General features: G+C 39.6%; 8 protein-coding genes, 6 long non-coding RNA genes and 1 pseudogene across 15 annotated transcripts; 8 read left to right on the top strand and 7 right to left on the bottom strand.

The window, feature by feature from the left end:
- Positions 1 to 28,491: 28,491 nt before the first annotated feature.
- On the bottom strand, positions 28,492 to 30,020 carry LOC309504536. Its single transcript, XR_014208115.1, has 2 exons — positions 29,404 to 30,020; positions 28,492 to 28,723 (listed from the first exon to the last, which is right to left on the bottom strand). It is a non-coding gene; the product is annotated as an uncharacterized lncRNA (long non-coding RNA).
- A 29,819-nt stretch (positions 30,021 to 59,839) lies between these two features.
- Positions 59,840 to 61,912, top strand: LOC309505315 (uncharacterized protein; the record flags this gene model as incomplete). Its single annotated transcript, XM_082178690.1, has 3 exons — positions 59,840 to 59,868; positions 60,449 to 60,708; positions 60,907 to 61,912. The coding sequence occupies 3 exons, from the start codon at positions 59,840 to 59,842 to the stop codon at positions 61,704 to 61,706; spliced, it is 1,089 nt and encodes a 362-aa protein (XP_082034816.1). The 3' UTR covers positions 61,707 to 61,912.
- Positions 61,913 to 123,521: 61,609 nt separating this feature from the next.
- Positions 123,522 to 351,586, bottom strand: LOC309504515 (uncharacterized protein). The gene is made up of 2 exons (XM_082177669.1): positions 351,541 to 351,586; positions 123,522 to 125,374 (listed from the first exon to the last, which is right to left on the bottom strand). The coding sequence occupies exon 2, from the start codon at positions 124,791 to 124,793 to the stop codon at positions 123,873 to 123,875; it is 921 nt and encodes a 306-aa protein (XP_082033795.1). The 5' UTR covers positions 124,794 to 125,374; positions 351,541 to 351,586; the 3' UTR covers positions 123,522 to 123,872.
- On the top strand, positions 165,248 to 248,038 carry LOC309504504 (NACHT, LRR and PYD domains-containing protein 3-like; annotated as a pseudogene). The gene is made up of 11 exons (XR_014211818.1): positions 165,248 to 165,395; positions 180,941 to 181,080; positions 194,871 to 194,975; positions 200,620 to 200,704; positions 201,000 to 201,185; positions 201,280 to 203,110; positions 208,931 to 209,101; positions 244,746 to 244,919; positions 245,675 to 245,848; positions 245,994 to 246,155; positions 247,665 to 248,038. The product of XR_014211818.1 is annotated as an NACHT, LRR and PYD domains-containing protein 3-like (transcript).
- Positions 181,087 to 186,406, top strand: LOC309504528. Its single transcript, XR_014208105.1, has 3 exons — positions 181,087 to 181,474; positions 182,404 to 184,475; positions 186,279 to 186,406. It is a non-coding gene; the product is annotated as an uncharacterized lncRNA (long non-coding RNA).
- Positions 351,587 to 393,412: 41,826 nt separating the features above from the next.
- On the bottom strand, positions 393,413 to 411,306 carry LOC309504432 (uncharacterized protein; the record flags this gene model as incomplete). Its single annotated transcript, XM_082177532.1, has 6 exons — positions 393,413 to 393,739; positions 397,208 to 397,363; positions 405,860 to 405,895; positions 409,518 to 409,581; positions 410,486 to 410,586; positions 411,301 to 411,306. 6 exons carry the CDS (start codon positions 411,304 to 411,306, stop codon positions 393,413 to 393,415), a joined length of 690 nt encoding a protein of 229 aa, XP_082033658.1.
- A 9,805-nt stretch (positions 411,307 to 421,111) lies between these two features.
- LOC309504520 (complement C1q-like protein 2) lies at positions 421,112 to 427,006 on the top strand. The gene is made up of 3 exons (XM_082177673.1): positions 421,112 to 421,460; positions 421,653 to 421,781; positions 426,514 to 427,006. The coding sequence occupies exons 1-3, from the start codon at positions 421,403 to 421,405 to the stop codon at positions 426,795 to 426,797; spliced, it is 471 nt and encodes a 156-aa protein (XP_082033799.1). The 5' UTR covers positions 421,112 to 421,402; the 3' UTR covers positions 426,798 to 427,006.
- Positions 427,007 to 429,638: 2,632 nt separating this feature from the next.
- On the top strand, positions 429,639 to 431,461 carry LOC309504431 (uncharacterized protein; the record flags this gene model as incomplete). Its single annotated transcript, XM_082177531.1, has 2 exons — positions 429,639 to 430,482; positions 430,681 to 431,461. The coding sequence occupies 2 exons, from the start codon at positions 429,639 to 429,641 to the stop codon at positions 431,292 to 431,294; spliced, it is 1,458 nt and encodes a 485-aa protein (XP_082033657.1). The 3' UTR covers positions 431,295 to 431,461.
- Positions 431,462 to 437,750: 6,289 nt separating this feature from the next.
- LOC309504819 lies at positions 437,751 to 438,594 on the bottom strand. Its single transcript, XR_014208183.1, has 3 exons — positions 438,137 to 438,594; positions 438,018 to 438,053; positions 437,751 to 437,831 (listed from the first exon to the last, which is right to left on the bottom strand). It is a non-coding gene; the product is annotated as an uncharacterized lncRNA (long non-coding RNA).
- A 68,267-nt stretch (positions 438,595 to 506,861) lies between these two features.
- On the top strand, positions 506,862 to 508,989 carry LOC309504749. Its single transcript, XR_014208158.1, has 4 exons — positions 506,862 to 507,021; positions 508,530 to 508,576; positions 508,687 to 508,760; positions 508,846 to 508,989. It is a non-coding gene; the product is annotated as an uncharacterized lncRNA (long non-coding RNA).
- A 419-nt stretch (positions 508,990 to 509,408) lies between these two features.
- Positions 509,409 to 512,840, bottom strand: LOC309504748 (uncharacterized protein). Its single transcript, XM_082178016.1, has 9 exons — positions 512,671 to 512,840; positions 512,328 to 512,532; positions 512,141 to 512,216; positions 511,294 to 511,577; positions 510,710 to 510,772; positions 510,443 to 510,525; positions 510,167 to 510,256; positions 509,873 to 510,078; positions 509,409 to 509,778 (listed from the first exon to the last, which is right to left on the bottom strand). Exons 1-9 carry the CDS (start codon positions 512,691 to 512,693, stop codon positions 509,600 to 509,602), a joined length of 1,209 nt encoding a protein of 402 aa, XP_082034142.1. The 5' UTR covers positions 512,694 to 512,840; the 3' UTR covers positions 509,409 to 509,599.
- A 25,212-nt stretch (positions 512,841 to 538,052) lies between these two features.
- Positions 538,053 to 555,580, top strand: commd5 (COMM domain containing 5). The gene is made up of 7 exons (XM_082177672.1): positions 538,053 to 538,232; positions 550,005 to 550,159; positions 552,212 to 552,240; positions 552,381 to 552,431; positions 552,501 to 552,590; positions 554,593 to 554,668; positions 555,151 to 555,580. Exons 1-7 carry the CDS (start codon positions 538,124 to 538,126, stop codon positions 555,250 to 555,252), a joined length of 612 nt encoding a protein of 203 aa, XP_082033798.1. The 5' UTR covers positions 538,053 to 538,123; the 3' UTR covers positions 555,253 to 555,580.
- LOC309504530 lies at positions 541,431 to 549,998 on the bottom strand. The gene is made up of 2 exons (XR_014208108.1): positions 547,016 to 549,998; positions 541,431 to 542,521 (listed from the first exon to the last, which is right to left on the bottom strand). It is a non-coding gene; the product is annotated as an uncharacterized lncRNA (long non-coding RNA).
- On the top strand, positions 542,546 to 548,254 carry LOC309504505 (uncharacterized protein). Its single transcript, XM_082177649.1, has 2 exons — positions 542,546 to 542,826; positions 543,572 to 548,254. The coding sequence occupies exon 2, from the start codon at positions 543,578 to 543,580 to the stop codon at positions 546,344 to 546,346; it is 2,769 nt and encodes a 922-aa protein (XP_082033775.1). The 5' UTR covers positions 542,546 to 542,826; positions 543,572 to 543,577; the 3' UTR covers positions 546,347 to 548,254.
- Positions 555,581 to 562,372: 6,792 nt separating the features above from the next.
- LOC309504821 lies at positions 562,373 to 563,882 on the bottom strand. The gene is made up of 3 exons (XR_014208184.1): positions 563,798 to 563,882; positions 562,684 to 562,792; positions 562,373 to 562,461 (listed from the first exon to the last, which is right to left on the bottom strand). It is a non-coding gene; the product is annotated as an uncharacterized lncRNA (long non-coding RNA).
- Positions 563,883 to 567,014: the final 3,132 nt, after the last annotated feature.

Here is a 567,014-nt window from a genome sequence, read left to right as displayed (position 1 = left end):
AAAAGCAGAACCATCATAAAAACCCTGACAAGTTTTTTTTTTCCTCCAGAATTCCTTTACTTTTACTCTTGATACCTTAAGTACATTAGAGTATGCAAGATAAGTTTGCTTAACTAAGGTTTGAAATATATGACTAGTAGTTTTTCCCCAAAGCGGTATTAGTGGTTATTTAAAGTACTTCAGTGTAATAAAGTATCTCAATATTTATTCCATGAGTCAGCCCTGCAAACCCGTTGGTAGACGTGGATAGTTTAAATATGCAGTCAAACACTGGAGAATATCCCAGATGATGTCCCACCAGCATGAGGCCTTACCAGGGTCTCTATTGTGGAGCCCATCCCGGTCCAGCAGCAAACCAGGGTCTCCCACTCAGCTGAATAAAAGTCTACATCATTTTTTCTTATTTTATGTACTGTAAATTTAAATGTTTATGTTGATTTTGATATGTTTAAAATATGTTGTAAATAGTTGGGGGAAAAAAGTTATAGAAGAATTTGTTTCATGTTGAAATTATGACTGTCATTACAAAAATAAACAATGTCCCGAGCAATGAATTCTCTTTTATTTACACATTTAAAGTTGCATATTTTTTTTTTCCTTTTAAAAAATATAAGTGAAAAAAAGTTAAACAAGAATATATATATATATACATATTTCTCAATGATTCTTTCAAGAGGAGAAAACAGTCTGTCCATTCTCTCTTGTGCTCTCATCGCCTCTGCAGTCCCATGTCTTCTCTAATCAAGTCCAAAAACTCGTCCTCTCTGTCTTGCCTTCATCGTGGTGCTGGTGCTGATGCTGCTGGTCCTGGTGCTGATGCTGCTGCTGCTGCCTCTGGCTCTTCCTCTTCTTGGTCACACACTGCTGAACTCGGCCCTGGTGTGTCCTCAGGGATTGAGGCCATGAGGACAGCGGGGGTGGTGCAATGCCTCTGTCCCAACATCTCATCCATGAGGACAAACCAGGGCCAAGTTTCAGCAGTGGATTTCCCACTCACACCCTCACCTCTTCCAGGACACTTGCAATCCTAAGGCAGAGCAAATTAACCATGGCTTGTTAATAACAACAGCACAATACATTTCAGCAAAGATGTGATCTCAACTTTCTTACTTTGTATTTTTAAAATCATTTTCATGAATACTCAAATTTGGTTAAAACCTTTGTAGACATAGCTTGCATGACAGCACTACAAAAACACATAAAAGTGAAACCCCATTGCATTATCTACTGCTTTTCTTATGTTTGTGGGCTTTATAGGGTGAGTGATATTTCTTATTTACACAAGTTAGACAGACTAGTGCATATATTACAATAACATTTTATTTAATTTATTTCGTTTATTTAATTTTTTAATTGCAGTTTAATAAATTGAGCTGTCTGCTCCTTGCTCCCTGAAACAATTATTAAACTAATATTAGCACAAGTGAAGCCACGCAATGGTGATGGAGTTAAGATGAAGTTCATAAGAAAGAAAAACTTGTGGCTTTTAACTGTGGTTTCACTAGCTATTTGAGTAAATGAAAACATAATACTTACATTTAAATGTGAATTTGACGTCCACCAGCGAACTCTCGGCCGTCATTTTTTTTTTTTATAAAAATGCTGTCGTCACCGACGCGCGATGACTTATGGGGTAGGATAGTCCGCTAAGTGTCCATTTATGTATCCTTCCTTTCACGGGGAAACGAAGGGTGCATTTGGCGTCGCTTTAGCCTTCGTCGCGCCGCGATTACGCAACCGGCCTTCGAATACGGACTTCGGAGGATGCAGAATTGAATTGGGACAGCCTTCATCGCGCCGCGGTGACGCAATCGGCCTTCAAATGCGACCTCCGAAGTGTGCAGCCTTTGAATTGGGACATCCTTCGTCGCTCCGCTGTGACGTTTCGACGCGCCGCTGTGACGCAATCGGCCTTCAAATACGGCCTTCGGAGGATGCAGACTTCACATTGGGACACAGCTCATGTGTGTGTGAGAGGGGGAGTGGCCAGCTGTGCTCACTCAATATCAGTGTGAGAGGGGGAGTGGCCAGCTGTGCTCACTCAGTATCAGTGTGAGAGGGGGAGTGGCCAGCTGTGCTCACTCAGTGTGTGTGTCTTCTTTTACCGATATATTTAACAATATCTTTTGCATTTCTAATCCAAACAACGCCAAACTTGGCACCGCACTTACTCGTGCCCGTAGCAAGACACCTGTCAAGTTTGACATCTATCAGACTAATGGTTCGAGAGATATGCGAATAAAGGACACACACACACACACAGATACAGACAGAAAGACATTCCTGTAATTTATATATAGATATAATATTCAGAAGTAAACAGTGTAGCTGACTTACAGATTAATTTAACATCCACAAATGAATAAGTGCGTTATCGGATTATTTTTCCTGTCTGTCGCCATTTGTTCGTTCAGTGTAATGACGTCACCGGACCAACACATTGTCTTAATCATACACTCGATTTAATTATATCACATGGAACCGATCCAACCGATATAGATATCATTCCACAAAGTGATGAAGTCACTGATCACTACATGGTAACTTGCATATTACGTACTGCTGTAATATGTCATGCGGCGTCGCGTTATCAACCAGGCAGAACAATCCTCCCATCCACCATAGATCATTTCTCAAATTGCTTATCTAATCTGTCTCAGCTGCTGCCTGAACCCAAACAAACAGATGAACTAGAAGAACTAACTAGCACTATGAGCACCATTCTCTCTAGAACATTGGATGTGGTTGCACCTATTAAATTAAAAAAGGTCAGAGAGAAAAATAAAGCACCATGGTACAATAATACTACGCATGTTTTAAAGAGAGAAACCCGTATTTTAGAGCGTAAATGGAAACAAACTAATTTAGAGGTCTTTAGAATCGCGTGGAAAGACAGTATGTCACGTTATAAAAAGGCCCTAAAAGCGGCCAGGGCTGAGCACCTCCGCAAACTAATAGAAAACAACCAAAACAATCCAAGGTTTTTATTTAACACCGTGGCTAGACTAACAAATAAACAGACGTCACCCGAACAAAATATCCCGTTACAGTTCAGTAGTAATGATTTCATGAACTTCTTCACTGAGAAAATAGAAAGCATCAGAACCACAATTGTAAACGTTCAATCTTCAATCGCGCCTTATAATTCAGCTTCAATTATCACCCCGAAAGAACAATTACAGTGCTTTACAACTATAGAACAAAAAGAGTTAAATAAACTTATCACTTCATCTAAAACAACAACATGTTTATTAGATCTTATACCAACTAAACTATTGAAAGAAGTGTTACCTGTTGTGGAAGAGCCTCTCCTCAATATTATTAACTCATCTTTATCTTTAGGTCATGTTTCAAGAACATTTAAACTGGCAGTTATAAAACCTCTCATTAAGAAACCACAATTAGATCATAATAATCTAGAAAATTATAGACCCATTTCAAATCTTCCATTTATGTCTAAAATATTAGAAAAAGTGGTGTCCGCTCAACTGGGCTCTTTCTTGCAACAAAATGATATCTATGAAAAGTTTCAGTCTGAATCATCCGCATCATAGCACTGAAACTGCGCTCGTTAAAATCACAAATGATTTACTTTTAGCTTCTGACCAAGGCTGTATCTCAATACTAGTTTTACTTGATCTTAGTGCTGCGTTCGATACTATAGATCATACATTACTCTTAGATCGACTACAAAATTATACTGGTGTTCAAGGACAAGCACTAAGCTGGTTCAAATCATACCTATCTGACCGCTACCATTTTGTCTATTTAAATGGAGAAAAATCAACCATAAGTCCAGTAAACTATGGAGTGCCGCAGGGATCTGTGTTAGGCCCTCTGTTATTTTCAATATATATGATGCCACTTGGAAATATTATAAGGAAACATGGAATTAGTTTCCATTGTTATGCTGATGACACTCAAATATATATTTCATCACGGCCGGATGAAAACGCAAAATTTTCCAAATTGACAGAGTGTGTTAAAGATATAAAAGATTGGATGACGCGTATTTTTCTTTTATTAAATCCAGACAAGACAGAGGTAATACTTATCGGTTCAAAAAAACCGCCCACAAAACCTCGCACAATACAACTTTAACATCATAGGATGTCCTGTTACTTTATCCTCTACAGTAAAAGACCTGGGTGTTAGCCTCGATTGCAACCTGTCTTTTGAAAATCATATTTCATATGTTACAAAAACAGCCTTTTTCCACCTTAGAAACATTGCTAAGCTACGTAATATGCTATCAGTTTCTGATGCAGAAAAGTTAGTTCATGCATTCATGACCTCGAGACTGGATTACTGTAATGCTTTATTAGCTGGTTGTCCTGCATCCTCAATAAACAAGCTACAGTTAGTCCAAAATGCCGCCGCTAGAAATATGATCATATAACACCGATTTTATCATCACTACATTGGTTACCTATAAAGCTCTGTATTAATTATAAGGTATTGCTACTGACTTATACCCCCGGTTTCACAGACGAGGCTTAAACTAGTCCCAAGGCACATTTATAAAAGGTACTTAAATGTCCTAATTGAACTAAGGCCTAATCCTGGCTTAGTCTAAGCCCTGTCTGTGAAACCAGGCCATAAAGCCCTAAACGGCTTAGCTCCAGTCTATTTAACGGATCTTCTATCGCCCTATAATCCATCGCGCTCTTTAAGATCACTAAATTCAAGGCTTTTGGTCATACCTAGGATATCCAGAACCACCAAAGGAGGGAGAGCATTTTCACATTTGGCTCCAAAACTCTGGAATAGTCTTTCTGATACTGTTCGTTGCTCAGACTCGCTCTCCCAGTTTAAAACTAGATTAAAGTCGCATCTCTTCAGCCAGGCATTCATATAATCCTACAGTTCAAACTACAATCCGGCCTCTAGCTCATAAATGCCAGAGGAGAACTGGCCCCCGACTGAGCCTGGGTTCTCCCAAGGTTTTTTTTCTCCATTAGGTCACCTGATGGAGTTTTAGGACACCATTAGGTCACTTGATGGAGTTTTTCGGTTCCTTGCCACTGTTGCCTTTGGCTTGCTCAGTTGGGGATATTTAATTTAATTTTATCAATCAATAAATTCCTCTTGAAACAAACTTTGTTGTATTATTTTAATTTAATACTGTGAAGCTGCTTTGATACAATCTGTATTGTGAAAAGCGCTATACAAATAAACTTGACTTGACGACTCACACACACTCTCTCACTCACACACTCCTTTTTAATGACACCTTCGATGTTTTCCAGGATGCGGATTGGGTGGGCCGTGTCATCCAAGGAAGCAGGGTGTTCCTCCGCAGTCAGCAGAAAGCCGCTGGTGATGTGAAGATCGCATTGACCCAGGACGAGGAAGCTGTAAGTCTCAGTACGGCATAAACAGTAGATTGCTTACGACACCAGTTTTACATTTATTTAATTTTATTTTTTTTTATTTTTTTTTTACAATCGCTCCGACACATTTCCCCATGCTTGTGTCACTTCTGCAAAACTCTTCAAAGCTCTCCCAACCGACTTTCATCTAGGCACAGGAGTTCACTTAACATATTCAAAATGCACCAAATCTACCAAAACAATTGATTCATGTTTCAAATCAACTCAATTCTTCCAGAATACTAGCAAAGGTTTTTTATCCAACAAACACACTTTATCAATCATAAAGCACAGACCTTAAAAGCACATCATATATTTCATTACAACATCACTGTGGAAATGTAGCAAATTTCTGTCTCGTTCAATTTTGCGAAATGTTTTTGTTTTGAACACGAGTTTAACAGTTTTGACAGCAGTGTGTACGCCTGTGCAGCTTGGCCTGTGTGGGACATAAAGTTTTGATGTCTAAGTGCGAAAATAATTCACGTAAATCGAAAGATGTCGTCATCTAATGCATTTTGTGCCAGAGCAATGATAAATGGTCCACAGTTTAGCCCACACAGGTTTCTGCTGTGCTCACTGTGTGAATAGTTTTGACAAAGTGACCTTGAGAAATGTGTGACCTAGCGATTGGGAGAAAAATAAATAAATAACCCGTATGACCCTTTTTTCATAGATGTTGCAGACTTTGTCAGGATCAGGCCCGAGAGTCTCCGACCAGAGGAAGGCTCCAACCGGCTGTTCATCTCCGGGTCCGGTCAGGCCGTGCACAGCGTCTCCCAGGACATGAACAACTTTCACGCCATGTAAATACCTGCACAGATCCACGCGCACATGTGTGAATACATGCTCTCGGTTACATCTTGTCACTCACAGTCATTTCACGATTAATATTTCCTTTTAGGAGGCAATTACCCGCAACCGGATGAGATCGTGGAGGCGTGGAAACCGCCCTGGAGAAGCCGGGTGGAGACGACCCTCGTGTGATCCGGCACGTCGCTGAGCAGACCTGGACAGGCATCGCCATAGAGGACTTTGGCCCGCCGAAAGGGTTTGGGAAGGAAACCTTTTAGTTAGGAATGCACCGATACCACTTTTGTCCAGACCGAGTCCGATACCGATACTTTCATCGTTGTTACTCGCCAATACCTGCAACCGATACCTGTAACCGATACCTGCGACCGATACCTGCGACCGATACCTGCGGCCGATACCTGCGGCCGATACCTGCGGCCGATACCTGCGTTTTCATGCATTAGTAATTTTTAAATGCATTGGGTAGGGAAACCAAAAGAATACGAATTGTATTAGCTGGCTTAATTCGTTCAGCAAATTTTGTATTCCTATTCCCTGTTATAATTCTATTCCAATTTTGATACTACATCAAAACTACTATCCTAATTAATGTAAACTTAAAATATTATTAAATACAAGTAAACAGGAGAAATAATCAAATAAAAAAATAGCACAAATAATAATGCTGTCCTTTTAAGGCCGTGTACAATATGAACACTGTCTACGTTCACTTGAGATATAACTGACTCTGTGTGCTAGGAGACTCGCCAAGACGGCCGTTTTTACATAATTTTGTGTGAGTTCGTCCGTACAGCGCGAGACGTGAAAGACAGTTCAATTCAGTACTGGCACGCAGTCAGAGGCAGTGTTTTCTGGCGCGCGCTTCGGACGTTTGTGGACAGAAACTTATTGGCTTGTAAATGTCCTGTAATAATCAGGTAACAGTTCATGTTTTACTTACATATTAAATTTAGTTTTACCGTAATCCATATGACACTGTGCTGAGTGAAGCATCAGCAACAATCAAGAGCAGCAACAGAAGTGCGCTGTCTCCCTCAATCTGCGAGTGTTTCTAATGTTTCAGCTCGTGCACCACAGCTATATAGGCATTACTATATTTCGTTTGATATTTCACTAATTAGATGCATTTACTTATAAATGTAAATTGGTATCGGTGCATCCCTACTTTTAGGGGTTTTTTTTCTTTTTTTTTGAAGGCCAGAAAATACAAATATAATTGTACCTTTTAACAGCTTTCTGTACCAGAAATCCGTTCTGAGCCGCCTTCGTGACGAGGCAGGCTACCTTTTCTTTTTCGATTCGGCCGGAGGAAAGATGTGGACGCACAAATGCTCCCCTGCTGTGCCACTCTGACTCAGACACGATTGGCCGTCGGATCAACCACTCCAGCAAGTCCGCAAACCTCAAGCCCTTCCGGTGCGTCATGAAGCTTAGCGGCAAAGACAGTGACGTCATTCTGTTCAGGGCAATGTTTGACATCCCCGTGGACACAGAACTTTTATTCGACTACAGGGTGAAGTGCAAGTCGTTCTGCAGAGAAGGCCCATTTTTATTAATTTTTTTATTTTCCTAATGTTTTTGTTGTTACGTTTCCAGCGGAAGGTAGTGCACGTTTTTATCCAATATATTTACTTTAAAAGTTACGTTTTTTTTAATTGTATATTTATATTTGTTTAATGCACTACCTGGATTTTTATTTTTTTCTAAAACAAAATCATACTTTTTTGATTCTTTTTTTGATTCTCGATTACCAACCCTGTGTGGATCCTTTACCCTTCCTTAATTGTTTAAAAAAATGTTTTAAAAAATTATATATATATATATATATATATATATATATATATATATATATATATATATATATATATATATATATATATATATACTGTATATATATATATATATATATATACTGTATATATATATAAAACTTTTATTCATTATAAATGTATTTATATACATATTTATAAATGCTATAACTTTTGATAATCCATAATCATTCAGATTCTATGTATATATTTGTATAAAACAATACTGTCAGTACACGATATTTACATAAATCAACTAGATCAATGCATTTATAGTGAAATGACGAACAGAAAAGCATCAGTTTTGTAAAGGTTACTCTCCCTCCCTCTAGCGGCCAAAATGCAGAATTGCAGTCAATCAATGAATATTCAAAAAAAGTTCCTATACATATTTTAAGTGAAGTGTTTACCAGTGAAGCTGGGTCTTCAGCAGAGGTCTTCAGTCCTGTCCAGTCTGAGCACACATGCCATTGTGTTCTCAAGCGATCCTGATGAGCTGACTCAGGTGTGTTTGATTAGGGTATGAACTATACTCTGCAGGACAGTGGCCCTCCAGGAGCGGGGGCAAAGACCTCTGCTTTACAGTATATGTCAGCTGTGACTGCATTTACAACGACTTTGTGTCATTTGATTACTTTGAAATGAAAATAACTTTGGAACAAAACTAATTAAGCAACATTTAGGGCAGGGGTACCCAATCCTGCTCCTGCCGATCGACTGTCCTGCACAGTTCATCTCCAACCCTAATCAAACACACCTGAAGCAACCAATTAAGGTCTTCAGGATCACTTGAAAATTAAAGGCAGGTGTGTTTGAATAGGGTTGGAGATGAACTGTGCAGGACAGTCGATCGGGTGATTTAGGGTGTAATTTATTTTAAGAACTTGATCATTATCTATATTTTATCATTATCTATATTTTAGAAATAAAAAATGTATGCAGGGTTGAGGATTGATTAATCACGTTTAATGAAACTATGCTATTAAATTACAGAATTAATGTAATTGTATTTAGTTGTATTACTGAGGTGTCTGGGCATTACTTGCGGTGTCCAACAGGGGTCATAATTTCTTAAATTTGTCTTATTTGTAGATGACACAAATATTTTTTTTAAATGTATACATTTCTTTCATTTATAAATAAATAAATGTAAAAAAAAAAAAAAGAATTACATAAGTAGATCAAAAAAAGGTTTGTAGGCAAACTTTAAGTTGGCTTGAAAAACACTGCATGAAAAGACTAAAATCCGGCAAAGTACGGGCATGGTAAACTCCTGTGTAATTTGATGTTTGCCGGATGTATGTGGGAAAAAGCGGATCAGAGTAACATGGGACAGTATATTTCCAGACAAACCCGGAAACCTCACATATGCGGTCATACACAGGAATCCGTGAAAGTTCACGGCCATAAACCCTGCTGGGTGTGAGAGGACTGACAACTGTTAGGTGTGAAGACCTTTCATATGTTAATGACTGACACTAACACAGTGCTGGCTGTTCTCAGAGGGAGGACTGAGGATTGAGCATTATCTCTGGATTACTACAGGCTACAGCAAACAAACGTTTGAAAAATAAATAAATTATTAAGGCCCTGAAACACAAAACCGACGTCAAAGAACTAGCAATGACTAAAGCCGACTCTAGGGTTGGCTCACGTCGCCTGTGTCAGGGCCTTAAATCCACTGCATGAAAAGTCTCTTTTTGATAAAAACAGGACAAAATAAACACCCTGTCTGAACATATATGTTCACAGAAACATCTGAATATTGAATGAAATAAACAAAGGAATTTAATGGAACACATAAAGCAAAATGAACCAAACATTTCAGAATATCTCAAATTTTCACCTTTTTCGCCATTGGCTTTTAGCTTGCTTAGTTGGGGACATTTAATTTAATATTGAACAATATTATTGATCTGCCTGCGTTGACACTATTATATGAGATCTGAACTGAGCTGGACGATGACATCATGGTTTTCTCCAAAGTGGCTATATATATATACATTTAAATTTATTGATTTATTTATTTTTTACAACAAAATTAATCACCACTGAACTGACTTAAGCTGGACTGTGACGCTATTTTCTTCTGGAAACAAATTATTTTCCTGTTATCCCTGTAAAGCTGCTTTGAAACACTCTGTATTGTAAAAAGCACTGTATAAATAAAGGTGACTTGACATTTTTAATAAATGAGTTGAAATATGGAATATAAAAAAGTCAGTTTAAAACACCAAAAACGGACCTTGCGCCCGTACTAACCAAAGTGTTTAGATACTCTCTCTAAGAATAATCCTCCAGAGACATGATCACAGGCCATTATATCTGTAGTTCATAAAGAAGGGAAAGACCCAACACTCTGTGAAGGATATAGACCCATCAGCCTGATATGCAATGATCAGAAAATACTGACAAGTATTTTAGCACATAGAGTTCAAAAACATATTACTACTCTGATTAAGCCAGAACAAACAGGATTTATTCCTAATAGACAGAGTGCCAACAATATAAGAAGAACCCTAAACATAATTACTTGCGCTAAAAGAGACAAACTAACATCAATGTTAATAAGCTTTGATGTACAGAAAGCATTCGACACTGTAAATTGGGATTTTTTTTTATACAAAACGCTTTCAGTAATGGGATTCCACCCAAAATGTGTAGATTGGGTCAGAGTTATTTACAGAAATCCAAAATCTCGTGTCAGGGTAAACGGATGCTGTTCTGAGTTCTTTGACCTACAGAGGGGGGTGAGGCAAGGGGACTGTCTTAGTCCTCTGCTCTTTGCTATAAATATTGAACCCCTGGCAGCATCTATAAGACAGAATGAGGAAATAAAAGGCATAAAAGAAATAAGGTTTCTTATAAGGCATAAAAGAAATGGGAAATAAGGAGCACAAGATATCTCTTTATGCAGACGATATCCTGACCTATATAAGGGATCCAGTTCTTTCTGTCCCTGCACTGCTAGACATCTTAAAAAAATATGGAGAACTCTCTGGTTATCAAATCAACCAATCGAAGTCTGAGGCAATGATGCTAGTTGGACATTGGCCAATCCAATTATCAGAAATGCTTGATTTCCACTGGTCGCAAGGATTTAGATATTTGGGAATTATCATAACGACAGACCTATCAAAACTGTTTAAAGCCAATTACGGGAAATTGCTGGGCAATATAAAAGTGGACCTTACTAGATAGGAAGAATAGAAACTATAAGAATGAACATTTTACCAAGTTTGCTCTTTCTCTTCCAATCACTGCCTATCTATGTTCCTGCCTACACCTTTACCACATTAGATAAATGGCTATCCAAATTTATTTGGCAAGGAAAGCGACCCAGACTTAAATTTAATAGACTACTTTGCCCAAAGGAAAATGGAGGCCTCTACTTGACTAGCCTTAAAACATACTATTGGGCAGCCCAACTGAGATCAATGGTTGCGTGGATGTCCCAAGATACTGACACTATATGGGTTGGAATGGAGCAGAGTGAATGCCTAAATTTCCCATTAGATTCAGTCCCATTCCTAAACCAAGACATAAGGGGGAAAAAGAAGATTACTAATGTATGGAGTAAAAACACCTTAAAAATATGGTCAATTGTGAGGAAAAAACTACAACTTCCCATGACTATTTCCAGAGCTATAAGGATAGCAAACAATTGTGAGTTCTCCCCAGCTAGGCTGGACAAGGGTTTCCTGAAATGGACAGAAAGGGGTCTAGTGGTTTTGGACCAGCTGTTTGACGGAGCAGCCTTGAAATCATTTTAACAGCTCAAAGATTTCATTCACTTTTCAATGCGTTTTTCCAAGATGGCGCCGTGTGTGGCATGCCGCTTGCCTCTGCTGAGGCTTGTGTTGATTATTTTTCTTATATTATTAATTACGCAAAATGTGTCACCGCTGCTAGTGTATGATCGCCTGACTCTCTTAACTATTGGAAATTCGGATTATATTTCTTCTGTTTACGGTTCTGACGAACATGCAAAGACCTTACCGCCCTTTCTTGAATCTATACCGGCTTTTCTACAGCGTCAACCCGGCTTTCCACCTCGAAACAGTAAAAATAAAAATCGTCGTAGGGGACGAGGAAAGAGAGGCGGAGTTCGTGTCAGGTTTCGAGCCTACCTGGATTCAATCTCTGCTTGCGATCAGGATCATTCCTGGGGATGGCTTCCAGCGGAGTTTGCCGGCTACAAGGGACGGAAATCGCTGGCATATTGTTATCGGTGGCTTCAGCCTACTATGGATACTATGGATCTGTCTGACTCTGGATGCCTGTTCCCTCGCTGCCGGTCGGTGAGACTTTTTGAACGTGGTTGTGTGCTCGGGAATCTCCGCCCGCTTAGCCGGGCAACACAAAATACTGAACCGTGTCTGATTCGTATGGCTCTGGCCAACACCAGATCGGTCACGAATAAGACTTTTATCCTTAATGACTACTTCACAACAAATGATCTTGACTTTTTTATGCTGACCGAAACTTGGCTGAAACCTGGGGAGAGTAGTACTTTCACGGAGCTCCTCCCACCCGGTTGCTCTTTTTTTAATACCCCGCGAGTTTCAGGTCGAGGTGGTGGTTTGGTTTATCTTTTTAAAGATGTGTATAGATGTAGATTATTACCTGCTTACTGTTACGCCAGTTTTGAGGTACAGTCACTAGTGGTTGACCTAAATTCACCTGTTTTATTTGCTGTTATTTATCGTCCACCAAAACCTAACAAAGATTTTATTTGTGAGTTTTCTGAGTTTTTAGCTGATGTTGTTTCAAAATTTGATAAACTTCTGATCTGTGGGGACTTCAACATTCATGTTTGCTGCCCTTTAAATTCTTTTGCTAATGATTTTAAAAATCTGTTAAACTCTTTTGGCCTCAATCAGTGTGTAGATGGGCAAACACATAATCTTGGCCATACTTTGGATCTTATTATTTCTGTTGGTCTTTCAGTTTCAGTCACTGAAATATCTGAATCAGGCTTTTCGGATCATTTCCCCATCAAATTTGGGATTACTGTCCCACAACCTCCTAAATTTGTACCTATAGTTTCTAAGCGTCGCTATTTCACATCTTCCTCAGCTGGAGAGTTTGTTTCAATGTATTTGGGCTCTCAGTTTTATGCTAATAATGATATGGTTCTTCCATCTTCCTCAGATGACATGCTTTCTGCGTTTTATTCTACAACTACCAGAATCCTTGATTCTGTTGCCCCTTACCGGTTTAAGTCTTTTAAAGCTAAACCGGACCCTTGGTTAAACGATGACACAAGAGCCAAAAGGCAACATTGTAGACAAGCTGAAAGGAGATGGAAGAAGGATAAATTGCAGGTTTCTTTGGGAATGTTAAGGGATAGTCTTGTTGAGTATCAAAGGGCAGTAAAGGTGGCAAAGATGGACTATCTCGCATCGGTCATAGAAAATAGCTGCCATAAACCTAAGGTCTTATTTAACACTATTAGCTCTGTTTTAAATCCATGTAATTTAGCTTTGACACAGGCTTCAACCAGTATGTGTGAGAAGTTTTTATCTTACTTTATTGATAAAGTAGCTTCAGTTAGGCAAAATGTCAGTATCGATCTTAGTGTGGTTGTACCTGCTGATCCTTTGTACTCAGGTTTAAAATCTCCTAAAACAGCTATCTCATTGTTGTTGCTTTCTCAGGTAGTACAACTCATGAAATCTACAAATTGCATTTTAGATATTGTTCCCGCCTGGATGCTCAAAGAGGTTTTTAGTATTATTGGGCCGAGTTTACTTGCATTCTTTAATTTTTGTCTTAGTTCAGGTTCTGTCCCGGATGCGTTCAAACATGCCGTGGTCAGACCCCTGATTAAAAAACCTAATCTCGATCATAATGTTTTGTCGAATTTTAGACCAGTCTCACATCTGTCTTTTATGTCGAAGGTATTAGAAAAACTTGATTTTAATTAATTACAAGATTTCTTACAACAGAATTTTATTTTTGAGAAATTTCAATCTGGTTTTAGAACACGTCATAGCACTGAGTCTGCACTGTTAAGGGTTCAAAATGATCTAGCACTGTCTGTAGATTCAGGAAACCCTATGGTGTTAGTGCTTCTTGACTTAACGGCAGCTTTTGACACTGTGGACCATTCAATTCTTCTTGCACGTCTTGAGCACTGTGTAGGCATTCAAGGCTCTGCACTTAAATGGTTCACCTCCTATTTGACAAATAGGAGTTTCTCTGTCAGCATAGGAGATTACTCATCATCATCTGCTCCCCTTTACTGTGGCATGCCTCAAGGTTCAATTCTGGGCCCCACACTGTTTTCTTTATATATGTTGCCACTAGGGGCTATAATAAATGAGCATAATTTTTCATTTCACTGCTATGCAGATGATCTGCAGATTTATCTCCCTATGAAATCAAATGACAGTACCGCTTTAAACCGCTTGCAAAATTGCATTAACCATATCAAGCAGTGGCTTTCTCAAAATGTCCTTACGTTAAATGATGACAAGACTGAATGTATTGTCTTCAATACAAAATTCGGATCAGTAAATTCGAATTTAAGTTTGGGAGCTTTGACTTCATGCGCCAAGCAATCTGTGAGAAATTTGGGCGTGACTTTTGACTGCAGCATGAAATTTGAAAAACAGATTAGCAATGTGGTAAAAACGGGTTTTTTCCAACTCCGTCTGTTGAGTAAAGTAAAGCCTTTTCTTAGCAGCTGCGATTTGGAAAAAGTGGTGCATGCCTTTATTAGTTCGAGGCTTGATTATTGCAATGCTCTTTATGTCGGTCTGAGTCAAACATCCCTTTCACGCCTGCAACTTGTACAAAATGCTGCTGCACGCTTTTTAACAAGTACACCTAGAAGAGCACATATTACTCCAGTCTTATTTACTCTGCACTGGCTTCCAGTGCGTTTTAGAATTGATTTTAAGATTTTGTTTGTTTTTAAAGCTCTGAATGGGTTAGCCCCCGAGTACTTATCTGAGCTTTTAACTTTGGGTGGACAAAATCGGCGGCTGCGGTCTTCGGATCAACGAATTTTACAGGTTCCTAAGTCGAGGTATACAAAGTGGGGCGATAGGGCCTTTGCTGTAGCTGGCCCTAAACTTTGGAACAAGCTCCCACCTGACATGCGTACTACAACAGATGTTGTCCTTTTTAAAGCAAAACTTAAAACTTATTTGTTTAAAAAGGCTTTTGATATGCAGTAGCTGTGTAACATTTATGCTTTATGTTTTCTTTTAATATTGTTCTTTTTCTTTTAATAATGTTGTGTAGTGTTGGATGTTGCGATATTTGCACTATGTGAAGCACTTTGGACTCCTGGTGGCTGCTGTAAAGTGCTATAGAAATAAAGTTTGATTTGATTGATTTGAAAGAGAAATATGATTTACCAAACCAAGATTTCTTTAGGTATTTACAAATTAGACATTACCTCCAAAATCATCAAGAACGGGAAAGGCTCTGCTCTCTACCAACAAAAACAGAGCGCTTCTTCATATCAATAACAGAAGGAATAGTGAAGTCAAAATTCATTTCACATATTTACAAAATATTGCAGGAAGAATTTAAAGGAAGTAATTTAGATATTAAAGAAAAATGGGAATTAGAAATGAACACAATAATTACAGATAAGCAGTGGGAGACTTCATGCAGTCAAGGACACAGGGTAACCAGTAGTCCTAACTGGAAGGAATTTGGATGGAAAATTAAAATGAGATATTTTAGAACTCCATTCATAACATCAAAATGGAGCAACAATTCAGACGGCTGTTGGAGGGGTTGTGGCTTGGTGGGAGATCACACCCATATATTTTGGGACTGCCCAAAGATAACAGAATATTGGCAAAATGTACAAAAAGAAATAAAAAAATGTCTTTGCATAGATCTACCTCTTGAACCATCATACTTTGTGCTAGGGATACTGCCAGCTGACCTTGAAGAGAACAACCAAACATGTTTGCTGAGAATCCTTCTTTTAATAGCGAATAAGGTAATCACAGCCCCCTGGCTGAAGCCACACCCTCCAACGGTTGCACAATGGAGGGAAAGAATCCAAGATGTTTATAACATGGAGCATACAATGGCATTATTACAACTGAAAGCACACGTATTCCTAAATAAATGGTCTTCCATTGGCCAACATTTTCATTTGATATGACTATTATGCAGACTATATTTTTCTTACTTTTATTTTATTTATTTAGCATTAATTTACCAATGGTCATTTGTATTGTAAAAAATTCTGTACTATCTACCAAATGTATATGTGGTATTGCAGAGATAAGGATATTTCCCCTCACATATATTTTTGTTAGGATGGAAGACATCTATGAACTGCTATTCTATTTGTAGACTTTCCCTTGACACTTTACTGCACCATCAATACTGTACCATCAAAATGTTAATTCGTGACATACTGTATGACTGCACTTGATAATAGGAAATAAAAGAAAAGTAAAAAAAAACAAAAAAAAACCCCACCAAAAACGGATATCCTCAAAATAAAAATAAGGATTAAAAAAGGCCTAAGGCACATACAGGCCTAAATCTCAAATACTGCACAAACGGGGAATTACGACTGATACCTTTTCTTTTGTCTGATTAACTGCACAGTTGATGTAGTAAGAACACATCTCCCTGCAACACGTCCACAGGTAGGAACGCTGCTGCAGGATCAGTCAGTGTGCCCTGCAATCTCCAGACCTCCACAGGGTTCCCAAAGAAATGTCTGTGTGGATGAGGGTGCAACAACATGCTGTAGAGTACATGTGTTAGTTTACACTGATTATAAGAAATCTTTGTATGATTCCAGGACGCAGCTCTGCATTTGGGTCGAGGACTGGTTCCTCAAAGCTGGATTCACTAGCACACCACTTAGCAGAAACACAAGCAGATCTTTCAGCTCTGCAATTATTAACAGAAAGTGTCATTCCAAGATTCTTAACTTTAGTGCAAGTCTTGGCCAAACGTGCCACTTGGAGGACACAATATATATTTTATGGTACATTAATAACAGAATATCCCTGTCAGATTCTTCTAGCACAACATGCTGGAACGGGGCAACGGCTCAATGTTGTCTACATCCTCTAAAAGAAGTGTTTCAGATGAGATGTAGCAATACTGTTTTATATACAACACGTCAGTGGCACGATTAAGAGACATGGAATCATTTTTTTAAATGCTAGGATGTTGATAAATTCTTCACCGAAATCGCAAGGCAATGGCATTTGAAGCTGTCGGTTCTGTTGAAAATGCCTCATGATTTGACCTTCAATGTTTCTGTTGTTATTATGACACTGCCCTAACATTCCATTGAACCGCTCAAAAGAGAAGCACCAAAATGAATAGACAGGTCCGTAATCTAAAATGCAGTCTTTCAGATGTAAATGCAGATGCCTGTTGGGTGTGCATTGCAATGGCCCATAGAGAGCAACAAACTTAGACAAAAATGTCTGCAGATTCCTGTCAGCTACTTCTAGCCGGTCTCTGGAGATAACCCTTGAGCATATGATTATGCATGCTTGTACAAAGTCAGACCACATACAATAATGCCTGTCTTCAGTCAACCCTTCAAACAAAACAGAGAATATATAGTAGTCCAATTTTTCCACTGATGAGCAGTAAATGCACTAAATCCAGAGGCAATTTTCCATTGAATCCTTCCCACATCCTGAGGCACCTTTAAAGAGTCTATTCTTCTTTGTATTTTATCAAGTTTTTGGGTGTGTAAAACACCAAGCTCAATCCACAACCTGAATATGTGCCTGGCTGTTCCAAGAAGCAGATTATGCATTGGATCAATAACTACAAATCTTATAGCGTCATAGTACCTAAGGTGAAAAAGTTCAGACCATCTTGCAATCTCCATATTGGGCTTCAAATATATTCTGGGCTGCCTTAGTTGTTGCCTTCTCAGTCATTTTAGCATATCGCTTATGTTCCTCTGAGGTGCGTGGGACCAATGAAGAACGGTCAAAACCAGAGAAGTCTGTTTTTCCCCCAAATGTCGTCTTCTTGAATGTTTTGAGGCATTTGCTAAATCCTATAAAACACACAAAAATAACAGGAGTGAATGGATGTGTGGTGGGATGTACAGAGTTTCGTTTTTTAAATTAATTTAATGCTTGTGGGTAATGTAGTGTCCAATTATATGCTGCGAGCGAGTATATAAAAGGGGATTCGAATGCACCGTTTGTGTGTGTGGTCACTGCCTGTGCATCATTGCCGGGGACCGCCCATTCCGGTTTGTTTCATCCGTTTTCGCTTTGAGCTGTGAGGATAGTTCGCTGCTGTTGGCGGCTACTACTTTCCCTTTACATGTCGCTCTGTGCTTTGTGACATGGTGGTATCCTTCCGTGTGTGCGTGATGTGGATGTGTGACTGGTTATGAAATGAAGGAGGAATAGACTGTTCGGCGAGTCCTGCTGGGCAATGCTGTTTGACGCTGCTGCTTTGTATCCAGATTTTCTTCCGTGACAAATTTTCTCATCAACACATGCATGCTCGATCTGTGTTTTGTGTGACACCTGTTCTCCAGCATTTGATCTTGTGATCCCTGTTTTTTTTGGTTTTGTTTCTTCAACTAGTCCTTCAATTTGGTTGTAATTTGCTTTGTTTTTGGTATATTTATTGTACCTATTTTTTTCAGTGCATTCCTTTATGAATGTTGTTTTGCTTAACTGTATTCTTTATTTTTGCTTTGGTGCCAATCCCGACCCTCATCATTGTAGTATTGTTTCATGATTTTCTGGTTTATTAATTTAAATGTTGTGTTGTTTTTTTGTAATTTGTCCTTGTTGTATGTTGAGATTGCTGTTATGTTTTGCTTTCGTTACAGGAGCCGAGGCTTCAAGGCAGGCCACTAGTGGGCCCTCACGTGCAGTGGTGGAGGTTTTGTCACGGAGTTGCGTTCATGTTTGACCTTATTGGAGTGCGTGTGCTGATGCCTGTGCACAGGGTGGTAAGAGTGATTATAGGAGCCTTGTGCTCACTAAAATAGTGTACCTGATGATGAATGTTGACCCAGACTTTTAATGTTGTCTTTTAAGATTGTTGTTGACCACTTCAATAAAGCTTTTGTATTTTTTGGTATCCACGTCTCCGGCCATCCTTTCGAAAACCACGCTCCTGTGTGTCCCTCGTAGGTGGTTAAATTCACTAGTATTAATATTTCCCTGGTTAACAGGGTGGTGTAGTCTTGCATATGTAGAGGTAGTTTTCTCCTCTTAAGGTCCCGCTACAGATACATACTTAATAAATGTAATAGAACACTATATGTGTGGCACAATAGAAGAAAACTGACCTCTTAATGCTCCATGGCCCACAAAGCCACCACACTTGCGGGAAAGCTGGAGTGTCTGATGAAAGGCAGAGAAGAGCAGCTCTGTAGACTTGGCACCCCAAGAATGAAGAATCCATTATGGCAACTCGCTCCCACAGTTCACAAAGCTCATCAACCAAAGGGTCAAGATAAGTGTTTATGCTGTTCTTGGGCTCTGTGGGTCCTGGTATAATTCCAACTAAAATCAAGTTCTCCTCCTTAAAACGTTCCTTGTGTGGCAAACTCATATATGACCCCTACTGAATATGGGGAATATTTGAATGGTTGATACCAATCAAGGTTCATCATGAGAGCAAAATTGTTTGGTTGTGCTAAAAAAGGCAGACCATTAACATATTGAAAGTCTGCCCAAATCTGTCCATCATATACATCTGCCATCACAGAGTTAGGAATTTGTCTTTGTCCCCAGGCCTCACACTTTTCTAAAAACCCAGGCCTTTTTAGCAGTGCAGTGATGGCATTGTCTGAAATGTTGAACACTGCTTGCCAGGTTAAAAGCATCATTGCTAATAGCTTTACAAGTAACTGACCAGAGCTATCTCCATTGGTATTATCTTCTTCAGTGTTTTTATCTTCTGCAAAACCCAAATGTTCAATGTGCTGGTCATCTGTAAAGACTCGCTTCTCGTGGTCATCATCTGAAGACATTTCACTGAGCTCCAAGAAAAGCCTGAGCTCATTGCTGTCTTCATCTGAAATAATAATAAAGAGGAAAAACATTTCATAAAAAAACAACAACAACTCTAAGTGAAATATAATACACATATATGTGTGTGCATTAACTTAAACGTGAGGAGACTTACCTTCAGTAATAGATGATAAATCAAGAAGATCTTCTACTGAATCTTGGTTTTCATTTAAATGCATGTCTACTTCAAATATGCAGAAATTCCCTTGCTCTTGGTGTCCAAAGTTCTCTGTAACAAAAAGAACAATAAAATGATTTGTAGCTACACACTTATTTACAAATAAAAGCTAAATACAAAGAATAACTGCAGATATGACCAAAGTTGCAATAAATATAAGTTACAATGTATTAATAAACAATACTCATACTTAAAATATCACATAAACAGGGTTAATACATTCAGGGACAATTTGGCCAAAATAACCTATATTGCATTAAAAACAAGCAAATCACTAAATGAGTTGAACGTTTATTTTGTGATAACTCTGACCAAAGCAGATCATGGGCCTACGCACTGCCAGCACCAGTTAACAGACGTCATTTGGTTTTACATTCCAAACAAATATTGTATAACTTACCCAAGGGAATACCAGCATCATCCCAGTTCACATGTCTGACTTCGGGTGGATGACATGCACTGTCTTCCAACTCCGTGTCGTTGACGATTCTGATTCGACTGAAAATCCATAGTCGGGGACACCCCTAATATATATATTATATAGGGCTGTTTTCGACTAAGGATTTTCATAGTCGAATCTGATTCGTTAGATTTTGCCGTAATCGACTGATAGTCGAACCTTTTTTTTTTTTAGATAGCAGCTAGATTTTTTCCATTTCAAACAAAAGAGCTAAAAAAAAACTAAAAGAAAAACATGGTGTGTAACAAATACCTTTTATTCATTTAAAGCCACATGAACAAAACATATCACACATATATCATAACCACGTAAACCTTTTTTCACATTAGGACTTAGCCTATAAATAAAGCCCATGAGAACCGTGTGGAGTCAACCCACAGCCGCTCCGCAGCCCTGCTGAAAATGTGAAGCAGATTTTTGAATACATTTTTATTTATTTACATTAGTAAGCTACAGGACATCGTCTTTCAAAACATGACCTGCGCGAAAGCGGAAAAAAAAAACAATTTTGTACCCAGCCCTTCTGAAAATGCGAATGCGTCTAGCTCTGTCCAGCACATTTCAAACCAAACTGACGCCCATGTAAATTCGACTACGAGGTTCATAGTCGAATCAGACCTCTCCGAATCGAATCGTCGAATCCTCGACTATTAGAAGTCAGCCCTAATATTATATATATATATTGTGGCGAGGGGGGCGTGGTTTAGCGAAGTCTGTAGCGGGAGAGAAAGGAGGGGGCCGAGCGGTGAGTAAGTAGGTCAAGTGCAGATGATGAACACCTGTGTCTGATTGCAGTAATTGGCGTGGAGAGACTGCATATAACCTGGGAGAGCGAGAGATATGGGGAGAGAGTTTTTGGACTGGGACCTCACGAGGACGCTGACGTGGAAAGAGAGCAAGCTGAACGCTGAGATTATTGTTTTGTGAGAAGCTGTGTTTATCACGGTGAAGGCGCTTTGTGCGCACCTTTTGTTTTATTGTGAAAAGAGATAATAAAAGTGAGTGTCCCAGTCAGCCGACCCCTGTCTTCTTCCTTCCTACACAAACGAAACTACGAACCTTATTACATATATATATATATTTATATATACACACACACACACACACACACACACACACACACACACACACACACACACATACATATAGAACATATGAGCAGAAATTGCTAAACAAAAGCTTATTTGATTTGGCAGTATATTCTACAGTAAAAACTGTACACAAATCTAGTCAACAAAATGTTGTCTTTCATATTTCGCCTGACTGTAACGTTGTTTTTATGAAATATTAGGGCATATAAATGTTAATTTGCAGTTTAATACGTTGCTTATACAAAGACATTTTATTTCAACATATTTCAGTCGATTTTTACTCATCTCAGTATAGCAAAGCATTTTACAAACAGGCATGAAAACAGGTCAGGGGTAAAAAAGGTGAGAAGGATGCGGCAGCAAAAAATCCAATCCAATCAACATATATATATATATATATATATATATATATATATATATATATAGTGCTTTTTAATGTTAAATTCATCAATCTGGTGAAAATTAAACAAAGAAAATGATTTTAGTTACAGTGTCTGTCTACATTACTACTACATAATAATAGTTATAATATTAATCCCATGACAGTAATAGCCATATATTGTAAAACATGCACTGAAAAATAAAGGAAACTTTCATAATTAGTTTTGTACTAATTTCTATACTTGAAAGAGTATATTTCTATACTTCACATTAAAGGTGTGATTGGGCTAGCCCAGTGTCAATCAAGAAAATAACCAATGGGCCGCTGATCTACGTGTTTCATGGGGTGTCAGAAAAAAAAAAAAAACTTTATTGACCAATGCATTACATACTAATTACGCACTAACCCAGCGCCGCCAATTAAGCAAAACAAAACGAATGGGCCGCCGATGTACGAGTTTTATGGGCCGTTAAGACAAAAAACGAAACAAAAAAGTATGAGATGTATCGATCGGCCCAAAAAGCACGTCGGCCCACCGGGAATCTCGTAGTCCCGATGGCATTAGCCTATGCCTGGACATCACACAAAACAAAATCCTACCTGTAGCCTTTCACCATCCACTTATTTAGCTGCTGTTGCATCAATTGACATGCCATCTCCTTTCCTCTCTTTCTTTTTCTATGTTTAGCCCCCGACAGCTTTTTTGCATTATCCATCTTTTTCGACGACAACTCACTACTCGCTCCTGCTCGCACAGCGCTCACGGCGCCCGCGCCCGCTCGCGATATTATCCCGCCCTCTTCTATGTCAAAATTAAAAAATAATGACATTGGCAACATCGCTGTCTGTTTCTGACAGGACAGTTAACATTGTAAGCTAACTTACCTCAGGCTTGCTTTCCGACGTGCGGTTCTTTGTTCGGCAGTGTGTCATCAGACTCGCGGTGTTAAAGACTTTGAAAACAATTCTGCCCTACTCTGACTCGGATTGGCTGTCAGGTTTCGGCATTAGGAATGATGATTGGTTTTTTCAAGCTGCTAAGTTTATGGTAACTATAGAGACATAGCGGGTAAATGCTGGCCACGACCATGACTCCCCCTCCCACCCCATAAATATTTTCTCATCGGATCTGCACAAATCACGTAGGTGACCCATTTTGGTTTTAAAACGGCGAATTACGCCGAAAGGTGAGGAGTTTTCATGCCTGTACAAAGCCTGAACAAAAGAATGAGAGGAGATTCAAAGGTTTTGTTTTTAAATCTGTTTTATTGTAATTCCTCTATGTGGAGGAACTAAATGTTCTAAATTTGCTCTAAGCAAATCAAATGTGAGCAAAATAAAAAAATAATCAGTCGGCTATAAACAAAGCAATTGTGAGCGATAAATAAACAAAAGTAAAGGCAGGTATCTCACAGTAAATGCTTATGCCCCGTTGAGGCGGGCTCCAAGCAAATCAAATGTGAGCAAAATAAACAAACCATGTCAACATCAGTCTCTGTTTTCTATGCCAGAGTGGACTGCCTGTTGCTTGCCTGCTGGTTAGCCTTGGCTCTCTTCGGGACAGGTGCTTGGACAAGTTCATTGTCACATCTGTAAAAAACAAAACAAAACACACTGTGAGCATACTGATAACATAATCAAAGACACTGTATTATTATCATTATCGATCACTAATGGCCATGGATTTGTCATTTCACACAAGAATAGGTAGGCTACTTTTATATTATTATGATGTAAACACAATTAGGCTACATTTCATCTGTAAATATTACGTCTATGCACTAACTCAGTATGATTCTCGATGGCACTGAGAACTGAACGACACCTGCGTGCCCCTCTGCGGTGCTGGAGAAGGAGAGCTTGATCCAGACACATTCCTAAAAAAAACAACAACAAAATAAAACTGTTAGCATACATTATTCAAAGTAAACTGATGAGCAATTGATGGTTATGGAAATAGGGCTGGGCGATAAAACGGTATCGGTATTTATCGACGGTACACCATTGTCGGTAACGATCTAAAAAATGTTCGATATAGCGCTCAATATTTTCATTCAAATGCACGCGCGACCACCATAACGTCGCCCGACATCAAATGGCAAACGGAATGAAAGCGGAACGAAACTGCGTTATTATTTTGTGCTCCACGGACCGTTTATCAGTTTGGACCATCAATGTCAGTGAGTGCAGCGCGAGCCGATCTTGATCAAGCGACACTGTTACTACACAGCGCTAAGAGATCCAGTAAAGAAAGCATTTGAATTCGCCACAGAAGTAATAACATCAGCGTGAGATCGAGTGAGAAACATTCAAATTTCTCCGTTATTAACGGATCAAACTGCGCTGACGTGGAAACCAGGAGAAACATTGTGCCATGAATGAACTAGTTATATTTAAGTCCATAGATCAGCAACATTCATTGTATATGGATTTAATGTACTGTAGTAACACTCACAGTTAGGGCTGGGTACCGAGTTCGATACTTTTTAGGTACCGACCGAATTGCCTCGATACTATCGAGTATCGAAAAATGACTTGTTTTTCGGTACCAGATTTCGATACCTAGGGGTAAACTCGTCAACGTCAGTGCTCAAACAAATACATATGAAATGCACAACGACACACCTAAAGTCGCTCACGCACATACACGCAAACTCTACACACACGAGACGTGCGGAACTCTCCGCGCACATACTTAATTGAGACGCGAGCACACACACAAACTCTCCACGCACATACTCATATGAGACGCGAGCACACACACACACAAACTGTCCACGCACATTCTCATATGAGACGCGAGCACGCTCACATACTCAATGTGACCCGAGCACACACACACACAATACCCTAAAGATGTGGAAAAGTCGATCAAAAGTGTGGCTACATTTCTCCAGGCTCGATGCCAACAGCGTGCGATGCAGTATTTGCGGTAAAATAATTGCTGCAAAGACCGGTACCACGACAGATATGATGAAGACCTTGACAGTGCACAGAGTAAACATAAGAGCAGAAAGTTGCTCCGTCTTTGACTGGTAAATGAAGAGATACCTTTTTGATCACTCTGGCAGTGTTTATATTGCAATAATGACCTAGCCTACTGAATGAACACTGCCGTTCAAAAATGTGTTGGTTGGTCAGAATTTTTTTTCCAGTAAGAATGCATTAAAGTGATAAAAAATTACCTTAAAACGTGTAATGTTACAAAAGATTTCTGTTTCAAATGATTTTTATTCATCAAAGAATCATGGAAAAAAAATGTATCATAGTTTCCAAAAACTGTTTTCATATTTCTGAAGGATCATGTGACACTGAAGTAATGATTTAGAAAATTCAGCTTTGATATCACAGGAATAAATTACATTTTGAAATATATTAAAATAAGATTTTAAATTGTAATACTATTCCACAATATTACAAGTTTTACTGTATTTTTGATCAAACAAATTCAGCTTTGGTGAGCATGAGCTCTTTATAAAAAAAATATTTTGTTTCTTATGTATATGTATAAGGAATATTTTGTTCCTTTGTGCTTTTTTTTTTTGTTCCTTTGTGCACTGGATAAGGAGCATGAGTCAAACTGAAAAAATAAAACCAAGTTTTTCTGAGGTAATGTGTTATGTAATCTTGTTAAAATGGATTTCATAAAATTGGTATCGAAAAAAGTATCGTTCAGGAACTGGTATCGAAATCAAGGTATCGGTATCGGTATTGGTATCGAAATTTTTTTAACGATACCAAGCCCTACTCACAGTAACCATGTTTGGCAGGAATAGTAAAATGCTTTCAAGTACATCACACATCTTTTTCCAGCACTTCAAAACTCAAATATTATCATATTTAAATGTTATTTTTAATGTGATGACCAAAACACATTTGTTCATCCTTCAAATATATTACCCCCATTTATAAAAGTAAACGTTTCAAGATGTAGGGAAAACTCAGACTTATTTAAAAATGACTTTTCTTTTTAATAATTTTTTTTTTTAAATCAAGGACATTTCTTTGGCATTTCTTTCTTTTTGCTGTATCTCAAACTGTACCTAATCGTGACACCACTGTGTCGTAAGGAACCGTGAATTTTGTGAACCGTTACACCCCTACTTATTACAGATGTAATACCTCAAAGTTTGCCTTGATTCTTCTACATTTACTTTTTTACATTGCACTTTGCACACATTTTATAACATTTTAAGATCAAGAGTTTCTTTAACACTTACTTTTTTATCTTAATATAAGACATAAAGATATTTTTTTAACATTTTATTTTTGACTGCTAAAACTAAAATAATTAGTTGTTTGCCTTAATGTGGATAAATAAAATAAAAAACAGTGGTTTAAATTCAAACTTTTCTACTTGTCTTAAAAAAAAAGATTCTAAAAAAATGTCAATAATTATCGATACCGAACGATATGAAACATTATATCGTGATAATTTTTTTAGCTATATCGCACAGCCCTATATGGAAACACAATGTTTTGTTGATGGGCCATAGGATGGAGAAATATCTATTTATGGGCCGTAGACCGCGGCACCGCGAGTATCTGTTGATGGGCGATATACACCACACGCATTTAGTGACGCACACAATGAACGGATCGTTCGCGAACGACACACATCACTACATTTAAAAAAATGTACACCTGTATTCACAAACATCTGTGCATAAGGCAGTATTGAAGCATGATAAACACTGTCATAGGCTAACCAAAACCGAACATTTATATAAAAATATAATGCATTTAGACAGTATCACATATTTTACTAGAGGCTGAAATATATTTGCACTAAATCACATTACACCTAAGCAGATATTCACAAACATGCTACATTACGCATAAGGCAGTATTTTAGCATTATAATCAGTGTCATAAGCTAATCAAAACTGAGTGAAATATATTCAATATACAAATATGTTTAAAGAGTAATATCACATTTAAAAAAGTTTACACTTGAGCGTATACACGAATGTTAGGGATATTGTAAGGCGATCGTTCCTGTAAGATGTCAAAAGCTAGCCAAAACTAGGCAAAATATAGTCTGAAAATTCATATGAGTTCTATATTATCAGAAAAATAATTATATAACAGTAAACAACTTACTCTGAACTTGTATCCTCGGCGGGATCAATTCGCTCTTGAAAATGCAGCCGTTCGTCGTCCGAGTTGCAATCTTCCTCTGAGGAAAAGGTGAATTCTTCCTCGCTGTCCAGAATCATCTGAAGGGCGTCTTTACCGGAGAAGCGTGCCATCTTCGGAGCGTGATGAACTATCAGTGAATCTGATGAAGAGACTGTGTTTTTATGGCATTGATCGGGGGGCGTGTGCGATGCAAATAGATCACCTAAACTATTTACCATGTGAGTAGCGCCGGGGGCGTGGCGGCCTCAGCTCATTAAAGTTAATGAAGGGAGAACGTAAAAACGGTACCTCTCCTTGCTTTCAAACGGATTACATAAGCTGAGAATATTTGTTTTTTAAATAAATTACTTCATTTAAAAGAAGAGAATTCAAGCTTCATAAAGACAGTGGGAGAAATATTCGCTGAGTTATGATTCATTTTCGGACGTGTTTCAGAATAGAATTCACTGACAGAGAGAAGACAGAACTCGCATCATGTTTATTTTTCTTTATTTGGCGAAAAGCACAACACTTTGTTTTTATTGTGAGTATACACAAAAATAATACACACTTAACTGGATCTAGTGATGTAAAACACAAGATTGTAAGATCAAAATCAACAGAGTATTTCTCGTCTCTGAAAAGCTGATAAAGAAAAAAACGAGCCTATCGCGCTGGCGCGACAGTCGACCTCAGGGGGTTAACCCTCTGAGGTCTGAGCTGTTTTCTGGCCCTGGAGGTGTTCTGACATGCTCTGACATTTGTGCTTATTTCTGTTACTTGTGACATTGTCATGGCTAAAGTCTTATTACACTGTATTTAGCACAAACTCTGCTACAATAATATATCAGCAGCATGTATGTAAAAGTTTGTAGTTTTGAGATAATGACATTTATGCGTGGTTTGTGAAAATACAAAAAAAAATTCTCACTGAAATAAGGCCATGAAACCCATACTGATTATTTCTTCACAAGACTTTTGAAAATTGTATCACGTAGCCTAGAATATTTGCTCCAAAACTATGTGAAAATCACCCTGACTGCTCATTCAGATAAGACAATATATTGATTTAAAATTTCTAAGACGTGTTTTGTGTGAGAAAGCCATATGCGAAGAGGCGTGATCATCTCATGAATATGTAAGCCTTTAACACCTGAGAAAGACAAAGACACTCCCCTAACTGCCCTATTAGGAGCTATCAGGCCCTGTCATTCAGAGCAACCTTGCACAAAGAATGAGGAGATTTAAAAAAGAATGGCTTTTAGATTGTTTGGATTTATTTACAACACAACACAATCCAAAGATACACAACAAATGACAAAAGAGCACATTGAAAACAATGATCCAAAGACAGAGACCTTTGTGCCATTCCTAAAAACATTGTACATACCTTTCATTTCCAAGGTGTTTGATTTTCACTTTACCATGTTCATGTACAGAGACTCATGTGAATGTTGAAGTCAGCAGGACTCAGTTGCATCTGGTCCCTGAAAGAAAAGGAAAAAAGCGAACATACTGGTATCAAGAGAAACTAGGCCTGCACGATTTTGGGAATACATTTTAGATTTTTCTGGTTAAAATTGCTTTTTAAAATTCACAGAATACACACACACAAATGTTTCCAACAATATATAATATAATGAACACCATGTTTGTTGTGCCTTGTAGGCATAAGCTATGTGCAGTACTGCATAAAATAATTATAACAATAACCTATAGCAGCCTATAAATCTTCCAAAAGATTTCAGTAACAATGCTAGAGAAAAATGTATTGATTATCTTATGTTACTTCAAATGTTTCCATTCGTTATGATGATATGAAATGAGATAATAGTAAAAACATAAAGCCTAATGTTTGGTGCATTTTTCCTTTCAAACGCGATCACGCTCCAAAATATGATACATTCAAACCCACAGCGCGCTCCAAAATATGATACATTCAAACGCGATCACGCTCCAAAATATGATACATTCAAACGCGATCGCGCTCCAAAATATTAAACATTATGGTTATACATATCTATGTTTGAGCAGATATCCACAAACAGTATTTAACAGTAAACACGGGTCTAAATAGTATAATATTCACCATATATCTAGCAACAGTTCAACTGCAATGTGAAGTTTATGCAACAATACCATAAACTAATAAGTACGAATTTCTTACCTTACATCTTTCTTGTCTTCAAATCGCGTTCTTCTTCTTCTGAGTTAAATCCAATGTAAGCTCACAGCGTGTCTTCCAAACTCGACGAAAAGCAGAGACTTGTGAAGTGTTTTGGTGTTTTGTGTTTGAGGTAACGAGGGCGTTCGCGTCCCATGTGGAGATTTGCATGTGAATCACTTTTGCGTGAGTGGGCGTGGTCGAATTAAAAGTAATTAGCAAGCGTTTGAGATACTGGACATCCTGTTGGTTTTATACAAATTACTTAAACAGAGAATATTTGTTTTCAGTTTGAATCCGATCATTTAAAAGTACACACTTAAATGTGTATAAAGGTGTATGGCTCATAAATGTGTGACAAGTATTCGCTGAGTTATGTTTCAGTTTATAGACGTGCTCAAGAAAAAAAAGTTCACCGCGACGGAGAGGCAGAACGCACAACATGTTTATTTTCTTTATTTTACAAAAGCACAATGTTTTGATTTGATTGTAAGTGGACACATACAAAAGTAGAAATATCACAGATTCTTTTTTTATATTTCTTTTTTCTGTATAACCATAAATGACGGAGTAATTTAAGTTTATTGTGCTACAATGTGAAGAAAATCCAGCAAAACGCAGGGGCGCGTTTGCCGACCTCAGAGGGTTAACATTCATATCTAGAAAATATGGTATTTCCTAGAATAAATGCATATTATTGTACTTTGCAGTCAGGATTCGACTCCGACATGTTTTTCCCATTACATTGACACCTCTAATGACGTTTTTGCATGACAGAAATACAGGGTTACATAATTTCCTCACAATCACTAGCATAGTGATTTTGATTAACATAATAACGTTGCATAGATACCTCAGACATTATCTGGCCAATTATACACACATAAAAATACATATCAAAAACATTCGTAATGGCTATTAGATTTGGGTTCTTTGTAGGACTTTAATCTCAGAGTCTGTGTCTGATAGGAAAGTCTTTTTGTGTGTGTGTGTGTGTGTGTGTGTGTGTGTGTGTGTGTGTGTGTGTGTGTGTACTCGTCTATCTATCTAAGTGGGGACGTTGGTGTCGTTACACACTCACTAACAGGGGACCGTCGAGCCAAGTGGGGACATTTTTCAAGTCCCCTGTTGGTCATGCTTTAAAACATGTTAAAATCAGCCAAAACACGCTCTGGTTAATTTTGTACATTTTTGACCAAGTGGGGACTTACATGTGTGTGTGTGTGTTTATCATTTCTAAATGAAGTATAGCATCATTTACAAAGCAGTTATTTAGGAGTTGTCAGTGGTTCATAAGATCCCTTAGAAAGTATGAGTAAATGATTAAACTATTTCAATGTACATTCATACATCATACACTTATTATTCAGACATATAGTAATAGTTACTTAGTGTGTTAATAAATGCTTTATTAACATGTATTTCTACTGTTTTCAGGTAGTTATAAAGCATTTAGTAGAGGTCAGTTCACTATTTTGTGTGAGCTCATCTAAAGTGAGGACTAGTTATGCTAGTTATGTAGGAGATTTAAAGGCTGTTAATATTTCTATGTTCTCTATCACTGTGTTGTGTTGTGTTTGTTTCCTTTTTCTGTTTAGAAGATAAATGAGTCTTTAAATCTCCTTTATAAATGCTTTACTAGGCATAACTAGTCCTCACTTTTGCTCACAAAATAGTGAACTGACCACTACTAAATGCTTTATAACTCCCTGAATCTACTACATTTACTCACACTTTCTAAGTGATCTTATTAATCACTGACAACTCCTAAATAACTGCTTTGTAAATTATGCTATACTTCATTTAGAAATGATAAATTGATCATTAATAAAGTATGAAAATACAATTATTAAACACATTATAGATATCCTTCTAAATCAATAATACAGCATTTACATTTACATTTACATTTACATTTATTCATTTAGCTGACGCTGTTATCCAGAGCGACTTACAATTGCTATATATGTCAGAGGTCGCACGCCTCAGGAGCAACTAGGGGTTAAGTGTCTTGCTCAGGGACACATTGGTGTCTCACAGTGGATTCGAACCCGGGTCTCTCACACCAAAGGCATGTGTCTTATCCACTGCGCCACCACCACCCCGCATTTAAAGCTGTATTTATAAACGGCTTATTAATGTCTGCTTTATGAATTATGATTTAACTGTTTACTAATGCTTAACTAATGATTCATTAAATGCAGTTATTATAAAGGGTTACCATATATATATTATATAATATTTTTCATAATATAACTTCAAATATGCATTTTTTTTAATAAAAAATAAAATAAAAAAAACATGCCAAGAGGGGATCTGCAACTCAATGTTATAATTATAATGTAATTATTATTATATTATAAAGGTATTAATAATGCGACAGATAGTATTGGCTGCCTATTAATTAAAACATAATTTCTACAAAAAAAACAACAACAAAAAATCAATAGACATGTCCTTATTTTTCTGTTTCCTTTGTTTCTAGGATGTTGATGTACAGAGATATTCAGTGTTTGAAATATTGCTCAATTTAAATGCAACCAAACATATGTCGTTCGTTACCATCCAACAGTGGACCTTTCTTTAAGATCTAATTCAAAACTTTTGAGTTGACTTGCTGCATCTGGTCATTTTGAAGAAACAAAAATGAAATACACAATTTTCTTTTAAGGTCTTTTTTCATAATATAACTTAAAATATGCAAAAAATACATTAAAATTAAAAATAAATAAAATTAAACATGCCAAGATTGAATCTCAACTCTGAAGTGGGGACTCACAATAGCCTGCAATAGAACTTTGTGTGTGATATATATATATAGGCCTAGGCACCACAGATCACAATATGCATAGTTAAAAAAAAAAGAAAAAGAAAAAAGAATGACGAACATCATCAGTTATCCAAAATGTAATTGCTTGAGGAAAGACCATTTAAATCTACAACGGGGTAAAAAATACAGACGGCCCGACGGCAACAGTTCAAAAGCAGAGGCGAGAATATCCTCTTATCATTCATAATATTATTTTTCTTATTTAACGCTCTCTCTTCATAGATACTTTCTATGCTTGGTTATGCAGTCCCTAACAATTTACTTGCCATTGTTATGTGCCATTGCACTCACACATACATATATTACTAACAGACCAATGTCACTCTACACTGGCCAAGTGAGGACTCACTGAACGATGTCTATCTATACAAGTGAGGACTCACTGAACGATGTCTATCTATACAAGTGAGGACTTGTGTGTGTGTGTGTGTGTGTGTGTGTGTGTGTGTGTGTGTGTGTGTGTGTGTGTGTGTGTGTGTGTGTGTGTGTGTGTGTGTGTGTGTGTGTGTGTGTGTGTGTGTGTGTGTGTGTGTGTGTGTGTGTGTGTGTGTGTGTGTGTGTGTGTGTGTGAACAGTGAAGTGAACTGGCAGTGAAGTCTGTCTTCATTATGTATAGTATATTATATAGTATATTATATATTATGCCTTTTATCATTCATAATATTTGTTTATTTTATTTAACACTTATTTTCTCTCTTCATAGATACTTTCTATGCTTGGTTATGCAGTCCCTTTAGGGTTTATAGGATTAATCAAACAGAAATAGCTCTTTAAGGTAACGATTTCAGGTCACTATAGTGACCTATATTTAGTATAGCGTAAAGCATACTTTATACAGTGAATAATGATTTTATTAATCAAAATGAACTTCGCGTCCCCAGTTGGATGGTAAAGAACGATACGTGTTTGGCTGCTTTGTACATTTCTTGTCATCACAAACACACTGTAAAGATTTTGGAGGTCAATCTCAAAATGTTATGTCGAAAAACTAAAGTGCAATAAATAATACACGCTTTAGGGTCTGTTTACACGACATCATTTTCAACTGAAAACGTTTTGGCCGTTCATTTCAACAAAAATGCCATTTTCGGGGCCTGACAATGCAAGCTTTTGAAAACGAGTTTTTGTGAACTCATCTAAAGTGAGGACTAGTTATGCCTTGTAAAGCATTTATAAAGGAGATTTAAAGGCTGTTAATATTTATATGTTCTCTATCATGTTGTGTTTGTTTCCTTTTTCTGTTTAGAAGATAACTGAGTCTTTAAATCTCCTTTATAAATTATTTACAAAGCATAACTAGTCCTCACTTTAGATGAGCTCGCAAAATAGTGAACTGACCACTACTAAATGCTTTATAACTGCTTGAATCTACTACATTTACTCACACTTTCTAAGTGATCTTATTAATCACTGTAAACACCTAAATAACTGATTTGTAAATAATGCTATACTTCATTTAGAAATGATAAATTGATAATTAATAAAGTATGAAAATGCAATTATTAAACACATTATAGATATGCTTCTAACTCAATAATACAGCGTTTAAAGGTGTATTTATAAACTGCTTACTAATGTCTGCTTTATGAATTATGATTTATCTGTTTACCAATGCTTAACTAATGATTAATAGGATGCAGTTATTATAAAGGGTTACCATATATATTATATTATATTTCTCAAAATATAACTTCAAATTTGCATTTTTTTTTATAAAAAAAAAGCATGCCAAGAGGGGATCTGCAACTAAATGTTATAATTATAATGTAATTATTATTATATTAAGATATTAATAATGCGACTGATAGTATTGGCTGCCTATTAATTAAAACATAATTTCTACTCTTAAAAAAAATCAATAGACATGTCCTTATTTTTCTGTTTCCTTTGTTTCTAGGATGTTGATGTACAGAGAAAGTCAGTGTTTGAAATATTGCTCAATTTAAATGCAACCAAACATATGTCGGTCGTTACCATCCAACAGTGGACCTTTAAGATTTAATTCAAAACTTTTGAGTTGACTTGCTGCATCTGGTCATTTTGAAGAAACAAAAATGAAATCATTTTTTTCATAATATAACTTAAAAAAAAATAAAAAATTAAAAAATTAAAAAATTAAACATGCCAAGATTGAATCTCAACTCTGAACGATCTCTACCTATACAACTGTAACGGTCGCCAGCTGGAGTGCCCTTGAGAGCCACCAGAAGGCACTCCACACCGGACTATCATATTCACTCACAGACTACATTTCCCATCCTGCATCTACCTGGACTGATTAATTCATACACCTGCACTGCACTGATTACTTCACACCTGCACTGCATTTACACACACACATATAAGCCACTTCCACTCACCACTTCTCTGCGAAGTCTTGATTTGCCTTGGTGATCTTTTCTGAGCGTTTATCCCGTGTTTTGTTTATCTGGTTTCTGATCTCTGATCGTGGACTGTTTCCTCATTTGTTTGATTGTTATCTGCCTGGCCTGACTTGGACTGTTCTTGGACTTCTGATTATTGCTGCCTGCCCTGAATTCTGCCTGTTATTTGGATTACCCCTGCTGTTTCATCTACCTTGCTCTATCTGCCCTGTTTGACCCCGCCTGTACGACCTTTCTTATTAAAAGCTGCAAATGGATCCCACTGAGTCTAGTGAATCATTACAGAAGACTTCGCCACATCAAGATCCAGCAGTGAGACCAACCATGAATCCAGCAGCACAGATAATGTGTCTCCGTCAAGGAGATCGACCCATCGAGGAGTACGTAAGAGACTTTATCAATCTGGCAAATGTCACTTGTATGGATTCTCTGTGCCTCATGATATTTTTTAGAGGGGGACTATCAGAGCCACTCGGGTCAGCCATGCCATTGCACAATCCCCAGTGCACTTTAGGATTTTATATTGGCTCTGCCCTGCAACTAAGTGGTTCTAGATATGCTGTGGGGATCACGGAGGAGAGATGTGGTACTCCCACATTAGCCCTCATTCCACAGCCTCGTCCCGTCACGTCTGCCGAGCCTGAATCGCTTCACGCCAGTCCAGCCGAGCCTGCACTTCACTGCAGTCCAGCCGAGCCCGCACTTCACTGCAGTCCAGCCGAGCCCGCACTTCACTGCAGTCCAGCCGAGCCCGCACTTCACGCCAGATCTGCCGAAGCCAAGGCAGTATGCGTCATGCCCGCCGCCTCTGAGACTGAGAGCATCATGCCCGCCGCGCCTGAGACCGCAAGCGACATGCCCGCCAAGCTAGAGTCTTCACCGCTGGTCTCGTCCAGCACAGATCCCTCTTCACCGCTGGTCTCATCCAGCACAGAGCCTTCTTCATTGTCGCTGGTCCTGTCCAGCTCAGAGCCCTCTTCATCGCTGGTCCTAACCAGCTCAGAGCCCTCTTCGCCGCTGGTCCTGTCCAGCTCAGAGCCCTCTTCGCCGCTGGTCCTACCCAGCTCAAAGCCCTCGCCGCTGGTCCCGTCAAGCTCAGAGCGCGCTGATCCTGATCCAGAGACTGTTCACGTCACTTCTGCCGAGCCAGAGATTCACGTCAGTCCTGCCGAGCCAGAGCCAGAGCTTCACGTCAGTCCTGCCGAGCCAGAGCTTCACGTCAGTCCTGCCGAGCCAGAGCCAGAGCTTCACGTCAGTCCTGCCGAGCCAGAGCCAGAGCCAGAGCCAGAGCTTCACGTCAGTCCTGCCGAGCCAGAGCCAGAGCCAGAGCTTCACGTCAGTCCTGCCGAGCCAGAGCCAGAGCTTCACGTCACGTCTGCCCGTCCAGAGTCTCGTCCCGCCGAGACTGAAATTGTTCCTGAGCCTGAATCTGTTCCTCTTCCTGCGCCTGTGTCTTCGGACAAGATGGCCGACTCCACGCCTGTGTCTTCGGACAAGATGGCCGACTCCACGCCTGTGTCTTCGGACAAGATGGCCGACTCCACGCCTGTGTCTTCGGACAAGATGGCCGACTCCACGCCTGTGTCTTCGGACAAGATGGCCGACTCCACGCCTGTGTCTTCGCACAAGATGGCCGACTCCACGCCTGTGTCTTCGGACAAGATGGCCACCGCATCCACTGAGCCCGTTCCTGTTCCTGTTCTTGAGCCCGTTCATGTTCCTGAACCGTTGGATCCGCCTGCTCCGCCCTGGCCGCCTGCTCCGCCCTGGCCGCCTGCACAGCCTGCTCCGCCCTGGCCGCCTGCACAGCCTGCTCCGCCCTGGCCGCCTGCACAGCCTGCTCCGCCCTGGCCGCCTGCACAGCCTGCTCCGCCCTGGCCGCCTGCTCCGCCCTGGCCGCCTGCACAGCCTGCTCCGCCCTGGCCGCCTGCACAGCCTGCTCCGCCCTGGCCGCCTGCACAGCCTGCTCCGCCCTGGCCGCCTGCACAGCCTGATCCGCCCTGGCCGCCTGCACAGCCTGCTCCGCCCTGGCCTTCCGCCCTGCCGGAGTCTTCAGGTCCTCTTCCGCTCCACGGACCTGGCCCTCCATCCCGCCCCCGGATCCGCCTCCGGGCCACCTCCCACCTGGACAGTTTTGGAGCGTCTGGAAGCCGCTCTTTGGGGAGGGGCTATGTAACGGTCGCCAGCTGGAGTGCCCTTGAGAGCCACCAGAAGGCACTCCACACCGGACTATCATATTCACTCACAGACTACATTTCCCATCCTGCATCTATCTGGACTGATTAATTCATACACCTGCACTGCACTGATTACTTCACACCTGCACTGCATTTACACACACACATATAAGCCACTTCCACTCACCACTTCTCTGCGAAGTCTTGATTTGCCTTGGTGATCTTTTCTGAGCGTTTATCCCGTGTTTTGTTTATCTGGTTTCTGATCTCTGATCGTGGACTGTTTCCTCATTTGTTTGATTGTTATCTGCCTGGCCTGACTTGGACTGTTCTTGGACTTCTGATTATTGCTGCCTGCCCTGAATTCTGCCTGTTATTTGGATTACCCCTGCTGTTTCATCTACCTTGCTCTATCTGCCCTGTTTGACCCCGCCTGTACGACCTTTCTTATTAAAAGCTGCAAATGGATCCCACTGAGTCTAGTGAATCATTACAACAACAGTGGACTCACAATAGCCTGCAATGGAACTGTGTGTGTGTGTGAACAGTTAAGTATGTCTTTATTTTGTAACTATAAGTTATATATATTTATATATAGGCCTTCATAGATACTTTCTATGCTTGGTTATGCAGTCCCTAACAATTTACTTGCGATTGTTATGTGCCATTGCACTCACACATACATATCTATATTACTAACAGACCAATGTCGCTCTACACTGGCCAAGTGAGGACTCACTGAACGATGTCTATCTATACAAGTGAGGACTTGTGTGTGTGTGTGTGTGTGTGTGTGTGTGTGGTGTAAATGTCACGCGGTGCTGCGGGAGGTTTCAGCACTAGGGAATTGACCCTAAGGCAGTCAAAACAGAAGCTCTTGTCTTCTCCTCTGACAAAAGAGGTTGAATTAGTAAATCATGATTAGCTAATTCAGAACATCTGAGTTACATACAAAGGACGTTTGTGTGTGTGTGTGTGTGTGTGTGTGTGGTGACTTCTCAGTCTTGAATTTCGCATAGAGTTCCGTTATCTCTTTGGTGCAGAGAGGAAGGAGGTTTGCAATGCAGAACGTTCTGTCTAGGGTGCTATAAAATGTTGGAGGAGCCGTAAAAGTTGCCGACTAGCTGGAGCCGATGTGTGATTTGTATTTGTTTGAAGCTCACCGCGTGGTGCGGCTTGTTGATTTTAAGGAGGGGATGTGTTTGATAACCTCATGATTCACTTGATGCAGAAACCATCTGGCAGAGTTTAATTCTCATGTCATTGTCGCTACAGGCTCTAACATGTATATGTGACTAGGACACACACAGATCCGCTCGAGCCCCTGACCAGAGTCCAGTGATGGCTCCAGCCCCTGACCAAAGTCCAGTGATGGCTCCAGCCCCTGACCAGAGTCCAGTGATGGCTCAAGCCCCTGATCAGAGTCCAGTTACGGCTCCAGCCCCTGACCAGGGTCCAGTTACGGCTCCAGCCCCTGACCAGAGTCCAGTGATGGCTCCAGCCCCTGACCAGGGTCCAGTTACGGCTCCAGCCCCTGACCAGAGTCCAGTGATGGCTCCAGCCCCTGACCAGAGTCAAGTTACGGCTCCAGCCCCTGACCAGAGTCCAGTGATGGCTCCAGCCCCTGACCAGAGTCCAGTTAAGGCTCCAGCCCCTGACCAGAGTCCAGTGACGGCTCCAGCCCCTGACCAGAGTCCAGTTACGGCTCCAGCCCCTGACCAGAGTCCAGTGATGGCTCCAGCCCCTGACCAGAGTCCAGTGATGGCTCCAGCCCCTGACCAGAGTCCAGTGATGGCTCCAGCCCCTGACCAGAGTCCTGTTATGGCTCCAGCCCCTGACCAGAGTCCAGATACGGCTCCAGCCCCTGACCAGAGTCCAGTGATGGCTCCAGCCCCTGACCAGAGTCCAGTGATGGCTCCAGCCCCTGACCAGAGTCCAGTTACGGCTCCAGCTCCTGACCAGAGTCCAGATACGGCTCCAGCCCCTGACCAGAGTCCAGTGATGGCTCCAGCCCCTGACCAGAGTCCAGTGATGACTCCAGCCCCTGACCATAGTCCATTTACGGCTCCAGCCCCTGACCAGAGTCCAGTGATGGCTCCAGCCCCTGACCAGAGTCCAGTGATGGCTCCAGCCCCTGACCAGAGTCCAGTTACGGCTCCAGCCCCTGACCAGAGTCCAGTGATGGCTCCAGCCCCTGACCAGAGTCCAGTGATGGCTCCAGCCCCTGACCAGAGTCCAGTTACGGCTTCAGCCCCCGACCAGAGTCCAGTGATGGCTCCAGCCCCCGACCAGAGTCCAGTTACGGCTCCAGACACAGACCAGAGTCCAGTGATGGCTCCAGCTCCTGACCAGAGTCCAGTGATGGCTCCAGCTCCTGACCAGAGTCCAGTGATGGCTCCAGCCCCTGACCAGAGTCCAGTTACGGCTCCAGCCCCCGACCAGAGTCCAGTGATGGCTCCAGCCCCTGACCAGAGTCCAGTTACGGCTCGAGCCCCTGACCAGAGTCCAGTGATGGCTCCAGACACAGACCAGAGTCCAGTGATGGCTCCAGCTCCTGACCAGAGTCCAGTGATGGCTCCAGCCCCTGACCAGAGTCCAGTTACGGCTCCAGCCCCCGACCAGAGTCCAGTGATGGCTCCAGCCCCTGACCAGAGTCCAGTGATGGCTCCAGACACAGACCAGAGTCCAGTTACGGCTCCAGCCCCCGACCAGAGTCCAGTGATGGCTCCAGCCCCTGACCAGAGTCCAGTGATGGCTCCAGCCCCTGACCAGAGTCCAGTGATGGCTCCAGCCCCTGACCAGAGTCCAGTTACGGCTCCAGCCCCTGACCAGAGTCCAGTTACGGCTCCAGCCCCTGACCAGAGTCCAGTTACGGCTCCAGCCCCTGACCAGAGTCCAGTGATGGCTCCAGCCCCTGACCAGAGTCCAGTGATGGCTCCAGCCCCTGACCAGAGTCCAGTTATGGCACCAGCCCCTGACCAGAGTCCAGTGAGATATGCTCACTCTCCCAGACATGGCCTATGAGGCCATCTTAGATCTGTTCACTCTCCCAGACAAGGCCACAAAGGCTGATCCTCCCTGGCTCACTGACAATTGATGGCTGCTCTGTCAAGCCTTTGTCGTCAGTTAGGAACCTGGGTGTGCTCTTTGATACAGATCTTTCATTTGAAAGCCATGTTTCTAGCATCTGTAAAACCGCATTCTTCCATCTTAAAAAAATATTTAAATTTTGATATATGCTTTCAATGAAAAATGCGGAACAGTCAGTTAATGCGTTCATGACCTCAAGGCTAGATTATTGTAATGCTCTACTGGGTGGTTGCCCTGCACGCTTAATAAACAAACTACAGCTGGTCCAAAACGCAGCAGCTCGAGTTCTTACCAGAACCAGGAAGTATGACCATATTAGCCCGGTTCTGTCAACACTGCATTGGCTCCCTATTAAACATCGTATAAATTTTAAAATATTGCTGATTACTTACAAAGCACTAAATGGTTTAGCTCCGCAGTACTTGAGCGAGCTCTTAACGCATTATAGTCCTTCACGTCTATTGCGATCTCAAAATTCTGGCCAGTTGATAATACCTAGAATATCAAAATCGACTGCTGGCGGTAGATCCTCTTCCTCTCTAGCACCAAAACTTTGGAACAGTCTTTCTACCATTGTCCGGGAAGCAGACACACTCTGTCAGTTCAAAGTCAGATTAAAGACACATCTCTTTGACCTAGCATTCACATAACACATTATAGACTTCTATAATTCAATGTTAGGCTGCATAGATTAGATCAGCCGGAACCGGGAACACTTCCGATAAATCTTGATGTACTCGTTACATCATAAGAAGAATGGCATCTACGCTAATTTTAGTGTCTTTGTTTATCCCGAGGTTTTCCCGCAGCCTGCCGGATCCAGGCCGTATCCAGATCTGATGAAGGACCTTCGCCTGGACCTGATGACAACGCAGTGCTGAAGTAACAACTAGTCTCTCCCTATGGAGGGTCCCTTTACCACTCCAGAACCTGCACACATATATTCAAACGCACATAACTATAGAAACAATTCCAAATGCGCATGTGAACGCCATCAGCGTTTCTCACAGGTTCGCGTTTAAAGTCTGTGTAGAGAGAATGGTGTCGTCTTAGCGGCCCCTAATTTAATAACAAATGAACGTTTCGACGGAAGCGAATTAATCAAAACTAACATTAGCTGGAAAATAACTTTATTAAAGAACCGCTATAAAGCCAAAACAATCTCTGTTACCATAAATTATATGTTTATCTCTGTGAAGCTGCTTTGAAACAATCTACATTGTTAAAAGCACTATATAAATGAAGATGAATTGACTTGACTAGTCTCTGCAGAAACCCCCTGAAACCAATATACTATGGAAGGTCAATGAGACCAGAAACTGTCTGGTTACTGATATTCTTCTAAATATCTTCCTTTCTGTTCAGTAGAAAAAAGAAATTCATACAGGTTTGAAACAACATGAGGGTGAGTATATGATGACAGAATTTTCATTTTAAAGTGGAGTATCCCTTTAATATCATTATTGTTCCTAATTATTACAGTTACATCATTGGCATAGGCGGATAATTTCACATCATTTGACGTAATACGTGGCACATCTCAGAGATGATACACGATGAGCATTTGTGGTTAAAAAGTATATATATATATATATATATATATATATATATATATATATATATATATTTTTTTTTTTTTTTTTTTTTTTTTTTTTTTTAAATGACCGATCGTTTCACAAGATTAAACCCTTAGGGCGCTTTCACACTGGCAGTTTAGTGCGGACCGGGGCACGGTTCGCATGAAAAATCGCTAATGTGAACGCTGTCATCGGACCCGGGTGCGCACTAGAGTACCGAACCCGAGACTACCTGGAGGAGGTGGTCTGAGCTCGGTTGCTCCCGAACCGTGGCGCGGTTCGCGTTAATGTGCAAGCAACACGGACTCGGGTGCGCGCTTGTTCAGGAAGTATAGTATCCCGCGCATGCGTATCACTGTCGATATCATTGTTTCCTCACACACGACAACCATGAGTGGCAGGGGAACGTTGTGGGACACTGAAGAGGTGATGTCTCTCACTATGTTGTGCATAATAGCACCAAAAAAAACAGACAAATTACAGCTATGCTCAGTCGAGTTGTATTATCCATGCATTTTCCATGTGCGTTTGCGATGACGTAAGATCACTGCAAACGCACCTGGGTTCGATACAACTAATTGAGTGTGAAACCAGACCAACGCTGCGGGGGGCGCCGGGAACGAGCGCACTCGGGTTCGGACCGCAGCAAACGAACCCAGTGGAAAAACGCCCTTATTTCTCGACTGGGATCGTGTCGAGACTTTGAAGCTGCATTGAGACGGACATTTGAACCTTCTTTGAACATTGGAATAGTTGGTTGCCATTGAAACCTTAATTTCTTTTCGACTGAAGAAAGAAAGACATGGATATCTTGGATGACATCGGGGTGAGTAAATTATTTTGACCATACATTCAGCTTCATTGTACAATAAATTAACCCATGAAATAAAACCATCTCCAAAACCAAAAGCCTTCAGTAAATCAAACAGGTAAGTGTGGTCCACTCTATCGAACGTTTTTTCTTGATCAAGAGATATCAACCCTAAATCATTATCATTACACACATTATGCAGTGTGTAATGATAATGATTTAGGGTTGATATCTCTTGATCAAGAAAAAACGTTCGATAGAGTGGACCACACTTACCTGTTTGATTTACTGAAGGCTTTTGGTTTTGGAGATGGTTTTATTTCATGGGTTAATAATTATATTATATTTATCTATTATATATCTCTTATTACAAATAAATTATCTCTAATACATCGCCCCTTTACACAATATGATTGTTCTTTCATGATTAATACTCATATAATTAGTCTACTGGCAATACATTTTAAAACAAATTATAATCCATACACATTAATGCAGCGGGTCGCAATTCAACGCATATCACCTTTCTTCAGTAATAAGGACAACACTGCTCTATTACAACTCTTAGGTAAAGTCTGTATTGAATTTAAAAGCATTTCAAAATAATCCTTTCCAATCACATGCCAGAAACATTTACAAAATTCAGATGGAAGACCATCTAGACCAGGAGCCTTCTCTGATGCAAGATCTGTCACTTCTTGAAAAGTAATCGGTAAATCAATAACCTCCTGCTGCTCAGGCATCAACTTCTGAACACATGAAAATAATTCTTCTTTACATTCAGGATCTGTGACATTGGCTGTGCAGAAGTCAGAAAAAAATCAACAGCAATTCTTCTCATTTGATGAGAGTCATAGGTAACAACACCTTCATAATTTTTTAAACCCACCATAACATTTCTTTGATTAGTTTTACTTATGTAAAGATGTTTAAAATGGGATGATAACGCAACATTTATGTGAGATGTAATTGTTGCTGAGTATGAAATGGCAGAAACAACCAAGAGGTAACAATTAAGTTACGTTTATTTGTGAGGACGGAAAAAGGTTACAGCAATGAAAAAATATTAGAAATAGAAAAAGAAACAAAATAAGAGTGTCGCCAAATTAATAAAATAATCAAAACCAAATTCCCATAACTATTAACCCAACCTCTAAACTATCTACCAAAAGAAAAATGCAGAAACAAAACCAAGTTCTTCAGCGTGTGTCGACGCCTTAAATAAACTACGCTGATTAACTCAAAAATACAATTAATGGCGATCACTCTTCAACTAAGAAAAACCTATCGATGTAACAAAGGTTCTCAGATCAATCAGTCACATGGCTGACAGATGGCTGCATTTCAACAATCACTAAAGTTACTTACGATTGTAACAATAACATGTAGGTTTTCGTACCAAACAGAAACACATCTACGAATTAAGTTAGAACTTCCTACCGAGTGGTTTGTTACGACGCAGTGCGTTTTCCTTTGACTATCAGCGTGCAATAAGAGAATACTACATACCCCTGCATCATCACAGCAACAAAACCACATCAAACTAATCATTAAGGTTGTAAACTGGCTGTTCGGCTCGACTAGAGACACAGGTGTTGAGTGAGGTCTGACGCTGATCCCTCACTACTCAACTACTCATTCATGGTGAACGGGGCCTTTTAATGCCAGCGGATTGGTCACGCCAGCGGACTGGTCACGCCAGAGGATCGGTCGCGCCAGAGGATCGGTCGCGCCAGCGGCTTGGTCACACCAGAGGATCGGTCGCGCCAGCGGCTTGGTCACACCAGAGGATCGGTCGCGCCAGAGGATTGGTCACGCCAGCGGATCGGTCGCACCGGTCATGTCATTGAGCGCCCTGATGTCACAGCTATGATGGACTGCCAGATGATCCAATGATCGCAACCTAACAAAAGAATTTACAAATACAGAAGAGAAAGAACAAAATACAAAACACACGTGGAACGTAACAATTAGTCTTTCGTTCTAAATTGAAAAAATTATTTTGTTGGTCCATCAATGTCTTTATTTTCTTGAGTTTCTTGAAGAAAACCTACTGCAATATTCCTAATATTAAAATATTCTGAAACAAAAGCCTGCGTTTTCTTATCTCTCAGACCATTCACATTTAGAGATACACACAGATACATACAAGCCATAGTGTTCATTTAGCCTTTCCCCGATCCCTTCTTTCATTCTCATTCCTTATCGCCGTTATATACTTCTTAAGTCTGTACCGTTTCTGTTGCAATAACACAGTATGGTTGTATGTTTTACGTTCCCACACCACAGAAGCGACAAACTTTTCCTTATCAGGGAAAAAATCTCCTATATCTACCTTTATCCCTTTAGTCTCGTCCAAAAAAGCATTTATCTGTTCAACAGAATACAAATCATCATCAGCTTTATAGAGATCTGACAAATCCGACAAACTCTCGTCATCCTGACATATCAGAGACATCATCATCATCCTCCTTGATGCTCGTGTGACGGAGCGGTATAAGATTTTAATAAACAGATTTAGATTATGGTGATAATTGTCGACTACGCCACCCTGAACCAACCAGGGAATATCAGAATAACCCAGCGATTAACTCTGGGTCACACAGGTTTGTGTGCGACAGGAAGGTCAGAGACATGAGTGCAAGCAATTAATACAAAGAGTCTTTATTGACGTACAAAAATAGTTAAAACAGTATATTCTTTAAAAGGGCGCTTAGTGCTACATGTCCATTTGATGGCAATTTACCAGAAAGGTGATCACATAGGGCAGTATGAAATGGCAAACACCAACACAGTCCTCTACACACCAGGATAGGAGGAACCTCGAGGAAATCTGTAAACCAAACCAAAGTTAGACAAAAACAATTAAACCAAACAACCAGACTGAGTCTACCGGTGGAAGGACCACTTAATGGCTTTTACAAAAGCGCAGTACTACTCACACACACACACACACACACACACACACACACACACACACACACACACACACACACACACACACACACACACACACACACACACACACACACACACACACACACACACACACACACACACAAATATCAACAACAACACACAAACTTCGATAACAAAAAGAACAAGTTAAACAAGATACATAACTGTCGAACTAAAGAAAAAGAAAAAAACACAGAGGGTAGAGCTGGTGCAGCACACACACACACACACACACACACACACACACACACACACACACACACACACACAACTGGTTCTCGTACAACTAGCAGTCAGTCCCAGTTTACAGCATTGTCTATCACCCTAAAAGGAACCAGACGAAACGTATCCTGTTACTTTGTTGAAGGCCCACGGCGCAGTCGCAGCGATGCGAAGGATGGCACAAACACCGTGGTTATCAATGTTAACTCAGGGTCATACGAAGACCAACAACTGAAGAAACGGGAGGGATAACTCGTGAATCGGCTTTTCATTATCAACATAGTTAAAGTTATTCACAACGCTCTCACTCTCCTCCAATCCACTGTCCTGACTCGTCTCAGCCACCGGAGCTCCGTCCAAGCCTGACTTTTCCTCTGCTGCCCATATGGAAAAGGTTTGCTAAAAACTCCAGTGATTCTTATATGTTCCAACAGAATATTGTAAGGGACATATATTCTGCAAAAACCACATATATAAATTGCATCATATTAATGTATTTTTAATCATATTATGTCATATATGTCCTACATACAACTAAAGCCATATAGATTTTCATGATGTAAAAACATAGGAAAATAATGCTAATTTAATATGAATGTCCAGCATGGACGTGTATAAAACACAGTGCAGTTTACCAATCAGTATAAGGCTTTACTTCACTCATGCTTGTTCTTATCTTGTCCTAAGTCGAGGCCTATGCCTGTAGTCAATCATGGTTATACAGTATACTGTAATCAGCCTTAGATGAAACACAACATTTAAACTACACACACAAGCACACAATTTAATTACAAAATTATTTATTAGAGTGTATTCTACAAGATACAGTTGCATATTTCACATATCAATAGTTTTCATTTTAAATCCTGCATCACCAGATTTCATTTTCATTTGTGACAATTTCTCTAAACTTTATCACAGTACTACTATGGTATACAACAGTTCTATTCTTAACCTACAAACATAAAACTTTCCTAAATGTCGAAGTGATTCTTATGCGTATCACTCTAAAAAATAATTCAGTGGCTTAGTAAATATCACAGTAATAATTAACTTAATTAACTTAATAAAATCTCTGAATATCATTTACTTTATAGTTTGAGTTGAACATACCGAAATAATTTACTAAAACTCCAACAATTAATTTTGTCTGAAATTTACAGTTATATCTAAGTTTGAAGTTTTTCACTAAAATAATTTAGTATTTGACTAACCAATTATTTATTTAAAATACACTGAGCTAATATATTTGTGAAAATTCAATCACAATATTTGAGAATGGATAATTAAACTGATCTGTTTCAAGAACTGTCATGTATTTTGTATGGCTATGCTACCCGTACCTGGGTGACGTCATTGAATAGTTCAGTTAAAGGACATTATCATTAAGCTTTATTGCAACACAGGGTTTTTGTGTTAGAACAAAATGTAAAGTTGATTAAAATGTTTAACACAAAGGAGGAAAGAGAACAAAAGCTCACTGTCACAGCTTTATACATCAACACCTGCTTTATTAACCCCCTGGGGTCAGCGGTATCGCCGGCGATACCAGCTCGCGTTTTTCCTTATCAGTGCAAGAGAAACTCTAAATACTCCGTTGACTTTGATCTTCCATACACGTTTCATACATCAATCGATCCTGTTAAAGGTAGGGTAGGTAATCCTGTTCAGAAACACTTTTTTTTATACTGGGTGAAATGGCCCTTCCATCCTGATAGTAGTCAATACATTATGTGTTTAGAAAAAGGAATGAAAAAAATCAGACCTCTGTAGCAGCTGCAGGACAGTAAAAACTCTGACCAATCACTGCCATTCGGTGCGAATGTAAAGAACCAATCAGATGCCTTCATGTCTCGTGGCCGCCCCGAGCCCCACTGCACGCGCTGCCCGGCGTGCACTCATCACATGTCACCGTTCCCGGAAATATTCAGCTCAAAGCACCTGCATATGCAGTCAGCGAAGGCAAACAAGGCAAAAACTACTTCCTCGGACCCTGCCCGCGCTCTTGAACGACCTCCTCTGCTTCGCCCTCAACCCCGGACCTGTCCTCGAGCCGACGATGCGGTACTTGTCTCCGGACTCGGAGTGTACGTTAGTCTTCATTAGAGTCAACAATGTTTTCATCATGGAAACTCTTACATGCAAAACACCGTATATGTTATGAATCTTACACGAAATTCACCTTCATCACAGTGTAACTGATGGTAATGGAAAAACGTGTATCAATGCAACCTGTTTTTAGTTTTGCCTTATAAATATAGCTCGTTACCGAATGAAACTTTACCATTATCGATATGCTAGCTTGATAGTGAGTACTAAAAGAAATCTTATTTGTTTATATTCATAGTGATAAAGTTAGGTATTTTATTACATGTGATTCTGACATGATGTCACTGTATGTACTGCGCTCCTTCCTCTCCACTCGTCTCAGGTAATAAATGCGTCTTGTTCCAGCCTGAGCGTTTGGCGTCGCGCGTTCATGTGTTTTGGGGGCGTGGCTTTGGAAGGAGCTCAGAAGGGAGGGGGTGGAGTGAATGGAAATAATGAGCTGTGTTTATTGCAGATTAAAAGGTCTACAGTCACTCGATTTTAAAATTTTCTTTTTCAGAGTACTTACATTTTAATTATGTATTGGTATATAAAGACAGTTTAAACAAATTTGGAATGTTTTTTTTTTAGAAAAATGATTACCTACCCTACCTTTAAGTGTGTATTATTTTTGTGTATACTCAAAATAAAAACAAAGTGTTGTGCTTTTTGCCAAATAAAGAAAAATAAACATGATGCAAGTTCTGCTTTCTCTCTGTCAGTGAAGTCCATTCTGAAACGCGTCCGAAAATGAACTGTAACTCAGCGAATTCTCAGTCAAACAGGCATACAGACACAGGCATGAAGCCTGAATTCTCTTCTTTTAAATGAAGTACTTTTTATAAAAAAAAAATATTCACAGTTTATGTGATATGTATGAAAAGAGAGAGATGTCAGTCGTTCTCATCTCAGCTCATTAAGTTTTAATGTGACCCCACCCACGGAGAGGGCGCGCTATTCAAACGCAAATGTGAGGCGATCCCATACAAACCTGTGAAACGCCCACATCAGCTGGATAACACACACCGCGAGTTCACTTTCAGACTCATGTACTTTACAACGCTGTGAGGAATAATACTATCTTGATAATAATCCTGGAAAATTTACCTCAGAAGTGCTGGAAGTTTCATTTCGAGGAGCAACAGATCCAGCTGAGGAATAGGTCAGTTCAATGTCTGCTTTGTTCTAATCGCAAGTGTCTGTACACGCAAAAGACTGTTTAAATATGAATCGCGTTTCTGTATGTGAATGAATGAACAGCTTTTACCAAACTCTATTGCTATACAGAGATGAGTAAAAATCGGATAGATTATAAAGTTTTTACTGTAAAATACTGCCACATCAAATAAGCTTATAATGTTGCCAATTTCTGCTCATATGAATTGAATTACATATGATAAAATGTATACTTTAGTTTTTACAAAGAAAGATTACACTGGAAATATTGTTACAAATTTAAATGTTGTTGTAATTGTATAACCTTTTTAATAAAAATAAAAAATAAAAAAATATATTATAAATATGTAAATATAAATATGTATATATATATACAAGGATAGATGTAAACAAAATCTTAAAAGGTCAATATAAGCCTTCTCTTTAAATAATTTTATTATGCTTTATTAGTGACACATTTGGGTAGAGAATATATTCCAAATCTGAAAATACAGTATGAGAACAATTAACTGCACAATTACTAGAAATGTTTACCTTGGATATTATACAATTTGCAAGCACAATTTGTGGAAACAACAACAACAACTGTGAACCAATTATATACTGTATATATATTTTGTCCTTGCATTCTTTCTCGTGGCTCAGTCACACACCTGAATTAAAGGCTCATTAAGTATGCAGTCTCATTATGCGGGCCCCATTGTCTCCTCAGGTGTGAATCACGCCCACCCGCATATTGCCTTTCCAAACAAAAAGTGTGTTACAAAATTTAAATCAATGTATTGTTTTATGTGAACGATTAGGCAGGATGATTTTCACATCATTTTGAAGAAAAAACTCTAGGTGACAAAATGCATTACATTTACATTTACATTTATTCATTTAGCTGACGCTTTTATCCGAAGCGACTTACAATTGCTATATATGTCAGAGGTCGCACGCCTCTGGAGCAACTAGGGGTTAAGTGTCTTGCTCAGGGACACATTGGTGTCTCAAAGTGGATTCGAACCCGGGTCTCTCACACCAAAGGCATGTGTCTTATCCATTGCGCCACCATTATTCAGAAGTCTTGTGGACACATATTTAGTATGTGTTTTGTGGCCTTATTTCAGAATTTTTTTGTTTTTTCAATAACCATGCATAAACATTATTTTCTCAAAAATACAAACATGTACATGCATGTTGCTCACATATTATGGTAGCCCTGTTTGTGCTAAATAGAGTGTAATTATACCTTTGCCATTAATATGTTTATAAGCAACTGAAAAAAGCACAAATGTAAGAGCATGTCAGAACATCTCAAGGACCCCAAAAACACCTCAGACCCCAGAGGGTTAAAGGAGAACTCCATTTTTTTTTGTAAATTTGGAGTGCTGTCAGTACAGAGAACAACGACAAAAATCGGTGTTGCCTACACCGTGTTATCCTCTTTTAAAAATGTTCACCCTGTTGACTTCAATGGGGCAAGTTTTGAACCTGCTTTTAGCCTCTTAACATCCTTGATGTGTCATTACAAGTGCCCAGCCATTGAATAAAAATTAAGTCAGCTTAATTCAGCCAGTGCTCATACCTGTATTTATTTCCTGTTTTCGGTCGAAGTCCACAGTAGTCAATTGTCGAGTTCACGCGCGTGATCATAGGTAACTAACTAACTGCGTGAACTCGACAATCGACTACTGTGGACTGTGGACCGAAAACAGGAAATAAATACAGGTATGAGCACTGGCTGAATTAACTTTATTTTTATTCATATCTTTCACATCTACTGCAGTCAGATTCACCGTGTTAACTCTGAAGGAATCACTCACATTGGCTGGGCACTTGTAATGACACATCAAGGATGTTAAGAGGCTAAAAGCAGGTTTAACCCTCTGGGGTCTCAGGTGTTTTTGGGGTCCTTGAGATGTTCTGACATGCCCTGACATTTGTGCTTTTTTCAGTTGCTTATAAACATATTAATGGCAAAGGTATAATTACACTCTATTTAGCACAAACAGGGCTACCATAATATGTGAGCAACATGCATGTACATGTTTGTATTTTTGAGAGAATAATGTTTATGCATGGTTATTGAAAAAACTAAAAACTAAAGTTTCTGAAATAAGGCCACAAAACACATACTAAATATGTGTCAATAAGACTTTTGACTAATGGATGTCGTTGCCTAGAGTTTTTTCTTCAAAATGATGTGAAAATCATCCTGCCCTTATCATTCACATAACACAATACATTGATTTAAATCTTGTAAAACACTTTTTGTTTGTAAAGGCAATATGCGCAAGGGGCGTCAACCATTCAACAGCATCATGCATATGTAGTGGTTCACACCTGAGGAGACAATGGGGCCCGCATACTTAATGAGCCATTCATTCAGGTGTGTCACCTATAGCCACAAGAAAGAATGCAAGAGCAATATATATATATATATATTCCACCAAATTGGTTCACAGTTGAAAGCATGTCAATTATTATTTTATTTTTTTCTCTCACAAATTTTGCTTGCAAATTGTATAATATCCAGGAAAACATGTCTAGTAATTGTGCAGTTAATTCTCATACTGTATTTTCAGTTTTGGAATATGTATCCTCTCCCCAAATTTGTCAATAATAAAACACAATAAAAATTATTTAAAGAAAAGGCTTATATTTACCTTTTAAAATTTGTTTACATCTACCTTGTAAATATATATATTTTTATTAAAAAGGTTACAATTACAACAACAATTGAAGTGTAATCTTTCTTTGTAAAAACTAAAGTATACATTTTATCATACATATTTCAAAGTTATGGATTCATTACTTCGAATATAGCCTACATTGACAAAACATACTATATTTAACATATTAGCAAAAATTGGCAAACAAAAGCTTATTTGAGGTGGCAGATATTTTACAGTAAAAATGTGTAATCTATCCAAAACTAATCAACGAAATGTTGTCTTTCATTTGTCTGTAACATAGGTCTTTCGTTTTTATTATAAGGAATATAAATGTTAATTTGCAGTTTAATACGTTGCTTATACAAATACATTTTATTTCAACATATTTCAGTCGATTTTTACTCAGTATAGCAAAATAGTTTGCTAAAAGCAGATCATTCATTCACACACAGAAACGCAATTCAAATTTAAACCGTCTTTTTGCGAGTTGTGGTAAACAGCGCATCTCGTTCATTCATTCACACAGAAACGCGATTTACTTGAGAATGAAATTTTTTTTTCCATTATTATTATTCCTCACAGCGCTGTGAGACAGTGTAAACAAGTGCAATGATCTGAATAAACTTGATGTGTTTTCTCAAGCTGATATGTGGGCGTTCACAGTTTGTATGGGATCGTCTCAGTCATTTGCGTTTGAATAGCGCGCGCTCTCCGTGGGCGGGGCCGATTAAAACGTAATGAGCTGAGATGAGAACGACTGACATCTCTCTCTTTTCATAAAGATTACATAAACAGAGAATATTTTTTTTATATATAAATTACTTCATTTAAAAGAAGATAATTCAAGCTTCATGCCTGTGTGTCTGTATGCCTCTTTGACTCAGTATTCGCTGAGTTATGGTTCATTTTCGGACGTGTTTCAGAATGGACTTCACTGACAGAGAGAAGGCAGAACTCGCATCATGTTTATTTTTCTTTATTTGGCGAAAAGCACAACACTTTGTTTTTATTGTGAGTATACACAAAAATAATACACATTTAACAGAATCGATTGATGTATGAAACTTGTTTGTAATATCAAAGTCAACAGAGCAAAATTAATCTCTTTTGAACTGATAAAAAAAAAAGCGAGCTGGTATCGCCGGCGATACCGCCGACCCCAGGGGGTTAAAACTTGCCCCATTTAAGTCAACAGGGTGCAAATTTTAAAAAGAGAATAACACGGTGTAGGCAACACCGATTTTTGTCGTTTTTCTCTGTACTGACAGCACTCCAAATTTACAAAAAAATTAGCTCAATGTTAAAATTGACCGGAGTTCTCCTTTAACTGTGTCAGTAATAGTGAATCATTTCAGTGTGAAAACAGACTTGGTCAGATTGTAGTAAACGCTGCACTCCTGCTAAAATGCAACACGCAACACGTCTGTTGACAAGCAACACGTCACACTACTTTACACTTACTTTACTCTCAGTTATTTACTAAGAGCCTACAAACATGTTTAAACTAGAGGACAAACAGCTTTAACTCGTGGAGATTTAACTGAAATTGTTTAACTGAAAGTAACATTAGTATTTGCTCGCTGTGGTTTATTCCATACGCCGTACACTCATCAGTGTGTGTTTCTCCTTTACAGAGACTCAATAGGAGTCGCAGGTCCTTCTGCAGTCACACCAACACACACGCACGCACACGCACACGCACACACACACACACACACACACACACACACACACACACACACACACGAACCTCATTCATGTTTTAAATCTATTATACTGAAAACTCAAATATTGTTTGAGAAATACCTCTGCAAGATAATGGAAAGTCATTAAATAAGTAATTTGCACTTTGTTCCACTGAACACTGATTTTTTTCTCTTCTGGTTTCTCCTTACAGAGTAGAGTGAGATTAATCTTGAAAAACTCTTAAATGATAGACTTGTAGATATTGACACCTGGTTTAAATGTAACAAACTATCACTAAACATTAGTAAAACCTTTTATATTGTTTTTCGACCAAGTAGTCATAAGTTCAGTGATTGTGATATTAATTTAAATATAGATGGTAGAGCTATTCAAAGAGTGGATGCAATAAAATTTCTTGGAATACATATTGATCAGTTCATAAACTTTAAGGAACATATTAATGAGCTAGTTAAAAAACTATCTAAAATTGTGGGCTTGTTCTTTAAAGTGAGACACGTGCTCCCATTAGACGTGCTCTTGTCTTTGTATAGGACTCTGTTTGAGCCTCATTTGGCTTATTGTAATATTATTTGGAATAATACTTATCCTTCTTATACTGAGAAACTCTTGATATTACAAAAGAAAGCTATAAGAGCTATTACATGGTCCACACGTAACTCTCATACAAATGCTCTCTTCCATAGACACGGCCTACTAAAGCTTCCTGAAAGTAACTTTTATCATAATGCATGTACAATGTACAATGTTGTCAACAGGTTAAACATCCGATTGTGTGAGCTCATTCCACTATACACACCTTCTCACACATACCACACTAGACAAAAGCTGCTCTTAAAAGGTAAATGTAGGAACCGAACAAGTGCTAGGTTTACTTTATGTTACAGTGGTCCACAATTATGGAATGAGCTGGATACTAATTTAAAACAATCTGTTTCATTATTTATATTTAAAAAGAAATTAAAGCAACAACTATTGGAGAGATATAACCCCGAGGGACTTACGGCTGAGATCTAACCCCCTTTCTCTTGGTACATGGATCTATTTAAATTGAGGTACAAAAGTACAGTGACTGTCTTTTCTCTTCTTTTTTCTTTCTTTCTTTGTTTCTGCTTGAGGTAACTATATTCTAAACACCCATAATTTAAAGAATGGTTGTCTTGGCATAAAAGTTGGACCAGTCACATAATCTTTGACAGGTGGATGGGGTGGTATTGGTGGTGGGATGGACCCCTATTTATAAGCTATTGCTTCTTGGGAGTTCATTTTTTCACAATAGAACACAATTGTTTTTCCGGAACAGCTGTTGGTCAAGCTACCTTGAACTATGGTGGGTACTAGTTGTAGCTGCAGTTGAAATGTAATGTGTTTTGTACTGTAAATTCTACACTCCTTCGAAAATGTAGCTGTGTAACTGAGTAACTATTTCAATTGCTTGACACCATTGGCAAGATATGGACTGAAATGGTAGTGATGTCTTCCGACCCGGGGTGCAGTTAAAGATTCCTTTTGTCCATTCTCTTGTGTTTTTTCGAAGTTGGCTATAAGCTCTTGTAGATCTTGTACAACAGTATCCAGCTTGAGTTGGCATGTGCAATCATAATTGTTTGTAACTTAAGTTATTTGTATTGTGATGAATGATATATTATCATATTTTGTGTGGGCAAAGTATGTAGTCCTGGCAGCAGGGAAAGTAATATATTTTGTAACTTGTTACTCTGTGATTGCTACCCCCAAAAACTGTTCTGATGTAGCAACAAATGCAATGTGTAAAATTGTGGAAATAAACTAAACTAAACTAATCACCAAACATCCCTTATAAATCATTACATCAGTTTAAATCTGTGAAACGGAGATGAGAGGATCAGTGACCATCAGGAGATCCACAGAAGAGCCTCATTACTGTCTGTGAGGAGAAATAAATGTGTGATTAATGTGTAAATGGAGGAAGAGACTCAGACTTTACAATTAAATAAAGCAGCATGCGTGTTAATATGTGTATCAGAAACATGTGATATTGACTGATTAATGTTGGTTTAGTATTCAGCCAAATGATAGTTTAGTTTTATTTAAAGGTGTAACAGAGGATGAAGCAGCTCAGATGAGTCTGTCTGCAGAAATCTTCAGGCTTCAGTTTAAGGCCTACAGATATAATAATTCTACCAAAAAGACTCAGAAGGATTCTCGAATGAAATAGAATTTATTTTGTGAAAGGATTTTACAGACGAAATAAAAGCAGATGCTCGACAAGCTCCATCTCAGAGTTCTTTGGCGTAGGCCCCATCCTCCGTCCGGGTCTGAAAGTTAGCTTGTAGGTCCTGCCTGATGATAGAGGCAAGGGCGGAGCCTACCCCCAAAAAGTAAGGAATATGAGATGAATTCCGTACATACCTGTGAGGATTCTGAAAAGCATGCAGGAGAATTAGTAAAATAGGAAAGACAATTAGAAAACTTCTTATGTTAAAATCTTTATTGCTTATCTAAGGTGCGGTACTGTGTGTGAGAGATTAGAACTACGAGATATACTGAGATAAAGATAATTGATTAGAAACTTTAAAAAGATCGAAAGTGAGAATGTCACTATATGTGAGCTGAGCTTCTCATCTTCTAAATATGAACAGAAGCCACGTCTGGCCGCGAAACTTGAGGTGGAGATTTTAAACGAAGCCTCGATAGGCTGAGATTTTAAGATGCATACATCCTGGGTATGAAGATAGGGAGAAAATAAAAATAAAAGCAAAGTTAAATAGCATATGCACCAGCCCACGTCTTTCTTTAAAAATAGGTCCATAATTGACCTTACATTTATAAACAATGAGGCTGTCGCCAGGCGACTTTCCGAGGAGCCACAATAGGCAGAGATAACGCATTGGGATAATGGCAATCAGGGAAGCTACGATATGCGTTGACACGCGAAGGCCGCGATTGGCCATGAAATACTTGGCTTAGAGTACAATCATGAAAGCTTGTTCAATAGTGATGCGTCGATAGGCTGATGCCTCGATAGGCTGAGTTCATGCATCAGAACCGAGATTAGTCGAAAGCTTCGATAGCATTAATGTAATAGGCTACGTTTAGCCATGAAACAATACCAGCGATCGTAAAATTGGTCCATGATTGACCTTATATTTATAATGATAAAGGCTGAAGCCAGGGAGACTTTTCCGAGGAGCCACGATAGGCAGAGATATTACATTAAGATGATTACAATCAGGAAAGCTACGATATGCATTTATGAACGAAGGCCGCGATCGGCCATAAAATATTTGACTTTAGGGTACAATCATGAAAGCTTGTTCGATAGTGATGCCTCGATAGGCTGATGCCTCGATAGGCTGATGCCTCGATAGGCTGATGCCTCGATAGGCTGATGCCTCGATAGGCTGAGTTGATGCATCAGAACTGAGATTAGTCGAAAGCTTCGATAGCATTAATGTAATAGGCTACGTTTAGCCATGAAACAATACCAGTGATTGTAAAATAGGTCCATGATTGACCTTACACTTATGATAAAAGCCAGGGCGACTTTACCGAGGAGCCACGATAGGCAGAGATATGACATTAAGATGATTACAATCAGGAAAGCTACGATATGCGTTTATGAACGAAGGCCGCGATCGACCATAAAAATATTTGGCTTTAGAGTACAATCATGAAAGCTCATACAAGTGATGCCTCGATAGGCAGAGTTCATGCGTCGAGAACGAAATCAAGTCGAAAGCGTCGATAGCATTAATAAAATAGGCCAAGATTGGCCATAAAATGGCAGTAATCGTAGAATTTCAGAAGCCGCGATAGGCTTAGAAATATAGCAGCTATCAGAAACGAAAGTCACGATAGACATAAGCAAGCAGGGATACGAATAACCTTGGAGCGTTGTTATTATGGTATTTTCATCAAAGCTATTCTCCATTAAGTCAAGTCAAGTTTATTTGTATAGCGCTTTTCACAATACAGATTGTATCAAAGCAGCTTCACAGTATTACATTAAAATAATACAACAAAGTTTGTTTCAAGAGGAATTTATTGATTGATAAAATTAAATTAAATATCCCCAAAATATCCCCAACTGAGCAAGCCAAAGGCAACAGTGGCAAGGAACCGAAAAACTCCATCAAGTCACCTAATGGTGTCCTTTAATCAATTATGGTATGAGCTGACGGTAAAGAACGAAATAAAGAAAGCCACGATTGACTGCGTGTATAACTAAACCGATTAGCAGCGAAAAGCAGATGTATGATAGATGTATGGATCGTTAACCACCACCAGTAGCTAGCGAAGAAATTTACCTCGAATGTGGGTTGAGAGGGCTTGTTGAGCATTTAGTAGAACATGCATGTCGGATCTGGTAGGTCTTGTATGCTGTGGACGACCATCTGCCAAGCATTTGGATAGTGGAGTCGGGAACGCCGCATTCGGCTACTGTTGTTGTGGCTCCGATACGAAAGGAAAGCCCAGTGTATAGATGTGGAGAAAGACCGGAGAATTAAGGAGGAAGCTAGATGAGTTCTAAACCAGTGCTTTGTCATTGGAAGACCGTTCGGTTATATGAATAAAGGGGAGTATTGAAGTGCGGTCATGCTTTGAGATATCTGACCATAGAGGTATAAGGGCGTTGGGAATTATAGACTTTAGATATAGTAATAACGCCTGATCCAGAAGAATCTGTTTTCGAAAACGTATAAATACATTTAAAAAGGTGGGAGAAAGACGTAAATCGGAAATAGACAAGCCACGAGCCAAATTAAAATGTTTTGAATCAGATGCGAATTCCCCTGATCGCATAAACCCGTAAAACACGGTTAGAAACGCTTTTTCTTGGATGCATGAGCCATGAACGCTGTTAAAACATGGCTACAATCTGATATGAAAATAGGAAGAGAAAAGACCATTACGGATGGGAAGTAATAAAGGGGGTTAAATGGATTTCACTTTCTGTAATGTTGCTGTTAAAGCACAAACAACATCTGCAAAGTTACAACGCACAAACTTCAAGCATGGAAGACTTAATTTAAAGAGAATGCTTTTTAAGGACTGCAACAACGCTGAGAGGGACTGTGCGGCACTCCCTCTGGATTAGTGCATCACAAATCCCCAAAAATCACATAAATCCGCTCCCGGAATGTGATCTATAGCATATTGAAACAGAATGAGCCAATCAATGACTTGAAGACAACCACATAATTCATCAACCAACCATCCGGACATGGGGTCTACATGTTGATGCTTCTTGAGTCTCTCCATCCTTGTCCGACTCGGGTTTAAAAGCTAAAAGTTTTGAAATTGTCTGTGAGAGGTAATCAAAGCTGCACAACGAGCTGTTGAAACTACACCCCCTGTGCTAGGAGCAGCAGCCCGACTGCATACAAAGGGACAGACGAAAACTATGCGCTTTACTCACCCTCAATGACAATTCCAGCATAGTATATTAAAATATATTTGGGGCATTCCAAGCAAAACCCCTCACATGCACCCTGGGGACACTGAGACACCCACCACACATCGATTTCATAAAACAACCGGCCGTGATCAGGATGAGAAATAAAGAAATCTTCAGTTATATACGGTCTAGCTGGATTGAGCAGAGCGATAATTTACATGATCACTGTTAGAGGAGGCAGGGTGATGGATAAGGGCAGAGCCACCTGAAGACTAAAGTGCATAGCTATGGCATGGCAGGGCAGGGGTCAGCAATGTGCTTGCGCAACCTTAATCATGAAATTTAGAGACTACAAAATCTGAAATCAGATATGCACCCTTCGTATAGCTGATCGGATCACTTAATTAGGCACTGAGTGGGCCAGTGTTAACAGACGAGAGAATTATTATTATTATTTTTTATTATTATTTTTTATAATTTAACTGTATTAATTGCTGTTGATTTATGATTGAATAAGAGATAGTTATATTTACAGAAAACGAGCTGAGATATAAGTAAAATAATGTGCCCCCTTTTATTGGTTGAAGTCTGCAATCATCTAGGTATAAGTCGAGATCTTCCCGGCGCTCGGGAAGTGATTGAGAAAAACATCTCCATAAATGCATTGCCGAAACAATAACGATTTCAGAGAAGAGCGTAAAACAAGTTGAATAGCCTATTCATAGGTAGGCTACTGCTCCTTTAAGATGGAGGGCACTCTCGTCTCTCATAATGGTGAGTGAGCAGATGAGGAACGCGTGCTGTAATATAAAGCGATTTAATAACAAAGGTGCTCTTAAGCTTTTAATTCTATTCAGCAACCCAGTTGATAGTATTTTGCAACTGCCCATGATCGACGATGCAGTTACGTGAATCTTTGCATACACTTACCATTTCAGTGAGCTGTTCGGCCCTACTGTTTAAAGCGTTACATTATGTTGCGTTGCAGACTGCAGTATCGGCAGTTTAAAAAAAAAAAAAAATTTTTTTTTTTTATTTTTTTATATTAAGCTACCACATCACCACATTTGAACTTTACCACTGATGAAGGGAACAGTAAAGTAGCAAGTTAATATAGGCTACTTACCTGAATGAAGTTTAATCATAGTAAAAGGGGAACTTGAACTTGAAAAAACACTGTGTGGAGATCGACTCTCATGAGATTTAAAGCTGCCACACGCTTGTTTCTTACACGAGTGTGTCGCACTCGCGCATCGCGAAAGTTGCTGAGATCAAAATCACCGATGTGACTTGTGTTGTTATGTTTGGAATCGAAACGCGAGTAAGTGAACGCCGGCGTCTGTTCCTGCGAACTGAATGGAAGCGGCAGCGAAAACTTTGCAATGGCACCTGCGGGCAACAAAATGGGACGGTAAGATCAGTCTTTTATATTTGATGTCAAGCTGTGATTGGTAGCGTGGAATTATGAATTAATGACGTGGCAGTGAAGTCTTTCTGGTAGAACTTTCGCTTACGCTTTCATTGTCTGGATTGAACTTATACATTATTATTAAAATGTTTCTAATCATAAATGTGACTGTCAAGTATAGCACAAATGTATCATATGATGTATAGTCTACAATGTGAAATTTGCATATTAGGAAAATGTGTGCATGTGTGTGTGTATATATATTTATAAAACGGTTAGTTCCAATCCTTGATTCTGATTGGTCAATAGCTGTGCTTTATTCACGATAAAACACGGCTATGACCGCTTCACCCAACGGTTCTATTTATCACTGCGCCCTTAGCAACACCCTTAGTAACCACACGTATCAACATAAACAGAAAAAAACGTAATAATTAAAAAGGCTAAAATGTTTAAAGTAAATTTCGATTTACTAGGTGGCATGACGATGAATGAGTGGTATGAGGAACAATTTGGAGAGACTTCTACAAATATGAACCGTCATGCTGAAGTGCTGAAATGTAACATTGATACATTCGAGAAGACTCCGTACAGTAAACCCTCAAAACAACCAGCTGGATGTCAACCAATCTGGCTTCAAGAAAGGACATTCAACTGAGACTGTATTACTGTCAGTCACAGAAGCCCTACGGATCGCAAAAGCTGCTTCCAAATCTTCAGTCCTCATTCTCCTGGATCTGTCTGCTGCCTTCGACACTGTGAATCATCAGATCCTTCTGTCCACCCTCTCATCACTGGGCATCACAGGAACTTCACTCCACTGGTTTGAGTCCTATCTCACAGGTAGGTCCTTCAAGGTCTCATGGAGAGGCGAGGTATCCAGGGCACATCAGCTGACCACAGGGGTTCCCCAGGGTTCAGTTCTTGGTCCCCTCCTCTTCTCCATCTACACCACATCACTGGGACACATCATACAGGCACACGGTTTTTCCTACCACTGCTATGCTGATGACACGCAGCTCTTCCTCTCATTTCAACCAGATGATCCCACAGTAGCTGCACGGGTCTCAAGCTGTCTGGCGGACATCTCCACATGGATGAAGGAACATCACCTGCAGCTCAACCTGGCAAAGACTGAGCTTCTCGTCCTCCCTGCCAATCCGTCTCTACAGCACGACTTCACCATCCAGCTAGAATCATCATTAATCACCCCATCAAGGTCGGTCAGAAATCTTGGAGTAACGTTTAATGACCAGCTGACCTTCACAGACCACATTTCAAAGACAGCTCGATCTTGCAGGTTTGCACTGCACATCATCAGGAAGATCAGGCCTTTCCTAACTGAGCATGCAACACAACTTCTCGTCCAGGCCCTGGTCATCTCTAGGCTTGACTACTGCAATGCCCTTCTGGCTGGACTTCCAGCATGTGCGACCAAACCCCTACAGATGATCCAGAATGCTGCAGCTCGTCTTGTCTTCAACGAGCCCAAAAGGGCCCACGTCACTCCTCTGTTCATCTCTCTACACTGGCTACCTCTCGCTGCTCGCATCAAGTTCAAGGCATTGACGCTTGCTTACAGATCCATCACAGGCTCAGCTCCCTCCTACTTTCACTCACTCCTACGAGTCTACATCCCTACCAGACACCTACGATCGGTCAACGAGCGACGTCTCGTGGTTCCATCACAGAAAGCCACAAAATCCCTTTCCAGAACATTCTCATTCACAGTTCCATGCTGGTGGAACGCTCTCCCCACCCTCATCCGGAATGCAGAATCCCTGACAACATTCAAAAGACAGCTAAAAACCCATCTCTTCCGTGAGCACTTAACCTCATAAAAAAAAAAATTATAAAATAATAAATAAATTAATTAAAAAAACCCGATGTTTTTCCCTTTGAAACATCACTTATCAGGCTTATGCTACTCTGAATAATACCTGAACTTCGTATTTTGAGCACTTCTTGTGTTGTTGTTGGGTTTTTTTTTTGCCTCTTTATGATGACTCGCTTAAATTAGTCCTAATTTGTAAGTCGCTTTGGATAAAAGCGTCTGCTAAATGACTAAATGCAAATGTAAATGTAAACCCAATGGGCAGTGAAATGCTTCGGTGACTGGTGTAGTGAAAAGGGTTGCAGCATTGATTTTAAACAAATCACCAAGATGGAACTCAACGCACATCTCCGTGACTTCTACGGAACTGTCAAAAGCTCCAAAGGCGAAAAATATGGGATCAGATAGCTATGTAGCGTTACGTGCGGGTCTGAACAGATTCCTGAATGATCCACCTTTGAGTTTGTCCTGGTGTCTGATTAGAGACAGCAAATTCACCTCATCCAATAATGTTTTCGTTGGAGTCGTATAGACAATGAGAAGAGAGGGTCGTGATAAAACGGAGCATCACACACCGATTTCTACTAAAGATTTCAGCAGCATAAAACTGTCCGATGCGCTTAATCCCAACACACCTCAAGGACTCATAAACAAAGTCTGGTTTGACGTGCAGTTACACTTCGGACGTAGAGGAAAAGAGGTGAACCAAGAACTTGTTCCAGACTCCGCATTTAAACAAACGAAAATGGTCTAAAGTATGTCACAATGAGCTTCAATGAAGACACAAAAAACCATAAGGACCCACATGACAGAAATAAGTAGAGCAGGCGTGGCTTCATGTTCCAACAAACTGGGAACCCGCTTTGTCCCGTTGCCTCTCTAGAGAAGTACTTTTCTCTTCTGCCATCTAACCCCCCTGCTTTTTACCTTCACCCCAAAAAGCAAAACCTCTCTAAATGTGTTTGGTACGCACATAAATCATATTAGCTATTTCTAATTTGTGTTAAATCTTGTTGTGTTCAAGTTTTTTCTAATTTTTGACTGTTGCAGGTACACAAGAGAGCCTATGGGTGTGAACTACCTCGCAACAATGTTGCCGAGAATTTGTAAAGCAGCAGCAGGCACCTCCAAGGTTTACACAAATCACTGCCTTCGCAGCACCATGGTGCAGAGATTGTCCGATGCTGGTCTCGAATCAAGGGAAATTATGTCTGTGAGTGGACATAAGTGTGAAAATTCACTACAGAGCTACTGGAGGCCAAACTTAAAACAAAGAAAGCACTGGAGCGACATTCTTGCTGCAACAGAAAACCCTGCTGACAGTGCTGAGCCCCAACTAAAGAGAACCGCGGTAAATATCACCACGGTGGAGCCGATTGAAATGAGACAAATATTTAATGCGTGCACAATAAACGGAGATGTTAAAATAAATTTAAATAAACAACAATAAAAAAAAGTATCTCTTGTTAGGCAGCATTTTAGCAACTAAATTAATAACATTAATAAAATAGATTAAAGACCTAACTGTTATCTATCAAAATATGTGCCCTTGTGTTTTTATTTAGGCTATGTAAATATTTAGTTTAGTGCAGAGACAAAATAACGGAATAAACAAAACAAAAAAAACGTTTTCTCATGCTGAGAGATAAGCTATGCCTATTTGCGTGAGGAAATTTCACAAATATTGTGTTGTAAAAAATAAAAAGAATGAGACAAAGTTTGAGAACGGTTTGTTGTTTTTATTTGAGCTTTCATGCATATTACACATTGGAACGTTGTTGTTCACGGTCAGGGACTATTTTTTCCAGCGGAAGGAATGCTTTTAGTGATTTTACTTCATGAAAGTTGCATAGATAAATATTTTTCGGCTTTAATATTTGTATTGTGTGGCAACCGTTTTATAAAAGCAATAAGGTACTCGAGGCAAGTGCTGTATCGTGAATAAGTAACGGCTGAAGGGGTTGCAGGCAGGGGTTACTCCGCTTCGCGTCGTGCCTAACAACGCCCTTCAGCCGTTACTTATTCACGATAAAGCACAGCCTCTCGTACCTTATTGCTTGCATATACATATGTATTGAATGAAAAGTTTCTTTGTTACCTGTGTATGCTCTGTAGAGTGTAGATATGCATACACTTCTGGAAGACGTCCTTGGCTTTCTAACCACCAACTGATCTGTAGTCTCTGCAGAAACCCCCTGAAACCGAAACTTTATAAGTATATTTTTAATTAACTGTCAGTAATGCATGTTTGCAGAGTGTCTGTGCATGCCGTAGTTGGTGCTACTGTCTGCATCTGCATCATGCTGAAGTGCTGTTTGAGCATGGCAACCAGATGATTGCATAAAGCTTTGCCTGCAGTACATGTGCATGACGAGCTAGTGAACTCAACAGGCACTGTGTCAACATGCAAACCTTTCTTTGTTGAACTTTTTGCTTTAATAAACGAGTGTCCCAGTCTCGCCGACCCCTGTCTTCTTCCTTCCCTTTGTCTACACCACATCACACTGGTGCCGAAACCCGGGAAGGAAGAAGATCGCCGCCGCCATGCAGACCCCGCCAGCCACGCCGTTTGTCGACATTATAACATCGCTCGCCGGTCTTCACCAGGAACAGCACCAACAACTGCTGGCTATTAGACGTCCTTAGAGAGACTTGGGAGGACGGACCTTCAAATAGTAAAAACGAAATTCAGTATGTCCTGGATCTGAGAACAAAACTCCACACTTTGGGGCGGCAATCAATGGAGAATTTGTTACAGGCCCAGGACAAACAGAGTCGGCTGTACAACAGGGGGGCTAGACTTCGTCAATTTGCACCGGGAGATAAAGTGCTTGTATTACTTCCTACTTCTAGTTCGAAATTACTCGCAAAGTGGCAAGGACCCTTCGAGGTCACACGGCGAATTGGAGATCTCAACTATGAGGTAGCTCGAACAGATAGGGGCGGAGCACATCAAGTCTATCACCTCAACCTACTTAAAAAATGGTCCGAGGTAGAATCAGTGATGCTGGCGACGGTGGTGAGCGGAGAGGTGGATCTCGGACCAGAGGCGAGTCTAAAAACTCAATATCTCGCTCTGGCCCCTGGTGGAGACCACCTCTCACCCTCCCAGCTCTCTGATGTAAAGAAGTTACAAGCAGAGTTTGCTGATGTGTTCTCGCCCCTGCCTGGTCAGACGGACCTCATTCAGCACCACGTTGAGACAGAGCCGGGCGTGGTTGTACGCAGCCGGCCGTATCGCTTGCCGGAATGCAAAAAAAAAGGTGGTTCAGAGCGAATTAGAGGTAATGCTGGACATGGGGGTAATAGAAGAGTCCAACAGCGACTGGGAGAGCCCGATAGTTTTAGTTCCTAAAACCGACGGCTCGGTTCGGTTCTGTGTGGACTATCGTAAGGTGAATGCTGTGTCGAAATTCGACGCTTATCCAATGCCAAGGGTTGACGAATTGCTTGATCGGCTAGGTACTGCTCGATTTTATTCGACACTGGATTTAACAAAGGGATATTGGCAGATCCCCTTGTCTCCTATGTCCAAAGAAAAAACAGCTTTCACAACGCCGTTCGGATTACACCAATTTGTTACTCTTCCTTTCGGCTTGTTCGGGGCTCTGGCAACCTTTCAGCGTCTGATGGACAGAATTCTCCGGCCGCATGCTGCATATGCCGCTGCCTACTTGGATGATATCATCATCTATAGTGGGGATTGGCAGTGTCATATGCAGCATTTGCGGGCTGTCCTGAAGACGCTGAGAAGGGCGGGGCTTTAGCTGCATTCAGCGCACGATAATAGCCCACTTTTAATGCCAGCGGATTGGTCACGCCAGCGGATTGGTCACGGCAGCGGACTGGTCACGCCAGAGGATTGGTCGCGCCAGCGGATTGGTCACGCCAGCGGATTGGTCACGCCATAGGATCGGTCGCGCCAGAGGATCGGTCGCGCCAGAGGATCGGTCGCGCCAGCGGATCGGTCGCGCCAGAGGATCGGTCGCGCCATAGGATCGGTCGCGCCAGCGGATTGGTCACGCCAGCGGATTGGTCGTGCCATAGGATCGGTCGCGCCAGAGGATCGGTCGCGCCAGTGGATCGGTCACGCCAGAGGATCGGTCACGCCAGAGGATCGGTCACGCCAGTGGATCGGTCACGCCAGCGGATTGGTCGCGCCGGTCATGTCGTCGATCCAATGATCGCAACCTAACAAAAGAATTTACAATTACAGAAGTGAAAGAACAAAATACAAAACACACGTGGAACGTAACAATTAGTCTTTCATTCTAAATTGAAAAAAATATTTTGTGGGTCCATCAATGTCTTTATTTTATTGAGTTTCTTCAAGAAAATCTACTGCAAAATTCCTAATATTTAAATATTCTGAAACAAAAGCGCAGATGGGAGTTTTACGTACTCAAACTTGTTCTAAGGGCAGAAAAGAAAATGATTGGTTTACAGATTCAACCAATGAAATTAAAGTAGAGGCGGGATCAAGGCGTTTGGAAATTTGGAGGGAAGGAATAACAGACGGAGTACGTTTTTGACTGTTCGTGGGAGAAAGCGCATATCGTAAGGTAAGTGAATTTTATATGTTTTGTTGAAATTCATAGATAACAGCCTCTAAAGTTTACTAAGATAATTGGGCAACATTAAAAATGCGCATGTATATATAATAATCGTCTAAATACTATCGGATGCATTTTGATGCCTGCTTTAGTCGACCGCACCAAAGCAGCTAGCAGCTAATGCATTAGCATTAACATTACTGGTATGCTTTCCCAATGAGATCACATAACTCGTTCAAATGTCCGCGACATTTCGTCAGTCAAAATTATACATTATCTCCTGCTCTTGCGTTGCGAGCAGAAATACATACATAAAGTTTCATAATGTTATTTTTGTGTAGCCTACTAACGTTAACTTACATGCTTCTCTCAGGGCAGGAGTACTCAATAGATCATATTACTGTGTTATTTTTAGTGTATTATGCGCTGCTCTCAGGGCAGGAGTTCTCAATAGATTCAAATCACTGTTATTTTTAGTGTATTACGCGCTGCTCTCAGGGCAGGAGTTCTCAATAGATTCAAATCACTGTTATTTTTAGTGTATTATGCGTTGCTCTCAGGGCAGGAGTACTCAATAGATTCATATTACTGTGTTATTTTTAGTGTATTATGCGCTGCTCTCAGGGCAGGAGTACTCAATAGGTTCATATTACTGTGTTATGTTTAGTGTATTATGCGCTGCTCTCAGGGCAGGAGTACTCAATAGATTCATATTACTGTGTTATTTTTAGTGTATTATGCACTGCTCTCAGGGCAGGAGTACTCAATAGGTTCATATTACTGTGTTATTTTTAGTGTAATGCGCGCTGCTCTCAGGGCAGGAGTACTCAATAGGTTCATATTACTGTGTTATGTTTAGTGTATTATGCGCTGCTCTCAGGGCAGGAGTACTCAATAGGTTCATATTACTGTGTTATGTTTAGTGTATAATGCGCTGCTCTCAGGGCAGGAGTACTCAATAGATTCATATTACTGTGTTATGTTTAGTGTATTATGCGCTGCTCTCAGGGCAGGAGTACTCAATAGATTCATATTACTGTGTTATGTTTAGTGTATTATGCGCTGCTCTCAGGGCAGGAGTACTCAATAGGTTCATATTACTGTGTTATGTTTAGTGTAATGCGCGCTGCTCTCAGGGCAGGAGTACTCAATAGGTTCATATTACTGTGTTATGTTTAGTGTATAATGCGCTGCTCTCAGGGCAGCAAAACAGCAGCATAACTATTGGGATAGTATGGGTTGGGTAATGTTGTTGCTCTTGGAGCAGGAGATATTTTATCTTAAAGGGATAGTTCACCCAAAAATTTAAATTTTGTCATTACCGGTACTTACTCACCCTCAAGTTGTTCCAAACATGAGTTTCTTTCTTCTGCTGAACACAATAGTAACCAGACAGTTGACGGCACCCATCGACTTCCATAGTAGGGAAAAAAAATACTATGGAAGTCAATGGGTGCCGTCAACTGTCTGATTCCCAACATTCTTCAAAATATCTTGTGTTAAACGGAACAAAGAAACTCATACAGGTTTGGAACAACTTGAGGGTGAGTAAATGATGACAGAATTTTTATTTTTGGTTGAATTATCCCTTTAATATTTTATGCTTTAAGATTAATGTTCATAGGTAATGCTAATGTTTTACTGTCAGTCTATTTTTCTGTCTTCAGGGAACATTTCTTTCGGAGAAAAATGAATGGTAAGTATGAAACATTTTTGTCATGTGCGTGTGCTTTTAATTACCTGAATATACAATGTATATTCCGAGTATACAATATAGTGTGTAGTTCACTTGTATAGGGTGTAGTCTCCTACAATTATAATATCTAATAGAGCTATTTGTTATTTGAAAGTAATGTATAGGCCTGTATTTTTTCCAGAAATTTTTATTTTGCGATCTTTGCATTTTACTTCAAAAAACATAAAATACTAAAACCATAGTTTAAAAACACTTAAGAATAAGGGCCAAAAAATAACACATTTTTTACCCATGCAGTCTTACAAATTATGAAGTCTGGGAGGACTGCATGGATGCAGCATTGGAAGGATTGGACCCTATCCGCTTTACATGGAAAGTTTTGAATCCCTTTTAGAAAACAAAGAAGTATCCGATGAGGTAAAATTTCTCTTGGCTTTTATAATTCAACTTTTGTTTTTATATGTGTATGTAAATACATTTTTTTTCAAGGGATAGTTTACCCTAGAGCTGTAAGATTCTGGATAAGTTGAGCTTTTTTTTTTTTAAATACAGAGCTCTATTCTCCCACAATTCTGAATAGACAACTAAACAAAATAACTTGCAATTTACTAAATAATAATAAAAAATCGCTTTGAATGACAGATTCAATGACTCACTCATAAAGACTTCACTTGTTTCGTTACTGGATGAATCAGCGTTTTGAACAAATCTTTTGAATGAATGATTCAATAACATAATATATATATTTTTAACAATCACTTTTCGCCATGTGGTGGCATAACGATTTAATTGATACAATCGTTATTTGAAGCGTCAGATTAATTTCAAGTGCTCAATAGGTTCATATTACTGTGTTATGTTTAGTGTAATGCGCGCTGCTCTCAGGGCAGGAGTACTCAATAGATTCATATTACTGTGTTATTTTTAGTGTATTATGCGCTGCTCCCAGGGCAGGAGTACTCAATAGGTTCATATTACTGTGTTATGTTTAGTGTATTATGCGCTGCTCCCAGGGCAGGAGTACTCAATAGGTTCATATTACTGTGTTATGTTTAGTGTATTATGCGCTGCTCTCAGGGCAGGAGTACTCAATAGGTTCATATTACTGTGTTATGTTTAGTGTATAATGCGCTGCTCTCAGGGCAGGAGTACTCAATAGATTCATATTACTGTGTTATTTTTAGTGTATTATGCGCTGCTCTCAGGGCAGGAGTACTCAATAGGTTCATATTACTGTGTTATGTTTAGTGTATTATGCGCTGCTCCCAGGGCAGGAGTACTCAATAGGTTCATATTACTGTGTTATGTTTAGTGTATTATGCGCTGCTCTCAGGGCAGGAGTACTCAATAGGTTCATATTACTGTGTTATGTTTAGTGTATAATGCGCTGCTCTCAGGGCAGGAGTACTCAATAGATTCATATTACTGTGTTATTTTTAGTGTAATATGCGCTGCTCTCAGGGCAGGAGTACTCAATAGATTCATATTACTGTGTTATTTTTAGTGTATAATGCGCTGCTCTCAGGGCAGGAGTACTCAATAGATTCATATTACTGTGTTATGTTTAGTGTATTATGCGCTGCTCTCAGGGCAGGAGTACTCAATAGGTTCATATTACTGTGTTATTTTTAGTGTAATGCGCTGCTCTCAGGGCAGGAGTACTCAATAGATTCATATTACTGTGTTATGTTTAGTGTATTATGCGCTGCTCTCAGGGCAGGAGTACTCAATAGGTTCATATTACTGTGTTATGTTTAGTGTATAATGCGCTGCTCTCAGGGCAGGAGTACTCAATAGGTTCATATTACTGTGTTATGTTTAGTGTATAATGCGCTGCTCTCAGGGCAGGAGTACTCAATAGATTCATATTACTGTGTTATTTTTAGTGTAATATGCGCTGCTCTCAGGGCAGGAGTACTCAATAGATTCATATTACTGTGTTATTTTTAGTGTATAATGCGCTGCTCTCAGGGCAGGAGTACTCAATAGGTTCATATTACTGTGTTATTTTTAGTGTAATATGCGCTGCTCTCAGGGCAGGAGTACTCAATAGATTCATATTACTGTGTTATGTTTAGTGTATTATGCGCTGCTCTCAGGGCAGGAGTACTCAATAGGTTCATATTACTGTGTTATTTTTAGTGTAATGCGCTGCTCTCAGGGCAGGAGTACTCAATAGATTCATATTACTGTGTTATTTTTAGTGTATTATGCGCTGCTCTCAGGGCAGGAGTACTCAATAGGTTCATATTACTGTGTTATTTTTAGTGTAATGCGCTTTGCTCTCAGGGCAGGAGTACTCAATAGGTTCATATCGAGATTCTGATCTTTTACCAAAAACGTGCTGCTCTAGTTCACCCAAAAATGAAAATTCTGTTCCAAACCTGTATGATTTTTTTCTTCTTCTGTTGAACACAAAAGGAGATATTTTGAAGAATGTTGGTAACCAAACAGTTGGTTGGCCCCATTTACTAGAATAGTATAGAATATAATTTTCAGAGAACTATCCCTTTAATGCATGAAAGTTACTTTGGATACAATTGTTAGAAATACAAATGTAAGGCATCCAGAAGTTTTCTGTGTTCTTTCATCTTTTCACATTTCACATTCCTAAACACTACCTTTCTCTCTTTGTTCCATCAACCTCCTCAGATAATGGATGCCTTGTTCCATCTGTTCAGCAGGGTAAGATTAACTAAACTACTTTGAAAATTTTTTTATGTAAGGGGAAGACACCAGTCTTCCTTGAGCGCCGTCATCCTACAGATATGTGTGCTAACATTAATCTAACTCACCTGAGTGTAGGGGTGGGAAATATGAATATTGGATCATGAATTGTGAAAATGTCTTTACGTAGCCTATATTATATTTTTTATATATAGCCCTCCCCTACCTTGGAGTTTGCATGCCCAGTGCAGGAGGGTTGCCATACAAGAATTATTGGAACAGTACCAGCAACACTTGTGAATGGAGAGATTCAAATGGTGAGAATAATATCTTTTCAGCTCCATTTTCTAACCCTCCAATCACAAGTGTTGCCGGTACTGTTCCAATAATTCTTTAGCTTTGTTTCCACTGTCAGACTGGAAAAACTCGTAGAGGGCTCTCTCTGAGAGAACAAAGGAAATTAACATTTGATCTCACCCTTTCGCACTATCGAGACGAAAGTCTCACCTCCGAATCATCCTAATCTACTGTACATTTCTTCCCCTCATCCCCCACTCCTTCTCCCTCATGCTGAGATCACCAAAAACTCATGCAAGAATATATATGGTTTAATGTGAATTTGAAATGTCTCAGTGTGACTGGTACAAATGTCTTATTTTCAAATAAGTAAAAGGTAATAAGGTAATAATAAGTTTTAAAACTTTTAATAAAGTTTAGAGATAGCTGGCACACAGAGGAGGGTGGGTCTCCAGACAAATGGTCTCCTACCCCCAAAAGGTGTCAACTCTGAATGCAAATTCCCATTGTTAGCAGATGTTTCCATGTGCAAGAAGTTCCTGTCTATATAATAAAATGCAACTAGATGATCAGGCGCGATTCTGTACCTCAGATGAGCCCATGATGTTGAAGGAGCTCAAAGAATTCAGCACCATGTATTTCGTAATGTCGGGTTTGCATCTCTTCTCTTTATTCCAGAGCATTTTATATTTTGAATTGATTATGTAATTGGCATGATACATTTACCTGACATAATAAATTGTAAACATTTGTTTTTATTCTAATGGACTAATTATTTGCAGTAAAGAGTTAAAAAGAATAATCAAACATTCGCTCACTTTTAATGATGCCCAGATATCATTAAAACCTTTTCATTTATGGAGTCTGATGAAATAACGAGTTAATACATCTGAGAAAATGTATCTGATTTAATCAAAATTACTTTGCCACGCGGAAAGACAGTAACACTCAGAGAACTTCCCCGCTGGTCGGATTCCTATACTTTGGGCCGATCAAATGCGGGCTTGCACCAATCACCTTGTTGATCTTGTGAACTTGCACCAGAACAATTACACAATACTTTCCATACATGCGCACACATTTGTTTAAAATATCGCACTTCGCACTTGTTTAAAATATCTGTAGTAATTTTATTAATTTTATATTTTCATTTAGAAGCGACCAGATGTTTTGGTGATTAATAACCACACCCTGACTCAAATTCTCAATGGTACTGCACGGGCAAGGAGCTGTTATTTTACTAAGGTAAGAATTACTTCTGACAAAATCAAGGCTTAACGCTAAGGATTTTTTCTACTTGCCTGGTCGGGCCAGTGGTTCAAATTCTTTTGCCTGGCCACCAAAAAGTAATAAATAAATAAAATAAAATAGGCCTAATTATTGTTTTAGTTGTTTTTGATCCATATAACCCATGTAAAAACTACTAGCCTAACTCATATACATTTTAAATATTTTTAAAGACATTCAGCAATAAAATAAGAACAAATAATCAAATTATGAGCAATATCACAAATAAATACAACAGAACAAACGTATACAAATGAAATAAACAGTTATTTTCAGGTTTTTCATGTAGGTCTAAACTACTATTTCAGGTACAGAAATAGTAATCAAATAAAATATCACTGTATAGTCTGTGTAAATTCACTGTATAAATATAGATTCAATCTTATTACAGTTATTCATTCAAGAGCAGTCTGTAATATTTTTTCTGATTAACATTAAAACAAAGACTGCAGCAGGAATATGTTAGGCTGTTGTCACTTTAAGAGCTGCACAAATCCGATATGGTGCATTTTCTTGTTTACGTTCACTTAAGACATAACAGACTATGTTTACGATGATATTCGACAAAACAGTCATTTTGACAATTTTGTGTGAATTTGTCCGTTCAAGCTCAGGAAGACGTGAAAGAGCCTTCACACACTGTGAGACGCAGAGGTTTCGTTGTGTGTTGCTGAGCACACAAAACTTATCACACAGTGCGCAAATACTAAACTGAGAGATGTGGGTGCTTTCGCGTCTGCTTGTGCTGGAATATTTAAGTTGGCAAAGCTTAAAAACACACGCAAATGATGAACTTCTGTGAAGATGTAACACTGACTCAATCGGGCAAGTGACAATTCCGTCAACTGGCCCGAGTGTCTTTCACACTGACCCCGGGCCACCGGATGGTCCTTATTGTCGAGCCCTGAAAACTTTGAATGCCAGTGTTACAGGTAGAACCAATATTCATTGCTAGTCAATAGTTGTCAATTTGCTCCTTTTAAATTAAAGATATTATATACATTTTACTATTACATTCATATTTTTTCTCCTTTTAAGAAGAACATATTTGAAAATAAAATGGAGGTTGTTGGTCCCTATTTGGAGGACGGGAATCATTGGACATTGTTTGTAAGTCACTCACTAAGAAAACATACATTTTGTTGCGAGTAGTAATGTGCATATTATGAACATGTCAAGCATGGTGCCATATTTCTTATTCATATTTGCTGTTGAGATAATATATAAATAATATATATATATATATATACATAAAAATGTATACATTTCTTTGTTCAAGCACTGTAGTATTGTGGATCGGACTGTTACTTACCTGAATTCACTTGGGGATACTGAGCAGCGGTATAATAAAATAGCAGAAAACTGGAGGTACTGGCAAGTTTATTAATATATAAGTATTTCTATATAAACTCTGTATAAACTGTTTTGCACATCTACTTTACATATTCTAACCTTTACCTACATTTTAGCAAATTTGCTGCATCAAAAGGCTACCAGGGGCCATGGCAAAGGGCAACAAGAAAGCATTGCCTCCAGTATGACAGTATTTCCTGTGGTGTTTTCACAGCTGTGGTAAAAATGGTTTTAATTTAACATTAATATTATTTATAATTATTACTACTACAGCAAGTCATTGTAAATGTTTGTATCATGAAACTGTGGTGTAATTTGTAATGATATTGTATTTATTCCACATGACTACTTTTTGTATTTGTTTTAGATCAAATGGTCTTTTCATTCTACCACAAAATTCCAGTTGATTATTGAACTGAAGGCACTACCGTTTTGAAAAGTGAAGCTAAACTTAAGTAATTTTGCTTCTGTGGCATTGAATTAATCATTCTTTTTGTAAACCCTATAGTTTGCTGAGGCCATTCTAGAAGGCACAAAGGGATACCTTGCATGCTCGCCTGTACAGCAAGAGAGGGAGCGATTGGGGTGGTTTATTTTCCGTTCACTTGGTAAGTACCTTGCACATGGATGTATTTAGATTTTCGCATTGGTTGTTTCTTGTTGAAAAAGTAACAATGCAGCAAATATGTTTTCTATGTGCTTTAGATAAGTCAGGTATTTGCGGTATCTGTCACAACACGGTGCCTAGGAAGAACAAGGCAAGTGACACAAATGACACTTTCAATATTTTAAACTGAAATTAAAGAAGCATTCTAAGCTTGTTTCTCCAATTCTTGTTTCCAGTGGTCTTTTGATTTGGTACACCTGGGGCCAGTTACATAAACTTAGTCATTATGTTAAGACTGTGTCTTAAAGGTGCTCTAAGCGATGTCACGCGTTTTTTAAGCCAAAAGATTTTTTGTCACATACAGCAAACATCTCCTCACCATCCGCTAGCTGCCTGTCCCCTGAACACACTGTAAAAAAAACGCGGTCTCTGTAGACACCACAGGCTCCACAAATGGCAACAATAACAAACTGGGCTCACCCGCAACACGAAACATAACAAACTGCTCCAGCCAATAACCGACAAGAAGGATTTGGGGTGGGGTTTGAAGGGGTTAGTATACGGATGAGGAGGAGGGAGGGTCTAGCTAGCCTCCGTTTTGTTTGACAAAACTTCGAACGTCAACAAGAAGTGACATCACACAACATCACTTAGAGCACCTTTAAGATCTAGTATGACCAACTAGCAGTTAGTTAGGGTTGATCAGTCTTACTTTTCGGTATCAAAATAGATCAACCTACGTTTTTCTCTGACTTAAAAAAGTTATGAACAGTCTTAAAAAAAAAAAATTGATGACATGCTTGTAAGACTAGTCTTAGCAGTTTATATAACTGGCCCCTGCAGATTAAACTGTCTTATTAGTTGGAGAGTAAAACAATTAAATAAATAAAAATGGCCCTCAGGAATTGGATTACCTTGACCTAACAATTTATCATGCCAATGATCTTTCTAGGAAAAATGCTCAACTTGTTTAGTAAATATCCATACAAAATGTCTGCCTGGGAATCAAGAGGATGTGAAGTGTCTTTTTTGCCAAGGTAGTACATTTTGGAACAAATGACCCAACATGAAATGTAAAATAAACCTTCTAATATTTCATAGTTTAATAATGCATTTTACATTTTGAGAGGACGATAGACCATTATTAAATTTCATTAATAGATAGTCTGTTCTTTCTAATATTATTTATAAATACATGATTTCTGTGAGAAGACAGCACAGAAGAATGCAACCAAAACAAAGAAACTGAGGGTCAAGACAGCTCAGAGGAAAGCAACCGAAACAAAGAAACTGAGGGTCAAGACAGATCAGAGGAAAGCAACCGAAACAAAGAAACTGAGGGTCAAGACAGATCAGAGGAAAGCTACCGAAACAAAGAAACTGAGGGTCAAGACAGATCAGAGGAAAGCAACCGAAACAAAGAAACTGAGGGTCAAGACAGCTCAGAGGAAAGCTACCGAAACAAAGAAACTGAGGGTCAAGACAGATCATAGGAAAGCAACCGAAACAAAGAAACTGAGGGTCAAGACAGATCAGAGGAAAGCAACCGAAACAAAGAAACTGAGGGTCAAGACAGCTCAGAGGAAAGCTACCGAAACAAAGAAACTGAGGGTCAAGACAGCTCAGAGGAAAGCTACCGAAACAAAGAAACTGAGGGTCAAGACAGATCAGAGGAAAGCAACCGAAACAAAGAAACTGAGGGTCAAGACAGATCAGGGGAAAGCTACCGAAACAAAGAAACTGAGGGTCAAGACAGCTCAGAGGAAAGCTACCGAAACAAAGAAACTGAGGGTCAAGACAGATCAGAGGAAAGCAACCGAAACAAAGAAACTGAGGGTCAAGACAGATCAGAGGAAAGCAACCGAAACAAAGAAACTGAGGGTCAAGACAGCTCAGAGGAAAGCTACCGAAACAAAGAAACTGAGGGTCAAGACAGCTCAGAGGAAAGCAACCGAAACACAAAAACCGAGGGTCATGAAAGCTCAGAAGAAAGCTACCGAAACACAGAAACTGAGGGTCAAGACAGCTCAGAACACAGCCAAGATCAGACAGGTAAAGTTTTAAGTTGGATCTTGGACTTGCTTAAACGTTTGTGTACACCTTATCATACATGTGAATTTCCATGTGAAATTAAAGGGATACTTCAGGATTTAGCATTAAGCTTTGTATTAGTATAAAACCTGTAGTAATTTCGAATTACCGTGCTTTCCACCCTCATATCCCCCTGAGACAAGAGATTTATATATTTTCGTATATATTTTTTATATAAATCGTCATTTTGCGTCATCAGAGGATTTTCTGGCCAGAGGCTAAAGACTACAGCCAGTAGATGGCGTTGTCCCGCATGTATTCAACCCGCCCATAGAGGGATCTCACTCGCAGAATGTACACAGTGTCAGCCGTCTTTCTTTGGAAGCTAAGCTAGCAGGCTCTTGTTCTGTGGAGAAAGCTGAGTAGTAGGGGTTACCATCCTCTTTTTTTCGGACTTGTCCGGCGGGCGAGATCGTTCAAAATGTCCGGGATTCGGCTTTTGCTTTCTGCGGTCGCCATTCATTGTTTACATGCACACCTTTTGTTTCAATCTAACTGAATTCATTCCGATTGGTGAATCTGAATGTAGTGTTTACATGAACGCTAAACAAATGATCGGTTGATGTGCGTTTTACCCTTGCTAAGAAAATTCCCGCTCCTCCGTGAGAGATGCGAGACCGGTGCGTCTCAGTAATGACGCCACCGGCCTCGCGCCGTTCTCCCGCGGCCGTCAGCCTCGTCCTGCTCGCCACAGTAAACATAATGAATGAATGGCGACTGTAGAACGCAAAAGCCGAATCCCGGACATTTTGGGCGATCTCGAAATCCCTGGCAAACTCGTCACGGAGTCTCAATAGTAGCCTAACCTTGTTGTTTTCAACTGCGCTCTCTTACGGTAGGCGTGGCTTGGGAGTAGCCTCCTAGGGCAGTGAAGCAATTTTCTGGGAGTTGTTGTCTTTCATCCACATAAGCCAAAAATACATTTTTTTTTTTAGTCTAGAAAGCTCCAAATTCAAAAATTTCTTCACATTTCTTCTACATAAATGACCTATTTTAAATACACATTCATCTTTCCAGAGGTGAAGTATCCCTTTAAGGTTGTTAATATTGAGATATTCTTCCATTTGCATCTGCTCTATAATGGCTTTATCCTTTGGAAGGTTAGCCATTGTAAAGAAATAATCAATGTTATTCACTTAACCTTATAGTTTTAATGTTATGGCTGAACAGTGTCAGTAGTTTTAATGTTATAAACAGTGTGATTTGTTTGTCTAGTAAAGTACAAGTTGACACTGATATAAATGTTATAAATTCTGCATTAATAAAGGAAACCTCATTGTTACAGTTACTTTTCTTTTTTCCATACTTACAGTGGGATTCCTGGTGGAAAGTGTTTTAAAAGTTTCAGATTTTCACCAAGCAAAAAGGTAAAGACAATATTTAATTAAATGGGTATTTAATTATAGCAAATTATGCTGCCTGTAGATCAGCCCCATTATTTTTATTTCAAGTTATTTAATGATCTCATTGCCATGGTTCAAATCCTTTTGTATTCCTATGCATCTAAGGCCCTTGTTACACCTGGTATTAAGATGCATTTTGGTTGATCGAATCACAAGTAGACGAGGGAGACACATTCCTGTTTACATGTGGTGTTTTCCGTCTCTTTTGTCCACTTTCAACCACTTCTGTCCTGATTTCTTCAAGGGGAGGGTCTGTAAGCGGGTAAATTTAAGGGTTTTTTCAGATCTTTCTATCTACTGGACAAAATAAATTTGCGTAATTTACACATGAACGCAACCGGAGACGACAGAAAAACACACGGAAAGAATCAGCTTTCATTTCTGCTCTGACAGTTGCGAGACTAGCCGAACGCTGTGAGTGTGTGTTAAAAATCAGGAATGGTGAGAGAACATTGTGAGTGGTACATTTTTCGTCTTCAAACCAAACTTGGGTCTTCAGCTGACAAAGACCCCTTTTGGCTAGAGCACTTCCGATAATGTTCACGCATTAGTTCAGTAGGTGGAGAGAAGACAGTCTTTTAGTGGCTGTTTTAACACATTTGCCCACATGAGCGTTTACACTATGAAAACAATCCGGTATAATGCGTTTTCGCCTACCTCTGGAAGTGTTCGAAAGTGTACAAGATCAAAACGTTTGAGCCTCCGTTTACACCTGTATTTAGCCTCGTCCACTTGCGATCCAATTGACCAAAACACATCTTAATACCAACCCAGATAGCAATTACATTTGGCACGGATCCGTTTTAAGCCCCTTGCCTCCGTTTCTATCTTAGAGACGTTTTCTGATTGTGAACCAGATCCGTGCCAGACAGAGGTTTCAGCTTAAACAATCTAACTGCCATCAGTTCAGTATTTATATCATTTTACAGATCTGGCCCAGATCACTTTTCCCATAGGTAACCGAAAGACATTAGCTGTGTCTGACACTGATTTGGTCCAGATCTGCAATATGAATCTGAGCCGATACTGTTTTCACATAGGCTACACTGGTGTGGCCCGAATCTGTGATACATATCTGAGCCGACTGCATTTAAAAAAGGGCTAAAAACTGCTCTGGCCCATATCTGCAAAACAGATTTGAGCCAACACTGTTTTGACAGAGACTACCTGATGTGGACCACATCCGAAATACTTTTCTCAAACTGTGTGAAGAACTCCGTGGAATAAACATTTTCAAAACAACATGGTTACCTGTCTGCATATTTATTTTTCTATCTTAGAGCATGAGATAAATGCATTGTCATTAAGCTGAACAATATTATCAGTGTTTAAAAACTATACAGCAACAGGTCCGTTACAGCACACACTGTAAAAAAAAAGTGTAATTTTACAAGTAATTGTCTGTAATTATTTTTTTTACAGATTTTTACCGTTTTGTCATTATACAGCAAATATTTGCAAATAAAAGGCATTTGCCGTTGCTGCACATTCAGGGCTTTGTGTGTGTGTGTGTGAGTGCGCGCGCGCGCGAGATGACGCAGATTCAAATTCGCCGCCATTACTTTTCCGCTGTTTACTCCCGCCCACAACGGTTAACGTTAGCTGATCAGGATCGAGTTTGGGCAAGCGGGAGATTTGAATTCAGTCTACTCTCGTGAAGTAGACTGTGAGATCAACAGTGGTTCAAAGCAATCGTGTTCGTCAAGAGCAGCCGTGAGCAGGAGCTGTTGTCTGTCAGTCCGTTTGGATTCTTTGGAAATAACACCCTTTTCTGTGAGCCTTGTTCGTCAGCGGACATCATGCCAACCGATCACCGGCTGAGGTAAGAGTCTCATATACTAAGTTACATGTGAACGATATTTTATATTACATTTGTGTTACGTTTACAGTTTTCAAGCTAACGTTAGCATTCTTAAATTATGTTCTGTCATAACTGGCGAGAGCTGGAGGGCAAAACACTGAAAATGTAGCATGCGTCTTTACATTTTCCATCTGTTTTAAGAAAGATCAGTTGAACCCACACCTCAAAAGACCTAAAACAAGCTTTCGTAGACTTGTTATACATATCAAAGTCCGTTTAATTGTGAATAAAATCTTCGTTAATACGCGATAGTATCTGTCAGTAAATCAATCTCTTAAATGGCGGGACATTTTGAATCACTGTCTGGAAGCTGAAAAACCTGTTAAGCTGCAACGCCACTTTTGAAAAATCCCCAGAAATGACATACCCAAACTGAAACACATACAGTTCATGAACCCTTTGCACTAAAAGCACAAGTATGATCTCATTTGAAAGCTGACACCTGGTAGTTTATTGTAAATGTAGAATTAATTATTGTCATAATGAAAATAATTTTTTTAAATAGCTTCAAAGTTTTGTAAAGTTATTAGAAATTTATTTTTATGAAACATATTCATGAAAATAAAATTGAAGTGGGCCCTGGAGCAATCTAGAAATGCACTGCAGCTAAAGCCATATGTGTGACCATGTTATATTTAAAATCTGAAAATGATAAGTCTAAAACTCTGTATTTAGTTAAATGTTTTTCAAGATCATGTCAAATGATTTTATTTTGATTAGACTCTAAAAATGCTACTGATGTTTAGTCATCATCTAAGTCATCTATTCAGTCTATTGTCTCTATTGTTTTGTGGTGCAAACGAGCCCCATTCAGTCTCAGTCTCCCCAGTACACATTCACACACCTCTCCAGCCTGGTTATGGATCTAAATATGCATATCTTTTGTCTGCATTATAGTTACTAACGACTGGCTATTCACAGGCTATTCATAGGGTTTCAGTCCCTAATTTATTTTATCAAAGTTCTCACTTACATTTGAAACTGTATCAAATGCACTAAAACATTTCAGAAAAGCATTACTATTTAGAAAAAAACCCATAAAAGAATAACTTCTAGGTGACAGGTGCACCTGAGCTAGCTAGCATGTTAGCTTAGCACACCATCAATACACGACCATTTATGAGATTAAAACTATGTTTGTGCTTCAAACTTATTTCATAACTCAAGCCGAGTGTTTTAAATAATCTTCTGTGATCTAATTTGGCTTCAGATAAAAAAAAATCTGAAAGAAAATATATTATTTATAGTATGCACGATGATAAAGTCTATATCGATTAGCATTACATTATAAATATAATCTATTATTATAAAAATACCTGGCATTGCTTGAAGAACACTCAAATATCATTTGCAATCATGTTTATTGTCTTCAAAACGTCTATATCTGCATATTACAGCGATCTCTGTGTTAGCTTTGTGTGTAGCTGCTATCAGTGACGTCCTTGAAGGTCACATGATTATGGCTCTTCTTCATGTTCCATATATGGAGTATTATTGTGCATATAGCGCCCTCAGGCTATTGGTATGAATTGAAAACACAGCACATCTCAGTAAGAAGCGCTCATAATGATTACATCGACGCATTTGGGTATAAATTCAAGAAATATTATTCCTGTCTATAGAAATATGATGTAAATCTATGAGAATATATCAATATTTCTCCAAGTCTGCACATTTTTGAGCTAAAAGCCCTGAGGGACGTTGTTTTGTGAAGCACTGTCATGACAACAGCACGGAGTTTTTTTTTTCTGAATGGACCAGCTGACGGTCATAAATCATATTAAAGGGATCGACGCATTTTTTCATTTCATAACTCCTGACACAAAATAAGACATAACTGTCACTATAAGTTTCTCAGAATACAATAGTTGTCAAATACTGAAACTTGAATCTTATATCTTTTTAATGATGTATAGTTTGTCAAGGTAAAACATTTAATCTGATAGTAACTTTGAACTAAATAAATAAAAAAATGCTTCAGTGCGCCGACGCACTGGTGCAGCTTAACAGGTTAAAAAATATCCTCGGTTTTAACTAACCAATTTTTATTACCATTTTTAATAACCACAGTTATACTACAAAAACAAATAGGCCTAGCTGGCCTACCATGTTTTTTTTCTTGTTTTTTTTCTTTGTGGTTAAACCATAGTTAATTTTCGTAAGGGTTAAACATGGCTAACGTTATCTCAAGACTGTTAAGAAAACGAATTCAGTAAATACTGTACTTGATACAGGAAAGCACATGAGACTAGAATATGAACACAACATGATAAATTGCATATTCTGGCTGCATCTGCTTGCCAACACGTAGCTATAGAATGCATATATGTGCATATATTAGGCTTATAAAATAAAAGTTGATAGAATGTTTGTGTTCTGATGAAGAAATGAACGTATACATTTTGGATGGCCTGGGGTCATCATAGTAGCCTTTTTCATAGGATACTTTTGATCATTGGTTATGAAAATTGCATTGATCCAGATGAACAGACAGTTAACTTACACCCCTAAGGTTAGGTGTCTCAGCTCAAAACTTCACTGTTAGCCTTTCCTGCTCAGCTTCCAGATCATAGTCAGTTTAGGTTTTGCATTGTCTCAGTGGAACATATTCTTACATGTGTAAATGTAATACTGAGGTTTTTTTTTTTTTTTTTTTTTTTTTGTGATTTCAGGTCAAGTGGAAAGCAGAATTATCATGGCAAACAAGGTATGGGAAGAAGTAATTTAAAATATTGTAATGGCCGAGTCTTCTGATTCCATATGATTTCACTAAAAGTGGCAGAAAATGTAATTTGTTTTACTATATTTTCCCATATGAATATTCATTTGATCCTTGTGAGGCCACTGCACAAGGTTTGGTTTTACTACAGTAAGACCACGATTGTGTTAGATTCCACCCATCTATTTAATTTTTTTGTTGTTGTTGGTAGCGTAACTAACTAGGCTTTTTCATTTAGAAACATGGCTTTTCCTATCACTTAATGACATATATCTCTCTACCTTTCATTCCAGCCAGAGGATCTGACGGTTGCTGCTTGCATCTCAGCCTACCTGATGGAAAATTCTTGCTGGATGAATGACTTTCAACTCAACCTTGCCAAGACAGAACTGCTTATGGTTTCAGCCAAACCATCCTTGCTGTGTGATCCTGCTGATTTGCCTTATACAACATCAGAAAGATCCGGCCCTTCCTATCGGAGCCACACAACTCCTTGTCTAAGCTCTTGTTCTATCCAGACTGGACTATTGCAGCTCTTCCAGCATCAGTCAAACCTCTGCAACTGATCCAGATGCTACAGCAAGACCTAAACTCACTGCTTCAGATCTATGTGTCTCCAGAAGCTTGTGTTCTGCAAGTGAACGGCGCCTTGTGGTGCCATCATCCCAAAGAGACACACAATCACTTTCACTGACCTTTCCCTGGACTGTTCCCTGCTGGTGGGATGACCTGCCCAACTCAACACATTTTCAAGAAACTGCTAAAGATCCATCTTTTCATAAACACTTGACCCAATAATACTAAATCTTTGTTTTAATAAAAAAATAATTTGTGCACTGTGCTACACTAACTGGGACTTGTCACTGCACTTGTTGCTTCTATTGTTCTCTTAATTTTAAGTCACTTTGGAAAAAATGTAATTGTAAATGTTTAAAACAAGTTATATTAGAGTATAAAGGTATACAGCAATTGCCTTTTAATGTGGATATTTTTACATGTTCTAAATTCTATACTAAGCTTGTATTTCCTATCATTCACGTATCTTGATGTTCAGTGTTTGTTTAATGAATACTGTAAGTGTGCAGGTATTCCGTACTTGTATGTTTAGTTAATTTAACAGAAATTCACTGTACATTTGCTATTATTAAGTACTTAATTAGATATTGCAGGTCTAATTTCACAACTTTGACCAAAAATTAAAACTGTAAATATACAAACTTTATATTTGAATGTATGTACTTATTGCATTTTTATACATAACTTCATAGTTATTTTACACAGAAAAACTATATAAGATAATTACTGTAGATAGACAGAGCATTATTATAAAATAACTTTATGTATGCTTAGGTAGCATAGGTTAATATGATACCCTAACTGACAAAAATGCCGAAAATAAGGCAAAAGGACAATCCAGTGGTGATTTAAGTGGAATCGTAACACATCCGGCACAGCTCCGGTCAGAGCCGCCTTAACCTAATGTTAGGCCCCGGGGCTGAGAGGTTTTGTAGGCCCCCCATCCCCTCAATTTAAAGAGTCTCATTTAAAAAAAGTGTAATAGCCTATCTATAGGTAATCTACATCACAAAATGCATTAGTTTCTTTCGAGACCTACAACAGTGATTTTTTTAAATATTGTTTTTCATTTTAATATTGTTATTAACATATCACTGAGCACATAAACACACAAGACACTTTATTTAACAACCACACAGCAACTAAATTTCAACTTTATGCAAATGAGAAGCGATTTTCGCGAGCGACGACCAATAGGAAAGAAGCCTTTCAGTGGAGCTCAGCTCCCGTCACCGTCTCGAGTGAAATTGCATGTGAATCGGCAAGACCGAAGAGTTCAAGGGCGATTTCACTGTTTTATATGATTTGACTGTAACTAACCACAAACATGGATATAATAAAATGATGCATGGAAAAGAAACTGTCGACAGTCTCAGTGAGTTTAATTCATACATTTATAGTTCGAGTGTTGTAGTTTTATGATGCAAGTTTAGCACTGCTGCAGTTCATTTTACAGTGCATTATGTTGACTATTAGGGACAAGAAAATGTATTAGCCTATTTGTCAAATTCGGATGACGTTTTAGTAATTGATGACAGTATGAGTGAGTTTAATTTGTAGATTGATCGATCGTTAATCTAGTAAAGGATTTAATCCCTGAACACTGCTGTGTGTAATATAAAAACACTCTCCCAACAGCATACTGTTTCTTTTGAGCCTAATTCCTAGTCAAATTAAAATGATATAGTTGTATAATATCACTTGTGGTGGTGTTTTGTATAGATGTGGCCAGACGAGCAGTCTAACGTCTCATTCGCGCCGCGGGACATCTAGACGCGCGTAAACGCGTCTTTACAACACTGAAATCACTCGCGCCAGACGCTCTATTCGCGTTTGGTGTGAACGCACCTTAACAATAACATTAGAGCGACAGCACTACCAACGCCCACAAGCGACTAGAGACATACAGCGACAAAAATCTGACAAGTTAAAACAATATGACCTTTTCAGCTCATCATGAACCTGAACATGGGAGGCCCCTGAACTTGGGAGGCCCCTGGGCTTCAGCCCAGGTAAGCCCGTGCATTAAGGCGGCCTTGGCTCCGGTAGGCGGAATCGTTTCACGCACCCGTTACGCATCTGTAACGGGATGATCAGGCGGTGCTGGATCGGCGCTGGCACATATCCGCAACAACCCCTAAAAACAGACCAGAAACGGCTTCGGCCCGATGTGCGTTTGGACTCAGGAACGAGTCCGTGAGGCGGATGCGTGCCAGACCCGGCTCTATCGTTTTGCGGTTGCGGCCCTGTTCCGTTACAGCGTCCAGTGGCTATCTGGGAAGTGTAAAAAGCACCTCAGACTTCTCATTATAATTTGGTCATTATAATGTACATAACACATTGATATTTCAGATACCTGGTCACGTCAGATGAACTACGGAGGAGGTGCTCTCTACCAGAGAGCTACTCTGCGAACACTGTAGTGGCTTATCTACGGAAGGCCAAGGGACAAAAAAAGAAAATTACAGAGAGGTTGGAGGAGCTGGAGGTGATGCCCTCAAAGCGCACAAAGTTAACTTCACAGTGCTCCAAACTTTGTGAAGGTATTAATAATAATATAGTTGTAGTAATAACTTTAAAAGGAATTCTGAGACCTGTATCCTTGTTTTGTGGTTTTTAGTCATAAAATTGTTCTAATAGTAATATTTTACATAACATAATTTCCACTGAATTTCCATATTACTTGTAGCTGTATTGTTATACATTTACCATGTATAAATAGTAAATATAGTAAATATAATAATAGAAAATTATGTTAATTACCCCTTAACTTAGTGCTATATTTTTTTACAACCAGTTTTGGAATATAACATATACTCACTGTCCACTTTAATAGGAACACCTGTACACGATTATTATTATTATTATTAGCTCATTCATGAAGTTATCCAATCGGAGAATCATGTGGCAAATGCACTCTGCATAAAATCATGCAGATACAGGTCAAGAGCTTTAATTAATGTTCACATCAGTCATCAGAATGGGGAAAATGTGATCTCTGTTTTTGGTTCTAGATGGGCTGATTTGAGTTTCAAAAAAGACTTTTTTGTATGAAACGTCCCAGTAGATCAGCAGGTTTTGAAATACTCAAACCAGCTAATCTGGTACCAACAACCATACCACGATTATTTTTTTGTTGATTCTAATAATTGATGTGAACATTATCTAAAGCTCTTGAATTGTATCTGCATGTTGTTGTTGTTGATTTTACATTATGCTGCTGCCAAATGATTGGCCAATTAGATAACTGCATGAATGTACAGATGGTCTTAACCCATTTAATCCCAAATTTTTCCCAGACACAAAAATATCCAAATCATGTGTCATTAGTATCCCTTTGAAACAAACAATCATAATTTTTTGAAATTTTCATGGAAAAGTGTGTGAAAAAGTGTGTTTTATGATCGGTCACAATTGTGACCGGTGGGATACTGTGTTGTATCAACCATTGTATTGATTTAATATAGGTCTATTTGACCTGTGCAGTGTTTTTTTGTGTGTTTTTGTGTGTGTGTGTGTGTGTGGGTGGGTGTGTGTGTGGAGATCAGACATCAGAGGAGACGTGACCATGTGTGAGTGTGTGTGTGTTTGTGTATGTGTGTTTGTGTCTGTGTGTGTTTCTGTGTGTGTGTCTGTGTGTGTGTGGAGATCAGACATCAGAGAAGATGTGACCGTAACCGTGTGTGTTTATGTGTGTGTGTGTTTATGTGTGTGTGTGTGTGTGTGTGTGTGTGTGTGTGTGTGTGTGTGTGTGTGTGTGTGTGTGTGGAGATCAGACATCAGAAGAGACGTGACCGTGTGTTTGTGTGTGTGTGTGTGTGTGTAGGTGTGTGTGTGTGTGTGTGTGTGTGTGTGTGTGTGTGTGTGTGTGTGTGTGTGTGTGTGTGTGTGTGTGTGTGTAAAATTAAAAGTAAGGTAGAAAGTAAGGTAGACAGTTAGCCTATGTGTATTAGTATGTAGATACAATGGGTTATCCCACCGGTCACTATTGTTGCCGTTGACATGTTTGTGAGTGCTATTAAAAAAAGTAATTGCAAATTCATATACCAATACTAGACACCTTAAACATGATGTGTACCAAAAATCTATGTCCTATCTTTATGTTAACATACTTTACCACCCTTTTCTTTGGGAGCTTTCTTGCTGCCATCCTCTTCTCTTGGCGCAAACAGGAAGTAAACAGCTCTGGTCATGTGACAATTTACAGTAAACATGCGACACTGCACATATTTCATTGAGACCCTTTATTATTTCAATATCTGCTGGAAATGCATTGATAGATCATTCAGTAACATTTTTATAGCCTTAGAAATGAAACATTTTTTTACTGTCACTATTGTGACCGGTGGGATTTAATAAAGTGGACGTTGAGTGCATCCACATACTTCATCTTTCTTTATTTTCTTGTACTGCTTGTAAGTCGGACATTATTACAAATAATTGTTTTGTAAAATTATATTTTAGATGAATGCCGTGATCTGGCTGGTGACATAATGTACCTGGCAACAAAATTCATCCCCCAGAAAAGAGTGGGTCAAGCATTGTTAGAAGAGGGGAATGTCCATGCAACCATGGCCAAAACAGAAGACTGCAGGTAATTTAGTTAGTAACAATTTACAACTACACTTGACATTAACTGAATGATTCAAAGATCAGTTGAACTGGAAAACTAAATACCTGTTGCTATTTTCAATTGCAGGAAAACATTGAAAGCTGTAAAGGATGCCTTAGAAACTAATTGGGAAACATTTGACCTGGCAACACATGGTCTTGGCCCTGCTGTTATAAAGGGCACTTTTTCATTAATTGATGCATGTCTTAAGGAGAAGATGAGAGCACTGAAATCAAAAGACTCCACAGAAGATTAAGGTTTTCCCCCACTTTATTTTGTACTTCCATTCTTTCAAATGCCTGTTTCTTGTTTATGTACACTGTTCAGCAGTACAAAAAAAAATTAATAAAACAAAACATTACAAAGAATTTCATGTTTTTTTTTCCACTTAGTTATAGATGAAACCTCACTACATAGTCACGACACATACTAGCCTGTTTATGATGCCTTTTTTAATATACTCAATACAATAAGCAACAAGTAGTTAATTTATATTTGATTCTATTGTCATATCAGATGGTTTGCTTCTATTTATATGCAATTTTTTAATGGCAGATGCCAAAGACATTTTTAGTCTTTAGTAAAACATTTTCTTCTGTTTTTTTCATTTACAAATGTAATTCATTGTGACTACCTGTTTTGCCTTTTTTACCTGTTGCCGATAGGCATGTAGTGCAGTTATTTTTCTTTTTCTTGACAAAATACTGAAGTTTAAAAAAAAAAAAAACTAGTTTGTGTGCCCTCTCTACCATCTTGTACAGCTCCTTGTTTTCAATGTACATTTCTGATTGACTCCATTCCACAAGGTCTGTTAACATGGTCTGGAGATCAGGTTTTGGCTTTCTTTTGGGTGCTTTCTGGCAATCTGGATGATTGGAGATTAATTCAGAAGGTGTCAGTGGAAGGTAGAGGATGTTGTGAACCAAAATGCAGACACATTTTTCGTTATGACTATTTTACTATGCATGTACAAAAATTTGGGCTTCTGTGATTTATAGTTGCTACACTCATCACTGTGAAAGACTGAGGTTTTCATAATCTGAAATATATGAGTGACTATCAAAGATTTTTCTAGCAAGAGTAGACCTGATGTCTTGAATATCTAGTCCTTGTTGCTGTGCAACTATTCTCGAGAAAACTATGTTTGCACAGAGAGCCGCTTCTGGATCTTCTGCAGTCACATTTGACCATGGCCAAATCAACTGTGTGAGACTGAGTGCTAGTATCTGGTGGAATAATACATGTTCCCTTTTCATTCATTTTACATTTTGAATCCAACCCCTTCTCAATCATAGACTTGACAGCATTAGGGAAGTCATCAGCGTTGTATCCCTTTATGCGCCCACTTGCTGCCAGCTCATCCATGTAACTGAAAATCACACAATCATTCATTAGAAATGTAAATTAGATGTAGCAGGAAAATAATTGAACATGTAAATATATATATATATATATAAACCCATGGGCTTGGGCCTGGTTTAATGGTGGGCACATTTGAGTTCATTGACTCGTGCCTCAAAGAAAAAATGAAAACACTTAAATCCTCTACGAAATATGTGAACTAGTTAAGGTACAGCTGTTTAAAAATACCTTTCTGTTGTAATAATATGTTGCTGTGTTTTATAGATGCCTATAATTAAACAAAATTAAATTTTGTTCCTTAATACAAAAGTAAAGTAATACAAACGTAAAGTATTCAATATTTTATCGTAATGTTAAAGCAAAAGACAATTCAATAAAAGCATTATTTTGTGAATTATTTACAAACAACATTTGTTCCTTCATTTTGTTTTTATACAAAGCATCTGTACAACACTCATTGACCAAAAAACTAATCATGTTGGCTAGGCAGAGCATATAGTTATTGTTTCATCAATGAAACATGTGTTCTCTCTCTACAAGATCAACCACGTTTTTTCTTCTTTTTAACCATGTAAGTTACAGTGACTGCATCTTTTGCTTTTTTGACCCTTTTACGATAATTATGAAGGGCAGTCACTTTTCTTTTTCTTGACAGTTTGCTAAACTGTGAAAAAACTAATTTGTGTGCTCTCTGTACTAATCTGTGCACTTCCTTATCCTCATGAAATTTTTCTGATTGGCTCCACTCATGAAGATCTCTGAGCATGTGTTGCAGTGTTACATTTTTTTTCTCACTGTATTTTGAGCAGTGTGGTTCCTCAGATATGTTCTCACAGGATGTTGTGTAGATAATGTTATGAACTAAGACACATACACACACCTCTCCATAGCTACTTGCAATGCATGTGCAAAATTTGGTCCCTTTATGACGTACAATTCCTACACTCCCATCAAAATGATATACAGTAAGGTCTTCATTATCTGCGGAGTAGGATTCACTGTCAACAATTTTTCTTGCTGCTTCTGCCCTAAGGTCTTGAATTACAAGTCCTTGTTTCTTTGCAATGATTTTTGAGAAAATTAAGTGTTTGCACACAGATCCACACTGGAATACTTTGCAATCGCAATTATGCATCACCAAGTCAACTCTGTGAGATTGTGTGCTTATATCGGGTGGAACCAAACACACTCCATTTTCATTCATCTCCACTTTTGCATCCAGGCCTTCTGCAATCATGCAATGGGCAGCATTTGTGGTCTCTTCAGTGTTCGCTCCTTTTATTCGTCCAGTGTCTGTCAGTTCATCCAGGTAACTGAACAATTAAATTAAAGAACAAGTTATCAAATGATTTAGACTTTTTAGACATTTGCTATACCCTTAGACATTAGACAGAGCTGACAGACCTTTTTACTAAATGTTTTCATAAGTGTGCTGTTTAAAGGAATTGACAATGATAAGGCTATAGAGAATAGCTAATGTTTATACTAGAGCTTCCTGTATCCAAACAACTTGATAATGGCAACAGGTTGTGGCCAGAGGTAATATTGTATATATATATATATATATATATATATATATATATATATATATATATATATATATATAATCAGGGCACCACAACTTGGTCACATGATTTCTGTAATTACAATTTAGCACCATTACAAAAGTAATAAAATTAACTTATATTTACCTGTAATATTTTTGGACATCACCACACAGCAAGCGAAGAAGCTTATCAATCCTGCTATTCATCCTTCCCTTAAGAAACTGGTATTTCATTGTGAGAAAAAATCTGTGTACAAAAGTTAAAACTTTTAGAACATCCTTAATGAATATTTGTAATGAATATATCATGTTATTCACACTATATTTTAAAAAGTAATTTGAGGGCAAGGTGTTATAATTTTAATAGCTGACCTCTCTGCCTTGTTGTTGGTTTCGCTGTTGTGGTGATAGAACGTCCTTCCAAAATTGGACCACAAATCTCCCAAACAAATCCACTGATTCTTGAGGTAGGTCGATACATGTGAACTGCCCAGACAGGTATCAAGCTCTTCGACATGCTGTTAAACTCTTCTTCCTGTAAAAAAAAAAAAACAACACAACAAGTTATGCCACCTTATGTTTACACACATTTAAAGGGGTAGTCCACCCAAGGTTGAAAATTTTCATTTTGTTACGCATGTCATAATTTACTCACCCTCATGTCACTCCAAACCTATGAGTTTATTTCTGCAGTAGAACACAATAGATATTTGGAAGATGTTAAGATCTTTTGAAAAATGTTATTATTTTTTTATGTAATAAAACTACTGCATTCTACTGCAAAAGAAAATAAATAAAATTAATTGGAATGACATGAGGATGAGTAAAGAGTTTTAAATTGCCTTTTAAAAATTAATGTTCCCACAAAATGTTTTTACACTTTTAACACAACAAAGTTAAACAAAATATAAACTTGACCAATCCTATTAGAATCCATAGTATACAATTCAAGATTAATTTTCATTATTGAAATTATTTCTAAAGAATAAAGTGATTTATGATATACAAATATTACCGTTAAACAGGATTTCATTGACACCATTGCTTGAATCACAATATTTCGTTGATTCACCGACAAGTTTCCTCCATCTCTTCTAACCATCCACCTATGCACGGCCTACAAAAAACATTCAATAGCTAGTCAAGACATTTTTATGACCTTTTAAATCAAATTTTAGTTTTAAAATGAATAGGTCTGTGACAAGTGATCATTTCCTTTATTTTAACTCAATACTGCTAATTAAAGGCCCAAAATAGAGGGAAAAAATACAGTAGGATATATCTACCTGGAGTACATGAAACCAGCAGAGAAGAATCTTGGCTGTTGGAAAAACTCTTCTTAAGGCATTGAGTTCCTTAAGGTCACGGTCAATCATTATCGACCTACATGATGAGGAATTAAGAAGGAATTAAGATCTACATCTGTAGTTTGTCAAAATGAACAGCTTGTGTAAAAAAGTAGTTTACAATTTGCTGTCTTTATGCAAGTTTTTTACTTCTGACCTGGGAAGAAATCCAGGGTTGTGTTCTGCGAGCTTTTCCAAGCAGAGAGCCAGTATGTCCGCTGATTCCTCACTCACAATGAAATAAGCAAATGGGACTGCTCTTCCAATACTGTTGGTCAATAAAAGTGCATAAAATGCATAACCATATGCTGTCATGGCTTTGTAAGTGGCGTCCATGAATACCATGGTGTGAGCATGTTCTCTAAGTACATCTTTTTGCCAGGGCGTCTGCACTACAATTATTAGTGGTTGATTTTCACTCAATGGCTGGTAATAACAAATGTTTTCCTGCAGTTCAGATGTGACTAGCTTGTCCACACTAATGCAGTCTTTTGCATCAGGAAAACTAAGAGTGCTCTTCTTGATTAATCGAATATCTTCAGGTGTAACGTAATACCGCCGGTTATATTTGTCCATATGTCCATGACGCTCTGCCCAGTCCACACATTTTAAAAGTGTTTCTGAAATCGACTGTCCTTGATCAAGCTACATTTCAATAAAGGTTAACAACTCTGGATCAATGCGATTTTTAACACCCTCTTCTTTCAAGCAAAGATCATGTCCATTGTGTTGAAGCATTTTGTTGACCACAGCACCTGTGAAACAACCGTCTTTGATGATTTTAATAGACACATAAGCTTTGCAAGAATTAGCTCTTGTCTTTGTTGGTTCTCCTTTGCTTTTCCCACTTGCTTTATTTGATCTTTCACATGCAAAATAAAAGTAGTCTTTATGAGTAGACACAGGGGACCTGAAGATGCTTTTTGTTTCCTCTTCCAGTTTCTCAATGTAACCCTGCATGAAATCAGTCTCCTCCCCAGAAAAAGGTATGACCTCCTGAATGACTCGAGCATCCTTAACTTTCTTTACCTTTCGCCTTATCCCTTCAAGCCAAAAATTATCCATTATCCTGGAAAAGTAAAAAAAAAAGAAAAGAAATTAAGGTACAAAATTCAAGATATAAATACAAGCACATATGGTAGGTAAATGAATACTTTAATACTGTCCTGAATACTTTGTACAGAACAATAACACTGACAAAAGCAGCGATTTGAATCTATTGAGTACTCCTGCCCTGAGAGCAGTGCGTAATACACTAAAATAACAGTGATTTGAATCTATTGAGTACTCCTGCCCTGAGAGCAGCGCGTAATACACTAAAATAACTGTGATTTGAATCTATTGAGTAATCCTGCCCTGAGAGCAGCGTGTAATACACTAAAATAACAGTGATTTGAAGCTATTGAGTACTCCTGCCCTGAGAGCAGCGCATAATACACTAAAATAACAGTGATTTGAATCTATTGAGTACTCCTGCCCTGAGAGCAGTGCGTAATACACTAAAATAACTGTGATTTGAATCTATTGAGTAATCCTGCCCTGAGAGCAGCGAGTAATACACTAAAATAACAGTGATTTGAAGCTATTGAGTACTCCTGCCCTGAGAGCAGCGAGTAATACACTAAAATAACAGCGATTTGAATCTATTGAGTACTCCTGCCCTGAGAGCAGTGCGTAATACACTAAAATAACAGCGATTCGAATCTATTGAGTAATCCTGCCCTGAGAGCAGTGCGCAATACACTAAAATAACAGCGATTCGAATCTATTGAGTAATCCTGCCCTGAGAGCAGTGCGCAATACACTAAAATAACAGCGATTCGAATCTATTGAGTACTCCTGCCCTGAGAGCAGCGTGCATTACACTAAAATAACAGTGATTTGAATCTATTGAGTACTCCTGCCCTGAGAGCAGTGCGTAATACACTAAAATAACAGTGATTTGAATCTATTGAGTACTCCTGCCCTGAGAGCAGTGCGTAATACACTAAAATAACAGCGATTTGAATCTATTGAGTACTCCTGCCCTGAGAGCAGTGCGTAATACACTAAAATAACAGTGATTTGAATCTATTGAGTACTCCTGCCCTGAGAGCAGCGCGTAATACACTAAAATAACAGTGATTTGAATCTATTGAGTACTCCTGCCCTGAGAGCAGTGCGTAATACACTAAAATAACAGCGATTCGAATCTATTGAGTAATCCTGCCCTGAGAGCAGCGAGTAATACACTAAACATAACAGCGATTTGAATCTATTGAGTACTCCTGCCCTGAGAGCAGCGCGTAATACACTAAAATAACAGTGATTTGAATCTATTGAGTACTCCTGCCCTGAGAGCAGTGCGTAATACACTAAAATAACAGCGATTCGAATCTATTGAGTACTCCTGCCCTGAGAGCAGCGCGTAATACACTAAAATAACAGTGATTTGAATCTATTGAGTACTCCTGCCCTGAGAGCAGTGCGTAATACACTAAAATAACAGCGATTCGAATCTATTGAGTAATCCTGCCCTGAGAGCAGTGCGTAATACACTAAAATAACAGCGATTCGAATCTATTGAGTACTCCTGCCCTGAGAGCAGTGCGTAATACACTAAAATAACAGTGATTTGAATCTATTGAGTACTCCTGCCCTGAGAGCAGTGCGTAATACACTAAAATAACAGCGATTCGAATCTATTGAGTAATCCTGCCCTGAGAGCAGCGCGTAATACACTAAAATAACAGCGATTCGAATCTATTGAGTAATCCTGCCCTGAGAGCAGTGCGTAATACACTAAAATAACAGTGATTTGAATCTATTGAGTACTCCTGCCCTGAGAGCAGTGTTGGGGAAGTTACTTTTAAAAAGTAGTGTTTGCTCGTTACTCGTTACTTTTTAAAAAAGTAATCCGTTACTTTACTTAGTTACCCCATTTGAAAAGTAACTTTTTACGTTACTCGTTACTTTTACGTTACTTTTATGTTGCTTGACTTTGGGCAGAACCCAATATATGTAGACATAAAGTTATACAATGTAGGACATAACAGGTCATTATTTTGTGCTCTTTATTATAAAAAATAGTATCAATTTCAAAAGAAAAAAAGTCCTTCTCATTGGCGCTGCTGTGTGCGGCAACTTTTATTCTCAGCCGGCTCTGCATCATGGGGTAGAGTGCGACACTCCGCGATGAGCAGCGCGCCCGCGTCACTTCTCTCCGCTCCGCTCCGCTCCCCCTATCCACCGAACTTTAAATTTCGGCAACAGCCAATAAAGCTTCCCTGCTCTCTAACACCGGTGCGAATTGCATCTTGATAGCATAAGACAAAATGATATAGAAGACATAAGCTTAGTTTTCAGACATACGACTCACTCTATCAAGGGAGTAGGAGAAAAAAATATATATTTTGAGAGAAAAAAATATATTTTGTTTAAAAGTACACATATTCAAGCTTTCTATATATTTCTCAGGTCTGTGAGACAAGTAGCTTATGAGTTTCGGTTCATTTACAGTATGGAGACGAGCTCCAGTTCACGCGCTGGTGCCGTCATGATTATTTTGCATGCCATATTTACTTATTTATTAAATTCAGGCAATTAATTGGTTGGTAAAACATTGATTAAAATTAAGATACAATTAATACAAAACGAAATTCGTTTTAAAGAAAGTCTTTCTACAAAAACAAACTTAATAAAGTGGTCTAAATCATGTCTGCCCACTCCATTTATCTCCCGATATATTGAACAAAATTATGATCTTACTCATGCTTTTCACTTTTCATATAATCAACATAGATTAAATTATTTATTTATTTATTTTATTTAAACATAAATATGAAACTAAATAGTTTTCTTTAATTTACTACTTATTAAATTCAGGCAATTGGTTGATAAAACATTGATTAAAATTAAGATACAATTAATACAAAACGAAATTCACTTTAAATACAGGTTTTCTACAAAAACAGACTTAATAAAGTGGTCAAAATCATGTCTCCACACTCCATTTGTCTCCCGATATATTGCGCAAAATTTTTATTTAATTTAATTTAAACATAAATATTAAACTAAATCGTTTTCTTCAGTTCTCAACAGTTCTCTTCTCTCAAGCGCGCAGCTGAGGCAGTGTCGCTGTCAAATATATCCATGGGAAAAGTAACGTTGCGCCGAATTGAAAAAGGAACTACGTTTCGTTACCAAATTTTTAGTAGTAGCGCTACACTACTTTTTACCCGAAAAAGTAGTTACGTTACTGTAACGCGTTACACACAACACTGCCTGAGAGCAGCGAGTAATACACTAAAATAACAGCGATTTGAATCTATTGAGTAATCCTGCCCTGAGAGCAGCGCGTAATACACTAAAAATAACAGCGATTTGAATCTATTGAGTACTCCTGCCCTGAGAGCAGTGCGTAATACACTAAAATAACAGCGATTTGAATCTATTGAGTACTCCTGCCCTGAGAGCAGTGCGTAATACACTAAAATAACAGTGATTTTAATCTATTGAGTACTCCTGCCCTGAGAGCAGTGCGTAATACACTAAAAATAACAGCGATTTGAATCTATTGAGTACTCCTGCCCTGAGAGCAGTGCGTAATACACTAAAAATAACAGCGATTTGAATCTATTGAGTACTCCTGCCCTGAGAGCAGCGCATAATACACTAAAATAACAGCGATTTGAATCTATTGAGTACTCCTGCCCTGAGAGCAGTGCGTAATACACTAAAATAACAGCGATTTGAATCTATTGAGTAATCCTGCCCTGAGAGCAGTGCGTAATACACTAAAATAACAGCGATTTGAATCTATTGAGTACTCCTGCCCTGAGAGCAGTGCGTAATACACTAAAATAACAGCGATTTGAATCTATTGAGTACTCCTGCCCTGAGAGCAGCGTGCATTACACTAAAATAACAGCGATTTGAATCTATTGAGTACTCCTGCCCTGAGAGCAGCGCATAATACACTAAAATAACAGCGATTTGAATCTATTGAGTACTCCTGCCCTGAGAGCAGCGAGTAATACACTAAAATAACAGTGATTTGAATCTATGAGTAATCCTGCCCTGAGAGCAGCGAGTAATACACTAAAATAACAGCGATTTGAATCTATTGAGAACTCCTGCCCTGAGAGCAGCGAGTAATACACTAAAATAACAGCGATTTGAATCTATTGAGTACTCCTGCCCTGAGAGCAGCGCATAATACACTAAAATAACAGTGATTTGAATCTATTGAGTACTCCTGCCCTGAGAGCAGCGAGTAATACACTAAAATAACAGCGATTTGAATCTATTGAGTACTCCTGCCCTGAGAGCAGCGCGTAATACACTAAAATAACTGTGATTTGAATCTATTGAGTAATCCTGCCCTGAGAGCAGCGTGTAATACACTAAAATAACAGTGATTTGAAGCTATTGAGTACTCCTGCCCTGAGAGCAGCGCGTAATACACTAAAATAACTGTGATTTGAATCTATTGAGTAATCCTGCCCTGAGAGCAGCGTGTAATACACTAAAATAACAGTGATTTGAAGCTATTGAGTACTCCTGCCCTGAGAGCAGCGCATAATACACTAAAATAACTGTGATTTGAATCTATTGAGTACTCCTGCCCTGAGAGCAGCGAGTAATACACTAAAATAACTGTGATTTGAATCTATTGAGTAATCCTGCCCTGAGAGCAGCGAGTAATACACTAAAATAACAGTGATTTGAATCTATTGAGTACTCCTGCCCTGAGAGCAGCGCGTAATACACTAAAATAACTGTGATTTGAATCTATTGAGTACTCCTGCCCTGAGAGCAGCGCGTAATACACTAAAATAACTGTGATTTGAATCTATTGAGTAATCCTGCCCTGAGAGCAGCGTGTAATACACTAAAATAACAGCGATTTGAAGCTATTGAGTACTCCTGCCCTGAGAGCAGCGCGTAATACACTAAAATAACTGTGATTTGAATCTATTGAGTAATCCTGCCCTGAGAGCAGCGTGTAATACACTAAAATAACAGTGATTTGAAGCTATTGAGTACTCCTGCCCTGAGAGCAGCGCATAATACACTAAAATAACAGTGATTTGAATCTATTGAGTACTCCTGCCCTGAGAGCAGTGCGTAATACACTAAAATAACAGCGATTCGAATCTATTGAGTAATCCTGCCCTGAGAGCAGTGCGCAATACACTAAAATAACAGCGATTCGAATCTATTGAGTAATCCTGCCCTGAGAGCAGTGCGCAATACACTAAAATAACAGCGATTCGAATCTATTGAGTACTCCTGCCCTGAGAGCAGCGTGCATTACACTAAAATAACAGTGATTTGAATCTATTGAGTACTCCTGCCCTGAGAGCAGTGCGTAATACACTAAAATAACAGTGATTTGAATCTATTGAGTACTCCTGCCCTGAGAGCAGTGCGTAATACACTAAAATAACAGTGATTTGAATCTATTGAGTACTCCTGCCCTGAGAGCAGCGCGTAATACACTAAAATAACAGTGATTTGAATCTATTGAGTACTCCTGCCCTGAGAGCAGTGCGTAATACACTAAAATAACAGCGATTCGAATCTATTGAGTAATCCTGCCCTGAGAGCAGTGCGTAATACACTAAAATAACAGTGATTTGAATCTATTGAGTACTCCTGCCCTGAGAGCAGTGCGTAATACACTAAAATAACAGCGATTCGAATCTATTGAGTAATCCTGCCCTGAGAGCAGTGCGTAATACACTAAAATAACAGTGATTTGAATCTATTGAGTACTCCTGCCCTGAGAGCAGTGTTGGGGAAGTTACTTTTAAAAAGTAGTGTTTGCTCGTTACTCGTTACTTTTTAAAAAAGTAATCCGTTACTTTACTTAGTTACCCCATTTGAAAAGTAACTTTTTACGTTACTCGTTACTTTTACGTTACTTTTATGTTGCTTGACTTTGGGCAGAACCCAATATATGTAGACATAAAGTTATACAATGTAGGACATAACAGGTCATTATTTTGTGCTCTTTATTATAAAAAATAGTATCAATTTCAAAAGAAAAAAAGTCCTTCTCATTGGCGCTGCTGTGTGCGGCAACTTTTATTCTCAGCCGGCTCTGCATCATGGGGTAGAGTGCGACACTCCGCGATGAGCAGCGCGCCCGCGTCACTTCTCTCCGCTCCGCTCCGCTCCCCCTATCCACCGAACTTTAAATTTCGGCAACAGCCAATAAAGCTTCCCTGCTCTCTAACACCGGTGCGAATTGCATCTTGATAGCATAAGACAAAATGATATAGAAGACATAAGCTTAGTTTTCAGACATACGACTCACTCTATCAAGGGAGTAGGAGAAAAAAATATATATTTTGAGAGAAAAAAATATATTTTGTTTAAAAGTACACATATTCAAGCTTTCTATATATTTCTCAGGTCTGTGAGACAAGTAGCTTATGAGTTTCGGTTCATTTACAGTATGGAGACGAGCTCCAGTTCACGCGCTGGTGCCGTCATGATTATTTTGCATGCCATATTTACTTATTTATTAAATTCAGGCAATTAATTGGTTGGTAAAACATTGATTAAAATTAAGATACAATTAATACAAAACGAAATTCGTTTTAAAGAAAGTCTTTCTACAAAAACAAACTTAATAAAGTGGTCTAAATCATGTCTGCCCACTCCATTTATCTCCCGATATATTGAACAAAATTATGATCTTACTCATGCTTTTCACTTTTCATATAATCAACATAGATTAAATTATTTATTTATTTATTTTATTTAAACATAAATATGAAACTAAATAGTTTTCTTTAATTTACTACTTATTAAATTCAGGCAATTGGTTGATAAAACATTGATTAAAATTAAGATACAATTAATACAAAACGAAATTCACTTTAAATACAGGTTTTCTACAAAAACAGACTTAATAAAGTGGTCAAAATCATGTCTCCACACTCCATTTGTCTCCCGATATATTGCGCAAAATTTTTATTTAATTTAATTTAAACATAAATATTAAACTAAATCGTTTTCTTCAGTTCTCAACAGTTCTCTTCTCTCAAGCGCGCAGCTGAGGCAGTGTCGCTGTCAAATATATCCATGGGAAAAGTAACGTTGCGCCGAATTGAAAAAGGAACTACGTTTCGTTACCAAATTTTTAGTAGTAGCGCTACACTACTTTTTACCCGAAAAAGTAGTTACGTTACTGTAACGCGTTACACACAACACTGCCTGAGAGCAGCGAGTAATACACTAAAATAACAGCGATTTGAATCTATTGAGTAATCCTGCCCTGAGAGCAGCGCGTAATACACTAAAAATAACAGCGATTTGAATCTATTGAGTACTCCTGCCCTGAGAGCAGTGCGTAATACACTAAAATAACAGTGATTTTAATCTATTGAGTACTCCTGCCCTGAGAGCAGTGCGTAATACACTAAAAATAACAGCGATTTGAATCTATTGAGTACTCCTGCCCTGAGAGCAGTGCGTAATACACTAAAAATAACAGCGATTTGAATCTATTGAGTACTCCTGCCCTGAGAGCAGCGCATAATACACTAAAATAACAGCGATTTGAATCTATTGAGTACTCCTGCCCTGAGAGCAGTGCGTAATACACTAAAATAACAGCGATTTGAATCTATTGAGTAATCCTGCCCTGAGAGCAGTGCGTAATACACTAAAATAACAGCGATTTGAATCTATTGAGTACTCCTGCCCTGAGAGCAGTGCGTAATACACTAAAATAACAGCGATTTGAATCTATTGAGTACTCCTGCCCTGAGAGCAGCGTGCATTACACTAAAATAACAGCGATTTGAATCTATTGAGTACTCCTGCCCTGAGAGCAGCGCATAATACACTAAAATAACAGCGATTTGAATCTATTGAGTACTCCTGCCCTGAGAGCAGCGAGTAATACACTAAAATAACAGTGATTTGAATCTATGAGTAATCCTGCCCTGAGAGCAGCGAGTAATACACTAAAATAACAGCGATTTGAATCTATTGAGAACTCCTGCCCTGAGAGCAGCGAGTAATACACTAAAATAACAGCGATTTGAATCTATTGAGTACTCCTGCCCTGAGAGCAGCGCATAATACACTAAAATAACAGTGATTTGAATCTATTGAGTACTCCTGCCCTGAGAGCAGCGAGTAATACACTAAAATAACAGCGATTTGAATCTATTGAGTACTCCTGCCCTGAGAGCAGCGCGTAATACACTAAAATAACTGTGATTTGAATCTATTGAGTAATCCTGCCCTGAGAGCAGCGTGTAATACACTAAAATAACAGTGATTTGAAGCTATTGAGTACTCCTGCCCTGAGAGCAGCGCGTAATACACTAAAATAACTGTGATTTGAATCTATTGAGTAATCCTGCCCTGAGAGCAGCGTGTAATACACTAAAATAACAGTGATTTGAAGCTATTGAGTACTCCTGCCCTGAGAGCAGCGCATAATACACTAAAATAACTGTGATTTGAATCTATTGAGTACTCCTGCCCTGAGAGCAGCGAGTAATACACTAAAATAACTGTGATTTGAATCTATTGAGTAATCCTGCCCTGAGAGCAGCGAGTAATACACTAAAATAACAGTGATTTGAATCTATTGAGTACTCCTGCCCTGAGAGCAGCGCGTAATACACTAAAATAACTGTGATTTGAATCTATTGAGTACTCCTGCCCTGAGAGCAGCGCGTAATACACTAAAATAACTGTGATTTGAATCTATTGAGTAATCCTGCCCTGAGAGCAGCGTGTAATACACTAAAATAACAGCGATTTGAAGCTATTGAGTACTCCTGCCCTGAGAGCAGCGCGTAATACACTAAAATAACTGTGATTTGAATCTATTGAGTAATCCTGCCCTGAGAGCAGCGTGTAATACACTAAAATAACAGTGATTTGAAGCTATTGAGTACTCCTGCCCTGAGAGCAGCGCATAATACACTAAAATAACAGTGATTTGAATCTATTGAGTACTCCTGCCCTGAGAGCAGTGCGTAATACACTAAAATAACAGCGATTCGAATCTATTGAGTAATCCTGCCCTGAGAGCAGTGCGCAATACACTAAAATAACAGCGATTCGAATCTATTGAGTAATCCTGCCCTGAGAGCAGTGCGCAATACACTAAAATAACAGCGATTCGAATCTATTGAGTACTCCTGCCCTGAGAGCAGCGTGCATTACACTAAAATAACAGTGATTTGAATCTATTGAGTACTCCTGCCCTGAGAGCAGTGCGTAATACACTAAAATAACAGTGATTTGAATCTATTGAGTACTCCTGCCCTGAGAGCAGTGCGTAATACACTAAAATAACAGTGATTTGAATCTATTGAGTACTCCTGCCCTGAGAGCAGCGCGTAATACACTAAAATAACAGTGATTTGAATCTATTGAGTACTCCTGCCCTGAGAGCAGTGCGTAATACACTAAAATAACAGCGATTCGAATCTATTGAGTAATCCTGCCCTGAGAGCAGTGCGTAATACACTAAAATAACAGTGATTTGAATCTATTGAGTACTCCTGCCCTGAGAGCAGTGTTGGGGAAGTTACTTTTAAAAAGTAGTGTTTGCTCGTTACTCGTTACTTTTTAAAAAAGTAATCCGTTACTTTACTTAGTTACCCCATTTGAAAAGTAACTTTTTACGTTACTCGTTACTTTTACGTTACTTTTATGTTGCTTGACTTTGGGCAGAACCCAATATATGTAGACATAAAGTTATACAATGTAGGACATAACAGGTCATTATTTTGTGCTCTTTATTATAAAAAATAGTATCAATTTCAAAAGAAAAAAAGTCCTTCTCATTGGCGCTGCTGTGTGCGGCAACTTTTATTCTCAGCCGGCTCTGCATCATGGGGTAGAGTGCGACACTCCGCGATGAGCAGCGCGCCCGCGTCACTTCTCTCCGCTCCGCTCCGCTCCCCCTATCCACCGAACTTTAAATTTCGGCAACAGCCAATAAAGCTTCCCTGCTCTCTAACACCGGTGCGAATTGCATCTTGATAGCATAAGACAAAATGATATAGAAGACATAAGCTTAGTTTTCAGACATACGACTCACTCTATCAAGGGAGTAGGAGAAAAAAATATATATTTTGAGAGAAAAAAATATATTTTGTTTAAAAGTACACATATTCAAGCTTTCTATATATTTCTCAGGTCTGTGAGACAAGTAGCTTATGAGTTTCGGTTCATTTACAGTATGGAGACGAGCTCCAGTTCACGCGCTGGTGCCGTCATGATTATTTTGCATGCCATATTTACTTATTTATTAAATTCAGGCAATTAATTGGTTGGTAAAACATTGATTAAAATTAAGATACAATTAATACAAAACGAAATTCGTTTTAAAGAAAGTCTTTCTACAAAAACAAACTTAATAAAGTGGTCTAAATCATGTCTGCCCACTCCATTTATCTCCCGATATATTGAACAAAATTATGATCTTACTCATGCTTTTCACTTTTCATATAATCAACATAGATTAAATTATTTATTTATTTATTTTATTTAAACATAAATATGAAACTAAATAGTTTTCTTTAATTTACTACTTATTAAATTCAGGCAATTGGTTGATAAAACATTGATTAAAATTAAGATACAATTAATACAAAACGAAATTCACTTTAAATACAGGTTTTCTACAAAAACAGACTTAATAAAGTGGTCAAAATCATGTCTCCACACTCCATTTGTCTCCCGATATATTGCGCAAAATTTTTATTTAATTTAATTTAAACATAAATATTAAACTAAATCGTTTTCTTCAGTTCTCAACAGTTCTCTTCTCTCAAGCGCGCAGCTGAGGCAGTGTCGCTGTCAAATATATCCATGGGAAAAGTAACGTTGCGCCGAATTGAAAAAGGAACTACGTTTCGTTACCAAATTTTTAGTAGTAGCGCTACACTACTTTTTACCCGAAAAAGTAGTTACGTTACTGTAACGCGTTACACACAACACTGCCTGAGAGCAGCGAGTAATACACTAAAATAACAGCGATTTGAATCTATTGAGTAATCCTGCCCTGAGAGCAGCGCGTAATACACTAAAAATAACAGCGATTTGAATCTATTGAGTACTCCTGCCCTGAGAGCAGTGCGTAATACACTAAAATAACAGTGATTTTAATCTATTGAGTACTCCTGCCCTGAGAGCAGTGCGTAATACACTAAAAATAACAGCGATTTGAATCTATTGAGTACTCCTGCCCTGAGAGCAGTGCGTAATACACTAAAAATAACAGCGATTTGAATCTATTGAGTACTCCTGCCCTGAGAGCAGCGCATAATACACTAAAATAACAGCGATTTGAATCTATTGAGTACTCCTGCCCTGAGAGCAGTGCGTAATACACTAAAATAACAGCGATTTGAATCTATTGAGTAATCCTGCCCTGAGAGCAGTGCGTAATACACTAAAATAACAGCGATTTGAATCTATTGAGTACTCCTGCCCTGAGAGCAGTGCGTAATACACTAAAATAACAGCGATTTGAATCTATTGAGTACTCCTGCCCTGAGAGCAGCGTGCATTACACTAAAATAACAGCGATTTGAATCTATTGAGTACTCCTGCCCTGAGAGCAGCGCATAATACACTAAAATAACAGCGATTTGAATCTATTGAGTACTCCTGCCCTGAGAGCAGCGAGTAATACACTAAAATAACAGTGATTTGAATCTATGAGTAATCCTGCCCTGAGAGCAGCGAGTAATACACTAAAATAACAGCGATTTGAATCTATTGAGAACTCCTGCCCTGAGAGCAGCGAGTAATACACTAAAATAACAGCGATTTGAATCTATTGAGTACTCCTGCCCTGAGAGCAGCGCATAATACACTAAAATAACAGTGATTTGAATCTATTGAGTACTCCTGCCCTGAGAGCAGCGAGTAATACACTAAAATAACAGCGATTTGAATCTATTGAGTACTCCTGCCCTGAGAGCAGCGCGTAATACACTAAAATAACTGTGATTTGAATCTATTGAGTAATCCTGCCCTGAGAGCAGCGTGTAATACACTAAAATAACAGTGATTTGAAGCTATTGAGTACTCCTGCCCTGAGAGCAGCGCGTAATACACTAAAATAACTGTGATTTGAATCTATTGAGTAATCCTGCCCTGAGAGCAGCGTGTAATACACTAAAATAACAGTGATTTGAAGCTATTGAGTACTCCTGCCCTGAGAGCAGCGCATAATACACTAAAATAACTGTGATTTGAATCTATTGAGTACTCCTGCCCTGAGAGCAGCGAGTAATACACTAAAATAACTGTGATTTGAATCTATTGAGTAATCCTGCCCTGAGAGCAGCGAGTAATACACTAAAATAACAGTGATTTGAATCTATTGAGTACTCCTGCCCTGAGAGCAGCGCGTAATACACTAAAATAACTGTGATTTGAATCTATTGAGTACTCCTGCCCTGAGAGCAGCGCGTAATACACTAAAATAACTGTGATTTGAATCTATTGAGTAATCCTGCCCTGAGAGCAGCGTGTAATACACTAAAATAACAGCGATTTGAAGCTATTGAGTACTCCTGCCCTGAGAGCAGCGCGTAATACACTAAAATAACTGTGATTTGAATCTATTGAGTAATCCTGCCCTGAGAGCAGCGTGTAATACACTAAAATAACAGTGATTTGAAGCTATTGAGTACTCCTGCCCTGAGAGCAGCGCATAATACACTAAAATAACAGTGATTTGAATCTATTGAGTACTCCTGCCCTGAGAGCAGTGCGTAATACACTAAAATAACAGCGATTCGAATCTATTGAGTAATCCTGCCCTGAGAGCAGTGCGCAATACACTAAAATAACAGCGATTCGAATCTATTGAGTAATCCTGCCCTGAGAGCAGTGCGCAATACACTAAAATAACAGCGATTCGAATCTATTGAGTACTCCTGCCCTGAGAGCAGCGTGCATTACACTAAAATAACAGTGATTTGAATCTATTGAGTACTCCTGCCCTGAGAGCAGTGCGTAATACACTAAAATAACAGTGATTTGAATCTATTGAGTACTCCTGCCCTGAGAGCAGTGCGTAATACACTAAAATAACAGTGATTTGAATCTATTGAGTACTCCTGCCCTGAGAGCAGCGCGTAATACACTAAAATAACAGTGATTTGAATCTATTGAGTACTCCTGCCCTGAGAGCAGTGCGTAATACACTAAAATAACAGCGATTCGAATCTATTGAGTAATCCTGCCCTGAGAGCAGTGCGTAATACACTAAAATAACAGTGATTTGAATCTATTGAGTACTCCTGCCCTGAGAGCAGTGTTGGGGAAGTTACTTTTAAAAAGTAGTGTTTGCTCGTTACTCGTTACTTTTTAAAAAAGTAATCCGTTACTTTACTTAGTTACCCCATTTGAAAAGTAACTTTTTACGTTACTCGTTACTTTTACGTTACTTTTATGTTGCTTGACTTTGGGCAGAACCCAATATATGTAGACATAAAGTTATACAATGTAGGACATAACAGGTCATTATTTTGTGCTCTTTATTATAAAAAATAGTATCAATTTCAAAAGAAAAAAAGTCCTTCTCATTGGCGCTGCTGTGTGCGGCAACTTTTATTCTCAGCCGGCTCTGCATCATGGGGTAGAGTGCGACACTCCGCGATGAGCAGCGCGCCCGCGTCACTTCTCTCCGCTCCGCTCCGCTCCCCCTATCCACCGAACTTTAAATTTCGGCAACAGCCAATAAAGCTTCCCTGCTCTCTAACACCGGTGCGAATTGCATCTTGATAGCATAAGACAAAATGATATAGAAGACATAAGCTTAGTTTTCAGACATACGACTCACTCTATCAAGGGAGTAGGAGAAAAAAATATATATTTTGAGAGAAAAAAATATATTTTGTTTAAAAGTACACATATTCAAGCTTTCTATATATTTCTCAGGTCTGTGAGACAAGTAGCTTATGAGTTTCGGTTCATTTACAGTATGGAGACGAGCTCCAGTTCACGCGCTGGTGCCGTCATGATTATTTTGCATGCCATATTTACTTATTTATTAAATTCAGGCAATTAATTGGTTGGTAAAACATTGATTAAAATTAAGATACAATTAATACAAAACGAAATTCGTTTTAAAGAAAGTCTTTCTACAAAAACAAACTTAATAAAGTGGTCTAAATCATGTCTGCCCACTCCATTTATCTCCCGATATATTGAACAAAATTATGATCTTACTCATGCTTTTCACTTTTCATATAATCAACATAGATTAAATTATTTATTTATTTATTTTATTTAAACATAAATATGAAACTAAATAGTTTTCTTTAATTTACTACTTATTAAATTCAGGCAATTGGTTGATAAAACATTGATTAAAATTAAGATACAATTAATACAAAACGAAATTCACTTTAAATACAGGTTTTCTACAAAAACAGACTTAATAAAGTGGTCAAAATCATGTCTCCACACTCCATTTGTCTCCCGATATATTGCGCAAAATTTTTATTTAATTTAATTTAAACATAAATATTAAACTAAATCGTTTTCTTCAGTTCTCAACAGTTCTCTTCTCTCAAGCGCGCAGCTGAGGCAGTGTCGCTGTCAAATATATCCATGGGAAAAGTAACGTTGCGCCGAATTGAAAAAGGAACTACGTTTCGTTACCAAATTTTTAGTAGTAGCGCTACACTACTTTTTACCCGAAAAAGTAGTTACGTTACTGTAACGCGTTACACACAACACTGCCTGAGAGCAGCGAGTAATACACTAAAATAACAGCGATTTGAATCTATTGAGTAATCCTGCCCTGAGAGCAGCGCATAATACACTAAAAATAACAGCGATTTGAATCTATTGAGTACTCCTGCCCTGAGAGCAGTGCGTAATACACTAAAATAACAGTGATTTTAATCTATTGAGTACTCCTGCCCTGAGAGCAGTGCGTAATACACTAAAAATAACAGCGATTTGAATCTATTGAGTACTCCTGCCCTGAGAGCAGTGCGTAATACACTAAAAATAACAGCGATTTGAATCTATTGAGTACTCCTGCCCTGAGAGCAGCGCATAATACACTAAAATAACAGCGATTTGAATCTATTGAGTACTCCTGCCCTGAGAGCAGTGCGTAATACACTAAAATAACAGCGATTTGAATCTATTGAGTAATCCTGCCCTGAGAGCAGTGCGTAATACACTAAAATAATAACAGCGATTTGAATCTATTGAGTACTCCTGCCCTGAGAGCAGTGCGTAATACACTAAAATAACAGCGATTTGAATCTATTGAGTACTCCTGCCCTGAGAGCAGCGTGCATTACACTAAAATAACAGCGATTTGAATCTATTGAGTACTCCTGCCCTGAGAGCAGCGCATAATACACTAAAATAACAGCGATTTGAATCTATTGAGTACTCCTGCCCTGAGAGCAGCGAGTAATACACTAAAATAACAGTGATTTGAATCTATGAGTAATCCTGCCCTGAGAGCAGCGAGTAATACACTAAAATAACAGCGATTTGAATCTATTGAGAACTCCTGCCCTGAGAGCAGCGAGTAATACACTAAAATAACAGCGATTTGAATCTATTGAGTACTCCTGCCCTGAGAGCAGCGCATAATACACTAAAATAACAGTGATTTGAATCTATTGAGTACTCCTGCCCTGAGAGCAGCGAGTAATACACTAAAATAACAGCGATTTGAATCTATTGAGTACTCCTGCCCTGAGAGCAGCGCGTAATACACTAAAATAACTGTGATTTGAATCTATTGAGTAATCCTGCCCTGAGAGCAGCGTGTAATACACTAAAATAACAGTGATTTGAAGCTATTGAGTACTCCTGCCCTGAGAGCAGCGCGTAATACACTAAAATAACTGTGATTTGAATCTATTGAGTAATCCTGCCCTGAGAGCAGCGTGTAATACACTAAAATAACAGTGATTTGAAGCTATTGAGTACTCCTGCCCTGAGAGCAGCGCATAATACACTAAAATAACTGTGATTTGAATCTATTGAGTACTCCTGCCCTGAGAGCAGCGAGTAATACACTAAAATAACTGTGATTTGAATCTATTGAGTAATCCTGCCCTGAGAGCAGCGAGTAATACACTAAAATAACAGTGATTTGAATCTATTGAGTACTCCTGCCCTGAGAGCAGCGCGTAATACACTAAAATAACTGTGATTTGAATCTATTGAGTACTCCTGCCCTGAGAGCAGCGCGTAATACACTAAAATAACTGTGATTTGAATCTATTGAGTAATCCTGCCCTGAGAGCAGCGTGTAATACACTAAAATAACAGCGATTTGAAGCTATTGAGTACTCCTGCCCTGAGAGCAGCGCGTAATACACTAAAATAACTGTGATTTGAATCTATTGAGTAATCCTGCCCTGAGAGCAGCGTGTAATACACTAAAATAACAGTGATTTGAAGCTATTGAGTACTCCTGCCCTGAGAGCAGCGCATAATACACTAAAATAACAGTGATTTGAATCTATTGAGTACTCCTGCCCTGAGAGCAGTGCGTAATACACTAAAATAACAGCGATTCGAATCTATTGAGTAATCCTGCCCTGAGAGCAGTGCGCAATACACTAAAATAACAGCGATTCGAATCTATTGAGTAATCCTGCCCTGAGAGCAGTGCGCAATACACTAAAATAACAGCGATTCGAATCTATTGAGTACTCCTGCCCTGAGAGCAGCGTGCATTACACTAAAATAACAGTGATTTGAATCTATTGAGTACTCCTGCCCTGAGAGCAGTGCGTAATACACTAAAATAACAGTGATTTGAATCTATTGAGTACTCCTGCCCTGAGAGCAGTGCGTAATACACTAAAATAACAGTGATTTGAATCTATTGAGTACTCCTGCCCTGAGAGCAGCGCGTAATACACTAAAATAACAGTGATTTGAATCTATTGAGTACTCCTGCCCTGAGAGCAGTGCGTAATACACTAAAATAACAGCGATTCGAATCTATTGAGTAATCCTGCCCTGAGAGCAGTGCGTAATACACTAAAATAACAGTGATTTGAATCTATTGAGTACTCCTGCCCTGAGAGCAGTGTTGGGGAAGTTACTTTTAAAAAGTAGTGTTTGCTCGTTACTCGTTACTTTTTAAAAAAGTAATCCGTTACTTTACTTAGTTACCCCATTTGAAAAGTAACTTTTTACGTTACTCGTTACTTTTACGTTACTTTTATGTTGCTTGACTTTGGGCAGAACCCAATATATGTAGACATAAAGTTATACAATGTAGGACATAACAGGTCATTATTTTGTGCTCTTTATTATAAAAAATAGTATCAATTTCAAAAGAAAAAAAGTCCTTCTCATTGGCGCTGCTGTGTGCGGCAACTTTTATTCTCAGCCGGCTCTGCATCATGGGGTAGAGTGCGACACTCCGCGATGAGCAGCGCGCCCGCGTCACTTCTCTCCGCTCCGCTCCGCTCCCCCTATCCACCGAACTTTAAATTTCGGCAACAGCCAATAAAGCTTCCCTGCTCTCTAACACCGGTGCGAATTGCATCTTGATAGCATAAGACAAAATGATATAGAAGACATAAGCTTAGTTTTCAGACATACGACTCACTCTATCAAGGGAGTAGGAGAAAAAAATATATATTTTGAGAGAAAAAAATATATTTTGTTTAAAAGTACACATATTCAAGCTTTCTATATATTTCTCAGGTCTGTGAGACAAGTAGCTTATGAGTTTCGGTTCATTTACAGTATGGAGACGAGCTCCAGTTCACGCGCTGGTGCCGTCATGATTATTTTGCATGCCATATTTACTTATTTATTAAATTCAGGCAATTAATTGGTTGGTAAAACATTGATTAAAATTAAGATACAATTAATACAAAACGAAATTCGTTTTAAAGAAAGTCTTTCTACAAAAACAAACTTAATAAAGTGGTCTAAATCATGTCTGCCCACTCCATTTATCTCCCGATATATTGAACAAAATTATGATCTTACTCATGCTTTTCACTTTTCATATAATCAACATAGATTAAATTATTTATTTATTTATTTTATTTAAACATAAATATGAAACTAAATAGTTTTCTTTAATTTACTACTTATTAAATTCAGGCAATTGGTTGATAAAACATTGATTAAAATTAAGATACAATTAATACAAAACGAAATTCACTTTAAATACAGGTTTTCTACAAAAACAGACTTAATAAAGTGGTCAAAATCATGTCTCCACACTCCATTTGTCTCCCGATATATTGCGCAAAATTTTTATTTAATTTAATTTAAACATAAATATTAAACTAAATCGTTTTCTTCAGTTCTCAACAGTTCTCTTCTCTCAAGCGCGCAGCTGAGGCAGTGTCGCTGTCAAATATATCCATGGGAAAAGTAACGTTGCGCCGAATTGAAAAAGGAACTACGTTTCGTTACCAAATTTTTAGTAGTAGCGCTACACTACTTTTTACCCGAAAAAGTAGTTACGTTACTGTAACGCGTTACACACAACACTGCCTGAGAGCAGCGAGTAATACACTAAAATAACAGCGATTTGAATCTATTGAGTAATCCTGCCCTGAGAGCAGCGCGTAATACACTAAAAATAACAGCGATTTGAATCTATTGAGTACTCCTGCCCTGAGAGCAGTGCGTAATACACTAAAATAACAGTGATTTTAATCTATTGAGTACTCCTGCCCTGAGAGCAGTGCGTAATACACTAAAAATAACAGCGATTTGAATCTATTGAGTACTCCTGCCCTGAGAGCAGTGCGTAATACACTAAAAATAACAGCGATTTGAATCTATTGAGTACTCCTGCCCTGAGAGCAGCGCATAATACACTAAAATAACAGCGATTTGAATCTATTGAGTACTCCTGCCCTGAGAGCAGTGCGTAATACACTAAAATAACAGCGATTTGAATCTATTGAGTAATCCTGCCCTGAGAGCAGTGCGTAATACACTAAAATAACAGCGATTTGAATCTATTGAGTACTCCTGCCCTGAGAGCAGTGCGTAATACACTAAAATAACAGCGATTTGAATCTATTGAGTACTCCTGCCCTGAGAGCAGCGTGCATTACACTAAAATAACAGCGATTTGAATCTATTGAGTACTCCTGCCCTGAGAGCAGCGCATAATACACTAAAATAACAGCGATTTGAATCTATTGAGTACTCCTGCCCTGAGAGCAGCGAGTAATACACTAAAATAACAGCGATTTGAAGCTATTGAGTACTCCTGCGCTGAGAGCAGCGAGTAATACACTAAAATAACAGCGATTTGAAGCTATTGAGTACTCCTGCCCTGAGAGCAGCGCGTAATACACTAAAATAACAGCGATTTGAAACTATTGAGTACTCCTGCCCTGAGAGCAGTGCGTAATACACTAAAATAACAGCGATTTGAAGCTATTGAGTACTCCTGCCCTGAGAGCAGTGCGTAATACACTAAAATAACAGCGATTTGAATCTATTGAGTACTCCTGCCCTGAGAGCAGTGCGTAATACACTAAAATAACAGTGATTTGAATCTATTGAGTAATCCTGCCCTGAGAGCAGCGAGTAATACACTAAAATAACAGTGATTTGAATCTATTGAGAACTCCTGCCCTGAGAGCAGTGCGTAATACACTAAAATAACAGCGATTTGAAGCTATTGAATACTCCTGCCCTGAGAGCAGCTCGTAATACACTAAAATAACAGCGATTTGAATCTATTGAGTACTCCTGCCCTGAGAGCAGCGAGTAATACACTAAAATAACAGTGATTTGAATCTATTGAGAACTCCTGCCCTGAGAGCAGTGCGTAATACACTAAAATAACAGCGATTTGAAGCTATTGAGTACTCCTGCCCTGAGAGCAGCTTGTAATACACTAAAATAACAGCGATTTGAATCTATTGAGAACTCCTGCCCTGAGAGCAGCGCGTAATACACTAAAATAACAGCGATTTGAAGCTATTGAGTACTCCTGCCCTGAGAGCAGTGCGTAATACACTAAAATAACAGCGATTTGAATCTATTGAGTACTCCTGCCCTGAGAGCAGCTTGTAATACACTAAAATAACAGCGATTTGAAGCTATTGAGTACTCCTGCCCTGAGAGCAGTGCGTAATACACTAAAATAACAGCGATTTGAATCTATTGAGTACTCCTGCCCTGAGAGCAGCGCGTAATACACTAAAAATAACAGTGATTTGAATCTATTGAGAACTCCTGCCCTGAGAGCAAGGCATAATACACTAAAAATAACAGTGATTTGAATCTATTGAGAACTCCTGCCCTGAGAGCAGCGCGTAATACACTAAAATAACAGCGATTTGAATCTATTGAGAACTCCTGCCCTGAGAGCAGCGCGCATTACACTAAAAATAACAGTGATTTGAATCTATTGAGAACTCCTGCCCTGAGAGCAAGGCATAATACACTAAAAATAACAGTGATTTGAATCTATTGAGAACTCCTGCCCTGAGAGCAGCGCGTAATACACTAAAATAACAGCGATTTGAAGCTATTGAGTACTCCTGCCCTGAGAGCAGTGCGTAATACACTAAAATAACAGCGATTTGAAGCTATTGAGTACTCCTGCCCTGAGAGCAGCGCGTAATACACTAAAATAACAGCGATTTGAAACTATTGAGTACTCCTGCCCTGAGAGCAGTGCGTAATACACTAAAATAACAGCGATTTGAAGCTATTGAGTACTCCTGCCCTGAGAGCAGTGCGTAATACACTAAAATAACAGCGATTTGAATCTATTGAGTACTCCTGCCCTGAGAGCAGTGCGTAATACACTAAAATAACAGTGATTTGAATCTATTGAGTAATCCTGCCCTGAGAGCAGCGAGTAATACACTAAAATAACAGTGATTTGAATCTATTGAGAACTCCTGCCCTGAGAGCAGTGCGTAATACACTAAAATAACAGCGATTTGAAGCTATTGAGTACTCCTGCCCTGAGAGCAGCTTGTAATACACTAAAATAACAGCGATTTGAATCTATTGAGTACTCCTGCCCTGAGAGCAGCTCGTAATACACTAAAATAACAGCGATTTGAATCTATTGAGTACTCCTGCCCTGAGAGCAGCTTGTAATACACTAAAATAACAGCGATTTGAATCTATTGAGAACTCCTGCCCTGAGAGCAGCGTGTAATACACTAAAAATAACAGTGATTTGAATCTATTGAGAACTCCTGCCCTGAGAGCAGCGCGTAATACACTAAAATAACAGCGATTTGAAGCTATTGAGTACTCCTGCCCTGAGAGCAGTGCGTAATACACTAAAATAACAGTGATTTGAATCTATTGAGTAATCCTGCCCTGAGAGCAGCGAGTAATACACTAAAATAACAGCGATTTTAATCTATTGAGAACTCCTGCCCTGAGAGCAGCGCGTAATACACTAAAAATAACAGTGATTTGAATCTATTGAGAACTCCTGCCCTGAGAGCAAGGCATAATACACTAAAAATAACAGTGATTTGAATCTATTGAGAACTCCTGCCCTGAGAGCAGCGAGTAATACACTAAAATAACAGCGATTTGAATCTATTGAGAACTCCTGCCCTGAGAGCAGCGAGTAATACACTAAAATAACAGCGATTTGAATCTATTGAGTACTCCTGCCCTGAGAGCAGCGAGTAATACACTAAAATAACAGCGATTTGAATCTATTGAGAACTCCTGCCCTGAGAGCAGCGAGTAATACACTAAAATAACAGCGATTTGAATCTATTGAGAACTCCTGCCCTGAGAGCAGCGAGTAATACACTAAAATAACAGCGATTTGAATCTATTGAGAACTCCTGCCCTGAGAGCAGCGAGTAATACACTAAAATAACAGCGATTTGAAGCTATTGAGTACTCCTGCCCTGAGAGCAGTGCGTAATACACTAAAATAACAGTGATTTGAATCTATTGAGTAATCCTGCCCTGAGAGCAGCGAGTAATACACTAAAATAACAGCGATTTTAATCTATTGAGAACTCCTGCCCTGAGAGCAGCGCGTAATACACTAAAAATAACAGTGATTTGAATCTATTGAGAACTCCTGCCCTGAGAGCAAGGCATAATACACTAAAAATAACAGTGATTTGAATCTATTGAGAACTCCTGCCCTGAGAGCAGCGAGTAATACACTAAAATAACAGCGATTTGAATCTATTGAGAACTCCTGCCCTGAGAGCAGCGAGTAATACACTAAAATAACAGCGATTTGAATCTATTGAGTACTCCTGCCCTGAGAGCAGCGCATAATACACTAAAATAACAGCGATTTGAATCTATTGAGTAATCCTGCCCTGAGAGCAGCGCATAATATACTAAAAATAACAGCGATTTGAATCTATTGAGTACTCCTGCCCTGAGAGCAGCGAGTAATACACTAAAATAACAGCGATTTGAATCTATTGAGTACTCCTGCCCTGAGAGCAGCGCATAATACACTAAAATAACAGCGATTTGAATCTATTGAGAACTCCTGCCCTGAGAGCAGCGAGTAATACACTAAAATAACAGCGATTTGAATCTATTGAGTACTCCTGCCCTGAGAGCAGCGCATAATACACTAAAATAACAGCGATTTGAATCTATTGAGTAATCCTGCCCTGAGAGCAGCGAGTAATACACTAAAATAACAGCGATTTGAATCTATTGAGAACTCCTGCCCTGAGAGCAGCGAGTAATACACTAAAATAACAGCGATTTGAATCTATTGAGTACTCCTGCCCTGAGAGCAGCGCATAATACACTAAAATAACAGCGATCTGAATCTATTGAGTAATCCTGCCCTGAGAGCAGCGAGTAATACACTAAAATAACAGCGATTTGAATCTATTGAGTACTCCTGCCCTGAGAGCAGCGCATAATACACTAAAATAACAGCGATTTGAATCTATTGAGTAATCCTGCCCTGAGAGCAGCGAGTAATACACTAAAATAACAGCGATTTGAATCTATTGAGTAATCCTGCCCTGAGAGCAGCGAGTAATATACTAAAAATAACAGCGATTTGAATCTATTGAGTACTCCTGCCCTGAGAGCAGCGAGTAATACACTAAAATAACAGCGATTTGAATCTATTGAGTACTCCTGCCCTGAGAGCAGCGAGTAATACACTAAAATAACAGCGATTTGAATCTATTGAGTACTCCTGCCCTGAGAGCAGCGCATAATACACTAAAATAACAGCGATTTGAATCTATTGAGAACTCCTGCCCTGAGAGCAGCGCGCATTACACTAAAAATAACAGTGATTTGAATCTATTGAGAACTCCTGCCCTGAGAGCAAGGCATAATACACTAAAAATAACAGTGATTTGAATCTATTGAGAACTCCTGCCCTGAGAGCAGCGCATAATACACTAAAAATAACAGCGATTTGAATCTATTGAGAACTCCTGCCCTGAGAGCAGCGCATAATACACTAAAAATAACAGCGATTTGAATCTATTGAGTACTCCTGCCCTGAGAGCAGTGCGTAATACACAAAAAAATAACAGCGATTTGAATCTATTGAGTAATCATGCACTGAGAACAGCGAGTAATACACTAAAATAACAGCGATTTGAATCTATTGAGTACTCCTGCCCTGAGAGCAGCGCATAATACACTAAAAATAACAGCGATTTGAATCTATTGAGAACTCCTGCCCTGAGAGCAGCGCGTAATACACTAAAATAACAGCGATTTGAATCTATGGAGTACTCCTGCCCTGAGAGCAACGCATAATACACTAAAAATAACAGTGATTTGAATCTATTGAGAACTCCTGCCCTGAGAGCAGCGCGTAATACACTAAAAAATAACAGCGATTTGAATCTATTGAGTACTCCTGCCCTGAGAGCAGTGCGTAATACACAAAAAAATAACAGCGATTTGAATCTATTGAGTAATCATGCACTGAGAACAGCGAGTAATACACTAAAATAACAGCGATTTGAATCTATTGAGTACTCCTGCCACGAGAGTTTAGCGCTAGGGCGGGAGATGTATCATTTTGAAAGTAAAATATCGCGGAGATTTGAAAGAGTTCTGTTCTCACATCAATTTAACAGACAGCAAGATAGCATTAGAAAAGCATGTTTTCACCAGTTTCCCCATAATCAGATTTGTTGTGGTCGACTGATGAAACAGTCAAATCAAAATGCACAATAGGCCTACGATAGACGATGATGATTAGTTCTGTGCATTTTTAATGTTATCTTATTATCTTAGTAAACGTTAGGATGTTGAATTTGAACGAAATATAATTATAAATGAACTTACCTTGCAATAAATGCGTTCTCCCACGAAAATATCTGTCTTGTATTCCGACTAACGTACGTTATTCCTCAATCCCTCCGCTGCACGTTCAAACGTCTTGACCCCGCCCTAGCTTCAGTTTCATTGGATGAAGCTGTAAACCAATCATTTTCCTTTCTGCCCTCAGAACAAGTTTGAGTAAGTAAAACTCCTATCTGCAACAAAAGCCTGCTTTTTCTTATTTCTCAGAACACACAGATACATCCAAGCCATAGTGTTCATTTAGCTTTTCCTCAAACCCTTCTTTCATTCTCATTCCTTTTACCCTGTCTTATCGCCGTTATATACTTCTTAAGTCTGTACCGTTTCTGTTGCAATAACACAGTATGGTTGTATGTTTTACGTTCCCACACTACAGAAGCGACAAACTTTTCCTTATCAGGGAAAAAATCTCCTATATCTACCTTTCTCCCTTTAGTCTCGTCCAAAAAAGCATTTATCTGTTCAACAGAATACAAATCATCATCATCATCATCCTCCTTGATGCTTGTGTGACGGAGCGGTATAAGATTTTAATAAACAGATTTAGCTTATGGTGATAATTGTCGACTACGCCACCCTGAACCAACCAGGGAATATCAGAATAACCCAGCGATTAACTCTGGGTCACACAGGTTTGTGTGCGACAGGAAGGTCAGAGACATGAGTGCAAGCAATTAATACAAAGAGTCTTTATTGACGTACAAAAATAGTTAAAACAGTATATTCTTTAAAAGGGCGCTTAGTGCTACATGTCCATTTGATGGCAATTTACCAGAAAGGTGATCACATAGGGCAGTATGAAATGGCAAACACCAACACAGTCCTCTACACACCAGGATAGGAGGAACCTCGAGGAAATCTGTAAACCTAACTCACCAAAATTAAACAATTAAACCAAACAACCAGACTGAGTCTACCGGCGGAAGGACCACTTAATGGCTTTTCCAAAAGCGCAGTACTACTCACTCTCACACACACACACACACACACACACACACACACACACACACACACACACACACACACACACACACACACACACACACACACACACACACACACACACACACACACACACAATATCAAGAACAACACACAAACTTAGATAACAAAAAGAACAAGTTAAACAAGATACATAACTGTCAAACTAAAGAAAAAGAAAAAAACACAGAGGGTAGAGCTGGTGCAGCACACACACACACACAACTGGTTCTCATACAACTAGCAGTCAGTCCCAGTTTACAGCATTGTCTATCACCCTAAAAGGAACCAGACGAAACGTATCCTGTTACTTTGTTGAAGGCCCACGGCGCAGTCGCAGCGATGCGAAGGATGGCACAAACACCGTGGTTATCAATGTTAACTCAGGGTCATACGAAGCCCAACAACTGAAGAAACGTGAGGAAGAACTTGTGAATCGGCTTTTCATTATCAACATGGTTTAAGATACTCACAACGCTCTCACTCTCCTCCAATCCACTGTCCTGACTCGTCTCAGCCACCGGAGCTCTGTCCAAGCCTGACTTTTCCTCTGCTGGTTTCTGCTTCAACTCCACATCTTTGTGCACCGATGATTCCTCCGTCTCACCACTAATCTTCGCTTCTGCCGAAGTTTTCTTTTGAGGGCATGAGAGTCTTTTATGTCCGAACTCCCCACATTCAAAACATCGCAAACTCTCCGTACTTGCAAATATCAGATACGAACTATCGCCATCTTTCACTCTAAACCATACATCCAGTAATTAATCCGGAGAACTCAAAAACATGAACACTTGTCTCCTAAAAGACATCACATGTTTAACGCAGGATTTTTACATCCTAAGGAAACCGGTTTAACCTCGCTTACAACTTTTCAGAATCTTGCCAGTTCTGTCACAATGACCGCATTTTCAATGAACGGAGGGACGTTTGAAATGATCACTTTCGTAGCCGGAGCAAACAGCGTAGTGGTATTAACGAAACTTTATTTCACCCATTAGAAAATGTAAAGAACAGCGCACGATAGAAAGACGCTCTCACACACGCACCCTCCTCACTCCCAGCATGCACTCAGAGAGAGAGAGAGCGAGAGAGAGAGAGAGAGAGAGAGGGAGAGAGAGGATGAGCCACATATATACTGATATATACATACAGTATGACGCATAGGCGTCGATTTCGGTGGGTTTTCGTTTTTTTTACAGTTTTCAGTGGTTATGAGGAGCAATATGAGAGAGAAAGTTGGTGATCGTTGTTTAGGTACATTAAACCACGTTAAGCTTTTTTCCTTACAATAGGCTCTAATGAAGCAACGCTTAATGTCAGATAACGTCCATAATTTGACTTTTGGTTAGATTTTTTGACAGTTTTCAGTGGTTATGAGGAGCAATATGAGAGAGAAATTTGGTAATCATTGTTTAGGTGCATTAAACCACGTCATGTCATTGTCAACATGGTACTTATGAAGCAGAATAGTGGGTCATATGTCTATGCTTTTTGAAAACGTAAGGCTTTCTTCTTCATAAAACAAGTCAGACATCATCACATTTTTGTATACAAATTTTATTTATTTACATTAGTAAGCTACAGGACATCATCTTTCAAAACATGACCTGCGCGAAAGAGAGAAAAAACCGAATGCGTCATTGTACCCAGCACTTCTGAAAATGCACTTCCGAATGCGTCTCTGTCCCCGGCACATCTCAAACCAAACTGACGCCCATGACTGTTGGGTCACATACAGGGCGCTCGCGCATTAATCTTCATCAGTCATTAATGTGCTCCTCTCAGTAATTAAGACACAGATGTAAGTGTGGAAATAATTATGAATGTGAGATAGTGACTTTGTATTTAGAGGATTGATACAAATACAGAAAACAAATTCTTTAATTACTAATTGATTACTTAGGCCATATATCTTGAAAATGAAAGATACAGTTTAATTTAATCAGAGAAAGCCGTGACAGAGTATTGACATAGACACATCAGAATCACATTAAATAAAAGGCAAGTTTACTTAAACTAAAAGTTACTATAATATTTAGAATGTTTGGTGATTGTTAATAAAAGATAAACATCTGTCAATTTCAGGCCTATTAAATCAATTTAAAAAATATATTTTTACTGTATGCTGAATGACTATAATTACAAATTTCATCCCCAGAAATTTAAAAAATAATAAATATATCCAACAAATAGAGGCATCAAGTCAAGTCAAGTCAAGTCAAGTCAAGTTTATTTGTATAGCGCTTTTCACAATACAGATTGCATCAAAGCAGCTTCACAGTATTAAATTAAAATAATACAACAAAGTTTGTTTCAAGAGGAATTTATTGATTGATAAAATTAAATTAAATATCCCCAAAATATCCCCAACTGAGCAAGCCAAAGGCAACAGTGGCAAGGAACCGAAAAACTCCATCAAGTGACCTAATGGTGTCCTAAAACTCCATCAGGTGACCTAATGGAGAAAAAAAAAACCTTGGGAGAACCCAGGCTCAGTCGGGGGCCAGTTCTCCTCTGGCATTTATGAGCTAGAGGCCGGATTGTAGTTTGAACTGTAGGATTATATGAATGCCTGGCTGAAGAGATGCGACTTTAATCTAGTTTTAAACTGGGAGAGCGAGTCTGAGCAACGAACAGTATCAGGAAGACTATTCCAGAGTTTTGGAGCCAAATGTCAAAATGCTCTCCCTCCTTTGGTGGTTCTGAATATCCTAGGTATGACCAAAAGCCTTGAATTTAGTGATCTTAAAGAGCGCGATGGATTATAGGGCGATAGAAGATCCGTTAAATAGACTGGAGCTAAGCCGTTTAGGGCTTTATAAGTCAGTAGCAATACCTTGTAATTAATACGGAACTTTATAGGTAACCAATGCAGTGATGATAAAATCGGTGTTATATGATCATATTTTCTTGATCTCGTAAGAACTCTAGCGGCGGCATTTTGGACTAACTGTAGCTTGTTTATTGAGGATGCAGGACAACCAGCTAGTAAAGCATTACAGTAATCCAGTCTTGAGGTCATGAATGCATGAACTAACTTTTCTGCATCAGAAACTGATAGCATATTACGTAGCTTAGCAATGTTTCTAAGGTGGAAAAAGGCTGTTTTTGTAACATATGAAATATGATTTTCAAAAGACAGGTTGCAATCGAGTATAACACCCAGGTCTTTTACTGTAGAGGATAAAGTAACAGGACATCCTATGATGTTAAAGTTGTATTGTGCGAGGTTTTGTGGGCGTTTTTTTGAACCGATAAGTATTACCTCTGTCTTGTCTAGATTTAATAAAAGAAAATTACGCGTCATCCAATCTTTTATATCTTTAACACACTCTGTCAATTTGGAAAATTTAGCGTTTTCATCCGGCCGTGATGAAATATATATTTGAGTGTCATCAGCATAACAATGGAAACTAATTCCATGTTTCCTTATAATATTTCCAAGTGGCATCATATATATTGAAAATAACAGAGGGCCTAATACAGATCCCTGCGGCACTCCATAGTTTACTGGACTTATGGTTGATTTTTCTCCATTTAAATAGACAAAATGGTAGCGGTCAGATAGGTATGATTTGAACCAGCTTAGTGCTTGTCCTTGAACACCAGTATAATTTTGTAGTCGATCTAAGAGTATTGTGTGATCTATAGTATCGAACGCAGCACTAAGATCAAGTAAAACTAGTATTGAGATACAGCCTTGGTCAGAAGCTAAAAGTAAATCATTTGTGATTTTAACGAGCGCAGTTTCAGTGCTATGATGCGGTCTGAATCCAGACTGAAACTTTTCATAGATATCATTTTGTTGCAAGAAAGAGCCCAGTTGAGCGGACACCACTTTTTCTAATATTTTAGACATAAATGGAAGATTTGAAATGGGTCTATAATTTGCTAGATTATTATGATCTAATTGTGGTTTCTTAATGAGAGGTTTTATAACTGCCAGTTTAAATGTTCTTGGAACATGACCTAAAGATAAAGACGAGTTAATAATATTGAGGAGAGGCTCTTCCACTACAGGTAACACTTCTTTCAGTAGTTTAGTTGGTATAGGATCTAATAAACATGTTGTTGTTTTAGATGAAGTGATAAGTTTATTTAACTCTTTTTGTTCTATAGTTGTAAAGCACTGTAATTGTTCTTTCGGGGTGATAATTGAAGCTGAATTATAAGGCGCGATTGAAGATTGAACGTTTATAATTGTGGTTCTGATGCTTTCTATTTTCTCAGTGAAGAAGTTCATGAAATCATTACTACTGAACTGTAACGGGATATTTTGTTCGGGTGACGTCTGTTTATTTGTTAGTCTAGCCACGGTGTTAAATAGAAACCTTGGATTGTTTTGGTTGTTTTCTATTAGTTTGCGGAGGTGCTCAGCCCTGGCAGCTTTTAGGGCCTTTTTATAACGTGACATACTGTCTTTCCACGCGATTCTAAAGACCTCTAAATTAGTTTGTTTCCATTTACGCTCTAAAATACGGGTTTCTCTCTTTAAAACATGCGTAGTATTGTTATACCATGGTGCTTTATTTTTCTCTCTGACCTTTTTTAATTTAATAGGTGCAACCACATCCAATGTTCTAGAGAGAATGGTGCTCATAGTGCTAGTTAGTTCTTCTAGTTCATCTGTTTGTTTGGGTTCAGGCAGCAGCTGAGACAGATTAGATAAGCAATTTGAGAAATTATCTATGGTGGATGGGAGGATTGTTCTGCCTGGTTGATAACGCGACGCCGCATGACATATTACAGCAGTACGTAAAATGCAAGTTACCATGTAGTGATCAGTGACTTCATCATGCATCATTTGGATTATCTACGTGTATGTTAAAATCTCCAACAATTAATGCTTTATCGACATTGACTAATAGGTCTGAGAGAAAATCTGCAAACTCTTTTAGGAAATCAGCGTAAGGCCCTGGCGGTCTATATACGGTAGCCAAGGCTAGAGATAATAGGGATGTTTTTCTAACATCTAAGAGCGTAACATTTAGTACAAGTACTTCAAATGAAATAAACTTATAACCCGTTTTCTGAGTAACATTTAGAATATCTTTATAAATGGTTGCAACACCTCCGCCACGGCCAATCAGACGGGGCTCATGCTTATAACTGTCACGAACTGCTCGGAGACACGAAGGTTCAGATCCAAATGCAGCTTTTATTTAAGGCGCAATCCAAAGTACAGGCAATGGGTCAAAACACAGGTAGGCAGTCCAAACAAACAAATAAACAAACAAACAATCAAAACAGGCAGGGGTCAGAGGCAAAAGAGTAATCCAGGGAACAGGCAAGAAATCCAAAAAAAACCAAGAGACATGAAAACAGGGAAAACGCTCAGAAATGCAGTGTGACACAAACAAGACTTCGCGGTGAGTGAATGAATGAACATGGTATAAACAGACAGACTAACAGGATGAGACAGGTGAATGCAATCAGTGAATGAGGTACAGGTGAATGTGATAAGTGATGATGAGTCCGGGCAGTGAGTTATGGGAAATGTAGTTTGTGAGTGAAACATGATAGTCTGGTGTGGAGTGCCCTCTGGAGGCTTTCAAGGGCACTCCAGCTGGTTATCGTTACAATAACAGTATCCAGGAGGAGTAGACTCATTAATACCGAAATAATCATTTGGTTTAAGCCAGGTTTCAGTAAGGCAAAGTACATCGAAGCTATTATCTGTGACTATTTCATTTACAATAACTGCCATAGGTGTGAGTGATCTAATGTTTAGAAGACCTAGCTTTAGAAATAGTTTTTGTTTACTAATAGCAACATTTTCTGTTTTAATAACAATTCGATTTTTCCTAGATCCTGCATTAGATTTATTATTTGATCTCACTAAACGAGGAATAGACACGGTTTCTATGCAATGTTCTACACTAGTATTTATATCAGTTGAATTGGTGCAGCAGAGACTATGATTTGGACTTTTGGTTACTAGTCAAAGGGTATTTAACATTTTGGAGATGTTATCTGACAGAAGATCCGCTCCGAATCTGCTTGGGTGTAAGCCATCAGCACGGAAAAGCCTAGGACGCTCCCAAAACAGATTCCAATTATTTACAAAGAGCAGTTTCTGCTCATTGCACCATGACATTAACCATTCATTTAGCGCAAATAATCTGCTGAACTTTTCATGCCCTAGTCGGTACGTGGGAAGCGGTCCTGACACAATGATCGTTGTTTCAGGCGATGTGCTGCGTACCGTATCAATTAGATTCCTGAAGTCTTTCTTCAGAATCTCCGTCTGGCGCAGCCTGATGTCGTTCACTCCCGCGTGAAGGACCACAGTTCCGACGCGCTCGTCACCGTTCAGGATCTCGGGAACGCGAGCAGCGATTTCAGAAACACGAGCACCAGGAAAGCAGTGACTTTGCACCTTACTTTTACCTAACGTAGCGTGTACGTGCCGAACGATGGAATCGCCGATGATCACAGCATCGCGTTCTGTTTCGCGTAGAGGGGAGAAGCGGTTTTGTGTGGATAACTCGAAAACCGGGAGGGTCGGAGAAAGTCTTGGTCTAAACCTGACTCGCGTCTTCCGCTGCGGAACCACCCAGGCTTCGTGGTGGCGTGTTGGAGCCGGAGTGAATGAGACCATGGCTGATTGCGACCGATGCTGAGGAACGCACGGAGTAGACGCGGTCGGAGTCAGCGGGTTAATAACGTTAAACACTGATTTGTGTGCATCGGCGCGTGATGTTTCAAGAGCCAAACACCGGTCTCTCAGCTCGGCCTGTCTCAATAAAAGGTTGTGGATCTGTTTCTCAACAGCTTCCAGCTCAGACTGCAGTGCGTGAAGCTCAAATGTGTCCTCACCTGCACCAAGCGGTAGACTACTTTCATCTGATATATTCGCCATTTTAACAGATGGACAGTGAGTTAGCAACGAAGCTACCAGTGATGCTATCAATATTAATACTAATTTATATTATAAGTTTGTTTGTAAGTGAGTGTGGAGAAGACGCGTTCAGCCGTGATCCACGGACGTAACCTTTAAGAGTATGCAGCGTTGGATCACTAATAGGCTTGAGACGCGTCTGCTCAACAGTCCGTGTTGTAACTATGAGGTTTTTTAGTGGTAGGGGTGTAGAGTAGACGCACGATAGGCGAAAAAAAGTGTTTGTTTATAAGTGAGTGTGGAGAAGACGCGTTCAGCCGTGATCCACGGACGTAACCTTTAAGAGTATCCAGCGTTGGATCACTAATAGGCTTGAGACGCGTCTGCTCAACAGTCCGCGTTGTAACAATGAGGTTTGAGCAGTAGTGCTTCTCAGTGAGGAAAAGTAGAAAATGTTCGTTGTAAGCGAGTTTAAAGAGAAAAATCAAGAATTATAAATCAAATCGATAGAGCTCCAAAAACAACAACGCATTCAGACGCAACGCATGATATTGACAGGACAAGACATTACTCACCGTGTTTGTTGAGTGTTTCTTATTCACCTGAGCTTTTATGAACTCAAAGGCGCGAGAGAAAATAAATAAATAAAAATAGCTGAGCGCACGGGTGGCGCGTTAACAGGCTAGCGAATTACTAGCGTGTTGTGCTAGTAGCAACGGAAGCCAGCGATGTTGGGCAAGCCGTATTTAGTAGTAGTATAAACAACTAGAAATTGTAGTAAATTATGGTTCAAAACAAGGAAATACGAGGCTAAGACGGAGCTTACAGCAACGAAGCAAAAACACTCACAGCAGGCAGCGAGGCAGACAGGAGCAATCAGTATCAGTGTTGGTCATACTCGCCTTCATTCTAGTACTGGAGTACAGCAAACATGTAAAAGATCTGTCTTAATGTCTTTAGCTGCATTCATTTGGAGATTCAATGAAATTGCACTATTTAATGTTGGGTGCGATTAATCTCAGTGTGTGGTTAATTCATTAATTTGTTTAATCAGTCGACAGCAATAGTTTCTGCATATTTGATATGGTCAAAATATTATGTCATCACAACGAGTCCATCTTAGCAGACCAGCTCAGACTAAACTGGTCCTGTCGGGTTGAGATGTCTGAACACTGAGATTCTGCCTGCAGACCAGCACACACATGAGAGGGTCTGAAATCAGTCTCACACTCAACAAGAAATGAGGAATAAGCCAAACATGAAGAGACAAAGGAAAGAATAAAAAAACATTGGGCAGAAAAAGCACCAGCAGAGTGAATATGAACACAACCCAAATATGACGATCTGGTTTTCTGGATGTGTGAGAGTGACGATCAGTACTACTCAGAGCTAAACTAGATATTATCCATGTGATCACTGATGTAATGAACACTAAAAGAACAAGGAAATTATAATTTGGAGACCAAATTAAAATCTCACCGATAATGATACAGAGAAACACCAGTATGTAGAATGCGATGAAAAAGGGTGAAGAGAAAACCGAAGCAGTGTACAGTGGATATTTCACTGAGAGAATTCCCTCTAGCGCCACCAGCTGGTTCAGGAGGAGACCACAGAGTCTTGATGAGGACCATAAAGATACATCAACATGAAATGTCCAATGTCCAATCAAGTGGAGCTCATTTAAGAACAGTTTTAACAGTATATAGGGACTCAAGAAAATCTCAGCACAGTCAGTGAGGAGGAGGAGGATGATGAAGGCTGAAATACGGTGTCCATTCTTTCTGTGATGAATTAGATCTCTGGCAGACCAAACAAGAGCTGGTAGACCTGCACACACACCGATGATGATGAAGATGGAGTATCTGACATTTATCTGTTGTGGGACATGATCCCAGAGAAATTGATACTTTTTCAGATTCCAGAAATATGTATTATATAAATATATGGCAGACCAAACAAGAGCTGGTAGACCTGCACACACACCAATGATGCTGAAGATGGACCTTATGACACATATCTGTCGCCAGACAAGTAGCCGGACCAGATTCCGGTCATATATATAATTTTCCATATTCCAGTCTGTCTTTGATCTGTTGGTGATATCCAGCTGAAAATATGTAATTAAATAAATGAAAAAGTGAAGAATTAGTATCTGCTGAATAAATGCTGAGCAACTTTCAGAAGTCACAAAGCTCATTCCAGCTAAACATACAACTGAGAATATTCAGACTGAAAGTATTAATGCATTCTACCCTTATGAAACAAAAATATATGAGAATATATTGCAGAATATTATGTGATATATTACATAACAGATTTCCATATGGGAAACTAGTGCTTATATTTTTCAATATGCTGCAATATATGCACTGACTGTGTATGGCTGTATATTAATACATATAACATATTTATAAATGAAGACAAAAATAACATTACATGTAATATTCACAAAGTTTTATCCTTTATTGTTTACAAATACTGCACATACAAGCAGCAATTCCCTATGTATTATTCAATATAATGTAATATATGAACACAACATATTTCTCTGTATATGTTCAAATATACTGTTAAACCATTTCATATAATGATCATTCATATATAGGGAATTATATATTTTCATAAGGGTAGTCTGTGTCACATCATGTCAGTTCATCTTTAATAACTAAAAGTGAAGTAAAATAAACAACCATGTCTTACCTAGATATATTCAGGAGATTTCTGCAGCGCTGTGCTCATGGCATAAGAACGTTTGCAGTCTTGCTTGATTTCTTCTCTCGTTCTGTCTGTGTTTTTGCTCTTTCTTCTCTTTTCTACTGCTGGTTTCTGGTTTATCTGCTGGTTTCTGGTTTATCTGCTGGTTTCTGGTTTATCTGCTGGTTTCTGGTTTATCTGCTGCTTTGATCTCAGCTCTCACATCTGAGCTCTGACTGTGGTTTCAGTAAGAAACACGGATAATATCTACTTAAACCATCTCTACTTAAATGTTTAAAAGCTTTAAGTGAAATTATATAGCACCTCTGTAAATGTAGTGTAGAAAAATTAAGTCTTTCCCCACAATTTTCTGTTATTCATTACGTTTTTTTTTATTAAGTTTTATTATCATACTGGGCACACACATAGTTAGTGCACACACATTAGGAGCAGTGAGTAGTGACATTACCTATCATTCTTGAGAATCAAACCTGTGACCTTTGGGTTACAAGTCTGACTCTCTAACCATTAGGCCCCCAATAGAGAAAAGATCATATTAATATAATAGACACACACTTGTAGTGGAAATAACATTAATTGACACCTTTGACGTTTAATTGATATAAAAAAGGCCTATCACTGAAACCACAGTCAGAATTTGTGAGCTGAGAACTGCAACCACACAGAGTTCAAAACCAGCAGATAAAACCACCAGAAACCAGTGGAAGAGCAACACATTCTCACTCTAAAGACGTCAAAAACTGAGACATGGTAAGTGCTTTGCACATCACTATTGTAGTTCAATAGGCAATTCATAACTAATTTACAATTCAGCCAGGGCCACTTTCGTCAAATGTATATTTATTATAATGATGCATACAGTTAGTGTTGGCGGTATGGTTCTGTTATGAGCAAAATCCACACGCCCGTCTATGCAGCCATGCCTGAACAGAGCGGCGAGAGCAGCAAGTAAAACCCCCTGGGGTAACTTCACACATCCAGTAATCATGCATACATAATTACAATCACAATTTACATGAGTGTTGTAAACAAGCCAGAATACATGAAACATGAAAGATGATACAATGAAATTAACTATGACAGTAATGAACATAATTGATTATATTACAGATTCAGCTAGGTGGAGCTGGGGATGGAGGGGGAGTTAGATGCAGCGTGGAGATAAGCAATAGAGAGGCTGAATCAATGGGGATTTAAAGGAAACGCTGTGATGAGTGTCACAACTGGATTGGTAAACGTCAGGAACTGCTTGTCAGCTGGTGCAAGCTTGACTGATGTGGCCAGCCTGAACTAATGCGAAGATCAATCTTGGCAAATTGGTGTTTAATTCATATAAATTCGTATGATTTCAGATGATATTCTTATACCACAGTGGTTGTGTTTAGTGGACCTCAATGCTTGCTTACCAGTAGGAATATGTGGTAGCTTGTGTCAAAAATGATTTATGGCCCTGATTTATGATTTTTTATGACATCTGTTTATGACCGGATGTTTGTACATATGGGGGTTTTTACGATGAACTGCGTGATTCTGGAATTTTTATGGTTGTGTGTTTTATGATTGTAATCTGGTTGGTGTGAGAGGAATGTTTTTTCAGGAGGGGGTGTTTGAAATACTATTGTCTGTCTTATAGTCTCAGTTTTGTATAAATAGTCAAGCATCTTTTTGTAAGACAGATACGTGTTTGTGAAACACTTTGATTTGGATTGTTTAAGATCACCTAAAACTCCAGAGTGTAGAGAGGATGACGGAATATCTGACGATGGCTCCGCGAAAAGCTCCAGGACATGTAAATTTGACTAAATTTCTCCATGCTGATTCACGCATTGTAAAAGGGGAATTTTTACTGAATAGTAAACGTATATTCGGCTATATATTTCATAAACAGTTTCGAACTGTTACGCTCTACACATCCGATACTCCAGGGCAAATTGTACCGGGAGAAGACCCATGCCTGGTGTTTCCTGATAAAGTATTATTTTACAACCAGGTCTGGAAAGATTTGAATGACAGTGGAAACGAACCATTGTACATCGCCGAGTGGGACGGTGAAGCTCAGAATGTTTGGTACTGGGTGGTCGGGGATCATTCTAAAAAGAAAGAGGATGAATGTGTTTACATATTGAGTTGTAAATGTGGCATGAGGCGGTGAGGGCTCTCAATAAAGAATCTAGCTTACGATGATAATTGTCGACTACGCCACCCTGAATAAATCAGGGAATATCTAAATAACCCAGCAATTTGCATTAGGTCCACAGGTTCGTGTGTGTGTCAGGGAGGTTAGAGACAGGAGTACAACTAAATTACAAAAAAAGGTCTTTTATTGACATACAAAAATAGTTAAAAACAGTACATCTTCTTAAAACAAGGGCACTCAGCGCTCAATGCACAAATATCAAAGGACAAAAACAGGTGCTCGCAGGGGACAATATGAATGGCACACACCAACATAGTCCTCTACCCACGAGGGTAGGAGGAGTTTCAGCCAAACACAAAAAAATAAAACAAAACAACCAGGCTGAGTCGACCAGCGGAAGGACCACTTAATGGCTTTTCCAAAAGCGCAATCCTACTCACACACACGTCACCGTGCACTTGGATCACACATGCAAGCACTTCAAAAGTGTCACCCACTGCAACACCATCACTACAACACTGCAAGAGAAGGTCCTTCCGCCTGGCCACCTCAGTTCCTGGAAGAAACAAAATGAATAGACAAAAAAGAAAGTAATTGAGTTTAGTAAAACCCCAAAATAATAACCAGAGAAAATATCACAGCCAAATTACACATACAATAATCAAGATAAACAATGACACACGCACTTAGATAAAATAAATCTAAACAAAATACACGAAGTTGAACTAAAGAAATGAATAACAAAAGAATAGAGCTGGTGCAGCACACACACACGCACTCGCGCGTGCACACACACACACTGGTTCTCGTACAAATAACAGGCAATTATTATTAATCAAAACATTTCTATCACACTAAAAGAGGGAAAGGAAGTAGACGATACAAATCCTGTGCCCTTATGAACTCCCGCCGGCGCGATCAGCGCGACACGGGGGGCAGCGCAAGCACCGTGGTTATCCGGGTGAACTCAAGTTCATAGAAACACGGAAGAACGAAAAGGAAATTTTGCAGGGAACCAGCAAAATGGTCCCGAGGACGAAAGGGAGGACCCGCGCCTCACGAACGCCTTAAAGAGAAGCAGCGAGATGTTAGTGCCTCTCTTTCCACTACAATCTTCCAGACATCTTACATGACACTTACCAAAAGATGACATCACCCCACATATAATCCCCACAGGCTACTGTTTACCGCGATCATCATAACCACCGATTAACTGAAGGGTGCGCAGACACCTATTCTGAGCTGATGAAATGCACCGTCGGAAAAGCGCTTAAATGAAACGCTACAATTTGAAGAGAACACATCAGTAGCGTTCTAAACAAACAATTTAAAACACTCGCTACCAGCACATACCTGAAGCGCTAGTGGATGACGCACGAGGGAGCGGAGCAAAGACGTGACGCATCTCAGGATACAGCCAACCCGCATTAAATAGACCATACTCTCCCCTGATAGGACACCACAACTGTCAATCACTTAACTAATACTGTCACATAAAGATAAGACAAAGCTTTGTGCCAGTTCAGGAACTGTTCTACAAAATGACCATCATGATCTGTACACGATGCAATTTTTTTACAAATAGAGCGACGCCTGTCTGCTGAGTCTTCTTTTTTCAACGATAAACAAAATGTTCAAGTGGTGCAACATGTACGCCGGGTACAATAAAATTAAAGTGCAGCTGTTCTATCCTGAGAGATGTGCGTGCAGTGCAACATACACTCATCCGTCCCCCCCCTTCTACTACAGCCATTATAAAACCAAGGTAAGTCTGCCCCTTCCTCACACTTTGTCTTTATAAGCCATGTCTCAAGACACAGAATCGCAGTATGTCTCTAGCTCAGGGTTCTCAAGTCTCACGCATTGGCCGTGAGACACACGCAATTCAACCAGTTCACACGCTCACACGCCACACCATGTATTTCTCACGCTGAAAAGGCAATGCCAACCAAGTTGTCCTGCAAGCTTTATAACGTTGTGTACGAGGCGCACGCACACAAAGTGTGCACGCACTGTACGTTCGTTACTAGGTAACCAACAACATCGCGCGAACGCGCTGGGTTTGTGCTGGTGTAATGCATTGGTCAAAAAAAGTAGGTTTTTTTTTTCTGACAGACCAGCCCATGAAACATGTAGATCAGCGGCCCATTGGTTCTTTTCTTGATTGACACTGGGCTGGCCCAATCACAACTTTAAACGAGTGAGCGAGCGTGCAGCAGTGTCAGTGTGCATCTGTCAAAATAGTCAGCGAGATGGAGAAGAAACGCAAGGAATGTGCAGAGAAATAGCGTGAAACAATAGAAACTGGCCCTTAAAGCAGACACTGTAAACTGTGTCAAAATATACAGTATGTTTTCTGCCCTTCATCAGCTCCTGTGATGATGATGATAGTGAGGAGGATCAGGAGAGAGATGAGTAATCCGCGGTAAGCATAACTACTTTCAAAACACTTAGGTCATGTCATGAGTGTAGGAACCCATAACCCAGTTACAGATTATTTCCATATCTGCATATTTGACGATTACCGCAATTCACTAGAAATTTAATGAGAGGCGTTTGTAAACCATGTTTTCCGCCAAAATAAAAGCTTGATGCAGTTTGCGTCAAAATAAAAGATCATGTGCTTATCTCTTTCAAGTATAGAAATAGGTACAAATCTAATTATGAAAGTGTCCTTTATTTTTTAGTGCATTTGTTTTTACAAAATATGGCTATTACGGTCATAGGATTAATATTATAACTATTATTATGTAGTAGGTGTAATGTAAATAGACACTGTAACTAAAAGAGGTTTACATTTTTCTTTGTTTAATTTGCACACTGAATATAGTTTGGAGCTTTTAATTTTGAACTCTCAAAGTGCACCAGATTGATGGATTTAACATTAAAATGCAAAAAAATGTCTCACGAGGGGCAATTTGTTATATTTTTGTATATTTGTAATTTGAAATATAACATTAAATAGTATATTTGATGTGATGAATTGCTCTGTCATTTATCAGATTTACCAATTGTTATAATTTCAATTTGTGCTGGTTAATTATGAACAATGGGTAAAATTGGGGGGCGGGGGCGGGCCTCCATTAGGGCTCCTCCCCTAACCGCATGTGATCTCACTCCAAGCTTTTGATAAAACTTGAGAACCCTGCTATGGTGTCTCTGTCGACTGTTGTCTTACTGAGCCTGATGACAATGCTACTGATCATATTCTAACAGACGGGGCCGACGCGTCCGATACGCAGAAAGAATGGCTGGATAAATTCTGCACTGAGCTTGGATACCGCAACACTGTACGCTACAAACGGATGTTTCAGCACCACTGGATTCAAAATCGCAAAAAGCGGCAGCATAGGTTTCTCCTATTAAATCCAGTCACACAGACTGGATTTTTTTTTTACCCTATTCACCTGGGGTGTCTTGTCGTAATTGCGTCCACTCACAGAATGAATTAATCATGGCTGAAATTTTTTTTTGCTTTCTACAATGGCATCAGTAACTTTTGCTCTTGGATGATTCTGAATCTACGCTCATATGTTTCATCATAACAAACAAAATATTATTAAGTTCACTTTTTAACTCTGTTACTGCTTTCATTGTTCGATCACTGTTTTCAGGTTAGAATTGGCCCCAACACGTCCATCGGTGCCGAACAGTTTGGCCACTTGAAATGGACAGATGCAAAAAAAGCAGCAAAAGACCTCCTGGTGGCTGTCTTTGGAAGAGCAACACTGGCAACACACTGCTACACAGGAAAAAGTGCCAATGCCTTCAAAGACAAAGAAGCAAAGCCACAACTGGAGGCTCAAAAAGTGTCTGACATAATTGGTGAGTAATTTATTTTCCTGAAAACAAGTTTTGGCAGGATTGTCATATTATTTGATATATAAAACAACAGGATATAAAGATAGATGTAATTAATTTTTACATTTTTTTCAAGCAAGTCGTTTAATAAAAATTGTGTGAACAAATAAAACTGCAGTGGCTGTTGCTGACTATTTAAATCTAGCGGTTTGGTGCAGGGTCCCCGCGGATCCTTAAAAAGTCTTAAAAGGTCTTAAATGAGATTTTTTAAATTTAAGGCCATAAAAAGTCTTAAAAATTATTATTTTTAAAAAAAAATGTCTTATTTTTACTTCTGAAAGGTCTTAAATTTTAGATGACACTTTGACTTCAAAATGCTTTCGAAATTAAAACTATCCAATTAGCGTAGGCCTACGTATTATTTTTTTAATTCTATCTTTGTGGATTTGCTTGTTCACGTGACAATTCGCGTCACTTACGGCAGCATATCAGCCTACATCTGTCTCCTCCTGCACGCCAGAGGAGAGAATAAAACCAGTAAATGTCAGTTTTCATATTTATTTTATACAACAGTTAAATTAACAATAAAGTTAACATTGTGAGTTACTTTTTGGACACAATATTGTCAATTTTCACTTTATATCGCCGACGAGAATTTCATAATGAAGCCGTGGTCCAACAGACAGCGATGATTTTTTTTTTTTTTTTTTTTTTACTGAAATCCGCATTTTGAATGAATCATTTTAACGATTCAATGAACAATCACTTGTTTTCTGAATGAATCAGCCGTTTGAACAAATCGGTTGACTCCAACAACTCGCTTATTAAGACAGTGACTTGCCGCCACCTACTGGTGGTTTTAGTTTCATATTTAAAGTATCCTTTAATTAAAACGTTAAAATTATAAATCATTTCATATTTAAATATTGAATAGCTTTATTTATGCAATTGTAAATGAAGTGCTGTTTTGTGGGTGAGACAGTTTTGATGCTGCTTCTGTGTCACCTCTGCACTGCAAGGATGGAATTTAATTTAATGATTTATTTTGACATTGGTACTGTGTCATTCTAATATAATTTAATTTGAATGTTAGAATTTAACATAAAAGGTGATGCATACCTCTAAATACGTTTAGAAACAATGTCCATATATAGGTGAAAATGCCCCTGGAAATCAATGTAAGGTGGCAAATATTGGCCCTTAATAAAAATGTTAATTTCGGTCACTACTGTGAACTGACCACTGCATAGAATATAAAAAATATGAATATCTTCATGGGTCTGCTGTCAACAACAGGCCTAAACCAGCCAGGATACCAGTACAAAAACACAATCAGTAAAATATTATTATCAACAAAACTTTGAAAATATCTAGACATATTTTTGTCAATATTGCGCACCCCTAATGTACGGTATTAATTTTGATTTCTTCAGGTCTTAACCCTCTGGGGTCTGGGCTGTTTTTGGGGCCCTTGAGATGTTCTGACATGCCCTGACATTTGTGCTTTTTTCAGTTGCATATAAACATATTAATGGCAAAGGTGTAAATTCACTCTATATAGCACAAACAGGGCTACCATAATATGTGAGCCACGTGTATGTACATGTTTTCATTTTTGAGAGAATAATGTTTATGCATGGTTATTGAAAAAACTAAAAACTAAAATTTCTGAAATAAGGCCACAAAACACATAGTAAATATGTGTCAATAAGACTTTTGACTAATGGATGTCCTCGCCTAGAGTTTTTTCTTCAAAATTATGTGAAAATAGTCTTGCTTTATCGTTCACATAAAACCATACATTGATTTAAATTGATGTAAAACAGGTTTTGCTTGGAAAGCCAATATGCGAGGGGGCGTGAACGAGGAGTGGTTTACACCTGAAAATACAATGTCCCACCCACTCTGCATAATGATGAGCCATTCACTCAGGTGTGACACAGTGACTGAGCCACAATGCAAGGACAAAAGATATATTTAGAAGAAGACTTATATTGACCATTTAAGATTTTGCTTACATCTATCTTGTAAATATGTTTTGCTATTTTATTAAAAAGGTTACAATTACAACAATAATTAAAATTTCAACAATATTTCAAGTGTACTCTTTCTTTGTAAAAAAAAAAGATTATAGGCCTACATTTTATCTATGTATACATTAGTTTGAATATAGTCAACATTGGAACAGCTAACATCTTAGTTGATGACTTTATTTTTGACAAAAATAGATATAGAAATTGCTAAACAAAAGCTTATTTGACGTGGCAGTATATTCTACAGTAAAAACTGTACCCAAATCTAGTCAACAAGATGTTGTCTTTCATATTTCTCCTGACTGTAACGTTGTTTTCATGAAATATTAGGGCATATTGTTAATTTGCAGTTTAATACGTTGCTTATACAAATAGCCTACATTTTATTTCAACATATTTCAGTCGATTTTTTACTCATCTCAGTATAGCAATACAGTTTGCTAAAACATCATCATTCATTCACACGCAATTTAAATTTAACTTCTGGCAAAGATGAAGTTGACGATAGGCTATTGACTCGCGATCTTCGCAGTAGGCTAGTGAACGCACCGGAGAAATGCACATTTATTAGGCTACATAGTTTTTTGTTTTGGATGGTTTTGTTTAGAACCAGCTTTCTGTAAATATATTTCACATTTTTTAGACGGTCTGGTTAATGATGATCTCCAGTTCAAGCACCTTATGTTGTGATTGCTAGCCTATATTTACTTTAAATCCAGGAAATTTGTTAATGAAAAAATTATTAAAATTAAGATACAATTGATACAAAACGAAATTCGTTTTAAAGAAAGGATTTGTAGTTTCTGTTTTGAGTTCTCTGTGAAAGTTTGAAAGTCTTTTAGTGCGCCTTCAGAGCGCTCGTGTCCATAATGGAGAACTGTCACGTAATATTGTTTTTTCCTCATTAATGCGAACACGAAAAATAAAAGACAAAAGACTTTTAAGTAAAACTTACTCCGAAATTGTGTCCTCGGCGGAATTCGCTCTTCAAAATGCTGCCGTTTGTAGTCTGAGTTACAATCTTCCTCTGAGGAAACAACCCGGTATCATGCATTCTTCCTCGCTGTCCAGAATCATCTGAAGGGCGTCTTTACTGGAGAAGCGTGCCATACTCAAAACGCGATGAACTATCAGTAAGTCTGATGAAGAAACTGTGTTTTTATGGCATTGATCGGGGGGCGTATGCGATGCATACTAGATCACCTAAACTATTTACCATTTGAATAGCGCCGGGGGCGGGGCGGCCTCAACTCATTATAGAGATAATGAGGCAGAAGGAAAAACGGTACCTCTCCTTGCTTTCAAACGGATTACATGAGTTGAAAACATTTGTTTTTTATATAAATTACTTCATTTAAAAGAAGAGATTTCAAGCTTCATAAAGACATATCTCACGTGTCTGTGTGAGAAGTATTCGGCGAGTTATTGTATATTTTCGGACGCGTTTCAGAATGGACTACACTGACAGAGAGAAGGCAGAACTCGCTTCGTGTTTATTTTTCTTTATTTGGCGAAAAGCTCAACACTTTGTTTTTATTATGAGTATACACAAAAATAATACACATTTAACAGAATCGATTGATGTATGAAACTCCTATGGAAAATCAAAGTCAACAGAGTATTTATGAGTTTCTTTTACACTGAAAAAAAAAAAGCGAGCTGGTATCGCCGGCGATACCGTAGACCTCAGGGGGTTAAAAAGCCTAAAATTTTACTTTAAAAATTGTGCAGATACCCTGTGGTGTCTCGTGTTGTAAATCCTCTGACCAATCAGTGATCTGTAGTGTTTTCACGTCACATTTTAGTATCGGTACGGTGCGCAGAGGTGGTAAGCTACCATTTAAAGCTTGCCGGACTGAATGTGTCATACCGGATGTGTCATAAACGGGCTTAATTTTAATGGAGATCATTAAGTACTCGAGTATTCGTTTTCTTGGGACCTGTCAATTATCGAAAAGAGAAATTGACAAAAATGCCTCTCCCTAGTAGGGCTGGGACGATACACCTATCTCCCGATTCGATACTATCACGATACTTGTGTGCCGATACGACATGTATTGTGTTTTTTTTTTTTTTTAATTGCGATTTTGCAATATATTGCAATTTTTTAACACTAGACCATCAGAAAAGTTAAATCATACACTTATACAGACTGTACATGATGTATAAAATTATTGACTTTTATTTCAGAAGCATCATACAGTACTACATTCTCTTGAATAAATGATTCAATAACAAATCATTTTTTGAACAGTCACTTGTAAACAATGTAATCAATAAATGCGTTATTTGAAGCACCAAGTTTTGAAGCAAAAGCTGATTATGATTTTTTTTTTAAATGTATGTTCTGTTTATTTCTTTCCTTACAGGCTACATCAAAAATAAATTCAATATTGAAGCAAGTATAATTAAGAAGGCCATCTCCCAGAAATGTGCAGATGAATGCAAGATGTCAAAAAGGCGCCACAATGATTGTGTGTGAGTTTGTGTGAATCAGACTGATTTGTTCAGGATATGTTTAATGTTGCATTTGAGAGAGTGTATGGTGTGTATAAGTCTGTAATGAATTTAATCTGTAAAAAATATTAAATAAATTCATTAGTTATGAAAGAAGAAATAAATAAATAATATACTAATGAAATTAAAATAACAGAAAATGCATTTGTTGATTTGTTTGTTTTATTTCATCAATCCATTATCAGTTCCTTAGAAATGTGTGCACTAATACTGTGTGCCCAAATCACCTGCCATGCTGTTTATAATGTGACTGCAGGTTGCACAACATTAAACAGTGAACAATGAGGTTAAGCAAACTGCAAGACACAATCAAAAAACTACTATTAGTAAAAGAAAAACATTGGAAAAGTGCACCTTTAGGATTCTTAAAAATTCCCCCCCCCAAAAAAGAAAATCCCATATAAACCGGAGTAGTGACCCAATTGGATCCCATTCAAATCCTGTAGAAAATCCTACAGGATATTTATGCATTGTCCTATAAGACAATTTCTATCGGAATCCTATAGGATATTTATGTGTAGTCCTATAAGACAATTTCTATTGGAAATCCTATTGGAATGGTTCCAAAATATGATAGAAATTCTAATTAGAATCCTGTACAATTTTCTTATTGGAATCTTTTAAGATTACACTTAAGGGGCTGTACAAGCCTTAAGTGCATTCATTCATTCACTCTCACACACTTAAATTCTCCTTTCACACATATATATTTCTACTCTCACACACATACATTCTCCTTTTCATATACATATATTTCTACTCTCACACACATACATTCTCCTTTCACACATATATATTTCTACTCTCACACACATACATTCTCCTTTCACATGCATGTGTATATTTTGGGTTGTTTTAGCCTAATGGCTGGGTAAATATAGGACAGAACCAGAGCCGTTTGAAGGAATTTGGGGGCCCCAAGCAAAATGGACATGGAGGCCCCTCCAACCCTTGATCAACCCTTATTGATTTGATCATTTGGATTTCTTTGAAAAGGCTAAAAATATTATGCTGTACAAGGCCAGTGCAGCTATAATTAATAAAGTAAACCTAACTCAGAAATTGGGCTCTATATGAGTTCAGTGATTCAGGTCAAATGATTGTGAAATAATGATTATGTTAAATCACAACCAACACCATCAGATCACCTTTTCTATTTGTTCATCTGGCTGTTATAACTCAGGTTCAGCAGCCAAACAAAATCTAAAGTTAACGGCTTAAGGGTAAAGAGCCCAACTAAAACACACACTGATCCCCATAATGGTGACTTCAAATTACGGTTTTAACATTACGGTTTTCTCCTTCAGTGATTCTGCTAAGCAAAATGATGTCCAAAAGACGTCTTTTCAACGTCTTTGTCACAAAAGTCGGACGTTGAAAAGACGTCCACTGAGGAGCCAGAATGAAAGTTTTTATGACGTCTTTATTTGACGTGTTCTGCACGTCCGATTTAGACATTCATCGAACCTTCGTACAAGGTTATAACTAGTTCAGATGTGGCCATTGTGGACATATTTCAACATCATTTACAGATGGTACTCAACCAGAATGCCTATTACCGCGGCGCCAGCCACCGCGGCAAATCTACCGCGGCAAAAATAAACCAGTCGCATTTAAAAGTCATTCGCGAAATGACCGCCAGGTGGCGCAAAGGGATATTGTGCAAAACAGCAGCAATTGCTGCATTTTTTTTCAATTGCCTTAAGTGGGGTTAATGTCAATTTACAGTAAGGATGAAATACTACAACTTATGGGAAACAAAATAGAACATTTTTATAAGGCCAGAAAAATAGAATAACAAATTAAAAATAGAGACGACTGTTTGTTTGTTTTTATTTATTGCCAAATTGGTTTTGAACAGAATAAACAATTGAACTGAACAATTATGCTTGCCTATCTGTTTGACTTACAGTTTTATTGATCGCTGAGATAGCATTGATTTGGAATGAAGTTGGTTCAATATAAAAATGTAATTTTAAAAAATAGCTTAGATGTAGTGAACTACTTTTGCCATGTTCCTGTAGCTTAGCTTGCTACATTTTCCAGGGTGGAAGCTTCAGTGTAGTGAAGCTTCATTTAATGTAGAGTAACTGCTAGCTTAGCTCACTACATTTTCCAAGTAGCTTGCCCAACACTGCGAAATCGGCTATGTCTAAAGCCTGATTATGAAATCCATATGAAACCGAGAGGTACAGAGGATCTACTCAAACATGTTTAGCTATCATGTGAGCGCTTCACACTGAGGAAAGGACAAGGAAAGGGTGAAAATCTACATAATTAAATGTAGGCTAAATCGCCCTGAATTAAATTGTAAAAACAGATCAAATAAATGTATTTTGTCAATGTTGCAATATTGTTTCATTTAAGTTCATAATTATTCTATAAATGTTATTTAGTTTAACAGCAGCACGAAGCACTGTGGTTCGAGATTTATTTGAATAAAAAAATAAAAAACTTTATTCACAAATCGCACCCTGGTTGTAAGGATTCAAAGATCCCTGTGGAATTTAATATTGAGTTGAACATTTTGTTCATGACAACAAATGAGCATGCGTTTGAAGGTTGTATTTAGTTTTGCTTGGAAAAAGCTGGCCCAAACTGAAGTAGCGGTTTAATTCTTCAATTATTGAAATAATTAAATATTTAGTAATAAACATATGACAGAAATATTCCTACATAGCCTTAATTATTTAGTTCCTTCATTATCAACACTTGAATAGCCTATTGCTAATGTCTAGAATAGCGATTTAAGTGTGAATTGCAAACTCTTTGTTTTAAGTCAGACTCAGATAGCCTGTGGGGGGTTTGGAGAAGGCATTAGTTGCTTTATCGTGGGGGTGCAGGACAAGAGGTGTTAATGTTCCGTCTTTCATATGGAGAGTGTCGGATAGCTCCAAAAAGTCCATATGTAGGCCCTATATCTTATTAAATTATAAATATTGTAGTTTTGTTGACTGTATAAAGGTTTTCCACACACAATTTCAATTTAGCAGATACAGAGCTCTTTAATTCGGGATCAACCTCGTTTTATTGTAAGGTGAATTCAGCAAGGCATGCTGTATCTTTGAAGCACCAAGGTATTTTTCTTACAGTTTTTTCTTTCGTGATTTGTGTGGATGACACACAGCGACATATACAGTATTATCAGCTGTATGGTGTGTTTTTACCCTGAAATGTTTAATTTCGAGAAAGACCCGGCGCGCACAGTGAGGGAGACAAAAGAAACTTGCTAAAAAGAGATCCAGCGCGAGAGAGAGGCAAAGAAAAACGGCTGTTCTTAATTTAGGTTGCTTTGAACTAATTTCGGTTTGTACCGTTTTCATTTTTTAACTTAGCTGCAATTTCGTTGGCAATACACATGTAAAATGTTGCAATAATAAGATTCTGTTTCTTATTTTGCATCGCAAAATGAATAAACTCTAAACTTGATGCAACCCTGTTTTAAATAAACTGTCCCGACACTTTATACCTTGAAATATTCGATGGGGCTTCAAACTTCTTTTACTTTTTGTGTGTGTGTGTGTGTGTGTGTGTGTGTGTGTGTGTGAAAGCAATAGCCTACTGTAGGATTGAAAGTCTTTTTCTGATTTGTTCGATCTGTTTTGAAAAATGTCTTCCGTTGCTATGGCCGGGTATCACTGTCAGTCATCTCAATTTCGTGAATGATTCACAAAACAATAACTTAGCAGATTAAATACGAGCTTCATAATCTTCAGCTGACAATCTTCCTTCATAAGTTTTGTCGTCTGTGAGGCTCTACTGGACTGTAGAACATGTATGTTGTAGTGTAGTCTACAATAGATAATTAAACAAAACGTTTGACTTTAATAAACAGTTACATATTTAAGCATCAAGAATGGTAAAACGTACACACTGTCGGCTATAGGCTACACTAAGATTCGATCTCAGATCGCTTGAAGCTCCGCGAGGCTCATGTTGATGTGTTGACCACAGAGCTATCGTCTGAATGCTGTTAAAATAACGTCTTATGGTCGTGCAAAGCCTCATTGATGTAGCCTAATATTTTTCTATTGCAATGTTTTATGTTGAAAATGTTTTCATTATTACATTTATTCAATAAAATTTCAGTAATTTCAGTATTGTGATTATGAATTCGTTCAGTGTTTCATTTGAATTGATCTGCTACCAGCTTTCAATCGCTCTCAATGAGCCGCGGCGCGGCGGCAGATTACGCAATAGAGAGATTAAACTGACACTTTGCAAGGTCTGTGATTGTAGAGCCTCTTAGCGGTAAGAGGCTGCAAATACACACCCGCAATTTACCGCCACGGGAACGTATTATTCTGGGTGAGTACCATCTGTATGGTCTCATTTAGACATAATTACTTTGACTATTGCTGTCAGATGATCTGAGTGAGAATTAACAGAGGTTTAGATGTTGATTTGTTTAATTTGAAGTGTCACCATTGTGGTGATCAGTGTTTGCTTTAGTTGGGCTCTTGGTCCCCGTTCCTTTTACTTTAACTTTTATTTGACTGCTTTGTGTTTGTAAAACACAATTGTTGTGGCAGAGAAAGCCAATAATAAGTAATATCAGCTGTTTTCAGCTTATAGATGATGATGAAATCATCACAAAAAAAGCATCTAATGTTGTCAGATGCTTTGGCATTCATATCCACCAACCTTGTGGAACTGCAATATTGGTTCCAAAAGCATTAAAATTATCACTTATTTGAAGGTGTATAAAAAGCATGTGCACATGATGTTTTGAACAAGTGTATCATGTAAACACACAGACATCAAGATTTTGCATATGACTCACAACAATGGTGACAATAAAAAATAAAAAAAGCTTCATGCTGCAATGCATGATGGGTAGCTTTCATAGTACAAAACTCCTCCTTAATTCCCAAGCTTTTTTGTGTTGATTGTTTTGATTTCGTTACAAGAAGCATTTGCCGTCAGGCAGGTAAGTTAGCTAACATAAACATATTTTTGCTAGCCTACCTGATGCAAAATTACACTATTTGTACAAGACAAGTAGAGCTATTTTATCCAGTGTAATTTATCACTAACCACTATCTTGTTTTTTCTTATCCTCCTCTTCCTTTCTCTTCTTTCTTTTCTGGCTTCCTGAAGCATAATTCAGCTTCATGATGACTGCCGAGGAGGTTTTGTATTTTGCCGGCAGCAGAGATCACGTGGTTGGCTGGCTGCTGTCAGGGACTACTGAGAGGGCCCCCATGAGGGGGATCCCGATAACAGTGTCATTGCACTTTACTGCATTGACTATCAAAGGGGCGCTCACACAGTTTGTCGTTGCATTTTATTCTTAACCAGTCGTTGTCTTGGGGCCCCAAGCAATTGCTTGGTTTGCTTGCCTTGTCGCGACGGGCCTGGACAGAACACAGGTTGGGCTAATTTTTAGGGCCCAAGCCCTGAAAGGGTGAAGGCCCTATTGTTTTCCTTAGGATTCTTTATTAGGGCCCAAGCCCTGAAAGGGCGAAGGCCCTATTGTTTTCCTTAGGATTCTTTATTAGGGCCCAAGCCCTGAAAGGGCGAAGGCCCTATTGTTTTCCTTAGGATTCTTTATTAGGGCCCAAGCCCTGAAAGGGCGAAGGCCCTATTGTTTTCCTTAGGATTCTTTATCAGGGCCCAAGCCCTGAAAGGGCGAAGGCCCTATTGTTTTCCTTAGGATTCTTTATTAGGGCCCAAGCCCTGAAAGGGCGAAGGCCCTATTGTTTTCGTAAGGATTATTCTTTTTTATTATTTTTCTGTCAACCTTTCGGGCACTTTTGGGGCTGGTACCCGGGCATGGCAGGGGGGCTCAACAGCACCCCCTTGAACGGGGTCCGAAAACTTGGTCCATATATCAAACACGCTTGCATGAATTAATATGAAACTCGGTACACATATAGATCTCATCGGGCAGAACAACTTCCGCACTCTATGTTATTAACTCCGCCCAACAGGAATCAGCTATTATGGGTTGTTTGAAAAACATATGCTCTGGAATTTGAAATACTCCTCCTCGAGAATTCATCCGATCATCACCAAACTCGGTGTGCATGAAGTAAAGACACTGAGGATGCTAAATTGTGGACAGATTTTTGATATCTCAAACGGTTTAGCCGTGGCGAGGAAACACATTTATGGTGAGAAAAGTGAAACAGGAAGTGTGTTATAACTTCTGCATACAATAACTGATCTTGGTGAAACTTCAGCAGTGTGTTCGTTGTAAGTGGCCGATTACATGGATGTGACTTTTGTGAGTCAAAGCTATAGCGCCACTAACTGGCAACAGGAAGTGTGTCACTATCAAAATGCTTTGAAATCACCCTCTTATTTTGACCAGATTTGCTTAAAACTTTGTGTATAATGTAAACACACTGTCACGGTTCATGGGTTCATTGACTCGCCCTTGCTATGTGTGTGCGTGTTGTATGAATGGGCGTGGCTCATCAGCACGGCACGTTATCACTGATGAGCTGATCAGCGCCAGCTGTTTTGAATGAGGATGTCCTATATATTGTTTGTCACCTCGTCTTGTCTTTGTCAGATGGTTGTGGAGGTTCTCAGGCGCAGCTCACAGTTCTCTCTCCCTCGCTCCAGTTCCTGAATTCCTGTTCTGAGGTTTGTCTGTCTGTTCTGTGGATCGGACACGAGTTCCTGTGTTCCCGTTCTGAGTTTCGTCTGCCTGTTCTGAGGATTGTCTGCTGTTCGTCCGTTGCTGCCTGCCTATGGCGGGCCGGAAGGTCCAAAAATAGGACTAATGATTTGTCGTTGGAAGTCACTATACTAGCCCCTAGCTACTCACTTTCCCACTGATGTGCCAGCGGTGGATCTGTACGTACTCTCCTCACACAGCGAGCGACTCACTCTCCTCAGCTGGCGACTCACTTTCCTCACACACCGAGCGACTCACTCTCCTCAGCGAGCGACTCACTTTCCTCAGCGAGCGACTCACTTTCCTCAGCTGGCGACTCACTTTCCTCACACAGCGAGCGACTCACTTTCCTCAGCTGGCGACTCACTCTCCTCACACAGCGAGCGACTCACTTTCCTCAGCTGGCGACTCACTCTCCTCACACAGCGAGCGACTCACTTTCCTCAGCTGGCGACTCAAGTCTCGAGCGACTCACGCAGCGAGCTACTCAGTCATGTACATTGGCCTAATATTATAATACCCTTTCAAGTAGGCTACTGTATTGGTGCAATAACTAACTACTTCAGTAAAGTGTTCAATTTTTGTGTTGTATAAAATTCATTTATTCTGAACCAATAATCTTACATTAATTCTCATTGTTTTTTTTTGTTTTTTTTACATTTATAAAGGCAATTTCCCCCTAACTGTCATCTTTCAAGTCAAATTCTATACATTTTAAGTCACTATATTGCTTTTACCAATCAAATTGACTAGTATCAACAACAACAAAAAATGTCCCACTGCAGAGAAAACTTATATTTATAAAAAGTTTAATATGCAAAACAAGCATAAAAAACACTGTTTAACCACTTTAAAATAAACATCTGTAAAGCTTTAGTTGATTTTATAAATTATCTTTAAAATAGAATATTCTGAAGAAGTGACATTTCCATTTTTGCTGATTCACATTGGTATCAAAATAGGTAAAACACATTTCAAAGTTACATACACCATTATGTTTTTGTAAAGATCACATTAGTTAACTGTAAATTACTTGCATGTAGTTTTTCTCTATTAGATTATAACAGATTATTATTTGATGACACCATTCAAAAGAATATTCAACATGAATGCCCCATTATGTTTTATGTTTTATGATTATTTTTTGTTTTTGAACTCCAATTGTATTCATAAGTTTTATTGGCCAGCAGCAGTCCTTAAACAAACATAAAATACACATAATATTTTTTTCATTTTTGCCCCATGCATTCATGTTGAATAATGTTTTGTTTTGTTATGCTTGTTTTGCATATTCAACTTTTTATAAATGCCACCTCTGATGCAGATTCTGTTTTCTCTGCAGTGGGAAAAAATGTTTTTGTTGATACTAGTCAATTTGATTGCTAAAAGCAATATAGTGACTTAAAATGTATAGAATTTGACTTGAAAGATAGGGGGAAATTGCCTTTATAAATGTAAAAAAAAAAAAAAAAAAAATGCAATGAGAATCAATGTAAGATTATTGGTTCAGAATAAATTACTTTTACAACACAAAAATTGAACACTTTACTGAAGTAGTTAGTTATTGCACCAATACAGTACTTGAAAGGCTAGAGATTTTATTATAATATTAGGCCAATGTACATGACTGAGTAGCTCGCTGCGTGAGGAAAGTGAGTCGCTCGAGACTGAGTCGCCAGCTGAGGAAAGTGAGTCGCTCGCTGTGTGAGGAGAGTGAGTCGCCAGCTGAGGAAAGTGAGTCGCTCGCTGTGTGAGGAGACTGAGTCGCCAGCTGAGGAAAGTGAGTCGCTCGCTGTGTGAGGAGAGTGAGTCGCCAGCTGAGGAAAGTGAGTCGCTCGCTGTGTGAGGAGACTGAGTCGCCAGCTGAGGAAAGTGAGTCGCTCGCTGTGTGAGGAGACTGAGTCGCCAGCGGAGGAAAGTGAGTCGCTCCTCGCTGTGTGAGGAGAGTGAGTCGCTCGCTGAGGAAAGTGAGTCGCTCGCTGTGTGAGGAGGGTGAGTCGCCAGCTGAGGAAAGTGAGTCGCTCGCTGTGTGAGGAGAGTGAGTCGCCAGCTGAGGAAAGTGAGTCGCTCGCTGTGTGAGGAGACTGAGTCGCCAGCTGAGGAAAGTGAGTCGCTCGCTGTGTGAGGAGAGTGAGTCGCCAGCTGAGGAAAGTGAGTCGCTCGCTGTGTGAGGAGACTGAGTCGCCAGCTGAGGAAAGTGAGTCGCTCGCTGTGTGAGGAGACTGAGTCGCCAGCGGAGGAAAGTGAGTCGCTCCTCGCTGTGTGAGGAGAGTGAGTCGCTCGCTGAGGAAAGTGAGTCGCTCGCTGAGGAAAGTGAGTCGCTCCTCGCTGTGTGAGGAGAGTGAGTCGCTCGCTGAGGAAAGTGAGTCGCTAAGTGAGTCGCTCGCTGAGGAAAGTGAGTCGCTAAGTGAGTCGCTCGCTGTGTGAGGAGGGCGAGTCGCTCGCTGAGGAAAGTGAGTCGCTCGCTGTGTGAGGAGGGTGAGTCGCCAGCTGAGGAAAGTGAGTCGCTCGCTGTGTGAGGAGACTGAGTCGCCAGCTGAGGAAAGTGAGTCGCTCGCTGTGTGAGGAGACTGAGTCGCCAGCGGAGGAAAGTGAGTCGCTCCTCGCTGTGTGAGGAGAGTGAGTCGCTCGCTGAGGAAAGTGAGTCGCTAAGTGAGTCGCTCGCTGAGGAAAGTGAGTCGCTAAGTGAGTCGCTCGCTGTGTGAGGAGGGCGAGTCGCTCGCTGAGGAAAGTGAGTCGCTCGCTGTGTGAGGAGGGTGAGTCGCTCGCTGAGGAAAGTGAGTCGCTCGCTGTGTGAGGAGGGTGAGTCGCTCGCTGAGGAAAGTGAGTCGCTCGCTGTGTGAGGAGGGTGAGTCGCTCGCTGAGGAAAGTGAGTCGCTCGCTGTGTGAGGAGAGTACGTATACAGATCCACCGCTGGCATATCAGTGGGAAAGTGAGTAGCTAAGGGCTATAGTATAGTGACTTCCCACGACAAATCATTAGTCCTATTTTTGGACCTTCCGGCCCGCCATACCTGCCTGAGTCCTGCGTTGCCGAGCCTGTCATTCTACTGTTTGCCTGACATCTCAACCTGCACTTCCTCTACTATTGTGTTAATAAACACCAGTATTCACTTGCTATTGAATCCTTGACTTTTCCTTCGAGCCATGACACACACGGCAGATGTAGACCTGCGAAAGGATTATTGATATCTTAGATACTGTTGCCGTGGCAACACATCAAACTTTAATTTTCTTTTTGGATGCTTTTGATACTCCACATGCTTGAAAATGCATGAAACTCGACAGACACATCACATTTATTAGCCAGTAGACGTGCAAAGTTTCAAAAATGGGCGTGGTGAAGGGGCTCAGTAGCGCCACCTTTAGTCAAAAGTGTTAGTGTTAGATTTATCTACAGCAACAAAACTCGGTGTGTACTGTAGATGATTGAGTTTTCACTGTTACTGGCTGATTATAGTTACTTTGCAGTTCTCTTCCTGGTCACCAGGGTGCGCCGGCCTCAGATGAGGGCGTTAGAACAGCCATATAAGCCAGAGCTAGTAAAATAAGCGGTGGCCCTTTAACCCTCTGGGCCCTAAGGGTATTTTGGGGCCCTGGAGAAGTTTTGACATGCCCTGACATTTGTGCCTTTTACAGTTGCTTAAAAACATATTAATAGATAAAGTCTGATTACACTGCATTCAGCACAAACAGGGCTACAGTAAATATGCGAGCAACATGTACATAAAAGTTTTTAGTTTTGATCAAATAATGTTTATGCGTGGTTTTTGAAATAATAATAAGTTATGGGGTTCCATTTGTGCCAAAAAAGAGTCGACTGCTTTGTGCTTTGAACTATACATTTGTCCTTGACAACAGTCATTGCATAGTTGTTCAGATAAATTAGTATATGTTGATATGTATGTTCTCTGTTTATGTAATCTTGCTCTGTCATCTGGTTCCGTCATCTATCCAACTGTCATCTTGCTCTGTCGTCTTAACTGTCGTCTTTACCTCAACTGAATTACCCCGATCTTGCAGTTTTTTTTTTTTTTTTACAATGTTGCCAATTACAACTATGTCCCATTCAAAGAGGCTTTGATCTACCTCATTAATCAACATCTTGGATGCCCTTGAGGTAAGCTAAAACATACCAAAATTGTATTTCAAAGTGAACTATCCCTTTAAGGTTAACACACTTACTTGGGTAGGTGGTGAAACTAGTATGTGACTTGAGTCACTTAGCGCATCATGGCACATGGTTAGACACCTCTGAGCTAGAACAGAGTTTTAAAAAATGAATGCGGTTGATGTTCTGACATGTTTGTATAAAACAATCTTAAGACTGAATAAAAGAAAAAAGAAAATGTACAGCTGAAGATTTTTTTTTTGTAGTTTTAACTTTTAAATTTCATTAGCTTGTGGGTTATACACAAGTATATTTTTTTAGTTAGTAGATTTCTATTTAATTAAGTACCATTGGATCAAAATAATTAAGTACGGAGAAACTAAAAATGTGCGAGTGTTAAACAATATTTTTAAGCATGGTGCACTTCATTTTTAAAAAAAAAATAAAATTAAAATATTTAAGTTTGATTAGATTGTAACTTTAAAAAAAATCTAACTTAAAAAAAATTAAGTTAGTTACCTCAAAAGTTAATACGTAATCAGTTTCTGCAAAAGTTTTGAATACTATGAACTTATTGGGGTTTACAGTGTACATATTCCTTTAAGACATGATATAGCATCGGCTACTGGGTCCCAGAGCTTTCACATCGGCTACACTCAGCCTCGTACTGCTCGAGGAGCGATGCGGGGGAATGCTCACAACATCAAGAGACGGCGTTTTACTGCAGATCACATCGAATCCATTTGGATCAGAGTAGCCTGCAGGAAAACAACAAAATATATATTAGGTCAGTTGTAGCCTAATATCAACCCCATTTGCGCTCAATAATGCACTGTAAAAAAAAGGGAACTGGTAATTTTGGGCCAAGTCAATTTAGTGTAATTAAAATGTAAACGACAAAAAAATCCAAGTTGAAATGCAACAAAAATATTTTTTACAGTGCATTCGTTTTAAGGACATTTTCCATGAACTCAAAAACACAATGTAAATTATATAATACAGACAAACAACTGTAAAAAAAAAATAGATAGCCTATGGAAAATTCCTCACAATGGATATTGTGGCCTATTTTTAGGTTACTGATTTGTTTTAGACTTTAATCTTGTAACACTTACTGAGGGAGCGCCGCACGTTCTTCAGCTTCACTGCCGTCCCGGTCTTCGAAGCGTGAGAAAACGGAGATAGTTTTTCCATCGAAAAACTTACAATTCTGTGAAACTCCCTTCTCCCGCTCTGGATCACAGCAGTGAAATACTTGTTGTTCTTTCTGGAGTTTTTCGCTGGAGAAACGTTGTGTAGGGTAACCTTCTACGTCCCAGTCCTCTTCTTTCCGTTTCACAGGGCTGGCCATGGTCACCGCAGCTTCTTCTCCAGCGCTCGATCGGCAATGGTGCTGACACTGAGCCAGCAGAGTATAAAATGACCTAGTTACTTTGAACCTACATGATATCAAAAATACTTTATGTTGTTTATCTCGCAAAGTCACAAACTGCCCATTCTAGGAAAGACACAAAATAAATCTATCATGAATCTTAATGTTAATACTGCTACTGCAAAAATATGTAGTATACACTGGAGTATTCATACAGTGTATGTCTTTTAAATCATTCATGAGACACAGAGGGCTTAATCCTTCTGGATGGCATACCTCAGCTATGGCAGCATGACGCAGCAATTCGTCCCCATAGGGGACTTTAGAGAGCATGTACTCAACAGCTGCTGTGAAATATTTCCTTACATCCCTGAAGAAAGCTCCAAGAGGTAAGTTAGCTTAACTTTTGATAAATGTCTTTGTGTCATGTCCAATTGACAGCTCATCATCAGGCAGCTGGTGTTCACTGGATTTGTACAGAGTGGGTTGGCGTCCTCTCTTTACTTCTTCATCATTTCCACAACACACTCAGGTTTGCAGAAGGCCAAAAGCATTTTTTGCAACTGTAGCTCCAATATCTGCAGCAATATGGGCACACATGGCTCTTCTTTCTGCAGGTTCTGATTTGCGGTTTCAAATAAATACATAAATAAAGTCAGATTAAAATATGAGAAAATACATATTCAAATGTATTGCATTTAATACTTTGCCTCGAGAAAAGGCAGTAACACGTAGAGACCTTCCGCGCTGGTCAGATGCCGGACTTTGGGCCGATTGAGCGCGACCCTTACACTTGAATGATTGGTATCGGCCAGTCACGCTGACAAAAACACAGTAATCGGTATTGGCTGCAAAAATCCTGATCGGAGCATTCATAATGAAAACGTGCCAATATTTATCATTGAGGTGAAAAGATGTCTTGCGATATCTTCATGATGGAGTTGAGTTTTTGTAGTTAAACCTTTTACAGTGCTTGCATTATATTGTTCTGTCTTTTACTGCATATGATTATTAATAAAACATACACGCTGTGGTTTTCAGAGTAAGTAAGGTTGTGTTTCTTCCAGCGTCTCGGAGCAGAGTGGCTACTTTCACAGTAAATGCTGCTCCATACGAACTCAGTCTCTGCATGTGCTGTTTTCTAAGCTTCTAATAATGTGCTTTTGGGGACACATAAAGACTGACGCGCATTGTGTTTTATTGCTAAGTGTTGCAATGTTGTCATTTACATGTGTGGAGCACATTCATCTTTCGCCTACATTGTTTTGCATTTTGTTTTCACAAAATGCAGTGTTTCAACATCTCGAGAGCTAAGTGCATCATCAAACCCCTATTTTTTAAAGTGCAATTCAGGTGAGTAATGCGTTTCAGGTTGGAAAATAGCATCACATCCCTGTAATGCAAAGTATTCATATCACAAAACAGTCCAAACCTTTTAGACTTCTAAAATACTCACTGTTCTGTCGCTTCTTTTACACGGCCTTCAGCGTATGCCCTTGCAGCTTCTTCCACAAGGGCATCTGGATCTTGAAGGCTCCTCAGGTGGAGGGATGATCCAAGCAGTGCCAGCACACCTGAAGCTTCAGTCATGGCCTCCTGTGCTCCCTCCAGCGTCTCTTCATTCTGGATCTATATAGGCAAATGGCAATGAGACTTAAACCTACACTGGAAAAACTATACTATGATTTTTTTTTTTCATGGCAAGCGGCAGTCAATCCTGTATTGTGTCTAATCAGAAAATAATAATAAAAAAAAACTGCAAATTAGGCTAGCCACCATCTTGGTTCATAAATCATTAGGATAGCTTGAGAAAGATAACCTAATGAAATGATATTTAATAGGGGTGTAACAGTACACACACATGGCGGTTCGGTCCATACCTCGGTATTGAAGTCATGCTTCAGTTTGGGTTCAGTACAGCAGGGGAGAACATTTTTTACATAAAATTGCTTTTTATTTAAGAGTGTTTTTTGAACAAATTGTGTCCATCCATAGAAAATTTTGATTTAAATAATTAGATTTAGAAGTTAATGTCAATCCAATGTCAATCCTAATATCACATTTTTAAAGGTACATTTTGGCCTGTTATACACCAAATAAACAAATCAGCAATAAGTATCAGAATTTCTATCTCAGTCTGTCAGTGAAACACTTTAGCTTTTAAAAACTACTAAAACCTTCTAACTTAAAGCTGTTAAAACGACTTCACACTTTCTGGTCAGGCTTTCTTAAAGCTGCAGTCCATAACTTTTGGCGCTCTTGTGGTTAATAAACAGAACTGCACGCGTCTGCCAGAACACACTTTAACTGGAGCTACTTCTCTCTGTTTATGTCTATGTTGAGTCACACAGGTACTGTGCTCCTCCGCAAGGTCTAAAACAGTCTCAATATAAACCGTACTGTAGTGATTCAGGATAAGACAAAAACACCTTTTGGAAAATTGATTCATGATGTACTCACTCATTATACAAGTTTTCAACACGCACACAAAAGTTACAGGCCGCAGGTTTATGCAAACCTCAAACTTTGATGAACTTTTAAAAAAATCTAGATTAATGTGAAAACCTACCAATGCCCTGGCCTCTTCTACAATTTGTAAATTTTGATCTCTTACTTTTTGAAGCATCTGCTTCAGTTCACAATCATCTATTTCTTCAATCTCAACAAGAGGACTGGGACAATGGGAGAGGAGACTCCACAGTCTTTCAGAAAAAAATGATGGTGTAATGCCACCATGTATTACAGAAAGAGCCAACATCTTCCCAATAACTTTGTATTCGCCTGACTGCACAGCTGAAAGAAACAACTTTACAGATTTGCTAAACTTTTTGACTTTTGACAGTGAACAGTGTTTTTTACCACAAGAAACCAAAGTCAGATTCTTCGATTCATCAGCTCCACAAAAGTATGGGCTGTTTTTCAGCTCCAGAATCAGCAGTCTGAAGAACTCTCTTGTGGCCCTACATCGTCAACTCCTTCTCCGGTGTTTTCCGTATCCACGAATACGACATTCAGCCTCTTGTTCGGTGAAAAATGTTGCCGACTGAATGCCCTTAAGGCACTTGATAAAACAGTGTCTCTCATTAGGCAAGGCAAGGCAAGGCAAGGCAAGTTTATTTATATAGCACATTTCATACACAATGGCAATTCAAAGTGCTTTACATAGAAGAAATTAAAATAATAAAAAGAAACAAGAATAATTAAAACAGTTTAGAAAAATAAAATGAAATACAATACAGTACAGTCGGACGAACAGCGGCACAGTGCTCATTCAGTAAATGCACAGCTAAACAGAAGAGTTTTGAGTCTGGATTTGAATGTGACCACTGTAGGAGCACATCTGATCTCTTCTGGAAGCTGGTTCCAGCTGCGGCTGGCATAATAGCTAAAAGCAGACTCACCATGCTTAGAGTGAACCCTTGGTATTTCTAGCTGATATGATCCTAATGATCTGAGTGATCTGTTGGGTTTATATTCAGTGAGCATATCTGCAATGTATTGAGGTCCTAGGCCATTGAATGATTTATATACCAGTAATAATACTTTGAAATCAATCCTAAATCTAACTGGGAGCCAGTGTAAAGACCTGAGGACTGGTGTGATATGTTCATATTTTCTGGTTCTGCTCAGAATCCTGGCGGCAGCGTTCTGTATGAGCTGCAACTGTCTTATGGTCTTTTTGGGAAGGCCAGTGAGGAGTCCATTACAATAATCCACCCTGCTGGTGATGAAAGCATGCACAAGTTTCTCTAAGTCTTGTCTGGAAACAAAGCATCTAATTCTTGCAATATTTTTCAGATGATAGTATGCTGATTTAGTTATTGCTTTGACATGACTACTGAAACTAAGGTCTGACTCTAGTGTCACACCAAGATTCCTGACTTGATTTTTAGTTGTTTGACCCCTAGAGAGAAGGTATGCGTTCACCTTGAGAACCTCATCTTTGTTTCCAAACGCAATAACTTCAGTTTTGTCTTTGTTTAATTGAAGAAAGTTTTGACACATCCAACTGTTGACCTCATCAATGCATTGGCACAGGGAGTCAATGGGGCTGTAATCGTTAGGCGATAGGGCTAAGTACAGCTGTGTGTCGTCTGCATAGCTGTGGTAAGCAATTTGGTTGTTTCTCATTATTTGGCTCATTGGGAGCATATACAGGTTGAACAGGAGTGGCGCAAGAATTGAGCCTTGAGGGACTCCGCATGTCATGGATGTCCACTCAGACTTATGGTCTCCTATACTCACATAATAACCTCTCCCATCTAAGTATGACCTGAACCATTTTAGGACTATCCCAGAAAGCCCCACCCAGTTTTCCAGCCTGTCAAGAAGTATGTTGTGATCGACAGTGTCAAATGCAGCACTGAGGTCGAGTAGTACCAGCACTGATAATTTGCCTGAATCAGTATTTAAGCGAATATCGTTTATTATCTTTATGAGCGCTGTCTCTGTGCTGTGATGCGGTCGGAAACCAGATTGAAAATTATCAAAGTATCCATTCGAGCTTAAGAATTTGTTCAGCTGATTGAAGATAACTTTTTCAATGATCTTGCCTATGAAAGGAAGATTTGAGATCGGTCTATAGTTGCTTAATATGGTCTTATCCAGATTGTTCTTTTTCAGGAGGGGCTTGACAACTGCAGTTTTCAGGGAGTTTGGAAAACTCCCAGAGAGAAGTGAGGCATTTACCACTTCTAGAAGATCTGCTTCTAAACTGTTTAACACACTTTTGAAAAAAGATGTGGGAAGTGTGTCAAGAGCGCATGTTGATGTTTTAAGGTGCTGTACGGTTTCTACCAAAATTTTGCCATCAATTTTTTTGAAATCAGACAAAGTTACTACTTTTTCAGGTGGTCTGATCTGTCTGACCCCAGCACAACTCAAGGATGTGCTGATCACCTTTCTGATATTATTGATTTTGTCAGAGAAGAAAGAAGCAAACTCACTGCACTTGCTGTTTGAGAGCATTTCACTGGGAATCTGGCTTGGGGGGTTTGTCAGTCTCTCTACAGTAGCAAAAAGAGTGCGTGTGTTGTTTAAATTGCGGTTTATAATATTTGAGAAGAAAGTCTGTCTAGCTTTGCCTAGTTCCATATTGAAAGCATGAAGGCTGTCTTTGTAGATGTTATAATGAACTACAAGTTTTGTCTTCCGCCACATGCGCTCTGCTTTTCTGCATTGTCTTTTCATATTTTGCACTGCTGTTGAGTTTCTCCAAGGTGCTTTTTGTCTGCCACTCTTCTTCCTGACTTTCACAGGAGCAATATCATCAATTGCACTTTTAACTTTTGAGTTAAAAGAATCAAGGAGAAAATCAACAGAGTCAGCAGATATGCTTGGTGTTAAGGATATAGCCTTCATAAATAGTACACTAGTGTTCTCATTTAAGCATCTCTTCTTGACAGACTCAGATCTAGCTTCAGTGGCAGGAGAGATCAATATATCAAAGAAAATACAGAAATGATCAGACAGTGCTACATCCTTAATAACAATCGATGAGATGTTTAGACCCTTACTGATAAGTAAATCTAGAGTGTGTCCATGATTGTGTGTGGGTCCATGTACATGCTGAGTCAGATCAAAAGTTTTTAAAACAGTTTTGATTTCTTTTGCCATATTGTTTTCTGCATTATCTATGTGAATGTTAAAATCTCCAGCAATGGCAAAACAGTCAAGCTCTGAGGTAATTGTTGATAACAGTTCTGTAAATTCCTCAGCAAAGGCTGGAGAGTATTTTGGAGGCCTGTAAATAATGATGAGTAAAATGCGTGGAGCACCTTTTAATACAATACCCAGATATTCGAAAGACGTGTAGTTCCCAAATGATATTTGCTTACATTGATAGATATCTTTAAAAAGAGCAGCTAGACCCCCACCTCTTTTAACAGCTCTGCAGACACTCATAAAAGTAAAGTTAGGAGGGGCTGTTTCATTGAGGATTGTTGCACTGCAGCTGTCTTCTAGCCAGGTTTCATTTAGAAGCATAAAATCCAGGTTGTTTGTGGTTATTAAGTCATTGACTAGAAGTGATTTATTTTTAAGTGAGCGGATGTTTAAAATTGCTAACTTAACAGTCTTACTTTTTTTCCCTACACCAATCTTAGTTAGACGTGCAATAGGCACCAGATTAGTTGAGTTTGCTGTACGGCTATTGAAGGCCTTAGACTTTCTATCTTGTAATAGAACAGCAATAGAGAAAGATACAGGCACACTGGGTTCCCGCTTGTTCTGTAAACATTTGAGAAAGTTACTGTTATCAAAGCGGGGACCCGACATACATCACTGAGAGCTGGTATCAGTTGTTTTTGGTTCACCTCGAGCAGATGGAGGAGGGTGTGGGCCCTGGCGTTGTGGCAGAGGCCGAAGAGCTCTCACAGAGGCAGGGGGAGGGCGAGCTGGGCCTGCAGGCTTTGGTGGTAGCGGTGCCCGACGTTTTTTGGTTGATATCTGGGGGCTTGCAGCAAAAGAGTGTGATAGTCTGGTTCCAGCATGCACAAGTTCTTCCATTTTCTGTGAGAAGCACAGGAGTGGAGTTGCTGGCGAGAGGGAGAACGTGTCTGGTGAAAGGGGCTGTTGCTCTGGTGTTATAGGAGGCTGTGATATGCTGTCCTGGCTTCCCTGGCTGTTTTCCAGGAAGTCGTCCTTGGGTGCTGAATCTTGGAGCAGTTCTGATGTGTCTGTCTGTGGTGAGCTCTGTGGGCATGGCTCAGCTGAGATTGTGTCCGTGAGCAGAGGTTGTTGTGGCTCAGTGGTGTTATCATTGTCCTTGTGTGATATGTCAACATCATGAAGTGAAGTCCTGTGGTCATTCATACTGTGTCCAGGTGTGTGTGTGCCGTTCTGATTGAGTGGATTGGCACACACTGCAGAAGGATGATTGAGGGAGAAGTAGATGTTGTCCTTTAACACTCTTGAACCAAGTTTGTTTGGGTGATGGCCATCCCGATGAAATAGTTGTCTCTGACTCCAGAAGAGATTGAAGTTGTCAATGAAGTTTACTCCTTTTATATTGCAGGTTTTTTGCAGCCATGTATTAATCCCAAGCAACCGTGAAAACCTGTTTGTTCCTCTTGCTGGGAGTGGTCCACTGATGAATGTCTGAACTTTCAGTTTTTTAAGTGTTTCAAAAAGTTCATTGAAATCCTTCTTAAGGAGTTCTGACTGCTCTTTATGAATGTCATTCTTCCCCACATGAATGATGAGTCGATTTGCAGTCTTATGTTTCATTAGAATGTTCTGAAGTTCCCTGTTTATATCAGAAGTTGTTGCTTGTGGAAGGCAGCATGTAGTTGTATCCCTGCAGCTAATGTTTCTGATTATGGAGTCCCCCACTATCAGAGTCCTGGGCTCGGCTGAGCTCTGAGCTGAGTGCCGCTGTCTGCTCGACCTTGAGCGCCAGTTAGCGTCAGTGTTAGCTACTGGCTGATACAGTCTGTGTTCGATCACATTCATCACGTTTGGGGATTCCTCATTTACATTCATTAGTACTTCAAATCTGTTCTCAAGATGTATAGGTGTTGGTGGGAGACCAGTGTTTGCAGTCTTTGTCAGAGCTGTATCTGGGGTAGAGGATGCTACTGCGGTAATATGTGAGGCTCGTGACAATCTGATGTCTCGAGTGCCTTTGGGTCTCGCTCCCTGTTTGTGCCATCGATTCGTAAGTCGATCGGCTTGTTTCTCTACCTGTCGAGGAGCACTAGTTTCATGGGACTCACCGGCTATATGCTGAGGGCGTCCATGACGAAGCTCTGTTGTGTGTTCCGTCTGGTTTGGTGGTCCCGTAAATAACTTTGTTTCAAGAACTGCAATCCTTTGTAAAAGTCTGTGGCAGTTAGTGCAGCAAGTAGATTCCAGAAGAGGCATTTTCTCTCTTATCCTTGTAGGCAGTTGTGTTTTCCTTTCCCCGGAATGTAAGCTGGTCGGGTAGAAGAATTCTGCGTTTTTGTAGTAATCCAAACTTTGTCGTTTGAGCACTGTGCTGATTTGCTGAAGTTAAAATTAGGTGATAAAAGGAGCTCAAATTATAAAAGTATAGAAGATAAAATATAAAAGCGATAGAGCAAAGCGCGGAGCAGTAAGCAAGAGCGTCCGAACAGTAGCTGAGCAGGAAGTGCATTACATTTATGTAATTGGACAATGGTGGAGGACCAGCATCCAGCCTCCTTAAGACATTATCCAAATCTGGCCTGTGAGGAAATAGTTACATTTTACAAAGTTATGTATTCGGTTAGTAGACATAATTAAAGTAATGGTTCACCTCAGCCAGCGGGTGGAGTGATGCGGTCGCCAGCGGTGGAGTGATGCGGTCGCCAGCGGGTGGAGTGATGCGGTCGCCAGCGGGTGGAGGCCAGTGGGTGGAGTGAAGCGGTCGCCAGCGGGTGGAGTGATGCGGTCGCCAGAGGGTGGAGTGATGCGGTCGCCGGCGGGTGGAGGCCAGAGGGTGGAGTGATGCGGTCGCCGGCGGGTGGAGTGATGCGGTCGCCAGCGGGTGGAGTGTTCTGTAGCATGGTGTGCTGGTTAAGGATGGGGAAAGACTGTGAGGGGGGGGCATCAGAGATGAGGAGGAGGGCCCTGGCAGGAGTTCCTTGGGAGGAGGTTAATCTTTCTGCCAGTAAAGTTGTAGTTCTTTTAATCTGGCGTAGTAATTCGCGCATGTCTTCATCTGAAATGTAAAAATACATACACGAATTAAAAACATGTAAATTATTACATAAAAAAACCCACTTTATTTATTATATTGGTTTACATTTTAACTTCAAAAGATGGTTCACTCTAAAATGAAAAAAATCTCCTTAAATGCTTTCAGAATCTTTAACTTTTAAATGTATTTTGTTTCTATATTTTTATATTAACATAGTTAATGACAGTATATTTATTGAACAGAAATGAATTATTTTATTTATCAAAATACATTTTGTATAAGATTTGTAAAAAAAAAATAAACAAACCACTTTTATGATTTATTTTCACACAAATCTGTTGATCTGTAAATGTTCAATACAAACAGATTTTTTTGTGCAACCATACGTTATCGTTATTACGAGAAAAAGAGGTCGTTATTACAAACATTTTTTGCTGTTTTAACGACATAACATCGTTATGACGACATAAGATCTCATTATTACAACATAATTGAGTGGAAAAAATAATATGTATGTGGCAGCAATGCGTCACCGTATAAAATAAATAAATAAAGTGTATCAAAAAGTCTGATATTATGCTTTGTAATGTAGAGAAGGAAATTGAAGTTTCATACACATAAATACATAAAAATATAATGGCAGTGTCATATAGTTATCAATCATACAACTGTAACGGTAAAGAACGACGGATTCAAATGCAAGTAAAAAGTGTTTATTGATCTCAGTAGCTGGAGGGTGAAATGTCCGGAAGTCTCTCCTGGTGGCGCAGGGACGCTGATGGGCAACCCGATCCAGGATAAACATGGTGGTGTGAAGATGTCCGAAACGGAACTCAGATGCACCAAAGTCCGAACAGGAACTCAGAAGCACCGCCCACACCAGAAGAGGCTTCCGAGGATCGCCAGCAGCGCGGACAGACGGGAGTACAATTCCACTGGAAACAGGAAACAGGCAGTGGACGAAACACACCGTGAACAACTCCACAACGATCTGACAAAGACAAGACGAAAACGTTAAGTTATGCATATAACTGCTGTTCCCAGAAGGAGGGAAACGAGGTACAACACATAAGACTATGGGATATCGCGCTCTAGCGCCATCTGCTGAAGACACCTTTATTCACGCCTGAAAGGCAAATGACGCATGACGACGTGGGCGGGGCCACCTGCCCACAGCATATTAATGCAGTCGTATGCGTCATACCCTTTGTTCAGTCCAGCTCTTCACCGAGCCTCCGACTGTGCGGGGCCCAGAGGTGTTGTACCTCGTTTCCCTCCTTCTGGGAACAGCAGTTATATGCATAACTTAACGTTCCCATTCAGTCGGTCAACTCGGTACAACACATAAGACTATGGGACATATATTCACGCCCTGCCAAGTCGCTGAACTAAACGTAAGGGGCCAGCACCGCCACATGACCCCTTTTTCAAGAGAGTGAGGGTCCTTGGTCTAAAGTCCCTGCAGTAAGCACAGACCGAGCCACTGTCAAAGCAGTGACATCTAGTCGGTAAAACCGAACAAATGTGTGTGGTGATGCCCAACTGGCTGCCGCACAAATATCTTCTACTGACACCCCTCTAAACAACGCCCATGACGTTGCCATGCCTCTTGTAGAATGCGCCCGCACCCCTGCTGGTGGAGCTAATCCTTTACTTTTGTATGCAATTGAAATCGCCTCTACGATCCAATGCGAAAGACGCTGTTTAGACAGCGGTTTCCCACGAACTGGGTTGGCAAAACACACAAAAAGTTGGTCGGATGAACGCATTGCTTGCGTCTGCTCAATATACCTGCGTAAAATTCGCACAGGGCATAACGCATGGAGTCTCCTGTCTTCCTCCGAGTCAATCGAGAGCGAACTATATGTTCCTGACATAACTTTTGGTGTATACGCCGCGTTCGGGCGCAACAGCACTTTAGACCCATCCAGTGCAAACTGGATGCATGAGGGATGCTCTGACAGCGCATGAAGATCACCGATGCGCTTTGCTGACGCCAGCGCGAGCAATAGGGCTGTTTTATAAGACAGTATCCTTAGATCCAATGATTCTAAGGGCTCAAATGGAGGTTCACACATAGCCTCCAAAACCACAGTTAGGTCCCATGATGGTATCATCGACTTTGTAACGGGCTTCAGCCGCTTCGCTCCTTTAAGGAACCGAACGGCCAGCGGGTGCGCGCTCGGCGCGGACCCATTAATACCCTCGTGACAGGCCGAAATGGCTGCTAAATAAACCTTCAGTGTGGAATGTGAGCGACCTTCTTCAAACAATTCCTGCAGAAAAGTTAATATTCCTGCAATCGGGCATTGAAAAGGTGATAATGACTTTTGTCCGCACCACTGTTCAAATATGCGCCATTTCGACGCGTAAAGCCCCCTTGTTGATGGTGCTCTAGCACTTTGTATCGTGGCCACAACATTAATTGGGAGCCCTGCTGCTACTAGATTCACCCTCTCAGCGGGTAGGCCCATAGATGCCACAGTTCCGGCCGGGGGTGTAGAATCTGTCCTTCTGCCTGGGACAGCAGGTCCCTGCATTGGGGAAGACACCATGGTGTCCCGGTCAGCAGTGTCATGATACCTGCGTACCATGTTTTCGTTGGCCAGCACGGGGCTACCAAAATTAGTGACAGACCCTCCTGACGCACTCTGTCCAGAGTGGGCTGTATCAGATCTACCGGCGGAAACGCATATAGTAGAGTTTTGGGCCATACATGAGACAGCGCGTCCACCCCCAGCGGGGCGCTGCTGTTTATTATCGAGAAAAACAGCGGGCAGTGCGTGTTTTCCCTGGACGCAAAAAGATCGACCTCGGCCCTGCCGAACCGATCCCAAATCTGCGCCACTATTCTCGGGTGCAGACGCCATTCCCTGACCTGTGGTCCTCCCCGGGATAGCAGGTCTGCACCGCCATTCAGGTGGCCCGGGACATGCACTGCCCTGAGTGACGCTAAGTGTTCGCTGGCCCATATTAGGAGTGCATGTGTTAGTTGCAGCAGTGGAAGAGAGCGTGTGCCCCCTTGTCTGTTTATATATGATATTACCGTCGTGTTGTCCGTTCTGACTAACACATGTTCGCCGTGCAGATGCTGCACAAAGTGTTTCAGTGCCAAAAGAACTGCCTGCAATTCCAAATAATTTATATGGCGCCCCTTCAGTGTTGACGACCATTCTCCTCTCACAGAATTCCCCTTGCATAGGGCTCCCCATCCATGTAGGGATGCATCTGTCGTCACTACTACACGTGACGTAACCCTGCCTAGAGGGATTCCCTCTGTCAATAGACTCGGGGATCCCCAGGGAACCAGAGCTCGAACGCACGCTGGCGTTATCGTTACTTGTCTGTTTAAATGCCGTGTGACATTTAGACCAGTGCTCAGCGCCCATCTCTGGAACGCACGCATAAAGAGGAGACCGAGTCGAACGACTGTTATTATTGAGGCCATCAACCCCAGCAGCCTCAACACTGTGTGAAAACGTATTCGCCGTCCTAGTCGGAAGAGACTCAGGCAGTTGCGAAAATTCTCGGCTCTTTGAAGTGACAGCGTAGCTGTGTTCTTTACTGAATCGATCTCTAAACCGAGATATGAAATCCGCTGACACAGAACTAGGGAGCTCTTCTTGAGATTTATTAAAAATCCCAGATCTCGCAGGTGGGAGACAAGGGTCTGTGTTTGCAATACTGCTTGTTCCCTGGTATCCGCGGCCAGGAGTAGATCGTCCAAATAGGCGAATACTCTCATGCCTTGATGACGCAGCGGAGTCAGTGCCGCTTCTGCACACTTCGTGAATATGCGCGGTGCCAGGGACAACCCGAACGGCAGGACTTGAAATTCGTATACCGTCCCCTCGAAGGAGAACCTCAGAAATTGTCTGTGATCTGGGTGAATTGTGACATGGAAATACGCATCGGTCAAATCCACCGATGTGTACCATTCCCGGGGACGCAGAGAGGATAGTAGATGACGTACTGTGAGCATTTTGAATTTGTAACGTCTGAGGTGTTTGTTCAACTGCCGTAAATCCAAAATCGGGCGTAAGCCCCCACTTTTCTTTGGGAGGAGGAAGTAACGACTGTAAAACCCTTCCTCCGTTTTTCCCTGTGGAACCACCTGAATTGCAGCTTTGCTGAGAAGAACCCGAATTTCTTCTCTTAATACTGGGGAAGCCTCCCCCGACACTGATGTCGTAATTACCCCGCCGAAACGGGGGGGGCGTGAGAGGAACTGCAGCCGATAACCGCACTGAATCGTGCGAAGAACCCATGGAGTTGGTGCGCATGCGCGCCACCGTTCCAGGTTGACAGCAAGGATTCCCGGCATCACCGGGGAAACCCCCATCTCTCTTATTGAGCATTGCTGGATATTGGATATCCCTGCCTTTTCCCCCTTTGACAACACATGGTTTATTTTTGAGTTTGGTGGTTTCAACACACTTTGATTGTTCTGACAAATCAATACATGAGGCATTGCATGATTGTTTTGACAAATCATAACACGAGGCATTGAATGCTGAACACAAAGTTTCTTTATTGAAATTGAACTTAAAACTGAACCCGCTCTTTTGCAAGGTCTCTTTTTCACTGAGAGAAGAATGCGGCTGCCTCTGGGCCGATGATCCTCCCCCGCCTGCAAGCTAGGAATTTGGCCGTCCCCTCCTTTCTGCGGAGAAAAATTTCCCTTTCGCTGGGGGCGGGTCTTTCTTCCCCGACCCCGCCTGCTGTTTAGGTTGTGGGTACGTTCGCCTAGGTTTAGCCTCCCAAGCATTGTGTCTCGGCGCTGCTACAGCAGCCGGTCTCTTAGCTGGCGGCGGTCGAGACGACACCCTAAACCCTGGCTGAGTGGGTGATTGTGTTGGTCTATTAAACCTTCTGGGCATTGAACCCCTGAGAGATTCTGCTTGTTTTTTTGAATTTTCAAATCGTGCTTGAAACGCGTCAAGACCCTCACCAAATAGACCCGTGGTAGAGATTGGTGCGCCGAGGAACGCATTCCGATCTCGTTCCGGCAGGTTCGCCAGAGTCAACCATAGATGGCGCTGAGCCACCACTGTACTGGCCATCGCATGACCTAACGATACCAACGCGCAACGTGTTGTGCGCAGTATATAATCAGCGGTGGATCTCACCTCCCCCATGAGCTCGTCACACGGTCTTCCCTCTGACATAGCCTCGCTTAGCTCCCCCAAGCAGATAGCCTGATACGTTTGTAGCAGGGACATTGTGCTCAAGGCTCTAGCCATGCAGGCCTGATCACTATAAATCCTGCTAAGCTGTCTGTACGAGAACCTACACGGTCCTGACGGGAGAGTGGGGATGCCCGCGATACCGCTATTATGCATTGGAGCCAAGTACGTCGCAAGCGAATGCTCCATTGGTGGAGCTGACATTAACCCAGCTTCCTGTGCACCTTCGAGGTCGGTGAACTTACTCATACCCGACACCGGGGAAAGAGTAGACATGGGTTTCGACCATGAAGATGTAAGCTCTGCTATACAGTCTGGGTAAATCGGCAGATGTGTTCTTACCACAGTTTGAACCTGAGATAAATAGAACCCGCCGAAACGTGAGCTTTTCTGAACCGGGGGAGGGGCAGGCCACTCCACTGTCAGCTTTGCTGCCGCCCTTCGATATAGTTCAAGGAAGGGCTCCTCCATAAACTCACTTCCCCCCGTCGCCTCGGAGAGTGAGGGGGAAGCCATGACCTGCTCCGGCTGAAGACTATCGTCAAAGAACTCTTCGCCCGCTTCTAGCGAGACAGAGTCCTCCTCCCGACACTCCAATGAAGCTATCAGGGGAACATTATTAAAATCCTCTATAACCTCCCCGGCTTCCATACGGTCGCCCCAAGTATCTGTAGTTTCCTCAAAACCAGCTAGTGCCGTATCTGGAGCAGTACCTGAAGACAGAAGCGGACCGTGTCTATCCGCTGTACTCTCGAGCACTCGTTCAACAAACGCTACACGTCGAGTGTCGAACGACGAAGCTGTCGGCAGTGTATACATGTTCCCGTGTTGGAGAGAGCCAGCTTAGCGTGGACAATCCCCAAACATACCGGGCAGTGCTCGTGTGTATCTTTTTCAGACAACAAGTAGCCACATGCCATTGGACATGGGCGAGAATTCTTATTGTTAGCCATTTTTCCCAGAGAAAAATAATTAATTAGCTCTTAGTTAGCAATGCTAAACTTATGCTTTTTAACACTTTTCTCTGTTGTGCCTTTCAATAGGAATCACCACCGTGGGCGCTTTTTTTCCTATGAAGATTGTGGCGTGATGGCGTTCTAGCAGCACGGTGAAGAGCTGAAGAACAAAGGGTATGACGCATACGACTGCATTTATATGCTGTGGGCAGGTGGCCCCGCCCACGTCGTCATGCGTCATTTGCCTTTCAGGCGTGAATAAAGGTGTCTTCAGCAGATGGCGCTAGAGCGCGATATCCCATAGTCTTATGTGTTGTACCGAGTTGACCGACTGAATGGGAACAGTGAGTATAGGCGCCGCTGATCAGCTACAGCTCGCGCGGATAATCAGAGTTAAGCGACCGCGCCCACCACACACACACACACACACACACACACACACACACCACAACACAGCGCGAGAAAGAGTCAGCGAATTCATGAACCGTGACAACAACTGCATGACCAACTTCTGTAACTACAAGTAGGCTATATCTTATGATACTGATAACAATACTCCACCCTTTTCATTTCCTTTCTCATACTATGGTGATATGAAATAATGTCATATATCATAAATGATTTAATTCATAATTCATTCCTCTACCTGAAACCTGACCCTCCAGCTGTTGATAATCGACTTTAATGTTGTGAAATGTGGGGTCGTTCATGCGTTAGTCTAAAGACCAGCTTAATTTAGCAAAACATTAAGTTCAGGGACATTGTGAGTCACAGGCTAATGTTTTTTGTACAGCTTTACCAGTTTTTTAAATGACACTGACGCCATTATATGAGAACTGAAGACATCACTGTTTATGAGTGGCTGCATAGATTATGAACTAAAATAATATGTTTTCTACAACAGAAATGAACCATCACTGAACTCACTTAAGCTGGACTATGACTCTCTTTTCTTCTAGATCTGCTCTACAAGCGAAACCGTCTGTGTTGCATTAGTGTCCTGTTATCACTGTAAAGCTGCTTTTCTTCAGTCTGTATTGTAAAAGCACAAGGCCTATATAAATAAAGGTGACTTGACTGAATCACATGAGATGCACTGAATGAAACAGCTTCCTTCCTACACCGAGTAAGAACACAGTTTCTATCATGTATGCCTATGAAAGATGATCAAGCCATTGGGAATAGGTTTGGGGCAGGGCGACCCGCAGGTGCAGTCGTAGCGCGATGACCTGTTTGATTGATCAGATACGGAGTTGACGTTGTAACACACATGCTCGTGGTATATTTTGATGATGTCATAACTGCATGCTGTAATAACAGAAATTTTGCTTTGTTTTTTTGCACTCTCGTTTGATTAATACAGTAAATGGTTCATTAGTTCAACATGCTGCGCTGTAGTAGGTTTAGATTACGTAATGAACGTTATTATGATTAAGTAAGAGTTAGCAGTAGGCTAGCCTATAACTTGATGTTTATGTCTGTAAATGTAAAGGCTTTAATGTTTAAGTTTAAATTCATCCACCACGATAGCCAGAACATGTTTTTCTCCCTACTGGTGGCTTCAATTATGCATTTTGTATTTTATCTCCAATGACACTGCCCACATTAGTTTTGTATTATTGTAATCAATTATAATAAGTTTGCACGCACCACTGTAACATGACAAATATGCAGAAGTTACATTATAACTAGTTGATTAGGATATTCATCACTCTGACGGCGTTAGTTATTAGCGGAGTTAGCGTAATTTGTAATTTCCCATATACATAATGCCCTTGCATTTTATATGATTCTAATATAGCCAAGATAAAAAATTAAAATGACATTAAAATGAAAGAAAATATGGGTTAACATGACTAATAATGCCTCAGTCAAGTCAAATGAATTTTTATTCATTAGTTGCTTTTCACACCATTGTCTAAAATGCTCAAAACAATAACATAACTCAATTTCCAAATATTCAGAAGGAAAAAGTCTGCCTAGATAGAGATTTAGCAGTCTCTGGATAACGGCACAGCGCTGTTTTTAATTTTCAAGTGTATTGTAGGCTAATTAATATCTTTTGTTATCAACGTATAATAATTACTTGTAGAGCACTCAATGCTATTGTGTCTTTAGTCATTAGCAACGTTGATCTTTATATAGGGATTTCATTTGCATTAAAAAAATCAGTCTACAAATTGTATTCATAACAGACTAAGTTAAACAAATTAAACAATTAATAATAATACATAGGCTATTAAAAATACAACGCCATCATTGATTAAATAAAGTTTAAATACGCTATAGTTACTGATTTAAAATCACAGAATTTGTGTTATGAAACAACAGTTTTTATCTAGGCTATTTATTATATTTTGAATTAACGTGATCTTTACTATTTGTAATGATTACGATTGATTTCTTTTTTTTTTTCTTTTTTTTTTCATATATATTTATTGGATACAGCGTTCAAACAATATTTGCAACATGATACAATATAAGTCTCCATTTTGTGAATGAACAATTTCAGAATGAACAATTCTTCAAAACAAAGTCATTTTGTGGTTCCCTCCCCATAACCCCCCCGGTAGCCAGTTAGATAAACAAATAAACCAAATCAGTAAGTTAAGAAAAAAAAAAATAAGAAAAAAGAAAAAAAAGAAAAAAAAAGAAAGGAAGTTGCCGACACCCAGGATGCTGTGCCAGGTTGCTAGGATTCATGGATCAGCAGGAATCATGAGGGCTCTGGCTCAATTTCCCATATAAAGTAGCTTATAGTGTGTGGTGGGCAGACAGTGAGGTATGACGAGGTAGGAACCTATGCAGACAGATACCAAATACGCCACTACAGTGACATTTCCCTAACAGAAAGTTGGTTTACATAATTTATTAGTGGTTTCCAATGAGAATAAAATTTATCAGTTGAGCCTCTGAGAGTAAACTTTATCTTCTCAAGTTTTAAAAAAAACAATGCATCACATAACCAGGCTTTAAACGACGGTGGTAAGGGTGACTTCCATAGAGTTAGAATTTTCCGACGAGCAATTAGAGAGGTAAAAGCAATAACATTCGTTTGAATTGTTGTCAATTTGAGTCCGTCCGGAGGTCTGCCAAAAATCGCTATATGGGGGGAAGGACAGATCCTCAACGACAAAATCTTTGAGATTGCATCAAAATATAACTGCCAAAAGTTTAACAATTTGGGGCATGACCAGAACATATGGGTCAAATCACAAGGGGTCTGAGAACATCTATTACATCCCTCATCCTGGCCACCCGGATAAATCTTGGCAAGCCTGGCCTTGCTAAAGTGAATCCTATGTACCACTTTAAATTGAATAAGACTAAACCTAGCACAGCTGGAGGAAGAATTGACTGCTCGCAAGGCTTTTTCCCAAAAGTCATCCGACAGGGAAATCTGCAGTTCATTCTCCCAGCTGGTCCTAATTTTATTGACAACAGAATCAGAAGATGGGTAAAGTAGGTTATAGAAGTAAGAAATATGGCCTTTGGATAAAGTCTCAGCCTTAATAATTAGATCTATGCCACTAGGGGGTGGGATTTGAGGGAATTGAGGGGAGTGGGTCCTAGCGAAATCCCGTAACTGGAAGTATCTTAGGAAATCAGAGCCGCTGAAATTAAAAGTTGTGCGCAATTGCTCAAAGCTAGCAAAACAATCGTTAACGTACATATCGCTGAAATATCGGAGGCCATTCCTAGCAAAAACCTTGAATCTAGGGTCAATTTTAGCAGGAAGGAATAAATGGTTATTGCAAATAGGAGTTGTCTGAGGAAGGGTGAGCCAGCTGGAGTTGCGTCTAATTTGTGCCCAGATTTTCAGAGTGCCAGTTACTATAGGATTAGATGTATAAAGTGACGGGGAAAAAGGAAGGCTACTGCAAACCAGGGCCTGGAGCGAAGAGGAGGAGCATGACTTGGCCTCGATTTGACACCAGTTGCTCTGAGCTGAGGTAAACCATAGCATAATCTTATGAGCATTTGCAGCCCAGTAATAACCAATAAGACTAGGCAGGCCAAGACCCCCAAGGGATCTGCTCCTCTGCAAAAGTGATCTACTGGCTCTGGCGTATTTGCCAGCCCAAATAAATGAGGAGATAATACCTTCTAAGGCAGTGAAAAATGACCTGGGTAAGAAAATAGGCAGACATTGGAAAATATATAGGTATCTAGGAAGTATATTCATCTTAACAGTCTGTACTCTTCCGGCCAGGGATAGCGGTAGACGGTTCCACCTCTGCAGATCGGACTTGACTGTTGTCGTTAAGGCAGTAAAGTTCTGCTCTCGTAATGTTCGAACGGATCTTGTGATTGTAATACCTAAATATTTGAATCCTGAATTAGATATTCTAAAGGGGACTGAAGACGGGGGTAGCTCCACAGCTAATTGGTTAATAGCATAGCACTCGCTTTTCGAGATGTTTAATTTATAACCGGAGAACTCACTGAAGGACTTCAGAACTGAGAGAACAGGTGGGATGCTGGACTGAGGGTCGCGGATGTACAAAAGGAGATCGTCGGCATATAACGACACCTTGTGGTCTGTGCCCCATCTCTGAATCCCCTTGATTCCCTCCTCTGCCTTCAAAGCAATCGAAAGTGGCTCAATAGCAGCCGCAAATAAGAGTGGGGAAAGCGGACATCCCTGTCGAGTCCCGCGGAAGAGAGGGAAGTACCCCGAGCGCTGGGTGTTAGTACAGACTGATGCGCAGGGGGAGGAGTAGAGTAACCTAATCCAAGAGATGAAACCTGCCCCAAAACCAAACTATTGAAGGGAGGAGAACAGGTAGGCCCACTCCACCCTATCAAAAGCCTTCTCAGCGTCGAGGGATATAACAACCTCCGGTTCTAAAGGAGAATGCGGTGTGTGAATGATGCTGAGAAGTCTTCTGACATTAGCAAACGAGTGCCTCCCCTTTATAAATCCCGTCTGGTCTTCTGATATAACTGAGGGCATGACCGACTCCATTCTGCGGGCCAGAGCCTTTGCAAGTATTTTAACGTCTACGGATAAGAGCGAGATCGGGCGGTACGATGTACAATTCAGGCGGTCTTTGCCTGTTTTATGGATCAAAGAAATCGCAGCCTGTGTGAGGGTGGGCGGCAGGGAGCCCAGGCGGTATGAGTGATTGAACATTTCTAATAATAATGGGGCCAGTTGGTCTGAGAATTTCTTATAGAATTCAACTGGGTACCCATCGGGTCCCGGGGATTTACCGTTGTTCATTAACTGTATTGCTTCTTTGATTTCTGAAAGCTGCAAAGGAGTGTTTAACATCTCACGGTTGCAATCAGATATTTTGGGCATGGCCAATTTTTCAAAAAACTGAGACAACTGTGCTTCATCATAGGAGCATTCTGACTTGTATAACTGGGAGTAGAACTTCCTAAAAATACCATTGATCATTTCTGGGTCAGATGTAAGGGAGCCTGTTTCGTCTTTTATCTGTGTAATTTGATTTGAGGCCATCTTGGCCTTCAGATGGTGGGCCAAGAGGCGACTGGCTTTATCCCCATGCTCGTACATATATCCCCGTGCACGAAGGAGATTTTGTTCAGCGTTCTTTGTCAAGAGGAGGTCAAGCTCAGTATGAAGTACCATCCTTTTTTTATGCAAGTCAGGTGATTCGCTGGTAGAAAGTGAAATGTCCAAGTCCGCGATAGCTTTTTCTAGTTCTACTTGTCGACCCTTACAAGCTCTATTTGCATAAGATGTAAATTATATAATTTTGCCTCTAACAAAAGCCTTAAGGGTTTCCCAGAGAAGGGAAGGTGAAGTCTCATCGTTCTGATTGGTGTCTAGGAAAAGTTTAATAGTCTCTGATAGATACTTGCAAAAGTCCACCTCAGTTAACAAAAGAGGATCTAGGCGCCAAAATTTGAATCCCTTTGGCTTGTGGTCAAAATGAAGGTCCAGAATAACAGTTGAGTGGTCTGATACCGTTATCGGTGAATACTGGGTGGAGGAAATTGATGGGATAAATGCCCTGTCTACTATTAGGTAATCTATACGCGAGTATGTACGGTGCACATGTGAGAAGAAAGAGTATTGTCTAGTAGAGGGGTATGAGAGCCTCCAGGGGTCAACATAGCCATACCGGTCCATGAAGGCGGAAAGAGTTGCTGCCATTTTCGAGAGCGGGACAGGTTTCGGATTAGATCTGTCTAGTACCGGATCCATGACGCAGTTCATATCCCCTCCCAGCACCAGTAAGTGAGAATTCAAGTTTGGAATACAAGACAGAAATGATTTCATGAAAGAATCATCGTCCCAATTAGGGGCATAAACAGATGCTAAGATAATTGGTTTTTGGTAAAGCGTGCCCGAGACAATAACATAACGGCCATTCGAGTCTGTAATTATAGTATCGGGTACAAAGTCAATCCTAGATCTTAACAATATTGCTGTACCCCTCGTTTTCAAATTAAATTTAGAGTGAAAGATCTGTCCGATCCAGGGCCTATTTAATTTCCGATGATCAGAATCACACAAGTGTGTCTCCTGCAAAAGCATTATATCGGCGTTCAAGTCTTTAAAATGCGTCATGATCTTAGTACGTTTCACCGGAGCATTTAACCCACCAGTGTTAAGTGAAACAATCCTCACTGCCTGCCCACCATTTGCCACCTTTTTAGTCACTTCAGCCATGGCGCAGAGAACAATTGCAACGTATCAGAGACATCCTACGGTGTGAGCAGCAAATAGAGAGAAAAAGAATTAGCTGTGCAAAAACAACATACTTTACTGTAAAACAAATAATTGAAACAGTCCTCACAAATAATAAAAATATAAACAAAAGTTTCCCAAAATAAAAAACACTGGCTCTCCCACATTGTTCCATTCCTCCCACCCAGATCAATGTCCAGGAAAAATCTAGGTACCCCCCCTTGACCCACCCCAACTCTTCTCCCCGCCCACATCATCCCTTTCATACTTACTCTACTCATCCGCACTTCCCTTTCCATATCGAATCTCCTTTTCTTTTTATCTCGAAACCCACATCTCTAATTAAAACCCCAATAACCAAAATAAAATGTCAACCATTGTATACACTATACTATATCAGAGTATGCTCTAGGAATATCCCGTAGCTTTGCGGACATATATATACAATACAATTATAAGACTAAGAAGTCAGACAATTTTAATTGAACTCGTCCAAAAGTGAATATAAAAATTCACTGCAGCATATGGTGCAGGTAGCTAAACTATGGTACCTGTAATATGATATGATAATATAACATATCACCACCTTCGAGATTGTAAACATTAGCCCACAGCTTAAATGACAAACAAAGAAAAACAAAAACAAAACATCGACCCAGCAGCATTAAAGGAAAAGAAAAAACAAATACGGCAGACTTAACAAAATAAAATGTCTGAGTGCACTACAGACTCAATTTACAGTCTCTGGCCCAGCATCTGAAGAGGGCCTATAATATATGTCAATCACCACGATCAGGATTGTAAACATTAGTTCGCAGCTATATAAAAATAATAATATAATACTAATAAAATAAATAAAAATGAAAAACACCGCAGCGAAACAAAAACATCAACTCAACACCATTAATAATAAAATAAAAAAATTTAATAAAAAAAAAGGCATACTTAATAACAACATAAAGTGTCCGAGTGTTTACTGTGTCTCTGGTCCAGCGTGACGTCTTCATTGTTTACCCTTCCAAGTTATGGAGTCATCCACTGTGACGCATAGACCTTTAGCCTGCTAAATATCAGCCATTTAACTCAAAAACCAGCTGGGGGCTCACCTGCTGTACATTGTCTCAGTTCAACCCAGACTCAGGGTCCATAACTCGCAGTAAAGCGGAGTAACATTAGATCTGTCCCAGGAAAAGGCTAGTCAACACAGCTAGTGCAGCCAGCCCCGCTGGAATCCGTTAACTCAATCGGCATCCGTGTCTGGTCTCTGCTGGTAGTTAGACACAAAAGTCGCTGCCTCCTCGGGCGAAGCTAGCCTCTTCTTAGCTCCGTTGGGTAACGTAATCTGCAAGCGGGCCGGGAATAGGAGAGATGGTTTGAGGCCCCGGTTGTATAGCGTTGACATGACGTCACGGTACTTAGCACGTTGCTCGAGGACCTCCGGTGTGTAATCTTCATAAATGTGTACCGGCGACCCTCGGTATTGTAGATCGCCTCGTCTCTTGCGGGCCTCACGTACAATCATCTCCTTTATCTGGTACCGATGGAGTCGAATAATTACCGGCCGCGGCCGCGACCCCGGTTGTGGCTTAGCAGTAAGCGCACGGTGCGCTCGGTCCAGTTCAGGCGGTGATGAAAGGGTCTGTTGGCCGAGCAATTCGACAAGGAGTTCTGCAAAAAAGGTTGTAGGCCGCGGACCTTCGATAGATTCAGGGAGCCCGATTATCCTGATGTTGTTTCTGCGGCTGCGGCTTTCGAGATCTGATGTCTTCGCCATTAGTCTAGCGTTACTCTCGGCTAATGCCGCACACCTGTCCTCCAGAGCATGAATTCTTTGGTCCTGCAGTTCAGCTCCGGACTCCAAAGAGTCAATCCGTTGACCGTGCTCCGTCACCACAGCCTGTGTGCAGTCCAATTTCGCCTCTAAAGCCGCAAAAGTGGTTTTGAAATCGGCGGAGATACTAGCTCTATGGTCTTCCAGTAAGCTAGCGATGCTAGCAACTCAGGTGTTGTTGCATGCGGCTGAGGCTTCACCTTCGGTGCTCTTTTTAACATTCTTCCCTGATTTTGACATCCTGCCAGCTTATATAAACTTAATGAAGCACACTATGTTGTTTCAGACTATTGGGGTTAATGAAAAAGTAAACTTTCGAAATAACTTTGTGGGAAGACGAGACCACCCTACCGTTCACATGTTCACCTAACCGGAAGTTCGATTACGATTGATTTCTGCTTGATACAATGCTGAAAGATTGCTGTGTGGCGTTCTGCACTTACAAAAAGTAAAAAAATCCCTAATCTGAAGTTGTATTCTGCTGAATAAAGGGATCGTTCGTCAGTATGCCTGTGCATAGGCTATACGTCCATTACAATTAAACATTTGCGCTGTGTGCTGTCTACATGATGCTGGAACTATTGTAAATAAAAAATAAGAGATCATTTCATTCATTGCAATGGCAAACGATTGTTTAAGAAAACCGACAATAAAGTCATACTTGTCACCTTAAAGGAAGGGCTGGGCTCATGTTTGTGCTTCAATCTTATTGGCTACAAGCTGATATAGTCACATTATATGTACTACTGACACTTGAACGACATTTTCTCGTCAAAATGCATGCTGCTCCCCCACATATTAGACGACATAAGGCCATAGGCTATTGGGTCGGATTGTGGGATTGTCCGTACAGAATCTGTGACTGGACAAACGACCCAACGGAGTGACGGGTGTCAATTTCTCGTCAAAATGCATGTTGATCCCCCAAATACTACACCCATGCCTATCATCCAGTCTATCGATGAAGACGTTTATTCAATGTTCCTGAATTTAAAGTAGCCTATGTATTATACCAACATTTGATGGTTTTAAATGATCATAAAACTTTTCTTGTCCAATATGAAATGGATATTTTTCTGAATATGCCGTACAATGCAAAGGGTGAGATTATTTAATTAAATCCTCCATATGAAGGTTTATGTGCTCAAATTGTTTTTATTGATTAAGCAAGTTCAAAACAAGACATGGTTTTTAGTAGGCTAATGATTATTGACATCTATTCACCCGTCTTCCATGCCGCTTATACCATATGGGACGCGGGAGTGCTGGATGATTACTGACGAGGATATCGGAGTAAATAGGTTAGGGGAACGTTCTGGTCAGGGGAACTTAAACCAACAGGGAACGTTCTATTTACATGAAGAAATCTTTCCTGGCCAACCAACAGAGACGTTAGGATGTCTGTTCTGGGAACGCTCTAACCAGCAATTGTTATGTGAGTGGCGGCTGGTGCTAAACATATTTTTGGGGGCACCAACAAACCAATTAGTAATGCAGAACTGAATGTATATAGCCTACTATTTTTTAAAATAACAATTTAACATAGGCTATATAATAAAGTACTATTACCGTTTAGCTAAAAAATGGAAAATTCAGCATTTAAAGCATGCCAGAGCGATATAAGGCCCAAAAAATCATCTCTGTATTTTTGGGCTAAATGGCAGGGCACAGTTAACGCGTTGCTAGTTGTAACACAAATGGTTTAAAACTTTCCACACATGCCAGGATGACAAAACGTAGTGTATTTACTAGTTGCCATATCAACACTATTAGAGAAAAAAGCACAGACTAATATTAGACTTTTGATATCCTAGAATATCCTCACTTAGCCTACTTAAAGGTTTGAATTTCTACATATGGCACATTTATGTTCACCAACAACAACAACAAATATTCAACAATAAATATTTGAGCAAAATGTATATTTTAGTCAGAACTGAATTATTGCGCTCTGTCTGGCTGGCACACATGCTCGCGGCGGCGCTCGCTCACAGAAGTTTGTGCTTGAGAAGGCTCGTCCACTCCTGACAGCAAAATGGAAATATTTGCATGACTTTCTAACATTTACAGATGGAGAATATGTCTGTGAAATGTACGTTATGCACTGGGGAAATTATTATTATGTCACTTCATCTTAAAGATTATTAATAGAGTTATGTTTGTTCCCACCATCGCTGCACAAGTTAAGGTTACGTATGATGACGAAAGCACATTAGTGCTAGCCCTCCCGGCATCCATAGAGAATGCATTGCAGTGCCTGCAATTCGGAAAAACAATGTTTTGTCTGTGAGAACCTATGGTGAGAACACTCTGGGCTGCGTTTCCAGATAGCAATAGATCTGGCCACTTATGAGCATTTTCTACGAGTGACTTTACGAACGTTCGTGTTCATTTCACGTGCGTTTCACAAAAACGCTGTTAGCACGATCGCTCGCAGTTGTGCTTTAATAAGAGCTCTTAAGAGTCGCTGTCCGTTTGCCGAGAGCTGAAACGTCACCTGGAGAATGGCTCGTAATTGTAGCACACACTTGTATTTTGAAATGTTTAGCGTAATTGTTTTCATCTGATGTGCATTTTCTACGGGGCCAATAATCTATAAAAGCACAAACCTATATGTGTGGAGACACCATCAAATTGGCTACAATCAAAACCTTCTATTATAATCACATTGTACTTGAACAAAATTAAAGGTGTAATTTGCCTCATGATTACTCCAGAGCATTCGTAGATCTACGATTATTTTCAAATGCTACTTAAGTTACAATGCTTTAGGGAAACAGACCGTAATATTAAGATCAGTCGTACGATCGTTTTTACGATCTACTTTTACTACGACGCTTTTAGGAAACGCAGCCCTGGGCGATTCACGGCCAGAGTGAAATCGCCCAAGAAGGGGCGGTACGCCACGGATGTGACTTGACGCTGATTGGACTATATATCCAGAGGCAGAACAGTCTAGAATAGTAGCTTGCGTAACTATGTGTTGAATGTGATTGAAAAATCCGTCCGCTTCGCACTTTGGTGGTGCGTGTAATGTTTACTTGTTTGCGCACTGGCTAAACTAGCTTATATAAAGTAACTGGAACTCACATCGGACATTCTGAACTGGATGTTTATTTCGCCGTCTTGACTCCTGCACAATCTCGCGAGAGTACGGGGATCTTGTGTCGACTACGTACAACTATGGTTTTCCTTTTGGGGACATATGTTACAGTGCGTTGCCCTATTGCCCTGATTAATATTATATTATATATTAATATTGTCCCTTTTTAAAGTCGGCATTAAATATAAAAATTCAACCTGTTTATTTTCAAAATGTATGTTATCTTATTGTGAACAATTTCATTTTTTAATCTGATTGTAATTTTAATATAATTTGATTCAATTAATTATTCTGCTTAAAACCCGCCCACCCCTTTCTTGAACAATTTTTGGGGGGAAAAACGTGAAGATGATTTATTTAAATTTTTTTATGCAATACCTTTACTGAACAGTATGAACTTGACAAACAAAATTGGCCTGGTACAAAATATGAAATGTCTTAATCAGACAACAGACAAACATCTTAACATAAGAAATAAACCAGATAAATAAAGAAATTAATAAATTAAATACAATAAAAATACAAATATTCAGGTAAATAATGTCAAGTCAAGTCAAGTTAAGTTTATTTGTATTGCGCTTTTCCCAATACAGATTGTATCAAAGCAGCTTCACAGTATTAAATTAAAATAAAATATCCCCAACTGAGCAAGCCAAAGGCAACAGTGGCAAGGAACCGAAAAACTCCATCAAGTGACCTAATGGTGTCCTAAAACTCCATCAGGTGACCTAATGGAGAAAAAAAAACCTTGGGAGAACCCAGGCTCAGTCGGGGGCCAGTTCTCCTCTGGCATTTATGAGCTAGAGGCGGGATTGTAGTTTGAACTGTAAGATTATATGAATGCCTGGCTGAAGAGGGGGTGGGGGTGGTAGTGGCGCAATGGATAAGACACATGCCTTTGGTGTGAGAGACCCGGGTTCGAATCCACTGTGAGACACCAATGTGTCCCTGAGCAAGACACTTAACCCCTAGTTGCTCCAGAGGCGTGCGACCTCTGACATATATAGCAATTGTAAGTCGCTTTGGATAAAAAGCGTCAGCTAAATGAATAAATGTAAATGTAAAAATGAAGAGATGCGACTTTAATCTAGTTTTAAACTGGGAGAGCGAGTCTGAGCAACGAACAGTATCAGGAAGACTATTCCAGAGTTTTGGAGCCAAATGTGAAAATGCTCTCCCTCCTTTGGTGGTTCTGGATATCCTAGGTATGACCAAAAGCCTTGAATTTAGTGATCTTAAAGAGCGCGATGGATTATAGCAGGGGTTTTCAACCGGTGGTCCGCGGCCCCCTGGTGGTCCGCGGCGGCATTGCATGTGGTCCGTGACATGCATTCCAGCCTACGTAATTTCACTATTAAAATCACGTTTTTTCCATAAAAAAAAAAGTTTGTCTTAAAAAAAAGGCAAGTCAGTCAGTAATAAATACATTGGCATTCAGTAAAGTGTCGAACCCATAAAAAGTAGAACCATTGTCCGCTTTACATAAAACAAATCACAACATGACCTTGTGTGACTGAGTGAGTGAGTAGCGTTCACACCAAACGCGAATAGAGCGTCTGGCACAAGTGATTTTCATGTCAAGTCAATGTAAAGACGCGTTTACGCGCATCTGGAGGTCCTGCAGCGCGAATGAGGTGTTTAGCGCGTGAGGAAAATTGAGCATCTGGTGCGATACGCGCGAGTGATTTGAGGGTGAGAGAGAGAATTATGATTAGTCGAGAGGATGTATCGCGTTTAGGCTAAAAATAGGTTTGGCGCTTATCACGATTTGGAAAGAAACTGCATCTTGCAGTACATTTTAAACAAGGAAATATAGCGATTTGGCATGAAATGTTGATGGAGCCGTGAATAGGTTCAGTACACAGCAAAATTACATGACAAACTCTTTTTTTTTTTTATGCCATTTCCTCAATTCGACGTCTGACTGTGCTATCTGACAAAGGAATCCACACACAGACACACACAATAGTGGGCCGCCAATTACTTGTTAGTCAGAATGGTGGTCCCTGGCACAGAACCAGTTGAAAACCCCTGGATTATAGGGCGATAGAAGATCCGTTAATGTATAAGCAAATAAAATACTATGGGCTTCTCAGCAAGTTTAAGATCCTCTATCAGAGTACATTCTTTTTCTTCATTAGCTTTAACAATAAGAAGTAATGACACAAATCCTTGTGAAAAACATAAAAGTTTGGAAGCGTTTTCAGGAATCTATTCTTCTGTAAAAATAATTTCCCAAGAATAATAAATGTGTTAATTGCCAAGTCATGTGTTTAATCTTTCATAAATATATACAAAATATTACAATTGGTAGATCTTTAAATGTAGGAAATAACCAGTAATGCATATCCTCCCAGAAGGCACAGTCAAATTTACAATCATAAAAAATATGTTCTGTTGTTTCAATGGATTGAGATATTTATTTACCGTTTTTTTTTTTTTTTTTTTTGCTTTGGTGCAATTTACACAAACAATTTGTACATTTTCAAAACTCTTATACTAATATCACAATAGATCATCAAAAGTGCTCTTTTCAAACATTTTCAACATGTTTTCAATTGTGTACAATAAACAAAATCACAAGTATAATTTTCACTACACAAAATAAGTGTTTCATCTATATTACAGTTTTTCTCGATTGCTTAAACACTATAACCAGGCTCTTGAACTAAAATTTCAAAACCATAACTCCATTTATCAAAAAGCACACCCATTTCCCTAAACTATAAACACTATTCCCTGTTTTGACACATGAGTCAGATTTGTTGAACTGTCACTGCAAAACTCCACACATAAATCCCTTCATTTCTCATTGCCTACACCATGTTGTCATGTATAAAGCACTAGCATTCAATATTGTTCACTCAGGTCAGCACAGCTTCAGCTCAGTTAGCACACAATTACCCAGGTGGAAACACTAAGAGTCAAAATTTAACACACATCAATCAGATCCTTCAATAGACAGATAAAAATAGACCACAAGCAACATAACTTACCAGTTTTGGAAATGTTGTTTTGAATGTATTGCACCAGTGTGTTAGACTATGTTGTAGTGTGTGTGATTTTGAGGGCTTGTGTGTGTGTCTGAGGGCAACGTTTGGTTTTTCAGCAAGAGTGAATGGTTTTGAGTCTAGAGCTTCATTTTGAACTGAAAATAAGATGTTTGGGGAACTGGGTGAGACGTTATGGATTTGTGTTTATAGTTTTTTCTGAATACGAGGCATAGTTTCAAGAAATGTGTTTAAGCAATCGAGAAAAACTGTAATGTTTCATTCATAGTAACTGCCTTTCATAAAGCTCAAACTTTTGATTTTATATCTCCTTTCGTTCAGTTTAATAGATTTGTCTATTAATTAATCCAACTGATCTTAATGGTTAATCAATTAATCATTTGGTATAGATTTCTTTAAATATTGATTCAGTAAAACTTGTTTGCAATTTTCAATATGGATAACCAAATGTAGTGAACACATAAGCGATTTTTCTTAGATTATAACCGCGTGTGTGTGTGTGTGTGTGTGTGTGTGTGTGTGTGTGTGTGCCCATACGTTATGGGTCCTTGTGGGGACAATTTTGTGACACTTTGGTCCCCAGGAAACATATAGTGAGAACATTTACTGTATTGCCTGCAAACTCTGCACAAAACCTCATGGCTGTGTCATATTCATCACTAAACAGATATAGGCTACTATTGCAAACATTATCGATTTTATGTTACGTAAGTTACCCAAGTGTATTTTCTAATGTGGCATCTGTTGCCATGTATTAAAGTAAGTATTTCAGCAACAAGGCTGATTTGAAACATGTATCTCGCATGGGTTGCTATTAAATGAACTGATTGTTAAAATTACTATTGTGTTTCAGTGATTAAAGCAAAATTCTCATTATGTTACAATAATCTTGTGTTTGAAACAATGATTTTGTGGAGTGAAAATATGTAGAACTGAATGAAAGCATTAGATCACATTTTGAAAGAATGACTGGCTGTGTATTCAGTTTGGATTTAAGGGTTTTGAAAATGTACACCTTCTAAAAATAGTGAAGCGAATAAAAAAACTAAACAAAATGTTCTTATAACATATACAGGGAAAAAATGGGGTCAAAATATAGGTTAAAATATAGGTTGGGTTAGGTGGCTTTATTGTGAATTTTAGATTTTTTTTTTTTTTTTTGGCTACTTATATTTATATAATTAAGTATAGGCTACTTTAAAATGTTAATATATTTTTCAATTTTAAGAATTTATTTAAAAAAAAAACAATTTTCCTTCATTTCATTCACCATCGTTTTGAGGCTTTTTTACCGTTTACCGGTACCGTTTTAAAAGTATCGATTTGGCACCAGTATCGGAAAAAACCCAAACGATACCCAGCCTTCAGAATAATGGTGAGCCAGAGTCTATTCATCATGTGTTTATCCCTCTGAACTATCATGATATTAATCTCAGTGCCTCATTGTCATGTCCAGGTCATGCTGATCATCTGATTGTCTTCACCAACACAAAGACACCAGTGCTGAGCTGTTTCCAGTGGCAGTTTATCTGCAGTAATGTCAGAGGAACGAGGAAAGCACTCTCTCTCTAAGATGAGTCTCTCAGAGAAACTGAGGTAAGACTGAGACTGTTTTCACAGGATCATTTTAAACACTACTGGAGTTTCAGGATTGTCCTTTACAGAACAAAGTCTGATCAACAAGGATTGTTTGCTCTCACCATTGCCATGGCAAATGCTGTGCAAAACAATTTAGAACTTCCTATAAATGTTTTTAGATTGTCGCAGGTTAAAATGGCTTGAAACTGGTTTCATTTTCAATTTACAGGAACATTTAGCACAGTTAAATATGTTTAATGTACCATACATGTAAAGTCCTGTACAAACCCAGATTAAAGTGTTCTGCATTACTGTTTAAAGGTGCACATTTAATGGATAGTAAATGTAAATAATGGGGAAATTTCAGTTAGAACAAGTCAAATATACTGTCAAACAGGGCTTTATAGACAATGTCACAGTTACAGTTTTTCTCGATTGTTTACACACATTTTCTGGTACTTGAGACACAATGACCACAACATGTAACTCATTCACCAACCACCTGAACCAATTCTGCTAAACTACAAGCACAATTCCTGCTTTACACTCAGATTGCAGTTCTAAAACACACTTTTTTCAAAACACTACACACAATTCTCTGCTTTTGGCACAATTTTCATGCAGAAAATCTCTTGTTTTCACAAGGAACACACTGCCATTCAAATATGCACACTGACTCATCACATGGGCAAACACCCGTCACACAGTTTTACAATTAGCAATCAGAGCTTTAGCATAAAAGGGCAACAGGTCAGCTCTTCAATGGTGCAATGGATGCCAACATTGGATTTTTTATTTTTTTACTGTAACTGTATACAGTAAATTCTTCTGTTGTTTTGTATGTAGACCACTGTATGTACAACTTTGTGTTGGTTGGGATGTACAAATTGTGGGAATGTACAAATGTACATTGTTTTTGTGGGAAAAATAAAATATATTTGTTACCATGTATTTGTGTTTTCTGAGTATAAAAACAATATTCTCAAATATTTTACATCACACTTATGTATGTACTGTCTGTAGTAAGTGTAACACTGAACAAAAAAAGGCCTAAGTCATTATGATAAATGGAGAAGAAGTGTTTTCCATTCATCATAGTGTTTTACATTGAGCACATCAGTGTTCAACTGGTTCTTATAAATGTCTATTCATTTGATGGTTTGTGTGTGTCATTTGAAAACAAAATACCATTTTGAGAAGAAATAACATTGTTTTGAATGTAAAGTTTCATTTTGCAGGAGAATTGAGGGGTTTTGCCCATTGTGTGTGTTTTTTTGGATTTGTGTGTAGAGTTCTGAGAATATGAGGCATGCTTTCAGAAAATGTGTGTAAACAATCGAGAAAAACTGTAATAACTAACTTGCGTTCAGAACTTCTACCATGACTGTAGATGTTTTGGGACTGTGAACAAATCATACTAAAAATGAACATTGAAACACAGAAAGCTAGAAACAGTGGCGTGCACAGTCCTCCGCTGGGGCAAATCTAAATCTGGGTATTTTTAAAGGTGCACTATGTAACTTTTTGTGTTCAAAATTAACTAAACATAAATAATGAGTAGATACACCATCAATCCTTCTTCTAGAATGTGTTTTTGTCTTACCCTGATTCACTATGATAAGCCTTTTATAAGCGTTTATATTTTAGACAGGATGGTTTTCACAGGGAAATTGCGTACATGTGTCACTCGTCCATGCGTGTCTCATCATATCTGTAAATAGAGAAATGTTAAGAAAAGTCTGAGCCGCTTAGTTCGCTCATGCTCATGTCATTACAACTGAGCGGCTCATCTTTCACTGTGGGTGTTGTGGAGGAGGATCGCATTAACGTTTCCTAGGCATTTGGGATTGGTTTCCAGTTTAGTGGACACGGACACTTCGCTAATGTCGGTCCGAGCAGCCGGCATCTCGATGGAGATATCAAGTCTGGGGTCTCAGAGGTTGTCCCACTGTCAGTTGCACTCCCCGTTACGGCAAAAGTCATTTATCAGTCAGATATAAATCATATATGTGCCAATGCGACTGTCATGTAGGATTTTCTGAGGCATTAGGCAACATCTCTGCGGTTTAATGACGAGAGAAACCCTGATGCGCTTCTGCAAAGGGACGGATGGCCCGACGAAACGTGGACAAACGTTGACAACATATCAAAGGTTGGCTTGCTCATTCTAAAATTTCGGACCCACTGCTCTTAAAGCCCGCCAAAATATGCTCCCACCAGTCCTGAGATCTCTCTCGCACACAATAACTGAAGCATATGCGCAATGATGATGGCCCTTTTCGTCCTCCTCCGCCTCAAAGTCATGGTAATGTTTGGCGAACTTCGCATAGGCTATATCACAAAGCTTGCATCAAGCATATTTCACGTTCGTCCATCTGTGCAAGAACCCCCTTGAAGCATGCAGGATGTTTCAAATAGTATGGCAAGTGTAATCACATGAATCGGATATGGGTCACAATTGAAAGAACGTGTAAAAATCGAATAAAGGTAACAAATCAGAATTGGGACCTGCAGTGTGAACGAGGTCTATATGAGAACTGGATGATGACATCACTGTTTTCTCCAGAGCGACTATATGTATAAATGAACTAAATTAATAACTTCTTTACAACAAAATGAACCATCACTGAACTTACTTAAGCTGGACTGTGACGCTATTTTCTTCAAGATCTGCTGTACAGCAGAAACAAACTTTGTTGCAGTATTTTATCACTTTTATCAGAAAGCTTCTTCAGACAGCGCTCCGGCTGCATTGAGTTCTCTTTCGTACTTGAACAATTAAGTGGCAACAACCTACTGTAGATTGGAGATTTCAGAAATGATACAGCGGTCGGTTCATCACCTAAAGTCCCACATAAAGCATCCAGCTTTCCCTGAAAGTGGTGCAAAAAACAAACAAACAGCATCAGTCATCAGATTCTTGTTGACTGGCATTATGTGCGGATGCCTGGACTAGCTTGTTTACAATGTTAAATATTGATTTAGGATATTGTTTGCACTATTAATGATTTTAGAAATATAGGAAGATTGAGCTGTGTTCAAGGCTGTTTTATAATGCTTAACATGGTCCAAAAACACATGGAAATGTACAGTTAGACCGGTTTTCCTAGAGAGGTGTTCAAGTTGTCTGCCTCTTGCTCTCATAGCACGTAGCTTAGCATTAAACCACGGCGAGGATTGGGACAAGGGAACAGACCTAGTCCTAACTGGAGCATGCTCGTCTAAAACATCAGCGATAGCAGAGTGGTACAAATCAAATATCTTAGATGGACAGGTGAAATCAAAAACATCAGACATAGCAGATGAAGCAGTAGATGCAGCAAACGTATTAGCATTAACAAAACTGATCTTACGATTAGAGATGGTTATATTGTCAATACATTTAGTTGGACAAAGTAATGTAAAATCTAGAGGTCGACCGATTAATCGGCAGATTTTTTTGCGTTTTTAACATAATCGGCATCGGCCAATATCCAAGTGTATCAAGCCGATTATTAGGCGGGCACATCTGTGGACAGCCGAGTGTTGTTGTTGTGGAACACGTGTTCGACGCACGCTGCGCCTAGAGTCATTTTCCAGCAGAGTGAGCAGACCTCATCCAGTGCCTAAGGAAGGAGCTAAGTTCCTTGGAGAAAACTCCTTTATATTTAATTAAAAACTTTTGATATGTTACTGCCAACTTAGAGAAAAAACATGAATAGGCGACATGACGTTCGGCTACTTTGAAATTGATAGCGTAGTTGAGATTGCATTATCACAGCAGAAGGGTTGCTATCATGTTAAAGTAAGTAAGCAAGAATTTACAGACAGTGAATCTGAGACTTTTATTTGTTCTGTTTGTGTGTCTTATATTTGAGAGGGTTGTCACTCAATGCAGAGAAATAAGTGATAAAAAAAGAGACCAACTATAGGCTAGTGAAGGACTGGCTTTGCTTTGCTAGCGTCGTCGTTGCTAGGGTTGGGTATACAGACAGACCCGGTGCTAATACGGCACTGGTGCCTTAACGACAGGACCGAATATCAACGCGGATTTCTGTGCATCATTTCGGTGCTACTGTTATGTCTGTGCTTCTCTTGGATGCTCTGAAAACGGACGTTAGAATAACAGAAACATCGCTTCGGTACACGTGACGCTAGTCAGCAGCTAACTTTAGCATTCCGTTTGCTAGTAGCTGGATTAAACACGGTTAAAATGCTGGCCAAACAGTGTAATGTGTGACTGTATTTCACTGTAGACTAGGGGTGGAACGGTACTGTCACGTTTTGGGTTTGTTCTTGTCATGTTTCTGTGTCATGTCTTGTTTCCATGTCTGTCATGTGATTCCCTGTTTGTCATGTGATCCTGCCATGTCTTGTCATTGGTTAATTGTCTGATCATTGTTCACAGGTGTCCCTTGTTTTGTCATTAGTCTGTGTATTTAAGCCCTCATGTTTGCCATGTGTCTTTGTCAAGTATTGTTTCCTGTAGTCTGCTGTTGTGCAAAGTTCATGTTCTTGCTTTGGTTTTTGTTTTCATGCCACGCCATGTTTTTGTTTCATGTTTTGTTTTAGTTATAATAAACTGCACATGGGTTCTCATCTCTCAACTTGCTTCCAGTGGATCCTTATTACAGGTACATGTATTCGTATTGAACCGTTCAGTGTATACATTTCCACGGAGAATACACGCTAAAAAAATAAATAAAACTTGTGTGCAAAGTAATGCGGAACTACTGTTAGAAACGCGGGTTCTTTAGAGGGAGAGGGAGAGGGAGAGGGAGAGGGAGAGGCACGGGCGCGATCGAACAGTGGAAACAAAAACATACTCCGTCATTTTGTTTATCAGGACATCATTCAAACTGCAAAGTGTTTAAGTTACTGTTAATTAAAATGTTAAGGAAAACAAATATATTAATCTGAAATGTAGCAAATTAATTTTCAATTCATTCAGGTACAATTACCAAAAATATCTCAAGGTCTTTTTGTCTTTTGTACAAGTGCAGATTGGTAAAGTGTTCAATAAATGTTTTTGTTGAGAAATTTTTTTGTCTATCTTAAGTAATTCTTTGTGTTACATTTGTATCTTTCAAATAGAGGTTAAAAACAAGTGCATAATCGGCCAAATATCGGGCAAAATAAATCGGCAGCATTTATCGGCCATCGGCCGACCCGGATTTCAAAAGATCGGCATCGGCCTGAAAAAAACCATATCGGTCGACCTCTAGTAAAATCAAAAGTAATAAGCTTATTATCAGAGATAGGAGTAACCAGACCACTAATGGAGATATCATTCAAACCAGATGTACAACCTAAGTCCAGTGTGTGACCATGAGTATGAGTTGTGAAATTAACATTCTTGATTAACAATCAAGGCTTTCCTGTAGCTCAAACAGTAGAGCGTTGGCGCTAGCAACGCCAAGGTCATGGGTTCGATTCCCAGGGAAAGCAAGAACTGACAAAATGTAAAATGTGTACCTTGAATGCAATGTAAGTCGCTTTGGATAAAAGCGTCTGCCAAATGCATAAATGTAAATGTAACATTCCAATTAAAGATCAAATCAGTCCAGAACAGTCTTTAATTGAGTACTATTAGAACAGGGAGTGTCGATGTGGATGTTAAAGTCACTAAGCAAGATTACCTTGGATGAAGAAGCACATGCTAGGGTCAGCAGTTCACTAAGCTCAGAGAAAAAATAGTTTTGCTGTTTGGGTGGTCTATAAATTAGGAGGATTGTTAGGGGACAGTTCGAGGAAACCTTCAAAACCATATATTCAAAAGTCTTAGTATTTTGAAAGTCCAGATGAGCAAGTGTTATGGAGTTGCTATAGATGACCGCAAGGCCTCCCCCTTTACCAGATAACTGATTTTTAAACCTAGTGATTGTATAATGTCTAGCCTAATTATAAATTCAAAAGCAAAACGGGTTGGAGAGTGGAAATGGCTAATATGAGCCAATAAGCGCTCTTCTGACACCATCTACTGTTTATATTGTAACTCTTTGTGTGTTTATAACTCTTTTAGTTTTACAAATGGGGACCATCTGTGAAGGATTAATAAACAATGTTTTTGTCATCATATTCAAAATAACATTTGAAGTGCCTAATTATAATAAATAATGCCTAATTACAAACACTGTGTTTCTTATTCAAATGTTCCGATTATCTTCAAGTCTGAATTGCAATCAGCAAAAAGGTTGGGAACCACTGGTTTAGATTTAATTTCTAAGTACTAAATAAGCTATATCATAGATTTTATATATACACTACCGTTCAAAAGTTTGGGGTCAGTAAGATTTTTTTATGTTTTTAAAAGAAGTATCTTCTGCTCACCAAGGCTGCATTTATTTGATAAAAAAAAATATTTAAAAAAAAAAACTGTAATATTGTGAAATATGTGTGACAATTTAAAATGACTGTTTTCTATTTTAATATATTTTAAACTGTAATTTATTCCTGTGATCAAAGCTGAATTTTCAGCATCATTACTCCAGTCTTCAGTGTCACATGATCCTTCAGAAATCATTCTAATATGATGATTTGATGCTCAAGAAACATTCATTATTATTATCAATGTTGAAAACAGTTGTGTGCACATTTTTTTCAAAATTCTTTGATGAATAGAAAGTTCAAAAGAACAGCATTTATTTAAAATAGAATATTTTCTAACATTATAAATGTCTTTACTGTAACTTTTGATCAGTTTAACTCATCCTCGATTAATAAAAGTATTGATTTATTTAATTTCTTTCCCCCCCAAAAAAATAAATAATTCTTACTGACCCCAAACTTTTGAACGGTAGTGTTTAATGTTATAAAAGCTTTAGATTTCAGATAAATGCTATTCTTTTTAACTTTCTATTCATCATAGCATCATGAAATAAAAATGTAAATAACTGTTTTCAACATTGATAATAATCATAAATGTTTCTTGAGCATCATATCATCATATTAGAATGATTTCTGAAGGATCATGTGACACTGAAGACTGGAGTAATGATGCTGAAAATTCAGCTTTGATCACAGGAATAAATTACACTTTACTATATATTCACATAGAAAACAGCTGATTTAAATTGGAATAATATTTCACAATATTACTGTTTTTGTTTGTATTTTTAATCAAATAAATGCAGCCTTGGTGAACAGAAGAGACTTCTTTTAAAAACATTAAAAATCCTACTGACCCCAAACTTTTGAACGGTAGTATATATATATTAGGGCTGGGAATCGATTAAAAAAAATTAACTAATTAATTGCACAATTTCTGTAATTAATTGCGCTTCCCCCAAGCTTGTAATCATCAATATTTAAACTTAGAATCACCTAATTAAACAACACAGGAAAAAAAGGGAACAGAAAATAGCCCTATATTAAAATATTAAACATCAATATATCAATATATTATTCTTTTTCAATAATCAATCAACATAATCAATTTAACAGATTATTATTATTATTATTTTATTAATTATTAAAACAAAATATAGTCCTACAAAGCTATTATTACCAGAGCATGTGATCAGAGCAGGTCATTTTACCATTGTTGCCCAGCATGGCTATACCAGCTCAGCAAACAGAAGTCAACAGAGAAATTTCACGTTACTTGAGTGGACTTTACTTTTCCAGTGCTTAGTACATGATTGAAGCCTTTGGGCCGTTAACGACAGAGCCGCCGACACACACACACACACACACACACACACACACACACGGAACGGAGAGCTCGCCGCTGCTGGGCCATTAACGACAGAGCGAGCCGACACACACTGACACACATGCGCGCGCGCGCGGAGCACAGAGCGCGCCGACCGACCGACCGACACACACACACACTCACGCGCGCGTGCGCGCGGAGCACAGAGCGCGACGCACATACCGAGCGGAAAAGACCCGCTCATGAAAGCTGCCCGAGAATGAAACCTGACCGCCGAACATGGAGGGGCGGGACGGCATATTTCGGCCTTTTTAATAGCAGACGCAACAGGAAATCATTAAAACGAGGCAAAAAAAAAAAGTGCTGCGTCAATTGCGTTATTTTTTTTTAACGCGTTAAACATTTCAAATTAATCGCAAAGATTAACGCGTTAATTCCCCCAGCCCTAATATATATATATATATATATGTATGTGTGTGTGTGTGTATTCATGGGTTTCATCAGGTCCCTTTCCACAGGTGTATAAAATCAAGCACCTAGATTATGAATGCAGACTGCATTGTGCTTGATTAATACACCTGTGGAAAGGGACCTGATGAAATCCATGAATATATACAGCGGGGGAAATAATTATTGAACACGTCATAATTTTTCTCAGTAAATATATTTCCAAAGGTGCTATTGACATGACATTTTCACCAGATGTTGGTAACAACCCAAGTAAGCCATACATACAAAGAAACAAACAAAAATAAGTTCAGAAATTAAGTTATGTGTAATAATGTGAAATGACACAGGGAAAAAGTATTGAACGCATGAAGAAAGGGAGGCGCAAAAAGGCATGGAAAGCCAAGACAACTGCTGAAAACTTACAGTAATTAAAAAGCAATCCAGCCCCCTGTCAGTGGAAATTAATAACAGCTGGTTCAGTCCCAAATGATGGCCTACAAAAAGGTCTCATTGCCAAGGTGTCACACAAGACACATCTCATGATGGGTAAAAGCAAAGAGCTGTCTCAAGACCTTCGCAACCTAATTGTTGCAAAACATAATGATGGCATTGGTTATAGGCGCCATTCTAAGCTTCTGAATGGTCCAGTGAGCACTTTTGGGGCCATAATACGGAAGTGGAAAGACAATCATTTCACCATAAATTTGCCTCGACCAGTGCTCCTCGCAAGATTTCTGATAGAGGAGTGAAAAGAATAATCAGAAGAGTTGTCCAAGAGCCAAGGATCACTTGTGGAGAGCTTCAAAAAGACCTGCAGATAGCAGGTACTCTTGTCTCAAAGAAAACAGTAAGTAATGCACTCCACCGCCATGGCCTGTATGCACGCTCACCACGCAAGACTCCATTACTGAAAAAAAAGCATGTTGAAGCTCATTTAAAGTTTGCTGCACAACATTTGGAAAAGCCAGTGAAATACTGGGAGAATATAGTGTGGTCACATGAGAGCAAAATTGAACTGTTTGGATGCCATAATACACACCATATTTGGAGGAGAAATGGCAGTGCACATTACCCTAAAAACACCATACAACTTGGTGTTGGCTCTTGGACAACTCTTCTGATTATTCTTTTCACTCCTCTATCAGAAATCTTGCGAGGAGCACTGGTCGAGGCAAATTTATGGTGAAATGTTTGTCCTTCCACATCCGTATTAAGGCCCCAAAAGTGCTCACTGGACCATTCAGAAGCTTAGAATGGCGCCTATAACCAATGCCATCATTATGTTTTGCAACAATTAGGTTGCGAAGGTCTTGAGACAGCTCTTTGCTTTTACCCATCATGAGATGTGTCTTGTGTGACACCTTGGCAATGAGACCTTTTTGTAGGCCATCATTTGGGACTGAACCAGCTGTTATTAATTTCCACTGACAGGGGGCTGGATTGCTTTTTAATTACTGTAAGTTTTCAGCAGTTGTCTTGGCTTTCCATGCCTTTTTGCGCCTCCCTTTCTTCATGTGTTCAATACTTTTTTCCTGTGTCATTTCACATTATTACACATAACTTAATTTCTGAACTTATTTTTGTTTGTTTCTTTGTATGTATGGCTTACTTTGGTTGTTACCAATATCTGGTTAAAATTTCATGTCAATAGCACCTTTGGAAATATATTTACTGAGAAAAATGATGGCGTGTTCAATACTTATTTCCCCCGCTGTATAGGGTAAGTGTACCCATTAAGCCCACCAAAATCTAAATCTAAGTTTTTTTCATAGATATTGACATAGTTTATAAGAAAAATAATTTGTTAAAATGCAAGATTAATCTCTCATTTGAAATTGTATTAATTAGTTGTTGTACATTTTAGAATATAAAATTAAGATCATTTAGGAATAAAGTCAGAAGTCTGGCATGGGCTTAATTGGTACTTTGGCACCATTTAAGCCTGATTGTGTTCCAAATAAGCCACCATCATCTTTGATTCACAATATATATATTTTTTTATTGATTTTAAAGAAGTAAAACATCAAAATATTTATTCAGTGACAGGGAAGAAAAAAAAAAAATCCTTTTGCTAATGTTTGATTAGAGCCCTGGGTGGGATGGGTAGGTGTTAGTGGCCGGTGGTCTTGAGCTTTAAGTCAGCTTGACTGGAGTTGTAGCTGGAGTCAAGCTGGAAGTTTGACCGGGTGTATCTCAGGAGCCAAGCCGAGTTAGGGCTCCATACTCTGGGATTAGGGGAATCTCCTAGTTGGCCCCCACACTGGGAGTCTGGAGCCTTAAGCCAGCTTGGCTCCCGAGTTATGCCTGGTCAAAGGTGGAACTTAAACTGGGTGTATCTCGGGAAGGAAGCCGAGTCGGGGCTCCATACTCTAGGCTTAGGGGGGGCTCCTAGTGGGCCCCCACACCGGGAGTATGCAGCCTTAGGTCGGCTTGATTCTGGAGTTATGCCCGATCAAAGTTCCACAAGAAGTGACCATATATTGGGAAGTAAGCAGAGTTAGGGCTCAATAACCCAGAATCTCTCCATGCCCAGAATCTCAAGCCTTAACTCAGCTTGGCTCCCAAATTATGCCCGGTTATACATAAAGGACTTTAGGATAAAACAGATGCTCTATCTTATTTGAATGAATGTGTGTAATTTGTGTGTAAGTAAGGTAAGGTTAAAAGGTTAGTAAGGTAAAAGCACACAAAGTGGACAGTGGACACATAAAAACATACTCCGTCATTTTGTTCATACAGGACATCATTCAAACTGCAAAGTGTTTACTTATATTTGTGTACACTCGCAATAAAACACAACATTGTGCTTTTGTAAAATAAATTCAAGCAAACCATTCCTACTTCCATAGGAATTGAAAACGCTCGCTCTACTCCGCACCATTATCAATGTCTGTGCGGACGAACATATTTTACTTTCGCTTTTAAGTTAGTGATTTAAAAGCCCCCAGCGGTGTCACACGTCAATTAACCGGTGGGGAAATATTCCCACAGTCACATCCCTAATATATTTATATAAATACAATAGGCCAACCTGATTTTGAACACAAGAGGGCAGTATAGCTCTATGTATGACATGATTTATTTATTTTTTTGGACTAAACAACCATTCTGGCAAAATAATTCTTAAATTGAAAAAAAAAAGAATAAAATGGGTTTAATTCTGATATTTGTATAATTTTATATATAAATAAATGGTGTATAATTAATTTTTTTGAAGATATGAGGCTTTTAGTGTTTCCTTTTTTGACATTACTTTCCACATTCAAACCAAAATATCTGATTTCCTGTTGGTCGGAGCTAATGACTGTAAATTAGAAAGTTGTCCTGCTCAATGTATTTTAATACATCTTTATTATTATATTTATTTATGGGTATATTGTATACAAGTATATTGTATTTATGGGTGTTTAATACATCTTTAATGTATTTTCATCATGTTGAAAAAGTTTGGTGGGAATAAAATAAACCACTTAAGAGGAGTGGGTAAAAATTCAGAGGCTGATTTTGCAAAAAATCCACATTCAAACCAAAATATCTCACTTCCTGTTGAAAAAAAAAAAACTCACTTCCTGTTGGTCGGAGCTAATGACTGTAAATTAGAAAGTTGTCCGGCTCAATGAAACCAATAAACATACCAAGTTTTGTGACTGTAGGTAAAACTAACCCCCCCATTTTTGTTAAAAGCATTTTGAAAGTGACACACTTCCTGCTACCAGTTGGTGGCGCTATAACTTTGACTCACAATAGTCACATCCATGTGATCGGCCTCTTACAACGAACACACTGCTGAAGTTTCATCAAGATCACTTAATGTATGCTGCTGAAGTTATAATACACTTCCTGTGTCCCTTATGCGCCATAAATTCGCTTCCTCGCCACGGCCAAAGCGTTCGAGATATCAAAAATCTGTCCGCAATTTAGCATCCTCAATGTCTTGCCTTCATGCTGACCGAGTTTGGTGGGGATCGGATGAATTCTCTAAGAGGAGTATTTCAAATTCCATAGCAAGCGTTTTCCAAACAACCCATAATAGCCAACTTCCTGTTGGGCTGGCGTAAAACTCGACTAAGGGAAAGTTGTTCGGCCCGATGAGATCTATTGTGTACTGAGTTTCATATTAATTCATGCAAGCGTGTTTGATATACGGACCAAGTTTTTGGACCCCGTTCAAGGGGGCGCTGTTGAGCCTTCCTGTTGGTCGGAGCTAATGACTGTAAATTAGAAAGTTGTCCGGCTTGATAAAAACAATATACATACAGAGTTTTGTTGCTGTAGATAAATCTAACACTAACACTTTTGTCAAAAGGTGGCGCTACTGAGCCCCTTCACCACGCCCATTTTTGAAACTTTGCACGTCTACTGGCTAATAAATGTGATGTGTCTGTCGAGTTTCATGCATTTTCAAGCATGTGAAGAGTCTCAAAAGCATCCAAAAAGAAAATTAAAGTTTGATCAGTTGCCACGGCAACAGTATCTAAGATATCAATAATCCTTTCGCAGGTCTACATCTGCCGTGTGTCTACATTATACACTAAGTTTTAAGCAAATCGGGTAAAAATAAGAGGGTGATTTCAAAGCATTTTGAAAGTGACACACTTCCTGTTGCCAGTTGGTGGCGCTATAGCTTTGACTCACAAAAGTCACATCCATGTAATCGGCCACTTACAACGAACACACTGCTGAAGTTTCACCAAGATCAGTTAATGTATGCAGAAGTTATAACACACTTCCTGTTTCACTTTTCTCACCATAAATTTGTTTCCTCGCCATGGCTAAACCATTTGAGATATCAAAAATCTGTCCACAATTTATCATCCTCAGTGTCTTTACTTCATGCACACCGAGTTTGGTGATGATCGGATGAATTCTCGAGGAGGAGTATTTCAAATTCCAGAGCATATGTTTTTCAAACAACCCATAATAGCTGATTCCTGTTGGGCGGAGTTAATAACATAGAGTGCGGAAGTTGTTCTGCCCGATGAGATCTATATGTGTACCGAGTTTCATATTAATTCATGCAAGCGTGTTTGATATATGGACCAAGTTTTCGGACTCCGTTCAAGGAGGTGCTGTTGAGCCCCCCTGCCATGCCTGGGTACCAGCCCCAAAAGTGCCCGAAAGGTTGACAGAAAAATAATAATAAAGAATAATCCTTACGAAAACAATAGGGCCTTCGCCCTTTCAGGGCTTGGGCCCTAATAAAGAATCCTAAGGAAAACAATAGGGCCTTCACCCTTTCAGGGCTTGGGCCCTAAAAATTAGCCCAACCTGTGTTCTGTCCTATATTTACCCAGCCATTAGGCTAAAAACAACCCAAAATATACACATGCATGTGAAAGGAGAATGTATGTGTGTGAGAGTAGAAATATATGTATATGAAAAGGAGTATGTATGTATGTGAGAGTAGAAATATATATGTGTGAGAGTAGAAATATTTATGTGTGAAAGGAGAATTTAAGTATGTGAGAGTGAATGAATGAATTCACATAAGGCTTGTACGGCCCCTCATAATTATATATATATATATATATATATATATATATATATATATATATATATATATATATATATATATATATATATATATATACTGTATGTTTACTCAACAGATTTAATTAATTTCTGACCAAGAATTAATTTGTGTTAAACTGGGCTTAATTAAACATGAAACCTGCAGTATCTCCTGTAGTAAAGTGTTTTATCGTTCTGCTCTTTGTGTCATTAGTGAAAGATTTGGCTCACATGTGTCCAGCTCTGAGTCTGTGAAGAGTGACTGGTCAAAAGGTGAAGGACCAAACTTCAGTGAGAGAAAACCATCAACTAACAAAAGGTATTTCATGTGTTTCTTATTTCTTATTTCTACACATTGACTGTCAGCAAATACTTTTCATGAAACTTTATCGTTCAAACATTGTTTCAATTTACAAGCAGCAAAAAGATTGAAATTATTTGATTTGAATTACATTTTTTGTAATACCCATTAGGGATCTGCGATATGGCCAAAAAATAAAATAAAAAACGTTGATAGTTTTTGGCTGAATGGCAATGCGGTATATATCTCCATATATTCTCCTTTTTTCTATTTGGAAAAAAATTCTGTATTTATTTTAAAAAAACATGTTATTTTACATTCTGCCCCGTGTTGTCTTACATACATTCAAATATAGTGAATGTATGTAACATTATATGCAAAAAAGGGTTAAAACCACATTACACTACACTTAACATTGTTACAATCAAAAACAAAATGAATACTTTTAAAGCAGACATTAAATTCACTAAACTTAAAAATAAATAAAAACAAAAGTACTAAATGTTCACAGGAAAGAGGAACACACATTCACTCATCTGAGCTTAGTAGGGCTGGGGTAAACGATTATTAATTAAACGATTAGTCGGGCGATTATTTTATCGATTAGTCGACTACAGTGGGTGCGGAAAGTATTCAGACCCCCTTAAATGTTTCACTCTTTGTTATATTGCAGCCATTTGCTAAAATCATTTAAGTTCCTTTTTTTTTCTCATTATTGTACACACAGCACCCCATATTGACAGAAAAACACAGAATTGTTGATATTTTGCACATTTATTAAAAAAGAAAAACTGAAATATCACATGGTCCTAAGTATTCAGACCCTTTGCTCAGTATTTAGTAGAAGCACCCTTTTGATCTAATACAGCCATGAGTCTTTTTGGGAAAGATGCAACAAGTTTTTCACACCTGGATTTGGGTATCCTCTGCCATTCCTCCTTGCAGATCCTCTCCAGTTCTGTCAGGTTGGATGGTAAACGTTGGTGGACAGCCATTTTCAGGTCTCTCCAGAGAAGCTCAATTGGGTTTCAGTCAGGGCTCTAGCTGGGCCATTCAAGAACAGTCACGGAGTTGTTGTGAAGCCACTCCTTCGTTATTTTAGCTGTGTGCTTAGGGTCATTGTCTTGTTGGAAGGTGAACCTTCGGCCCAGTCTGAGGTCCAGAGCACTCTGGAGAAGGTTTTTGTCCAGGATATCCCTATACTTGGCCGCATTCATCTTTCCCTCGATTGCAACCAGTCGTCCTATCCCTGCAGCTGAAAAACACCCCCACAGCATGATGCTGCCACCACCATGCTTCACTGTTGAGACTGTATTGGACAGGTGATGAGCAGTGCCTGGTTTTCTCCACACATACCGCTTAGAATTAAGGCCAAAAAGTTCTATCTTGGTCTCATCAGACCAGAGAATCTGAAGATATCACCATCTTGGAGTCCTTCAGGTGTGCTTTCATGTGTCTTGCACTGAGGAGAGGCTTCCGTCGGGCCACTCTGCCATAAAGCCCCGACTGGTGGATGGCTGCAGTGATGGTTGACTTACTACAACTTTCTCCCATCTCCCGACTGCATTTCTGGAGCTCAGCCACAGTGATCTTTGGGTTCTTCTTTACCTCTCTCACCAAGGCTCTTCTCCCCCGATAGCTCAGTTTGGCCGGATGGCCAGCTCTGGGAAGGGTTCTGGTCGTCCCAAACGTCTTCCATTTAAGGATTATGGAGGCCACTCTGCTCTTAGGAACCTTAAGTGCAGCAGACATTTTTTTTTTAACCTTGGCCAGATCTGTGCCTCGCCACAATTCTGTCTCTGAGCTCTTCAGGCAGTTCCTTTGACCTCATGATTCTCATTTGCTCTGACATGCACTGTGAGCTGTAAAGGTCTTATATAGACAGGTGTGTGGCTTTCCTAATCAAGTCCAATCAGTATAATCAAACACAGCTGGACTGAAATGAAGGTGTAGAACCATCTCAAGGATGATCAGAAGAAATGGACAGCACCTGAGTTAAATATATGAGTGTCACAGCAAAGGGTCTGAATACTTAGGACCATGTGATATTTCAGTTTTTCTTTTTTAATAAATGTGCAAAAATGTCAACAATTCTGTGTTTTTCTGTCAATATGGGGTGCTGTGTGTACAATAATGAGGAAAAAAAAAGAACTTAAATGATTTTAGCAAATGGCTGCAATATAACAAAGAGTGAAACATTTAAGGGGGTCTGAATACTTTCCGTACCCACTGTAAATCTAACGACTAATTGGAATGAATTATCCTGTCTGTTATTCGCATATCTCTCGAACCGTTAGTCCGATGGATTTCAAACTCGACAGGTGCCAAGTTTCACGTTGTTTGGATGAGAAATGCAAAAGATATCGGTAAATATATCGGTAAAAGAAGCCCCAAGAAGGTTGTGGTTTAAAAAATAAACATTCTGAAATAAACACTCTGTCATCTACAATGTTTACTTCTGAATATTATAGTATAAACGTGATCAATCCATTTTGATTAATTTGAGTAAAAAATTTGTTTTCTTTACCAAGAAAGTGGCAAGATGAAAACCACTATTTTCTGTTTCAAATCTTCACATAGCATCTTTAGGTTATAATAACATAAATTCAAATCCAGATTTTGATTTTCAAAGATTTATTATAAAAACGGATTATTTTCCCCCCAAAATTCAATAAATTTATGACACTTTTTTTTTTTCAAAATGAATCCATTGAATCAATATAAAAGTTATTGTTCATATTGAAACTGTTGAAAATACACAACAAAGTAAGTTGATCCACATATGACAGCCTCTGAACTCGGTCAATACTAATCTTATATACAGGCACGTACTGGACAAAACATACATTCAATCAGCCATCGCTAAGAAATGCCTCCTGAACTTTTTTGATGGCGATCAGCTGTAAAATGGCTTGGTCCTGCTCGGTTTTCGTTGACTTTGAGTACAAGAATTGAAAATTTTTTAAAAGATCCCCTGGGGTAAACGTGTCAGCGTGACAGAAGTTGGATGCTGTCAAGTGAGAACAAGCAACAGTCGGCATTTTTCCTCCTCCTGCGTGCCTCATCTTCTTAATCTCCTCACGTAAATGAACCACCACAGGTTCAACAATGCCGTCAAATGTATACATTTTTGTGTTTGTTTGTTGATCAAAAAGTACAAAGTAGATAAGGAAAACTAGGATGCCGGGTGTATTCAAAGCGCCGCCGTTACTGTTTACAATGTGTGGAATGGTGCGCTGTGATTGGTTGAGCGGATTTATCGCATTCTGCAGAGAACGGAGACTGGCATTTGTAGCGGTTTGGAAAGAAAGGGAGAAAACATGACAGAATGACACGGCGGATATCACATTTCAAGTAAGATTAAAAATGGACTTTTCAATACCGACCCTGTTGCCTTTGGCTTGCTCAGTTGGGGATATTTTGGGAATATTTAATAAAATTTTATCAATCAATAAATTCCACTTGAAACAAACCTTGTTGTATTATTTTAATTTAATACTGTGAAGCTGCTTTGATACAATCTGTATTGTGAAAAGCACTATACAAATATACCTGACTTGACTTGACTATACAATACTGATTTTTGCGGGAACAATTTTTTTTGAAAAATGCCGTTTATCGCGTTTTGGAACCAAACTCTTCATGTTATTCACGGCCAATGATAATTAATTAATGACTAATTGGCTAATTTAATCCATTCTGCAATGTTTCGGTCTCCCACGTGTGTGTGGCGAGCTGTACTTCCGGGAACGGTACCAAAAAAAATTAAATAAAAAATAAATAAAGTGTCGACGCAAAAATATGACGTCGACGTAATTTTGACGTTGAAACGTCGACGTCATCGACGCGCTGCTACAGCACTAGAGCTTAGTAATTATATTAGCCTAGATTTGATTACCCCATTTCAATTCTGCTATCATTAAAATCCACTTATTTGTAGGTTTACGATTCTATATATGGCACATTTAATGTCCAAAAACAAATATTTTAGCAAAATGTAGCTATATTTTTAGTTGTGCTCCTCTTCTATTGCGCTCCGTCTGTTTGGTGCGCGGCGGCGCTTGTTCAGTGAAGTCTGAAGTTTAGCAGAGGCTCGTCCACTCCTGACATAAAAATGGACATATTTGCATGACCTTCTAACATTTACAGATGGAGAATATACCTGTGCAATGTAGGTTATTCACTGAGGAATGCACCACATTGCAAACGCATTAAACGGCACATATGAGGAATCAAAAGGTATTTTATGTGTTTCTTATTGTTAGTCACACATAGACTGTTAGCGAATATTTCACCAAATATTTATCATAAAACTTTGTTCAAACATATTTCCAATTTACAAACAGCAGTGCTATAAAAACCCAAAGGGAGCATCAGCAAAAAAATAATAATTTTTATTTGAATTCTAATAAATTTTTTTGTAATATGCATTAATTTGAGTCTGCTTACATAACTACTGCTCAACATATTAAAGGGGTCATATAATGGTACATGCACTTTTACAAGTTGATTGTACTGAAATGTGTGTTGGCAATGCCTGTACACAACCATCATAAAATGATAAAAATCCATCCAGTGTTTTTTTTTTTATCTTCTTATATGTTTCCTCCCATCTCAAATCAAGCTGTTCGATATTGTGACGTCACAAAATCGAAGCCCCTCCAACGATGGTTGATTGACAGCAGCGTTTCAACACAGACCCGCCCTCGTGAGCGTGCTGTCAATTATAGCACGTGCCGACCGGCGCGTTCATTGTTGATAGCTGGAACACTTAGTAGAATGGTGTCTAAGCGAGTGTGGTGTTCTGTTCTTGGGTGTAATAAAGAACACAGCAGTCATATTGATGTTCCTAAATCCATACAGCTGAAGACGCAGTGGCTGAGTTTGTTTTCGAAGGGAATATTCCCCACGATCAACGTCAATGCTTTCATGTTTGCGCGAATCATTTCACCAGACTGCTTTACAAACGAGGATCAGTAAAAAGCTGGTTATTTGCTAAGAAGCTGCTCCTGAAAAAAGGATCAGTACCAACTATTGGTGTTCCTGCTGCACCTCCAGAAGAACTGAAGTGAGTGTAACGTTTTATTGACCTTTATATTAATCTTTATATTAATCTTTGCAAATCGCTTGCACGCTTCACGATGAATGCGGGTATTTTTACACTCAGGGTACATTACGGCATGTTTTCTATGTACGACGTTATCAATATAATTCATAATCCCACGTTTATAATGAACGACGCGTTATGGGTATTGTGTTGTTGTGTTACAAACAGTGTGCGCACAGAACAGAGGGGCAGGGTGAGCAAAGCTCATTATCATTTAAAGACACATGCACTGAAACGGCGTGCTGAAAACAGAGCTGTTTTTGACCAGGTAAAATTAGTGTTTTCTTACAATACTAATGAGAATTTTTAATTAAAGTATATTACAAACTTTTAATTTAGACCCTAAAGAATCATATTAGCTTGTACAAAAATGACATTATATGACCCCTTTAAAATACCTATTGCCAATGCAGAATTCACTATATGTTCATACTTAAATAGATCCTATACTAGATAACAGTGAAAACTTAAATTGCTAATGTTTTCTTGTTCTCTGCTAAAAATAATAATACAATTTTGCCTGAAAATGCAGTGTTTTATTTTATTGGCTAACAGGCTTCAATGTGAGACATTAGACTCAGACGTTCAGACTCACAGGAAAAACGAGAATTTCAAAGACAGTCTCCTAGGGATCTTCCAGGTAGGAAAACACATTTCATACATGTTTATAACAAACAAATAGTTTACTGAACTTTTTTAGCAAAAATAAAAGAATATAAATTTAAAGGACCCATAAAATAATAATCAAAATGTAAAAAGACAAGTGTTGTTTTTGTACTCTTTGTGTTAAATGGCAGCTGACTGATGTGTTTGGTTTTTAACTGGTTTATTTTACAAATATTTTGAATTACTGAATAAATAGTTTTGACCAAATATGATGTGGATCTGGTTAAATTGTGTTGTTCTGTCTCTTATTTTACTTGCTTTGTTTGTAGGATATTGAGAGCAAAATAATCATATTTCTGAAGAATGAACTGGAAAAGTTTAAGAAAATATTACAAAAGGAGAACACACAACACTTTGTGAAGGACTTTAATGAGAATAGATGCAGTATCAAAGCAGCAGCTCTTGATCTCACGCTACATTACCTGAGAGAGATGAAGCTGCTGATGCTCTAGAAGGTAAGAGTCTCATGATCATCTGTCTGATTGTCTCTTATAAATGGAGGAGAGAAAATTAAGACTAAAACTATCTATTTTCTGTTCCTGTGTTTAGATGAGCTGTTCTTCATTCATCAGCTGAAATGTGGCCTAAAGAACAAGTATCAATGTGTGTTTGAAGGAATTGCGAAGCATGGTGACTCCACACTTCTGAATAACATCTACACAGATCTCTATATCACTCAGGGTAGCAGTGAACAGGTCAATACTGAACATGAGGTCAGACAGATTGAAGTTGCTTCCAGGCGTCATGAAGCACAAGAGATACAGGTTGAATGCAAACATTTGTTTGAAGCTCCTGAACAAGACAAGGAGATCCGAACTGTACTGACAAAAGGAGTCGCTGGCATCGGGAAATCAGTCTCTGTGCAAAAGTTTGTTCTGGACTGGGCTGAAGGAAAAGAAAATCAAGATATCCGCTTCATATTTCCTCTTCCATTCAGAGAGATGAACTTAAAGGAGGAAGAAAAACTGAGTTTAATGGACCTTATAACTAATTTTTTCCCAGAGACAAAAGGACTGAACCTTACAAGAAGGAATCAATTCAAAGTCCTGTTCATCCTAGATGGACTGGACGAATGTCGCCTTCCTCTGAAGTTTGACTGTAATGAGACGTGGCGTGATGTATCGTCACCAGCCTCCCTGGATGTTCTCCTAACGAACCTCATGAAGGGAAATCTGCTTCCTTCTGCTCTCATCTGGATCACCACCAGACCAGCAGCTGCCAGTAAGATTCCTCCTGACTGTATCGACCGGCTGACAGAGATACGAGGATTCAGTGACGCACAGAAGGAAGAGTACTTCAAAAAAAGATTCACTGAGGAGAATCAGGCCAACACAATCATAGATCATGTTAAACAATCAAAGAGTCTCTTTATCATGTGCCACATCCCAGTCTTCTGCTGGATTTCAGCCACTGTTCTCCAGAACATTCTGGAGGAAAAAAGAAATAATGATGTGAAAAACACTCAGGCTGATGCAATCTCTAAAACACAGCAGGAATCAAACACTGAAGACACTCCCAAGACTCTGACACAAATGTACACACACTTTCTCCGCTTTCAGATCCAGCAGAGCCGCCGAAAGTATGATGGAGAATACACACCAGATGTTTCCTGGGATAAAGACGCCATCATTTCACTGGGGAAACTGGCATTTCATCAGCTGGAAAGAAACAACCTGATCTTCTATGACACAGACCTGGAAGCCTGTGGTATTGACGTCTATAAGGCATCAGTGTACTCAGGCATGTGTACCCAGATCTTTAAGGAGGAAACAGGGATCGTTCTTGGTACCATCTACTGCTTTGTTCACTTGAGCATTCAAGAGTTTATTGCAGCCCTTTATGCACATCTGTTTCTAGACATCAACAAGACAAGTGTGTTTGATCATGAGTCTACAGAACAGAAAATAAAAAATAAGACCACGATTGATTTACTCAAGACTGCAGTGGACAAGGCGCTCGAGAGTGACAATGGACACCTGGACCTTTTCCTTCGCTTCCTCCTTGGCCTGTCGCTCCAGTCCAATCGACGACTCTTACGAGGTCTGTTGACACAGCAAGACGGCAATGACCAGAGCAACAAGGAAATAGTTCAGTACATCAAGAAGAAATTACAATATAATCTTCCTGCAGAGAGATCCATCAATCTGTTCTACTGTCTGAATGAACTAAACGACCAAACTCTGGTGAAGGAGATTCAGACCCAGCTTAGCAAAGGAAGTCTCTCATCTGGTGACCTTTCAAATGCCCAGTGGTCTGCTTTGGTCTTTGTGTTGTTGACATCAGAGGAAGAGCTGGAGGAGTTTGAGCTTCAGAAATTCAAGAAATCAGACGAGTGTCTCATCAGATTATTGGCAGTCATCAAAGCCTCCAGAAGAGCTCTGTAAGTCACTTAGTACTTTATGTCATGTTTTGGTCTAATCCAGGGTATAACAGATTATTTAAAATACATATATTATCAGTTGTTACTTTATATCTCCCAATAAAATTAGATTTTAAATGCTACATTTCCTAATAGTTTTAGTTCTGTAGTTTTAATTGTGACGGGCAAAACATATTGCAATGCAATAGATAGATGATTGAGAGATACAAATAAACGTTTATCAAAACCCTGTTGAATCATATTTGATATATACATTTTAACATGGTTTTTCTAAAACAAAAAAGTTGCTTTAATCTAAATTGTAATCTTGAAATATTAATAACTATAAGGAAATTCTTAGTTTGAAGTACTCTTAGGTTTACTTTAATCAGTAATGATTTTACAGCAAAAAAAGAAGAAAAAATAACCACTGATTTAGAATTAAACTGCAAGGCCTTTTACTTGCTAAAAAGTATGAACTATCAATCAGATGACAGAAGGCATGTAGTAGATTTTCAGCAGTTGTTTTCAGTAAAGTTTTGATCAAATTGATAATTTGGAGGCCTTAGACATTCATGTATCAAATAAGATACATTAGGCTTTATAGGGTTGAGTTAGCAGAGGATGAAGCACAACAGTTTTTATCATACAACACACTGGTTTATAGTTATTTTCACTAACTTTCAGTATGTAGTTCTCTTCAACTTCTGCCATAAAGCAAATATGCTCTTACATAACTTCAATGCTGAAATCATTAAATCCCCAGAATCTCCTCAAGACAAATGTAAAACTCATTGTTGTATTATTTTAATTTAATACTGTGAAGCTGCTTTGATGCAATCTGTATTGTGAAAAAGCGCTATACAAATAAACTTGACTTGACTTGATTGTCATTTACACTATAAATCTTAAAAATATTTTTATTCAAGCATGTCTCATTTAATTGAGGAAATTATTCACTTAATCAAAAATATATATATATATATATATTAGGGGTGTAACGATATTCAAACCGAACCGACAAACCGCGATACAACAGCCACGGTTCGAACCGCGATACTCTCATGTCGAACCGAACGCGCCCCGCCCCCTGCTGCCCCGGCCCAACTCTCACATCACTTTGTCACAAAACTATTTTTTTCTTCCTTGACATTTGATTAAATAGTTATTAATGAGTACACTTTTAACAACTAATAAGAGCTGTAGTTTTACTAAATATTATTATAATATTATTTACTAAATAAAGTGCATGTCACGTGATTTGGGTGATCGATCACGCTCGAGAGTTTACATACGCACTTCAGGATGGCAACTCATATTGAGATTGAAGACCCTCCGGTCACAACCACTGACTGATACAGCAGCAACAGCAGCAGTGCTGATCACGAATCACCGACACCTGTCATCATCCAATATGATGACATATCACAGCATTTTTTAATCATCGTTTTGAGACAAATCATTGTTTGTTTTGCGAACATAATCCTCTGCCGTCTGGTCGCTTCCGCTTCAAGCCGGACTCGTCTCGCGCTAACGGTAATTCCTTTTCACTGTCCACGTTTTGATTTCGGCAAATCAATTTTAGCGAATGCAAACAACGTGATTATTGTTCATGAGTCCAACATCCAGCCACGCAAGAAAACATGTAATCTACCTGAGGGAATAATATGCTCACAAAACATTTCTGATTATTATTAATGTTTAAGACTGGTTTGTTTTTTCCCCCCCAGGATTCTATGAAGAATGTAAAGATCATAAGATATTTATTTGAAATAGAAAGCTTGTGTAACACTATAAATGTAGGCTACTGTCACTTTTGATTAACGAAATGCATCCTTGCTGAATAAAAGTAGGCAATTACTTTCTTTAATTTCTTTCCCCCAAAAAATTATCTTACAAACCTCAAACTTTTGAACTGTAGGCCTATGTATAATGTTAAAAAAGCTTTCTATTTCAGATAAATGCTGTTATTTTGAATGGTGGTTTGTTTGTAATGTGACATTTTGTTTGTATGACTTTACAATAATTTTTAGAATTAAATTGTACATACCGGTAAATAGGTTAAGCAATACAAATGTGTTTGTCTGATAACCTTTTAAACATATACTTAACTGTCTGCAGACAATGAAATGATGTACATTGTGCGATGCAGTACAAATATTTTGAGTGTCCCTTGTTTTCCTATAAAGAACCACGATTGTCCCGCATTTTACTTTTCTGAAGTTGGCAACCCTACTCAGGTGTGCAGTTTATTTCTGACTAGTCAGTGGAGGCATTTATTTCATTTTAGTTAACTCAGGTGTGCTAAGTGCTCTAAAGAAAGGCTGAAGCCCCACAGCAAACAGAACCGAACCGAACCGAACCGTGGCTCCAAAACCGTGATATGAACCGAACCGTGGCATTGGTGTATCGTTACACCCCTAATATATATATATATATATATATATATATATATATATATATATATATATATATATATATAAAATGCTAGTTTTGTCAGTGTGCAGCTCACCCTTCTATGTATATGTATATGTATGTATATATGTATTTGAAGAAACCTTCCTGCAAAGCTACCTGAAAAACGATGCGCAAGTGTACCTGGACAAAAGCCGTTGTAAACGCAAAGGGTCGTTACACCATATATTGATTTGAATTAGTTAATAGAAGTTAAATCACAAATAAATTCAATTTGTGATTTTATTTTTGAAAGCAATTCTCACTTTACAGCATTTTAACACAAGTGCCAGTACTTTTTTAACATTTCAAAGCCGCGATGTACAGAAAATCACACAAAGATATAGAAGAAAATGTATAAAAACATTTTGGATCAATAAAACTAAGAAATAACATTAATAACTCCAGAAAGACCACACTGCAGACAGGATTTGCATTTCACATGCAATAAATAAAAATTAAATCGGCTAAATTACCTGTGCGAGCAGGCTCTAAGTACAGCACAACATCGATGCACCGAAAAAATAAAGAATATACCTTTCTAATAAATAAAAATACTAAACGAAATAAATCAGAATCAAGTCACAAAGATGAGCAAATGTGTGCAAAATGCCTAAAGTGCAGGGGAACATATATTCAAAGCACAAGCCACAAATAGTTAGATTAGATAACCCTGACAGATCAATAAATACAATTAAAATAAAGAAATTATTAAAATAACGATATTAGCCAGAATTTTCAACTTTGTCTTTTTAACTGCAGAAACAACAATAAATGCTAAACTGGAGTCGCAGTCTGTTTAGCAAAAAAATTTCACAGCATCCAAAAATCAAATTAGAACCGGCTGAAAAGTTTTGAAATCACTTGTACCCGATACCTGATCGAGAGAGAAAAAATCCAGTCTTTCACTCTGTCTGTGTCCGTTGGAGTCTTTTGTGCGCGCGGATAAAATACATTCTAAAACACTTAACGTGAAAAACGTTTAACGACTCAATCTCCTAAAATAGTTAAATTAAGGAAAACCATGATCGCACTTCTGCCGGCCAAAGTTAACAAGTTGGTTTTCCACGGGACATTCTAAAATGCTTAACGTGAAAAAAGCTTTTAAAACGCTTAAAAGGCACTTTAACGTGACTTAATGTACACAGTAGCCTACACACTTTATGTGCAGATAAGCAGATGAACCCAGAATATGAACGCAATGCGTTCCTCCTATATTTTTAATTTAACTATTTTAGGAGATTGAGTCGTTAAACGTTTTTCACGTTAAGTGTTTTAAAATGTATTTTATCCGCGCGCACAAAAGACTCCAACGGATACAGACAGAGTGAAAGACTGGTTTTCCTGATGCTAAATCCAGCCTTGGAGAATATCCTTTCTGATGGTGTACATCAGGGAACGACAACTGGCGGCCCGCGGGCCAAAACTGGCCCGCCAGCAATATTTTCTGGCCCGCCGGATTATTTTGGAAGTCCTAAATGCTGCACAAAACTCTCCCACTACTTGAGAAAAGCCGTAGTCACATACTGTGTGAAACACCCATAGGGAATCATGCGGCGCGGGATTACATTTTAAAGTATAACTGTGCGTTCACACCGGACGCGAATAGCGCGTCAAATTCGCGCCTGCCGCGTCTAGTTATACGCTTGACCACTTTGTGTCCATTCGCGCGTCAAAAGACGTTAGCGGTCAGAACTCTGGTGTACTTTGGACGGAGCGGGCGGTCTGACTGACAATAGCCCACTCCCGACATCTTTTGACAGCGTATCCGCACTTAATTCTGACCACCTGTACACCTAGCTCTGAGGAGCTGTTTGGTACTAAAACCATTGTCAGTCAACAACATTGTTTTTTTGCAAGGATGTTTGAAATAATTCGGCAGAAAATAGCCTACTTCATTTGTCAGTAGGGCAATATGATTTTCGTTTATGTTGCTTAGAAATTTGAGTGATAGGCTTTGTCCTATTTAATTTATGTTAGGCTATTTATATTTCATAATTTTTTTCTGTGGCATTTTTTTTCTCTGCTGACAGTACAATGTTAAAATAGCCTAATATTTATATTGACACGAACACAATTTTTGTATAGCATTTATTATAGGCTACTTAATCTCATTCTTGCCGTTAGAGACATTTGAATGTGAGATTATGGAAACGAGATCTAAATTTTGCGGAACCGTCAGGTCGGGAAATAAAGCGGGTGAACACCGAGTGTATTTTAAGCGGTTGCTGAATAGAACCTTGTGGGAGCGGGACAGAAAAAAAACAGTCCCGCGCAGAACTCCTTAAACCTTAGGTGTGTATGAATAAATAATAATACAAAAAAAAGGAATAAAGTTCAAAAGTCGGACTGTAAGCGAATGAGTATGATTGCTATTCACACCTTTATTAAAATGGCTGTAATCTGTTACCACAATAGTACTTGATCGGTTTAAAATGATTTCCTTGATATATGCCTAAGGTGTTAAATTAAAAATAATTATTACTAGTAATTATTTTTTTCTATTTTTGATCTGAGCACAATCAGAAAATCAGAAAACCCATTGTTATTAGTTTTTTCATTTTAGTTCAGGAAATAATGGAAAAACAAGTCGTTTTTCATCTTTTTATTTTTGGTTTTAATTTGAAAAAACGATTGAACGAATGATCCACGGACGGTGACGGACCCATCATATTCCGCGATTATAGGCCTATATAAAAGTATTTAATTTGTATCCATAGGCCTACTCTGTGTAGCTGGCCCGCCATCTACTGGCTAAAAAAAATATTGGCCCGCGGCCAAAGTTACTTGCCGACCCCTGGTGTACATGATCCACACTTTAGATTTTCTTATCCCAGACATTGTTAAAGATTTAAATCCTTGCCGCCAAGACGCTCCTCTGTCGATCACAGATTGAAAGTGAAACTTAAATCTGTCACGGAGTGTTTGGATTTATTCACGAACGTTCAAAAATATTTATTAAAAGCTTATTTATTTGCACATTTTTATATACAGCATTATCATAATAGGTTGAATATTAACGTATTGACAGAAAACCGGTAGTTCTATGTGAAATCAGACATTGAGCGCCCTCATATAGCCAAAGTGGCATGATCCTCGTTTCATAACACCTCTGCGAAGATTCGACCGTGAGATCGGTAGTCGAATCAGGCTCCTCCAATCGAAGCATCGAATCTTCGACTATTCGGGGTCACCCCTAATGTGTATATATATATATATATATATATATATATATATATATATATATATATATATATATATATATATATATATATATATATACTATTTATGTAAAATGTATAAAATAATGGATTTAAAAAATATATTTAATATTTGTAAATAAAAATGTTCCACCTAATTTCGTGATGTTATTTATTTGTCTTGCAGGCTAAATGATTGTTTCTTAACAGACGAAAGCTGTTCAGCTCTGGCTACAGTTCTTGGATCAGATACCAATCTGAAAGAGCTGAACATGAACAATAATTATCTGCAGGATTCAGGAGTGAAGCTGCTCTGCACTGGACTGAAGAATATAACGTGTAAATTGGAGATACTGAGGTAAGTTGTGTTCCAATTGAAGATATTCTTTAATTTTAAATATATTTCGATCATGACAACTCAGAATAGGTTTTTTAACATTTTAACGTTTTATTAAGAAAGGGGTCATGAACCGCATTGTTTTGTTTTATAATGTTTCCTGTGATGCATTTATAATGTTAGTATAATTTTTACAGCAAAAATGGTCATAATTTAGAAATAAAAGGCATTTTTCCTACTCTGAGTTTTGCCCTCTGATTTGAACTCTGGTTTGAAGGGGGCGTGTCTGCTGTGAGACTTCAGTGTAAACCCCCACTGCTGTGATTGGCTAACATCTTTGCATATGAAATAAGTATTACAAGTGAAACTCTCTTGAATACTTTTAGCACGCTTTTACAATTACAGCTCTCAAGATGAACTAATCGTGTAAAGTGTTGATTAACCCTCTGAGGCCGGCAAACGCGCCAGCGCGTTTTGCTGGATTTTCTTCACATAGTAGCACAATAAACTTAAATTACTCCGTCATTTATGGTCATACAGAAAAAAGAAATATGAAAAAATAATCTGTGATATGTCTACTTTTGTATATGTCCACTTACAATCAAATCAAAACATTGTGCTTTTGTAAAATAAAGAAAATAAACAGGGTGTGCGTTCTGCCTTTTTTTTTTTCTTGAGCACGTCTATAAACTGAAACAAAACTCAGCGAATACTATTCACACATTTATGAGCCATATATCTTTATAAACATTTAAGTGTGTACTTTTAAATGATCGGATTCAAACTGAAAACAAATATTCTCTGTTTAAGTAATTTGTATAAAACCAACAAGATGTCCAGTATCTCAAACCCATGCTCATTATTTTTAATTTGACCACGCCCACGTGCGCAAAAGAGATTGACACGCTAATCATCCACGCGTCACGCGACCGCGCTCGTTACCTCAAAAACAAAGCACCACACTTCACAAGTCTCTGCTTTACGTCGAGTTTGGAAGACACGCCGTGAGCTTACATTGGATTTATCTCAGAAGAAGAAGAACGCGATTTGAAGACAAGAAAGATGTACGGTAAGAAATTCTTAATTATTAGTTTATGTTATTGTTGCATAAACTTCACATTGCAGTTGAACTGTTGCTAGATATATGGTGAATATTATATTATATTTATATTATTATATTTAGACCCGTGTTTACTGTTAAATACTGTGTTTGGATATCTGCTCAAACGTAGATATGTATAATATGGTAACCATAATGTTTCATATTTTGGAGCGCGCTGTGCGTTTGAATGTACGTCCATGTTATGACGCTCTGCGTTTGAATGTATCATATTTTGGAGCGCGCTGTGCGTTTGAAAAGTAAAACGCACCAAACACTAGGCATGTTTTACTCTAATTCATTTCATATCATCATAACGAATGGAAACATTTGAAGTAATATATGATAATCAATATATTTTTATCTAGCGTAGTTGTTACTCTGAAATGTTGCTTTTGAAAGATTTATAGGCTGCTATAAGTTATTGTTATTATTATTTTATGCAGCACTGCACGTAGCCTATGCCTACAAGGCACAACAAACCTGTTCATTATATATTGTTGGAAACATTTGTGTGTGTGTGTGTGTGTATTCTGTGAATTTTAAAAAGCAATTTTAACCAGAAAAACCTATTCCCATAATTGTGCAGCATCAGTATGTTCACCTGTTTTTTTACAGGGACCAGATGCCCCACGGATGAGTCCTGCTGACTTCAACATTCAAGGCAAGGCAAGGCAAGTTTATTTATATAGCACATTTCATACACAATGGCAATTCAAAGTGCTTTACATAGAAGAAATTAAAATAATAAAAAGAAATAAGAATAATTAAAACAGTTTAGAAAAATAAAAAATAAAATACAGTACAAACAGTCGGACAAACATTGGCACAGTGCTCATTCAGTAAATGCATAGTTAAACAGATGTGTTTTGAGTCTGGATTTGAATGTGACTACAGTAGGAGCACATCTGATCTCTTCTGGAAGCTGGTTCCAGCTGCGGCTGGCATAATAGCTAAAAGCAGACTCGCCATGCTTAGAGTGAACCCTTGGTATTTCTAGCTGATATGATCCTAATGATCTGAGTGATCTGTTGGGTTTATATTCAGTGAGCATATCTGCAATGTATTGAGGTCCTAGGCCATTGAATGATTTATATACCAGTAATAATACTTTAAAATCAATCCTAAGTTTAACTGGGAGCCAGTGTAAAGACCTGAGGACTGGTGTGATATGTTCATATTTTCTGGTTCTGCTCAGAATCCTGGCGGCAGCGTTCTGTATGAGCTGCAACTGTCTTATGGTCTTTTTGGGAAGGCCAGTGAGGAGTCCATTACAATAATCCACCCTGCTGGTGATGAAAGCATGCACAAGTTTCTCTAAGTCTTGTCTGGAAACAAAGCATCTAATTCTTGCAATATTTTTCAGATGATAGTATGCTGATTTAGTTATTGCTTTGACATGACTACTGAAACTAAGCTCTGACTCTAGTGTCACACCAAGATTCCTGACTTGATTTTTGGTTGTTTGACCCCTAGAGTGAAGGTATGCGTTCACCTTGAGAACTTCATCTTTGTTTCCAAACGCAATGACTTCAGTTTTGTCTTTGTTTAACTGAAGAAAGTTTTGACACATCCAACTGTTGACTTCATCAATGCATTGGCACAGGGAGTCAATGGGGCTATAATCGTTGGGCGATAGGGCTAAGTACAGCTGTGTGTCGTCTGCATAGCTGTGGTAAGCAATTTGGTTCTTTCTCATTATTTGGCTCATTGGGAGCATATACAGGTTGAACAGGAGTGGCGCAAGAATTGAGCCTTGAGGGACTCCGCATGTCATGGATGTCCACTCAGACTTATGGTCTCCTATACTCACATAATAACCTCTCCCATCTAAGTATGACCTGAACCATTTTAGGACTATCCCAGAAAGCCCCACCCAGTTTTCCAGCCTGTCCAGAAGTATGTTGTGATCGACAGTGTCAAATGCAGCACTGAGGTCGAGTAGTACCAGCACTGATAATTTGCCTGAGTCAGTATTTAAGCGAATATCGTTTATTATCTTTATGAGCGCTGTCTCTGTGCTGTGGTGCGGTCGGAAACCAGATTGAAAATTGTCAAAGTATCCATTCGAGCATAAGAATTTGTTCAGCTGATTGAAGACAACTTTTTCAATGATCTTACCTATGAAAGGAAGATTTGAGATTGGTCTATAGTTGCTTAATATGGTCTTATCCAGATTGCTCTTTTTCAGGAGGGGCTTGACAACTGCAGTTTTTAGGGAGTTTGGAAAACTCCCAGAGAGAAGTGAAGCATTTACCACTTCTAGAAGATCTGCTTCTAAACTGTTTAACACACTTTTGAAAAACGATGTGGGAAGTGTGTCAAGAGCGCAGGTTGATGTTTTAAGGTGCTGTACGGTTTCTTCCAAAATTTTGCCATCAATTTCTTTGAAATCAGACATAGTAACTACTTTCTCAGGTGGTTTGATCTGTCTGACCCCAGCGCAAGTCAAGGATGTGCTGATCACCTTTCTGATATTATTGATTTTCTCAGAGAAGAAAGAAGCAAACTCACGGCACTTGCTGTCTGAGAGCATTTCACTGGGAATCTGGCTTGGGGGGTTTGTCAGTCTCTCTACAGTAGCAAAAAGAGTGCGTGTGTTGTTTAAATTACTGTTTATAATATTTGAGAAGAAAGTCGGTCTAGCTTTGCCTAGTTCCATATTGAAAGCATGAAGGCTGTCTTTGTAGATGTTATAATGGACTACAAGTTTTGTCTTCCGCCACATGCGCTCTGCTTTTCTGCATTGTCTTTTCATATTTTGCACTGCTGTTGAGTTTCTCCAAGGTGCCTTTTGTCTGCCACTCTTCTTCCTGACTTTCACAGGAGCAATATCATCAATTACACCTTTAACTTTTGAGTTAAAAGAATCAAGGAGAAAATCAACAGAGTCTGCAGATATGCTTGGTGTTAAAGATATAGCCTTCATAAATAGGACACTAGTGTTCTCATTTAAGCATCTCTTCTTGACAGACACAGATCTAGCTTCAGTGGCAGGAGAGATCAATATATCAAAGAAAATACAGAAATGATCAGACAGTGCTACATCCTTAATAACAATCGATGAAATGTTTAGACCCTTACTGATAAGTAAATCTAAAGTGTGTCCACGATTGTGTGTGGGTCCATGTACATGCTGAGTCAGATCAAAAGTTTTTAAAACAGTTTTGATTTCTTTTGCCATATTGTTTTCTGCATTATCTATATGGATGTTAAAATCTCCAGCAATGGCAAAACAGTCAAACTCTGAGGTAATTGTTGATAACAGTTCTGTAAAGTCCTCAGCAAAGGCTGGAGAGTATTTTGGAGGCCTGTAAATAATGAAAAGTAAAATGCGTGGAGCACCTTTTAACACAATACCCAGATATTCGAAAGACAAGTAATTCCCAAATGATATTTGCTTACATTGATAGATATCTTTAAAAAGAGCAGCTAGACCCCCACCTCTCTTAACAGCTCTGCAGACACTCATAAAAGTAAAGTTAGGAGGGGCTGCTTCATTGAGGATTGTTGCACTGAAGCTGTCTTCTAGCCAGGTTTCATTTAGAAGCATAAAATCCAGGTTGTTTGTGGTTATTAAGTCGTTGACTAGAAGTGATTTATTTTTAAGTGAGCGAATGTTTAAAAGAGCTAACTTAACAGACTTACTTTTCCCCACAGCAATATTAGTTTGACGTGTAATAGGCACCAGATTAGTTGGCTTTGCTGTACGGCTATTGAAGGCCTTAGACTTTCTATCATGTAATAGAACAGCAATAGAGAAAGATACAGGCACACTGGGTTCCCGCTTGTTTTGTAAACATTTGAGAAAGTTACTGTTATCAAAACGGGGACCCGACACATATCACTGAGAGCTGGTATCAGTTGTTTTTGGTTCACCTCGAGCAGAAGGAGGAGGGTGTGGGCCCTGGCGTTGTGGCAGAGGCCGAAGAGCTCTCACAGGAGGAGGGGGAGGGCGAGCTGGGCCCGCAGGCTTTGGTGGTAGTGGTGCCTGTCTTTTTTTAGTTGGTATCTGGGGGCTTGCAGCAAAAGAGTGGGATAGTCTGGTTCCAGCATGCACCAGTTCTTCCATTTTCTGTGAGAAGCACAGTAGTGGCGTAGCAGGGGAGAGGGAGAAAGTATCTGGTGAAAGGGGCTGTTGCTCTGGTGTTATAGGAGGCTGTAATATGCTGTCCTGGCTTCCCTGGCTGTTTTCCAGGAAGTCGTCCTTGGGTGCTGAATCTTCAAGCAGTTCTGATATGGCTGTCTGTGGTGAGCTCTGTGTGCAGGGCTCAGCTGAGATTGTGTCCGTGAGCAGAGGTTGTTGTGGCGGAGTGGTGTTATCATGTCCATTTTGCTGCTGAAGTGAAGTCCCGTGGTCATTCATACTGTGTCCAGGTGTGTGTGTGCCGTTCAGATTGAGTGGATTGGCACAAACCGCAGAAGGATGATTTAGGGAGAAGTAGATATTGTCCTTTAATACTCTTGAACCAAGTTTGTTTGGGTGATGGCCATCCCGATGAAACAGTTGTCGTTGACTCCAGAAAAGATTGAAATTGTCAATGAAGTTCACTGCTTTTATATTGCAGGTTTTTTGCAGCCATGTATTTAGCCCAAGCAACCGTGAAAACCTGTTTGTTCCTCTTGCTGGTAGTGGTCCACTGATGAATGTTTGAACTTTCAGTCTTTTAAGTGTTTCAAAAAGTTTATTGAAATCCTTCTTAAGGAGTTCTGACTGCTCTTTATGAATATCATTCTTCCCCACATGTATGATGAGTCGATTAGCAGTCTTATGTTTCATCAGAATGTTCTGAAGTTCCCTGTTTATATCAGAAGTTGTTGCTTGTGGAAGGCAGCACGTAGTTATATCCCTGCTGCTAATGTTTCTGATTATGGAGTCCCCCACTATCAGAGTCCTGGGCTCGGCTGCGCTCTGAGCTGAGTGCCGCTGTCTGCTCGACCTTGAGCGCCAGTTAGCATCAGTGTTAGCTACTGGCCTATTCAGTCTGTGTTCGATCACATTCATCACATTTGTGGATTTCTCATTTACATTCATTAGTACTTCAAATCTGTTCTCAAGATGTATAGGCAGTGGTAGCAGACCAGTGTTTGCAATCCTTGTCAGAGCTGTATCTGGGGTAGAGGATGCTACTGCGGTAATATGTGATGCTCGTGACAATCTGATGTCTCGAGTGCCTTTGGGTTTAGCTCCCTGTTTGTGCCATCGATTAGTAAGTCGATCGGCTTGTTTCTCTACCTGTCGAGGAGTACTAGTTTCATGGGACTCACCGGTATGCTGAGGGTGTCCATGACGAAGCTCTGTTGTGTGCTCCGTCTGGTTTGGTGGTCCCGTAAGTAACTTTGTTTCTAGAACTGCAATCCTTTGTAAAAGTCTGTGGCAGTTAGTGCAGCAAGTAGATTCCAGAAGAGGCATTTTCTCTTATCCTTGTAGGCAGTTGTGTTTTCCTTTCCCGGTATGTAAGCTGGTCGGGTAAAAGAATTCTCAGTTTTTGTAGTAATCCAAACTTTGTCGTATGAGCACTGTGCTGATTTGCTGAAGTTAAAATTAGGTGATAAAAGGAAATAAAATAAAGGAAATAAAATATAGAAAAAATAGGAGATAAAATGTAAAAGCGATAGAGCAAAACGCGGAGCAGTAAGCAAGAGCGTCCGAACAGTAGCTGAGCAGGAAGTCCTTCAGCTGTGAAAGTCATTCACATGAGTCTCTGTACATGAACATGGTAAAGTGAAATTCAAACACCTTGGAAATGAAAGGTATGTATAATGTTTTTAGGAATGGCACAAAGGTCTCTGTCTTTGGATCATTGTTTTCAATAATGTGCTTTTTTGTCTTTTTTTGTGTATCTTTGGATTGTTGTTTTGTAAATAAATCCAAACAATTTAAAAGCCATTCTTTTTTAAATCTCCTCATTCTTTGTGCAAGGTTGCTCAGAATGATAGGGCCTAATAGCTCCTAATAGGGCCATTAGGGGAGTGTCTTTGTCTTTTTCAGGTGTGAAAAGCCATACATATTAATGATGTGATCACACCTCTTCGCATAAAGCTTTCTTACACAAAACACGTCTTACAAATTTTAAATCAATATATTGTCTGATCTGAATGAGCAGTCAGGATGATTTTCACATTGTTTTGGAGCAAATATTCTACGCTACATGGTACAATTTTCAAAAGTCTTGTGAAGAAATAATCAGTATGGGTTTCATGGCCTTATTTCAATGACAATTTTTTTGGGTATTTTCACAAACCACGCATAAATGTCATTACCTCAAAACTACAAACTTTTACATACATGCAGCTGATATATTATTGTAGCAGAGTTTGTGCTAAATACAGTGTAATCAGACTTTAGCCATGAAAATGTCACAAGTAACAGAAATAAGCACAAATGTCAGCACATGTCAGAACACCTCCAGGGCCAGAAAACACCTCAGATCCCAGAGGGTTAATATACAAATAAGAAAAGTTGAAAAGAATGACACTTTTAAACATGAAACTAAACCGCCAGTACATGGCGGTAGGTGATAAGCGGTGTTATTAAGCGAGTCATTGAGTCATTTATTCAAACGATTCGTTCAAACGGCTGATTCATCAAGAATAAAGTAGTTGCTCATGAATGGGTAATTGAATCTTTGACTCAACCGATTCGTTCAAAACGCTGAATCATTCAGTAATGAAAACACGGTTGACTGTGAGATGCGTTCTGTTTCTGCTGTGATCTTTGTTTGGATTGGAATTATTGTTGCATCTTATTGAACTGTCGAAATCAGTGTTACATTTGCAATCGTGATGGTATTCAGCACTTGGTCGTGTGGTGTTGCTTAACTGCATCATGTTATAAATATAAAAATGGAGAGGCTGCGCGAGCCTAAACAGCACAACCTTGTTAGCGTCAGTACATTTTGTAGGCTACTATGGATCATTATCATTGTATCATACATATTCATAATCGATCATTATCGTTTAATGTTATTATGCAATTAGGTTGATCTCATTTGAGCCCCCCTGAAAAAAATGTAATGCCCGTTTGTGAATTTGTGTCTGGCGCTGGGTCTGCTGTAAACATTCTTTATTCATATGAAAATAACCCAAATCGCACGAAAATCACACACAAACCACATATACTCGAAATCGTGCATTTATTAGCTTCTTGTTTCAGATGAAGAGATGTGTTTAGTTTTGTTTGTCTCGTAGCTCAGAATGAACAATGAGTGTATACACCCCTTACATCTGATTGGCTACTAGTGGAGAGATGGCGCCGGTGTACGTGGCATGCCGTCTGATGTCTCTGCTACTTTGTGCTATTTTTGTGCTTCTATCTACATCAAACTGCTACTCGCTTCTGGTTTATGATCGCCAGTTACTTCTGGATATTCAAGACTCTTTTGTGGCCACATATAACCCAGAGTTAAAAAGCTCTGTGGCTGGTTCACAATCCTGCTCTCCAAACTCTACCTGGGATATTCCAGAGTATCTGAGCAATTGGCCTCATGGTGTTCCCCGCAGAAAGCGCCGCAGGAGATGCGGCAAGCGCGGAGGGGTTGCTGTCAAACTGAAAATGGCGCTACACGCCAGCCGCGCGTCCAGCTTCGTCTCCATGACGACGTGGAATCTAGGCGTTGGCCGATGTGCTGGTTGCCGTTTGCTCGATGCACCTGTTCGCTGGCTTCGGACCATTCTCCAGGACTCTCATTCGACGATCCCCTGCTACCCTCCGATCCGTGTTCGCCGCGGTGGAGCTAATCTACAGAATCTTCGATCTTTGAATAGAGTCTTCTCTCCCGCGATCTCTGACTCGGTACCTTCCAGGATGGCTCTGATTAATGCTCGGTCGCTAGTCAATAAGACGTTCATTTTAAATGACTTTTTTACTACCCACGCATTGGATTTTATGTGCATCACAGAAACTTGGACGAAGGTTGGTGATTTAAGTCCTTTTGCTGAGTTGATTCCGGCAGACTACAGCCGTACGTCCGCATCACGCCCCGATCGGCCTCAGCTGCGGCTCATCAACTGGCGTGCTTATAAGCACACATGGCACAAGAGTTGGGGGAGAACCTCTCACTGAGAAAGTGGAACTAATGCTTCTCTCTATTCTCTCACAGACAGCAGCTGAAGCCGATCTCTCCCCACTAGCACTCAGACACGGACTTCACTGGCACGAGGATAAGAAGCACACCACTCACCGGAGCACCTACCCGTACTGTCTGCTTTCACCATTCACTCTGTTCAATAAACCCACCCTCTGGGGCTTTAATTTGAGCACTCCTTGTTGCGTGATTCTTCACCCCGTGACACATGGCTCAATGATACCATCCGCTCTCTGAGGCGAGCATGTAGAAGAGCAGAACGTAAATGGAAAAGTGATAAGCTACAAGTTTCTTATGAAATGCTGAAAAACTCCCTCAGTGCTTTTCAGAAAGCCATGATATCTGCTAAGTCTAAGTATTTTTCTAATTTTATTTAAAAAACCCATCATAGTTCAAAAGCCTTATTTTCTGTGTTAAATTCTGCTCTAAATCCTCCTGTAAATGTGATTTCAAATCCCTCAGTATCGTTGTGTGAAGGTTTCTCTAGGTTTTTCTGTGAGAAGATCACCTCTCTAAGATCTCAGTTACAACCTTCTGCTATTGTCTCACCTGAACTGGGTTGTTCTTCAGCCATATGGAGCGTCTTTGACCCAGTTTCTCTTCTGTCTCTCAGAGAAATTGTTGATCACTTGAAACCTTCCTTCTGCTCTCTTGATGTTCTTTCTCCCCGTATTTTGAAACAAATTTTTGATTCAGTTGGAACAAGTTTGGTGTCTTTTCTGAATAAATGCATGAGCACAGGGACTATCCCTGATAGCCTAAAACAAGCTACTGTTACACCTCTTCTCAAGAAACCTTCACTTGATGATAGGGATTTTAATCATTTTCGACCTATCTCGACACTACCTTTTATTACAAAAGCTTTGGAGAAAATGGTTCTTAATCAACTCCAGTCTTTTCTTAGCTCAAATTAAATTCTTGAAACTTTCCAGTCTGGTTTTAAGCCTCTGCACAGCACCGAGTCTGCTTTATTAAGGGTCTCTAATGATATAGTATTAGCGACTGACGCTGGTGACTCGGTGATCCTAATACTGTTAGACTAAACCTCGGCTTTTGTTACAGTTGATCATAAAACTCTTCTATCCCGACTAGAATATTTTGTGGGCATCCAGGGAACTGTCCTCAGTTGGTTTAAATCATATCTAACAAATAGAAGTTTCTCTGTTAAACTTGGTAATTTCTCTTCCTCGCCTGCTCAACTCTCCTGTGGAGTGCCGCAGGGGTCTATTCTCGCACCCATTCTTTTTTTCCTGTATTTACTTCCTCTGGGCTCCATTTTCAGAAAGCATGGTGTATCATTTCACTGCTATGCAGATGATACACAAATTTATTTGCCTCTGAAACGCAACAAAGATACTGCTCTGAAATCTCTTTTTGCATGCCTAGAAGAAGTAAAAATGTGGTTTTCTCAAAATTTCTTATTTCTGAATGAATCCAAAACCGAGGTTATAGTCTTTGGCCCCCATGACAACTTTAACCCCCTGGGGTCGGCTGTATCGCCGGTGATACCAGCTCGCTTTTTTTTTATCAGTTCAAAAGAGATTCATTTTGCTCTGTTGAATTTGATATTACAAACACGTTTCATACATCAATCGATTCTGTTAAATGTGTATTATTTTGTGTAAAAACAAAGTGTTGTGCTTTTCGCCAAATAAAGAAAAATAAACACGAAGCGAGTTCTGCCTTCTCTCTGTCAGTGAAGTCCATTCTGAAACGCGTCCGAAAATGAACCATAACTTAGCGAATACTCAGTCAAACAGGCATACAGACACACAGGCATGAAGCTTGAATTCTCTTCTTTTAAATGAAGTAATTTATATTAAAAAAAATATATTCTCTGTTTATGTAATCTTTATGAAAAGAGAGAGATATCAGTCGTTCTCATCTCAGCTCATTACGTTATAATCGGCCCCGCCCACGGAGAGCGCACGCTATTCAAATGCAAATGACTGAGACGATCCCATACAAACTGTGAACGCCCACATATCAGCTCGAGAAAACACATCAAGTTTATTCAGATCAGTGTACTTGTCTACACTGTCTCGCAGCGCTGTGAGGAATAATAATAATGGAAAATGTACCTCAGACGTGCTGGTATTTCGAGGAGCAACGGATGGAATACTGAAGTAAGTTTTTTTTTTCCTTCTCAAGTGAATCGCGTTTCTGTGTGTGAATGAATGAACGGCAGAGATGCGCTGTTTACCACAACTCGCAAAAAGACAGTTTAAATTTGAATTGCGCTTCTGTGTGTGAATGAATGATCTGCTTTTAGCAAACTATTTTGCTATACTGAGTAAAAATCGACTGAAATATGTTGAAATAAAATGTATTTGTATAAGCAGCGTATTAAACTGCAAATTACCATTTATATTCCTTATAATAAAAACGAAAGACCTATGTTACAGACAAATGAAAGACAACATTTCGTTGATTAGTTTTGGATAGATTACACATTTTTACTGTAAAATATCTGCCACCTCAAATAAGCTTTTGTTTGCCAATTTTTGCTAATATGTTAAATATAGTATGTTTTGTCAATGTAGGCTATATTCGAAGTAATTTTTTTTTTTTTTTTTTTTTTTTTTTTTGAAACAGGGACAATGTAAAATATACATTAACCTTAAAAAAAAAGGAGGCTGATGTTAGCCCTCTGAGGTCGGAAAACGCGCCCCCGCGTTTTGCTGGATTTTCTTCACATTGTAGTACAATAAACTTAAATTACTCCGTCATTTATGGTTATACAGAAAAAAGAAATATTAAAAAAGAATCTGTGATATTTCTACTTTTGTATGTGTCCACTTACAATCAAATCAAAACATTGTGCTTTTGTAAAATAAAGAAAATAAACAGGGTGTGCGTTCTGCCTCTCCGTCGCGGTGAACTTTTTTTTCTTGAGCACGTCTATAAACTGAAACAAAACTCAGCAAATCCTTCTCACACATTTATGAGCCATACACCTTTATACACATTTAAGTGTGTACTTTTAAATGATCGGATTCAAACTGAAAACAAATATTCTCTGTTTAAGTAATTTGTATAAAACCAACAGGATGTCCAGTATCTCAAACGCTTGCTAATTACTTTTAATTCGGCCACGCCCACTCGCGCAAAAGAGATTCACATGCAAATCTCCACATGGGACGCGAACGCCCTCGTTACCTCAAACACAAAACACCAAAACACTTCACAAGTCTCTGCTTTTCGTCGAGTTTGGAAGACGCGCTGTGAGCTTACATTGGATTTACATCAGAAGAAGAAGAACGCGATTTGAAGACAAGAAAGATGTAAGGTAAGACATTCTTACTTATTAGTTTATGGTATTGTTGCATAAACTTCACATTGCAGTTGAACTGTTGCTAGATATATGGTGAATATTATACTATTTAGACCCGTGTTTACTGTTAAATACTGTTTGTGGATATCTGCTCAAACATAGATATGTATAACCATAATGTTTAATATTTTGGAGCGCGATGGCGTTTGAATGTATTTGGAGCGCGCTGTGGGTTTGAGGATCATATTTTGGAGCGCGATCGCGTTTGAAAGGAAAAATGCACCAAACATTAGGCTTTATGTTTTTACTATTATCTCATTTCATATCATCATAACGAATGGAAACATTTGAAGTAACATAAGATAATCAATATATTTTTCTCTAGCATTGTTACTGAAATCTTTTGGAAGATTTATAGGCTGCTTTGTAAAATAAAATTATTTTATGCAGTACTGCACATAGCTTATGCCTACAAGGCACAACAAATATGGTGTTCTTTATATTATATATTGTTGGAAACATTTGTGTGTGTGTGTGTGTGTGTGTGTGTATTCTGTGAATTTTAAAAAGCAATTTTAACCAGAAAAATCTCAAATGTATTCCCAAAATTGTGCAGGCCTAGTTTCTCGTGATACCAGTATGTTCACTTTTTTCTTTTCTTTCAGGGACCAGATGCAACTGAGTCCTGCTGACTTCAACATTCACATGAGTCTCTGTACATGAACATGGTAAAGTGAAAATCAAACACCTTGGAAATGGTATGTACAATGTTTTTAGGAATGGCACAAAGGTCTCTGCCTTTGGATCATTGTTTTCAATGTGCTCTTTTGTCATTTGTATTTTTGGATTGTGTTGTGTTGTAAATAAATCCAAACAATCTAATGCCATTCTTTTTTAAATCTCCTCATTCTTTGTGCAAGGTTGCTCTGAATGACAGGGCCTGATCGCTCCTAATAGGGCAGTTAGGGGAGTGTCTTTGTCTTTCTCAGGTGTAAAAAGCTTACATATTCATGAGATGATCACGCCCCTTCGCATATGGCTTTGTCACACAAAACACGTCTTAGAAATTTTAAATCAATATATTGTCTTATCTGAATGAGCAGTCAGGGTGATTTTCACATAGTTTTGGAGCAAATATTCTAGGCTACGTCATACAATTTTCAAAAGTCTTGTGAAGAAATAATCAGTATGGGTTTCATGGCCTTATTTCAGTGACAATTTTTTTTTGTATTTTCACAAACCACGCATAAATGTCATTATCTCAAAACTACAAACTGCTGATATATTATTGTAGCAGAGTTTGTGCTGAATACAGTGTAATTAGACTTTAGCCATGAAAATGCAGTGGTGGACAGTAACGTAGTAAATGTAATTCGTTACTGTACTTAAGTAGCTTTTTTGCGTATCTGTACTTTACTGAAGTATTTAAATTTGGGAAGACTTTTACTTTAACTCCACTACATTTCAAAGTCAAATATCTTACTTTTTACTCTACTACATTTTCAAAATCAGTCGTTCCTTTTTATTTATGAGTGGATAAAAACTTAACTGGTCAAACGAGCCACCTATCACAGTAGCCTACAACGTGCGCGCTTTGTTTTGAACTTGCCTTGGTGGTATCTACCAAGCGCGAACCAGAGCCGTTAAATATGAGAGTTGCGACCATAGACAGTATATAAGAGGTTGCGACACACATGGCTTGTTCGACTTGAATCGGCGCTGCACAGACCGATCAGTTTATGACATCAAAGTATAGAGCGAAATCGCGAGAGCGATTTAAAAGCATACAGAGCCGTCTACTCTCTAATCGCTCTTGTGGTATTTTAATGTCATTCACCGATTGGTCTGTGCAGTGTGCCGTTTCAAGTCGAACAAGCCTACTGTGATCTCGCCGCCGCGCGGTTACGTGATTCGTGTAGCTCTCAATAGTTCCAAACAATTTGTGTTGCCAATAATTTTAAGCGGGGCAGAGAGCAGCAGCTATTATTGCAGCAATTATCGGTAAATACTGACGCATAATGAACATTGCTTATTACTTTGACACTAAAATTACTTGCATATAATAGCATTTTTTTTTCTGAGGAGTAGCAGAAACACTGCATTAATACGTTTTGGTGTTTAATTTTGTAGGGAAATTGGCTGCTCCCATAATGTAGTGTGTATATATATATTCAATGGCATTGTGCAGGTTTATGTGAATGTATCATAACATTAGGATGTTTATAATTATGACCATAGACGCTTGTGAAAAATATGTACAGTAAATACTGTAAATGTATTATACCTTATGGGATCAGTCCCCTTCCGTCCAAAATTAAACACACAAAAAATGTATTCAATTCAAATATATATATATATATATATATATATATAGACTAATTAATGTCATTTTATTAATAGATTGATGTGCCAAGAGTGACAGAGTCTTCACGTAGACTGAGTTAAGCAAGAGTCTTGTGACAAAAATTATAATAGGACATTATAGCAATAAAAAAATCATAGTACTTGGATACTTAAGTACATTTGAAGGCAAATACTTTTGTACTTTTACTCAAGTGAATGTTTAAAGGCAGCACTTTTACTTTTACTTGAGTAATATTTTACCTTGAGTATCTTTACTTTAACTCAAGTACATGGTATGTGTACTTCGTCCACCACTGTGAAAATGTCACTAGTAACAGAAAAAAACACAAATGTCAGAGCATGTCAGACCACCTCCAGGGCCCAGAAAACAGCTCAGACCTCAGAGGGTTAACATATACAATCTTATAATAATACATGAAACTTAATAATACATTTATCCCAAAAACAGCATTAAAATGAACACACCCTTCATTCATTCCTCAGCATTCATTTACAAATACACTCTCACATACACATCAATTACAATAAATTATGTGAACATGTTTGTTTTAAAAGTAGCCCTTTTTTGGCCCGATGTGAAAAAATGTTAAAATTTACACATGTGGTCAGCTCTGTTGGCAACTTATTCCACTGTCTGATGGCCATACTTGAGAAAGCTGAGCTGCCGAATGCTGTTTTACACTGAGGAATCCTACACTCACCCCGAACAGTCGACCGAGTGGCTCGAGATGTAATTTCTGAACTCAGTGAGATAAAAAATTTTAACGGAGGAGCTGCAGTACCATTTATTATCTTGAACAAAAGACAGAGATTTGAATATATGATTATGTTTTCAAAACTTAAAGCTGCCGTCGGCAAAATTTTTTTGATCATATTCAGTGTAATCGACACTATAATCCGACAGAACAACATAAATAAGGTGGTTTTAGAAAAAAACCCGAGCTTCTAACTCCACCTGGAGCGTGTTATTTGTTTTGCAAAAATCCAGCGCTCCCGCTTCATCAGGTCCAATCAGCGCAGGGGGGTGTGAGATCTGACTGTCAATCACTGTTGAGGGTTTTGAGGGAGGTCCATCTGCGGGTGACATTTCACTCACTTCACCTACACTTCAGACTCGACGTCAGAGAAGGAAGGGTCACAATAAGAAGCCTATAACCAAGGGTATTCCCAGCGAACTAGCTGGTTTGTTAAAACGCATGACCATCTAAAAATATGATTTTGAATAAAGAGTTTTTGTCCATAGCTGGTTTTCTCAAGTCACATGAGGGAACAGTGACAAGGGTCTTTGTCCACCAATACAAAGGAACTGTTGTATCTTCGGAGAGCAAGCTGATGACTGGACAGTCATCACAGGACCCATGCAGTCATGTGTCTCATAGTAAATATGACGAAGATTTCTCAATTCGGACTATAAAAGAAGAGACCTGGACGAAATCAAATTGCTCTTCCTTGCAACCTACAATCCAGAACCCCTGCAATCTGGACAGCAAGAAGCTTTTAAGCCTAGCTAGCATTTCTCTGTTAGTTCAGTACTCTATGATAATCTGTAACAAGTGTTCTTTTCAATTTTGATTCTTTTAATAAATATTGTTAAACATTTATTCTAAATCATCTTGTCTGGACCTTGGATTCTTGAGTACTTGCCTCCTTCTTTCCTCTGGATCAGGGAGATCCTAACTGAGAGACACGACAGGAGGGTAAGCATTATTTCTGATATATGAATAATCAGTGTGTGCTTTTGATTGATTGATAGCCTAGCCAAAGAGGCAGCTTACAACAGGGTTATTGTTGTAGAGCGAACACGGTTGAAGAGTACCTAAAAAGGTAGATTTATACTACGAAGGGAAAATTTATTATATTTATAATCCTTATTATCTTTATAATGAAAATACGAATTTGTAGAGACTATTCACCTAACTCTTAAATAGCACGACTAAAGGATAGGCTCTTTAGTTACCGCGGGATTATTTATATATCCAGGTAGGACGTAAAATAATTTGGAACGGTATTAATCGTGATAAACTATTACATGGGGGCTCTCCGGTCTTTAATATAATAAAACTCGGAGCAAAAATAGATATTAAATCAATCACTTGAGTGACCCAGAAGAAAATTCGCAAATAAAATAGGGGACGCCCTATTAAAAAGAAAAAAGCGAAACCGCGCGGCAGAACCAGTGAGTATCTGTAAAACATAGTTAAAGAATTCCTTATAAAAGGGAGAAAGTTTTCCTAGTCTGCATTTTCAAAAAAAAAAAAAGACCCAAATGACTCAAATGGCTCAACTACCAAATGATTTAAATGTATGTCCAGCTCCTCAGCAGGCATCCGTATACCAAATCACTATAACTAAACGTGATAATTTTCAAAAGCAAAAAGCTGCTAAAGAAAAAAATGAAGAATGGTATATAGGAGACTATGAGATAAATAATGGACAGGAATTCATCTGCACTTCAGCAGCAGATGTGAGGGCTATAATAGAAAGAATTAATGGCACTAGGATGAAAGGAGACAAAATTAAAGTTCATTTTGATCCTGGTTTGGAAGTAACATATAAGCCAACCACAGACCCTAGTATAGAAGTATACTATGGTAAGACAAGAGTAATGTATGATGGTACTGTGATGCCTCAGAGAAAGCGCAGGGATTCTCATGATACAGAAATTTATTTTTCTGATGTAGACAAACCTGGCCCTAGCGCCCAAAAAAGATTGGACTTTCAGGAATCTAGTCCTGGTCTTCAATACATACCGCTGGCAAGTGAATTAGTTCATACTTTAAATAGTATGAATAAAACAGTCCAAATTAAAAATAGAGGTGGGGATACAACCACCGAGGGTGAAGAAACTGAGTGGGATGGTGAAGAAAGTGTAGTGTATCAGTGGGATGAACCCATCCCACAAAGAAATAGAGTTAATCTAAAAAATTCTAGACCATTGTCTCGAGAGAGGAAAAGTAGTAGTTATGCTCGGGAACATATAGATCTAGCAGGAAGAAAAACTCTAACGAAACCAGGGCATAATCTGAAAGAAAAAATCAAAAGAGAAGAGCCCGAATACATGCAGAGAATTTTTCTAGCTGCGACAGGCCCAACAGCTGATGAAATTTTGGATATGCCTGACACAAGCATAAAAGCTAAGCAGGACATGATCGCAGAACAAAAAGACTCTTGTCAAAAAGCTCTGTCTTTATTACTTCGCTTGACCCTGTCAGAGAACAGAGGAAGAAGTGGAAGGGACCCCATTATGGGTGATATATTTGAACTCAGAAGAGAAGTTTTAAATGAATCAAAAAACCCTATATATTATAGGAGACCGTTACCTGAAATTTCAACAAGAAATAAAATAACAGGAGATGATAACCTCTACTATGAGGAAGAAAAGGAAAAGCATAGGCCCAGAGGGGGTCTAGGCATAGATTTAGCCGAAATAGCAGCCTCCTCTGTGATGAAAATAAAACAAGAAGAAAGAAGCCCTCAGATGAGGGGGACTTATAGAGAACAATGTGACTATTATGACGAATCTGTGTCCAGTGAGTCTGTTTGCTTGGAAGAAGTCTCTGACCAGGGGCATGAAAGGAGAAATAGGGCGAGACCTAAGCATACGATAACAGCCACAGAAATAGGAATGTTCAATGGAATGAAACTAGATCCGAAAGATAACATGAGAAGTTGTCAGAAAATAGTGGAACTAGGCAAGAGGCTTAATATTCATGATGAGGATATAGAGCTGATGATTAATCAGCTATTGAGTATAAATATAAGAATTAATGATGTTTCCTTACATAAGAGAAACATTTCAGGGGAAACTAAAAAAGAAACGTATGACAAAAGACTGAGAGAAATAAAAAGCACAGGACTTTTAATATTCTGCAAAAATAGAGCTCATGATGGAAAAGACCCAGCGCAAACTGTGGAAGAATTGCTGCAGTTTGAAAAAGATCTTCCAGGTCTTCAACACTTGAAATATTGTGGACATGAGACTAAATGGGAGGAATTACAAACCTTTGCGGTAAGGTATGATAGGAGGTCCAAACATGAGGCAGAGAAAAAAGGTAATCAAGATTCTAATTACCAAGGAGATAGTAAACAGCAAGGTCTGAGACGGTCTGAGAGACTCAAAGCCCAAGGCCATTATGGTCAACAAGTGCCTAAATATGTAGTGCAGCCCAAAAGTTTCAGAGAACAAAGGGACCAATTCAGACCTACTGACTTCCAGAGAAGAGGCAGATCTCAGAGCAGAGGAGTGCAGAGAAAGCCTAACTTGGAACAAAGACCAGCATTCATTAAAAATGCCAGTAAGCAAACTAGCTCCACATATGTCTCCAAAGAAGAATGGGACAGGTTGACTCCAGAACAACAAAACAAAATCAGAGAACAGAGGGCCAAACAAAAAGCAACTGTAGAAAAATCTTACAGTACTGGACAATCTAAACCTAAATATGTGAGAAACAACAAGCTTGAAAAAGCACAAAAATAGGACATCCCCGAAGGAAAAGCGACCATCCAATCTGATTTAGTTAAAGAACATGAAGGTTTCTTTTATATAGATTACAATGGTAGGACATTCATTCTGGATACAGGTGCTGAGATTAGTTGCCTTACTGACTTACCTGAGGATGCCATTAAACAAAAAGGCATGATGAGGGTATACAGTTTTAATAAAGCTCAAGGTCCAATTGACACTGACTGGTATATGTGGAAAGACATAGCCATTATTCCTAATCAATCAGAGAATCTAATGACATTACAGGATGCAACTAAAATTGTAGGTAAAATTAATAAAGAATTAACAGTCAGATGGATGAAAATGGTCGACCTCAAAGGGGAAATTGACAGAATGGTGCGAGAAACCATGCTTGATAAAAACAAATTGAGAGAAATCCTTGAAAAACATAAAGGAGGGGCAGCTAAATTTAAGAATGATGTAGGCCTTTTAGGTAAAGAATATGAGTATGAAATCAAGGGAGGTGTGCATAAACCACAAAGACAATACCCAATTAATAAAAAAGCTTTACCTGAAATTGAAGAAACTATTAAAGAATTAGAAAAATTAGGAGTAATTAAGGAAGTAGAAAACCCGATCACTAATTCACCGCTTCAGGCCGTGATTAAACCTGATAATTCTTACCGCGTCGTTAATAATTTCAAATCTTTGAATAAAGTATCAGAACCAGACAGGAGATACTTAATTAATGCAAAAGATGTAACTAACGGTTTACCTAAAGGTAGAATTTTAACTAAAATTGACCTAGCCAACGGTTTCTGGACAGTTCCATTAACTGAAAATAGTATGGCTAAAACTGCGTTTACCTGCCGATCGAAAGCCTATTGTTACACAAGGCTCCCGCAGGGCTATTTAAATTCTGCAAATGCTTTCCAGTCTATAGTCGTCACGCTAATGACAGGTTTGCCGGTAACAGTTTATATTGACGACCTTTTAATTATAAACGATGATCCAGGTGAACACCTGAAAATCTTAGATGAAGTGTTTACTAGACTGATAAATGCAGGTTTTAAGCCCAGTTACAAAAAGATCGAAATAGGTAAAGAAGAAGTGGATTTTTTAGGCTTTGCTACGACAGGGATGGATAGAGGACTCTCAAAAACTACCAAAGAGAAATTGGAGGATTTGAGACAAAACAGCCCGAAAAGCCTAAAAAGTTTACAAAGTTTCATGGGACACATGAATTTTATCAGGGATCTGATACCAGGATACGCTAAACTAGCTAAACCACTTTATGGAGCCACAAAAGGAAATGAATTTAATTGGAGCAATGAATTAGAAGATATCAGGCTACAATTAATTGATTTAGCATTGACCTCTCAGGTAAAATAGCGAGACGAGAACCAGATCAAAAATTGGTAGTAAGTGTTGAAAATACTGCAGATGAAATAGAACTGGTATTGTATAATGAAAAAGATAGGAAAAATCCAATACAGTTTATGTCATACCCAAAACCTGCTAACCAGCTGAAACAAGAACCAAAATCAGCAGCTGACATCTTAGCCAGTATTGCTAAATGCTTGATACCAATAAAAACACTAGCCCTTGAGCAACAAATAATTGTAGAATCAAAAGGTGAGGGCATCACTCAGCTAGCGAGGGAATCTAAAAACCTAGTGAGCGAAGCTCGGTGGACCAGTCAGACCTCAGACGAAATTACGGAACTGTTACTTCTTGGTAATAGTAGATAACTGTTCTAATTTTCTACAGATATATCCGTGCAAACAAGCTACTGGCTCGGTAGTCGTAGAAGCACTTAAGGAATGGATAAGGTTTCGGGGACCACCTAAACGGATTAGGGGGGATAATGCACCGAACCTTACAGGACGAGAAGTTGAAGACTATTGCGATACAATCGGAGTCAAATTAATAAAAAGTGTGAAATACCAGCCGGAAAGCAATGGAATTGCGGAAAACGCTGTTAAAAGATGTAAACAATTTTTCATCAAGAACGAAAAGGTGGGTGAATGGGATACGTTGATTAATCAATGTACTCATTTTCTAAATTACAGAATCAAACCGAGTGAACTCAAAATCGAAGATCAGCCTGAGCAGGAAAAATTTTGCGCCAATCCATTTAAGGTAGGCGACCAAGTAATAATACTGCATAAAATCAGAGGTAAAAGATTTAGGCAGAAAACTGGAACCGTGGATACGGTAACAAAAGTCACTTCGAATACTACTGTACAATTAGAAAATAACGGAATTTGGTCTTTAAGGGACTTAATAAAAGCATAATCATGAAGAAGGTAGTATTTGAGTCCATTATTGAATCCAAAACAGGATGGGTCAGGTGCCAAAATGAAGCATATGCACTGCTAAGAGTTAAAAAATGGCATGAAGATTGTCCTGATGGTACCATTAGTCGATTGATACCATTCACAAGCTGTTGTATTTGTGAAGCAACAGATGTGGCAGAATTACTTTGGGAAGGTCCGAATGAGTCTCGACCAACCAAAATGAGCTTAAAAACACTCCCTAGCATGGAAGAACATAATCTTTTTTCCTGGTACAATCCGGAAAAAATAATCGGCCACTGCGCCCTGGGCGAAATTTCAGTGTGCGGAAACTGCAGACTAGGTAAACAAAAATGGGTCATTCAAAAGATACAACGTGGAGAAACCAATTGTGTCTGCCGAACCTGTAATTTATGTGAAGAAAAACTTATTTTACTTGGCTCGAAATGTTCATGTACGTTTAGAGATTCTAGACTAGAACTATGCGAGAGATGTGAAAAGCTAGAAGAACGGAAATGGGTCCAGACTGTCAGTAAGAAAGAAGTCTGGTTAACCCGGAAATCGAAATTAGCTATGGGATGTGTTTCCCAGGGTAAGATAATGACCTCATGGGTTAGTAATCCACTCCAATTAATGGAAGAAGATGAACAAGCATGGCTATATCGATATTGTGAATTGTCAGGACTTGGTAATCCTTCTTATACAGACCCTCTAGAGATTGGATCCGTATTAGGCCAAATACTGGGACAAATCACTTGTTTAGATGCCTGGGAAAGGGTTATCTCACATAATCTAAATGAACCAAAGCAAACCATCTTTGTAAAAAGACAGGGACAGTATGAACGCAGCTCAGCCGAACAATTGATTATTACGGAAATTAAAAATATGAACTTCCTAATTGAACAACATAACTGGGAAACCAGAGCATGGGAAGTAGGAGTAAGAGAGACTGACATAACTAGGATGTCCAGAAGTCAAATTATCATGACTGGGCAAGCCCGTTATAAAATTAAATATGCAGAAAACGATGCATCTATGATTAAAAGACTGATGGTAAATCTCTGTTGTACCAGGAGTTATATGGGCATTGGATTTGCCATACAGGGTTTTAATATTAATTGGATAACAGAAGTTAAACCTATTAAACAAAAACTCAAGGACTGGCGGCGCAGAAAACACTTCTAGGGTCAGACAGGCAATTCTTTGTTCTCTCACCCACAGCAACATGGCTAGAGGGGGAAGGGGCCGGAGGCTGAAAACCATATACAGAAGGATCCATGAGGAAAAGACTGAGAAATTTCAGGAAGTCATGGCAGGAATAAGTATGGCTTTCATTCTCCTTATATCCATATTGGCTGGATTCGGAACAAAGGAAACAGAGGAAATCTATACCGTCTACCCTTGTACTAAAATGGAAAAGATAGTTGAATTATACTGCTATAATCAAACAATAATGGTTGAAGGTTCACCTCTGATTTTAGCAGGAAAAGTATACAATTCTGAAAATAATGCTAAAGTAATGAGAAACTGGATAGCAGACATAGATCCAGAATACTGGAATTGTACTAATGGAGGAAGTTTTCTAAAATCAGTAGCAGAGTATGGCCCCACGACGGAGAGAGGGATAACCGTAATGAAATGGAATAAACTTGAAGTGCTGAATCAAACACACGTGTTATTAAAAGGGAAGAAAATAGATGAAGCTGCAGCTAAAAACATTAGTGTGATAAACTTCGATCTAGTATGGTGGACATATTCGTATGGAAAAACAATCTCCACTTTAGAATGGAATTGTGAGACAGGAAAAGCAAATATAAAAAGAGTCAAAATATTAGACGAAGTAAACCAAGGTAAATTAGAAGTGGCGGATGACTTAGAAGTGGTAGATGATTTAGAAGTGGCAGATGATATGGAGGAGGCCGAAGAAACGGAGTCACCAAAGTCAAATCCAGTGACACCTGCTGCGCAACGCGCAGGGCCAAAACCAATAGATCGTTGGATTCGTATGAGTGAGTTCGGAGATAAAACTATAATTCATTCAATCCATGAAACCAAACCAATAATTCCTGCAAAAACCACAGAGTGGATAAACTGCTACAATAAGCCTCGAGCTACGCCTATGTGCCATAAAGTTCCAGGTTGTCCATGGTTAGGGAAGATGGTTTGGCCGAGTAACAAAGACAGGTCAACTATTGATCACAAAAAACAGTGTACTCGTAAATTAAACCCAGAGAAGAAAGTTTGGTATTGTGTCATAAAAGCTGAAGCTCCCTGGAATCAAACCCTTATGGAAAAATATGAAAAAGACACTATTACTATGTGGCGTAAATGGATAATGAAAAATTATAATTTCACAGAAGGGACAGGTAGTGAAACAGATAGAACTACATGGACCGTGAAGGCCACATTAGAGGGAAAGAAAAGAGCAAATGGTAACTATAGACATCCATATACCCTAGAATATTTTCCGAATGCAGGGATTCCAGAAAAATTTATAACATTATCGGGAATAGCAAAATACCTGACAACGAAAGTAATAGATCAACAATACAGGAGTGCATTGTTGCTATACATGATGCAGGGAGGGGAATCCTTAAAACACTATACTATTATTAAAAGACCTAATGGTTACGTAAGATACCACGGAAGACATCAAGACATAAAGGATGAACATACTGGGAGAAAGGAAGGTGATCTTATTTGGCCAGTGCATATGAAGTATCTAGGTTCACACAAAATTGTAAACTCCTATAAATCCCAGAGGATTGGTCAATGGGAAAGTGGTTACTATTTAAAAGTATCTGATCCGGATAGTTACTCATGGGGGACTCGGAGTAAAATATATATCAGACCTACTAAAGGAAATTTCAACAAAAGATGGAATGTCACAGACTGGTATGGAGAGCCATGTACTAGACGACAAGAAATAAATATAGTAAAATCTTTAAAAGGAAAAAGATTAGCTTATAACATGAAGTGTGTTAAGGAATTTGATTTAGGAACAGAAGTATTAATGGTAGGTCAAAGAATGGATACGAAGAAAATAGAATTTTGGAGTGATAGAGTAGAGACAAAATATTTATGCACTGGGGACCTATTTAACAATTGGAAGCATGCAACTTTTAGTGCCCCCATTTTCCAATCTTATGGGGCTAGGAAGACAAAGGGAGGCATTGATAGGAATCACATGTCATGCAACTTTGAAGCCATGGAAGGCGCCCTCTGGGTAGGAGAGAACTTGAAAATCACTCCCTTGATTCTAAAACAAATGACAGGGGAAGTGCAAATCAGAAAAATATGTGCTATTATACCTTATATTAATTATATAGGTGAATGGAAAGATTTACTACACCCGGTTGATAGCTACCTGGAAGGAGAGAGTATTGGAGGGCATTGGATACATAGGATCGACTATTGGTCAAAAACCAGAAGCCCTTCAGAGGTAACCCTAATCAAGTTGATCGGGAAAATAGCGAAAACAGCATTTCAAGATATAGGAGGAAAAATTAAGGCAGTGGCCACAAATGTATGGAATGTAATGACAGACATATGGGAGATAATAAGAACTGTGCTGTACTGTGTGGGAGGTACGATAGTATTCATCGTAATAATAAGTATTTTAATCAAACTAGTGAAAATATGCGTACATTGTAGGAAGCTAAAACAGCTAGCTAACAAAGCCAAGTATAGAAAGATTCCTCTGTCAGCTGATTTCTCCGAGTCAGAGAATGAGAGTGAAGGAGAACTGCCTGCGGCTAGCGTACAGAACATAAAAAGTTAAGGGCTCGTAAAAATCCCTCCATTCTTCTGAAATTCAGCAGACTGAACTGATCAAATCGATTAAGGAGCTTTCTTTGAGAAACTTGACCATGGAATCAATGACCAGACCAAATTGGGGAAACAAATCCAATGCAACTTGCTCTGACTTGCCGGTAAATAAATTTCAAATTATAATCTTCAATGTAATTTTGATCCTTTACTGGATATTGATGTTTATGGGGTTACAAGGGTTATGGCAAATTCCTATTGCAATATGTAACATAGCCTCGTTTAATTTGGAGAAAAGGCTAAATCTGGCAGGTATATTAATCGGACAAGTTGCGAAAGGCCCTAAGATAAAATCCATTTTTGGACTTAGGAGCTTGATCGGACTGGAAATACTTAATATAATACTTATTGCATGTAATTTACTGAAGTATTATCTTGAGCTCCAATCTGTAGAGTATATAGCATTCTCTTCTACACTATTGGTGGTTATGTATCTTATAATACTTGCCACCAGGAGAGTAGAAATGGAAGGTATAAAAAGGACTGTCTATGAAATAACTGTGATTGCAACTGCATTTATGATAATGGTGATTGCAGACTACTATGATGATCATATAATGTGTGTTATAGCAATAATGATAGTTAGTAATGATTGGTTTTATGTAACAAAATTGATAAAAGCTGGTAAAGAATGTTGTCTCAATATTGAGCTGACAAACCCTTCTTGTAACTTGTAATTAAGGATACAACAACCCCTGGACAGCAGAGGAAGAGATTCCTGGATGGCATCTCAAATGAAAGTTGTGGAAAAAATGTAGTTGAAGTTAAAAGAAACTGTGATATATGTGGTATGCTTCCAGGAGGTTTAAGAATAAGATGTTTTTTGATGGGTCAATGGCAAAATCTATGTTCAAACTGTACTGCAATACAAAATGTGAAAATGGATGAAATTGGGGTAGTGGCTATATCCCAACGAGGAAGAAGAATGGATGTTAGAGGTCCTTGGGTGTCAAAGAGCTTCCTCAGATGGTGTATTGAAATGAAATTTAGGTGCTGTAAAATCGGTGAAATTTTATCGATACAGGCTGGTTCTAGAAACAGTTATACAGCTACTGGGTATCTCCTGGAACCCAGGATATACCAAAAGAAAAAGAAAAATGGAGGCTTGAAAACAATAATAGGAATTATTTACAGGCATTGGATCCTGGATAACACAAGCCAACCCGAAAGTGCTGGACAAAAATTCAAATATAGCTGTGTGTATGTTTCAGCAGGTAGTCCTCTTACCAAAGGCCCCTGGGAACTGGGCGGTGGTACCTTTAACCTTGGACGTGGCCGAAAGAGGACTCATCTTCGCAGTCAACCAGTTAAATCTGGACAAACTGCCGAAAGTCTGGCGGAACAAACACGAATTTCAGTGGCAGCCAGCACTCAACCTGGGGCAAAGGCAAAAGGTTATCCAGAGTCTGAGAACCTGGTGTCTTCAAGCAGGGATGAGTCAGAATCAAGCCAACTCATTAAAAGTGATGATATGTAAAAATGATGGAATTAGTCATCGCCTGTATGAGATCGAATTCGATCAAGTTACACCTAGCGTGTACTGTACTGATTTTGTAAGCAAACTGGATAGATTTGCTGTAAGAGATTTTGTAAGTAAGCCGAAACGAAAACCTAGAGTTAGATTGAACAAGTTTAGAAGAATTAAAGAAGCTCAATCAATGTCAAGAGGGGGTGTTGAGGGTTTTGAGGGAGGTCCATCTGCGGGTGACATTTCACTCACTTCACCTACACTTCAGACTCGACGTCAGAGAAGGAAGGGTCACAATAAGAAGCCTATAACCAAGGGTATTCCCAGCGAACTAGCTGGTTTGTTAAAACGCATGACCATCTAAAAATATGATTTTGAATAAAGAGTTTTTGTCCATAGCTGGTTTTCTCAAGTCACATGAGGGAACAGTGACAAGGGTCTTTGTCCACCAATACAAAGGAACTGTTGTATCTTCGGAGAGCAAGCTGATGACTGGACAGTCATCACAGGACCCATGCAGTCATGTGTCTCATAGTAAATATGACGAAGATTTCTCAATTCGGACTATAAAAGAAGAGACCTGGACGAAATCAAATTGCTCTTCCTTGCAACCTACAATCCAGAACCCCTGCAATCTGGACAGCAAGAAGCTTTTAAGCCTAGCTAGCATTTCTCTGTTAGTTCAGTACTCTATGATAATCTGTAACAAGTGTTCTTTTCAATTTTGATTCTTTTAATAAATATTGTTAAACATTTATTCTAAATCATCTTGTCTGGACCTTGGATTCTTGAGTACTTGCCTCCTTCTTTCCTCTGGATCAGGGAGATCCTAACTGAGAGACACGACAGGAGGGTAAGCATTATTTCTGATATATGAATAATCAGTGTGTGCTTTTGATTGATTGATAGCCTAGCCAAAGAGGCAGCTTACAACAGGGTTATTGTTGTAGAGCGAACACGGTTGAAGAGTACCTAAAAAGGTAGATTTATACTACGAAGGGAAAATTTATTATATTTATAATCCTTATTATCTTTATAATGAAAATACGAATTTGTAGAGACTATTCACCTAACTCTTAAATAGCACGACTAAAGGATAGGCTCTTTAGTTACCGCGGGATTATTTATATATCCAGGTAGGACGTAAAATAATTTGGAACGGTATTAATCGTGATAAACTATTACATCACAGGTCGTGCACACGCCACAGATCCCCCCTCACTCGCGCACGTTAATATCACATGCACACGCCACGCCTGAAGTTCGCCTGGAGATTGCATGAAGCGTGATGGCGGAGAGAAAATCTACTAACAAGCTTCCAATTCCTCGGTTATTGCTATCTATGGATAGATTAGCCAGGGCAGCCTACCTCCGAGTCCATGGTGTTGACAGATGCTGAAGAGACGGACGCGTTCACAGAAAATCAGGTACACACGCACAGTGACGCACTGACGAGCACGACCTCGATGGGAGGGTGCTCGCTGGTAGTGGGGAGGGGCATGAGAGTTGTAAATGTAAACATTCAAAATTTTGGCTAATCGACCCAATCTGCCAGACTTGCCGACGGCAGCTTTAATATACTATGTTTTTTAAGAATATGACAGTGGTGAAATAACCGAGATTTCTTGTCATGAACCTTAAGAGAGCTTTTGTACAATGATTCCAGGGGCCTTAATACTGTTTTACATGCCTGTGACCAACTCGTAATGCAATAACGAAAGTGCGGAAATATCATCGCATTTAGATATAAATTAGATGCATCTATGGTCAAAGAGTTTCTAATATATCTAAAATGTGCTATGTTCATTTTCAACGTGTTAGTTATCTTTTTAATATGTTTTTTAAAATTTTAATTTGGGTCAAGAATGACTCCTAAATATTTAATTTGGTCAATCCTTGAAATTTCCTGACCTTCAATTATGATTTTTGGTTCAGTTTTACATAGTGATAACTTACGGCGGTTTGTGAAAAACATAGAAACCGTTTTGTCAACATTCAAAGTTAAATGAGAGTTTTTCAGCCAAATGGAAATCTTTTCCATTTCCTCAGTTAACTTTCGGGCAACATCCTTAACAGTTTTACCATGGATGTACACCACTGTGTCATCAGCATACATTATCATTTTAGCATTAATACACACAGATGGAAAGTCATTCATATAAAGAGAAAACAACAAGGGCCCTAATATAGAGCCCTGTGGCACACCCATAGTGCATGCTCGTAAGGGAGATGATACATTATTTATAGATACACACTGCTGCCTTGCACTGAGAAAAGATTGAATCCAATTAATTGTACTTGTACTAATAGAGAAATGTGTTAATTTATCTATCAGTAGGTCATGGTTTACTGTATCGAAGGCCTTACGCAAGTCAAGAAAGACCGCCCCTACAACTCCTCCGCTATCCAGACTTGATTTTATTTCCTCTATTAAATAGCAACATGCTGTCTCCGTTGAGTATCGTTTTCTGAAACCAAACTGGAGAGGATGTAATGCAGCATTGTAATCAAGATGTTCCACTAGCTGAGCTGCAACTACTTTTTCAAAGACTTTGGAGATAGTGGGAAGGATGCTTATAGGTCGATAGTTAGAAACTTGGAGCTTGTCTCCTGACTTGTGTATAGGCTTTACTATAGCTGTTTTCAAAGCTGTAGGAAAGATACTTTCATTTATAGACTGATTTATAACCTTAGTTAACACTGGAGTTAAAATTTCCTTGTGCTCTTTTAAAAACACAGAATCAATGGCAAAAATGTCTTTAGATTTACTATTATTTAAGTGTGATATTACTTTCAAAACTGTCCCTTCATCTACCTGAGATAATTTAAAGAATGACTCATCACAATTAAAGTTATATACACAAATTGATTTCGGGAACGAAATCCCACACAGAATTTAAATTTTAATCCCACACAGAATAAAAAAAATAAAAAAAATGAATAGTAATGAATCCTTAACTTTGAAATATGTATGATAAAATGTATACTTTAGTTTTTACAAAGAAAGATTACACTTCAATTGTTGTTGTAATTGTAACCTTTTTAATAAAAAAAAAAATATTTACGAGGTAGATGTAAACAAATTTGAAAAGGTAAATATAAGCCTTTTCTTTAAATAATTTTAATTGTGTTTTATTATTGACAAATTTGGGGAGAGGATACATATTCCAAAACTGAAAATACAGTATGAGAATTAACTGCACAATTACTAGACATGTTTTCCTTGGATATTATACAATTTGCAAGCAAAATTTGTGAAAAAAATAAAAAAATTGACATGCTTCCAACTGTGAACCAATTTGAACCAAATTTTATATATATATATATATATATATATATATATATATTGCTGTTGCATTCTTTCTTGTGGCTATAGGTGACACACCTGAATGAATGGCTCATTAAGTATGCAGGCCCCATTGTCTCCTCAGGTGTGAACCACTACATATGCATGATGCTGTTGAATGGTTGACGCCCCTTGCGCATATTGTCTTTACAAACAAAAAGCGTTTTACAAGATTTAAATCAATGTATTGTGTTATGTGAATGATAAGGGCAGAATGATTTTCACATCATTTTGAAGAAAAAACTCTAGGCAACGACATCCATTAGTCAAAAGTCTTATTGTCACATATTTAGTATGTGTTTTGTGGCCTTATTTCAGAAACTTTAGTTTTTAGTTTTTTCAATAACCATGCATAAACATTATTCTCTCAAAAATACAAACATGTACATGCATGTTGCTCACATATTATGATAGCCCTGTTTGTGCTAAATAGAGTATAATTACACCTTTGCCATTAATATGTTTATAAGCAACTGAAAAAAGCACAAATGTCAGGGCATGTCAGAACATCTCAAGGACCCCAAAAACCCCTCAGACCCCAGAGGGTTAATAGCAGTAACATTGATCTGGATCACCTCTCTCCAACTTCATCTTGCATTAAAAACTTAGGTGTTTTCTGGGATCAACAAATTAATGCGGTGATTAGTTCTTGTTTTTTCCAGCTACGTCTTCTCTCTAAGATCAGATCCTCTCTTTCTGAGAAAACCTTAGAGATTGCTGTCCATGCGCTCATTACATCGCGGTTGGATTATTGCAACTCCCTCTACTATGGCATACCCAAACACTCTATTGCTCATCTCCAATTAGTACAGAATGCTGCTGCAAAGCTCCTCAAAAGAAAACGCAAATTTGATCACGTTTCACCTATTTTTAAATCGCTGCATTGGCTACCAGTGCATTTTAGAATTGAATTTAAAATTCTTCTCTTTGTTTTTAAATCCGTAAATAATCTGCCTCCGAGCTATTTGTCCGAGCTTCTCTGTCCACATAATCCCACACGAAACCTGAGGTCTGGTGATCAGAAACTTTTGTCTGTCCCCAGATCACGATTAAAGAATAGAGGAGACAGATGTCATGGAATGGGTAAAACAGGAAGCGAGGATTCATGTGCGTAAAAGGAATTTATTAAATAAACAAAACAAACTTACAATCAAAACAACCCCGTGGGGGGAAAACAGGAGAGAACTCAGGCAGGCATCAAGAAGAACACGAGGGAACATAGACAACGAACCAGCACAGGACTGCAAACACAGGGGGACTAAATAGGGAACAAACAAGGAAGGTAACGAGGCAGGCAGGTGAGGGACATTAAACAATAACGAGATAACAAGATGGGCGGGGTTTGACAGACCAGACTAACACAAACACATGACAAACCGGGAGTGTCACAGCTCTGTCACTAAACCAAGAGAAAACCCAGACAAGGGTGACAGAACTGTGACAACAGAGCCTTTGCGATAGCTGGCCGTAGGCTGTGGAACAGCCTTCCATTCTACATCAGAGCGGCTCAATCTCTAACTGTTTTTAAATCCTCTCTTAAAACCTACTTTTTTTCTTTAGCTTTTAATACATTGTGAGCTTTTGTCATGAATATGTGGTTATGTCCTTGTTTTGTATCTTGTGTAATGTTCAGCACTTTGGTCAGCCCTGTTTGCTGTTTTTAAATGTGCTATATAAATAAATACAAACTTGAAACTTGAATGAGGAAGTGTACACAGAACTTCATGCAGAAGGGCCGGATTATGGTCACGTTGGATCATGTGAGATGATTGACAGCTGTACAGTGAATGTGGGAGCGCTGAGATCATAACTGATCATAAATCAGGAAGAGGAGAGACAGAGCTCGCTGTGTTCGCTGTTTGAGCTCTTCAGATCGCATAATTCAGTGGAAAATAAATAGAAATATTATTCTGTATGACGAAATATTTTGTAATCATGTGATGATAAATCATTATTTCTCGAAATATGTGCACCATTGGACTAATAGCCCTGGCGGATGCTGTATATTGCATGTATTTGAACTAGTGCTGGGCAACGATTACATTTTTTTAATCGCGATTAATCGCATGATTTTCTTGCGATTAATCGCATTATTACGCGCAAAATTTAATAATGAATTCTAAAGTCGTGTATTGCACACTTTTGATCTAAATGTACTGCTATATACACAAAAGTGCAATAACATGTGGTTTGCAAAAACTTTAAACAAATAGCCTAATGTGCTTTTTACCAGCAGTATTTCCTTTACACAGTAGAAATAAAATATTTCTTGTAAATCTCAACTTAAACATTAATGTAATCAAATCAAATATTAAACCAAAGCTATTTGCCACTGCCAGGGCATTACCTTTTATCTAGCTTGTTAACCTGTTAAGCTGCAACGCCACTTTTGAAAAATCCCCAGAAATGACATACCCAAACTGAAACAGATACAGTTCATGAACCCTTTGCACTAAAAGCACAAGTATGATCTCATTTGAAAGCTGACACCTGGTAGTTTATTGTAAATGTAGAATTAATTATTGTCATAATGAAATTTTTTTTTTTAAATAGCTTCAAAGTTTTGTAAAGTTATTAGAAATGTATTTTTATGAAACATATTCATGAAAATAAAATTGAAGTGGGCCCTGTAGCAATCTAGAAATGCACTGCAGCTAAAGCCATATGTGTGACCATGTTATATTTAAAATCTGAAAATGATAAGTCTAAAACTCTGTATTTAGTGAAATGTTTTTCAAGATCATGTCAAATTACTTTATTTTGGGACTAGCTAGCATGTTAGCTTAGCACACCATCAATACACGACCATTTATGAGATTAAAACCATGTTTGTGCTCCAAACGTACTTTATAACGCAAGTTGAGTGTTTTAAATAATCTTCTGTGATCTAATTTGGCTTCAGATAAAAAAAAAATCAGACAAAAAATATATTATTTATAGAATTATGTACAATGATAAAGTCTATATCGATTAGCATTACATTATAAATATAATCTATTATTCTAAAAATACCTGGCATTGCTTGAAGAACACATGCAAATCAAATATCATTTGCAATCATATTTATTGTCTTCAAAACGTCTGTATCTGCATATTACAGCGATCTCTGTGTTAGCTTTGTGTGTAGCTGCTATCAGTGACGTCCTTGAAGGTCACATGATTATGGCTCTTCTTCATGTTCCATATATGGAGTATTATTGTGCATATAGCGCCCTCAGGCTATTGGTATGAATTGAAAACACAGCACATCTCAGTAAGAAGCGCTCATAATGATTACATCGACGCATTTGGGTATAAATTCAATAAATATTATTCCTGTCTATAGAAATATGATGTGAATCTATGAGAATATATCAATATTTCTCCAAGTCTGCACATTTTTGAGCTAAAGCCCTGAGGGACGTTGTTTTGTGAAGCACTGTCATGACGACAGCACTGAGTTTTTTTTCTGAATGGACCAGCTGACGCTCATAATTCATATTAAAAGGATCAACGCATTTTTTCATTTCATAACTCCTGACACAAATTAAGACATAACTGTCACTATAAGTTTCTCAGAATACAATAGTGGTCAAATACTGAAACTTGAGTCTTATATCTTTTTAATGATGTATAGTTTGTCAAAGTATAACATTTAATCTGATAGTAACTTTGAACTAAATAAATAAAAAAACGCTTCAGTGCGCCGACGCACTGGTGAAGCTTAACAGGTTAAACAAGTTACCATCAGAGTCCTGTTTTCTTGGGGTTTTTTTCTGAACAGGTATCAACAGGTATCTTTCATCAGGGAGCAGCAGAAACAGTCAGTGTTCAGTAGCAAGTTTCCCTGTTATTACTGTGCGTTCACACCAAACGAGAATAGCGTGTCAAATTCGCGTCTACCGCGTCTAGTTGGACGCTTGAACATTTTGAATCCATTCGCGCGTCCAGAGCGAAATTGACGCGCGTAAAAAGCAAAAGTTTGAAGCGAACTGGACGCACGAATGAGGCGAATTCGCGTCCACCGCGCCGCGCTAAACGCCTCATTCGCGCCGCAGGACCTCCAGACGTGCATAAACGTGCCTTTGCATTGACTTAACATTGAAATCACTCGCGCCAGACGCTCTATTCGCGTTTGGTGTGAACGCACCATAGAGTGAGGTGAAGTGGTCAAGCACAAGGTGCAGTGACAAGCGGGTGCGTTCCCATGAAACTGTCGCGGTTGTGCGCACACGCCCGCCCGGTGCCGAAGTTGAATTGTCTTGAACTTTTTGTACAAACTTTTTGTACAAACTTTTTGTACAAACTTTTTGTACACGACGCGCAGCACATATCATTGGAAGAGAGACTGATCCTCGCTGTTTGTGAGTTTCCAGAATCTAAATAGTTATCAGGACATCAACAGGAGGAAATTCACATGGCAGAGCATCCCCGCTAAACTAAACGCAGGCCTATCAGGTAAAGTTATGTATAATTTTAATTCAAGTTAAAAAGGCTGCAGCTGCGCACTGAAGCCGTTGCCATGCGATTACAATCCATAGAGCGCTTGCTGTTCACTCGCGGAGCGCTGTCTCCCTTTGTTCACCTGAGAGAACCTGCTGAAGCCTCCCTCCACTGCTGGTTTGGGAGGGTTATTTGCTGGCTGACCAACATCCCACCCCTCCCGTGACCCATGGTTTGACTGTAGGCCTATGTGTATTCAGAGCCAGTGAGCAACGGACTTTCAAAATAATAAGAATAAAAAAACTGCGATAAAAAAATTGTCACCGTTAATTAATTAATTGCTTTCAACGCGATAATAACGCGTTAACTTGCCCAGCCCTAATTTGAACACAAATAAACCAGAGAAGATGTGAATGAATGCTTTGAGTGATGATTTCTATTCAAAATAACGAACGTTACAGATTAATTATTTTGCACTCCTGGCACAAATTAAGAAATTAATGTCACTGCAAACCAGTTTAATCATAAACAGTGGTCAAATATCGTAGCTGGAGTCTTAAACCTTTCTAATGATGCTCAGTTTGTCAAGATCAAGTAAGAGTGTGATGTTTTAACGAGTAATGAATGTTGAACAACAATAATCTGGGGTCGTCTGGGATCTTTGCCGCGAAAGGGGTTAAAAAAAAGTTTAAATGAGGATTGTAAAATTTTATTTAATAATTTGCTCAATTTATGTGAATTTATGAATGTTTTTGTGTGGATATATATGTGTATGTATATACATTTGAGAAAATAGATATGTGTATGAGATTTTTTTTATTTATTCATTATTATCTTTTCAAATGAACAATGTTTTTTTATCTAAATAATGATATTGTACAAAGGTTTGGGTTTTTCTTTTTTGTAAATATAAAGGATGTTACAGTTAAATATTGTTTGAGGTATGTCTATACAGTGTAATTATAAATGAAGGTGTGTTAAAGGTCTCTCTCTCTCTCTGTCTCTCTCTCTCTCTCTCTCTCTCTCTCTACTGTAGGTTAAGTGACTGTTGTATGACAGATGAAGGTTGTTCTGCTCTGACTTCAGCTCTGAAATCAAACCCATCACACATGAGAGAGCTGGACCTGAGCGGGAATAAACTAGGAGACTCTGGAGTGAAAAACCTCAGTGATCTACTGATGATCCCACAATTCAAGCTGGAGAAACTACAGTTAGTATCATTATACTGTACAGCAGTTACAGTGTGATTAAAGTTTACTGTTTATTTTATTCTAAGGCAACTGGACTCAAGTCTCATCATTTATAGCACTGCACTTTCTGGTGTTTCTCCATCTGAAGAAAGATTCAGAAACACTATTAGTTAACGGTTTGTTATGTGTATCAGTAGAAAGAGCATTAAACTGTGAAACATTTGAAACTTTGTGGCTATAAAATTGTTTTATATACTGAAATCTGACAAATCTTTGCTTTGAAACAATACAGAAGTGAAAACAGACTAAAAATAGCGAAACAAATGACAGTAGATTATTCTGACAGAGTTACAGTTATACTGGACTAATGGTGCTTTTCACTAAATCTTAATTTATTAAGCAAAGTGTATTTAGAGGTTGTAAACTACACTTTAAAAATGACTTAAAATAAATTGTGATTCAAGTACAAGATTTTCTGATGATGAAAATGTGAAATCAGTCCATTAAAAAGTTTGATTTAAAAGTTTTCTATTGTTTCTATATTGATCCTATATATTAATCTACAGTGATAAATTCACTTATTTGTGGAGTGAGGACGGATCCAGACTTGGATTGTAACTAGTTTCCTCAAATGCTCCTGTCTTGGTTTGTTCATATCATTAAGTTTCCATGATTTTGCTGGTGTATTAGTGACTATATGGCATTTATTAATGATGCTTTTAACTCACACATGAACTGGACATGGATTTCAGTCATTTTCTCTTTCTGTCTTCAGTCTGTATAGATGCAGTATTACAGAGAAACAGTGTCTCATCCTGACTTCAGCTCTGAAATCAAACCCATCACACCTGAGAGAGCTGGACCTGAGCTGGAATATAATAGAAAACTCAGGAGTGAAGCACTTCTGTGACGTACTGAAGGATTCACACTGTAAACTGGAGAGATTGAGGTCAGTAACATTCACATACAAGAAAGAAAATGTTTAAAATCACTTAAACAGTTTAAACTAAAACACTTAATATACTCAATATCTCAGGAAGAATCTGAGTTCACATTATATGTGTGTAAAATTCTTCCTCTGTTTGTCTTTCTAGTCTACAGAACTGTGGCATTACAGATGTTTCTTCTCTAACTCAGTCTTTGACTAACTCAAAAGCACTTCAGTTTTTAAAAGAGCTTGATCTGAGACTCAATAAGATAGGAGACTCAAAGCAGCGACTCAGAGACGAGCTACGAGACTCAAACTGTGTCCTGAGGTGAGGAAACATCACTTTATGATATTAAAGAGATCTTCATTTACCTCTGATATGAGAACAAACCTTTCAAACATTCATTAAAGGACATTATCATTAAGCTTTATTGCAACACAGGATTTGTGTGAGAACAAAATGTGAAGTTGATTAAAATGTTTAACACAAAGGAGGAAAGAGAAGAATAGCTCACTGTCACAGCTTTATACATCAACACCTGCTTTATTAACTGTGTCAGTAATAGTGAATCATTTCAGTGTGAAAACAGACTTGGTCAGATTGTAGTAAAATGCTGCACTCCTGCTAAAATCAGTTCAGTTCCAGCTTCAGCTCACAGCGTCCAGCTCACATGAGAAATGTCTCTGTCTCTAGTGTGTTTTTACTGTGACAAGCAACACGTCACACTACTTTACACTTACTTTACTCTCAATTATTTACTAAGAGCCTACAAACATGTTTAAACTAGAGGACAAACGACTTTAACTCGTGGAGATTTAACTGAAAGGTTTTAACCGAAAGTAACATTAGTATTTGCTCGCTGTGGTTTATCCCATATGCCGTACACTCATCAGTGTGTGTTTCTCCTTTACAGAGACTCAATAGGAGTCGCAGGTCCTTCTGCAGTCACACCAACACACACACACACTAGGGTGACCAGACGTCCCGAAAAATTCGGGACAGTCCCGAAATCTAAACTGTTGTCCCGAATCCCGAATCTGGCCCTAATTGTCCCGAAAATTATACTAAAGCAAAATCTTGAGTAGTTATTGTCTTATAAACATTAAAAACTGTCTGCGGAGGATGAGGCCGGCGACACACTGGCTGCGAGGCGTGTCCGTTTTTATTTCGGCTCCCTGTTAACAGGTTAGAGCTTGCACACTGCCTGCGTGACACGCGCGTCTCAGGCGCGCCTCGAGCCGCGCGGAAAACGCGTGCATGCTAGAAACAGAACCGACGCCTATTTTTCACGCGACACGCAAGCCTGCAAAATAGAATAGGAAAAGATGTTTGTATGTCATTTTGACATGAAAACATATTAATAAATGACATTTTGATGTTTGAAAGTTTAAGTTTTTACATATGCAGATATAAATGTAATAAAAAATATATATATGATCGATTTTCAAATATTGCACCTGTCAATACAGAATAATGACAGACTGTTGATCTTTGAATAAAAATATGTTTGGTTCAGGTTTGAAATTCATTATCTTTTATTATAGGCTACATCATAGTCTGATATCATAGAAGCCCCCCATCCCGTCACCCCAGACCCATAGACCCCCCCCCCCCCCCACCCACCCCCCGCCCCCGAATTTCAGCCAATCTCATCTGGTCACCCTAACACACACACACACACATATGAACCTCATTCATGTTTTAAATCTATTATACTTAAAACTCAAATATTGTTGGAGAAATATCTCTGCAGGATAATGGAAAGTCATTAAAGAAGTAATTTGCACTTTGTTCCACTGAACACTGATTGTTTTCTCTTCTGGTTTCTCCTTACAGAATAGATCGAGATTAATCACCAAACATCCCTAATAAATCATTACATCAGTTTAAATCTGTGAAACGGAGATGAGAGGATCAGTGACCATCAGGAGATCCACAGAAGAGCCTCATTACTAGGGGTGTAACGATTCATCAACTACATCGATGTATCGATTTATATTCCTACGATCCAACTGGATCGATCTGTGCTCGGCAAGTTGGCCTTCCGGATGACATATATCGATCTAATATCGTTTTAAAAGGTAATGAATCGATTGTATCGATACTAGGAAATAGCGCATTGGATTTAAGCACGTTAGACTTTATATGGATGTTTTTTTGTTTGTTTTTTGCACATTTAATGATAAAGGCGTTAAACGTGACTCGATTCAGCCAGCAGCAGCTCAAAGACAACAAGAGGCGCAAAGTCTCTCACCTCAGAAAAACAGATTTTCCTGTCCTCTCAGCCGCTACACTGCAGGAGCTACAATGCGGCGGAGCGCGCTGTATCACTTCTCTAAAGTCATACGAGAATGCAACGTCGTAAATTAGTAAGTTAAGAAATAAAAGTAAAATACCAATAAATTACGTTATTGGTACGCCATGTGTGTTGCTATTTATCAGGAGCAGTTTCCATGTTTCTTTACCAGTGCTTCTAAGTATTGTGTATCACCATGGTAGCCTAATTGTTGTTTGTTTCCATAACAAAATGCCACTTACTGGTTATTTTGTATATTTTTATATGACTGTGGTGGCTCATACCAAGATTGTATTAACAAAAACTAGTTTGGGACTGCTATTTAATAGCTTAACCTCGCAGTGCCTACTGTCTATCAGTATTTGTCATATTCTTAAAAAAAATTTTGTTAAGTAAAGGGGGACAGAACTTGTGTGTCAACAATTTTTGTGTAAACAAATGTATTATAATAGGCTTATATAATTCCTAAAAAGGTGGGTTGCGGCTTGATGACCATGGGGAAATGTGGGTCCCATAGCCAAACTATTCAAAACATCATTCAATGTTGTGATAATCATAATTAATAATCACAATTACAATTTCAAGAGAATAATCAACAATTATCATTTTTGTCATAATCGTTCAGTCCTACCTATTAAAATAAAATGTGAATGCATTTGTATGGGATCAAATTCCCGCCAAATATATAGCGGTCACGAATAAAAAAATAATAAGCGTGAATCAAAAATTTAAAAACACATGTACAAATATATTGCACAAACTGAAAAAAAAGAATGCAAAATGATCAGAATAGCAAACAACGTGGTCACGGATCAAAATATAATAAGCGTGAATCAAGAAATAACAAGCATGAATAAAAACTTTAAATACATTAAAAGTTATTTTGCAGAAAACTTAAACTTATGGTCATGCTTTCTTAAAAAGTACGTTTTCCTTGGTTTTATTACTGTGTTCTTTGTGCTTTCTTGCATTTTCTGCTCATATTTTACTCTTTTGTACGCTTGTGCTGTTTTTCTCTTCGCTCTTCTTTCTATGTTCTGCGCTTGCTTTCCCAAATGTTGCAGTTCGAGTTTCATGTAAATTAGGGCGGGCTTAAGCGTCACCATTGGTCCACTAGTTCTAGATTGACAGCTACTCCTCTAGCCAATCAATCGAAGAGGGGTGTTGACGTCACACCAATGCGACTCGTGGCTACTGATGCTTACTTGTTATACAGGGGAATCAACTCAGTTGGCAAAAAAATTTCCGTGGCAGGACACCTTTAAACTGCATGTGTGCCTGCAACTCAACCTGTTGCCGGTATGTACGTATACCTGGCAATATGGTATAATTCGTCATCCTAACGATGACCTGTTACAGTTATGCCTGTCTGATTATCCATCATTCACCTCTAATGCACTGGACCTGGCACCGCGAGCGTCGATCTTCTCCGAGCAGTAACTTGCCACCACCTACTGGCCGTTTTACTTTCATATTTAATCAATAACAAGGATGGGTAATGTCGGTCCTGGGTGCAGAGTTTAGCTCCTCCAACCCTAATCAAACACACCTGAACCAGCTAATCATCGTCTTTAGGATATTTAAGACAGGTCAGGTTTTTAATCGGAGTTGACGCTAAACTCTGCAGGACAGCGGCACTCTAGAAACAACGTTACCTATCGCTGATGGAGATGTTGCTGTATTCAAATTTTAAGCTATATTTAAAACATTAATCCTAAAGTAATATGCAATTATGTAGCTATGTAAGTAAACACAATAAGTTTGTAATAAATCACTGTATTAAATTCAACTGGTTTCTATCTTCTCTGTAACACAATCATTTTCAATAATCTTGTCAAATTTGGCGAGGTTAATAAAAAAAATAGGTAGGCAATGCGTAGCGCTGACAGGTCAAAGTCCTAAAGTCTTCAGACAATGGCCGTTTTTAACTTAGTTTTTGCAACGAATTGTAGTGTTTCATAACTGCAGGATGTTTTACTTACAGCAGCCTTAGCATATTGACATCATGAGCCAAGTAATATTGTTTAACACCAATTACCAGTGTGCACATTAACATTCTCATGTATCTCAAAAAAGATGAATTGAATTATTTATGTCCAGAGTTCAGATAGCTTACTGCTTGAAAGTCTTTGTAAAGTTAATTTGAACTGCCGTCTTCCCCTGTATAAGTAAGTGCAGCACTCCTGAAAAAGAGTAAGGATTAAAGAAAAATTTAACCTTTAATCAGTGTTTGGGGTCTCACAGACCCCAATGGATTTTTCCTTCATTTTTTAAAAGTGTTAACTTCATCTCAGGGGCATGAAACTCTGGAACTTTTCCTAAATAATCTATCTAAACATGCACAAAAAAACTGGGCTTGATTTGGTTGTCCTAAAGGTGTGTAAATTTTTTTTTACCTTTTAAGGTGTTTGGGGTCAAAATGACCCCACATTGAAAATGAATGGGAAAATGAAAAAAATGACTTTTTTTAATTTTATTTGTCAAAAAAATAAAAGTAAATCCATTATAAATCTGAAATTTTCTACATAGAAACCAAGGTCTGGTCCTAGAGCATAAATAAAAAGTAGAGCGAACTTTCTATCTCATACACACACACACACACACACACACACACACACACAAACACATAAACAAACACACAAATGTATGTGTTTGCAACAAAGAGCATTTTTACAGAAATTGGCAAATAAAATAAACAAAACTGGCATAAATCTAAAAGAAATTACATTTAAATCAAGGTCTGGTCCTAGAGCATAAACCCAAAGTGGAACGAACTTTCTATCTCATACACACACACACACAAACACACACATGTATGTCACTGCAACAGAGAGTATTTTTATAGAAATTGGCAAATAAAATAAACAAAACTGGCATAAATGTAAAAAAAAAAATTACATTTAAATCAAGGTCTGGTCCTAGAGCATAAACCCAAAGTGGAACGAACTTTCTATCTCATACACACACACACACACACACACACACACACAAACACACACATGTCACATATGCAACATGGAACAAGCTTGTTGAATGAATGATTCTCTATGGCCCTCTATTGGATATATTTGGCCATTGCACTTTAATTCCTTTCCTATAAGAAATAAAGTTTTTCAACTAACCTTTAGATGGCAGTGTTCTATCCCTAACACATAGAGCAATGTCCAGAAACTATTTATATTTAATTATGATCATCATTTAAGTGATTTTTTCTTTTAAAAATCATTTTTCATGAGCCAATTTATGGCCTAGTTATGTATTTGTGCAGTAAATAGGTAAAAAACTTCAAAATTTCCACAAAAACACAGCATAAATGGATAGTTTAGAAGTAAATAAAAAAAAAGATATATAGTTTTCCATATAAAAAAATTATATTTCCTTATGCAATTGCTCTTTAAAAGTTTGGGGTCAAAATGACCCCAAACACCTTAAGTGTTGTCCTTTTTTTAATAAAAGAGAGCGCAGCAGTGCTTCTTTTTTTTGTTATATTTACTCAGAATGAAGTGCATCACGGGCGCGCACCACCCACTGAAGTGTGCGGTGACGTAATCACGCTGGTATGCCAAGCGAAAATAATTTAATAAATGCACATAACAAAGCACAAATAAGAAATTGAACAGTAGGCTATATAAAAGTATTAGAAAAATAACATTTTAGTATATTATAATGGAATTGAAGAAATTGTACAAACATAAACAGCTTGTACTCCTACATAAGCATCAGTAGCCACGAGTCGCATTGGTGTGACGTCAACTCCCCTCTTCGATTGATTGGCTAGAGGAGTAGTTGTCAATCTAGAACTAGTGGACCAATGGTGACGCTTAAGCCCGCCCTAATTTACATGAAACTCGAACTGCAACATTTGGGAAAGCAAGCGCAGAACATAGAAAGAAGAGCGAAGAGAAAAACAGCACAAGTGTACAAAAGAGTAAAATATGAGCAAAAAATGCAAGAAAGCACAAAGAACACAGTAATAAAACCAAGGAAAACATACTTTTTAAGAAAACATGACCATAAGTTTAAGTTTTCTGCAAAATAACTTTTAATGTGTTTAAAGTTTTTATTCATGCTTGTTATTTCTTGATTCACGCTTATTATATTTTGATCCGTGACCACGTTGTTTGCTATTCTGATCATTTTGCATTCTTTTTTTCAGTTTGTGCAATATATTTTTACATGTGTTTTTAAATTTTTGATTCACGCTTATTATTTTTTTATACGTGACCGCTATATATTTGGCGGGAATTTGATCCCATACATTTGACATTAATTTGTGTTTTACTTGTTTGTTTATATCCATAATTAATTGATACCTGATTCACTTACAAGAATTTTTGGCTAAAAAGTCACTGAATCGATTTCAAGTCACTGAATCATTTCGGATCGTATCGTTCTAAATGAACCAATATCGTCCTTGAATCGTATCGACAACCATGAATCGTGAATCGAATCGAATCGTTGTTAAAACGAATCGTTACACCCCTACTCATTACTGTCTGTGAGGAGAAATAAACGTGTGATTAATGTGTGAATGTGATTCATACAGGAGGAAGAGACTCAGACTTTACAATTAAATAAAGCAGCATTTGTGTTAGCATGTGTATCAGAAACACGTGATATTGAATGATTAATGTTGGTTTAGTATTCAGCCAAAAGATAGTTTAGTGTTATTTAAAGGTGGAACAGAGGATGAAGCAGCTCAGATGAGTCTGTCCGCAGAAATCTTGTGGAAACCTAATGTCTGGATTGAACTCATACATTATTATTAAAATGTTTCTAATCATAAATGTGATTGTCAAGTATAGCACAAATGTATCATATGATATATAGTCAACAATTTGAAATTTACATATGTATGTATGTATATATATATATATATATATATATATATATATATATATATATATATATATATATATATATATATATACAGTCATGGCCAAAATTGTTGGCACCCCTGAAATTTTTCCAGAAAATTAAGTATTTCTCACAGAAAAGTATTGAAATTACACATGTTTTGCTATACACATGTTTATTTCCTTTGTGTGTATTGGAACAACACACAAAAAAAAAAAACTGGAAAAAAGCAAATTTGACATAATTTCACACAAAACTCCAAAAATGGGCCGGACAAAATTACTGGCACCCTTTCAAAATTGTGGATAAATAAGTTTGTTTCAAGCATGTGATGCTCCTTTAAACTCACCTGGGGCAAGTAACAGGTGTGGGCAATATAAAAATCACACCTGAAAGCAGATAAAAAGGAGAGAAGTTGACTCAGTCTTTGCATTGTGTTTCTGTGTGTGCCACACTAACATGGAGAACAGAAAGAGGAGAAGAGAACTATCTGAGGACTTGAGAACCAAAATTGTGGAAAAATATCAACAATGTCAAGGTTACAAGTCCATCTCCAGAGATCTAGATGTTCCTTTGTCCACAGTGCGCAACATGATCAAGAAGTTTGCAACCCATGGCACTGTAGCTAATCTCCCTGGATGTGGACGATGTTGCAACGCAGGATAGTCCGGATGGTGGATAAGCAGCCCCAAACAAGTTCCAAAGAAATTCAAGCTGTCCTGCAGGCTCAGGGTGCATCAGTGTCAGCGCGAACTATACGTCGACATTTGAATGAAATGAAACGCTATGGCAGGAGACTCAGGAGGACCCCACTGCTGACACAGAGACATAAAAAAGCTAGACTACAGTTTGCCAAAATGTACGTGAGTAAGCCAAAATACTTCTTTCTGGGAGAACGTCTTGTGGACAGATGAGACCAAGATAGAGCTTTTTGGTAAAGCACATCATTCTACTGTTTACCGAAAACGGAATGAAGCCTACAAAGAAAAGAACACAGTACCTACAGTCAAATATGGTGGAGGTTCAATGATGTTTTGGGGTTGTTTTGCTGCCTCTGGCACTGGGTGCCTTGACTGTGTGCAAGGCATCATGAAATCTGAAGATTACCAAAGGATTTTGGGTCGCAATGTAGGGCCCAGTGTCAGAAAGCTGGGTTTGCGTCCGAGATCATGGGTCTTCCAGCAGGACAATGACCCCAAACATACTTCAAAAAGCACCCAGAAATGGATGGCAACAAAGTGCAGGAGAGTTCTGAAGTGGCCAGCAATGAGTCCAGATCTAAATCCCATTGAACACCTGTGGAGAGATCTTAAAATTGCTGTTGGGAAAAGGTGCCCTTCCAATATTGAGACCTGGAGCAGTTTGCAAAAGAAGAGTGGTCCAAAATTCCGGGTGAGAGGTGTAAAAAGCTTATTGATGGTTATAGGAAGCGATTGATTTCAGTTATTTTTTCCAAAGGGTGTGCAACCAAATATTAAGTTAAGGGTGCCAATAATTTTGTCTGGCCCATTTTTGGAGTTTTGTGTGAAATTATGTCAAATTTGCTTTTTTCCCTCTGTTTTTTTGTGTTATTCCAATACACACAAAGGAAATAAACGTGTATATCAAAACATGTGTAATTTCAATACTTTTCTGTGAGAAATACTTCATTTTCTGGAAAAATTTCAGGGGTGCCAACAATTTTGGCCATGACTAATATATATATATATATATATAATGTGTGTGTGTTTTTTTTTACATTCTCACCTACATTTTATGCACAGAATATATTTGTCTTTGTTATTCTGTTTTATTTTATATTAGGTTAGCTATGTGTGTGTCTGTTGCTAATGTACAGATATTCAGTATATTGTCTTTGTTCTGTGGATGGAGTCTCTTCTCTACACACCAACTAAACATTTTTACTATTATGTACCTTTCATTTACTCTGGTCTAGATAGTCAAATTTTATTTAGAAATTATGATATTTTTCACCACATTCACATGTAAATAAAATTATAAATATACATTTAAGAGCAACAATTATTCTTTGAAAAGTTCACTTGCTTGTTATGAGTATTATTGAAGCTACATTAGCAGATCCAGAGAGATTCTTAATGCTTTAAAACGGTTAAGTTTAGATGTTAAACATAAAAGCGTATGAGCGATCGTCAGATTTCTTTGAGAAGAAATCATGCTGGTCTAATATATAAAGACAGAAATTGTCCCAGTGTATGTTTATTTAAAGGGCTTGTTTACCCAAAATAAATGTAAATTGTCATCATTTACTCGCCCTCATGTCATTCCAAACATGTATGACTTTCTTCTGAGGAAACACTAGAGAAGATATTTTGAGAAATATCTCAGTGTCTCTGATTGGTTGCCAACATTCTTCAAAAAATCTTTTATGTTCCACAGACGAAAGAAATGAAGAAAGAAAAATACAGGTTTAAAGCTACATGAGGGTGAATCAATGATGACAGAGTGTATATCTTTGTGTGAACTATTCCTTTAAGGCTTTTAACACTTTTATCTTAGCAACTTCAAAATGTTTCGAAAACCAAATTAAATTATACCATTTAAATTATGTTAGAAATTATAGAGCATCAGAGTTTGCCTCATGAAATCTCTTAAACATCTCTTTAACAAAGTAAGAGTAAATCATTGTATTTGGACAGAATTGTCTGATTACTGAGTGATTTGGACGGTCAGTGAGGTTTGTGAATCACTGAGGGTTTAATAAGTCATGTGACATACAGCATGAGATGGGCACATAAATGATTGTGTTTTCACTGTTACTGGCTGATTATAGTTACTTTGCAGTTCTCTTCCTGGTCACCAGGATGCGACGGCCTCAGATGAGGGCGTTAGAACAGCCATATAAGCCAGAGCTAGTGAAATAAGCAGGTAATTTATTTATTTTTATTAAATTTTTCTCTACTCTGCCATATGCTTAACCCTCTGGGGTCTGAGGTGTTTTCTGGCCCTGGAGGTGGTCTGACATGCTCTGACATTTGTGCTTATTTCTGTTACTTGTGTCATTTTCATGGCTAAAGTCTGATTACACTGTATTTAGCACAAACTCTGCTACAATAATATATCAGCAGCATGTATGTAAAAGTTTGTAGTTTTGAGATAATGACATTTATGCGTGGTTTGTGAAAATACAAAAACCAAAAATTGGCCATGAAACCTATACTGATTATTTCTTCACAAGACTTTTGAAAATTGTATCACGTAGCCTAGAATATTTGCTCCAAAACTATGTGAAAATCACCCTGACTGCTCATTCAGATAAGACAATATATTGATTTAAAATTTGTAAGACGTGTTTTCTGTAAGAAAGCCTTATGCGAGTAGGCGTGATCACATCATTAATATGTATGGCTTTCACACCTGAAAAAGACAAAGACACTCCCCTAATGGCCCTATTAGGAGCGATCAGGCCCTGTCATTCTGAGCAACCTTGCACAAAGAATGAGGAGATTTAAAAAAGAATGGCTTTTAGATTGTTTGGATTTATTTACAACACAACATAATCCAAAGATACACAACAAATGACAAAAAAGCACATTATTGAAAACAATGATCCAAAGACAGAGACCTTTGTGCCATTCCTAAAAACATTGTACATACCTTTCATTTCCAAGGTGTTTAATTTTCACTTTACCATGTTCATGTACAGAGACTCATGTGAACCTGAAGTCAACAGGACTCATCCGTGGGGCATCTGGTCCCTGTAAAAAAAAAAAAAAAAACCTGTGACCATACTGATATCAAGAGAAACTATAGGGCTGCATGATTTTGGGAATAGATTTTATATTTTTCTGGTTAAAATTGCTTTTTAAAATTCACAGAATACACACACAAATGTTTCCAATAATGTATAATGAACACCAGGTTTGTTGTGCCTTGTAGGCATAGGCTCCGCGCAGTGCTGCATAAAATAATAATAACAATAGCCTATAGCAGCCTATAAATCTTCAAAAAGATTTCAGTAACAAGAACGTTAGAGAAAAATATATTGATTATCATATGTTACTTCAAATGTTTCCATTCGTTATGATGATATGAAATGAGATTAGAGTAAAAACATGAAGCCTTTGTTTGGTGCGTTTTGCTTTTCAAACCCACAGCGCGCTCCAAAATATGAGACATTCAATCAAAAAAGTGACAGTGGCAGGACAGGCTGACAACAGAGGTTAGTCTGAGAGGAGTGTGTTTCTGACAGAGGTTAGTCTGAGAGGAGTGTGTTTCTGACAGAGGTTAGTCTGAGAGGAGTGTGTTTCTGACAGAGGTTAGTCTGAGAGGAGTGTGTTTCTGACAGGAGGTTAGTCTGAGAGGAGTGTGTTTCTGACAGAGGTTAGTCTGAGCGGAGTGTGTTTCTGACAGGTTAGTCTGAGAGGAGTGTGTTTCTGACAGAGGTTAGTCTGAGAGGAGTGTGTTTCTGACAGAGGTTAGTCTGAGATTAGTGTGTTTCTGACAGAGGTTAGTCTGAGAGGAGTGTGTGTCTGACAGAGGTTAGTCTGAGAGGAGTGTGTTTCTGACAGAGGTTAGTCTGAGATTAGTGTGTTTCTGACAGAGGTTAGTCTGAGAGGAGTGTGTGTCTGACAGAGGTTAGTCTGAGAGGAGTGTGTGTCTGACAGAGGTTAGTCTGAGAGGAGTGTGTTTCTGACAGAGGTTAGTCTGAGAGGAGTGTGTGTCTGACAGAGGTTAGTCTGAGAGGAGTGTGTTTCTGACAGAGGTTAGTCTGAGAGGAGTGTGTTTCTGACAGAGGTTAGTCTGAGAGGAGTGTGTTTCTGACAGAGGTTAGTCTGAGAGGAGTGTGTTTCTGACAGAGGTTAGTCTGAGATGAGTGTTTCTGACAGAGGTTAGTCTGAGAGGAGTGTGTTTCTGACAGAGGTTAGTCTGAGAGGAGTGTGTGTTTCTGACAGGAGGTTAGTCTGAGAGGAGTGTGTTTCTGACAGGAGGTTAGTCTGAGCGGAGTGTGTTTCTGACAGAGGTTAGTCTGAGCGGAGTGTGTTTCTGACAGAGGTTACTCTGAGAGGAGTGTGTTTCTAACAGAGGTTAGTCTGAGAGGAGTGTGTTTCTGACAGAGGTTAGTCTGAGAGGAGTGTGTTTCTGACAGAGGTTAGTCTGAGAGGAGTGTGTTTCTGACAGAGGTTAGTCTGAGAGGAGTGTGTTTCTGACAGAGGTTAGTCTGAGATGAGTGTGTGTCTGACAGAGGTTAGTCTGAGAGGAGTGTGTGTCTGACAGAGGTTAGTCTGAGAGGAGTGTGTTTCTGACAGGAGGTAAGTCTGAGCGGAGTGTGTTTCTGACAGGAGGTTAGTCTGAGCGGAGTGTGTTTCTGACAGAGGTTAGTCTGAGAGGAGTGTGTTTCTGACAGAGGTTAGTCTGAGAGGAGTGTGTTTCTAACAGAGGTTAGTCTGAGAGGAGTGTGTTTCTGACAGGAGGTTAGTCTGAGAGGAGTGTGTTTCTGACAGAGGTTAGTCTGAGAGGAGTGTGTTTCTGACAGGAGGTTAGTCTGAGAGGAGTGTGTTTCTAACAGAGGTTAGTCTGAGAGGAGTGTGTTTCTGAAAGGAGGTTAGTCTGAGAGGAGTGTGTTTCTGACAGAGGTTAGTCTGAGGAGTGTGTTTCTGACAGAGGTTAGTCTGAGAGGAGTGTGTTTCTGACAGAGGTTAGTCTGAGATGAGTGTGTGTCTGACAGAGGTTAGTCTGAGAGGAGTGTGTTTCTGACAGAGGTTAGTCTGAGGAGTGTGTTTCAGACAGAGGTTAGTCTGAGAGGAGTGTGTTTCTGACAGAGGTTAGTCTGAGAGGAGTGTGTTTCTGACAGAGGTTAGTCTGAGAGGAGTGTGTTTCTGACAGGAGGTTAGTCTGAGCGGAGTGTGTTTCTGACAGAGGTTAGTCTGAGAGGAGTGTGTTTCTGACAGAGGTTAGTCTGAGAGGAGTGTGTTTCTGACAGGAGGTTAGTCTGAGAGGAGTGTGTTTCTGACAGAGGTTAGTCTGAGAGGAGTGTGTTTCTGACAGAGGTTAGTCTGAGAGGAGTGTGTTTCTGACAGAGGTTAGTCTGAGAGGAGTGTGTTTCTGACAGAGGTCAGTCTGAGAGGAGTGTGTTTCTGACAGAGGTTAGTCTGAGAGGAGTGTGTTTCTGACAGAGGTTAGTCTGAGAGGAGTGTGTTTCTGACAGGAGGTTAATCTGAGAGGAGTGTGTTTCTGACAGAGGTTAGTCTGAGGAGTGTGTTTCTGACAGAGGTTAGTCTGAGAGGAGTGTGTTTCTGACAGAGGTTAGTCTGAGAGGAGTGTGTTTCTGACAGGAGGTTAGTCTGAGAGGAGTGTGTTTCTGACAGAGGTTAGTCTGAGCGGAGTGTGTTTCTGACAGAGGTTAGTCTGAGCGGAGTGTGTTTCTGACAGAGGTTAGTCTGAGAGGAGTGTGTTTCTGACAGAGGTAAGTCTGAGCGGAGTGTGTTTCTGACAGAGGTTAGTCTGAGCGGAGTGTGTTTCTGACAGAGGTTAGTCTGAGAGGAGTGTGTTTCTGACAGAGGTTAGTCTGAGAGGAGTGTGTTTCTGACAGAGGTAAGTCTGAGCGGAGTGTGTTTCTGACAGAGGTTAGTCTGAGCGGAGTGTGTTTCTGACAGAGGTTAGTCTGAGAGGAGTGTGTTTCTGACAGGAGGTTAGTCTGAGAGGAGTGTGTTTCTGACAGGAGGTTAGTCTGAGAGGAGTGTGTTTCTGACAGAGTTTAGTCTGAGAGGAGTGTGTTTCTGACAGAGGTTAGTCTGAGGAGTGTGTTTCTGACAGAGGTTAGTCTGAGAGGAGTGTGTTTCTGACAGGAGGTTAGTCTGAGAGGAGTATGTTTCTGACAGAGGTTAGTCTGAGAGGAGTGTGTTTCTGACAGAGGTTAGTCTGAGGAGTGTGTTTCTGACAGGAGGTTAGTCTGAGGAGTGTGTTTCTGACAGAGGTTAGTCTGAGGAGTGTGTTTCTGACAGTGGTTAGTCTGAGATGAGTGTGTGTCTGACAGAGGTTAGTCTGAGAGGAGTGTGTTTCTGACAGAGGTTAGTCTGAGAGGAGTGTGTTTCTGACAGAGGTTAGTCTGAGAGGAGTGTGTTTCTGACAGAGGTTAGTCTGAGGAGTGTGTTTCTGACAGAGGTTAGTCTGAGAGGAGTGTGTTTCTGACAGAGGTTAGTCTGAGAGGAGTGTGTTTCTGACAGAGGTTAGTCTGAGAGGAGTGTGTTTCTGACAGAGGTAAGTCTGAGAGGAGTGTGTTTCTGACAGAGGTTAGTCTGAGAGGAGTGTGTTTCTGACAGAGGTTAGTCTGAGAGGAGTGTGTTTCTGACAGAGGTTAGTCTGAGAGGAGTGTGTTTCTGACAGAGGTTAGTCTGAGAGGAGTGTGTTTCTGACAGAGGTTAGTCTGAGATGAGTGTGTTTCTGACAGAGGTTAGTCTGAGAGGAGTGTGTTTCTGACAGAGGTTAGTCTGAGAGGAGTGTGTTTCTGACAGAGGTTAGTCTGAGGAGTGTGTTTCTGACAGAGGTTAGTCTGAGAGGAGTGTGTTTCTGACAGAGGTTAGTCTGAGAGGAGTGTGTTTCTGACAGAGGTAAGTCTGAGAGGAGTGTGTTTCTGACAGAGGTTAGTCTGAGAGGAGTGTGTTTCTGACAGAGGTTAGTCTGAGAGGAGTGTGTTTCTGACAGAGGTAAGTCTGAGAGGAGTGTGTTTCTGACAGAGGTAAGTCTGAGAGGAGTGTGTTTCTGACAGAGGTTAGTCTGAGCGGAGTGTGTTTCTGACAGGAACGGATATTTTCTCAAGTATTTTTTTAAACTATAAAATAATAGGCCAATAAAATAAGCCTAGTATTGTCTTCATTGTTTTGATACATGTAACCATGATAAATAAGGTTATGACTCCAAAAGCTACTAGATTAACTCATTTAAATTTTAAATATTGTTAGACATATAAACCATAAGTAATAAAATAGGAACAAATAATAAAATTACGAGCAATAGCACAAATCAATACAACAGAGCAAACAATAAAAATGAAATAAACAGTTTTTCAGGTTTATCATGGAGGTTTAGACAGGAGATTTTCAGGTACAGAAATTGTAATCTATAACTATAGACCTTTATTAAAGTTAATCAGTGAAGAGCAGTTAAAGATGCATGAATAATGTTTTGAAATGTTGAAAATATAAAAAATTAAATACTGTTATTTGAACTAATTTACAAAATGAAAAGATGCTTTAAGTTAAACCCGCCAGGAGGGGGCAGCAAGTCACAGTTAAAGAGTGAGTCATTGAGATTCAGCGGATTCATTCAAACGGCTGATTCATTCAGGAAGAACGCATTTTACTGGCTGCGTTCGAAACCGCATACTTCCCTACTATATACATGTAGTAGGGGAAAAGCAGTAGGCGAGCGAAAATGTATGAATCCTTAGTATTCATAAAAAAGTAGGCTAGGGTGACGTACTAATTCTCGCGAGATTCGGACGTACGTATACTTAAAGTGCGTTAGAATATGCCTACTTACCTACTATCTAGGTTACTTATATACTTACCTACAAAGCTGCTTTGAAACAATATGTATTGTGAAAAGCGCTATACATATTTGAATACGTGAAAGGAGTAGTATGTTCGAAACATCAGTATTCACAAAAGAGTAGGCGAGAAGTTCCCGGATGATCTACTACTTCTGCCCAGATTTTCGAGTGCTCATCCGATGGATACTTCTCTATCCCAGGAGGCCACGCGAGAGAACACGCCATAATCAAACATCACGGAGATCAGTGGTGCTTTCAAATGTGAGTAAACACGGTTCCTTGTGTTAAAATTGCACGTGTTGAACTAATGTAGAGTAAACTGTTGAATTGTTGGTGTAAAGACGTTAGACACTATAGTATAGTTGTGATTTTGCTATAAAAACACGTTTTATTATGTATATGCTATCAGGGGAGCTCGGCTGTCCCAGAGTGTAAGCTTTATTTCTCCGGTCCCGTCGCTGACCCATATTTCTTTTAGTTCGCACTCCTCCTTGTTGACCTGCAAGTATAAAAAATGCTTTAGGTCTCTTTGTCAATAGCCTACATATTCCTTTAAGACATGATATAGCATAGGCTACTGGGTCCCAGAGCTTTCACATCGGCTACAATAAATGGTAAATTACGTGATTTCATTGATTTTTATTATATTTGACTGATTATATCTTCCAGTCATTTTACCTCTTGAAATGCCTTTAAATGGAAAATTAGACCTGTAACATGTAGTTTTACACTTGCCAAAAACTGATTTAAAGCCTCCAGTTATTGACTGAACTGTTCTTTCTGCCTAAATATTACTTAATTTCATTCATGAGGGTTATATTTGACAGATTACAGCTCATTCAGGGGAGGCGGTATTAACATGAAGTGACATGGCATCTGACACACAGAAGTCAATGGCACACGTCACTATGCGTATTGGCACATCCGTCTTCATTGGCATGTGCCAGTGGATAGTGGCATGTGTCACTGACATCATCACGACACACTGACACTGACACCTGACTGACACCGAGTGGCGGAACATGTAACCGTATGTTGTGACACCTCCAGTACTGACTGACAGATTAATCGAGCACCTATGCTGACGTAATTGTGACACAAAATCCTAAATAAATGATATTTTTTAAATATATGCATTAACCCCCTGAGGTCGGCTATCGCGCCGGCGCGATAGGCTAGTTTTTTTCTTATCAGATCAAAAAAGAATCAAAATACTAATATACATTTTTATCTTATATGCTTGTGTTATACATCAAACGATCCTGTTAAGTGTGTATTTTTTTTGTGTATACTTATAATAAAAACAAAGTGTTGTGCTTTTCGCCAAATAAAAAAAAATAAACATGATGCGAGTTCTGCCTTCTCTCTGTCAGTGTAGTCCATTCTGAAACGCGTCCGAAAATGAACCATAATTCAGCGAATACTCAGTCAAACAGTCACACAGGCACACAGGCATGAAGCTTGAATTAATTTTTATAAAAAACAAATATTCTCAGTTTATGTAATATGAATGAAAAGAGAGAGATGTCAGTCGTTCTCATCTCAGCTCATTATGTTTTAATTTGACTCCGCCCACGGAGAGCGCGCGCTATTCAAACGCAAATGTGAGGCGATCCTGCAATCCTGTGAAACGCCCACATCAGCTGGATAACACACACCGCAAGTTCACTTTCAGACTCATGTACTTAACGACGCTGTGAGGAATAATACTATCTTGATAATAATCCTGGAAAATTTACCTCAGAAGTTCTGGAAGTTTCATTTCGAGGAGCAAACGGATCCGGCTGAGGAATAGGTCAGTTCTATGCTTTGTTCTAATCACAAGTGTCTGTACACGCAAAAAGACTGTTTAAATATGAATCGCGTTTCTGTGTGAATGAATGAACAGCTTTTAGCAAACTCTATTGCTATACTGAGATGAGTAAAAATCGACTACAAAAATCGGATAGATTATAAAGTTTTTACTGTGAAATACTGCCACATCAAATAAACTTATAATGTTGCAAATTTCTGCTCATGTGTTAAATATATATATATGTTTTGTCAAAAATAATCAACTAAGATGTTATAGTGTTTGTTCCAATGTAGGCGATATTCAAACTAATGAATCCTTAACTTTGAAATACGTATGATAAAATGTATTTTTACAAAGAAAGATTACACTGGAAATATTGTTAAAATTTTAATTTTTGTAATTGTATAACCTTTTTAATAAAATAGCTAAAATATATACAAGGATAGATGTAAACAAAAACTTAAAAGGTCAATATAAGCCTTCTCTTTAAATAATTTTTTATTGTGTTTTATTAGTGACACATTTGGGTAGAGAATATATTCCAAAACTTTCTGAAAATACAGCATGAGAATTAACTGCACAATTACTAGAAATGTTTACCTTGGATATTATACAATTTGCAAGCACAATTTGTATGTATGTATGTATGTATGTATGTATGTGTGTATATATATATATATATATATATATATATATATATATATATATATATATATATATATATATTAGTCCTTGCATTCTTTCCTGTGGCTCAGTGACACACCTGAATGAAAGGCTCATTATGGGTGTGAACTTCTCAGGTGTGAACCACTAAATATTCATGATGGTGTTGGATTGTTTACGCCCCATCCGCATATTGCCTTTCCAAACTAAAAGTGTTTCACAAAATTTAAATCAATGTATCGTTTTATGTGAATGATTAGGTAGGATGATTTTCACATCATTTTGAAGAAAAAACTCTAGGCGACGACATCCATTAGTCAAAAGTCTTATTGACACATATTTAGTATGTGTTTTGTGGCCTTATTTCAGAAACTTTCATTTTTAGTTTTTTCAATAACCATGCATAAACATTATTCTCTCAAAAATGAAAACATGTACATACATGTTGCTCACATATTATGGTAGCCCTGTTTGTGCTAATAGAGTGTAATTATATCTTTGCCATTAATATGTTTATAAGCAACTGAAAAAAGCACAAATGTCAGGGCATGTCAGAACATCTCAAGGACCCCAAAAACACCTGAGACCCCAGAGGGTTAAAGTCATTAATATTTTTTCAAACGTATTATTTGTGTCACGTCTGTATTTAGTTGGTATGTGCCACTGAAGGTTTTGTAATACCAGTGATACTTTATGTTGTTTATCTCGCAAAGTCACAAACTGCCCATTCTAGGAAAGACACGAAATAAATCTATCATGAATCTTAATGTTATCCCTCTGGGGTCTAAGGTGTTTTTGGGGTCCTTGAGATGTTCTGACATGCCCTGACATATATATATTGCTATTTTATTAAAAAGGTTATACAATTACAACAACAATTAAAATTGTAACAATATTTCCAGTGTAATCTTTCTTTGTAAAAACTAAAGTATACATTTTATCATACGTATTTGAAAGTTAAGGATTCATTAGTTTGAATATAGCCTACATTGGACCAAACACTATAATAACATCTTAGTTGATGACTTTATTTTTGACAAAACATAGTATGTGTATATATATATATATATATATATATATATATATATATATATTACATATGAGCAGAAATTGGCAACATTATAAGTTTATTTGATGTGGCAGTATTTTACAGTAAAAACTTTATAATCTATCCGATTTTTGTAGTCGATTTTTACTCATCTCTGTATAGCAATAGAGTTTGATAAAAGCTGTTCATTCATTCACACACAAAAACGCGTTTCATTTTGAAACATTATTTTTGCCAGCTGTAGTAGCTACACAACAGCACGCATCTGTGCATTCATTCATTCACACACAGAAACGCGATTCATATTTAAACAGTCTTTTTGCGTGTACAGACACTTGCGATTAGAACAAAGCAAATATTGAACTGACCTATTCCTCAGCCGGATCCGTTGATCCTCGAAATGAAACTTCCAGCACTTCTGAGGTAAATTTTCCAGGATTATTATTAAGATAGTATTATTCCTCACAGCGTTGTAAAGTACATGAGTCTGAAAGTGAACTCGCGGTGTGTGTTATCCAGCTGATGTGGGCGTTTCACAGGTTTGTATGGGATCGCCTCAGATCATTTGCATTTGAATAGCGCGCCCTCTCCGTGGGCGGGGTCACATTAAAACTTAATGAGATGAGATGAGAACGACTGACATCTCTCTCTTTTCATACATATTACATAAACTGTGAATATTTGTTTTTTTATAAAAATTACTTCATTTAAAAGAAGAGAATTCAAGCTTCATGCCTGTGTGTCTGTATGCCTGTTTGACTGAGTATTCGCTGAGTTACAGTTCATTTTCGGACGCGTTTCAGAATGGACTTCACTGACAGAGAGAAGGCTGAACTCGCATCATGTTTATTTTTCTTTATTTGGCAAAAAGCACAACACTTTGTTTTTATTTTGAGTATACACAAAAATAATACACACTTAACAGGATCGATTGATGTATGAAACGTGTATGGAAGATCAAAGTCAACAGAGTATTTTGAGTCTCTTGAGTCTCTTTTGCACTGATAAGAAAAAAAACCGAGGATATCGCGCCGGCGAATGTCCAAGCTATTACCATTTACATGCTTTGGGTGACTTGAAATAGTTTAAATCACACAAATAAATACTAATGCTACAGTTTATTTTCCTGTAAGTGTGGTTCAACATGTTCCTTCACATAATAAATCCATTCTTGCATCTTTTATTCACAGTTTTCCAAGTGCATCTTGGGTGGTTTTTATGAAGGTAAAAGAGTAGCAAATCTCGACAGCACGTAGATGTGAAGTTGAGAACTTGTACAATAAATATTCGTACTTGTACGTGAACATTTACACTCACAGCTCCAATGTGAAAACCTGTAAAATTAAAATTAAAATCTGAAGTTGAATGATGACAGAATTTGCATTTTAACCTGTTAAGCTTCACCAGTGCGCGGACGCACTGAAGCGTTTTTTTATTTATTTAATTCAAAGTTACTATCAGATTTAATGTTATACCTTGACAAACTATACATCATTAAAAAGATATAAGACTCAAGTTTCAGTATTTGACCACTATTGTATTCTGAGAAACTTATAGTGACAGTTATGTCTTAATTTGTGTCAGGAGTTATGTAATGAAAAAATGAGTCGATACCTTTAATATGAATTATGAGCGTCAGCTGGTCCATTCAGAAAAAAAACTCTGTGCTGTCGTCATGACAGCGCTTCACAAAACAACGTCCCTCAGGGCTTTAGCTCAAAAATGTGCAGATTTGGAGAAATATTGATATATTATTATAGGTTTACATCAGATTTCTATAGACAGGAATAATATTTATTGAATTTATACCCAAATGCGTCGATGTAATCATTATGAGCGCTGGATACTCTGATGTACTGTGTTTTCAATCCATACCAGCAGCCTGAGGGCGCCCTATGCACAGTATGTCCATATATGGAACACATGAAGAAGTGCCATAATCATGTGACATACCAGGAAGCCCCGAACACATACACAGCTAACAGAGATCACTGTAACATGCAGATAAAGACGTTTTGAGACAATAAACATGATTGCAATGATATTTGATTTACCTGTGTTCTTCGAGTAGAACTGGAGCCCATGCGAAAACAAGGATAATATCGGAAGGGCATTAAATGTAGTCACGCAATGCTGATGTTGTTAACATTAACAATTTGAGAACAAAGTATAATTTGCACGGTTTGACGTGATATGATAAGCAATCGTTAGATTTAATCGGCGTGATTTACTGCAATGCTTTTTTCTCCTTAGTTGGTCAGAACAAAAGTGGATGTTATTTACTTGTTCTGTGACATTTTCCGGTGAAAACTCTTATGTTGGTCATACTTCCAAAAAGTAGAATCTGTGATTGCGAATGACAGCCTCACATTCTCCTCAAAACATTGGATTCATCCGCGCTGTGCCGTGCCGTGCCGAGGCACAATACACGTAAAGTTGATAATTCAATTGCAGATTTCGAACAGAGATGGCGACAAGAGGAACAACTGCGGAAATAAAAACCACTTTTACTTTATGCTGAATGACTATAATTACCAATTTCATCCCCAGAAATTTAAAAAATAATAAATATATCTAACAAATAGAGGCATCAGTATCAGTGTTGGTCATACTGGCCTTCATTCTAGTACTGGAGTACAGCAAACATGTAAAAGATCTGTCTTAATGTCTTTAGCTGCATTCATTTGGAGATTCAATGAAATTGCACTATTTAATGTTGGGTGTGATTAATCTCAGTGTGTGGTTAATTCATTAATTTGTTTAATCAGTCGACAGCAATAGTTTCTGCATATTAGATATGGTCAAAATATTATGTCATCACAACGAGTCCATTTTAGCAGACCAGGGGCCTGTTTCAGAAAGGAGGTTAAGTGAAAACTCTGAGTATGTTAACCCTGAAATGAGGGAAACTCTGAGTTTTCTGTTTCAGAATGGGAGGTATGTTAAACCTGAGGAAGCAGAGTAAGTCAAGCCCGTTTCAGAAAGAGAGGTAACTTATACTCCGAGTCAGTTACCATGGTAACTTACTCTGTGAACCTAACCTGGTCGGGAGCAGGTTTTCTTCAGTAAACCCAGAGTTTCTTTCGGTCTCCTCCCCTTTTTTAAAGAGGAAGTGGTGTTTAAACACCTCATTCATTCTTTCAGTACATTTTTATTAATAAAATTAATATTTTATTAATAAATAAAATATTGCTATATTTACTGCTGTTTTATTTTTTAATTAATAAGATGAAGTCTATATAACTCCTTAACTGGCAACTGAAAATACAGTAGTAGATTAGAGGTACATAATGTAGTTCTAAACAAATTCTACAGAATTAAACTGTGGCATTTACTGAAAATCACTGAACTGTTCATCTGTGCACCAGAAGTTGATGGACCGTCCTCCTGCTGTTGGTTGAGTACACTTTATAACACTATTTGTCATAATTTCTGGTGTATTGATAGGCGACTTACAACTGCCTGGGGTTCTGTTGGGATAGGAGGCTCCAAAAGACAGATTTTACCATCAGAATCTATTGGGACCAACAAAAATCCTAACCCAAAGTAAAATAAATGGAAATATCAAAAATAGCCTATATAAAAAATAACACATATGTAAACCTCTTACATTTTATGAAGGCCCTTGGATCTTTGGGACTGGCTCTGAAGTCCGTCCAGGAATTCCCTCAGCCAAAAATGCTGCTGCACTGCTAGACACTGGATGCTTTAGTTATTTAATATCTCAAATGTTTGTTAAGTCAGGTAGCCTACACCTATGATATGCTCAAGCCTTACTTGACTGAATTATGTTTTTATATAAAATTTTCAGCTGCTGCCATGTTCTTTTAATACCTGCAGGATTGCACCTATGAAAATTTTAAAAAAGGTTGAATAACACACTGTTCTTCTAGTTTCACCTGTGATATTATAACAGTTGGGTAAGTTACTTGTATTACTAACTACAAATGGCATCTTCAACAGTGTAATTAGATTAATGTAATAATGACTATCTTTATAAATTATTGGTCTACTTTACTAATTACTAAATCCCATGTCAACCTTAAACACTTGAACAATACAAGGAGAGACAAGAAACTGCACTTTTAATGCTTTCAAATAAACAATCTACAATTGCATGAATTATTCTTGAATTGACCAAAGTGTGTAGAGGGAGAAGGTTACATTAAAAATATAACTTTTAAAAATGTATGTTAAATAGCCTATACAGAATTGTTCTATAGTCTAATACAATTACATCAGATTTAACTTTAAATTACAGAAGAATTAAGAGTAATCCCTTTAATTAATTACAGTATTTAGATTACTTGGTAATTAATTACATCCATCACTGTATAACAGTAATTAAAATGTAAACTTATAAACGAAATAACGTTCGTACTCTCCATATGCTTGCAGAAGCACATCCAGTTCTGCTGGTGAGAAATATGAAGACCTCTTTTTGTCTGCCGCTGTTGCCATGGTGACTCATAATATCTGCGCTCCATTGATAATGGCTTTTTATAGTTGTGGTGCACGCGCTTAACTCAGAGTCAGTCAACTCAGAGTTGATTGAACTAATTAATTTTAGCTGTTCTGAAACCAAAAACTCAGAGTTTCCCATCTCAGGGTAAGTCAACTCAGAGTTCAAGTTTTAACTCAGAGTTGGTTGAACCTCCTTATTGAAACAGGCCCCTGACGTCCATATTCAGATGTACGCAGACGACACAGTCATTTATACCCATGGTAAAAACACAAAACAAGTTGCTGAAAAACTCACACAGTCTATGGCCCATGTCTCTGAATGGCTAAATCAATCCTGCTTAAGACTTAATGTAAATAAAACAGTTTCAAAGTTTTTTTCTAAATCAAACATTGCAAATAATCAGGCAGATATTTATGTGACAGGGGAAAAAATAAAAGTTGTGTCAGAATTCAAATACTTAGGCATCATAATAGACTCTAAACTAACTTTTAAATCACAGATAAAAAAGGTCTGCAATAGAGTCAAATTTAATATCGCAAATTTCCGGTTCATAAGATCAAACTTGTCACTTCAGGCAGCTAAAATGTTCATGTACAGTATGGTTCTGTCTCATATCACTTACTGTCTTACAACCTGGTCACAGGCAAATAAAACAACACTAAAATCTTTAGAGTCACTTTATAAACAGACAATCAAAATTGTGGATAAAAAACCATTTAGGTATCATTATTGTGCCATTTTACAAAAGCATAAGCTTTTAAGTTGGGAAAATGTCATTAAGTATTCAAACCTCTGTCTGTTTTACAAAATCATCCATGGTCTGTCATCAGAGCCGCCTTAACCTAATGTTAGGCCCCGGGGCTGAGAGGTTTTGTAGGCCCCCCCATCCCCTCGATTTAAAGAGTCTCATTTAAAAAAAGTGTAATAGCCTATCTAGGTAATCTACATCACAAAATGCATTAGTTTTTTTCGAGACCTACAACAGTGATTTTTTTTAATATTGTTTTTAATTTTAATATTGTTATTAACATATCACTGAGCACATAAACACAAGACACTTTCACCACACACAGCAACTACATTTCAACTTTATGCAAATGAGAAGCGATTTTCGCGAGCGACAACCAATAGGAAAGAAGCCTTTCAGTGGAGCTCAGCTCCCGTCACCGTCTCGAGTGCAGGCAAGACCGAAGAGTTCAAGGGCGATTTCACTGTTTTATATGATTTGACTGTAACTAACCACAAACATGGATATAATAAAATAATGCATGGAAAAGAAACTGTCGACAGTCTCAGTGAGTTTAATTCATACATTTATAGTTCGAGTGTTGTAGTTTTATGATGCAAGTTTAGCACTTCTGCAGTTCATTTTACAGTGCATTATGTTGACTATTAGGGACAAGAAAATGTATTATTTGTCAAATTCGGATGACGTTTTAGTAATTTATGACAGTATGAGTGAGTTTAATTTGTAGTTTGATCGATCGTTAATCTAGTAAATGATTTAATCCCTGAACACTGCTGTGTGGTAATATAAAAACACTCTCCCAACAGCATACTGTTTCTTTTGAGCCTAATTCCTAGACAAATTAAAATGATATAGTTGTATAATATCACTTGTGGTGGTGTTTTGTATAGATGTGGCCAGACGAGCAGTCTAACGCCTCATTCGCGCCGCGGGACATCTAGACGCGTGTAAACGCGTCTTTACAACATTGAAATCACTCGCGCCAGACGCTCTATTCGCGTTTGGTGTGAACGCACCATAATAATAACATTAGAGCGACAGCACTACCAACGCCCACAAGCGACTAGCGACATACAGTGACTAAATCTGACAAGTTAAAACAATATGACCTTTTCAGCTCATCATGAACCTGAACATGATGGGAGGCCCCTGAACTTGGGAGGCCCCTGGGCTTCAGCCCAGGTAAGCCCGTGCATTAATGCGGCCTTGTCTGTCATCTCCTCCACTGTAAACATCAGAAACACCACACAGAGAGTAACACGAGGGTCGGCCCGAGGAGACTGTGTTGTTTCTCTACGGAAAAGTGCTTTTAGTCAGAGTGCCTTTTCAGTCACAGCAGCACAGGAGTGGAATTCTGTCCCTCAGAACATCAGAGAATTCACCACATACACTCTGTTTAAAAAACATCTAAAAAACTGGCTCATAACACATCAGACATGTCAGCACTAATAAGAATATGCATTTCACTCAACCCTACCTGCTGCCACTTGTGTCTCTGCGGTGTCAATGTGTATAATATTAATTCTTTTTTTTTTTTATAATGTCTGTATTTTAGTAAACTTGTATTTATCAACAGGATGTGAGGAGTTATATCTATTTTACTGCTTTTTATATTTGTATTGTTCACTATAATCTTTTTATTGTGTTTTTTTTTTAGGGTAGACAATTTTAAGATCTGTCCAGGGACAACGGATGAAAAATAGCCTTTTGGCTAATTCTGGTGCATTTGCAGCAATGCTAATTAATGTACACTGTCCCTGTCAAATAAATAAATAAATAAGATTGTTCAAACGCGATCTTGTTTCCATATCGACCATTTTGTCCTCAAGATGTTTATTTCTTTTCTGTAAACTCTCGACCACCGCTTTCAAGTCGACCTGCTCGTCTTCCACGTTAGACAGACGCACCTCTGCCTCGGCCATCCGCTCTGTACATTCAGACATATCCTTTCTTGTTTCTTCTATGGCTTTCAGTACGCCATCAAATCTTCCCATGACCTCTGTTTACAAATTGCGTATCTCTCCCAATATCTCATCTTTAACCATATTTAGCAGCCGTTGGTCTTTGTCGGGTGGAATCATCGCGTTATTGTTCACATCACCTTCGTTAGTTTCTTTACTAGCAGCGTTAGCATCATTCGTAACGTTAGCTTCCTTGCTAGCTGGCTGCTCTATGCCATGCGATCCAAAGCCTGTTAATTTGGATTGTGTAGTTGATTTAGGCTTTTTCTCTACTCCCTCTTCCAGTGCCAGGCATTTCTGCGCCAGTTTCACAGTTTCGGAGAGTTTTTGGCTCAACTAAAAGGATTAGTCAGGATTGTTGTAGAGAGCAGGCTCGAACGTGACCTTCTAGCTTGCGGCCATACCAGGAAGTCGCTTTGGTCAGAGTTATCACAAAATAAACGTTCAATCATTTAGTGATTTGCTTGTTTTTAATGCAATATAGGTTATTTTGCCCAAATTGTCCCTGAATGTATTAACCCTGTTTATGTGATATTTTAAGTATGAGTATTGTTTATTAATACATTGTAACTTATATTTATTGCAACTTTGGTCATATCTGCAGTTATTCTTTGTATTTAGCTTTTATTTTTAAGGAGGAGAACTTGATTTTAGTTGGAGTTATACCAGGACCCACAGAGGCAAAGAACAGCATAAACACTTATCTTGACCCTTTGGTCGATGAGCTTCGTGAACTGTGGGAGGGAGTTGCCATAATGGATTCTTCATTCTTGGGGTGCCAAGTCTACAGAGTGCTCTTCTCTGCCTTCGAAAAAAACGTCAGGCACCGCTACCACCAAAGCCTGCGGGCCCAGCTCGCCCTCCCCCTGCCTCTGTGAGAGCTCTTCGGCCTCTGCCACAACGCCAGGGCCCACACCCTCCTCCTTCTGCTCGAGGTGAACCAAAAACAACTGATACCAGCTCTCAGTGATATGTGTCGGGTCCCCGCTATGATAACAGTAACTTTCTCAAATGTTTACAGAACAAGCGGGAACCCAGTGTGCCTGTATCTTTCTCTATTGCTGTTCTATTACAAGATAGAAAGTCTAAGGCCTTCAATAGCCGTACAGCAAACTCAACTAATCTGGTGCCTATTGCACGTCTAACTAAGATTGGTGTAGGGAAAAAAAGGTAAGACTGTTAAGTTAGCACTTTTAAACATCCGCTCACTTAAAAATAAATCACTTCTAGTCAATGACTTAATAACCACAAACAACCTGGATTTTATGCTTCTAAATGAAACCTGGCTAGAAGACAGCTGCAGTGCAACAATCCTCAATGAAACATCCCCTCTAACTTTACTTTTATGAGTGTCTGCAGAGCTGTTAAAAGAGGTGGGGGTCTAGCTGCTCTTTTTAAAGATATCTATCAATGTAAGCAAATATCATTTGGGAATTACACGTCTTTTGAATATCTGGGTATTGTGTTAAAAGATGCTCCACGCATTTTACTCATCATTATTTACAGGCCTCCAAAATACTCTCCAGCCTTTGCTGAGGACTTTACAGAACTGTTATCAACAATTACCTCAGAGTTTGACTGTTTTGCCATTGCTGGAGATTTTAACATTCACATAGATAATGCAGAAACCAATATGGCAAAAGAAATCAAAACTGTTTTAAAAACTTTTGATCTGACTCAGCATGTACATGGACCCACACACAATCATGGACACACTCTAGATTTACTTATCAGTAAGGGTCTAAACATCTCATCTATTGTTATTAAGGATGTAGCACTGTCTGATCATTTCTGTATTTTCTTTGATATATTGATCTCTCCTGAGAACACTAGTGTACTATTTATGAAGGCTATATCCTTAACACCAAGCATATCTGCTGACTCTGTTGATTTTCTCCTTGATTCTTTTAACTCAAAAGTTAAAAGTGCAATTGATGATATTACTCCTGTGAAAGTCAGGAAGAAGAGTGGCAGACAAAAAGCACCTTGGAGAAACTCAACAGCAGTGCAAAATATGAAAAGACAATGCAGAAAAGCAGAGCGCATGTGGCGGAAGACAAAACTTGTAGTCCATTATAACATCTACAAAGACAGCCTGCATGCTTTCAATATGGAACTAGGCAAAGCTAGACAGACTTTCTTCTCAAATATTATAAACAGCAATTTAAACAACACTCGCACTCTTTTTGCTACTGTAGAGAGACTGACAAACCCCCCAAGCCAGATTCCCAGTGAAATGCTCTCAGACAGCAAGTGCAGTGAGTTTGCTTCTTTCTTCTCTGAGAAAATCAATAATATCAGAAAGGTGATCAGCACATCATTGAGTTGCGCTGGGGTCAGACAGATCAGACCACCTGAGAAAGTAGTAACTTTGTCTGATTTCAAAAAAATTGATTTGGTAGAAACCGTTCAGCACCTTAAAACATCAACATGCGCCCTTGACACACTTCCCACATCTTTTTTCAAAAGTGTGTTAAACAGTTTAGAAGCAGATCTTCTAGAAGTGGTAAATGCCTCACTTCTCTCTGGGAGTTTTCCAAACTCCCTGAAAACTGCAGTTGTCAAGCCCCTCCTGAAAAAGAGCAATCTGGATAAGACCATATTAAGCAACTATAGACCGATCTCAAATCTTCCTTTCATAGGCAAGATAATTGAAAAAGTTGTCTTTAATCAGCTGAACAAATTCACTGGCTCCCAGTTAAATTTAGGATTGATTTTAAAGTATTATTACTGGTATATAAATCATTCAATGGCCTAGGATCTCAATACATTGCAGATATGCTCACTAAATATAAACCCAACAGATCACTCAGATCATTAGGATCATATCAGCTAGAAATACCAAGGGTTCACTCTAAGCATGGTGAGTCTGCTTTTAGCTATTATGCCAGCCGCAGCTGGAACCAGCTTCCAGAAGAGATCAGATGTGCTCCTACAGTGGTCACATTCAAATCCAGACTCAAAACACTTCTGTTTAGCTGTGCATTTACTGAATGAGCACTGTGCCACTGTTCGTCTGACTGTACTGTATTGTATTTTATTTTATTTTTAATTATTCTTATTTCTTTTTATTATTTTAATTTCTTCTATGTAAAGCACTTTGAATTGCCATTGTGTATGAAATGTGCTATATAAATAAACTTGCCTTGCCTTGCCTATTGAACTACAGTAGTGATGTGCAAAGCACTTACCATGTCTCAGTTTTTGACGTCTTTAGAGTGAGAATGTGTTGCTCTTCCACTGGTTTCTGGTGGTTTTATCTGCTGGTTTTGAACTCTGTGTGGTTGCAGTTCTCAGCTCACAAATTCTGACTGTGGTTTCAGTGATAGGCCTTTTTTACATCAATTTAAACGTCAAAGGTGTCAATTAATGTTATTTTCACTACAAGTCTGTGTCTATTATAATAATATGATATTTTCTCTATTGGGGGCCTAATGGTTAGAGAGTCAGACTTGTAACCCAAAAGTCGCAGGTTCGATTCTCAAGAATGATAGGTAATGTCACTACTGACTGCTCCTAATGTGTGTGCACTAACTTGGATGGGTTAAATGCAGAGGACAAATTCCCAGTATGATATTAAAAGTTAATAAATAAAAAATAATGAATGATGGAAAATCGTGGGGAAAGAGTTAATTTATCTACACTACATTTACAGAGGTGCTATATAATTTCACTTACAGCTTTTAAACATTTAAGTAGAGATGGTTTAAGTAGATATTATCCGTGTTTCTTACTGAAACCACAGTCAGAGCTCAGATGTGAGAGCTGAGATCAAACCAGCAGATAAACCAGAAACCAGCAGTAGAAAAGAGAAGAAAGAGCAAAAACACAGACAGAACGAGAGAAGAAATCAAGCAAGACTGCAAACGTTCTTATGCCATGAGCACAGCGCTGCAGAAATCTCCTGAATATATCTAGGTAAGACATGGTTGTTTATTTTACTTCACTTTTAGTTATTAAAGATGAACTGACATGATGTGACACAGACTACCCTTATGAAAATATATAATTCCCTATATATGAATGATCAATATATGAAATGGTTTAACAGTATATTTGAAAATATACAGAGCAATATGTTGTGTTCATATATTACATTATATTGAATAATACATAGGGAATTGCTGCTTGTATGTGCAGTATTTGTACACAATAAAGGATAAAACTTTGTGAATATTACATGTAATGTTATTTTTGTCTTCATTTATAAATATGTTATATGTATTAATATACAGCCATACACAGCCAATGCATATATTGCAGTATATTGAAAAATATAAGCACTAGTTTCCCATATATGGAAATCTATTATGTAATATATCGCATAATATTTTGCAGTATATTCTCATATATTTTTGTTTCATAAGGGTAGAATGCATTAATATTTTCAGTCTGAATATTCTCAGTTGTATGTTTAGCTGGAATGAGCTTTGTGACTTCTGAAAGTTGCTCAGCATTTATTCAGCAGATACTAATTCTTCACTTTTTCATTTATTTAATTATATATTTTCAGCTGGATATCGCAAAGAGATCAAAAACAGACTGGAATATGAGAAAGTATCAATTTCTCAGGGATCTGGTCCCTCTACAGATAAAGGACAGATACTCCATCTTCATCATCATCGGTGTGTGTGCAGGTCTACCAGCTCTTGTTTGGTCTGCCAGAGATCTAATTCATCACAGAAAGAATGGACACCGTATTTCAGCCTTCATCATCCTCCTCCTCATCACTGACTGTGCTGAGATTTTCTTGAGTCCCTATATACTGTTAAAACTGTTCTTAAATGAGCTCCACTTGATTGGATATTGGACATTTCGTATTTTTGTATCTTTATGGTTCTCATCAAGACTCTGTGGTCTCCTCCTGATCCAGCTGGTGGCGCTAGAGGGAATTCTCTCAGTGAAATATCCACTGTACACTGCTTCGGTTTTCTCTTCACCCTTTTTAATCTCTTTCTACATACTGGTGTTTCTCTGTATCATTATCGGTGGGATTTTATTATTAGAATTGTATTTTTTGGTTGATCTTTCACTGTTCATTATATCAGTGATCACATGGATAATATCTAGTTTAGCTTGGTGTTTTACTGATCGTCACTCTCACACATCCAGAAAACCAGATCGTCATATTTGGGTTGTGTTCATATTCACTCTGCTGGTGCTTTTACTGCCCAATGTTTTCTCATTCTTTAATCGTTCTTTTCCTCAGCCTCTTCATGTTAGGCATATTCCTCATTTCTTGTTGAGTGTGAGATTGATTTCAGACCCTCTCGTGTGTGTGCTGGTCTGCAGGCAGAATCTCAGTGTTCAGACATCTCAACCCGACAGGACCAGTTTAGTCTGAGCTGGTCTGCTAAGATGGACTCGTTGTGATGACATAATATTTTGACCATATCTAATATGCAGAAACTATTGCTGTCGACGATTAAACTAATTAATGAATTAACCACACACTGAGATTAATCACACCCAACATTAAATAGTGCAATTTCATTGAATCTCCAAATGAATGCAGCTAAAGACATTAAGACAGATCTTTTACATGTTTGCTGTACTCCAGTACTAGAATGAAGGCCAGTATGACCAACACTGATACTGATGCCTCTATTTGTTAGATATATTTATTATTTTTTAAATTTCTGGGGATGAAATTGGTAATTATAGTCATTCAGCATAAAGTAAAAGTGGTTTTTATTTATTTAAAGCTGCATTCCGCAGTTGTTCCTCTTGTCGCCATCTCTGTTCGAAATCTGCAATTGAATTATCAACTTTACGTGTATTGTGCCTCGGCACGGCACGGCACAGCGCGGATGAATCCAATGTTTTGAGGAGAATGTGAGGCTGTCATTCGCAATCACAGATTCTACTTTTTGGAAGTATGACCAACATAAGAGTTTTCACCGGAAAATGTCACAGAACAAGTAAATAACATCCACTTTTGTTCTGACCAACTAAGGAGAAAAAAGCATTGCAGTAAATCACGCCGATTAAATCTAACGATTGCTTATCATATCACGTCAAACCGTGCAAATTATACTTTGTTCTCAAATTGTTAATGTTAACAACATCAGCATTGCGTGACTACATTTAATGCCCTTCCGATATTATCCTTGTTTTCGCATGGGCCGCTCGCAGTCTCTTTAGAAGAAACTGGCTCCAGTTCTACTCGAAGAACACAGGTAAATCAAATATCATTGCAATCATGTTTATTGTCTCAAAACGTCTTTATCTGCATGTTACAGTGATCTCTGTTAGCTGTGTATGTGTTCGGGGCTTCCTGGTATGTCACATGATTATGGCACTTCTTCATGTGTTCCATATATGGACATACTGTGCATAGGGCGCCCTCAGGCTGCTGGTATGGATTGAAAACACAGTACATCAGAGTATCCAGCGCTCATAATGATTACATCGACGCATTTGGGTATAAATTCAATAAATATTATTCCTGTCTATAGAAATCTGATGTAAACCTATGACAATATATCAATATTTCTCCAAATCTGCACATTTTTGAGCTAAAGCCCTGAGGGACGTTGTTTTGTGAAGCGCTGTCATGACGACAGCACAGAGTTTTTTTTCTGAATGGACCAGCTGACGCTCATAATTCATATTAAAGGTATCGACTCATTTTTTCATTACATAACTCCTGACACAAATTAAGAAATACCTGTCACTATAAGTTTCTCAGAATACAATAGTGGTCAAAAACTGAAACTTGAGTCTTACATCTTTTTAATGATGTATAGTTTGTCAAGGTATAACATTAAATCTGATAGTAACTTTGAATTAAATAAATAAAAAAACGCTTCAGTGCGCCGACGCACTGGTGAAGCTTAACAAGTTAAAATGCAAATTCTGTCATCATTCAACTTCAGATTTTAATTTTAATTTTACAGGTTTTCACATTGGAGCTGTGAGTGTAAATGTTCACGTACAAGTACGAATATTTATTGTACAAGTTCTCAACTTCACATCTACGTGCTGTCGAGATTTGCTATTCTTTTACCTTCATAAAAACCACCCAAGATGCACTTGGAAAACTGTGAATAAAAGATGCAAGAATGGATTTATTATGTGAAGGAACATGTTGAACCACACTTACAGGAAAATAAACTGTAGCATTAGTATTTATTTGTGTGATTTAAACTATTTCAAGTCACCCAAAGCATGTAAATGGTAATAGCTTGGACATTCGCCGGCGCGATATCCTCGGTTTTTTTCTTATCAGTGCAAAAGAGACTCAAAATACTCTGTTGACTTTGATCTTGCATACAAGTTAAATAAATGATATTTTTTAAATATATGCATTAACCCCCTGAGGTCGGCTATCGCACCGGCGCGATAGGCTAGTTTTTTTCCTTATCAGATCAAAAAAGAATCAAAATACTAATATACATTTTTATCTTATATGCTTGTGTTATACATCAAACGATCCTGTTAAGTGTGTATTATTTTTGTGTATACTCACAATAAAAACAAAGTGTTGTGCTTTTTGCCAAATAAAGAAAAAAAAACATGATGCGAGTTCAGCCTTCTCTCTATCAGTGAAGTCCATTCTGAAACGCGTCCGAAAATGAACTGTACCTCAGCGAATACTCAGTCAAACAGGCATACAGACACACAGGCATGAAGCTTGAATTCTCTTCTTTTAAATGAAGTAATTTTTATAAAAAACAAATATTCACAGTTTATGTAATATATATGAAAAGAGAGAGATGTCAGTCGTTCTCATCTCAGCTCATTAAGTTTTAATGTGACCCCGCCCACGGAGAGCGCGCGCTATTCAAACGCAAATTATCTGAGGCGATCCCATACAAACCTGTGAAACGCCCACATCAGCTGGATAACACACACCGCGAGTTCACTTTCAGACTCATGTATATGGCAAGCCGTTTTAGCTTAAATTGTACCCAGCGTTACTCGTCGTAAATGCATTTTTACTAGTAAGAATTGAATTAAAGAGCTCTGCAATTGCATTCTTACTAGTAACAATTCAATTGTAGAGCTCTCTAATTGTAATTCTTACTAGTAACAATTTAAATAGAGAGCTCTCTAATCCAATTATTACTAGTAACAATTCCAATTAGAGAGCTCTCTAATTCAGTTGTTACTAGTAAGAATGTAATTGCAGAGCTCTTTAATTCAATTACAGAGCTCTGCAATTATACATATCTTTAATTCATATTTTTACTAGTAAGAATTTAATTAGAGAGCTCTCTAATTGTAATTGTTACTTGTAATAATTGAATTAGAGAGCTCTCTAATTGTAATTCTTACTAGTAACAATTCAATTGTAGAGCTCTCTAATTATAATTCTTACTAGTAAGAATGCAATTACAGAGCTCCGTAATTAAAACAATAGTTTCTGCATATTTGATATGGTCAAAATATTATGTCATCACAACGAGTCCATCTTAGCAGACCAGCTCAGACTAAACTGGTCCTGTCGGGTTGAGATGTCTGAACACTGAGATTCTGCCTGCAGACCAGCACACACACGAGAGGGTCTGAAATCAGTCTCACACTCAACAAGAAATGAGGAATATGCCTAACATGAAGAGACAGAGGAAAAGAACGATTAAAGAATAAGAAAACATTGGGCAGTAAAAGCACCAGCAGAGTGAATATGAACACAACCCAAATATGACGATCTGGTTTTCTGGATGTGTGAGAGTGACGATCAGTACAACACCAAGCTAAACTAGATATTATCCATGTGATCACTGATATAATGAACAGTGAAAGATCAACCAAAAAATACAATTCTAATAATAAAATCCCACCGATAATGATACAGAGAAACACCAGTATGTAGAAAGAGATTAAAAAGGGTGACGAGAAAACCGAAGCAGTGTACAGTGGATATTTCACTGAGAGAATTCCCTCTAGCGCCACCAGCTGGATCAGGAGGAGACCACAGTCTCTTGATGAGGACCATAAAGATACAAAAACACGAAATGTCCAATATCCAATCAAGTGGAGCTCATTTAAGAACAGTTTTAACAGTATGACGGGACTCAAGAAAATCTCAGCACAGTGAGGAGGAGGAGGATGATGAAGGCTGAAATACGGTGTCCATTCTTTCTGTGATGAATTAGATCTCTGGCAGACCAAACAAGAGCTGGTAGACCTGCACACACACCGATGATGATGAAGATGGAGTATCTGTCCTTTATCTGTAGAGGGACCAGATCCCTAGCCTGGTAATACCAAACTCTGCTACTTCGCTTTGCTTCGTAGACAGAGTCTGGAATGGCATAATAGAGAAGTGTTTTCTCTCTCGCGGGGGGGCGCTTGTCTGAAGTTTAAAATCATTGGTTACCCGTAAGCCAATCACATAATGTTTGGTTATGGCGTGTGTTATGCGCATGCTCAGCCACATCTAACTTCCACTGTAAACACACATATGATGCGAAAACAAAAACCATCGAGCGAAACACCGGAGTGAACATGGCTGTGAACGACTTCTGCAGATTATGTGAAGTAAATCTATGCATCCACGGTACAATCAGCGTCTACGTCACGGCTCTCAGCCCGCCCTCTGTTCGTTGATTGGCCCGGCTGTTTTCAGGCCGGAGGAAAACGGAAAGCTATGACGCTGTCTCAGACTGAGTACAGAAGCGAAATGAAATTGAGCGGAAGTACGAAGTCTGACGTAGTCAGGCTACCAGATCCCTGAGAAATTGATACTTTTTCATATTCCAGTCTGTCTTTGATCTCTTTGCGATATCCAGCTGAAAATATATAATTAAATAAATGAAAAAGTGAAGAATTAGTATCTGCTGAATAAATGCTGAGCAACTTTCAGAAGTCACAAAGCTCATTCCAGCTAAACATACAACTGAGAATATTCAGACTGAAAATATTAATGCATTCTACCCTTATGAAACAAAAATATATGAGAATATACTGCAAAATATTATGCGATATATTACATAATAGATTTCCATATATGGGAAACTAGTGCTTATATTTTTCAATATACTGCAATATATGCACTGACTGTGTATGGCTGTATATTAATACATATAACACATTTATAAATGAAGATAAAAATAACATTACATGTAATATTCACAAAGTTTTATCCTTTATTGTGTACAAATACTGCACATACAAGCAGCAATTCCCTATGTATTATTCAATATAATGTAATATATGAACACAACATATTGCTCTGTATATTTTCAAATATACTGTTAAACCATTTCATATATTGATCATTCATATATAGGGAATTATATATTTTCATAAGGGTAGTCTGTGTCACATCATGTCAGTTCATCTTTAATAACTAAATGTGAAGTAAAATTAACAACCATGTCTTACCTAGATATATTCAGGAGATTTCTGCAGCGCTGTGCTCATGGCATAAGAACGTTTGCAGTCTTGCTTGATTTCTTCTCTCGTTCTGTCTGTGTTTTTGCTCTTTCTTCTCTTTTCTACTGCTGGTTTCTGGTTTATCTGCTGGTTTCTGGTTTATCTGCTGGTTTCTGGTTTATCTGCTGGTTTCTGGTTTATCTGCTGGTTTCTGGTTTATCTGCTGGTTTGATCTAAGCCCTCACATCTGAGCTCTGACTGTGGTTTCAGTAAGAAACACAGATAATATCTACTTAAACCATCTTTACTTAAATGTTTAAAAGCTATAAGTGAAATTATATAGCACCTCTGTAAATGTAGTGTAGATAAATTAACTCTTTCCCCACGATTTTCCATCATTCATTATTTTTTATTTATTAAGTTTTATTATCATACTGGGAATTTGTCCTCTGCATTTAACCCATCCAAGTTAGTGCACACACATTATGAGCAGTGAGTAGTGACATCACCTATCATTCTTGAGAATCGAACCTGTGACCTTTGGGTTACAAGTCTGACTCTCTAACCATTAGGCCCCCAATAGAGAAAATATCATATTAATATAATAGACACAGACTTGTAGTGAAAATAACATTAATTGACACCTTTGACGTTTAAATTGATGTAAAAAAGGCCTATCACTGAAACCACAGTCAGAATTTGTGAGCTGAGAACTGCAACCACACAGAGTTCAAAACCACCAGATAAAACCACCAGAAACCAGTGGAAGAGCAACACATTCTCACTCTAAAGACGTCAAAAACTGAGACATGGTAAGTGCTTTGCACATCACTATTGTAGTTCAATAGGCAAGGCAAGGCAAGTTTATTTATATAGCACATTTCATACACAATGGCAATTCAAAGTGCTTTACATAGAAGAAATAAAAATAATAAAAATAAATAACAATAGTTAAAAATAAAATAAAATACAGTACAGTACAGTCAGACGAACAGTGGCACAGTGCTCATTCAGTAAATGCACAGCTAAACAGAAGTGTTTTGAGTCTGGATTTGAATGTGACCACTGTAGGAGCACATCTGATCTCTTCTGGAAGCTGGTTCCAGCTGCGGCTGGCATAATAGCTAAAAGCAGACTCACCATGCTTAGAGTGAACCCTTGGTATTTCTAGCTGATATGATCCTAATGATCTGAGTGATCTGTTGGGTTTATATTTAGTGAGCATATCTGCAATGTATTGAGATCCTAGGCCATTGAATGATTTATATACCAGTAATAATACTTTAAAATCAATCCTAAATTTAACTGGGAGCCAGTGAATTTGTTCAGCTGATTAAAGACAACTTTTTCAATTATCTTGCCTATGAAAGGAAGATTTGAGATCGGTCTATAGTTGCTTAATATGGTCTTATCCAGATTGCTCTTTTTCAGGAGGGGCTTGACAACTGCAGTTTTCAGGGAGTTTGGAAAACTCCCAGAGAGAAGTGAGGCATTTACCACTTCTAGAAGATCTGCTTCTAAACTGTTTAACACACTTTTGAAAAAAGATGTGGGAAGTGTGTCAAGGGCGCATGTTGATGTTTTAAGGTGCTGAACGGTTTCTACCAAATCAATTTTTTTGAAATCAGACAAAGTTACTACTTTCTCAGGTGGTCTGATCTGTCTGACCCCAGCGCAACTCAATGATGTGCTGATCACCTTTCTGATATTATTGATTTTCTCAGAGAAGAAAGAAGCAAACTCACTGCACTTGCTGTCTGAGAGCATTTCACTGGGAATCTGGCTTGGGGGGTTTGTCAGTCTCTCTACAGTAGCAAAAAGAGTGCGAGTGTTGTTTAAATTGCTGTTTATAATATTTGAGAAGAAAGTCTGTCTAGCTTTGCCTAGTTCCATATTGAAAGCATGCAGGCTGTCTTTGTAGATGTTATAATGGACTACAAGTTTTGTCTTCCGCCACATGCGCTCTGCTTTTCTGCATTGTCTTTTCATATTTTGCACTGCTGTTGAGTTTCTCCAAGGTGCTTTTTGTCTGCCACTCTTCTTCCTGACTTTCACAGGAGTAATATCATCAATTGCACTTTTAACTTTTGAGTTAAAAGAATCAAGGAGAAAATCAACAGAGTCAGCAGATATGCTTGGTGTTAAGGATATAGCCTTCATAAATAGTACACTAGTGTTCTCAGGAGAGATCAATATATCAAAGAAAATACAGAAATGATCAGACAGTGCTACATCCTTAATAACAATAGATGAGATGTTTAGACCCTTACTGATAAGTAAATCTAGAGTGTGTCCATGATTGTGTGTGGGTCCATGTACATGCTGAGTCAGATCAAAAGTTTTTAAAACAGTTTTGATTTCTTTTGCCATATTGGTTTCTGCATTATCTATGTGAATGTTAAAATCTCCAGCAATGGCAAAACAGTCAAACTCTGAGGTAATTGTTGATAACAGTTCTGTAAAGTCCTCAGCAAAGGCTGGAGAGTATTTTGGAGGCCTGTAAATAATGATGAGTAAAATGCGTGGAGCATCTTTTAACACAATACCCAGATATTCAAAAGACGTGTAATTCCCAAATGATATTTGCTTACATTGATAGATATCTTTAAAAAGAGCAGCTAGACCCCCACCTCTTTTAACAGCTCTGCAGACACTCATAAAAGTAAAGTTAGGAGGGGATGTTTCATTGAGGATTGTTGCACTGCAGCTGTCTTCTAGCCAGGTTTCATTTAGAAGCATAAAATCCAGGTTGTTTGTGGTTATTAAGTCATTGACTAGAAGTGATTTATTTTTAAGTGAGCGGATGTTTAAAAGTGCTAACTTAACAGTCTTACTTTTTTTTCCCTACACCAATCTTAGTTAGACGTGCAATAGGCACCAGATTAGTTGAGTTTGCTGTACGGCTATTGAAGGCCTTAGACTTTCTATCTTGTAATAGAACAGCAATAGAGAAAGATACAGGCACACTGGGTTCCCGCTTGTTCTGTAAACATTTGAGAAAGTTACTGTTATCATAGCGGGGACCCGACACATATCACTGAGAGCTGGTATCAGTTGTTTTTGGTTCACCTCGAGCAGAAGGAGGAGGGTGTGGGCCCTGGCGTTGTGGCAGAGGCCGAAGAGCTCTCACAGAGGCAGGGGGAGGGCGAGCTGGGCCCGCAGGCTTTGGTGGTAGCGGTGCCTGACGTTTTTTTCGAAGGCAGAGAAGAGCACTCTGTAGACTTGGCACCCCAAGAATGAAGAATCCATTATGGCAACTCCCTCCCACAGTTCACGAAGCTCATCGACCAAAGGGTCAAGATAAGTGTTTATGCTGTTCTTTGCCTCTGTGGGTCCTGGTATAACTCCAACTAAAATCAAGTTCTCCTCCTTAAAAATAAAAGCTAAATACAAAGAATAACTGCAGATATGACCAAAGTTGCAATAAATATAAGTTACAATGTATTAATAAACAATACTCATACTTAAAATATCACATAAACAGGGTTAATACATTCAGGGACAATTTGGGCAAAATAACCTATATTGCATTAAAAACAAGCAAATCACTAAATGATTGAACGTTTATTTTGTGATAACTCTGACCAAAGCGACTTCCTGGTATGGCCGCAAGCTAGAAGGTCACGTTCGAGCCTGCTCTCTACAACAATCCTGACTAATCCTTTTAGTTGAGCCAAAAACTCTCCGAAACTGTGAAACTGGCGCAGAAATGCCTGGCACTGGAAGAGGGAGTAGAGAAAAAGCCTAAATCAACTACACAATCCAAATTAACAGGCTTTGGATCGCATGGCATAGAGCAGCCAGCTAGCAAGGAAGCTAACGTTACGAATGATGCTAACGCTGCTAGTAAAGAAACTAACGAAGGTGATGTGAACAATAACGCGATGATTCCACCCGACAAAGACCAACGGCTGCTAAATATGGTTAAAGATGAGATATTGGGAGAGATACGCAATTTGTAAACAGAGGTCATGGGAAGATTTGATGGCGTACTGAAAGCCATAGAAGAAACAAGAAAGGATATGTCTGAATGTACAGAGCGGATGGCCGAGGCAGAGGTGCGTCTGTCTAACGTGGAAGACGAGCAGGTCGACTTGAAAGCGGTGGTCGAGAGTTTACAGAAAAGAAATAAACATCTTGAGGACAAAATGGTCGATATGGAAACAAGATCGCGTTTGAACAATCTTATTTATTTATTTATTTGACAGGGACAGTGTACATTAATTAGCATTGCTGCAAATGCACCAGAATTAGCCAAAAGGCTATTTTTCATCCGTTGTCCCTGGACAGATCTTAAAATTGTCTACCCTAAAAAAAAAACACAATAAAAAGATTATAGTGAACAATACAAATATAAAAAGCAGTAAAATAGATATAACTCCTCACATCCTGTTGATAAATACAAGTTTACTAAAATACAGACATTATAAAAAAAAAAAAGAATTAATATTATACACATTGACACCGCAGAGACACAAGTGGCAGCAGGTAGGGTTGAGTGAAATGCATATTCTTATTAGTGCTGACATGTCTGATGTGTTATGAGCCAGTTTTTTAGATGTTTTTTAAACAGAGTGTATGTGGTGAATTCTCTGATGTTCTGAGGGACAGAATTCCACTCCTGTGCTGCTGTGACTGAAAAGGCACTCTGACTAAAAGCACTTTTCCGTAGAGAAACAACACAGTCTCCTCGGGCCGACCCTCGTGTTACTCTCTGTGTGGTGTTTCTGATGTTTACAGTGGAGGAGATGACAGACAAGGCCGCATTAATGCACGGGCTTACCTGGGCTGAAGCCCAGGGGCCTCCCAAGTTCAGGGGCCTCCCATCATGTTCAGGTTCATGATGAGCTGAAAAGGTCATATTGTTTTAACTTGTCAGATTTAGTCACTGTATGTCGCTAGTCGCTTGTGGGCGTTGGTAGTGCTGTCGCTCTAATGTTATTATTATGGTGCGTTCACACCAAACGCGAATAGAGCGTCTGGCGCGAGTGATTTCAATGTTGTAAAGACGCGTTTACACGCGTCTAGATGTCCCGCGGCGCGAATGAGGCGTTAGACTGCTCGTCTGGCCACATCTATACAAAACACCACCACAAGTGATATTATACAACTATATCATTTTAATTTGACTAGGAATTAGGCTCAAAAGAAACAGTATGCTGTTGGGAGAGTGTTTTTATATTACCACACAGCAGTGTTCAGGGATTAAATCATTTACTAGATTAACGATCGATCAAACTACAAATTAAACTCACTCATACTGTCATAAATTACTAAAACGTCATCCGAATTTGACAAATAATACATTTTCTTGTCCCTAATAGTCAACATAATGCACTGTAAAATGAACTGCAGAAGTGCTAAACTTGCATCATAAAACTACAACACTCGAACTATAAATGTATGAATTAAACTCACTGAGACTGTCGACAGTTTCTTTTCCATGCATTATTTTATTATATCCATGTTTGTGGTTAGTTACAGTCAAATCATATAAAACAGTGAAATCGCCCTTGAACTCTTCGGTCTTGCCTGCACTCGAGACGGTGACGGGAGCTGAGCTCCACTGAAAGGCTTCTTTCCTATTGGTTGTCGCTCGCGAAAATCGCTTCTCATTTGCATAAAGTTGAAATGTAGTTGCTGTGTGTGGTGAAAGTGTCTTGTGTTTATGTGCTCAGTGATATGTTAATAACAATATTAAAATTAAAAACAATATTAAAAAAAATCACTGTTGTAGGTCTCGAAAAAAACTAATGCATTTTGTGATGTAGATTACCTAGATAGGCTATTACACTTTTTTTAAATGAGACTCTTTAAATCGAGGGGATGGGGGGGCCTACAAAACCTCTCAGCCCCGGGGCCTAACATTAGGTTAAGGCGGCTCTGATGACAGACCATGGATGATTTTGTAAAACAGACAGAGGTTTGAATACTTAATGACATTTTCCCAACTTAAAAGCTTATGCTTTTGTAAAATGGCACAATGATGATACCTAAATGGTTTTTTATCCACAATTTTGATTGTCTGTTTATAAAGTGACTCTAAAGATTTTAGTGTTGTTTTATTTGCCTGTGACCAGGTTGTAAGACAGTAAGTGATATGAGACAGAACCATACTGTACATGAACATTTTAGCTGCCTGAAGTGACAAGTTTGATCTTATGAACCGGAAATTTGCGATATTAAATTTGACTCTATTGCAGACCTTTTTTATCTGTGATTTAAAAGTTAGTTTAGAGTCTATTATGATGCCTAAGTATTTGAATTCTGACACAACTTTTATTTTTTCCCCTGTCACATAAATATCTGCCTGATTATTTGCAATGTTTGATTTAGAAAAAAACTTTGAAACTGTTTTATTTACATTAAGTCTTAAGCAGGATTGATTTAGCCATTCAGAGACATGGGCCATAGACTGTGTGAGTTTTTCAGCAACTTGTTTTGTGTTTTTACCATGGGTATAAATGACTGTGTCGTCTGCGTACATCTGAATATGGACGTCAGGGGCCTGTTTCAATAAGGAGGTTCAACCAACTCTGAGTTAAAACTTGAACTCTGAGTTGACTTACCCTGAGATGGGAAACTCTGAGTTTTTGGTTTCAGAACAGCTAAAATTAATTAGTTCAATCAACTCTGAGTTGACTGACTCTGAGTTAAGCGCGTGCACCACAACTATAAAAAGCCATTATCAATGGAGCGCAGATATTATGAGTCACCATGGCAACAGCGGCAGACAAAAAGAGGTCTTCATATTTCTCACCAGCAGAACTGGATGTGCTTCTGCAAGCATATGGAGAGTACGAACGTTATTTCGTTTATAAGTTTACATTTTAATTACTGTTATACAGTGATGGATGTAATTAATTACCAAGTAATCTAAATACTGTAATTAATTAAAGGGATTACTCTTAATTCTTCTGTAATTTAAAGTTAAATCTGATGTAATTGTATTAGACTATAGAACAATTCTGTATAGGCTATTTAACATACATTTTTAAAAGTTATACTTTTAATGTAACCTTCTCCCTCTACACACTTTGGTCAATTCAAGAATAATTCATGCAATTGTAGATTGTTTATTTGAAAGCATTAAAAGTGCAGTTTCTTGTCTCTCCTTGTATTGTTCAAGTGTTTAAGGTTGACATGGGATTTAGTAATTAGTAAAGTAGACCAATAATTTATAAAGATAGTCATTATTACATTAATCTAATTACACTGTTGAAGATGCCATTTGTAGTTAGTAATACAAGTAACTTACCCAACTGTTATAATATCACAGGTGAAACTAGAAGAACAGTGTGTTATTCAACCTTTTTTAAAATTTTCATAGGTGCAATCCTGCAGGTATTAAAAGAACATGGCAGCAGCTGAAAATTAAATATAAAAACATAATTCAGTCAAGTAAGGCTTGAGCATATCATAGGTGTAGGCTACCTGACTTAACAAACATTTGAGATATTAAATAACTAAAGCATCCAGTGTCTAGCAGTGCAGCAGCATTTTTGGCTGAGGGAATTCCTGGACGGACTTCAGAGCCAGTCCCAAAGATCCAAGGGCCTTCATAAAATGTAAGAGGTTTACATATGTGTTATTTTTTATATAGGCTATTTTTGATATTTCCATTTATTTTACTTTGGGTTAGGATTTTTGTTGGTCCCAATAGATTCTGATGGTAAAATCTGTCTTTTGGAGCCTCCTATCCCAACAGAACCCCAGGCAGTTGTAAGTCGCCTATCAATACACCAGAAATTATGACAAATAGTGTTATAAAGTGTACTCAACCAACAGCAGGAGGACGGTCCATCAACTTCTGGTGCACAGATGAACAGTTCAGTGATTTTCAGTAAATGCCACAGTTTAATTCTGTAGAATTTGTTTAGAACTACATTATGTACCTCTAATCTACTACTGTATTTTCAGTTGCCAGTTAAGGAGTTATATAGACTTCATCTTATTAATTAAAAAATAAAACAGCAGTAAATATAGCAATATTTTATTTATTAATAAAATATTAATTTTATTAATAAAAATGTACTGAAAGAATGAATGAGGTGTTTAAACACCACTTCCTCTTTAAAAAAGGGGAGGAGACCGAAAGAAACTCTGGGTTTACTGAAGAAAACCTGCTCCCGACCAGGTTAGGTTCACAGAGTAAGTTACCATGGTAACTGACTCGGAGTATAAGTTACCTCTCTTTCTGAAACGGGCTTGACTTACTCTGCTTCCTCAGGTTTAACATACCTCCCATTCTGAAACAGAAAACTCAGAGTTTCCCTCATTTCAGGGTTAACATACTCAGAGTTTTCACTTAACCTCCTTTCTGAAACAGGCCCCAGGGGCCTGTTTCAATAAGGAGGTTCAACCAACTCTGAGTTAAAACTTGAACTCTGAGTTGACTTACCCTGAGATGGGAAACTCTGAGTTTTTGGTTTCAGAACAGCTAAAATTAATTAGTTCAATCAACTCTGAGTTGACTGACTCTGAGTTAAGCGCGTGCACCACAACTATAAAAAGCCATTATCAATGGAGCGCAGATATTATGAGTCACCATGGCAACAGCGGCAGACAAAAAGAGGTCTTCATATTTCTCACCAGCAGAACTGGATGTGCTTCTGCAAGCATATGGAGAGTACGAACGTTATTTCGTTTATAAGTTTACATTTTAATTACTGTTATACAGTGATGGATGTAATTAATTACCAAGTAATCTAAATACTGTAATTAATTAAAGGGATTACTCTTAATTCTTCTGTAATTTAAAGTTAAATCTGATGTAATTGTATTAGACTATAGAACAATTCTGTATAGGCTATTTAACATACATTTTTAAAAGTTATATTTTTAATGTAACCTTCTCCCTCTACACACTTTGGTCAATTCAAGAATAATTCATGCAATTGTAGATTGTTTATTTGAAAGCATTAAAAGTGCAGTTTCTTGTCTCTCCTTGTATTGTTCAAGTGTTTAAGGTTGACATGGGATTTAGTAATTAGTAAAGTAGACCAATAATTTATAAAGATAGTCATTATTACATTAATCTAATTACACTGTTGAAGATGCCATTTGTAGTTAGTAATACAAGTAACTTACCCAACTGTTATAATATCACAGGTGAAACTAGAAGAACAGTGTGTTATTCAACCTAATTTTAATTTTCATGTAGGTGCAATCCTGCAGGTATTAAAAGAACATGGCAGCAGCTGAAAATTAAATATAAAAACATAATTCAGTCAAGTAAGGCTTGAGCATATCATAGGTGTAGGCTACCTGACTTAACAAACATTTGAGATATTAAATAACTAAAGCATCCAGTGTCTAGCAGTGCAGCAGCATTTTTGGCTGAGGGAATTCCTGGACGGACTTCAGAGCCAGTCCCAAAGATCCAAGGGCCTTCATAAAATGTAAGAGGTTTACATATGTGTTATTTTTTATATAGGCTATTTTTGATATTTCCATTTATTTTACTTTGGGTTAGGATTTTTGTTGGTCCCAACAGATTCTGATGGTAATATCTGTCTTTTGGAGCCTCCTGTCCCAACAGAACCCCAGGCAGTTGTAAGTAGCCTACTCAATACACCAGAAATTATGACAAATAGTGTTATAAAGTTATACTCAACCAAATGCTCATCTTCACAGGACGATGGGGATAAATAGTTTCTGCTGCCACAGAGAGGCCTACAGAGGTAATGTTAACATTATGTGTCTACACATCAAACAATCTACACATTCACATTTTTTCATATTTTTATGTGGAGTAGCCTATAGAATCTAAGTTTAAATCTAAGTATAAATTCTTATCTCTCCCCGCGCCCTCAGAGTGTGGAAGAACAGCAGGAGGACGGTCCATCAACTTCTGGTGCACAGATGAACACAGTTCAGTGATTTTCAGTAAATGCCACAGTTTAATTCTGTAGAATTTGTTTAGAACTACATTATGTAACTCTAATCTACTACTGTATTTTCAGTTAAATAAAATAAAAAAATAAAATAAAAACAGCAGTAAAAATAGCAATATTTTATTTATTAATAAAAGATTCATTTTATTAATAAAAATGTACTGAAAGAATGACTGAGGTGTTTAAACACCACTTCCTCTTTAAAAAGGGGAGGAGACCGAAAGAAACTCTGGGTTTACCGAAGAAAACCTGCTCCCGACCAGGTTAGGTTCACAGAGTAAGTTACCATGGTAACTGACTCGGAGTATAAGTTACCTCTCTTTCAGAAACAGGCTTGACTTACTCTGCTTCCTCAGGTTTAACATACCTCCCATTCTGAAACAGAAAACTCAGAGTTTCCCTCATTTCAGGGTTAACATACTCAGAGTTTTCACTTAACCTCCTTTCTGAAACAGGCCCCTGGACAAACAGAAGGGAGGTCGTTTATATAAAGTGAAAATAGCAGTGGCCCCAAAATAGAACCTTGAGGAACCCCCATGGACATGGCGAGGGGCGGTGAGTGGTAATCACTGATCCTAACTGACTGTGAGCGATTCGATAGATATGATTCTATCCATTTTATTGCATCTGAGGAGAAATTAAATTTACTTAGTTTGATTAATAATATTTTATGGTTTACAGTGTCAAAAGCTTTTTTTAAATCGAGAAACACAGCTCCAACCACGCCACCTTTATCCAGTAAATGTTTGATGTTTTCTATGAAAAAACAATTAGCAGTTTCCGTGGAGTGTTGAGTTCTGAAACCAAATTGCATTGAATGAAGAGAAAATGTAGTGGTATTCAAATGTGTTATTTGTTGGGAAATTAGTTTCTCTGCGACTTTTGACACTGTAGGTATGATGCTGATTGGTCTGTAATTGTCCACTGACAATGGATCTCCATTTTTGAGAATTGGAACAACAGCAGCTGACTTCCACACACTTGGAAATACTGCCTCAATAAAGGAGAGATTGACAATTTTGGTTACTGGTGTTAGTAATGTGGAACTGAGTTCTTTCAGCATGCACATATCTATGCCAAATATGTCTCTAGTTCTGGAAGCTTTTAGTGTTTTAATTGTCTGTAAGACTTCAGATTCTGTGACTGTGCCTAGGTTGAAAATTGGCTCTGAGTTATTTATCGGACAAATATTTAGATTGTTAGATGGTAAGCTTTGGGCAATAATAGATACAGATTCAATAAAAAAAATTATTGAAGGCATCTGCAACTTTGTTTGTATTATTTGTAATTTGTCCATTTATCTTAATTTCTAAGAATTGTTTACTTTTTGTGTCCTGTCCTACAAGTTTTTTAAGTTGGTTCCAAATTGTTTTAGAATCCCCTTTTGCATTTTCTATTATAGTAAAAAAAAAATCTCCTTTGGCCTTGCGTATAGCTTTAACAATCTTATTCCTCAATGTTGTAAATAGATTTTTAGCACTAGAGCTAGTTTTAATTGCATTTTTTAACGCACGATCCCTCTCTTTCATTAGTTTGAGTATGTCCGAGTTCATCCAGGGAAGTATGTTTTTATTGTGTTTGTGTTTAACTTTACAGCTAAAATCTTTAATTGTTCTCTCAATTGTCGCCACAAAAGATTCAGAGTCAATTTCACAATTTGTTCCCAACAATATGTGATCCCAGTCAATCCGCTGGACAGCACTATTAAATCCTTCCTGGCGGTTTTTTGGGATTCCAACAAACTCACGCTCTCTGACAGAATAATCTCCTTTTTGAAAGCTTTCTGGCCACAAGGATCAAATTGTGATCAGAAAGACCAGCTAACACATTGTATGATTTAAATATTCTCTCAGGTCGGTTGGTAAATGCCAAATCAATCTGGGTGCTGCTTGATGTGGTGATTCTTGTGGGCCCTTTGATCATTTGGACTAGATCAAATTTGTCAGTTATTTTTTTAAGCTTTTTTCTACATGATGTGTCCTCCCAGTTTATGTTGATATCACCCCAAATAATGGTCTCTTTGTTTAAGTTAGATTCTTTCAGTAATTTTTCAAACTTTTCATAAAAAATGGCATCTGAAGAGGGGGGGCGATATACCACAATGATTGTGAAAGACATTTGTGGTGATAGTATAATATTTAAGCCCAAGCATTCCAGTTCATGATCATTCAGCCGTTGAATTTCCTGACACTGAATATTGTTTTTTATGTATATCATAACACCACCACCCTTTGCCCCTTCTCTGTCTCTCCTGAACATATTATAGCCAGGGATGTTAAGTGCAGCAGAGGGGGCATTGTTATAGAGCCAGGTCTCAGATAGACAAAGATAATCCAAATTTGAGTTAAGTAACAGGTGATTAACTTGATCTGTTTTTGACATGATGCTTCTTATATTTAAATGCCCACCCAGCAGACCTTTGGGTTTTGCTTTAGGGTCCCAAACTATTTTTGAGTTATTGACAGTTTGAAAGAACGCCCATTTCCGGTGTTTGGCTACCCCTGGATTGAGCCGCTTCCTGTTTACGGTCGTTACCATGGTGACGGAGCGGCCATTCAGGAAAGTTTGTTGTTGTTGTGTGTCTGGATCATGCCTCCCGCTCCCAAGCGAGGCCAAGGCTGTACCACGCTGTTGTCCCACGAACTCACTACTAAAGCTTCTGTCCGACGCACCGACACACACCCTCGGACCGTCTTAGGCTGGTGGGTCTCCCTGAAAATTGTGAGGGCTCCGACATGTGCAGGTTTTTGGAGAGCTGGTTGCCAGACGCGCTGGAGTTAAACCCAATGCGTCACCCTTTAGTCCTGGAAAGAGCTCACGGCGTCGGGCCAAAGAGAGACACTGTTGCCTCGCCGAGAACGGTAATCATGAGATTTCTTAACTACAAGCAGAAAGAAACCGTACTAAGAGCTGCCAAAACAAAGAAGGATATCTTCTACAAGAACCAATGTGTGAAGCTGTTTGCTGATGTTGCTACGGAGGTGCACAGGCAGCTGAAGCAGTTCGATGTTGTTCGCGACCAGCTGCGTAAACTAGGGGTGCGGCATGGCATTCTTTCCCCATCCACGTTGGTGCTGACATACAAGGAGAAAGTCCACAAGTTCACTTCCCCAGCGGAGGCCAAGATCTTTGTCCAGAAGATCCAAATGGATACAGAAGAAACAGAATGACTTGTGTTTATAGGTACTGCCACTGCCGTAACAACCACATATTGTAGGTATTTTTGATAAGGCATTTTTGAAGTTGTAAATGCAAGTACTGTTCAAAAAGGATACATTATTTGAATACAGTTGCAGGTGAACGTTGAGATGTTTCTATACTGACAACAGTTCAGATCTCAGGAATCTGATGGTGTTAGCGGTTGGAAGTAGTGTATCTCAGGGGTTTACCCAGTTAGCTGGGAAGGGGGGTTTTGTCTTTGTGATGTCCGTGCTGTTCGCAGCTTTTAGTTCATGTTCCAGTGTTCTATTGTGTGTTAACTCTCAGACACATTTATATTGTGTAAAAATAATGCTATTGTATGATTTGCTTATAAGACACAAAAATTAGAAATTAAATATACTTCCTGGAATTGCAGGGGCTTAAGTAAACCTAAAAAGATTAAGCAGGTTATGAATAAAATAAAAGATCTAGGCTCTAAAATTGTTTTCCTGCAGGAGACCCACACTCTTGAGGAGGAAAATATCAGAATAAGCAGGAGGTGGCAGGGATCGCTGTATGCATCCTCATTTACATCTAGAGCTCGAGGTGTAATTACACTAATTCATAAATCGGTACCATTGCATGTCACAAATGTTATAAAAGATAAATTTGGAAGATACTTGATTATTCAAGGATCTATTTTAAATGAAAATTTCAACTTAGTGAATGTATATGGACCTAATATAGATGATGATCGATTCTTTATAAATTTATTTCTAACCATTTCTTCTCTCTCAGGAAAAAATATTATTGGTGGAGATTGGAACTGCGTTTTAAATCCAATTCTAGACCGATCCACTGGAATTGACCAGACTCATCATAAAAGCAGAGAAATCATCCAGAACTTTATGAAGGAGTTGCAGATGGTAGATATTTGGCGACATTATAATCCAATCGATATTACATACTCTTGTCACTCTAAAACATTTAATACATATTCTCGCTTAGATTACTTTCTGATTTCGGCAGACTTGTTGCCTAATATGGGAGATTGTTCCTATGATAGTATTACAATATCAGACCATGCTTCATGTAACATAAAATATACTCATAAAGATTTATTAATAGACCCTCCTAGATGGTGCTTACATCAAAAATGGCTCAAGGATGAATCTTTTGTAGGATATGTTGGGAATAAAATTGATGAATATTTTAGTATAAACACAACACAAACCACTGCTCGTGTCAAATGGGATGCCTTTAAGGCCTGTATAAGGGGTTATATCATTTCTTATACTTCTTCAAAATCTAAAGAACTGCGTAAGAAAAGACAACAATTAGAAGAAAAAATTAAGAATTTGGAGAAGCAGTTGTTTAGAGATAAGAATTCACAATCAGAAAAAGAGCTGTTGCTGTTAAAAGCACAGTATAATAAAGCTACAGCGGACAGAGCTCCAACATACTAAGGTAAAATCAGTCTTTTTATGAACAGGGGGAGAAGCCCTGTAAGATTTTAGCATGGCAAATTAAACAATTGGAAGCACAAAAAAATATAACTACAATAATAAATACAAAAGGAGAGACAATTGTGGATCCAATAGAGATAAATAAAGAATTTAGACATTTTTATGAAAAACTTTGATTCTCAGGCCCATACAGATCTAAACACACAAAAATATTCTTAGACAAGTTAAACATACCAACTATTGCAGAAGACCTTGGCCAACAATTAGACTGTGACATTAGTAAAGACGAAATAGTCAAAGTAATTGATAACATGAGCACAGGTAAAAAAGCTGGACCTGATGGGTTTCCAATCGACTTTTATAAAAAGTTGAAGGGAAAGTTGGTAAAGCCAATATTGGAAATGTTACAGGAAGCTTTTATAGATGGGGACCTCCCTAATTCAATGGTCAGTGCATTAATTATCTGAGAATATGAGGCCAATAAGCCTGCTTAACTCAGATCTTAAGATAATCAGCAAATTACTAGCAACTCGTTTACAGGAGACCCTTCCATTGATCATCCACAGGGATCAAAACGGCTTTGTATTGGGTCGGCAAGGTCTGCACAATGTTAGGAGGGTTCTCATTGTCATTCAAGCATTAGACGACACTAAGGATACGGCCCTCCTCTCCCTGGATGCCGAAAAAGCATTCGACAGGGTAGAGTGGGCCTATCTTTTTGACGTGTTAAGACGCTTTGGATTTGGACCAAAAATTCGAAAATGGATACAGTTATTATATTTACATCCAACTGCAGAGATTTTAACAAATAAAAACGTGTCTAAACCAATTTTAATTAAACGGGGATGTCGGCAGGGGTGTCCGTTATCTCCGTTGCTCTTCACTTTAGCAATGGAGCCCTTGGCTATAGCAGTACGGTCACACTTACACATAACCGGAATCACAATCGGTCAGGTAGATCACAGACTGTCGTTATATGCAGATGACATAATTGTATTCCTTTCACAATTAAATTAATCTATTCCTGCTTTGTTAAAACTAATTGAGGAGTTTGGTCATATTTCAGGATATGTAATTAACAGATTAAAATCATCTATCTTGTTGCTAGATAAAGGAGAGAGAGAAAATCCACCTATAGTTGTTTCACAATTCAAATCAGTTTCTAAATTTACTTACTTAGGAATACATATCCTTCCAAATTTAGATTTAATTGTTCAGCATAATTATGAATCGATAACTAACGAAATTAGAGATAATGTCAACAGAATTAATATTTACAAAATGAATATACTTCCAAAACTGTTGTATGTTTTTCAGAATATTCCCTTGCCACCCCCTGCTGACTGGTTTAAAACATTTAAGAAACTGCTTCTTGATTTTATATGGTCAAACAAACGTGCTAGAATAAGACTGTCGTTACTCCATTTGTCCTACCATGAAGGAGGCTTGATGTGCCCAAACTTAGTATGGTACTACTGGGCAGCTCAGCTTAGAGCTATAGGGTACTATTTTAGCAAAAATGACGACCCCCAATGGACAGAAATGGAAAGTAACATTTTGAGCCCTCCGTTACCTTTGTACCTTTTTTCTGACACAGAAGCTAATTTGATGAAGAAAACTAAAAATCCAATAGTTAAAAATATGGTTAAGGTGTGGTATAATGTTAAAAGGTATATTAAAGAACCAGTTATTTTATCATGGCTAACCCCAATTTGGGGAAATCAGAACTTCTCCCCGGGGAGAGCCGATGCAGTGTTTAAGCAATGGGCTTTAAATGGATTGGAGAAAATTCAAGATCTATATCCAACAGACTCAGACAACATGATGTCATTTGACATGCTTAGACTCAAATTCAACATTCAAAGGAAATATTTTTTCAAGTATCTCCAACTTAGAAGTTATATAGGAACAAAACAAAGCAATTTATGGAAACCACCCAAATCTAAATTAGAAGAAATGATAAGTGAAAATAGCCTTAAAAGGGGAGCAATCTCACAACTTTATAAACTACTGTTATCACACTCCCCAGATAATTCAACCTTAAAATTAGAAGCCTGGAAGAAAAATCTGCAAATAAATGTATCACTAGATGAGTGGGAATTGGCTTGTAGTAAAGCACATAAGCAAACGTCTCGGTTACGTATGTAACCCTCGTTCCCTGAGTAGGGAACGGAGACGTTACGTCGGATGACGACGAATGGGGTTTCGCTTAGAAAGCCTGTCATCTTCGAGTATATAAAACGAGCCTATGGCAATGAAATGCCATGGGTCTGCGGAATTTGCATTGCGTAACTCCGCCCCACCCTGGGGGTATATAAGGAAGTACGCTGCAACATGCAGATATGTCTTCGCTGAGGAGCCGAGACTGAACTCAGGCGTTCCAGCGGTACAGCGGAAGTGGCAGGGAGACGTAACGTCTCCGTTCCCTACTCAGGGAACGAGGGTTACATACGTAACCGAGACGTTCCCTTTCGTTGTCACTCCGAGTTACGTCGGATGACGACGAATGGGGTTCCCAGTGTAATCACGCCACCTCCCGACTGTCTTCCAGTGCCCTGCGTAAGTGTGAGCTCCCTGTCGTGAGACTGGCACGGACGAAGGACTCCTACTTAACATGGGATTAAACCAAGGTACACTGGGAAGCATATCTCAGTGGAAATATGCAATCATGCCCAACCCGAAGGGGAGGGACTTGGAATACCCATATGACCCAGGAGGGCTGCATATGGAGAACACTGGGGTATCCAGCCGCAGGTGGAATATTTCAACCCCAGGGGTGGCAAGGTGGCTTGCCAAGGGAAAGACACATGCTCAGAGAGGCTTACAGTGGAAATACACATGTGGGGGTCACCCAGAGGGGGAACCATGCACATGGAGGCACCTAGCCAAGCGCGAAAGCTGCCGGTGGCAACTCTGGCGATGACATCGTTAGTGCTGGAGGAGACTCAGGGCTTATGAGGCTCACCTGAGGAATAATCGCACGTATCCCATCCGAGGAGAGGAATGGCGAGCAAGCGAAGACACCTGAGCAGAATCTATTACCGGCTAGTTGAAGCGAGTACATGAGAAGAAACTGGCTCCACTCGGAGATTGTAGAATCTCGCGAATGTGTTAGGTGTCGCCCAGCCTGCAGCTCTGCAGATGTCTGTTAGCGAGGCGCCATGCGCTAGAGCCCAAGAGGATGCCACACTCCGAGTGGAGTGGGCCGTCACACCAAGGGGGCATGGTCGACCTTGCAGCTGGTAAGCCAAAGCAATGGCGTCCACTATCCAGTGAGACAACCTTTGCTTGGAGAGAGCCTTTCCCTTCAGCTTCCCACCATGACAGACAAAGAGCTGGTCAGAGTTCCTGAAACACTGCGTTCTGTCTACGTAAGCACGGAGGGCGCGTACTGGACAGAGCAGTGCCAAGGCTGGGTCTGCCTCCTCCAAGGGCAGCGCTTGCAGGTTCCCCACCTGGTCTCGAAAGGGTGTGGTGGGAACCTTGGGCACATATCCAGGCCGGGGTCTCAGGATCACGTGAGAAATAGCCGGCCCGAACTCCAGGCACGCTTCGTCAACCGAAAATGCGTGCAGGTCCCCTACCCTCTTGATGGAGACCAATGCAACCAGGAGCGCTGTCTTCATAGACAGGAACTTAAGCTCCACTGATTGCAGAGGCTCAAAGGGAGCCCTCTGCAGGGCAGTTAAAACCACTGAGAGGTCCCAAGAGGGAACGAGAGGAGGGCGAGGAGGATTCAGTCTCCTCGCTCCTCTCAGGAACCTGATGATCAGGTCGTGCTTTCCTAGAGACTTACCTTCAACTGCGTCGTGATGTGCGGCAATGGCGGCAACATACACTTCCAGGGTGGAGGGAGACAGCCTACGCTCCAACCCTTCTTGCAGGAAGGAAAGCACGACACTGATCGAGCATTTCGTGGGTTCTTGATGTTTAGAAGAACACCAGTTGACGAAGAGGTTCCACTTCAACGCATAGACATGTCTCGTGGACGATGCTCTAGCGGAAGTGATGGTAGCCACCACCGCTGGTGGTAGGGTACTCAAACCTACCTCGTCCCATCCAGGAGCCACACGTGGAGGTTCCAAAGATCGGGATGAGGGTGCCACAGGGTGCCCCGTCCCTGAGAAAGCAGGTCCTTCCTCAGAGGAATAGGCCAGGGGGGTGCTGTCGCGAGGAGTACTAGTTCTGGGAACCAGGTGTGGTTGGGCCAATACGGGGCAACCAATATCACCTGCTCCTCGTCCTCCCTGATCTTGCGCAAAGTCTGCGCAAGAAGTCTCACTGGGGGAAACGCATACTTGCGTAGGCCCCGCGGCCAGCTGTGCGCCAGTGCATCCGTGCCGAGCGTGCCCTCGGTCAGGGAATAAAACAGGTCGCAATGGGACGAGTCGTGGGAGGCAAACAGATCTATCTGAGCGTCCCCGAACTGATCCCAAATCAGCTGGACCGCCTGGGGATGGAGTCTCCATTCTCCAGCGAGAGGCCGAAGCCGAGACAGCTCGTCGGCCGCACGGTTCAGCTCTCCTGGGATATAAATGGCTCGAAGCGACCTCAGATGCTTCTGACTCCATATGAGGAGGTGGCGGGCGAGTTGCGACATACGGCGGGAGCGTAGACCACCTTGACGGTTGATGTACGCTACTGTGGCGGTATTGTCTGATAGGACTAGTACGTGTTGACCCCTGAGCAACGCCCGGAAGCGGTGCAGGGCAAGGCGTACAGCCAGCAACTCGAGGCAATTGACATGCCAAAGGCGTTGGGGACCTGTCCAGGAGCCCGCGGCAGCATGTCCATTGCACATGGCGCCCCAGCCCGTGGTGGAGGCATCCGTTGATACAACATGCCTGGAAGCTCGTTCTAAGGGCACTCCGGCCCGTAGAAAACTGAGGTTCGACCACGGGGTGAAGGTCTGACGGCAGGCCGGAGTCACTGGGACTCGGAGCGTGCCGTGTTGCCATGCCCACCTCGGGACTCGATCGCGAAGCCAAAGCTGAAGCGGTCTCATATGAAGCAATCCGAGCGGCGTTACTGCGGCTGCGGATGCCATATGCCCCAGGAGCCTCTGAAAGAGTTTCAGTGGGGCCGCACTCTTGCCCTCGAATTGACGAAGGCAAGTCAGCAGTGACTGCGCGCGCTCGCTCGTAAGCTGCGCGCACATGGCGACCGAGTCGATATCCATACCGAGAAAAGAGATCCTCTGCACGGGGCAGAGTTTGCTCTTCTCCCAGTTGACCCGAAGGCCCAGACGAGCTAGGTGCCGGAGCACTAGGTCCCTGTGTTCGCAAACCTGGTCTCGAGAGTGAGCTAGGATCAGCCAGTCGTCGAGATAGTTCAGGATGCGAACCCCGTGTTCCCGAAGGGGAACAAGGGCTGCCTCGACGACCTTCGTAAAGACGCGAGGAGACAGGGCTAGCCCGAAAGGGAGAACCGCGTACTGGTATGCCTGCCCCTCGAAAGCAAACCGTAAGAACGGTCTGTGTCGAGGAAGAATGGAGACATGGACGTAGGCGTCCTTCAGGTCGATCGCTGCAAACCAATCCTGTGGCCGCACGCATTCGAAAATGCGTTTGGCCGTGAGCATCTTGAACGGCATCCTGTGAAGAGAGCGGTTCAAAACGCGCAGGTCCAGGATTGGTCGTAACCCACCGGTTTTCTTCGGTACAATGAAGTAAGGGCTGTAGAAGCCGGACCTCATTTCGGCTGGAGGGACAATCTCGATCGCACCCTTCGCCAGTAGGGTGGCGAACTCCGCTCTCATGACAGGGGCATTGCCACCGACCATAGTGAAGCGGACTCCCCTGAAGCAGGGAGGAGACCGCGCGAACTGAATCGCGTAGCCGAGCCTGATGGTTCTCGCGACCCGGCGGGACAGTCTGGGAGGCTCTAGCCAGGCCTCCCGAAACTGCGCCAGCGAACCACAGACGTACCGTCGGAGGTGCAGCGAGGCGGAATGACCGGCCCAGGCAAGGGTGGCATAGCGGCCCTGTGCGGGGGCACGGTCATTAGCCGCGTCCTGCCAGAGGAGGACCAGCGTCCCACGGGGGCGTGCTCTGGCAGGGGTCTGGCGACAGAGGGGGATGAGAGGAGCGTGGCCCGTGGGCGGCGCGTGCTGTCATCCATAGCCTCTTGGGGCTCAGAGAAAGAGCATCAGTTCTTTTGAATGAGATTCTCACCCAGCCCTCCACCGGGGGAAGGAGTGGTCCTGCTACCAGCTCCTGAAAGAACTGAGCCCTAACTCCAGGCTACCTGTCTCAGGAGTGCTGCTTAGCCAGGTGTTAGCCGGCTAAGGGCAAGGACAGGCGGTGCCAGCCTCCAGCGACCTCCTCGTGCTCGGGCCGGGAAGGGTCGAGGGGAGGAGCCGCATGGAAGCGGCGTCGGCGGGAAGCAGACTAAGGAGACCACACGGACGGATGACCGTCAGTGCAGAAGCCTGAGTCCGCTTCTGGAGTAATCGAAGGCTGTTGGGCGCAGTCCTCAACCACACCGCCGACCAAGCTGCCCGTCTCAAGAGTGCTGCTTAGGCTGGCGTGGCAGTCTAAGGGGCGGAGACGGGCAGCGCCGCCCTCCTGCGACCGCCTCCTGCTCAGGGCCAGTGAAGGCCCGAGGGGAGGAGCCGCATGGAGGTGGCCTCGGCGGGAAGCAGACTAAGGAGACCGCACGGACGGATGACCGTCGGTGCAGAAGGCCTCAGTCTGCTTCTGGGGGGGGGTCAAAAACCGTAGGGTACAGTCCTCAACCACACCGCCGAGGAGCCCAGCATGGGACATGAGGGAGCTGAGAAAATGAATTCTCAGACCCCCTCACATCAACCTGGCTGAGCCCATGTCTGGACCACTCTAGTGGACACCACCTGACCCAGGATCACGCAGGTACCGATGTCGCCCGAGAGCGAGGTCAGTAGTTTGCGCGGCGGAACGACCAGGCCGGGCATGGGAGGCATAGCGTCCCAGCAAGGGGGCGTGGTCGAGTTTCCGCGTTCTGTCAGTGTTGGCCAGGGAAGGACTAGCGTTCCACTGCGGCCGGTTCTGACAGAACTCCCGAGTCAGCACTGCCTCGAAGGCGAAGGCGACACACAGCACTGCATGCCTGTGCCACAATAGTGACAGAGAACATACAGCCCATGATCGCCATGCGATCGAGTGCAGCGAAGGCGGAGGACGCCCGCGGGCCGCGAAAAGTCACGTGGACTCCCGCGGGCCGGAAGCGTCCTGATGCACATCCGGGCAGCCTACAGCGCTCGGGGGGAGGGCGGCGCCACTCCAGCCGATGCTTTCAGCTGCCCGGGAAAGCATGGCCATCAGCTCTGGATCTGACTCGACTAACGCTGACACTCCAGAGGGAGGCAACGCAGTCGAATCCTCATTTCCAGAGGAATCAAGCCCGCCTTGTGATGCTGTGAGTGACATGACACCACCTGCTGGAGCCCCGAATGAAAACACTGGGTCCCTAAGAAGAACCAGGTACACACGGAAGCCCCACGGTTTGCGATGTGGAGGGGGGCGTGGCCCGAGGAATGCTCGTCGGTATTATGCCACACTGTAACCCTCAGATCACCCTGGCCACCAGCCAAAGTATCCCCTCTCGAGGAAGAGATAGATTGGGGTGTGGCAGAGGGGACTCTACCCACACGGGGATCATTGAGTCTCGATCTATAAACATCGCGATGGTCACGTTCCCGCAGAGAAAACGTGACTCACCCACGAGCGCTGCCGAGCGTGAATCAGCCCAACACGCGAAACAGCGCTCGTGACCGTTAGGCAGATGAATCACGCGCCCACATCCAGTAAATACACGGGCGAGCCGTCTTGAAAAAGACGTGCCGCGTGCAGCTCTTTTAGAGAGAGGAAAAGCTCAGCAGAGTGCTGAAGCGCCCAGGGAGAAACACACACACTGTCGGCAGATCACTGCACAGATCAGCAGCAGGCAATGCGATCTCGCTGGAATACGCCGTCACACCAACACCCTGAAGAGCCGCTCGTCTCGTAGAGTGAAGATGATACAGAATAGCTTGTAGGAGTGAAGAAAACTCTTGGCTCCGAAGCGAAAACATATCTGCATGTTGCAGCGTACTTCCTTATATACCCCCAGGGTGGGGCGGAGTTACGCAATGCAAATTCCGCAGACCCATGGCATTTCATTGCCATAGGCTCGTTTTATATACTCGAAGATGACAGGCTTTCTAAGCGAAACCCCATTCGTCGTCATCCGACGTAACTCGGAGTGACAACGAAAGGGAACTATAAATTCTAGGTTGAGATTATTACAGTACAAGTGGCTTATGCGTGTTTACGTCACTCCTGCTAAATTAAACCAATACAATCCAAATATCCCAGACATATGTACAAAGTGTGGAGAAGAAAAGGGAACATTGTTCCATTGTATTTGGGAATGTAGAGAAATTAGGACATTTTGGGGTGCAATAAAGCAAACTGTGAAGGATATTATTTCTAAAGACCTTCCTCTGGAACCTTCTTTTATAATTTTAGGCTTATATCCTAAGCACACAGGATATACAAAAAGCGAGAAGCTGTTCATTGATATATGTTTATTACAAGCTAAAATGTTGATTGCACTGCACTGGAAAATCATAAGAAGACCAAGTATTGGACAGTGGGTTAAGCAGATGTTGGCTACTCTTCCATTGGAACGCATCACATACTTGCTAAAAGGAAAAAAGGACTTGTTTGAAAGTATTTGGAGACCTTTCATGCTTTTTGCAGAAGGTACAGACTTACAACAGAAGGTAACAGAAGATCAAGAGGAGGACGATGCTCAAGAATAATTTTACAGTCAGTGATCTGCTCGTTGGGAGATGGTTGGTCTCTGTTAACTTGTGTCAAAGGGCATTATGGATATAACATTTTATATATGGTAATATTGTATTTTGTGTCTGAGAGGGGTTCTGTTGTATGTCATTTAAAATTCTAAAAAGACAAATAAACATATTGTTAAAAAAAAAAAAAAACTCTGACCAAAGCAGATCATGAAAATATTTTTCTTCAATGTATTTAATATGGCGTGTAGAAGCAACCTGAGCTTTTCTACTCCACTGAATAGAGGCGAGCACGCAGGCTCAAGCCCAGTCAGCGTGGATGACATGATGAAGCAGCTGATCTCCGGCCAGAATGCCATGTCTCGTCAGCTTATTACTTTGATGGCTGCACAGACTGATCTTCTCCGAGAGGCTCTCCAGCGTCTTGATGCTCTTGAGCGAAAGTATGAGCAGCACAGACTACAGGAAGAACCTTACAACGCTTCGAAAAGAATGAAAAGGGCACATAACGTGAGCATTGCGGTAAGTCCAGTTATTGTTATATAACGTGGCTGTAAACCATAGTTCGCTTACAATTAGCCTGTTATGTGTTTTGTCTCTTATGGTTACTGTGATGGCCAACTTATTCAAACTGAAAATTCAGTTTTGTGGTTCTTGCAGATTGTGAATCCACTTAAACGCTTTTTAATGTCAAACTTTACAGGAATCTGTAAGGCGCCTCCATAATTCAGAGAACAACCCACACAAATACGATCCACAAACCGGGTAAGACTGCGTATTGTATACTGTAAATGTTAGTTTAATCTACTACTATATGGGCTTGAAATGCCAAAACTGAATTTCATTAATAATAATAATAATAATAATAATTCATTACATTTATATAGCGCTTTTCTCGGCACTCAAAGCGCTTTACATAGAAGGGGGGAATCTCCTCAACCACCACCAATGTGCAGCATCCACTTGGATGATGCGACGGCAGCCATATTGCGCCAGAACTCCGACCACACCGCACAGCTTACTGGTGGAGAGGAGACAGTGATGAACCCAATCAGTATATGAGGATGATTAGGAGGCCATGATGGACAGAGACCAAGGGGCAAATTTGGTCAGGATGCCGGGGTTACACCCCTACTCTTTCAAAAGACATCCTGGGATTTTTAATGACCACAGAGAGTCAGGACCTCGTTTTAAAGTCTCATCCGAAGGACGGTGCTCTTTTGGCAGTATAGTGTCCCCGTCACTACACTGGGGTGTTAGGACCCACACAGACCACAGGGTGAGCGCCCCCTGCTGGCCTCACTAACACCTCTTCCAGCAGCAACCTGGTTTTCTCAGGAGGTCTCCCATCCAGGTACTAACCACGCTCAGCCCTGCTTAGCTTCAGTGGGCAACCAGTCTTGGGCTACAGGGTGACATGGCTGCTGATGAATGATGCCTGCAACTTTTTCCCCCAGAATAAATTCATCACATAACCTGGCTGTGACCACGTACCTCTTCGAAGAATTAAGGACAACTTTTACAGACGTTGACCCTGAATGTGTAAAAGGTAATCTTAAAGATGTTGTGATCATTTATGTCCTCTGTTTACTTAGTTTTATTGGCATTACATTTATTTATGATTTATTTAGCAGGTTGCAAGATGTGTTTTGAGACTTTGCGGAGGAAGTATTCTTTGGCTCAGCATGAAAAGGCCCAGAAAAGAAACACTATGAAGAACATTGCAAAGAACCGTCAAAGAAAGAGACGGGTAAGTTAAGAAACTGGTTAAGCAGTTTTTTGTTCTCTTCAGAATGTAACTATCCTCCTCTCTGTGTTTTAGTGGTTCAATTACTGTTATGTTTTGCAGTTGCTGGAGACCAGGTCCAGGGTTGTACAAACCAGCACAGAAAGGGAACTGTGGAAGACTGCAACAATAGAACTGATGTCTGATGAAGATGATGCTATTGTTGATGGAAGGCCAGTGTGGATGCTGAGGTCTCCACCAAACAGAACCACAGAGTTATCTGCTCTCTGCCAGGCACTACAAACCAGACTAGAGGCTGACGCACGCTACGTGTCACACCACCAGTGCATCATGGCAGTTTGGAAAATGCGTTTTTTATGTTGCTAGGCAACCACTGAAACAGCTGTCCTGTCAGTCAAACGTCAAATCAGCCTTTTATTAACTTTATTTACTTTCTGTTAACATTGTGGTAGTTACGGTTCGTGAAGTCGTTAAGCTCTGGGCGCTTTTTCCGCTCGGAGTTGCTTTTTTTTCAACTTCAAAAACACGAGGCGCAGCAGGCGGTAAAACACGAGGCGCAGCAGGCACATAAACAGCGCGCAGAACGCTCACTGCCATAGGAAACCAATTGAAAATAGGCGCCTCTCACTGCAAAAAAGGCGTCAGGTGTGATCGGCCACATTCACTTTTGCTATTTAACCAGAGCGAATGAGACGAGTGCGCGTGTGGTGTTTCAGGAGGGGATGGGGGGAGGTGGTACGACCGTTTGATTGATGAACTTACTGTCCAATGATTCTAGGTGGTCTTGGAAATTATTGGCTGGAGTTTTTCGAGTCCTGCCCGTTCCACAGATGATTAAATTGCTTAATTTTCATTTCAGTGCTTCTAACGCAGTGGCTGTAAGTGGGTTAGGAATAGGATTTCAAGTGATTTTGAAAAAATTTACAAAAAAGAGAATCACATACCCCACCTTTAAGGCTGTTTAACAACTTTTAACATGTTTACACGTTTCTAAATACAAATTCTAAATACAAATGCAATTAAATAACAAGTGCCATTTGAATAAACATCGCTTAGTGTGCATCTGTTGCTCAGCAGAAATGAAAAACAAAATTTTTCGACTGCGTGTATATAATGAACAAACGCATCATAACCTCACAATCCTACTTCCTTATGGCACAACTACTCTTTAACCACCACTAAATCTGTTCCCCTTCCATAGCGGCCATTGCTCCTGCAAGCTCTTGATCTTCTATCTCGCCACTTTCAGCAGTTTCCACCACTTTGTCAAGTCCAACGACAACATCATGCTGGATTTGAACTTTGCATCGCCACTCAACAGATGCTCTTCCACATTTTCTCCTTCAATAAGCAAATGCGTGATGGCTTCCTTCTCCAGGTAACGCCTGATGGCAGAATTTGTCACACTCAGGTCCATTTCCCTGCCCTCTTGCAAGAGTGCGACCCGTCCACTGGCAGTACACTGATAAAATTCAGCTTTCTGGAGAAATTTACAGTGTTGGCATCGATGGAACTTTAAAGCTGCGTTGAAATCTGGCTGCCACGCCTGGCATTTAGTGCACTTCTTCGAAACAGCAATTTCAGCACGAATGATGCTTCCAATCAAAGTGGTCACCACCTCCTCCTCAGCTTCAAAGTGTACGAAGGAACTTGCTCCAGCCACTTCTTGAATTTCAACAATCTCAGTATTCCGAGTAGTGGTCAGGGACACAGATCCCAGGTATTCACGCGTGCTGAGATTGCGCATCTGATAGCAATGGCCACTCACCACCAGCCCTATCTGTCCAGCACACAACTGCAGTTTCATGTGGCCGTAAGAGTCTTGGACGTAACAAATCTGAGTTTCCACATTTGCACCATTTATCTCCACCATCTCTGTAGCCACATCAACATGGCAAACTTTCACCTCCATTTTGACAACCTAAAAGAAAAACACAGAAACCGTTAAAACATCATATTGCATGAAAACCGCACAACATAAAAAAAAGAAAAAAAAAACACACACACACACACACACACACATTAATCCTAAGCATATATCTAGGCTTCACATCAATACCCTTGAACTGGGACCGATATTTTTTCCCATCAGATTTATCCTGATCCACGTGATACTATAATATTGCAGCTACATGAAACAGCCTTTATTACAATAAAAATAAAAATGTATGTTTATTGCTGCTGAACCTAAAGCTCTTAAATAAACCAGTCCTGTGTCTAGAGTAAATACCACACCCATGTGATCGTTGTCGTGCACTCAACCTCAACAATCATGCAACAACTGTGTCGTCATCAAAACTCATGCAGCCGTTCTAGACAATCTGCACTAATGACCCAGCCGACTGCTCTCTAATTGCTCTCACAGTACTTTGAAAGCATATGTCTCAAGCATGTAACGTCAGGACTGTCTCGAGACAAACAATATTTCTAAGAGGCATGCATCGCTTGAAGACAGTGTAGCAACTGAGTACGAATCAAACACAAATGAATCTTCCAGGTGATTTGTTCAAACAAAATTCCACACAGAACTCAACATTCCAGAACCCAAATCACCAGTCCAGAGCCATAAAATCAGGCTCCAGCTAGTCTACGCTAACCAACGAAAACCCCCAGCTAAGAACTTTATGGCCATGCAAGCTTCAAAGAGATGAGCCCAACTAAAGGAAGAACGTGTCAATGTTAGATTGGTTCCAAAGACTGATTGGTTCAGAGATGGCAAAAGCTCGGTGCTCGATCAAGATAACAGCAGAGAAGCTGCTGGACTCCACACAGACACAAAACAGACCCCAGTCTCCTAAGGACCTCTGAATGACCCAGAGTTTTGAAATCACTTCAAACCAAAGAGACTGAGACTTTGACTACAAAAATACATAAAACCATCCCAAAACAATTATTGATGGACTTATAATCAAACATCATGCAACTACATAACTCTATATTGTGTCTGCAACTTATATGTGTTTAATATGCTTAGATACCATATAATTCATGTAATTGGTATAACTATTAGGTGTTTGAATGAAAGTGTGTCGTGCTTCCTGTCAGCATGATCGTATGTTCTTAATTCAAAACATGGCTTGATTGAAATCTGTGTAAAATGTTTTGTATTCTTATAATAGTATGATGTTTAAACTGTGGCCTCTGTACTTTCTGCTAGAGCTGGAGAGTAAGGGGATCACAGATAACGCATGATTTACGATAAGAAGAGGGTAGAGCCACCTCCTAAATTAAGCCAGTGTCTAATTGGTTAGATCTCTCCTAGAAGGTTGGACAAACATTTTTGAGTTTAAAATCTTAGACCCGAACAAAGCTTCGAGCAGAAGAGAAAATGATAAAGTAGATGCGAAAACCATCATGGAGAAGCCATGATGGAGTAACTAGACAGACTGATAACCATGTAGACGCGCAGAGACAAAGAACCCAAATTAAGATCAGAAGAACATGGGTTAACAGCTTCATTCAAGCCATCTTACTTCTCTCGTCTCAATTTTCTTTCTTTTCTTAGTTCTCTTATCTTCCGTTGTGAGTCTCGGTTCTAAGTTAAGTTTTGCGGCAAGATTTCGGTCCACGTTTCTTCTGCAAAGCCAGCTTCAACAAAGACTTTCATTCATCCGCCAACACCACGTGATTGGCCGCCCCAGACATCTATCCAAGCACGGGGACACCAGCCAACGAACGAACTCGGGAAACCCCCTTTGACACCGACCAAAGGAATTCCCAAAAGGAACGCAAAACGAGCAAGTAACCTCCAGACTCTTAAGCTGAACTGGTGTATTTGATATAGATTTAATAACCTACGAAACGATAGAAGGGTTAAATTAATGTTTGATGGTTCGTTCAGGTCATGTCTTATAAGTGCATATAGAATCTTAAAACTCACTCTTTCCTCACTCTGTTCTTTCTGCAACTCGTATGAATGTGTGTGTGCGTGTGTTTATGTTAGATATTAGTTTTATATATTAGAATAATCAATAAGGTCTTGTTTGTATTTTAAAGAGAAGTGTTACTTGTGTTATGTGCTTACGAATTTAATGTCTTAAACTGCTGATCAAAGTTACTTTGCTAACTATAGGGTTTCACTATAGTTGCAGAGCTGATAGTTACAGCCAGTTCAAATGAACCGTGAACGAGTCATTTGCTCGGTTGTAATAAGTGATTCTTTCGAATTCCCTATAAATTAATTAATAATTCCTTTGAGCTAAATTGATCTGTCAGAATCACTCTATTAACGCTACAAAAGCCACCAATCAAACTGTGCAACACTTTATAAACTCACGCAAACCTGGAGTGCGCACCCATCTGTTACACAGTGCACGTGTGTCACGTTTTGGGTTTGTTCTGGTCATGTTTCTGTGTCATGTCTTGTTTCCATGTCTGTCATGTGATTCCCTGTTTGTCATGTGATCCTGCCATGTCTTGTCATTGGTTAATTGTCTGATCATTGTTCACAGGTGTCCCTTGTTTTGTCATTAGTCTGTGTATTTAAGCCCTCATGTTTGCCATGTGTCTTTGTCAAGTATTGTTTCCTGTAGTCTGCTGTTGTGCAAAGTTCATGTTCAAGCTTTGGTTTTTGTTTTCATGCCACGCCATGTTTTTGTTTCATGTTTTGTTTTAGTTATAATAAAACTGCACATGGGTTCTCATCTATCAACTTGCTTCCAGTGGATCCTTTATTACAACGTGTATTTGACTTTGTTTTGAATGCAGTTGCAGCAATTAATAGAATGTATTTAATTCTGAAATGTGCACTTATGTGCTTTAGCCAAACACAACTGTTGGTGTTATCTGCTTTTGCTGAAAAAAAAAAACTTATAATAAAAATCATGCTTTCAATTATTTTTATTTTTATAAGTTATCTGTATTTTTTAAGCCATTATTACTTACCCAAAACAGCCAAACTACACTTCTATTAATATTACTAACAATGCAATTTAAAAACAAAACATTAATTTACGACCATTTATAAAACCAAAGCTAGTATGAAAATGCCCTCTATTTCTATATATAGAAAATACTGTCAATCCATTAAACAACATTAAACGCACATCATTATTTTTGTCATTAAGATTATAAATCAGAATATGTAACATTGTCATATTATTGTATAAATTAATGTACAAATAACTTAGATACAGTATATTTTATATATTTGCTGTAATGACATATTTATATGGATGTTAAACCACTATCACTCATACTAATACTGCTACTGAGGTACCAAATTATTTTTTATATATATTACTGATAGATATTCAACATTACAACATAATTGAAAGATATATCAATTTCAACTTTTATTCAACTTTAAAAAATAACTTTTAATTTAACTGAACTTAAGACAATCCTTAGATAAACTTATTATGATGTCATATATTTATCCATTGCTTTATCAAACATTTAAAAATTGAATAAACTTATCAAACACTTTGCAGTCTTAACTGCATAAATGTTAAACTTCATATAGAGTAATCCTTATTAAACCAACAATTTCACGCATTGCCTTCGTTCTTTCGTTAACAATAAAGACAAACATCACAGAAACTATTTTATTCCACTACTGTCCCTTTAAAATCTGTCGCTGCAACACCTGCCGTGAATCTGACGCACTGTCACTTACATCTCATTATCTAACAGCTCTCTACGTTAACACATTACGAATTAACACAACTCATTTAACACTGCGAAAATTATAATACTTGCAAACCAAGCATAATAATTGGAGTGTTAGTTCGTTCAAGTTCAAAAGAGAACTGGACTTGCGTGTGTATGTGTGTTGGCTTGTGTGTACTGTAACAATATTAGCTCAAAGGGGAAATATTAATAATAATCCATAATTACCAATTATGATTAATTATTAACATTTGGGTCAATTAATTAGATTAACTTTGAGGTAAGCTAAATTAATATTACAATCAATTAATCAGTTATAACGAACTCTTTGATTATTAATTTATTCTAAGAAAAGTGTATCTTTCATGGTCACAGAAAAATAATTATTCCTTAGCATGTACAGCACTTAGAGCATGTAGATCAAGATCGTAAAAGGGACTTTGTATGCAAGAGACACTTAGAAACCACATCCATATTGTGCACAAGTTTGATCAACTAAATCACAAACATAACTAAACTAAACAAACAAACAAACATACATTCATACATACATAGGTAAAGTGGTGAGTGTTATGGAACCAGGAGCAGGAAATAGAACTATGGAAAAGATCTATTTCAGTATGAAAAGAACCATCAGCTGATAATTTTCAGAGCACCTCATTAAATTGATACTTGCATGGATACAATTCTTGAAGTGGTTGAAAATTGAGTTCGTTGGTGGGTCCGTGAGTATGAAGGTAAAATAGTAGCAAAACTCGAGAGCACGTAGATGTGAATTTGAGAACTTGTACAATAAATATTCGTACTTGTACATGAACATTTACACTCACAGCTCCAATGTGAAAACCTGTAAAATAAAAATCTGAAGTTGAATGTTGAAATTTGCACTCGCATACAATAGTCACAAACCTGTATTCTGAATCTGAAGCTGCAGACAAGTAGACACAAATGTGTAAAATGCCATTCACAAATATACAACGACAGACACAAACTTGTAATATATATTTTGCGTTTAATCTTACGTTCACATTCGCAGTACTACCTCAAATAGGCACTTGCAACTTCTCAAATCTGTCACTGCAATTTCAAATTTCGCGCCTTGACTTTTGCTACTCTTCTCGCGATATATCAGGTGCAAAACTAACTTGTGCACTTGAAACTCAGAGGCGGCGAGAGAGTAAGGGGGGCGGGAGTGGGGGGTTCAAAGGAGCCGTTTTATTGGTTGGCAGCTAGCCAATGAAATGGGACTTCGATGATGTCACGAAACCCGCGTGCACTGAAACGCTAACATGGCTTAATGCATTAGACTGATATTAAAAGAAATAAACAATATTATCAAACTCAGTAAACGCAATGCTTATAATGCATACTACAGAAAAGCAGATGAGCACAGAATATGAACGCAACGCGTTTAATTGAGACAGTGGTATTAAAAGACCAAACTCAGGAAACACCATACAAATAAAGCATACAGTAAAGCAATTGAGCACAGAATATGAACGCAACGCGTTTAATTGTACGTTTTCCTCCCATAGAAAACCAAGAAAACGCTTAATGAGGCTTAATGGACCAACAGTTATAATAAATAAATAAATAAATAAAAAAACACATAATTCGTTACATTATTAATAAAACACAGGCAAGTTTATTTGCACTGAACACACATTTGCTTTCTTTCGTCATATTCTGTGCTCATCTGCTTTTCTGTAGTATGCATTATAAGCATTGCGTTTACTGAGTTTGATAATATCGTTTATTTCTTTTAATATCAGTCTAATGCATTAAGCCATGTTAGCGTTTCAGTGCACGCGGGTTTCGTGACATCATCGAAGTCCCATTTCATTGGCTAGCTGCCAACCAATAAAACGGCTCCTTTGAACCCCCCCACTCCCGCCCCCCTTACTCTCTCGCCGCCTCTGAGTTTCAAGTGCACAAGTTAGTTTTGCACCTGATATATCGCAAAAAGAGTAGCAAAAGTCAAGGCGCGAAATTTGAAATTGCAGTGACAGATTTGAGAAGTTGCAAGTGCCTATTTGAGGTAGTACTGCGAATGTGAACGTAAGATTAAACGCAAAATATATATTACAAGTTTGTGTCTGTCGTTGTATATTTGTGAATGGCATTTTACACATTTGTGTCTACTTGTCTGCAGCTTCAGATTCAGAATACAGGTTTGTGACTATTGTATGCGAGTGCAAATTTCAACATTCAACTTCAGATTTTTATTTTACAGGTTTTCACATTGGAGCTGTGAGTGTAAATGTTCATGTACAAGTACGAATATTTATTGTACAAGTTTTCAAATTCACATCTACGTGCTCTCGAGTTTTGCTACTATTTTACCTTCATACGTGAGGGTCAAAAGTCATGGTGCAAGTTGCCATCGTGTGCTGTTGTGGGTCGGAGCTTGCATGGTGGCTTCGAGCACATGGCTGTTGGGAGTCGAGGCCTGCTGCCCTGGCCTGTTTAGGGCACGCTGGACAGCACGGCATCCTGAAGTGCCGAGAATGCCAAGAGTTGATGGTTGCCCGTTCAGTGATGGTAAGTTTGCAGTTTTCTTGAAAACCAGGCAATCTGACTCCATTTTTGGAGCATGAAAGCATGGGTTCCCGCCAGCCCCAGTATCAGCAGAAGCAGTGTTGTAGCCGGATGAGACGAGCTAAGAGAGAGGGCGGTCACTGTGGTCTGTCTCTAATAAAGCCTGAGAATGGCCACCCCTCTCTGGGTTTGCTGGACCAATGAGAAGGGTGGACTTTCTGGCGGGAGTTTCCTCTGTGGGGAAGATTTATGACGCTATCTTAAATCTGCCTTACCTCTTTTCTGTTCATTAATACTCAGATAGATATAACAAATCCACACTGCATTCTAAGAGAAGGTGATGTACATCAAAGCGTGAGTCATTAAACGAGGATTAATTAGATAGGAGACATGATACAGGTGAGGTTACATTGACCGTTGGTTGTATAATAAGATACATAGCATCAAAGAGATAATAGTATCAACAGATAATATTATTAAAAGACACAACACAGGACAGTAAATCATTTACAAAATGTTCTGGAATGCATGTTCATTTCATGTTAGTCCGTTCCTCAATAAATGAATGCAGGAGAGTCTGTTCTAGTATTGCAGCAGAGGCTCTGTCCACATTGCTTATCTGATCGTTGCCGGGGTAACTGAGATCTTCTTGCCCTGTTTTGGGGGGATGGGGTCACATATTCCCCAGAGTGAGTTCTAAATATCAGTTGTTAAACTATAACAAATACTTGTGTCTGACTTGTCTCTTGACATGACACGGCATTCACAAACAGCGCGTCCTATAATCTTGCCGCACTTCAATACGTTAAAAGCATTTACGTGAATAACAGTGTGATCATGTAATTAAAGGATAACAGAAAACTTTAGGTAACGCTTTAGATTACAGCCCGGAAAGTACTGCGTAATTAAAATGAAAGTACAGTGTAACGTTCGGTAATTACAGTGTACCTATAAAGTACTTACGTGTAAGTATAGAGGAACAATACGTAAAGTCTTGGGAATAAAGGTGTAACAACCAGGAAAATACTGCGTAATTAAAACGAAATTATAGTGTAACTTTCAGTAATTACAGTGTACCTATAAAGTACACGTGTAAGTATAGGGGAATAATATTTATTTTTTATTTATTTGTTGTTTATTTGAATAGGGACAGATACAAAATAAACATAGATTATTACAAAACAATCCAATGCATGTATCACAGTGTTTATAGCCATGGCTAATTCGCAACACGCAAAATATGTAAAGTTTTGGGAATAAAGGGGTAACAACCAGGAAAATAACAAATTATTTAGGCAAATTATTTAGACTGTAAGTATTCCATGTAGTTACAGGGTAAGTATGACATTGCGGGCTGTAAATTAAAGTGGTGCTTCTTACCCTCTTGTTTCATGTAGTTACAGGGTAAGTACAATAAAAACACATGTACACACACACAATCTGATATCACTCGGAAAACTTTATTTTAAAAAAACAACAACTTATTTCAAAACGGATTTACAGCACTTTCGCTTGCTTGGTTTCCTCCTCCTCTTGTTCCTCTTCTTTTTCTTTCTTTCCACTGATGAATCTTAAGAAGGAATCCCATGACATGTCTCTTGCTATTCTGTATTATGTGTTAAAAGAAAATAGCCTACAGTAGGCTACAGAAATGTCCTCACCATTTACTCATCTTTTACCCTGATGTCATCCGAGATGTATACAAATTTCCTTCTTCAGATTAACACAAACAAAAGTTTTTAGAAAAATAAATAATCTCTGTAAATGCATATAATGCAAGCTCATGTGTTCCTAAAAGTTGACAACAGCACATACAACAATAACTACAGTAATCCATACGACCCCAATGGATGAATCAATGTCTTCTGAAGTGAAACGATAAACGTTTTTAAGAAAAATACCAAATATTTAAACATTTTAAACTGTAGACTATCGCTTCCGACCAACTGTCACCTGCGGGTTCTTGAGAGGGTTGAGTAAGTTTACGCTTGAAAATTTAAAGCTTGACGTAAGCGCACCGAAAAACCGAATGTCGAATTATTATTATTTTTTTTATTTTTTTATTATTGCTCACAACAAAATACAAACAATAACAGATAATACTAATGAAAAACAAACCATGCAGAAGAACAGACACCAGTTCTCGCGCGAGTTTCACATCAAACTCCCGCGAGGATGCAATGGACGCTTAAAGCTTCAGCAAACGCGAAGCCATTCAAGCCGACTCTCATGCACTCGCTGGTGACAGTTGGTCGGTAGCGAAAAGATGAGTAAATTATGAGAACATTTCTGGGTGTAGCCTACTGTATTTTCTTTTAATACATAATACAGAATAGAAAAATACTCCTTCTTATGATTAGGCAAATCAGTGGAACGATAGAAAAAGAAGAGGAGGACCAAGAGGAGGAGGAAGCCATGCAAGAGAAACAAAACAGGACAAAACATGCTACTTTCTATCAGGACTTTAGTATTTGAAATGAAAAGTTGATAAAAAAAATTAAAAAAAGAATAAGAAGTGTAATATGTTGTAAATCTGTTTTGAAATAAGTTGTTTTTCAAATAAAGGTTTTCCAAGTGATGTCAGATTTTGTGTGTAGGCCTACATGTGTTTTTATTGTACTTACCCTGTAACTACATGAAACAAGAGGGTAAGAAGCACCACTTTAATTTACAGCCCGCAATGTCATACTTACCCTGTAACTACATGGAACAAGAGGGTAAGAAGCACCACTTTAATTTACAGCCCGCAATGTCATACTTACCCTGTAACTACATGAAACAAGAGGGTAAGAAGCACCACTTTAATTTACAGCCCGCAATGTCATACTTACCCTGTAACTACATGGAATACTTACAGTCTAAATAATTTGCCTAAATAATTTGTTATTTTCCTGGTTGTTACCCCTTTATTCCCAAAACTTTACATATTATTCCCCTATACTTACACTTATGTACTTTATAGGTACACTGTAATTACCAAAAGTTACACTGTAATTTCGTTTTAATTACGCAGTATTTTCCTGGTTGTTACACCTTTATTCCCAAGACTTTACGTATTGTTCCCCTATACTTACACGTAAGTACTTTATAGGTACACTGTAATTACCGAAAGTTACACTGTACTTTCAATTTAATTACGTAGTACTTTCCGGGCTGTAATCTAAAGCGTTACCAAACTTTATTCTACGTTATTGCACTACTATTTGAATGCGTTAAACTGAACAAAAACGAATCGCATACCCCCCCCCCATTATTCGTCATACCACGACGAAGCTTCACATAGTTTTTGCATTTAAATCGACTATATACATTAATATATTTTGAATATTTACACATATTTTATATACACTTTAATTTCTATATTTATTTATTGACCTCGTTTTATATTGTATACTTTGTAAATTTGTTCCTTTTTTGATGTCCATGTTGCTTATCTCCACATTTTGTATTTTATTCCTTTACACCTTTGTTCACTTATTTCTTTTTTCCCCATTCATTTTAATGTATGTTTATAATGCTCTTTGGAATGTTCTTTTTATTTATTTATATTGTTTACTTGGAATATTTAAGTATATTTTATATACACTTTTTTTTTCTATATTTCTTATACATTTATTGTTCTCATTTTATATTGTTTACTTTGTATATCTGTTTTTAGATCAGGGGTGTCCATATTTTTTTTAGTGAGGGCCAAATACAGAAAAATAAACAAAGGGCCGGGCCACACACTAGAGGTGACATATTGACACATGAAAACTGTGTTTTTACGACCTGGCTTGTTACTCAAGGGGCCGGTTTCACAAAGATATACTTTGACTATGGCTTAGATATAGTAGATAGTCAGACTTCAGATAGACATCTAAATCAGACCGTTGCACACAGCACTTAAGACTCTGACTATCTATGGAGCTCATAATATGACAAAACTATTTGAATTTGAATTGTTTAAATTTGAATTATTTGCAAGTGTAATCTAAAAAAATTTAATTTTAGGTGGTAGTTTAAATAGTTCTGAATTAGATTTTTTTTAAACGAATATTGAACATTTTAAATTTAACAAATTTAAATGTTTTTATGGCTGAATTTTATAGACATGTATTTTCAAACAGCTAGTTTTTTTGTTCTGAATTCGTATATTGCAAATATTCAGTTTAAAAAAATACAGATTCAAGTTTTCAAGATGAAGAAATTCGGAACTTCAAATTCAGTTTTTTTTTTAAATTCAATGTCAAAAATTCAAGTTCAAAAATTCAGATCTTACAGAAAGTAGGTCACAGGTCATCCACAGGGAAGAGTAAAGGATCTCAGATAAGTCGAACAGAGCATTTTGGCTGCACTGCAGTAGTTTTCTGCCGCAAACGCGGTGGTGGTTCAAGAGAATCTGTGTATCTTTCATTCAGTCGTTTTTTATTTAATATTAAGAGTAGAAAAATGAGAAAACAGCTTGAGTATTAGATTTCTAATATTCTAGTAATAGTAATAGTCCGCTGCAGCAGTTGAACGGAGCTTACAAAACTTAACGCGTGTATTGCAACTATAGGCTACATTTAATTTTCTCATAAAACAACTAGACTAACGAATGGCTCGGCACAACAGAAGAGCCCAGAAAGGGCTTTTTCTCTGTGTAGACCAGCAGTTGGTCTGAATTTGCTATAGGCTAACCTATAACCTATTTTCTGGACTGTATAGGCTAAGTCATGTTTTATCATGAAACACGCTGTGATTTATTCCAAAGTGACTCAGGCATATATAATGCATTTAACGTTAAATAATCTAAATGTTGACTTTCAAAAGTAGGCGCGCTAAGAAGGCTATTCTCTGTATTTTGGTTCATTTTTGGTGAGCGCCAGAAAGATCTTGAAGGAGACCGAGACGCGCTAAAGCAGCGCATCATGTTGTTTTATTTATTTTTCAATGACATGATATTTTGTAGTAATTTTGAATGTACACAAATAAAAATATACATTTTACTGTTTCAGATGATGTCATATTATCTGTATGTCTATAAAGAACAGAGTATTAAGTTATTTCCCAGCAGTGGAACAAATCCAAGTGATGGCGCTCGCGCATCGCGCTCTCACACAACATAGTAGGATATCAGTTCTGGCGTTGCTTCATATCGCAGACTGTTCATTATCAAAATGAAACACAGTCAACCAAACATATAAAAAGTTATTCTGCATAATTGAATTGGTCTGTTGTACAATATAAAGGGCAAGCTGTGCCACACACAGTCCTACTCCAAACATTTCCCTTGCTGTGAAGACGCTGATTTAGCCTATAGCCTACGTGTATTTTGGGACTCGACTGAAGTATGAAGCCTTCTTTATATTAATAGTTAGCATCCACATGTTACATTGCAATGAAAACTTTTGACTGAATGAGAGATGCGCGACCGTTTCGATTTAAATAAATTTGTTTAGGCTTGGCGTTTATAAAGGGCACAATATAGGCTATTTTTATAGTCTGTAGCCTATATATTATTTTATTATAGCCTAGCCTACATACTTATTTTTCATTCTTGTTGTTTTCTGCATTAATTTGTCATAAGGAAAAGTAAAATAGGCAACACATAGTCTACATGTTAATAGTGTTTATCATGTAAATGTTGTATTTTATTTACAGGTCTTTTACACTATTGCTGAATAGGCTAATATTAAAATGTTTTTTTTATGACTGTTTGACGCGCGCACGTTTCTCTCTCAACATGATCCGGTGTGACTTGCACTCATGTGCATGCGACTTATTTTCTGGCAAATACGGTCAGTTAAAAAATGTTGCTGTATTATTACAAAATGCATAGAGTGGAGACCATTTGGGCCAAAAAACAAACAAACAAACAAACAAACATATTGTGTTCATTACCCCCACCCACATTTGGGCTTAATCACTGTTATTATTAGGAAATGTATTTAGGTGTAGACAAAATCAGTTGTTTATTTATAAATATGAATGTGCGCTGCATTTCCCGGACACTAGCCGTTAGTCTACTTCTTTGGCCTATTTTTTTTAGCTGGCCAGTTCTCAAAATCTGTGTGGAAAAGCTGCGGAGCGAGGAGAGAACGCACAATGGCTTTGCTTTGGAAGTTTTTTTTTTTTTTTTTTTTTTTGGAAGTTTAGTTGCCAGAGAAAATAACACACAGTTTTGTTTAACATCAATTGATAGTCAATATTAATTAAATAAATAAATATAATGTCAGAAAGCACAAAGCGCATCCTTTTGAGATGTAAATTATAATACATTTTAATAAAACACACAAGGCCTACATCATAAAACTCAGAAGATTATGTATTTTAATATATTATACAAATAAAAAGGCGTCATACTTCAGTCGAGTCCCAAAATACACGTATAGGCTAAATCAGCGTCTTCACAGCAAGGGAAATGTTTGGAATAACACGTAGGACTGTGTGCGGCACAGCTTGCCCTTTATATTGTACAACAGACCAATTAAATTTCTGGCGCTCACCAAAAATGAACCAAAACACAGAGAATAGCCTTCTTAGCCCACCTACTTTTGAAAGTCAACATTTAGATTATTTAACGTTAGATGCATTATATATGCCACTTTGCAATAAATCACAGCGTGTTTCATGATAAAACGTGACTACAGTCCAGAAAATAGGTTATAGGTTAGCCCAGCGGTTCCCAAACTTTTTTTCCTGCGCACCCCCTACTATGTCCCAACCGGGTTGGCGCACCCCCAATCCCCACTTCAAAAAAATAACGCAACAAAGCTTCCTTGCTATAAGCTTAATGCATCCTTACTGAAAAAAAAAATCTGACTAACCAACACATTTTTGAACAGCAGTGTTCATTCAGTAGGTCATTATTGCACTATAAACACTATCAGACTGATCAACAAGGTATATCTTCATTTACCAGTCGAAGACGGAGCAACTTTCTGCTCTTATGTTTACTCCGTGCACTGTCAAGGGCTTCATCATATCTGTCGTGGTACCGGTCTTTGCAGCAAATATTTTACCACACATACTGCATCGCGCGCTGTTGGCATCGAGCCTGGAGAAATAGACACTTTTGATCGACTTTTCCACATCTTTATGGTATTGTGTGTGTGTGCTCGCGTCTCATATGAGTATGTGCGTGGAGAGTTTGTGTGTGTGCTCGGGTCACATTGAGTATGTGTATGTGCGCGAGTTTGTGTGTGTGTGTGTGCTCGCGTTTCATATAAGTATGTGCGTGGAGAGTTTGTGTGTGTGCGCGCGTCTCATATGAGTATGTGCGCGGACAGTTCCGCGCGTCTCGTGTGTGTAGAGTTTGCTTGTATGTGTGTGAGCGACTTTAGGTGTGTCGTTGTGCATTTCATATGTATTTGTTTTATCAAAACCTAATAAATTATAGTTTTTTTTTATTTAAAATAAAAGGAAAAGGAATTTACAAAGGAAATGTTTACCGTTCATGTTTTTTTATTGTGTGGAAAAATCCCACTTAAAAAAACAGACCGCCATTACATTTTTCCTCTCGCGCACCCTCTGGTGGTAGCTCGCGTACCCCTGGGGGTGCGTGTACCACACTTTGGGAATCCCTGGGTTAGCCTATAGCAAATTCAGACCAACTGCTGGTCTACACAGAGAAAAAGCCCTTTCTGGGCTCTTCTGTTGTGCCGAGCCATTCGTTAGTCTAGTTGTTTTATGAGAAAATTAAATGTAGCCTATAGTTGCAATACACGCGTTAAGTTTTGTAAGCTCCGTGCAACTGCTGCAGCGGACTATTACTATTACTAGAATATTAGAAATCTAATACTCAAGCTGTTTTCTCATTTTTCTACTCTTAATATTAAATAAAAAACGACTGAATGAAAGATACACGGATTCTCTTGAACCACCACCGCGTTTGCGGCAGAAAACTACTGCAGTGCAGCCAAAATGCTCTGTTCGACTTATCTGAGATCCTTTACTCTTCCCTGTGGATGACCTGTGACCTACTTTCTGTAAGATCTGAATTTTTCAGGGGGGCAGGGTTTCATATTATTTTGAAGTTTCCCCGGGCGCCGCCTTTGGCTAGCGGACCATCACCTGCTGTTAGCATCCCATTGACTCCCATTCATTTTGGCGTCACTTTGACAGCGAATAACTTTACATCTGAGGCGTTTAAAGACTCCATTTGTCCATTATTTATTTCTAAAGAAACACGAAAATGTATAAAAGGCTCCATTACCTTGTATCTTACGTTATGGCCCCGTAGAAGCAGTTTTTGTAAAAATAGGCTAACGATTGCGTCATAACACGCGACTCTCTGTCGCACAGTAGAGAGATTACCGTATGGACAGGAGGAGAAGCTCGCGGGCAATCGGGGGGACGTGGAGGCAAAATGACAAAGTAATTAATAAGAATACTTAGCAAAAGTTTCTCCTGCTTCTAGCTCATAGACACCTCCTACTCACGATCGCCGTCTCTGCAAGTTTCGGAAGGGAATGATTCAGATTTCTCTCGGCACAGCTACTAGTAGATAGACGGGTTGCTCACGTCACATCTACGTCGTCAAGCTCAGTTTGAGTCTGCGCAGTACGCTCGACCATCAGGAAGTTAGTGCTTCTAATTGACTTCACTTGTCTCCGTTGAATCCAATGGGGTCGCTGTGTCCAGTTTATATACTGTCTATGGAATTTTTGAACTTGAATTTTTGACATTGAATTTTAGAAAACTGAATTTGAAGTTTCGAATTTCTTCACCTTGAAAACTTGAATCTGTATTTTTTTAAACTGAATATTTGCAATATACGAATTCAGAACAAAAAAACTAGCTGTTTGAAAATACATGTCTATAAAATTCAGCCATAAAAACATTTCAATTTGTTAAATTTCAAATGTTCAATATTCGTTTAAAAAAAAATCGAATTCAGAACTATTTAAACTACCACCTAAATTTAAACAATTCAAATTCAAATCGTTTTGTCATATTATGAGCTCCATAACTATCTTAATTCTACATTTACAATAAACTGCCAGCTGTCAGCTTTCAAATGAGATCATACTTGTGCTTTTAGAGCAAAGGGTTCATGAACTGCATCTGTTTCAGTTTGGGTATGCCATTTCTGGGGATTTTTCAAAAGTGGGGTTGCAGCTTAACAGGTTAAAGTTGTAATTATAAATCTATACTTTTATTACCGAGTGATGGAGAAATAGTCACTGGAAATGAAAGCTAACTGTGAAGGTAAAACATGACAGCTATTTTTTTCTAAAGGCTAAACTATTAAAATACATACATTTTGTTGGGTTAAATTCAAATTTGTATTTAAAAAAAAATGCTTATAGCATTTTAAACCTTGTTTTAAATAATCGTCCTATCTGTATTTTCAGGGTTATAACGTATATAATAACAGTGCTTTAAGTGCTATAATATGCAATTTCCCTGCATAACTTTAAATATGACACCTCATAAAGTAGAAACACTATGTGAATGCCAGTAAATTAAAGAAATCTTACATAATATATATATTTTTAAAGGGATACTCCACTTTTTTTGGAAATAGGCTCATTTTACAGCTCCCCCAGAGTTAAACAGTCGAGTTCTCTTACGAGAGGTCTCTCGTACTGCGTAAGATATCTTACGCTAGGGGAAAATCCTTTTTCGCGAGATATTGAAGCCAAAAATTATCCTTAATTTTGTAATAATGCAAAACGCGTTGCAGCAGCAATGCAGACATAGGCGAGACAGCTCGCGCGCCTATTGGCTGCTCTGCGGCAACTGCAGCAGCCTATCGAGCGAGGCCTGGCGTGACGTCAGACCCAATCAGGGCACTTCGCGCCCGCTGCGTCACGTCCCGCCGAAATGGGCGTGGTCTAGGCCTATAAATATCGCTCGCAGGCAGCTATTATCTGATTTTTCATCCTTCAAGCGAAGCACACGCATCGCTGGAGCTGGATTAGAAGCCGCGCCGTCGAGAGAGAGCACCTTCAGCGGGATGAGTCACTGAAGTCGCTGGCCGCGCCGCCTTCCTGCCTTCCTGCTGCGCTTTCCGGCGCTTATATCCTTCTCTTTATTGCACTGTATTTCTGTGTGTGTGTGTCGCCGCCGCGACACACATTTCTAAAAGAGCTAGCGTCTTTTTAAAGATGCCTTCCTGCGGCTCGTGCAGAGCCACACTCAGCGACGGGGACCGCCACGTGATCTGCGTTTCCTGCCTGGGTGAGGAACATGCAGCTCTCGCGCTCGCTGACGGCGGATGCCCTCACTGCGAGCTGATGGCAATGGCGACTCTGAGGACTCGCCTAGCCGTCTTCACCGAGACTGCTCCCCCGCCCGCCGCGGCGTCGCGCCGTAAAAAGCGCCGTGCCCAGCGGGCCCCGGAACCCTCCCTCAGCCGCCAAAGCTCGCCGGTTCGCCCGCCTGCTTCCCCTGCTTCTTCTGTTTCGCTTCCTGACGGACAGCGGCCGCCGTCTGCCGCCGCTTCCGTTGATATCGCGGATGAGGAAGCCCTGCTGGGAGAGGATGATTCCTGCTCTATCCTGGCGTCAGGCAGTGAGGATTGGGCGGGCTCTGAGGACCCCGCACCCCCTGCCCGCACTTCGTCAGGCAAGAGAGCTTCCATCGAGACGGAACTCATGCGAGTACTCGCACAGGCCGCGGCGAGCCTCGGCCTCGAGTGGTCTTCGCCTGAGCAGCCCGCTCACAACCGGCTGGATGGATTTTTCCTGCCTGGGGAGCGCGCTTCACCTGTGTCCAGACCGGCGCCTTTTCTTCCTGAGTTACACGAAGAAGTCGCCAAGTCCTGGAGCGCCCCCTATTCTGCTAGAGTGCGTCCTGCTGTTTCTTTGGCATTCTCCGCCGTTGACGATGCCAAGAACAAAGGATACCTCTCGCTGCCGCCGGTTGAAGAGGCGATAGCGGCCCACTTATGCCCGCCCTCCGCTGGACGGCGCGCTAAGCCGGCCCTACCCTCTAAAGCTTGCCGCACGACGTCGAGCTTGCTCCACCGCGCTTTCTCCGCCGCCGGGCAAGCTGCGTCAGCGTTGCACACCATGGCAACGCTCCAGATCTTCCAGGCCGATCTCCTCCGTAAGCTGGATGAGGAAGGACCTGACGCGATCTGCGTGCCGGACTTAAGGAGTGCCACGGACCTCGCTCTTCGTGCTACTAAGTCCGCAGCGCAAGCCATTGGACGGACTATGGCTTCTCTCACCGTGTCTGAGAGACATCTATGGCTGACGCTCTCGGAAATGGCCGAGTCTGAGCGCACCGCGTTCCTCGACGCCCCGCTTTCCGCCACAGGCCTCTTCGGATCCTCCGTCAAAGATTTCGCGGAGAGATTCGCAGAGGTACAGAAAGCGTCTCAGGCTATGAAGCACTTCCTCCCGAAGCGCTCCAGCTCTGCAGCAGGCCGTGCGAAACCGTCTGCTCAGAGCTCACAGCCACAGCCACCGTCCACTGCCTCCACTTCACAGCGCCGCCAGGCCAGAAGCGCGAGACCGCGCTCCCGCTCATCCGGTCGCCGCCCCGCAGGACGCGGCTCGCGACCTAGGATTACGGTGAAGCCCGAGGCCCCGAAGTCGTCCTAGCACAGCTAGGAAAACGACGGTGTTCCAGTCCCGCTGCGGCCGGACTCACACCAAAGCTATTCGCTCGTCCAGTTCCAGAAAATGTGACTGTTCCAGTGTTTTCTGCAGCCAACAAGTCGGTTCTGTCACCCGCTTGCCTGCACACAAATGCCGTTTTCACGGCTACCCAGATAAATCCCCAAAAGAGCGTATTTTCTGGTGTCCCGGCCACGGCCGATGGTGTTTCGTGTGTAGTAAGAATGCCCACTGCCCAGTGCCCATCCCTACACATAAGCACAGCCTGTCACACAGGGCTCGCGCACATAAAACCGACTCAGGTCGGTTGCGCTTCAAACATGGTGAATGTGCCCACTACCCAGTGCCCACTAACACCACGTTATGCATGTCTCACGGTTTCTGTAAAAACGAAACCAACATGCACTCGCTTCACGCAAGCGAACGATGCTTTCGGTGTGATAAATGTGCCCGCTGTCCCGCGCCCACATCCACACATAGACATGACAGTTCCCACGGGAACCGCCCAGCCCTCCCCCTCGCGGTTAACCACCGTAGAGGAGTCGAGCGCGGGCAATCTGCCCGCTGTCATCAGCGCGCCCCATGCCTCAAATGTCACGAGCGACACGCTTGTGTTACAGCACACAGAAGCTTCTCCATCGCTGAGCGAGCGGAGCGCGCTTCGTATTCGACCCCTAGCTATCCATGCAGACGCATGGGCAAAGCTACCCGGGGTTTCGAAGTGGGTGCTGAACATTATAAAAAGAGGCTATTCGCTGCAGTTTCGCCGACGCCCTCGCCGCTATGTGGCGCGCGTCGAGACCACGGTAAAAACAGAAGTAGCACATCTACTTCGAGCCGAAGTGACGAAACTATTGAGAAAAGGGGCCATAGAACCTCTCTCTCAAGATCAGAGCGAGGGAGGGCTATACAGCAGATACTTCCTGGTACCGAAAAAAGACGGGGGTCTCAGACCCATACTAGATCTAAGGCAACTGAACAAAGTGCTTGTGAAGCGACAGTTCAGGATGCTCACGACCAGGCAAATCCTTGTGCAGATTCGCCAAGGAGATTGGTTTGTGTCAATAGATCTGAAAGACGCGTATTTTCAAATACAGATAGCGTCACGTCACAGGCGATTTTTGAGATTCGCCTTCGAGGGCCAGGCATATCAGTACACAGTCCTGCCGTTCGGTTTGTCCCTAGCACCCCGTACATTTACGAAGTGCATGGACGCGGCGCTCGCACCCCTCAGAATGAGAGGCATGCGAGTGCTGAATTATTTGGACGATTGGCTGATTCTAGCGCAATCTCGCGCAGTGCTCATAGAACACACGACCATTTTACTCGATCACCTCGAGGATTTGGGTCTGAGTGTCAATTGGGCGAAGAGCTCCCTGTCACCCAGTCAGAAAATATCTTTCCTGGGCACAGAACTGGACTCACTATCCATGATAGCGCGACTATCACAACAGCGCGCGGTAGACATTCGACGCACAGCGAACTCTTTTCGCTGCGGCGCGTCTGTCCCGCTCAAAAGATTTCAGAAGATGCTAGGTCTCATGGCCTCAGCATCGTCAGTACTCCAGCTGGGTCTGCTCCGCATGCGCCCGCTGCAGTTTTGGCTGAAAGCGCGAGTCCCACGCAAAGCGTGGGCACCCGGTTTGCTTCGCCTCAGGGTCAATCAGAAATGCGTTACAGCTCTGAAACCCTGGAAAGCGAACGACTGGTACCAATCAGGTGTAAGCCTGGGGACTTCCTCGAGGGTGAAAGTGGTGTCCACGGACGCGTCCACCTCGGGATGGAGAGCGCTGCTCGAGGGCAGACCGTTCTTCGGCCAGTGGTCAGAACGGGAGAAGCTCCTGCACATAAACTGCCTCGAAATGCTGGCAGTAGACAACGCGCTGACGCGTTTTTGTCCCCAAATAAAAGGTCACCACGTCTTGGTCCGTTCGGACAACATGTCTGTGGTATCCTACATAAATCGCCAGGGCGGCATCAGATCCGAGAAACTGTACAGGCTGGCAGAACGCCTCCTGGTATGGGCTCAGTGCAACCTGCGCTCGCTCAGAGCAGCGCACGTGCCAGGGATCATGAATATAGGACCAGACAGACTGTCCAGGAACAATGTTCCGGCAGGCGAATGGTCCCTACACCCACAGACAGTCCAACTGCTGTTGAAGAAATTCGGCAGAGCGGAAGTGGACCTGTTTGCGTCTCAAGAAAACGCTCACTGTCAAGAATTTTTCTCCAAGAGCAGGAGCGCGCTGTCCCATGTGTGGCCCCGCCGCCCGCTCTATGCTTTTCCCCCCGTCTCTCTCCTGCCTCAGGTGATAGAACGGATCAGGGAAGAAGGATGCTCAGTACTGCTGGTAGCACCGTTCTGAAAAAACCAACCTTGGTTCCCAGCCGTGATGCAGTTAGCAAGTACTGCCCCGTGGCCAGTACCAGTGAGGAGAGATCTCCTCTCACAGGCCCGCGGCTCGATCTGGCATCCTCACCCGGATCTATGGTCCCTTCATGTCTGGGCCATCAACGGGTACATGTTGGACTCCCTAAAGGAGTATTAAACACGATCACGCAGGCTAGAGCTCCGTCTACAAGACGACTCTATTCTTCGAAATGGTCAGTGTTTTCGGGCTGGTGCACAGCCCGTGGTGTGTCACCCACAAACTGTGATGTGACGGAGGTGCTTTCCTTCCTACAGGAGCTGTTGGATGGGGGCAGGGCCCCCTCCAGCTCAAAGTTTATGTGGCGGCTATAGCAGCGTTCTCAGAAACAACGCTTGGTCAGTCAATAGGAAGGAACGATTTAGTCATCCGCTTCCTTAAAGGAGCTAAGAGACTGAATCCTCCCAGACCTCCCTCAGTCCCCGTATGGGACCTTTCTACGGTTCTGGAAGCCATGAAAGGTGCGCCATTTGAGCCTTTACAGTCAATCGATTTGAAACACCTGTCTTTCAAAACGGTGTTTTTGCTGGCTCTCGCTTCGGTGAAGCGCATAGGGGATCTGCACGCGCTCTCTGTGAGCGCGGCGTGCATGGAGTTTGGGCCCAATGACTCAAAAGTTATACTCAAACCTAAGCACGGTTATGTTCCAAAATCCCTCAACACACCGTTTAGGGCGCAGATTATCTCTCTGTCAGCCCTACCAGTCCCTGATGAGGAAAGAGACGCGAGCCTCCTTTGCCCAGTCAGGGCATTACGAGCTTATGTGTCTCGCTCGTCTGTTTTCAGACAGACGGAACAGCTCTTTGTTTCGTTTAGCGGACGTTCTAAGGGACTAGCCGCGTCGAAACAGAGCCTATCCAGATGGATAGTTGATGCTATAGCGCTGGCATACGCCTCCAAGGGCATGCAGTGCCCTTTGGGTGTCAGAGCGCATTCCACAAGAGGCATGGCCTCTTCGTGGGCTTGGTCAAGTGGGATTGCCTTGCAAGATATTTGTATGGCGGCAGGCTGGGCCTCCCCGTCTACATTTATAAGGTTTTATAACCTAGAGGTTCCCGCCCTGCAGGCCAGGCTGCTGTCGGTCTAAACTACCAGTATTATCTGACCTGATGCGTTCAGCTCAGAATGCTGCGTTTGCTGAGCACAGCTCAATTTTCGACAGTTTAAAGCTGGGCAAACTGTGTAAGACCCACATTTTTTCCCATCAGTTCAGGCCGTACCCCGCCCTGTCTGTATGATGAAATTTGCGTCCCTTCGACGCTACTTTATGTGGAAAAGTGAGGCTGCACCCCTCCTTCTTCCCGGACTCTCTGTGAGTTCACTGAGTGATTGTGCACTATATGTACCCCGGGCTTTCGCCCTTGGGTCTTTGGTGTCAGATCTCAGCATGCACGGCGTTTTACATTGGGTCCCCTAGCGTAAGATATCTTATGCAGTACGAGAGACCTCTCGTAAGAGAACGTACTCGGTTACTAACGTAACCTCGGTTCTCTCTAGAAGAGGGAACGAGTACTGCGTATCTTGCCGTGCATGCACACGCTCTGGTTGCTTCGATGATGAAAAACCAGATAATAGCTGCCTGCGAGCGATATTTATAGGCCTAGACCACGCCCATTTCGGCGGGACGTGACGCAGCGGGCGCGAAGTGCCCTGATTGGGTCTGACTCACGCCAGGCCTCGCTCGATAGGCTGCTGCAGTTGCCGCAGAGCAGCCAATAGGCGCGCGAGCTGTCTCGCCTATGTCTGCATTGCTGCTGCAACGCGTTTTGCATTATTACAAAATTAAGGATAATTTTTGGCTTCAATATCTCGCGAAAAAGGATTTTCCCCTAGCGTAAGATATCTTACGCAGTACTCGTTCCCTCTTCTAGAGAGAACCGAGGTTACGTTAGTAACCGAGTACGTTTTACCGTTTTCGAATCCATTCAGCCGATCTCTGGGTCTGGCGGTACCACTTTTAGCATAGCTTAGCATAGAGCATTGAATCGGACAGGACCATTAGCATCTCTCTCAAAAAAATTAACAAAGAGTTTCGATATTTTTCCTATTTAAAACTTGACTCTTCTGTAGTTACATCGTGTACTAAGACCGACCGAAAATGTAAAGTTGCGATTTTCTAGGCTGATATGGCTAGGAACTATACTCTCATTCCTGCGTAATAATCAAGAAACTTTGCTGCCGTACCATGAGTCCAGCAGGCGTAATGATATGACGCAGCGCCTGAAAATAGGTCTAATAGGTTAGACAAACTTAGTCCCGGTCACGTTGGAAGTTACCGAGCTGGGGACTATTTTCAGGCGCTGCGTCATATCATTACGCCTGCTGGACTCATGGTACGGCAGCAAAGTTTCTTGATTATTACGCAGGAATGAGAGTATAGTTCCTAGCCATGTCAGCCTAGAAAATCGCAACTTTTCCGTCGGTCTTAGTACACGATGTAACTACAGCAGAGTCAAGTTTTAAATAGGAAAAATATCGAAACTCTTTGGTCATTTTTTTGAGAGAGGTGCTAATGGTCCTGTCCGATTCAATGATCTATGCTAAGCTATGCTAAAAGTGGTACCGCCAGACCCAGAGTTCGGCTGAATGGATTCGAAAACGGTAAGACTCGACTGTTTAACTCTGGGGGAGTTGTAAAATGAGCCTATTTCCAAAAAAAGTGGAGTATCCCTTTAATGTAATGTAAAAAAAATAAATAAAAATAAATCGGGACTTTTATTATGTATATAAAAGAGAGAGAGAGAGAGATCTGTATATCTCCTGTTGCAAATTAGCTATATGAAATATTAATAATCAATAATAACTGGTTATAATTGATTATGAATATTTGGATCAGTTAATATAATTAACTTAATGTCGTAAATGAATATTATAATCAATAACCTGTTTGTCCCGTGAACACAGTGTTAATTGTTTATTAATTCTAAGAAATTTACATTTCTGGGGCATGGGAAATGTCTTTATTGCTTTACAGTACTACTAAGAGCAAGTAGTCAAGATCTATGATTAGAGACTCCAGATATGAGCTTGAGACACGGACAACTTTACGTGTGACATGAACAAGACTTTATTAACTTGACTAAACACGTAAACTACCCTAACATACACATACATACAGTTTACCAAGGGAAAGAGAGCTGAAGCAGAATACAGGAGAGCAAGAAGTTATAACATTGTTTGAAATTCAGCAGATCAACAGCCTTGAGCAAACCATCAGTTTAGTTCTAACACGCTCTTCTTTAAAGGGGTAAGGATACTTAATGTATCGAATAATGAGACTAAGTTTGATACTTGCATGTCTCGCCCATTTGAATTAAACTGTCCTGATGCAATTTGTTGAGGCTCCAGTTGATCTTTGCTGATGTGGTCTTGATGAGAGAGAACCAGTGGGAGTCAGAGGATCTTTGGTGAATGGAAAGACAAGAGCCTGGCACACGCTTGGGGGTCCTTAGAAGCTTCTAGTTCAGCATCATCTTCACATCAGGATTCCAGAAGAGAGTAAGAGAGCCAGAGGGCTGATCTTGTGATCAGTGAGTTCTTTCCTTTGGAGGGAATTTCTTTACAACCCATTGTTCTAGCAGGGTATTTGAATATGTAGTTTGATTGGATGTTTAACACAAGAACTAATGAATGTTGTCGCTTCAAGTTCTGGCTTCAAAATGATGTGAAAATCATCCTGCCCTAATCGTACACATAAAACAATACATTGATTTAAACTTTGTAAAACAGTTTTTTTGTCAGAAGAGGTTTATGCATGGGAGGGGTAATGGCCTATCAATATTAATGAGATTCAGACCAGGGGTGTGACATAGACACTCCCCCAATGGCTAATGGCCCATCAAGTGAAGCAGCCTGAACAAAGAAGTAGAGGAGATTCAAAGGTTTTGTTTTTCAATCTGTTTTATAGTAATTCCTCTATGTGGAGGAACTAAATGTTCTAAATTTCCTCTAAGCAAATCAAATGTGAGCAAAAAAAATAAATAAATCAGTCTGCTATAAACAAAGCAATTGTGAGTGATAAACAAAAGTAAAGGCAGGTATCTCACAGTAAATGCTTATGCCCCGTTGATGCGGGTTCTAAGCAAATCAAATGTGAGCAAAATAAAGAATCCTGAAAAAACTATCACAGGTTATAAAAAATATATATTAACCCTCTGGAGTCTGAGCGTTTTTTTGGGCCCTGGGGGTGTTCTGACATGCTCTGACATTTGTGCTTTTTTCAGTTGCTTATAAACATATTAATGGCAAAGGTGTAAATTCACTCTATATAGCACAAACAGGACTACAATAATATGTGAGCCACATGTATGTACATGTTTTCATTTTTGAGAGAATAATGTTTATGCGTGGTTATCGAAAAAACTAAAAATTAAAGTTTTTGAAATAAGGCCACAAAACACATACTAAATATGTGGCAATAACACTTTTGACTATTGGATGTCGTCGCCTATAGTTTTTTCTTCAAAATTATGTGAAAATAGTCTTGCTTTATCGTTCACATAAAACCATACATTGATTTAAATTGATGTAAAACAGGTTTTGCTTGGAAAGCCAATATGCGAGGGGGCGTGAACGAGGAGTGGTTTACACCTTAGAATACACCCACTCTGCATAATGATGAGCCATTCACTCAGGTGTGACACTGACTGAGCCACAATGCAAGGACAAAAGATATATTTAGAAGAAGACTTATATTGACCATTTAAGATTTTGCTTACATCTATCTTGTAAATATGTTTTGCTATTTTATTAAAACGGTTACAATTAGGCTACAACAATAATTACAATTTCAACAATATTTCAAGTGTACTCTTTCTTTGTAAAAAAAATGATTATAGGCCTACATTTTATCTATGTATTCATTAGTTTGAATATAACCAACATTGGAACAGCTAACATCTTAGTTGATGACTTTATTTTTGACAAAAATAGTATTTTATATATAGAAATTGCTAAACAAAAGCTTATTTGATGTGGCAGTATATTCTACAGTAAAAACTGTACCCAAATCTAGTCAACAAAATGTTGTCTTTCATATTTCGTCTGACTGTAACGTTGTTTTCATGAAATATTAGGGCATATTGTTAATTTGCAGTTTAATACGTTGCTTACAAATAGCCTACATTTTATTTCAACATTCAGTCGATGTTTACTTATCTCAGTATAGCAATGCAGTTTGCTAAAACATCATCATTCATTCACACACGTGATTTAAATTTAAACTGTCTTTGCCAGCTGTGGTAAACAGCGCGCATCCGTTTATTCATTCATAAACAGAAACCCACGTGAAGAAATTCACGTGAGAAGGAAAAAACTTACTCAGCTCGCTCCTCGATATACCCGCACTTCTGAGGGACATTTTCCATTAGTATTATTCCTCACAGCGCTGCAAGACGGTGTAAACAAGTAATGATCTAAATAAACTTGTGTGTTTTCTCGAGCTGATATGGGGGCGTTCACAGGATTGCCTCAGCCATTTGCGTTTGAATAGCGCGCGCTCTCCGTGGGCGGAGTCACATTACATCTGAATTAGCTGTAATTAGGTCGACTGGAATCGCTCTCTTTTAATACAGATTTCACAAGATGAGAATATTTGTTTTTTATATAAATTACTTCATTTAAAAGAAGAGAATTCAAGCTTCATGCCTGTGTGTCTGTATGTCTGTTTGACTGAGTATTCGCTGAGTTATTGTTCATTTTCGGACGCGTTTCAGAATGGACTTCACTGGCAGAGAGAAGGCAGAACTCGCTTCGTGTTTATTTTTCTTTATTTGGTAAAAAGCACAACACTTTGTTTTTATTGTGAGTATACACAAAAATAATACACATTTAACAGAATCGATTGATGTATGAAACTCCTATGGAAAATCAAAGTCAACAGAGTATTTATGAGTTTCTTTTACACTAATAAAAAAAAAGCGAGCTGGTATCGCCGGCGATACCGTAGACCTCAGGGGGTTAAGCAGCACAACAGTTTCCAACAGTGATTTAAAAAAATAGTCATCATATCAGAATGATTTCTGAAGGCTGATGGTTAGTGGAAGGTGGTCAGCAGAGCACACAAATCTGAACACAGTCACACATCTTTATGCCACTCTTGAAAACAGTTCCTGTTCAACTGAAGACATAAGTGAACATTGCATGCCTGGCATTTCCATGGTGTTAATTGTCTTTTACCACGCACTGCTCTGCAATGCACACAATTGCGGCGACCAACTGTGGCAACATCCCTGTCATCTGATGTCAGCTCAGCTCCTGGAACTCCTGGAACCGGTACATGGTCACTATTGGCCCGTTTGACTGCCTGTTGCTTGCCTGCTGGTTAGCCTTGGCTCTCTTCGGGACAGGTGCTTGGACAAGTTCATTGTCACATCTGTAAAAAAACAAAACAAAAAAAACATATGAGCATGCTGATAACACAATTAAATAAATTGTATTATCATTATCAATCACTAATAGCCACAGATAAAAAAAATACAAAGTTTTTTGTAATTTCACACAAGAATAGGTAGGCTACTTTTATATTATTATGATGTAAACACAATTAGGCTACATTTCATCTGTAAAATATTACGTCTGTGCACTTACTCAGTATGATTCTCCATCGCACTGAGAACTGAACGACACATTTACATTTATTCATTTAGCTGATGCTTTTATCCAAAGCGACTTACAATTGCTATATATGTCAGAGGTCGCACGCCTCTGGAGCAAGTAGGGGTTAAGTGTCTTGCTCAGGGACTCACAGTGGATTCGAACCCGGGTCTCTCACACCAAAGGCATGTGTCTTATCCATTGCGCCACCACCACCCCACGCCACCGGCGTGCCCCTCTGCGGGGTGCTGGAGAAGGAGAGCTAGATGCAGACACATTCCTAAAAAAAACAACAACAACAAAATACAACTGTTAGCATACATTATTCAAAGGAAACTGATGAGCAATTGATGGTTATGGACGCACAATGTTTGTTGATGGGACATAGGACGGAGAAATATCTATTTATGAGCCATAGACCGCGTCACCGCGAGTATCTGTTGATGGGCTATATACACCGCATGCATTTAGTGACGCATGCAATGAACGTTCAGGAACGACACATCACTAAAACATTTACACAGTCTGTATTCACAAACATCTGTGCATAAGGCAGCATGATAAATACTGTCATAGGCCAACCAATACCAGAACATTTATATAAAAATTAGTGCTGGGCAACGATTAAAATTTTTAATCGCGATTAATCGCATGATTTTCTTGCGATTAATCACGATTAATCGCATTGTTACGAGCAAAATGTAATAATGAATTCTAATAGCAGATCTAAATGTACTGCTATATACACAAAAGTGCAATAACATGTGGTTTGCAAAAACTTTAAACAAATAGCCTTATGTGCTTTTTACCAGCAGTATTTCCTTTACACAGTAGCAATAAAGTAGTTCTTGTAAATCTCAACTTAAACATTAATGTAATCAAATCAAATATTAAACCAAAGCTATATTACCTTTTATCTAGCTTGTTAAACAAGTTACCATCAGAGTCCTGTTTTCTTGGGTTTTTTTTTTTTTCAACAGGTATCTTTCATCAGGGAGCAGCAGAAACAGTCAGTGTTCAGTAGCAAGTTTCCCTGTTACTGTGCGTTCACACCAAACGCGAATAGCGCGTCAAATTCGCGTCTACCGTGTCTAGTTGGACGTTTGAACATTTTGAATCCATTCGCGCGTCCAGAGCGAAATTGACCCGCGTAAAAAGCAAAGGTTTGACGCGAACTGGACGCGCGAATGAGGCGAATTCGCGTCCACCGCGCCGCGCTAAACCTTGCATTGACTTTAACATTGAAATCACTCGCGCCAGACACTCTATTCGCGTTTGGTAGAGTGAGGAGAAGTGGTCGAGCACAAGGTGCAGCGACAAGCGAGTGCGTTCCTGTGAAACTGTCGCGGTTGTGCGCACACGCCCGCCCGCTGCCGAAGTTGAATTGTCTTGATCTTTTTGTAAACGACGTGCAGCACAAATCATTGGAAGAGAGACTGATCCTCGCTGTTAGTGAGTTTCCTGAATCTAAATAGTTATCAGGACATCAACAGGAGGGAATTCACATGGCAGAGCATCCCCGCTAAATGCCGGTGAGCAACGGACTTTCAAAATAATAATAAACTGCGTTAACGTGCGATAAAAAAATTGTCGGCGTTAATTAATAAATGCGTTAATGCGATAATAACGCGTTAACTTGCCCAGCCCTAAAAAAAATATAATGTATTTAGACAGTATCACATATTTTACTGGAGGCTGAAATATATTTGCACTAAACCACATTATATAACCTATAAGCAGATATTCGCAAACAATCTACATTACGCATAAGGCAGTATTTTAGCATGAATCAGTGTCATAAGCTAATCAAAACTGAGTGAAATATATTTAATATACAAATATGTTTAAAGAGCAATATCACATTTAAAAAAGTTTACACTTGAGCATATAAGTTACACGAATGTTAGGGATATTGTAAGGCAATCGTTCCTGTAAAGTGTCAAAAGCTAGCCAAAACTAGGCAAAATATAGTCTGAAAATTCAGAAATTAAATATATATAAAGTTCTATAGCCTATTATCAGAAAAGGAATTATATAACAGTAAACAACTTACTCCGAACTTGTGTCCTCGGCGGGATCAATTCGCTCTTGAAAATGCAGCCGTTCATCGGCGAGTTGCAATCTTCCTCTGAGGAAAAGGTGAATTCTTCCTCGCTGTCCAGAATCATCTGAAGGGCGTCTTTACCGGAGAAGCGTGCCATCCTCTCTAAACGCAATGAACTATCAGTGAATCTGATGAAGGAACTGTGTTTTTATGGCATTGATCGGGGGGCGTGTGCAATGCATAGATCACCTAAACTATTTACCATGTGAATAGCGCCGGGGGCGTGGCGGCCTCAGCTCATTAAAGTTAATGAAGGGAGAACGTAAAAACGGTACCTCTCCTTGCTTTCAAACGGATTACATGAGTTGAAAACATTTGTTTTTTATATGAATTACTTCACTTAAAAGAAAAGAATTCAAGCTTCATAAAGACATATCTCACGTGTCTGTGTGAGAAGTATTCGCTGAGTTACAGTTCATTTTCGGACGCGTTTCAGAATAGACTTCACTGACAGAGAGAAGACAGAACGCGCATCATATTTATTTTTCTTTATTTGGCGAAAAGCACAACACTTTGTTTTTATTGTGAGTATACACAAAAAAAATACACACTTAACAGGATCGATTGATGTATAACACAAGCATATAAGATAAAAATGTATATTAGTATTTTGATTCTTTTTTGCACTGATAATGAAAAAAACGAGCCTATCGCGCCGGCGCGACAGCCGACCTCAGGGGGTTAAACACTATTAAATCTCCCACTTAACATTAATCTGGTACAAAACACTTAATTTTAGCATTTACTCTCCCTTTTAACCCCCTGGGGTCGGCGGTATCGCCGGCGATACCAGCTCGCTTTTTTTTTATCAGTTCAAAAGAGATTCATTTTGCTCTGTTGACTTTGATATTACAAACAAGTTTCATACATCAATCGATTCTGTTAAGTGTGTATTATTTTTGTGTATACTCACAATAAAAACAAAGTGTTGTGCTTTTCGCCAAATAAAGAAAAATAAACATGATGCGAGTTCTGCCTTCTCTCTGTCAGTGTAGTCCATTCTGAAACGCGTCCGAAAATGAACCATAACTCAGTGAATACTCAGTCAAACAGGCATACAGACACACAGGCATGAAGCTTGAATTCTCTTCTTTTAAATGAAGTCATTTTTATTTAAAAAAAATATTCTCTGTTTATGTAATCTTAATGAAAAGAGAGAGATGTCAGTCGTTCTCATCTCAGCTCATTACGTTTTAATCTGCCCCGCCCACGGAGAGCGCGCGCTATTCAAACGCAAATGACTGAGACGGTCCCATACAAACTGTGAACGCCCACATATCAGCTCGAGAAAACACATCAAGTTTATTCAGATCATTGTTTACACTGTCTCGCAGCGCTGTGAGGAATAATAATAATGGAAAATGTACCTCAGAAGTGCGGGTATTTCAAGGAGCAACGGATGGAATACTGTAGTAAGTTTTTTTTCATTCTCAAGTAAATCGCGTTTCTGTTTGTGAATGAACGGCAGAGATGCGCTGTTTACCACAACTCGCAAAAAGACGGTTTAAATTTGAATTGCGTTTCTGTGTGTGAATGAATGATCTGCTTTTAGCAAACTATTTTGCTATACTGAGTAAAAATCGACTGAAATATGTTGAAATAAAATGTATTTGTATAAGCAACATATTAAACTGCAAATTAACATTTATATTCCTTATAATAAAAACGAAAGACCGATGTTACAGACATATGAAAGACAACATATATATATATTGCTCTTGCATTCTTTCTTGTGGCTATAGGTGACACACCTGAATGAATGGCTCATTAAGTATGCGGGCCCCATTGTCTCCTCAGGTGTGAACCACTACATATGCATGATGCTGTTGAATGGTTGACGCCCCTTGCGCATATTGCCTTTACAAACAAAAAGTGTTTTACAAGATTTAAATCAATGTATTGTGTTATGTGAATGATTAGGTAGGATGATTTTCACATCATTTTGAAGAAAAAACTCTAGGCAACGACATCCATTAGTCAAAAGTCTTATTGACACATATTTAGTATGTGTTTTGTGGCCTTATTTCAGAAACTTTAGTTTTTAGTTTTTTCAATAACCATGCATAAACATTATTCTCTCAAAAATACAAACATGTACATTCATGTTGCTCACATATTATGGTAGCCCTGTTTGTGCTAAATAGAGTGTAATTATACCTTTGCCATTAATATGTTTATAAGCAACTGAAAAAAACACAAATGTCAGGGCATGTCAGAACATGTCAGAACACCCAGAGGGTTAAGTGTCATTGTAAAGCATGCTGGGAAATAGAGATCCCACCCCAGTTTCAGTTAAATTTAAGTTTGTCTAAATTAAAAGAAACAAGTTCATAGAACTCAAAACAATTAAACAATTCAATTTACTTAAAATGTGTAAGTTTTGTGAACTCAAAAGAAAAGAAAGTTCATAAAAAGTTCATTTGATTGAACTAATTTGTATAATTTAAGTTGGCCCTACTCAACCCAATTATTTTGAGCGTTAGGGTTTACAGTGTATCTATTAGAAAATCGCAACACATTTTCAGAGACGAGATGTGCCTCTGTGGTCCATGACGCAGCATAAGTAAAGTTTGTCTTTAGTGAATATTTAATTTTACTTGTCTTAAGGTCTTCAGAAGTCATAACTTCAGGGGTCAGTGGGGATCCTCCTGAGAATATTTAATTTCCCTTAAAAACCAAAGATGAAGCTAAATGACACTAGTTTCCAGTGTTCACTCCCAAAATCAAATACTGCTTACAATTTGTATTACACTTTTTTTCAAAGGATAATCTAGCTTTAAAGTTAGAATAAAAAAGTTAAAAGCATTTGTTGTGTTCTGACACAATGTCATTAATTGGAACATTTTCTTTTATAAAATTTACTTTTCTCATGTCTACAAAGTTTCAATTTCAATTAATTTCCTAGCAAGTATAAAGTAAAAAAATCTGATAAATATGCCTGAAGCAATGTTTTTAAGAAATAGCTGCTGCAATCCTCCAAACAGTTCCTCGTACAATGACAGCATTAAGGATGGTCAACGGCTCATGTCGATTGGTGAAAACACCGCGTATGAAAGATAGTTTTCCAAATATCCCCCAAAAGCAAAGACTGTATGTTTTGTATTACACTTTTCAAAGGATAATCTAGCTTTAAAGTCAGAATTAAAAGTTAAAACCAATCATATCTTCATACCTGGTGTGTTCTGACGCAAAGCCATTAACTGGTTATTTTTGTGTTATAAATGTACTTATCTTATTTCTACAAATTTCAACCGGATAAATATAGAGTTAATACACGATGAAACAAGAGAATAATGCTACCAAATACGTCTGACACAATGTTTTAAGAAAAGCAGTGTTTAAAATACAGATGATTTTTCTTTTGACAAACATACATTTTAAATTATACCCTGTGGTGTTTAACATCCAAGAAGTAGTAATTTATGCAAAGGCAAATTAATAAAAAAATAAAAAAACAGCAACAATACAAATAGTTTAAGTCGTCATAAACAAAACACACCCAGATCCTCCCATAGTTGTAGTAAACATTTACAATATGTAAATAGATTCTGTCAGATTTGTTAGCGTGCCTGTACCACATTATTGTGACTAACGTCACCTGTCCCTTGTAAAGGCTATGGATAAAGTCCAAGCATAATCTTTAAGCACTTCCTGCTCAGCTACTGTTCGGACGCTCCTGCTTACTGCTCCGCGTTTTGCTCTATCGCTTTTGCATTTTATCTCCTATTTTTTCTATATTTTATTTCCTTTATTTTATTTCCTTTTATCACCTAATTTTAACTTCAGCAAATCAGCACAGTGCTCATACGACAAAGTTTGGATTACTACAAAAACTGAGAATTCTTTTACCCGACCAGCTTACATACCGGGAAAGGAAAACACAACTGCCTACAAGGATAAGAGAGAAAATGCCTCTTCTGGAATCTACTTGCTGCACCAACTGCCACAGACTTTTACAAAGGATTGCAGTTCTAGAAACAAAGTTACTTACGGGACCACCAAACCAGACGGAGCACACAACAGAGCTTCGTCATGGACACCCTCAGCATACCGGTGAGTCCCATGAAACTAGTACTCCTCGACAGGTAGAGAAACAAGCCGATCGACTTACTAATCGATGGCACAAACAGGGAGCTAAACCCAAAGGCACTCGAGACATCAGATTGTCACGAGCATCACATATTACCGCAGTAGCATCCTCTACCCCAGATACAGCTCTGACTAGGATTGCAAACACTGGTCTGCTACCACTGCCTATACATCTTGAGAACAGATTTGAAGTACTAATGAATGTAAATGAGGAATCCACAAATGTGATGAATGTGATCGAACACAGACTGAATAGGCCAGTAGCTAACACTGATGCTAACTGGCGCTCAAGGTCGAGCAGACAGCGGCACTCAGCTCAGAGCGCAGCCGAGCCCAGGACTCTGATAGTGGGGGACTCCATAATCAGAAACATTAGCAGCAGGGATACAACTACATGCTGCCTTCCACAAGCAACAACTTCTGATATAAACAGGGAACTTCAGAACATTCTGATGAAACATAAGACTGCTAATCGACTCATCATACATGTGGGGAAGAATGATATTCATAAAGAGCAGTCAGAACTCCTTAAGAAGGATTTCAATAAACTTTTTGAAACACTTAAAAGACTGAAAGTTCAAACATTCATCAGTGGACCACTACCAGCAAGAGGAACAAACAGGTTTTCACGGTTGCTTGGGCTAAATACATGGCTGCAAAAAACCTGCAATATAAAAGCAGTGAACTTCATTGACAATTTCAATCTTTTCTGGAGTCAACGACAACTGTTTCATCGGGATGGCCATCACCCAAACAAACTTGGTTCAAGAGTGTTAAAGGACAATATCTACTTCTCCCTAAATCATCCTTCTGCGGTTTGTGCCAATCCACTCAATCTGAACGGCACACACACACCTGGACACAGTATGAATGACCACGGGACTTCACTTCAGCAGCAAAATGGACATGATAACACCACTCCGCCACAACAACCTCTGCTCACGGACACAATCTCAGCTGAGCCCTGCACACAGAGCTCACCACAGATAGCCATATCAGAACTGCTTGAAGATTCAGCACCCAAGGACGACTTCCTGGAAAACAGCCAGGGAAGCCAGGACAGCATATTACAGCCTCCTATAACACCAGAGCAACAGCCCCTTTCACCAGACACTCTCTCCCTCTCCCCTGCAACGCCACTACTGTGCTTCTCACAGAGAATGGAAGAACTGGTGCATGCTGGAACCAGACTATCCCACTCTTTTGCTGCAAGCCCCCAGATACCAACTAAAAAAAGACAGGCACCACTACCACCAAAGCCTGCGGGCCCAGCTCGCCCTCCCCCTCCTCCTGTGAGAGCTCTTCGGCCTCTGCCACAACGCCAGGGCCCACACCCTCCTCCTTCTGCTCGAGGTGAACCAAAAACAACTGCTCAAAGCTCTCAGTGATATGTGTCGGGTCCCCGTTTTGATAACAGTAACTTTCTCAAATGTTTACAAAACAAGCGGGAACCCAGTGTGCCTGTATCTTTCTCTATTGCTGTTCTATTACATGATAGAAAGTCTAAGGCCTTCAATAGCCGTACAGCAAACCCAACTAATCTGGTGCCTATTACACGTCAAACTAATATTGCTGTGGGGAAAAGTAAGTCTGTTAAGTTAGCTCTTTTAAACATTCGCTCACTTAAAAATAAATCACTTCTAGTCAACGACTTAATAACCACAAACAACCTGGATTTTATGCTTCTAAATGAAACCTGGCTAGAAGCCAGCTGCAGTGCAACAATCCTCAATGAAACAGCCCCTCCTAACTTTACTTTTATGAGTGTCTGCAGAGCTGTTAAGAGAGGTGGGGGTCTAGCTGCTCTTTTTAAAGATATCTATCAATGTAAGCAAATATCATTTGGGAATTACTTGTCTTTCGAATATCTGGGTATTGTGTTAAAAGGTGCTCCACGCATTTTACTTTTCATTATTTACAGGCCTCCAAAATACTCTCCAGCCTTTGCTGAGGACTTTACAGAACTGTTATCAACAATTACCTCAGAGTTTGACTGTTTTGCCATTGCTGGAGATTTTAACATCCATATAGATAATGCAGAAAATAATATGGCAAAAGAAATCAAAACTGTTTTAAAAACTTTTGATCTGACTCAGCATGTACATGGACCCACACACAATCGTGGACACACTTTAGATTTACTTATCAGTAAGGGTCTAAACATTTCATCGATTGTTATTAAGGATGTAGCACTGTCTGATCATTTCTGTATTTTCTTTGATATATTGATCTCTCCTGCCACTGAAGCTAGATCTGTGTCTGTCAAGAAGAGATGCTTAAATGAGAACACTAGTGTCCTATTTATGAAGGCTATATCTTTAACACCAAGCATATCTGCTGACTCTGTTGATTTTCTCCTTGATTCTTTTAACTCAAAAGTTAAAGGTGTAATTGATGATATTGCTCCTGTGAAAGTCAGGAAGAAGAGTGGCAGACAAAAGGCACCTTGGAGAAACTCAACAGCAGTGCAAAATATGAAAAGACAATGCAGAAAAGCAGAGCGCATGTGGCGGAAGACAAAACTTGTAGTCCATTATAACATCTACAAAGACAGCCTTCATGCTTTCAATATGGAACTAGGCAAAGCTAGACAGACTTTCTTCTCAAATATTATAAACAGCAATTTAAACAACACACGCACTCTTTTTGCTACTGTAGAGAGACTGACAAACCCCCCAAGCCAGATTCCCAGTGAAATGCTCTCAGACAGCAAGTGCAGTGAGTTTGCTTCCTTCTTCTCTGACAAAATCAATAATATCAGAAAGGTGATCAGCACATCCTTGAGTTGCGCTGGGGTCAGACAGATCAAACCACCTGAGAAAGTAGTTACTATGTCTGATTTCAAAGAAATTGATGGCAAAATTTTGGAAGAAACCGTACAGCACCTTAAAACATCAACCTGCGCTCTTGACACACTTCCCACATCTTTTTTCAAAAGTGTGTTAAACAGTTTAGAAGCAGATCTTCTAGAAGTGGTAAATGCTTCACTTCTCTCTGGGAGTTTTCCAAACTCCCTAAAAACTGCAGTTGTCAAGCCCCTCCTGAAAAAGAGCAATCTGGATAAGACCATATTAAGCAACTATAGACCAATCTCAAATCTTCCTTTCATAGGTAAGATCATTGAAAAAGTTGTCTTCAATCAGCTGAACAAATTCTTATGCTCGAATGGATACTTTGACAATTTTCAATCTGGTTTCCGACCGCACCACAGCACAGAGACAGCGCTCATAAAGATAATAAACGATATTCGCTTAAATACTGACTCAGGCAAATTATCAGTGCTGGTACTACTCGACCTCAGTGCTGCATTTGACACTGTCGATCACAACATACTTCTGGACAGGCTGGAAAACTGGGTGGGGCTTTCTGGGATAGTCCTAAAATGGTTCAGGTCATACTTAGATGGGAGAGGTTATTATGTGAGTATAGGAGACCATAAGTCTGAGTGGACACCCATGACATGCGGAGTCCCTCAAGGCTCAATTCTTGCGCCACTCCTGTTCAACCTGTATATGCTCCCAATGAGCCAAATAATGAGAAATAACCAAATTGCTTACCACAGCTATGCAGACGACACACAGCTGTACTTAGCCCTATCGCCCAACGATTATAGCCCCATTGACTCCCTGTGCCAATGCATTGATGAAGTCAACAGTTGGATGTGTCAAAACTTTCTTCAGTTAAACAAAGACAAAACTGAAGTCATTGCGTTTGGAAACAAAGATGAAGTTCTCAAGGTGAACGCATACCTTCACTCTAGGGGTCAAACAACCAAAAATCAAGTCAGGAATCTTGGAGTGACACTAGAGTCAGAGCTTAGTTTCAGTAGTCATGTCAAAGCAATAACTAAATCAGCATACTATCATCTGAAAAATATTGCAAGAATTAGATGCTTTGTTTCCAGACAAGACTTAGAGAAACTTGTGCATGCTTTCATCACCAGCAGGGTGGATTATTGTAATGGACTCCTCACTGGCCTTCCCAAAAAGACCATCAGACAGTTGCAGCTCATACAGAACGCTGCCGCTAGGATTCTGAGCAGAACCAGAAAATATGAACATATCACACCAGTCCTCAGGTCTTTACACTGGCTCCCAGTTAAACTTAGGATTGATTTTAAAGTATTATTACTGGTATATAAATCATTCAATGGCCTAGGATCTCAATACATTGCAGATATGCTCACTGAATATAAACCCAACAGATCACTCAGATCATTAGGATCATATCAGCTTGAAATACCAAGGGTTCACTCTAAGCATGGCGAGTCTGCTTTTAGCTATTATGCCAGCCGCAGCTGGAACCAGCTTCCAGAGGAGATCAGATGTGCTCCTACTGTAGTCACATTCAAATCCAGACTCAAAACACATCTGTTTAACTATGCATTTACTGAATGAGCACTGTACAAATGTTCGTCCGACTGTTTGTACTGTTTTTTATTTTTTATTTTTCTAAACTGTTTTAATTATTCTTATTTCTTTTTATTATTTTAATTTCTTCTATGTAAAGCACTTTGAATTGCCATTGTGTATGAAATGTGCTATATAAATAAACTTGCCTTGCCTTGCCTTATGCAACAATCGCGCGTGCACAATTTACTACAAAAGTGTGTATGGTGCATAAGAAAAGAGACATTTAGCTGTAATGAATACATAATACAGAAACCCTCTCTTCCGATCTATTGTAAAAGTTTGTAGTCATGATTGTAAATACTTTTTCCCTCTAGCGGATGACACCATTTACATCTTGTTTCTCTGTACAGTTTTTAGACGAAGACTTCTCTTTGAGCACTGGCAAACATGTTCACATAGGAATTAATGAACAAATACAGCATGAGAAAATGACAAAAATTTAAAAATTTAAATTGTGATATTCTGTTAGGTCTGTCTACGAAGCGGTCACAAGACACACAATAGGCCCAACATGAAAAGTGACGCCTGATGTTTTTCTATTGCAGATACGACTGTTACACTTAAAACAAACCTATCAATTAAGTTACGCATTACGAGTCAAGGTGTCGCAGACACACAATTTGTCATGTTTGTCTTCACAATTTGTGCTTTAACCCCCTGAGGTCGGCTGTATCGCCGGCGATACCAGCTCGCTTTTTTTTTATCAGTGTAAAATAAACTCATAAATACTCTGTTGACTTTGATTTTCCATAGGAGTTTCATACATCAATCGATTCTGTTAAATGTGTATTATTTTTGTGTATACTCACAATAAAAACAAAGTGTTGTGCTTTTTACCAAATAAAGAAAAATAAACACGAAGCGAGTTCTGCCTTCTCTCTGCCAGTGAAGTCCATTCTGAAACGCGTCCGAAAATGAACAATAACTCAGCGAATACTCAGTCAAACAGGCATACAGACACACAGGCATGAAGCTTGAATTCACTTCTTTTAAATGAAGTAATTTATATAAAAAACAAATATTCTCATCTTGTGAAATCTGTATTAAAAGAGAGCGATTCCAGTCGAGCTCATTACAGCTCATTCAAATGTAATGTGACTCCGCCCACGGAGAGCGCACGCTATTCAAACGCAAATGGCTGTGGCAATCCACGCAAACCTGTGAACGCCCCCATATCAGCTCGAGAAAACACAAGTTTATTCAGATCATTACTTGTTTACACCGTCTCACAGCGCTGTGAGGAATAATAATAATGGAAAATGTACCTCAGAAGTGCGGGTATATCGAGGAGCCAGCTGAGGAATACTGTAGTAAGTTTTTTTTTCCTTCTCACGTGAATCGCGTTTCTGTTTATGAATGAATGAACGGCAGAGATGCGCGCTGTTTACCATAGCTCGCAAAAAGACAGTTTAAATTTAAATCGCGTGTGTGAATGAATGATGATGTTTTAGCAAACTGTATTGCTATACTGAGATGAGTAAAAATCGAAATGTAGGCTATTTGTATAAGCAACGTATTAAACTGCAAATTAACATTTATATGCCCTAATATTTCATAAAAACAACGTTACAGTCAGGCGAAATATGAAAGACAACATTTTGTTGACTAGATTTGGGTACAGTTTTTACTGTAGAATATACTGCCACATCAAATAAGCTTTTGTTTAGCAATTTCTATATATATAAAATACTATTTTTGTCAAAAATAAAGTCATCAACTAAGATGTTAGCTGTTCCAATGTTGGCTATAGCCTATTCAAACTAATGAATACATAGATCAAATGTAGGCCTATAATCTTTTTTTTTTTTTTTTTTTTACAAAGAAAGAGTACACTTGAAATATTGTTGAAATTGTAATTATTGTTGTAATTGTAACCTTTTAAAAAAAATAGCAAAACATATTTACAAGATAGATGTAAGCAAAATCTTAAATGGTCAATATAAGTCTTCTTCTAAATATATCTTTTGTCCTTGCATTGTGGCTCAGTCACTGTGTCACACCTGAATGAATGGCTAATTATGCAGAGTGGGTGGGACATTGTATTCTCAGGTGTAAACCACTCCTCCTTCACGCCCCCCTCGCATATTGGCTTTCCAAGCAAAACCTGTTTTACATCAATTTAATTCAATGTATTGTTTTATGTGAACGATAAAGGAAGACTATTTTCACATAATTTTGAAGCCAGAACTAAAAGCGACAACATCCATTAGTCAAAAGTCTTATTGACACATATTTATTATGAGTTTTGTGGTCTTATTTCAGCAACTTTCATTTTGATTTTTTTCAATAACCACGCATTAACATTATTCTCTTAAAAATTCAAAAATATACATGCATGGTGATCACATATTTTGGTAGCCCTGTTTGTGCTATATAGAGTTAATTTACACCTTTGCCATTAACATGTTTATAAATAACTGAAAAAAGCACAAATGTCAGAGCATTTCAGAACACCTCCAAGGCCCAGAAAACTGCTCAGACTCCAGAGGGTTAAGGAAAAACTGTTTTTGTTCTTCATCAGCAGAATACCAAATGATATCTGTTTCCTATGTAATGTTAGTAAACTCTAGGTCTTCTCGTCTTCTATTTGTTCATATATGACAGTATTCACATTAATTCACTTGATTTAATAACTTTGAATGCTGGGTATTTTATCCATATCTGTGTTACAACTTCAGTGGTTTGGGAAAAGCATGTAAAAGTCCTGGCAGAAAGCGATGCATATGGATGTAGTGTAACAACGAATTATAATTTTTTCTGAAGTGTTAACCCTTTAGGCGCCAGAGGTTTTTTCCTAAAACGTTCGATTTTGACATCTTAATTTCAAAAGGCTATATCTTAAAAGTGATAAAAGATAGAGACTTTCTGTAAATGAGAGAAATATTAAGGATGACCCAAAGTTTATGTAGGGATTACATTTTCCCATCTAATTTGCATATTATGACGTCATATGGTGGCGGCCATCTTGGATTATAGAATTTTCATGAAAAGTCACGTTTAAATGATAAAATGCAGCACTTCTTTCCCCCCAAAATGTCCCTCACCTTCTGTATGCTATATTGCACAATACTGAATGCTCAGGTAAATAGTAAGTAGTAAACAAACTGTGTAAATCATTACTAATAAATGGTAGAAACAAACCGAATGCATGTAGCGGTTGGCCTTTTGTTGTAGAGATTTTCCATTTACTACATACAGTAGGCACTCTGATTCCATGTATGGGGCACATATATATATTATTCATATGACACACAAACACAAGTAGACAAGACCTGTTTAGTTCAAAAGCTCAATCGCCAAGGCAAGACACAGATCATGAGTGAGATGACGAGACAAGACGAGAGACAGACGAGACAAGACGAGAGACAATGTTAGTTTTTTTTTTTTTGGGGGTTTTTGTTGATGTTTTTTTGGTTGTTGTTTTTTTTTAGCTGACAAAGACGCACACATCACAAGGACATTTACAACTAAATTCCAGAAATCATCAGAGAGAAAGAGTGATAAAAAATCTAGGGGCAAATTGGCATTGGAGAGTTCTCTATCCCCCAGATATCCCACTGGCTGATCAAAGTGTGTGATCCAACTTTGGTACTCAGACTCATTGGCCAAGTACTCAAAGCCGGCATTCCCATCAGCTTGTGATAGACTATGCATAATAGCCCCTCTGCCCCGTGTCACACACGAGCAGCGCGGGCGCGGCCAGATCTGCCTCGCGTGCGCGCCGAGTGTGCACAGCTCAGACTACTGTCATTGTCATTGCGACTCTCCACCCTGCCTCCACGTTGCCCCCTAACTGTCCTATGAATACTTCGACCTCGTCTAACATACCCAGTGGCATTAGACAAAGTCTCCACCACAATACTGTCGCCGCGATCGCGATAAGTTACATGGCTAGCGCGGTAAAAATCTCCCACCTCGTTCCCCACATCACTAACACGCCTGCTAACTTCGCATTGAACACTCCGACCCCGGGAAACATTGTTCCCACCACTGACATTGGGAAAAGGACCATCTAAAGTTACATTGGGCAAAGGATTCACCGTTTGTGCTTGGTGTAGGGCTACACTTTCTTCTGAAGGCAGATATTCCCCTTCAGAATCAGGGTCAGCGAATAAAACACCCAACATTTCATTGCGGGTAAGCTTTATTGATGTCATTATATAATAATAATAATAATAATAATAATAATCTAATGCAAATACTCGTTGACGTTGACAATATTGCTCTGATAAAATGGCTCACTCTTATACTAGCTCCGCTTTTGTTCGCACTGATTCAATGCGCTCTAGCTCGTAGATTTTTTATAGAAGCATGACGTTTTTTTTGCGTCGGGGATGAAGTATAACATGTCTGCCATCTAGTGGAGGGGAGGTCGAACGAAATTTGACACCCTATTCGACAAAATCGGCCGTTTTATTCAGTGCCGCATCTTGTCGAGTAAACTCGACCGTGGCGCCTAGAGGGTTAACAACTTAGTGTTAACTAATAATTGTTGCAAATTGGTGCTACCAACAAAATATTAGTGTATTCCTGGAACTGGGCGTCGTTACACTACATCCTTATGCATCGCTTTCTGACAGGACTTTTACGTGCTTTTCCCAAATAACGGAAGTGACGTCGACGTGCGTGTTAGCAGTAGCATTAGCCATCAGACAAGTGTTATTTAAATAAACTCCTGATGTACACACTTTCCAATGCCTCGTTTTATTTGTACTACTGTATAAGTTTGGTACCATTCTGGGCATTATTAGTGGGGTAATTTACGAGATGCATGATAGAGAAAGCTGATAGAGTATTGACATAGGCAGAGTGTCACAAAACTACTGAGGAACGAAGACACAGAAATAGGTTAACAATGTTTATTGGACACGTAGTGCAACTCCACAAAACAAGAAGGCTCGGGGTCACTTCTGAATACTCAAATCACAGTCTTTCCACGGGCTGGAATGAGAAAACAGTCTTAGGAATCTCACAGCACGTGAGAGGAGTCGAAGAGAAGATCAGCAAATACTCTGATAGAAGTGCTCAGGGGTGCTCACCACATCCAGCGGCTGCTAGGGAGACACAGACAAGATGTTAGAATAACACACCAAATACTTGCGAGAGGAATTTCCTAGAACCAGACAATAGAGGTAAGGAACCGGAGGGTCACGGGTATCGAAGGACGAGACTGGACGCTGGTTGTAGAGTGACTGAGGTTTATATGCAGTGTGCATCTGAGGTGAGTGGTGATGAAGTGCAGGTGAAGATGATTAGAACTCCGGAGATGATGAGCGGGACCAGGTGCGCTGCGTTAATGCTTATTGGGATGTGTTATTGTTGAGTGACTCCGTGACAGTACCCCCTCCACGGCCAGCTCCTGAGGGCCGTAGACCCCGACGACAAGGGCGACCCCGTGGGCGGGGCCCTGGACGATCCGGATGGTCACAATGAAAATCTTGGAGGAGCGTGGGGTCCAAGATGTCGTCCCGGTGGACCCAGCAGCGCTCCTCCGGTCTGAACCCCTCCCAGTCCACAAGGTACGGACCGGAGGAGCGCTGCTGGGTCCACCGGGACGACATCTTGGACCCCACGCTCCTCCGGTCCGAACCCCTCCCAGTCCACAAGGTACTGAAGCTGACCCCGTCGTCGTCGGGAGTCCAAGATGGTGTGGACCTGGTACACAGAGTCTTCTGCGGGGTCCACAGGAGGAGGAGGGGGTACTTCGCCGGCATCCGAATCTGTGGACAGAGGGGTAAGAGGTGCAATGTAAGGCTTCAACAATGATACATGGAAGGTGGGTGCTATCTTGTAGTGACGGGGAAGTACAAGACGATAAGACACCTCATTGACCTGCCTCAGAATCGCGAATGGCCCGATGTACCTGGACTCAGCTTACGTGAGGGCAGCCGGAGGCGGATGTCCTGGGTCGAAAGCCATACCAACTGGCCTGGAGTGTAGTGGGGGGGTGGTTCTACGACGGGTATCAGCTTGTAGTTGGTGCCTCCGGACTGCTCTTTCGAGATGGATATGGGTCATGGAGAGTGAGTCCCAGACCCTCTCACTCTCCATGAACCAATGTTGTACTGCTGGGACGTTCGATGGTTCACCAGTCCAGGGAAATAGTGGCGGTTGGTATCCCAGGACACACTGGAACGGTGTTAGACCGGTAGAAGACTGACGAAGGGAGTTCTGGGCATATTCTGCCCATGGGAGGTACCGGCTCCAGTGGTCCTGTGCTTCGTGGCAGTAGGTCCGTAGATACCTCCCGATCTCTTGGATCTTGCGCTCCGCTTGGCCGTTAGATTGAGGATGGTACCCCGACGTCAGACTGACTGAAACTCCTAATAGTTTAAAGAATGACTTCCAGACGCGAGAGATGAATTGAGGTCCTCTATCAGACACAATGTCTTCTGGAATCCCAAAGTGACGAAATATTGCAGAGAATAATAACTCGGCAGTTTTGAGTGCTGTAGGGAGCCCAGGAAGTGCGAGTAACTTACAGGACTTAGAAAATCTGTCCACGACCACGAGTATACAGGTCATAGTGTCAGAGGGAGGTAAGTCCGTTACGAAATCAACTGCAATGTGAGACCAGGGTCTGTTCGGGATAGGCAAGGGCATCAGTTTTCCTTCGGGTAGATGCCGGGGTACCTTGGTCATGGCGCAAGCGGTACATCCTTGTACATACCGGGAGGTATCCTGGGCCATCCTTGGCCACCAGTAGCGTTGCTGGAGGAGTGAGAGGGTTTGTTGGCTGCCTGGGTGTCCAGAGCCCGGAGAGGTATGCACAGAGTCCATGAGGGGAATACGGAGGTTAGATGGAACGAAGATCTTCCCCTCCGGACCTCCCGGCGGAGCAGGTTCATTCTGGGTGGCGTCGGCTATGAGCTCATTGATGTTCCACTGGATGGGGCTGATGATTAGAGCTGGAGGGAGGATGGTCTCATCACTTTAAGTAGAGGTCTCGGGTTGGTACAAGCGGGACAAAGCATCTGCCTTGAGGTTCTTTTAACCAGGACGGTAGGTTACGGAGAAGTTAAAGCGAGTGAAGAATAACGCCCACCTTGCTTGACGAGGATTCAACCTCTTGGCGTCTCTAAGATACTCCAGATTGCGATGGTCCGTGACTACCTGGAATGGGTGGTTAGCTCCCTCCAGCCAATGTCTCCACTCCTCTAACGCCAGTTTAATGGCTAACAGCTCCCGGTTGCCCACATCATAGTTCTGCTCCGCCGGGGACATTTTGCGTGAGAAGAAGGCACATGGTCGGAGTTGTGGAGGGGTACCCTGCCGCTGTGACAACACCACTCCTACTCCGTTGGTAGAGGCATCGACTTCTACAATGAATGGTTTATCAGGGTCAGGATGGCAGAGCATAGGGGCGGAACAGAAGGCTTTCTTCAATGTCTCGAATGCTGCGGTGGCTTCGGAAGACCAGGTTAATTGTTTGACCCCCTTCCGTACCATCGACGTCACAGGAGCACAGATCTGGCTATAGTCTTGTATGAATCGCAGATAAAAATGAGCAAAGCCGAGGAAACGCTGTAGCTCTTTAAGGGTCTGAGGTCTTGGCCAGTGAATGACTGCTTCAACCTTGTTCTGGTCCATCAAGATTCCTTCTGGTCAGATCACGTAACCCAGGAAATGAATGGTTTCTTGGTGGAATTCACATTTCTCTAACTTGAAATACAATTGGTACTCACGAAGACGCTTCAGGACTAGCTGTACATGACGAATGTGTTCATCGAGGCTGGTAGAGTAGATGAGGATATCGTCTATATATATATATATATATATATATATATATATATATATATATATATATATATATGATCACAAACCGGTTGAGGAAGTCCCGGAAAATCTCATTCATGAAACCCTGGAAAATCGCTGGTGAGTTTGAAAGGCCGAAGGGCATGACCCTGTACTCATAGTGGCCGGCTGGAGTAATGAATGCCGTCTTCCACTCATCTCCCTCGCGTATACGGATTAAGTTGTAGGCACTCCTCAGGTCGAGCTTGGTGAAGAGTCGAGCAGACCGTAACTGTTCAAGAGCAGCAGGCACCAACGGTAGAGGGTATCTGTACCTAACAGTGGATGCATTCAAGACACGGTAGTCGATGCAGGGGCGAAGACCACCATCTTTCTTACCGACGAAGAAAAAACTAGAAGCGGCAGGGGAAGTAGATGGTTGGATGTATCCTTGACGTAAAGCCTCCTCCACATACTCCTCCATGGCCTTCTGCTCCGGGATGGACAGTGGATACATTTTCCCACGCGGTAGAGTGGCCCCAGGCAGCAGCTCAATCGCTCAGTCCCATGGCCGATGGGGTGGAAGTGTGCAGGCCAGTTGTTTGCTGAATACGTCCTGGAACGCCCGATACTCTGGTGGAATGTTCGGAGTGGAATCTGTGGCTGGACTTTCAACGGAGGTGGAAGCCAGGAACATTGGTGTTGTAGGCTTAGAAGAAGGTTTCTTGACTGGTCGAAGACAGTGTTCCTTGCATTGATTGCTCCATTGATGCACCTCACCAGTGGTCCAGTAGATGTCAGGGGAATGCTGAATAAGCCACGGGCGTCCCAGGACGATATCTGCAGTCGAGCCCTCCAGCACCAGAAACGAGCACTTTTCAGAATGCAAACAACCCATAGATAGATGTATGACTGGACTGCAATACCGGATACTTCCTCTTCCGAGTGGTTTACCCAAGATGGAATGAATGCTCAGTGGTTGAAACAGTCGTTGGCGGCGTGCTTGAAGACGGCTGAGCAGTGATGCGGAGATGAAATTCCCCGCCGTGCCAGAGTCAATCAGGGCTTTTGCTGAAATAGAGTGGTTACGATAGCTGAGGATTACAGGAGTTTGTTTCAAGTTTGTAATTGGGAAAGGTAGATCAACAGAACTCACCGTCGAACGCCTGGGACGAATGGGGCAATCCAGGCGAAAATGACCTGAGGCTCCACAGTAGAGACACAAGTGATTGTTGGCTCGGGTGCTGGAGGGGTGACGGGCAAGGAGAATTGTGGAGAGGATGCAGTGGTAGAGCCTAGGCAAGCCGCGCGATGTTGAGCAATGAGAATGGACCGTTGAATCAGTTTCTCAATTCCGATCGTGTCATCATAGATGGCGAGCTGTAGGCAGATGTCAGGATTCAGTCCCTGTTGGTTGGCGGTCATCAATGCGGTTTCATTCCAGCCGCTGTTAGCGGCGATAGTCCGGAACTGCAACGCATATTCTGAAACAGTAGATCTGCCTTGGCGAAGACGAAACAGTTGGTCGTGAACTGAAATAACGCTAGATGTCTGAGCAAAAACCACTCGAAAATGTTCAATAAAATTACTCAAAGTCTGTATTGCAGGAACGTTGGCATTCCACAAGGCTTGAACCCAACTCAGCGCGCGTCCAGTGAGTAGGGAGATAATAAAGGCTATTTTTGCTCTTTCTGGAACAAATTGTGTAGCATTTATCTCCATATAAAGTTAACATTGCAAGAGGAAACCACTGCACTCCTCCTCGCCAGAATATGATGTGGGTTTGGCCATGGGACTGGCTGAAGCAGGTCTGAGGGCTTGCAATGCGTGACTGAGTTCCGCGAGGGTTTTCTGAAGCGTAGGATGTGGAATGGATGATGCAGTAGCAGCGGCGGTGTGAGGCTGGGATGCGGTGGCACCCCGAGCGGCCTCTGTCATTGCGGCCGGGACCTCACGAGCCGGTGGAGCTTGCATTTGTGTGGTCCGGTCTTCTGTCACAAAACTACTGAGGAACGAAGACACAGAAATAGGTTAACAATGTTTATTGGACACGTAGTGCAACTCCACAAAACAAGAAGGCTCAGGGTCACTTCTGAATACTCAAATCACAGTCTTTCCACGGGCTGGAACGTGAAAACAGTCTTAATGGATGCTGAAGCGAGAACAGTCTTAGGAATCTCACAGCACGTGAGAGGAGTCGAAGAGAAGATCAGCAAATACTCTGATAGAAGTGCTCAGGGGTGCTCACCACATCCAGCGGCTGCTAGGGAGACACAGACAAGATGTTAGAATAACACACCAAATACTTGCAAGAGGAATTTCCTAGAACCAGACAATAGAGGTAAGGAACAGGAGAGTCACGGGTATTGAAGGACAAGAATGGACACTGGTTGTAGAGTGACTGAGGTTTATATGCAGTGTGCATCAGAGGTGAGTGGTGATGAAGTGCAGGTGAAGATGATTAGAACTCCGGAGATGATGAGCAGGACCAGGTGCGCTGCGTTAATGCTGATTGGGATGTGTTATTGTTGAGTGACTCCGTGACACAGAGACATTAGAAACACATTAATGAGGAGAATGTGCGGCTGTCAATCACTGCTGGTGTGGATACTGTCATTCGCAATCACAGATTCTACTTTTGGGAAGTATGACCAACATAAGAATTTTCACTGGAAAATGTTCTGAACAAGTAACATCCACTTTAGTTATGACCAACTAAGGGAAAAAAGCATTGCAGTAAATCACGCTGATTAAATCTAATGACCGCTTATCATATCACGTCAAACCGTGCAAATTATACTTTGTTCTCAAATTATTAATGTTAAATGGTAAATGGTAAATGGACTGCATTTATATAGCGCTTTCACAGACCTATGGCCACCAAAGCGCTTTACATAGCCTCACATTCACCCATTCACTCACTCATTCACACACCGACGGCGGTGTCAGCCATGCAAGGCGCCATCCAGCTCGTCGGGAGCAGCTGGGGTTAGGTGTCTTGCTCATGGACACCTCGACACTTGGTCAGGTGGAACCGGGGATTGAACCACCAACCTTTCGGTTTGTAGACAACCTACATGAACCACTGAGCCACTGCCGCCCCCAGGTGCTGTGTTAACAACAGCAGCATTGCGTGACTACATTTAATGCCCTTCTGATATTTATCCTTGTCTTCGCATGGGCCGGTGTCAGTCTCTTTTTTTCTCAGAAGTCTTTCGCGTTTTACAACGGGTGAATCTCCAGTTGGTGATTGTCGTTTGAACCTTTCTGGATCCGCCATCAAACTGATAAGTTTAAGTTTAATTATAATTATATCAAGTGTTGTAAGAAAAGTCTATAAATCTCCACCTCCAACAATCCTCACACTCATAGCCTACTAGCCCAGACTCTTCTTTATGTGGACAGATGTGACTGTATGTGGACAGATGTGACTTTATGTGTACAGATGTGACTTTATGTGGACAGATGTGACTTTATGTGGACAGATGTGACTTTATGTGTACAGATGTGACTATGTGTACAGATGTGACTTTATGTGGACAGATGTGACTTTATGTGGACAGATGTGACTTTATGTGGACAGATGTGACTGTGTACAGATGTGACTTTATGTGGACAGATGTGACTATGTGTACAGATGTGACTTTATGAGTACAGAAGTGACTATGTGTACAGATGTGACTTTATGTGGACAGATGTGACTATGTGTACAGATGTGACTTTATGTGGACAGATGTGACTTTATGTGGACATATGTGACTATGTGGACAGATGTGACTTTATGTGGACAGATGTGACTATGTGGACAGATGTGACTATGTGGACAGATGTGTCTTTATGTGGACAGATGTGACTATGTGGACAGATGTGACTTCATGTGTACAGATGTAACTTTATGTGGACAGATGTGACTATGTGGACAGATGTGACTATGTGGACAGATATGTCTATGTGGACAGATGTGTCTATGTGGACAGATATGTCTTTATGTGATGTGACTATGTGGACAGATGTGACTTTATGTGTACAGATGTGACTATGTGGACAGATGTGACTATGTGGACAGATGTGTCTTTATGTGGACAGATGTGACTATGTGGACAGATGTGACTTCATGTGTACAGATGTAACTTTATGTGGACAGATGTGACTATGTGGACAGATGTGACTATGTGGACAGATATGTCTATGTGGACAGATGTGTCTATGTGGACAGATATGTCTTTATGTGATGTGACTATGTGGACAGATGTGACTTTATGTGGACAGATGTGACTTTATGTGGACAGATGTGTCTTTATGTGGACAGATATGTCTTTATGTGATGTGACTATGTGGACAGATGTGACTTTATGTGGACAGATGTGACTATGTGGACAGATGTGACTGTGGACAGATGTGACTATGTGGACAGATGTGACTTTATGTGTACAGATGTGACTTTATGTGGACAGATGTGACTTTATGTGTACAGATGTGACTTTATGTGGACAGATGTGACTTTATGTGGACATATGTGACTATGTGGACAGATGTGACTTTATGTGTACAGATGTGACTTTATGTGGACAGATGTGACTTTATGTGGACAGATGTGACTATGTGGACAGATGTGACTTTATGTGGACATATGTGACTATGTGGACAGATGTGACTTTATGTGTACAGATGTGACTTTATGTGGACAGATGTGACTTTATGTGGACATATGTGACTATGTGGACAGATGTGACTTTATGTGTACAGATGTGACTTTATGTGACTTTATGTGGACAGATGTGACTTTATGTGGACAGATGTGACTATGTGGACAGATATGTCTTTATGTGGACAGATGTGTCTTTATGTGGACAGATATGTCTTTATGTGGACAGATGTGACTTTATGTGGATAGATGTGACTATGGACAGATGTGACTTTATGTGGACAGATGTGACTTTATGTGTACAGATGTGACTTTATGTGTACAGATGTGACGTAATGATGCAAAGACAAAAACATTAAAACATTCTTACAAGCTCACCATTTAGAATCGAGCTAAGGCAAGCAGAGAGTTTTGAACACTGGGTTATGTACTTGCTCAAACAAATATTTTAGATAATTTTTAACCCAAAAAAGCTACAGACTGCAGCTTTAAATTGTTGTATTACAAATGTATTAAATGTTTAATTTAGGTTTCCACTACAATAGTATATAAACAGAGAACGTTTAGTAGACTGATTTCAGATGATTATTGAGTTTCCAGCAAGAGATTCCTGCCAGATCTGTTTTTCCATTCTAAGTTAAATGAGTCAGATCACGGAGACTCTCACCTTTTGTCTTTAATGGCTCTTGGAGTACTGGAGTACAGCAAACATGTAAAAGATCTGTCTTAATGTCTTTAGCTGCATTCATTTGGAGATTCAATGAAATTGCACTATTTAATGTTGGGTGTGATTAATCTCAGTGTGTGGTTAATTCATTAATTAGTTTAATCGGTCGACAGCAATAGTTTCTGCATATTTGATATGGTCAAAATATTATGTCATCACAGCGAGTCCATCTTAGCAGACCAGCTCAGACTAAACTGGTCCTGTCGGGTTGAGATGTCTGAACACTGAGATTCTGCCTGCAGACCAGCACACACACGAGAGGGTCTGAAATCAGTCTCACACTCAACAAGAATGAAGGAATAAGCACAACTTGAAATGGAGGATCAAATAATGGATTAAAGAATAAGACAATTTGAGTAAAGAATAAGAAGAGACTGAGTAAAACATTGGGCAGTAAAAGCACCAGCACAGAGAATATGAACACAACCCAAATATGACGATCTGGTTTTCTGGATGTGTGAGAGTGACGATCAGTAAAACACCAAGCTAAACTAGATATTATCCATGTGATCACTGATATAATGAACACTGAAAGATCAAATAAAATAAAAATTGGATACAATAAAATCCCACCGATAATGATACAGAGAAACACCAGTATGTAGAATGCGATGAAAAAGGGTGAAGAGAAAACCGAAGCAGTGTACAGTGGATATTTCACTGAGAGAATTCCCTCTAGCGCCACCAGCTGGTTCAGGAGGAGACCACAGAGTCTTGATGAGGACCATAAAGATACAAAAACACGAAATGTCCAACTTCTATTCCAGTTGAACTCATTTAAGAGCAGTTTTAACAGTATATAGGGACTCAAGAAAATCTCAACACAGTCAGTGAGGAGGAGGAGGATGATGAAGGCTGAAATACGGTGTCCATTCTTTCTGTGATGAATTAGATCGCTGGCAGACCAAACAAGAGCTGGTAGACCTGCACACACACCGATGATGATGAAGATGGAGTATCTGACCCTTATCTGTAGAGGGACATGATCCCAGAGAAATAGATACATTTCCATATTCCAGTCTGTCTTTGATCTCTTTGCGATATCCAGCTGAAAATATGTAATTAATAAATGAAAAAGTGAAGAATTAGTATCTGCTGAATAAATTCTGAGCAACTTTCAGAAGACTCAAAGCTCATTCCAGCTAAACATACAACTGAGAATATTCAGACTGAAAATATTAATGCATTCTACCCTTATGAAACAAAAATATATGAGAATATACTGCAAAATAGAATGCGATATATTACATAACAGATTTCCATATGGGAAACTAGTGCTTATATTTTTTAATATGCTGCAATATATGCATTGACTGTGTATGGCTGTATATTAATACATATAAAATATTTATAAATGAAGACAAAAATAGCATTGCATGTAATATTCACAAAGTTTTATCCTTTATTGTTTACAAATACTGCACATACAAGCAGCAATTCCCTATGTATTATTCAATATAATGTAATATATTAACAACATATTGCTCTGTATATTTACAAATATACTGTTAAACCATTTCATATATTGATCATTCATATATAGGGAATTATATATTTTCATAAGGGTAGTCTGTATCACATCATGTCAGTTCATCTTTAATAACTAAAAGTGAAGTAAAATAAACAACCATGTCTTACCTAGATATATTCAGGAGATTTCTGCAGCGCTGTGCTCATGGCATAAGAACGTTTGCAGTCTTGCTTGATTTCTTCTCTCGTTCTGTCTGTGTTTTTGCTCTTTCTTCTCTTTTCTACTGCTGGTTTCTGGTTTATCTGCTGGTTTCTGGTTTATCTGCTGGTTTGATCTCAGCTCTCACATCTGAGCTCTGACTGTGGTTTCAGTAAGAAACATGGATAATATCTACTTAAACCATCTCTACTTAAATGTTTAAAAGCTTTAAGTGAAATTATATAGCACCTCTGTAAATGTAGTGTAGAAAAATTAACTCTTTCCCCACGATTTTCTGTTATTTATTACGTTTTTTTTTATTAAGATTTATTATCATACTGGGAATTTGTCCTCTGCATTTAACCCATCCAAGTTAGTGCACACACATTAGGAGCAGTGAGTAGTGTAGCGACAATGAGTATGAACCAAACACAGACTAATCTTCGTCCAGAATATTAATTCAAACTCTCTGCTTCTCGATGAACAAAGAGGAAGATTTGGTCAGGACTTTGTATCCTCATCCATCTTGTCACGGGATCCAGGCGCCGACCGGTCTGACTATTTAAAAGAGCCCCCAGCACTAACACATAACTGGTCAACGCTAGCTTTGTTGCCAAATTACTGATTGGTTAAGAGAAAGACAGAGACCAAGGTCTGACACAAGAGTCTTCACATCCCAGAGCCATAACTCACCCAGGCTCCAGAGAGTCTGTAACCAAAGACTTTTATTGGTTAACTGAAGGCAGAGCTGGTCAACTTCGATAGTTTGCAAGACGGATCGAGACCAGCAGATGTTGTTTTCCCCCACAACATTCCTGACCCCTTCCCCGTTGGGACCTCTGAACGAACAAACAGTCCTTTTCTCACTAACTTCAGAAAACTGAGATTTTTCCTACAGTATACATAAAACTCATTCAGTAACAATTTTCAATGGACTTATAAACATCATACATCATTCTATGTGTTTCTACGATATATGTGTCCATTTAATATGCCTTGATCCCATATAATTCATGTAATTGTTATAATTATTATAGGTGTGTGACTGAAAGTGTGTACTGTTTCATATCAATGCTATCTTACGAACACCACTAGTAAGTTGGCTGGAATGAAATCTGTGTAATATGTTTTGATCTTCTTTTAATCAGAAATCATGTCTAAACTGTGGCCTCTGTTCTCTCTGCTTAAGAGCGAAACAGACAAACCCCCCAGATAAGATAATTTACGATCAGAACTGAAAAGAATGCCACCTCCTAAATTTAGCCAGTGTCTAATTGGCCAGAACTCATCCTGGAGGTTGGACAAACTTTGAGTTTAAAATCTTAGACCCGAAACAAAGCTCTCTAGCACTCTCTACTCTCTAAAAACACTCTGCTCTCTATCTCGGGGCTCTCGCTCTCTGGGTTCACCCCCAAGAGACGCTCTGCTATCACTCTCAAGAGCGATGGGCAGAAAAAGATGAAGATCTCAATCAGGCTTGTAACCATGTAAACGCAGAGACAAAGAACCCAAATTAAGATCAGAAGAACGGGTTCAACAGCTTTATTCAAGCCATCTTACTACTCTCGTCTAAGTTGTCTTTTCTTTTCTAAGTTTTCCTTTATTTTCCGTTGTGAGTCTCGGTTCTAAGTTAAGTTTTGCGACAAGATTTCGAGCCACGTTTCTTCTGCAAAGCCAGCTTCAAACAAAGACTTTCATCCGCCAGCACACCACGTGACTGGCCGCCCCAGACATCAGGCACAAGGACACCAGCCAACGAACGGACCGGGAAAACCCGCAACAAAAGGGAATCTCCAAAAGTAAAGACCAGCAAGTATACCTCCAGACTAAGAGCTGAACTGGTGTAGTGATATCAATTTAATAACCTGTCTAAGAAACGATAGAAGGGTTAAATTAATGATTGATGGTTCGTTCCAGGTCATGTCTTAAGTGCATATAGAATCTTGAGATTTCATCATCTCACTCATCATCATCTCACTCTTTCCTCACTCTCTTCCTTTCTGCAACTCGTATGAATGTGTGTGTGCGTGTGTTTGTGTTAGATATTAGTTTTATGTGTTAGTATATAATCAATAAAGTATTGTTTGTATTTGAACAAAGAGATTACTTGTGTTATCTGCTTATACATTTTATTGTCTTGAACTTCGATTTAAGTTACCTATGCTTTTACCCTTAATTTACTTCATAATTTATTGTTAGCTGGGGATTATTCTTTCTTGGCCAGGAAGATATTATATTTCCTAGAGTTAATAACTGTTTATGCTTTCTGTTCATGGGATGAACTGATAGACTAATCATACAATTGATTCTGCTACAGTAAATTCTGAAAAAAATTTAAAAAAATTAAAATATTAATTATTGATCATAATCCGTTATGAATAATAATTAATTATATTTATACGTGGGCGTATAAACGCTGCAGTAGTGACATTACCTATCATTCTTGAGAATCAAACCTGCGACCTTTGGGTTACAAGTCTGACTCTCTAACCATTAGGCCCCCAATAGAGAAAAGATCATATTAATATAATAAACACAGACTTGTAGTGGAAATAACATTAATTGACACCTTTGACGTTTAAATTTACGTTATCACTGAAACCACAGTCAGAATTTGTGAGCTGAGAACTGCAACCACACAGAGTTCAAAACCACCAGATAAAACCACCAGAAACCAGTGGAAGAGCAACACATTCTCACTCTAAAGACGTCAAAAACTGAGACATGGTAAGTGCTTTGCACATCACTATTGTAGTTCAATAGGCAATTCAAACTAATTTACAATTCAGTCAGGGCCACTTTCGTCAAATGTATATTTATTATAATGATGCATACAGTTAGTGTTGGCGGTATGGTTCTGTTATGGGCAAAATCCACGCGCCCGTCTATGCAGCCATGCCTGAACAGAGTGGCGAGAGCAGCAAGTAAAACCCCCTGGGGTAACTTCACACATCCAGTAATCATGCATACATAATTACAATCACAATTTACATGAGTGTTGTAAACAAGCCAGAATACATGAAAGATGATACAATGAAATTAACTATGACAGTAATGAACAGAATTGATTATGTTACAGATTCAGCTAGGTGGAGCTGGGGATGGAGGGGGAGTTAGATGCGGTGTGCAGATAAGCAATAGAGAGGCTGAATCAATGGGGATTTAACCCCCTGGGGTCGACTATCACGCCGGCGCGATAGGCTCGCTTTTTTTTTTTTATCAGTGCAAGAGAGACTCAAAATACTCTGTTGACTTTGATCTTACAAACAAGTATCATACATCAATCGATCCTGTTAAGTGTGCATTTTTTTTGTGTATACTTACAATAAAAACAAAGTGTTGTGCTTTTTGCCAAATAAAGAAAAATAAACATGATGTGAGTTCTGCTTTCTCTCTGTCAGTGTAGTCCATTCTGAAACGCGTCCGAAAATGAACCATAACTCAGCGAATACTCAGTCAAACAGGCATACAGACACACAGGCATAAAGCTTGAATTCTCTTCTTTTAAATGAAGTAATTTTTATAAAAAACAAATATTCTCAGTTTATGTAATATGTATGAAAAGAGAGAGATGTCAGTCGTTCTCATCTCATCTCATTAAGTTTTAATGTGACCCCACCCACATCTGTACACGCAAAAAGACTGTTTAAATATAAATCGCGTTTCTGTGTGTGAATGAATGAACAGCTTTTACCAAACTCTATTGCTATACAGAGATGAGTAAAAATTGACTACAAAAATCGGATAGATTATAAAGTTTTTACTGTAAAATACTGCCATATCAAATAAGCTTATAATGTTGCCAATTTCTGCTTGTTATATATATATATATATATATATATATATATATATATATATATATATATATATATATATATTATGTTTTGTCAAAAATAAAGTAATCAACTAAGATGTGTTTATAGTATAGTGTTTGTTCCAATGCAGGCTATATTCAAACTAATGAATCCTTAACTTTGAAATACGTATAATAAAATGTATACTTTAGTTTTTACAAAGAAAGATTACACTGTAAATATTGTTAACATTTTAATTGTTGTTGTAATTGTATAACCTTTTTAATAAAATAGCAAAAACATATATATACAAGGATAGATGTAAACAAAATCTTAAGAGGTCAAAATAAGCCTTCTCTTTAAATTATTTTTATTGTGTTTTATTAGTGACACATTTGGGTAGAGAATATATTCCAAAACTTTCTGAAAATACAGTGAGAACAATTAACTGCACTATTACTAGTGTAACTGCCTGTCGCCAGTTTATTTCTGTATTAGCACTTTACTATTTTGTTTCTTCTGAATTGAATGTTAAGAGTAAGACGGAACTAATTATTGGTTCCGCCTAGAGGTTTCCGGCCGGGCGCTTTTGAGCGACGCACGGAGAAAAACTTTACGGCGAAAGAGACTGATTATTCCGCTGTTGTCGTGTTTAAGTGCATAAATTTACAAGAAAATAGACAGAAGAAGATACGGGAGATCTGAAAGGATGTTTAGCACCTCTTTGTGATAAGCAGCAATGAGGTTTGTTAACTGTTTATTTTGCTATAAGGGTGTTTGTGTTGACATATGTTTTTCATGTGCCATTTTTTCTGTATAACATATAAAGTGTCTAGCTGTATATGGGCTGGATTATAACACAATATGTTGAGACATGCATTAGCATTATTTTGTTAATTTATTTATTTATTTTCTTTAAACCAGTTCTCACGGGTTGACCAACATTAAAGCCCTGTAAACCAAGACCTCTTGCCTCATGCCTGTCACTGGGGGAGCTACAACTAGAAATATTTACCTTGGATATTATACAATTTGCAAGCACAATTTGTAAAAAAACAACAACAACTGTGTTTCCAACTGAACCTTATATATATATATATATATATATATATATATTTGTCCTTGCATTCTTTCTTGTGGCTCAGTGACACACCTGAATGAAAGGCTAATTATGGGTGTGAACTTCTCAGGTGTGAACCACTAAATATGCATGATGGTGTTGAATCGTTGACGCCCACTCGCATATTGCCTTTCCAAACAAAAAGTGTCTTACAAAATTTAAATCAATGTATTGTTTTATGTGAATGATTAGGGAGGATGATTTTCACATCATTTTGAAGAAAAAACTCTAGGCGACAAAATGCATTATTCAGAAGTCTTGTGGACACATATTTAGTATGTGTTTTGTGGCCTTATTTCAGAAATTTTAATTTTTAGTTTTTTCAATAACCATGCATAAACATTATTCTCTCAAAAATACAAACATGTACATACTAGGGCTGTCAACGAATATTCTAAATTCGAATATATATTCGAATAGTTTTAAAAAACAGAAATTCGAACGTTAAAATTAATATTCGAATGTGAATTTCGAATATGGAAAAACACGCCCGCGGAAGCAGAGGTGCGGCTGTCTGCTCTGCGAGTGGGCGCGCGCGCTGCCTGAGGGACAGGTCACACGAGTCGCACTGTCTAGCACAGCGTCACTGCTGAAAGTTGACAGTGCACTAAAAGACAATGGAATAAATTGCAGTCAGTTTTTCCTTTTTTTAATACAAGCACCAATAATGTAAGTAGCCTTTTTCTTTTTTAATAGCGCTTTATTTTTTATGAACCTCAGGCTCAGGGTAAAAGTTCTTTGTTGTCACATTTCTCGGAATTGTGTGCCTCATTTTATTTAACGTTAAACAGAAATGTTCCATGTTTACCACAGCACAGCTCGCTCGGATCGTTCAATGTCGGTTCTATACTGTAAAACTTTTAATGTTAATAAATTTGTTTCAATCACTGAATGAAGCCTGCTATATTTGGGACAAGAGTCGCGACCTTAAATTGCTTGCACAAAACTCTTGATCAGCACTCAACATGTGCTTATTGTTGTTCATTTAAACCGTTATGAGCAGAGAGAGCGTGAGCGCGAGGGCGCGCGAGAGAGAGAGAAAGAGTGCCTGCGAGTGAGCGAGACTGAGGTCTGCGGTCTTGGCCATTAGTTTATTTACTTGGTTTTGTGTTGGTAATACATTGTCAAATATGTTTAAACTTAAATTAACTACCTATACAAATGTATGTATGTCTCTTTGTATTAATTTGTCCTGTTATTGACGTAATGCGAATACGTCAATAACTGGTTGCGCATTGACCAAATGCGCAACCAGATGTTCGAATAGTTCGAATATTCGTGTGTTTTTTAGAGGGAATATTCGAACGTCATTTTTGAGCAATTTTGACAGCCCTAGTACATACATGTTGCTCACATATTATGGTAGTCCTGTTTGTGTTAAATAGAGTGTAATTACATTTGCATTTTTGAGAGAATAATGTTTATGCATGGTTATTGAAAAAACTAAAGTTTCTGAAATAAGGCCACAAAACACATACTAAATATGTGTCAATAAGACTTTTGACTAATGGATGTTGTCGCCTAGAGTTTTTTCTTCAAAATGATGTGAAAATCACCCTGCCTTATCATTCACATAACACAATACATTGATTTAAATTTTGCAAAGCACTTTCTGTTTGGAAAGGCAATATTCGAGTGGGTGTCAACGATCCAATGACACCATCATGCATATTTAGTGGTTCGCACCTGAGGAGACAATGGGGCCCGCATACTTAATGAGCCATTCATTCAGGTGTGTCACCTATAGCCATAAGAAAGAATGCAAGAGCAACAGTTGGAATTTTTTTTTTTTACAAATTGTGCTTGCAAATTGGCCTATAATATCCAAGGAAAACATGTCTAGTAATTGTGCAGTTAACCCTAAAACCGTATTCTGGACAAATGTGGGCAAAATAATGTTGATTTATTTTTAAAAAATACTTCCCTTGATCTGAGCGGTACAAGACTTGGCCACTTTTCCTAAGTTTGCCTCCTGAACACACACAAATTTTTTTGACTCAATTCTACAATGTTAAGTGGGTGAAAAAAAAAAAAATCCTTAATCTTGTATTTGGGTCAAAAATGGGCACCCATAGAAATGAATGGGAAAAAGTGAAAGTGAAAGTGACAGTGAAGGTGAAAGTGAAAGTGAAAGTAATGTAATTTAGAGCAAAAACTGTAATTTAGAGCATTCTTCTTGTTTTTTTGTAAAAATAAATCAATAGATCCAATACAATGCATATCTAACATACACACAAATGAAGGGCTGATCCTGTACAACATTCTCATCATGCCAAAAACTCACACTCAAAAAAATAAGCATAATTTACATAGAAAATATGGTACTTTTTGAAGTAAATAAATTCAAAAATACCCCCAAAATAAAAAAAAAACACCATAAATGGATAGACAAAATTTTATCGAAGACAGTGATATAACATTTATAATAAATAAAAAATAGGGTCACATCTGAGTCCTCTGTGCCCACATTTGTCCACAATTACAGAATTAAGGGCTATAAAGTGAATACAGTTTGAGGGCTACGCTGGTCAGTTGGTCATCATGCATCATGGCGCCCATCGAGGCAGACGTGTTTGCTTGCTTCGCACTTAAATGTCGGATTTTTCTTTGTTTTTGTGTGTTTCTTGTTTTTTTTTTGCAGTGCACAAATGTCATACACTGCTAACATACAACCGACAGGCATTATTGGACATCGCTAACTCACGACACACTGTTTTTACTAGTTTTATTCCGCCGGAGTTACAACTTATTGTTCGCTCCCAGAGTTACCACCGAAACCACCATCGAAACCATCCCGGGGGCTACGAAGCACCGGGCTCGAGTGAGTTGGCTGACCCCAGGAGATCGCTGCGGAGACGGCGACGCAAGCGAGGCAAGAGGGGAGGGCTCCATGCTAGACTAAAAGCTTGCACTAGCCGACCACCGCTACCTAGCCTCCTGCTAGCGAATGTGCGGTCCCTGGAAAACAAACTGGACGAGCTACGAGCCAGGATTACAACTCAACGGGAAATCAGAGAGTGCTGCGCCCTGATTTTCACCGAGACCTGGATCTCAGACAAAGTCCCAGAGGACGCCATAAAGCTACAGACTCACTCTGTTCACCGAGGGGACCGAACTGCAGCGTCCGGTAAGGTTAAAGGGGGAGGTGTGTGTGTATTTGTCAACAACTCGTGGTGTGGTGATATACGGACGGCTGATGAATACTGTTCCCCAGATGTGGAGTTTTTACTGCTGAAGTGCCGTCCTTATTATCTACCGAGGGAATTTACTGCTGTGTTTTTGGCCGCTGTTTACATCCCCCGCGAGCTAATCCCACGGTAGCACTCAGCAAACTTCATGATGTCATCAGCGCATCAGAAACGGCTCATCCTGACGCTGTTTTTATTGTTGCTGGTGACTTTAACCAGTGCAGCTTACGGACTGTATTCCCCAAATACCACCAGCATGTGGACATTCCCACTCGTGATAAGAACACTCTCGATCATGTTTACAGTAATATACGTGGTGCATACAGGGCTGCACCCCGCCCCCACTTCGGACATTCAGATCACATCTCTTTGTTCCTGTACCCTGCTTACAGACAAAGATTGAAACAAGCACACCCGGTCATCAAACAGGTTAAACTCTGGACCCCAGAGACTGAGAGCACCTTGCAGGACTGTTTTGCCCTGACAGACTGGGATGTGTTTGAGGCTGCAGCCACCCTGGAGGACTCTTCCGTCAGTGTACAGGATTATGCTGAGTATGTGACTGGGTACATCAGCACTTGTGTCGAGAACATCGTGCCCACCATACAAATTAGGAAGTTTCCAAACCAGAAGCCCTGGATAAACACTGAGGTACGTCACATGCTGCGTGCTCGCTCTCTTGCATTTAGATCAGGCAATGAGACCGAGTACAAAGCTGCGAAGTATGGACTGAGGAAAACCATCAGCGGCTAAGAGGCAGTACAGAGAGAAGCTGGACAGCTTCTATTCCACTGCTGACTCAGGGCGGATGTGGCAAGGCTTGCAGCACATCACAGACTATAGGACTACCACCAACAACATCATCTTAACAGACAGCCTGCCGGATGACCTCAATACATTTTACACCCACTTTGAGGCCCCCAGCCACACTGCAGAAAGAGGGCCCACGTACACATGGACCACCCAATCTGCCTTCCCCCCACCATCTGTCTCAACAACCCAGGTACACAAAGCTCTGAGGAAGATCAACCCCCGCAAAGCAGCAGGACCAGACAACATCCCTGGGCGGGCCCTCAGAACATGTGCCAATGAGCTAGTTGATGTTCTCACCTCCATCTTCAACCTTTCCCTCAGCCAGTGCACTGTTCCTTCGTGCTTTAAGACCACGATCATTGTCCCCCTGTCTAAAAAGAGCACACCCACCTGCCTGAATGATTATAGGCCAGTGGCACTCACTCCGATCATTATGAAGTGTTTCGAGAGAGTGGTGCTGGCCCACATTCAGAACAGCATACCAGACACTCTTGACCCCCTGCAGTATGCCTACCGGCCCAATAGGTCCACTTCTGATGCCATTGCTGCTGCCATCCACTATTCCCTCTCTCATCTGGAAAATAAGGATTCATACCTAAGGATACTCTTTATCGACTACAGCTCCGCCTTCAACACGGTCATTCCCCATAAACTCACTCACAAACTGTCCACACTTGGTCTGCACCCCACACTCTGTGACTGGCTCCTAGATTTCCTGACTGGCAGGCCTCAGTCGGTCAGGATCGGTAATAGGACTTCAGCCAGAATTATCACAAACATTGGCACTCCACAGGGTTGTGTACTTAGCCCCATTCTCTACACCCTGTTCACCTACGACTGTGTCGCCTCCCACAAGGATAACATCATCCTGAAGTTTGCGGACGACACCGCAGTGATAGGACGTATTGCTGGCGGCGATGAGGCAGCTTACAGGAGGGAGGTGGCCAGTCTGGTGTCATGGTGTGGCGACAATAATCTCATCCTCAACACGGAGAAGACGAAGGAAATGATAGTGGACATGAGAAAGGAGAGGAGTATGCATCAGCCACTGTACATCCGGGAGCTTGAAGTGGAGAGGGTGAGCAATTTTAAATACTTGGGTGTTTACATTAGTGAGGACCTCACTTGGAAACCACACGTCACGCAGCTGGTTAAGAAGGCCCAACAGCGGCTGTATTTTCTGAGGAGGCTGAGGAGGTTTGGCATGTCGTCTTATATCCTCAACAACTTCTACAGTTGCGTTATCGAGAGTGTCCTGACTAATTGCATTACTGCGTGGTACGGCAGCACTACTGTCATGGACCGTAAACGCCTGCAGAGAGTGGTGAAGACTGCACAGAAGATTACCAGGACTCCATTGCCCTCTCTAGAGAGCATATACCACCGCAGGGTCACCAGGAGAGCTGCTTCCATCCTCAAAGACCCCTCCCACCCCCAGCACGGACTGTTCACACTTCTACCCTCAGGACGGAGGTATAGAAGTGTGAAATGCAGGACTTCAAGACTGAAGAACTCTTTTTTTCCTTCTGCCATTAGACTCCTAAACAGTCGATAGGAGTTTGCAACCATGGACATAACTGTTTAATTTTATTGCTCTATTTAATTGCACTATCTCACTTTTATTGCTTTATTAAGAAATTCACTATTAAGAAATTCTTCTTTGTGCTATTTTTATTTTTGTATGACATTGTATTTATTTTATGACATTTAATGTGGACGGCAAAGTAAGAATTTCATTGTACAGGGAAACATGCTTTCTGTCTGTGCATATGACAATTTACATTTACATTTACATTTAGTCATTTAGCAGACGCCTTTCTCCAAAGCGACTTACAGATTAGGACAAAATTCAGCGAGTCATCATAAAGAGGCAAAAGCAACAACAACGCAAGAAGTGCTCAAAGTACGAAGTTCAGGTATTATTCAGAGTAGCATAAGCCTGATAAGTGATGTTACAAAGGGAAAGGAAAACTTTTTTTTTTTTTTTTTTTTTTTTTTTTTTTTTTTTTTATAAGGTTAAGTGCTCACGGAAGAGATTGGTTTTCAGCTGTCTTTTGAATGTTGTCAGGGATTCTGCATTCCGGATGAGGGTGGGGAGAGCGTTCCACCAGCATGGAACTGTGAATGAGAATGTTCTGGAAAGTGATTTTGTGGCTTTCTGTGATGGAACCACGAGACGTCGCTCGTTGACCGATCGTAGGTGTCTGGTAGGGATGTAGACTCGTAGGAGTGAGTGAAAGTAGGAGGGAGCTGAGCCTGTGATAGTTCTGTAAGCAAGCGTCAGTGCCTTGAACTTGATGCGAGCAGCGAGAGGTAGCCAGTGCAGAGAGATGAACAGAGGAGTGACGTGGGCCCTCTTGGGCTCGTTGAAGATAAGACGAGCTGCAGCATTCTGAATCATCTGTAGGGTTTTGGTTGCACATGCTGGAAGTCCAGCCAGAAGAGCATTGCAGTAGTCAAGCCTAGAGATGACCAGGGCCTGGACGATGAGTTGTGTTGCATGCTCAGTTAGGAAAGGCCTGATTTTCCTGATGTTGTGCAGTGCAAACCTGCATGATCGAGCTGTCTTTGAAATGTGATCTGTGAAGGTCAGCTGGTCATCAAACGTTACTCCAAGATTTCTGACCGATCTTGATGGGGTGATTAATGATGACTCTAGCTGGATGGTGAAGTCGTGCTGTAGAGACGGATTGGCAGGGAGGACGAGAAGCTCAGTCTTTGCCAGGTTGAGCTGCAGGTGATGTTCCTTCATCCATGTGGAGATGTCCGCCAGACAGCTTGAGACCCGTGCAGCTACTGTGGGATCATCTGGTTGAAAGGAGAGGAAGAGCTGCGTGTCATCAGCATAGCAGTGGTAGGAAAAACCGTGTGCCTGTATGATGTGTCCCAGTGATGTGGTGTAGATGGAGAAGAGGAGGGGACCAAGAACTGAACCCTGGGGAACCCCTGTGGTCAGCTGATGTGCTCTGGATACCTCACCTCTCCATGCGACCTTGAAGGACCTACCTGTGAGATAGGACTCAAACCAGTGGAGTGAAGTTCCTGTGATGCCCAGTGATGAGAGGGTGGACATAAGGATCTGATGATTCACCGTGTCGAAGGCAGCAGACAGATCCAGGAGAATGAGGACTGAAGATTTGGAAGCAGCTTTTGCGATCCGTAGGGCTTCTGTGACTGACAGTAATGCAGTCTCAGTTGAGTGTCCTTTCTTGAAGCCAGATTGGTTGACATCCAGCTGGTTGTTTAGAGACAAGAAGGATGTTAGTTGGTTGAAGACAGCTCTTTCAAGTGTCTTCGCAATGAATGGTAGGAGAGAGATAGGTCTGTAATTGTCTACAAATGATGTGTTTAGCGTTGGTTTTTTGAGCAGTGGAGTAACCCGAGCCTGCTTGAATGCTGTAGGGAAGGTGCCAGTATGGAGGGATGAGTTGATGATGTGTGTGAGTGATGGTAGAAGTGTGGGAGAGATGGCTTGTAGAAGGTGTGAGGGGATGGGGTCAAGCGGGCAGGTGGTAGGGTGACTGGAGAGGAGAAGTGTAGATACTTCTTCCTCGGTTAGCGAAGAAAAGGAGGACAGAGGGATATTGGCTGTGGAAGGGGTCGGTCTGGGTTCCTGTGTGTGTGGAGCTGAGAATTGACTGCTGATAGCTGTTGTTTTCTTGGTGAAGAAGTGCGCAAAATCGTCAGCAGTTAAGGAGGAGGCAGGTGGTGGTGTAGGTGGACAGAGGAGAGAGTTGAATGTCTTGAAGAGTAGTCGTGTGTTGGAGGAGCTGTTGATCTTGTTGTGGAAGTATGAAGATTTTGCAGCATGAACATCGACAGAAAAGGAGGAGAGGAGAAATTGATACATACTCAGGTCAGATGCGTCTTTTGATTTGTGCCATTTCCTCTCCGCTGCCCTGAGTTCGGTCCGGTGTTCCCGAAGAACCTCAGATAACCAGGGGTTAGAGGGAGTAGCGCGTGCTGGCCTGGAGGAGAGGGGGCAGATAATGTCTAGAGAAGAGATTAGAGTGGAGCATAAGGTGTCCGTTGCGGTATTCACATCCAGAGATGAGAATTGTGAGGGTGGGGGAAGAGAGGATGACACGGCAGAGGAAAGATGGGAGGGGGAAAGTGAGCGCAGGTTTCGTCTGAAAGTGACTGGTGGTGGGGGTGGTGGTGCCGGGGTAGAGAGTTGTAGACTGAAAGTAATGAGGAAATGATCTGAAACGTGGAGAGGTGTCACCAGGATGTTTTCTGTGGTGCAGTTGCGTGTGTAAACCAGGTCCAGTTGGTTGCCTGATTTGTGAGTACCTGTGGTGATGAGTCGTTTGAGATCGAAAGAGGCTAGGAGTGAGGTGAAGTCTGTTGCATGTGGCTTTTCGAGATGAATGTTGAAGTCACCGAAGACTAGAAGTGGGGTGCCGTCCTCAGGGAAAGTGGACAGCAGCACATCCAGCTCATCTACAAAGTTACCCAGCTGACCTGGGGGGCGATAAATGACTACAATATGGATTTTAATGGGAGTTGTAAGTGTAATAGCATGATATTCAAATGAGTTGTTGTTGCATAGAGAAGAGAGCGTGGAGTATTTGCAATTGTTAGAAACGAGAAGCCCTGTACCCCCACCTCTCCCAGACTGGCGCGGGGAGTGGGAGAAGGAGAAATTGCTAGAGAGAGCAGCAGGGGTTGCTGAGTCTTCTGGACGGATCCAGGTCTCAGTCAGCCCCAAGATACTAAGAGTAGAATGAGATGCAAAGGCTGGAATGAAGTCAGCTTTATTGACTGCTGACTGACAATTCCATAGACCCACGGAAAGAGAGAGAGGAGTGTGTGAGGATGTGAGGATGGGACGCAGATTGGCAGTATTGCGCTGTCTATTGCGCGTGATGAAAGCACGTTGCCGAGAGATAACAGGAATGTATTGAAAGCACATGTTGATGAAGGTGAACAATAAGATAAGTAGAGGGAAAAAGAAGGGAAGAGGAGATACTTAAGTGCCTTTCTGGTGTCCTTGCTCGGTGGAGTCGCGCAGGTAGAGTCGCTGGTCTTTACCCGAGTCGGTCTTCACACGAGGAGGCTGAACACGAGAGCTGAATGCTTCCGCTTCCACAATAAACTCTTTGAACTTGAACTTTGAATTCTCATACTGTATTTTCAGTTTTGGAATATTTATCCTCTCCCCAAATTTGTCACTAATAAAACACAATAAAAATTATTTAAAGAAAAGGCTTATATTTACCTTTTAATAGTTTGTTTACATCTACCTTGTAAATATATTTTTTTATTAAAAAGGTTACAATTACAACAACAATTCAAGTGTAATCTTTCTTTGTAAAAACTAAAGTATACATTTTATCATACATATTTCAAAGTTAAGGATTTGATTGATTATTTGATTACTTTATTTTTGACAAAACATACTATATTTAACATATGAGCAAAAATTGGCAAACAAAAGCTTATTTGAGGTGGCAGATATTTTACAGTAAAAATGTATAATCTATCCAAAACTAATCAACGAAATGTTGTCTTTCATATGTCGGTAACATAGATCTTTCGTTTTTATTATAAGAAATATAAATGTTAATTTGCAGTTTAATACGTTGCTTATACAAATACATTTATTTCAACATATTTCAGTCGATTTTTACTCAGTATAGCAATACAGTTTGCTAAAAGTGAAACATTCATTCACACACAGAAACGCCTGACTGTAACGTTGTTTTTATGAAATATTAGGGCATATAAATGTTAATTTGCAGTTTAATACGTTGCTTATACAAATATAGCCTACATTTTATTTCAACATATTTCAGTCGATTTTTACTCATCTCAGTATAGCAATACAGTTTGCTAAAACATCATCATTCATTCACACACAGAAATGCGATTTAAATTTAAACTGTCTTTTTGCGAGCTGTGGTAAACAGCGCATCTCTGCCGTTCATTCATTCACAAACAGAAACGCGATTCACTTGAGAAGGAAAAAAAAATTACTTTAGTATTCCTCAGCTCAGTCGGATCCTTGCTCCTCGAAATACCCGCACTTCTGAGGTACATTTTCCATTATTATTATTCCTCACAGCGCTGCGAGACGGTGTAAACAAGTACAATGATCTGAATAAACTTGTGTTTTCTCGAGCTGATATGTGGGTGTTCACAGGTTTGCCTCAGTAATTTGCGTTTGAATAGTGCGCGCTCTCCGTGGGCGGAGTCACATTAAAAATAATTAGATGAGATGAGAACGACTGACATCTCGCTCTTTTCTTACAGATTACATGAACTGAGAATATTTGTTTTTTATATAAATTACTTCATTTAAAAGAAGAGATTTCAAGCTTCATGCCTGTGTGTCTGTATGCCTGTTTGACTGAGTATTCGCTGAGTTATTGTTCATTTTCGGACGCGTTTCAGAATGGACTACACTGACAGAGAGAAGGCAGAACTCGCTTCGTGTTTATTTTTCTTTATTTAGCAAAAAGCAAAACACTTTGTTTTTATTGTGAGTATACACAAAAATAATACACATTTAACAGAATCGATTGATGTATGAAACGTGTTTGTGGGTCATTCCACGAAATTGGTGCCTTTTGTGTCCCTGAGAAATAATCAGACGTAGAATTACTATAACAACAAATAAATTTGTGATTTAAAAACATAATAGTACTATGTATTATTTCCTCAATATTACATTAAATTAAAGTCATTTATATATTATTTTAAATAATTTAAATTGCATTTATGCTGATAAGGGTAAGGTTTTTGGCCTGTCCCTCCCTGTGATTGTTCTTTTTCAGCAGGACTTTTAATTTGCAAATTGAAGGCAAAATTATACAAAAATCACATTTTCATATTGTTCTAAGTATAGTGTCACTGTTAAGCAATGTTTTGGCATAAATATACATTATTTTTAATAAAATATAAAACATTTTATCGGTGTCCCCTGATTTCATGTCATGCCTGTTACCCTCACCAAAAACCCCTTGTAAAATAATGGTACATTCCTGTGACATCACTTCAAGGGAGTTACATCATCTCTCAATCATTATTCCAACAGTTAAAACACAAGTAAGTTTATCTCTCTCTTCTATAATGCTCTATTTTGATGATTTATTAGGTATAACTGAGGTGGGGACATCATGCCATGTCAAAACTGTTACTGATTTTTAAAGTATAAATTTAAACAATTATTTATTTAACTTAATGTAATCAATATCTACAAGTAATATCCTTTCAAAGTGTACAACATGTGCTTTTATGGCCTTGCCCTAATAGCTAGCAATTAGCAAATTAGCTTGAATTTGTCAAACCTGTTACAGTCAGGCCTGTTACTTTTGTATAGTAACAGGTTTTGACATGTGGGGTAACAGGGATGACATAGATTAGGTGTCACCTTAGCCACACTGTTTTTAAAGAACAGTGATCTTTAAAAATCTTTAAAACATTTTTAAAGGTCATCCTGGGTGTTTTATTGAGCTAATGCCTATATCATTCAGAGTTGGTATTGCTGGTGCATCTGGCAATTAAAGTATTAACCCTCTGATGGTCTTCAGGGTCTTTTTGACCCGCAAATGACTTTTGCTGAATTAAAAAAAAAGTATTATCTTTGTCTAAATGGCATGAAACTTTGTACGGCTCTCAACCCTTTCTAGATGTACAATAATAAAAAATGTTTTTATGTTAGCGTGAAAAAAAGTGACTTTCGTGGTCTTCGGGGTCTCCAGAGACCCCAGACAATAACATGTAATTTTGTAGCAGAATAATTTTTTTTTTTTTTTTTTTTTACAAATGTAAATTTACTCTGTTTATTAATGTTTTTACTCCACATTTGTGCAGTTTTGGGAGGATTTATGATATATTTTAAATTTATATAAATAAATTAAAAATGTTTTTGTTTTTTTATAGGTTTTTATACAAAACAGTTCATACAGTTTTTTTTTATGTAAAATTCACTTTATACATTTCTAAATTTCATTCATGGGGATAACATGGATAATTTGACATGGTTTTGTGTAAAATTTTTGCCCATATTTTGGAAAATGTAGTTTTAAAAGTAAAAAATTATAATTTTAGCCACTAGATGGCTATAGAGCCCCATTATATGCTATTTGACTAACTGAAAGATATCTTTTCACAAGTTTTTTCCAGTTGGATTCATATCTAAATATTATGAAATCACAATTCTAACAATAAAAATGACTTTTTTGTGCGATTACAAACAATAGCAGTAAGGTGACTGCAGACCCTCGCCCCAATCTTGTAATGTTCAAGAAAGTGAAACCAAATGTTAGCATCTGTTTTCAGATCATCATAGAAAGACCAAGATCTGATTATCTTCCTTGCCTAATAATTGAACCAGATCAGTATATTTTAAGTTCTGTGAGGGGACATACTCACACAGACAAACAGATGGACGCATGGGTCTAATTACTCTAATTACAATACCCTTAAATCTTTAGATCTCTTAGAAATGTAATGTGCTTCACTAATACAACTAGGCTATGTCAAGTAATACAATTTAAAAAGGTAAAATTTTACAAAATTATGTAAACAAATATGTGCAGTGTATGCTGAAGAATGTGTGTCCTGTCATCCCTGTTACTCTGGTCAGTCCTGTTACTATGATGTCAATCCTGTTACTGTCATTAATTTCATAAAAAATATAAAAATTATATTTGAAATGGCCTTCCAAGTTTTTCCATTGTAACCCTATCTATATTGTATTTTTGACAAAGCCCTTCTTTTAATATCTCTCTTGTAAAAATATATATTTTTCTTAATTGACATGTGATCACCCTCCAAAATTTGTATGTTCTTGGTCATCTGAATGACAAATATAATATTGAAAAAAAAAATTCGATTTTTTTTAACAATTCCAGTGAAAAGAGGGACTTAAATACTGCTCATATATGTGGAAATTATAACATATTTCTAATTAAAACTATAGTATATAGTAACGCATGTGTCTGTAACAGGCATGACAAAAATATCAAAACATGAGGTAGATAAATAGTCATAAAATAAAAAATTACATAGCCTGAGATGGCACAATATGATTTCTTGTTATTTTATGCTGTCTTCATTTAATGGATATTTTTAAAAAATTGTTTAAACTTATTTTATATTTTAATTTTTCAAAGTTGAAAAGGCACTGATTTCGTGGAATGACCCTTGTAATATCAAAGTCAACAGAGCAAAATTAATCTCTTTTGAACTGATAAAAAAAAAAGCGAGCTGGTATCGCCGGCGATACCGCCGACCCCAGGGGGTTAAAGGAAACGCTGTGATGAGTGTCACAACTGGATTGGTAAACGTCAGGAACTGACTGTCAGCTGGTGCAAGCTTGACTGACGTGGCCAGCCTGAACTAATGCGAAGCTCAATCTTGGCAAATTTGTGGCTAATTCATATAAATTCGTATGATTTCAGATGATTTCTTATGCCACAGTGTTTATGTTTAGTGGACCTTAATGCTTGCTTACCTTTTAATTTATTTATTTTTTACAATTCACATTGTACAAATTCATAACCTACCGCATAAAATTCCTATTTTTCAGTGAGATTGTTTTTTTCCTAATTGCTTTATCTTGATTTTCAAATAATTTTTTTTCTCAAAACAGTAAATTCATATCTCTGATCTCAGTTTACACCAGATTTGAATTTCTTATTCTTTAAAAAAAAAAAAACTGTACATGGCACATGAATAAAAAGTAAGTACATTTGTCTACAGTTTGCACAATAACTAAAAGCACATGACTTGCTGATCAAAACTGATGGGCTGATTCTTAGTGAAATTGTCATGCTCATCACATCTTATAAACATACGTTCAGAATTCATGTCACACTGACGTTCTGTTGGCAAGAATCATCTAAGTTTAAGGAAAACATATAGCATTGTAAGACATAGAAAGACGTATGACTATGTCGTATGACTCTGAAGGATCTGAAGGGTTTCAATAACAACCTGTTTTAATATAAGTTTTATTTTCTTTATTATTTTAAAGATTATTTTCTTTGTTTTTAAAGACAATGTAAAAAATGAGACATACCCTCCTGATAATGTTGACATTGATTATACATTGACTTGTAGTCGACAGGATCATCACCTGCCTTATGTCCTGCTCCATGATTACTGTCACATGCCTGTCCTGTCTTGTGCTGCACATGGGTGTTTTGTTATTTTGGGCCATGTGCTCGTGTCATTGTCTGATCCCTCCCCCTTGTTATCTGATTATTGTTTGAGTTCATCCACCTGTTCCCTCCTGATTAGTTTCCCTTTTTAAGTCCCCTTTTGTTTGCAGTCTGTGTCGGTACGTTGTCTAATGTTTCCTGTTCCCCGTGATCCTCCAGCACGTTTCATGTTCTGTTTTTGTTTTGTATTTATTAGTTATGTCTTCCCCCTCGTGGGTTTTGTTTTGTGTTTATGTTTTGTTTTGTTTTGTAAATAAACATCATTCTCCTGCACTTGAGTCCTCACACCTTTTTGCATTGTACCAGCCGTGACATAACGTACCGACCACATGAGGACTCAGCGGAGAAGAGGTGCGCAACCAGTCTCCTGTTCGCAATGGGAGCGGATGCTCCAATTTAAGGAGCTAGTCTCCCTCCGTCAGCAGGGGATGGAGGTGAGAGAGTTCAGCTGGAGATTCAGTAGCGCAGCTGAGGGGCTGAACCTTGGCGAGGAGGCTCGTAAGGATTTATTTAATCATGCGCTTGACGAGCCGATGGACTGGCTGATCCAAAGAGCATTCGATTGGGTCAGTTTTGAGGCGATGGTGGAGGGTCTCATTCGCCATCGGGAGAGAATTGCCAGGGAGGTGGTCCCGAGTCCGGTGGTCCCAGTGCCGGTGGTCCCAAGTCCGGTGGTTCCAGTGCCGGTGGTCTCGAGGCCGGTAGTCCGGAGACGGAGGAGGAAAAGAAAGGCCTCCTCAACGACTTGTCCGGTGGCTCCTAACCCAGAGACCATCCCAGAGGTGACTACCATCCCTGACGTGCCGCTCAGGCGCCTTGCTCTGCCCGCGCTGCCAAGGCGCCTTGCTCTGCCCGTGCCACCCAGGCACCCTGCTCTGCCCTTCGCCGCCCAGACGCCCTGCTCTGCCCGCGCCGCCCAGGCGCCCTGCTCTGCCGGCCCGAGCCTGTGTCTCCGGACAAGATGGCCGCCGCCGAGCCAGTGTCTGTTCCTGAGCCGGTGCCTGTTCCTGAGCCATGGCCACCTGAGCCTGTTCCTGAGCCATGGCCACCTGAGCCTGTTTCTGTGCCATGGCCCTGCCGAAGGGTCGTCTCAGCCCTGGCCTCCCGAAGGGTCGTCTCAGCCCTGGCCGCCTGAAGGGTCGTCTCCGCCCTGGCCGCCCGAGGGAGAGTCTCCGCTCTGGCCGCCCGATGGACTGACATTTCTGCCCTGGCCGTCTGCACAGCCTGTGCACAAACTGAGCGCACGGGTGGCGCGTTAACAGGCTAGCGAATTACTAGCGTGTTGTGCTAATAATAACGGAAGCTAGCGATGTCAGGTTAATCTGAGATGTTGGGTAAGCTGTATTTAGTAGTATAAACAACTAGAAATGATAGTAAATGATGGTTCAAAACAGAAAGAAATCCGAGGCTAAGACGGAGCTTACAGCACCGAAGCAAACAAACTCACAGCAGGCAGCGAGGCAGACAGGAGCAATCGATCAGCGATCCAAGCAGATATGAATGAGGTTTTCCGAGAATTCCTCAATCGATTCGTAGTAGTCTACATCGATGACATCCTCATCTATTCCTGAAACCTCACTGAACACCGGCACCACATCATGCAGGTCCTAGAAAAACTTTGTGCGCATCAACTGTACCTCGAGCCTTGAGATGTTTTGACATGCCCTGACATTTGTGCTTATTTCAGCTACTTATAACCAGGGCTGGAAATGCGAGGGGACGGAGTGTGGGGAGTGAATTTCGAGGGGGGGCGGCGTTCCAGTTGAAAGAAAAAAAAGAAAGGCAGCTGTTCTGTTTGAGGTCTCAGTGAAAGTTTTAAATTATTGTCAATAACCCCCATTAAACTCGACTAACACCATAGAAACCACAACACATCGTGATAGCCGACATACCTTAAAGCTTTCAATGAGTGCTTGATGCAACTCCCAGGGCACGCCGCCGAGACAGCTACAGCAATTACTTCAAAGATAAAAAACACATACTCTAAAACACTTTAAAACTACACGAAGCTGTGCATAACCTCTACTATAGTGACACCGGTAACCGGAAGAGGGGCGGGTATGACAAAGCCTACATTCGACATTTTTTAGCAATAATTACCAAATTTCTCTCAATAAATCATTGGTAATCATTGTAAATTTGGTAATCATTGTCTGACCCAACAAAAAATCCATTATAATATTCATTTTATTTTATTTTTCGTGTTCGCATTTATGAGGGAAAAAACAACGTGTCAGTTCTCGGTTACGGATGTGAGCGCTAAAAAAATCGTTCTCATAAATACTCAAATCGTGTTCTTCTAATTGTTCTGAGGTAAATCCAAGGTAAACAGCACAGCACATTGAGCACAAACACAGTCTTCCAAACTCTAGGAAAAACAGGAATACGGTACTTGTTTTTGAGGTAATGAGTCCATTAACAGCACGTGGATCATTTGCATGTCAATCGCTCGTGGACGTGGTCACATTAGAGTTAATTAGCTCGGACTGGAGAAACTGTACATGTCGTTGCTTTCATACAGATTACTTAAACAGAGAATATTAGTTTTTTATATGGTTTACATCATTTAAAAATGGAGACTTCAAGCTTTGTAAAGACACATGTTTCATGCCACAGTGACAAGTATTCGCGGAGTTACAGATCATTTTCTGTCGCATTTCAGAATGAACTTCACTTTGAGAGAGATGGGACAACGTATTATGTTTATTTATATTTTATTTTACGAAAAAAATGTTTTGTTTTTATTATTTGCAATAGCCGACCCCAGGGGGTTAAATGAAACATAAAATAAATAATTTATATAATTTAGTTATTATAGATTATAAAGGTTTTTAAACATCTGAAAGGTCATCTAAAGCCAGATGACCTCTATTTTTTGTTTTTCAAAATAGAGTCCGCCCAGTGAATTTTGCCCGTTTCCACCACTGCTTACAACATACCATTGGCCAACATGTAATTTTGCTGTATTCAGCACAAACTCTGCTACAATAATATGTGAGCAAAATGGATGTACATGTTTGCATTTTATAGAAAAAAAAGAATATGCGTGGTTAGTACGTTTTGGGGAAAAAATTGTCACCGCAATAAGGCCATAAAACACATACTGAATAGTTGTCCACAAGACTTATGAACTACTATTCTTGTAGGCTAGAATTTTTACTACAAAATGATGTGAAAATCATTCTGACCACTCTGTCACAAACAGCAATATAACGATTTTAATTTTGCATGTCAGTTTTTGTGTCAGCACTGCTATATGTATGGGCGTGTTAATGACCATGAATATTAATGTGATTTACACCAGGGGTGTGACTAAAGACACTCCACCAATGGATAATGGCCCATCAAGGTGCTGTGAGGCAGCTTGAACAAAGAATGAGAGGAGATTCAAAGGTTTTTGTTTTTCAAATCTGTTTTATTGTAAATCCTCTATGTGGAGAAACTAAATGTTGTGCCTCACAAGACCACAGTGCAACATATATAAACATATAGTACCGGTCAATAGTTTGGACACATTACTATTTTTAATATTTTTGAAAGAAGCTTGTATTTCAAAAATACAGAAACAACAGTAATACTGTGAAATATTATTACAATTTAAAACTCTAACACCACAACCTGCCCATAAGGCAGTCCTTCCTGTTGTCCCTGTAAGTCCCACATGCACCAAACTTCATTGCAAACAAGTCTTTTAGGAGCTTTGGACTTGTATAAAAATTGTCCATGTACACATGGTACCCAGAACCCAAAAATGTGAGGTCTAAAAGAGATGTTACAGCATCATATGCCAGTCCATGGCCTGTGGGAAAGTTGTTCTTTCCAGTGTACACAGAAAAGTCCAAAGTGTATCCATTCGATGAGTCTGCAAGAACAAACAACTTGAAACCCCATCTGGTTGGCTTGGCTTTCATGTACTGCGTCATTTCTGTGTGTGCTTTGCATGCCACCCTTCTTTCATCCACAGCTAAGTTTCTTTTAGGATGATAGATGGATTTACAAGCATGACGGATCGTGTCCATGAGAGGTTTGACCCTGAAAAGACGGTCATGTTCAGTTGTGCCCCTCTTTCTGTCATTATCCATATCTGCATCTGGGTGACTCATGTGGACATTCCATGAAATGATGCGGTATCTGTCCCGGGACATAACTGTAGCTGGAAAGGGTACGGAGAAAACACTGCTTTGCCGCCAGTAGTCGCTGATGGAGCTGACCTTCACCATGGCCATGTAAAATAGCAACCCAATGTAACGATACATCTCACTGTCCATTTATATTTGCTGCCCTTTGCAGTTGCCTTGGCAGCCTGAGCATTGGTGTTGTGGCACAGAGTTGAGACAGCACTTTCTGAAAAAAATTGTTTGAATAGACTCACGGGCGAATGTGAGTCAACAGGGCTCAGTTGTGGTCCAGTGTCCCGTGCAGGACGGAAGCGCACAGTCTGTGGAACCATGTCAACATCAGTCTCTGTTTTCCATGCCAGAGTGGACTGCCTGTTGCTTGCCTGCTTGCCTTGGCTCTCTTCGGGACAGGTGCTTGGACAAGTTCATTGTCACATCTGTAAAAAACAAAAACAAAAAAAAACACGTGAGCATGCTGATAACACAATTAAAGAAATTGTATTATCATTATCAATCACTAATTGCCATGGATAAAAAAAGACAAAGTTTTTTGTCATTTCACACAAGAATAGGTAGGCTACTTTTATATTATGACGATGTAAACACAATTAGGCTACATTTCATCTGTAAAATATTACGTCTATGCACTTACTCAGTATGATTCTCCATCGCACTGAGAACTGAATGACACCTGCGTGCCCCTCTGCGGTGCTGGAGAAGGAGAGCTTGACACATTCCTAAAAAAACAACAACAAAATAAAACTGTTAGCATACATTATTCAAAGTAAACTGATGAGCAATTGATGGTTATGGACGCACAATGTTTTGTTGATAGGCCATAGGATGGAGAAATATCTATTAATGGGCCGTAGACCGCGTCACCGCGAGTATCTGTTGATGGGCGATATACACCGCATGCATTTAGTGACGCACACAATGAACGGATCGTTCGCGAACGACACACATCACTACATTTAAAAAATGTACACCTGTATTCACAAACATCTGTGCATAAGGCAGTATTGAAGCATGATAAACACTGTCATAGGCTAACCAAAACCGAACATTTATATAAAAATATAATGTATTTAGACAGTATCACATATTTTACCAGAGGCTGAAATATATTTGCACTAAATCACATTACACCTAAGCAGATATTCACAAACATGCTACATTACGCATAAGGCAGTATTTTAGCATTTTAACCAGTGTCATAAGCTAATCAAAACTGAGTAAAATATATTTAATATACAAATATGTTTAAAGAGCAATATCACATTTAAAAAAGTTTACACTTGAGCATATACACGAATGTTAGGAATATTGTAAGGCAATCTTTCCTGTAAGATGTCAAAAGCTAGCCAAAACTAGGCAAAATATAGTCTGAAAATTCATATGAGTTCTATATTATCAGAAAAAGAATTATATAACAGTAAACAACTTACTCTGAACGTGTCCTCGGCGGGATCAATTCGCTCTTGAAAATGCACCCGTTCGTCGTCCAAGTTGCAATCTTCCTCTGAGGAAAAGGTGAATTCTTCCTCGCTGTCCAGAATCATCTGAAGGGCGTCTTTACCGGAGAAGCGTGCCATCCTCAAAGCGCGATAAACTATCAGTGAATCTGATGAAAAAACTGTGTTTTAATGGCATTGATCGGGGGGCGTGTGCGATGCAAATAGATTACCTAAACTATTTACCATGTGAATAGCGCCGGGGGCGTGGCGGCCTCAGCTCATTAAAGTTAATGAAGGGAGAACGTAAAAACGGTACCTCTCCTTGTTTTTTATATAAATTACTTCATTTAAAAGAAGAGAATTCAAGCTTCATAAAGACATATTTCACGTGTCTGTGAGAGAAGTATTCGACATTTTGCCATGATAGTGAGGTGCTGTAGGCTATGCCTGGTTTTATCTGTGGTTATCATGATCTAAATGCATGATACTGGATGACCAATGGTTCATTTTAATAAAACTCAAACAGTCAGAATATTACATTTTACCAAATAAAAATGAGGTCGTTACACTTTTTTTAACAGTTACAGTTTTTGTTAATGAACATAAATTTAACATAGTAAATCTGCATTCTAACTCAAGCTAATACTACTGTCAACTCACTGTCAAATATGCATTTCAAGACAAAACATATAATATTAATATTGCAGCCTGCACTGCAAACCGTGCTGAAGATACGTGCCATCAAAGTCAGGCAACACAAATCTGTTTCAAGACTTTAATCAATATCCCCCATTAGCACATGCAGAAACTAAGAAATTTATTTTCCAATACAGATTTGTATTTTGTTAAGGAAAAATTACAAATGTTTGAATCTTCTACCTCAGGTTTGTGAAATGTTCACATGTTTGGCAAGTGTTTGTCATGATATGTTCTGACAATAAAGAGTAGTTTAAAACCACAATTAACGCTCTAGTTTCTACAACTTTCACTTAGGAGCAAAAATCTGCCTTTAAACTTGAAAGAAATAAAGATTTGACATTTATCGTGATGATTATCGATATCGACTGATATAAAACAATTATCGTGATAATTTTTTTTTGCCCATATCACCCAGCCCTACTTCTAAGAGATCCTCTCCTAAAACTTCCCTAAAACATTTATAGAAGTCTATTGGTATGCCATCAATTCCAGGCACCCTTCCGGAGTCCATCTTGAATGGCCTTATGCAGTTCTCCCAGGCTAAGCGCACCTGAAATCTCTGCATTAGCTTCATCAGACACCTGTGGTAAATCCTCAAAGACACTCTCATTGATATCATCTGATCCTAATTCACTTCTGTACAGTTTCTCATAAAAACCAATTGCCCTCCTTCTAATCACTACAGGATTGGACAACAGAATTCCTTCCTCAGATCGCAAAGCGTGAATTATTCTTTTTTGTCCATTTTTCCTTTCAAGGTTAAAAAAATACTTTGAAGGTGCATCCATCTGATCAAGACTTATAAATCTTGACCAGACCAAAGCCCCCAGTGTTTTAACCCCTAATAATTATTTAAGGAAGAATTTTCAAATAGCTTTGTTGTTTTGTTGATTCTGCCAATTCCTGTGTCTTAATTATGCCATTCTCTAAGTCTTTCATTGACTGATTTAAAACTTTGGTGCTGTTGTGAGCATTCTGCTGACAATACTGTTTAATCTGTACTTTACCAAAATCCCACCATTTTTGAACTGATTGAAAATATTCTTTTTTTGTTCTGTAATCGGCCCAAAACAAATGTGTGTATAAAAGTGTGTATAAAATCCTTATTATCAAACAAAGTTAAATTAAACTGCCAGTAAGCACTTTTAGGCATGACAGAATTAAAAATAAATGAACATTGCACCATGCAATGATCCGAAAAACCAACAGGAAAAATACAACAATTTCTAAAAATACCAGCATGATGCTTAAACACATCAAATCTGTCCAATCTCGCCAGAGATAAAACATTATCACGTGCATGTGCCCAAGTATATTGTCTTTTATCCTCATGATAAAACCTCCACACGTCTATTTATTATCTGAATGAGACGTTTTCTTGAAGGCATATGGGGTTCAATATGATTTCTGTCACAATTACTCACTGTACAATTAAAATCTCCTCCCAGAAATAAATAATCATTAGAAACATCTTTTAAAACAGAACATAATATATCTAAAAACAACATCCTGAGATATCAGGTTTTTTGACATTTGAACCATGGAGATGGTATGCAATCATGGACTGGTGTTTTTTTGCCATTGACTTCAAAATGTTACGGAAGCAGCTAGATTGTCTCACTATCCTCTTAAAGAAGCAGTGCTTGGCATCAAACCTCATCGTCCATAAGGACACAAGTGGGCTAAATGCTTTAATGAGCTGCAGGTAATGCTCTAAGAAATGGTCCTTTAGAATTAGTTTTCCTTGTGGAAAAACACTGAAAAATCTGTCTATGCTCAGCAATAAGACTATCTAGGTGACCAATGCTTTCATCCGTGTGGGTAGGTGACATAACCAACTCAACAACATCTTTGAGTGTCATCAACAACTGCCATGCCTGTTCCTCTTCCTGTACTTTCCAGCCAACCATGAGTGGAAGCAGCCTCAGTAGGCACCAATTTTCATGTGCGTTACCACCGATGGTTTTACGGGAGGCAAAGGTTGCTGGTATACCTTGGGTACAATTTGTCTCGTCTATCCACTTATATGGGAACTGTTTGATGACTCTGTTGAGCTCTTCAAGGGAAACATATTTTTTCTTTATCAAGACATCTAAACACAGTGCCAACTCTACAGGTACAATGCCCTCAAGCAAATCATGCAGAATATCGGGAGGATAGCCTGTTGTCACGTGAAAATGATTTAATCTTTGAGTGATCGCACAATGCCTTTTTACTCCATGGCTAGGGGTGTTGCTATCCAGCGCTACTTCAACATCCAACTTATGCTTTGTCCTACCAGGAAATGCTCCTGTCCTGACTTCAAGTTCCTGAAACTGGGACCTCTCTCCAATACAAAATCTGCAAACATATGACCCACTGAAACTTTCAACAAATCCTCCAACTGAGTGGGCACCAAGATTATCTGCAATCACAGAAAATACAGTGCCCTTTATGATTTTTCCCAAACAGGGCACAAAAACACCATCCTCTTCCAAGCTTTTCAAATCACTTAATAATGGCTCAAGGACTCTGGGATAGCCAAATGTCTTAATGTCATCAGCCTTGCAACAAAACAGCTAGGTAAATTGATGATAATGTAGATCTTAATACAGTCGGAATATCAGCCAACACCCAATAGACACCTGTTACCTTGTGCTTCTTACGAGAGGTTCCTAAAGGATTGCATATTTCAACATCATCTGAGTAGAGTAGAAGTGAAACTCTTAACTCCTCTCCAGATAGAAATGTGTTTTCCTTGAAATGGGAACCATCATGAAAACTACTATACTGACCGGAAGAAACACAATGTCTTGTACTCTTCAACACTTGTTGATACTCCTGAATGTCACTATTTTTAAGAATTTGTGACAAGGATTGCAAAATTGGTACATATTGGAAATAATAATAATAATACATTTAATTTGTAATGTGCTTTTCTTAAACCCAAAGCGCATACAGTAGAGTGAGCAAATACAACAAGAGCATTAAAAACAATTAAGGAAAAGCAGCCTTAAACAAATGTGTCTTAATCAACTTTTTGAAATGTCCCAACGTTGGTGCATTTTTGATTGTTGGAGGAAGCACATTCCATTGCTTGGGGTCTTTGCATGAAAAGGCTCTTTCCCCCATGGTCTTAAGCTTACACAAAGGCTGATGTAGTAATAGAGAATTAGCCGAACGGAGAGACCGTGATGGAGTATAAGGGCTAATGAGATCACAAAGATAGTCTGGTGCAGTCCCATGAAGTGCCTTGTATGTTAAAATAAGAATTTTAAAATCAATTCTCGCATTTATGGGAAGCCAGTGCAACTGTGAAAGCACCGGTGTGATGTGTTCACGAGGAGAGGTACGAGTGAGCACACGGGCGGCAGAGTTTTGAATGTACTGTAGCCTGTTCAATGATTTAGCTGGAAGGCCTGAGAACAGGGCATTACAATAGTCTAACCTAGTTGTGATAAAGGCATGTATGAGTCTTTCTGTGTCTGCAAAGGAGAGAAATGGTCTGAGTCGAGCAACATTTCTCAAATGATAGAAAGCGGTTTTGGAAATGTGTTTTATATGTGCTTCAAATCTTAACTGTGGATCAAAAATTACACCAAGATTCTGCGCCTGTGGAGTGGGGATTACCATGCTAGAGTCAACAATCAAACTAATCTGATCGGCCTTACGAATAGCTGCCACTGTACCAATCTGCATCAATTCAGTTTTGGAGCCGTTCAGCTTCAGGAAGTTATTCTGCATCCATGTGCTGATCTCTGCTAGACAACTGTGCAAAGCTGTTAATGAGCAGTGTACATCAGGATTTGTGGTGATGTAAATCTGCGTATCATCCGCATAGCAGTGATAACCAAGACCATATTTCCTGATGATCTGCCCAAGTGGGAGCATGTAAATATTAAATAAAATTGGACCCAGCACTGAACCCTGAGGAACTCCCTGTCGAACAGGCACGGTATCCGATTTAAAATTACCCAAGCTTACAAACTGGGTACGATTCGTTAAATAAGACCAACTGAATACAACTCCAGAAATACCCAGCCAATTTTTCAGCCTATCCAGCAAAATAGAGTGACATAGAGTGTCGAAAGCAGCACTGAGGTCTAATAAGACCAAAATACTGCATGCACCAGAATCTGCCGCAATAAGAAGATAATTTACGACCCTCACTAGAACGGTCTCAGTACTATGCCCTTTTCTGAACCCAGATTGAAAAGGTTCAAAAAGACTGTTCAGTGCTAGGTGATGATGTAATTGACTAGCCACGGCACGCTCCAGAACTTTGGCCAAGAATGGGAGGTTAGAAATAGGCCTAAAGTTTGACAAATCAGAGACATCACAACCAGGCTTCTTAAGGACTGGTGTAATGGCAGCAATTTTTTAATCTGGAGGAATAATTCCTGAACTCAATGATAAATTCACGATTGAAATCATATGAGGACAAATTGATGCAAGGCAGTTCTTAATAACCAAGCAGGGAACCGGATCTAAGATACTGGTGGTTGAATTAATGGACTTAACTGTACTTGTAATGAAATCAACTCCAACCATGTCAAAGTTCGAAAAGGTAGTTATCGGGGGATGTAAAGGCTGGGTATCAACTAACTCAGCTTGGGAGATGGAGATTAAGGAGCTGTATATACCCTCAATCTTTCCAGTGAAATAATGAAGAAACATATTACACTGGTCAGCAGAGGAGTGAACAATGGCCTTAGTAGGTTTAAGAAGATTGTCAACAGTCTTGAATAAAGGTTTAGAATTAGTTGCAGCATTCCCAATGATGCTTGAGTAATAATTTTTACGTGCAATATTTAAAGCAGAGTGGTAAGCAGACTGTTGTTGAGTAAGAAAGTCCTTCCCTCTTTTGCATCAAGTATATACTCCAATGGTTCAACAATTGAGAAATGTTCCTTTAAGTACTGATTTCTCTTATATGCTGTGCCAAGAGGACCTTCTTCACTAAAGGCTGCACTAACAGGATTTAATGCGTTTTACCAAATCTGTGATTACAATTTCTTCAACAGCGCAGTTATGGTTTTCAAATGTGTCATGGATAATGCTTTTGATAATGGGTGCAGATGCTGAACTAGTACACTGATAAAAATTCTCTGCTTGATTTACTTAAAAAATATGATGAATTCTTTTGCATAATTTTATTACGTAGATCCAACAAGAGTAGTCCTTGTACAAATTACTTAATTTTTCTGTTTGTTGAAATAAAATTTGCACATAAAGTTAACTTAATTTTAGCATTGCTCTAGTCATTTTTGTGTGTGTGTGATCTACATAACTTTAAGAGTTCTAAATGTGTATTTTTGATTGAATCCAACTTAATTTTTACATTTCAATATTACAAATTTCAAGTGGGATCTACTGTTTTCAAAATTTGTTAGTGTATTTTAAAGTTACATGTACTCAGATTTTCTAATTAGCAACTGAGTATTTCTACTGAAAGTATAAATGCAAATAGTACATTTTTTACTACTATAGTAAAAGTTCAATACTGGTACTTGTAAACAGAATGCCAGTAGAATGTACTCATCAAATATTTTGGCCATTTGATAGTAAAAACTGGCAAGGTCAGTATAAAACAAAGTATAATAAAATATATCCACCTCACAGGTTGAGACATTGTGTACAATAGAAAATTGTGCTTCATGGTGGTGCTAGAGGAAAGCTCATTAAGTGAAAGTTGACAGGCTTTATTGTCTTCAGAAAAAAAAAAGACATTTACAGAGTATTTTCTATAAAATTGTGTTTTTCAGTCCAGTACAGTAGCATACTCTAAGACTTTAAAACAACACGCTTACACATGTATGACCACGTATGATCCCCGTGTGAAAATGGAGATCTTCTAAGAAACCTACATTTCAGTTTCTTTGGGTTTCTATTGAAATAAACTCACATTGTGCAATATAGTTTCTGACGTCTTAACTGTCATCTTTCCTTCAACTGCACCTTAAACATTAACAGACTCACAAACATGGTCCCTTTATGAATAAGGATTAGTGTAACTTGAGAAAGTGCATTGAAAAAACCTGAGAAATTGAACAGTAAAACTTTACCAGAGGGACCTAACTCAAACCCTCTACATTCAACAATGTAAGGCCAGTAAGCTGATCTTGAGATCATGAACTTTGGGGAACATTTTTTGGTTCCTGTGCTCCAGCTCCAGGAAGATCTTCTGGAAAAGCCTACATTTCAGTTTCTTTGGGTAGCTTAGTAGCTTATCAAAATAAAATTACAATAAATTCACATTGTGCAAAATATTTTCCATGAGTCATGCGTTTCTCGCTTCTTCACAGTCCTTCAAATGCTCATTAACAGACTTACAAAACATGGTCCCTATATGAAAATGCAATAGTAGTTACTATTGAGAGTGCATTAGGAGAACCTGAGAAATTGAACTGTAAAACTTTAACAGAGGGACCTAACTCAAACCCTCTAATTTCAACAATGTCTGTATCGCTTTTAGGCCAGTAAGCTGATCTTGAGATCGTGGATTTTGGAGGACATGTTTTTGTTAACATCCTCAAGCTCCAAGAAGATCTTCTGAAATACCTCAAAGGTGTATTTAAGTTTCTTTGGATAGCTTAGTTCCAAGGCATAAATAAGGCCCATAAGGTAGGAGCAAGCATGTGCTACACTGGGAATGCAAAAAAGGACCTCTGCTCCCTCGATGGCTATTCCAGCTTGCTTCTCGAGACCTCCATCCCTGGCTTTGCTGACCACAAAGATGTTGAGTACAAATGAAGTGATGGCCTCTTGGATGGCTGCAGCATCGTCGTCATCACAAACCTGTGAAATAAACCAGAGAGAATTGAACCTACTTTTTTGTTTGCTAATGTGAAGAATGCATTTAGCTCTTTGCTCTCCCTCTGAACAAAAATCTGGGTGGGATTACGTGGTTGCTGCGGTAGTTTTGATCTATACACTTATGTAAAATGTGTGCCCAAAAAGTCAGTCGAAGAATTGAAAAGAGGGTGGGATTACATGGTTGCTGTGGTAGTTTTGAGCGGTGTTGTGATTTAAGCCAATTTTTTTTCCCACATGGATTTGCCTACATTTATAAACAATAACAATCTTGTGTGAATTGAAAAATATTTATGTGGAGAGAGTCATGAGTGTATGTATATGTATATGTATATATATATATATATATATATAAGGGATGTCCCGATCCGATCCACGCCATCGGTATCGTGCCGATACTGGCCCAGAACGCTAGATCGGAGATCGGAGGGGAGAAAAAAATATGATCCGATACCTAATAGGGGTGGAACGGTACATGTATTCGTATTGAACCGAAACGGTACGTGCGTCACAGTTCGGTGCATGGATTTACACGGAGAATACACGGTATAAAAATAAATAAAACTCGCGTTCACATTAATTAATGTAATGCAGAACTACTGTTAGATACGCGCATAGACATGTGCGGGTTCTTTAGGGACACCTAATCCACCTTAGCTCTGAACGCGCGTCTATTTCGCCTCAAACGCTCGCTTTACGTGCGTCCTCTATTCGCTTTGGTTCGCTCCGTTTTTTTTTGTTTTTTTTTCATACAGGACATCATTAAAACTGCAAAGTGTTTAGCCTACTTATATTTGTGTAAAACACAACATTGTGCTTTTGTCAAACTGTAAACTCTTGTCAAAATGTACCCTACAACTGTCACTCAACCAAAATCTCTCACACACACGCTGTTTAAAAGCAAAAATTCTCTCATCTTTTGGACATTCATCATATTGCATTGGTTTTCATTTATTGTCCTAAAACAGAGCACTGATCTGTTTACTTTTAAGTTACACATTCTACATTGATTAAAAAAGAAAATCAAATGTGTTTTTAATGGTAGTATTATTTTATACAGAAATAAATTATTTATAATTCAGATGAGAATAAAGTTAAAGTTAATTAAAATTTTAAGGAAACAAATATATTGATCTGAAATAGCAAATTCATTTTAAATTCATTCAGGTTACCAAACATATCTCAAGGTCTTTTGAATAAAGGGTGGCAGTCTTTCATTATCAGCTGTTGTTGTGGACTATATACTGGAGAAGTATTTGTTCTCCATTTGAGTGAGATGTTCTTATGTGGCTAATTGAGCAAAGTGCTTCCATATATTTTATTATTATTAGTATTAGTTCAAGAACAAAATAAAATATCGGATTGATATCGGTATCGGCAAATAGCCAAAGCTGCGGCATCGGTATCGGAAGTGAAAAAGTGGTATTGGGACATCCCATATATATATATGAGTGTGTATATTATATACATATATGTATATACTGTAAGTGCAGTGTAAAACTTTCTATATAAATCAAGAAATACATTTGAAAACCTTTAAGTATACATACATATGCAGAAATATAATTTCTTTACCCGGTAGTCCTTGATTAATTCCTCTGTCTTTTCACCAAGGTAGAGAATGAGGCCTCTGATCACAGTTTCTCTTCTGGACTCAATGCTGTTGTCCTACAAATATATGAAATATGGGATTATATTAAAGGGTTAGTTCACCCAAAAATGAAAATTATGTGAGTAATTACTCGCCCTCATGTTGTTCCAACCCCGTAAGACTTTCGTTCATCTTAGGAACACAAATTAAGATATTTTTTATGAAATCTGAGAGCTCATCATGACCACTTTCAAGGCCCAGAAAGTTAGTAAAGACATTGGTAAAATAGTCAAAGTGACTACAGTGGCTCAACGACAAGAATGCTTTTTGTGCGCAAAAAATAAACAAAAATAACGACCTTATTCAGCTATTTATTTTCTTCCGTGTGGGCCTCCGAGTGAGTTCATGAGAGCGTCACGACGCATGCGCGAGAACTGAGAAGATGCTGAAGATGATGACCTCATAGCCAGAAGCGCTTCACTGTCTGTTAAAGGAGAACTCCGGTCAATTTTAACATTGAGCAAATTTTTTTGTAAATTTGGAGTGCTGTCAGTACAGAGAACAATGACAAAAATCGGTGTTGCCTACACCGTGTTATCCTCTTTTTAAAATTTGCACCCTGTTGACTTCAATGGGGCATATTTTAAACCTGCTTTTACCCTCTTAACATCCTTGATGTGTCATTACAAGTGCCCAGCCAATGTGAGTGATTCCTTCAGAGTTAACACGGGTGAATCTGACTGCAGTAGATGTGAAAGATATGAAGAAAAATGAAGTTAATTCAGCCAGCTGTTTTCGGTTGAAGTCCAAAGTAGTCGATTGTCGAGTTCACGCGCGTGATCATAGGTAACTAAACATGTTCTCTGTATTGACAGCACTCCAAATTTACAAAAAAATGAGCTCAATGTTAAAATTGACCGGAGTTCTCCTTTAACAAGCAGAGGAAGATGCGCACTGTACATAAAACAAAGTCTTTGTAAATATGTCCGCAGATTTCGAACACTTTAGAACCATTTTAAACACTACACCGAGACCTAAAGCATAATCAATGTCGAATTCAAATAGCTTACATACACAGTATGTCCCCTGCTTGTAAACAGACAGTGAAGCGCTTCCGGCTATGTCAGGAAGTCATCTGCGTTCTCGCGCATGCGTCGTGGGGCTCTCATGAACTCACGTCAGAGGGCCACACGGAAGAAAATAAATAGTTGAATAAAGTCGTTATTTTTGTGTTTTTTTTTTTTTTTCACGCAAAAAGTATTCTCGTCACTTCAAAAAGTTAAGGTTGAGCCACTGTAGTCACTTGGACTATTTTAACGATGTCTTTACTAACTTTCTGGGCCTTGATAGATGCAATATACCAATCAGCCTATGGAGGAGTGAGACAGCTCTCAGATTTCATCAAAAAATATCTTAATTTGTGTTCTGAAGATGAACGAAAGTCTTACAGGTATGGAACGACATGAGGGCGAGTAATTGCTGACAGAATTTAAATTTCTGGATGAACTGGCCCTTTTAAGTTAAAATTCTGTCAATTACTCATCCTCATATTGTTCTAAACCCGTAAGATTACACAAATTAAGATATTTCTGATGAAATCTAAGAGCTGTCTCACCCCTTCATAGACAGCAACGTCATAACCACTTTCAAGGCCCAGAAAGGAAGTATCATTAAAATAGTTAATGTGACTACAGTGGCTCAACCTTAATGTGATGAAGCGACGAGAACTTTTTTTTGTGTGCAAAAAAACCACAAAAAGAACGACTTTATTTCGTCTCTACTGTGTCAGTCTCCTACGCTGTTTATGTAGTAAACACAGAGTTGCGCTTCAACACCGGCTTACTAATTTTAAAAGTACATGCCTCATTCATGATTTCAAGGGTCTCATCAAGTTTCTTCCCAACAGCTCCTCCCTTCCTCCTGTAGAGTCTCAACAATTTAGGCGTGTATTCGTCCAACTTCCCAAAGAATGTGGACTGTAGTGGCTTCAGTGTGATCCTCCCGAATTCCTCCTCGATCTGAGAAAGAGACCAAGAGAGATGGAGAGACATCATGAGATACTGAAAGAAAAGAATTAGAGACACAGGGAAGAGAAACAGAATACCAACTAGAAAAAGTAACCCTAGAAATACACTAAGAACGACATTTAGGTGGCCCGATGTCTGGAAAGGGATGCTGCACCGGATGAGAGTTAATTTAAGTGCATGGTTTCAGTTTAGTTAAGTTAGCAGCTTAGTTTCAGCAAATTCCACACTACTCCCACCTTGTCAGACAAAGTACCTGGTATTACAAAGGCAATTAGATAAGTATTAAAATGTTCTACATACCTGGGAAAACTCAAACAGGGCAGGCCATCGAGCATTTAAGTCAATAACAAGTGGTTTCTGGATCACATCTTTACGACGCAGTGAGAAGGTTTTTGCCATCTTCTCATTAATGACACTGTTGTTGTCTCTCTTCTTGTACTCATAGAGAAGCTCCACTCTCTCCTTTTCAAGGGATGTATCAGTTTCGCCTTGAGGATGAGGCGGGAGATAGTTTACCTCAGATTTCTTTGCTTTTTTAAATTTTTTTGCTGGAGTTTTATCTGCAGCTGACTTTCTCTTGAGACAGTTGACATTTAGCTCTGGTATTCCAAGATGTTTCACCTTTGCTCTGAAATTTCCAAGTTTGTACTTCAGGCTGTTGTGCCAACTATATAAACCATTGAAGGATACTGGGTCCCTCAAACATGGGTGTTTCATAACCAGGGCCTCAGCAACCTGCTCCCTTTGTGCACTTGATGGATAGGCGGTGTAGACAAAGATGCTCTCTGCTAGTTTGTCCAGAATGTTGGATTTTACTCCAGGATTGCAAAGTAAGGTTCCGTCATTTAGGTTAGCTTCATTTGCTGCTTGAAGAATGAGCTCCGTGTCAAAAGAGAAGGTAGGAATTACAAACTGAGCTGGCCAAGGCACAGAACGAAGGGAGGAGGTGCTACCTGGAGAAGACAGAATTGTGGTATCGCTGGATGCAGTGGAGCAGGAACCAACATCTTCCAATAACTCAGTGCAACTGCTATCAAAGCTATCCGGGACTCCTTGATCCTTAGAAGAATCTTGAAAAGTTACTGTGATAACTGGTTCAGCAAGGACCACCTTGATGGTGTCTTGATTAGTTTCAAGGAGAGTAAAAAACTGACCATTAAAATCTTGGTCCTGGAACTGAAAACTAAAATCTTGGTGAATTGCAAATGTCTCTTGTACAATATGCTTCAATTCCTCAAGAGTCTGCGGTATTCCTGAAGGCAAGGAAAGCTTGCGAATTTCTTCTTCCAGTATAACTCGAAGTCGGGCAGACATGATGATTCTGTAGTTAAAAAAATAAAAATAAAAATAAAAAGAGAGACATTGGTTAAGTTGAATTTAGGCATGCAATGAATCAAAAAGTTAAAAATTTTAATTTAGATATGGGTCACTTGTAAAGGAGGCCTCTGGGTGACATTTTTGGGTAGTTTTGCATTTTTTCAGATCCCAGGAAGTTTGAAAGTCATGTGAAACACTTAACTAATGACAGTGAATTGAGGATTTAGAAACAAACGAAAACATAAATATATACTGTATATAAATACCTAATCTTGTATGGGTATATGACGCTTCAGGGTGACAAATCGCTTTTGCTCAACAGCGTAAGCTGCAAGGGGATAGGAGTCTGTCAATTCTAGTTGCTTGCAGACTGTCACTTGTCTTGTGGATTCCAATTCAAAAGCCCTAAGGTGCTCACTGTACCATGAATGTAGACACTTGACAGCAAATACAGGCTGGCCATGCACAATAAGGATCAGATTTAGCTCAACAAAATCCGGAAGCCCTCCAGTGGATCCATACGGCAAAATCATTCCCACTGAGTAAGTGGTGCCATGACAGGTCACTGTATTGGCAACCTGAATGTATATTTCTCCAGGAAACCTTTTTAGCACTGCTTCCTGTATGTTTTCCTTGAGGACATCCACAGGCAATGTGGACATATTTGAGACACTGAGGGGAGGTTTGAGTACATCTGTGCCATGCAGATGGTAAGCCAGCATGAATTGATGCTTAACCCTCTGGGGACCAAGCTGTTTTTGGGGCCCTTGAGATGTTCTGACATGCTCTGACATTTGTGCTTTTTTCAGTTATTTATAAACATGTTAATGGCAAAGGTGTAAATTCACTCTATATAGCACAAACAGGCCTACCATAATATGCGAGCAACATGTATGTAGATGTTTGTATTTTTAAGAGAATAATGTTTATGCGTGGTTATTTAAAAAAATAAAAATGAAAGTTGCTGAAATAAGACCACAAAACTCATACAAAATATGTGCCCACAAGACTTTTGACTAATGGATGTTTTCTCTTGGAGTTCTAGCTTCAAAATTATGTGAAAATAGTCTTGCTTTATCGTTCACAAAAAAAAAATACATTGATTTAAATGGTGTAAAACAGGTTTTGCTTGGAAAGCCAATATGCGAGGGGGAGGAGTAGTTTACACCTTAGATTACCCAGTCCCACCCACTCTGCATAATGACTCTGCATAATTAGCCATTCATTCAGGTGTGACACTGACTGAGCCACAATGCAAGGACAAAATAGCCTATATATTTAGAAGAAGACTTATATTGACCATTTAAGATTTTGCTTACATCTATCTTGTAAATATGTTTTGCTATTTTATTAAAGGAGAAGTTCACTTTTAAAAAAACTTTTGCTGATAATTTACTCACCCCCATGTCATCCAAGATGTCCATGTCTTTCTTTCTTCAGTCGAAAAGAAATTAAGGTTTTTGATGAAAACATTCCAGGATTTTTTCACATATTATGGATTCCATTGGGACCCAAACGGTTCAAGGTCCAAATGACAGTTTCATTGCCGCTTCAAAGGGCTTTAAACGATACCAGACGATGAATAAGGGTCTTATCTAGCGAAACGATCGGTCATTTCAAAAATAAAATAAAAAGTTGACGTTTTATAAGCACAAATGTTCGGCTTGCTCTGTTCTGTGATGCGCGTTCGTGACGTCACGTAATACGCAATTACGTTGAAAAGGTCACGCTTGAAAAATTGAAGAAAATGTTCTTTTTGGCTTTTTAATATTAAAACACTCAGGATGCGCACACGAAATGGGCATTTTAAACGATAAACTGACACAAATACATTTGAAAATGTTTATATGGTCCTCCTTCCGCACATTTGTAAACACATCAAACTTGACCTTTTCAACGTAATTGCGTATTACGTGACGTCACGAACGCGCATCACAGAACAGAGCAAGGCGAACATTTGTGCTTATAAAACGTCAACTTTTTATTTTATTTTTGAAATGACCGATCGTTTCGCTAGATAAGACCCTTATTCATCGTCTGGTATCGTTTAAAGCCCTTTGAAGCGGCAATGAAACTGTCATTTGGACCTTGAACCGTTTGGGTCCCAATGGAATCCATAATATGTGGAAAAATCCTGGAATGTTTTCATCAAAAACCTTAATTTCTTTTCGACTGAAGAAAGAAAGACATGGACATCTTGGATGACATGGGGGTGAGTAAATTATCAGCAAAAGTTTTTTCAAAAGTGAACTTCTCCTTTAAAAAGGTTACAATTACAACAATAATTACAATTTCAGCAATATTTCTGCAAAAAAAGTACTCTTTCTTTGTAAAAAAAAAAAAAAAAGATTATAGGCCTACATTTTATCATATGTATTCATTAGTTTGAATATAGCCAACATTGGAACATCTTAGTCTATGACTTTATTTTTGACAAAATAGTATTTTATATATATGAGCAGAAAAGCTTATTTGATGTGACAGTATATTCTACAGTAAAAACTGTACCCAAATCTAGTCAACAAAATGTTGTCTTTCATACTTCGCCTGACTGTAACGCAGTAACTGTAACTGTAAAAGCAGTTTATTCTTTCACACACAGACGCGCGATTCATATTTAGGCTAAACAGTCTTTACAAATATGTACCCTTCATTCATCTCACAGAAACGCTATTCATATTATAGAAACGCGATTCATCTTTTTGTTTACATAAGCCTACAACGTTATTCCATAACGTTATTCCACATTAACACTTGAGAAAGGATAACTTAGCCTACCTCACTCCTCAGCGGGATCTGCTCCTCATATCAGCACGGAAAATTTTCTCCATAAGGTAGGCTATATTATGCCTCTTTGTTTACAGCTGATGTGGGGGCGTTTCACAGACTGAAATGGTTCTCAGAATTTGCGTTTGAATAGCACGCGCTCTCCGGGGCGTGGTCAAATTACTTTTGAATGGCTCCTAATGAGCTCGACTGGAGTCGCTCTCTTTTTATACAGATTACAGAAGCTGATAATATTTGTTTTTTATATAAATTACTTCATTTAAAAGCTGCGATCTCAAGCTTTATGCCCGTGGGTCTGTTTGCCTGTTTGACTGAATTTTCGCGGAGTTATAGATAATTTTCGAACGCGTTTCAAATGGGAGTTTACTGACAGAGAGAAGGCAGAAATAGCATCATGTTAGTTTTTCTTTATTTGTCAAAAAGCAAAACACTTTATTTGTATTGTGAGTATACAGAAAAAAAATAGAAACTGAACAGGATCGATTGATGTATTACACGAAAATGAAAGATCAAAATTAACAGAGCATTTTGTGTTTATTTTTCATTGCTAAAAAAAAAAACGAGCAAAACGCGCGGGCGCGTTTTTGGTCCCCAGAGGGTTAACAGCAAGAGACAGTAAAATGTTACGAAAACAGTTGGTATGTCGAACAACTCGCTTGAAAAAGCTATGCTTCGCTTCAAAGCGCATGGTCCACATGGCTACAAGCGGTCCAAAAGCCTTGATTAGTTGTGGATAATGCTCAAGATAATGGTGCTTTGGCAGACCTCTTGCTTCTGGAAAAACCTGCAAGTATCTATGCCTGTGTTCAGATATCTTGGTGTCCAGGAATCGTATCGTGTCATCTGTGTGAAATGGAGAAACCACGAGCTCAACAATGTCTTTAAGATCCATTAAAAGATGCCATGCAGGTTCACTCTCTGGCACTTTGAAACCAATCATAAGGGGGAGCAGTCGCAATAAACTCCAATTTTCGTGAGCGTTTCCACCTATGCTTTTCCGGGTGGCAAAGTTCAGCGGGATAGGCTGTCGGCTGTCAGATTTGTCAGTCCACTTGTAGGGGAACTGGCTGATTATGCCATTCAGTTGAAATAACGTAAAGTATTTTTTCTTAATCAGAAGATCAAGGCACAAAGCCAACTCCAAAGGTACTATTCCCTCGAATAGGTCGTGGAGCAAGTCTGGGGGATACCCTGACAAAACATCAAAGTATTTTAATTTCTTAGTTAAGGGACATTGCCTTTTCACACCAAAGCAGTGAGTGAGAGTGGGACTTTCTAAAGCTGCTTGTACATGAAAAGAATGTTCCTGCTTCGTTCTTGCTTGGAAGGCCCCAGTCCTCACTTCTTTTACCTGAAACTCAGACAGCTTTCCCAAACAAAACCTGCACACATGAGATCCAGAAAAGCTTTCCAAAAATCCACCGAGTGAATGGGCACCTAAATTGTCAGCTACTACACTAACTATTGTGCCTTTGATTTTCTTTCCAAACAAAGGAATAAGTCCTCCTTCTTCCAATTGGACAATGTCTTTTAACAATGGCTCAAGCACTGCCTCATAACCATACTTCTTTACATCTACAGCCTTACAAAGCACAGCTAAATAAATTGACTTAAGTGTTGCACGAAACTGTAGTGGAACATTTGCCAATACCCAATACACTGCAGTAATCTTGTGCTTTTTTCGGGATGTTCCCAGAGGATTGCACACTTCAATCATCAATGTAGAGAAGGAGAGAAAGTGTTAGGTCTTCAGTAGATGAAAGTGCATTTTCTTTAAAATGTGTTCCATCAGTAAATGACTCGTACCGACACTCATGAGTAGCGTATGAAGAGTTGAAAGCTTTCTCCTGTATGTCTTTAACGGTTAATATCTGTGACAATAACTGAAGAATGGGAACATATTGTAAGGTTCGACCTTCCTTCTTGTCCAGAATGAATTCGACAGGCTCAACCACATGAAAATTCTTCTTAAAAAACTGCTGTCTTCGGTAAGATGTGGCAAGAGGACCATCAGCTCTTAAAGCTGTGCTAACAGAGTTGGACTCACTCAACTGTTTGACTAAATCTGAGATGACAGTGTCATCAAGCACACAGTCATGTTTCCTTAAACATGCGTTTACAGTCTTTTTTATGCCAGGACCTGACAATGAAGAGGATATGAACTGGAGCTCTGCTACAACTTCATTAATGCACTTACTTGGAACATCGTAAATGCTCTGTAATTTTAACAGAAGGTGGCCTAATTTCAGTTCAATTTCATCCTCTTTCAATTCTTCAATTTCATACTCTCCTGAAAAGTCATCCTCTCCTAAACACTTGTATGCATCAGAACAATGTGCTTCTTCAACAATATTATCTGTAATATTTGACTGATCTATATGCTTATGTACAGCTTGTGCCCGAAAGTCACTCGAAGAATGTGATGCGTGTTGTCGGGATCTGTGTGAAGCAAAGGTTCCATACACATTTGTCTGGAAATCACAGTCTTTGAAGACACAGTGCACGGTTTCATTTTTCCTAAGATGAACTCCAAGATGTTGGAAGTAATCCTTCTCAGTGGAGAAAAAAGAAGTGCACAGTTCACAGTTAAAAAAAAGTACTTCTGGTGTTGATTTTTCCGTTGAATGTGTCCTTCTCAAATGTGATTTTAGGGCACTATAGGTTTTGAAGGAGCAAGGGCAATCAGCATGTAAACAGGGAAGAAATTCGTTGTGGTTGTGCCTTAATCTGTAGTGTCTCAAAAGTTCATTTGTTACAGGGGCAACAAAAGTACAAATCTTGCAAATCAATCCCATATAATCCAGATGCTTGATCTGAGTACATCCAGACCCTGAATGAGGAGCAAATTGGGTCTCTCTGAGGGTGGTGGAACTCAGTTTTGAGATTGATCATACTGGTAGCGGTGAGGAGCACAGCTTCCATTTAGTTGTGTTTGCCTCTCTGTCTGCTTGTCTGTCCTCAAAAATGTAAAGAGAAAATATATATTTATTTAGCAGGTCAATCATTTGTAATCTTAAAGGGATGGTTGATTATGATTTCACTTTTTTAATTTTAGTTAGTGTGTAATGTTGCTGTTTGAACATAAACAACATCTGCAAAGTTACGACATTCAAAGTTCAAAGCAAAGGGAGATATATTATTTTAGAGAAATCTATTTTTAAGGACTACAACAAATGGCTGGTAGAGACTACAATGGCTTCCACCCGGGTTGGTGACATCACTAACCCTAAAATTTACATAAATCCTGCCCCCAGGAACATGCAACCAGGAGCAGCAGCTCATTTGCATTTAAAGGGACATACAAAAACTGAGCTTTTTTACTCACCCTCAAAAAGTGACAACTTTAACATGCTATAAAAAAAAATTGTCTGTGCGGTATGTTGAGCAAAAACTTCACATACTCTGAGGACATCAGAGATTTATTTTACATCTTGTAAAAAGGGATATTATACCACCCCTTTAACAATACTACAAATTAAGGAAAGACGGCAGCTATTTTTTGCCTGTTTACATACTGATTGCCCTTGTCCATCCTGGAATTCCCTCGAATCACATTTGTCAAAGAAACATTCAACTAACAAGTCACCACAAGTCATTTGTTTTGATTGTGAACTTTACAGAGAAGGATTACTTTCAACACCCATGGCATCTTTAAACAAAACTGTGTGTGACTTTTACATTAATTTATGGTGCCTGTGCATCACACAGATCCCAGCATATTCTTAAGAGTAATTTTGGGGCACTAACTGAACATAAGTAGATTGGTCAAATATGACAATATTGAGGCATGTTGTTTTGAGCCATACAATTGTTCAGGGGAGTATGCAACTGAAGAATTAGAAGAAGAGATTCTAAAATTACGCCATCATTGATAAGGTGATCAGATGTTTTTCTGACAGCCTTATCATGTAAACATACTTATATTTTTTCCACAAGCATACAGATTGGTTGCATTCTCTTTTCATTCTTACAGCTTCATCAGGTAAGCATCTTGTTATTTTCTCCACAGGTAATCAGGTAAGTTTGATTTGATCACAGCCTCATCTGGTGTGATGTCAGATGTGTGACTTTAAAATGGTGGAAGTAAACTAATTAAGTATTTTTTAGCTAATGTATGTAACCATGGGATATACACAAATAGATTACAATGGCAATGGGAACTAATGCAATGGCAGACTTTGAGCAGCCAGCAAATATGGTGCATACACGTTAATAAGTCACTTTTTTTGCTAAATTTTTTACAGGACTATAAATTTACTCTGTGAAATAAAAAAATAAAAAAAATAAAAACCTTTGCCAACTGAGTTATAACTTTACCCCCAGTTTCCTCACTACAATAAATGTATTATATAATTTAAATATAATTTATTGAAAGTTACATACCTTTATCCAGTGTAGCCTACTTGTCAGGAGAATCACCTGGTAAGGACACAGTGTTTTGGTTAGTAACTGACCAATGCAAGAAACCCAAATCATAGCAAATCATGTAACTATAACTATAATTAAAAATAGTTTCACATTTTCTTCTCTCCACAAACACTGCAGGTAGTTGACCTGCCGATCAGACAGCTAATTGTCTTCAGTTTCATATGAAATGTTTCTTTGTGTTTGTTTTTCCTCGGAGCTCAGATGACAAAGTGTACAGGGAATGCGTCATGCAGAAGGCAGGATTATGGTCACGTAAGATGATTGACAGCTGTAAACCTCTAATGAGCGCTCTAACCATAGAACGTAAAAACTACCGTCCTAACTAACGCAAACCATGAAGAGAAACAGACAGAGCGCGCTAATGGGCGCTCTTTCAGGTCTTCAGATCGCATAATTCATGTAGTATGCATTATGTATGTCGAAATAGTTTGAAAACTAAATTGATATTTCTACAAATGCGCGCACGTTTGGACGAGTCCTAACGGACGCTGTCAATTGCATCTATTTGAACACAAAATAAATTGATTATTTGCACTTGAATTTGACATAAACTAAGAAATTAATGTCACTACAACCTAGTGTTATCATAAATAGTGTCCAAATATCCAAGCTGGAGTCCGATCAAGTAAATGTTTTAACGTGCAGTGAATATTAAACAATAATCTTTCTACATAAACTAAAGAGGTTAAATAAAATGCATCTTATAAATACTCTATAACAAACGGGTCGACCTCAGTAGGGATCCTTTCCATAATGTTGTCAGACACTTAGAATAATAATCTGAGCATGTCAGTGACAAATAAGCAGGTTTTGTGGATGTAAATTAAAGATACGCAATTGCCCATTAACAGAGGTGTCAAGTAACGAAGTACAAATACTTCGTTACATTACTTAAGTAGAAATTTTGGGTATCTATACTTTACTGGAGTAATTATTTTTCAGACGACTTTTTACTTCTACTCCTTACATTTTCACGCAATTATCTGTACTTTCTACTCCTTACATTTTAAAAATAGCCTCGTTACTCCTAGTTCATTTCGGCTTGTTTTCATTCCGGCTTCTCGTCGTTAAAAAAAAAAAAATTGGCCAATTACACAAACGGTTAATAGATCTGAGTCCCGCCTCCTGAACACACATCGCTAAACTGATTGGCTTTGTGTTTTCTTTCTAACTTGTGAGAGGCTGTAGTCACATTTGGTTGTGCGAAGCGCCAAAACTTCTCCGAGTCCTAAGAAACCTAGATGCGGTAAGCGAGGGAGAAATCAACAGTTCTGTGCTCAAGAATACGGGGCAAATCGCGTCAAATATTGATTTGGGGACAGACGTTTTTACAATATAATGACAATCGTAACATAACACTAACATAATCGTTAGTGTGTGTGTGTGTGTGTGTGTGTGTGTGTGTGTGTGTGTGTGTGTGTGTGTGTGTGTGTGTGTGTGTGTGTGTGTGTGTGTGTGAGCGAGTGAGCGAGAGAGAGAGTGTGAGTGTTGTGTGTGTGTGTGTGTGAGCGAGAGAGAGAGAGAGAGTGAGTGTGTGTGTGTGTGTGTGTGTGTGTGTGTGTGTGTGTGTGTGTGTGTGTGTGAGCGAGAGAGAGAGTGTGAGTGTTGTGTGTGTGTGTGTGTGTGAGCGAGAGAGAGTGAGTGTGTGTGTGTGTGTGTGCAATTCTACATTATAGGGTCAAAATATCCCCACAAAGATGTCAATATTCGAAATCCTTGTCCTTTTTTTTTTCTTTTTTTTTCAGAAAACACCTTATAAATCAGACTTTTGTTTTTTGAAAATGTAAAAATGCAGACAGTTTTCTGTAATAGGTAAGGTTAGTCTATAGGGGGGTAGAATACACAGTTTGTTTGTACAGTATAAAAATCATTCTATGGAAAGTCCCCATAAAACATGAAAAAAATAATGAAAAAATAACATTGCTTGGTCTGTTGAAGGCTGGTCTTGTTGAAATGAGAGGCCTGTTGATCAAATCATCCCAGTCTCATCAGCTGGACTGAAAGAAGTGTCAGTGCTCTTAGGACACTGAAAACATGGCTCAGAGGTCACAAGTGACACGACAGTATTGCTGTGTGTCGTGTCCAACAGGACAAACTGGACAGTATTGATGTGAAACATATGCCAACAGTTCATTTCTGTTAAATGATTAGTTCACTTAGTTAAAAATGAAAATTCTGTCATCATTTACTCACTCTCGAGTTGTTTCAAACCAGTTTCTTTCTTCTGCTGAACACATAAGAAGATATTTTGAAGAATGTCGATAACCAGACAGTTGATGGTATGGCCATTGACCTCCATAGTATTTTTTTTTCCTACTATGGAAGTCAATGGGGTCCATCCACTGTCTGGTTATCGACATTCTTCAAAATATATTCTTTTGTGTTCATCAGAAGAAAGAAATTCATACAGAATTGAAACAGTTTGAGGGTGAGTAAATGATTTTCATTTTTGGGTGAACTATATCACTTTAATGAAAGATGCAGACATCTGTTTGGCTTCTTCAAAAAGCAAGGAACAAGACAGTATTGCACTATTGCATTGCACTATGAGCGGAGTAAAGTTAAGTCTCTGTTAAACTGCCACCATGTCTTTATTAGTTATTTGTAACATTACAGAATTAATTAATTTACGTATTGTTAAGGTCAATATAGACTAAAAACCTTAATACATTATCCTATTAGTTTCCTGATTCCTCCGCTTATTTAGCTTATTTATTTAGAAAATTAATTTTCTATGGGCATATATATGGCTGAAACAGGTAGCCTAGTGCATCATCCCAAATTTTTCAACATCAACATTTTTATATAATTATAGTCAAATATGGCCTTTAGAAAAATTTGTTTTTTTGAGGAGGTGGGATAGTGCACTATATAGGCCTCTGTGGCGCGGCCTAAGCTTTTGTCCTTAATGGAATTTTTTTCCTTACATTACTTTTACTTTTATACTTTAAGTAGTTTTGAAACCAGAACTTTTATACTTTTACTTGAGTAAAAAGCTTGAGTTGATACTTCAACTTCTACAGAAGTCTTTTTAAACCCTAGTATCTATACTTCTACTTGAGTAATGAATGTGAATACTTTTGACACCTCTGCCCATTAACGTAACGTTAGGCCTACCGTTAATTGTTTCGCCTCTGCAGACTGCAGCGGTCTTGCATATAGCAGCTAGCCTAATGGACCGATTTAAAAGATTGTTGTTCCCATCAGTCACTTAAACACAAAAACATATTTTTTAAAGAATAAAATAAGACCCTGATAAAAATAAATAAAATAAAAACGACGTTATACATGGATGTTCTAAAAATCCACGTGCTTACACTAACTTACAAGCCTTATTTTATTGCTGCATTCTAATGTAAGCTTCAAATGACACTACAACAAACTATTTTATCGCCACTTGCAAAGTTTCAATTAGGCCTACCGTTAAGTTAAAGCAATAGCCACCTAACTTACCAGCGTAACCACATGGTAGGCCTAATGCTAATTAGAAAATCCACGTACAACAATCTTCAAATTACATTTAAAGCCTCGTTTTTGTACAGCAATTCGAAAACTGTAAAGAATGTACCAACCCAAGTAACATTAACTGTTAATTTGCTAGCTTTATTCTTACCTTAAGTTCAGTCCGCGTGTTCGTCTTCGTCTTCGTTTGGAATGCAAGGGGTTTCACACCCCTCCTTGCATTTTTTTTTTTTTTTTTTTTACCGAGTAAATAAAACAAGGTATTGTTTGTTGTGCGTGTGTACCTAAAAAGCTTGGCTGGGATTACTTAGATTAATTTTGTAAAGGAAAAAAATACACATTGTCTTGTGTTTTGAACAAATGCAGATTAATTCAAAACTAGATATATTAATGTAAAGATACAAACTTAACATTTTATTGTTGATATCACTTTTAATTACTTAACATTTACATCCACTCAGATTTATTTTTTTCAGTGTAGTGCATTGAAGCTCCTCTACAATCTCATTTATACATCTACTGGGCACATTGAAGATGCAATCTAATTTAAGTAATAAGGAAAAAAGCTCATCAAAAATGGCTTTACCTAAATCATCTCCCTCTTTCATAAGTGTTTCATCAGAAGACACTTCACTTTCTTCTAACAACCAGCTGTTATCTGCTGTTTCCTGACTTGAATGTGTCTGAAATACAGTATGTTTAAAATCTTCAAGGCAGTGATTGTGCTTCCTACTTTTATGTGAGGCAAAAGTTGAATTAGTATTGTAGTCACAATCTTTAAAAATGCAATGAACAGTTTCGTGCTTTTTTAAATGAACTCCGAGGTGTTCAAAATATTGCTAATAACAAAACAAAATAAAACTACATGAATTACATACAAGAAATTAAAATTACACAACTTTCCCTGACTGTTCAGTTTGTGTATGATCTCTGGACAAATGTGTGCGAAGAGCACCCCAACCTTTAAATGAACAAGGACACTCTGAGTACAAGCAGGGCAGTGGTAGGCCTTGACCAGTGTGTAGATGTTTCAATCTATAATGTTTTAAGAGGTCTAAACGTTTTGATGACCTGAAACTGCAAATTTTACAAGACCATCTCATAACATAGGAGGCCTACTGTTTCTCCCTGATGACACCTGTGTTGTAACGCGTCAATCTCTCTTCCTCCCTAGACCTCAGTTGTCCACTGTATTGGTTCCTCCTGAGAACAAGGTCACCCTGTAAAAGAACAGACACAATTTGTGATGTTAAAATAATACTCTTAAAGTTAATGCCAAATGTATAAATATAATTGGTATTAACTTTAAGAGTATTATTTTATCATCACAAATTGTGTCTGTTCTTTTAGTCCACTGAAAATTTAGCAGCAAGTAATTTATCAAAGCTAGTCTGAACCAAAGAAGGAAAGTTTGGAGACATTAGTCTCATACAGGCAAGCAGAAATCTTTGTAACAATACTATAATATTGCTGCTCTTATTTTTCCCTGTTATTTATTGTGTAATGTAATATGAATATTTAATGTAAATATGTAATATGAATTGTAATATGAAAAGTAATTACTCAGACCAGTCACTGATATCACAACGCACTGCTGTACTGTTCTGTTACCTGTTGAGAGAAACAAATTATTGCATGGAGTTTTCATTTGCATTGTGTTTTAATGCCTTTTAATACAGCATTGAGTTTGTGACGAGTTTGGACCTGACAATTGGCATGGCAACGAGGCGGAGGGGCTTGCCGCCCATTGCATTCAAAGTTAACTGTTCCTGCTTCAGCTCCTAGACTGAGATGCACAGGGCTGAAGCTACTGATGCTAACTTTGGGCTAACCGTTAGCCCAACTCCTCCCTCACTTTAGCCGTGAAAGGCTGTGGTCTAACGTTAGGTTTTAAAAACATTACATTTTATTTTCATTCAAAAAGGTGACCGGACCTTCATACCGTTAGCGCACTAAAATAAAATGGCTGACATTATACAGGCACTTGCTGCTACACATCAATGTTTAATTGGTATCCAAGTTCACCTGCCATCTGATACTGCATTTTCCCAAACTTTCCTTCTTTGGTGCAGACTAGCTTTGATAAATTACTTGCTGCTAAATTTTCAGTGGATATAAAAACGACTAGACGCTTTTAAATACGGCTAACATTAGCTAGAGGACACACACAGGCACGTTACATCGATTTCCTTACAGAACGTAACATGACAGTTTGAGCTAAATCACGGCCAGCTAACATTAAATTACTCTGAAGTTAACCAGACTGGGTGACTTTTTCTACAAGAACGCGGCTAACTACATTTAATCCCCTCTATTTTTGACTAACCACCAGTCTCAATTTTATAGAAGTGGATAATGGCGTGGCTTTAGCTAACGTTATTGTAATTAAAACTCACGTTCAGTTAATTTTGAACCGTAACGTCTATGCAATAATCAAACCATCAAAATGAACACATAGTTGTTATCACAAATATAAAATAGAAAAGTCAAAACTTACCAAAAATAAGTCAGCCATGTAAAAGCAACATCCCAAACTGACCATCTCTGCCTCACCTGAACAAGCGGGATCTTGTTGTAAAAAAAGCCCCCGCGCGCGGATTCAAACGCAATTTACTTTTCAGATTAAAATGTACTTAGTATTTTTAGGTGAATGTGCTGTGACTATAAAACATTAGATAGTATTTGTAAATATATGATAAAATGTACTCTTTCTTCTCAATTAAAGGGATACTTCACCTCTGGGAAGATGAATGTGTATTTAAAATAGGTAATTTAAGTAGAAGAAATGTGAAGAAATTTTTGAATTTGGTGCTTTCTAGACTGAGAAAAGCCAGAAAATGTATTTTTGGCTTATGTGGATGAAAGACAACAACTCCCAGAATGCACTTGCTTCGCTGCCTTAGGAGGCCACGCCTACCGGTAAGAGTGCGCAGTTGAAAACAACAAGGCTAGCCTAAGTGATGAGTTTGCCAGGGATTTAGAGACCCAAAATGTCCGGGATTCAGCTTTTGCGTTCTACAGTCGCCATTCATTCATTATGTTTACTGTGGCGAGCAGGACGAGCCTGACGCCGCGGGAGAACGGCGCGAAGACGGTGGCGTCATTACTGAGACGCGCCGGGTCTTGCGTCTCTCACAGAGGAGCAGGAATTTTCTTAGCAATGGTAAAACGCACATCAACTGATCACTTGTTTAGCGTTCATGTAAACACTACATTCAGATTCACCAATCGGAATGAATTCAGTTAGATTGAAACAAAAGGTGTGCATGTAAACAATGAATGGCGACCGCAGAACGCAAAAGCTGAATCCCGGACATTTTGAACGATCTCGCCCGCCGGACAAGTCCGGGAAAAGGAGGATGGTAACCCCTACTTACTCAGCTTTCTCCTACTATTCAGCTTTCTCCACAGAACAAGAGCCTGCTAGCTTAGCTTCCAAAGAAAGACGGCTGATACTGTGTACATTCTGTGAGTGAGATCCCTCCTCTATGGGCGGGCTGAAAACATGCGGAACAACGCCTTCTACTGGCTGTAGTCTTTAGCCTCTGGCCAGAAAATCCTCCGATGACGCAAAATGAAGATTTTTGCGTCATCTGAGGATTTTTTCCAGTCAAAAAATACATAAATCTCTTGTCTCAGGGGGATATGAGGGTGGAAAGCATGGTAATTCGAAAATACTACAGGTTTTCTACTAATACAAAGCTTAATGCTAAATCCTGAAGTATCCCTTTAAGTTATTGCATGAATAAATTGTGTAAATTTTACTTAAGATATTATAGTTCCAACTTAATCTTGATTTTACAATGTATAAATTACATGAATTAATGTAATAGATTTTACCATACCACAAAGTCATTATTTTCTGTGTATTAAGTATGTCCAAAAAATTAATTTCTGAGTATAAATTATCATCTACATTGAAAGACAACAATATAAACGCACTGTAAAAGGTTTTGCCACAAACTCAACTGACTGGCTTCTCTCCTGTATGATTTATGATTTATGTATGAGTCTCTTCAGACCTTACTGTACATGAATTATGAGCTTCCAGAACTTCTGATTGATGCTGTGACCTCCTAACTAAACTCCTTTCCACAAACTGAACAGAAATAAATAACACAGTTATTTCTGTTTTATTAAGTGCAAACAATAAGTACAACCATAGTCAGTTTTTCCGTATTCGCCATGGCTCTGAATTGTCACAGATTGTATTTTTTAAATAAATGCCGACTTATTGGGACATTGAAGACCTCCCTATACCTACCCCTACCCGATAAACACTTTATTATTAAATAATCATTAGGCACTTTAATTCCACTTTTCATATATTTTCTTCATATTTATTGAAAATAAAAGCTTTTCCAATGTGATATGCGATGGGAAAAGGGAGAAACACGAGTTTGGCAAAAGAAGGATTTGAACTCGGGTCGATCATTACGTGCCTTATTCCTTTAGTGTAAATATACACTCCGAAATAGAGCCCGAAGCCATTTGTTTTGAGAATAATGGCTGGCTGATGAAGTTATTGGCTGGCTAGCCGGCTCAGCCAAAACCTAAATGGCTGCTGCAGCCGCCAAACTTTTCATAGCTGCAAATGGCTGAAGCTGCACTTCATGTCTACAGATGTCTATTCTGATTTACTAGATCTCAATATTTCCAAGCAATGCATGGCTTACACTATATTTCTACAAAATGCAATACAATGTAATAAAGAAAACACCAGATTTTACTTTCACAACGTATGTACATATTTATTTTGTAGTCTGTATGCTACTAAACATTTTCAAATAGCGACGGCAGAGAACGCGGAGAAGTATGTTGATTAAGAACGCAAACTTTTGTTGAACTTAGGAGAAATCTACAGACGCGAACAGACAAAGTGTAGTAAAATAAAGACCTACATGTGTATTTCGGACTTTTTGTCACCACAAGTCTGAAAAAAGACATGTTATTTAAGACAAATATCCCAAAATCTCAAAATTGACCAGTAAAAAAAAAAACGATGTTTTTGCCTGCCGTGTCTAGCCTTAATATAAACACACACTGTTATCAGTATTATTTTGGACAAAATTTTGCACATTTCACTTCAATGTACACTGAAGCATGCGTCGTGAAGTAGCAATGTGGAAACGGTGGTTTGTTACTGCAGTAATATCACGTTCAGTGCTATAAATCTCTCCGTTCCAGAATATTTGGTTCATAACATCAATCTTTGATTCGGGTGTTTGTGCAACCGTGCCCTGAAGATTTAACAAAAGTCTGGGTAGGCCTAAGTTAAAAAAAATAATAAGTAGGAATTAGGAAAGTATGTGAGAAGTGAGATAAAAATTACCTTGCTTGCTTCTTTCCGCCATTTCACCTCAGTGCGAGAAAAAAATGCATCGCTTCTTCTGTACGGAAAACGAGCAATTTTAATTGGTCGTCAATTCACTGTGAGTCTGTGTATCGTAGCAACGAGCACAAGACTGTGCTGTTATGAATCCAGTGGGAAAATAGATCTCGTGTATTGTTTATATATTTCGTGTGTGTATGTCTCTATGTGATAGAATCATTATTTGATGCAAATAATTCTAGCCGGCTCAGCCAAACTTTATCAGATGGCGGCTCAATTTGGCTTACGAAATTATTGGCTGGCGGCGGCTGAAATTCTAAATGGCGCAAATGGCGGCGCCTGGCGGCGGCTTCGGGGTCTACTCCGAAATAATAAAGCATTAGACATAATATATTAGCTAAATACGTCAAAGAATGAGGGAGGGTAATTGTATGCATATTATACAACAATATAAACTATTATACTGTAAACAGTGGATTCAGAAAGTAAAAGGGGGGAATATGTCAAGTCACCTTTGATTATGAACAGAAGGCTTTAGACATGATTATACAACAGAAGGTGTTGCAGTTTTCACATGTTCAGACCAAAATGTAGGGAAATACACTTTAATAAAACCTGAACAAATCTTAACTGTGAAATACATGTCGATTACAATTCGATGTCGAAAACATGATGGAATGCATGTCTAATATAGCCTACTGTTAGTCTTACTGTTAGTAAGTACAAAGTCCAAAGTTCAGTGTTTTGTTTAGAACAAAGCTGACATTAAGAACGTACTCGGTTACTAACGTAACCTCGGTTCTCTCTAGAAGAGGGAACGAGTACTGCGTAAGATATCTTACGCTAGGGGAAATCCTTTTTCCGCGAGATATTGAAGCCAAAAATTATCCTTAATTTTGTAATAATGCAAAACGCGTTGCAGCAGCAATGCAGACATAGGCGAGACAGCTCGCGCGCCTATTGGCTGTTCTGCGGCAACTGCAGCAGCCTATCGAGCGAGGCCTGGCGTGACGCCAGACCCAATCAGGGCACTTCGCGCCCGCTGCGTCACGTCCCGCCGAAATGGGCGTGGTCTAGGCCTATAAATACCGCTCGCAGGCAGCTATTATCTGGTTTTTCATCATCGAAGCAACCAGAGCGTGTGCATGCACGGCAAGATACGCAGTACTCGTTCCCTCTTCTAGAGAGAACCGAGGTTACGTTAGTAACCGAGTACGTTCTCTTACGAGAGGTCTCTCGTACTGCGTAAGATATCTTACGCTAGGGGACCCAATGCAAAACGCCGTGCATGCTGAGATCTGACACCAAAGACCCAAGGGCGAAAGCCCGGGGTACATATAGTGCACAATCACTCAGGGAACTCACAGGGAGTCCGGGAAGAGGGAGGAGCGGAGCCGCACTCTTCCACATATGGCAGCGTCGCTTAGACGCGAATTTCATCATACAGACAGGGCGGGGTACGGCCTGAACTGATGGGGAAATGTGGGTCTTACACAGTTTGCCCAGGCACATCTCGTGCTGCTGCTTTTCACTGTCAATCATCGAGCTGTGCTCAGTAGACGCAGCATTCTGAGCTGATAGCATCAGGTCAGATAATACTGGTTAACTTAGACCGACAGCAGCCTGGCCTGCAGGGCGGGAACCTCTAGGTTGTAGAACCTTATAAATGTAGACGGGAAGGCCCAGCCTGCCGCCGTACAAATATCTTGCAAGGCAATCCCACTTGACCAGGCCCACGAAGAGGCCATGCCACTCGTGGAGTACGCTCTGACACCCAACGGGCACTGCATGCCCTTGGAAGCGTATGTCTGCGCTATAGCATCAACTATCCATCTGGGTAGGCTCTGTTTCGACGCGGCTAGTCCCTTAGGACGCCCGCTAAACGAAACAAAGAGCTGCTCCGTTTGTCTGAAAACGGACGAGCGAGACACAAGCTCGTAATGCCCTGACTGGGCAAAGGAGGCCCGCGTCTCTTTCCTCATCAGGGACCGGTAGGGCTGACAGGGAGATAACCTGCGCCCTAAACGGTGTGTTGAGGGATTTTGGAACATAACCGTGCTTAGGTTTGAGTATAACTTTCGAGTCATTAGGCCCAAACTCCATGCACGTCGCGCTCACAGAGAGCGCGTGTAAGTCCCCTATGCGCTTCACTGAAGCGAGAGCCATCAGAAACACAGTCTTGAAAGACAGATGTTTCAAATCAATTGACTGTAAAGGCTCGAATGGCGCACCTTTCATGGCTTCCAGAACCGTAGAAAGGTCCCATACGGGGACTGCGGGAGGTCTGGGAGGATTCAGTCTCTTAGACTAAACACTTTATTATTAACCCTCTGGGGTCTGAGGGATTTTTGGGGTCCTTGAGATGTTCTGACATGCCCTGACATTTGTGCTTTTTTCAGTTGCTTATAAACATATTAATGGCAAAGGTGTAATTACACTCTATTTAGCACAAACAGGGCTACCATAATATGTGAGTAACATGCATGTACATGTTTGTATTTTTGAGAGAATAATGTTTATGCATGGTTATTGAAAAAACTAAAAACTAAAGTTTCTGAAATAAGGCCACAAAACACATACTAAATATGTGTCAATAAGACTTTTGACTAATGGATGTCGTTGCCTAGAGTTTTTTCTTCAAAATGATGTGAAAATCATCCTGCCCTTATCATTCACATAACACAATACATTGATTTAAATCTTGTAAAACACTTTTTGTTTGTAAAGGCAATATGCGAGTGGGCGTCAACATCCAACACCATCATGCATATTTAGTGATTCACACTTGAGGAGACAATGGGGCCCGCATACTTAATGAGCCATTCATTCAGGTGTGTCACCTATAGCCACAAGAAAGAATGCAAGATCAATATATATATTCTACCAAATTGGTTCACAGTTGGAAGCATGTCAATTTATTTTTTTATATTTTTTTTCACAAATTTTGCTTGCAAATTGTATAATATCCAAGGAAAACATGTCTAGTAATTGTGCAGTTAATTCTCATACTGTATTTTCAGTTTTGGAATATGTATCCTCTCCCCAAATTTGTCAATAATAAAACACAATGAAAATTATTTAAAGAAAAGGCTTATATTTACCTTTTAAAATTTGTTTACATCTACCTTGTAAATATATTTTTTTTTTTATTAAAAAGGTTACAATTACAACAACAATTGAAGTGTAATCTTTCTTTGTAAAAACTAAAGTATACATTTTATCATACATATTTCAAAGTTAAGGATTCATTACTTCGAATATAGCCTACATTGACAAAACATACTATATTTAACATATTAGCAAAAATTGGCAAACAAAAGCTTATTTGAGGTGGCAGATATTTTACAGTAAAAATGTGTAATCTATCCAAAACTAATCAACGAAATGTTGTCTTTCATATGTCTGTAACATAGGTCTTTCGTTTTTATTATAAGGAATATAAATGTTAATTTGCAGTTTAATACGTTGCTTATACAAATACATTTTATTTCAACATATTTCAGTCGATTTTTACTCAGTATAGCAAAATAGTTTGCTAAAAGCAGATCATTCATTCACACACAGAAACGCAATTCAAATTTAAACCGTCTTTTTGCGAGTTGTGGTAAACAGCGCATCTCTGCCGTTCATTCATCACACACAGAAACGCGATTTACTTGAGAATGAAAAAAAACTTACTACAGTATTCCATCCGTTGCTCCTCGAAATACCAGCACTTCTGAGGTAAGTTTTCCATTATTATTATTCCTCACAGCGCTGCGAGACAGTGTAGACAAGTACACTGATCATCTGAATAAACTTGATGTGTTTTCTCGAGCTGATATGTGGGCGTTCACAGTTTGTATGGGATCGTCTCAGTCATTTGCGTTTGAATAGCGCGCGCTCTCCGTGGGCGGGGCCGATTAAAACGTAATGAGCTGAGATGAGCTCAATTGGAATCGCTCTCTTTTAATACGGATTTCACAAGATGAGAATATTTGTTTTTTATATAAATTACTTCATTTAAAAGAAGAGAATTCAAGCTTCATGCCTGTGTGTCTGTATGCCTGTTTGACTGAGTATTCGCTGAGTTATTGTTCATTTTCGGACGCGTTTCAGAATGGACTTCACTGGCAGAGAGAAGGCAGAACTCGCTTCGTGTTTATTTTTCTTTATTTGGCAAAAAGCACAACACTTTGTTTTTATTGTGAGTATACACAAAAATAATACACATTTAACAGAATCGATTGATGTATGAAACTCCTATGGAAAATCAAAGTCAACAGAGTATTTATGAGTTTCTTTTACACTGATAAAAAAAAAGCGAGCTGGTATTGCCGGCGATACAGCCGACCTCAGGCCATGTCCACACTAATATGTTTTCGTTTGAAAACGCACCTTTTTCTCTCCGTTTTGGCCTTAGGTCCACACTGAGACGGCGTTTTTATTAATGAAAACGAAGCTTTTTGAAAACGCACTCCAAAGTGGATACATTTGAAAACGCCGTTTTTGCGTCGTAGTGTGGACTGTGAAACCGGAGGGATTTAAAAACGATGAAGTAAATTTTGTCATGTGACGCATATTGTACCAATAGATATTCATGTTTATACCAGTATTGTGCCTGTTATGTGCTATTCACTTTCACACTGTTGCTAAAAAATATTCTACATTGCACACTCTTCATATCACAGTCCTGCAAAGATGACAGAATTTAGCCTACTCACATTTGCTGTCCTGCGGTGATGCATGAGAGCAGTCGCGTTTTAGACCAAACATATGGTGTCTGCGTGCGACCTGGACGCATCAGTGAATGGTGAGATATTTTACTAAATAAAATTATCCTGTCAGAAGAATTGCGCGATAACTTCATTATTTATTTTTCCATCTGAATCATATCAGTGAGCTTTTGTGGGGTTTTACACATGCGCAGTAAAGGTGAAATTGAGCGTTTTCAGGCGTTTTTCAAAAGTTTCTCATCCACACTGAAACGTCCGAAAACGCTTGAAAACGCTAGTGTGGACGGAGAGTGTTTCTAAACGAAAACGCCGTTTTCAAATGTATCCGGATTAATGTAGACGTAGCCTCAGGGGGTTAAATAATCGTTAGGCACTTTAATTCCACTTTTCACATATTTTCTTCATTTTTATTTAAAATAAAAGCTTTTCCAATGTGATATGCGATGGGAAAAGGGAGAAGCACGAGTTCGGCAAAAGGTGGATTCGAACTCGGGTCGATCGTTACGCCTTATTCCCTACGTAGTCAGTTTGGTGCTTTTGCCTGGTCCAGACAGACATTGGTGGGCGGAGTTAGTGTAAATAGCCATTGCCAATAAAGCGGGCTATATTCACATAGTGTAAATATACACTCCAAAATAATAAAGCATTAGACATAATATATTAGCTAAATTCATCAAAGAATGAGGGAGGGTAATTGTATTCTTATGCATATTATACAACAATATAAACTATTATACTGTAAACAGTGGATTCAGAAAGTAAAAGGGGGGAATATGTCAAGTCATGGCCTTTGATCATGGCTTTAGACATGATTATACAATAGAAGGTGTTGCAGTTTTCACATGTTCAGACCAATACACTTTAATAAAACCTGAACAAATCTTAACTGTGAAATACATGTCGAATGTCGATGTCGAAAACATGATGGAATGTTTGTCTAATAAAGCCTACATTGTACTGTTAGTAAGTGGCGGCTGCTGGTCTTTCAAAGAGGGGAATCTCATTTTCGGCCTACATCATAAAAATGTTCCATTTATTTATACGTAAATTCAACGTTCCTTTTCAAGAAAATGCTTTGTGACCCTGTCGTACCAACTAGGCGTTCTTCACTCCAGAGACGCTGAGCGTCCGGGGCGGGACATAATCGCGGCATTTATCCAATGACCGGCTAGTTTCGAAGCACTGAAAAAAACTGTTCAGAGCAGCTCCACTGAAGTCACTGATGCTGGGCTTCAACAGGGAAATGCACTGTGACGCTACGGGAATGTATGAGAATCGAGTCAGCCGACCTGCTATATGTAACTGATTCTGAACCAACTCGTCTTCGAGATGAACGTTTTCTAATGCATTTTTAGTCAATAAAATGTTAACACCATAGTACATATTTGACCATTAATTTGTTGACATTATAGGGGAAGCCGAGCTTCCCTTGCAGTCTTAAAAAAATCCCCACTGACTGTTAGTAAGTACAAAGTCCAAAGTTCAGTGTTTTGTTTAGATCAAAGCTGACATTAAGAACAGTCGTTATGTGTCAGTATTGCATTTCTCATCAATTTGTAAATCTTTAAGCTAGCATAAAGCGTATGAAACAATATAGTTTGAGCAACAGTCTTATAAATCTACTGTATGCTGCATGTCATTGGCTAAATTGTCCATCACGTGTGAATTACTGAAGACCATATAAAAGCACCAGAGTTGTAATATTCTGTTAAAAACATCCACATACAGCAGACACATCTCTAACACGCTTTAGCTAAAGCATTAAGAAAGAGGTCAACAATAGCAGTTCTTCTTCTGTACAAATGTCTTATATTCCCTCCGAATGCCGCAGGATTGACCATCACACCGGAACCGGACGCCTCTGGATTGAGTGCTCAAGATGAAAACAAAGAGTCGACTTGTCCTTTGAATACATGCATAGACCTCCTGAAGAAGCTTAAAGCCACAGAGACGCGACTCAGAGCTCTGAAAGTCAGTCAGAAGGAGCTGATGTCCAGACTTGCTAACAGTGAAACTCAGATTGAGGAAGTCAAAATGGAAACCCAAGGTGAGACTGATGTTTTTGAAGACCTAACACACTGAAAAACAATTGGTGTAGGATTTACTTTGTAATTATTTATGAAACTTACAAGCGTTTTATCCGTGAAATTTGTTTTCAGGAAATGGCAAGCTTCATACTGAATTACACCAGTCTAGGAGTGATATTTGTGATTTTTAAGAAGGTATTTGTTCTCTTCAGGCAGACCAAAGGTGGCATTTTCAGCTTCTTTAGGATCAACTGATTTCATTGGACCATTTCAAACAGATTTAACACTGGTTTACAAGAAGGCCTTCATTTATGTTGGTGATGCCTACCACCCGGCCACAGGTATTGTTAATCCACGCTGTTGAACACAATATCAACACTTGTCTGAACGCGTCTTCTCCACACTCACTTATAAACAAACATTTTTTTTTTCGCCTATCGTGCGTCTACTCTACACCCCTACCACTAAAAAAACCTAAAAAACCTCATAGTTACAACGCGGACTGTTGAGCAGACGCATCTCAAGCCTATTAGTGATCCAACGCTGCATACTCTTAAAGGTTACGTCCGTGGATCACGGCTGAACGCGTCTTCTCCACACTCACTTACAAACAAACTTATAATATAAATTAGTATTAATATTGATAGCATCACTGGTAGCTTCGTTGCTAACTCACTGTCCATCTGTTAAAATGGCGAATATATCAGATGAAAGTAGTCTACCGCTTGGTGCAGGTGAGGACACATTTGAGCTTCACGCACTGCAGTCTGAGCTGGAAGCTGTTGAGAAACAGATCCACAACCTTTTATTGAGACAGGCCGAGCTGAGAGACCGGTGTTTGGCTCTTGAAACATCACGCGCCGATGCACACAAATCAGTGTTTAACGTTACTAACCCGCTGACTCCGACCGCGTCTACTCCGTGCGTTCCTCAGCATCGGTCGAAATCAGCCATGGTCTCGTTCACTCCGGCTCCAACACGCCACCATGAAGCCTGGGTGGTTCCGCAGCGGAAGACGCGAGTCAGGTTTAGACCAAGACTTTCTCCGACCCTCCCGGTTTTCGAGTTATCGACACAAAACCGCTTCTCCCCTCTACGCGAAACAGAACGCGATGCTGTGATCATCGGCGATTCCATCGTTCGGCATGTACACGCTACGTTAGGTAAAAGTAAGGTGCAAAGTCACTGCTTTCCTGGTGCTCGTGTTTCTGAAATCGCTGCTCGCGTTCCCGAGATCCTGAACGGTGACGAGCGCGTCGGAACTGTGGTCCTGCACGCGGGAGTGAACGACATCAGGCTGCGCCAGACGGAGATTCTGAAGAAAGACTTCAGGAATCTAATCGATACGGTACGCAGCACATCGCCTGAAACAACGATCATTGTGTCAGGACCGCTTCCCACGTACCGATTAGGGCATGAAAAGTTCAGCAGATTATTTGCGCTAAATGAATGGTTAATGTCATGGTGCAATGAGCAGAAACTGCTCTTTGTAAATAATTGGAATCTGTTTTGGGAGCGTCCTAGGCTTTTCCGTGCTGATGGCTTACACCCAAGCAGATTCGGAGCCGATCTTCTGTCAGATAACATCTCCAAAATGTTAAATACCCTTTGACTAGTAACCAAAAGTCCAAATCATAGTCTCTGCTGCACCAATTTAACTGATATAAATACTAGTGTAGAACATTGCATAGAAACCGTGTCTATTCCTCGTTTAGTGAGATCAAATAATAAATCTACTGCAGGATCTAGGAAAAATCTAATTGTTATTAAAACAGAAAATGTTGCTATTAGTAAACAAAAACTATTTCTAAAGCTAGGTCTTCTAAACATTAGATCACTCACACCTAAGGCAGTTATTGTAAATGAAATAGTCACAGATAATAGCTTTGATGTACTTTGCCTTACTGAAACCTGGCTTAAACCAAATGATTATTTCGGTATTAATGAGTCTACTCCTCCTGGATACTGTTATAAGCATAAGCCCCGTCTGATTGGTCGTGGCGGAGGTGTTGCAACCATCTATAGAGATATTCTAAATGTTACTCAGAAAACGGGTTATAAGTTTATTTCATTTGAAGTACTTGTACTAAATGTTACGCTCTTAGATGTTAGAAAAACATCCCTATTATCTCTAGCCTTGGCTACCGTATATAGACCGCCAGGGCCTTACGCTGATTTCCTAAAAGAGTTTGCAGATTTTCTCTCAGACCTATTAGTCAATGTCGATAAAGCATTAATTGTTGGAGATTTTAACATACACGTAGATAATCCAAATGATGCGTTAGGAGCTGCGTTTACAGATTTATTAAATTCATTTGGGGTCAAGCAAAACGTCACCGGACCAACACATCGTCTTAATCATACACTCGATTTAATTATATCACATGGAACCGATCCAACCGATATAGATATCATTCCACAAAGTGATGAAGTCACTGATCACTACATGGTAACTTGCATATTACGTACTGCTGTAATATGTCATGCGGCGTCGCGTTATCAACCAGGCAGAACAATCCTCCCATCCACCATAGATAATTTCTCAAATTGCTTATCTAATCTGTCTCAGCTGCTGCCTGAACCCAAACAAACAGATGAACTAGAAGAACTAACTAGCACTATGAGCACCATTCTCTCTAGAACATTGGATGTGGTTGCACCTATTAAATTAAAAAAGGTCAGAGAGAAAAATAAAGCACCATGGTATAACAATACTACGCATGTTTTAAAGAGAGAAACGCGTATTTTAGAGCGTAAATGGAAACAAACTAATTTAGAGGTCTTTAGAATCGCGTGGAAAGACAGTATGTCACGTTATAAAAAGACCCTAAAAGCGGCCAGGGCTGAGCACCTCCGCAAACTAATAGAAAACAACCAAAACAATCCAAGGTTTTTATTTAACACCGTGGCTAGACTAACAAATAAACAGACGTCACCCGGACAAAATATCCCGTTACAGTTCAGTAGTAATGATTTCATGAACTTCTTCACTGAGAAAATAGAAAGCATCAGAACCACAATTGTAAACGTTCAATCTTCAATCGCGCCTTATAATTCAGCTTCAATTATCACCCCGAAAGAACAATTACAGTGCTTTGCAACTATAGAACAAAAAGAGTTAAATAAACTTATCACTTCATCTAAAACAACAACATGTTTATTAGATCCTATACCAACTAAACTACTGAAAGAAGTGTTACCTGTAGTGGAAGATCCTCTCCTCAATATTATTAACTCGTCTTTATCTTTAGGTCATGTTCCAAGAACATTTAAACTGGCAGTTATAAAACCTCTCATTAAGAAACCACAATTAGATCATAATAATCTAGCAAATTATAGACCCATTTCAAATCTTCCATTTATGTCTAAAATATTAGAAAAAGTGGTGTCCGCTCAACTGGGCTCTTTCTTGCAACAAAATGAGATCTATGAAAAGTTTCAGTCTGGATTCAGACCGCATCATAGCACTGAAACTGCGCTCGTTAAAATCACAAATGATTTACTTTTAGCTTCTGACCAAGGCTGTATCTCAATACTAGTTTTACTTGATCTTAGTGCTGCGTTCGATACTATAGATCATACATTACTCTTAGATCGACTACAAAATTATACTGGTGTTCAAGGACAAGCACTAAGCTGGTTCAAATCATACCTATCTGACCGCTACCATTTTGTCTATTTAAATGGAGAAAAATCGATCATAACTCCAGTAAACTATGGAGTGCCGCAGGGATCTGTATTAGGCCCTCTGTTATTTTCAATATATATGATGCCACTTGGAAATATTATAAGGAAACATGGAATTAGTTTCCATTGTTATGCTGATGACACTCAAATATATATTTCATCACGGCCGGATGAAAACGCAAAATCTTCCAAATTGACAGAGTGTGTTAAAGATATAAAAGATTGGATGACCCGTAATTTTCTTTTATTAAATCCAGACAAGACAGAGGTAATACTTATCGGTTCAAAAAACCGCCCACAAAACCTCGCACAATACAACTTTAACATCATAGGATGTCCTGTTACTTTATCCTCTACAGTAAAAGACCTGGGTGTCATACTCGATTGCAACCTGTCTTTTGAAAATCATATTTCATATGTTACAAAAACAGCATTTTTCCACCTTAGAAACATTGCTAAGCTACGTAATATGCTATCAGTTTCTGATGCAGAAAAGTTAGTTCATGCATTCATGACCTCGAGACTGGATTACTGTAATGCTTTACTAGCTGGTTGTCCTGCATCCTCAATAAACAAGCTACAGTTAGTCCAAAATGCCGCCGCTAGAGTTCTTACTAGATCAAGAAAATATGATCATATAACACCGATTTTATCATCACTGCATTGGTTACCTATAAAGTTCCGTATTAATTACAAGGTATTGCTACTGACCTATAAAGCCCTAAACGGCTTAGCTCCAGTCTATTTAACGGATCTTTTATCACCCTATAATCCATCGCGCTCTTTAAGATCACTAAATTCAAGGCTTTTGGTCATACCTAGGATATCCAGAATCACCAAAGGAGGGAGAGCATTTTCACATTTGGCTCCAAAACTCTGGAATAGTCTTCCTGATACTGTTCGTTGCTCAGACTCGCTCTCCCAGTTTAAAACTAGATTAAAGTCGCATCTCTTCAGCCAGGCATTCATATAATCCTACAGTTCAAACTACAATCCGGCCTCTAGCTCATAAATGCCAGAGGAGAACTGGCCCCCGACTGAGCCTGGGTTCTCCCAAGGTTTTTTTTTTCTCCATTAGGTCACCTGATGGAGTTTTAGGACACCATTAGGTCACTTGATGAAGTTTTTCGGTTCCTTGCCACTGTTGCCTTTGGCTTGCTCAGTTGGGGATATTTTGGGGATATTTAATTTAATTTTATCAATCAATAAATTCCTCTTGAAACAAACTTTGTTGTATTATTTTAATTTAATACTGTGAAGCTGCTTTGATACAATCTGTATTGTGAAAAGCGCTATACAAATAAACTTGACTTGACTTGACTTGACTTGACTTGTATAATTCATGTCTACAGCTGTGAAACGGAGATCTGTCTCACTCTTTAACAGGGATTTTCTCAGCGCCGGTACGGGGAGTTTACTATTTCAGTTTCTTCTACCACTGTGGAACTGAACGTCCAACAGTGTTGGCCTTGTATAGAAATGGAGAGCAAGAAGCAGTAACACAACATCACAAGAGTGCAGGTTCTCCAGAGAACGGAGGCAACGGCGTAACACTGCTATTGGAGGAAGGGGATGAAGTCTATATGGTTCTCCTAAAGAACACATGGGTCTGGGATGATATCTCACTAAATGTCTTAATGTTCAGTGGTTTTCTTATCAATGCCATGTAAATAAAATACACCCTGGGAACAAACACAACAGTTATACAACATGTAATGGGTTTACAAGTTAAGGTGAAATATCAGGATACTCAATCCAGTCTTTACTTGATGTGAATAAACATGTGAATAGACAAATGGCTATTTCCTCTTCTTGGGCAATACAACACCATCTTTTAAGAAAGTGTTTGTTAGCATTTGTTTCAATTGTTAATCGTTTGATAAATTTTGGATTGGTTTATTATATATTATATTCTATATACAGGGCTCTGTGGTTTCAATGGCCCATGACAAAGTAAACACTGTAATAATGTGTATTTTTAACTTCACATAATTCTGTATTTTAGAGAGACGCGTTGGCACAATTAACAACAGCCGCGAGTGAAAATTAAAATTATTGTTACATTTGCACTTAAGCCTTTGCTCCTAGCAGTTTGGAATTGCCACATTTTCGCGTTATTTACACTTAATTGCCCGACCGAAACAGCATCTGTAAGAATAGCTTTAAATAGAGACATTTCAGATCAGTCCAGCAGGACCAGCGACAAGCATACTAGAGGCAGAGCAAGAACGCGCAAGTGTTTTTGCCAGAATACTCTGTTCACCCTATTATTTCATTGTTGTATTTTAGTCAAGGTAAGCCTATCTTCGATCCTCTTGTTATTTTGTATTTTAAACTTCACATAATTCTGTATTTTAGAGAGACGCGTTGGCACAATTAACAACAGCCGCGAGTGAAAATTAAAATTATTGTTACATTTGCACTTAAGCCTTTGCTCCTAGTAGTTTGGAATTGCCACATTTTCGCGTTATTTACACTTAATTGCCCAACCGAAACAGCATCTGTAAGAATAGCTTTAAATAGAGACATTTCAGATCATTCCAGCAGGACCAGCGACAAGCATACTAGAGGCAGAGCAAGAACGCGCAAGTGTTTTTGCCAGAATACTCTGTTCACCCTGTTATTTCATTGTTGTATTTTAGTCAAGGTAAGCCTATCTTCGATCCTCTTGTTATTTTGTATTTTTAACTTCACATAATTCTGTATTTTAGAGAGACGCGTTGGCATAATTAACAACAGCCGCAAGTGAAAATTAAAATTATTGTTACATTTGCACTTAAGCCTTTGCTCCTAGCAGTTTGGAATTGCCACATTTTCGCGTTATTTACACTTAATTGCCCAACCGAAACAGCATCTGTAAGAATAGCTTTAAATAGAGACATTTCAGATCATTCCAGCAGGACCAGCGACAAGCATACTAGAGGCAGAGCAAGAACGCGCAAGTGTTTTTGCCAGAATACTCTGTTCACCCTGTTATCTCATTGTTGTATTTTAGTCAAGGTAAGCCTATATTCGATCCTCTTGTTATTTTGTATTTTTAACTTCACATAATTCTGTATTTTAGAGAGACGCGTTGGCACAATTAACAACAGCCGCGAGTGAAAATTAAAATTATTGTTACATTTGCACTTAAGCCTTTGCTCCTAGCAGTTTGGAATTGCCACATTTTCGCGTTATTTACACTTAATTGCCCGACCGAAACAGCTGTACTCACTCAAGCGGTGAAAGCATTATCCGTATATCTGTGTAATTTGCGCGCTGTCGCGGAAGCGTCAGCGGAAGCGTTCAGCTCTCGTGTTCAGCCTCCTCGTGTGAAGACCGACTCGGGAAAAGACCAGCGACTCTACCTGCGCGACTCCACCGAGCAAGGACACCTGAAAGGCACTTACGTATCTCCTCTTCCCTTTCTCTTCCCTCTACTTACCTTATTGTTCACCTTAATCAACATGTGCTTTCAATACATTCCTGTTATCTCTCGGCACCGTCCTTTCATCACGCGCAATAGGCAGCGCAATACTGCCAATCTGCGTCCCATCCTCACATCCTCACATACTCCTCTCTCTCTTTCCGTGGGTCTATGGAATTGTCAGTCAGCAGTCAATAAAGCTGACTTCATTCCAGCCTTTGCATCTCATTCTACTCTTAGTATCTTGGGGCTGACTGAGACCTGGATTCGTCCAGAAGACTCAGCAACCCCTGCTGCTCTCTCTAGCAATTTCTCCTTCTCCCACTCCCCTCGCCAGTCTGGGAGAGGTGGGGGTACAGGGCTTCTCGTTTCTAACAATTCCAAATACTCCACGCTCTCTTCTCTATGCAACAACAACTCATTTGAATATCATGCCATTACACTTACAACTCCCATTAAAATCCATATTGTAGTCATTTATCGCCCCCCAGGTCAGCTGGGTAACTTTGTAGATGAGCTGGATGTGCTGCTGTCCACTTTCCCTGAGGACGGCACCCCACTTCTAGTCTTCGGTGACTTCAACATTCATCTCGAAAAGCCACATGCAACAGACTTCACCTCTCTCCTAGCCTCTTTCGATCTCAAACGACTCATCACCACAGCTACTCACAAATCAGGCAACCAACTGGACCTGGTTTACACATGCAACTGCACCACAGAAAACATCCTGGTGACACCTCTCCACGTTTCAGATCATTTCCTCATTACTTTCAGTCTACAACTCTCTACCCCTGCACCACCACCCCCACCACCAGTCACTTTCAGACGAAACCTGCGCTCACTTTCCCCCTCCCATCTCTCCTCTGCCGTGTCATCCTCTCTTCCCCCACCCTCACAATTCTCATCTCTGGATGTGAATACCGCAACGGACACCTTATGCTCCACTCTAATCTCTTCTCTAGACATTATCTGCCCTCTCTCCTCCAGGCCAGCACGCGCTACTCCCTCTAACCCCTGGTTATCTGAGGTTCTTCGGGAACACCGGACCGAACTCAGGGCAGCGGAGAGGAAATGGCACAAATCAAAAGACGCATCTGACCTGAGTATGTATCAATCTCTCCTCTCCTCCTTTTCTGTTGATGTTCATGCTGCAAAATCTTCATACTTCCACAACAAGATCAACAGCTCCTCCAACACACGATTACTCTTCAAGACATTCAACTCTCTCCTCTGTCCACCTCCACCACCTCCCGCCTCCTCCTTAACTGCTAACGATTTTGCGACCTTCTTCACCAACAAAACAACAGCTATCAGCAGTCAGTTCTCAGCTCCACACACACAGGAACCCAGACCGACCCCTTCCACAGCCAATACCCCTCTGTCCTCCTTTTCTTCGCTAACCGAGGAAGAAGTATCTACACTTCTCCTCTCCAGTCACCCTACCACCTGCCCGCTTGACCCCATCCCCTCACACCTTCTACAAGCCATCTCTCCCACACTTCTACCATCACTCACACACATCATCAACTCATCCCTCCACACTGGCACCTTCCCTACAGCATTCAAGCAGGCTCGGGTTACTCCATTGCTCAAAAAACCAATGCTAAACACATCATTTGTAGAGAATTACAGACCTATCTCTCTCCTACCATTCATTGCGAAGACACTTGAAAGAGCTGTCTTCAACCAACTAACATCCTTCTTGTCTCTAAACAACCAGCTGGATGTCAACCAATCTGGCTTCAAGAAAGGACATTCAACTGAGACTGCATTACTGTCAGTCACAGAAGCCCTACGGATCGCAAAAGCTGCTTCCAAATCTTCAGTCCTCATTCTCCTGGATCTGTCTGCTGCCTTCGACACGGTGAATCATCAGATCCTTCTGTCCACCCTCTCATCACTGGGCATCACAGAAACTTCACTCCACTGGTTTGAGTCCTATCTCACAGGTAGGTCCTTCAAGGTCGCATGGAGAGGTGAGGTATCCAGAGCACATCAGCTGACCACAGGGGTTCCCCAGGGTTCAGTTCTTGGTCCCCTCCTCTTCTCCATCTACACCACATCACTGGGACACATCATACAGGCACACGGTTTTTCCTACCACTGCTATGCTGATGACACACAGCTCTTCCTCTCCTTTCAACCAGATGATCCCACAGTAGCTGCACGGGTCTCAAGCTGTCTGGCGGACATCTCCACATGGATGAAGGAACATCACCTGCAGCTCAACCTGGCAAAGACTGAGCTTCTCGTCCTCCCTGCCAATCCATCTCTACAGCACGACTTCACCATCCAGCTAGAGTCATCATTAATCACCCCATCAAGATCGGTCAGAAATCTTGGAGTAACGTTTGATGACCAGCTGACCTTCACAGATCACATTTCAAAGACAGCTCGATCATGCAGGTTTGCACTGCACAACATCAGGAAGATCAGGCCTTTCCTAACTGAGCATGCAACACAACTTATCGTCCAGGCCCTGGTCATCTCTAGGCTTGACTACTGCAATGCCCTTCTGGCTGGACTCCCAGCATGTGCGACCAAACCCCTACAGATGATCCAGAATGCTGCAGCTCGTCTTGTCTTCAACGAGCCCAAGAGGGCCCACGTCACTCCTCTGTTCATCTCTCTACACTGGCTACCTCTAGCTGCTCGCATCAAGTTCAAGGCACTGACGCTTGCTTACAGATCTATCACAGGCTCAGCTCCCTCCTACTTTCACTCACTCCTACGAGTCTACATCCCTACCAGACACCTATGATCGGTCAACGAGCGACGTCTCGTGGTTCCATCACAGAAAGCCACAAAATCACTTTCCAGAACATTCTCATTCACAGTTCCATGCTGGTGGAACGCTCTCCCCACCCTCATCCGGAATGCAGAATCCCTGACAACATTCAAAAAACAGCTGAAAACCAATCTCTTCCGTGAGCACTTAACCTTATAAAAAAAATAAAAAAAAAAACCCTTATCAGGCTTATGCTACTCTGAATAATACCTGAACTTCGTATTTTGAGCACTTCCTGCGTTGTTGTTGCTCTTGCCTCTTTATGATGACTCGCTGAATTTAGTCCTAATTTGTAAGTCGCCTTGGATAAAGGCGTCTGCTAAATGACTAAATGTAAAATGTAAATGTAGTAATAAATATGTATAGTGTAAAAAAAAATATATATATATGAAGAGTTCAGTTGTGTTCATCTGAAATTTTCTTCTAGAATGATCATTTTTATCAAGCTTGTATATTTAAGTTCAATAATTTCACTTAAATGGCAATGCAAATTACCTATTAATTGTCATTTAAGTGAAAATACTGAAATTAAATATACAAGCTTTATAAAAATGATCATTCTAGAAGAAAATTTCAGATGGCACTTAGAGGCTTTTGCATCTGAACTCTTCATATATATATTTCTTTCCTTTTCCTTTAATCCTCCCTTGCTTGGCTTATGCTACTCTGAACAATGCCTGAACTTCGTATTTTGTCTATAAAAGTTACAAAACATTTAATTATCTATAAGTCTTTCGCATATTTCTACAGTAAAATTGTACTGTCAGTACAGCATAATTATACAAATGAACTAGATCAATGCATTTCCATTGAAACTGAAACTGATAGGAAAAAAAGCCACATTAGGCTTAAAATATTCTGTGGCTCCCTCTAGTGTACAACATTAATATCACAACCTCTGTAGATTTGTTATTTCTGCAGGTTTATATTTTACATGCGAGCTTTGTCCCCACACTAGATGGCGTTATTTCAGCCCAGATTAATTCTCCTTTGTGAAACGGTTGTAATGCCTTCACCGGTGTTGAATGAGGAGGTGTCATTCTCCAGGGTTTTTCCTTCCTTTCTTTTTTTTGCACTTGGACTTTTTTTTGCACTTGTTGTTTGTTTCCTTTTTGTGGATTGTGGACTCTTGGCTGTGCATCTTTGGTGTTTGGTGTTTTAAGCCCCCAACGGCTCCTTCCAGGCAGCGAGGGGATGGGTAGGTTTAAGGTTGAGGGTAGGGTTAGCTGCCTCTAGGAGCCATTGGGGGCTTAAAACACCATCGAGCTATATCTTTCTGGACTGATGTTTAAGGAGATCTCTTCTGTTTGGGATTACCCGTTAGTATTGCCTCCCGAGGGCAGTGTTTGAGTTACCCTGTGACACACTCATATACAGTGATGCCTCAGACTGATGCTAATGTTCAGTTTTTCCCTCTGAAGTAAAGAGCCAGAGATAAACCGCGGACCCCAGTAAGTGACGGACCCGGCTGGGACATGCTTATAGCTCAACGTCCACTGTTTTATTGTATTATATATTCCTGCTGCCGTCTCTATAATAACACGAGTCAAACAACACAAGACAAAGAGAAAATTCACTCGTTATTCACTCAATCACTTTTTTAACTATATTTGTAATGTATATTTTATTTATAAACTGCAGTGTTATTTTACATTTGATTACAGTTTCTGAACCTGAATACTTGAAAATCTTAGAACTGTTTATTTCAGTCGTATCTTTGTTCAGTTGTGTCTATTCGTTGCTATGAGTGTTTGCTTGTCTTTAATAAAGCTTGAAGTGTATATTAGTTATGCTAGTTGTTCTATGGTGTGTTTAAACCACAGGCAAACGCTCCTCGTGTGAGTGTTCTTTAGCTTGTTGATTTCTGTTCATGATATTCAGATACAATTACATGTTTTGCAATAAGACTAAATGTGAATGATATCTAAGTTTTAGGAATCACTGAATATAACAATCTAAAACAGAGGTGGAAAAATGTCTTTGTTAGTACACGTTTAAAAATATATATTTGATAGACCTTATTGAAGCTATTACACTCAGATGTTAGTTTATGTCCAGCTATGAGTGATTATTTGATGATAATGGCCTGTATCTGTGAATGAATGTGGGTGACAAAATATACACACGGCACCTTCTTTCCACTGTTACTAGAAACTATTAACTTTACATAAATTATAGCATCTTTTAATCTGACGTGGAAAAAGTGTCAGGCTAGATATGACAGTAACAGAGATGGTGTTATAGTTTCTCAGACAGTAGGAGGATTATTATAGACCCAGCTAACAGTTTTTGGTTCCCAGAACGTTATTTCTAACGTTCAACTAACAACAATTAATCTTTTTTTTTTCTTGAATAAAGTACAACAGTAAATCTATATAAATAATAAGCCTACAGTCCATGTTTTTGTCGATTCTTTTTTTAATTGTTGATTAAAAAAATTATAAAAACACAGTCATGGGGTAGGCTATGCATCACATTCAAAACATGGCAGAAGGCGAAACAAAAACAAACTAACTACTTCAAACACACAAATTATTATTATTATTATTATTATAGTAAACCTAGTACCTTAAAGGTGCTCAAAGTGATGCCGGGAGTGTTGACATTCGAATTGTTGTCAAACAAAACGGAGGCTAGCTAGACCCTCCCTCCTCCTCATCCCGTCTCCTCCCTCCTCCCCTCCCTCCCTTCCGGCATAAAGGAAAGTCAAAGTAGTCACTAAAAACAAAGTTAAGTTTTACTGATACTTCATTCAATGTGTAATGTCACCAAGTTAGATAAATGCTTTTATATATTGCAGAACAGAATGCAGAAAAAGAGAAACATTGTCTTAAAATCGTTTCGCCACCTGAGGTTATAACTATAACTATAGCTCCCATACAAGGACGCAATAATAGCAAGATAACGTTAGCTTCGCGTTTCCCAGTGAGTATAAACAACGGCGGCGTCGTAAACAAATTTAGTCAAAGTTGTCAATAGCCTATAAATGAACATTCAAATCCATAACAAACAGTGGGTGAAAACAATCATTCACACAAATTGTCGACCTAACTTACTGTGAATTTGCTTGATCATTTACAATAGAGATTGATCGCTAGCTGAAACATATATGTTGTATTCACCAAAGCTAACGCTGACTGCATAGTTCTAGCTAATTACATCCTTGTGTTGGTTTGGCGAACATGAACGTCAATTTAGAAAGAAAGATGGATTTACCTGTTCTGCAAAAACAGAGCAACTGAATGTCGGATTGGAAGCCCTTCTGCCGCCGGAGTTCTCGCCATATTTCAAGGGTTTTTCCGATGTAAATTCGGGACTTCGCGCGTTCCTTATCCTTGTCCCTCTTCTTTACAATTTGTTCATCGGAAGGTCGTCTCTTTGGTCGTGTGTCGGCCATAATTCAAACTTCCCTCTTCATGCTTCTCTCTCGTCTCTCCTCCACACACCCCCTTCATGTCCACGCGCACTAACCCCCAAACCCCACCCCTCAAATACTTCTCGCCAGTGATTGGCTGGAGCACTGTTTGTTGTGTTTCGTGGTGAGGGTGAGCCCAGTTTGTTTTTGTTGCCGTTTGTGGAGCCTGTGGTGTCTAGAGAGACAGTGTGTTCAGGGGACAGGCAGCTAGCGGATAGTGAGGAGATGTTTGCTGTATGTGACAAAAAATGTTTTGGCCTAAAAAACGCCTGACATCACTTAGAGCACCTTTAATTACTAGTTTAATAACGTAATAACAGTTTACCGCTAGATGTCACTGTTGAAGAGGGTATTCAAAGGGGCGTTTGTTGTAAAATATAGATGCCAGCGAGATAAAAATTTGCGATAGATGCCATTTACACAAAGTATATCAAATAGATGCGGTTTACATTAACTGCAAATAGCAATAGATTATTTACGCTAAAAGGTTTTTTGCAACAACAAAAAAAATTGCCATTTTATTGGAACGATATGCTTCTGGGAAACAGACCGTAATATGAAGATCAATCGTACCGTTTTACGCACTCTTACAATGCTTTTGTGAAACGCTGCCCATGTAGCCTTCACTATGTGTTCGTCACAGTAGTATCACTGACATAGTTAAGAGTTATTTCAAAAGCATTTAAATACTGTCAGGGTTGTGTCACAGGGTTGGGTCTAGTTTATTTCTTGGTTTAGTGACAGACCGTATTGTCTGATTTGTGTGACGGACGGTCTCGAGTGTGCTCCAGTCTTGTTTCATGTTGGGTGTTCTATCTTTATTCAACAAATACAGTGCGTTTACCATTTTAAATTCCTATGTGGAGTGAATTTCAGGGCCAGTGAGATTAGATCTTCCACTTCTTTTGACTTTATTGATTTGAAGTTCCTCTGTGTTGCTCCTAAAAATTAGATTAAATAATCTGATCAAACAACAAATCATCTCCGAATTGTAACTACTTTAATTGACAATCAATATAAATAATAAGCCTACAGTCCATGTTTTTGTCGATTCATTTTTTAATTGTTAATCATCTCCGAATTGTAACTACTTTAATTGACAATCAATATTTTTTAAAGGACTATGGAATTAAACTTTCCTATGATAAGAGAGCAAATCCTAAGCTCCTGGAATGCCATTTTTGTTTTCTTTCCTCTCATGCTGTAGGCACTTAGGACTTCATTGGTGGCCACTTTACGTAGCATCTTACGCACAGCCGCCCCTGGATTGGTTCCCCCGATGGAGCGTAGGTAGTTAACCTAAAAAAACAAACTTGTCAGTTGTACCATAAAAACATAGAAATGAACCTAAAGGGATAGTTCCCCCACAAATGAGCATTGATGTTATTTACACACGCTCAAGTTTCTTTAAATCTGAATGTTTTTTTTACATGAAGGAAGATATTTTAAAGAGTGCTGGTAGCCGAACAGTTTATTTTCCCCATTGACTTCCATAGTATATTTTCTACACTGTGGAAGTTAACGGGGAACAGTTTGATTACCAGCACTCTTTAAAATATCTTCATGTTAAAAAAAAAAACCTTCATGCAGGTTTAAAGAAACATGAGTGTGAGTAAATAACAGTTCACCCACAAATGAACAATCCCTTCAAGTAAAATCATTGTAACAGCTGAAAATTATGCAATGAGTAGGGATGGCTCGATACCACAATTTTGGTTACCAGAACCTAATACCTCGGTATCTATACTAAATCGATACCACAGGTGACAAATAACCGGCCTCAAAATTTAAGTGAATTGAAACAATTTTATTAAAAAACACTGCTTGAAACTCAGCAGTACCGAATGTGCAAACAAAAAGTATCAAAATGTAAAAAAAAAAAAGAAAGTCAGGGAACATACAGTAGGTTAAATTTTGATTTTGGAAAGAACCAAATATATTTCATATTAGAAATATCTATATTACTACTGTTACTCTTTCTCTCTCGGCTGATTCCTAGGGGTCGCCACAGCGGCAGTGATATGCCATTCATTTTACTATCACTAATACTAAAATTAATATTACTAATCTCTTTATTCATTCAAATTCAATTAATATATGATTGTTTGAAAGTGCAAAAAGGATGAGACCTAAACTTCATTGGTTCTAGCGTGTCATGCAAGCACATTTGAGCTTTCGTGTTTACCGTATCATATTTAATTGATAAGCTCTTATGTATGTGCGCTGATCAGCGTTGTGAATAGAAGTCTAAATTAAATCAGTTGAATGATGCTCACCTGTCCATCTCTGAACTCTTTGAACAAGTCAGGATGAGCAAGTGACAAGTGATTAGCCAGATTGTGTTGCCTCCTGTGGCTAAAGGTCTGTTGCTTTACCTTTCTCATTACTTTTGTAGGCAAAGTAATGCCATTTCACTCCTACTGCTCTCTTTATTTATTAATTTCGGCCGTGTAGAATGAGCTTCATCTGTTTGATCCATCGTGTTCCTCCTTTGTCACCGTTTGCCGGTTTTGCGTGACCCGCATCAGTTTGGGTAGCGCACTGCCGCCTAGCGGTGAACTTCGAAACAGCAGCGCATCAAATACCGAATTGAGCAAAATCATGATATTGTACCGTTTGAAATATAATATATACCGGTATTTTTGCAGTACCGGTATACCGCGCATCCCTAGCAATGAGTGAGCATTTTATTGTCAATGAACATTGACAGCTTATGTAAATTGCTGTATTTATTACCATCTTTGTCCTAGTCTCTTTATTTTCTAATGAGGTGTCAAACTGTGTAAGCTCTTCTACAGTTCGACAGGGCCCATTTTCTAGAGTTTCCTCCTCTGTCTCAGTCATAGCAGCCAACAGTCTTCTCTGCAGTGTGAGGATGTCTTGCTGGTTCTCGCAGAGCTCTTGTAACTTCTGCAAGACTTTTGTGCGGTAGTCTAAAAAAAAAAAAAAAAAAACATTATGGAATCAGTTCCTGAAATGTGCATGCATGTTTGTGACAGAGCTGTAAAGCTTACTCTTTGTTGCTTCTTTGGACGAGACCTGTGGTTCTCTTAAGAGGAGATCTGACATCTGATCTGCTGTGGCATCAAATATACCTATGCTTCAAAATTGACATTACATACACATTTATGAATATCAATGAAATTGTTACACACCTTGATGGGGTGGTGACACAGTTTGCAGTGAGCACGGCAATGATGCCTCTGCTGTAAATAAATACACTTTTAATAGAGTATACATGTACAATAGGTATACATTTATTAACATTTAAAACTTCTTACAAAATAAGTTGGGAGCTCTTGGCTTTTCCTGATTGCCTGTGGAGAAGAGAGAGAAATATATTACTTTAAGTCCATTGTGGATTCAATCTTGAAAAACATGTAGATTTCATTCTACTTACCCTTGTGTCTTGAGGATATGTTTTGGGCAGTTGCTGATCTGACAATACAACAGAAATATAAAAAGATGTCTAGGTTGCTTTGAATTGTGCAAATAAAATGTAATATTACTATCTGTGTAAATTATGTAACAACTTACATTTAGGTGCAACAGGTTTCGACACCCTTTTTCTTCTTTATAACTCTGCAATCTTCTAAAATGAATGAATTTTTGTATGTTTAAATAAAAGGCAAAGTTCACAAATGCCTTTAATTCCATAGTTCAATCATAAAATATCAAATATAGTTGCAACACAATTTGAACACCTACCATCTGAAGAAATTTCTGTTTCAGAATGAAATCTCTTTGGCATTTTATGTGGCCTCTTTTTAATTGTTGTGTCCTCTGTTTCAATATGTGATGTTTCGGTAACAAGCTGGCATTTCTGGGAGGCTTTGGCATAAGAGTCTGTAAAATATATGTCAAGAAATATTATAGCCCAGCCAACATGTATATGTGGGCCCCACATGGTTTATGCTTGGGCTACGTGGGTACCAGGTGGGCATGGTCCCAAAATGGGCATCTTATCTGGGGGCCACTTGGGTCAGCTAAGTAGGTCCCACATGGGCAAAAACAGGTGGGCTCCCCATGTGGATCCTAGGTGGGTCACTAATGGGAAATAAGTGCCTGGGCTCAAAATGGGCAACACAAATGGGGCCCACTTGGGTGTATCAAATGGGTCAGACATGGGCAAACACAATAAATCCCATATAGGCTGCCTACATGGGCCCAAGGTAGTACCCACATAGGTAATCTCTATATGGGTTATGAATGGGAAAAAGATATGGGGCCCACTTTGATAAACCATATGGGTCAGACATGGGCAAACACAGTCAGTCAGTCCCGTTTAACCCCCTGGGGGCTCGCTTTTTTTCTTATCAGTTCAAACGAGACTCCAAAAACTCTGTTGACTTTGATTTTACAAACAAGTTTCATACATCAATCGATCCTGTTAAGTGTGTATTATTTTTGTGGATACTCATAATAAAAACAAAGTGTTATGCTTTTTGCCAAATAAAGAAAAATAAACATGATGCGAGTTCTGCCTTCTCTCTGTCAGTGAAGTCCATTCTGAAACGCGTCCGAAAATGAACCATAACTCAGCGAATACTCAGTCAAACAGGCATACAGACACACAGGCATGAAGCCTGAATTCTCTTCTTTTAAATGAAGTAATTTATATTAAAAAATATATATATTCTCAGTTTATGTAATATGTATGAAAAGAGAGAGATGTCAGTCGTTCTCATCTCAGCTCATTACGTTTTAATCGGCCCCGCCCACGGAGAGCGCGCGCTATTCAAACGCAAATGACTGAGGCATCCGTGCAAACTGTGAACGCCAACATATCAGCTCGAGAAAACACATCAAGTTTATTCAGATAATTGTACTTGTTTACACCGTCTCGCGGCGCTGTGAGGAATAATACTATCGTAATAATAATAATGGAAAATGTACCCCAGAAGTGCTGGTATTTCGAGGAGGATGCAGTTGAGCTGAGGAATACTGAAGTAAGTTTTTTTCATTCTCAAGTAAATCGCGTTTCTGTGTGAATGAATGAACGGCAGAGATGCGCTGTTTACCACAGCTCGCAAAAAGACGGTTTAAATTTGAATCGCGTTTCTGTGTGTGAATGAATGATCCGCTTTTAGCAAACTATACTGAGATGAGTAAAAATCGACTGAAATATGTTGAAATAAAATGTATTTGTATAAGCAACGTATTGAACTGCAAATTAACATTTATATTCCTTATAATAAAAACGATAGACATATGTTACAGACAAATGAAAGACAACATTTCGTTGACTAGTTTTGGATAGATTATAAATTTTTACTGTAATATATCTGCCACCTCAAATAAGCTTTTGTTTGCCAATTTTTGCTCATATGTTAAATATAGTATGTTTTGTCAAAAATAAAGTCATCAAATAATGTTATAGTGTTTTTTCCAATGTAGCCTAGGCTATATTCAAAGTAATGAATCCTTAACTTTGAAATATGTATGATAAAATGTATACTTTAGTTTTTACAAAGAAAAGATTACACTTGAATTGTTGTTGTAATTGTAACCTTTTTAATAAAAAAATATATTTACAAGGTAGATGTAAACAAACTATTAAAAGGTCAATATAAGCCTTTTCTTTAAATAATTTGTATTGTGTTTTATTAGTGACAAATTAGGAGAGAGGATACATATTCCAAAACTGAAAATACAGTATGAGAATTAACTGCACAATTACTAGACATGTTTTCCTTGGATATTATACAATTTGCAAGCACAATTTGCAAAAAATAAATAAATAAAATTGAGATGCTTCCAACTGTGAACCAATTTGGTAGAATATATATAATGTATTAATGTAGGCTACCAGATGCAGTTACTCAGATTTACTACATTTTTTAGAGTGTATCCTCCATCTGTTTGCATCTGTAGATTTCTTCTAAATTCACCAATTTAGATTTCTAAATTTCAGGGGGAAAGACTCTTGATGTAAGTCATTAACTGAGGACGTTCTGTATGCAAATTAGGCGTCAACTAGTTAAAATGCGCACATTTGCATCTAATTGACAGGGCAATGCAGGTATTTTAGGATAAACAAAATAACTAAAGCATATCACCTGGTGGTGATATATGCTTATTTTATTAACTTATTTTATTACATGTCTTGGTTGAATTCCAGTGTAGAATGCGGTGTGTTATTTCTTGATAAGAGACCGCTGTGCGGAGTATAACAGACCGTTGCCATGAAAAACAGAGCGTTGCTATGGACTCACAGGATTCTAACCGTAGAGACGGAGCGTACTATTTTCTTTAGCGGAAGCAATACAATCGGGTTTAACAATCGGGGGAGAGGGAGAGGGAGCGCTTCAGAACTCCTTACCTGATATTTAGATATACTATTCCTCAATAAATATATTTGTTTGACAGGGAAGCTGTGCGCAAACAGAAATATATATTATAAAAAAAAAAAAAAAAAGGGCAGGTGCTCAAGCCCCCTTTGATGTCTATGTGTGCACGTGCCTGTGCATGAATAATGTTTTGAAATGTTGAAAATATAAAACATTAAATACTGTTATTTGAAATAATTTACAAAATGAAAAGATGCTTTAAGTTAAACCCGCCAGGAGGGGGCAGCAAGTCACAGTTAAAAAGTGAGTCATTGAGATTCAGCGGATTCATTCAAACGGCTGATTCATTCAGGAAGAACGCATTTTACTGGCTGCGTTCGAAACCGCATACTTCCCTACTATATACATGTAGTAGGGGAAAAGCAGTAGGCAAGCGAAAAAGTATGTATGAATCCTTAGTATTCATAAAAGAGTAGGCGAGGGTGACGTACTAATTCTCGCGAGATTCGGACGTGCGTATACTTAAAGTGCGTTCGAATATGCCTACTTACCTACTATATAGTAGGAGAAAACAGTACGTGAAAGGAGTAGTATGTTCGAAACATCAGTATTCACAAAAGAGTTGGCGAGAAGTTCCCGGATGATCTACTGTTTCCGGACAGATTATCGAGTGCTCGTCTGATGGATACTTTTCTATCCCAGGAGGCCACGCGAGAGGACACGCCATAATCAAACATCGTGGAGATCAGCGGTGCTTTCAAATGTGAGTAAACACGGTTCCTTGTGTTAAAATTGCACGTGTTGAACTAATGTAGAGTAAACTATTAAAGTGTTGAAGGTGTAAAGACGTTAGACACTATAGTATAGTTGTGATTTTGCTATAAAAACACGTTTTATTATGTACAGGCTATCAGGGGAGCTCGGCTGTCCCAGAGTGTAAGCTTTATTTCTCTGGTCCCGTCGCTGACCCATATTTCTTTTAGTTCGCACTCCTCCTTGTTGACCTGCACGATTTTGCTAAGCGCTGCACGGGACACAACTTTGGCTTCCAGCTCGCCTACCTGCAAGTATAAACAAATGCTTTAGGTCTCTTTGTCAATAGCCTACATATTCCTTTAAGACATGATATAGCATCGGCTACTGGGTCCCAGAGCTTTCACATCGGCTACACTCAGCCTCGTACTGCTCGAGGAGCGATGCGGGGGAATGCTCACAACATCAAGAGACGGCGTTTTACTGCAGATCACATCGAATCCATTTGGATCCAGAGTAGCCTGCAGGAAAACAACAAAATATATATTAGGTCAGTTGTAGCCTAATATCAACCCCATTTGCGCTCAATAATGGTCTGTAAAAAAATGTACTGGTAATTTTCGGCCAAGTCAGTTTAGTGTAATTAAAATGTAAATGACAAAAACATCCAAGTTGAAATGCAGCAAAAATATTTTTTACAGTGCATTCGTTTTAAGGACATTTTCCATGAACTCAAAAACACAATGTAAATTAAAAAATACAGACAAACAACTGTAAAAAAAAAAAAATAGATAGCCTATGGAAAATTCCTCAAAATGGATATTGTGTCCTATTTTTAGGTTACTGATTTGTTTTAGACTTTAATCTTGTAACACTTACTGAGGGAGCGCCGCACGTTCTTCAGCTTCACTGCCGTCCCGGTCTTCGAAGCGTGAGAAAACGGAGATAGTTTTTCCATCGAAAAACTTACAACTCTGTGAAACTCCCTTCTCCCGCTCTGGATCACAGCAGTGAAATACTTGTTGTTCTTTCTGGAGTTTTTCGCTGGAGAAACGTTGTGTAGGGTAACCTTCTACGTCCCAGTCCTCTTCTTTCCGTTTCACAGGGCTGGCCATGGTCACCGCAGCTTCTTCTCCAGCGTTCGATCGGCAATGGTGCTGACACTGAGCCAGCAAAGTATAAAATGACCTGATGCTATTGGTGAGTTACTTTTAGTCTACATGATATCAAAGCGATGTTTTATTTTACCATAACAATAAAGGTCCGCACAAGTTCAAACACTCTCTCGTACCAATAACATCTGTGAATGTTGAACAAATAGTCATTGAAGTTAGGCTCTCATTGCAGAACGTGCAGTCTTGTTATGTCTGATTCTAGTCGCTTTGATGTTAGATTTTAAATAATTGATTTAAGGCCTATATTAAAGCTATAATTTGTCCTTATAAACTTTACAATTATGGAAGTGTTTTTTTTTTTAAACTAAATTCAAATGACAGAACAAATAGGCCCTACTTAAATGTTCAAATATTAATACATAGCCTATCAGAAAGTGATCGTCTGCCAAAACCTGATTGCCGTCCGTGGGAGCGCGCAGTGTGTTAAAGCTGTATTGGCCCAGTTTCTACACGTCTAGCTGCTTTTATCAGGAACTAATTGGCAGAGGTGGGGGATTCGAGTCACATGACTTGACTCGAGTCAGACTTGAGTCGCAAATTTTAGGACTTGAGACTTGCTTGACAAATATTAATAAAATACTTGACTTTGACTTGATATTCATGACTTGAGACTTGACTCGGACTTGAGTTAAATGACTCGAAATAACTTGTCTTTTGTTTAATAAATATCTGTTTTTGAACGCACCGCAACCTAACCACGTGACGCACGCACCAGACAAGCAGAGAGAGCTAACGACGTAAGAGCAGTCGTGACTGAACATGGACGAAAAAATAATACGTCAAATACGTCACTCACACACACACACACACACACACACACACACACACACACACACACACACACACACACACACACACACACACACAGGTTAATAATGTACAATACAGTCAATCCACCAAACAGGTGCAAAGTTTGTGTGATTAAATTTGAGTTTTTTCTTAGTATTATTCTTTTGTTAAAAGGAAAGATCTAACTTAAAGATGTGTTTATGTTCCATAAAGGGGATCCCTGTTTGAAGAATGCCATTTGCTGGCATATAAACCATTATACTTGAATTGTTTAATACTTTTTAATGATCTTCTGCAATGTTTGAGGCATATTTAGGTACAGCTGTTTCAATACTTTTCATGCTTTTATGTTTGCCTAATTTTAGTTACATTTACATTTTAGGCTATCTAGTTTTATATTGTATTTATTTTAGATTTTTAGATTTGTATTGTATTAACAACTCAGCAAAAATGTTGACATTTTTGTTGCAATTAAAACTCCCATAGTCCATAACTACTGTAGTTTTAACTTATTTTAATATATAAATTCAGTTAAATCATCAAACTTTTGTATGACTTGGCAGTGACTTGCTTGACCCAAGCTACGATTCGACTTGAATGGCTTGACATAAAGCAGTGACTTGACTTGACTTGACTAGGTTTTCACAAAAATTGACTTGGACTTGCTTAACACTTGAAGGGTAATACTTGAGACTTACTTGTGACTTGGACATGTGTGACTTACTCCCACCTCTGCAAATTGCCTTAACCAGCAAATAAACATAACATTTTGTCCATGGTAAATTATGTGATTTCATTGATTTTTTTTTTATTATATTTGACTGATTATATCTTATCCAGTCATTTTACCTCTTGAAATGCCTTTAAATGGAAAATTAGACCTGTAACATGTAGTTTTACACTTGCCAAAAACTGATTTAAAGCCTCCAGTTATTGACTGAACTGTTCTTTCTGCCTAAATATTACTTAATTTCATTCATGAGGGTTATATTTGACAGATTGCAGCTCATTCAGGAGAGGCGGTATTAACATGAAGTGACATGGCATCTGACACACAGAAGTCAATGGTCACTATGCGTATTGGCACATCCGTCTTCATTGGCATGTGCCAGTGGATAGTGGCATGTGTCACTGACATCATCACGACACACTGACACTGACACCTGACTGACACCGAGTGGCGGAACATGTAACCGTATGTTGTGACACCTCCAGTACTGACTGACAGATTAATCGAGCACCTATGCTGACGTAATTGTGACACAAAATCCTAAATAAATAGCCTAATTTTGTGATATTTTTTAAATATATGCATTAAAGTCATTAATATTTTTTCAAACGTATTATTTGTGTTACGTCTGTATTTGATTGGTATGTGCCACTGAATGTTTTGTAATACCAGTGATACTTTATGTTGTTTATCTCGCACAAACTGCCCATTCTAGGAAAGACAAAAAAAAAAAAAAAAAAAAGAATCTTAATGTTAATAATGCTACTGCAAAAATATGTAGTATACACTGGAGTATTCATACAGTGTATGTATCATTCATGAGACACAGAGGGCTTAATCCTTCTGGATGATGTGACACAGTGCTACACCCACTTCAGCAGGATGACACTTCATATGGGGCCTGTGTTTTGAAGGTGTGTAGCATAATTAAGCATTGTACGTTATTCGAATAAAATATTTGAATAAAACACCAACAGCAGGGGTTCCCTTACACATTTGATGTTACACACATTGGGTCTCATTCATGAAACACGAGCAGAACGAATTTTTGTGTAAATCGTGTGTAAAGTGGTTCTGGTGTAAATTTTTGGATTCATTAAAATGTTCGTATTTTCCAAATGTTAGTTGGTACGAAAGAAATCTACACCTGCTCCAGCCACGCGTAAATAGTGCGTATAACATCCGAACGTTTTGCTCATTAATAAGGCTGCATTTTAATTTACCTTAATTGGGTTTATTTGACGGGATTATATGTCGAACCATTTTCTTTTCACTTCTGGGACTGTTAACTGCTAACTCCAGTAACTGCATCTGTATATGCTGCCAAGCTTCCTTTTTTTTAGGACCTGATACGCCACTATGTACGCTTGAAAATAAAATGTGGCGTTTTGAATGAACTTCTGATAATAAAACTTCAATTTCTGCATCTGAGAAATTTCATTCGCTTTTGAGAAGACATGTTGAAATCCTTCGTTTGGTGTCATAATATGATGCCCATATATAGTTGTCAGTCGGATTTAATGGGCGGGATTTATGGTAATTGAGAATGAGCGTGCACGTGCGTCCCATTTACGACTGATTTGAATTCATTAACACACACACACACACACACACACACACTTCACTATCACATCTGACGTTTACAAAGTATTTGTGAATCAGGAGAAGAGTTTTCGGGAAGGTCTCTTTACGAGCAAATCACTCACATATTTACTTGTATATTTACGAATGTTTCATGAATGAGACCCAATGCATGCTAGTCAACCATGCATGGACACAATGACATTAAAACCAAGTTCACAGAAACTTTACACGGAACAAGTGTTCTGTCTTTAGGTATAACATAGAAGATTCAGAAGATAGGTCATCTGTCAATATACTGTATATGATGTAAGAAGGTTTCGCATATAAAAGTTAATAAGAATGTCCATGCTATCACCATTTACATGCTTTGGGTGACTTGAAATAGTTTAAATCACACAAATAAATACTAATGCTACAGTTTATTTTCCTGTAAGTGTGGTTCAACATGTTCCTTCACATAATAAATCCATTCTTGCATCTTTTATTCACAGTTTGCCGAGTGCATCTTGGGTGGTTTTTATGAAGGTAAAAGAGTAGCAAAACTCGACAGCACGTAGATGTGAAGTTGAGAACTTGTACAATAAATATTCGTACTTGTACGTGAACATTTACACTCACAGCTCCAATGTGAAAACCTGTAAAATTAAAATTAAAATCTGAAGTTGAATGATGACAGAATCTGCATTTTAAAGTGAACTATCCCTTTAAAATAAGAAAGGCTATGATGGACATACCCCTTTGTAAGGTCGCAGGAAATCAGAGGTTGGGGAGTGAGTCCTTTGACAGCTTCTCCAATAGCCAATACTGCTGGATCAGGGAAGTGACCTAAAACAAATTATACGTTTAGGAAACTTCATCACATGGGTATTAAATTTGTTATGTGCCGTTATACCATGATCTGTCTGAATACTCGATTCTTATTGGCTGGAAGTGTGCAGTAAAACATTTTAATCCACAGGTAGTTCCAGTCAGTTTAATCATCGTTCTATATTAATGTGCTACTTTCATTAAAACAGAGATAGGAGATTTTATCTCTATCACACCAAATGTAATTACTAAAAGTCTCTCAATAATTCAAATAAATGCTATAATTAATGTAAAAAAGTGTAAACCTCCATGTTGTACAACAGCTTGATTATTTCTTATGTAATGTAAAATATACATATTTATTAAATGAAAAGTTTCTTTATTACCTGTGTATGCTCTGTAGAGTGTAGATTTGCATACACTTCTGGAAGACGTCCTTGGCTTTCTTACCACCAACTGATCTGTAGTCTCTGCAGAAACCCCCTGAAACCGAAACTTTATAAGTATATTTTTAATGAACTGTCAGTAATTTGCTAAACTAATGTATAGCTAGTTGTAATGTTACCTGTGTTCTTGGTCTCTGCCATGTTTGCAGAGTGTCTGTGCATGTCGTAGTTGGTGCTACTGTCCTCATCTGCATCATGGTGAAGTGCTGTTTGAAAAAGCATTTTTTGAAAGTAAACTAATCCTTTAATAGGAACACTTTAACCTCCAGCTATTTTGACCATACATTCAGCTTCATTGTACAATAAATTAACCCATAAAATAAAACCATCTCCAAAACCAAAAGGCCTTCAGTAAATCAAACGGGTAAGTGTGGTCCACTCTATCGAACGCTTTTTCTTGATCAAGAGATATCAACCCTAAATCATTATCATTACACATTGCATAATCAATTATATCTCTTATTAAAAATAAATGATCTCTAATACATCGCCCCTTTACACAAAATGATTGTTCTTTCATGATTATATATGATTATCTCATAATTATTTAGTCTACTGGCAATACATTTTAAAACAAATTATAATCCATACACATTAATGCAACGGGTCGCAATTCTTCAAACAATGCATATCACCTTTCTTCGGTAATAAGGACAACACTGCTCTATTACAACTCTTAGGTAAAGACCCAGTCTGTATTGAATTTAAAAAGCATTTCAAAATAATCCTTTCCAATCACATGCCAGAAACATTTACAAAATTCAGATGGAAGACCATCTAGATCAGAAGCCTTCAATCAATAACCTTCTGCTGCTCAGGCTTCAACTTCTGAAGACATGAAAATAATTCTTCTTTACATTCAGGATCTGTGACATTGGCTGTGTAGAAGTCAGAATAAAAATCAACAGCAATTCTTCTCATTTGATGAGAGTCATTGGTAACAACACCTTCATCATTTTTTAAACCCACCATAAAATTGATTATTGATTAAAACATGATTAGTTTTACGTTCGTAAAGATGTTTAAAATGGGATGATAACGCAACATTTATGTGAGATGTAATTGTTGCTGAGTATGAAATGGCAGATTAATAAAATAATCAAAACCAAATTCCCATAACTATTAACACAGCCTCTAAACTATTGTCACGGGTGACAAAATGCTGGGAAAAGCGGAACCTTTGTTTTCTTTTCATGTTCCCCGAGGGGAATTATTTTGGTATAACGCCTCACTCCGGTTTCGGGTGTAGCGGAGATATTGTCCAAACTAATTACCGCTGATGCACGACAGGAGGCAGAGAGGAGCGGTGTTTACACAGGCTTTCCGCTTCACAAGAGGAGGATAAAAGAGCCACTCGAAGTCGAGTTGAGGTCAAATCCTCATTTATTGGGAAAGAGACAGGAAAGAGATAATGTAATGGATATTCCATTTGGAATGACGGAACTAAAACGAACGTTGAGGAGAATGAGAGAATCCACTCCGGGGCAAGATGAAATCAGCTATTATATGATCAAGCAGTTAAGTGAGGAGTCATTGAGAGTAATGTTAGAGTTCTATAATAAAGTGTGGGAAATGGGGGTGCTACCGCAAAGTTGGAAAGAAGCATTGATACTGCCAATAAGGAAACCAGGGAAGGATCCAAGTAAGCCGGTTAGCTATAGGCCAATAGCTCTTACATCTCATGTAGGGAAAGTGATGGAGAGAATGATAACGGATAGATTAGTATATTTTTTGGAAAAAGAAGGAAAATTAACACCTTTTCAAAGTGGATTTAGGGTAGGAAGAGGAACTATGGATCTGGTTATGTGTTTGGAAGCGGAAATAAAGAAAGCTCTGTCAAATAAAGAATCAGTAATTGCTGTGTTTCTTGATATTGAAAAAGCATATGACATGTTATGGAGGGAGGGTCTGATGATTAAGTTGGAAGAGATGGGGGTAGGGGGAAGAATGTTTAATTGGATTAATGACTTTCTTAAGCAAAGAGTAATACGGGTAAGAGTAGGTGATGCTATATCATCTCAAGGAATAGTAGAAAATGGTACTCCTCAGGGAAGTGTAATAAGTCCAGTACTGTTTATAGTAATGATAAATGATATATTTAGTAAGGTGGATAGGAGTGTTGGTAGATCATTGTTTGCAGATGATGGAGCTTTGTGGTTCAGAGGGAGAAACAATAAGTTCATTATGGGGAAAATGCAGAAAGCTGTAGATGAGGTAGTTAAATGGTCATATAAGTGGGGATTTAAGTTATCTGTGGAGAAGTCACAAGTTATTATATTTTCCAACAAGAAAGTAGATAATGAATGGAAGTTAAGGATGTATAACAGGGAAATGGCTCGAGTAACATCAGTTAGATTCTTGGGAATGTGGCTAGATACTAGACTTACATGGAAAGAGCATATAGATAAGATAGTGAATAGGTGTAAAAGAGTATTAAATACAATTAAATGTATGGCAGGACAAGAGTGGGGAGCAGATAGAGGGGCGCTTCAAACAGTATATATAGCAATGATAAGATCTGTGCTAGATTATGGAAGTATAGCATATGGGTTGGCGGCAAAATCGCAGTTAGAGAAATTGGATAGAATTCAAGCACAGGCATTGAGAATATGCTGTGGAGCATTTCCAACAACACCTATAGCAGCAATGCAAGTAGAGATAAATGAAATGCCGCTTAATATTAGAAGACAACAGTTAATGGCTGTGTATTGGACAAATCTGAATAGTCAGAATGAGGTACATCCAACAAGGAAAATATTAGGAATATGTTGGGAACAAGGAATGAAGAAACATAAGAGTTTTGGGTGGGTGGTAGAAGAAGATATTAAGGAGATGGGGATAAACAATTATAGATGTGTACCAAGAGTAATATATCCGCATACTCCTATATGGATTATTTCTCAACCAGTAGTAGATTTAACATTAATGGAGATAAGACAGAGTGAAGGAAATAATGAGATGGAAGTAATGAGAGCGACTGAGTATTTAAGAATAACGTATGGAGATAATATACAGATTTATACAGATGCTTCCAAAAAAGGAATGAGAATAGGAGTGGCAGTCAATGTGCCAAAGTTAATGGTGAAGAAAAAAGCTAGAATTAGTGACCAGTTGTCAGTATATACAGGTGAGTTGATGGCTATTCTGCTAGGAGTAAAAATTATTAAGGAAAGGAAAATAAAAAATGCAGTCATATGTTCAGATTCTTATTCAGCAATTGTTAGTATCGATAATCAAAAATCAGAATCAAGACCAGATTTAATTATGGAAATTCTTCAAAATCTCTTTGAGTTGAATCAAATTAAAATAGAAGTACAGTTTATGTGGGTCCCAGCTCATGTGGGAATTAAAGGCAATGAGGAAGCAGATAAATTAGCTAAACAGGCAGTAGATGAAGAGATGGTAGAAATTGAGTTACCACATAGTTTAAAAGAAATTAAAGCAGTAATAAAAGAGAAAATGATTAAAAAGTGGCAACAATATTGGGATAATGAGAGTAAAGGGAGACATTTATATGCAATACAAAAGAAAGTAGGAAAAGGTAGGAAAAGAGGGAGAAATAGAAGGGAGGAAAGTATAATTACGAGACTAAGGGTGGGACATACTGGTTTGAATAAAACATTACATTTAATTTCTAAGCATCCAACGGGTTTGTGTGAGAAATGTGGGCAGAGTGAAACTGTAGAACATGTGTTTATTAATTGTAATGGTTATGAGGAAGAAAGAGAAGTGCTAAGAGAAGAATTATGGAAGAATGAAGGGAAAGAGTTAACATTAAAGAATATATTAGATTCAGATATAGGAAATAGTATGGTTATTGTGTTGTTTCAGTTTTTGAATAATACTGGTTTAATGAAGAGATTGTAGGATAAATATGTATATAGGTTTATAGAGAGAGGTAGAAGATGTATAGAAGTATAGTATGAGATAGGGTAAGTCAATTTGGAGGTAAATAAGGTTACGGATGGGAAGCGGGAGTTAAAGGGAAATGGGGTGGAAGCTGGAGGAGCTGAACACGCAGCGCCAGTGGGTGTTTTTTTTTTTTTTTTTTTTTTTTTTTTCTGGGGGGGGGGGGGGGTGCTTAGAAATATTAAGAGCTAGGAATGTTTCTGATCCGAGCTCCAAGCTACCAGATGATGGCAGTAATGCACTGTAAAGTGCGGTTGCCAATAAAATGAAAAAGAAGAAGAAGAAGAAGAGTTGAGGTCAAGGTTGGAACTGGTAAAAGTCAATCGGTGTTCAGTTGATCAGTTGTTTGGCTGGGTCTCAGTCGTTGTGTTTTGGGGTAGAAGATCTCCTGTTTGAGTGCTTACATTTGATGCTGTGATCCTGGAAATTTGTGTAAGTGAAGAACTGTTATTGGAGTCTGTCGTTTAGAACTGCTTGTGGAATACTACTGGATTGAACTGCTGCTTGGATCTGCGCTGGAAGAGGAAGGAAGAAAGATTGGAGAGGAATTGAGAGTTGAATATTCCCGTTGAAATGCATGGATGAAGCGAGGCTTCTGATCAGCCCTACTAGAACACGAGTGCTGTGTGCTATGCTGAGAAGAGTCTTCCAACGCCTGCTTTCATTCTTGTGAGATGATCTACTGGTCTCCATCTAAATCCCAGAACGATACAACTGAACTGGTGAAGTAATGCTTTGTATTGTCCTCTCTTCCACTGAATATTGTCGTGAAGTAATTCCTCATTGAAGGCTCCTGTTAATCCTCTCCCTCTCTCTGAAAGTACAAGTCTCGTGAAGAACCGTATGGCTGTGGAAAAGTCTGAATCGTTATACTTACTGACCGAGCTCTGAAGATGTACCACATCGCTGATGTGCAGCAATGCTGTGAAGTGAGTTTTAAAGTCACAATTCCCCTTTCACGTCCTGATAAGAGAAGCTGCTGTTAAGAGAAGAAACCTTACCTGTTACCTACCGTCCGAGTCCTACAGATGTGCAGCAACGCTGTGAAGTGAGTTTTAAAGTCACAATTCCCCTTTCACGTCCTGATAAGAGAAGCTGCTGTTAAGAGAAGAAACCTTACCTGTTACCTACCGTCTGAGTCCTGCAGATGTGCAGCAATGCTGTGAAGTGAGTTTTAAAGTCACAATTTCCCCTTCATGTCATGATAAGAGAATCTGATGTTGAGAGAAGAAACATTACCTGTTACTTACCGTTTGAGTCCTGCAGATGTGCAGCAACGCTGTGAAGTGAGTTTTAAAGTCACAATTTCCCCTTCATGTCATGATAAGAGAATCTGCTGTTGAGAGAAGAATACATTACCTGTGACTTCCCGTTTGAGTCCTGCAGATGTGCAGCAACGCTGCGAAGTAAGCTTTTAGAGTCACTGTCCCACCATTGTGCCCGATGACGTATCTGATACTGAGAAGAATACATTACCTGTTACTTACTGTCTGAGTCCGGTAGATGTGCAGCAATGCTGTGAAGTAAGCTTTTAGAGTCACTGTCCCACCATTGTGCCCGACGACGTATCTGATACTGAGAAGAATACATTACCTGTTACTTACTGTCTGAGTCCTGTAGATGTGCAGCAATGCTGTGAAGTAAGCTTTTAGAGTCACTGTCCCACCATTGTGCCCGACGACGTATCTGATACTGAGAAGAATACATTACCTGTTACTTACTGTCTGAGTCCTGTAGATGTGCAGCAACGCTGTGAAGTAAGCTTTTAGAGTCATTATCGCACTATTGTGTCCCGAAGGCCGTGAAGAATCGATCCAGCGGCTACTCCGGTCAAATAGCCCTAGAAGAGGAGAGTTGCTTATTCTTTTCTCAAGTTGATTGCTATTCAATAAAGATTGTTACTTTTGAACTCAATTACTTGCCTCCTCTTTTGTCCATCTGTTGCGTGCCTGTGGTGTTGGCTCCTCACGGTGGTGTCTGGAGTGAGGGGCGGCTGGTCATCCGAGTCCACCCCGGCCTGCACCGGTGACACTATCTACCAAAAGAAAAATGCAGAAACAAAACAGAGTAATTCAGCGTATGTCGACGCCTTAAATAAACTACGCTGATTAACACAAAAATACAATTAAAGGCGATCACTCTTCAACTAACACAGAAAAACCTACCAATGTTACAAAGGTTCTAAGCTCAATCAGTCAAATGGCTGACAGATGGCTGCATTTCAGCAATCACTAAAGTTACTTACGATTGTAACAACAATATGTAGGTTCTCTTACGAGAGGTCTCTCGTACTGCGTAAGTATCTTACGCTAGGGAAAAATCCCTTTTCCGCGAGATATTGAAGCCAAAAAATTATCCTTAATTTTGTATTATTGTAAAACGCGTTGCGGCAGCATACAGACATAGGCAAGATGGCTCGTGTGCCTATTGGCTGTTCTGCGGCAACTGCAGCAGCCTATCGAGCGAGGCCTAGCGTGACGTCAGATCCAATGAGGGTGCTTCGCGTCCACTGCGTCACGTCCCGCCGAAACGGGCGTGGCTTAGGCCTATAAATCCAGCTCGCAGGCAGCTGATATCTGATTTTTCATCTCTTCAGCGAAGCACACGCATCGCTGGATCCGGAGAGAAGCCGCGCCGTCTAAGGAAGCACTTGCAGCGGAACGAGTCGTAACTGAAGTCGCTGGCCGCGCCGCCTTCAATCGCCTTCCTGCTGCACTATCCGGCGCCTATATCCTTTACACTCTCTGCTGTGTGTGTGTGTTCGCCGCCGCGACACACACTGTCTAAAAGAGCTTGCGTCTTTTTAAAGATGCCTTCCTGCGGCTCGTGCAGAGCCACACTCAGTGACGGGGACCGCCACGTTGTCTGCGTTTCCTGCCTGGGTGAGGATCATGCAGCTCTCGCGCTCGCTGACGGCGGCTGCCATCATTGCGAGCTACTGCCTATGGCGACTCTGAGGACTTAAACGTAGCAGATGTGCCCAGTGCCCACAATCACTACGTCCTGCATGTCTCGAGGTTTCTGTAAAAACGAAACCAACGTGCATTCGCTCTGCTCAGGCGGACAATGCTCTCGGTGTGGTAAATGTGCCTGCTATCCCGCGCCCACATCCACACATAGACATGACAAGTCCTACGGGACTCGCCCAGCCCTCCCCCTCTCGGTTAACCACCGCAGAGGAGCCAAGCGCGGGCAATCTGCCCGCTGTTATCAGCGCGCCCTCTGCCTCGAATGTCATAAGCGCGACGCTTACAGCACACCGAAGCCCCTCTGTCGCTGAGCGACCAGAGCGCGCTTCACATTCAACCCCTAGCTATTCATGCAGATGCATGGGCGAGGCTACCCGGGGTTTCGAAGTGGGTGCTAGACATTATAAAAAGAGGCTATTCGCTACAGTTTCGCCGACGCCCTCGCCGCTATGCGACGCGCGTTGAGACTACGGTAAAAACAGAAGTAGCACACCTACTTCGGGCCAAAATTTTGAAACTATTGAGCAAAGGGGCCATAGAGCCGTTATCTCAAGCTCAGAGCGAAGGGGGGCTATACAGCAGATACTTCCTGGTACCGAAAAAAGACGGGGGTCTCAGACCCATACTAGATCTAAGGCAACTGAACAGAGTGCTTGCAAAGCGACAGTTCAGAATGCTCACGACCAGAAAAATCCTCGTGCAGATTCGCCGAGGAGATTGGTTTGTGTCAATAGATCTGAAAGACGCGTATTTTCAAATACAGATAGCGTCACGTCACAGGCGATATTTGAGATTCGCCTTCGAGGGCCAGGCATATCAGTACACAGTCCTACCGTTCGGCTTGTCCCTAGCACCCCGTACATTTACAATGTGCATGGACGCAGCGCTCGCACCCCTCAGGCTACAGGGCATGCGAGTATTGAACTACTTGGACGATTGGCTGATTCTAGCTCAATCTCACTCGGTGCTCATAGAGCACAGGACCATTTTACTCGATCAGTCAATTGGGCGAAGAGTTCTCTGTCCCCCAGACAGATAATATCTTTTCTGAGCACAGAACTGGACTCGCTGTCTATGATAGCGCGACTGTCACCACAGCGCGTACTAGACATTCAGCGCGCAGCGAGCTCTTTCCGCTGCGGCGCATCTGTCCCGCTCAAGAAATTTCAGAGGATGCTAGGTCTCATGGCCTCAGCATCATCGGTACTTCAGCTGGGCTTGCTTCGCATGCGCCCGCTACAGTTCTGGCTGAAAGCGCGAGTGCCGCGCCGAGCGTGGGCTTCCGGTCTGCTTCGTCTCAAGGTCAATCAGAAATGCATCGCAGCTCTGAAACCTTGGAAAGCAAACGACTGGTACCAATCAGGTGTAAGCCTGGGGACTTCCTCGAGTGTGAAGGTAGTGTCTACGGACGCATCCACCTCGGGATGGGGAGTGCTGCTCGAGGGCAGACCGTTCTTCGGCCAATGGTCAGAACGGGAGAAGCTTCTACACATAAACTGCCTCGAAATGCTGGCAGTAGACAACGCGCTGAAGCGTTTTTGTCCCCAAATACGAGGACACCATGTCCTGGTCCGCTCGGACAACATGTCAGTGGTGTCCTACATAAATCGCCAGGGCGGCCTCAGGTCCCGAAACCTGCACAGGCTGACAGAACACCTCCTGGTGTGGGCTCAGCGCATCCTGCTCTCGCTGAGAGCAGCGCATGTGCCAGGGCTCCTAAACGTAGGACCGGACAGACTGTCCAGGAACAATGTTCCGACAGGCGAGTGGTCTCTACACCCACAGACAGTCCAGCTGCTGTGGAAGAAATTCGGCAGAGCGGAAGTAGACCTGTTCGCGTCTCAAGAAAACGCTCACTGTCTGGAATTTTTCTCCAAGAGCAGGGACGCGCTGGCTCATGTATGGCCCCGCCGCCCGCTCTATGTCTTTCCTCCCGTCTCTCTCCTGCCTCAGGTGATAGAGCGGATCAGGGAAGAAGGATGCTCAGTGCTGCTCGTAGCGTCGTTCTGGAAAAACCAACCCTGGTTCCCAGTTCTGATGCAGCTAGCGAGCACTGCCCCATGGCCAGTGCCAGTGAGGAGGGACCTCCTCTCTCAGGCCAAGGGCTCGATTTGATATCCGCGCCCATAGCTGTGGTCCCTTCATGTTTGGGCCATCAACGGGTACCCGCTGACCTCCCAAGCGGAGTGTTAAACACGATCACGCAGGCTTGAGCTCCGTCTACGCGACGTCTCTATTCCTCGAAATGGTCAGTGTTCTCCAGCTGGTGCACAGCTCGTGGCGTGTCGCCCCCAGACTGTGGGGTGACGGAGGTTCTCTCCTTCCTACAAGAGCTGTTGGACAAGGGCAGGTCCCCTTCCACGCTCAAAGTTTATGTGGCGGCCATAGCAGCGTTCTCAAAAACAACACTTGTTCAGTCAATAGGAAGGAACGATTTAGTCATCTGCTTCCTTAGAGGAGCTAAGAGACTGAATCCTCCCAGACCTCCCTCAGTCCCCGTATGGGACCTTTTTACGGTACTGGAGGCCATGAAAGGTGACCCATTCGAGCCTTTACAGACGATTGATCTTAAACACCTGTCTTTCAAGACAGTTTTTCTTCTGGCTCTCGCTTCAGTGAAGCGCATAGGGGACTGTGATGGCCACAGCCATGGCCTCACAACCAGTTCAAGAGCGGTAACTTCATGCACTTATATTTTTCCTGAGTTGATGCTGTTTTTCTTTAGGATTAGTTTATATACGTTTGTTCCATACACATTATATATTTGTTGCAAATATTTATTTAGTTACAAATAACTCACAGGACACGTAGTTCATTTCACATACATTATACTTTATTTAGTTGACCATACAGAAGTATATTTTTGGGAGCGCGCAACATTAGTTACTTTTGGATTGTCATTCTGTTTGTATAATAATTTGTTTCTGAGCTTACCAGTGTTGGATTCCGCACCCGGGAGAGATCCAGGAAGTCGGCTGGCTTAAAGGGGTGGCGCTTGGAGCAGGAGCAGCTTTATAGGGGAGATGGCCTAATTGGACACTACCATTGTTTGTTATGTCCGGGGGGGTTAGCTCATTCTCTCCTTAGATATTTTGGGGTTTAGATTTATATTATATTGAGTACTTTTGTTGAGTTAAGGTTAAGTAAAAGTATATTCCTTTTGGAATAAGTTTTAGGTAGATTTTGCTGTTATTTGTAGTTTATGTAGTAGTGTTGTTGTTAGTCTTCCCCTGTGTGTCAAAATTGGTCTGATCAGCCAATATATAAGTCCCTGTTTCTTTTGTAGGAAGTCAGTTGTATTTTTGAGTCTTTTATGTTCAGAGCTTTAGTTACTGTCTGTTAATTTGACTTTTTTTGGGGCCCAAAACTTTATTTTTATTTTGTTGTCATTATTGTTGGGAAATAAAAACCCTTATTTTTGAATTTCCCTTGTGACTTCTCTTGCTTAACTGCTTGGTCCCTGACATATGGTGGCAGCGGTGGGACTATCCAGTTGAGGAGTGCAAGGTTTTTTTTTTTTTTTTTTTTTTTTTTTTTCTCTCCATTCTGGTGAAGCATGCGAGGAGGGAGAGTGACAAGAGGCGGCCAGACAGGGAATAAGAAGACTGAGTCAACCCATATAGAGAGAGGACACCGGGTGGAAGGTGAGGACGCAATGGAGGGAGAAGCACTAAAGGGAGCATCAGGTGGTGAGGATGAAGATGGCAGAGAGCCAACGCTGAGTGACCTGGCTGGGATCATGCGGTCATTTATGGGTCAACAGGAGACCAGGGAAGCAAAATTGAGAGAGGAGGCTAACCGCCAGGAGTACCAGTTCAAAGCACTACAGCATCAGTTTCGCCTTCTGCAGCAGGAGATAGAGGTTCGCACATCTCCAGTACCAGAGCCTGCTTCCACAGTGCCAGATCCTTCTGAGGACTATGATTTGAATGGGGGTCATCCAAAAGCCCAAGCCTCACCCTCTATAGAGTCGATCCACCCCACCATGTCTTCAGCAGGTCAGTCTCGATCTTTTCATGAGCCTAGACTGGAAAAATTTACAGAAAATGATGATGTTGAACATTTTCTAATTACCTTTGAGAGAATTGCAGTAGCATGTCGGTGGCCAAAAGTGGACTGGGTTTTTCGTCTCCTCCCATTGTTGACTGGTAAGGCCAGAGGAGCCTATGTGCATATGGATGTAGATGATGCTCACGAATATGATAAAGTGAAAACAGCAATCCTGAAAAAATATGATATTAACCCTGAGACCTACAGGCAGAGGTTCAGATCTCTCTATGTGGAACCTGAGGAAAGCCCCAAGGAGCTGTATGTGAGGCTTAAAGAGCTGTATGTAAAATGGATTCAACCGCAAGGTAAAACACTTAATGAAATTAGTGAAATCCTGATCATGGAACAATTCTTGAGAATGCTGTCCCCTGAGCTTCAGGTTTGGGTAAAGGAGCATGGGCCGAAATCTGCTGCTGAAGTTGCCACACTTGCTGATGTGTTTGTTGCTGCCCGGAAAAAGGGCCAGCCATGGAGTAGTATGGGTGGGAAAGCTGGTAGGGACGGCCATAGGCCCATATCCCCTCAGTACCAACAGAGGCCGGCGCCAGGAGTGGGTAAGCCCCCCATGAGGGAGAACCAATATACACCACCTAGAGCTCCTAATAGAACGCCCATTTGCTACTTGTGTGGACAGGAAGGTCACGTTAAACCAATGTGCCCGAAGAATCCAGCCAAGCTGACCCAAATGTGTTTTATTCCACGCCAGAGTGCTACCCCTGAACCCAAAGGTAATCACACCATGAAAATGACTTGGGTTAAAATCAATGGGGAAAACCTTAGAGCCCTGATTGACACTGGCAGTACTCAGACCCTTGTACAGAGAAAATATGTACCAGCTAATGCTATCTGTACCATTGAGACTGTCCCTATTTGCTGTGTACATGGTGATGAGAAGCATTACCCCACTGCTGATATTTATCTGGAGATAGAGGGACAGATGTATCTGTTAAATGTGGGAGTGGCGGATCACTTACCTTTCCCTGTAGTTTTGGGTGAAGATCTGCCAGTACTCTATGACTTGATAAAGCTGGTGCAAAGTTGTAATGTGGTCACGAGAGCACAAGCTAAGCAGGTGGACGCAGACTCCATAGCCCTCAGTGCCTTGCCCTTCTATAATGAAGAGATTGAGAGATGTCCCGGGAAAGCTCACAAGACTCGTAGTCAGAGGAGGCAAGACAAATTTCAGGGCACGGCTATACAATCATCAGCTGAGGCTGCTCCAGACATGTCTCTGGGTTTTCAAATACCTACAGATATAATGCAAATGCAGGAAAATGATCCAACCTTGTCTACCCTTTTGCAGAGAGCACGAGGAAGGAAGCAGGAGACTAATACTAATGGTGAGCAAAATGAGTATGTCCTACAGAACGGTGTTCTTTACCATCAGAATGGCCAGGTGAAGCAGCTAGTGGTCCCACAGGTGGCCCGTGAAATAGTACTTAACTTGGGTCACTCCATTCCCTGGGCGGGCCACTTAGGGAAACATAAGACCACAGCTCGCATTAAGCGCCATTTCTACTGGCCAGGTTTGCAAATTGATGTTGCCCAGTTCTGTAGAAGCTGCTCTCAGTGCCAAAAGACATCAATGAAAAGTCCCTCCAAAGCTCCACTTCAACCTCTCCCAGTTACAAGTATCCCCTTTGAGCGTCTTGGCATGGACATTGTTGGTCCGGTGGAGAAAAGTAAAACAGGAAATCGCTTCATGTTGGTAGTAACCGACTATGCAACCAAATATCCAGAAGTCTTCCCATTGAAATCAGTTAAAGCAAAAACTGTGGCTTTTTCCTTGGTGCAATTTTTCTCAAGAGTTGGTTTCCCTTGTGAGATTTTAACGGACCAAGGCACTAATTTCATGTCTGAACTTTTGAAACAGGTTTACCAACTCCTTGGCATAAAGAGGGTGCGCACTACGCCCTACCACCCGCAAACAGATGGGCTGACAGAGCGGTTCAATCAGACCCTCAAGCAAATGCTCCGTAAGTTTGTGAATGAGACTGGATCTGACTGGGATCACTGGCTCCCCTACCTCCTCTTTGCATATAGGGAGGTACCTCAGGCTTCCACAGGTTTTTCCCCTTTTGAATTACTCTATGGTCATGAGGTGAGGGGTCCTCTGGCCTTATTGAGGGACACTTGGGGAGGAGATCAGAAGAAGGAAGGGACCATTAATGTAATCTCATATGTTGTCCAGATGAGAGAGAAACTGCAGCGAATGGGGGATCTAGCCCAGACACACATGCTGGAAGCCCAAAAGCACCAAAAGACTTGGTATGACAAGTCAGCTCGACAGCGAGGCTTTCAACCGGGCCAGAAAGTCTTGGTTATGTTGCCTACCAGTGACAGTAAGCTCCTTGCAAAATGGCAGGGGCCCCCTTGAGGTGCAGAAAAAGTTGGGGCCCACCACCTATCAGGTCTCCACTCCAGGGCATCAGCGTTCTAGCCGGGTGCTTCATGTGAACCTCCTTAAGGAGCGGGTCCCAAGAGCTGAGGTGTTCCTGATTCAGGCCGTAAAGGAAGAGGAGGAGGCAGATGACGAGTATCTGCCCTTGCCAGTGTCCACAGAGCTTGATGTAAGCCATCTGTCAAAGGATCAGCAGTCTCAGGTACAAACTCTACTTCACTCAGACATATTTCAAGAATATCCAGGGCGCACAAACCTGGTTGAACATGACATTGTATTAAAACCTGATGCAACCGTGAGACGGATGAGTTACAGGATACCAGAGCGCCTCCTGGTGTCCCTGAAGAAGGAAGTTGACCTTATGCTGTCTCTGGGGATAATTCAGCGATCTAAGAGTGAGTGGTGCAATCCCGTGGTGCTGGTTCCGAAGAAGGATGGGACAATAAGGTTTTGTATCGACTTCAGGTATCTAAACTCAATTTCAAAGTTTGACTCTTACCCCACCCCACGAATTGATGATCTCATTGACCGCCTTGGAAAAGCAAAGTATCTAACCACCATTGACCTCTGTAAGGGTTACTGGCAAGTGCCCCTAACCCAGCAGTCTCAGGAACTGACAGCCTTCCGAACACTCTGGGGGCTTTTTCAGTTTACGGTGTTACCATTTGGGCTGCATGGGGCTCCAGCAGTGTTTCAAAGATTAATGGACCAGGTTCTCTATGGATTGTCTGAGTTTTCTTGTGCATACCTTGATGATATTGTCATCTACAGCACAACGTGGGAGGAACATGTGGAGCATCTTAAAGTGGTCTTTGACCGCCTACGTTCTGCCGGCTTGACAATTAATCCAGCTAAATGTGCCCTGGCCAAGAAGGAAACTGAGTATCTGGGTTTCACCATTGGAGGTGGGTTAATTAAACCTCAGGTTCGAAAGATCCATGCAATTGAGTCATGTCCTCTCCCACAGACCAGGAAGCAGCTAAGATCTTTCCTGGGGATGGCTGGTTTCTACCATCGGTTCATCCCCAACTTCTCGGCCAGGGCGGCTCTACTAACGGATAAGACGGGCTCAAGATGTCCCAACCAGGTCAAGTGGACGGGGGAGGCAGTGGCAGCTTTCAAGGACATTCAAAAATCTCTGAGTAAAAGCCCTGTTTTACATAGTCCAAACTTTGAGAAACTGTTTATATTACAGACTGATGCCTCTGAGAGGGGTGTGGGGGCGGTGCTTCTACAGGGACCTAAGGAGGAACGACATCCTGTGGCATATATCAGTCGGAAACTTCTACCCAGAGAGGTCCGCTATTCAACAGTGGAAAAGGAGGCCTTGGCAGTTAAATGGGCCCTGGACTCTTTCAAGTATTACCTGATGGGCAGAGAGTTTATCTTAGAGTCTGACCACAAGGCACTGCAGTGGCTGGAGAGGATGAAATATACCAATGGGCGGATTACCAGGTGGTATCTGGCCATGCAGCCGTTCCGGTTTACAGTCCAGTACATCCCTGGCAAGTTCAACACCACTGCAGACTACCTCTCTCGCTGGCCCAGCAGCAGCTCTGAAGGGGGGGGATGTGTGATGGCCACAGCCATGGCCTCACAACCAGTTCAAGAGCGGTAACTTCATGCACTTATATTTTTCCTGAGTTGATGCTGTTTTTCTTTAGGATTAGTTTATATACGTTTGTTCCATACACATTATATATTTGTTGCAAATATTTATTTAGTTACAAATAACTCACAGGACACGTAGTTCATTTCACATACATTATACTTTATTTAGTTGACCATACAGAAGTATATTTTTGGGAGCGCGCAACATTAGTTACTTTTGGATTGTCATTCTGTTTGTATAATAATTTGTTTCTGAGCTTACCAGTGTTGGATTCCGCACCCGGGAGAGATCCAGGAAGTCGGCTGGCTTAAAGGGGTGGCGCTTGGAGCAGGAGCAGCTTTATAGGGGAGATGGCCTAATTGGACACTACCATTGTTTGTTATGTCCGGGGGGGTTAGCTCATTCTCTCCTTAGATATTTTGGGGTTTAGATTTATATTATATTGAGTACTTTTGTTGAGTTAAGGTTAAGTAAAAGTATATTCCTTTTGGAATAAGTTTTAGGTAGATTTTGCTGTTATTTGTAGTTTATGTAGTAGTGTTGTTGTTAGTCTTCCCCTGTGTGTCAAAATTGGTCTGATCAGCCAATATATAAGTCCCTGTTTCTTTTGTAGGAAGTCAGTTGTATTTTTGAGTCTTTTATGTTCAGAGCTTTAGTTACTGTCTGTTAATTTGACTTTTTTTGGGGCCCAAAACTTTATTTTTATTTTGTTGTCATTATTGTTGGGAAATAAAAACCCTTATTTTTGAATTTCCCTTGTGACTTCTCTTGCTTAACTGCTTGGTCCCTGACAGGGACTTACACGCGCTCTCAGTAAGTGCGACGTGCATGGAGTTTGGGCCTAATGACTCAAGAGTTATACTCAAACCTAAGCACGGTTATGTTCCAAAATCCCTCAACAACAGCCCTACCGGTCTCTGACGAGGAAGGAGACGCGAGCTTCCTTTGTCCAGTCAGGGCATTAAGAGCTTATGTGTCTCGCTCATCTGTCTTCAGACAGACGGAGCAGCTCTTCGTTTCGTTCAGCGGACGTTCCAAGGGACTAGCCACGTCGAAACAGAGCCTATCCAGATGGATAGTTGACGCCATTGCGCTGGCGTACACTTCCACTTCCAATGAAAAACCAGATATCAGCTGCCTGCGAGCTGGATTTATAGGCCTAAGCCACGCCCGTTTCGGCGGGACGTGACGCAGTGGGCGCGAAGCACCCTCATTGGGTCTGACGCTAGGCCTTGCTCGATAGGCTGCTGCAGTTGCCGCAGAACAGCCAATAGGCACACGAGCTGTCTTGCCTATGTCTATATTCTGCCGCAACGCGTTTTACAATAATACAAAATTAAGGATAATTTTTTGGCTTCAATATCTCGCGGAAAAGGGATTTTCCCCTAGCGTAAGATACTTACGCAGTACTCGTTCCCTCTTCTAGAGAGAACCGAGGTTACGTTAGTAATCGAGTACGTTTTCGTACCAAACAGAAACACATCTACGAATTAAGTTAGAACTTCCTACCGAGTGGTTTGTTACAACGCAGTGCGTTTTCCTTTGACTATCAGCGTGCAATACAAGAATACTACACACCCCTGCATCATCACAGCAACAAAACCACATCAAACTAATCATTAAGGTTGTAAACTGGCTGTTCGGCTCGACTAGGGACACAGGTGTTGAGTGAGGTCTGATGCTGATCCCTCACTACTCATTCATGGTGAACGGGGCCTTTTAATGCCAGCGGATTGGTCACGCCAGCGGATTGGTCACGGCAGAGGATTGGTCACGCCAGGGGATTGGTCACGCCAGCGGATTGGTCACGCCAGCGGATTGGTCGCGCCAGGGCATTGGTCACGCCAGAGGATTGGTCACGCCAGCGGATTGGTCACGTCAGGGGATTGGTCACGCCAGGGGATTGGTTGCGCCAGGGGATTGGTCGTGCCAGCGGATTGGTCATGCCAGCAGATTGGTCGCGCCAGGGGATTGGTCATGCCAGCGGATTGGTCACGCCAGGGGACTGGTCGCGCCAGCGGACTGGTCACGCCAGGGGATTGGTCACGCCAGAGGATTGGCCACGCCAGCGGATTGATCACGCCAGGGGATTGGTCATGCCAGCGGATTGGTCGCACCAGCTAAGCTAACAAATTCTTTAATTACTAATTGGTTACTTAGGCCATATATCTTGAAAATGAAAGATACAGTTTAATTTAATCAGAGAAAGCCGATTAACAAAGAGTATTGACATAGACACATCAGAAACACATTAAATAAAAGGCAAGTTTACTTAAATTAAAAGTTACTATAATAACTACGATACGATACGATTGCATATCACATCGTAAAGATGGCGCCTGTGATTCACTCGGCATGCCGTCGGTCTTTGTTTGTCTTTTATGTTGTAATCCTCCTCTTAGTACTGTTGGTACAGAGAGCCAGCTCTCTCCGTGTATATGAGCGTGATTTTCTTTTAAGTCTTCAAGAGTCGGCGGTGGATGTTTGCAGAGGCTATACAGGTGGTCAGTGGTTCTGTAATCCTCCATTATCTGAACGCGCATCGGTGTACCTGTGCGGACTATCAGATCTCTGTCGCAACAGAAGGAAACGAAATAGGAGACGAGGCAAGCGAGCGGGTGTGGCTGTGACACGGAGACGGGCGCGTGCAACAGCGCGTGCATCAGCGGCTTGTCTGTATGTGTCTACGGGCTCAGCGGTGGACTTCATCGACCCATCTTGTCGGTGTCTATCTTCGTGTTATCGGGACGAAAGGTTCTCTTACTTGGTTGTGGTTTCTCCTCGGCGCCGGGTGCGGTCAACGGGGATCAAAGACTCACAGCGGCGTTTCAGGAGGAGAGGGGTTAACCTTGAGAATCTCCGCTCTCTGGAATATGTGCCAACCCCTCATAAACGAAGTGAGCCGGCCCCAGGTACAATCACTAAGATAGCCCTTCTGAACATAAGATCTATAAATAATAAAACATTTTTAATTAATGATCTTATCTCTTCACGCGACTTGGATTTTTTCTTAATGACTGAAACCTGGCTTAGTGACTGTAATCACGAGATACAAAAGATACAAAAACTGTATCTCCCTCGCTGAAGCTTCACCTAGAGACTACAACGCTCTTAACTCTCCAAGGACTGGGAGGCGGGGAGGGGGGATTGCGACAATTTTTAAGAACTCTTTTAAATGCAGGCTGGTAACAGTTGACAATTATGTTAGTTTTGAAGTACAAGTGTTTAAAGTCGCCCTGATCAAGCCTGTCACGTTTGCAATCATTTATAGACCTCCCATTTTTTTATAAGGGAGTTTTCTGAGTTTTTATCGTGTATGACTACTTGTGGTGACAGCCTTGTTATATTAGGCGATTTTAATATTCATATTTGTTGCCCTGAGAAGCCCTTAGTGAAAGATTTCCTGCTACAGCTGGATTCCTTTAACCTTACGCAGTCGGTGGCTGGTGCAACACATAAACAGGGGCACACTCTGGATTTGGTATTGTCCTGGGGTGTCCCGGTGGGTGATCTGACTATAGAGAATTTGGGGTTGTCAGATCTCTTTGTTATCTCGTTTAATGTCAATATTGCCAGGCGGCCTGCGGGGCCAGAGATAGTGGGCCGCCGTGCCCGGGCCATAAATGCTGCGTCAGCTTTTAAATTCTCAGAACAGTACAATACCCACAAGATTGCAAATAAGCTAAATTTTTTAAACCAAAGTGTAGAGGAGCGTGTCTTAGACTTTAATACGGGGTGCAACCATATATTGGATTGGATTGTATTGCCCCCTGGAGACAGGTAAAAGCAAAAACTGTATCTTAGCCCTGGCTTAATGACGAGAGTCGATTGTTGAGGCAATTATGGAGGCAGGCAGAGAGGAAATGGTTGAAGGACAAACTGCAGGTCTCTTAGGAGATTTTAAGAGAGTGCATGCTGTCTTATCAACAGTTTGTAAAAGCGGCTAAGGCGAAACACTTTTCGGACTTAATCTCTAAAAACCAGCATAGCCCAAAAATGTTATTTCGTGTGATTAATTCTGTTATGAGTCCTGCCAGCCCCTTTGTTTTTGAGCATTCTGGGAGAGCTTGTGAAAAGTTTGCTCAGTTTTTTATGGATAAGATCACAACTATTAGAGCCGGCATCTTGAATTCTGTCAGTGTTCAAAGTTGACCACATTTGAGCCGGTTTCTTCGTCTGATTTGCTGGATATTGTCCAACACCTGAAGCCAGCTTTTTGTTCGCTGGATATTCTACCGCCCCGTTTGTTAATTCAGGTGTGGGACGTGGTGGGGTCCACTATAACAGTTTTAGTAAATCAGAGTCTTACGGAGGGGAAAGTGCCATCTTATTTTAAGCACGCTCTTGTACTACCGCTTTTAAAGAAAACGAGTTTAGACCCCTCTGTGTTAACCCCCTGAGGTCGGCGGTATCGCGGCGATACCAGCTCGCTTTTTTTTTTATCAGTGTAAAAGAAACTCATAAATACTCTGTTGACTTTGATTTTCCATAGGAGTTTCATACATCAATCGATTCTGTTAAATGTGTATTATTTTTGTGTATACTCACAATAAAAACAAAGTGTTGTGCTTTTTGCCAAATCAAGAAAAATAAACACGAAGCGAGTTCTGCCTTCTCTCTGCCAGTGAAGTCCATTCTGAAACGCGTCCGAAAATGAACAATAACTCAGCGAATACTCAGTCAAACAGGCATACAGACACACAGGCATGAAGCTTGAATTCTCTTCTTTTAAATGAAGTAATTTATATAAAAAACAAATATTCTCATCTTGTGAAATCTGTATTAAAAGAGAGCGATTCCAGTCGAGCTCATTACAGCTCATTCAAATGTAATGTGACTCCGCCTACGGAGAGCGCGCGCTATTCAAACGCAAATGGCTGAGGCAATCCCCTGTGAACACCCCCATATCAGCTCGAGAAAACACAAGTTTATTCAGATCATTACTTGTTTACACCGTCTCGCAGCGCTGTGAGGAATAATAATAATGGAAAATGTACCTCAGAAGTGCGGGTATATCGAGGAGGGAGCTGAGGAATACTGTAGTAAGTTTTTTTTCCTTCTCACGTGAATCGGGTTTCTGTTTATGAATGAATGAACGGCAGAGATGCGCGCTGTTTACCACAGCTTGCAAAAAGACAGTTTAAATTTAAATCGCGTGTGTGAATGAATGATGATGTTTTAGCAAACTGTATTGCTATACTGAGATGAGTAAAAATCGACTGAAATATGTTGAAATAAAATGTAGGCTATTTGTATAAGCAACGTATTAAACTGCAAATTAACATTTATATGCCCTAATATTTCATAAAAACAACGTTACAGTCAGGCGAAATATGAAAGACAACATTTTGTTGACTAGATTTGGGTACAGTTTTTACTGTAGAATATACTGCCACATCAAATAAGCTTTTGTTTAGCAATTTCTATATATATAAAATACTATTTTTGTCAAAAATAAAGTCATCCACTAAGATGTTAGCTGTTCCAATGTTGGCTATATTCAAACTAATGAATACATAGATAAAATGTAGGCCTATAATCTTTTTTTTTTTACAAAGAAAGAGTACACTTGAAATATTGTTGAAATTGTAATTATTGTTGTAATTGTAACCTTTTTAATAAATTAGCAAAACATATTTACAAGATAGATATAAGCAAAATCTTAAATGGTCAATATAAGTCTTCTTCTAAATATATTTTTTGTCCTTGCATTGTGGCTCAGTCAGTGTCACACCTGAATTAATGGCTAATTATGCAGAGTGGGTGGGACATTGTATTCTCAGGTGTAAACCACTCCTCGTTCACGCCCCCCTCGCATATTGGCTTTCCAAGCAAAACCTGTTTTACATCAATCATTCAATGTATTGTTTTATGTGAACGATAAAGCAAGACTATTTTCACATATTTTGAAGCCAGAACTCGAAGCGACAACATCCATTAGTCAAAAGTCTTATTGACACATATTTATTATGAGTTTTGTGGTCTTATTTCAGCAACTTTCATTTAAATTTTTTTCAATAACCACGCATAAACATTATTCTCTTAAAAATTCAAAAATATACATACATGGTGATCACATATTTTGGTAGCCCTGTTTGTGCTATATAGAGTGAATTTACACCTTTGCCATTAACATGTTTATAAATAACTGAAAAAAGCACAAATGTCAGAGCATGTCAGAACACCTCCAGGGCCCAGAAAACCGCTCAGACTCCAGAGGGTTAAACAACTACAGACCAATTTCTAAGGTACCTTTCTTATCCAAAATGCTGGAGAAGGTGGTACTTAATCAACTCTCTATATTTTTAAACAAAAATAATATTCTTGATACTTTTCAGTCAGGTTTTAGATCGCAACACAGTACAGAAACTGCTCTTCTTAAGGTGTCGAACGATCTGCTTTTATCGGTAGATTCAGGGAATTGCACAGCGCTAGTGTTACTGGATCTTAGTGCTGCCTTTGATACAGTGGACCACGGGATTCTTCTTGAACGATTGAGTAAGTGGGTGGGTATTGGGGGATCTGTGTTATCCTGGTTTGTCTCCTATCTACAGGGGAGAACCGTTGCGGTGGAAATAGGGACTTCTATCTCTTCTGTTCGCCCCGTTGTTTGTGGGGTTCCTCAAGGCTCATGCCTCGGCCCTGTCCTGTTTTCATTATGTATGCTCCCTCTGGGTTTAATTGGTCAGAAACATGGAGTGGCATACCATTGTTATGCTGATGATACCCAGCTGTATTTTCCATTGAACTCTGAGGACAAGTCTAACGGGTCAGCATTGTTCAAATGCCTGGATGAGATAAAGCAGTGGATGGCAGACAGTTTCCTTCAGTTGAATGAGTCAAAATATGAAGTGGTGGTGTTCGGCCCACCAAAGTTAGCTAAACAGCTCTCCGAAGAGCTGGGCACCCTTGCCTCCAATGTTAAGACTCAAGTTAGAAACCTCGGAGTGATCTTCGACGCAGAATTAAAATTTGATAAACAGATAAATGCGGTGGTGAAGGGCAGCTTTTTTCAGCTAAGAGGTATTGCCAGATTGAAAGGCTTTCTGTCTACTAAAGATATGGAAACTGTTATCCATGCTTTTATCTCGTCCAGATTAGATTATTGCAACGCCTTGTATGTGGGTGTGTCTAAAAAGTCCATGGCACGTCTGCAGCTAGTGCAGAATGCAGCGGCCAGATTGCTGACTGGAACCAGAAAATATTCCAGTATCTCTCCAGTACTGGTCTCTTTGCACTGGCTCCCTGTGGAGTTTAGGGTGCAATATAAGGTCCTTTTAATGGTTTTTAAAGGTTTACACGGACAAGCCCCTGTTTATATCTCTGAGCTATTACAGCATCACTGCACCACCAGACCATTAAGATCATCGCAAAGCTTATTGTTAAAGGTTCCGAAATCTCGCCTGAAAACAAAGGGAGATCGAGCCTTCTCGGTGGCGGCACCGAGGCTTTGGAATGGTCTCCCTGTTTACATCAAGTCCTGCGATTCCATTGAAGGTTTTAAGTCCATGTTGAAAACATATTTATTTTCTGTTGCTTTTAACTGTTCTTAGTTATATGTGGTACTGAATGATCTGTGTCTATTGATGTTTGTTTTGTAATGTGAAATCTGTAAAGCACTTTGGTCAACTCGTGTTGTTTTTAAATGTGCTGTAGAAATACATTTTTGATTGATTGATTGATAATATTTAGAATGTTCGGTGATTGTTAATAAAAGATAAACATAAACATCTGTCAATTTCAAGGCAAGGCAAGGCAAGGCAAGTTTATTTATATAGCACATTTCATACACAATGGCAATTCAAAGTGCTTTACATAGAAGAAATTAAAATAATGAAAAGAAATAAGAATAATTAAAACAGTTTAGAAAAATAAAATAAAATACAGTACTTTTAAAAAATAAAAAAGAATATTTATTATAGATCTTTCTTTCAAAGGATTCCCTTAAGACTTAAATCTTTCAACCTTCTTTTAACCTTCAATCTTCTTACGACTTCCATCTATCAACTTTCCTTTAACTTTCTTTTCTCCCTCATTTACTCACACGTTGTTTTCACTTTCTTTAGCACTTTAGCACTGCGTTCACATTCTTTCTCAGACGAAAACTTTAATATCGTCATTTAAATACTGTTCTACTTTCAAACCCACATTAATCACTTTCACATTATCACTTTCTGAGTGGGCATTTACAGTTTCGGGCTAAATGCCCTGCTGACATAGGAGAAATTAAAATAATTTAAAGAAATAAGAATAATTAAAACAGTTTAGAAAAATAGAGTAAAATACAGTACAGTACAAACAGTCGGACGAACAGCGGCACAGTGCTCATTCAGTAAATGCACAGCTAAACAGAAGTGTTTTGAGTCTGGATTTGAATGTGACCACTGTAGGAGCACATCTGATCTCTTCTGGAAGCTGGTTCCAGCTGCGGCTGGCATAATAGCTAAAAGCAGACTCACCATGTTTAGAATGAACCCTTGGTATTTCTAGCTGATATGATCCTAATGATCTGAGTGATCTGTTGGGTTTATATTCAGTGAGCATATCTGCAATGTATTGAGGTCCTAGGCCATTGAATGATTTATATACCAGTAATAATACTTTAAAATCAATCCTAAATCTAACTGGGAGCCAGTGTAAAGACCTGAGGACTGGTGTGATATGTTCATATTTTCTGGTTCTGCTCAGAATCCTGGCGGCAGCGTTCTGTATGAGCTGCAACTGTCTTATGGTCTTTTTGGGAAGGCCAGTGAGGAGTCCATTACAATAATCCACCCTGCTGGTGATGAAAGCATGCACAAGTTTCTCTAAGTCTTGTCTGGAAACAAAGCATCTAATTCTTGCAATATTTTTCAGATGATAGTATGCTGATTTAGTTATTGCTTTGACATGACTACTGAAACTAAGGTCTGACTCTAGTGTCACACCAAGATTCCTGACTTGATGTTTAGTTGTTTTACCCCTAGAGTGAAGGTATGCGTTCACCTTGAGAACTTCATCTTTGTTTCCAAACGCAATAACTTCAGTTTTGTCTTTGTTTAATTGAAGAAAGTTTTGACACATCCAACTGTTGACTTCGTCAATGCATTGGCACAGGGAGTCAATGGTGCTGTAGTTGTTAGGCGATAGGGCTAAGTACAGCTGTGTGTCGTCTGCATAGCTGTGGTAAGCAATTTGGTTATTTCTCATTATTTGGCTCATTGGGAGCATATACAGGTTGAACATATTTCAGGCCTATTAAATAAAAAATAAATCATATTTACTGTATGCTGAATGATTATAATTACAAATTTCACCCCCTGAAATTTAAAAATAATAAATATATCCAACAAATAGAGGCATCAGTATCAGTGTTGGTCATACTCGCCTTCATTCTAGTACTGGAGTACAGCAAACATGTAAAAGATCTGTCTTAATGTCTTTAGCTGCATTCATTTGGAGATTCAATGAAATTGCACTATTTAATGTTGGGTGCGATTAATCTCAGTGTGTGGTTAATTCATTAATTAGTTTAATCGTCGACAGCAATAGTTTCTGCATATTTGATATGGTCAAAATATTATGTCATCACAACGAGTCCATCTTAGCAGACCAGCTCAGACTAAACTGGTCCTGTCGGGTTGAGATGTCTGAACACTGAGATTCTGCCTGCAGACCAGCACACACACGAGAGGGTCTGAAATCAATCTCACACTCAACAAGAAATGAGGAATATGCCAAACATGAAGAGACAGAGGAAAAGAACGATTAAAGAATGAGCAGAGACTGAGTAAAACATTGGGCAGTAAAAGCACCAGCAGAGTGAATATGAACACAACCCAAATATGACGATCTGGTTTTCTGGATGTGTGAGAGTGACGATCAGTAAAACACCAAGCTAAACTAGATATTATCCATGTGATCACTGATATAATGAACACTAAAATATAAAAATAGAAATTATACATTGGATTAAAAAAAATCCCACCGATAATGATACAGAGAAACACCAGTATGTAGCAAGTGATGGGACAGGGTGAAGAGAAACCCGAAGCAGTGTGCAGTGGACATTTCACTGAGAGAATTCCCTCTAGCGCCACCAGCTGGTTCAGAAGGAGACCACAGAGTCTTGATGAGGACCATAAAGATACAAAAACCAGAAATGTCCAATTGTCAATCCAGTCGAGCTCATATAAGAACAGTTTTGACAGTATGACGGGACTGAAGAAAATCTCAACACAGTCAGTGAGGAGGAGGGGGATGATGAAGGCTGAAATACGGTGTCCATTCTTTCTGTGATGAATTAGATCTCTGGCAGACCAAACAAGAGCTGGTAGACCTGCACACACACCGATGATGATGAAGATGGAGTATCTGACCCTTATCTGTTGCGGGACTTTAACTAATTCAAATAGATACTTTTCCATATTCCAGTCTGTCTTTGATCTGTTTGCGTTATCCAGCTGAAAATATGTAATTAATAAATTAAAAAGTGAAAAATGTGCATCTGCTGAATAAATGCTGAGCAACTTTCAGAAGACTCAAAGCTCATTCCAGCTAAACTTACGACTGAAAATATTCAGACTGAAAATATTAATACATTCCACCCTTATGAAACAAAAATATATGAGAATATATTGCAGAATATTATGTGATATATTACATAACAGATTTCCATATTTGGGAAACTAGTGCTTTCCCCCCCCCAATATACTGCAATTTATGCATTGACTGTGTATGGCTGTATATTAATACATATAACATATTTATAAATGAAGACAAAAATAGCATTACATGTAATATTCACAAAGTTTTATCCTTTATTGTGTACAAATACTGCACATACATGTTCCCAGATAAATGTGAATGTATGTTCACACACACACACACACACACACACACACACACACACACACACACACACACACGATTAGCCAAACATTATTAAGACTATAATTATTATATTTTAAAAGTAATGTCTGTGCTCTCTTCAACACAGTGATAGTCTCTTGGCTAAAGACTTTATTACATGCAGGTGTTCTGGTGCTTTTGAAAATATGAAACATTTATAATGTAAATAATGAAAAAGTATAAATATATTACATCATTGTATATTTCTCTATATGTGTGTGTTTATGTTGCATGAGTAAATATATCTGCAATATATTACACATGCAGTACCATATCTGATCACATATACATCTATGAAGTGTATTACTGAATATAAATTGACATACATTATGATATATTAGTAAATAAATTGTCACATATTTTTCAATATATAAAAAGCAGCAATTCCCTATGTATTATTTAATATATTGTAATATATTAACTAGGGCTGGGAATCGATAAAAAAAAATTAACTAATTAATTGCACAATTTGCTGTAATTAATTGCAATTAATTGCATTTCCCCCAAGCTTGTAATCATCAATATTTAAATTTAGAATTATCTAATTAAATTAAACGACAGGAAAAAAAGGAACAGAAAATAGCACTATATTAAAATAATATTAAACATCAATATATCAATATATTATTATTTTTCAGTCAATCAATTTAACAGATAAAAAAAAAAAAATTGTTTTACTATAAATAAAGTATAGTCCTACAAAGCTATTATTACCAGAGCATGTAATTTTACCATTGTTGCCCAGCATGACTACACCAGCTCAGTAGGGCTATTGCAAACAGAAGTCTACTACTGAGAAATGTCACGTTATTTGAGCGGACTTTGCTTTTCCAGTGCGGTACATGATTGGAGCGTTTGGGCCGTTAACGACAGAACGCAGCGCAAACACGGAGCGGAACATTGAGCAGAGAGCGCAGCAGCGCGCCAACACACACACACACACACACACACACACACACACGGACCTGGAAAAGACCCGCTCATAAAAGCTGCGTGAGAATGAAAAGCTGCTAAACCATTTCATATATTGATCATTCATATATAGGGAATTATATATTTTCATAAGGGTAGTCTGTATCACATCATGTCAGTTCATCTTTAATAACTAAAAGTGAAGTAAAATAAACAACCATGTCTTACCTAGATATATTCAGGAGATTTCTGCAGCGCTGTGCTCATGGCATAAGAACGTTTGCAGTCTTGCTTGATTTCTTCTCTCGTTCTGTCTGTGTTTTTGCTCTTTCTTCTCTTTTCTACTGCTGGTTTCTGGTTTATCTGCTGGTTTCTGGTTTATCTGCTGGTTTCTGGTTTATCTGCTGGTTTCTGGTTTATCTGCTGGTTTCTGGTTTATCTGCTGGTTTGATCTCAGCTCTCACATCTGAGCTCTGACTGTGGTTTCAGTAAGAAACACGGATAATATCTACTTAAACCATCTCTACTTAAATGTTTAAAAGCTTTAAGTGAAATTATATAGCACCTCTGTAAATGTAGTGTAGATAAATTAACTCTTTCCCCACGATTTTCTGTTATTTATTACGTTTTTTTTATTAAGTTTTATTATCATACTGGGAATTTGTCCTCTGCATTTAACCCATCCAAGTTAGTGCACACACATTAGGAGCAGTGAGTAGTGACATCACCTATCATTCTTGAGAATCGAACCTGTGACCTTTGGGTTACAAGTCTGACTCTCTAACCATTAGGCCCCCAATAGAGAAAAGATCATATTAATATAATAAACACAGACTTGTAGTGGAAATAACATTAATTGACATACCTTTGGCGTTCAACCCTCCGAGGTCGGCAAACGCGCCCCCGCGTTTTGCTGGATTTTCTTCACATTGTAGTACAATAAACTTAAATTACTCCGTCATTTATGGTCATACAGAAAAAAGAAATATAACAAAAGAATCTGTGATATTTCTACTTTTGTATGTGTCCACTTACAATCAAATCAAAACATTGTGCTTTTGTAAAATAAAGAAAATAAACAGGGTGTGCGTTCTGCCTCTCCGTCGCGGTGAACTTTTTTTTCTTGAGCACGTCTATAAACTGAAACAAAACTCAGCGAATACTTGTCACACATTTATGAGCCATATACCTTTATACACATTTAAGTGTGTACTTTTAAATGATCGGATTCAAACTGAAAACAAATATTCTCTGTTTAAGTAATTTGTATAAAACCAACAGGATGTCCAGTATCTCAAACGCTTGCTAATTACTTTTAATTCGACCACGCCCACTCACGCAAAAGAGATTCACATGCAAATCTCCACATGGGACGCGAACGCCCTCGTTACCTCAAACACAAAACACCAAAACACTTCACAAGCCTCTGCTTTTCGTCGAGTTTGGAAGACGCGCTGTGAGATTACATTGGATTTACATCAGAAGAAGAAGAACGCGATTTGAAGACAAGAAAGATGTAAGGTAAGACATTCTTACTTATTAGTTTATGGTATTGTTGCATAAACTTCACATTGCAGTTGAACTGTTGCTGGATATATGGTGAATATTATACTATTTAGACCCGTGTTTACTGTTAAATACTGTTTGTGGATATCTGCTCAAACATAGATATGTATAACCATAATGTTTAATATTTTGGAGCGCGATGGCGTTTGAATGTATCATATTTTGGAGCGCGCTGTGGGTTTGAATGTATCATATTTTGGAGCGTGATTGCGTTTGAAAGGAAAAATGCACCAAACATTAGGCTTTATGTTTTTACTATTATCTCATTTCATATCATCATAACGAATGGAAACATTTGAAGTAACATAAGATAATCAATATATTTTTCTCTAGCATTGTTACTGAAATCTTTTGGAAGATTTATAGGCTGCTATAGGTTATTGTTATAATTATTTTATGCAGTACTGCACATAGCGTATGCCTACAAGGCACAACAAATATGGTGTTCATTATATTATATATTGTTGGAAACATTTGTGTGTGTGTGTGTGTGTGTGTGTGTGTGTGTGTGTGTGTGTGTGCGTGTGTGTGTGTGTGTGTGTGTGTGTGTGTGTGTGTGTGTGTGTGTGTGTGTATTCTGTGAATTTTAAAAAGCAATTTTAACCAGAAAAATCTAAAATGTATTCCCAAAATCGTGCAGGCCTAGTTTCTCTTGATACCAGTATGTTCACTTTTTTTCTTTTCTTTCAGGGACCAGATGCAACTGAGTCCTGCTGACTTCAACATTCACATGAGTCTCTGTACATGAACATGGTAAAGTGAAAATCAAACACCTTGGAAATGGTATGTACAATGTTTTTAGGAATGGCACAAAGGTCTCTGTCTTTGGATCATTGTTTTCAATGTGCTCTTTTGTCATTTGTTGTGTATTTTTGGATTATGTTGTGTTGTAAATAAATCCAAACAATCTAAAAGCCATTCTTTTTTAAATCTCCTCATTCTTTGTGCAAGGTTGCTCTGAATGACAGGGCCTGATAGCTCCTAATAGGGCAGTTAGGGGAGTGTCTTTGTCTTTCTCAGGTGTTGAAGGCTTACATATTCATGAGATGATCACGCCTCTTCGCATAAGGCTTTCTCACACAAAGCAGACTAACTTTTTTTTTTTATACATGCCATGGGATTAATCAATGCATGCTGATGAATGATGTATAATAATAATAATTAATCTGCATACCCTAGTTTTGCACTGATGTAACAAGACTGACAGTGACACAATAAGACCTCATGTTAGCATCTTTTTACTCTTAAAAAAAAAAATATTAAAAAACATGTATGTTCTTTAATGTTTGATTATAATTTTACTGTCTTCACATAGGGATGGGACATGATAAGATTTTATCAATAATAATGCCACTGACGATTCTGATTATCGATCCAATTCTTTAACGATTCTCTTATCGATTCTTGATAGCACTGTGTGGAAAAATTTTTAAAATGCTTTTAAAAAAAAGTGGTTTTATTTATTTTAAAGTTTAAGCTTGAGTTAGCAAACTGTACTTTTTATATAATGTATGTAATAAATAGAACCTTAATGTAAAGTGTTACTGATTAGTTATACACCGATTCAGACGTCTCCTGAGTTCACTGTTGGAAAGATCAGTTGTTTTAACGATTCATTAAAATGAATCACTTCAAAGGAGTCATTATTAGTTCGCGAATTGGACGTGTCGTGCGCGTTGTGTGATTATCCCAGCAGTTAGGACATGGACATCCAAGATTTGTGTCAAGTTGTCAACATAGAAAACATTTCATCACTGTATAGTTTTATTTCGTTTAATTAAAGTGTTGTTTTATGTCAGCTGAATGTCCGGAACGCTTTTCAGAGAAGATAAGGAAACTTATTTAGCACAATTCACACCCAGCAGTATAATTCAGGGGAAAAAAATCTCCGAATGCTCCACACGAAACTTTGGTCTTCCGACCTTTTACCACCGTGTCGATTTATTTTGATTAATATGTGCGAGGGAGAGAGAGCAACACAGCGCCTAGTTTGGAGACGGTGAAGTTGTTTACACAGAGAGTGCGCGCGCGCGACCGGCTCTCTCTCTCTCTGGTCGTTCTTTTAGTTAAAACATGCGCCCTGTCACAAACGCAGCCGTTCATCTACATTACTCACCGATCAAATAAGACTTTGGCGGGACAAAAATTCACTTTGGCGGGCGCTAAAACAAGTTCAATGCAGGAAAATTCATGCGTGAGTTTCCATTAGACTCGCACGGTAGCCAGGCAAATGGCGAGCTCAGCTGTTGTTGACGTTGTGTGTGTCATGGTGTGTGCGCTTCAAGATTATGACGCAAGTGCTAAGATTCCGATTGGCCAAGAGAAAAAGTGCTAAGATTCCGATTGGCCCAGAGAAATGTAAATTATAAGAATTATCCAATAATGTTTCGCAATTCTAGCCTGCATGGCAGTTTACTGTGAGAAACAATATCCCCCCCCCAAAAAATCTCCGGTTCTACGCGATTCACGTAAATGACCCAATTGACCAAGAAAACGGCGATTGTCGCCGAAAAGCGACAAGTTTGCAGGTATGGCCATGACAATGTCACAAGTAACAGAAATAAGCACAAATGTCAGAGCATGTCAGAACACCTCCAGGGCCAGAAAACAGCTCAGACCTCAGAGGGTTAATTGATGTAAAAAAGGCCTATCACTGAAACCACAGTCAGAATTTGTGAGCTGAGAACTGCAACCACACAGAGTTCAAAACCACCAGATAAAACCACCAGAAACCAGTGGAAGAGCAACACATTCTCACTCTAAAGACGTCAAAAACTGAGACATGGTAAGTGCTTTGCACATCACTATTGTAGTTCAATAGGCAATTCAAACTAATTTACAATTCAGTCAGGGCCACTTTCGTCAAATGTATATTTATTATAATGATGCATACAGTTAGTGTTGGCGGTATGGTTCTGTTATGAGCAAAATCCACGCGCCCGTCTATGGAGCCATGCCTGAACAGAGTGGCGAGAGCAGCAAGTAAAACCCCCTGGGGTAACTTAACACATCCAGTAATCATGCATACATAACTACAATCACAATTTACATGAGTGTTGCAAACAAGCCAGAATACATGAAAGATGATACAATGAAATTAACTATGACAGACATAAGTGATTATATTACAGATTCAGCTAGGTGGAGCTGGGGATGGAGGGGGAGTTAGATGCAGCGTGGAGATAAGCAATAGAGAGGCTGAATCAATGGGGATTTAAAGGAAAAGCTGTGATGAGTGTCACAACTGGATTGGTAAACGTCAGGAACTGCTTGTCAGCTGGTGCAAGCTTGACTGACGTGGCCAGCCTGAACTATGGGTGGTGGTGGCGCAGTGGATAAGACACATGCCTTTGGTGTGAGAGACCCGGGTTCGAATCCACTGTGAGACACCAATGTGTCCCTGAGCAAGACACTTAACCCCTAGTTGCTCCAGAGGCGTGCGACCTCTGACATATATAGCAATTGTAAGTCGCTCTGGATAAAAGCGTCAGCTAAATGAATAAATGTAAATGTAAATGTAAACTAATACGAAGCTCAATATTGGCAAATTTGTGGCTAATTCATATAAATTTGTATGATTTCAGATGATTTCTTATGCCACAGTGGTTGTGTTTAGTGGCCCTCAATGCTTGCTTACCTTTTTCTTTTTTTTTTACTATTCAAATTGTACAAATTCATCACCTACCGCATAAAATTCCTATTTTTTAGTGAGATTATTTTTTTCCTAATTGCTTTATCTTCATTTTCAAAAAAAAAAATCAAAACAGTAAATTCATATCTCTGATCTCAGTTTACACCAGATTTGAATTTCTTATTCTTTTAATAAAAGTGCACATGGCACATGAATAAAGAGTAAGTACATGTGTCTACAGTTTGCACAATAACTAAAGCACATGACTTGCTGATCAAAACTGATGGGCTGATTCTTAGTGAAATTGTCATGCTCATCACATCTTATAAACATACATTCAGAATTCATGTCACATTGACGTTCTGTTGGCAAGAATCATCTAAGTTTAAGGAAAAAATATAGCATTGTAAGACATAGAAAGAGGGAACCTGTCGTATGACTCTGAAGGATCTGAAGGGTTTCAATAACAAGTAAATGTAAAAAATGAGACATACCCTCCTGATAATGTTGACATTGATTATACATTGACTTGTAGTCGACAGGATCATCACCTGCCTTATGTCCTGCTCCCTGATTACTGCTTTATCAGGTAATCATTCATATTCATGAATCTGTATTCAATTTGAGGAATGTAACTGATCTCCATTCAGTTTAGCCTGTTCCTGCTGAAACACAATCACAAAAAACTACATCTTCTGTTTATGAGAAAGTGACTGACATGGCTATTTTGTGATATTTAATGAGATAAAGGTCTACATAAGGTGAATCTGCAGCTTTATAGAAATTTTCATTGGAAAAAAACCTAAGCTCTTTTATTCTAAAAGATAAACTTGTCATATGAACGCTATGTAGTTTAATTGAAAATTAACTGACATTTATAGTAATGGCCATAGTACAGAGGTGTTTATTCCATTCCAGTGAGAGACATTCCCAAGGCCGCTCCTTTGAGAGAAATTCCAGAGCCCAACCCAGAGAGTACTTCACGGTCCATAATGGCTCTGACATGTATATGTGACTAGGACACACACAGATCTGCTCGTGCCCCTGACCAGAGTCCAGTGATGGGTTCAGACACAGACCAGAGTCCAGTTACAGCTCCAGCCCCTGACCAGAGTCCAGTGATGGGTTCAGACACAGACCAGAGTCCAGTGATGACCCCAGCCCCTGACCAGAGTCCAGTGAAGGCTCCAGCCCCTGACCAGAGTCCAGTTATGGCTCCAACCCCTGACCAGAGTCCAGTGATGACTCCAGCCCCTGACCAGAGTCCAGTGATGGCTTCAGCCCCTGACCAGAGTCCATTGATGGCTCCAGCCCCTGACCAGAGTCCAGTGATGACTCCAACCCCTGACCAGAGTCCAGTGATGACTCCAGCCCCTGACCAGAGTCCAGTGATGACTCCAGCCCCTGACCAGAGTCCAGTGATGACTCCAGCCCCTGACCAGAGTCCAGTGATGACTCCAGCCCCTGACCAGAGTCCAGTGATGACTCCAGCCCCTGACCAGAGTCCAGTGATGGCTCCAGCCCCAGACCAGAGTCCAGTTACGACTCCAGCCCCTGACCAGAGTCCAGTGATGACCCCAGCCCCTGACCAGAGTCTAGTGATGGCTCCAGCCCCTGACCAGAGTCCAGTTATGGCTCCAACCCCTGACCAGAGTCCAGTGATGACTCCAGCCCCTGACCAGAGTCCAGTGATGGCTTCAGCCCCTGACCAGAGTCCATTGATGGCTCCAGCCCCTGACCAGAGTCCAGTTATGGCTCCAACCCCTGACCAGAGTCCAGTGATGACTCCAGCCCCTGACCAGAGTCCAGTGATGACTCCAACCCCTGACCAGAGTCCAGTGATGGCTCCAGCCCCTGACCAGAGTCCAGTTATGGCTCCAACCCCTGACCAGAGTCCAGTGATGACTCCAGCCCCTGACCAGAGTCCAGTGATGGCTTCAGCCCCTGACCAGAGTCCATTGATGGCTCCAGCCCCTGACCAGAGTCCAGTGATGACTCCAGCCCCTGACCAGAGTCCATTGATGGCTCCAGCCCCTGACCAGAGTCCAGTGATGACTCCAGCCCCTGACCAGAGTCCAGTGATGGCTTCAGCCCCTGACCAGAGTCCATTGATGGCTCCAGCCCCTGACCAGAGTCCAGTGATGACTCCAACCCCTGACCAGAGTCCAGTGATGACTCCAGCCCCTGACCAGAGTCCAGTGATGACTCCAGCCCCTGACCAGAGTCCAGTGATGACTCCAGCCCCTGACCAGAGTCCAGTGATGGCTCCAGCCCCAGACCAGAGTCCAGTTACGACTCCAGCCCCTGACCAGAGTCCAGTGATGACCCCAGCCCCTGACCAGAGTCTAGTGATGGCTTCAGCCCCTGACCAGAGTCCATTGATGGCTCCAGCCCCTGACCAGAGTCCAGTTATGGCTCCAACCCCTGACCAGAGTCCAGTGATGACTCCAGCCCCTGACCAGAGTCCAGTGATGACTCCAACCCCTGACCAGAGTCCAGTGATGGCTCCAGCCCCTGACCAGAGTCCAGTGATGACTCCAGCCCCTGACCAGAGTCCAGTGATGACTCCAACCCCTGACCAGAGTCCAGTGATGGCTCCAGCCCCTGACCAGAGTCCAGTGATGACCCCAGCCCCTGACCAGAGTCCAGTGATGACTCCAGCCCCTGACCAGAGTCCAGTGATGGCTCCAGCCCCTGACCAGAGTCCAGTGATGACTCCAACCCCTGACCAGAGTCCAGTGATGACTCCAACCCCTGACCAGAGTCCAGTGATGACTCCAGCCCCTGACCAGAGTCCATTGATGGCTCCAGCCCCTGACCAGAGTCCAGTGATGACTCCAACCCCTGACCAGAGTCCAGTGATGACTCCATCCCCTGACCAGAGTCCAGTGATGACTCCAGCCCCTGACCAGAGTCCAGTGATGGCTCCAGCCCCAGACCAGAGTCCAGTTACGACTCCAGCCCCTGACCAGAGTCCAGTGATGACCCCAGCCCCTGACCAGAGTCTAGTGATGGCTCCAGCCCCACGACTCCAGCCCCTGACCAGAGTCCAGTGATGGCTCCAGCCCCAGACCAGAGTCCAGTGATGGCTCCAGTCCCTGACCAGAGTCTAGTGATGGCTCCAGCTCATGACCAGAGTCCAGTGATGGCTCCAGTCCCCTCCCTGGCTCCCAGAACTACAGGCAACTCCTTATCTCCCTGAATAGCCGGTGTATCCCTGGATCCCTGAAAATACTATGCAAGTCAATGGGTGCCGTCAACTGTCTGGTTACCAACATTCTTTTACAGAAGAAAGAAACTCATACAGGTTTGGAACAACATGAGGGTGAGTAAATTACCAAATTTTCATTTTTGGGTGAAATCCCTTTAAGCAGATGGATTTTTAGGACTTTGGTCTGAAAATTTTAAGATAAAAATAACTGTTACAATGCTACCCTTAAATGAGTTCAGAACTATATTTTAAATGTAAAATAAAATCATTTCGGTAACACTTTATAATAACTGCACACTATTAATCATTAGTTAAGCATTAGTAAACAGTGAATTCATCATTTATAAAGCATTAATAGACATTAATAAGCAGTTTTAAATAGTTTAAATAGTTAATAAAAATTTTTTTTAAATAGTTTTAAATGCTTTATTCTTGATTTATAAGCATTTCTATAATGTGTTTAATAATTGTATTTTCATACTTTATTAATGATCAATTTATGATTTCTAAATTAATAGCATTATTTACAAACCAGTTACATTATTTACCATTATTTACAAACTAGGTGTTATCATTGATTCATAAGATCACTTAGAAAGTGTAAGTAAATGTAGTAGGTAGTTATAAAGCATTTAGTAGTGGTCAGTTCACTATGTGTGTGAGCTCATCTAAAGTGAGGACTAGTTATGCTTTGTAAATAATTTATAAAGGAGATTTAAAGGCTCATTGATCTTTTAAACAGAAAAAGGAAACAAACACACACAGTGATACAGAACATACAAATATTAAACTGAGTCTTTAAATCTCCTTTATAAATGCTTTACAAGGCATAACTAGTCCTCACTTTAGATGAGCTCACACACATAGTTAACAGACCACTACTAAATGCTTTATAACTACCTGCATTACAGTAGAAATACATGTTAATAAACCATTTATTAACACACTAAGTAACTATTACTATATGTCTGAATAATAATATTTATTTAAACAGTTTATTAATCATTTACTTACACTTTCTAAGTGATCTTATGAACCACTGACAACTCCTGAACAACCGGTTTGTAAATAATGCAATACTTCATTTAGAAATGATAAATTGATCATTATAAAGTATGAAAATACAATTATTAAACACATTATACATATTCTTATAAATCAAGAATAAAGCATTTATAACTGTATTTATAAACTGCTTATTAATGTCTATTAATGCTTTTATAAATGATGAATTAACTAATGATTAATAGCATGCAGTTATTATAAAGTGTTACCAGTATTTCTTTATTTCTCCTAAACACGCAAGTCCCTCAAATTAGCTAACTATGTTAGTCGACTGGATTGTTCAGACTGGTCATGCTGTGGCATGGATCTCTACAAATGGCTGTTGCAATGATAATATATGGCATCAAATGGTGGCAAGCGCATAAACACAGCACGCAAGTGAATTACAACAGTGTGAGCACCATGACAAAGCTGGCACGAAATGAAATTGTAAAAAATACATCAGGCAGTAAATGATCAATTTTGTGTTAATTCTACCCAAATGATACATAAATGTAACAGTATCATTTGTATACCCGTTACATATAAACACCACAGATAAACACATGTATGAAGTTCAGACATCCCAACCTGCAAAAGGTCATTTCAGGGAGGTATCCCGAAGGTATTCTGTCAGTAACGGAAAGAGAAATGATTAGTTCATCTCTCGAGACTTCGGGTTTGAGTCCTTCGTTCTTTTGTCACGTGACTTGTCACCGTATTACTAATTCACAACCTTTTTACAAACAAGCGTGCTGTTATTTTTTTTATTTTTTTTTACTTTTACAGTTTTACTGAAAAGTTTTGAAATCACTTGTACCCTATACCTGATCGAGAGAACAAATCCAGTCTTTCACTCTGTGTCTGTTGGAGTCTTTTCAAATTGCGCGCGCGGATAAAATACATTCTAAAACACTTAACGAGAAAAACGTTTAACGACTCAATCTCCTAAAATAGTTAAATTAAAATATGAAAACGCTTTACTATAGGAGGAACGCATTGCGTTCATATTCTGGGTTCATCTGCTTATCTGCACATAGCATGGTTTCTTAATAAAGTGTGTACTGTGTACAGGCACGTGCAGAGGGGGGGGGCGTTGGGTGCTCGAGCACCTGCCCTTTTGCCCCTTGGTGCCCAAAGTGCCCTTTTGTCAAGGCAAAATTTCCTCTCCTTTTTTTTTTTAATTAAAGGCCCTTTTGTGGATGCCTGCCCAATCTAACTATTAGTAAAATTAATGAATAATAATTTAGCCGTAAATAAAATGACCCACATGATGACCTTTCACCTTACGATCTCATCCGGGACGATTCCTCACGCTGCACGCGCATTTTTTAATTTCGCGCGGCTACGCGCACTACCAGAGGATATCTTCAACTCTGCGGCTGCTGGTAAGTGGTGTTTCATTCTCAGCGAAGTGCTTTTGATGTTTGTTTACTTATTATTATTATTTTACAAGAACGACGTGAAGAGAGCATGCAGACAGAGATGTTGTTTATATTGCTGTGTGTAGTGATGGCCAAATGAAGCGTTTCGAAGCATTATTGCTTTCTGATACAATTGTGTCGAAAATGGTTCATTACTCGAAGCTTCATTCATATAGAAATTGCAGCACCATCTCCTGGTGAAGTAAATGTAATGCAACAAAGCTGACAACCATAAAATGCAAGTAGGCTTATATGGTAACTCCCCGTTTATTACGTGTTTACCGAGGCGATCAAAGCTGAAACAGTGTTAGTGCTGTGAAACTCATTTATGTAGGTGCATTTTACAGATACTGATGAATTTCATGTGTTCACCTTGATAATAAAACATTAAGCATGATGTGTGTGTGTAATTATTTCTTTAGACAAGGACAGAAGATCAGACCAGCTTAAAAAAAGTTGGAAACCATCACAGAAATTCTAATGGTTTCTATTAAAATACCAATAGGAACCATTGACTTTTACCATTTAAACCACTACAGAATTCTTTTTTGTCGTGTGTTTGGGACATATTCCATTAGGATTTAATGCCCCCACCAATAGAACCCAACACATATCAGTAGAGACTCACAGAGACCACTATAATCCCCATTACAACCAATAAAATTCCCATGAAAACCATTAAATCCAATAGAATTTCTGTAATGGTTTCTATAGTTTGTTTAGCAGGGCAGTATCATGTGTGAAAGCTTTATCTTGTTTAGCTGTGGGAAGCAGAACTCTATAACTTGTTAACTGGTGGGACTGATATTTTTGTATGTTGAAAAGGATGTGCTTGTGTAACTGGTTGTACTGGTATAATGTAGCAGAGGGTTTTTGAAGTTTCTGTCTTTGATGCATGTTTTTATGTAACAATGTTCATATTATGTTCTCTAATTAATAATAATAAAAATAAAAAAATGTGGCAGAGGGTGTGCTTTGGGTACATGCAGAAGGCTTAGACAAAGTGTTCATTAAATGGTATGGTTTTTATTCAGAAATTTTATTTTGGAAATATTATCACGGTGTTGCCATGGTTTGGCTTCACTTTTATAAGAAATACAGCCGCCAGGTTTCAAACCTGTCAACACTGGATTGGGCTGTCAAAGGTGGTTCACTACAGGAGTGAACCAGTGTGTTTGCTTCAGAAGTCATTTTCACGTGACTAGTGACGTAATGATACAAGCTCCGAAGCAGTGGTTCATTGCAAGGACCGTTCGAGTTTGAAGCAAGCTTCGGAGCGTCGGTGTCAGACGTAACATCACTAGTAGGCTGTAGAAGTAACGTTAGCTTGCTGTTTGAGAGAGACACGTTTCAGAGGGTCTGGTCTTTTTATGTTATTTGACTAAAAACTATTATTTATACTTTAAACTATTGTTATTATTTCTACAGTATTAATAATAAAAAAAAACGTAGAGTGCCTTAAAAATTATCATCACAACACTGGTAAGGCTTACCAGTATCTTATGTTTTGTGTGCAGCAGCCTCTGTGAACATCTCCCCCAGCAGCCTGGGCAGAGTCTGCAGCTTTACAGCAGCTCAGTGAGCTAGTGAACCAGTTCCAAAAACACTGTCAGCTATCTTTACATCTTGTCATGGTCACATAAAAATTGTTTAATCAGCTAATATATCTCCTATATGTTTGTTTTAATGTCTACAGTCTCAGATCAGCTCCAGCAGTATCATCATCATCATCATCATCAGCAGCAGCAGCAGCAGCAACAACAGCAGAGGCAGCAAACTCACTTAAGGACTTTAGTAAGAATTTACCAGAAACAGGTATCACATTAATGTTAAAAATCTTGTAAATTATTAATTTCTGTATTTTTTCTGTTTGCTTTGTTTTTATTTTCATTGTATAAATGTAACTCCTGTATTTTTGTAAATCAGTTTATGCCATGAAAGTAGCCACAGATGCTGACATGGCATTAAATAAAACTATACTATACTGTACAGTATGAAACATGGGCCACGTTGATTTTGTCCTACACAGTTTACTATTACAGCTGTTCTTTATTATTCTGTATAACAGAGAAGAAAAATCCATCAGGTTGGGACAACTTAAGATACTTCAGTTTCTAATCCCAGAGTTATTAATAGGTGCACATACATTTTATTTTTTTTTACTCTTAAACTTAAAATTAGTCTTTTCTGTTCTGTTTCTTTTTCAAAACTGCATCAATGCATTTGCTGCCGTATCGATACAGAATCATCCATATTGATATATTGCTGTATTGATATTTTGAGCACAGCCCTATTTAAAGCCTTGTTCCATGTGCCCCCTTTTATACTTTGAGCACCTGCCCCTCCAGAGGTCTCTGCACGGCCCTGACTGTGTACATTAAGCCGCGTTAAAGTGCATTTTAAGTGTTTTAAAAGCTTTTTTCACGTTAAGCATTTTAGAATGTCCCGTGGAAAATCAACTTGTTAACGTTGGCCGGCAGAAGTGCGATCATGGTTTTCCTGATGCTAAATCCAGCCTTGGAGAATATCCTTTCTGATGGTGTACATCCACACTTTAGATTTTCTTATCTCAGACATTGTTAAAGATTTAAATCCTTGCCGCCAAGACCCTCCTCTGTCGGTCACGGATTGAAAGTGAAACTTAAATCTGTCACGGGGTGTTTGGATTTCGACCATGAGCTCGGTAGTCGAATCAGGCTCCTCCTATCGAAGCATCGAATCTTCGAGTATTCGGGGTCACCCCTAATAATAATAATAAAACACACCACAGATGCACAAGAAACATTTAGAAAAGAGACGGACAGGGGCAATAAGATGGAACTTTTATTTTTCAGATAATGTTTATTGCACATATTTTGTAATTGAATTCCTAAATATAAAACAATATACATTCAGACGCAGTCAATAATACGAATCTAATGTTGTATTTGATGCGAGATACCAGCAGTCATGTGACAAAAGAACGAAGGACTCAAACCCGAAGACTCGAAAAAATGAACTAATCATTTCTGTTTCTGCATAGTGCTATGGGTTTGTGGTTTGAAGAACGAACGACTCGAACCCGAAGACTCGAGAGATGAACTAATCTTTTCTCTCTCCGATACTGACAGCATAGCCTCTATGGGACTGACAGGAAGAACGAAAGACTCGAACCCGGCCGAACCCGAACTCGAGACTCGAAAGATGAACTAATCGTTTCTGTTTCCGGCCCTGCTGTAGCCTATCACACACGGCACGGCCCAGCAGAGAGATCAGAGTCAGACACTGACGAGCAGACAAACGTCTCGAGACACGAGAGGAGGAGAACAAACGTGATAAATATGAAGTTGCAAAGGAAAGAACGTCTCGGATCAGGAGTTGAGGTGAACTAACAGAGTCAGACTGCAATAGCCTGAATTTAAGACCCAACAACTAATCAATTAATAAAACATTTCGGTTTCTTATAATTTGGCTTTGGCTGCATTACCCTATTATAGTTTATTTTTATTCTTTTTACAAATGTAATCAACATTTTCGTAAGCACTAGATGTGTTGGGATATTTAACATGCCATTTTATTTATATTATGCTGAAATGAACGAAATGACTCGAAAAAAGATTCGTTCATTTTGCTGAACGAGACTCAAAGATCCGAGTCAGTAAAATGATCCGAACTTCCCACTACTAATTAATTTGGTTCGGGAGAAGAGATAAAAGCCCGCCCACACTGACAATTGATTGGTTGATTTACCGAAAGAGGCCAATCAGATGCTCTCTATCTTACATGCGCTTCATGAGGCACACACGCATACTAGCACACACACGCAAGGTCTCTCGCTCCCTCTCCCTCTCTGCTGTGTGCGCGCTACACGGTTTTTGGAGCACAGTCTCTGTCTCCCATGCGCGCTCTAGCTCGCTCGCTCTAGATTCCGGGAGATTTTAATTCATTTGCGGGCATCAGGGAGCCGCTATCAATATGCGGGAGACTCCCGGAACTTCCGGGAGACTTGGGATGTCTGTAAGTTGGAAAGAAAACTTACCTTCTTACAGTCTGTTATCATGGATCCCACGATCTGTTTTGAGGGCCAACAGCCAATCGCAGCCAATCAAAATAAGAGGCCAACAGCCAATAGCATTTGTTAACAGTCGGTTTTGTCCTCGAGTGTGGGATTTGAGTGTTGCATGTTTACATTTTACGTGCGAGCTTTGTCAGGGTGCTCAGGCTGTTGTAATACACTTGTGCTGTTTTGTCCACCATTTGTCGACATAGAAATGAGAGAGAATTACTCTCTCTATTCAAAACATGCAGCATGACAATACATTTGGCCTGAACCCAGCGCTACATGTGAATGCACGTACAAGCATAAACTTCAAGTCACTATCAAAAGGAACTACTGTAATCATAAAGTCAATATAGGAACAAGAGAAAGTCACCAATTTAACATTCCTGAACAGAGCTGATAAGAGGGACTAAATGTCCAAACAACATTTAGGACTAGCAAATGATTTACCTTTGAACAAACTCCAATGTCCTTGCAGCTTTTTCTTGGTACCGCAAATTAAAGACATAGTAGGTGGCAAAAACTGCAGCAAGGCCAGTGATGAAGGTCTGTTGGATGCCTTCACAGATGACGTTGTTTTCCACACTGATCATCCAACCTCCTACAGTGACTTCACCACCAGCAACTGATTCAGACAACAAATATAGTTAATGTCCCGAAACAGTATCAAATATGGGTATGAGTGCCCTATCTATGCTTTTTTAAGGTACTGGCTAAAACACACACAATTAAATTTAGCAGTATATTTTTTCTCCATTTACACTGAGTATCATAAGTTATACTGCTGCAAATCTATTCTTTCCCGATGACCTGGGACGGCTAAAACAACAATAAGTTACACCTAAGCACAACAAATCATACGTTAAAGGGTTAGTTCACTCAAAAATTTAAATGATCCCATACTTTACTCACCCTCAAGTCATCCTAGATCTATATGACTTTCTTCTTTCAGCCAAACACAATTTGTGTTTAAAAAAATATATAGATTTTTTAATTCTGATTGTGTTTGGCTGAGATAAGAAAGTAATTTAGACCTAGGATGGCTTGAGGGGTGAGTTAAGTATGGGATGATTTTAATTTTTGGGTGAACTAAAGTTCTTGTGCATTCAGAGAAACCACACTTAAATTATGCATTCGGTAAAAAAACTATGAGCTTGCATGTGCCTGACATACGCAAATGTGTTGCTGCATGTTTTAGCACAAATGTTGCAAGTTAACATTTTTATACTACAATCCACAGACCTCCACTGCAAAATAATCTCACCATTTTAACTCAGACAATCTTTAAGCTAAACTCTCTAAACATCTAGTTGCACAGCACAATGCTCCGACTTCACCTGATTAAATAAAGCCCCACTCAAAAGTCTATGAGGTTTTTTAAGAGGGTGGCCACATGCAAATTCACAGTGGTTGCCTTTCTCTGGACAAGCTTCCGCGTCTTCTTGGACACCACCTTTGCCTGGCTAGCTTTTGTTCCTCTCTCGAGGTTCAGACCAACAAAGCGTCTACAATGTAATTACAGAGAAATATATTAGGTGAGGTAAGTAAAGATTAATTTCACTTTAGACACACAAAACCCATTGCATTCACAATATAAATATTCTAGGTTGTTGCCATTATGGCAGTATTTGCATTATGACAAGAATGGGTTGAAATCCACTGGCTTAGGCCAAAATCTGCAACTACCTATTTTTGGCCACCTACCTAGCAAAAAAAAAAAAAAAAATGCTTTCCATTTCTCCTAGCTGAAACAGCATTTAGATGTATCGCAAAACATTTGAGACACGAGTACTGAGAGTTTCGATCCAAAATGAAATAGTTTGAGATATTCCCTTGTCCTTGAACAGAAGCTTGCACACCTTTCAGGTTTTGGAAATAATCCTCTAACTTCAAAGGGACCTATTCATGATGTAATCAGCTATTCTCCTGACGTGCTACCTCTTTTAGACTTTGTATACAAAATCATCGAAACGGGGACCTGGCGCTGTGGCTTAGTTGGTCAAAGTGCCCGTCTAGTAAACAGGACATCCCTGGGTTTGAATCCCAGCAGTGCCTAATCTGTGTCTACTAGTAGTCATTCAAACTTTTCAGGTGTAAAAGTCTCGGCAGGAAAGACAATCTGGACTTCTCGGTTGCAAATGAAGGCTTTAAAAAGGTTGTTGGTTTTTTGGTCCCACCAGAGTCACGAATGGCAGATGGCTCTCCAGAACCTCTATGGGCTTAAGAAGAATAATGCTACAGCATAACTGTACATATTTCAGCTATGTTTGACAATATTGTTGCTGGCCTTTCAGTATTATTTTGTACCTGCTTTAGATTTTGGCTTAAATTTTATATTTAGCGCATGCATATATTTAGGTGGACAATGTGTAGGATCTCTAAAGCAGATAACCTTCAAGGTGGACTTAAAAATAGAGACATAAAGAGTTATGTGTGAAAGCATTTGCATTTAAGACTAAATGCTGCTGCTTTTTGTGCACCTGTTAAATTGCAACTAAAAAGGATTTCCTACAGTAGCTATGTAGTTGTTCCATTTATAGGTATCTACAGTGTTTTATTTCGCTAGGGTTTGGAGTTTTTGTTATTGATATTAAATTCAGTTTGCAAGTAAAGCTGCAAATTCCTCCATCAAAGTCAATCGCACTGGGCTCGGTACAAGGCAATCGTGTCTAGTGTGAGTACACCCTAACTCACCCTTAAACCTGCCCTACCCATACCATCAAACCTGGCCTAACCTTACCCATATCCCACCTCAAAAGCAGCAGTGTTTTGCAATACAATATGAACACAATAAGTACATTGTACTTATTTTGTATTTAAGTACATAGTAGTTAAGGACACCTAATTTAAAGTGTGACCAAAATGTACATGGTGAAAATAAAATAGTCTCCATTTAGAGCTTTAGCTGTTAAGTCATTTGTAAGGATTGAACTGACTTCACTGTATAGCCTGTAGACTGCTGCCTTGCCATAGCATATTGGCTTTCCATTTACATCAGAAGTGACTCAGACAACATTAGCACTAATTTGGTAGAATTCACTGAAATACTCAAATAGTTACAGTAAAGTTCTACAAAAAGCAGCTTGATTATACATCGGGTATAGGCTTACATTATAAGTTTATATTCCAGGTGGGAACTTGGAGATAATGGCCACTGGAGGTGAGGAGCCACAGGCCATGATTTTGGACTCCAGCACTGACACTACCACTGATTCCAGCACTGACTCCAGCTCTATCTCTGACTCTTCAGATGAGGAAAAGAAGCGTGAAAAGAAGAAAGGAAAACAAAAAGGTGAAGAGGTCAAACGGAAAAGGAGAGCGATGTATGGAGTATTTAGGTGATTGTTTTTATTTTAGTGCTTCAAACTTAGTGCACACTATCCCACAACCCAATCATCATCACTCTTGTCATCTCTTTTTTTGAATGACATGAAATCAGCATGTCAAAAGCTTAACTTTTCTGTTACAGCCAGTGTCCCAGAATTCTCAGTAAATATCAGTGATGATCTGTATCTAACTTGTATTTTTACTATAGCTTTCTTACAAAGTTTATGTAAGGAATGAAGTAAATAAAGACACAACATGTGCTTACCTATTATGGTCATCAATAATTCAATATAAAGAATGTTCTCAACAGTATTTACCTCAGTGTTTTTATAGCAATACTCCTCAAATAGTCTTTATTGGCACACTGCCCTCACACTACTGACTATTAAACATTCAAAATCAAAGAATAAGCCACACACCTTTATCCAAGTTGTAGCCTCCCTTTTAAAGAGAAAACATGTGGGAAACACTGTGGCTCACCCTGCGACTAAGAAACCACACAAGACACAACAGTCCTTGATGATTTATTCACATTATTGTTTTGTTTTTTTCAGTTGCCTCAATCACAGATGTGGTGAAAAGATATCGGCGTGTCCTCAAACTTGTGCAAAGAGGCTTCAGGATGACCGTAGCTTTCAAGAAAGCTTGTGTTTCTAGAAATGCTGTGAAAGACACGGCAGCAATTGGAGAGACTTATATGGTAGACAAAAGTGTCCTAGTACAGTTCAATGGTAAATACACACTTTTGCAACTAGCACAACTCTGTCAGAAAAACATTGTTGGTGAACTGGCAGAAAAGATCATTGAAATGAAAAACAACAAACAGCTCATCCCCTTTTCTGTCAAGAAAGACTGAATGAGGGCAAGAAAATGTTAACTAGATAAGTTAAGTAGGTTATTGTTGTTCTTTACTAAATGGGAGTTTGTTTGTTTTTTGTGGTTGTACTCTTTATAACTTGAGCTTGGCTTAGGGCAGTGCAGCATTTTTTTGTAATGCTCAAGTATTGAGAGAGTTTTCTCATTTTGAAATGCTCAATATAATGTTTGTCACATAATCAGATGGTTCAGATGTGATCCTGATACCCTAGTAAAGAATGGGTTGTATTATTTGGAGTGTTTTTATTTAATAAAAGTGAATTTGTTTCTCTGATGTGCTGCCTATTAGTGTTTGTTCTACTTCAGTCAGGTATGCAAAACTATTCTTGTTTCAAATGGTAATTGTGTTGCATATAATTAATGGAAACCTGTATGCAATCTGTTGATAGGTTATAGACTTTCTACTATGGAGGTATTTTTGGTGCAAAACTACTGAACGCCTGTGACAGTGGAATTTGAAGTTGTAGAGAATAGCCACACATGTGTATCAGTAAATTTGAAGTCACAGAGAGAAATGTTTTAAGAGTTGCAAACTTGCAGACTTTTTTTTATCTTCCACAAACACAACACAACAGTTACACCTTCTCAAATTCTTCATTGCAGGTGCACAAATCCTATTCTACAAATCACAAATTAAGAAACTCATACGCTCACATTTTTGCTACAGTTGCTGCAGTGAATATGGTGCAAAACGCATTTACACCCCGCATCAAGAAATGTGAAGTCACGGAGAAATTTTGCTCATCTGCAAATCAGTATGTGAATTCATCCAATGAGAGTTGCACACTTGTAGAATATTTTCTCACAAATGTCTTGTATATTTTTCTAGCACAAACACAAGTACATAACTACAGCTGCTTGAATCTGCTGCGACCAATCTCAAACACTGTTTTTCGCTTTCAAGTGACAAGTTTTGCGCGCTCTCCCTTTTGCACCAAGTGCACCGTGAAATGTGGGGCAAAAGTGAGTTGTGCATCTGTAGAGGCAGTGGGCGGAGCCTACATGAATATTCATGAGTTTCCCGGGCATGCGCGTGGAACTGCTCATTCTAGTTCTCTTACGAGAGGTCTCTCGTACTGCGTAAGATATCTTACGCTAGGGGAAAATCCTTTTCCGCGAGATATTGAAGCCAAAAATTATCCTTAATTTTGTAATAATGCAAAACGCGTTGCAGCAGCAATGCAGACATAGGCGAGACAGCTCGCGCGCCTATTGGCTGCTCTGCGGCAACTGCAGCAGCCTATCGAGCGAGGCCTGGCGTGACGTCAGACCCAATCAGGGCACTTCGCGCCCGCTGCGTCACGTCCCGCCGAAATGGGCATGGTCTAGGCCTATAAATATCACTCGCAGGCAGCTATTATCTGATTTTTCATCCTTCAAGCGAAGCACACGCATCGCTGGAGCTGGATAAGAAGCCGCGCCGTCTGAAAGAGAGCACCTTCAGCGGGACGAGTCACTGAAGTCGCTGGCCGCGCCGCCTTCCTTGCCTTCCTGCTGCGCTTTCCGGCATTATATCCTTTCTCTGCTACTGTGTTTATGTATGTGTGTGTTCGCCGCCGCGACACACACTCCCATTGCACTAAAAGAGCTGGGCGTCTTTTTCAAGACGCCCCTTTTCCTGATCACGCAGCTCTCGCACTCGCTGACGGCGACTGCCCTCACTGCGAGTTAGTTACTGCCTATGGTGACTCTGAGGACTCACCTGGCATCCTTCTCCGAGACTGCTCCCCCCCCCCCCCCCCCAACCTGCAAAGCTTGCCGGTTCGCCCGTTTGCCTTGCCTGCTTGGGGGACGATACCTGTTCTCCCTCTGTTCGAGCCGCGCACACCGCGCCGCTCACAGAGGATGTCAGGAGCGGGCGGTCACGGGGCTAGCTTTCTCTCTCCCTCTGTTCAAGCCGCGCAAACTGCGCCGCTCACAAGGGAGGCTGGAAGCGGACGGTCGGGGTTAGTTTTTCTTTACGTTATAAGAAAGCTACCCTGCCTTCTGCGCCCCATTCATGCGTCACTCACCGGCGAAAGGAGAAAGGTGTGTTTTTAGTCCCTCCGAGGATGGACTGACCTTCAATTTCTCATACATATTCCCAGTTCCCTGATCATGCGACTGGAAATATCAATATTGCAGCAGGCGAGCCTGTTTTAATACAAGCGCGCCTGCAAGCATACGCCGAAGAAAGCATGTGACGCTCTTATATGCTCGTGCATCCGAAAACCTTTGCGTTCCCCCCCTGTGGCTCAGTGGCGGAATCATTGGTTTTTCTCACGAGAGACCGGAGTTCGAATCCCGGTCTAGCGGCAGTTAAAATTATGCCGCCAATGCTTCGCTCTGTCAGTTCCCTGAAAAGCGACTGCAGATGTGCATTTTGCAGCCAACGAGCGCGTTGCACAACCCGCTCGCCTGCACCCAAACACCGTTTCTATGGTTTCCGTGCGTCACTGGCGAAAGGAGAAAAGAGCGTTTTCTGGTCCCCCCGCGGACGGACCGACCTCCTCTTTCTCGTACATTTCTCATTCCCCTCTGAAGTTCGGGCGACTGGAAATGTCAGTATTGCAGTGAGCAAGCCTGTTGTAATACACGCATGCCTGCAAACAAACGCCAGCACGTTGACGCTCTCTTATAATACTCGCGCTAACTGAGTTACAATGTGTCTCCCCCTGTGGCCCAGTGGCAGACTCTCAGGTTTTTGCACGCGAGAGACCCGCGTTCTGTCAGTTCCCTGAAAAGGCGACTGCAGATGTGTATTTTGCAGCCAACGGGCGCGTTGTACAACCCGCTCGCCTGCACCCAAACACCGTTTCTATGGTGTTCCGTGCGTCACTGGCGTAAGGAAAAAAGGGAGTTTTTCTGGTCCCGCTGCGGACGGACCAACCTCCTTTTTCCTATACATTTCCCATTCCCCTCTGGAATTCAGGCGACTGGAAATGTCAATATTGCAGTGAACAAGCCTGTTGTAGTGCACGCAGGCCTGCAATAAACGCCAGCATGTTGACGCTCTCTGTTTCTATGGCAACTTCTCGCTCGTTCAGTTCCAGTAAATGTGACTGTTCCAGTGTATCCTGCAGTAAACAAGTCGGTTCTGTCACCCGCTTGCCTGCACGCAAACGCCGTTTTTACGGCTACCCAGATAAATCCCATAAGTGTGAATTTTTCTGGTGTCCCGGCCACGGCCGATGGTGCTTTATGTGTAAGAAGAATGCCCACTGCCCAGTGCCCATCTCTACACACAAGCACAGCCCGTCACACAGGGCTCGCGCACATGAATCGACTCAGATCGATTGCGCTTCAAACATGGTGAATGTGCCCACTAACACCACGTTATGCATGTCTCACGGTTTCTGTAAAAACGAAACCAACGTGCATTCGCTTCACTCAAGCGAACGATGCTTTCAGTGTGGTAAATGTGCCCGCTGTCCCGCGCCCACATCCACACATAGACATGACAGTTCCTACGGGAACCGCCCAGCCCTCCCCCTCGCGGTTGACTACCGCAGAGGAGTCGAGCGCGGGCGATCTGCCCGCTGTTATCAGCGCGCCCCATGCCTCAAATGTCACGAGCGCGACGCTTGTGTGACAGCACTCCGAAGCCTCCCCATCGCTGAGCGAGGGGAGCGCGCTTCGTATTCAACCCCTAGCTATTCATGCGGACGCATGGGCAAAGCTGCCCGGGGTTTCGAAGTGGGTGCTGAACATTATAAAAGGAGGCTATTCGCTACAGTTTCGCCGACGCCCTCGCCGCTATGTGGCGCGCGTCGAGACCACGGTAAAAACAGAAGTAGCACATTTACTTCGAGCCGAAGTGGCGAAGCTATTGAGCAAAGGGGCCATAGAGCCTCTCTCTCAAGTTCAGAGCGAAGGAGGGCTATACAGCAGATACTTCCTGGTACCGAAAAAAGACGGGGGTCTCAGACCCATACTAGATCTAAGGCAACTGAACAAAGTGCTTGTGAAGCGACAGTTCAGGATGCTCACGACCAGGCAAATCCTTGTGCAGATTCGCCAAGGAGATTGGTTTGTGTCAATAGATCTGAAAGACGCGTATTTTCAAATACAGATAGCGTCACGTCACAGGCGATATTTGAGATTCGCCTTCGAGGACCAGGCATATCAGTACACAGTCCTGCCGTTCGGCTTGTCCCTGGCACCCCGTACATTTACGAAGTGCATGGATGCGGCGCTCGCACCCCTCAGAATGAGAGGCATGCGAGTGCTGAACTATTTGGACGATTGGCTGATTCTAGCGCAATCTCGCGCAGTGCTCATAGAACACACGACCATTTTACTCGATCACCTCGAGGATTTGGGTCTGAGTGTCAATTGGGCGAAGAGCTCCCTGTCACCCAGTCAGAAAATATCTTTCCTGGGCACAGAACTGGACTCACTATCCATGATAGCGCGACTATCACAACAGCGCGCGGTAGACATTCGACGCACAGCGAACTCTTTTCGCTGCGGCGCGTCTGTCCCGCTCAAGAGATTTCAGAAGATGCTAGGTCTCATGGCCTCAGCATCGTCAGTGCTCCAGCTGGGTCTGCTCCGCATGCGCCCGCTGCAGTTTTGGCTGAAAGCGCGAGTCCCACGCGAAGCGTGGGCACCCGGTTTGCTTCGCCTCAGGGTCAATCAGAAGTGCGTCACAGCTCTGAAACCCTGGAAAGCGAACGACTGGTACCAATCAGGTGTAAGCCTGGGGACTTCCTCGAGGGTGAAAGTGGTGTCCACGGACGCGTCCACCTCGGGATGGGGAGCGCTGCTCGAGGGCAGACCGTTCTTCGGCCAATGGTCAGAACGGGAGAAGCTCCTGCACATAAACTGCCTCGAAATGCTGGCAGTAGACAATGCGCTGACGCGTTTTTGTCCCCAAATAAAAGGTCACCACGTCTTGGTCTGTTCAGACAACATATCTGTGGTGTCCTACATAAATCGCCAGGGCGGCATCAGATCCGAGAAACTGTACAGGCTGGCAGAACGCCTCCTGGTATGGGCTCAGTGCAACCTGCGCTCGCTCAGAGCAGCGCACGTGCCAGGGATCTTGAATATAGGACCGGACAGACTGTCCAGGAACAATGTTCCGGCAGGCGAGTGGTCTCTACACCCACAGACAGTCCATCTGCTGTGGAAGAAATTTGGCAGAGCGGAAGTGGACCTGTTTGCGTCTCAAGAAAACGCTCACTGTCAAGAATTTTTCTCCAAGAGCAGGAGCGCGCTGGCCCATGTGTGGCCCCGCCGCCCGCTCTATGCTTTTCCCCCCGTCTCTCTCCTGCCTCAGGTGATAGAACGGATCAGGGAAGAAGGATGCTCAGTTCTGCTGGTAGCTCCGTTCTGGAAAAACCAACCTTGGTTCCCAGTCGTGATGCAGTTAGCAAGTACTGCCCCGTGGCCAGTACCAATGAGGAGAGATCTCCTCTCACAGGCCCGCGGCTCGATCTGGCATCCTCACCCGGAACTATGGTCCCTTCATGTCTGGGCCATCAACGGGTACATGTTGGACTCCCTAAAGGAGTATTAAACACGATCACGCAGGCTAGAGCTCCGTCTACAAGACGACTCTATTCTTCAAAATGGTCGGTGTTTTCGGGCTGGTGCACAGCCCGTGGTGTGTCACCCACAAACTGTGGTGTGACGGAGGTGCTTTCCTTCCTACAAGAGCTGTTGGATGGGGGCAGGGCCCCCTCCACGCTCAAAGCTTATGTGGCGGCTATAGCAGCGTTCTCAGAAACAACGCTTGGTCAGTCAATAGGAAGGAACGATTTAGTCATCCGCTTCCTTAGAGGGGCTAAGAGACTGAATCCTCCCAGACCTCCCTCAGTCCCCGTATGGGACCTTTCTACGGTTCTGGAAGCCATGAAAGGTGCGCCATTTGAGCCTTTACAGTCAATCGATTTGAAACACCTGTCTTTCAAGACGGTGTTTTTGCTGGCTCTCGCTTCAGTGAAGCGCATAGGGGATCTGCACGCGCTCCCTGTGAGCGCGGCGTGCATGGAGTTTGGGCCCAATGACTCAAAAGTTATACTCAAACCTAAGCACGGTTATGTTCCAAAATCCCTCAACACACCGTTTAGGGCGCAGGTTATCTCCCTGTCAGCCCTACCGGTCCCTGATGAGGAAAGAGACGCGAGCCTCCTTTGCCCAGTCAGGGCATTACGAGCTTATGTGTCTCGCTCGTCTGTTTTCAGACAGACGGAGCAGCTTTTTGTTTCGTTTAGCGGACGTTCTAAGGGACTAGCCGCGTCGAAACAGAGCCTATCCAGATGGATAGTTGATGCTATAGCGCTGGCATACGCCTCCAAGGGCATGCAGTGCCCATTGGGTGTCAGAGCGCACTCCACGAGAGGCATGGCCTCTTCGTGGGCCTGGTCAAGTGGGATTGCCTTGTAAGATATTTGTATGGCGGCAGGCTGGGCCTCCCCGTCTACATTTATAAGGTTTTATAACCTAGAGGTTCCCGCCCTGCAGGCCAGGCTGCTGTCGGTCTAAATTCACCAGTATTATCTGACCTGATGCGATCAGCTCAGAATGCTGCGTCTGCTGAGCACAGCTCAATGTTCGACAGTATAAAGCTGGGCAAACTGTGTAAGACCCACATTTCCCCATCAGTTCAGGCCGTACCCCGCCCTGTCTGTATGATGAAATTCGCGTCCCATCGACGCTACTATATGTGGAAGAGTGAGGCTGCACCCCTCCCTCTTCCCAGACTCCCTGTGAGTTCCCTGAGTGATTGTGCACTATATGTACCCCGGGCTTTCGCCCTTGGGTCTTTGGTGTCAGATCTCAGCATGCACGGCGTTTTACATTGGGTCCCCTAGCGTAAGATATCTTACGCAGTACGAGAGACCTCTCGTAAGAGAACGTACTCGGTTACTAACGTAACCTCGGTTCTCTCTAGAAGAGGGAACGAGTACTGCGTATCTTGCCGTGCATGCACACGCTCTGGTTGCTTCGATGATGAAAAACCAGATAATAGCTGCCTGCGAGCGGTATTTATAGGCCTAGACCATGCCCATTTCGGCGGGACGTGACGCAGCGGGCGCGAAGTGCCCTGATTGGGTCTGACGTCACGCCAGGCCTCGCTCGATAGGCTGCTGCAGTTGCCGCAGAGCAGCCAATAGGCGCGCGAGCTGTCTCGCCTATGTCTGCATTGCTGCTGCAACGCGTTTTGCATTATTACAAAATTAAGGATAATTTTTGGCTTCAATATCTCGCGGAAAAGGATTTTCCCCTAGCGTAAGATATCTTACGCAGTACGAGAGACCTCTTCTAGAGAGAACCGAGGTTACGTTAGTAACCGAGTACGTTCACGCTCCTCGTTTCTCAGCAGGTTTAATGGATTATTTCAAAAAAGGTAAATATAGTTTCAGCGCGAACTTAAACTACAATTGTGTATCGTTTTGTTAAATTCATAATGTTTTTATTAATTCGTCACTGACTGAATGATTGCTGGCATTCACTTCGTGTAGGCCTATATACAGTAGCTACAGCAAACTTCAACTCGCCGTATAAATTGCACCTTGCGAAGCTTTAAAACTGTGGCTTTTACTAATTATTATCATTTGTTGATTGCAATAAATTAAATAAACCTTCACAAATGTATCTGTGGGCTAACACTTTTTAAAATATATATATTATATCCTGGTGTGATTGTTCTTAAATTCTTGTTCGTTTAAATAAGCCAAATCATTTAAGACCAAACTCAAGCATGAATGTGTTGCTTTAATACATAAGTACAATTTGGATTAAACAAAATTGTATGGACAAAAGTGGATAAATTACATTTGATACAACTAGGTTACTGTAAATGAGAAACAAAAAACACTTAACATTATTTTACGGAATAAGAGCATGCGCGTGGAACTGCTCATTCTAGTTCACGCTCCTCGTTTCTCAGCAGGTTTAATGGATTATTTAAAAAAAGGTAAATATAGTTTCAGCGCGAACTTAAACTACAATTGTGTATCATTTCATAAAGTTCATAATGTTTTTATTAGTTTGCACGTTTTGTGCATTCGTTAATGACTAAATGATTGCTGGCATTCACTTCGTGTAGGCCTATATAAAGCACAGCAAACTTCAACTCGTTCATTTCGTTGTGCTTTTCCTCTGTACATTGCAATGCTTTAAACTGTCTTTTGTTATCATGTGTTGAATGTCACTGCAATAAAAAAAATAAAAAATAAATAACGTTCCACTTTTACCGTAAAACCAAAAATTCCAGAACACCTGAATGATTACAGCAACACTTATTTCCAACAGAAGAGCAGAATATTCCTAAATACATGAACCATTACCATTTTATTTATTTATTTATTTTTTATCTTCTGATACCTTACCTTATGAAGCTTTACAACTGTGTCATCTCTGGCAATAATCTCTGGGAAATAACTCCACAACCATATCCGTGTCCAAATAAACATTTTGCACCCTACACTGATGTTTCTCTTTGTCATGTTCTTTCTTTGACCTTATGTGTTGCTCTGTGTGCCTGGATGATACACAATGGTCATCATTGATACAAATGCATGATCTACTTCTGACTTGAACTCTTGAAAATGAAACCTTTAAACTTTGTTGGATCAATGTTAAAACATGACATTCTGGTATTTAAGATTTGCATGACAAAAGTTTGGAATCACTATGATTTAAGAAATGTTATACTTTGATAGCAGGCAAGGTCAATTTCCACACTTCATTAAGCAGCACAACCATTTTCAACTGTGATAATAATCAGAAATGTTTCTTGAGCAGCAAATCAGTATTAGAATGATTTCTGAAGGGTCATGTGACACTGAAATCTAGAGTAAAATGAGCTCTGCCATCACAATATTTTTTTTTAAAACATTAAAATAGAAGACAGTTGATAAAAATATTTCACAATATTACTGTTTTTCAGATAAATGTAGTCTTGGTACCCAGAGCCGTCGCATAGACTGTGCGAACTGTGCGACCGCACAGGGCCTCGCGCTAATAGGGGGCCTCGCAATCCTGCTGTTTTTATTTTATTTTTTACTTTTTTAAACATCTCGCGGCACGAATGTAACAATTCTACAAATAAATAAAACATATCCAATTAACTGGCAGAGCATTCATTTCGTTCGTTTTTTTTTTTGTTGTTGAAAAAATAAGAGAAGATCGAAATGTGTTATTTAAATCAAGTGACCAAAGTGCTTGCAGTGTTTTCTCGTGCGGCTTGCGCACACACCGCACTGTCTTCATTTGGACGCGCGCTTCAATCCGTTGTGGATACTCTAACATAATGCACACAAATGTGTCCCTGCTTGATATACAACCACTGATTAAAATATTCGGTTTTGATGAGAAAAAAAACAACTAACGTTATACGAGAAAAATAAAACCATACGAGATCAGAATCGAACCTACAACCTCTGACACGCTAGGCAAAAGTTATACCACTGGACCATTTAGATACACATTGCTTAAATAGGCGGATTCGTTGTTGGACAGTTGATTTTTTTCCCCTCTGAAATAAATAGCAAAAAGTCATAGCTGAGACTATGTCCATGATTATGTATTATTCTACTTGATGAAAACGTATTACAGCAAGATTATGCATGCAAAAGAATTAGAACAGCTACGTCCGTGTGACTGTGTAATTACTGCGCAATTGAGCATCCACATCAAAGAGCAGGGCCTCGCATTTCAAGTTCGCACAGGGCCTCGCACCCCACCAGCGACGGCACTGTTGGTACCTTAGAGGTACCTTACCTTAGAACCTTACTAATACCAAACTTTTGAACCGTGTATATATTATTAAATCAAAACCAGCACAAGCACACCTTGCAATCAAAACATTAAAAATAATATTGTTACATTATTTTGCCAGTATGTTTGTAAATATTTTGGTGGCTTAATTGGTGGCTTATTATATTCCGTAAAATAATGTTAAGTGTTTTTTGTTTCTCATTTACAGTAACCTAGTTGTATCAAATGTAATTTATCCACTTTTGTCCATACAATTTAGTTTAATCCAAATTGTACTTATGTATTAAAGCAACACATTCATGCTTGAGTTTGGTCTTAAATGATTTGGCTTATTTAAACGAACAAGAATTTAAGAACAATCACACCAGGATATATTATATATATTTTAAAAAGTGTTAGCCCACAGATACATTTGAGAAGGTTTATTTAATTCATTGCAATCAACAAATGATAATAATTAGTAAAAGCCACAGTTTTAAAGCTTCGCAAGGTGCAATTTATACGACGAGTTGAAGTTTGCTGTAGCTACTGTATATAGGCCTACACGAAGTGAATGCAAGCAATCATTCAGTCAGTGACGAATTAATAAAAACATTATGAATTTAACAAAACGATACACAATTGTAGTTTAAGTTCGCGCTGAAACTATATTTACCTTTTTTGAAATAATCCATTAAACCTGCTGAGAAACGAGGAGCGTGAACTAGAATGAGCAGTTCCACGCGCATGCCCGGGAAACTCATGAATATTCATGTAGGCTCCGCCCACTGCCTCTACAGATGCACAACTCACTTTTGCCCCACATTTCACGGTGCACTTGGTGCAAAAGGGAGAGCGCGCGAAACTTGTCACTTGAAAGCTAAAAACAGTGTTTGAGATTCGTCGCAGCAGATTCAAGCAGCTGTAGTTATGTACTTGTGTTTGTGCTAGAAAAATATACAAGACATTTGTGAGAAAATATTCTACAAGTGTGCAACTCTCATTGGATGAATTCACATACTGATTTGCAGATGAGCAACATTTCTCCGTGACTTCACATTTCTTGATGCGGGGTGTAAATGCGTTTTGCACCATATTCACTGCAGCAACTGTAGCAAACATGTGAGCGTATGAGTTTCTTAATTTGTGATTTGTAGAATAGGATTTGTGCACCTGCAATGAAGAATTTGAGAAGGTGTAACTGTTGTGTTGTGTTTGTGGAAGATAAAAAAAAGTCTACAAGTTTGCAACTCTTAAAACATTTCTCTCTGTGACTTCAAATTTACTGATACACATGTGTGGCTATTCTCTACAACTACAAATTCCACTGTCACAGGCGTTCAGTAGTTTTGCACCAAAAATACCTCCATATTCTACTGATATCAACTGTTTTTCACTTTAATTAGATAGTCCTAAAAGATATCTACTAACGCTTAGTGGAGAATGTCTACTGATCATAAACAATATATTTGTTGACAAGCAACAGATAAGCAACTAATCTTTAGTTGACTATCAACAGATTATCAACAAATGGAAACTACAGTTTTTTTAAATGATTATTTTAACTGATTAAAAACTATTAATTTGATGCATTTGAGACCCCTTGAATTGGATATACAGTATCATATACAGATCATATGCTGACATGACTTTTGACTTTCAACTGACAGATTGATTTTGAGTTGTTGGTAGACAGCTTAGAAGATGGTGACTGAATCTACAGAAAGTTAGTTGACAATTGGCTAATAACCTGTTGCAAAATAACATTGACAGTCAACAGGCACTTTTTGTAAAACTTTGTTAAATCTGTAGATTAACACTTGAAATGTACCTTATAGTCTATAGGCAGTTAGTTGAATGTATGTTACTTGTTTGTTGAAACAGTGTTGTTGAATGTCAACTAATGCACTGTTGACAAGAATGGCTACTAATGACTATCAAAATAAAGTGTTACCAAATGTTGTCATCAAAAAGAAAGAGAAAGAGTTTCTTTCTTCTGTTGAACACAAAATAAGATATGTTAAAGAATGTTGGTAACCAGGCAGTTGACAGTTGACCATAGTAGGGAACAGAAAATACTATAGAAGTCAATGGGTGCCGTCAACTGTCTGGTTACCAACATTCTTTTACAGAAGAAAGAAACTCATACAGGTTTGGAACAACATGAGGGTGAGTAAATTACCAAATATTAATTTTTGGGTGAAATCCCTTTAAGCAGATGGATTTTTAGGACTTTTGTCTGAAAATTTTAAGATAAAAATAACTGTTACAATGCTACCCTTAAATGAGTTCAGAACTGTATTTTAAATGTAAAATAAAATTATTTCTTTATTTCTCCTAAACACGCAAGTCCCTCAAAGCAGCTAACTATGTTAGTCGACTGGATTGTTCAGACTGGTCATGCTGTGAGAAGCACCTGGCTGCAGCCTGCAGATTTGGGCGGGGGTGCACCTGGGGCGGGGCTGCACGCCCACAATGCTTCTCATTGGTTAGTGGCAAGTGATGACGTCAATCGAGGCGGGGCCGCACCTGGGGCGGGGCTGCACGTCTCTTCCCGCCAACATCTCTTCTCATTGGTTAGTGGCGTGAAGTCATGAGGTGATTCTAGCATGTTTTCATGTTCATCGCTGCATGGTGAGTACATTACAGGCAAGCTACTCTTTTTTTGTTCTAATTTTATTTACATTTTATTTTACCATTTTTAATTCTGAAGTGGCGTTTAGTGTGATGTTAATTGGTGTAAAAATGAGATTGTGTAGTGCTAACTTTACTCATCATATCACACAAATAACTAGGACAGCGTAGGTCTAAGTGTGTGTGTGTGCGTGCGTGGTGTGTGTGTGTGTGTGTGTGTGTGTGTGTGTGTGTGTGTGTGTGTGTGTGTGTGTGTGTGTGCGTGTGTGCGCGCGTTTGCGTGGTGTGCTGCTGGGATTAGGATATAGTGTTAAAACTAGGGATGAGCGAGTACAGCATTATCTGTATCTGTATCTGTTAACCATATGAATTATCTGTATCTGTATCTGTACTTGGATGGGCGTGGCCTAACCCGGAAGCGGGCGGGATTTAAACCAGAAGTGGGTGTGGTTGTATTGAAATGGGCGGGGCTTTAACCGGTATGTTATTTTAAGCATGCAATTGATATGGGTTGATCAGAAATGTTTATATTTATTGCTGATTAGAAAACTATTTACATGACAGCATCAGCATTGAGCTTCAGATCAATGGTTTTGATCACGATAACAAACGAACTATATACAGAACAAGTTTTGCAACAATAAATACAACACATGTATGGAGGTAGATTTGTGTCTTTATTATTCAATCAAAAAAAAGGTTGCTTCAATCAAAAAATATATTTTCAATCAAAAAAAACCGTTTCAATCAAAGAAAAAAAGTGTTTGAATGCAAAAATATATTTGAGACTCAAAAAAATGCATTTGAACACTATTTTTTTTTGCTTGAAAATGTTTTTTTTGATAGAAGTGAAGGTTTTTTTGTTTGAAGCAACTTTTTTGATTGAAGTATTGTTGTTTTGTGTTTGGGCCATATTATGGGTAGGACATTTGTGTCTTTATAATTCAATCAAAAAAGAAGTTGCTTCAAACAAACAAAACATATTTTCAATAAAAAAATCACTTCAATCAAAAAATAAACCTTTTCAATCATAGAAAAAATGTTTTTGAATGCAAAAAAATATTTGAGATTCAAAAAATTGCACTTGAACACTTTTTTTTTGATTGAAAATGTTTTCTTTGATTGAAGTAATCTTTTTTGTGTTTGGACCATGTTATGGGTAGGACATTTGTGTCTTAATTATTCAATCCCAAAAAAGTTGCTTCAATCAAAAAAAAAAACATTTTCAATCAAAAAAAAAATAATTTCAATCAAAGAAAAAACTGTTTAAATGCAAAAAAAAAAAAAAATCATTTGAAGTGTTTTTTTTTTATTGAACTTTCTTTTTTTTTGAATGAAGTGAAAAAAGTTTTGAAGTCGTTTTTTTTTAAAATCATTTTGACACAAACGTACCGCAGTGGGGGCGGGTGCTTCCCCATTGGTCAGACATGCTTGAGTGACAAGTGTCTACACCAACGACGTCTTTCTGACAAGCAAGTCATGGTCGCCACTCGCCAGCGAGCCAGGAAGCAGTGGTGGAGTTGTTGGTAAGTAGATAAAACCGTATTAAAATGATTGGTGTCACGTTATTAGCCTACTCTGTTTGATATTTCGATTAAACATACAGCTTGCTAACTTAGCTCACGTTGACTAATTTGTGTGATGGTGTTAGATATCTGACGCCTCATATTGTCAGGCAGGCTAGCAGGGTGCGCTAACGGCTAATTGAATTGTTTATTTCACTTAAGTAACGTTACAGAGGCTTGCTATGTGCTTGTGCTATATTGTGTTATAATACGTAACGTCATTAGTGGTCAAACAACAGTCCACAGGCCAACTGTTGCCCACAGCGCTGCCTGTTTAGCAGCAACAGGTCATGCAGAGCCTGAGTCTATCTTCTCACACAGCCCACAGGATTACAGCTATTTGACCGTCCCGCTCTCTCTCTCGCTCACGGGTAGTGGTCTCCCCACCATCACAGTCAAATGCTCGCAGACACAGAGGCAGATGCTGTTATTTTGAGAGCGGGGCTTACATATGCCGTCCCGTACGGAAAATAATGTTGCATACCACCGGTAACATGAATATATATTCCGTTGCTCGGTGCGCAAACTAGCTGTGTCAGGCATTATTTATAAGTAGCCTAATGTCCTGCACAACTCCACATGGAAAACTGGCAGTTCAATGAAGTGATGCTTATTGTCTGACATAGTGTACAAGTAGTTACTAGCTTAAAGTATTGTGCCAATAATGATCCTTCTGGTAAATTTGGCATTCAGTTGAGACACAAAAGCTCTTAGTTTAATGAAAATCTTTGGAAAAGAAGACAAGATGGTTTGTTTAATTAGTATTCATTTATTTAGATTTCTAATATCATATAGTATTGTCCTGTCAACCCATTACAAGTCTTGCCTTATTCAGTGTTGATTTATTGACATGTTTATGTAAGATGTTTTATTAGAAGGTGTGTGAGTGAAAGTTGTCTGAAGTTGTATTTTTCTATTTTATTGCAATGCTGATTGATAATGTAGGACTCTGGTCCTGGCTTGGCCTAAGTTTTGGTGTCTCTAAATGCTGTGCTCTGTAGGCATGACACATTAATTTCTTTATGTGATACTTTATTTTTTGCATCAAATTATTTGAAGTATTGATAAGCAGTATTGATATCGATACAGGTATTGCTGCACTCTCAATTATAACTGCTCAATAGTGTCGTATGGTTACTTTTATTATACAAGCCATCAATTTTGATGGCTTGTTAGTGTAACCGTTAAGCATAATGGCATTAATGCTATATATAGCGTACATTTAGCCAGATATTTTTTTTTTTTTTTTAAAGTAGCTAACTAGCTAAAGCCTTAAGTAGCTGAAATTAAGTTGTCTCATGTCTCTTTCTGCAGCAACACACACACACACACACACACACACACACACACACACACACACACACACACACACACACAGACAACGATAGCTACCTACATTAACTGCAACATCTTTCCAGGCAGCAGATGGACTAATTGTTTTTCCTGTTGATCAAATTATGTTTTTTTAGGCCAAGAACTCCACTAAAACTTTTTGGAACAGGATTGCTTAATAAAGGTAAGAATGGATGGGTAGATTTTATTTATGGTTTTGCTCTTTTTATGTGTCTGGTGTATTGTAGGTCATAACCATTTTCACAACAGCCATATTTTCTCCCTCCCATTTAGAAAGACCAATACTACACATCACCTCTGCTGCTGATTCTCCATTTTGGGGTTGTGCTCCCCATTATCTATTGCAGGTAATGCACTGACTATCTCATACAAGTACACTTATACATGAATTTCAAAATTGCTCCTCTTATAATGCTAAATGTTAATTTGCAGGCATCCGATGGCACAACAGCTCTTACTGAGGTTAAGGGATAGGTTGGTTTCTGTCATCAATAGAGTACCCATTGATTTTGAGTACCTCCTGTTTGTGTGCACTCAAGAGTTGCAGTTTATTCAAGCTGGCACACAATACATGAAAGTGAATATTTAGGTTAATTTTGACTAATTTATCAATCCATCCCAAAGATCACATTCTTCAGACTAAAACCACCTTGTGAGATCACAGTGACCTTAACCTTTGAACTCCAAAATCTAATTAGTTCAGAGTCCAACTGGACCTTCTGGTCACATATAATCAAATTCTGCCAAGCTGTTTGTCCTGAGATATCCAGTTACAAAGAGTAGGAAGTACTACACAAGTCCTTGCTTGTGTTGTAGGAACTCTCAATGTACGTCGCTTTGGATAAAAGCGTCTGCTAAATTACATCGTAACATTGTACTAAGCCGGATAAGACAAATACAATGCACGAGGTGAAAATATAAATTCATTCCTATGTACCCAAGTCCCTGTGACATACCAGCATCATGTCAGGGGGGTGCACTTGTACACCAAGGTGCCTCACGTTACAGAATCAGGAGATAAGTTCCTGGCTGGAATGGCCAGGAGCCAATATTTGGAATGGTTACTTACTATGTACCCAAAGTCACAGAGTCAAAGTGTCTTAAGACAAGATATGTAGAGGTGTACCACGAGCAATATCTTTTTAATGTAGTCTATTCCTCTAGCAGTGAGTAGTTGTACACACCATTATAGTATACACCATTGTGTAAATGCAAGTAAATAAGTAATACTGTTGATTAATATGAGAATATGAATAAGAGTAACAAACTTAAAATAGTTTTTGTCCAGGTCAGTGATGGAGTATTTTGGGATCTTCCCCTTCTTCCCCCCTTCAAAGAGGCGCGTCTCTATCCCAGCAACCATCTCTGTGGACATAAACAAACCAGAGAACAGCCTCAGTCACAGGGTTTTATTGTTGATTTGGAAGTATTACACACTTGTGACTGGCTTACTACTTACCAGACAGGAACTCCTTCCTTAATGCCCCAGTGTCGATGCCAGCTTCTCCTATGAAGGTAATTTTCAGTTTGTTCGCTGGGCCTCCAGTCTTCTGGCGCTGCCAAAGCTTTAGACCTCTCTCCAGCATGTTGTCCCTCGAGACACAAATGTTGAAGGTCTTCCCCGTCTCAACTTTTGAGTCAACCCAACGCAGAACATCTTCTTCACTGTTAAAATAAATTATTACATCTTAAAAATCTAAAGATATTTTGGCAGCAAAATCAAAGTTTCAAGATCCCTTTTCTTTTTTTTTACCATGAGATGTCATCTATTGGATCTTGTGTTGGTTCTTGCAGATCATGGGGACTTTCAGGTCCAGCATCTGGGCTCCATACAGGACTACAACTAAGAATGGAAGTTACAATGAATTCCATCTAATCACAGCAAACTAAAAAATGTGATGTTATTATATGCAAAGGACATACACCACTTGTCTGTTTTATTTATTTATTTATTTTTTTACTCTTAAGCACATTGAGTCTGCACCTGTCGCACGAAATGTGCTATATAAATAAATGTGACTTGACTTACCTTGTTCCACAGATACTGGCGTGGAACTCAATGTCCTGGCTTGGGAAGTATTTGTTGCATATCGGGCATTTTGTCTTACTTTGCTAAATGGGAAGATGTATGGACAGGATTAGTTCCAATTTTTATAGCAACCCTCTCAGCATAAATGGTAAATAGTAAATGTTCATTTGATCATTTATGGTTTCACTCAAAATCAGGAGTAATAAAAATATAAAAGATTATATTATTATTGCAATAAATATTATTCTGTCCTACATATAACCATACCTTGTTCGATGGTGGCACATCTAAAGTCGCAGGAACAGAAGAATCAAGCTCCTCATCTTCTTGCTGAAAATGCAGCCAAACAATGTGTCAGATAACTAGATAACACTGATTGACAGTTGTCAGTCATTTAACATTTAAACAGGCCAAGATTTTTTTAATCTAAACAGCAAAATTCATTTTTTTAAACCAGGTTTTCTTATAGTTATGGTTATTTTCACTCAGACTTTTGTGGATGCTTAATCAGACACTCGGCTTTGATATAATATATGTATTTTTAATATTCAAATTCATGTTTCCAGGGGCTTTTTTAATTTATTATGACTACACTTTATTTTCTCATAATGATGTTTCTGTTTATCTTATGCCAATAACAGACATAGATGATAACAATTAGAGAAGAAAAAAAACACTAAAAAAAACACCATTTCGATTTTGGGACAGTTTACATTCACTTCGGGATGGTTGAGACCGTTTTTCAGGAATGTCCAGGGACAGTTTTAAAAAAAGTTAGTCTGGAGGCCTGGTGGCAACATTCACCTTTCACTTGCATTAAGTGGAAAAATGTGACAAGAAAGGCGTCTCACCTCTGAATCACAAAGAGCTGTCCAAGACGTCCCTTCACAATCACCTTGCACATGAAGGGCAAGCATTTGCAATGGCATGACCATTTTGCACTGTGTGCATGTAGCCTTTGGCATGAGACTGAACTCTGGAGCATCCACTGGCAGTGGTGTCAGATCAATCTTCTCTTGGAGAGGAGCAATATATAACATAAACTTCCCTCCTGCGGAGGCGCTTCTAAGAACAGAGCCAGTGTATCCCTCTGACTCTAAGGCGACAGCGGTCATTCTCCTCCTTCCATGTCCACCTGCAAATTCAAGTTTTATGGGAATTAAAAGTAGTGCCAACCAAGTATATTAACATCAGTGTGCTGAGCATGGCATTCAGCCAGTGTAAGTTGACCCATTCATGGCATACTTGTAAGTGAAAAATAATGACATGAGGAAAAGTATTATCGACTGTAATGATAATGAAATCGAGGACAAAAAGTTAAAACGTGCACAATCAGGTGTTCTGCATTATAATAATCTACAATGTCATGTTTCAGAAAAATATATTAGATGTTTTTATGTTTAGATACGAGCCTCTATGACATCTCTTCTTGAGTTAAGCTCTAACATTATTCACTAAATTTCCCATATCTCCTTGCGGCAAGTTTGGTTATCACATTATGATCACTGTACACATGGATGTGCCCACTTAAAAAAAAAACAAAAAAACTGTCAAGTCAGTATTTTCGAACAGCTTATTTAGGGAAACTCTGGAAACTCCTTTTGAACTCGGAAAAGCCTTGTGTAGTGCAGGGCTCCACACTATTTAAAGATTCTATTCAAATAGCCTTATGTTAATCTAATGTCTTGTTTAACATACCAGCTGCTTTGTATAGAAGCCATCCTCCTTCAAGACTTGCCATTTTCGGGTAGGTGCTCTCCAGTAAAGTGGACAACTACAGTAATAAAGACAGAACATTTCAGGAAGGTATATCTGTAAAAATCGATTGTGGAGAAGGCAATGATAGAGGAGGTAGGGGGAGATAAAGAAAGATGCTGCTCCTCACCTCTTCATGGCTTAAGTCTTTAGTGATCGAGAGAGTCCTCTTTCCCAGCCCTGCCTGTAGTAGCTCCAGTTCATCTTGTGTGGTCGGGGTTGTTTCTGCTTTGTCACTCAATAAGAAAAAAGCCATGTCAAATCCTTTCCATGGTTTATGTTTCTTGTCTCTGTGTTTGTCTGCAGATTTTCTTTTGAAAAATCCAGGGAATGATCTGCAAAAAAGTAAAAAAATGTGAGACCCTTGTTTGTAAAATAGATTTGTAATATTTTACAAAAAGGGGTCAGTAAAAAATTAAATTTGCATGGGATGGCTGTGTATGTGGAATAACATTTCACAAATCCCCTACAACCTGCATGTCATGACTCGGTCCATGTTATAGTTCTGTTTCCTGTGTCATCTTGTTGTATTGACTTCTCCTCTCGTTTCAGATTCCCCTTCCCTCCTCGTGTGGTTTCGTCCTCCTCCTTGATTGTCTGTCCCCACCCTCAATACTTTCACCTGTTCTGTGTGTGTGTATATATAGTCCATGTATATATAGTATACATAAACATGTCAATAAATCAACACTGAATAAGGCAAGACTTGTAATGGGTTGACAGGACAATACTATATGATATTAGAAATCTAAATAAATGAATACTAATTAAACAAACCATCTTGTCTTCTTTTCCAAAGATTTTCATTAAACTAAGAGCTTTTGTGTCTCAACTGAATGCCAAATTTACCAGAAGGATCATTATTGGCACAATACTTTAAGCTAGTAACTACTTGTACACTATGTCAGACAATAAGCATCACTTCATTGAACTGCCAGTTTTCCATGTGGAGTTGTGCAGGACATTAGGCTACTTATAAATAATGCCTGACACAGCTAGTTTGCACACCGAGCAACGGAATATATATTCATGTTACCGGTGGTATGCAACATTATTTTCCGTACGGGACGGCATATGTAAGCCCCGCTCTCAAAATAACAGCATCTGCCTCTGTGTCTGCGAGCATTTGACTGTGATGGTGGGGAGACCACTACCCGTGAGCGAGAGAGAGAGCGGGACGGTCAAATAGCTGTAATCCTGTGGGCTGTGTGAGAAGATAGACTCAGGCTCTGCATGACCTGTTGCTGCTAAACAGGCAGCGCTGTGGGCAACAGTTGGCCTGTGGACTGTTGTTTGACCACTAATGACGTTACGTATTATAACACAATATAGCACTAGCACATAGCAAGCCTCTGTAACGTTACTTAAGTGAAATAAACAATTCAATTAGCCGTTAGCGCACCCTGCTAGCCTGCCTGACAATATGAGGCGTCAGATATCTAACACCATCACACAAATTAGTCAACGTGAGCTAAGTTAGCAAGCTGTATGTTTAATCGAAATATCAAACAGAGTAGGCTAATAACGTGACACCAATCATTTTAATACGGTTTTATCTACTTACCAACAACTCCACCACTGCTTCCTGGCTCGCTGGCGAGTGGCGACCATGACTTGCTTGTCAGAAAGACGTCGTTGGTGTAGACACTTGTCACTCAAGCATGTCTGACCAATGGGGAAGCACCCGCCCCCACTGCGGTACGTTTGTGTCAAAATGATTTTAAAAAAAAACGACTTCAAAACTTTTTTCACTTCATTCAAAAAAAAAGAAAGTTCAATAAAAAAAAAACACTTCAAATGATTTTTTTTTTTTTTGCATTTAAACAGTTTTTTCTTTGATTGAAATTATTTTTTTTTTGATTGAAAATGTTTTTTTTTTTGATTGAAGCAACTTTTTTGGGATTGAATAATTAAGACACAAATGTCCTACCCATAACATGGTCCAAACACAAAAAAGATTACTTCAATCAAAGAAAACATTTTCAATCAAAAAAAAAGTGTTCAAGTGCAATTTTTTGAATCTCAAATATTTTTTTGCATTCAAAAACATTTTTTCTATGATTGAAAAGGTTTATTTTTTGATTGAAGTGATTTTTTTATTGAAAATATGTTTTGTTTGTTTGAAGCAACTTCTTTTTTGATTGAATTATAAAGACACAAATGTCCTACCCATAATATGGCCCAAACACAAAACAACAATACTTCAATCAAAAAAGTTGCTTCAAACAAAAAAACCTTCACTTCTATCAAAAAAAACATTTTCAAGCAAAAAAAAATAGTGTTCAAATGCATTTTTTTGAGTCTCAAATATATTTTTGCATTCAAACACTTTTTTTCTTTGATTGAAACGGTTTTTTTTGATTGAAAATATATTTTTTGATTGAAGCAACCTTTTTTTTGATTGAATAATAAAGACACAAATCTACCTCCATACACATGCGGTTGCAATTATGAAGTAAAATGTTATGAACAAGAGTTTTCATCTCAACTAGGGCTGGCCGGGTGATATGGACCAAAAGTCCTATCCCGATATATTTAGGCTGAATATCGATATACGATATATATCCCGATATTTGTTCCGCAAAGAGAGAGCAAATGTTCAGTCAAAGTCAAAGCCAAATATGACATGTCACAAGTAGTTTTATTGAAACCCAAGCGGCAACCTCCCCGTCTCTCTCTTGAAACCAACACGGAAGTGAGATAAACTGCAATTCATTGACTGGCCGCTTGAGGCTGGCTGCAGAAGTGAGTCAAATCTGTATCTCCCCCATGTTAAAATGACCAACTTTACAGCAGAAAAAAACATGTTTACAGCCTGGATCTCTATGTGGCTTTGGTCTATACAGCTAATTTTGCCCTTCATAACAACTGTGAGGGGGGTGAATTTTTGTATAACTCATCCGTTTAGTTGATTAATATTTAAAGTTCTGCATAATTAAGGGTGTGTCCACTTTTGAGTGACAGGTGGATTGCCGCTGATGTCAATGCTAGCCGTTTGTTTGCTGTTAGCCGCGTCACTACTCACTTCACCTCAGCAAATTTTAGCTGCTGAACTTGCCATATCTGCAGTGTTTGTGCTTTTTTCGGGATTATTTCATACAATTTAAAACACCCATTACTTCGCCCACGGCTTTGGATTCCGTTGTTGTCGTCGAGTATCGTTCGAGAGAACAACCAGCGCTGTATTTCAGTTGTTTTCCTCTGTGAACATGCACTAATGGATGTCTGACAATTTCGTTGGTTTTTGGAGTTTTCAGTTTTCATTTAAAAACGTAACGTCTATAGATATAAAGGCTCGTTCGTTCTGCTCTCACGGAACAGATAGATTATAATATGCTTATGTACGTCAGATGAAATCCTGCAGGTGTCGGCGCTTTCTCCGTCCGTGCTATAAATGAACATCCTTGAATGAGCGCGGATTTTCTAGCGCATTTACTTGAACTTCATAGGTATATCTATGGTTTAACCCATTTGAGAGGCGGCCAAAATCAGAATTTAAAATGGACTGAATAAGCTCTCTACGAACTTGACGAGCGATTCCGCGCTGACGGACCATAGACTATAAAAAAAAGAATGACTGACATGTAACTGTTATGCACATAAATCACTGTCACACACACTCTCTCAGAATAATAGTTAAGTTACTGCATAATACATTTTCAACTAGCAGAATAGTACAGAATCACGATACACAGTCTCACTTGTAGCCATGTCTTTTAATAATATTTCGAAGGGTAAAAACAGGAACTTTTCTTTGGCTTTACATCATCAACTGTCACTTTAGCGCGAGGCCCTGTGCAGTCGCAGACTAGTACTTTCCATAGGGTACTTTCAGTAGCATATAGCATTACCTCCCAAGCCTGAGCTAACTCGATCACGTCGAGCGGTGAGCCGCGAGCGTAGTTTCATAGCCAGGTTCCTCCAGCTTCACCCACGCCCCGCCTCTTTGCCCATTTTCTGTTATCCGAGAGTGACGCAAGGTGATGCGAGGCCAAGATGGCGACGGCCGACTCCGCCCACTTTAGGCTTCAAAAATGCTCTTCAGAAACCTACGGGTGACGTCACGGACACTACGTCCATATTTTTTTACAGTCTATGTTGAAACCGGCTCTTTCAGTGAACATTTGCAAAATCAAATGAATAAATAATAAACAGGTTTCTTCACCTTAGGGCTGCACGATTATGACAAAAATCATAATGGCTGATTATTCCCTTGGAATTGTAATTGCAATTTATTAATTATGATTATCAAAATTTACATTGAATATATATATATATATAAAAAAAAATTGTAAATGTGTTATAATTTGCCTATATAGAGAGAGTGAGAATATTATTAGGCAAATTATAACACGTTTACACAAAATTTGTTAACACACACACAAGTACTGTCCCCCTTTACTTAACATAAATTGTAAGAATATGACTAATTTAAGAATAGTACTAATAAATAAACATTAGGCCTATGCTAAAGCTATTAAATAGCAGTCCCAAACAAATTTTTGTTAATACAATGTTGGTATGAGCCACTACAGGCATTTAAAAATAACACAAAGAAAAATAGTGGCATTTTAGGATTAATATAGAAACGACAGTTACCATGGTGAATTCACAATACTAACAAGAACTGTTAATGAAACATGGAAACTGCTCCTGGTGAATAGAATGAAAATTATACCTGCATTACTTTTATTTTGTGTAATTTACAACGTAACGGCGTTGCATGCTCGTAGTTTCTTTTGTACTTTATATACAGTGAGGAGATACACAGCGCGCGCCGCCGCATTTGCGCGTGCAATTGAGTGTGCGCTACGACTACAGTATAACGGCTGACAGGACAAGAAAGTCCGTTTCTCTTACGAGAGTCCTCTCGTACTGCGTTTTGTAAAAACGCTACGGGAAAGGTCTCTTTTCACGAAATACTGAAGCAAAAAATTATCCTTAATTTTTATACATGTAAAGCGCGTTGCGGCAGTGCTTAGCTATGGCGAGACGGCTCGCTCGCTCATTGGCTGCTCTGCAGCAACTGCATAAGCCTATCGAGCGAGGCCTGAGGTGACGTCAGGCCAATGAGGACGCTTCGCGCCCTCCTAGCCATTTCCCGCCGAGACGGGTGTGGCTAGCCTCTATATAAGGAGCTCGAGAAGGCTGATTCACTTGATTTTCATCTCTTCAGCGAAGCTCACGCATCGCTGGATCACGAGGAAGCACGCGTCGTCTGATGCAAGCACTTCAGCGGGACGAGCCCTCGAAGCAGCTGGCCAACGCCGCCTTCTACCGCCGTACCTGCTGCGCTTTCCGACGCCATATCCTTTACATTCTTGTTCTTGTGTGTGTGTGTGTGTGTGTGTGTGTGTTCGCTTTGCAACACTCACCCCTAAAAGAGCTGCGTCTTTTTCAAGATGCCTTCAAATGCAGCGCTCGCGCTCGCTGACGGCGAAACGCCTTCACTCCGAGCCAATTGCCTACGGTGACTCTGAGGACTCGCCGGGCATCCTTTCCGAGGCTGCCCTTCCTGGAAGCGGATGGCGGGATTAGTTTTTCTTTACGTTACAATAAAAGCTACCCTGCCTCTGCACGCGTCATTCACCGGCGAAGGAGAAAAGAGCGTTCTCACCGTTGGTCGGTCTGACCTCTTTTCTCTCACATTTCTCAGTTCCCTGTTAGGCGACTGGAAATATTATTGCAGCAAGTGAGTCTGTTATAACACGCTTGCCTGCCAGCAAACGCCGAAGAATAAATGTTGACGCCGCTTTCAAAAGCCTGTATCCCCCTGTGGCTCAGTGGTGGAATTATAGGTTTTCCACATGGGAGACCGGAGTTCTAATCCCGGTCTAGCGGCATATATATTTATGCCGCCAATGCTTTGCTCTGTCAGTCCCCTGAAGGCGACTGCAGAGATGCATTTTGCAGCCAGCGAGCGCGTAGTACCCGCTTGCCTGCAACCGAACACCGTTTCTACGGTTCCCGTGCGTCACTGGCGAAAGGAGAATGGAGGGTTTTCAGCCCCGCTGTAGCTGGGCGATATCCACTCTTCTCACATTCTGGCATTTTGCAGGCGTCTGAAAATGCAAATCACTCTGTTTGTTCCCCGAGAGGCAACTGCAGACGTGTTTTTTGCTGCCCACGAGCACGTGGTACATGCCTGCAAGCAAACGCCAGTGTGGATAATACTCGCGCTGACGTTGTCTATGTATCTTCACTGTGGTCCAGTGGTAGATTCTTAGGCTTTCGCGCGGGGGATCCGAGTTCGAATCCCGGGTCTACCGGCAGAAAATATTTATGCCGCCGAATGCAAATCACTCTGATTGTTCCCCGAGAGGCAACTGCAGACGTGTTTTTTGCTGCCCACGAGCACGTGGTACATGCCTGCAAGCAAACGCCAGTGTGGATAATACTCGCGCTGACTTTGTCTATGTATCTTCACTGTGGTCCAGTGGTAGATTCTTAGGCTTTCGCGCGGGGGATCCGAGTTCGAATCCCAGGTCTGCCGGCAGAAAATATTTATGCCGCCGAATGCAAATCACTCTGATTGTTCCCCGAGAGGCAACTGCAGACGTGTTTTTTGCTGCCCACGAGCACGTGGTACATGCCTGCAAGCAAACGCCAGTGTGGATAATACTCGCGCTGACTTTGTCTATGTATCTTCACTGTGGTCCAGTGGTAGATTCTTAGGCTTTCGTGCGGGGGATCCGAGTTCGAATCCCAGGTCTGCCGGCAGAAAATATTTATGCCGCCGAATGCAAATCACTCTGTTTGTTCCCCGGGAGGCAACTGCAGACGTGTTTTTTGCAGCCCACGAGCACCTGGTACATGGCCAGACTTCTACCGAAGTCCCGGCCACGGCCGATGATGCTATATGTGTAGAGAAGATGCCCACTGCCTAGTGCCCATCCCTACACACTAGCACAGCCCTTCACACAGAGCCCGCGCTCATATATTCGACTCGGGTCGATCACGCACACAACATAGTGAACGTGCCCACTGCCTAGTGCCCACAAACACTATGTTCTGCATGCCTTGTGGTTTCTGTAAAGACGAAACCTGTGTGCATTCACTCTGCTCAGGCAGACAGTGCACTCGTTGCAGTAACTGTGCCCGCTCTCCCGCGCCCACACTTACTCACGGCCATTATATGTCCTACGGGACTCGCCCAGCCCTCCTTTGCTCGGTTAAACACCGCAGCGGGGTCGAGCGCAGGCATTCTGTCCACTGTGATCAGCGCGCTTCCCCCTAGGGCTCGCGCACATAAAATCGACTCAGGTCGATTGCGCTTCCAACATAGTAAAAGTGCCCACTTCCCAGTGCCCACGAACACTATGTCTCACAGATCACAGGCTCTCTGTGAAAACGGGACCTGTGCGCGCTCGCTCTGCTCAGGCAGGCAGCGCGTCCAAAGCAGTGAATGTGCCCGTTTCCTGCCCACATTTACTCGCAGACAGCATGAGTCCCACGAGACTTTCTCAGCCCTCCCTCACTCAGTTAAGCACTGTAGTAGGGTCGAGGACGAGCGTTCTGCCCGCTGTAATAAGCGCGCTCCCCGCCTCGAATGTCACAGGCGTAACGCCTATGTTATTGCGCCCCGAAGCACCTCTGTTGCAGAACAGAGCGTGCTTCGCATCCAACCCTTAGCCAGCCATGCAGAGGCATGGGCAGCGCTTCCAGGGGTTTCGGACTGGGTGCTAGACATTATAAACAGAGGCTTCTCGCTACAGTTTTGTCGACGCCCTCCCCGCTTCACAGCGCGCGTCGAAACTATGGTGACTTTAGGAGTAACACATCTACTTCGCACCGAAATATCAAAACTGATGAGCAAAGGGGCGATAGAGCATGTATCCCAAGCTCAAAGCGAAGGGGGGCTATACAGCAGATACTTTATAGTCCCCAAAAAGGACGGTGGTATCAGACCCATACTGGATCTAAGACGGCTGAACAGAGCATTAGTGAAACGCAGTTTCAAAATGCTCACGACCAGCAAAATTCTCGCGCATGTTCGCCGAGAAGACTGGTTCATGTCGATAGATCTGAAGGACGCGTATTTTTAAATACAGATAGCGTCATATCACAGGCGATACTTGAGATTCGCCTTCGAGGGTCAGACATACCAGTATACAGTCCTGCCCTTCGGCTTGTCCCTGGCACCTCGTACATTTACGAAATGCATGGACGCAGCGCTCGCTCCTCTCAGACTCAGAGGCATGCGAGTGCTGAACTATTTGGACGACTGGTTGATCCTAGCTCAATCACGATCTCAGCTCGTGGAGCACAGAACCATTTTACTCGATCACCTCGAGAATCTTGGTATCACGGTCAATTGGGCGAAGAGTTCACTGAACCCCAGTCAAACGATTTCGTTTCTGGGTATCGTTCTGGACTCGCAGTCTATGACGGCACGGCTGTCGCCACAGCGTGTGCTGCACATTCAGCGCGCGGCGAGGTCTTTCCGCCGCGGCGTTTTCACCCCGCTCAGGAAGTTTCAAAGGATGCTGGGTCTCATGGCCTCAGCATCATCAGTTCTCCAGCTGGGCTTGCTCCGCATGCGCCCGCTGCAGTTCTGGTTGAAAGCGCGAGTACCGCGCGGAGCGTGGGTGTCCGGCCGGTTACGCCTCAAGATCAATCAAAGCTGTGTGACAGCCCTGATACCTTGGTTGGCGGACGGCTGGTACCAATCAGGTGTAAGCCTGGGGACTTCCTCGAGAGTGAGGATGGTGTCGACAGACGCATCCACCTCGGGATGGGGAGCGCTGCTCGAGGGCAGACCGTTCTTCGGCCTGTGGTCGGAACGAGAAAAGCTCCAACACATCAACTGCCTGGAAATGCTGGCAGTGCACAACGCGCTGACGCGTTTTTGTCCCCATATCAAGGACCAACACGTCGTAGTCCGTTTGGACAACACGGCCGTGGTGTCCCATATAAATCGCCAGGGCGGTCTGAAATCCACATCCCTGTACAGGCTGGCGAAACGCCTCCTAATATGGGCTCAGCACAATTTGCGCTCGCTGAGGGCAGTGCATGTGCCTGGGCTCCAGAATGTGGGCCCAGACAGACTGTCCAGGAACAACATTCCCCTGGGCGAATGGTCTCTACACCCACAAACAGTCCGGCTGTTGTGGGAGAGATTCGGCAGAGCGGAGGTGGACCTATTCGCGTCCTGCGAAAAACGCTCATTGCCCCGTGTTCTTTTCCAAGAACGACAGCGCGCTGTCCTAGATGTGGCCGCGCTGCCCGCTATACGCTTTCCCCCCCGTCTCCCTCCTGCCACAGGTGTTAGAGCGGGTCAGGGAAACAGAATGCCCAGTGCTGCTTGTAGCACCGTTCTGGAGGAACCAAGCATGGTTTCCAGTCCTAATGCAGCTAGCGGACTTCGCTCCATGGCCAGTGCCATTGAGGAGAGATCTCCTCTCGCAGGCCGGGGGCTCGATTTGGCACCCACACCCGGAGCTGTGGTCCCTTCATGCGTGGGCGCTCAACGGATATCCGTTGACCTCGCAGAGGGAGTGATAAATACCATCACTCAGGCCAGAGCGCCGTCGACTCGGCGGCTTTATGCCTCGAAGTGGTCGGTTTTCTCCGGCTGGTGTACAGCTCGGAGCATATCACCTATCGACTGTGAGGTGACGGAGGTCCTCTCCTTCCTACAGGAGCTGTTGGATAAGGGCAGATCCCCTTCCACGCTCAAAGTTTATTCTGGCGGCTATTACAGCGTTCTCTGGAACAACGCTGGGGCAGTCTCTAGGAAGGAACGATTTAGTCATCCGCTTCCTCAGGGGAGCTAGGAGGCTGAATCCTCCCAGACCTCCTTCAGTCCCTATGTGGGATCTTTCTACGTTTTTGGCGGCCATGAAAGGTGCCCCTTTCGAGCCTATCCAATCTATTAGCCTCAAACATTTGTCTTTCAAAACAGTGTTCTTGATGGCTCTCGCTTCAGTGAAGCGCATAGGCGACCTGCACGCGCTCTCTGTGAGCCCAGCGTGCTTAGAGTTTGGACCTAACGACTCTAAAGTCATACTCAAACCTAAGCATGGCTATGTGCCAAAATCCCTCAACACACCATTTCGGGCTCAGGTTATCTCCCTGTCTGCCCTGCCGGGATCAAGTGAGGAAAGGGACTCAAGTTTTCTTTGCCCCATTAGGGCTTTAAGAGCTTACGTGTCCCGCTCTGCTGTCTTCAGACAGACTGAGCAGCTCTTTGTCTCGTTCAGTGGACGTTCCAAGGGAATGGCTGTTTCGAAACAGAGCTTATCCAGATGGATAGTTGACGCCATAGCGCTGGCTTATACTGCCAAGGGCCTCCAGTGCCCGTTGGGAGTTAGAGCGCACTCCACGAGGAGTGTTGCCTCCTCGTGGGCTTGGTCCAGCGGGATTTCCTTACAGGATATATGTACGGCGGCGGGCTGGGCCTCGCCGTCTACATTTATTAGGTTTTACAACCTAGAGGTTCCCGCCTTGCAGGCTAAGCTACTATCGGTGTAGCCGATTCAGCTGTCTAACTAGAACACTGAAATCGCATGCGCAACGCGCTGCCGACTGTCTTATGGGCAGAACTGTGTAAGACCCACATTTCCCACATTTAGCTCAGGTTTCCCCACCCTGTCTATGTGATGTCATATTCGCGTCTGCTGACGCAACCTTATAAGGACAGAGGAATCCCCTCTTGTCTCTAGACTCTCTATGTGAGGTCATGTTTTACGTCCGCGGACGTCACAATATAGGGAATTATGTAATCCCAGGCTCTTTGTGAGTCTATCTGGTGATTATGCACTGTACACCTGGTTTGCTTCCAGTGATCAGTGTCTTTATCCCAGCACGCACGGCGTTTTACAAGGGGTTCCCGTAGCGTTTTTACAAAACGCAGTACGAGAGGACTCTCGTAAGAGAACGTACTCGGTTACTAACGTAACCTCGGTTCTCTCTAGAAGAGGGAACGAGTACTGCGTTCTCTGCCGTGCGTACGGTTCACTCTGGTTCGCTTCGGCGATGAAAATCAAGTGAATCAGCCTTCTCGAGCTCCTTATATAGAGGCTAGCCACACCCGTCTCGGCGGGAAATGGCTAGGAGGGCGCGAAGCATCCTCATTGGCCTGACGTCACCTCAGGCCTCGCTCGATAGGCTTATGCAGTTGCTGCAGAGCAGCCAATGAGCGAGCGAGCCGTCTCGCCATAGCTAAGCACTGCCGCAACGCGCTTTACATGTATAAAAATTAAGGATAATTTTTTGCTTCAGTATTTCGTGAAAAGAGACCTTTCCCGTAGCGTTTTTACAAAACGCAGTACTCGTTCCCTCTTCTAGAGAGAACCGAGGTTACGTTAGTAACCGAGTACGTTTTCTGAGGTGAAAGACTTTATTTCATGTTATAACATAACACGCTCTAAACACGCACACAAAGTGGAATAGGAGGAGCGGGGGCGCGGGGAGCAGTGCAGAGAGCTCCGGGTCAGCAGCTGGCTTGGAGCAAGGATCACAGCGCAAATTTGAATTATATCGATATATGCGATATGGTCTAATTCCATATCGCATTTAATATATATATATTCTTTATATCGATATATCGCCCAGCCCTAATCTCAACATAACTTTCTTTTTTTTTTCAATCCGAGCACAGATATTGACTCGTATTACTCGTATAATACTCGTACTCGACAAAAGTGCTTTATCCGTACCGGATACTCGTTTCAGCCGAGTATCCGGCTCAACTCTAGTTAAAACCATAGGTTAAAACAACAGAGGCCCTTAAAAAGAAATATAGTGGCAAAACTAAACCAGGAGAAGAAATATAGGCTAGGATTTAAGAGTTAATATTTATATACAAAGATATATTGTAGGATATTCTTTTTCTATGAATACATTGATTAAATGTATTTTGATATTATTGTTATTAATATATATATAAATATAAGGTATATATCTAAAAAATATATATATATAAAAATAACCTTCAAGCTTTTAAAACTATTTCAAACTTTTAGGATAGGCTTTCTCAAGCCAAATTAAAGTTTGTGTTGACAAACTTTTTTAACTAGTTTGTTGTTCATAAACAAAGTAAGTGTCTTAGGTACTTTACAGACAAAGCCAATAACACTCAAGCATATCTTGTCTAACATTTTCCTATAATATGTTTAAAATGTATAAAAAATAAATTCCTTGTATGACTGTACTATGTTAATGCCTCTCTTTAAAATTATTCAATATTGTTTGTTCTGTATTTTATCTAAATTAGGTGTTGTGAACTGGAGTGCATTTTCCAGACAATATAGGCAAGAGTTCCGGGTGCCCTACTCGCTGACTCTGTGCTTGCACTGCACTGAAGTATACAAGCACTGCCCACCTGGGTCTGTGGGTGATGGCCGAAGCGGAGTCCTGCGGGGACTTTATTCTGAGAAGGAAGTTGAGGTTTTTTTTCAGGCTGAGTAGATTGTGTGTGAGTGTACGTACGTGTGTGAGTGTGTCTGAGTGTACGTACGTGTGTGTGTTTGTGAGTGTACGTACGTGTGTGTGTTTGTGAGTGTACGTACGTACGTACGTGTGTGAGTGTGTCTGAGTGTACGTACGTGTGTGTGTGTTTGTGAGTGTACGTACGTGTGTGTGTTTGTGAGTGTACGTACGTGTGTGAGTGTGTGTGTGTGTGTGTGAGTGTACGTACATGTGTGAGTGTGTGTGTGTGTGTGTGTGTGTACGTACATGTGTGAGTGTGTGTGAGTGTATGTACGTGTGTGTTTGTGAGTGTACGTACGTGTGTGTGTTTGTGAGTGTACGTACGTGTGTGTGTGTTTGTGAGTGTACGTTCGTGTGTAAGTGTACGTATGTGTGTGTGTGTGAGTGTTTGTGAGTGTGTGTTTGTGAGTGTACGTACGTGTGTGTGAGTGTGCGTACGTACGTGTGTGAGTGTACGTACGTGTGTGTGTGTTTGTGAGTGTACGTACGTGTGTGAGTGTGTGTGTGTGTGTGAGTGTACGTACATGTGTGAGTGTGTGTGAGTGTATGTACGTGTGTGTGTGTGTTTGTGAGTGTACGTACGTGTGTGTGTTTGTGAGTGTACGTTCGTGTGTGAGTGTACGTACGTGTGTGTGTGTGTGTGTGTGTGTGTTTGTGAGTGTGTGTTTGTGAGTGTACGTACGTGTGTGTGAGTGTGCGTACGTACGTGTGTGAGTGTGTGTGAGTGAGTGTGTGTGAGTGTACGTACGTGTGTGAGTGTTTGTGAGTGTACGTACGTGTGTGTGTGTGTGTGTTTGTGAGTGTGTGTTTGTGTGTACGTACGTGTGTGAGTGTGTGTGTGTGTGTGAGTGTATGTACATGTGTGAGTGTGTGTGAGTGTATGTACGTGTGTGTGTGTGTGTTTGTGAGTGTACGTACGTGTGTGTGTTTGTGAGTGTACGTTCGTGTGTGAGTGTACGTACGTGTGTGTGTGTGTGTGTGTGTGTGTGTGTTTGTGAGTGTGTGTTTGTGAGTGTACGTACGTGTGTGTGAGTGTGCGTATGTACGTGTGTGAGTGTGCGTACGTACGTGTGTGAGTGTGTGTGAGTGAGTGTGTGTGAGTGTACGTACGTGTGTGTGAGTGTGCGTACGTACGTGTGTGAGTGTGCGTACGTACGTGTGTGAGTGTGTGTGAGTGAGTGTGTGTGAGTGTACGTACGTGTGTGAGTGTTTGTGAGTGTACGTACGTGTGTGTGAGTGAGTGTGTGTGAGTGTACGTACGTGTGTGTGAGTGTGCGTACGTACGTGTGTGAGTGTGCGTACGTACGTGTGTGAGTGTGTGTGAGTGAGTGTGTGTGAGTGTACGTACGTGTGTGAGTGTGTGTGAGTGTACGTACGTGTGTGAGTGTTTGTGAGTGTACGTACGTGTGTGTGAGTGTACGTACGTGTGTGTGTGTGTGTGTGTGTGTGTGTGTGTGTGAGTGTACGTACGTACGTGTGTGTGTGTGTGTGTGTGTGTGTGTGTGTGTGAGAGAGTACGCGCGTGTGTGTGTACGTACGCGTCCGTCTGTGTGTGTGTACAGGCCCGTCGCGACAAGGCAGGCAAACCAAGCAATTGCTTGGGGCCCCGAGCTGGCCTGGGGCCCCAAGACAACGACTGGTTAAGAATAAAATGCAACGACAAACTTGCAAACTGTGTGAGCGCCCCTTTGATAGTCAATGCAGTAAAGTGCAATGACACTGTTATCGGGATCCCCCTCAAGGGGGCCCCTCTCAGTAGTCGCTGACAGCAGCCAGCCAACCACGGTTCGTTGGATCATTTTTCCTGCCGACCAAAATTTCGTTATTTCAAATGTAGGCGCGTTGCGCGTGGCAATTAAGCGCGCTCATAATATAGAGACGCCGGCACGACCACAACATTGCCCAACATCAAATGGCAAACGTAATGTAAGCGGAACGAAACTGAGCTACTCGTTATTGTGTGGTTGACGGACCGTTGTTTATCAGTTTGGACCAGTGCAGCGCGAGCCGATCGTGATCATGTGACACTGTTACTACACAGCGCTAATAAGAGATCCAGTAAAGAAAGCATTTGAATTTGCCACAGATGTAATAACATCGCTGCGAGATCTAGTGAGAAACATTCACATAGTTTGGCAGGAATAGTCGGCTATAATGCCTTCAAGTAACATTACGTCGGTTTTATTTTGACATTATGAATACAATGCAAATGTTAATCTTAACTAAAATAAACATTTGTTTATAACTACTACAATATTACATTAATTTTTTTCCAAGGAGCTGTTTTGTTTTATATGCTCCTAAGAAGAGCCAATTATAGCTCCAGAATTGCTCAAAGTAAAAAGAAATCATATTTTATGATAAAAAAAAGAAAGAAAAATAAATAAATCAAGGAAATTGGCATTTCTTTCTTTTTGCTGTATCGAAAACATACCAAACCGTAACACATGTGTATCGTATTGAACCGAACCGTGAATTTTGTTACACCCCTAGTGGTAAGTGATAAATTACACTGGATAAAATAGCTCCACTTGTCTTGTACAAATGGTGTAATTTTGCAGCAGGTAGGCTAGAATTTTTTTTTTTTATGTTAGCTAACTTACCTGCCTGACGGCAAATGCTGCTTGTAACAAACAGTTAGTGCAACTTTTTTCCGAACGGACGGAATATGGTTACATATTATAATATGTTTTTTATTGGGGGGGGCCTCCATGTCCATTTTGCTTGGGGCCCCCAAATTCCTTCAAACGGCCCTGTGTGTGTATGTACGTATTAGGGATGTCCCGATACCACTTTTTCACTTCCGATACAATACCGATGCCGCAGCTTTGGCTATTTGCCGATACCGATATCAATCCGATATTTTATTTTATTCTTGAACTAATACTACTAATAATAAAATATATGGAAGCACTTTGCTCAATTAGCCACATAAAAACATCTCACTCAAATGGAGAACAAACACTTCTCCAGTATATCCACAACAACAGCTGATAATGAAAGACTGCCACCCTTTATTCAAAAGACCTTGAGATATGTTTGGTAACCTGAATGAATTTAAAATTAATTTGCTATATTTCAGATCAATATATTTGTTTCCTTAAAATTTTAATTAACTTTAACTTTATTCTCATCTGAATTATAAATAATTTATTTCTGTATAAAATAATACTACTTTTAAAAACACATTTGATTTTCTTTTTTATTCAATGTAGAATGTGTAACTTCAAAATAAACAGATTAGTGCTCTGTTTTAGGACAAGAAATGAAAACCAATGCAATATGATGAATGTCCAAAAGATTAGATCATTTTTGCTTTTAAACATCATGTGTGTGTGTGTGTGTGTGTGTGTGTGTGTGTGTGTGTGTGTGTGTGTGTGTGTGTGTGTGTGTGTGTGTGTGATTTTGGTTGGGTGACAGTTACAGTTTGACAAGAGTTTACAGTTTGACAAAAGCACAATGTTGAGTTTTACACAAATATAAGTAGGCTAAACACTTTTTGCAGTTTGAATTAGGGATGGGACGATACACTTAAACTCACGATACGATGCACCTCGATATGCCAGGGTCACGATACGATACGTCACGATACGATATCAAAAAAGAACAAAAAAGAAAAAAAAAGGTAGTGCAGACTAACTTTTTTTTTTTATACATGCCATGGGATTAATCAATGCATGCTGATGAATGATGTATAATAATAATAATTAATCTGCATACCCTAGTTTTGCACAGATGTAACAAGACTGACAGTGACACAATAAGACCTCATGTTAGCATCTTTTTATTTATGTATGTTCTTTAATGTTTGATTATCATTTTACTGTCTTCACATAGGGATGGGATTTGATAAGATTTTATCAATAATAATGCCAACGATTCTGATTATCGATCCAATTCTTTAACGATTCTCTTATCGATTCTTGATAGCACTGTGTGGAAAAATGTTTAAAATGCTTTTTAAAAAAAGTGGTTTTATTTATTTTAAAGTTTAAGCTTGAGTTAGCAAACTGTACTTTTTATATAATGTATGTAATAAATAGAACCTTATTGTAAAGTGTCACTGATTAGTTATACACCGATTCAGACGTCTCCTGAGTTCACTGTTGGAAAGATCAGTTGTTTTAACGATTCATTAAAATGAATCGGTTCAAAGGAGTCATTATTAGTTCGCGAATTGGACGTGTCGTGCGCGTTGTGTGATTATCCCAGCAGTTAGGACATGGACATCCAAGATTTGTGTCAAGTTGTCAACATAGAAAACATTTCATCACAGTATAGTTTTATTTCGTTTAATTAAAGTGTTGTTTTATGTCAGCTGAATGTCCGGAACGCTTTTCAGAGAAGATAAGGAAACTTATTTAGCACAATTCACACCCAGCAGTATAATTCAGGGAAAAAAAATATCCGAATGCTCCACACGAAACTTTGGTCTTCCGACCTTTTACCACCGTGTCGATTTATTTTGATTAATATGTGCGAGGGAGAGAGAGCAACACAGCGCCTAGTTTGGAGACGGTGAAGTCGTTTACACAGAGAGTGCGCGCGCGCGACCGGCTCTCTCTCTCTCTCTGGTCGTTCTTTTAGTTAAAACATGCGCCCTGTCACAAACGCAGCCGTTCATCTACATTACTCACCGATCAAATAAGACTTTGGCGGGACAAAAATTCACTTTGGCGGGCGCTAAAACAAGTTCATTGCAGGAAAATTCATGCGTGAGTTTCCATTAGACTCGCACGGTATGTGTGTGTGCTTCAAGATTATGACGCAAGTGCTAAGATTCCGATTGGCCCAGAGAAATGTAAATTATAAGAATTATCCAATAATGTTTCGCAATTCTAGCCTGCATGGCAGTTTACTGTGAGAAACAAACCGCTGTCTTGACGTGACGACGTACCGCACCGTTCCCCGGATATAATTTTTTTTTTTCATTTAGTTTTACCCTGCTTGATCAGCAGATGGTGCTGCCAGCCTGCCACCAACTGTATGTCTGCCCCATGTACATACACACACATATAATACACTAAATTATTTATATACTACGCAAATCATGCAGCAGTGCCATCTATCTTTATTTCGCGATCCATTTTTTTCGACCTCGATGCGTTTCGTCACGTTTTGTATCGCGATATTTTGTCAAACGATATTTCGTCCCATCCCTAGTTTGAATGATGTCCTGTACTAACATGACGGAGTATGTTTTTATGTTTCCACTGTTCGATCGCGCCCGTGCCTCTCTCTCTGACACACACACACACATTCCAGCATTGCAATCTTGACATCGCAGCCTGTTAATTTTGCTGCATTCAAACCAAACGCGAATAGAGCGTAAAATTCGCGTCTGTCGCGTCTAGTTCGATGCTTGAACAGTTTGAATCCATTCGCGCGTCCAAAGCGAATAGGACACGCCACGCACATATAATGATAAAGCAAGCGTTTGAAGCGATATAGATGCGCGTTCAGAGCAAAGGCGGGGCTTGAGATTGGGTGTCCCCAGAGCCATAGAGAGAAAGAGTTGCGACACTCCCATAGACCTCCGTTGTAAATAATGGCGGCGCTTTTAACCGCCTACTTCCGGGATATGAAGATCGGAATAGTTCCAAACACTGTCATTTGGGCGTTGGACACCATTCACTTATGGCGCGTTTCCACTGAGCAGTACAGTACGGTACGGTACAGTACGGTACGGTTCGGGTCTGTTAACCATGATCTGGCTAGCGTTTCCACTGCCAACAGTACCCTTACTTGATGGGCGTGGTGTTTCGATCGACGTCATTTTCGCGCGAAGAAGAACATAGTAAACTACAATGGATGACATATACAGCAGATCTTGTTCTTGCTCCTCGACATGTTTGTCACAAGAAGACAAGCGCCGACATTAGGCTTTTCTCAATATTAAGTACGCAAAGTTTGTACTTGCCATGTGCGACTCCTACATGCAAATGGTACAGCGCGTTCTTAAAAGGTCACTCAGCTCGCTCTGCTACTCCGGTTATCTCTGTTACTCTGTATGTACATTTTAAGCAACAATAAAGCGAAATATGTTATAAAACACTACTCTGCCTCTTTTCGTTTTCATTTAAATAAATTAAACATTATAGGGACACAAATGTGGTTCATGCACAACGCATATTGATTATTCACTGCACGTTATACGTTATTCTATTTAACGTTATAACAAAACGAAATTTAAAACACAACCCTAACGTTACCTCTTTTCGTTTAAATAATAAAACAAATTACACATATTACAGGCAATATATGCATTTGTACAAATGTTGCAATAAACATCAGTGATAATCTTGTAATAAGAAAATGACAAGAAACCATATTTCTTTTTGTAAAATTTCAGTTTTATCAATAATAGCCAATATAAAAGTTTAAGTAAAAGGTACAAGAAGCTATACAATAAGAAATAAAGCAAACAATTCAGTCAAATGTCCAAATGCTACGCTCTAATCTAACATTACAACAGTAAAGTTAAATACAAATAGCCTATAATATGAAACTAAACTTAGCCCTCGGCCAAAACGATTGACAGGGAACGAATTATATATTCACGAGACCAAAGATCGCCCGTTAGGTCTACACAAGACGAATTATATCTCATGTTTAACCACTACCGTCGGAGTCATCGGCGAACGTCAGAAGAACTTAGCCGAGGAAAGGCTCATCCAGCCGGGAAACATGAGCGCCGAGCGCCCGCTGATCGCATGGATCTCACAACCGGGGAAAAACAAATCATCTTTATAAATAAACCACAGATTTGAGCTTTAAACAACTACATTCTCGCCTGAAAAACTCTTAAAATTACATTTCGTGACACAGTAACAGTAGTATTATATTAAACTGTATATTAAAAAATGGCGCTTCTTATGTTGTCATTCCCCTCGTAGCACGCGCAAGTGACGATTCTCTGTCAACCAATCAACGTCCTGCAGTGAGTCTAGCTCCACCTTTTAGTACCGTACCACTGTGCTAGGTACCCCAACGGAAGGGTACCCAAAAAGTGGTACGGTACGGTTCGGCTTTTTGGTACCATTCTCAACTTTTGGCAGTGGAAACGCAAATAAAAGGGTACCGACCCGTACCGTACCGTACTGTACCGCTCGGTGGAAACGCGCCATTACATTGCTGCGCGTCGAGTTGTTCCAGAGTTAAGTTGCCGAAATATCGACCTCTTTTGAATTGTCAACTGTCTATATTGTATCAGAGGCCCTTTGCGATGCTTATACTGGTCTTCATTTGTACATGCACAGCGTAATTATTTATATTTTATGTTGGTTGTTTCAACCAATTTTCAAGCACTGCCTGCTAGCTAACGTTAGTTAGCTAGCGCGACTTCGTCAGCTAAGAGTTCGGTAATGAATCGCTACCACCTTTATAGCAACTTTTATTTAATTTAATTTTTTGGGATATACTAACTTTTCATTATGTTATTATTGTCTTGAGTGAAGCGGCTTGTGAGAACAATGCTGGACCTTTAGGATTGTTATGGGCCTTATGGCCATCACCAGTCCTGTCTGTTTCATGGATCACCTGCCCCTGGTTTTTGTTTTTCTTGTTCACACACACAAGCACACATTTTTGTTGTCTGTCATTGTTTAATAAAAAATATTTTATTTGAAAACCTTCATTTGTATCAGCCATGCTTAAATTCGTTTTTAATCTGTTATAGTTTTGATAATGTGTATGGCCTTAATCTTAAAATAATATTCTTAGTCTTAACATGATTATGTTTCACGTTGTGGTCCTGGGGGTGGCCACTTTCATCAGAAGAAGTGAGCTATAGCTTCTAAGCGAATTCTGAACGGACCGCCACGGCAGACCTCTTTGCGTGATCACGAAGGTAGGCTAATGGCTGAATCAAAATTTATAAGCAAAATCACGGGAATCAATAGCCTAATACAGCCCAGTTGTGCTAAAATAAATATCATGAGACGTCCATCATCAGATGAATGATATGGAAAAGTTAAGTTAGAGCCGCTAAAGCCAGTGCTACTACCCATGCGAACATGAACACTAAGCTTTTCCCTCCAAAAATATAGCTTAAAACTTATCTCCAAATGCAAAACTGACATTAACAAAATGCAATAATGCAATAACAGCTGAAAAAGTACTTGGGTGTGTGTTTTATTTTATATTTACCGTTCAATAATGCAATCGCTGCTGTCTGTCCCATAGAAGAACATGACAGCCAGCGTATGTTTTGGAACTTTTGGGGCTTACATGAACCACGTGACAGCCATAGCGGCGACATCAAAGAGTGTCGCAACTCTCTCTCTCTATGGCTCTGGGTGTCCCTAAAGAACCCGCATATGCGCGTATCTAACAGTAACGTTAGTTCCGTATTTACATGAATTAATGTGCACGCGAGTTTTATTTATTTTTATACCGTGTATTCTCTGTGTAAATCCATGCACCGAACGTACGTTCAGTACGAATACGTACCGTTCCACCCCTTATAGGTATCGGATCATAGGTATCGGATCATTTTTTTTCTCCCCTCCGATATCCGATCTAGCGTTTTGGGCCAGTACCGGCACGATACCGATGCCGTGGATCGGATCGGGACATCCCTAATAAATATGTATAATGTAAAAAAATATATATGAAGAGTTCAGTTGTGTTCATCTGAAATTTTCTTCTAGAATGATCATTTTTATCAAGCTTGTATATTTAAGTTCAATAATTTAACTTAAATGGCAATGCAAATTACCTATTAATTGTCATTTAAGTGAAAATACTGAACTTAAATATACAAGCTTTATAAAAATGATCATTCTAGAAGAAAATTTCAGATGGCACTTAGAGGCTTTTGCATCTGAACTCTTCATATATATATTTCTTTCCTTTTCCTTTAATCCTCCCGAAGCCTGAACTTCGTATTTTGAGCACTTCTTGCGTTGTTTTTGCCTCTTCACGATGACTCGCTTAATGTAGTCCTAATTTGTAAGTCGCTTTGGACAAAAGCGTCTGCTAACTGACCATGGGCGTCAGTTTGGTTTGAGACGTGCTTGGGACAGAGACGCATTCGGAAGTGCATTTTCAGAAGTGCTGGGTACAATGACGCATTCACTTTTTTTCTCTCTTTCGCGCAGGTTATGTTTTGAAAGACGATGTCCTGTAGCTCAGGCACGGCCCCACTTTTCTACAGGCCCACCCAAAACATTCAACAACAAAAAAAACAAAAAACTTTTACTATATTCTAATTTTGTCAATAATTATAAAAAAAATCGCCAATAAACTCATAATTTGTGCTAAAATAGTGTTTAGTTTTAAAAACCATTTTAAAACGCTGGTTATATTTTGATGTTTCTGCGCAAGTTCAGCAGACAGTGAGGTTCGGGTTTGTTCCGATCAGAGCTCGTGAGTGGAGAGCGCATTTCTGAATATTCCGCTCCGCTCGTTCATTCCACAGGGTCGCTCGCTCACCAGATGTCCTGTTGCCTGGTTCGAAATCGAAAATATGTGGAATAAGGGCTGCTTCCGACTAAATTTTCTAGTCGACTAGTAGGCTAGTTGTTCATTTAAGTCATTCGTGGACAAATCTTTATATTTAAAAAAAAACCTATATATTCATTTAATTACTTATAGCCTACAGGATAATGAGCTTTTACGTAATATAGCCGCACTCAAGCGCACGACCACACGCATAAAGCTTGCCACAAAGAACTGGTAAAAGTAATGATTATGAATGCGTCTAAATGTGTCTAAAAACGCTGTGAATGTGAATGTGCATTATACGCTGAGTTTCGGTTCATTTATGAGACAAACTCCAGTTCACTCGCCGGCGCCTCCATGTCGTGATTCTGCTATATTTACTTCTTATTTATTAAATCCAGGCAATTGGTTCATGAAACATTGATTAAAATTAAGAGATAATTAATACAAATCGAAATTCAATTTAAAGAAAGGCAGCTGTTCTGTTTGAGGTCTCTGTGAAAGTTTTAAAGCAGTCTTTTAGTGCCGCTTTCAGAGCGCTCACGTCCGTACCCGAGAACTGACACGTTGTTTTTTCCCTCATAAATGCGAACACGAAAAATAAAATAAAATGAATATTATAATGTTTTTTTGTTGGGTCAGACAATGATTACCAAATTTCTCTCTCATATTGCTCCTCATAACCACTGAAAATGGTCAAAAAAATCTAACCAAAAGTCTAATTAATATGGACGGAAGTTAAAAGTGGTGGGTACAAAATGACTCATGACGAAATCTGGTGGGTACGCGTCCCCCCCGTCCCCCCCGAAAACATTGTAACTGACTAAATGTAAATGTAATGTAGGCCTACTTAATAATACTGGAATGCAGAAACACGACTGTTACGTACGTATTATACGTATTATCTATAAAAGTTACAAAACATTTAATTATCTATAAGTCTTTCACATATTTCTACACTAAAAGTATACTGTCAGTACAGCATAATTATACAAATGAACTAGATCAGTGCATTTCCATTGAAACTGAAAGGAAAAAAAGCCACATTAGGCTTAAAAGATTCTGTGGCTCCCTCTAGTGTACAACATTAATATCACAACCTCTGTAGATTTGTTATTTCTGCAGGTTTATATTTTACATGCGAGCTTTGTCCCCACACTAGATGGTGTTATTTCAGCCAGATTAATTCTCCTTTGTGAAACGGTTGTAATGCCCTCACCGGTGTTGAATCACTCCTAAAGACAAACCCTATTTAAGGCCCCACTGCCTTCTTTCTGTTCTCGCTCAGGCCTGGTGTTGGTCTAAGCGCTGTCAATCTCAAGGGGTTTTCCTTCCTTTCTTTTTTTTGTACTTGGACTCTATGTTGTTTGTTTCCTTTTTGTGGATTGTGGACTCTTGGCTGTATATCTTTCTGGACTGATGTTTAAGGAGATCTCTTCTGTTTGGGATTACCCGTTAGTATTGCCTCCCGAGGGCAGTGTTTGAGTTACCCTGTGACACACTCATATACAGTGATGCCTCAGACTGATGCTAATGTTCAGTTTTTCCCTCTGAAGTAAAGAGCCAGAGATAAACCGCGGACCCCAGTAAGTGACGGACCCGGCTGGGACATGCTTATAGCTCAACGTCCACTGTTTTATTATATATTCCTGCTGCCGTCTCTATAATAACACGAGTCAAACAACACAAGACAAAGAGAAAATTCACATGTTATTCACTGAATCACTTTTGTAACTATATTTGTAATGTATATTTTATTTATAAACTGCAGTGTTATTTTACATTTGATTACAGTTTCTGAACCTGAATACTTGAAAATCTTAAAACTGTTTATTTCAGTCGTATCTTTGTTCAGTTGTGTCTATTTGTTTTTATGAGTGTTTGCTTGTCTTTAATAAAGCTTGAAGTGTATATTAGTTATGCTAGTTGTTCTTCTATGGTGTGTTTAAACCACAGGCAAACGCTCCTCGTGTAAGTGTTCTTTAGCCTGTTGATTTCTGTTCATGATATTCAGATTTTTTTTTTTTTGATTGATTATGTTTATTTAATTCATGGATATTTTCCACCAAAACTTACTTCATCATCCTCATATATATAATTTATAAAACCATGATGAAAAGGAGGCAGGGTGAAGAATATCTTATATTTCCTAACCCCTAAAAAAAAATAAAAAATAAAAAACTCAACATATCAAGTCCCCGCCAATGCATGACGATAACAAATGAAAAAAAGATATAGCCTAATTACATGTTCTGCAATAAGGCTAAATGTGAATGATGCACTTTTTTTTTTTTTACCTCATTGGAATCGAAATTAGGAATCACTGAATATAACTATCTAAAACAGAGGTGGAAAAATGTCTTTGTTAGTACACGTTTAAAAAATAAATAAATTATTTAGACCTTTTTGAAGCTATTACACTCAGATGTTAGTTTATGTCCAGCTATGAGTGATTATTTGATGATAATGGCCTGTATCTGTGAATGAATGTGGGTGACAAAATATACACACGGCACCTTCTTTCCACTGTTACTAGAAACTATTAACTTTACATAAATTATAGCATCTTCTAATCGATGTGAAAAAAGTGTCAGACTAGATATGACAGTAACACAGAGATGGTGTTATAGTTTCTCAGACAGTAGGAGGATTAATATAGAAGTATCGCTGATCAAGACTGGCACACACAGGGTTAAATTCAACACTGGCAATAATGGGTTAACATTAAAATTGATTATAGGATGTGTGTGGTGTGTCTGAAAATGTGTGTCATGCGCTTATGTGTTTACTTTAAAGGGATAGTTCACTTTGAAATAAAATGTTGGTATGTTTTAGCTTACCTCAAGGGCATCCAAGATGTAGGTGTCTTTTTTTCCGCAGTAGTTTCAATTTTTATATTTTTAGGTCAAACCGTTCTTGTCTGTCAGTCATATAATGCAGGTCTATGGTCACTGTCTCAAAGAGCATGCACAGAGTCCAAATTAAAACAATTCCACATCGTCCAAATTAAACAATTCCCCATCGTAAGTACACATTGATGGCCCAAGACACGAAACGAGCGGTTTGTGTGAGAAAACGAACAGTATTTATATAGTTTTTACCTCTTATACACAGCCATGTCCAAGTGATCTGAGGGCGCTCGCGCATCCTGGTGTGTGACGTGTACACAGACTGGTGCATAGATATACACACTAGATGTCGCCTTGTCTACGGCAGTTCATTGGAACGAATGTCTTTAAGGCGACATCTAGTGTGTATATCTATGCACCAGTCTGCGTACACGTCACACACCAGGATGCGCGAGCGCCCTCAGATCACTTGGACATGGCTGTGTATAAGAGGTAAAAACGATATAAATACTGTTCGTTTTCTCACACAAACCGCTCGTTTCGTGTCTTGGGCCATCAATGTGTACTTACGATGGGGAATTGTTTAATTTGGACGACGGGGAATTGTTTTAATTTGGACTCTGTGCATGCTCTTTGAGACAGTGACCATAGACCTGCATTATATGACTGACAGACAAGAACGGTTTGACCTAAAAATATAAAAATTGAAACTACTGCGGAAAAAAAGACACCTACATCTTGGATGCGCTTGAGGTAAGCTAAAACATACCAACATTTTATTTCAAAGTGAACTATCCCTTTAAGAAAGGGAAGGACAGAATGAAGAATGAGAATATTTTAGGAAAAGGTTTAATGGACAGACAGCTACAGAACACTAATTACATATATGACTCAGGTCTATAGAATAATCTGAGAGTGGACAGAGCTGGACATGGAGCTCTATGAGGGTGAGTGTGTGTGTGTGTGTGTGTGTGTGTGTGTGTGTGTGTGTGTGTGTGTGTGTGTGTGTGTGTGTGTGTGTGTGCTAACAGATGTTAAGCTTAAACCCATGCGAGTTTCATTATTCCAGTACAGTAGGTGGCGATAATGCTGCTAAAGAGTGGATCGCCAGTAAACATGAGGAAGAAGAGAGAGGGGAAGGAGAGCTAGCTCGGGATCTGTCAGAGATCAGTCTCTCTCCTCATCGGTGTCTGTGCTGAAGATGAGCGAGTCCGTGAGCTTATTCGGGGGCAGAGTTCCTGCTGAGGTGGAGCTGCTGTGTAAACACCTGAAGAATCTCCACAGAGACACTTTCACACAGATACTCGGAGGTCAGTTTCATTACCAGCTCTTCATTATAAACGCGAATCTTTCGGAAACTGCCCGATTAACCCCCTCGTGATCTCAGTATGACGATCCGCTCACGTGACGAGCAGCGCGTTCACAAACACTGAAAGATATAAACATCCGCGATCTTGTAAACCGAATGACAAGGTGAATTGAAAAACATTGTTACACACACACACACACACACACACACACACACACACACATTGTGAATCCAGCACAACCGTAGGTGTTTTGGCAGCAGTATTTATGTTTAAAGTCACCCTGTGGTGAAAATCATCACTTTAATGTTTTTAATGTAGTTTATGTGTCTCTGTGGTGTTTTTAATCTGCTTTATAAGACAAACCATGTGTAAATTCATAAGTCGACAGCATTGCTGAGTATTTCCTCCTTAAAACTGCAGTGAACCAAAGACAGTCTCAAAAACACGCTTCGAAATCGCTGGTGTTTCTGACGTCACAAACTCCTTGTAACCAATCAGATCACGACGGGGGCGGGGCTTCCGCATATCATTAACTATGCTGTGAGGCACAAGTAGAGGTAACCATAGACATAATAAATACATAGACGCCCTATTGGCCGCTTTGGAACGTTGCTGCGATACGTCAACGCGTCCGCCATTTTGCGGAGGACAAGACAGCGCTGTAATCAAATGCAAGTACATTTGTACAGTACAAATACAGTACATTTATCCAAATTTGTACAAATACAGTACATTTATCAACCGATTTCAGTGGTTTGTATGTGGTGTACACAAAAGTTCCATCTCTAGTTATTTAAAATCTCGATAGTTAGACTTATAAAATATTTTTTTAATAAGGAATGGCCAAAGCTCAGGCTTGTCATGTATTTGGCTTTTTATTCTTGGATAAGAATTGTGAACACCCCCATACTGAGATATAATTTAATTTTCACATTAAATGATGTTTTATTAACAAAGTTCGGGAGGAGCAGGTTCAGATAATTAACCAAATTATGCACAGCTGGAGATTAATCAGTAATCAACTCAATGACAGAGTATAAATTCACAGCAGACCTATCTTTGTTCATTGAAAGTTTGTCAGCATCCCTCCTCCACCCCATCTCCTCACTTCCAGTTCCATCTACACTTACCAACTGGGGGGAGTACTCTGGGTTCAGGCCTAACTCCGAGCTCGGAGCCCTCCCCCCGGACAGCACGCCAAATACGCATAAACTTATTGTACTAATTATATGTAGATGTGAACTCGTGAAATTGAATAAAGTTTTCTTATTGTGGAAAAAGCATATTCTGTCATTGACCCGATTTTAGCAATAACAAAGATAACTGATGGATCCTTTATGGTAATACATATGATATGGTACAACTACAGTGCAATGCAAATAGTAAATATAAATATAAGATAAAGTGAGAAGTAGGCTAATAGTAAATAGTTTAGTCAATAAAATAAACAAACAGTATACAGCAAATAAAATAGTAATGAAAAGTATAATTATATAATATCATAAGTACTATAATATAATAATAATAATATATTGATAATAGCATATAGTTTATGTATAATACTGTAATAATAGCAATAGAATATGAAATATCAATTACAGAATATAGACAATAAAAAATAATAAGTTAAATAGTTAGCCTACTATGAATAGTACAATAATTTAACAGCATAACTATAATAGATGGATAAGCGCAAGTGGTATATTATTATAATAACAATAATAAATAATGTAAATTTATATATTTTAAAATATTCTTCCATACGGTAGGCTATATAAAATAAAATGACGCAACCCTGTCTCTTATTGTTAAATTTCAGTTTTTAAAAGGTATAAGAAGCTATACAAGTCAAGAAATAAAGTAAACGATCCAGTCAAACACACAGCAGGCTACAACGTTAAAGTTAAACAGCCTAAATATATAAAGTTATGAAACTTCACTTTGCCCTCAGCCAAAACGATCTGATTAATGAGACCAAAGATCGCCCGTTAGAGATAGCCTACACAAGACGAATTATTCTCATGTTTAACCACTAGACTAAAGACCTCAGATCCAGCGGCGACCATCAGAAGCACTAGCCGAGGTAAGGCTGTTCTCGGCGGGGCACATGAGCGCTGAGCGCCCGGTGAGCGCTGGATCTCACAACTCCCAAACCCTCAGATAACATCTTTAAATAGGCGCTATCTTTATAAATAAACCACAGATTTGAGCTTTAAACAACTACATTGTCGACTGAAAAACTCTTAAAACTACATTTCGTGACACAATAACAGTAGTATTTTTAAATTTCGCGGCCTTTCTCCTCTGAAAATAAAAATAGTAAATGAAATGCAACCAGAAACAAATTTTCAGTTTTGCTTGTGAAAGGTAATTCCCTGAGATCTGTTTTCAGTTGTGTGGCGATCTGTAAAGCCCCAAGCAGCACGAAAGAGGCATTTTTCTCAATTCTCGTTATGAGAGGTATGGGAAAGATGCCCTCCGCAGTATGGCGGCGCCGTGGACGTACGATCCAGCGGCCAATAGGGTGTCTATGTATTTATTATGTCTATGGAGGTAACTGCAGGCTGGAGCCATGGGTGTGCCATAAGGTCGGAAAGGAATGGGGCGTGCCGTAAGGTCTTTACAATTGGACGCGAAAGCTTCGTGATCCACATAAAAGCGAGCCATAAACTTAATCACTATTGGCCAACAAATAATTATACAAGACCAAATACATTTCATTTACTGTAAAAATAGCAATAATGATATTGAGAATACATTCAAAAGTGCGTTACCTTCGAAACCTTCTGTATGGCGCGGGTTACATGACGTCATCACCACCGCGACTTTTTTAGGATCAATCATTAAAAAACATTCATACTGTTTGATAAATGCACTTTTTGTAACACATCACTTGAAGATATTGAACATTTATTTTTGTATTGCCCTTTATCTATTTCTTTTTGGACTGACTTTAAAATAGATATGACAAACAAATTTGTCTTAATTTAGAACCTCATGATATTTTACTTTGTTTCCAAAACCCATATTTTTCTGAAAAACAAAATTATATAATTAAATTATTTTGGCAAAGTTTTAAATTCATAAGACAAAAATAACTCAAAAGAAACCCTCCTATATTACCCTTTATAACACTGATCTCACAGTATACTTTCAAACATGAGATCACAAAACAAAATGTTTTTAAAAATATCTATAAACTGCCTTGATATTATAAACTCTTATTTTTGTATTTATTTGTATTATGTTCATTTTATACTTCAGTTGTTATTGTTATTCTCTGGTTTACACGTTTTGAGCTGTATTTACAATGCCTCGTATTCATCTTGTTTTTTTATTGCATTATAGTTGAAATGCCTGTATTTGAACTAAATAATAAAATAAAATAAATAATTAAAAAACAAATTAAATTATTATTTTAAAGATAAAAATGTCTCCTGACACTATTAAAGTCATACTAGTTTTGTACTTTAATTTAAAGTACATACAAACTAAAAGTAATGTTGCTTTTATAATAATGGTACAGCAAATGTTTTTTAGGGCTGTACTGTCCCAGTCGATTAATTGGTCGATACGTTCTGGTTCGACCAAAATTCTGATTGGTCAATTTTTTGCCGCGTTCATTTCATCAGTTTTGCTGTGCTGAGGCGCGCTCATTTCATCAGGTGGAAAGCACTAACTGCTAATGGGGGTGTTTTCAGAGTACCCTTGTTTCACTGTAACAGTCTGTCTTCAGAACACCCCCCTTGTTTTCACCTTTTTTGGATTAGCCCAACCCAAGAGAGAGCGATAACTATAGAAGGTTTGATGCTGAATATTATTTATTTAATTGTGAGAGCGTTTAATAGTCAGTCCTCTTCTAACATGTCAACAACAAAGAAATCGACAGTGTGGCAGTATTTTGTTAAAATTGATAACAGGAAAAAGGTCGAATGCAAAGTTTACAAGCAACAGTTTTCCACAGCTCGACGACAAACATGACATATCATCTAAAAGTGGTAAGCTCACTTGTCTGCGTTAGCTTGCCCTGTCTGTTTTGAGTAGGCTATATGAACATATCAGAATTAGTATATTTCAATGTTTTAGTGTGATAACCTAACTTTTTTTTTTTTTATTTGGAGCCTAATGCGCAATTGCGCTGTGCTGTTGGTTGTGTTAGCTTTGAGCCTAGGATGCTTTATTTTTCAGTTATGCACTTTATTTCGTTTCTGCTCTTGATCTGGTTTGTTTAATAAATATTATTTTTTTATTAAAGTGGACGTGCCTTTTGTGTTTATTAAGAGTAAAAGCTTTAAGTTAATAGTAGGTATGTTGACATAGCAACCGCGCGCGGCGAACATTCTGTCTCAATAATTTGTTCCAAACTGCGTGGTACTGTTAATATGTGTGTCATGCAATATCCACTCCTCGCCGCCTGGTGGGAGTATGTTTTGCCTGAATACGACAGTAACTACGTCATGTACAACCCCGGGAAGCGTTAAACACTTAAAGCTTTCATCCCTGAGGTATTTTCAGTTCAACACAACTCTCGGAAGATTTGAGTGACTTTCAACCGGTCGGCAGACTTCATCTATGCTTTGGACATGAATGAAAGGTAGGTGGACATGAATATATACCTTTTATCTTGGTACTGACGAAATTTCATCGAAATCCATGGTGGAGAATGTATTTAACTAAATCGCGGAAATTTGGTAGTCACATTTGTGGTGGGTAGATTAGCGAACGTCCTGTCAGATGCACTGCAGGCGTCATTCTAAAAATTTAAACAAAAACATTGTCTCGATTTTAACTCATTCTCACCATGTTTTCCTTGAAATGATTACTGATGCTATGTAGTTTATTATGTATCTCATGGTTTTCCTGACATATTAGTAATAGTTTTAAGTTTACATCACTTCGAATTACATTACATACCTGTAACTCTGTCTAAATTAATATGCTAACAAACTTTTAAGCATTTTTGTCCTACCCCTCACTCATACGTGTTGATGATTCTTCAAAAGTAGAACATAATACAACTTATTATTAAATGAACATTTAATTTTTCAATTTAAAATTTCATTTTATTTAATCTCCTTAATTTGAACATTTAATTATCAGGCATTTTCTTCTTGAAATTTCCAAGATAAGTAAATATTGATTCTCAGTACTTCCAAGTTCAGTTGGAAATAAATTATTAATCATGTGATCAAAAAGTTATGCTTGCATGTTGTCTGTATCAATTTCATTTACTATTTTATTCAAAGTATTCTTCAACACATAAGCCATGTTGATTAGTCCATTTTTGTCCAATTTCCAATGTCCAATGTAGACTAATATTTGATGTTATGTCTTTACAGCTAATTATGAAAAGAAGAAAGGGGCCAAATACACAGCCAGGTCTAGCCAGACAGCACCTCCTGGACAAGTACAGTGATCTACCATCTCCTCATTTGATCCAAAATGGACACATTCTATTTCTTTACGTCACAGCAGAATCAAGCAGAGCTGCAACTGCAAGAGAAATAATAAGATGCATACCAGAAATGACTGAAGAGCAGGCAAAAAATAAAGTGAAACTACTCATTGAAAAAACTTTAACAAAATACAGAAAGCTAACTAATGACCGAGAATTCAGTCAGTTTGAAGGGATATGTAGCCAAAGATTTTCGGGAATCTCCACTACCACCACAGTTCCCCGCGCAAAGTCTCCTGATGAACACCAAGTTCCAAAGCTTAGTCCTTTGAAGACAAGACAGGTTGCTAGAGCCAATTGTCCTTCTTGTGCCAGATATAAGGAGGCTCTGAAAAACATGAGGCAGAAACATCTGCAGATGCAGAGAAGCAAGTACCTGGCAATTAAGACACTCATAGCACAGCAGAAAAAGAAGGGAGCAATAAGAATACTTAATCAGAAACTGAAAAGGAAAGAAAAGCAAATATCCGACTTGAAAAATCTGTTAAAATCGCATGAGGCTGAAACCATTGCTAAATTTAAAAAACAATACAAAGTGAAAGCAAGAAGTCATATGCGCCTGAAGAAATCCCTTACACACATGAGGCGAGAGGTCAAATCAAATTCTGTTGATGAACAAAGATGCTGCGAGTTCAAAGAAAGAATTAATTCAATGAACAGTGAGATTCATGATCTTCAGGTTGAAAACCTTCTTTTAGGAGAAAAAATCCAGGATTTGGAAAGTGGAAAAAAGCTTACAAAAACAGACGCGAAGTCATACTCAAATGAAATGCGATTGATGGTGTTTGACGCAATATCCAATCAGGTGCCCACTGCCAACATCCACAATTTGATTAAAAAGTTTGGGCTGCGCTTCACCATTAGTTTAAGTGATGTGCCAAAAAGGGCTACTGTGGAAGCCATGACCAGAGAATTGGGGGCAATAAGTGACCTCCAGACTGCTGAAGCACTTTTAGCGAACACACACTCTACCCTGGGTTTTGATGCAACCACACAAGAGGGAATCCACTTGAACAGCAAACATTTCACCACCAAAGAGAACTGTTATGTTGTTGCTGTAGATGAACTTCCAGGAGGCTCTGCTGAGGATTACCAGATCCATATTTGTGACTCCATCAGTAACCTTGCAAATGTCTACTGTCATTTTTTTGAGGCAGACTACGAAAACATTCTTCAAAAAATGATAGGGAATATATCAAACACACTCACTGACCGCTGTACTGCCAATCATGCGGCCATTCGCTTAGTCTGTGCGTCTTGGAACAAGGCCCTGAATGAGCTGAATTGCAACCTTCATCCTCTGGAAACAATCGCTTCAAAGACAAAGAGTGCTCTGAAGGAGATCGAGAAATCCATGGGGATTACTGGGAAAATCAAGGGGAAAGACTGCATTGGGGCCAATATTGTGGTTCAGATGAATAAAATGAGGTACATGGATGGCAAGGGTGACCCTCGTGGCTTTAAGATCTTTCTAAATCACAACAATCTCCCTCTTGGCCTCATACCACGCTACAGAGGTAATCGACTGCACATTCTTTTCCATATATGTGGGATATTCTCAAGTCATCACGCTGCACTAAAGTCATATCTCTGTGGAGGAACATCCTGTGGAGGCCTGCGTGCTAGCATACTGGAAGACTTCGACTCTACAGCTGGTCAGGTTGAAATGCAAGTTCTGGGTTTGCTTGGGAAATTACTGACTGGACCCTGGATGACCAAATTCTACACTGGTGCAGATGACCAAACTGATTACATTAGATGTATTGAAATTATCAAAGAGACTGTGCAGAACCTGAAAGATCAACTACACTCACCTGCTGAACTCCTGACTCGCACAACAGACCTCTTTGGAAATCAGCTGAATGCTTCAGACAAAATCCTTGAGAAATTGCAACAACCACCAAAAGACACAGCCATGTTCACTCAAATGATGGAAAGCTGTCTGAGAGCGGTCATTTTAGTACTTGAAAGGCAGTATCAAAAATACTTTGTTGATACATGGACAGTGACGGAGAAACTAAAACAAGAGACAACCTCAGCAAGATCACATAACATGGATGCTGAAGAGCTGATGGGGATGTTTAGTGCGTTGAAGAAGAAAGCTCCAAATGCCACCATCTGCTACTTGTCCTGTAAAATGAGAGCACGGAAAAACAACACTGTGGACTATTTGGACAGTTTAGACAAGGAAAAACAAGAGCTGGTCATCAGGAAAGCAGTGAGGCTGGGGGTAATACAAAGACGAAAGAGGAGGAAGAAGCAAGGAGAGCTACAGGAGGAATTGCACAAACGTCAAGCCACAAAAGAAAGGAAGAGAAGTGAACAAGACCGGAAAGTGTTAGAGAAAAAGATTGAAGAATTAGGTGCAGACAAGATCGAGGAAGCATTTCCAGAACTCCCAGAAGAAAAAATTAGCTTGATCAAGGAGTTGTTGGGTGGCAGAGGGGTGGGGGCATTTATATGTCATGCGTGGGATTTGGGTGGCAACAGAGTAATTTTCAATGGGAAAATTGAAACTTTCCATGTAAAAAAAAAAACATACACTGTTGGCTATTGGGCCATGAGTGGGGAGGGGTATGAATGCGATGCACATGACACTGATGTGTCCATCTATGCGATGGCAGCAGATGTCATCTTGGATGACTTGGTTGTACAATAGCCTGTCAATAACCAGTGATCAACTAGCACAGATACTGATAGCCTGTATATTTGTTGTAGCAATCATTTATTGTTAGTATGGAAAGCGAAAAGAGTCAACCAGCACAATCACACAGATACGGATAGCCTGTATATTTGTTGTACCAATCATTCATTTTTAGTATGAAAAAAATAATGAATATGAATGTATATTTGCAATTTCAGAATGTATAAATATGAATTCACAATTAATAGTGGTGTGTAAAGTTGTCTTCGCTTGTATTCTGAAAATAAATGTTTATGGATATGAATGAACGCTTATTGATTAGAATTGTTTTCAGTGCATTGCCATGGGTCTGATGCCCATTCCAACTAAAACAGTAAATGTTCATGATTTCATTTGAAAGAGCTAACAAAATTCTACCTTCTGTTAAAATTTCATTCAAATATCTGATAAAATGTGGAAGTTACAAGCAAAAACATGTGAATAATAAGCATTTTCGGTCACATGCCTTCTATTGTAATTAATGTATAATATTTTAATCTAATCCCGATATTATAAATATCATAACTTTATCAATCCTCAACTGATTCTCACAATCCAGGTGTCAGTGAAAAGGGAATTTTCAGATCTGTCTAGTCATGTGATCCATTTTGATCTTAGGGGTGTTTGAAAATTTTGTCATCATACCTATTAATAGTCTATTGGTGTCTCAGCTGCGAAGCTGAGCTCATGTTCAGCCTCGCTCGGTGCGAGGACATGCACGGTGAAATGATAGTGTCTGACAGTTATAACTTATTATTATAACATATGACAAAAATAATTGTCTAAATTATGTTGCATATTCCTCAACAGTTCTTGTGATGATATCACTAGTTGACAACATAGTACTATTTTCGGAAATCATAAGCTATTGCGCAGGTGCACGTGATGCAACGCTGTCAGAGCCGACAGACTCGAGTGTCAGACTCATTTCAGTGCAAAATAATTAGGTCAAAAACGATTTAATATACTGCAAATAGCCTACTAGTTGTTTGTTTATTTATAATTCATTTAGGCGGACAACAAGACTACCAAGTACTGCGCACAGTGTGCATCTAATTAATTTAACTTTTTTTTTTTCCTACCGTCATTTTTTGTCGATTTTAGTCGAAAATTTCAGGACTTCAGTCGACCAAGATTTTCTTTGGTTGAGTACAGCCCTAATGTTTTTGCTGTATAAAGGCATACATACGTGTTTGATCAAACACTCACCATATAATTATAAAATGAAGTAAAAACGGTTTAATAAACTTCTTTTAAGTGACATTTGACATTAAGCAAAACAAACACCATTTTATCCAAAAAACTGTTATTTAGTTGTAATTTTTGAAACGTCAATTGAATTTGTCATCAAAGGCTTGTGTTCTAAGCATGGGCGTCGAAGAAAAAAAAAAGTGGGTGGGTCCTCCCCCAGAAAAATGTTTACTGGAGTAACTGTTAAATACCATTTCATGTATTCTGGTGCCTTTTAATTAAAACAAGTAAACTAAACTCCACTTCACGTCGGGTGGTTCTTTGCCTCCACGCCGTGCATTAAATGCACAGCTATCCGTGGATTATCCCGCTAATACCATGGTCATTGGCCAGCAATGACAACTTAAAGTTGTTATTGATGTGTTTGCAACGCAATATTTGACTGGAAGGGCACAACGGGCGGTTACTTTCGTCAGTTGCGGCTCGTTGAGAAATATAATGTAGCTATTCAGCGGAAATGGAGTTTAATTTATTAGGGAATTCCTCAAGTGGAATGGATTTGACTGACGGCGCTATGAAAAGACAAATGCGCTGAATCAGAGACGGTAAAAGTAAGTGGGTCCAATATCATTGGTCTTAAAAAGTGGGTGGGTCTTGTCCCACCCATATACAATGGTTCCGACGCCCATGGTTCTAAGTCAAAACTCATTCCTTCACTGATTCACTGATTATAGTAGCGGTCCATAGAACAGAAGCCATCAAACTCTCTATCTGAACAGAACGCAGTGAAGACCCTCTTCTTTCCACTGCCGCAATATCCAGTGGTGTTTTTGTAGAGGAATCCACAGGCATCACATCTGGTGAGCTTAAACTCCACCCTATACTCCTCCCTCACATCCGGATTGACTGACTTCCAGTCAACGATACTTATAAGATTAAATTTTTTTTTTTTTAAGGCAAAATAATTAATTTAATATATTAGCTTAACTTGTTCATGTGGCAGTCAAAGTGGCAGTCAAAGATGATCAAATCTATAAGAATCATGAACATCAAACACAATTTAAAATAGGAAAATTCATATATAAAGCAAAACATGTTTGTCATAAGTTTCCAATTATGATACGTAACATCACCGTTCACGTTATTATCTATAACCTTAAGAAGTTATCTGTAAGGTAACAGGCATGCATATCACAACTGAACTCATACTTACGTTCATGGCGAAGTCTGTGGCTTTGCAAATGACTTTGTATCTTGTGATATTCACAAGGTCTAAAAACACTGAGAGCACAGAACGGACATCGATATGAATCGCCGACTCTGATGTCTTCGATGCAAATGCAGTCATTAATTCGTCTCACTGTAACGTGTCTGTCAACAATTAAATAATTACCAAAGCTGAAAGATGTAAAGCAAAGAGAACAACAAATTATATCGCATACATGAATTACCACCGCCATCATCTTTCCGTCTTAAGGAAATGAAGTATAACTATGGTTACTGCTGATTGGCCAACGCAGTTGCCAGGAGGAAACTCCTTTGACCAATGAGAAACCTCTTGCCACGCCTATTACTCCAAGCTGCAGCTACCCCTGTCTCGTGAGGCAAGGGAGTCTCAAGAGATGCTAGGTTATTGTCCTGGGATATTTTTCTGTTGATATGAAAACTCGGGTAGATTCAGCAATATAGCTGGTGTATGATGTATTACGATGTTATGATGAACTATATACGGTATTGTGAAGTGCCCACGATACCAATATCGTGCATGTTTAACCGAAACTCAGCGTATACTTGCATAGTTTGAAATGTCTCCTTTTAAACAAACTGAAAACAAGTTCTCTGCTTCTGTACTGCGTATGAAAGGTGTGTTTCTCTCTATAGGTGTGTTCACTGAAGATATCAGAGTCTTCATCATCAACTTCATCTGTGCAGCGACACCGACTCAGAAAACACTGGTTTATTAATAAACAATCCAAATGTCTCCTCGCTTTTTTCCAACGCATTCATAATCGTTTCTTTTGCCAGAGTGTTCCTGCAAGCTTTACATGCGTGCGCTCGAGCTGGAATAGACCTCTACTCTGAGTATTAAAGTAGTTTTACTGTGTTACTTTAATTAAAAGCGTGTTTAGTTTATTTTTTTAAATTCAGATTCAGTTGCAATTATTTAAATTAATTAGTCTAATAATAACACAAATATACAAAAACCTAATTTAAAGCTCTAGTCTCATGCGGTGCTGAGCAGGAATTAGAGTGTCAGGAACTCTTTATTTACGGTTTAGCTCTATCCTATACTTCTGTTTCTCTGCCATGTTCTGCTGGTTCCACACCTGGTTCCCCTGTGTTCTCCTGTGTTCTCCTGTGTTCTCCAGTGTGGTTTACCTGTGTTCTCCTGTGTGGTTTACCTGTGTTCTCCTGTGTTTACCTGTGTTCTCCTGTGTTCCAGCGGTGGTGAAGGCCATGGAGGGCCAGGACTGCTGTGAGTGTGTTCAGAGGATCTCAGAGAGTGGACTCATCTCAGAGGAGAGCCTGAACCGTGTGATGGCAGGACTATACGCTCTCCTGAAGGAGGCTCTGCGTAGGCCTGCACTCAGACACGAGGTTTGTAACCTCTCCTTGTGTGTGTGTGTGTGTGTGTCTTTACTGTGTGTGTGTGCCTTTACTGTGTTCATTGGAGTGTTTGTCTTCACTGACGCTGCTACAGCAAACCCACAGTGCTTTATAGGGAATGGAAAATCGATTCCAATTCTGGAAACCGATACTTAAAGGGATAGTTCACCCAAAAATGAAAATAATCAGACGAATACAATCAGAGTTATGTAAAAGTGCATCTATCCATGATAAAAGTGCATCTATCCATCATAAGTGTGTATCTGTCTATTAAGATATATTTTTAAGATGGAAGAATGCGGTTTTACAGATACTAGACACGTGACTTTCAAATGAAAGATTGGTATCAAAGAGCACACACACACACACACACACACACACACACACACACACACACACACACACACACACACACACACACCCAGGTTACTAACCGACGATGAGGACTTAACAGAGCAGCCATCAAGTGTTAGACAGTATTCTAGGTTATTACATGAGGACGTTTTTTGTCCAATTATTAGAATCTCTGTTTTTTCTGAGTTAAGTAGTAGGAAATTACGAGGCATCCAATTTTTGACTTGTTAATTTTTTTAATTGGTAAGTTTCTTCGGGGCGCAAAGAAATATAGAGCTGAGTATGATCAGCATAACAGTGAAAGCTAATGCCATGTTTCCTAATGATATCTCCTAAGGGTAGCATGTGCAGAGTGAACAGCAGCGGTCCTAGTACTGAGCCTTGTGGTACGCCATACTGAACTTGTGATCGATAAGACATCAAGTCTATTTAAAAGAATGTTGTGGTCGATAGTGTCAAATGCAGCACTAAGATCGAGTAACACTAATAGGGAGATACAACTACGATCGGATGATAGGAGCAAATCGAGTTGGGAAGTGCATGATATTCTAGTCTCTTGATTTGAAGGATTGTGTGTTTAATGAACCTGGAACACTTTAATAAGGTTTCACAAGTTCACATCTACATATAATTAGTACAATAAGTTTATGCGTATTTGGCGTGCTGTCCGGGGGGAGGGCTCCGAGCTCGGAGTTAGGCCCAGAGTACTCCCCCCAGTTGGTAAGTGTAGACGGAACTGGAAGTGAGGAGATGGGGTGGAGGAGGGATGCTGACAAACTTTCAATGAACAGAGATAGGTCTGCTGTGAATTTATACTCTGTCATTGAGTTGATTACTGATTAATCTCCAGCTGTGCATAATTTGGTTAATTATCTGAACCTGCTCCTCCCGAACTTTTCGAATCGCATTGAATTTTATTGTGAATCATCTCAAATTGAATCAAATTGAATTTGCCAAAAATCATTGAATCTGTGAATGAATGATCCCCTGTCTACCCAGAAATCATTTGTGACTCTGATGAGAGCAGTCTCAGTACTATGATACGGTCTAAATCCTGACTGGAAATCCTCGCAGATATCATTTCTTTCTAGAAAGGAACACCGTTGTGGAGATACTGCCTTTTCTAGTATCTTTCTTTTCTGAGGCTTTTTTGTCTAGAGGCGAGAGACTCCAGCCAGTAGGAGGAGCTCGTTCCACATGTCTTCAACCCGCCCATAGGGGGAGCGCACGATAAAACGGCGTATTTTCAGTCTCGAGTCGACTAGTAGCCTAGTTAGGGTTAGGTATTCTCCCGATACTGCCCTCTGTAACCGGTAGGCGTGGCTTGGGAGTGGCCTCGTCGGGCAGCGAAGCAAGTGCATTCTGGGAGTTGTTGTCTTTCATCCACATGAGCCAAAAATACATTTTCTGGCTTTTCTCAGTCTAGAAGGCACCAACTTCTAAAATAATTTCACATTTCTACTACATAAATGACCCAATTTAAATACACATTCATCTTTCTAGTGGTGAAATATCCCTGAAAGTAGAATTGTGTTAAAATGGTTTACATTTTTCTATTATAGTGTGTAGAACTGCTGAATTACTGCAATTACAGACTTGTGTTGTGATCATGATGCACTGTGTGAATATGAAAATTGATATTTCAACGCATCAATTTAATCAAAATGAAATTGAATTTCTTTGTTTCAGGTTTTCAATGATGATCTCAGAGCTCTTCGGTAAGAGATGTCTTGTACAGTAAGATTAATTATTTTATGCTAGTAAAATTCAAATAAAAAGTAATATTTTTTTCCTTTTTTCGTATGTATCTGATACGTTTGAAGTGATGTGAGCAGCTGTATTTATCTGTTAATCACAGGATTTCTGAAGAGTTCCTCTCAGACGTGTCCAGTGTGGTCTTTGGAAACAGGTCAGAGCTAAACATACATTGACTGACTGTATTATCCTGGTTCTTGAATAACCAGTTCTTCTCCTCCAGGCTAACCTCAGTGAGTGTTCGACATCAAGAGCCGAGTCTGGCCAAGATAGAGGAGTTTAAATGGAGAGTTGATGTTGCCATTTCAACCAGGTACAGTAGTAATGATCATTTCATATACACATGAAGAACTGAAATGTCTGAAAAAACTGCATTTAAAGCAATTACTGTCCTTTTACAATTAGAGTTTAGCTAAAGCTTTCTTTAGTGGACCGGAAGCCATATTCTTCATAACTCTGGGTTCCCAGACTTCCCACCTGTCCTTCTATGGACCCCTTGTCAGTTAGTAAACACAGTGATGTTTTGTGTGAGCTTAGGTGTAGGCAGAACGCTAGTTAGCAAGTTTTGTTGGCTTGTTTTTTTTTAACAATGACTGGAGAAAATCCGATTTGATCTTAATGTGTAAGGTCACTCACTGTCCAGGACCGCGATTGTTATTTAAGAAAGTTCATTTTAATGGACGGAGCCAGACTGGCTAACCCGTACACACTCACTCACTGACGGAGGATCAGACAGGGTTAACGTTACCTCGGTTGAGAAGCCTGACCTCTACACCTGATAGAGAAACCGAGCGTAAAGAGTAACTCCGGGCGAATAAACCTGTAGATGCCTGTAACTGTGCTGAATGGTCACGTACACGACCTGTGTGGTTCGACCCGACGCTCAGCCAAGGCCAGAACACGACCATGTAAAGAGTGACATTACAGTGCAATTTTAATGATGTGAATATTTTCTAGAAATAATTCCAGATACAGCAAATACATTTTTGAACTTTATGTATTTGATTATTCTTTCTTACCAGGTTCTTCAATAGAATAGAGAAGAGTGGGAACCCTGAACACAAATACAACAGGACTTATAACACTTTTCACAATTATTTGTGTTAGCTATAATTATTATCATGATTGTATGTATTTATTTAGATGTATTGTGCAGCGTTTGCATAAGTCAGTGCGTGTTGCATGGCATTTGATACCAGTTCACATTCTGTACTCTTGAGCCGACTGGAGTCTACTGGCATTACTGGTGTGGCTTTAAGCTGGTTTCACTCCTATCTCACAGACCACGTTCAGTCTAATCGAAACCCACCTGTGTTGTCACTGGTGTTCCCCAGGGTTCTGTTTTGGGACCTCTTTTGTTTATTTATCTTTTACCAATTGACATCATCTTTAGGAAATATGATATTCATTTTCATTGTCATGCTGACGACACCCAACTGTATCCGTCTTCAGTTTCCCTCTTCTGCTCTTGGAGAGTGCTTAAGTGGATTAAAAAATTGGTTTTCAAGTAATTTTCTCAAATTGAATAGTAGTAAAACAGAAATTCTTCTCGTTGGTTAAAAAAATACAATAACTAAGTCAAATATTTCTTCTGTGGTAATAGATAATTGCTCTGTTCCTCTAATCAGGTTAAAGGTTCGGGTGTTATTCTTGACAGAACTCAGTGTTGTGAAGCTCATGTTAACAGTGTCACCCGTTCTGTATTCTTCATATTAGGAATATAAATGGTCTGTGTCGTGTCCGTTCACTCGAGAGCACTGCTACGCTTGAGCTCTTGTCACATCACGAATCGACTGTTGTAACGCTTCCTTCCAAACCTCTTCATACATTACAGTTGGGACAGAATGCCGCAACTCAATTCATTACCAAAACCTCCATTTCTGAACATATTTCTCCTGCTTTACTAAATTTGCATTGGCTCCCAGTTAAATTCCATGTAAATTTAAAATGTTTACTTTTAAGTTATTAAGCACTTGGCTTCCTCATATCTTCTAGATCTTGTTCATATACTCCTTCCTGCATTTTAAGATCGGCTTCTGCACGGTTATGCGGCAATGTTCAATGTTCGCAACAATTCTAGTCTTTCGGTCTTTAAATCTCGTCTTAAAGCGTATCTGTTCAGGCAGGCTTTAATGTGATTTAATGTTTGTTGCTGTACTGGTTTTATTGTTTAATGTCTGGTTAAATTGCTTTTATGGATTTTGTAAGGTGTCCTTGAGTGCCATGAAAGGTGCCTATAAATAAAATGTATAATAATAATGTGTTTAATGTGAACAGAAGCAGATATGATTGATACTGATGTGTGTGTGTTTCAGTTCTCTGGCTCGAGCTCTTCAGCCCTCAATCCTCATGCAGATCAAGCTCTCCGATGGACACGTGCATCGCTTCCAGGTCTTTATCATTATTATTATTGCATTATTCATTTATCTGAGATTTACTAATGCATCAAAAATAGAAGCTCACACCTTAACAGCTTCATTTTTATTTTCATATTTTCTGATGAGTAACAGAAAGAGTCGACTTTATTAGGTCTGCTTATTTTCAGTATACTGTACTTTCCTCCAAAAAATACAGAACAGAACATTTAAAGTATACAAATATGGCTCTTATAATATCTCAAAACAGGTGTTTTACTGGATCATCATGAATACGTTTGTTGGCCATAAATAAACAGTTCTTCCATTTAAGATCTTCCAAAAGCATCAGCTGAACTCAGAACACCTGGAATTATGAATACAATCATATGAGATGCTTTAATATAGTGTAAAATAATTGTGTGCGTTATTCCAAGCGTTCTCATTTCAGGTGATTTTTCTCTGTAGAAAACTTTTTGTGTGTGTGTGTGTGATTTATTTTCTCTCTCTCTTTTCTAGGTTCCAGTTGTCAAGTTCCAGGAACTACGGTACAACGTTTCTCTAATTTTAAAGGAGATGAATGATATAGAGAAGAGAAGTATTCTCAAAATACAAGACTGATCGATCATTCAGATCAAATAATTAAAGTATGCTATTGCAAGACACGAGATCCGATGTTTTGTTTAACGTGTCCGTGTGTAAAGGATAATACTGGTGAATGTCTGCAGTGAGAAAAACACTTGATGAAAATCCGTCTAGTCTTTTCTAATATTTGGTAAAATGTATGTAATATTTTGTATTTTTATGAACAGTTTGTGTGAGTTATATTTTGTACTTGGTCAGCAAAGCTTAATTGTGTTAAACTGATTCTTGTTTGTCAGTGTTTGGACAAGAAACACAGTTTAACACATTCTGTTGATCTGTAAAAATAAAGACATCTCTGTCTCCAGATCTGCGTTAGATTCAGTGTGTGTGTGTGTGTGAGTGTGAGTGAGTGTGTGTGTGTGTGTGTGTGTGTGTGTGTGTGTGTGTGTGTGTGTGTGTGTGTGTGTGTGTGTGTGTGTGTGTGTGTGTGTGTGTGTGTGTGTGTGTGTGAGTGTGTGTGTGTGTGAGAGTGTGTGTCCGTGTTCAGTGTGTGTGTGTCCGTGTGTGTGTGTCCGTGTTCAGTGTGTGTGTGTGTGTCCGTGTTCAGCGTGTGTGTGTGTGTGTATGAGGTGTGATTTGTGCACTTTTTGGTGATCGTTAAGCAAACTGAGAGGTGAACTAGCATGTATACGCTCGCCAGCCATCTGGCCAAAATCCCATAGTAGTCAGGCGTCAGATATGAGCCTTTAGACGTCACCATAGCTGCCAACGTTTGAGTTTACCTTGGAGTGAGATTTTTTTTTTTTTTTTGTTGAAATTGCATCACAATAAGTGTATTGTGATTGTCAAAACACATAAACTGAATTTTATTAGGTTTAGTGACAACATGTTTACATGGTACAATTTCTGGTAAGATAAGCTTTTTTTTATTATTTCAATTAAATTAAATTCTTGTGATTTGATATAATATTGACTCATTTGGATAAATATTAGGTACACAAGATAGGCGTTAATTTTTCTCAAGAAAAAAACAACTCACCTAATGCTGTAAACACACAGAGAGCCCTATCAGCTGGCAGTATTATTTAAGGTTAAAAATAACTCAAATTAAATATAATGCGTTTTTTTATTATAATAACAACTTTATTTAATGATATAAGTAAAAATATAATAAATATGTAATACAGTACACATATTTAGCAAAATACTCATAGCTCTTTTTTTCTAGCCAACTAACGTGTTATAGTATGGTCATGGCTTTCCTGAGGTAAATGTTATGTGACCTAATTGTTCTCCAGCTGATTTATTGACCCCTTTGTTTGTTTGATTGATTGGTCGATATCATGTATGAGGAATATACATTTCGGTAAGTTGTACTGTATCTTTCAACAGTGTTCATTCGTGTTTATTTACTATTAGCTAGTAGAGATGATCGGGTCACGAGCCGTTAGGATCTGTCACGTCACATTTACAAACGCCAAAATGGCATTTATTGTTTGAATTTCGTAATAAAATTTACAGAATCTGAGAGCTGAGATTGTTTTATATCATAACTAACCTGCTCTGTCTAGTCTGTCTCGGTCTCCGTGTCCTCTTTGTTTCGTGATTTTTCTGTGCGTGAGAAAATGGATGTGTGGCGTGAGAGCGTGTGAAAAGTGTCAATTGCGTGAGTCTCACGGTGAATGCGTGAGAGTTGGCAGCTCTGCGTCACGGTCACATGTTGGAGTTGCGCTCAAAGTGCACAGCGGCGGCGGAGCTGTGGAAGGAGTTTTTCTACTTGGCCTCTATGGCACTCAATGTTCCATTCAGCGACGAGACTGACAAGCACAACAGATAACTATGGAAGGCCAAAAGGGCCAAATCGTGAGAATCTGTCGTGTAAACACGTCATTCTCAGGCGGTGATGGTTCCACTGATTATCAAAAAGATGTAAGTCCCGGTTTATTCGAGGAAGGTAGATGTAATGGAGTGCTCAAAGATGCCTCTCATGGTTGCAGTCTACTACTCCATCCTCTTCTAAAAGGGTGAAAAGTGAATGGGACACATTAACAACACCTCTCCAAACATCTCCCCACAGTCTCTCAATCCGTTGATTATGGGTGCTCCTTCCCCCTGTCAGAACCTCGAAACACCGCCACGAAGAGACAGACGGCATTGTTCTGTCCACCTTGGTCACAGCGGACTCTTGATGGCATACCATACTTGTATAAAAGGCTCTGACATTTCTGGGTGCCTGCCGCTTTAAGACTCTTCTTCTGTGGTTACGGTAGAGGAAGTGTGTAGCTTGTGGCTGACATAGATATCCATATAAGGCTAGATGTCTTACGGCAGAGTCTCGAACGGCATCACCGGCGGCCATCTTGTCACAGGTAGGCTTTCTCTGATGTTTATAACAAACCAACCCGTTTGAAAATCGGTAGAAAATTTAGCAAGTTATGGTTATTTAAAAAGTACATGCACCATTAAAACACAATGTTACGAGTGAGCGAGCTCCCTGTGGCAAGATGGCCGCCAGGTGCGGACGTCGACCTCCATTGGCCAGCAGCGCGGACGAGACATCTAGCCTTTATTATATGATATCTATGGTGGCTGAGTCCCAATTCGCCTACTTATACTACAACCTAAAAGTATGTACTTTTGAGTGTGTAGCTAAAGAGTATGCACGTTCTGGGACATACTTCGATGACGTCATGCAACGTGAACGAGAACGTGGTTGCCTAGTTACGCACACCGCGACTGTTAACAAAACATTTTACATTTCATTCATTCTTATATGTCCAATATAATTTTATTTACTATTCCCATCTTTTTTTCCTCATCGTTTTTTCCACAATACATTTACAGTGTGTTTTACCAAATGTAGGAGTGAAGCAGGGCGTCGTCGTAGATCAACCAAACACAGGTCGTGTGTGAGGCGGCTGGTTCTGACGGTCATGTGCAAATGTGTGTAACGAAAGCTACTTATTTTCTGAGTTAAAAATATTTAAAGTTTATAGTGTAACTATTGTTTAACGTATTTTATACTTAATTTTATACTTATGTATAATACTCAAAAATACCCAGATGAAAATGAACCATGCTTTTACTATAGTAAAAGTGTAGTAACCGTGTTTCTTTGGTTGGACTGATAAAGTTAACATTTGTACAGCCACAGTAGTACTACAAATAAGTCAGTGTGGTTAAACTATGGTTAGTGTAGTAAAAGGTGTTTATTTTCATAAGGGTTTATAGTAAGGTATAAATCTAAGACAGAAACATCAAAAGAAATACATAAAAAAAGACACTTGCATGACACTGTACTAGAGCCTTTATTTATTGTTTTATAGCCTGATAACCCCACACCATACTGTCAGCTGAATGCAACGGCCCCCATCCTGAGGATGTTTCTGGACAGGGAGTCTGACCTCCACCCCTATCTGTGCCTGACCAGACCATCCATAATCAACCTCATAGAGGCACTGCCTTATCAGGCTGACCATGACCAAAAGACATAGAGGTGGTGATGTTCCTGTACTGGCTGGCCCATGCTGCGTCCTATAAGTTTGTGTCCTCAGCATTCGACATCCCTAAATTGACAGTGCACAGGGTTGTGCACAGGGTCAGCAGGGCTATCCTTGGCCTGCTAAAAATGATGGTGCGTCTCCCTCAGGGTGAAGAGATGGAGGAGGTTGGTGCAGGGTTTGCCAGGCTTGCAGGCTCTCCTGCTTTTCGGATGGCAGTCGGAGCTATTGACGGTTGCCACATCCGTATAAAGCCCCAGCAGTCAATGCAGCCTGTTATTTTAACAAGAAATTATTCCATTCAGTCCAGCTCCAGGCTGTATGTGACCACAGAGGAAAGCTCCTATACATCTGTGTCGGCTTTCCTGGATCTGTCCATGATGCAAGGACCCTAAAGAACAGCGCCATTTACAGCAGGCAGTTATACCCACCTGAAGGCCGGTGCATCCTGGGAGATGGAGGGTACCCCTGCCTGACATCACCCATCACCATCATGACCCCCTACCGTGAGCCTGTTGCCTCTCCAGTTGAGGCCCGCTACAACAGGCATCATTCCAGGGCCAGGTGCGTGATCGAGAGGGCCTTTGGCATGCTGAAGACCCGCTGGAGGGTCATCTTTTTAAAGCCCTTGAGGTGAGCCAAGACTTCACCCCCATCATTGTTACATGCTGTGTAATTTTACACAACATGTGCTTTGCCACCGGTGACATCATGGAAGCAGATGTTGGACGATGATGATGTCAACAACGAGGACAACGCTGACACCAACAGAGAGGTTGTGTGCGGTGATTTCATGAGGAACCGTCTGGCAGAAGCAGTTTCCGCACCCGACGTCCACGTTCCTGCACTCATGGAACATCACTATGTTTAGAGTCATCCATCTTTACTCTCCTTTGTTATAAAGTTTATATTGTATTGTTTTAAAGTTCTATAGAAGTTATATTTTATTAAACCACATTCTCAGTTAAACAATTCATTCATGATAGTGGTAATAAGCACTTTTGTATTGTTAATATTAAAAATATTACAATTTACATACAATGTGTCATGGGTTTTCATTATATTATAGTAACACAGGTTAACATCTAAAAACGCCTGCAAAATTGTAGCCAGGAAGAAAAATTAAATCCTATGGAATTGGGAGAATTTGGAAAATGACTCACCCTCCACAAATGATCCCTACCTCCTCCTGTCCTGGCTGCTTCTCCAACCACTACTCAACCCTTCATTTCAGAGGTTTACTATATATGAAAAACAATACTCTGTGTAGTGTGTCAATCAAATGTGTTCATAAATGCTATACTGATTTTCATAAACTCAATCAATTGTCAACAACTGAATACAGCGGCAATTAATTTATATATTAACCCTTTCAGATTCTGCATTCATTGCAATGGCCATAATTAACTGATATTAACTATGGTGGACTGCGACAGAGGGTATAACTAAATATATGTCATTATATATATATATAAATTACAGAAACATCTGTCTGTCTGTTAACCGCATATCTCTCGAACCGTTAGTCCGGGGGATTTCAGACTTGACGGGTGTCTCGCTACGGACACGAGTGAGTGCAGTGCCAAGTTTGAGATGGCGTTGTTTCGATGAGAAATGCAAAAGATATCGTTAAATATATCATTTTTAGAGGGTTGTGGTTTAAAAATAAACATTCTGACATTAAGACTCTGTCAGCTTAACATTGTCAGCTATACTGTTTACTTCTGAATATTATATTTTTACTCAATTTTCCACATTTATTTTATGTCATTATGTCAGGATCAGTATTTGCTTTCTACCATAGACAAATAAAAATGTCACAGAACTTTTGCTGTGTAATTGTAACAATGAGCTCTCAAACACAATCACTAAAAACACACACAAATTCTGATTTTGGACGGGCATTTTGCACTAGTATATATAAAATGTATATTATCAATGGATTTTACATTTACTGTAGAAATAAAGAATGGTCATATTTTTGTTCCTGGAATATAATTTAAGACAGAACGAATTAATACCATAATCACTCAAACAGAATGAAAAATCATACCAGAGATGGTCTTAATTTACAATTTGATTCATTTATTAATTCATTATACAAACGGATTAATTAATTAAATTTTTTTATTAATTAAAGATTTTGTCAGGACCTCCATCAAATTAAGGAGCCTCTCTTCCCTAGCTGCTACCTCTCTTCTCATCTTCTCATCCCTCATCTCCAATCTCACTCTAAATTCTTCTTCTCTCTCTCTTCCTCTTTTCTTCTCTTCTCTCCCTCTCTCCCTCTTTTCGTCTCTCCCTCTCTTCAAACTCTCTTTCTCTTCTTTCCTCTCGCAGCTGTGCCTCTTCCTCTTTCTTAGCCTCCCTTTCCTCCAGCTCTCTCAAATAGGAAAGAAGCTCACTCTCTCCTGACCCTCTCTTCCTTTTCATGCCTCCAATGTTAGAAGGGCCAGGAACAGGGGGAGAGGAACCAACAGCCTCATCCTGGTCACCAGACTGTATTAATACTGGTGGGGTGATTGATGGCTTTGAGCCTAATGCAGCATCCATCACCCCATACCACTTCCAGTTCCCCTCCCTCTGTGCTGACCCCTGACTGTGGACACTTAAGATCCTAGAACATTTGTGGGAAAAAGACTCACAATTACTTACATTTTATTTAACTAATTATTTATATTTATGGTAAAATAGAAGACAACATACAACATCACATTTACTTACTTTGTACTTTTGCTTAAGATTTTCCCACTTTTTCTTAACCCATGCCACTGAAACCTTTCAAAAAAGAATTTTTCTAAACTAAACTCCACCTAATGAGCTTGTGGTTGCCATCCAGATGCCATAAAGAGTTTGGCCCTGCAGCTCGGTGTGTCCGCCTGTGTGGTCTGGAAGACATGGCTCTGTGTGCATCCCCTTCTGGGTCGGTCCGGAGCATGCTTTGACGAACACGTTGCACCAGTCCACCTTTGCTGGTACAGCCTCTGGACCCAGTACGTCACTGCCGCAGACCCCCTGTTGGACTCTTCTATCTGCACCAGAGATGTTTGTGAAGCGTCCACGCAGAGATAGATTGAATGATCCGTGAAGGCCAACAAACATTTAAAAATAGAGTGTAACATTGATTTATTGTACATTTTAAAAACATAATTCTAAGTCAAGCTGACAATTATCATTATGCAATTACACAAAATTATGACAATGTCCTTGGGTTCATAAGTAAGATCTATATTTACCCAAGCTGACTTGAAGTGCCCAGTATGTCTGCAATCTGAGGTATAGTGAACCGTAGAGACGATCTAAACTGCAGATGTTCAGGGTGATGTGGCACTGTGGACGCCCAGTACTTGATAACAGAGGAAAGCTGCAGTAAAAAACATTTAATTAGATATAACAATAATTAGTGGTTTGACATCCACTTTACTTTGACAGGTTTTTTTTACACTTTATCCAAGAATGCTTATAGTCAACTCTGTTACAACTGCATGATTTCTCTTTTCCATTGCAGTGTGGGTACACTGACCATTAAAACCTCTAACGTGAAACTACATTTCTTTCTGGATCCATCAGATTTCCGATATAGTCCAGTCCATCCACTAGTTTCTCATAGTGAAAACAACAATACCACCAGGTTGTCGCTGCTGCCGAACGTCTGCCACAAACTCGCTGATTAAAGTTAACAGTTCGTCAGCTAATTGGGATTCAAAAAGTCTGCCTCTTGTCCATTCAAGGCTCCGTTTCCATTCTAGACAGAATTTAACAAGAAAAAAAGGCCAATCAATGGATAGCCCACCTTTAATTTAATAATAATAATAATAATAATCATTTCAATTTTAATTTTTTAATTAAAGTGAAATACAAAAATAGAAGTTAGGTTAACTTGTCATCTATACACACCAAACACCTTAAGGCCGAGAAACAAAAGAAAAATACTGGGCGGCCACAGTGCCAAAACAAGAGCACTTGCCTTGTGATTATTGTTTCAGTAGAGTCCCAGTCGTCTGTTTGAGCCAATCGGGTGCGCTCCCGAAATGCCCTGTTGCAATCAGAACTGTCTCAGCGCCATTGTAGTCCTCCTGGAAAGAAGTGTATTGCATATATTATCACAGTTCAGCACACTCATCAGTCTTTGAGCTTCTATCTATCAAGTCTGTATCATAGAACTTTTCTTTCTGTTGATATTTTGTAGATGTTTGTTGTAACTAAATAGCTTAAATGTAAGATACTTTAGTAAAACCATTACCACAGTCACGGTTAATATGGAATTTACTGTATTACTACAATATAACTGTAGTAAAACCGTGTTTTTTGTTTAAACAGTCATGGCTAACTACAGTTTTACTATAGTAAATATAGGCTACTATAGTAAAACTATGTTATATTCTGGGTTTGTCTGTCATCTATCTATCTTTAGTTATTAATTGTGTTATTCAGTTTATAATTAAGTTTATAATAACTTCTTTTTTTTTTTTTTTTTTTTTGTCATTTTCTCATCACTTTATGTGATTATCGTTGGGCCATCAGATGCATTTTATCCTTTTTGAAACTGAGCCAGACAATGTCTATGTATTTAACCCAGTCTATAACTGCTGGAGGTGTGTCAGTTTGTCAAGGCATTAACACCATAAACTCTGTGTTCTTCTTCCAATAAAAACCTTTTTTTTCTTTTATGGACTTTAATAATTTTTTTTAACATAATTGATATCGATTGTTTAATTATCTTGTAAATTCCATACAAATGTCATCTCTGGGGGATAAAATGGGATTAAATGGGTTAAGACATACGACATTCACTAAGCCAAATGTAACATTATAACTCACTGTTAACAGACATATTACAGGGAATGACCAAATATGTAAGTCAAAGATAATTCATAACTCTGAAACAACATCAACTCTTACTGATTCCAACTGAAACGGTATTTTGATTTATTGCATATGGCAGGCTGTCGCACTAATCGCAAAGCAATAAAAAAATAACTCTTTTCAACGTATAGGCTACAACCCACCATAATATGTTTAACAGTGCTTATTAAAACCGAAAGTAGGCTATGTTTTGTGCGGTTTGTTTTCACAGTTACCTGGAAAGAAGTGTCCTATAACTTGGAAAGAATGATTTGGATTATGAATTCCCGTCTCTGTATTTCCTATACGATGCGCATCACGGGCACACCCAAAGATGTCAGGTGACGTCGGCTCATCGTATCCATTAGGTCAGCGCTCGTTCAATATCTCATGAATAAGCACAATATAATGAAGGTGTGCATCACCACATTAATAGTCATGAGAATGATTACATACAGTTACGACAGACCGTGTCAACGTGACACAACACCTTTATTTTATGTGAATTATTCATGATAGAGTGACCCGAGCATACGCTGGGCTAACCTCATACGCCATCATCAGCCAACGACACTGACGGAAGGGCAACTTGCAGGAAACTGAATAGATAATAGCACTCCAAATCTATCCAACATTTGGGCGAGAATATAGCTCTTGTTCTGTGTAATACTGTGTAGTATTATATATTTTAATATATTGGTATATTTAATATTCATTGTATGATTTCACATTTGAATATCCATTGTAAAATGTTATTATAACTAAGGCAGAAGTTCTGTCTTATTTCAATTATTAATAATTCAAGCCACTCTTGTTTTAGATTATTATTATTATTGCAGACGTTTGTCCTTCACAGATTATACACCCTGTCTTGATTCACAAGCATGACAGATGCTGATTTGGATGACCAAATAACGTGATATTAACATGCCTAAGACTTTTGCACATAATGTATATATATATATACAGTATACAGTATAATCATGTCAATTTGTGTGTGTAATGTAATATAAAGTGTAATGTGTGTTTATATTTTATATTTATATATATATATATCTTTTTTAAACATTTGTTTATTGATTTTTCAGTGACATAACAAAAACAAGAGGTAACAATTCGGGAGTCAAAAAAAAGTGTCAAGTACAACTGACAAAAAAAAAATTATTATACAAAAAAAAATTATAATAATGATGATAATAATAAAATGAAATCAGATAAGGAATAATAGTAATAGTTTAAATGGTAAAGAATTACAATAAATAAAATAAATAATAATAAATAAATAAATAAATAAAAAACAAGAACAAATAAACAGAACAAAACAAAAACACAAAATGGTCACCCACTGCCAAATAAAAGTCCAACATGTTGACTTACACAGAGATAAATAAAAAACATCCCAGCATGCTACAAATTCACACAAGAAAAAAACCTCACAATTAGTAGACAATCAGGGTGGCTACTCTGGAATAGCCGTCAAAATCAGTCCCTCAACATGTGCAAAAAATGGACCCCAAGTTTTATTAAACTTTGCAAGGGAACCATGTATCGAGCACCTAACTTTCTCCAACTTCACGAACTGAAGGATGTCCCTGATCCAAGACGAGTGAGAAGGCGGCGCAGGAGACTTCCACCTCAATAAAATCAAACGTCTAGCCAATAAGGAGACAAAGGCTACAAAGTCAGCTTTACATTTAGGAAGCTGCAAAGTAGGAGGTAAAACTCCAAACAAAGCGGTACATGCTGTTGGATCAAATTGAACCCCTGTACAAACAGAAATAGAATTAAATATCTGTGTCCAAAAATTAAGTAGTGAAGGGCAAGACCAAAACATATGGACATGGGTAGCTGGAGCCTGATGACATCTAATGCACATGGGATCGACATCATTATAGATTTTGGAAAGCCTAACTCGAGTGAGATGTGCACGATGTATAATTTTGCACTGGGTCAGACCATGTCTAGCACAAATAGATGAGGAGTGAACCCGACGCAAAATGGCATCCCACAGCTCCTCCGAGATCTCCTCCCCTAGATCTTCCTCCCATTGGGTTTTAATTTTATGCTGCGGGGTAAGCTGCAAAGAATAAATAAAATTGTATAAACGTGAAATAGCACCCTTAATGGTAGGCAATGGGGTTAAAAAGGAGTCAATTAGAGAGGCCTCTGGGAGATTTGGGAAATTGGGGCTAAGATTGCGGATGAAACTACGAACTTGAAGATATCTAAAAAAATGCTGTCTAGGCAAATGGAATTTCTCGGAGAGTTGCTGGAAGGATGCAAATGTACCAGCAATATACAAGTCCCTAAATGCCTTGATGCCGTGGTCAGACCACAAAGAAAAAGCCCCATCAATTAAGGAAGGATGAAAAACAGGGTTAGCTGATAAAGGTGCTAGGAAAGAGAAGGACTGTAGACCAAAATAGCGTCGAAATTGCTTCCAAATTTTAAAAGTGGATTTAACTAAGATATTATTGCAAAAAAGGGAGAGAGAAAAGCTAAGAGGAGCGTGGATGAGAGCAGTCAACGAAGCAGGTTTAACAGAAAACATCTCCATACTCAACCATGTAGGAGGAACTGGTGCCCCCTCCAGAGAAATCCAAAGCTGAATTACTCTAAGGATGGAAGCCCAGTAATAAAACCTCAAGTTAAGAAGGGCCAAGCCCCCAAGGGTCTTAGGTCTCTGCAACAGCTCCTTTCGCAAACGAGGGACCTACCTGTTCCATATAAACTCAGTGATTGATTTGTCTAATTTGTGAAAAAAAGACTGAGGGAGAAAGATAGGTATGCACTGGAAGAGATAGGACAATTTGGGGAGGATATTCATCTTAACCGAATTGACCCTGGCTACAAGGGAAAGAGGCAACAGTGACCACCGTTGAAAGTCCATCCGTATCTGATCTAACAAAGGGGCAAAATTATAATCAAACAAATCTTCAAATCGGTCTCTAATCTGGATACCAAGGTATTTAAAGCCAAATGGAACAATTTTGAATGGGAAACCCTGAGCAGCATTTTGGGCACCTTGATTTAAAGGGAACAGCTCACTCTTGTCCAAATTTAGTTTATAGCCTGAAATCTGACCAAATGAACTAAGGATGTCAAGAGCGGCTGGAACTGAGACAGAGAGATTGGACACATATAGTAATAAGTCATCGGCATAGAGGGAGACCTTCTGTTCAAGACCATATCTTGTTATTCCAGTAATACGTGGCTCTGAACGAAGCGCAATAGCCAGAGGTTCAATAGCGACAGCAAATAAAAGAGGACTCAGAGGACAGCCCTGACGAGTGGAGCGGTGCAAAGGGAAATAATCTGAATGGGTGTCATTAGTTCTGACTGAAGCCACAGGGGATGAATAGAGCAACTTAATCCAAGAAATGAACTCCTGGCCAAAACCAAATTTCTCCAAAGCATAAAAAAGGTAGCTCCACTCCACTCTGTCAAAAGCCT

The sequence above is a fragment of the Leuciscus leuciscus genome (genome assembly GCF_965113295.1).
Source record: "Leuciscus leuciscus genome assembly, chromosome: 8".
NCBI classification, from domain to species: Eukaryota; Metazoa; Chordata; class Actinopteri; order Cypriniformes; family Leuciscidae; genus Leuciscus; species Leuciscus leuciscus.
The sequence above is the reverse complement of the archived record's forward strand: the minus strand, read 5'-3'. Positions and strand labels throughout refer to the sequence as shown.

Bases quoted from the DNA above. Each gene is read 5' to 3' on its own strand.
- LOC309504748 (XM_082178016.1), bottom strand. From the start codon at position 512,693: ATGGACCGAGTCATGACATGCAG. The intron at 512,217-512,327 runs GTGAGGAGCAGC...TTATTACTGTAG, and splicing joins AAGACTTAAGCCATGAAGAG to TTGTCCACTTTACTGGAGAG. The intron at 511,578-512,140 runs GTATGTTAAACA...TTGAATTTGCAG, and splicing joins GCTTCTATACAAAGCAGCTG to GTGGACATGGAAGGAGGAGA.
- LOC309504505 (XM_082177649.1), top strand. From the start codon at position 543,578: ATGAAAAGAAGAAAGGGGCCAAATACACAGCCAGGTCTAGCCAGACAG.
- LOC309504515 (XM_082177669.1), bottom strand. From the start codon at position 124,793: ATGGCGAATATATCAGATGAAAGTAGTCTACCGCTTGGTGCAGGTGAG.
- commd5 (XM_082177672.1), top strand. From the start codon at position 538,124: ATGAGCGAGTCCGTGAGCTTATTCGGGGGCAGAGTTCCTGCTGAGGTG. The intron at 552,432-552,500 runs GTCAGAGCTAAA...CTTCTCCTCCAG, and splicing joins AGTGTGGTCTTTGGAAACAG to GCTAACCTCAGTGAGTGTTC. The intron at 554,669-555,150 runs GTCTTTATCATT...TCTCTTTTCTAG, and splicing joins GACACGTGCATCGCTTCCAG to GTTCCAGTTGTCAAGTTCCA.
- LOC309504520 (XM_082177673.1), top strand. From the start codon at position 421,403: ATGTCCAGACTTGCTAACAGTGAAACTCAGATTGAGGAAGTCAAAATG. The intron at 421,461-421,652 runs GTGAGACTGATG...TGTTCTCTTCAG, and splicing joins AGTCAAAATGGAAACCCAAG to GCAGACCAAAGGTGGCATTT. The intron at 421,782-426,513 runs GTATTGTTAATC...ACTCTTTAACAG, and splicing joins TGCCTACCACCCGGCCACAG to GGATTTTCTCAGCGCCGGTA.